At 41.3% G+C, this 576,716-nt stretch overlaps 2 protein-coding genes across 6 annotated transcripts; one reads left to right on the forward strand and one right to left on the reverse strand.

Annotated features, from left to right (window-relative positions):
• The first annotated feature begins 21,283 nt into the window (after positions 1-21,283).
• VAV3 (vav guanine nucleotide exchange factor 3) lies at positions 21,284-260,213 on the forward strand. 2 transcript variants are annotated; one of them, XM_054037316.1, is made up of 27 exons: positions 21,284-21,610; positions 71,926-72,042; positions 110,747-110,805; positions 114,352-114,420; positions 117,116-117,224; positions 121,480-121,572; positions 121,684-121,752; positions 129,053-129,156; positions 131,110-131,209; positions 132,255-132,350; positions 135,389-135,457; positions 137,621-137,707; positions 138,146-138,231; positions 138,649-138,781; positions 139,169-139,278; positions 168,139-168,240; positions 170,754-170,854; positions 185,590-185,612; positions 189,455-189,500; positions 213,991-214,127; positions 230,222-230,287; positions 236,255-236,289; positions 238,447-238,563; positions 239,245-239,332; positions 244,824-244,953; positions 255,325-255,476; positions 257,302-260,213. In XM_054037316.1, the coding sequence occupies exons 1-27, from the start codon at positions 21,407-21,409 to the stop codon at positions 257,341-257,343; spliced, it is 2,544 nt and encodes an 847-aa protein (XP_053893291.1). In that variant the 5' UTR covers positions 21,284-21,406; the 3' UTR covers positions 257,344-260,213. The 2 variants fall into 2 exon arrangements, with proteins under 2 accessions (XP_053893291.1, XP_053893292.1); XM_054037317.1 differs by lacking the exons at positions 21,284-21,610; positions 71,926-72,042; positions 110,747-110,805; ... (14 more) ...; positions 185,590-185,612; positions 189,455-189,500 and adding an exon at positions 202,511-202,613.
• A 51,077-nt stretch (positions 260,214-311,290) lies between these two features.
• On the reverse strand, positions 311,291-545,819 carry NTNG1 (netrin G1). Of its 4 annotated transcripts, XM_054038089.1 has the most exons (10): positions 541,167-545,819; positions 533,710-534,423; positions 442,003-442,643; positions 394,546-394,718; positions 382,248-382,274; positions 370,478-370,543; positions 368,349-368,408; positions 363,618-363,785; positions 356,565-356,702; positions 311,291-314,829 (listed from the first exon to the last, which is right to left on the reverse strand). In XM_054038089.1, exons 2-10 carry the CDS (start codon positions 533,953-533,955, stop codon positions 314,603-314,605), a joined length of 1,746 nt encoding a protein of 581 aa, XP_053894064.1. In that variant the 5' UTR covers positions 533,956-534,423; positions 541,167-545,819; the 3' UTR covers positions 311,291-314,602. The 4 variants fall into 4 exon arrangements, with proteins under 4 accessions (XP_053894064.1, XP_053894061.1, XP_053894062.1 ...); XM_054038086.1 differs by lacking the exons at positions 356,565-356,702; positions 368,349-368,408 and having other exon boundaries at positions 541,167-545,813; XM_054038087.1 differs by lacking the exons at positions 356,565-356,702; positions 363,618-363,785; positions 368,349-368,408 and having other exon boundaries at positions 541,167-545,809.
• Between the last annotated feature and the right edge of the window lie 30,897 nt (positions 545,820-576,716).

Here is a 576,716-nt window from a genome sequence, read left to right on the forward strand (position 1 = left end):
GTTTTAAAGAACAAAATAGTCCCTATATCACAATAAAATTCAGGAAAAGCTCTGGTTTGAGTTAAACAGAAGTCGAGGGTCTATTATACAACACACTTATGGTGATTACAGCAACAGATGGACAAATTCTGCCAGCCTTTTTTACCCCTGCTATTTTTTGAATGTTGGCTGGTGAAAAATATGGCATCCAACAGGGCAATATGGTTTAGCAGTAGGCTAATCCTGAATCACACTGCATATCATTCCACAGCTTGAAGCAAAGACAGGGGAGGGAGACCATCTTCAAAGTGCAATCCTGTTTATGGAAAAGCACAATCTGGGGCTAACATCAGCCAGGCTCACTGCCTAGATTATCATGATGGCTGGCTCATATTCAAGAACTGCCTGAGGAACAGTTTGGAAGTACACATTACTCCGCTTTGCATAGAGGATTACATCCAGCTTTCAGGAAATCTAACACTGAGTGTTGTGGTTGCCAGTAACATAACAGGCCAGATCCTGTAGTCTTTATTCTGTTAAAATTTTCACTGGATGTAATGGAAACTTTCCTGAGAAAAGAATGCAGGGTTGATCCCACCATTTAACACTGTTTCTACTCTAAAGTGAAACTTGTTTACATAGGTCTGTATTTTTACAATACATTTGGAACGTTGTAATTTTGGAGAAGATGTTACCAAACTGATCATGGAAACATAAACTTCCCTCTTGCTTTTTCACTGCAAAGGAAAGATGAAAATTGAATAATAAATAACGTGCAGCTTGACTCTGTAAAAAGGGCATTATGGGAGTCCACTTTTTTAATTGTTTCTTTTTATGATTTCCAGGATGAACTAGCTGAATTTACAAGAAAGACAATGTTTGCATCTAATTTGTAAAGTCAGGCTGAGTTCCGAAAGTCAGGCTGCGTTTTTTCTGCTCATGTACCATCACCAACCATCAAGATTCCGCAGGCCACATTCTGCTCTCCTTTACACCTATTGCAAATCCATTGGGCCTGGGTTTCCACTACTGTGAACCTACAACAGGCATTTACACCAGTGCAAAGTGCAGGTAAAATGCTCCCAAATCACAATCACCTTGAATTTTAATATTAAGAAAAATAAGAATCTTTTCCCTAGAGTTTTTCAGTAGTATGACAGCAAGGTCATCCATGCAATGTTACCAGGTCCATCCATGTCTTTTCCTTTCACCATTCACACACTCCAAAAATACCCTGCATCAGGTACTTGTTAGGAACATGATTAGTAATATAAACAATGCACACTAAAATAAGAATTTATTTATCTAGCTCCTACCTTTTCAAAATATTCCTTTTATAATTCACATTTCTGGGCAGTATTCAGTATTTATGGTTAGAATAAATACAGAAATGGCTTTTGTGCTGGATTCTGTTTTTTTCATAACAAGTTGGCAATTGGATGAACTTGTCAGGATGAGTCAAATTGAGACAATACATTCAGTTTAATTCCCCTAGCCCACAGCAGAACCTCTGCCTAGGTCATACATTACATGAAGCTTTAAACATGTCCTGCTACTACAGCAAACTCCATCTACTCTGTGAGTGTTAACTTACATGCTTCAGCAGTTTTATTGTCTTTCAAATGGAAAGCATCTTCAAATGAACCTCTAGGGAACTTTTTAGAGCAATATGGATCCTTGTCTTTACTAACGTCTCTCACAATTCTTTAATAGCAACGCACAACAGATGGACAGCTACCAATGTTCATAACTGTATTTGGCATTTTATGACCTATACAATAATGCCAAATGTAAATCTCAAATATATTAAAGTGGTATGTTTCTGTCACTGCTTTTAGTGCAACAAAAACAGCAGATCTCAGTTTTGGTATTTGAGTTTATATGGTAGTTCTGAACCCAACTATTTTTTTTACTTCCTTGTTTTCAATTCCTGATTTTGCATGAATGGTGAAGCCAGATTTACCACTAGATTGACCATCTTCAGATATGAAGGAAGAACTTTGCATACTGGCACATTAGGGTGGTCCTAGGGCTAGGAGATAAAAGATTATTCCTGTCTTTGTCACTGATTTCCTGTATGATTGGAGGTAAGTCACTGATAGACAACTTTTCAAAAGTGGCCTCCAATTTGGGGTGCCCCAAGTTTTGGGTGCCCAACTTTAGAGCCCTAGAGTCTGGTTTTCACAGGTGATGAGCACCCACAGCTGCAGTTTACTTCAATTGGACTTGTGGGTGCTCAGCAACAAAATCAGATCCCAGTGTAAATCATGACCCTGCTGAAATGAATGGAAATTTTGCCATTGACTTCAGTGGAGTAAGGAGTTCACCCTCGAGTCTAAAATTGGGTGCCCAGAAATAAAGGCACCCAAAACTAAGAGATCAGTTTTGAAAAATTGTGTCTTAATCTTTCTGTGTCTCAGTTTCCTTATCTGCAAAATAGGAATAATAATACCTATGTCTCAGGGGTATTATTGTTATTTATTACAATGTTGGCACACTGAGTGAAAATTAGTCCCCTCCTGCTAGCTAAAACCATGACAAATCATCTTTGTTAAAACTCTCTCCCCCCTCTCTGAGGGTGTTTTACTCTCCATGGCAGCAAACCTTTTACCTGCATGATCCCATTTTCAGATTTACTGTTTCCCACAGTCTCAGACAGCATGTAGAGAAAAATGGTGTTCTTTGCACAGAAGATTGCAACCCCATCCACTTGGGGCACCGCTGCTCTATGAGTACATTGCCATGCATCCTTCAGTCCTTGCAGATGCTGCATGTGGTTATCTCACAAAAGTATCTTAAGACTCTTGAGATTGATAGGGGTTGATAAAGAAAAATCATGGAGCAGGTCCTCAAGAAAACCATTTTGAAGCACTTGGAGGAGAGAAAGGTGATCAGGAACAGTCAACGTGGATTCACTAATGGCAAGTCATGCCTGACCAACCTGATTGCCTTCTATGATGAGATAACTGGCTCTGTGGATATGGGGAAAGCAGTGGACGTGATATATCTTGACTTTAGCAAAGCTTTTTTGATACCGTTTCCCAGAGTATTCTTGCCAGCAAGTTAAAAAAGTATGGATTGGATGAATGGACTATAAGGTGGATAGAAAGCTGGCTAGATCGTTTGGCTCAATGGGTAGTGATCAACGGCTCGATGTCTAGTTAGCAGCCGGTATCAAGCGGAGTGCCCCAGGGGTCGGTCCTGGGGCTGATTTTGTTCAACATCTTTATTAATGGTCTGGAGGATGGCATGGATTGCACCCTCAGCAAGTTTGCAGATGACACTAAACTGGGAGGAGTGGTAGATATGCTGGAGGGTAGGGATAGAATACAGAGGGACCTAGACAAATTAGAGGATTGGGCCAAAAGAAATCTGATGAGGTTCAACAAGGACAGTGCAGAGTCCTGCACTTAGGACGGAAGAATCCCATGTACCGCTACAGGCTGGGGACCACCTGGCTAAGCGGCAGTTCTGCAGAAAAGGACCTGGGGATTACAGTGGATGAGAAGCTGGATATGAGTCAACAGTGTGCCCTTGTTACCAAGAAGGCTAACGGCTTATTGGGCTGCATTAGTAGGAGCATTGCCAGCAGATCAAGGGAAGTGATTATTCCCCTCTGTTCGGCACTGGTGATGACACATCTGGAGTATTGCGTCCAGTTTTGGGCCCCCCACTACAGAAAGGATGAGGACAAATTGGAGAGAGTTCAGCGGAGGGCAACAAAATTGATCAGAGGGCTGCGGCACATGACTTACGAGGAGAGGCTGAGGGAAATAGGCTTGTTTAGTCTGCAGAAGAGAAGAGTGAGGGGGGATTTGCTAGCAGCCTTCAACTACCTGAAGGGGGGTTCCAAAGAGGATGGAGCTCGTCTGTTCTCAGTGGTGGCAGATGACAGAACAAGGAGCAATGGTCTCAAGTTGCAGGGGGGGAAGTCTAGGTTGGATATTAGGAAACACTATTTCACTAGGAGAGTGGTGAAGCACTGGAATCGGTTACCTAGGGAGGTGGTGGAATCTCCATCCACAGAGATTTTTAAGGCCTCTGGCTGGGATGATTTAGTTGGTGCTGGTCCTGCTTTGAGCAGGGGGTTGGACTAGATGACCTCCTGAGGTCTCTTCCAAACCTAATTTTCTATGATTCTAAAGTGAGAAAGTTAGGAAGAAATAAGGAGAAAAGTCAGTTGCCTAAAGGCAGGGGTGGGTTGGAATTTTCCCCAGCAACATAAAATCTTACAAATGCCTGCAATCATATATTATAATGTGCTATATTAGAGATGGGCCTGATCCATCTCCCACTGAAGTCAGTGAGAGTTGAATTGGACCTGATAGGCATAGGTGATGTCAGGACATTGTTTGCTGTTTCATATCACTCAGGCCTGGTCTACACTAGGCGTTTATGTCGAAGTTAGCGCCGTTACATCGAATTAACCCTGCACCCGTCCACACCGCAAAGGTATTTAGTTCGACATAGAGGTCTCTTTAATTCGACTTCTGTACTCCTCCCCGACGAGGGGAGTAGCGCTAAATTCGACATGGCCATGTCGAATTACGCTAGGTGTGGATGGAAATCGACGCTAATAGCTCCGGGAGCTATCCCACAGTGCACCACTCTGTTGACGCTCTGGACAGCAGTACGAGCTCGGATGCTCTGAACTGCCACACAGGAAAAGCCCCGGGAAAATTTGAATTTGAATTCCTTTTCCTGTCTGGCCAGTTTGAATCTCATTTCCTGTCTGGACATCGTGGCGAGCTCAGCAGCACTGGCAACGATGCAGAGCTCTCCAGCAGTGATGGCCGTGCAATCTCAGAATAGAAAGAGGGCCCCAGCATGGACTGATCGGGAAGTCTTGGATCTCATCGCTGTGTGGGGCGATGAGTCCGTGCTTTCCGAGCTGCGATCCAAAAGACGGAATGCAAAGATCTACGAGAAGATCTCTAAAGACATGGCAGAGAGAGGATACAGCCGGGATGTAACGCAGTGCCGCGTGAAAATCAAGGAGCTGAGACAAGGCTACCAGAAGACCAAAGAGGCAAACGGACGCTCCGGATCCCATCCCCAGACATCCCGTTTCTACGAGGCACTGCATTCCATCCTCGGTGCGGCCGCCACCACTACCCCACCAGTGACCGTGGACTCTGAGGATGGGATAGTGTCCACGGCTGGATCCTCGGACATGTTAGCGGACGGGGAAGATGAGGAAGGAGATGAGGAGGACGAGGCAGTCGACAGCGCTCACAACGCTGATTTCCCCGACAGCCAGGATCTCTTCATCACCCTTACAGAGATCCCCTACCAACCCTCCCCAGCCGTTACCCCGGACACAGAATCTGGGGAAGGATCAGCCAGTAAGTGTTGTAAAAATCTAAACATTTATTTGTAACAGAACAGGAATATTAACAATTTAAAAAATGGGTTTCTCATGATTAGTTTGATTAGCTTAACGGTTCAGTCATGGGCAGTGCAACTATTGAAAAAAAATCTAGCAATGTCCGGTTTTGCATGATTGTCCTGCCCAAGCCGCTCTACTGGTTAGTCACTGCTACAGCAGCTACAGTAAAATGCGGTCTATATGTCCGGGGATGGAGCAGAAATCCTCCTGTGACATCTCGAGGAAGCTCTCCTGGAGGTAATTGGAAATCCGCTGCATTAGGTTCTTGGGGAGAGCGGCCTTATTGGGTCCTCCGTAGTAGGACACGTTGCCACGCCACGAGACTATCAAGTACTCTGGAATCATTGCTCTGCACAGCATGGCGGCATACGGCCCTGGTCTTTGCAGGCTTTCCCGGAGCATTCTCTCTTTCTCGCTGTCAGAGATCCTCATGAGGGTGATGTCGCTCATGATGACCTGCTTTGAATGAGGTAGGGGAATGTTAGTGTTGGGACTGCTTTGCCGTTCCTTTACAGAACTGTAACCGCTGGTTTGCAGCCACGCGGTGGAGGCGGGAGAGGGGCAGCCGAAAGGGATCGTTCCCGGGGACAGCCGCGAGGGTGTGGGACAGGAGCAGACTTCCTGCTTGCCGAATTGCTGGCAGCAGGGACTGACATTGATTTCAATGTGAAATGAGGCCATTGCTAATATTAAAGTTTTAAGCTGCCACAAGTCTACGGCTTACCATGTCTGCCTGCAACAGAAATTCCGTTGTCCTGACACGGTTCTCAAATGTGCTGTGCAAGACCCCAGGCACTGAATGCGAAGGCCGAGAATTCGACCTTGTGCTGAGTGCGCATGTGAGAGGTGCTGTGCATGGTCTTGTTAACAGAGAAAGACTATGTTCTTTGTTCACAACTACATTTATCTTTCTGAGGAATTCACTCCCTTTTTCCCATTCCCACAGCCCCATCTGCGACTGTCTCACAACCTAGCCTGTCATCACACTCCCAGAGGCTAGCGCGGATTAGGCATAAGAAGAAGAGGACACGGGAGGACATGTTCTCGGAGCTTATAGCCTGCTCCAGAGCCCAGGCAGCACAGCAGACCCAGTGGCGGGAGAACTTGACCCGAATGCACCAAGCCAACATGGATCGGGAGGAGAGGTGGCGTCAGGAAGACCAGCAGGCGACTCAAACCCTGCTTGGACTAATGAGGGAGCAAACGGACACGCTCCGGCGCCTTGTGGATGTTCTGCAGGAACGGAGGCAGGAGGACAGAGCCCCGCTGCAGTCCATCTCTAACCGCCCTCCCCCGCCACCAAGTCCCATACTCCCCTCACCCAAAGTGCACAGAAGGAGAGGCGGCAGAGTCCCTGCTAACTCTCACTCCACCCCTGCAGAGAGCTCGAGCAGCAGAAGGCTCTCATTCCCCAAAATTTGACAAGTTCTTTCCTTCCCGCCTGACACAAGCCCCCGTCCAAGTTTCACTTTCCCAGTTCCATGTTTGGTTGATAATAAAAAATACGTTTCTGTTAACTACTGTTTCCATCATGTTCTTTTGCAGGAGGGGGGGATAGGGGGTTGGTAATTCGACAGGACAGTCACCTTTGGCAGGGTATATAGTCGGGGGCAGGCACAGCAGCAGGGCACATACATAGTGCAGTGATGCAGTGACTAGTTACCCTGGTTAGTCTGGGAGGTTGTTTTCATGTTATGTGGTGGGGGGTGGGTTGCTCTGTGACTTTGTGGCAGGGGAGGGCAGTTACAGATCTTAAGCGGCGGTCCTTAGGCAGGATCACAGAGCCACACAGCAGGGGATCTGTAACCGTCCTCCCCCTGCCACAAAGTCACATAGACCCCCCCATACACACAGTCCCTATCAGGAGGGGTGACAGGCTCCGTTGAAACAACCATCCCACCGCAGCGGAGCCTGTCAATCCTTGAGTTTAGAAGCTGCATTCGCGCCACTACAGTACACCCGCTCCGCACCACAGTCTGCGTCCCAGTTTTAAAAAATTCCCGCGAATACAGTATTAAAGAAAACGGTGTGCTTTAACAAAGTAGAACTATTTTTATTTTGAAATGTGTGTTGGAAGTGGGGTGAAGGGGGTATGTAACTGGATAGGATAGTCAACATTAACTGGGCAAAGAAATGGGGGCAGGTTTAGCTTCTCAATACACAAACTTTAAAGTCACAGGTTACCCTGCTCACTCAGGAACTTTGCTTTCAAAGCCTCCCGGATGCACAGCGCTTCCCGCTGGTCTCTTCTAATCGCCCGGCTGTCTGGCTGTGAGTAATCAGCAGCCAGGCTATTTTCCTCAACCTCCCACCCCGCCATAAAGGTCTCCCCCTTGCTCTCACAGAGATTGTGGAGCACACAGCAAGCTGCAATAACAATGGGGATATTGGTTTCGCTGAGATCACAGCGAGTCAGTAAGCTTCTCCATCTCCCCTTGAGACGGCCAAAAGCACACTCCACCACCATTCTGCACTTGCTCAGCCGGTAGTTGAAGAGTTCTTTTTCAGTGTCCAGGGCGCCAGTATAGGGCTTCATGAGCCAGGGCATTAGCGGGTAGGCTGGGTCCCCGAGGATGACTATAGGCATCTCCACATCCCCAAGAGTTATTTTGTGGTCCGGGAAGTAAATACCTTGCTGCAGCCGTCTAAACAGACCAGAGTTCCTGAAAACACGAGCGTCATGAACCTTGCCCGGCCATCCCACGTAGATGTTGGTAAAACGTCCCCTGTGGTCCACCAGTGCTTGCAGCACCATGGAAAAGTAGCCCTTTCTGTTAATGTACTGGCTGGCCTGGTGTTCCGGTGCCAGGATAGGGATGTGAGTTCCATCTATGGCCCCACCGCAGTTTGGGAATCCCATCGCTGCGAAGCCATCTATGATCGCCTCCACGTTTCCCAGGGTCACTACCTTTGGCAGCAGTACATCAACGATTGCCTTGGCTACTTGCATCACAACAACCCCCACGGTAGATTTGCCCACCCCAAACTGGTTCGCGACTGACCGGTAGCTGTCTGGCGTTGCAAGCTTCCACAGGGCTATGGCCACTCGCTTCTGGACAGTCAGGGCTGCTCGCATCCGGGTGTCATTGCGCTTCAGGGCAGGGGACAGCAACTCACAAAGTTCCAGGAAAGTTCCCTTCCGCATGCGAAAGTTTCGCAGCCACTGGGATTCATCCCAGACCTGCAGCACTATGCGGTCCCACCACTCAGTGCTTGTTTCCCGTGCCCAGAATCTCCTTTCCACGGCATCAACATGACCCATTGCCACCGTGATGTTCTCGGCGCTGGGTCCCCTGCTTTCTGAGAGGTCTGTGCTACTCTCAGACTTCAGGCCATCACCGCGTTGACGTAGCCTCCTCGCCTGACTTTTCTGCATCTGCCTCAGGGAAAGGTGTATGATAAGTTGCGAGGCGTTGAGAGCGGCCACAACTGCAGTGATGGTTGCAGCAGGCTCCATGCTCGCAGTGCTGTGGCGTCCGCGCTGTCACTGACTAGAAAAGTGCGCGAACTGATTTCCCGCCGGCGCTTTCAGGGAGGGAGGGCGGGAGTGATGGACGGATGACGACAGTTACCCAAAAGCACCCTGGACACCTTTTTTTTACCCAGAAGGCATTTGCGGCTCCACCCAGAATTCCAATGGGCAGCGGGGACTCCGGGAACTGTGGGATAGCTGACCACAGTGCACCACTTCCAATGTCGACGCTTTCCCCGTTAGTGTGGACTCACAAAGTCGAATTACTGTCCTTAGTGTGGACACACACGTTCGACTTTGCAATATCGATTCCAAAAATTCGATTTAAGTAAAATCGAACTACTCTCGTAGTGTAGACAAGGCCTTAGATTCTTAGCACATAACTGTAAAAACAAAACATCTCTGCTCCTGAATATGAAGCAGCAGCCCATTTTGATGGTGTTCTGGTAAAGATGCAGGTTTTCTAAAATGCTAAATCTTGAAATATTCCCTTCTCCATTCTGCCCTCAGGTGTTCTTCCCAATTTATTGTTGCCATGTCTGCATATTTACAGCAAAAAACAAGATGAGCTTAATTATTGTAAATTATGATTCTTCCTTGTGTTAGTCTCAACCAAACACCTCACCCCATATGACCATGCATCCTCCTTTGGTTTCCCAGATCTTGGAATTGTTAAACTGCTGGAATACTACAAAGCTGATCTTTCATCACTTTCTTTAGAGAGAGTATTCCACAGCTTATTACATCTGATCGTCAATAAGTATTTCCATATACTGTATTCAGCCTATACTATGCTAAATTTCATTCCATTACTATTTGGGTCCCTTTGTATTACTTATGTGTCCTCCACAGAATCTGCAACTCTTCCCAATTTAGAATCATCTGGACATTTAATTAGCATGCTATCTTCCAGGTCATTATTGAAAAGAGGACCCTATATTGATCCCTATAGTACACAACTGTACATGTCTTCCCAGCTTGATACATTGCTATTTATTCTTGTCCTTTTGTTTACAGACATTCAGATAGCTTTCAGGCCACTGTGATCGTGCTCCTCTCCAAGCCAACTTGAATTAATGTTTCATGTAAGTTTTCATGAGCTATAGTTTCAAATGCTTTACTAAAATACAAATATGTTACCCCCAGGCATTCCCTTTATCCACTATTATTGTAACCCTATATTTTAAAAAATGCTATCTAGTTTGTATGCGAAACATATTCTCCATAATCTCGTTAACATTTATTAATAACTAAGGTTAAGATTCTATTATGGGTATTTTTAGTCAAAGTCAGGGACAGGTCATGGATAATAAACAAAAATTAATGGAACCCCACAACCTGTCCCTGACTTTGACTAAAAATACTCTGGGGATGGGGGGGACAAACAAAGCGCTGCTGGGGATTTGCAGCTGCTCCAGCCCCACTGTTGCTCCTGTGGCAGGGGCTGACCCAATCCCGGCCGCTGCTCTGGCGGCCTCAGGGCTGACCACTGGCCAGCTGTGCTGGTGGCTCCAGGGGCCACTGCTCTAGCAACTGCTGGCTGCTGTTCTAGCGGCCCTGGGGCTGCTGCTCCTGCTCTGGCAGCACCAGGGTGGACTGCCAGCAGCTGCTTCAGCCACGCTGCTGCTCCTGTAGCAGGGTCTGACCACTGCTGCTCCAGCCCCAGGAGTGTTGACCCAAACCCAGCTGCTGCTTCAGCACTGGGGCTGTTGCTCCAGCGGCCCCGTGTCTGACAGCTGCTCCAGCCTGCCCCATAAGAAGTCACGGAGGTCCTGGAAAGTCACAGAATCTGTGACCTCTGTGACAGAATCATATCCTTATTAATAACAAATGTAAGGTATACATTCTAAGTGGATATTAAGGAGCATCAAATCTGAGAAACACTGGCCAACAACTTGAATATAGCCAGACCTATCTGAGAGGCACTAACCCTTGATCACATTCATTTTCAGTGGTAGACAGAGGGCAGACTGGAAAATTCTGGTCAATGGTCTCTTAATCTCATTTATTTTCACTGGGATGTAAGCAGGCTGCTTAAGAAAAGTTGGACAGGGGCCACATGCCTACTATTCATGTTCAATTGAAAAGAGGCAAAGTCAATGAGAAACTCTGGCCAGCAGCCACATTTTCCCAATGGACTTTCAAATGGGAGACAGATAAAAATGAATGATGATAGGCACTGAAAGCATACTCTTATTCACTTTCACACTCTATGTAGATGAATTCCCTATCACTGTAATCAAGTGGACTTGAGACATGCTGAGCAGCAGCTCAGTAGCTGTTTCACAGTCTAGGCACAGGCCTTTATTACCTATAAATAATGATGACAGGCCTTCACCTCTAGCGTGCAGCAGCTTCTCACCTAATCAAAAACACACTCAAGAAACTGCCATACTCAGAAAGCAGAAAAGCCTTTAAGCTTCAAAACAATTGACAAGTTTGTCAGTCAACAGGGCCGCTCTTCCATTTCAGAATGATGGGAATTTATTGCTGCAGGGAAGGATTAAAATGATCTGTGTTTGTTTATTAATATAGCAACCAAAAGTGTGTGAGGTGTTTCCTATAGACATATAGGATGACAAGTCCCTGTCTGGAAGAATATATGGTCGATAGGTTGAGCTGCAAACACAATCACTTCAATAGGGCTTCTTACTGTAGTAAGCGCTATGCTAGGTAGTAAGGTCCTCATCCTACAAGAAGGTCTGTGTGTGGGTGGAACACTATTGATTTCAGGGAGCTCTGGCTAAGTGCTGGGGCTCTTCTGTGCAGAGCTCATTGTGGAAGTAGTGTGTAGACAGATGACAACAAAGACAGGAAAGGGAAGTGGGGAGAGGTGCTTTTTGGGAAAGGAATCATCATGTTGCTCTGTGTTTGTACAACAGCTAAGACAGTAGGGTCCTGGTCCAGGATTGAGGCACAGGTACTACTGCAATACAAATAATTAATAATGCACCATGCATCTTTTAAAAAAAATTGGAATATAACTAAGGTGTTAATTTAAAATTTGATAAGAGGGAAACATCCAAGAAAATTTCCAAAATCACTCTTATAAAAATGTGGTTTAACATAAAAGCCAACGAAAAAATAAAGGAACTTGGAGGTTGCCATCTTGGTAGGAAGTAGCACAGGTAGAACTAAAGAAATTTCACTGCAAACTCCAGTGAATAAGAGAAGCGGGAGACTATTTGAAGGCTATTTCCAGTGACATTTCAATGTGTAATTCTTTCTTAAATGTAACATTCTTCTCATAGAAATGTTCTTTCTTTTCTTTTGCAACTGCTGTCCAGGTTTTTTAAAGCAAGACTGTAATGTAGGGGTATTAATGGTTTTGTTACAGGAATTTGAAGCTAAAAATATCATAGGTGAATAGGTTAATTAAGTGTTGTTAATAAGAACTATGTGAAATATTCACACTGAACCTTAAAACCCATTCAGACTGAGCTTCCGGTCTCAGGTATGTGAACCTCAATCTGTGCTTGTGAAAGAGTGGAGGATGTGAACTGAGAAGATTAGTAAAGTGGCCTGCCTTCCTCCTCAGATTATTTGAGCCCTCCCACCATAAAGACATCTTTGGTGAGAGAAGGGATTCCTGGGGCATGGGAGAAGGAGAGGATGGTGGGTGTTCCCTTGAAGGATAGAGTTAGCCAGACTCAATCTCCAAACATAGGGTTACCATACGTCCGGATTTTCCCGGACATGTCCGGCTTTTGGGGGCTCAAATCCCCGTCCGGGGGGAAATCCCCAAAAGCCGGGCATGTCCGGGAAAATCGGGAGGGCTCGGCCGGGGCCTCTTTGTCTGGGGTCGGCGGTGCGGGGCCGGGGCCGGTGCGGGGCTGGGGTTGCGGGGCCGGGGGCATGGTGCCGGGCCGGGAGCCGGGCCGGGCGCGCGGTTCCGGGCCGGGGGCCAGGCCGGGCCAGGGTCGCAGTGCCGGGCCGGGGTCCGGGCCGGGAGCCGGGAGCCGGTCTGGGCCCGCGGGGCCGGGAGCCGGTCCGGGGTCGGGGAGCCGGTCCGGGCCCGCGGGGCCGGGAGCCGGGCCGGGGTCGGGGAGCCGGTCTGGGCCGGGGAGCCGGTCCGGGCCCGCGGGGCCAGGAGCCGGTCCGGGGTCGGGGAGCCAGTCCGGGGTCGCGGGGCCGGGAGCCGGTCCGGGGTCGCCGGGCCGGTCCGGGGGCTGGGGTCGCGGGGCCGGGAGCCGGTCCGGGGTCGCCGGGCCGGGCCGGGGGCCGGGGTCGCGGGGCCAGGAGCCGGGGGGTGGTCGGCCGGGGCCGGCACCCCAGGGCCCGAGCCGACCCAGGCTGGAGCCGCCGGGGGCCAGCCTGGGCCGCGCCTCCTCCCCCCACACTCCCCCTTACCTGCTACAGGCTTCCCGCAACTCAAATGTTCGCGGGAAGCAGGGGAGGGGGCGGAGACTTTGGTGGGGGCGGAGTTGGGGAGGGGGCGTGGGCGGGGCTGGGGGCGGGGCCCCGGGGAGTGTCCTCCATTTGGAGGCACAAAATATGGTAACCCTATCCAAACAAGTCTTCAGGAATTGGTTCACTTGAGAACCAAATTACAGACTTCAGTTTTTGAGTCCCTCACTTAAAAATGTGTTGCTTAACAAGAAAAATAAAATATTTTTAAACAGTTAGGACATAATGAAGATATTGTCAAATAGCTCTTGATATAGAGCAGATTTGGGAATATTGGAAAATTTGAACACCTACAAATGAGCTGTTGTGGACAATTTGCAAAATCAGGGAGAACTGGGAAAGTACTGAAAAATAGGAGGAAAGTAAATGTTGTGCAAATCTTCACAAAAGAAAGAAGAGTGATCCTGACAGCTCTGTAACCTCTTTCTCTAGTAAAATAAAGGAACATATAATGATGTGGGAAAAAGCACCAACAGCCATTCTTATTTTCATTACATTGGTGTAAATCTGAGTAACTACACTGAAGTAAATAGATTTACCCTGATTTAACTGGAAATTCTAAATTTGTAAGACTAAATTCTGTCTCCATTTATACTCTGCAACCTCAACATTAGTGAAGTTGCAGGGCATAACAGGCAAAATGAGGGGAATGGAACTATGAGCAGCAAATAATATGGGCTTATAAGAAAAGCAAATAAGGCCAATTAACAATGCTGAGTCTTGCCCAATTATGGTGTTTTTTCGATAAATTACAAAATGATACTTAGCAGTCACAAGCCCCCTTCCTGTCCCGTTTCTTCCCCAAGGGATGTGCAGGGTTAACTGCCTCCAATTCCAGACCAGGCTGCTTGGACAGAGATTGGGCATGGAGCCTATTCCCCTCAGGTTCCCATGTAGTTCCTTCTTCAAAGCCAATTTGCTCAGGATCTGCTTAGGTATGTGTATTTGTGTAAAAAAGTTATTTGAGAGGCAGGAAGTGATACAGTATAGGAATCAAGAAAACACATTTTGGACAACATGGGGAGTCCTCATGGAGTAAAGTCAGAACCTTTAACTTTGTAAAACATTCCAAATTTGCAACAGGGATTTCTAAGATATTTGGGATTTCAATTAGGTATCATTTAAAGAAAACACTTGTTTACCAATGCACGGCTTGATTAAACAGCACTGGAATTTTCCTTCGCATAAAAAGATTTGATCCATCCCAGTAATTAGCTTGCAACAATTTTAGATATGCCATTTAGAAATCAGAGTATCAGATGATACACACTCATTCACATATATTGTTTGTAAATGCAACCCAACATTTATACTGCAATTATATGTGATGTCTCATTGATTCCAACTGGCTGCAGGTGACATGGGGATGTGTGACTCTCGCTTTCTATTTCTTTCTTTCATTTTTTTGGCGTCACTGGTACAATTCTTGTCAATTCATTAACAGGAAATAGCTTGTGGTTACTGTCGAAAACTCATTTTCTTATACCATTTTATGTTAACTTAAAGATAGCAGATAAAAACATCTAATTATAAAACCATGTTTTTTCTGTATTCTTGATCAAATCATTTTCACCCATTCTGATTGGTGATGACATGCAAGTGATCAAAGTGCAATTTGGTAATTTCATCTCCTTTCCATTTTAAATGGAGGAATTAAGTTTTCTATAATTCTACATAGTTGCAAGCATTCAGATTCTGTGCTAGCACATTATATTACAAGCTCATAGCTCTTCCAATTGTTCAGAAAATAAAATAATTCATACATTGCACTGACTAAATAACTTTACAGTACAGTTATTTACTCTCAGACCCATTGACCCAATCCTGAAATGCTAACTAAGGGTCTGAGTCTATGCTGAGAAGTACTTTACCATGCAAATACCCCATTGTGTAATAAGGTAGTACTGAATACAAGGATAGCAGGATTGGAACTGCAAGCAGGACTCCCACTGAAGTTACATCTTCCCCACCAATTATTATTTTGAAAAAACATAATAGCATAGTCACACTGTCACAAATCCTTAAAAAAAGTATGTTCCTTATTTTTTCAAACAAAAATACTTACTGCTAACTTGAAACTTACAAATTGTTAAATTGTATTTCTACTCTGACAAGCTGCTCTGTGAGAATGGCCTTTTTTGCCTTCAGAGCTTTCTGCTCATTAATCATAGCCCACGTTCGAGATGTAAGCCATGGATCTTTCTTCTACCCTCTTTGGAGGCCCACTATTTCCTTTGCTTTCTCAACTACCATCTTCTTCCAGTTTGATGATCTATCTTCCAGATATTCATCAGCCTGGTCCCGTAAAACACTGGAATGGTTGCTGAGTACAATCTGGAATCTGATATACGTTTCTTTGTCCTTGAACTTCTCTATAGCTATAACACTCTTCTTGTCTGTCTTCATGATCATTTTAAGTTTACATTGAAACGTGGCCACTAAAAGATAGTGGTGTGAGCCAACATTGCTCCTCTGCTGACTCTGATATCACTCAAAGATGATGGTTATCTATACCTCTCTGGTTGACAGTCACATTGTCTGGTGATCTCCTTGTAAGCTTGTGAATCCTCTTGTGCTAGAAGAGATCGCCTCATATCTTTGAGATGTTTGTGCCACAGAAATTTAAAAGCCGTTTACCATCATCAGTTCGGATGCCATCCACTGCTGTTCCTATGATTCTTCCCAACCAGTAGAGTCGTTGCTGGTTTGTGCATTGAAGTCACCTATCATCAACTTGATGTCATGGTTAGGCACATCATTCAATATGTGCACGTGCATATTGTTACCTGATGCATTTCTTTGTGCATATACTTGGATTATTGTACACTTGACATATTTTGTTTGCTGCCTGACTACTATTATTCTGTTGTTCAGTGACTTCTAAGACAGCAAGGTCTTTGCTATATTATCTAGCATAATTCCTACACCTCTTTCATGCATTCATCCTTGTGACTATAAGATTGTAGCACCATCTGACACCATCTTGCCACTCCCTGCTCATCTTGTCTCACTGACACCAAGTATGTTCAGATGGTATTTTTTTATTTTTCTTATAACCTGTGCCAGCTTTCCCCTATTTTACAAAGTATGTGCATCCCATGTGTCTACTCTTGTTACAGATTTGATCATCAAGATTTGATATCTCGAAATCTCAGTCTCCTTTTTAATTTCACTAAGATCTATCATAATTGGGTTTTGAGCTCCATCTGTATCTACTATCCTCAAGTTTTGGTTTAACCGACCTATTTCCGTTGCAATAAGGTTTTACCTGAGTGGGTTGCAAATCCAACTGCAACTCCCTTTATCTGGCCTTGGGAAAGGTACTGTTGCTAATAGTGGTTGTGATGAAGTAGGGGATTTTCTTATCTTTTTGTGGTTTTCCAATGGTTTGCATGCAGAGGGAGTGGGACTCAGTGCCCCTGGGTGTTACTGGTTTAACGAGGTGAGGGGAGAGGGAGTTTGTTGTTGCAGAGGACCGGAGAGGGAACTTGGGACCCCAGCCAATGGCCTGGAGGAGGGACACCCCGGCAACTGGTGACCTGACGACCCTCACCAGAGACCCAGCTCAGGAGTCGCAGCCAGTTCTGGCCAGTGAGAGGACAATGGGCTGCGAAGAGAGGACCCCATGACCTAACCAGCCAGTTCCAGCCGGGGGGGGGGGGTGGAGAGGAGAGGAGGTCCAGAGGACCCTATTTACCTGGAAAGAAGACAATGGACAGAGGCGGGGCCTGGGGCCGGTGATATCAGATGCCCAGCTGGGAAGCAGGGGGGCTCTGGGCTGGAGAGGGGGAGCAGGCAGAGCCCACCTAGATGCAGGGCAGACTGGGATGTACTGTGCTGAGGGAGGCCAGGCCTGAGGGTCAGAGGGTTTCCTGTGCTGTGTTCAGTCGCTCAATAAACCCTCCTGTTTTACGCTGACTGAGAGTCATTCTGGTCTAGAGAACAGGGTTGCATCAACCCCTTCGGGGGGGTGGAGGCCCCGGGGGTCCAAAGCGAGGGGACTCCCTAAGGGGGCCCACAGCGAGAGACAGATGTGCCAAGGCTCAGAGAGGTGCGGCTCCAGGAGGTGGAGGGGCCTGACCCTGAGAGAGAGTGGACCCCTGAGAAGGGCTGTCTCACTGAAAGGGGCACCCCCCACGGACCGCACAGGGGCCAAGAGTGGGCACGATCTGTGAGTCCGTGACAGTTGTAGAGTTAATAAATCTGCGTAGTCTGTCGGTCCTTCATCAGTTAAGACTGAGCCGATCACAGCACGTCTTCCAATCTTAATAATAAGCTTCCAATCCAGTAATAATGAGTGAGAGTCAAATGCTGCTCTCAAGTGCACCTGAGCACCCCACTCTCTTCAAATATGCTCTCAGTTACACCTGTGCAATCTCACTATCTTCAATATGATTGCAAAGATAGAGTTTGACCCTACTTACTCTTGGGGCTTTGAGTCATTCAGGGGCATTCCCGTTTGTTTTTTGGTAGGATATACAGCACCAGTCAGTTATGCAAAACGGTGAGGTAACTACAGACCCCCATCTGATACACCTGCACTTATTCGTGTAACTCCTATGATGCCAGTGTAGCTCCTTGCATAAGTAACACCACTCACAAAAGCACTGCTCATTTGTATAAATGTGAAAAGAATTTTATGATTAGCAAAATACAGAAGTCTCTTGTTGTTAAGTTACAGCTTTTTAAAACTCTATTGTCAGGGAAAAAAACATTTTAATTGGTCCATAAGTTATTAAAAAGGTTGGGTGAAGTATTCTGACCTCAAGAAGCAACAGGAGTCAAGATTTTGCCAGAAAGGACATTTGAAAACTGCAGGTGGCATTGGGTTATCTCATATAATCCTGCTGGTGTTTATAACCAAATTAAGATGCTGGAAGAATTTCTGATCCCCTAGATATTGAAGGAAAAAGATAGTTTTTTTTCATTTTATACTAGTGCTTCTTTAAAAGTTTTGTAGTTACAAAACAAGCATATCATTTTAATTAACAGAAACATACTGTTTGCGTCATCTAGTTTGTTGCTTCTGTGAGGAATAAAAGGTACCTTCACAGAAATCCAGAGGAAATGATGACTTTTAAGAAGCAGATCTAGAGAGTACTGTGAACGCTGATGGACATTAGTACTGTTTCTCATAAGAACTTAGTCATAATTCTTGTTCGTTTTATAGTTAAATAAGAATATTTTGGTTGACTGCAACAGTTTAATTTGAATGTTTTATATTCAGATTACCTGTATGTTGGTTGGGAGGTATTACATAGATGTTCATTTTTTCAACAGCATTTAAATTGATCTAATCTGGTTTAGCTGCTGTGTATGATTGACAGCTATGGATGGCCTTCCAGAATATACTGGTAATTTATATTAAAGTTGAGGGTAACTTACTTTCTTAGTATAGAGTAAGAATAATACACGGCTATCAATTTATATCACTTCTATTTCATCTTTGAATTTTTATAGTGCAGTCTCTAATCTTAAAAACCCTCAATTTTTTAAAAATGAGCAATATTTAAAACTAAGCTTATTCAAACACCCTATGTGGCTTCAGTAGTGAAAGTTACAATATGCTATGGGATTTATTAAAGTTCTCTACAGAATTTTTCACATGGCCAATGCATATCATGAGTGACTCATTTATAAGAAACATATGGCCAAATTATGCCCTGGGTTACCTCTGTGCAACCCCAATGAAGCCAGTAGGGTTGAACAGGTGTAACCCAAGGCCAAATTCAGCCTCCAGTGTTTAGTGGTGACATGCAAAGGAAAAAATTGAGTTTGTATCCCTTTTAGGTTCTTTTTGATGTATAAAAGGCAGCCTGAAATATTTCTCTCACTAGTGTCTCTCAATACTAAAGTATTTTTTCTGCTTGTATTTTTAAAATGGAAGTACCAGGATTAGCAACTTTGGCCCAGATCCTCAACGACATTAAGGTACCTAACTCTCATTGATTTCTATGGACATTAGGAGTCTAAATATGTTATGGATCTGGGACTTTGTCCCCTGTTTTTCATGGTGGACTCATTGATTCAGAACCTTGAAAGGCCTTAATTAGGGGGGAGAGTGTTTGAATAATTAAAAAAGGAGAGCTTTCCTCCCCAGGGTGCGTTTATAAAAAAAAAAAAAAACCCACCAAAATAAAAGTTTTAAACATTTTGTATAAAAAAATTACTTCCCTTCTCAGTTTAATGAGCTATTATTCCCTTTGTTTCTGTGTTCTTTCAATCTTACTAGTTCTCCAATCAGCAACAGAGACTTCCAGCGTAGAGAACACCTGAATTTCTAATGTCGGGGGGGGGGGAGAGGGGAAACAAGTCTCAATAAACAAACTTCTAGCATTCTTCATTCATTATATAGAAGCAAAAGGCATAAACCTCACTTCATTTTCCTTGTAGATCACCTTTAAGCTATTCTGTTCTCAAACTACACTGGTTTCAATCGCATTACAGAAATGAAAACAATAGTTACTCTGGCTTGACACCGGCAGAACTGAGCCCAGAGAGCATATGTGCTGGAACTAGGGGTGCTGTGCTTAGGGTTGCCAACTTTCTAATCACACAACAACGAACACCTCAGCCCTGCCCCTTCTCCGAGGCCCTGCCCCTGCTTGCTCCATCCCCCCCCCCCCGTCCCTTTGTCGCTCTCTCCCACCCTCACTCACTTTCGCAGGGCTGGGGCAAGGAATTGGAGTGTGGGAGTATGGGCTCTGGGTGCTGGCTCCGGGTGGAGCCAGAAATGAGGGGTTCAGGATCTGGGAGAGGGCTCCAGGCTGGGACAGGGGGTTGGGATGTGGGGGGGTGAGGACTCTGGCTGGGGGTACGGGCTCTGGGTGGGGCCAGGGATGAGGGATTTGGGGTACAGGAGGGGGCTCTGGGCTGGGGCCAAGGCGTTAGGAGTGCAGAAGGAGGTGCAGGCTCCGGACTCTGGGGTGGGGCTGGGGATGAGGAGTTTGGGCTCTGGGCTAGGGTGCAGGAGGGGGTTTGGGATACGGGGTCCTGGCAGCACTTACTGTGGCTCCCAGGAAGCGGCCGCCAGGTCCCTGCAGCCCCCTGCAGCCCCTAGATGCATGGGTGGCCAGGGAGGCTCCGCGCACTGCCCTCGTGCCTGCAGGCGCCACTCACATAGCTCCCATTGATCATGGTTCCTGGCCAATGGAAGCTGCAGATCCAGTCCTCTGGGTGGGGGCAGCATATGGAGCCTCCCTGGCCCACCCATGCCTCTAAGGGGTGCAGGGACTTTCCAGGAGCTGCGTGGAGATAGGGCAGGCAGGGAGCCTGCCTTAGCCCTGGGCCCCCGCTGCGCTGTTGACTGGACTATTAACAGCACGATTGGCAGTGCTGACCGAAGCTACCAGGATCCCTTTTCCACCCGGCGTTCCGGGTGAAAACTGGATGCTTGGCAACCCTGGCTGTGCTGCCGCCACACTCCCTGGCTTGAAGTGATTTCCATCATATACAGGATTTACAATTTGGTTCAGTGGCTCTCAGCACCCCCACTATTAAAATTGTTCCAGCACCACTGCAGAGAGACTGCTGATCTTAATCAGGACTGCAGGAGCAGTACGTTTCCGTGGAGTTAAAAGGTGCATGGTAATTTTGAGGACCAATCCTAAATTACTGGTGTACCGCCCCACAGGGCCTGATCCTACATTCTTGGTACTGCCCCCCTCTGCCAACGCTCAGGGAAGAAGACTGCTGGGTCCCTACTGTCCCAGTCCACTGGTTCAAGCTGCGCAATGTGCAGGCTTGTAGAAGTTACAAGAAAGTGGCTACATCAGATAAACCTGATCATAACGAGCCCCCCTCTCTCAAACGGGGCTGGAGGAGCCTTTTGCATGGCAGGGGCTTCCAGCTACAGCAGAAGCAGGCAGCACCGACCCCTCCGCAGAGCGCGCACCACTTGTCCAGGGACAATGCGCGCGCACCTGTCCCGAGCCCATCCTCTAGTCTGCGCAGAGGGGGAGGGGGAAGCTCGCACGCAGCCTCTCCAGGCGCCACCGCCCGGCAGCTGCTGCCGCTCGCGCTCTGCAAAGGGCAGGGGCGGACGGAAGAGCCGGAGCGAAGCACTGCGGCAGCGGGGAGCCCCGAGGGCTTCCCTGCCTCTCTGGGTTTGGGGACCGGGCGCTTGTAGCCCGCAGCATCCTCCCCGCCTGGGGCCCGGCATGGAGCCCTGGAAGCAGTGCGCCCAGTGGCTGATCCACTGCAAGGTGCTGCCGCCCAACCATCGAGTGACCTGGCCCACGGCTCAGGTGTTCGACCTGGCGCAGACCCTCCGCGATGGGGTCCTGCTCTGCCAGCTGCTCAACAACCTGCGCAGCCAATCCATCAACCTGAAGGAAATCAACCTCAGGCCTCAGATGTCCCAGGTAAGGGCGCCGCTCCGCAAGGGCTCCCGCTGCCCCCAGCTCGCATCCCCCATTAATCAGCGGCTTAATTTCTTTGCGCAAATGCGGAGATGCTCTAAATAGCCTGCTCGTGTTTTGCTTTCACTTACCCGGTAGCATTTAACTCTAAAGTGTTGGAGGAGAGGATGCACGCGAGGTGAAAGATGCTGTAGGGAGTTAAGTCGTATTGTATGGAGGGGCACATGCCCACCCTCCATGCCCCCTACCGTAGTCACAGCACGTTTTATGAGAAGTACTCAAGCTACTCTGTGTTTACAATAGTTATTGTGAAGTAAGGAGGTATTGAAATGCCTTCTATTTTTTTTAAAAAGCAACAAGCAACCCTCCTAAAACCATACAAAACACAACCCCTCCCCAACATATTTCAGTTTTGTTTTGTTGTCAAATTCTGTCCTGATGACTAGGTCAGCAATTTTAAAATGAACTGTGTCATGTAGAATGAGGAATCTAGGAAGTTGAATTACCATTCTGTATAATTATAATAGCTAGGGGGAAAAAACTCCCAAGAAGACTAACTTGACATAAATCTGCTGCAGCCCTCTGAAGGTTTCTGGGCATGTGATCTAATCACATGCTGCTGTTTTTAGTGTTTCCCCAACCATTCCTCAAAAGACAAGCAAAAAATATAACAAAACCTGTGTGTGAGATTGTTAGGTGTCTGATCTTCATGGAGATCAAAGTTAAAGCTCAGGGTCCCTCTCAGTCAGTCCTGTGTGCCTACGTCTTGGATTACATATTGTATTGGGAACCTCAGAACAGAGAGGCTCCTTCTGGACCTCAGAAGCTGTGATATCCATGCACAAAGCTGTGATAACCTAAGCACATGATTTCAGTTTCGACTGTAAATTTCATGCTTTTTGTCAGATAAAATTGGACCTAATGTTACTTCTTTCACCCCTCTCCCCACTGGTGTTTTTGAATTTCCTTTTCATTTATTTTTGAGAGGCCCCCATCCTATAAGGCATATGATGCAGATGGGGAGCTCCTTTGAAGTCATGGGGGTTTTGCACAGGTGTCTTTTCTCGTGGAACAATTTACAAAGATCAGAGGTCCAGTCACTGAACCTGCAAAAAAGCACATGCCTAATTTTAAGCATGTGAGTAGTCACATTGAGTTAAATATGCAGAAGGTTAATTAGATGGATAAGCTTTTGCAACATCAAGGCCTTGTTTTGTATCCTCCTTTTTGAGTTGTATGAATTATAGTGTTAATCCTGATTTATGGAGCGGTAATAACCATGGTTAAGCTACCTTCCCAATATAAGCCTGATTTTTAGTACACTTTGCTTTTCCTTCTAATCTTCCTGAATCTTTACATCCTGCACCTCAACCCTGGTAGATTTTATCTGAGAAATTGTTTTTTTAATTTTTAAAAAATTAAAAACTGAGCAGTTATAAAGTTATGGTGTTTGGAACTGCAAACACCTGACCTTCAGATTTGAAAAATTTCCTAATGATTTTTTTGTCTCTTGTCTCAAAAGGACTTAGAATTTCTGAAATTGGGCCTGAACCTGCAAATGAGTCTGCTTGGGTGGACTCTGTGTTTCTGTGGAGACTCATGCAGAACTGGGGTTGCACTTTGTTGGCTTTGCTGAAGACCAGTTCCGATTAGTCTTATGGGGGCGATAAAGAGCACTGTTCAAACTAATAATATGAAAAATGTAATCAATATAAACAATTTATAATTAACTGACTTTTTGTTTCTGGTTTTGCTGGATTGACCTGGATAAACGGGTACATAGGGGGGCATGGATTGAAGTGGGAGCATGGGGGAGAATTGTGGTGAGATAGGAATCTGAGAAGAGATATGGAGAGCATGAAGAATAAACAGAGGATGATGGTAGGTCTGAGGACTGAGAGGTACCTGGTGAGGTAGCGTGATGCCATGTTTCCTGTTTTTGAATGGAAGGGGTAGTGGTGAGGATGCGAGTGCATGGAGTGGTAGGCAGGATGGTGGCATTCATAAAGCAGAGAGTAGGGTTCCTCAAGTGCATGGAAGTTGCAAAGGACAGGGAAAGCACAGGGCATGTGTGCAGGAGGAGGCATGAAAGGGTTACAGGAACGGCGTGGGGTGTAATTGTAACTTGTTGTTTTGACCCTGGCATATATTTTTGCAAATTTTAGGGTGGCAAGTTAAGGTTGGTTGATTAAGAGTGATGAGGATTATATGTCTGTGGAGAATTGGTTGGGTCTCTTCACTATTCATTTCCAGCCATTCTTGTGTTTTGTTTTTTAAAGAATTTTTGGTATGAATATATATGTTAGGCCATACCTGAATCATGAGATGATTGTCAAATAATTACAGCTGAGTTGCGGACAAGACATGGAAAATTGTGGAAAAGTAATAGTGGACCTTTATTAATTGTGTTAATTTGGAAACCCAGAGAAGACCTATTTGTTTAAGAAAAATTTGCTGGAACAATATAAACACTCAAGTATTATATTATGCCTGCTAATTTTTTTGATAACCAGACATTTTGCTGCAACTGTATTACAGTCATTAATATCCGGGACTCTGGCCGTCAGCTGTACGGGGCTGACGGCGGGAGCCCTGCCATGTGTGGGGCTGACAGCAGGACCCTGGGCTTCCACTGTCAGCCCCGGGAGGCTGAAGGCCAGGGCTCCTGCTGTCAGCCCTGCACTGTCAGCACTGCGTGGCTGACAAAAAGAATGTCAGTCTTTAATATGGCTATGTAAAATATTAACATTATATTAAAATATTATGAGAAGAGATTCTGAGTACAAGTGGTCTGCATCTAATCTCACTTGATACGCACCAGTAACTTCACTGATGTATACGGAAGTTAAGTAGATGTCTGCTGAAGCGAGAATAGACTTTAACATTTTCTAACATTTTGCAACACTTTCAGAATACCAGAAGGACCTAATAATTTGTAACATTTTACTTTTTTTATTGAAGCTTATTTTAGACTAGTGGGAATGCAATATTGCCACCGAGGTTTAGGAACCTCTCTCATTTCGTGTGTTATTAAACATAGATGCCTGTACAATTAATGTAAATTGGACTATGCTCGCTTGACATATTTAGTCCACAACCACTGGTTGGGGTCAGTTATTTTCTTTCTTTTTATTACACCATTCTTATCTTGGCAAATGCATTTACTGCAAAATATTCTGTAAAAGCCAATAATGCATTATAAAAAAAAATATATCAAGAATAAATTGCAACCAGTCAAAATAAAAACTACACCAGCTGCGTACTGGATGCAAATGTTACAACAGACATTCTAAAATACTTAAATCTTCAAAATCTGAATAGTAGGGGGACACTGTACAGAAGAGGTGGTATTCTGTACCTTTTGTTAAATGACGTAGAGATGGTAGAGGACATGAATTTTAAGTGGAACAAATTCAGATGAAATTCTCTGATAGCACACATTTAGTAACAGTATACGCTAAGTAGGATTTGCTAGATTGGAACAGAGCACTAGTTCATCTACTCTGGCATTCAGCTTCTGGCAGTGACAGTCTTGGAGGGAAGAATTCTTCTTCCTCCAAATCCTGGTTCTCCAACTCATGATATATTTAGCCATTTATGTGTGTGGATGATTCCTTGCTGATCCTTCTAGGCAATCAGTTTTGTGTCCTAATGCATAAGGCCTGGTTGCTATTACTTCCATAACTTGCAAAACTATAAATAATTTACAGATAAACTGTTGGATATAGCTTCATATAATACTCAAATTTCATTATGGATAAAAATATGTAAATATATTCTACTGGGTTTATGAAGAAACCTTTCTAGTTCATTATAACCCACAATATTTTCTGGGTCAGTAACTAATTGGAATCAGCAATGGCTCAGAATTAATACTACTTGTCTAGACCAATGCTAGTTGATTTTACTTCTGAACAATTAAAACTGTAGTAGTTTGATGCTTATTTTTAGCAGACAAAAGCAAAATACCCTCCTGCATTCTTTTTCAGAGAGAACTTTCTGGAGAAAGATACAATGTGTAAAGTATGTATGTGTTTAAAAAAGCAAGATCATTTGGGGATTATTCAGATTCATACCCATTTGGTGAATATTCTCTGTAAATATGAGCCTTCAAATATGATTTAAAATGTTACTTTGATATTTATAATATATTCTTGAAATGAAACCTTGATATCTGTATATTATATATTTGTATAATGTCAGAGATGTGGTAAATGCTTCATAGACAGGTAAGAAGGCTGGGTTTATGGCCCCAAAAACTTACAGTCCAAGGTCCTGATCTGGCAAGCTGCTTTGTGCAGATGGACACTTGCAACTGCTTCAGGCCCACTGACTTGAACTTGACTCTTGCGGGTACAGGGGTTTGTCTATGTGGATCAAAACCTATAAGGGCCTAATCTTGATCCTAGTAAAGATCTTGCTAATTTATGCTAGGTGCTAAGTGCCTCTGCAAAGTGAAGAGAAGCCTCTTCTCCCATTGATTTCCATGAAAGAAGTCAATCAGACCTTTGCAGGAGGCACTTTCCATGTTAGAGAATCATCTCCTGAAAGTTTCAGAAATTATTAAAACCTTGGATATGTTTAAAAATGTATTTAGGTCAGCAATGCATAAATAGAAAATGAAGTGCCTAATCTTGTGAGTTGCTGAGCATTCTAAAAAGGTACTGAGCATCAACTCCCATTGTAGCTTAAGTGAGCTGAAGGTGCTTGGAACCTCTTGGGGAGATACTCAAAATCTTTCATGACTGGGCTGTGTATTTGCAGTGTTTTCAGAAATAATTACACTTGTCGGTAGTCTAATAAATTATCTGCATTATGTAATATCTGTCGTCGGATCTCACAGTGCTTTGTAAACACTAGTTAATTCTCCTATTCCTGTGATGTAGCAAGTGGTATGTTATCCCCACGGGCACTGAGAGGGAAAGTGACAGTGGTAGACTGGGAATTAGAACTTGGGAGGTCCTGGCTCCCAGATGCATACACAGTCCACTAGTGCATATTGCTTTGTAAGCCAAGATGCCTGTGTTAATATTTTGCCTGTATTGTTTGACCCTCATGTGGCTCTTTATGGATATGCATCAAGTATCAGAGGGGTAGCCGTGTTAGTCTGAATCTGTAAAAAGCAACAGAGGGTCCTGTGGCACCTTTAAGACTAACAGAAGTATTGGGAGCATAAGCTTTCGTGGGTAAGAACCTCACTTCTTCAGATGCAAGTGAAGAAGTGAGGTTCTTACCCACGAAAGCTTATGCTCCCAATACTTCTGTTAGTCTTAAAGGTGCTACAGGACCCTCTGTTGCTTTTTATGGATATGCATGTGTCTTTTGTGGAGTAAAACTGGTATTTTCCTGTTCAGTTTTGTCAACTCTCATGGATTTGGCCCCTGCTACAAGCAGAGTGATAATGACATGAAGAATTCTGGTCATCAAACAATTTTTGGGAAACAAAACCATAGAGCAAGACACTGACCTCATAAAATGCCCTGTAGTCTAGTGAAAGGTGCATTAAACTGCAAACCCAAATAGCATGAGTTCTATTCCCAGCTTTTCCTCTGACTGCTGTTGACATTTCTATGTCCTTCACATCATTTATTGTGAACCAAGGTTTCATGCCTTGGGGGGTAGCTATCATTCACCAGTTTCAGAGAGAAGGTAAGTGATAGCTTGCATTGCAGGCAGAGCTGGGAATAGACCCCAGGCCTCTAATATTACAGAGTCAAGTCTCCTCCACTTTGCCACATAATGCTTTCAGAAGGAGCACGGCAAATTAGATCTTTCTGTAACCCACATTAATACAGTGTGGCTCTATGCCACCCTTTAGCAGCTAGACGACATATAGAGATTTATGACTTTGTTCCCATGGTAAGAGAACTTGTTCTTTAGATGACATGGTAGAGACTCTGGTTTTTACATCCAAAGCTCCTGGGTTCAGTCCCCACAGATGACTCAAGTAGGGCTGTTGTTACGTTTGGCTATGATGTCTGTAACTACTAGACCATAATCTGCTGTCAGTGCTAGAAATAGAAACCAAGCATCCTGCTGCCCAAGCATTCCGCTGTTGTGTCACAAACTCGTGTGTGACCCACTGGCAAGGTGTGTGTGGTTTCCCCCTGTATGGGCTGGGCTACATAGAAGATAGCAGCATGTTGTTCTCTCCTACCCAAGTTACTCCTATAACTAAAGTGGAAGTGGTTTGTGCTGTGGATCTGAAGGTTATGGATTCAAACCCCACTGATGACACATGTCGAGGTAAAAAAACACACATGTGTACAAGTCAGTGTAAGGACCCCTGGAGTCATTGATTTGATGGTTTTATATCACAAAGCATTGTATTTAGAAGCAAATTTGGTTATTGTGCAAATGTTTGTTTTACTGTTGCATTTTTATTATTTGTATTTGGTTACAGGGAGTTGTCCCTTTTAAGAATAGTGTTTGGCTGACTGACAGCAATGTGCGGGAGATTTTGTGTGTGTCATGAGAGTGGAAGACCCACTGTGTTCAAGCTCTAAGAAGGCCAGCACTTGATTTAATAAACTTCTCTTTCCAGAAAGTCAGCCTCATTTTTGAAGGACTAACGTTAGTGCTTATGAGGGACTGGAAGTCTTAGGGCATTGCTAATGGGCTATAGAGCCTTTTGCCTGTAGGGCACCAGTGTGAATTGTGCCCAGCTCAGCAGGGATTAAAAGTTGTTCCCATCAATGGATATTTAATAGCCCCTATGGCCTGGTCCACACTAAGCTCCCAGTTCGAACTAAGATACGCAACTTCAGCTACGTGAATAACGTAGCTGAAGTCGAAGTATCTTAGTTCAAACTTAAAGGTACTTACTGCGGGTCCACACGCGGCAGGCAGGCTCCCCCGTCGACTCCGCCTACTCCTCTCGCAGAGCAGGATTACGGGCGTCGACGGCGAGCACTTCTGGGATCGATTTATCGCGTCTAGACAAGACCCGATAAATCGATCCCAGAAGATCGATTGCTGGCCGCCGAACCAGCGGGTAAGTATAGACGTACCCTATGTGAGAGGAGTCTGAAAGGTCTCAGTTCCAGCTCCTATGTCACAAATTCACCACTACGCTTTGCACTAGAATAGAAGCTCTTTGGGACAGAGACTGTCCCTGCTGTGTGTTTGCACAAAGACTGACAATGGGACCCTGTGTTTGAGGGTCCTGTAGCAGGGGCCAAAATCACATTACTTTAAGTTTGCAAGAATTGGCAACAACAGTTGTCATGCGCATACTGGGAGAGGGAGTTCAGAAGACAACAAAAACCACATTTAGTCTTTAAAAAGACTTTTTTTTGCCCATATGTATTTTTGGATTTGACTCATGTGTTTTGAACTTTGATGTTGGTAATAGTGCATACTTTGTGTCGTGTTGCACAGAACAAACAAAGCTGTGCCGTTACAAGCGTGATCCTCACTGTAAAGTAGTGCTGAGCCTTCCTAACAGCCAGAAAGGGGGATAAGAGAGGAACTGTGTTAGTTTAATTACAGAGACCATTGTATGATGCCTTAACATTGTGTTGCAAAAGTTTTCGTGAGATGTCGCATCAATGCACGATGACCTTGAGTCATGAGGATTGCACAACACAAGGTAATGTCGGCGTGTTGCATTGTAACTTTGTGGTAATTCCATTTCATGACAAACTGCTTCCCCAGGGCTGGACTACACTAGTGTAAAGCATAAAAATAGAAATGACCCATAACTCAAAGTTCTAATCATAATGTTTAATCTTAATTGTAACAGATATTGGATAAATTGTCATCAGAAATATGGGCTTTAAAACAAATTAGCTGTGCTGACCTGCATTAGACTATCTTTTTGCAACTTCTATATCTGTGGCACTTTGTAAATTTCATTTTGAAATAGTTTTTGCAAGGAGTTCTGTTAACTTGTGAGAAATTGCTAAACAGGAAAGCGGCAAGTGATGTGCTGCTGGCATCGGAGTTCACTAAAGGGGATGTTTATATAAATTATTTATTTAAAATAACCATTTCCTGTAATCATTTTTAAAACAATAAAATAAATTACGGTTTACTTTGTCTAAATTTTATAAATTTTTACCCCTTATTTTCAAGGGAGTAATTTTTTCATATGATCACCTAAAAATATGGAAGGTTTCAGAGTAACAGCCGTGTTAGTCTGTATCTGCAAAAAGAAGAACAGGAGTACTTGTGGCACCTTAGAGACTAACAAATTTATTAGAGCATAAGCTTTCGTGGACTACAGCCCACTTCTTCGGATGCATATGCATATGCTCTAATAAATTTGTTAGTCTCTAAGGTGCCACAAGTACTCCTGTTCTTCTTTTTTTAAAAATATGGAAGTACATTGTTGTTGTCATTCTGACTCTGAGTTATCTTTAGGTGTAGAAATTAAGATTTAATGAGAAACTTCTTCATGCTTGCGTGGCAATATGTCTGCCAAACTCCCTGTGCAAAGTGATGTGACTATATCCCTTAAATCTTAGGAGGGGACCAAAGGATCTGAATTTTGAAAAAATATAAAATAATTTATAGTAGTCCGTGGCAATGTCCCAGGAGCCAAGATTGTCTGAGCATTTTTATTATAATCTCTTTTAAAATTTGATTTCTCAAGGATTTTGAGCTGTGACAGAGAGTCTTTCAAGATTGGAACTTGGCATACTAGTTATCAGCTCAGGAGAACAATTTTTTTTGTTAACATGAGAAACCCTATTTGATGAACTAATTGGGGATTTAGGAATTTATAAAATCAAAAAGTTCATAAAATTTAACATATCAGAATTACAATATTTATAGTGCATAAATTAATTTATTAATCATCCAATGACAGTGTACATAACTAACAGTAACTAATGTATACTGTGATGTTTCTTTGTTTGATAGAATTGCTTCTTTTCGCTGCTGCCAAATGGATCAGTCTTTTCAAACCTGAACAGCTACTTGAATATTGGGTGAAGGATTGAAGTTACATTCAGTGGCAGAAAAATGACTTTGGCAGCAGAAAAATGATTCAGATAACTGGTTGTTCATAAGATTGATGTTCATAAAATCAGAGTTCTATTGTGTTTTGCACTTGGGTTATTGAGTTATGAGAATGCTAAAAGGGTTATGTTTAGGTGTTAAAGATGCTTTTTCTTTAACTATAAAAACATTTTGTTTAGCTAAAGTTGGAAAATGATTTAATCTTTGATATGAGGTGAGGGGAATAACGAGAGAGAAACAACAATATGAATTAATCAATTTGTAATGTCTGTTGTTGAGCATAAGCAACAATATTTGAGTGATAAAGTGTTTGTAATTCAGATAGCAAGCAGTCCCATTAAACATGCCCAATTAAACAAGTGAATATTTTGATTGGTTTTAGCCCCTGATTCTGCAAACATTTATGCACTTGTTTAACTTTATTTACATGCTTAGTCTCATTGAGGTCAAATTAAATATGTGCATAAGTATTTGCAGAATTGGGGCCTTCATGAAGTAAATAATGTAAATGAAAAAAAATAGAGATTTCCTTGTAAAGAAAATGTAGCTGTAACCTGATCAAATTTTTTTTTTCCAAAAAAAAAAAAAAAAAAAAAAAGAGAGAGAGAGAAAAAAAAAACCACAGGAAGAGTAATAACCTGGCTCTTGGTATGTAACTTTCTGACAAAGTTACCAATTGCACTTACTATTCTAAGAAAGTGAAGGAAATAAAAATGGTCATCAGATCAGTTTCCAAATATCCTTTACTTGATTCCCTTGAAGAGAAACAGGAATATGCACTCGTAACGTTTTTTAGGATTATATTTACATGTTAACTACTTAATTAGTGCTTAATGTAGCAGGGTCATGTTGCAAAGCTCATCTCAGGTACTGCCCTGTGCACCATGTTTAAAGTGCTGCATGTTCTATAGAATATCAGCACTAAATATGCTGCCACTGGTCTCTCACAGAAGCTATAGTGGGTATCAGCAGCAAAGAGTTAAATTAAACATCCAAAAAGGCTTGAGGAAACATTCAGTTGGGGTGGCCTATGTTGTTTTCTGCTGTTTTATGCAGGAGAAAATGAATTATCACCTGCTCTTTTGCTGACAGAGGGTGGGAGTGCTGTGGTGACAGCAGGCAGAGCAAATCCTTGTGAAAAGAGATGGTGGGGGACAGAGAAGAGAGGTAGCAGAAGTAGCAGGCAAGCAGTCAGAAGAAAAGAATGTGAACTAAAGAGGGAATAGGCAGGAAAAGAAGGGAGACAGATCAGAAGGGGCATCAGAGAGCAAGTGAGAGATTGGAAAGAAAAAAGGAAAATCATTTAAGATTCATGCTAAGAAAAATCCATAGAGCCAGATCTTGGATGTCCTGTGTTACTCTTTATGCAGTGATGGTGGCACGTCAAGAAAACTTATGCTCAAATAAATTTGTTAGTCTCCAAGTTGCCACAGGTACTCCTGTTCTTTTTGAGGATACAGACTAACAGGGCTGTGACTCTGAAACCCATTATAACCTGCTGACTGTATTCTAGGAGGTTAATTACCAGGGCAGTAGTATTTGACACCAGGAAAATCTACAGCTATATTGTCTGTGGATTTAAACATCAGAAGGATAAAGGATCTCAGTTTTCTGGCTCCAACCTTTTCCTTTTACTGGAGGTCAGATTAAAACCTGGCAAAGAGGAAATTATGGAAGTAAAGAAGCAAATGGGAAGGTAAAGACAGTAAGGTGACTGGTAGATGAGAAGGAAATATGTGAGTATTGGAAGGGGAAAGAAGGAGAAAAAGAGAGGTGTTTATGGAATATGGAACATTGTCAGATGATGTCAGCATCAGCTTGGTGGTAGGGTGAAAGTGAGTGGCAATGCTGGGAGATGATTAGGGGACCTGGTAATTATAAATTAAATTCCTGGCAACTGACAGAGCTTCATAGGCTTGACTGGCAAGGAAATGAGGAGGGAAGGAATTAGCTAGGGAGTGACAGATAATACATTGGTGAGAGAGAGAAGAAGATTAGGTACATAATTTGAGAGCAAAAGGATAAAATGAAGATGGAGGAGAAAATTGTGAGGGGGCAGAAAAAGAAAAAAGGAGTTAGAAAGATGATGATGTTACCTGCCAGTATCATTTTTGTGTTGAAGTTATGTGGACCACCAAGGAATTCAGGGCAGCCAGGTATCTTATACTGTGGAAAAGGCCACCTAGAACGCTTTCTAATCTGCGCTGCTGTGATGTGCCAGGAAATGGGGAGGCAGCTTGAGATGGGGGGTGTGCTGCAGCCCTTCAAAAGAGCAGGGAAGTTTTTCTCTTGTCCCATGTTTAGATGACTCTGAATACTGAGAGAGTTATTTTATTAGACCACCAGCACTTGTCTCTTATTGGTTCACTGTGGGGATAAAAAATAGCAACCGGTCAATTCCTTTTGAAGTTCTACCTTTACAGTAGTGTTAAAAGTTCATTATTGATTCTGTAAGGAATTACCTTAAATAGGGTTACCATATTTCAACACTGAAAAAAGAGGACACTCCATGGGGGCCCTGGCCCTGCCCCAACTCTGTCCCTTCCCCGCCCCCTTCCCCGCCCCAACCCCACCGCTTCCCCGCCCCCATTCCAACCCCTTCTCCAAAGTCCCTGCCCCAACTCTGCCCCCTCCTCTGAGCACCCCGCATTCCCCCTCCTCCCTCCCGCTCTGATCTTGGTTGGGGGTTGCTAAGTGCTTCCCTGCTCCCCACTCGCCCTGCAGCCTCTGTGACCCCTGCTCCCCACTCGCCCTGCAGTCTCTGTGACCCCCCGCTCCCCCCTTGCCCTGCAGCCTCTGCACCCCCCCTTGCCCTGCAGCCTCTGCACCCCCCGCCCCTGCTGCCTCTGTGACCCTTGCTCCCCGCCTGCCCTGCCCCTGTGCCCCCCTGCCCCTGCAACCTCTGTGCCCCTGCCTGCCCTGCTCCTCCTCACCCTGCAGTCTCTGCGCCCCCTGCCTGCCCTGCTACCCCAGCAGCCTCTGCCTGGCGGGGGCTTTGGATGGCCTGCCTGCCCTGCTACCCCAGCAGCCTCTGCCTGGCGGGGGCTTTGGATGGTCAGCGGCGACCGGGGCAGCGCGGATCCCTGCAGCCCCAGCACACGCTGCACTCCCCGCCCCGCTCTGCAGCCTCCTTCCTGCCGTCGCCGAGCACGTTCCCCGCTGGAAACAGCTCCCACGGCACCGGGTTCCGAGCCGCGCGGGACGACAGGGCCGCAGGAAGGGTCCCCCAGTGGCCGGGGGTCCCCGCCCATGAGGGAAGCCCGAGCTGCTGGCTGGGCCCGGCCTCCCCGTGGTCTTGCGGGCTCGGCTGGGGCGCGTGGTCTGCCCGGCCTGCGGGGGCAGCAGCGGCCCCTCTGCCACCTTCTGCGGCTGCGCCCCACTCCTCCCCCCGCCCGAGCTTGCTACAATGTAGCTGGGGCGGCGGGGCTGTGCCGCGGACCCGGCGGGTCGTGCTGGGGCCGGGCGGACCCTGGCTTATGCCTCCCTATTTCCCCGGACATGTCTGGCTTTTTGAAAATTCCCCCGGACGGGGATTTGAGGACCAAAAAGCTGTGTCCGGGGAAATCCGGACGTATGGTAACCCTACCTTAAATGTACACAACTTACTTGTGTCTGTTCTATGGAATCTAATTACCGTGCTTGTTTCTGTAGCATTCCTATTCACATTCATTTTGATACATTACCAGACTTGGTGACATAAAGAAAACATGACTGTATATCTGCATACTTTGGTTTTTCTTTTGGTGGCAAATTGGCTCTATTTTCTATGCATCCTGGTTGTACTAGGTATCATCTGCAGTTGACTGTTTTGCCCCCTTTTTGCTTCAGTTTGATAGGACAAGTGCCAAAACTTAGAGTTGTGAAATACTATTTTGTTTTCCTCCTACGATTTCTTAGAAAGATGTATAATAGTTTCTAAACTGATAACTTAATAGCAAGGGTATGTCTTTTTATTTTAAGGAAAAAGACATTCTCTCCTATGTAACTGAACACTGTTGAGCCTGACTCAACTTGTAGTTCGGTGGGAATATATAATTTAGAAAAACATTCAGTCAAATACCACATTTATTAAGAACGATAATAACAATCTTGATAGCCTTGCATAGTCAAAAGAATAGTCGCAGAATAATTGTTTGTTTCCATATTCAAAAGTTGGAGTCTTAGACCCCAATCCTGCAAAGGGGTCCATCTATGAGGAATCCTATTGAAATACCCTGCGTGAACGTAAGGGTTGGTGCTAGCAAACAATTTGGAACAATCAACAGGATATTAATACAAAGATTCTAAATTCTTAAGCCATAGACTTTTCTGCACCTGTGAATTTCAATTGTTCTGCATTATGACTTAAACTTGGTTTCTTCCTCTTGTGATTTTATCTGTAAACATTACTTTTATTTGATCATAGCTTTTCTATTTCTCTCTGAACCTAAATACTAATCCTGATTTCACATCTGGATATTTCCATGTCTGTGTTCTTGTCATCACACTGGTGTTTTTGCTACTACAGCTTATTAATGACAATGGAATTCACGAATGATCCTTATTTAAATATAGCTTGCTGCTACCTATTGCTCCACATCAGCACCACTGAGAATAGCATTCCAGTATTGTCTTACTCTTATTATAATGTACTAATAACAGTTTCCTCACACCCTGTGCTATAGGAGAAAAAACTTGCATTCCTTTCTGATTCCTTGCCTTCTGTCCCGTGATAATGATCGTGATTTTTATTTATAAAATATATCCTAATACTTTAAGTAGTATTTGGGGCCAGATTATTAGCTGATGTAAATTTGGGTTGCTCTGTTGAAGTTAGAGGAACCATAATGATTTATATAAGCTGAAGTTCTGGATCATGACATCTCTTGACTAGCCTTTCTCTGAATTTCTTTTAAGTACGTGGTGTATTTCTGTAGAGTTTTTGAAAGTGGCAGACCGATTAAATTGTCTAGAGCTTAGGCAGATGTTTTGAAAGCTGCTTCATGCTACTCTCTAACATACCTTAGCTCTGACTTGTGGTAAGCATGCTTTGCAAGTCTTGAGTTGTTGAGCAGCAGCAGTTTTGCTAAATCATGCCAAGTTGTGTAAGGGTTTAGAGAATAAATTTTCACTTAATCTTCTTTTCTCTTGATACTTGAAACAGGTTTGAACTTTGGTCTTCAAAGATGTGAAGTTAATGCAGTAACCTACACTTCAATCCTGTACCCTGTCTGATTCAGTAATGACACATCTTTAAGTAAAAAGCTAAAATTCTTACCGAGCTTCCCTCTCTTAATAGTTAAAATGTTAACACTCTTTTGGACTACAACTTGGTTTTGTGGGGCCCTGAGTAAAATAACGGCTGATGAGCTTTGGGCTGGTTTCTATCATCCACAGAGCACATCTGGCAGCTGGGCTGCGTCAGGTCAAGATTGCATGCCATTAAGAAGATACTAGGGCATTTTAGCAAGTGGGGGAAGCAGGGCAGGGCACATGTGCCTAATGGGGGGTGGGTGGGGGGGAGAAATTGGTAAACAAGGATTTTATCAACTAAAAGTGGGTGTTAGGCTTGTTGCAGTTAGAGAGGTTTGGCCTCCTGAAGTTCATCTCTCAGGAAGGTGTTGGTGTATTCAGGTTGTGGGCGGGCCATTAGGAAAGCAAGATTCTAACAAGTGGTGAGCCATGCCTAGGGCTTGACTTCATTGCTGCTTCTAGAGAGCTGTTTTGTTTGGAATTCCTACCACACCCCTTCCAAGTTCCTGTTCCCTTGCAAAAGGTGAAAAATCTTCTGTCCTATCCATAGAACAGGTAGTTCATGAGTAGCTTGAGCTTATCCACATGCTGTTCCACCAATGTGCCTCGGCCTGCCCTTGAGGGGCTACCTCTAGTAATTATGAGGTAGCTCAAGGACTGTGTTTGTTCAGTCTTTGAGCCAGCATGGCTGATGCGATAAATCTGGTGGTTTTCTCTGATGTGGGCTCCCGTCCACTAAGAGTTCGCACTGATGCCACTGACTTGCTTCACAGAAGACCAAACTGAACAGAGGGTGATCTTTGTTAACAAGGTTGATCTTTTAATCCCTCACTTCTGGCTTGTTCTCAGACAAAACATAAAAGCAGTGTCGCTGAGGAGACTGTTGGTTGGAGGGATTGTGCCTTAGAGAATTTTAGTAACTAATTGGTGCTGTTCAGTTACAGTCTTTATGAAGCATTAAGCAGATGAATTCAGTAATCCTGTTGGAGTATCCTATATTTGGGGCAGGGTCCAACAGCTTTCCCTTTTTACAGAAGACCCTGGAAAATTGATTAGCTGTGATGAAAGCCTTTGCTGCCTGGAACAGTGTGATTTGCATCAAAATGCAGTCTTGGTGATGAGAGAGGATCACATATGTAAAGACAGATGAGTGGTGTTGGGAACAGAATGCCTGCTGTTAATACTATGTGTGCAGCTCTTAAGCAGCAAACTGGAACACAATTCAAGTTTGTCATCTGTTCTAAGCTAAAATTGTCCAGATTCATGGATCCCTTCGGAGTCTAGTTCATTTATGTGGTACACATCCTGCGCTCTAAGAATTTAAATGGTCTGTTGTCCTTGGAGGGGTTCTCGGTTGCAATAACCAAATGTTGTTTTATAGTTTTTGTAGGAATTTTAGGTATAACATTTGCCCAGCTAACACAAGAAGAATAGGAAAGTGTCTGTGAAATTAAAACACAGTACCACATTATTTGTTTATCTCTGACATAGGCAGCGGTGGTTTTGGCACACATTGCCAAGAATAAGTCTAATGGATGATTCTGCTTCCATCAGTAACACAGTGACAGCTGTGAATGCATGAGACTCATGATTAACACTGTCCTGCTGTAGGCCAAGTCTGGCCTTATGGCTGAGTTGTGAGTTTTTCACTGATCCTATACTTCATGTAGTCCTACAGAGATCTAGGGTCAGCACGTAAATTAAATAAATAAATAAAGAGGATGGCTCTGTCTTGATCCTAGAATGCTCTATTGGCATTTGTGTGCCATGGGACAGATGGGACTGCAGTTTTATGGAGTATTTTTCCAAATCTAAGAGGGAATTTTGAAAATGCATTGCACTGTGTAGTGTTCTGCTTGTTGGACTATTATATTTTATGATGTGTGTTTATATTTTAAATCTTCCTTTTATGTTTGGAGAAGTGCAATAACCCAGTTCTGGTCCCTTGAAGAACTATTATAACATTTGGAGTTGGTTGAAAATTTTTCAATTGAACAGTTTTTGGTGGGAAAATGCTGTTTTGTTGAAATAGAAATGTTTCCTGGGAATTAGAGCTCTCGATTAATCGCAGTTAACTCACGCGATTAACTAAAAAAAATTAATCACAATCAGTTTTAATCACACTGTTAAACAATAGAATACCAGTTGAAATTTACTAAATATTTTGGATGTTTTTCTACATTTTCATATATATTGTATTCTGTGTTGTAATTGAAATAAAAGTGTATATTATTTTTGATTACAAATATTTTCACTATAAAAAGGATAAACAAAAAAAGTGTTTTTCAGTTCACCTCATACAAGTACTGTAATGCAATCTCTTTATTGTGAAAGTGCAATTTACAAATGTATTTTTTTGTTACATAACTGCACTCAAAAACAAAACAATGTAAAACTTCAGAGCCTACAAGTCCACTCAGTCCTACTTCTCGTTCAGCCAATTGCTAAGACAAACAAGTTTGTTTCAATTTCCAGGAGATAATGCTGTCCTCTTCTTATTTACAATGTCACCAGAAAGTGAGAACAGCCATTTGCATGGCACTTTTGTAGCTGGAATTGCAAGATATTTACATGCCAGATATGCTAAACATTCGTATGCTCCTTTATGCTTTGGCCACCGTTCCAGAGGACGTTTCCATGCTGATGATGTTCGTTTAAAAAAAAAAAGCGTTAATTAAATTTGTGACTGAACTCCTTGGGGGAGAATTGTATGTCCCCTGCTCTGTTTTACATGCATTCTGCCATATATTTCATGTTATAGCGGTTTCAGATGATGACCCAGCATGTTCGTTTTAAGAACACTTTACTGCAGATTTGACAAAACGCAAAGAAGGTACCAATGTGAGATTTTTAAAGATAGCTACAGCACTCGACCCAAGATTTAAGAATCTGAGGTGCCTTCCAAAATCTGAGAGGGATGAGGTGTGGAGCATGCTTTCAGAAGTTTTAAAAGAGCAACATTCCAATGCCAAAACTACGGAACCCCAATCACCAAAAAAGAAAAAAAGCTTCTGCTGGTGGCATCTGATTCAGATAATGAAAATGAACATGCATTGGTCCGCTCTGCTTTGTATTGTTATGGAGCAAACCCGTCATCAGCATGGACGCATGTCCCCTGGAATGGTGGTTGAAACATGAAGGGACATATGAATCTTTAGTGCATCTGGCATGTAAATATCTTGTGACGCTGGTAACCACAGTGCCATGAGAGCGCCTGTTCTCGCTTTCAGGTGACCTTGTAAACAAGAAGCGTATAGCATTAACTTCTGCAAATGTAAGCAAACTTGTTTGTCTGAGCGACTGGCTGAACAAGAAGTAGGACTGATTCGACTTGTAGGCTCTAAAATTTTACATTGTTTTATTTTTGAATACATTTTTTTTGTACATGATTCTACATCTGTAAGTTCAACTTTCATGATAAAGAGATTGCACTGCAGTACTTGTATTACATGAATTGAAAGATACTATTTCTAGGTTTTTTACAGTGCAAATACTTGTAATAAAAATAAATATAAAGTGAGCACTGTACACTTTGTATTCTGTGTTGTAATTGAAATCAATATATTTGAAAATGTACAAAAGATCCAAAATATTTAAATAAATGGTATTCTATTATTGTTTAACAGTGCGATTAATCACATGAGTAATTGCGATGAATTTTTTTAATCTCTTGATAGCCCTACTGGGAATGCTTCTATTTCAACGACATCTTTGACAGAAAATTTTGAATCGATTTGAAAGTGAAATGCAGAATTTCGTTTTGGCTTTCTTGTTAAATTTTGGCATCCATTGTATTAATGTTTTGAGTTTATCAAAATGCAGAATTTCAATAAGGTAGTTTTGATGTTTCTGAACTGAAATTGTTTTGAATTTCTGTCCTATGCAAAGTTTTAAAACTTAGACATTTTGCCCTAATTCAGGATGAAAACAAATTTCAAAATGTTATTTTCCTGCAGGATGAAATTCCATTTTCTGACCACTCTAGTAAACTAGAAGCATGGCTGCTTCTTAATCTTTCCTCTTCCTTTAAAATCTTTAAAATGGTTTACATTTTTCTACTTGGGTCAGGTGTTTGGATCTTATCAGCTGTGTCTAGAAGCCCAAGCCCAGATGGGCTTTTCTGTGGTCTGTGACTAATTGGAGGTGCTGCTCTGACAAGGTCTGTTTTTTTGGTTGGTGTTTTCTTATCGTTACCTCTCCATTCTCAGTTTTGACTCATCTCTGTGTTAGTTGCATGTCCTCTTACCTGTCTCCTCCTTGTACTTTATTTTTACCTTCTCTAAACCCCTCTCTACCAGGTATTTTCTTTCCCCCTTTCTTTGATACCCCTATTTCCCCTTTTCTACATTCCCTTTTTTCCCTGATGCAATTCCTTTGTTTTCAGCTATTTCCCCTTCCCTGTTGTCTCCCTCTTTACAGTTCCTGTTGGCCTCAGTAGGGAACATGTCTCTGCAAATCCTCTAAAAGCTGTTTTCCTGTATTTGTGAGAATGTTAGACAGGAAGAACCTAGTAGGTGATCTGTATATAGAAACACTGAACAATGAGATTTAAAGGGACAATGCAGAGCATGAACAGAACTTGTATGGCAGCTTCTCTTCCTTTTTAGTGAGGTTCCTTTACACACCCCATCAGCCATGAGTGGTGCTGATAGATGTGACAGTCCTGTGGTCCTGTTGTGGAAGGTGAGATCAGATTTGGTATCAGGAAGTAGTCACATTTCAGTGGTGAATTAAGTGATTCTTGTGTAAATAGTTTTGTGAAGCACTTTGGGATCCTAAAGAATGAAAAGAACTATCTAAACCTATGATTATTATAATTAGTAGGATATGATGTAGAAGCATCGCTGCTATGTGTTTGGCTCCTGTCCTCTCAGAGAATGGCTCTAAATAGGAACCTTAAAAAAATCCCACTGTGTTGTGGACCCAAACAATAATACCAGTGGGAAGAGGATGAAAGAGGTAGAGACAACAGTAAATAATAGGAAGTTCTTAGTTTGTGGGGAATTGTATTTGGTTTTCTGTTGGCTGTTGATCCACTTATCTTAGTTAGACTGGTAGCAGAAAGATACTTAGAAATAAAACTTTGCCCTAAAGTTTGGCTTCTCTCTCCCTCATTTGAAAATGTATTTGGGGTAAGGAAAGGAAGAACAAAGTAGAATTTCCCTTCCTTCCCACATCGGAAAATGAAGTTAGTCTTGCATTTGATAAGATAACATACACAATTTTCAGTCTGGATACAGACTAGAACCACAACAAAATAACTCAGTGCCAGATAACAGCCTTTGCAGAAAGACTGATTCCCCATGGAACTGGCGCAGTGGCAGTATTTTCTAATGACAAACGTAAATCAAAGAGAGGAAAAAATCAGGTGTCCACATGCGTCTGACGAAGTGGGTATTCACCCACGAATGCTTATGCCCCAATACTTCTGTTAGTCTATAAGGTGCCACAGGACTCTTTGTCGCTTTTTAAAGGTGTTGTGGTCTCTCAGCCTTAAAAATTCCACCCTTGACTTCTTCTACCTCTTTCACTACCACTTTCACCTCTAAACTCATTTAAAAGTTACCTTGAGTTCCAATCCTCCAAATCTATTCTGGATCCCCTCTAATCTGGCCTTCCCTCTTTCCCCCTCCCCTCAAGCTGCTGTCACCAAGATCTCTTCTGACTCCACTGTGGCTGGATCTCAGGGCCTCTCTTCTAATTCCATTGTTTTTGGCTGCTGACAAAAATAAGGCTAACACTTTGTGATGTGTTAAAACCAGAGTGTGAGGGTTGTCTTTCAGCTTTAATCCTGAAAGTATTTATTTACAGAAGTTTTAGTCAGATCCTTAATATTAGCGGTGTTCATTTTAAATTAATTAATTTAATGGGCAATGGAATGGATCACTTGATGATTATCTGTTCATTCCCTCTGGGGCAACTGGTACAGGCAACTGTTGGAAGACAGGATACTGGGCTAGATGACCTTTGGTCTAACCCAGTACGGCCGTTCTTATGTAATTATTATTTATATATATTTTTTACCCCTAAGTAAATGCAGGTCAGGAATGGCCATGCTATTTTTACTCAGTTTTTATAGATTAATGTTGTGATACATATGCCCTGAGACTGCTGCACTCTTTTGCCAACATATCCTGTAGCCTTAGGCTAGCTTACTATTGCTTTCCTATTCTGTAGATAGTCTGTTTACAAATGTGTTAGGTTTTGGATATGCCATTGTGAAAATGTTTCTTCTCACTGAGGCGTGCAATTGCACCTTACTTCACACTTAAAATGTTCTTTGAAAATACTGATTTGAGTGCAAGTCCCTTAATATTACAAAACAAAACAGGCCTGGAAATGTTGGGGAAGGATTAATGCACATGCAATAGGCAAATACTTGTTTTTCAAACATTAAAAAAAAAATTTGGTTTATGTCTGACCATATGGTATTAACAGTAAGACACCACAGTCGTTATGTGCATTAGAATAACTTAAGGCCTTGTTTGGAGAGAGGGAGAGAGCCTCCAAGAATGAAAAGGAGTAGAGAGAATGGTTGGTACCTTCATCTTTCTCAGGCTGACTTTAGGAATGGCCATGGCCAATCATCCATCAAACTTCAAGTATTCAAATTATCACTGGTTGATTAAAGGAAGAGACATCTGTTCCTTATGATACAAAGACATGCACTTTCCTGGCTATTAGGAGATCAGTGGACTTCCTATGCAGGCTCAGTAATATTTCCTAGCCTCATCAAGAAATGGTTATTATATTTAGCAATCAGGCTGGGCAGAATCTCAAACTCGTTGTTGAGGGGTAGAATGAAAGATTTATATTAGTGCTGCCTGCACTGCTGTCAAAGAATCAGAAATGTCCTCCAATTAATTGGCTTATGCAGAGGGATAAGCCAATTAATTGGCTTATGCAGAGGGAATTTCTTCTTGAATTGGGATCTAGGGCTTCATTAGAAGTACGTAGGATATCTAGAAGGGACTTTTCTGATGCCAAACCAGGATTCATTACAGTAGCAGAACTACTTGAGACAAAAGTATTAAGTTATTTGACTCATTACACATTAACTCAGTACTAGTGTTGTAAACTCATCAGGAGTGAGCACATGTTACCGCAACATAAATATGATTTGAATGTGCTCTAGAGAGTTATAAGCTTTAAAAATCTGGCAGAAGGTTAAAAGTATTTCCAGCTGACCACACTTAGTGACTAATGGAAGGAAGTAAAGTCATCCATCATTACAGATGCCATCCAGTGCTTATCCAAACTGATAAGTGTTATCCCATGACATCCAAATACTGTTTTTTTTTTAAAGTAAGTTATGTGTAGTTATATTGATGAGCTCTGGTTGCTGCAGTGAGAGGGTGGTGGTGGGGAAGCAGTGGGTAGTGATAGGGAGTACAAAAGGCAGAGATTGCCCATTCTGCTATGCACCCTATTCCCCTGTCCCTGTGAAACTCCTTCCATAGGTACTCTGTGGTGATTGGCTTCTGCAAATCCTGATTTGCATAATTTATTGCTGGAAGTGTATGAATTTAACATACACAGATTCCCCCCAACCTGAAGGAGTTGTTTCCTTCTCCAAGGGGAGGTTTTAGGGCACTGGCACGTGGGGAGGCATTGGCAGCATGCGTGGCTGCTGGAAAAGCTTGCCAAGGAAACATGTAAAGGTGTAGGGGTTCCCATGAAAAGATCAGCATAGATATTGGGAGATCAATAGATCACATTCACAGGATCCATCAGTTTAGTGTGTGTGTGTGTGTGTGTGTGTGTGTGTGTGAGAGAGAGAGAGAGAGAGAGAGAGACACACCCTTCTGTGCCCTCTCTATCAGGGAATAATGAATCAGAAATTTGGAGTTTCCAGACCCTTATGTAAGAATAATCCACATAATTGTTCCTGTGGTTCTTCTAAGCAAGGAACAATGCTAATGTTAAGCAGATAGTATTAGTGAACTTTTTAAATGAATAAAGTAGCATATTAATGCCACTAATACCAAACTACTTGCTTCTAAAAACAGATTTTATGGCCTGACCAAATGTTTCCTGAGCCACAACCATGTAGCTACAGCACAATTTGAAAAAAAAATAGGGCTGTCAATTAATCACAGTTGACTCGTGATTAATTCAAAAAATTAACTGTGATTAAAAAAATTAATCATGATTAATCGCACAGTTAAACAATAGAATACCAATTGAAATTCATTCAATATTTTTGGATGTTTTTCTGCATTTTCAAATATATTGATTTCTGTTACAACACAGAATACAAAGTGTACAGTACTCACTTTATATTAGTTTTTATTACAAATATTTGCACTGTAAAAATGATAAAAGAAATAGTATTTTTTCAATTCACCTCATACAAGTACTGTAGTACAATCTCTATCGTGAAATGTAACTTACAAATGTAGATTTTTTTTGTTACATAACTGCACTCAAAAACAAAACAATGTAAAACTTTAGAGCCTACAAGTCCACTCAGTCCTACTTTTTGTTCAGCCAATCGCTAAGATAAACAAGTTTGTTTACATTTACAAGAGAAACTGCTGTCTGCTTCTTATTTACAATGTCACCTGAAAGTGAGAACAGGCATTCGCATGGCACTTTTGTAGCCAGCATTGCAAGGTATTTACGTGCCAGATATGCTAAACATTCGTATGCCCCTTCATGCTTCAGCCACCATTCTGGAGGACATGCTTCCATGCTGATGATGTTCGTTTAAAATATACTGAGTTAATTAAATTTGTGATTGAACTCCTTGGGGGAGAATTGTATGTCTCCTGTTTTGTTTTACCTGCATTCTGCCATATATTTCATGTTATAGCAGTCTCGGATGATGACCCAGCACATGTTTATTTATATTTACGAACACTGTCACTGCAGATTTGACAAAACACAAAGAAGGTACCAAGGTGAGATTTCTAAAAATAGCTTCAGCACTTGACCCAAGGTTTAAGAATCCAAACTCTGAGAGGGACGAGGTTTGGAGCATGCTTTCAGAAGTCTTAAAAGAGCAACATTTCGATGCGGAAGCTCCAGCACCCAAACCACCAAAAAAGAAAATCAACTTTCTGCTGGTGGCATCTGACTCAGATAATGAAAATGAACATGCATCGGTTTGCTCTGCTTTGGATCATTATCCAGCAGAACCCATCATCAGCATGGATGCATGTCCTCTGGAATGGTGGTTGAAGCATGAAGGGACATATGAATCTTTTGTGCATCTGGCATGTAAATATCTTGCGATACCGGCTACAACAGTGCCATGCGAATGTCTGTTCTCACTTTCAGGTGACGTTGTAAACAAGAAGGTGACGTTGTAAACATTTGCAGCATTATCGCCTGCAAATGTAAACAAACTTGTTTGTCTGAGTATTTGACTGAAGTAGGACTGAGTGGACTTGTAGGCGCTAAAGTTTTACCTTGTTTTATTTTTGAATGCAGTGTTTTTTTTTTTTTTTTTTTTTTTTTTTACATAATTCTACATTAGTAAGTTCAACTTTCATGATAAAGAGATTGCACTACAGTACTTGTATTAGGTGAATTGAAAAATACTATTTTGTTTTTTACAGTACAAATATTTGAAATACAAATAAATATAAAGTGAGTACTCTACACTGTATTCTGTGTTGTAATTTAAATCAATATATTTGAAAATGTACAAAACATCCAAAAATATTTAAAGAAATGGTATTTTATTATTGTTTAACAGTGAGATTAATCACGATTAATTTTTTTAATCACTTGACAGCCCTAAAAAAATACATTCTAATCACTTTGCACTTTGCCTATTGTAATCTCCTCTCTTCCCTTGATTCTAGCAACCTCGGCCCCCTCAAATCCATTCAAAATCTTGCTGTGAAAATTTTCTTCTCTCATTGCTCTGACTACATCATCTCCCACTTTAAGTCCCTCTATTAGCTCCCTTTCTTCCAGTGCATTGAATAAAACCTCTCATTCTTGTGTATAGAACCTCAAGAATTTAGCCCTATCTATCTGACCTGTTAGCTTGTTGCAAGGTTGATTTATACCTTTGCGCTGCCAATGATGCCAGGCTCAGTTATCCACTTCTCCAACAGGCATATTCATGCTTTTTTCCATGCTGCCCTTTATAAGTGGGGGAAAAGCTACCAGGCAAAATCTGTAAAGCCACAAGCTTGTCCTCCTTCACATCACTCCTCAAAACTCAACTCTTCCTTAATCTATACAGGAAACTAAAACCTGATAATGGATAGGCAGGTGAAAAGCTGTGATTGCTACTACTCACTGGTTAAGAATTGCACACATCTTATTTTTGTTACCCTGTATCCCTTACCCCAACTGGCTTACTTGTCTCATCCACCTGTTCTGTCTTGTCTTTTGTAGACAGCAAGCTCTTTGGGAAGAGACTATCAAGTACTATGTTTGTATGGCACCTAGCATAATGGGGTGTAATGTTAAATAGTAATCAATAGATGCAGTGTTATTGTAGCTATGTTGGTCTCAGGATATTAGAGAGACAAGGAGGGTGAAGTAATATCTGTTATGAATTTTATTATGAAGTTGGTCCATTAAAAGATACTACTTCACCCCCTTGTGTCTCTAATAATAATAATCAGTGTCAGAATGGCAAAGGTGATTTAAGACCATTTTTATAGCTTAGCTTCAAATTTATCACACAATACATTTGACAAAGGTCCTAAGAGATAATTTGTGTTAGAATTTTAATATTATGTAGCTTAAAGTTTTAATATACTGGTAACTTTTCAATTATTCAAGTGATGTTGAAAGTTGATAGTTGATAGTATGTTGATAGTATGATCGACAAAATTTCATTTATGAAAGGGACGCTGTTGACTTGAATTTTGGTTTTTGATAGAGCACCCTTGAAATTGTTGAAAAATTTTAGATGTTACTGGTAATAATAGGAGATAACATTTCAGATAGCAGGTAGGGCTGTCAAGCGATTAAAAAAGTTAATCGCGATTAATCACTCGATTAAAAAATTTAATTGCGGTGTTAAACAATAATAGAATGCCATTTATTTAAATATTTTTCAATGTTTTGTACATTTTCAAATATATTGATTTCAATTACAACACAGAATACAAAGTGTACAGTGCTCACTTTATATTTATGTTTATTGCAAATATTTGCACTGTAAAAAACAAAAGAAATAGTATTTTTCAGTTCATCTAATACAAGTACTGTATCATGAATCATGTACCAATCTCTTTATCATGAAAGTTGAACTTACAAATATAGAATTATGTACAAAAAAACCCCCTTCATTCAAAAATAAAACAATGTAAAACTTTAGAGCCTACAAGTCCAATCAGTCCTACTTCTTGTTCAGCCAATAGTTCAGACAAACAAGTTTGCTTACATTTGCAGAAGATAATGCAGTACGCTTCTTGCTTACAATGTCACTTGAAAGTGAGAACAGGTGTTTGCATGGCACTGTGGTAACTGGCGTTGCAAGATATTTACATGCCAGATGCGCTAAAGATTCATATGTCCCTTCGTGCTTCAACCACATTCCAGAGGACATGTGTCCATGCTGATGACTGGTTCTGCTTGATAATGATCCAAAGCAGTGCATACCAACACATGGTCATTTTCATCATCTGAGTCAGATGCCACCAGCAGAAGGTTGATTTTCTTTTTTGGTGGTTTGGGTTCTGTGGTTTCCACATCAGTGTTGCTCTTTTAAGACTTTTGAAAGCACGCTTCACACCTCATCCCTCTCAGATTTTAGAAGGCACTTCCGATTCTTAAATCTTGGGTCAAGTGCTATAGCTATCTTTAGAAATTTCACTTGGTATATTCTTGTCAAATTTGCAGTGAAAGTGTCCTCAAAAGGAACAACATGCTGGGTCATCATCCGAGACTGCTATAACATGAAATATATGGCAGAATATGGGTAGAACAGAGCTGGAGACATACAATTCTCCTCCAAGGAGTTCAGTAACAAAATTAATTAACGCATTATTTTTTAACGAGCATCAGCATGGAAGCGTGTGCTCTGGAAGGATGGCCGAAGCATGAAGAGGCATATGAATCTTTAGTGCATCTGGCATGTAAATATCTTGTGACACCAGCTACAACAGTGCCATGCGAACACCTGTTCTCAATTTTGGTGCATTGTAATTAAAAAGTGGGCAGCATTATTTTCCATAAATGTAAACAAACTTGTTTCTCTTAGTGATTCGCTGAACAAGAAGTGGGATGAAGTGGACTTGTAGACTGTAAAGTTTTACATTGTGTTGTTTTTGAGTGCAGTTATGTAACCAAAAAAAAAAAAAATTTGTAAGTTGCAGTTTCACTAAAAAAAGATTGCACTAGAGTACTTGTATGTGGTGAATTGAAAAATACTATTTCTTTTGTTTACAAATATTTGCACTGTAAAAATAACCAAAAATAATACAAAGTGAGCACTGTACACTTTGTATTCTGTGTTGTAATTGAAATAGATTATATTTGAAAATGTAGAAAAACACCCACAAATTATCTGCGATTAACTGACAGCCCTAATAGCAGGGTAATTTTTTTTCATGTTAATAATTTCCCTTTAAAGGTGGTTCTTTTATAGGAGATGTAAGCAAAAATAAATTATAGCCACTATTTGCGTGGGTTTTTTATATACACATATATACACTATGTAAAAACATGGCTTATTATGCTTTGTCTTTGCCTTGCAGGCAGGCTTGTGCTTTTACTTACTTCCACATTAGGCTGTTGCAATTTCCTTTATGTATGTTTTGCAGCCAAAAATATTAATAGATTACCAGTCATGCAGAAAAACTACTGAGCTGTTTATCTGTGTCAAGCATGATCAGAGGCTCTTTAGGAAATTTTACATTGATGGTCAATATATGAGACCAATTTTTGCTATTTTTGTTTAAAAACTTGAATTTTATGTAACCATGTACATAAATAAGTTTAAAGGTATATGTATGTAAAAACAAGTTGAATAATATACCATACACTGTTGCTTAAAACATGAAAAAACAGATTCTGTTCACCTTACTCACACAAACAAGTTTAATAGGATTACTTTTGTGAGTAAAGTAAGCAGGATTTAGCCCTCATTTGATAGGATCAGAAGAGTATACTATATATACAGGGATTTGCTGCATTATATTCAGTTGAGAATAGTAGCTACAGGATCCCCTCTGCTATTGAAAGTTTCTAAATGACTGTGTTTTAAAACCATAACTACTCTCAAATTTGAAGAGGCTCACATATAACCAGTGATAATCAGTTATGTGGCATCCCTTTAGTGCTGAAGAATGACATTTGTAGCCATTGTTAGCAATATATTTTTACAATTTTAAAAACTGTATAATCTGGGATTTTTCACAACAAACTTTTTGGTGGCCTCCGAGTGTGGCCAGCAACTCTTGCTGGTGGCCGCTCTGACAAACCTCTCTCTCGATCCCTGCGTTCTGCAGCTCCTCACTGAGAGCTCACCTCGGGGAAGGTGGGTAAGGAACTCACTAGGCACCTGCTCCCAGGCTCCCAGTGCCCTGGCCTGGCGGGAGTGAGGGAAGTGCCCCGGCAACCGAATGCTGCAGCTGCCACCACTGACAAGAGCCCCCTCTAGTGTTGTGCACACCAGCCACACATGTCTCCAGTGGCGCTTCACAGAGCCCCCAAGGAGGCTGTGTGTGGTACAGGGCACTGATCCCTGCCAGTAGCATCAGCATAACCATCAAGGCAGTGCATCTTGCTTCCCTTTGTAACAGCTAGTCAGGAGCAACACCTGGGTGTTGCAGGGAGGGCCCGCTGCTTTGCCGCCCCAATCTCTGCCCATGCTTTGGAGGCTGTTGTGGCTGCAAAAAAATCCACTGGTGGCTGCATGCGGCCACAATGACCACATATGAGAAATTAGGGTTACCATATTCAAACATTTAAAAAAGAGGACACTCCACGGGGCCCCAGTCTCTACACACACACACACCCCCCGCCGCCTGCCCTGCTCCCCCCGCTCACCCGGCAGAGGGAGAAATGCAGGCTCCACGTGGAATCAAACACTGCCGCTGCTCTGCAGGGGAGGAGGGAGCCAGGGAGGGGGAGGGACTCTGGCTGCTAGAGGCCCTAGTGGCTGCGAGCGGCTTTCAATCAGGCCAGGCGTCCAATCAGCCGCGCCGCACTCTGCAGGAGGGGAAGGGGGAAATCCCGGACATTTCTACTTGATTAGAAATCTCCCCCGGACGGCCATTTAACACTGAAAAAGCCGGACATGTCCGGGGAAACCCGGACGGATGGTAACCCTAGAGAAATACTGTGTTAAACCTACAGGGCCTATCTCATCCCTCTTGTAAACGCAGTGACTTATACAAGGGATGAATTGGGTCTGATTATTTAAAATGATCCCTCAAACAATCTTCCGTTCACTGTCAGTAATAATACTTAGCTTTTATATAGCCCTTTCATCTGTAGATCTGAAAACAAAGTAGCAATAATATTTTTGTAGAATACTCTGTGGCTGGTCTCCCAGAATAATTATTTATCAGGACAGTGAAAATGTCTGTCAATAAGAATGACCAACATGAGTTACTGTTAGCTTGCACAAAGATGGTCTATTTAAGTGGAGCCCTCATTTTATTTATGATTCTTAATTCTTTGCGTGGCCTGGGTCCTGCCTCCGTTTCTGAAGGGATATTTTGTACCTTCTTGGTGCCTTTTGGTTTCCTGTGCTGTCCTTGCTACAATAACTGTCCCTTTACATACAGTAAAACCATATGGCACTATGGCAGTTGCCTGCTGCACTATGCATTTGAAGGATTTAATTTTCACAGGATTTTGCAACCATTTATCTAAAGCAAAACTGAAAAAATAATCCTTCCTTCCATCTTTTGGGCCACATATTGCACTCATATGAGCAGCCAATCCAATTTTAGCACCTAATATTGAAGGCTGTCTAGGCAAAAATCTCCCATTGACTTCACCTACAGAGGATTTGAAGGGCTGAACCTTTTAAATTGTAATGTGTTGTACTATAAATGTGTCACCATCATGGTAATTATACTGAACTGTTTTAAGTAATGTAATGTAATACATGTGAAAGTGTCTTAAGAGTTATCTACATTTTTTAGCCCTGAGCTTGGAATGGAGAATAAATGTGGTATCTTGACTATCACTGTGTGGTTGGTAAATGCTGATTTATTTATTTATTTTTTGATAACTGGGGCTTCTGTGCTACATTTTCACCTATGGGCCTCCAGAACATTGCTCAACAGGCTCTGAGTCCAGCTAATTTGAAAACATGCTGTAGAAGGGTTTGTGTTCTCAGATTTATTCACCATTCATTAACCATTTTAGACTGTCCAGTGTAGTCTGCTATACACCATGGGATTTTGGTTTTAAACATTTTTCCATTTCATAAATATCCTTCCTTCTGATAAGACACCTGCACATCCTGTTTTTTTGTTTTTGTTTTTTTTTTAAGTTAGTGATAGTTACTGAATTGATAGCCCTTGAGAGGGAAGGCCTCTTTTCATCCATGGGTCAGACAGTGATATATTGCAGGCACGACAAGCTGCAAATGTTCCTTCCGCACCAACATGGCTCAGCCTTGATCTGGAAAGGGCCACCTGTAGAGGTGACAATAATTTAGTCTCTGGGACCATTTAATCATTTGCCTCTGCAGAGTCTGCCACAGGTATCGGTTCATGCCAACTGAAATTGTGATTCTAGGACATCCCCACTTAGACCTCGTCTACACTTGTGTCAGCGTATAGGGTACGTGTAGCTACATGCCGCAGTGAAAAGCTTTGTCCACGCCGCAGTATATAATTATATGCAGAAGTGAAAGGGTCTGGCAGGGGAGAGGCTGTGGGGAAAGGCTCTGGTAGCTCCTTACTGCTGGAGCCTTTCCTCACCGTTGGACTCTTTCACTGCAGTGGGGATAGGCTCTAGGAGTGGGAAGGTACTGGAGCCTTTCCCCACAGCCTCTCCCCTGCCGGAGCCTATCCCTATGGCAGGGAAAAGCTCTGACAGTGTGGAGGCAGCGGGACACTACACGTCTAAAAATAGCAATATAGATTTGGGAGGCACTGCTTGGATATATAGAGATATTTCATGTTGACAAAGACAAAACTGAGAGAGAATAACAACTTTTGGTCATTACTGACCTGTGCCAGTATTACCTGGTGTATTACCCATTGGGAATCCCTGGGAGAATGTTCTGGTATACACCTGGGCAGCCCCTGCTGACAATCTGTTTTCCCATATTGTCTCAGCAGGGTTGTAGAAACAAAGAGGGAAATGCTGAATTCCCCGTGTTTATCATCATTCTCAAGATGTGGAACCTACTGCTGTGTATAGGTTTAATAAAAAAAAAAAAAGTAAATTTTTTAAATACAATTTGATGATGTAAACTGGAATTCAAACTGATCTAAGAACTTATAGATTCTTGTTTTACAAATTATATAGATACTCCAATCTGAATTAATTATTTAATTAGGGAGATTATATGTCACTGAAGAAATAGGGGGCTCTGAGAATTTTCCTGCACTGGATGGGATTCAGTTGAGTACAGAATTACTGTACAAGTAGAATTGTAGCAGGTGTAAGGAAACATGGGTGTTTAAATGTTTATATATATCTATATATCTATAGAGAGAGAGAGAGAGCAAACAAACAAACAAACAAACATTGCCCTCAGGGAATGTTTCCTGTTACCCTCAATAGTAAGGATTTGTTTTATGCCCCAAGTCTTGAGGGTTTATATCCTTTACAAAGCTCCTGTTTGTTTTTGAAAGTATTTGTTATTCTAACTCTGGATGTTCTTTTTATCCCTATAAATGTCTAATCTTTTTTTTTTCTTTTTTTTTTAACTTCTTCCAAGAAGTTGATGGTAGAAGTCTGCCACTAATGACAAACCAGACCTTAAAGGGAGTCATAGTGCCATACAATGCCTTTTACTTTGTGTCATTTAACTATTGTGTGGACTTTTAGCTTATAATAGACAATAGGAACATGCCCTGAAAATGTACCCCTGTCTGTCAGTATCTGTGCACATTTTTTTGAAGGCTGCCGTCCAGCTGTCAAATCTTCTGACATGGGGTAGATTGCACAATTAGAATGAGTTTGTGAAACTCCTAATGGAAGTAGTAAATATGCAGTGAAGCTTGCACCAAAGACCTGTGACTAACCCCTTTCTTAAGTGACCGCTTTAGTATACCCCCAAGGTTATCAGGGTAGTTTTGTTTGGCCCTTATTTAAAGATTACCTCTAATAGACAGCTATTTTTGCTAGATCCTTAGGTGGTTGCTTAAGACATGGTTCGTGGTCCTAATAATAACAAATGATGCACTTTTAGAGCTTTTCATCTTCAAAGCACTTAGCCCTCTTCTCCCCCCATGTTTGTTAAACATCCCTGTGGAAATGGAGGCATAAAAAGATTGTGACATGTCCAAAGCCACAAGAGAATGTGCCAGCTGGAACTGGCATTTAGGAGTTCCTTGTTCCTCCTCTGGTGCTTACATCATGAGGCTGCACCACCTGTATATGCTGTTACTGATATTGTAAAAAGAAAGTTAAGCTTAAAGAACAAACAAATTCGAAGCAGGTGGAAGGAAGATAAAGATGTTTCCTTTTCCTCTCTCAGGGACTCAGGGAAGTGACACTTACTTCCATCAGTCTGACTTTCCCATCCCTCCCACTAAAGTAATTAATCATCAATGCTGAAGTCTGTAGTAAACTGAAATTTCTCCATCCAGATGCCCAGTTCTTATGTGGTTCTGTAGTTTTATTTATATTATATACTCTTCAGTACATAATGTATGTGTTCAGGAAGGAGACCAAGAACAAAGGAGTAAAGCAAGTGGTGTGAGAGAGATTATGAGAATTGCAGAGGTTGCGTAGAACTACCCTTGTGGTTATGACGATTACTGGTATAAACACGGATAATCAATGCCAACATGTACAACTTCATAATATGTCAGAAAAGTGTTAGGGCTGTGCATTAGTGAAGAGGGGGATAGCATGAAAGGGAAGAGAGAGGAAGTATTAGTGATACTTGTAAGTAGATCAAGATGTTCACATTTATAGGTAGGAAAAGGAATAGTAAAATACAGAAAGAGAGAGCGCATGCTACAGAAAAGGGAAGAGCTAGTCTTTGGGAGAGAACTAGTAGAGTGTTAGTGATTAAGAACAAAGTTGATAGTCAAAGGTGGAGGGTAGACTGGAGACAGGCAAAGAGGTCTTGATAAGAATAGAAAGGAAGGCCTGGAAAATAGAGCATTTAAATTGTAATCCAAAATAGAGGGCAGGGAATGAGATAGATACAGAAATAGAAGCCTTAAGGTAGAATAATTACAGAAGAAAAGAATTAGGGGGGCGTGGTGTCTATTATACAGATAGAGAGGGAAGAATATAAACATGAGATAGAATAGGGAAAAGACATGTATGACATAACCAGTTACAGGGAGAACCTGGAGGTGGACAGAATCTATTGAGCACCATTCTTATGTTCTCAAACATTAGAGTGGTTCAGGGCATATGGGTTTGTTGGACAATTTGCAACTTCAATTTTTTTTCTCTGGTATTTGCATGGTAGCTTTTAAATAAGTGTGTTCCGTAGGGTTAGATGTCTTAACATTGCAAGTGTTTTTAATGCTAATCTGAGACAATACTGTACAATAGACCATTTGATCTGTCAAATGCAAAGTAGGAGTTTGCTCACCAAATACATCTTTCCTCTGAAAGAGCTACTACAATATGTAGTATAAGTGATGGGCATTTTAGAAAACTAATAATTTACATGATACAACCAGAAAAACAAAATATGTTCTAAGTTGAAATGTTTTTGTTTGTTTGTTTTATTTACTTTTTATTTGAAACATTTGTATATCTGCAGTTGGTGAGGATGCTGAAGATCCTGTGGTGACACCATCTGCTCGCTCTGAGAATGTGTACTCAGAAGTGAGGCATGTGGTGATTATACATTATAGCGATCTGCATGATGAGTTCTGCATTTAAATTATTTTTTTTGTGTTAAGAAATTGAGTTTTCTGTGGCTCTTGTTTTCACTGCCGTGCTACATCAGCGCCCTTGGCACCACTGCATCAATGAAATGTTGCATGTCTGGTGAAGACACACTACATCGACATGAGAGTGCTCTCCTGCCAACGTAATTACTCCACCTTAACAAGAGGTGGAAGTTATGTTGGCGGGAGATCATCTCCTGCTGACTTAGTGCAGTGTACACACTACTTGAAGTTGATGTAACTTATGTCGCTCAGGGGTGTGTTTTTTTTCATCCTCCTGAGTGATGTAAGTAGATTCTACTTAAGCGGTAGTGTAGACAAGCCCTCAGTTAGATTTTTAGTGCTGTTTTACTAGGGTTGTAGGTTTTTATCGCCTAGGACTTCTTACTTTCCAGGTATCATCAGTAAAATCTTATGAGGCTTATATTAATCTTGGCAGAGATTTCTCCTGTATTTGCTTGAGGCTCCAGGACCAGGCATCCCACGATAACAGGAAATTAGTGGTCCTGCAATCTCATGTATAGAGTCAATGATCTCTGAAGATGTGGGTGGTGGGTATTTGGAATTCTCTCTTTTATCTTGGAGCTTTTATTGGAGCTAGCTATTTGTGGTTTGTTACACAAATACAAACTGTTGCAATTTGTGAGCCATAACTGAGGGATTTTAGTTTTATACAGTTTATTTTTTTTTATTCTGTGTAGTGTTCAGTGGGTGCATATTACACATATTTTGACTGGCTCAGGAGGAAATACTAGTATAATATTTCTAGGGTGGGTAATTACTAAGACAGTGATATATTGCACTAAGCCAAAGGTCTGTATGTGGTCACGAGTAGGGATAGATGAGGTTGCTCTTTCTGAGCAGGGCCGACTCCAGGCTCCAGGCACCAGCCGAGCAAGCTTGTGCTTGGGGTGGCAGATTCTAAGGGGCGGCATTCCGCCCAATCTTAGGGCGGCATGGCTGCCCTATTGTTTTTTTTCTTTTGCTTTGCTTCCGGGTCTGGCTGCCCTGCACCCTGGGATTTTTTTTTTTTTTTTTTTGTTTTGCTTTGCCTCTGGCGTCTGGGCACCCTGCGCCCTGGGGTTTATTTATTTATTTTTTTGCTTTGCCTCTGGGTCCAGCCGCTCTGCGCCCAGGGGTGTTGTTTTTTTTGTTTTTGTTTTTTGTTCTTGTTTTGCTTTGCCTCCGGGTCCGGCCGCTCTGCGCCCTGTTTTTTTTTTTTGCTTGGGGCAGCGAAAAAGTCAGAGCCGGCCCTGTTTCTGAGAGATTCCAGAGGGTAGTATTGAAGAATTGCTCACATGTGGTGGTTCTACAGGGTTCCTTTCTGTGGCCCCATCCTATTTCAATGTGTCCGTAGAGCTGTTAGGAGGATTGCTGAGTAAATGTGGGCTGTGGTGTCTCTGGTATGCTTAGAAAGCCAAGCTTTCTATATCTTCCTCATCTAATTTAGTCAGTGCAGTTGAATGAGATACCCAGTGCCTATTGGAGATTGAAGTTTGAGTGAGTGTAATTTGGTTAAGGCTCATTCCAGACAAGAGTGATGTACTGCTTGTAGGCTGTAGCATGTGCCAAGAGCATGTGGACAGATGCATTTCAGAAATCAAATCAAGTGAATACGTGCACAATTTGCAAGAACTAAAGGCATCTGAGACCAATAACTTTTTTTCTATTGTCCCCTTGAAAATATTTCTTATTTGTGTTTTATAAACTTTTGGTATGTTTTTCTTAATAGCTTCCTTGGGTTCCCTGCCCTTAGGAGAGTAGGAGAAGACTTCTGGAGTTTCCCTCCCCTAACCTAAAACAGTGAGGCAGAGGAGCAGTCGTAAGGGAATGGGGGCCAAAATCTAATTTCAAATTAGTTATACATATTTCCTTTCAATAACATGTTAGTTATTGAGGGGGTCAGATAGCTCCTTACTGCCTTTTTACCTCTTCAGTTTTTTGCTGTTGCAGTATTTGAGAATCTGCTCCATCTCTTTTCAATTTGTGCTGAGAACTGGTAAATACCTTTTTAGGTGTGTTTAATTCATACTCCTACTCTGAGAAGAGAGACCTAACTTAGAAGTTCCCCATGTTAGCATTCATACTCAGTGAATACATGCTAAAGTTCATCCAGACAAAGGCTATCTGGTTTCTTAACAAATGGGAAGAGAAAACTAAATGTATTTTTTGAATGGTTGGCACTATTGCGTATAGCTTGGAAACATTAAGGTGAAACTCAATGATTTGCTTTTATTTTAATTGTGCAGCATTAATGGTAAGCACTCATACAGTGCTATTGAGATGGAGGCCATTAAAATACCCAGATTTCACAATGTGATAAGAAAAGAGTAGGTCTGTCTAGACTCATAGACTTTAAGGTCAGAAGGTACCATCATGATTATCTAATCTGACCTCCTGCACATTGCAGGCCAAAGAACCTAACTCACCCACTCCTGTAATAGACCCCTAACCTCTGGCTGAATTACTGAAGTCCTCAAATCATGGTTTAAAGACTTCAAGTTAAAGGCCTGGTCCCCACTAAGCCCCCACTTCGGACTAAGGTACGCAAATTCAGCTACGTTAATAACGTAGCTGAATTCGAAGTACCTTAGTCCGAACTTACCGCGGGTCCAGACGCGGCAGGAAGGCTCCCCCGTCGATGCCGCGTACTCCTCTCGGCGAGCTGGAGTACCGGCGTCGACGGCGAGCACTTCCGGGATCGATCCCAGAACATCGATTGCCTGCCGCCAGACCCTCCGGTAAGTGAAGACGTACCCACAGAGAATCCACCATTTACACTGGTTTAAACCCGCAAGTGACCCATGCCCCATGGTGCAGAGGAAGGCGAAAAACCCACAGGATCTCTGCCAAGCTGACCCTGGGGAAAAATTCCTTCCTGGCCCCAGAGATGTGACTAGTTAGGGATACAGGTATTATTAGGGTTTCATCACGTTCCTCTGATAGAAGAAACAAGTCAGTTGTACTTGTATTACCACATTCGGTTCCAGAAAGATTGGCAGCTGGTGCAAGGGCAAGGATCAATGTGCTATGGAATAGTTGGCTAAACCCCAGAGAATGTTGTGAGATGTAGATACTGTATACGGTGCATGTCCAGTGCCAGTGGGTTTTAACTTACAACTGTGCTGCAAGTCTTCTAATGGTATTTGTCTTTCAGACATGGGAATTCCCTTTGGGTTATAGTACAGATTAGGTTTTTATAAAATAGCTATTGAAAATACCAGAACTCTTTTGGTAGTTTGTGAAAAGTTGTGTTGGGTCCTACAGATCTTCTGTGATTGCTGGGAGCTCATCCCATGAACACAGGTCTTGGGAAAAGACCAATTCTTGATATGAGGCAAGAAAATAACATTTTACAATTTTGATTTAAGAAGCTACCTTCACTCCTAACCATAATCGTCTTTAACCCCCACTCTACAGTCATAAATGAGATCCCTATCCCTCCTTCCTCACCGCCCCCAAAACCATCTACATGAAGGTAGATGTCTACAATATGCACTTCGGGTACATAAAAACATAGAAGATATTTCGTTTAGCTTCATGTCTGATATATCTGGTTTGTACCAATGAGCAGCCTGGATATTTAAAAGGTAATGTTGCCTGTTATGTGGGGATTTAGAAATCACACATCCCACATTTCAGTAAAGCAATATGTGGGCCTTGTAAAACAAAATGGAGTTATGAATAAAATCCAACTAAATATCATATAAGCAGAAATCTAGCATGCCCTGGTGTGATGCCTACCCCACGCAGATGATGAAAAGGCTAATGTGGGCTGATGAGGGTGGGGGGTGGGCCAGGTGTAATTAATGATGTGACCCAGCTGGAGACTGACTGATGTTATTAACAGAAGAAGTTTAGCGCAGAAGGAAGCTGCCGGGAGAAACTCTGCAGTCACTCTCCCGATAGTAGGGAATGAAGAGACCTGGGGGAATAGGAGGGCTCTGGCAGGGTGAGGAGAAAGCCCAGGGAAATGCTTGGTAGGGAGTACTCCAGAGAGGTGGCAGAAAGGAATCTGGTGGAGTGAACCTTGCCTGCGTGTTCTAGTGTCCCTGGGCTGGAACCGAGTGTAGAGGGCAGGCCTGGGTTCCCCTACTAGGCATTAGGGAAGGTGATGTAAAGCCTCTGACGTAAGCTGATAAGGACTTCTGAGAGCCCTGAGAAACAGGTGTATAGACCACTGGGCCCAGAATTGAGGATGGGAGCCACACCGAGGGATCAGATATTTGTTTTTGCTACACCTTCTGTTAATTTGAAATGTGACTTGTTGGAGAGCTGAGTTGCGAGATGAGGCAGACCACTGCAGGGCCAGAGCAGCTGTTGGCAGGGGGCACTAGATGAACAGAGCATGCTACGCTATGCCAATCTGTGAGGGGATGCTCCAGCAGTAAGTGCACTCTTGTACCCCAGGAATCAGTCACAACAACTGAAATAAATGTAGCAGTGCCCCTAAGTGGCATGCCTTACCAACAATCTTAGCTGTGTTTCATATTGTAGCTGTTGTCTTTTTTTATTTTTCTTTCCTTTAATCATCAGAGCATCTTGAATGCCAATTTATTAAAATCTTCCAGTTGTTGACAGTCTGATTAAATCAGGTGGATTACAGGGATACTTTTAAAGTAAGAAATATTCAGGGAAGTGCTAATGTTTCATCATCTGAAATGAAATGTGAGTGATTAGAAACCCTGTATTGAGATCAATAAAATATATTCTAGCAGAAAATCAATGCATATCATAGCTTTGCCTTTTAAAAAAGCATTCCCCACATCACAGCTCTGAATACATAAGATCAGTGGACAGTAATCAATATGTTGGTTTAAAGTGCAGTTTCATAAATGCTTTTACCTGGAAGCATCTTAATGCCAAAGAAATGTGGCCTCTTTTTTCCTCTTCCTGTTGAGTTTTTCTTTCTAATCTTCCTACCATTGATTCAGTGATTCAGGCCTCCCCTGTTCCTGCTGCTACTTTCCATTGCATCTATTTTTAATTTCTTCTCTAGACCATTGTTCCTGACATGATTCTCATTGTCTATCTCCCCTCTCCTTTCCCATTCTCTCACTTCTGATTCTTGTTTTCCTTTTATCTTTCTCCTTCCTCTCCTGTCTTCCAGCTGCTCCCATTCTTTCCTTTTCTTGTTTTCTTCCTTCCCTTTGTCTTCCTCCCCCTTTCTTAGCTGTTTGTAAACCACTTTGGGATCCTCAGAGGAAAGGTGCTTTAGAAGTGCAAATACAGAATGAAGCTGTAGATAGATTATTAGTTATAAGAAAAGGTAACTAAATATGTGAAACCTACTGCCGGTTGGGTCAGGTCTAGTGAGATAATGCAGTTTAATAATGCTCTTGTATAATGTGAGATAGCACAGTTCAGTGATATTCTGCCAACATTTTAACAAAGGGCTCTCACAAAAATTCTCTTTTGTCCTAGGATTAGGGTGACCAGACATCCCGATTAAAATCGGGACTGTCCCGATTTTGAGCTGTTTGTCCCGCGTCCCGACTGATATCTGGTTGGGACGCAATTTTTGTCCCGATATTTTGCGCCGGCTTTTTTTATTTTATTTTATTTTTTTTTTTGCTCTCGGCTGGCCGGCAGCACTTGGCTTTTTTATTTTTATTTTTGCCCCTCCTTCCTTCCTCCCCCGGCGTCCCGATATTTTCTTCATCTCATCTGGTCATCCTACCTAGGATACGCTCCAGAACTTCAGCACCACCCAGTTCCCTTCATGCCCATTACTTCCTTAATACAATTAATTTTCATGAGGGAGACTATGGTCTGGGCCTCCCTATCCACTTAGTGACTGCTCACCCTCCCCCAGGCTGCCTCTCCTGTTCCTCCAGTTGCAGTGAGGTCTCTGGAAAAGAAGGTCCCCTACTGCTTCAGGGGTGCCTATGACTCCATAACTGAAAGGATGGAGGGATGTGTGTGTGTGTGATGATGCTTTTCATCAAATGTTTCTGTGACTGGTGATGCACTGGTTCCTCTAGCCATGCTTGAGACTATAGCAGCGGTTCTCAAACTTCATTGCACTGCGATCCTTCTGACAAAAATTACTATATGACTTTGGGTAGGAGGAGGGGGAACTGTAGCCTGAGCCCCGTCACCCTGGGCGGTGCGGCCAAAACCAAAGCCTGAGTCCCACCATCCTGGGTGGAAGGCCAAACCCAAAGCCCGAGCTCTACTGCCTGGGGGGGCGCAAAGCCAAAGCCCAAGGGCTTTGGCCCTGGGCGAGGGGTCTGTAAACTGAGACCTGCCACCCAGGGCTGAAGCTGAAGCCTGAGCCCTGCCACCCAGGGCTGAAGCCGCGGGTCCCAGCAAGTCTAACGCTAGCCCTGGTGACCCCATTAAAATGGGGTCCTGACCCACTTTGGGGTCCCGACCCACAGTTTGAGAACTACTGGGCTATAGGAACAAAGATGACAGAAAGACATTCAAATCCCCCCTTGCTTTTATAGCACCCTGGCATCAGTGCAGCGAAGGAGAAAGCCTCCTGCAGAAGTGGAAGGGGAGTTGTTAGCTTTCTCTGACCCATGTTGCTCTGTCTCCTCCCATCAGTTCTGTCTACAGCTCTGTATCCTACTAATGTGCCTCTGCTCCATCTGCGAGAAGTAAGGCAGATGATCAGTTCTCCTCTTCTTGGTGCTGGAACAGAGCACTGAGAACAACAAAGGCATTTAAACAAGAATCTCCCTGAAGCCCTGTCCACAGTGTCCCAGACACAATTGACTGTTAGCTTATTATGAATTTTCTGGAGGTCTTTGCCTGGGGTGTTTAATTCCTACATATCCTGAGAGTGTGAGTCTTCAGGAATATTTATTATTAGTAGTAGTAGTACTAGTAACAATATTTTCATGGATTTAGAGTAAAATAAAATAAAATGTTTTACAAACATCAGCTGTACATGTGTGCTCACAGTTGTTAATACAATACAGAACTCCCAAGTTATTACTTCTGCGGGACTTCCCAGCATATAATATCCTCTCTGGATTTGCTTCTTAGATTGCATGTTCTGTTGGGCAGGGACTACTTGTTTTTGTGTGTTTTACGGCACCGGCACTTTATTATTAGTACTGATACTCCACATTTTATTGTTTGAAAATGAAATGATTCACTTTCACATCATGAGTCTTCAGCTATGGAAGGTGTAAAAAAATATTGCCTTCAACCATCTGATTAGCTGCTAATGATTTTAACCCTTCCAGACCTTGTTACCAACTGTACCTATATCTATAACAAGGCCGATACGCCAACAGGGAAACATTCAAAACATCCCACTTGAGGAGTGGGGTTGGGTGTGTTTAATTTTTCGTCCAGTAGAAACTATAAGCTTAAGGATTCTGTGTGAGCTGTGTAACTTGTCTCTGAGGCTGAGGATGCTGCTTCCACAGCATTTGTAGCCCTAGCATTTCACAGAACCAGGGAGCAAATTTGGAATGCAGTGTTGGATCCGCAGGATGGTGGGTGCAATGTGCTTTTACTAGATTACCAATCCAGCATGTTCCCAGGTCCTTTTAAGGGCATTAACAAGCCAGTAAATTATATTTGAAGTTGGAAAACAATAATGATCATAGGTTAAGTTGCATTGTGGCGCCTTTGTGATCCAAAAACAACATATTTGGAAATGGCCATATGTGCTCACTCCCTTCACCAATTCTGGTGCCAGAATTGAATTGCTAAAATCCCATTTTTGACACTTGAGTGTTGCGATTTTTCCTCTTGCTGGCTCAGGAAAAGGCATTAATAAATGCTGAATTAAGACTTCATCAGAAGTCCCTATTTGATTAATTTAGAATGCTTACAGCTATTTTTATTGAATGTAGTGACAATTACAGCTGTTGGCAGAGCAGAACTAATTTAATCTGTTTGGCTGCTGAAATTTGTGAAGGAGCCAAGAATGATTTCTGGAAAAAATTGTTAACCTTGAACACGCAATCCTGTAAGTTCCGGAGTGTGCTATCATCCCCTTATTGTTAAATATCAAATATCCTGATGCTAATGAATATGCAGGTTTTTTTAAAAGAACATAGGCAGTAGTGGGAGTGCAACATGTTGCATTTTGGCAACCCTGGGTTTGAATGAAGATTATGTAGGTTAGGGAATAGACCTTTATAATTTTAGAGAAGATGAGCACTGCATGTGTGGGAAGCTACATCTAGGGGGGATTCTCTCTTTGAATCCTGTAAGGATCTGATTTTCTTCCTTTTTTGGGGGGGTGGTGGTGGTGGTGGTGGAAAAAGTTAACTCAGGATAGACAGACCCAAGCATTCACTGATAGTTGTATAAGGTATGTGTAGATGGTATATACCTTTTTATTTTTCCTTACAAAGTCACATTATAACTTTTCTAACCTTGTCATGGAACAGCTTTGCTTACAAAACTGGGACTTTCCTGGTGGGCAGGTCATCACAGAATATTCATTACATTTGTATAAGAGGTGACAGCTTTGTTGGCACAGAACAAAATGTGAGGCTTGCAGTCCCTAGTCTAAGATTTAGATTTAGCAGGATTAAAAAAAGGATTAGACATTTATATGCATAGCAACAATCTTCAGAGTTGGACTTGTTATAACAAATATTAAAACAAACAAGCAAGAGGAGAGAGATTGAGAGAGAGAGAGACCTTCAAGCCTCAGGGAATAAACCAGATTCTTAGGAGGAGACTTTCCCTTGAATCAGGTTATTCTGTTGCAAGGTTTCTTTCTCTGAAGCAGCTCAGACTGGCCAGGCATTATGACAGGATACAGAACTATATGTGGCACTGGCCTGATCCAATATGGCAATTTCTGTGTTCCTGTTCTTCCCTAAGACATACTATTGCACTCCTGCTCCTTTCCTTGTGCCTTCTTGGTGCCATAGAGTGGGAGTAAAAATGATGTCTTTCTATCTAATCTCTTTGGGACCATGCCGGAAATGGACTTTTCCTACTTAGGGAGGATCAAGAAGCTTGCCAAGTTCTGCAGCAAGAGTTGAGAACTTGGAAAGCAGAAAGACGTGATCAGTTCCTCTGTTGTGCTCCTCTCTCCTATTTTGGCTTAATTCTACTTTCCCAAGAATTATAAAAAGGTGCAGTTAGGAGAATCACTTTCTCCCCCAACTCCCACTTCACTGGTCTTGCTTATCTGAGTAGTGGTTCTCATCATATGTATGTGACATCACTTCTTTAAAAATAAATTACCAGACTTTCTAAGACACATTGACAATGGCCAGTTTTTTTTATCCAATAACTTTGTCATATGTACGATTTGTTGGAATCTCTTGCCTTTGGTCTACAATTTTTCTCATATAAAATGCCGATTCTTACATCAGACCCCACAGTTGTGTGGGTACACTTTGTAAGACTTTTTAAACCACAGTTAAAAAGCCTGTAGGCCAGGGTAAGTGTAGGTATCTAGAAAGTCATTAAGGGATGGTATTCTGATCTCTCCCTTAGTTGATGAGTTCCCATATCTTCAAAGAAAAAAAAACACATGGATCTAGAGGGCACAGAGTTAAATAATGTAATTTCTTTATTTGTACTGCAGTAATCTCTCCTTATGGGTTCTGACATCCTCCCTTTTGAATACTAGTCACTATGAATCACCTGCCTGAGTTCTAGTGCTGTGATACCTTTGGAATCTGTTAACTTATTCATATGACAGTTTGAAACCAACAAAATACGTTTTAAAGACCCTTTGTTTAAAATGTATTTTTCATTGAGAATTATTTATATATTTGTTTTGGAAAAGTTTATCTTAAATGTTTCTCTGAAGGAAATATCCTGGATGTCTTGTGTGGATTTTCCAGAATGTGATCTTTACTGCAAATGCAGCATTTTATGTTTTTAGTATGTAAAGGATTTTCCCATATAATTTCAAATAACTTTTACTGAAACAAAAGTGAAAATAAATATGTATATCTTTTTGGTTTTAGTAACCTTCAAATTATATCCAGGAAGCTATTATGGTTAGTTTAGCTGTTCAGAGATGATAAACCTTTTAATCCATTTGAGTGATAGCATTGATAGTTATTGAACCGTTAAGTCTAAAACCAAACTTGCTAAGTATGCTTTCAGCTAACAGGCGATTTCATCATATTGTCAGGGGGCCTGTTATTTTAAAGAAATTATGTTGTATGTAACTAATGATGTGGTCCCGGAAGCAGGCTCATGCAAAAGAGATAATAGAAGTGTTGTGTTGTTGCGACACAATACCTACTGAATGTTAGATAACAGAGGTAAGAATTATGTCAAACTCAGGGCCCATTACTTACCCCTTATCAATCTACTTACATGTTCTTGTAATGTGCATGTACTTAAAAAATCGTTTTATCCCATTAATCATTCATTTAGAATATTCTTAGGAATTTTATTTAATTTCCACTAATATTGGTACTCATTTATCTTAACACAATTTCCTTCAAAATATAAAGCCAAGTGGATATGCTTGTTTAATACTGTTTTATTTGCTTTTATGGCTTATTATATATAATGCACAACATGCAGATATCACAGAGTCATCTCCAGATTTGACATAACTGTTGGTTCTTTATCATGGAATATAATGCTGAAGTCCTTTATTTTTAGTTTTAGTAGGAATAGTTTTAATTTAGTAGGAATATTTTCATGGTGAGGAACCTTATTGAATGGTAGCAGGGGTACTGATGTATATGTGATATATATGTAGTGTATTGATGGATAAAATAGATAAATTATCTATATGAACGAGCTTAGATGTATTTTCATAGAAATGCCATTGAAAGTGGGACTACAGCAGACCAGTGACTTCACAGTTGGTGTATGTAGAGGGGTTGCCTCAGTGTTTACCATCATGTTTCTTGCTCTGTACCCCAAGGTGGGGCCAAGTCTTGCAGTCCTTAATCACGCAAAATTCCCAGTGAAGTAAAAAAATTGTTTTGTTTTCAAATATCTATTTTTCCCATTTTTGTTCCAATCCTTGTTTGTTCTAATATCTTCTCCCACTGCAAGTACATTTATTTAGATAAAAATCGACTGCTTAGTTTCATGGGGGATTCTGTTGGCCTTGTTCAATTGAGTTTTAAAGATGTCTTGTTTTATTGTAACACCAGTATTTTTGCTTTTGAGCTTCTGGTTTGAATGAGCAGAAACACTCAGGGAAAAACATGGCAAACAGTACTAAATTTTGCATGCTTTCAAGGCAAAATTGTTAATCCCTCTGTCATTTCCTCTAGCTTGGGTGGGGAGAGGACTTAGGTCAGGGGTGGGCAAACTACGGCCTGGGGGCTGCATCTGGCCCTTCAGACATTTTAATCTGGCCCTCAAGCTCCCGTTGGGGAGCGGGGTCCGGGGCTTGCCCTGATCTGGCACTTCAGCCAGGGAGCGGGGTAGGGGGCTTTCCCCATTCTGCACGTGCTGTGGCTCCGTGTGGCTCCCGGAAGCAGTGGCATGTCTCCACTCTGTTTCCTACATATAGGGGCAGCCAGGGAGCTCCGCACGCCGCCCCTGCCCCAAGCACCGCCCTCGCAACTCCCATTGGCTGAGAACCGAACCCTTCAGTCCCAGCCCTGCACCCTCCTGCACTCCCAACCCTCATATACAGCCCCACCCAGAACCTGCACCCCCAGCTGGAACCCTCACCCACCTCCTGCACCCATGCCTCTGCCCCAGCTTGAAGCCCCCTCCCTAGGGTTACCATATTTTGTGCCTCCCAAAGGAGGACACTCCACGGGCCCGCCCGCAGCCCCGCCCCCGCCCCAACTCCACCCCCTCCCCAAAGTCTCCGCCCCCTCCCCTGCTTCCTGCGAACATTTGAGTCGTGGGAAGCCTGAAGCAGGTAAGGGGGAGTGTGGGGGGAGGAGGCGCGGCCCAGGCTGGCCCCGGCCGACCACCCCCGGCCCGTGGTCCCCAGCCCGGCCCCCAGGCCCCTGGCACCGCACTGCCGGTCCCCAGCCCGGCCCCTGGCCCCGCCGGCCCATCCCCCGAGCCCCCGGCCCGGCCCGGCCCCGCCGGAGTCCCCGGGCCCGGCCCCGCCGGAGCCCCCGAACCCCTGCCGGAGCCCCCGAGCCAGGCACCGCACCACCGGCCGGCCCCGGCCCCCAAGCCCCCGTCCCGTCCCCCGTCCCGGCCCCCCCGATTTTCCCGGACATGTCCAGCTTTTTGGGCTTTCCCCCCGGACGGGGATTTGGAGCCCAAAAAGCCGGACATGTCCGGGAAAATCCGGACGTATGGTAACCCTACCCCTCCCGTACCCTGAACTCCTCATTTCTAGTCCCACCCCAGAGCTTGCACCCCCAGCCGAAGCCTTCATCCCTTCCTGAACCACGGCCCTCAATTTCTTGAGCATTCATGGCCTGCCATACAATTTCCATACCCAGATGTGGCCCTCGGGCCAAAAAGTTTGCCCACTCTGACTTAGGCCAAGACTCTGTTTCCTCTTCTCCATGACTTCCTCTCTACCAGTGGGCCACATGCTTCCTGCTGTCCTTGGGGGTTAGAGGACATATCTTAGTGACCTTTCTTAAGCCCCCTCCCCCTCAATGTCAAGATTGTGTGATGGCTGGTTCCCTCCCTCCATCTTAGATTCTTCTAGGGTGGCTATCTGGCTTATCTTCATAGGGCTGGCAAGGTAGATTTCCCTCCCCCTCCCCACAGAAAGATCTTGTGACAAGGGATGTGGGAGGAAGTGGGTGGCATCAGTCTTGGCTGACACTTGTTTCTGGCTTACTAAAATGTTCTCAAACCTTTTGGCAAATCTGGGCAAAGTTTTAGGCTCATTACAACTCCCATTCCTTCTGGTAGGTCATTTGCCGCTGAGTTTCCAGTTCCTTAAAGGCGATTTATTTCACAAGGTTTTAATTTTTCTTTACACTGGCAAATTTTGTCTTTGATTAATGTACAAAGTGCTCCTCCCTGCTAATCTTTCTAGCATGTAGACGCATTAGTGATTACAAGTGTGTTGTATATATTTCATTGTGAGGACACCATTAAATGCAATACATACTCTATAATATAAACTCTGTTGAACAAACCTGGTGGCTGTAACTTTTAAAAAGTAGCAACCCCTCCCACCTGAGTAATTTCTGTGTAGGTTATTTTGTGACTCAATTCTTGGAAGTCTCACACTGTAGTGGTATGGTGGGGGCAGGGGTACATGAGCTTGGCCTCCTCAGTTAGCAGGATAAAGAGGCATGTATTCCACTCCTCTTTTTAGTATTGGCTTGAAAACCATAAGGTTCCTGAAACCAGGGAAGAAGTTTGTAATGCAGATCCAATGAAGTGTCTTGTCTTCTGTAAACCTGACACACATTTGTGTCTGATTCAAACCTTCTTATTCTGTTCCTTATTCTATAAATGGTACATCTGACACATAACTACCGGAAACCTTTAGTTTATGGTTTGACTGCTATGGTTTGTTTTACGGTGCATTACATTGAATTTGTCAGCCATTGTCTTATCTGACATTCCATGACCATCCCAGATATTTTTTAATACCTAAGGTTGCTAATGTTGAATGAGTGCTTTTACAACATGAGTACAGACTTGTTGGAATCTGTTTTTGCCTCCTACTCTCCCCAGGCTATAAATATTTTTCTCATAAACCATTGTTTTGTGATATTTCTTACCCAAATTTCCACACTTGTTGTTGTTACAGAATGTTGAGGGACCATATACCTTGTACCCACACACATGCATATACTTCCCTCTAATTCATGATGAGTTCTTGGTCCTCTTTGCAATGTGTGCAATTCAAAGTGTGTGTGAGTATGTCCCTTAAACTTCTTTCAGGTAGAGCAGGTAGGCAGTTTCTCCCTTGTCCCAAATCCTTTGCATCTCTTCAGCACCAACAGTTTCAAACTCTCACAACCAGTGGTAATTTCCTGTCTCTTTCGCTGGCTCCCAGTGAGATAGTGAGTACACCATCTGGATCCAAATAGATTAGCACAGATTGGAGACCTAGACCTTGTAGTGGTTGCATCTTATCCCTCTTTGGTTCAGCTGCTGAGTTCTACCAGGCTGTCTCCAAACTCTCACTGAGGTATAGTTGGCTCAGCCTTCAGATGGTGACTATGATACGTCATGCCAGGTGGTCTGCCCACAAGGAGAGCTTCCTGTATAGCTTCAAAAGAGCTACTGAGCATGTTTAGTGCTGCACCCCAGATTGTGGATGTTTTTGCTTCCTCTGGTAGTGTCATTTTGCCCAACTCTGGCAAGTCTGTAAACATAGAGTCCCCAAAAGTAAACCAATAACCTATGTCTCCACCTCACTATTTCTTCCCTTATTTACACCACTAAATGCTGAAATGCACGAGTGAGGATAAACCATTTGGCTGTTATTCTGCATATGAGAATGTTGGCATGAGTATCACAGTTTCTCTTTGATGAAGAAACAAGTGTATCACTTTAGTTGTATATAAACAAAAGCTCAGTTCAGTAATCCTTATTCTCATGGATGAGGCATTGAGAGAATTGGGTTCTGATCCTGGTTTGCTGAGTGACTGAGGCCTGGTCTACACTGGGGGGATAGTTGTAAGTTACGCAACTTAAGTCACGTGAATAACGTAGCTGAAGTCGACATACTTAGACCTACTCACCGCGGTGTCTTCACTGCGGTGAGTTGACTGCTGCCATTCCCCTGTTGACTCTGCCTGCGGCTCTCCCGGCAGTGGAGTACAGGAGTCGATGGGAGAGCGCTCGGAGACTAGACGGGATAAATCGACTCCCGCTGGATCGATTGCTGCCCGCTGATCTGGCGGGTAATAGAGACATACCCTAAAATAACATTTGAAAGAAAATTTCAAGCAGAGTGCTGTGTTCATTGAAATAATACTATTGCCTTTAAACATTTAAAATTTTTTGTACTGTTATATATTGGATTGTAAGATTTAATAAAAATAGACTCTGTGGAGTTGTATCTTCTCATAAAAAGAACTGGTACATCTTGCATTATTTTATTTTTAGGTATGTGTCTTTCACAAGTTGCTGCAAAATTATTGACAAGGGTTGTCACTTTCACTGCTGTTTCAAAAGATAACATGTCTAGGCTATGGTGAAAATAAATTACAGCCCCTTATCTAGAAAAAAACATCTTCTAATGCTGCTGGTACACAGAAGTGGGGCTATGCAGCTACTGAGGCTTCTCCCTCAAGTGGTTATTTCTCCCGCACTGATGTAGTTTTTTTTTTTTAATTGCTTGTGACTGCTCTCCCTTCTTCAGTTAGGAGACCTAGCCCATGGCTAAATCAATTGCTATTTGCTCTGAGCATTCTACAGAGGGAGTGTGGAAGGGGAAAATTATTCCCTAATTAACAGCCAAGGAATAATTTTAACGAGGAGGCCTGTCAGCCTGAAAACAGAACTCCTTGTGTTAGGGTTACCATACGTCCGGCTTTTCCCGGACATGTCCGGCTTTTTGGCAATCAAACCCCCGTCCGGGGGGAATTGCCAAAAAGCCGAACATGTCCGGGAAAAATACCGGCCGGGCACTTCCTCTCCCGCGGCTGCTCTGCTCCTCCCCTGACTCAGACTTCGGCTCTGTTTAAGAGCCAAGCTGCCTGAGCCAGCGTTACCGGCTTCGGGCAGCCCCCATGCCTCTGGACCGGAAGCCGCCGGCTGGGTACTTCCCTTCCCGGGCTCCAGCTGCTCTGCTCCGGTGGCTGGGGTCCGGAGGCACGGGGGCTGCCCGAAGCCGGTAGCGCTCAGGCAGCTCTGCTCTTAAACAGAGCCGAAGAGTCAGGGGAGGAGCACAACAGCTGGAGCCGGGGAGGGGAAGTGCCTGGCCGGGGGCGCAGGGTCCGGAGGCAAGGGGGCTGCCTGAAGCTTGAGCGCTACCGGCTTCATGGTTTGCCGGGCAGCCTCCAGACCCTGCGCCCCCGGCTGGTCGCTTCCCCTCCCGGGCTCCAGCTGTGCTGGGGAAGCGCCGGCCGGGGGCGCAGGGTCTGGGGGCTGCCCGGCAAACTGTGAAGCCGGTAGCGCTTGGGCAGCCCTTTTCACGTGGCTGGGAGGGAGGAGGGGGAGTTAGGGCAGGGACTTTGGGGAATGGGCGGAGTTAGGGCGGGGAAGGGGCGGAGTTGGGGCGGGGCCAGGGCCCCGTGGAGTGTCCTCTTTTTTTATTTTTTAAATATGGTAACCCTACCTTGTGTGACAGCTGTGTTTTGTGGCTCAACTGTGGACAATAATAGTTCATTGGGCTACAGATTCTCCCAATTGCCTTTTCATTTTCTGTTTTGTGCATGTGTGTGTATTAGTGGGGATTATTAATGAGAAGTGGTTATTGGGGTTGCTAAAAGGAAGTGGCCCCTCCCACCCCTTGAAGTCTGGTCCGAAGCTGAGTTGAGACTATGTGGAGTAGGGCCTGAAGAGGATACAGTCCACAATGTATAGAGGGAGTAGTGGAGTCAATGCTTACTTGATAAAACTTTCTCCAGTCCCAGGCATTAGTGCAGTTCCTCAGCAGAGTATGACTCAGAAGTGCAAATCATTGGTAGCTATAGCTGTATTCAGGCAAATCGAATCTCTGATTCCATCCTAAAAATCAGGATCGTTCCATCAAGCTAATTTGCCACTTGATAAATTGGGAACTAGTTCTCAATTGTGCAAAAATTACTATAAAATCATAATTGTATAACCCCCCACTGTGTAATTATGGTCCATTTTGATAATATTATTTGGGGTGTAAACACAGTGCATGCATTTACAGTAAATCTCTGCAACTACACTTCCAATTAATTCTTTTTAATGAAAATACTTGGTATATTGCAAATTGATTGCTTTTCTAAGTTCAATGCTGTGGTAATTTTTCTTTTAGCACCTAAAGAGTTTGGTCCACTCTTATACACTAATTGCTTACAATTTTTTTAAAACTGAAGCCATTTTAAAGCTAACTTAAACTTGGTAACTTCTTAGTTTTTCTCTTTGCCAACATAAAATTAGCTTAAACAAATTATGCTCAACAAAATTCCTCTCTTTAGGCCTTGGATAACACTATTTCAGTCTAAAGATAATTTTAATGACTGAATTACAAACCATCTGAAAATAATGGTTTAATAGAGGTGCTAGCTAACCCTTAGAAATGGTAATATTGCAGTGGGTTTTGCTATACATATATAATGGCAAAAATAATCACAAGCTTCCAAAGTATACCACAAAGCAGTTGGTAATTACATGCCTGTACACTAACAATATTATTTGTTTTTTTTTCTCTAGTTTCTCTGCTTGAAGAATATAAGAACATTCCTTTCAGCATGTTGCGAGATATTTGGGATGAAGAAAAGTGAACTTTTTGAAGCATTTGATTTGTTTGATGTGCGAGATTTTGGAAAGGTAATTTAAAATTTCTTGTTTACTAATATCTTCTTTTTTGGGTGGATAAAGTTGTTATTTGGTAATGCTTGCCATTAGTTTTATATAGCAACTACCTTGATGCAAAAGAGAGGTTTGGTCTGGTTTTGTTTTTTTCACACTTGTGTTGTATTTTTCTTTTCTTTAAGTCATAGTTGACAGAGGCCACCTGCCTGGGTGTTTTAACCATTGTGTCCTTTAGATCTGCTCAGAGCAGACAACCCAGTGGCTAGAATTGCAGTGGCCAATGTACACTAGCACTTCCCATCATTGGTGCTACTGGTGATGCACTAGTGCTAGCACTGTTGGAAGACTTTAGGGGAAAAAATGTAGTGTAGGAGAGGCCAAAGAGGTCAAACACCTGATGTTCTACTGATGGATTCACCTCTTGGTTCCTCTCTAGGTTTGGCTTGCTCACAAGGGCTGTTCTGTTGGGAGCAAGTTACAGGCAGAAAAGTAGCAATGTTATGGGGCAGTGAAGGACCATACAGTGGATTGATGTCCTAAGGGAACATGTACACAGCTGGAGGAACAGGGAGTAGCAGTGGTGGGTGATGAGAAGAGGAGTCTGGGCTGACTGTAAAGTCAAGTCACTTGGCGCTCCATATCTTTTGGGGGGAGCCTCCTATCCCATGCAGGCTCTCAAGCTCTTGGAGTGACTCTACCTTCCTCTCCAGCAGTGGGACTTAGGAGGGGGGAAACAGTAACTCTCAGACCCTTCTTCCCCACTCCCTTGTGGTGAAGGGAAAGGAGTGGTAGGCAACTCCAGACTTGAATTCTGTTCCCCCACTTCTAGTTGCTTGAAGCTGCTGTGTTGTCTGTGGGCCTGCAAATTGTAAGGCTTGGCACTTAGAGGAGTAATGGGAAGAAGAAAAGGATGATAAAAGTGCCTAAGCATGGGGAGGGAGAGAAAAGTGAGGTTTTTGTATGAACAACAGGTGGTAACAGTAGTCAGATGACGTGACAGTGGAAGTGGGATGTCCCTAACCTGCAGCATCACCGTCTTTGCACCTATAATTTTTTTCATTGTCTAGACTGGCAGACGTGGATGGTACATTTAGTACAGACACTCTGCCTTTTCTCCAATATTTTCAAACCAGACTATCAGACAGCAGGAACATGCTGTGGCAGGCAAATGTCCTGGTGTTCAGGACTACGGTCTGTGGGAACAAATCTGTTACGTACAGTTTGTGTGTCATAATGGATATCCCAATTGCATGACAGGACAAGCAGTCTCTGAAGTCTGAGGAAAGGATATAATTGCCAACTGTGGTCCACAAATAGCAGGTTCATTTTAATAAGAAATACAGACATTAAGATTGTATACAGTGGAATTGTTTGAGCAAAGCCCTCTTTTGATGATTACATCTGAATGAACACTACATGCGGGTCTATGCCAATGTTCTAATAGGCAATTTAATGCCAAGACAGGTCAGTTTGGTTATAATTAGCGCTCCCACTAGCTACTACATTCTCTACCTGTGCCACTCACAAAGGTGCAATTTGTGTTCTGCCTTTCAAAAACCAAATAAACCCTTTTTGTCTGGTCCTTACAACTGAATGTTCATTGTTCAGTATAAATGAGGCCCAATTTATCACCATATGTAGGACCTGGCTTTTGGCAAGTATGGTTTGATAGATTCATGTAGCCAAATGATCACTGAAAATACTAATCTACATAACATAGTTCCACCATATTGGCTCTTCATGTACCTTTGGATTTCTTATGTTTTTTCTACATTTTTTGCTCTAAAGCAAACATTACAAGTAGTCTTCCTTTTGCTTGCTTTCTAGAAGCACATATACCTTACTATTTGGTGATGGAAGGACTTCTGTGCACAGGCGAAGTAGATATGACCAAAGGGATAGGTATTTAGTATAGGAGGAGGGTGGGAAAGAGAGAAGGTGAGGGTGAATGAGAGACAGAGAATAGAGGGTCAATGAAGTAAAAGAAGGGGCATGAGAGAGGGGGAAAAAGAGGGTTGGGAACTGTGAAGAGGAAAGCTTGGCTTGAGAAGGAAGAGGATAGATGAGGGAAGATAACGGGTCAGAAGGATGTGAGAGATATGGGGTTAGGCTGGTTGAACAGAAGGAAGGAAGGTGCTCCAAGTGTAGATATATCCATAGTTAAACGGGGGAGGGATAGCTCAGTGGTTTGAGCATTGGCCTGCTAAACCCAGGGTTGTGAGTTCAATCCTTGAGGGGGTCACTTAGGGATCTAGTGCAAAATCAGTACTTGGTCCTGCTAGTGAAGGCAGGGTGCTGGACTCAATGACCTTCAAGGTCCCTTCCAATTCTAGGAGATAGGATATCTCTATTAATTGATTTAATTTAATTTAATTTAAAAATAGTGGTGGGGTGCCACAAGCCAGGGGCCATTCCAGTCTGGAACTGCTTGACAACTCTGGCATCTTTTTTTTTTTTTTTTTTTCCCAAACAGTTTTAAGATTTAACTCCCTCACCCTCCTTGTCTGTTTTAACATGTGACAGAGCTCCAAAGTACCATTTTTACTGCTATGAGACTGAGACACAATGATGATTAGTTACTGTGGGCTACTCTGAATTATAAAGAGCTATGTATGTAAACCTGTGATTAGTTTTTCTGTGTGCAAAAGCTGGCTTTCTCTAGTGTATTGTTTGTAACCTCCTACATACTTGTCTGCAATCTGCTGTTGCCAGCATGTATTCAGCACGGATTTCTACTTCTGAGTCAGTGCATCACTCCCCTAGTTTAACAGAAGAGCCTATAATTATCTATAGACCATGCCATATTAAAAATATTCCAAATCAGAACAAATATCACCGTAATAATTTCCCCTTTTTAATATCTGAAGATACAGTATTTCCATTACGTTTTATACACTGCACTTTGTAATAGACAGGAGGCCTGATTCTTATTTCCACTAAGGCCCCTTTAAGCTGCCTAAGTGATGTAAAGAGACCTTAGTTTAAATAAGAACCAAGCCCAAGGGGTTGCTTTCTGGTCCTGGTGATTGAAGTGGCTCACTGAGCATAGCTAACTACTTCTGTTTGATCGTTTGTGCAATATAAAGAGATTGGCAAACCAAGAAGTTCCACCTGTCCTTTTATGCTACTGTACATTTTTTGCCATACTAGGAATAGTTAAGATATAGCATTGTACTTCCAGTCTTTTGCTTTCAAACTTGTTATATTGCCTATTCAAAAATACCAAAGATTTTTTCTTGGTTCTGTGAACAGCAGAGGAATTAAAACAAAAAGTCTTTTAACAGCTACTGTTGCAGTGACTGCTCTACCAGGTATTCAGTTGTTTGCTATAATTTTAGGGTCCTTATCTAGACCTTTGTGTCAAGCCTTTGCTACTTGTTTAAATAGGCTAAAAACTGCTTTATGATAGAGTAGCATTACTGTTGATTTCTAGTTAGTTGTTGAGAGAGATCCTGGTTCACATAGTTACTCTAATATGACCATAAAGGCCGGGCCTGATTTTTAAGACAGCCACTAATCTTGAAGGAAAATGTTTGCACATTCAGTTAGTTACTGGTGCAACATTGTACCTGTGAAATAACACGCGGGATTGAGGCCTGTCTCAAAAATGTAGCTCACAATGTACAATGGCTATTTGACACATGGCTTTTGTGGTTTGTGCTTTGTAAAGTTTTGTGTTCCAAAATAAACTTTTATCTTATGTAAAACTGAAATAGAATAATGTAAGCTGGCATTTGCAGAGATACTATCTCTTTCATGAAAGATTTTAACTATTGCATTTCTCTTCTCCCAACACAAAATTAGCCTTAATACTACATCATTTATTTTATGTATAGATTGTAGTGAACAACATGTGCTAGGTGCTGTCCACCATATAGGAAGGAAGAGATAATTCCTGTCTTTACAGTATTTGACAATTTCATTGTCTGTGCTGCTCAGTGTCAGGGGCCTAACAATGTCTTAAAAGTCAGCAATTCCTGCTGTGCATGCATGCAAACATGCTTCCATAGTCTTAGTCAGATTAGTGACAAAGGCACATGGGGTGATTTAATGAGACTTGCCTCCCTTGAGTAATAACAGCTGTTTGAGCAAAAGTGGTGCTGCTAAACCAAACAGCAAAGATAGTGTAATACTTGCAGTGGCTTTGTGTGATGGGCATCTTTTCAGCTTCACCATTACTCTGTTTGTAGTTCATCTGTTTTCACTGCATGCAGGAATGAAAGCTTGTCACACGTGACTTGAGGTTGCTGTGTGCTCTCTCTAATGGTAGATAAATTGACTTGTGTTTAACTAGGCTCTTTAAATGCCTCGGGACATAGTCGACTTTCTAGAGCAGATAGTGAATTTGAAACCATTAAAAAGGAGTGGAGTACTGGAAAAATATCACATAGTGTAGTCTCAGAGTTGTAAAATGTGTAGGAGAGTATAACATAGTGTGAGATTTGAGCTAACAAGACTAACAGAATATGCTTTATTGGTTTGGAAACGTCTCCAGTTACTAGAAGCAGTGGCGATGAGAAGGAAGGTTTCCTCTGATTAGTTTGATTTTTCTGTGGTCAAACCAATTTTCTTAAATTAATTATTTTTTCTATATATATAAAAATGTTTGTATACATTCCCAACCCTACAGTCTTTACTCCCACAAATCCCTTTGTGAATTCAGTAGGAGTTAGGCACATGCAAAGGGCTACAAGATAAGCACCACTGGATTTTCCAATTAGTCATCAACTAAAAAAAATTCCATTATGTTTTCTTTATTTTAAGAACCATTTTCTGAATCGTTCTCCCTGCACATGTACATAATTAATAGGAGTTTTGTGCACAAACAGAGAGAAAGTTGGTAGTGGTGTGATCACTCTAGTTTTGAGAAGATTTCTAGTTTAAAGAGGATCTTTTGGACCACAGGCATTTTCCAGACTGCTGGCCAAATGAGTGATTAGGTGGATGTGTGGATATTTCCACAGCTTCTAATGCACTAAAATCTTAAAGTAGATATTTGAGTTGGAAGAAACTGTAGTGTAATGCTGACCAATGCTTAATGCTTTTAAGGGGCTAAATTCAGATGTATAAGTGAGGGCAACTCCACAAGCCCCACGTGTCTTGATTTTCACAAACTCCTTTTATTTAAGGAACCACTCTGGAAACCACATACTGTACAATCACAGATGTATTGAGTTTTTGTTGCTTGTACTACAATTATATTTTTATAGTTGTTGAATTTTTAAACGTATTGTAATAGAAAAAATGTAGTCCGTTTTACACTATGGGTTTCCATTTAAGCAAACAAATTAGGAAGAACATGTCAGATGCAAATGAATAATTGATTCTAAAGAAAGGGATAAAAAGGGGAGAAACAAAAAGGAGACCTGGTGATTAGCATTTGAAATATTCCACAGTTATGCAGTTATTTTATTAAGATCCTATTTTTTAAAATAAGTGGTGGGATATGACTTATATGTCTAGTATTGCCTTTTTGTCCTCCCATGGAAAAAAAGGTTTTATAGTTTTGATCTTTTCCCTCTTGTAAGTTTCAAGTCTTTCCCCTTGGTTAGACAGTGGCAGCCACAGATGGTGAGTGCTAGCTGTAGCTGGATACTTCCTCCATGTTTTCTTCCCCATAAAGCTATAAACTCCAGTAGTAGATGTAGTGCTGTCAGGGGCAGCCTGCATCCAATCCTTTAGTATACCAGGCTGTAACTACAGTACTTTAAAAAACTATTTGGTGCTTTTTAACTACGGTGAACAGTTGTTACAAACTGTTAGGTATAACAATAAAACTAACACAGGTAGGAGCAAGTGAACTGTTTTTTGAACCCACTATGACATAATGAGATTGGAAATTTGACTTGAACCCTAATGTTATTGAACTTGTGTTCTGCTTTGCAGTGACTGTGTGTGTGAGAGAGAGAGTGAGAGTGAGAGAGAGTGTGAGTAGTGAGGGGAATAGAGATTAAAGTTCCTAAGGAAAAAGTTACGTGGATGAAGCAGAGAGTGAACAGCATGAAAAACATATACCGATGCGTTAATACTGGGATCGAGGTGAGGGGAGTATTCCAAATACATAGCACAGATTTCCCTTTATTATTTTTTAAACTGAATCTGCCTTGAGGGGGGAAGGATTTTAAATTGCAGAAAAAAAAGAAGGTTCTTGAACTAGTTCAACAAAATCAGAAAAAAATAAGTTGAGACAGTTGCCAAGCCTCAAACTCCACGAGGTTCATCCACTTCTAATCACAACTACCTATTCTTCTAGTAGATTTCAGTGCTGTGTATAGCTTGCTGATGAAGCATGAAAACCTCCACCCCCATGCACATTGGTGCCAGGCAGTGTTTTCATTAAAAATTCCATCTCCAAGACTCATTTTTCACCAAGGACTGTTGAGTTCTTCCTCTCTATACCTGTGTGCCAGAATCAACAAATAATTTTGATGCTTGTGCCTTCAGTTCTGCCAGAATTACATAGTCCTCTAGCATCCCCAGTCTTTGGTGTGTCTTGTGTCTCAGCAATTGCAGCTGTCATAGCTCCTCAAAGGTGATTTCAACCTACTGTAGGACTCATTTGATAAAGAATAGCTCTGTGATGAAATGGGAATCTAAAGGCCTGCTGTAATCAGTGCGAGTCCTGTTGACTGGAGCTATCTTTACTTTGGTCGTAGGAAGTGTAAGGAATAGAGAGCTGATCATAGGTGTACTCCTTGCTTCAAGCAGAGCTCAGTTTTCTTACCTTGTTTAAATCAAGTCTGTAAAGTTAATAAGTTTGAACTTATTTTCATAATAGGTATTTGATAACATGCTATTATACAAGATTTGTGAATGACATCAAAAAGAGCAAAAGGGCATTAGATTTACTAAGCAAAAATGGTGTAAACAAGTATTTGATCATTCAAAATGCTATATAAGAGCTAGGTTTTATTAAAAAGCATATAGTGCAGCTTCCAGTGCAGCTACATCCTCCATCACACTCGAAAGGCTCATTTGCACAAAGTACACAGCAAAGTGCTCTGAAAACACTGAATGTGTAAGCAAGAGTCTTGTACTATATGGTCATTTTAGCAACTCTGTCACCATTAAGGAAATCCTGACTCTGATTCAGCAGAACATCATGAACAAGCTGAAGTATCACGTTCCAAGTGTGTTGGAATTCCACCAAGTATGTGTTCAAAAGATTCCAGGAAGAGCAGACAGATGTGAGTATTCACATGCCAAAGTCTACATGGCAGCTTGATGGTTATAAAAACAATGAAATTCACAGACAAGAACTAAATCTCAGTACATAGAAATCAAGTGCAGTTCAGCAGTACAATGATGTGATAGTCCACCACTGTCTTGGTCTCAGGAGGCACCTGTCAAATATTAGGACAGCATCGCAAACTGTGCCGAAGGATGCTTGAAAGATGTGGACACTTATATAGAAGCAGCTGCTGTCATGTTTCAGGCCCTTCAGTGGCCTCTGGGGATGTTGTGACATCAGGCTTGCTACAAAGCTCCAGATCTATAGAAGCGTGGTTATGCCACTCTATTGAACGGAAGTGAAACTTGGGCACTGAAGAAATCTGAAGAACACAGGACAGATGTGTTCAATTCTTGTCATCTTTGTCAGCTATCCCATGTCAAGTGGGAGGAAAAGAACAGAAATGAGGATATTCAAAGCTGAACCCAGCAACCACCTCCCTGAGCACTTGTTCAATTTAGGCAGCTTTGTTGGTATGGACATATTAGAATGGAAGACAAATGAATTTTGATGTGTGTGTACCAAGGAACGCTGCTACACAGCTGACGATCACATGGGTACCAAAAGCTTTGGTAGCATGACAAGAGTGCCAGTGATGAACATGAACTAAATATACAGCCAGAATATACAGTCAGACCACCCAAAGTACCTTGCCAGAGATCAAGCTGAGTAGTGCTCGATCTGCAAGGAGGCTACATCCCTTTAGGATTTGCTATGATGATGACAGTCTTGTACATAGCTCTATATTTTTATTTAATGGTTTATGTATAAGTGTGTGTGTGTGTGTGTGTGTGTGAGAGAGAGAGAGAGAGTAAGGTAGGGAATGTGGCAGTGCATCAGAGAGAATTGGGTGGAGCACAGAAGTTTGACAGAACTGTAAAAGAAGCTTGTGGGATGTGGCCCTTCTTTGTAAACTTAAACACAATGAAAATACACCCTGCTGTTAGTAATGCCTTGTGGATGTTCAAATAATACAGTTAATAATACCTAATTATGCTGTTTAGTAAGTCCTGGTCTATACAGACATTTTGTATCAGTATGAAAAAAATCACCCTCCTCACTGAAATAGTTATTAATGTAGTTATACCTGTAGAAGCCCTAGTGTGGGTGCCGCTGTACATGAAATAAAGGTGCCTTATATGGGTGTAACTTATTCCCCTTCCTGTATGGGAATAGCTACACTAGTATAACTGCATCCAGATTAGCGGGTTTTATTTGCCACTTTTACTAAGTTAAAGTTAAAACTGCAAAACTTTTAAGAGTAGACAACGCCTATCTGATGTTGCTGAAGACATAATTCTACTGTATAGAATTTTGCTCCTTAGGAGACTGATCCTGCTAGAAAGAACAGGAGTACTTGTGGCACCTTAGAGACTAACAAATTTGTTAGAGCATAAGCTTTCGTGGACTACAGCCCACTTCTTCGGATGCGTGCTGCATGTCCTAAATTTCCATTGAAGGTAATAGAAGTTCACTGAAGGCAAAATTCGCCTGTATTTTAGGACAGGTCTACACTAGAAGCACTACATCTGTGTAGCTGCACCACTGTAGTGTGTCTAGTGAAGATGCTCTATGCCGACGGAAGAGTGCTCTCCCGTCACATAATTACTCCACCTCCGTGAGAGGCAGAAGCTATGTTGGCAGGACAGCGTCTCCCACCTATAGTGCCGGCGTGTACAGTGCTGGTCATTGTAACTTGTGTCGCTCAGGGGGGTGTCTTTTTCACACCTCTGAGCGACATAAGTTAGATCGACTTAAGTGGGAGAGTAGTCTTGCTCTCAATCTTTACATTTTCTGCCTTTTTCCCTTCCCAATGTGTATAACCAAAGTATTGTGTTTCTTATTGAGTTAAAATTTTCATCTGTGAATAAAAGTTGCCACTGGAGTTCAAAATACTAAAGGATGTTCTTTGTATTATGTATTTGTAGAAGGAAGATGCAAACATAGAGTATTTGACTGTAGTATGAACTTGTTCCATGGGGCTGTCAGTCAAGATGCTGGTGTAAAGGTGTAAAGGTAAAAGAGGAGAAACTATATATGAAATCCTAACGAAAGTTATGAGTTTGAGATTCATGTACTGTTCTTTTTTTAAAGCAAAAGTTATGGCATCTTAATGACTTTTATTGAGTATCAGATACTGAAATGCAGCACTTCGGGGAACCGTTAATTTAAAATGTTCCTGGTATTACTTTTCATTGTGGTGGAAGTGCTGAAATGTGGGGAAATAGTTTGGAGAGAGTGAATTTACAAAGATAATGGAGTCATACAAAATATATACACCTCTACCCCGATATAGCGCTGTCCTTGGGAGCCAAAAAATCTTACCACATTATAGGTGAATCCGCGTTATTTCGAACTTGCTTTGATCCGCCGGAGTGTGCAGCCCTGTCCCCCTGGAGCACTGCTTTACCACGTTATATCTGAATTTGTTATATCAGGTAACGTTATATCGGGGTAGAGGTGTATTATGTATCTCCACTAAAAACAAGATCCCAGTTATTTTATAAGTGGATGTAGAAAAGTGGCTTGGTGGTTTGCTTCAGAAATTAGTTTTTTACTAACTAATTAGTAAATTAGGGATAGTTCAGTGGTTTGAGCATTGGCCTGCTAAATCCAGCGTTGTGAGTTCAATCCTTGAGGGGGCCATTTAGGGAACTGAGGTTTTAAAAAAAAAAAACTGTCTGGGAATTTGTCCTGCTTTGAGCAGGGGTTGGACTAGATGATCTCCTGAGGTCCCTTCCAACACGGATATTCTATGAACATTTTCACAAGTATTTAGCCTTTTCTTGTCAAATTCTTAAATATTTAGGCTTCTCAAATATAGTTATGGCTCAGAATTTTATTTTGATAGTTTATCAGTGAGATGTGCTGATTTGTCTTGCCACATCACAAAATCATTAGGCAATCTGCAGGTGTTTGAGGTCTAATGAAGAGTTCTCATCCAGGCAATGAAATGTTCTTGTCAGTATCTGAGCCCTTTAGGACTTTTATAATGTGGACTTTTGTTCAGTTACATTCTTCTCAGTAAACATGACCTGCTGTCTGTGGAGCCTGGATTAATGGAAAATTGAGCTTCCAAGCTCTCGTTTCCTGCCCATGTGTCTCTGTTGCTATAGTGATCTTACCAAAATGTTATTCAGCAATGACTCAGGTATCCTGCAGGGTAGGGTAGCATTATGAAATTCTGTTTGGGGTGAGGGAAATATTGAAAAACAGGTCTTTGTTTTTGGCTTGAATAGATTTAAAATGGTTAAAGGGGATACTTAAAGTCTGACCTAAAATTAAAATGTTGTTAAAATAAACTTTATAAAACCTATAGAAATGTTTCAAAAATTACAAAAAATGTAAGTTTTGTTTTGTTTTTCATTTCCTGTAGTATTTGAAACCTAAACATTGCAGCACTAAGAAACTGAAAGTGAAACTGATTGTAAGCAAACATGAAACTGAAAAGAGAAATAAATAAAAGGTATTTGTGGTTGACAAGTACACTGGATTTTCATAATTCTTTCATTTTTAACAATTTAAGGTTGCGTAGGTACTTCAAAGGGACAATACCAAATTAATATCACATGTTGTAAACAATTGTCAAGAAATATGTTTGTTTACAATATATGACGTGAGTAAATCTTTTTCTTTGTTTTAGCAATTTGTTTGCTATGAAGAATCGGAAGCCTCATTTTAATGTAACAGGGAACACTACATATAGAGTAAAATTTTCAAATTTTGTATGTAAACTTGTGTTTCACACTAATTCATATTACAGGTTTTGGACTTTTGTTGACCCAGTAACTGTCCAGAGACCTGTTCTTTCACATCAACCCAGCAAGTTAGGGATGGTGAGCCTAGGATGATGAGACTTCCAAGATGAAAAACTAAGGGCTGGTCTACACTGGGGGGGGGAGGTCGATGTAAGATACACAACTTCAGCTATGGGAATAGCGTAGCTGAAGTCGATGTATCTTATTTCAACTTACCTCGGGTCCTCACGGTGCAGGATCGATGGCCGCTGCTCCCCTGTCGACTCCGCTACCGCCTCTCGCCCTGGTGGAATTCCGGAGTCGACGGGAGCATGTTCGGGGATCGATATATCGCGTCTAGACAAGATGCGATATATCAGTACCCAACAGATTGATTACTTCCCACCGATTCAGCAGGTAGTATGGAGGTACCCTTAGACAATTTCATGGCAGTGGAGCAGAGCAGGCAAAAGGAGGGACTGATAACAAACTTTTCCACCCAGTATTTTGGTCACAGTAACAGTTGATGTAAAAACAAACCAATCAGTTCCCCCTTTCCTCTGCCTTTGAATCTCCTTACATCTGCTGACTTGGCTCCCTAGCTTCTCCTCTTGCCTCCCATATGTTCTGAGGTTGCAATGAAATTGGCACAAATTTCTGGTTTCACTAGAACTTAATAGGTAGGGACCTATCAAATTCTCGGCCATGAAAGATGCGTCACGGACCGTGAAATCTGGTCTTTTGTGTGCTTTTACCCTATACTATACAGATTTCACGAGGAGACCAGTGTTTCTCAAATTGGGGGTCCTGACCCAAAAGGAGATTGCAGGGGGCGGTCACAAGATTTAGGGTTAGGGGGATTGCGATATTGCCACCTTTACTTCTGTGCTATCTTCAGAGTTGGGGTGCTGGAGAGTGGTGGCTGTTAGCTGGGCGCCCAGCTCTGAAGGCAGTGCCCCGCCAGCTACTCAGCTCTTAAGGCAGTGTCGCTGCCAGCAGCAGCACAGAAGTAAGGGTGGCAATACCATACCATGCCACCCATACTACTGGGCTGCTGCTGGCGATGGCTCTGCCTTCAGCGCTGGGCTCCTGGCCAGCAGCCGCCACTCTCCAGTTACTCAGCTCTGAAGGCAGTGTCGCCGCCAGCAGCAGCAAAGAAGTAAGGGTGGCAGTACTATACCATGCCACCCTTACTTCTGTGCTGCTGCCTTCAGAACTGGGCACCCAGAGGCTGCTGACTGAGGGCCCAGCTCTGCAGCGCAAAAGGATGGCAATACTAGATCACGCCATCTTTGATTCTGCGCTGCTGCTGGTGGAGGCTCTGCCTTCAGAACGGGGCTCCCGGCCAGCAGCTGCAGTTCTCCAGCTGCTCAGCTCTGAAGGCAGTGCCGCTGCCAGCAGCAGTACAGAAATAAGGGTAGCAGGATCGCAACCCACCCCTCCAATAACTTTGCAACCCTCCCCTCACAACTCCTTTTTGGATCAGGAGCCCTACAATTACAACACCGTGAAATTTCAGATTTAAATAGCTGAAATCATGAAATTTACTATTTTTAAAATCCTATGACCGTGAAATTGACCAAAATGGACTGTGAATTTGGTAGGGCCCTACTAATACAGTATCATGAGACTAGCTCAGTAAACTGGGACCCCTCATCACCATAGTTGATCTAGTTGCCTCACAAATACCTGTGACTTGACTTTAGCTCAAAATGCTAAAGTTGCTGAGCTAGTGACCTTGTGGCAACCTGTGCTTTGATATCAGACCAGAAAACTATATAGACGGTCTAACCCATAGAAGCCTTTGTCCTGAAATCTACCCAACAAATTAGAGATGATTGGCCACTGACTTTATAGTGGCTTGTCCTTGAAATCAGACCAGCAAAGCAGAAATGTAGAACCATCATATATGCAGAAAAGTGGTTAAGGTACAGAGGAGCGTTGGAGAGTGCAGAGGCTTCCCTTCCCCTCACTTCCCTGGGATTGGGGAGGCTCAGTTCCCTTAGAGACTAACAAATTTATTAGAGCATAAGCTTTCGTGGACTACAGCCCAAGAAGTGGGCTGTAGTCCACGAAAGCTTATGCTCTAATAAATTTGTTAGTCTCTAAGGTGCCACAAGTACTCCTATTCTTCTTTTTGCGGATACAGACTAACACGGCTGTTACTCTGAAATCAGTTCCCTTAAATCTCTCTCTCCTCATGCCTCTTTAGGTGGGGGAGTTTCAAGTGGTAGCATCAGTAGGAAAGGGTGCCTAGCAGGGAAGTTGGTAGGACTCCAAGGCCTACCTGCCAGTAGCACCAACATCTATTTAATGGAAGAAGAACTGTCCAAGCTGTGATTTGCCAATTTGTCTTCTCTTTTCTCTTTTTCAGGTATTTCATGGTAATTTCCACTCCTTTCAAGGGGGCAGAGAGTGGAAGTAGGGAAGCTTGTTGCCTTCAGTGGGAAAAGGGACACCTTTTTACTCTTCTCTATCCAGGGAAACAGAACAGCCTTGTCAGTTCTATCTCCACTCCTTTCCATATTGGATTGTGGTTGTGGGAGCAGTGTTGCCCCTCTACACAGCTCCATGCTCTTTGTGTGTGACTGGCCATAGGGGGTACTGATTCCCCTCTGATATGCTTGTTCTGTTCTCCCTGTTGTGTCTCTTGTGCCATGTCTTATAGCACAAAGATGCTAGAATGTCACTTTGCTACAAGATCTCAACATCCATGATGAAGTATAACCATTAAAACTAGTCGGCTCCACCCCTTCCCCCCTCCCCCTGGTTGCTTGTGACCCAATCAGAGCATACATTGTACAGTGAGGAAGATTACCATGCTTTAGGGCTTTACCCAGGCGGGGCTGAACTCCTCCTCTGAGGTGCCCTATGTTGTCAGTTCTAAATCTTTTGTGTTTTTCACTTAGATACTAATTTTCCATAGCGGTGCCTTTTGGTAGGGTTGACTGCACATCCTTTATAGAAGGATGAGAGAAGATTTACTCATGTTGCTGGAAAGTCATGTATTGGTTCAGGGCTCTCTTTGTGTTCAGAATTTATATTCGTGTCTCTGGTGAGGCTATTTCCTGAATGGTTTGGATTCCCTTTTCAATATCAGGAATATTAAAATCTAATGTTCCATTAAGCCAGCTGGACTCAAACTTTTCAGTTGATTTTTGAGTGCTGGGCTAGTATTGCACACTCAGAAGCAAGACATTCTACTATTAAATGATGACAAAACCATGGCTCCAGAAAACGTTCAGTCATCGTGCATAAATTCAAGCAGGCTGAGAGCAATCCTCTGTGCCTTTGTCTATTATTCTTAGTGCCACATCTTATGTTGCTTAAGAAGTAATGGGCAGCAGACTCTGATGTGCTTGGATATTGACACACTTCAATGTAGAGGATGATTAGGCTTGTAAAGGACTTGAAAAATGATGCCTACAAGCCAGGGTGACAAATATCTGCTCTGCAATGTACGTTTAAAGGAATAAAACGTTTTCTTTGCTGTGTACTATATTTCATTGCAACATTGTGTAGTCAATGTTCTATTTTAATGATTTTAAAATATGTGACTTACCGCCTTGCTCTGCCTTTGTTAGACCTTCTTTCTCTTCATGGCTTTGCTCAGTTTTTCCTCTTTTCTATAATATGTCCTTGTCTCCCTCAATCCTTTATCTGTTTCTTTCTCTTCAATGTACTGTCTACCTCCTTTCTTATATTTTCTGTCTCTCCTTTCTTTTTCACTCCCGCCATGTGCATACATTAACATGCATGTCCCCTAACCAACACTGTAGGGCTTAAAGATTTTTACCAGATTTTGAATAGTCAGAGGGCCTAACCCTCGGAGCCAAAGACTGATAGAAAAGATGGGGACTCTCAGTGTCCAAGGAGATGCCTGTGAGAAGCCAATTCCCTTCTCACTGATACATTATGGACATGACTTTCAGAGGTACTGAACACTTGTTGCTTCAACGGAAGTCAGTGGAAGCTATGAGTGCTCAGTATCTTTGCACTTTAGGCCTATATAACTAGAAGATACTTCACAATGGATTAAAGTGTCAGAATCTCTACTACCGATGCAGCACCACATCCTACGTTTGAGAGAATGACTCTTCTCTTTTGGAATAGATTCCCTTTTGCTTCCTGTGTCAATTCACAGAGCATGGAGGGAGCCCAAGTGCAGTTTATTATGGAGAGACTGTATTCTTTTCATAAGCAAGGTTGGGACTAGCTTTTCAGTACAAGTACATTCTGGTTTTGCCCTAACTTAACTCAGATTGAACAAACTCACTTGAAATGTTTTAGGTCTGTTCCTCTGTTTGAGAATTTTTTAGCAAAGTTTGCGGAAGAGGATCTGACAGTCTATCCAAACTTCTCTTCTGGTGGTGCTATTTTCCTGTGTTGATTGGGGAGACTTCCTGCTGTCCATCATCTCTCAGTAGGCCCCGGTTGAAGAGGCCCACCTCCCATCTGTTCAGGATCTGAGCTCAGGAACTCTGCAAGAGCAGGGCTTTTGTTCCTCCTCCTTCAGCTTGCACCATAATTGGGGACATAATTTCTCCAGACTCAGAAGTCAGTGCATAGTGTACAGAGCTGATATCCCCAATTACCCGACTCTGACTGTATTACAGTGATATGGGCATTACAGTGCTTACAGGCTGTTCTTGTGGATAATATCCTTGATGTCTGATCCATGATGTCTGTTACTTGTAAGCCTCACAAGGTCTAACGTGGGTGTTCACTCCATGTCACAAATGCAGAGATCTTTGGAGTTCTTCTGTCTTTGAAATCAATAAAGCATGCTGAAATGTCAGAGCAATTTGTTAAAAAAAATTGCATGCCAAATTCTCCTGTAAAACAAATTATAAAACAAAAAGAGCACACAGTTTTTTATTATGCTAATAGTAACACCTAGCATTTATGTTGCTTTACAGACATTGATCTCCATAACATTCCTATAGGTAAGCAAGCAGTAGTATCCCCATTTCACAGAGGAACAAATGGGAAAACGGAGGCAGAGGGAAATTACGTGACTTGTTCCCACAGAAGTTGGGAATTAAGAGCACAGTTTTATGTAAATACTGAAGCTTAATTTGTGATAGAGAAATAGTGAATTAATAAGCCAATTTTGAAAAATAAAATCTGTAAACAAGCCTTAGTGACATTAGGTGTAAGGTATTATGATACTGATTCCAAGAGTAAAAGCCAATAGAGTATTAAACTTGGTGTCCTCTTTAGAATGGGCACCAGTTTTGCTACAATGTGTCAGGTGTGCCAGGCAGAGTAGTTTAATCCTAATATAGTCTGTAATTGCACACGTCCAGACAGTCTTGAATGCAACACTTACTTAATTGAAGTATTGTTTAGGGAGTTGTTAGCTCTTGCTTAGCTGTGTCTCATCTGATGTGGAATGCCTTTCCTCTATGAGTAATCTACTGCATGAGTAACATATGCTCTGACAAACATCACTCCATGAAGTGGCTATCTCTTAAAAAGGGGACTAAAGCACAAAAACATTTCTCATTTTAACTAACACTGCCTAGACATAAATCAAAAATTAAGATTTTCTTTTTGCAAAAAGTAAAAACTAAAAGCCAGGCACTATCTAGAGCTAGGCAACCTAGAGACCATTATTTAGGAGAACCGAGTCTAAGTATTGCCTACCAAATCCTTTTTTCTGCAGCTGTTAAAGTGTAGAATTCAATTAATCTGACACGGGTGATCTGCAAAGCGTTTTAAAAATAATTTGGCTTGTGCTCTTTTTGCTCTTTTTAATATATTAAGGGGCCAGGATGACTTTTTAAGCTTTTGTTTGTTTGTTTCTGCCTTATCTTAGAAATTTCAAGTCTTGTCTTCTCTAATTCTTGGAGGACTTCCTGGGGGCTATATCTTGTATGTTGTGAACTTTCACATCTTAATTGAAAGGGGTTGTGTGTGCTGAATCTCTAACAGACATCCGAGGCAGGATTCCTAGCTATGCCTGAGAAAGTACAAAGCGCGTATTGAGGGAGGGGGTACGAAGGCTGCTACAGTTGCACAGCGTGCAGGACCAGAACTCACTGTTCTGAGTTACAGCAGTTCTCTCCCCTCCTCACTGCTCTAACACCATCTGCTAATAGCACCAAGGGGCCAAAACCAGAGTTGGGTATTTGTACGTTGTAGGGGGTGTTGGCGCCATGGCCCCTTTGCTCTGGCCATAGCCCTTTTGCCTTGCTACACTGGCAGCAGGAAAGAAGAACACAAGATTCTAGTGGATGATTCTTCTTGCACTGGGGCTGGATAAACAAACAAACTAAAAACAACAACAAAAAAAGCTCAAAGCTCTGTTATCATCCAAATAAGTTCTCAGACATTTGCCCTTATGAGTTGCACCTGTGCATGTACAGCTATAGTAAGGCATTTATCTATGCCATGCCAAGAGTCCTAGATTGTCGTATCAGAGATAACCAATCCCTACCCTTAGTCTGCAGCTAATTTGCACACAACAATATCATTGGTTGTATGAGGGAGATTGCATAGATGGTGGAGTACTTGGCCTAACTGCCATAGCTGGGCGACAGCGTGGGCTTTCAGTTACTGTACTAGTAAGCAGCATAAATGTTTTGCATATAATGACAATGGATTGTAGTCAACTTGTTTAAATTTCAGCACAGTTGGAGAAGATTCAAACTTTAGGTTAATGTAATATTCAGTCTTCCCAAGAATGATAATTCTTTCATGCCACATTAGTATTTTATTTTTGGAAACAAACAGCAAAAATCTGATGAGAAAACTCAGAAAAGTCTCAGGACACAAACACACAGTTTCCTTGAAATGTGTAGTACATGATGCCATTTAGAGCAAAATTTATTTCTTAGAGCACAATATTTATACATTTCTAGAAGGTGCTATGCTTTGCACATTTTACATGTAGCTTTGGCTATTTTTTTAAAAGTAGGGTTAAATAAGGTTTTATTCATGGACATGGATATATCTTAAGTTGAATATGAGCAGCAGAAAACATTTTCTACAGTACATCTACTGTAAGTGACATTTGACATAATTGTTTAGGAAAACAGTTGAGAGCTAATCCGCTTGCATATATAATTAATCCTCCAAAAGTCTACTTCATGGGTTATTTAAAACCTTAAAAGGTTTAAAGTGTTTCTAATATATAACTGACTTGAGCAGAAGTACGTTAGCAGCATCGTACGAGTGAATGCTGTGTGCTACCTACAGTAGCAAATTGATGTTAGAAAAGAAATTCCGTGCACGATGTTATCCAGCTTTCACCAAACTGTATAAATGAGTTTAGGGAATATTGGTTGATGGTGCTCTTATGGGAGAGAGGAGTAAAAGTATAATGTAGGTCACAGTGAAATAAGGATTTAGAAAGTTTACTTCCAATATTTGGTTCAGAAAAACCCACAATTCAGTTTCTTGTGTTGGTAGTTTGTTGTTCAGAATTTCAAAACCGGTCCAAAGCTTAAGGACAAATATATTCATTATAGCTAATGTTTACTCAGAAATTAGGGGAGGTTTATTTTCTAGCACTAGGTAAAAACAAGAGAACAGATCTTTAATTCTGCTATTTATTGGTTTGTGAGCAACGGGACAGAGAGGAAGAGGATTGGCAGGGGCGGCCTCAGGGGTCCTGTTACCAGCAATTAGAAAGGTGACAACCCTAGACTGAATTCTGCCCTCAGTTACAGAGATTTGTGGCAAGTTCTGTTGAAATGAATGGGAGTTGTACCCATATAATTGAGGACAGGAGAGGATCCTGTGAGTCTGATTTTGATCTAATTTAAAATTAGTTTATTCCACTGTAACTACATTGATTTCAAAGAAGTTAGTCCTGATTAATAATTTTAAATGACATCAGTATCAGGCCCTAAATGCTTAGATTTAAGTAAGGAATGTGAAAGTACTAGACCGCTTTCTTCAATAACGATGAGAGACAACGTATAGTCACTTTGCACCATGAGAGTGAATAATGTGGAGAATCAGTTGCGATATAAACTTGAGAATTTTGGGTATTGAGCTGGCATTCAGGCAATACAGCTGCTTCTGGTGTTAAGGATTTACTGGCAGCTATTTTTGAGATGAAATTTGATCCTTCTTTACAAACAGAAAAAGTTTAATCAATACTAGTGAAGATGAGGTTAGGTTAGACATCCCAGTTTAGTGTAGCTTCTGATAAATTGTTATGTATTTTTGATCAAGACAGCATACTTGCACCAAAGAAAGGTATAAAGCAAGATTTTTATTTGAAGAATAAAGTTTATATTTTCAGATCTATCTTATCAAATGCAGATTTGCAGGCAGAAAAAAATATTGTAAAATCTGATTTCTCCTCAGCTGGAATGCAGCTAAATTATCTTTGATTTTCTTGGATGCTGTTTTGTCTTCTGGGGCTTATTATATTTCCATTTTATTTTATTCAACCTGAATATTTTTAATTAATTGTAACAAAAAGCTATGTTAGAAAGAAGAGTTCAGTTACATACGTGTGTGATGGGCTTGACTCACCAATTCATAAGCTTGCAAGATATCTTCACCATTGCCCTGGGAAGGTGGCAGATGACAGTGTTGTCACTTCCCTGTTTTGGAAGGTTTGCTATAGGAGGGACAGTTGAAGTTCTGGATGGGATCCCATAAGAGCACTTAATCAGTGCATCTATAGAGTGCGTGCTGTGGCAACCTTATGCTGCTGTGCCCTCCCTCTAGGCTAATATTCCATCCCTGGGGGCTCCATAGCCGGTTATGCCAGCAGTCGCCAAGGAATTAATTTGACCCAGCATCTGTCTAACATTGATTCAAATGTTTGTGCTCATACTAGGTAGCATGCCTGGCTCATTTATAACGTTTTAGTATGTAGTCTGAATCACTGCAAATGCAAGCTCTGGGCTGGGTCTCCTCATCACTCCCACAATACATTCTGAGTCTTTGCAGTGTTCCACAGTCACCAGCATAGGCACTGCTGTTTCTGCTTTATACAAGGCAAGACTCTTATTCCTGTTTCATTAAAACCACACTGGCAATAAGAGCATGTGGAAGCAAGGGACTGCTATGTAGAAGGTTCTCATGGGAGAGAGTTGCTGTGCTACGTTCATGTGGAGAACTGTAGCAGGTACTTTAGGAGAGCTAAAGGCGCATCCTGGCCACCTATGGTAACTATTACTATATCCTTGCACAGCTCAATTTGTTGCAGTTGTACAACTTGCAACTCCTCAAGGGCTCCATTTGTCTTTGGACATTACGGTTCAGTCTCAAGATATCTGCAACTGGTTTAATTCCATTTACCCTAAACAATTCAGCAGAAAACAAGATCTATAGACATCCTTGCAGTGGGAAAAGCTTATGGAGACCATATTAGGTTCCAGGTCTTTCGACCTTTTTGCTTCCATTATCAAGTGTCTTTCCCATAATTTTGCACCCTGACTACAAAAATTTCTTAATAAAATAAAGTGATAAATTTAAGTTTTCTGTGTAAGAGGTCTATTAAAACACAGCAATGATGTTTTCTGCTTCCTGAAAAAATTTGAGGTATTCCTATCCAGCAAACGTTAGATAATTTAATCAAAAGTTTGTAAGGAGTTACACAGGACATAAACATAGAAAAGAGCTGGAATACTAAATGCTTGATAGTAAAATGTCCCTTGGTTATGTGGATTTTATGGAGCAGTTGACATCTCTATTTCCTGTTTCTTGATGGAGATCTATACTAATCCCATCCTCCACACATACATAAGTATTAATGTAATTCAGGAACGGCAGACGCCACAACCAGAGAATATTCTGACATAAAAGTAACAGTTTTCACATACACTTCATAGGGATTAGATTAACGATATATTCAATTTTGAAGCCTGGAATTAAAGCAGAAATTTAGGGCAAAGACCTTTTTAGTGGACAGAGCACCTCCTGGAAAGGCTGGGCACAAAATTGAATGGGAGCTGAGGATATCCAGCACTTCGCAGAAGGTCTTTCATTTGAGATTAGCAGGTATTTAGATCTTCTCATTGTTCTGGTCTTTGTGGGAACATTTAATTTCTCTCGAGACACGATACTTCACCTTTGCCTTGCACAGTTGCCTAAATCCAGTAGTTAGTTTACCAGTGTTGTCAGTACCAAATTAACAATACCCCCTTAATAAGAGTGTTGAGTTCAAAAGGGTGGGCGTGGAATATAAACTGGTCTCTCCCTTTCTAGGTTACAGCTTTGCTAGTGGTTCCCTGATGGTTCTGAAGATTAACACCCTATTAGTCTGTATGAAATGAAGACGAAGGAAAGAGGAGAAATTAAAAAATTGCAAGACACAGAAAGGAAAAGTATGAGGAGAAAAAGGCAGAATCGGAGCAGAGGGGAGAATCCATTATTATTAATAATAATTATTTGTATTATTGTAGTGCCTAGGAGCACTAGTGATGGACCAGGATCCCATTGTGCTAGGCGCTGTACAGACACAGAACAAAAAGACTTATGCAGTGAGGGTCTACAATAAGTTGTGATGATAAAGGCATAGGAGATGTTTTGATCAGTTAAGACTCATGTAAGCTAGGAAATCAATGTTATTGATGATAGTTTTCCAAATGATTCCTTCTGAACTGGAACTGAAAATGATTCTGGTGGTTGTGGAAACCGGACAAAACCATTTCCGATACCATTTTAGAAAGACTTGCTGCCACCATGTCTTAATTGTATGTTCTTAAATGATTTTGCCTACATTAGCACTTGAGCTGTTTTCTATGGTGGTTCAGTGGGAACAGTTGTTGAAAACCATTTTAAGCTATGTTTCAATCCCCTAATAGGCAGAACTCTAATTAATATTGGGTATTAGATGGCATATGAGGCTACTTCACCACTTGAACATAATTAATATTGGACCTGATTCTGCAATCCTTATTCATGTTGAATATGCTTTAGTCATGAGGTACCCCACTGAACTCAATGGAACTGTTCACAAAACCAAATTATGCTTATTGTAAGCATAGTATTGGGCCCATTATATTTTTATTTTATATTCTGTTTCTACTCCTCCATGTCTCCACTCTTCAAACTGTGTAGTAAATATGCCAGGGGAATCTCTTGAATTGATCATTAATGGTTATTTTTGAATGAACTATGCATTTTTGATTCATATATATTTTAAATTAGAAATGAGGAAAAAGCTGAATCCTGGTGTAAATCTATTTTGTAATGTTAGGTAAAATGTTGAAAGCAAGGTTAGCATTTTCAAAAGTGCTATGAGCTGTGTGCAATTTCATTAAGCCTGCCTTGGCTTTGTGCAAAAGAATCAATTTGACAGAATGCCACAAACTGTCTGATGGCTTTACATTGATCGGTGTGAGTTCATCACACATTGGGCAGACAAATCCTCAGGGCAAAATCCTCTTCTGTGTGAAGCTTCTCATGGCCTGAGGATCCTGGTGCACTAGCAGCCCAGCGAATCTCATTTGGAATCCTTTTTCTTTCCTGCTCTTCTACTACTGTTAATAGGCTGTGGGAGGTTTTTGTAGAGCCATACTCTACCTGTTCATGGTGTTAATGTCAGTAGGCCCATGTGATATACATCACCAAGTGTATTGTTCTAATAGCCATGCAGGATGGACAACTGAGGTAATTTCAACGGGCAAAGACCAAAAAAAATCACACTGCACCATGCAAACAAAATCTCAGCTCTTTGTATTATGTTTATTCAAAAAAGCACTGGGCTGAGGACTGAGCCTTGATCTCAATGTAAATGGGAATAGATCTAGAACAGCATAGTTATGCTGTAACAATGTAGTACCTAGTGAAATACAAACTGATTCAAAAGAGCTCTGTTTCTACCTTTTCAGTTTTCTTTCTCTTTTCCTCTTCATTCTCCTTATTTGCTTTTGTTTCTCATTTTTCTCCCTTTTATCTAGGGCTGCCAATTTTGGTTGGATGTATTCCTGGAGATTTCATCACACAACATAATCTTTAATTAAAGATTAATCTTTAATTCCTGGAGACTCCCGGTCAATCCTGGAGGGTTGGCAACCTACTTTTATCTCACTCTTCTCCCTTGTTTCCTCTCTCTTCCTCCCTTGCACTTGGCTCCCTCCACTTTACCCCAGTAAGAAGGACCAGAATATTTCTTCCTGTGTCTAGTAGGCTTTTATACAATTCAGCATTGTGGTGCCTTAGTCAGGTTTTGGCATCAGTCCATTCCTGAAGTGAATATCGTTGGATGTGTGCAGTACAAGAGATTTCTGTTCTGATGGAAACAGAAGTGGGGAAAAATCAATGTTTGTTAAAATAAAAAGGGAAAATCTGTTAACTAAAGGATTTTTTGGTCAAGCTTGTAAAAGCATATTACAAACAGTGTAGAGTAAACACATACATACCAGTTGTTGACAGTGTCTTTGAAGTCTTGGCACCATTTCAATGATCTTACTTAGCATTCATTCATTCGTAGACCTGCTTTATTCTTTAACGCATCTGTTGTTTTTTATGTTTGAAATTGAATATGCAGCAATGAATAGCATGAATCTGGGAAGTTTTAATTGCTTATTAACATGCTCCCCTCCCCCCCAAAAAACAGTTAGAATATAAAAATCTAATCTGCTCAAGCTGTTGCCACACTTCCTGACCACGTTAACTGTATAATTGAATGACTGACACACATTTCAGTATTGCTCCCTAGTTAAATAAGACCATTATCATCTTCATAAATAATTATCAGCACGGTTTATAGAAATAGAAAATGTTCTCACTGCAAACAATGTTTAATAGATTGTACCCCAAAGGGTTTCACATACAGTTTATATATTTTGTTTGAGCAAATGATGTATTAGCAGTTTGATAGCCATATATTTTCCCAGCAACCTTAGATGTAGGTTCTGTGTCCCATTACCAACCTCCTGAGACAGTCAGGCTTCTCCCTCATGTTTTGCTTTTCACAGAAACAGAAAATTATTGCACTTACCCATAAAATATATATTATGCTAAGAAATGGTCTTCTACAAAATGTCACTATATATAGTGTGTGTGTGTGTGTGTAATTTTGATTTGCCTATATTGTATTTACTACAGTATGAATATTTAAATATACATTTACATTAAGAATTCAAAATATCCATCTACACTTGAAATGAAAACTGAAGTGGAATAGTCTCCTATCTGAAGTACATTTTGTAAAGGATGGGGTAGCAATATTAGAATTCTATCTTACTTTACTTTTCCGTGTTCAGAAATTGGCTTTGTAAGTTTGATCTGCCCTAACTCTCACCTGCTGTTGCAGTTCTTAAAATAACAGCAAACACACCAGTTGCCAGGAATTATCACCATGGACTATTGCACACTGTTGCAATAAAAGATTCTTGTTGTTTGTCATCAAAATTAACATCCCAAGTAAGCCAGGGGATTTTGTGGCCGCTGTGTGGAGCGGTGGAAGAATTGGTGCTAGAATGGATGTGAAGAATGTTTTTGAAAATAAAATTCTAAAACCCACCAATGATGATAACCAACCCCCCCATCAAATAAATGGGTGGGGAGGAGTGGAAGGGGGAGGAATTCAAAGAGGATGGCATCCATGTATCAAGTCACAAGGTAGTGGGTGTGTTTTCTTCCGCTAATTTCACTACATGAGTCACACTTGAAAGAGCTAGAGATGTCACATGATCAATTTCTGATGTATTTTGTTTTTAAAATACGATGTGCACAAATTCCAATAGTTAAATTCAAAATAGTATCAAAATGAGAGAAGGATTCTGTTGTGCCTGTACTGCTTTTACTTGTATTAAAACACTTTCATGTTTCAATATTACTAGCAGGGCTTTGGAGCTGTGCTCTGGCTCCGCTCCAGCTCCAGACAAAAACCTGCAGCTCCACTGCTCTGGAGCTGTTCTGCGCTCCAGCTCTGGGCTCCGCATTTCTAGTCTAGAAATGAGTTTGGTCCAGTGGTCGCACAGAACCAAATAGCAGTGGTGTATAGAACAGATGTGAGTTAAAAACAGCAATAATTCAAAATCTACTACTCTGCATTTCCTGGTTTATCCTGCTTTTTTGTTGTTGTCATTGGATTGTATGCTCTTTTGGGAATCGTCTGTCTTTAATTTTCATGTCATATGCAGCATGAGCACAGTCTCAGTATAAAACAAAATACTGATACTGAGATACTGACCAGCACAGCCATTGTCTTTTGTAAATAAGAAATTACACCTTATTTGTCTAGCTTCAGCTTCCAGCCGTTTGCTCATGGACAGTACAATGCTCTGTTTTTATTACAACAGTGCTTAAAGTAAGGTTGCCATTCTTTAAACAATATCTAAACAACCTTAAGGCATTGTAAAGATTCAGAAGATATGCATAAGAGTCAAAACCACAAAAGCAGACAGGAAACTGCTGTAAAAACTCCCCTCCCCCATTACTTTCTTTTTTTAAACATCTTAGCCTTTTGGACAGAGAAAGAAGTCTAGAGATCAGCAAGGATATACTGTTTCATGCAGTTTGGATTATCTGAGTCTCATACAACTATCTAGGGAAGCTTTTGTACTTTAAAACTGGCAACCTTAATCTTGTCACTTGAAAATGGAAATAGATGTTAAGCACAACTTTGTTAATGAGTAAAATATATATATTGTTCATAACCGGATACTAATTTATTAATGGTTTACTCATTGTGTGTTTAATTTAGTCCTGTTCTGTTAAAATTGTAGCAGAACTATCAGTGTTGTGCATTTTTCAGCTTTTTCGTAATTATAATGGTGAGCATAGCCTTCCCAAGCTAGCTTGAATCCAGCTAGTGCAGGAAGCACTAACAGTGAAGACACTGCAGTGCAGGCTTTAGCATGGATGGTATAAGCCAGGGGTGGGCAAACGTTTTGGCCCGCGGGCCACATCTGGGTGGGGAAATTGCATGGAGGGCCATGGGGCAGGGGGTTGGGGTGCGGGAGGGAGTGCAGGGTCTGGGAGGGGGTGCAGTGTGCAGGAAGGGGCTCAGGGCAAGGGGTTGGGGCAGAGGAGGGGTGTGGGGTGTATACAAGGGGGCTCAGGGCTGGGGGTTGGGGTGCAGGAGCTTTGCGTGGTGCATCAGGGGATTGGGGTGCAGGAGGAGTGTGGGGTGTGGCAGGGGGTTGGGGTACAGGCAGGGGGCTCAGGGCAGGGAGTTGGGGTGTGGAGTGCAGCAGAGGTTGGGGTGCAGGCAGCGGGCTCAGGGCAGGGAGTTGGGGGATGGGGTGCAGGAGGGGTTCGGACTCCAGCCCAGCGCTGCTTACTTGGAGCAAACAGTTCCCCGTTCCTGGCCAATGGGAGCTTCGGGGGAGGTACCCACAGGTAAGGGCAGCATGTAGAGCCCTCTGCTCCCCCTCCCCCAGGGGCCGCAGGGATATGGTGCCAGCCGCTTCTGGGAGCGGTGCGGGGCCTGTGGCGCCATGGGAGTGGCAATCCCATGGGCCGGATCCAAAGCCCTGAGGGGCCGGATCCGGCCCACGGGCCGTAGTTTGCCCACACCTGGTATAAGCCCAAAATGCACCTCGGGAACGTATGTGGCTCACTAGTTCATTCTGAATTTCATACTATGTTATCGTCACTGCTAGCTTGGGTTGGGCTTATGCTGTGTAGACATATCCCTAGAGTGGATGTTAAGTTCCAGGGTGAAAGGTTTAAGTTTGGAGAAAAATGCTTCTTCTCTATGCAAGATGTCATTGAAGAGATTGTTGGAGAAAACAGATGCCAGACGAGACTTCTCCAAGTCAATTCAGATGTTGTGCAGGCTGCCTAAGAGTTGTCATAATTCATAGAGTCGTTTTTATTTTCTTTTACATCCTCCCGGCCCAATGTTAGAGCACAGGGTGAAAACCAGTCTTTTCCATTCCTCTCTGTCATCTGCTGCTGCTTCCATTTGCTGTATGGTGTTGGGATTGACTATTCAGCCGTCTCTGTTAAGGCTGCTCTTGGACACCCTGGTTTCCTTCTACTAGCTGGTTTCCATTTGACAGCTTCGTCTGATTGTGGTGGAATAAGCCGCTGGTTGGTGATTTCTTGGATCTCTTCATTGTTAATGAAGTCTTTCTAACCAATACCCAGAATCTTTTTTAGGCCTTTATTTTCAACGGTGTCTAGTTTTGTTTGATGTTTTAGTCGCTGTCCAGCTCTAACAGTCATATGTTGCCACTGAGATTGTGTTAGAATTTAAAATTCTCACTTTTGTTCTGGGGCTGTGTCTCTTTGATTTCCCTACATTGCTGAGTTTAGTAAATGCTGAGGGTGCCTTTCCTATCCTTGATGTTGCTTTCTTTTTGAGATCTCTGTTAGGTTAATATGGTGCTGCCCAGGTAGATGAACGGTTCTACGTTCTTGATATTTCTGCCTTCTAACATGATGTTACTGCTTGACGTCTGGGTTTCAAAGGTGTTTGTTTTAGCATAACGAATTTTGAGCCCTACTTAACCTGCTATTTTTGCCAGGTTTCCAGTCTTTGTTTGTAACTTTTTGGGGGTGTTGCTCAATAGTACAGTATCAGCAATAAAGTCTACATCTTCTAAGCATTTGCCATCTACTCATGCTGTCTCCGGTGTTTGTGCTGCTAATACACATCTTTGTTATCCAGCCTATGGCAGAGCCAAATACAGTAACTCCTCACTTAAAGTCTTCCCGCTTAATGTTGTTTCGAAGTTACGTCGCTGCTCCATTAGGGAACATGCTCATTTAAAGTTGTGCAATACTCCCTTATAACGTCGTTTGGCTGCCTGCTCTGTCCACTGCTTGTAAGATCCTGTGGAAGAGCAGTGACTTTACAAGGGAGCATTGCACAAGTTCCTCTTCTCCACCTCCTCCCGCTCCCTCACAGCGCTTCCCCCACCTTTTTGGTGGCGCTAAGGACTTTCTGGGAGGGAGGGGGAGGAGGTGGGCTTTCTGGGAGGGACGCGGCGTGCTCCGGAGAGGAGGTGGAGTGGGGATGGGAAGAGGTGAGCCTGGAGTGGAGCAGGGATGGGAAGAGGCGGGCCTGGAGCATCCCCCGGCAAAGTTGGTGCCTGTTCTTCTAGGGGGAAGCGGCTGCTACTGCTGCGCAAGGTGCTTCCTAGCGTCCTTGACTGCAGCGGGTTGTGCCTGTATTGCGGGGTAAGCCGGGGCACTTCCCAACCACAGTACAGTACTGTACAGTATATAATGCCTTTTGTCTGCCCACCAACATTTTCCTTGGAACCTAACCCCCCGCATTTACATTAAATCTTATGGGAAAATTGGATTAGTTTAACATCGTTTCACTTAAAGTTGCATTTTTCAGGAACATAACTACAACGTTAAGTGAGGAGTTACTGTAGTGGAGATAAAATGCAGCCCTCATTCATTCAAGTGTTCACATTGAACCACTCTATTGTCTGATTGTCCACACTTATGTAGCACTTTGCATATCTGTACGTGGCCTTGATTATGTTGATAACTTTATCTGGGATCTGTAGGACTGAAGAATATTCCAGAACGTACATCTGTGTAGGCTGTCAAATGCCTTTTGAAAATCAGTTAAATTGATGAAGAGGGGAGCATGCCATTCTATACATTTTTCTATGATGGAATCCTTCTATCATGATGCAATCATTATCAGAAACAAACAAAAAAAGGTGATCTCACTGATTGTAATGAACTGGAGGGGAGTACCCTTTGTAGGGAAAGCCTTTTGTGGGGAAAGTGGTGATACTACACAGAATGAAAGAGGCAGTGGAAGAAGGTTAGAGAAGAACAGGGTTGGATTCAGGTCCAAGAGATCCTGTGTAGATCAGATATACACTTTAAGGGCCATGATAGAAGAATGAAGAACTTGCCCTGTATTAATTCTGAAATATCACTTAGTTTGAGAAATCCTCTGTCTCAACGGATGTGTCAGTTTCTCTGAAGGATCCTTGCAAATAAAAGCTGGAGTCAGATTTTTGAAAGAACCACAAGCATCTTGTTCAGTCATAGCTCCGCCATTGCCCTTTGTGTCAAGGCATTAGGCATCTGGCTTGTATCTAATATCATTGGCAGGTCTTTCTCAGTCACAGAAGCCAAGACTCAGTGTGCAGTTAATGAATTTTCCTACCATGCCCTTGTGAGCTGGCCACACTATTTTCTTTCCTTACCAGCAGTCTTATGTGTAGAGAAGTTGGCTGCCCATTGTTCTCTCTCAGGTACATCTCAGGCAGAAGACAGGGAAGAGAGAGAGAATAGATATAGTTGAGTGGAGATCTGAGGCTGGATGTGAAGGAACGGAGGCTTCAAACCATACTAAATGAGGCAGAGCTATATGTCACTGATGAAATGGCTAGCAACCCACTATGAATTGGTGGTCATTTATGCAGAAAGTGTACAAACTTAAGATGAAAATCCTCCTCTATTTTGCTGCTATCAGAGTTCAACACCTGGTGCTCATGTATTGTTTTTTTTTTTTTTTTGAATGAGTTAAAATGTACCATGAATCTGTAAATAGTTTTAATTACAACTTTTTTCTTTAATAGTTCAAAAGTGATTGGAATTTCTTTAAAGGAAGTAGTTAATAAAGAAGGGAATGTGCATAATCCACTTATGTTCCATTAGTCATTTTAACTAAAGAGTAAATAGGAACAAAGCAAAACTAGAGAAGTCAAAAAGAGATTGTAAGGTGAGGGACAAATGAAATGATATGAAGGAAGTACAGACAGTATTAGAAACTGTTGTATGTTTGAAATAATGCTAAAAAAATGTTCTTGTACCACATGAGGCAATATTGCTAGTAGTTAAGAGCTGGAGCCTGAGAATCAGGACTGCTGGAGTCTATTCCTAGATTTGCCAGTAACTTATTGTCTGGGGTTCCTGATTTAACCTCTGTGCATCTCCATGTACCCATGTAGAATTCAAGTACCAATAATTGTGTTGTTTGACACTATCAGATTTGCATGGTTGGTGTTCCACAATTTGCATTTATTTATGTGTTTAAGAGCTTCACTTGCACCAAAGTGAGGATCTGGTGTTGTGCTCATTATTTTTTTCTTTTTAAAAAGATTTTTACCCAGATCCACATATCTTCTGTGTTTGTTTTTCAAAGAGCCCTTGTCCCTTTCCTCTTCCCCAAAGAATTGTGGTTGGATTGAAAGTAGGTTGAATTGGCACAGTATGCTAAATCTTACAATTATCAGGGAAGACAGACGGAGAGAAGTTTTCAGCATAAGTTAACAGCAGCCTTTGCTGAAATAATGTGCTCTTCACATCAACAGTTGAGTAGTCACTATGGAGTTATTTGGCTACATGTCATTTTTCACATCTGTTAGCTAAATTAGAGCTTCGAATGTAAAAGTAACACTTCCTGGAGAGGACTGTGGATCCAAAAGTCAACAAATGGAGTACAATAATACATGAATATATTTTTTCCCCTTCTGTTGAGATAAAATGTAGACCTAGTATTGTTTATGATTTGTAAAAGGAAACTCCAGCCTTCTTCCTCAGAGCAGCAGTCATAAATTTGAAAAGATAACAATTGTTTCTCAGCATGAATCAACTGAGAATGTATAAGTAGTGCAATTTGGCATTATCTTTTAAAGCTGCATGCTCCTGAGATGTGCAAAATTGGGAACATTTCTCTTACTTTTTTCCCAACACCTTACGTGAGTGAACAGGACAGAACGGAGATGTGAGATTGAGTGGCAGCATTGGCTGTGGTTGCTTGCATGTTATCTGCATAAAGTGTAAAGGAGGTCCTCAGACACTAGGGGGGATGAGGGTTGTGCAAGTAGCTCGATCTATAGCTTGTAAACATCTTTGTTTCCTCACAGGCATTTGATTTTTCCGTTTTATTTTAGTTATTCCAGTGTATCAAGCATCCGACTAAAGCTCTAAACATAAAAGTATACATCCAGATAATCTCCCATCAAACAATTATTTTCCTCAAACCACTGAACATCCCTAAGAATCTCCCTCCCACCATATAAAAGCAACAAACTCTCCCTATAGCCCACTTGCTCCCTTTCAAACTCCCCCCTCAGGAAAAGCCTAGGAAAACAGATAGAATGTAATGTGTGCCCTAAACATTAACACATCTGGGCTGAAGGAGAGGAAAAATTTCCAGAGTTGAAGGCTGTTCAGTGAAACCATTTTGCTGGTTTAAACCAGAGAGCTGTTTCTTGAAGTACTTCATCTGATTGCAATTACATAAGGCGAGAGCTGGTCTCTTGGTAATCAGGACCTAAGTCATTTAGATCCGCAGTTGTGTTTTTTACCTATAAAGTTTTGATTGTAGTGCAAGCAGAAGTATAATATGTTCCTTATCTAAAACATTGATTGCATATTAAACTGGTGGGTAGATTCTTTGCTACCTGAAGTTTGAGTGGTCTTGGTGCATAGCCAGGAGCGGCACCAGGGTTTTTGCCGCCCTAGGCGGCAGCGCTCCTCCTCTGAGCATTCAGGGGGCCTGGGGTCTTCGGCAGCGGGGGTCCTTCCGCTCCGCATGTTCGGGGCACTTCGGCGGCGGGTCCCGGAGTGAGTGAAGGACCTGCCGCCGAATTTCTGCCGAAGATCCTGAGCGGAAGGACCCCCCACTGCCGAATTTGCGCCAAGGGCGGCAAAATGCCATCCTCCAAATCCTGCCACCCTAGGCGACCGCCTAGGGTCGTCTAGTGGAAGTGCCAGCCCTGTGCATAGTCCCATGAGGAATCCATGCATGAGGTGACTAAGGCATGCGTGATTGTTGTCAGGTTTGTAAGTAAAGAATGCTACATCCTTGCCAAGCACTGATGGGGAAAATGTACTCCTGGCTGGGTAACAGAGAGCAGGTATGCTTGCTCAGTTGAAGGAGCACATAGCAGCTATGCCATTTTTTCTGGTGCAGGCATCATTACCTGGGTTTTAGTGGTCTGACATTCAACCTGATGACTCTCACCCATGCACTGATCTTGGCCTGACACTGGATAAGTCGTTCAACTGCATTGACTGGATCTGATGGAACTGAGATGTAGGTCTGGGTATTAACTACATAGTAGAGTCATTGCTATATCCTGTGACATCTTCAAATATAAATGGTCTGGATAGGGTGACAGAAAAGAGGTTTGTGTGAGAGTGTTACCCAGGGCAGACGGTTACCTAGTACTAACCTGTAGAAAGAAAACAAACAAACAAAAACCCACCCAAAACCACAGGGCACTACAAGAGGAAGTATCAAAAAGAGATGAGTGTATCAGAGGCTGGGGTCACTGCTCGAACCATAGAAAGGAATTGAGGCAGTGGATGGGCTGTGTTGTAGTCCTCTTGCCTGTCTGAAGATTGTGGCAAGTAGGGGTGACTTCCCAGTACCCTTGCAGTTAACTGCACAAATCCCAAGTTATTCAAGTTTTGTGTGTGATGGAAATGGTGAAATTACTTATAAAATAGGGGAAAATGTATATTTACCTTTTATCTTCTCCTGAATCCAATGGTCAAAGAGGTTTTGCTCAAAATGTAAAAACTTAAAAAAACAACAACCCAAACATTTGGATAAAGACCGTGGTGTTTCAGAAAGAGTAAAAATAGGTTTGTAAGGGAAATGTTTTGCAATGTTAACCATAGCAGTCGCTACTGAAATGGCTGCTGCATTACTGTCTGTCTGTCTATGCTGATTAAACTCATTTTAGGGGAAGAATTAAGGGTCAGGGCTTCAAAAAGCTCAGCATGTAATCTGGCCATAAACTACATAATGGTTGTTGCAGGGTGCTGGGCATTTGTGAAAATCTCATGCTTATTTAAGTGCCTAAATAGGAACCCTGCTACTTTGAAAATTTGAGCAGGTCTGTTCGTTCCAACTTGTTGCAGAATAACTAGGGTTACCATATGTCCGGATTTCCCCGGACATGTCCGGCTTTTTGGTTGTTAAATGGCCGTCCGGGAGGAATTTTTAAATATCTAAAAAGCGTCTGGGTTTTTTGATATTTAAAAATCCCTCCTGGCCGGCCGGCATATGGACGTATGGTAACCCTGCCGGAGCAAGCCTCTGAGCGCCCGTCCTAGGACTGCAAGGCTCGGAGAGGTTCTTCACCCAGGAGCCGCTAGGGGTTCTGTTGAGCTCAGCACCACGTTCACAGCTGGGCGCTCCTTGAACCCGGACCCATCCAGGGCCCCCCAGTCCCAGCCCCGGGTGGCGAGTGCCAAGGCCCTGACGTGCTGCCCTGCCCGAGCTGCAACCGCGCCGGGGAGCGTCTGAGGGCTGCAGGCAGCGCTGGAGCCAACGGGGCTGCCCGAGGATGAGTCGGAGCTGGCCCCGCACCAGTGGGCTGAGTGGGGAGTTGTCCCGGGAGAAGTTTCCATGGGCACCCAAGTCCGTAACCTCCCTCCCGGTGGCGCCCAAGCCCATAACCTCCCTCCCTGTGGCGCCGCCAGCACGGGCGCCCTTGGGCTCCCGGTTTTCTACCGGCTGGAGCGGACTCTGCAGGGAAACTTCTCCCGGGACAACTCCCCGCTCAGCCTGCTGGTGCAGGGCCAGCTCCGACTCATCCTCCGGCAGCTCCAGCGCTGCCTGCAGCCCTCGGACGCTCTCCGGCGCAGCTGCAGCTTGAGCAGTGCAACACGTCAGGGCCAAGTTCTCACAAAGGAGGCTGCCTGGCGAGGGGGAGGAATGGGGGGTTTCCTCCCCTCCCTTCCAGCTGCCACATCGCGCCCGCCAAGGCAGTGAGTGGGACAAGGGAGCCTCCCGCAGCCACGGCAGAAGGGAGGGAGATTCTGGGAGTGGCAGCCCCTGCAACCCCTAGGGCCAGGTGCAGCTCCCCAGCTGGAGCGAGAGGGTTGCACCAGTGACTTCAGGCGGGGTCGGGGCTTCCACTCCCTGGTACCCCACAGAAGTCAAGAGCAACTCTCCCCTCCCCCCTTCAGTGAAGCAAGGGCGGGGGGGTAAATTTAAAACTGGATCCTGCCACATCTTGTGCGGTGTGGGCCCAACCCTCTGCCCCTCCACTGTCTGGACAGAGAACATGGTGGGGGCAGTTAGGATGGGGGGTCTCAGGAGGGGGCAGTCAGGGGACAAGGAGCAGGGAGGCTTAGATAGGGGGTGGAGTCCTGGGGGACAGTTAGGGGTAGGGGTCCCAGGAGGGGGCAGTCAGGGGACAAGGAGCGGGGCGGGGGGTTGGAGTTCTGAGGGGAGCAGTCAGGGGGTGGGAAGAGGGAGGGAGTGGATGGGGGTGGGGCTAGGGTGGGGCTCCCCTTATCCTCTTTTTTGATTGTTGAAATATGGTAACCCTAAGAATAACTGTACTTTTAGTCAAAGCTATTAAGATGTCAATGCATTAGACAACTTGCAGTTTATGAAATTACCACAAACAAACATTTTATTTATTATATAGCTAAAATACAGTATTTATTACAAACATGGGTCCAATCCTGAAAACAACCCTGAGTGTGTAGAGCTTACTATCATGTCTAGTTATATTGACCTCAGTGGGCCTACTCAGCATAATAAACACAAATCTGTAGTGTTTGCTGGATTGGGCCCAAAGATTACAGTCAACAAAAGCATTTAATTGCTGAGATACTGTAAATAGTAAATGAACACAGATTAATTAATTGTACATATACTCTTCATGTGTGGCCAGGTGCTTCAGTGTATTTAAACTGTTGCCTGTTTAAAGGATGAATGTAGACTCAGTATTACATTGCAATATGGTTTATTTTTATAGCCGTCTTCTTAAATATCAGTGGGAAAGGGTTTTAAGAAGACACTCTAATTCTGTATTTGAACTGCAGGACTTGTAGGTTGACAGTGTTGTTAAAAATACACCACCATCAACACAACAACACTCATATTTGCCTTTTCATAGTACAGTTAAACTAGGAGAAATCTCCATGACTGGAGAAAGATGAAAAAGAGTCACCCTACAGTACTGTTGCTATAACTACACATAGGAATAGCTGATGTGACTTACTGAGGAATATTGCTGCAGGAAGTTACAAAATAACATTTCAACAGAGGATACAGATGTGCATACACAAACAGCTAACAAGTGAATGGCTTCTTAACCTATTAATATACAACTGTTTAGCACGTGTATCTAAGTTGTTGCAGTTTTTGGTTTTGAATCAGGTGAAACAATAATAAATACTAAGTCCCAAAAAAACTATTGTCAGAGAACTTCATGAAGTAAAAGTTAATGTTTCGTGCAAACCCATTCACTCTGCCAACTATGCTTGAAATATATGAATCAGGAAGACATCACCCACTGGGGAGGAGTGTCCTGTGTTTGAATTTCATGCCCTATTTTGCATAAACTCATCATGCACCGAAAAACAGTCTTGGGTGTTATGCTCTAGAAATGAGAGTTTGGCTTTGATGTGACGAAGTGCTTCTGAAGCAGTGCATAACCTCATACTCAAAGATTTAGAGTTGCTTGTAAAGGAAATGTAGAAATAGCATACCGGCAGAGCTTCCTCTTCATTTGTTTGACTGTCTCTTTCCCTGAAGGCTCCCATGTTCTGCTAGAAAAGTGTCAGAAGGGTTTTTTCTCTTGTGTAGTGAGCTGTAGTAAACTTAGCCTAATTAAATCTTTTCACCCAAAAACCTCACACGCAAATATTGAAGTGTTTAAAAAAACAACAACAATAGATCTAGGTTGTGCATTTGTGAATCAACCCTGAATAAGGAGCAGTTTGTAGCTGCACTGTCCCTGGAGGGATCCCCTGAGTCATTGTGCCTCCCCAGTTATATTGGATGAATAATTTGTTACAGCTCTTTTAAGGGTATAACTTACTTCTTCCCCACATCTCCTGTAGTCAACCAGCACAGAGTTATGACTCTGCTTTCTTCCGGCCTATTCCCCACCCACTTGTCTCTGAGGGGAGCAAAGTCCCATGCACTCCCGTTGTTGTTTATTAGTGTTGCAGTAGTGCTAGTAGCCCCAGTCCTAAATCAGAGCCCTGTTGTGTTGGCCATTGTACACACACAGAACAAAAAGATGGTCCCTGCCCCAATCTTACAATCCAAGTTAGCACCTAAAGCTAAAATCCAGCTAAGTCCAGTTGTGCAATGTAGCCTATTGTGCCTATGATTTGCTGGGAGGAAGTATTTTTCTGGGGAAGAAAGCTGAGAATCCTAAAAGATTCCTTAATTCCAGTTAAACAGAATATTCAGTTCCTCTGAAAATAAGAATGAAGGACGGAGATAATATGAAATACAGCGTGAAATACAATGTAATGGGCATTAAAGATAGGGCACATTGTAATCCATGAGTGTGGAGCCTCTTCTAAGATGTATTGTAGCTTCCTGCACAACGCTTTGAATAACCTATTATCATATGAAATATTGTAAAATCAGAAAATGTTGTGTGTGTATAGCAAGTACTTCTAACAAGAGCTAGTTGGAGAAGTTCTGATGAAAAAATTCTCACTGGAATTTGCACAATTGTCTAAAGTGAAATGTTTCACAGAGGTGGTATGATTTCAGCAAAGCTCTGATAAGGGCCACATCCCAGGCAAGTGTTCTGAGCTGTAGAGTTAGTGTTTTTTCTCTCTCTCTCTCACTGTCTCATGTTGGAGCTCTTCTACTTTGTATGTACAAATATTCATTGGTCTGAGAGAGAGAGACTGACTCTCTAGCCTGGTGTTCACAGCTCTACCTGATCTGGAGCAGAAATTTGAACCAGGGTCTCCTACATCTCAGGTGAGTGCCCTCACCACCTGACAGTTGGCTACTCTCGGGTGGGTGTCTCCCTTTGACCTGAGAAACCTTCTCGACTAAAGCTTAATTGAAGCCAATGAAAAAGCAACAGAGGGTCCTGTGGCACCTTTAAGACTAACAGAAGTATTGGGAGCATAAGCTTTCATGGGTAAGAACCTCACTTCTTCAGATGCAAGTAAGTACTTGCAACCCTCTGTTGCTTTTTACAGATTCACACTAACACGGCTACCCCTCTGATACTTGAAGCCAATGGTTTCATGAAAAGCTTTGGTTTCAATGAATCAGCATTTTCTGATGAAAGAAGTTTTGTCGAACATTTCTCAACCAGCCATTCTTACTAGCTATGGAGGTTTTTTTATCTGCAGTGTGTGCAGTGAGTTGATAACTACTGTGTGTGTTTTAGCACATTGTTTTTCTCTCTAAACATTGCATTGCTGTTCTGTTGTGGGTGATGAGGTCTTAATTTGCAGTTTTATCAGCAGGCTACTATACTAATTATTTGTGGAGGGCTATGTCCAACCAACGCCAGGCTTATAGAATGTGGCATTCCTAGAAATATATTAAATATATTTCCTCTGATATGCAAGGCTTAGCTTAATATGGACTAGACAATCAGCCCAATTCAGTCCTAGTGTAACTGGGTGTCGCTCTTATGGCTTCAGTGGAGTTGCAGGCATTTACATTGGGTCTCATTTGACTCAATTTTTCTGGAAAACAATAATTGCTAGCCTTACAGTCAACAGTCAGTGCTCAAAGTGGGAGAACTTATGCGTGACAGAGCAAATCTTGACGGTGGGCAGACCACAAGGTGGCCTTGTATTGCAGAATAATTCCACACATACTATCAAATTAACTCTCCCTCTTTCCCCTGTATCCTTCTCTTTCTTGATGTATGTTCTTGAGCACCCTCCTTAAAATGAAACTCTAAGAACGTTTTCATTTTCTAGAGATGAGCTGGGACTTGCTTCCTGTCTGCTGCCAGCTTCTTTAGCAGAAACACATTAAGAATGATTTGTCTTATGGTTCCCTCTTCTGGTCAGTTGGTGGAATAGCTGGAATTAATATTCTTTTCTTTCTTGGTGGCTAAAAAAACAGCCTTCTCGTGGCGGTCTTCAGGATAACATCTAGTAAACATTTCATTCATGTCTAAATGCAAATTGAACCTGCTAGTTATGGATTTAAAAATATTATTTTATTGTTACTCTGAAATCTATTTAAATTGTTTAAACGTACTAACTCTTTATCAAGAGCCCATTTCTCCACTCTCCCCCTCCCCCGACCCTCCAAAAGTGCTAAAGACCTACTCTTGGGAGCTGCTGAGACCTTGGGAGTTGAGGGTATGCAGCACTTTGCAGGGCCAGATCTGGAGTGCTTACTATCTAGGGTTACCATACGTCCGGATTTTCCTGGAGATGTCTGGCTTTTTGGGCCTCAAATCCCCGTCTGGGGGGAAATCCCAAAAAGCTGGACATGTCCGGGAAAATAGGGAGGAAGGGCTCGGCGGTGCTCCGCCGGGGCCGCTGGGGCTGGGGCCGGCGGTGTGGGGCTGGGCCGGGGCCGGCGGTGCTCGGCAGGAGCCGGGGATGTGGGGCCGGGAGCGCGGGGCCAGGGGCCGGGAGCGCGGTGCTGGGGGCACGGTGCCGGGGGCGCGGTGCTGGGCTGGGGGCCAGGCCGGGAGCCGGGGGCGCGGTGCTCGGCTGGGGTCGGGGGCGCGGGCACTTGGCTGGGGGCCAGTGCCCCAGGGCCCAGCCAAGCCGGGCGGGAGACGCTGGGGCCAGAGCCTCTTGGCCTGGGCCGGCCAGCCTCCGGAGGGAGCCGCTCGGCCAGGGGGGCCGGACTGGGCCGCGCTGCACCCCAGCCCCAGCTTATCTGCTGCCTCCCTGTTTCAGGCTTCCCGCGAACATTTGATTCGCGGGAAGCAGGGGAGGGGGAGGAGCAGGGGGTGGAGCGTTCAGGGGAGGGGGCAGAGTTGGGGCGGGGCAGGGGTGGAGTTGGGGCGGGGCTGGAGCCCCATGGAGTGTCCTCCTTTTTAAAAATTAAAAGATGGTAACCCTATTACTATCTGTGGTGTATGATGCAAATTAAGCAGGATCTCATTACAGAATTGAAAAATAGAGTACAAAGTATGATATAGTTTCTGTTCCACAACTAAACAAATATTTTTGTTCCCTTTTTCTGCAGGTCATAGAAACACTATCAAAACTTTCTCGCACTTCTGTGGCATTAGCAACAGGAATAAGGTATGACATTAGTGCTACTCAACTTCCATTTTATCATTTATAAAACAAGTACTGTAACATTTTCCATGATATACAATTAAAAGAAATATGATCTCAGTTGCACTGTTTAGCCTTCTTTTTTCTGTGCTTTTAATTGTATATAGAGGTCCATTCTTGTCTAGAGTAGCACTACCAGTAGTTCCGACGTTAAAACTCTACATCTTTAAATGAAATTCTTATCACATAGCCCGCAAATTGGAGCTCCCTCATGCTGAATCTCCAGTGTGCTAATTCATGCTACTGTGCAACGTACAGTGAGAATTTACATTTTCCAGAATTAAGAGCTGAAGCTGCCTCCTTTCCTTCCCCTGTCATCACCCAGAAATTTGTTTCTATCTTTTTTGTGGGTTTGTCTGAATTCTCTATATTTAGAAGTAAACAGCTATGTTAAGGAACAGCCATTTGTGCTGTTGTTGTATCTAAAGACCGATATCTATTTTTGTATAAAACACTTGCTTTCAAGAGTTTATAATTTGTCTGTTCAAAATCACTTTGGAATGGAAATAGCAGCTTAAGTCTTACTCCCAGCTTTTTAAACCATATTTGAAATATATATTTGGCTCTTTATAAATAGATGTAGATAAAACAAAAAATAAGTGATTAAAACATTATTTCTTTTGCATGTAAACAACTTAAAATTTGAAATTGATCAAATGGCTTGTCTATAATATATAGTCCAGTTGCTCTTAATATTTTGACAAAAATATTTGTTTTAAAACAATATAACTTGTGACAAATAACTTTTTCGAAGAAATTGTATTGGGTTTCTATTGATAACCTGCTGTATGTGTGTACTCAGTTATACAGCATAAAGGAATTGTTGTGCATGTTTTAAGTATGTTATAATGAGACTTCCTCACAAAGTGTTTACATATGTTGTGAACTAATACTCCTGCGTAGGGCTCAAAAATGGCACTCACCAGTGGCTATTGAGATGCTTTCTCTTACTGTATTTGGGGCCTACCTCATTAGTTTAAAAAATATTAAAGCTCTCTTTCAAATAATAATAAACATATTTACAATATGGCTGTGAAGATAACCTTCCAAATGTCAGCTGAATGTAAACCAAATTCAGATGTTTTCCTGAGCCAGTAGGCAGCTCCCAGTGCCTCTGGTGCAGCTGACAGATTTCTCAAGCAGCAGCAGAGCAAAATTTACAAGGTTCTATTCAATTTTCATTACTGCTCTTTGGAACCCTATGGGCAATAGTTAAAATATCAAGAATATGAATTTCATGCTACTGCTTGGGAAAGCTGTAAATGGCAACAAAGGCAAGCCTAGAGTTTTTAATGCCTGGGGAGGATCAGAAAAAGGAGAGTCTCGGGAAGAGACCGCCTCCTTCCCCCCTCGCAATAGCTGGGGAGTAATGAATGGGGAAAAGAGACAGAAATCTCCATTTCCTTTCCAGCATCTTAGGGGGTGAGAAAGAGAGTATGGAGTTTCATGTTCATCTGATACCTGTGAGTCAGAACTTGACACAAAGGACGGAGCCCTCAAACACATGACATTCTGGTAGAAATTCCTCTTCCTAACATTAGGCACAACATGACTGTGCTTCTCACCAGCTCATTCCCATCTCAAGGCCACTTTCTGGTGGGGCCCTCACCTTACATCCTTTTCTTTAATGCTCTAACTATAAACTTACGAACTACAGGATAGTTAAGCTCTGGAATAGGCTTCTAAGGGAGGCTGTGGACTCCCCATCTTTGTATGTTTTTAAGAACAGGTGGGACAAACACTTGATCCTGCCTCAGTGCAGGGAGCTGGGCTTGATGACCTCTCAAGGTCCCTTCTATGATTCTGTCTCTGTCTGGTTAGTAGGCCAGCTAATAGGTGTCTGGTGAATTTTCAGCATTTATCTGCTCCTGGTATTCAACACACTGGGACAGTTTGCCTTCTCCCAATGTACATTCTCCTACCCACCTCACCTGTAAAACTGAAAGAGCGTAGAGAAAGAGAAGGGAAAGCAAGAAATACAGGGCATCCCCTAAGGCAAAAGAAATTTCCTCCATTAACTCGGACATTATTAGGCACCTCATGGATGATGACCTGGGTTCCCTCGTTGGACAAGTAACCAAGGATCTCTGAACCTTGAACTCTCTGTGGAGCCTACTAGGGCATTTTCTGCCTCTCCTTTTGGTATGTTTGCTGAGGAGCACTAGGCCTTCCACATGGTGCTAAGGCAGAAGATGAACTGGTGAATGGCCAACATTACAGAAACACAGTTTACGGTGGGGAAATAATTATATAGTAAGGGTCAAAAACTGCCTTATAATGCACACAGATGGCTCCCATAGATGTCAGTGATATGAGCCTCCTGTGTACATAGCCCACTGCCTATTGTTTCAGCCGTGTAGCAATAGTGCAGGAAGCAGACAGATGAGAGCTCTGCTGCTGTCCTGCCTCATTCTCTGCAAAGGTAGCAGGAGCAGCAGTGTTGTGCAGATTCCTCTTAACACTCTGTGTAAGTGTTTGCCGTGGGGGCACGGAGGATCTCACCGGCCCATGCACTGCAGAACACAATCCAGCCACCGGATTTTTTTCTTCCTTTTTCTTCAGGGCTTCACTTTTATTTCTTCAAACCAAAATTGTTGAACTTGTGTTATACAATCAACCATCTCCTTTCCACCTGGGGGTCTTCTACAAAGGCCTATCTGCTCCCTGTAGGATTGCGCTTCACAGGACATCTGCTTAGAGTCTGGGCGAACCCCCTGACTCCCTTCTCCATCTTAGCCTGCTCCCTACAGATTTATGCTCTACATGCTGTCTTCCTCAGAGTCATACGTATCAAACTGGGTTCTTTTCCTTGATCCAGGGACTCCTGCAGTTCTCAACTCAACTACTTGCTGGCTTTTACAAGGACCAGGTGATGTTCCAAGTTATCACCTGAACCCTGACCTCACAGCCTCAGCTGGAAGGCAGCTGATTAATCACAGGTGAGGCTGGGCCCAACTGCCCTAAAAGGCCAGCCACCCTGTGCCCGACAGTAAGCTTCAAAGCCCCTCTGCTCGCCCCCTCCTAAAATTAGAATGGCATTTGGATACTCCCACTTTGACAAACTAGGAGCCATAATTATACCTTCTCTCACCTTCCCACGCAGCCCACACTTTGACTTGGTCACTTTCAAGCTTTTCAGATTCAATTCGCGATCATCACATTCACCCACCCAAAATATCAGAAGTCAAGGCTTTAAAAATAAATGAACAAAAAATCCTTTGAAAATCATGGAATTTAGACTTAATTGTAAATACAGAGTAGTTAACACTTGCTTTTAAAATCTCTGATTTATATTCATGATTACATGTAACAGTTCCATCCTGTATGTGTGGCAATTTTTTTTTAATTGTTAACTCATATAAACCACAATATCAAGGGAGAGAGAGAGAGACACACACACAGATTGACAGACATATTAATCCAGATTAAAATTTCAGCAGCATACCACCCAAACTGAACACCCATGCTGGTTCTGTCTTTGATTAATACTGTTGTCTTTTTTCTCTCTAGGCCATTCCCCACAGAAGAAAGTGTTGATGATGATGAAGATATCTACAAAGGCCTTCCTGATTTACTAGAGTATGTTGTAAATCTTTAAGCAGAATGAAAGCTTTTAGTTTTCTGATATGTAGCTATTATTTAAATGACGTGATGAAATACACTGTTCTAAAATAAGTTATTTTATCTGATTGACCAAGGATTGATTAGAAAGGAAGAATTAATTGTCCAGAAAAAAGCACTTTAGTTTAATGATTGATTTTCATACATATGAAAATAAGGTTTCATGAGGGGGTCTGGTGATGAATTAAAGTATCAGTGCACTCTCTAGAATTATTTGTTTGTATCATCAGAATGCTTACATTAAATGACAGCCTCGGTGAATGCTTTTCCCTGATCCTGCAGATAATTATGTGTATATATATTTTTATTCATGTAAGTAGTCCCACAGAATCCAATGGAACTCTTCACTTGAGTAAATTTCCACATGCAGTTAAGGGTTTGCAGGATGCTTGCTGTTTTGGGCAGAGTCCATTGCTGTACAAGGGAAAGTCAAAAGAAAAAAGGGTTTATATTTTAGCCATCCCGCTTCTTCTGTTTGAGTAGCAGAGCAGGCTATAACAGACCTTGACATTCTCTCACTTTACAAGGACTAAAATCTTGTGGAAAAATCCTAATGACACTTATAAATTTAGCAGTTAAAATCCCCGAGTCTAACAATTTACAATGCAGAAAATCATACAGCTCTGCCAAAATTTGTATTTATAGCAATATTATTAAACACAGAATCTTAATACAAAGGAATAGAAATATGATTTCAGCAAGAACAAGAAGTTTGGTATTACATACAAAAGTTACCATTTAAGATTTATAGTTTTTTGCAATATGTGCATCAGCATTAAAAATACACCTCTACCCCGATATAACGTGACCCAATATAACACAAATTCGAATATAACGCAGTAAAGCAGTGCTCTGGAGGGGGGGGTGCTGCTCACTCCGGCGGATCAAAGCAAGTTCGATATAACGCGGTTTCACCTATAACACGGTAAGATTTTTTGGCTCCTGAGGGCAGTGTTATATAGGGGTAGAGGTGTATAGTTCCTAAATATGCTTCTAAAATAGAAATCTATTACAGTATTAGGTGCAATAGCCTCTATTTTGATGCACTGTTATAGGATTCACATGTAAAAATCTGCAATGGATTTATTTCGGATTGGTTATTATGTCAGGTAGCATGTACCATATACTGGATTATAATAGTTAGATGCTCTCTAAAATATAGATCTGAAACAATTGGAAGAAGTATGTATTTCATAAGAAATATAAATAGTTCGAGAGAGCTGGGGTTTCCTCCTAACTAGTGAAGTTTATTTTACAAGAATAATTCCACCTTAATGATCTCTCTCTGGGTCCAAATGGTGTTGGAGGACCTGACAGTCCCATTTAGTACATGACAAGTTTCAGAGTAACAGCCGTGTTAGTCTGTATCCGCAAAAAGAAGAACAGGAGTACTTGTGGCACCTTAGAGACTAACAAATTTATTAGAGCATAAGCTTTCGTGGACTACAGCCCACTTCTTCGGATGCATATAGAATAGAACATATAATGAGGAGATATATATACACACATACAGAGAGCATAAACAGGTGGGAGTTGTCTTACCAACTCTGAGAGGCCAATTAATTAAGAGAGAAAAAAAAAAAAAAAAAAAAAACTTTTGAAGTGATAATCAAGCTAGCCGAGTACAGACAGTGTGATAAGAAGTGTGAGAGTACTTACAAGGGGAGATAGTCAACGTTTGTAATGGCTCAGCCATTCCCAGTCCTTATTCAAACCGGAGTTGATTGTGTCTAGTTTGCATATCAATTCTAGCTCTGTAGTCTCTCTTTGGAGTCTGTTTTTGAAGTTTTTCTGTTGTAATATAGCCACAGACCTGCGGGTGGCTATATTACAACAGAAAAACTTCAAAAACAGACTCCAAAGAGAGACTACAGAGCTAGAATTGATATGCAAACTAGACACAATCAACTCCGGTTTGAATAAGGACTGGGAATGGCTGAGCCATTACAAACGTTGACTATCTCCCCTTGTAAGTACTCTCACACTTCTTATCACACTGTCTGTACTCGGCTAGCTTGATTATCACTTCAAAAGTTTTTTTTTTTTTTTTTTTTTTTTTTCTCTTAATTAATTGGCCTCTCAGAGTTGGTAAGACAACTCCCACCTGTTTATGCTCTCTGTATGTGTGTATATATATCTCCTCATTATATGTTCCATTCTATATGCATCCGAAGAAGTGGGCTGTAGTCCACGAAAGCTTATGCTCTAATAAATTTGTTAGTCTCTAAGGTGCCACAAGTACTCCTGTTCTTTTATTTAGTACATGGGGATTCACTCGTTTTAGGATAGATTTTAATTTGACCTGACGCTGAGGCCCATCTGTAACTTAGGTAGCAAGAACTCAGTGCCCCATTTTCTCCTTAGAAACCTTACTTCAAGTCCTGTCATGGTTCAAAACTTACTTCTTTTTCTTCAAACTTGTGTTAATTTTATAAAGTCAGATTTTAAATGTGTTGAGGTTAAAAAAAAATCTTATTGATTGTATAGTCCCTTTGTGGTTTAGTTCAGTTTGAGAGTTCTTTTTCATTCATCTATTTTAGATTTACTGTAAAAATCCAGACACTTGGTAAATTCTGTTTCCTAGTGTTGACTCTATAATCCCTGTTCAATACACCGATCCTTTATGTTGTTGCTTTTCCTTTTTTTCTTTTAGTGAAAGTGGTGGCGATGAGGATGAAGAGTTATATGATTGTGTCTATGGAGAAGATGAAGGTGGGGAAGTATATGAAGACTTAATGAAAGATGAAGCCGCACATCAACCTGTATGATTTCTATTTTTTGAGTGACTACAGACATATTTGTAAAGAAATAGTGGTAGTGTGAAAGTAAAAGTTTTACTAACATTCATTAAATAACTGTTAGCTGTTTTCACTAACACTGTAAGTAATTTTTTTAAAATTTAGATATTTCAAATTTGCTTTGTTGTTATGGTTGAGTTCACATTTGTGTGCAGTAACCATGTAACATATGCAGTGGATCATAACATTATCATCCTGCTATGAAATCCAACATTCTCTTACATATAAAGGGTCAAAGATTCACTCTGGTAATTCTTTCTGTGAAAGAAATACTAACATTATTTCAACAGTAAAAAGAGAACATTAAAATAAATTGTTATTTAGTTAAGATCCAGTTAGGTATGGATATTAAGATTTGTTAGCTACTTGAGTTAAGACCAGTTGAAAAAATACTCAAAAGAATGCTACTTAAGATAGAGAAAAGAAAAGTGTTCCCCATATAATTTTGGCCATTTTGCAACATTAGTCATGAACTAGTTAAATAGAGAGCTAACATGTATATTGTACATATAGATATACATGTGTGTCAGTTTTACAAAAATGCCATGAAAATTTACATGCCCATGCACAAAATTTAGTCAATAGCTATATTTAATGGACTGGTAATTGGGAGGGGTGTGATGTCAAAACCTGTTCTAATAACTTACTATCCATCTCTTTACAAGCATTCATTTGGCTTACCTGCAAAACTTTAGTTTGCTATTGTGATGACACACACTTTTTCAAGGAAGTTGCGTGTTTTAAGGTGGAAGCTGACATCTACATTTTCAGATTGAATTCCAGTGATATAGTAACTTGGAGAAGTGAGAAAATGAAAAGGTCTGAAGGTTGTTTTCCTGTGTTCTGCTGCTATAAAAGCAGCAAGTTGTAGGTATCTTGTGTGGTTCATACAATGTGTTTTTGTTGTGGTCCGGAGAATTTACCATTATGTCGTGAGAAGACTATTTCCTTGGAAAGATTTTTTGACTTGTTTCAATATGATTCATGTAAGTCTAGGCTCTGCCAATTACTATGCATCTTAATGACAATTTAAGAGCATCATCACTTTTTCTAACACATTTTTATACTAAGCACATTTTACTTTAAGGTGATGCAAGTTTCTGAAAGTAAAATAAGTGATGTGTAAAATATTGTGAAACTTGGGAGCTTCAGTTTGTAGTGGTTTATGTTTTGTTTAGATTTGATCAATACCTGAGGTTTGAGTTTTGGGGTAACCTATGCCAAAACTCAGTTAAAAGTACAAGTTTGGCATGATTTCAATATATAACCATAAGTCAGATCAAGATACTGGGCCCAGTTGTTTGCTTGAAATGTGTGTTAACTAATGGATCTTTTGATGATCTTAGTCTGAGTTTGCAATGAAACTCAGAACCAATGTGAATTTCAGGTATCATTATGGATATTTCTCCCAGTCCTAGCAGTTGATGACGCCTGACATATTTTCCACTTTGCAAACTTTCTGTTTCTTTCTTGCCTATTACAAATGAAATACCACCAGCAGCTTTAGTGGACATAACAGGGTGAGTTTAGGAGGGAATGGCAGCCGTAGTCTGAATTTGCTTATGGGAAGAAAAAATAATACTAAAGATCTAAAAAGGTTTAATATTAATTTTTTAATTAAAAAGAACAGTAGATTAAAACATGCTGCATTATGTCTACATATTTTTATACCTGATATGGTAAGAATGGATGTATTATGTTTGTTTCATTGGCATTGTATATCTTTGTTGGATTTGATGACTGTCTTAGTATGCAATCATTTATTATTAGATTTGCAAATGTGATGCACAGTAACATTACACATTGGCACAATTCTTTCATTTGAGTCCTTTAAATGAAATTCACTAGCATAGGGGACTTAGAGGTGACTTGCAATTGCAAATCAATTTTAAAAGAATGAAACTGCTTTAGAAATATGTGTTTGATGTTCTAAATAGTTAGAGAAGAATAAGTATCAGTTTAAAACGATACCTTCCTTTTTTATTTGATGTAACTGCCTCACAATGTAAACTAAGGTACCTAAGTTTCCTGTGCCAGCAGACTGCTGCCACAGAACAATTTTTTCAGTGTACTGAGCAGACTGTTGTTGTTTTTTTCCCCACCCTTTTTAGTCCCTTTGACCATTGTCATTACTTCCTGCATTCAAATTCCAAGATATTGTAGCATCTGCTAAAGATGGCAAATTGATGTGTTAAATAGTAACACTCACAAAAAGAGCCCGCTTGGGCAGCCCTAATTTGTGTTGTGTGAGCACTAACAGACAAGATCAGTCCTGTTGACTCAGGCTCTTCATTGGGGCTGCTCTCATGAATTAGTGCTCAGCAACATAAATAAGGGTTGGTCCCAAGCTATACAAACCGCTTTTGGAAATGTACTACAGTTCATACACGTTTTATTTACAAAATAGCTCACAAAAAAGAGATTAAAGATAGACTCAAATCAAAATAATAATTTGAAACCCAAAAACTTGTTTAAAAGGAACAGACATGGGTAAAGTGTGACACTCCCTCCAATACAAACCTTTGATAGCAAGGAAATACCACGTTTTGGGACAGCTCTTAATCATAACTTAATGTCCACACACCAGGTTGCCAATGACTGTGACAGACTCTACATCCTCACAGAGAACTTCATTCTGCCTCAAACTGATAAGAAAATGCACCAAACACAGCATCTTCCCCACACTATCTAAATCTTTCTCACTAGGCTGAAGGAAATAGGTTTGAAGGAGGGATTTGCAGGAAGAGAATGAAGTGGTTTAGTGTGTGGGAGGGAGGAGGCAGATGTAGGGAACTACTTGAAAGAAGGTGTGGAGTGATAGGCAGGGGGAAAAATACACAGACAACATGAAGGGGTTGGGGAATAGTAGTGTGACTTTTTGTGTCTGAGTGAGTGACATTGCTCTTTAGTAACTAGACTATGGAGTGGATGTAGACTTTCTACTATGATCAACAGCTATAGGAGTCTTCCTTTAGCTCAAGGGTTAGAGGCTAGTGTGCTTTTTTTAAGCTAAAGTCTCAGGGTTCTAGTCCTGACTTCCTCTTTGTGAAACAAATGTATCTAGTAATTGTTTTTGTCTGCTGCACATGGATTCATTACAGTAGGCAATGAGCTGAGATACAGGCAGGGCAACAGTCATGAAAATCCTTGGAGATGTGAATGAGGAGCTTGGATAGAATTTGGAAGGAAACAGGGAACAGGTGGGAAGACTTTAGGGGAGACAAGTTACATTATTATTGTTTTATTATTTGCTGAGGTTTTTTGGGTGTGGAGAATCCAATCATGACAATGACATGCACAATAAATGTCCATGCAGGAGCAATCCAGGAATTGTGTCCAGTGTCCAAGCTAGCCAACACCTGCCCAAATGTTTCTTTAAGAATCTTTTGAAACACATTATTTCATATTTGTCTATATCCTGGAAAAAGAACTCTGATACCTTGGAATTCTGAACTCCAGTGCATGCATGTTATGCTCAGCCTTAATAAGCCTGATGTTGCATTGGGTCCATGATGATCAAATCTAACACGATCATCAGCTTCTGCTCTGTGTGATGCCCCAACATGCACTATATTGCTGATCTCACACCAGCAGGAAACTGAAGCAGGCCTGTTAGGGTGAGGCAATCCCAGAGTCCTGTAAAGAACAACAACAGCAACAACAAAAATTGCAGACTAGAGCCCTAAGATCCAGCTACTGTCCTTGACTCAGAACAGATTATGAATATGGGCCTAAATGCAAGTTCCTTTCAAGGAAAAGGTAAAAGGAAAAATTATAAACAAACACAAAGAGTTAGATGCGAGCCCATTACTCACAGCAGTTACTGGCATGAGAGTCTCATTGATTTTAACTATTATGAGTAACTTCTCACTGTTGTGAATAAAGGCCCAAATTAAATAAATATGGATCTATATTTCATCTTAATCTCATTATATTATTTTTAAAAGTATATAAGAAGGATTAAGTTATTCTTTACCTTAAAATATAACATACTGAATGCCAAATTTTATCAAAATTCAAGGACTACTAAAATTCTAGAAGTTGCCAGCTAATTGCACTTTTAAAAACTATTCCCTTTGTAGTTGTTACAATCTTTTGAAGCTGCAATACTGAGAAATTTCCAACAAGCAATGTGTCTTAAGCCAAGCAGTAAACAAATAAGTTTGTTGTACAAGAGATGTCCACAAATAAATTAAACTTAACTTACTTCTAATTGCAGAAATGTACTGAAAATGACATAAGAAGCTGTTGCCTTACTGAAATAAAACAGACTGAAGAGAAATACACTGAGACTTTGGAGTCAATAGAGAAAGTAAGCCACTGAACTTTATGCTAATAGAATAGTTATTTATATAGTAATAATGTAATTGTATAATGGAATAGAGAATATATTAATCCAGTCAATGTTTACTTTTCTTAACAGTTTTTCATGGTGCCATTGAAAAGGTTTCTGTCCGCATCAGAGTTTGATATAGTGTTCATCAACATTCCTGTAAGTAATCGTATACTTAAAGAAAAAGGCAGAGAATTTGTGTCTGGTTATCATTTTGTGCAGTCACATGCCATTGAACAAAGTGATGACTTGAAATGTGATGTGCAAATTCCCCTCAAAGCTTTTTTGAATATGCAGTAGGACACTATACATCTTAGTGAAAATGATTTTAGACCTTATCTTTTGATAGTTACTGTGAGGGGAAAAAAATGTTGCATACAGCCACAGTAGATTGTCAGCAATAGTATGGACCAGATATTCCGCTGGTATACATTGGAGTATATTTGTTGATTTATACCAACTGAGGATCTGGCACTATAACCATACAGTAACTCTTAGAAGATCTGTTATATGCAAGTATTTTATTGATTGAATTTAAGTTAGACATTAACCATGTATGAATTTCCTCACATCCCTCTATGCATAATAGAGAAACATAGATCATATTTTGTGTAGATAAGATGGAAAACCTCTCTTCAGAAATTTACAAAGCACATGACCATCATCAGCCTTATACTTGAGCGTTGAATCAATGTAGAGAATGTTTACACATTATTTTGATTTGAAGGAATGCTTCTGAAGAGACATTATAGCAAGCTTGCAGATTCTCATTGGTATCTGCCCTCGATGTGTTGTCACTGAAGACATTTAAAAATCAATATAGCTTACAGCCTTATACTCAGAATTTGACAGGGAAAGTTGTGGGGAAAAAAAAAAAGAAATTCTGTAATCTAAGAAACTTCCTATTGAGTTGAAATGTGTTGAGGTTACCTGTGTGAACTCCATATGCTTTGGGAAATCAACTTTACTTTTGGAGACTTTGCAATCCAGCATACTCACAAAAAAGGTGCAATTCATACTTTTTTAAGTTGGTGCTGATAACTTACAGTTGCAGAAATTTAGTAACTGTCTTAGGCCTGATCTATGGTCTGCTCTACATTACACTGTTACTTCGATGTAAGTCACCTTGTGGGGACCTATGTGTGCATGTGTCTACACTTGAATTTGTCTCTGGCCAATGTAAGCACCCTGTTTTAAGGAGGAAGTAAAACCACCTCCCCAGTTGGCGTAGAACCGTGGTTGCCTGACTGAAGTTGACACAGTGCGAGTATAGGAACCTTTGTTGAACCTGGAGGTCCTCTAGCAGCTGTCTCATAATGCCCCATTCCCTGCGACAGTGATCACTTTGGCTGCAATTTTAAACTCCATTGCCCAGGAGTCACAGAGACCAGAAGCCTCCCTGCCCCCTTTAAAGCCGCCTGTGTGTTTTTTGGAATGCCTTTCTCGGATTGCCCACCTTGGTAAGCATACCTAGTAGCTCACCCTTCTTGCGTGCAACTGCCTAACTGACCACTCTGGCTCCACATATTAAATGCACCGCTGCCTGGAGTAGACAGGAAGTATTGGATCTCCTGGATCTGTGGGGAGAAGAGACTGTGCAAGCATCGCTATGAACCAGCCACAGAAATGTGGACATCTACAAGTAAAAAAAAAAAAAAAAAATAATGGAGATATCCCATCTCCTAGAACTGGAAGGGACCTTGAAAGGTCATCAAGTCCAGCCCCCTGCCTTCACTAGCAGGACCAAGTACTGATTTTGCCCCAGATTCCCAAGTGGCCCCCTCAAGGATTGAACTCACAACCCTGGGTTTAGCAGGCCAATGCTCAAACCACTGAGCTATCCCTCCCCCCCCCCCCCAAGTAGATTGCATGAGGGATGCAGACAAAGGGGTATGACAGGGACCAGCAGCAATACTGCATGAAACTTAAGGAATTTTTCCAGGGAGGCCACAAAGCCAGGGAGGCCAACAGTAGATCTGATGCTGTGCCACAGACCTGCCGCTTCTACCAGGAACTGCATGTCATAGTTGGTGAAGACTCCACAGACTACTGTGGTTACCTCAGAGGAATGTGAGAGACAGACCCCTGCCATGAACAGTGAGGAGGAGGAGTGTGGAGTGCAGGGAGGAGAGTCCAGCCTTACTGCAAATCAGGACCTGTTTAAGACTCCTCCACAGTGTAGCCAGACCTTCCAGGTGAACGTGAATGAGCCAAATGAAGGGGAAGGGAATTTGAGTAAGTTTGTGCATGCATTTTTCCTTACAATGTTTACCCTTAAAGATGGTGCCTGGCCCATTCCCAAGTGAACAAGAAAAAGGCATTGACTCTTCACTGTTTTACTCATATAAGAAGGGATAGAGGTACTACAAACAGTGGTAGAATTGGCATGTGCTTTCATTCCCCCATGGATTAAGTGGGGCCATGTGGAGCACTTTGTTTACATGTCTAGGGATGTGCCTTTTATCCTTCTGAGTGATCTCAATACAAATTCCATGAAGATACTCTGCAATCCTTTCCTCAGGTTTCTAGGGATGGCTGTCTTCTTTCTTCCTCCATGGCAGGACACTTTCCAATGCCACTCTGCGATGAGTTTGGCTGGCACCTTTACAGTCAACAGGCTTGAAGTGTACGGGCCTGGGTGGCTTCGGGATGCCAGTCACAGCTGTGTTCTCTGTGCCTTTGTCACCTTCAGGAGTGAGATATCAGCTAACATCATCACCACCACCTGTGAAAAATAGTGCCAATATTCAGTGCCATTGCTCTATAGCTGTAACCATGGAAATAGAGACTGACATTTTATAGCTTCATGCAATAGAAAATCCTCCCCCCGCCACCACCTTTAGCAGGCCGTACTCCGTTTGTGCTGACGTGACCCAAAGCTTAAGTGTGAATAAGCATTTCTTGTTAAAAGTGTCCATAGGAATAAGGGTAGGGAGTTTTGAAACATATGGTTCCCTTTCTGTTGTGACTGTAAATCCAGTGGTACCTGCCTGTTTTTATCAGCAGCTTCTGGGCATGGTGGCCTTGAGAGGGTGCCCCTTCCACACCTGCAGAACACCTAACCCTGATGAGGAGGAGAAAGAAGAGGAAATGTTGCATTGGACCATGAAGAAAGGACTTGGGGGGTCAATATGACCAACAGAATGGGAATTGACAGGCAGAAAACCAAATGCTGCAGATCTTGGTTACCCTATATCTCCACTCTTTTCAGTCTTGGAGAACTCCACAGTCACTGCTTCCTACACTCCCAAACATACCACGTGGCATCACGGAGTGCATCAGTATCCTTACCACTCCATGCCAGGGAACAGCTAGGAAAACCACAGCTTCACATACACAGATTGTGAATCAGTCTTTTTATTTGTAGCCACAGTGGTCTATATCTGTGCACTCAAATGGACATAAATATTTAAATCCTTTCTAATTTTAAATTATCAGCCTGTTAAGTTATGTTAAACATTTGTGTAATGTTGCCTGTAGTTATTTTTGCACATTGATTTTCTGCACTGTTTTTCCACCACTCAGTAAAGTTCAGTTTGTGGAGAATGAAATTTATCTTTCTTAGTTCACAACAAATATTGCAGAATACATAGAGATAGTCAAAGCAAACTGTAATTGTAAATACACAACTAACACCACAGTATTCATAATTTCAGGAAAATACCTAGTCGTATTTATAATTGTACAGCAAATGCTATACAAATCTTTACAGCACCAAAGCTCCAGGCCCAGACAACACTGCTGTGGCTGACTGTTAAAATGTTCTTTCAAAGCCTCCCTCACCCATATAGCTTTGTGTTGCTAAGAATTGTATCCACTTCTGCCCTCTACCCTGGTGGCAGCTTTGCCTCACTAATATTATGCAGGACACAGCAAGCAGCTATAACCATTGGGATATTTTTCTTACTGAGATCCAATCTAATGAGTAAATACTACCAGTGCCACTTCAATCTAGAAAAAGCATGTTCAACTGTAATTTTGCATCTGCGGAGCCAATAGTTAATCTTTCTTGGTGGTATTGAGATGGACAGTGTGTGACTTCATGAGCCAGAGGTGCAAAGGGTAGGCTGAGTCCCCCAGAATCACTATCAGCATTTCAACTTCGGCAATGGTAATCTGCCAGCAGGGAAAGAATGTCCCTGCTTGCAGCTCTCTGAACAGTCCTGTGTTCTTAAAGATGCGAGCATCGTGCACCTTCCTTGGCCACTGGTGATCTATCAATGCTTGCATAACCAGAGAAAAATAGCGCTTTCTGTTGTTGTATTCTGTAGCAAGGTGAGCTCATGCCAAAATAGGGATAAGCATGCTGTCTATCGCCCCAATGCATTTCGGGAACCCCATTGCTGCAGATTCATCCACTATTTCCTGCAGGTTGCTGAGAGTCACAGTCCTGCAAAGCAGATGATTAATGGTCCTACAGACTTGTATGACAATGGCCTCTCACTATAGATTTCCCAATTCCAAAATGATTTCTCCACTGACTGGTAGCAATCTGGCATTGCAGCTTCCAAATTTTGATCACCACTCAATTCTCCACTGAGGGGTGAGCTCAGCACACAGATCCAGTGATGTGGGCTTTTGCATCCAAAAGGTCTGCAACTACTGCTCCTCATCCTAAACCTGCTTTATGATGAGATCCCACCAGTCAATGCTTGTTTCCTGGGCCCAGAGGTGGCGCTCTACCATCTGCAGCTGCTCTATGAATACCAACAACAACCTTGAATTGTTTTTCATTATGCCCCTCAGCGAACTGTCCTTGAAGAAATCCTCATGTCGCCCCATTGTTGTGGTACTTCCTGCAGGCCTGCAAAGACAGGAGAATCATGCATCCTGTAGAGGGCAGACACTGAAAAGTGCTATAGAATCATAGAATATCAGGGTTGGAAGGGACCTCAGGAGGTCATCTAGTTCAACCCCCTGCTCAAAGTAGGACCAATCCCCAACTAAATCATCCCAGCCAGAGCTTCATCAAGCCTGACCTTAAAAACCTCTAAGGAAGGCGATTCCATCACCTCCCTAGGTTACCCATTCCAGTGCTTCACCACCCTCCTCATGAAAAGTTTTTCCTAATATCCAACCTAAACCTCCTGCACTGCAACTTGAGACCCTTACTCCTTGTTCTGTCATCTGGTACCACTGAAAACAGTCTAGATCCATCCTCTTTGGAACCCCTTTTCAGGTAGTTGAAAGCAGCTATCAAATCCCCCCTCATTCTTCTCTTCTGCAGACTAAACAATCCCAGTTCCCTCAGCCTCTCCTCATAAGTCATGTGCTCCAGCCCCCTAATCATTTTTGTTGCCCTCCGCTGGACTCTTTCCAATTTTTCCGCATCCTTCTTGTAGTGTGGGGCCCAAAACTGGACACAGTACTCCAGATGAGGCCTCACCAATGCCGAATAGAGGGGAATGATCACGTCCCTCAATCTGCTGGCAATGCCCTACTTATACAGCCCAAAATGCCAATAGCCTTCTTGGCAACAAGGGCACACTGTTGACTCATATCCAGCTTCTCGTCCACTGTAAACCCTAGGTCCTTTTCTGCAGAACTGCTGCCTAGCCATTCGGTCCCTAGTCTGTAGCAGTGCATGAGATTCTTCTGTCCTAAGTGCAGGACTCTGCACTTGTCCTTGTTGAACCTCATCTGATTTCTTTTGGCCCAATCCTCTAATTTGTCTAGGTCCCTCTGTATCCTGTCCCTATCCTCCAGCGTATCTCCCACTCCTCCCAGTTTAGTGTCCTCTGCAAACTTGCTGAGGGTGCAGTCCACGCCATCCTCCAGATCATCAATGAAGATATTGAACAAAACCGGCCCCAGGACCAGCCCTTGGGGCACTCCTCTTGATACCGGCTGCCAACTAGACATGAAGTCATTGATCACTACCCTTTGAGCCCGATGATTTAGCCAGCTTTCTATCCACCTTATAATCCATTCATCCAGCCCATACTTCTTTAACTTGCCGGCAAGAATACTGTGGTAGAGCGTATCAAAAGCGTTGCTAAAGCCAGTTATCTCATCATAGAAGGCAATTAGGTTAGTCAGGCATGACCTGCCTTTGGTGAATCCATGCTGATTGTTCCTGATCACTTTCCTCTCCTCTAAGTGCATCGGAATTGATTCCTTGAGGACCTGCTCCATGATTTTTCCAGGTACTGAGGTGAGGCTGACTGGCCTGTAGTTTCCCGGATCCTCCTACTTCACAAGTTTGGGGGATTTTTTAAAAAGGCACAAAAATTTTGGGGTATTGCTGGATGGAGAAAGTTGCATCATGAGAACTTGACCTCTAGCTCCAGAGATCCCTGGGAAAGTCATTTCTTTCCCACAACACATTGTGAATGTTTCCCAAAAGGCATTGTGCCGGACGGTGGCATGTGGCACATTGGGATACAGACTTGTGATGCACTGCACTTTACATCGACACAAGCACACCTAGTGAGTACTCATAGCACTTACATGAGCAGCCAAATATGCACGAGTGATGTACTAGCTTCTGTGGCTGTTCGCTGATGTAACTTGCATCAAACACAGTTTGTGTGTAGACATGGTCTAACAGTATTTCTTGAGTCCTTTAAGGAAAATAATGGGCCACTTCATCATGATTGGTCCCTTGAAATATGTGTTTACTACTTAGACTAAACTATCTGCTCCACCGTGTATTTAGCTGTTACATTCTGAGTATGTTTCCAAGACCTGAAGAAGAGCTCTGTGTAAGCATGAAAGCTTGTCTCACTCACCAACAGAAGTTGGTACAATAAAAGATATTACTTCACCCACCTTGTTTCTCTGATTCCATGGCAGTTTAGTTAAAGTCCTGCACAAGTCTGGGAAAATGTATCCCTATTTTAATATATTCACCTTGAAGCATTTCTATATATTGCATTTGAAGCTCTGACTGTTATCTTGTACTGTCATTAGGTACTGTTTTTTATATACTGGTCTTGAACTGAAAATCTTAAAATTTCTGCGGCAGTATAGCTTGGCTCAAATATTTCTTCAGCATCCTTGTCTTATTCCTGTGCCATTAGTGGTCCATTGTATCAAGAAACTCATTGCGATTGCAGTTAACTTAGCACCAGGATGCCACTAATTGACCAATGTAATGTACAAAACTGGTTTTTCACAGCTCAGGGAAACGAATCATTACTTTGGTCTTGTCACTAAAACATTGACTTGACTTGCTTAATTTTAAAATTATCATTATAAAATGAAGATGAACTAACAGTGCACATTTCAAGTTGGAATAAATTAGCCTTTAATAGGTCTCTGAGTTTAGTTTCCCTTGTCATGTTGTATGGAAGATCCGGCATTTCAAAGCAAATGTTGAAAGTAGCAGCTACTCATAAGTGATCTGTGTCTTAGTTTGTTGGAATTAACAGATATACATGGAGACACTAATCTTCATTCTGGAAGCTATGGGGTTCTATTTGCATTTTAATTTTTTTCTTATTTTACTGTTTTTAAGGAATTGGTGAAAACCCACAGAAGTCTAATGCAGGACATTTTTGACTCCATTGTAAACAAAAATGACCAGAACCTGTATCAAATTTTTATTAACTACAAGGAAAGGTAATATTTATACACTAACTTTTACATACTTTAGTGATAACCTACACTCAGTCTATTGAAGTGTTTCTCTATGATTAAATACTCCATAAGCATTTATATAATTGAACTGGATATCCATGGATAACAGCATCAGTATATGTAATGGGCTTTGAATGTGGAAAGTACCAAGGAAGTGCTATTATTATTTTATAGAATGGATTGTTCAATTTCCTCCAAGTATTTTTATCACTGCTTTTTCATTTAAAAATAGCATCCATATTTTATATGAAATCATATAACTTATTTTGCACAGCTTCTGGCATAAAAACTATCTTCGAATGCTTTATAGAGATAAACAATACAGGTACCGAGATAAAATAATCAGAGATGGGGAGAGAAATAAAATAAGGCAGAAAGATACAGGCAAGGCATTCCAGATGGCAGAAAGGAGGACAAAAAGAAGGGTAAAACAGGCTGAGGAGAAGAGAGGAGAGTTTGAGGGGGTCCATAGAAGGTGTTAATGAAGTCACTTCTGAACTGGAAATTGAAATAATTGGGGAGCCAACTGAGTTGTTTGAGAAGTGATGCAGTCACATTATGCTGGTGAGAAAGTAGGTATAAGCTAACAGAAAACGCCTGAATCTGGAAAGCTGGATTTTGGGGAGATGATGGGAAAGGAAGTTGCTATAATCACATTGAGTGGAAATGAAGCCATATATGAAGGTTTCAGTAGAGGAGGAGCTTATGGCAGTGGTATGTGTGTGTGGGTAGATGGTGACAGACTGAGGGAAAGGGTGATTATTGGAAGGATACGGGCAGTGACGGCAAATGGCAGGTCTGAGTGTAGAGGGGAACTACAGGAGCAGGAGTTGGGTCTCAGGATGCTCCTTTTCTCCAAAAGAAGCAATGTAACTTAAGGAAGCTGAGAGGAAACTACAAGTTTATTTTGTCAAGGGAGGAGAGATACTGGGTCTAGCTTATGCTCTAATAAATTTGTTAGTCTCTAAGGTGCCACAAGTACTCCTGTTCTTCTTTTTGCGGATACAGACTAACACGGCTGTTACTCTGAAATGGGTCTAGCTCTATTTGTACTGCAGTATAGGTTTAAAATAATAATTAAAGGTGAAAGATGTGCAGTTAGTATCATCACTTTTGAAGTGGAAGCTAAGGCTAAACAGAAGATGATCAAGAGGGAAAAAAAAGATTAAAAATAGAAGGCAAGAACTGAGGCTTGTAGATCCCCAAAGATGGAGCAGTTTAAAGAGGAGTCACCTCTAAAGATTTAGAACAGTTTGAGAAGAGTGGAATGAATCGTTACTGAAGGGAATGGGAAGTTCCTGATACAAACCTGGATTCTTTTCAGTAGCTTTACAAAAATCAACCAGTGGCTACCATGCTGATCTCTGACTGCTGTTAAGAATTTCTTGCATTTACATATGTTAGCTGTTATCTTGACCCAAAGCCTCATGGAATGTAAACTCAATAGAAGCTGTTAAATCAGTTTGCAAAACCTACTGTTGCTGTAAAAAGAGTGGATGTAATTAATCCTGGGCTAATCCTATGTAACAGAATTTATTCATTGCATCCTTTGAAATCTATCTCTTAACATTGTAAATACTAATGGCTCTGGTGCTGTTAAGGAGCAGTTACATTGCTTTGCAGCCTGAAACAAATGCTTTATTATGTCAGTGTATGCATGTCAGTGTTAAAGTGAATTGAAATGATTTTACAGCATTTTGATTATGATCTTTAGGATTTTTCAAACATGCACCTGATTATATTCTTGGGGAAGCTTTGTAATACACATTTAGGGCCAAGTTATTACGTTTGGATATGTAGGTACAGCTCCCACTTGAAGGGAAGAATGTGACCCATATATTTGTTTGTGAAGTGTGAACAAAGACGGTTTCTGTTTTTTTTAAAAAAAACCACACACACTCTCCCGCTTGTTTTTTTTCTCTTGCTTTGGTTTAGAATGGTTATTTATGGGCAGTACTGCAGTCAAGTGGAGACAGCCATATCCTGCTTAGACAACATCTCTAAGACAAAAGAAGATGTTAAATTGAAGCTAGAGGTACTGATATTTATTTTTTTATATACAAATATATATCTGCCATCCCCCCAAAAAAGAAAACTGTCCATTCTGACATGTGGGTCTATGAGTTTCTTTTCGTTTCCTTTTTAACTGGAGTAACTGATCAAATGAACGTGTCAGGTAGAGACAGAAGAGGTTGAATCCTGGTCCCACTGAAGTCAGAAGAAGTCTTGCTAATGACTTCAGTGGGGTCAGGATTTCACCCAAGAAGTGGTTTTGTCAATGAAACACTTTTTTTTCATAGTGTTTTAGGTGAGTGTGAAGGTAGCTGAGAGTAAAATATGTTAATGTTATAATTAGAATAACATTTAAAGACTAAACTCTGCCCCTAGGCACATCTCTGCACAAGCGATCGTGTGTAAGACGCACCACCGCAGATGTTCAGACAACCTTGGAAGCACAGTTCCTCTTTAGATAAGGGCTGTAGCTGATTTATAGGGTACAGCATACTGCCCATCAGCTTTGGTGGGGAAGTGAATGTGCAGGGTGGGAGTTTGATGATCCCATCTGTAATAACAGGATTTCTAGTTTTTAGGTTTACTAGTCACCTTCAATCCACACAGTTGTCATGCCTGTTGTGCTATTTATGCCTACATCTAATAAGAAAAAGAGTCTTCTATTTACCTGCAGTGTTGCACTTGAACTACCTGCTGGGCACTAGCCAGAGTGATTCCAACTGCTATCTCTGTTGCTCCTATAGACATTCACAGCTTCAAATCAACAAAAACTCTGTGTGGTTTCTTATCTCTAATTACAGTGTTTATACCATAGTCATCTGAACACCTGAAGAATAGGATCTGGTTCTGGATCCAGATCTTGGAAACCTCAAAAATTCAGGGGTTTTGGTTCAGCTTATCACTATGGAGATGATTTTTTCCTCATTATGGTGGTATTTAGTATCCTAATATCTGGGTGATCTGGCAAACTTATATATCTACTTAAAAAAATTAGGAGTGTACTTTGTATCTTATTTTTATTTTGCAAGAATCAAAGTTCAATCTTTTATTTTATTTTTAAAAACCAGGAATGTTCCAAGAGGGCCAACAATGGGAAATTTACTTTGCGGGATCTTCTAGTGGTTCCTATGCAACGAGTTCTGAAATATCATCTGCTGCTGCAGGTACTTTATTTTTGAAGTTTAAAGTGATTAAGTGCAAAGCTGTGATGGTTTATCATCAGAGGATTGTTATAATGAGGGTTCAGTGTCTTTATTAAAGGACAGTGATTAACATTTTTATTGACTTGAATTGCGACTTAGCTGTCTGGAAGTTAAATCCAGTGCAGTTCAGCCTTCTCTGTGGTGATCATTCCATACAGTTGAAGCATATCTGCGAATAACAATCACTCTTCATTTAATGGCTTATTTAAAAGTTAGTGATGGCAAACTATGAGAATGGTGGTTTTGTAATGTAGACCACTACCCCCAAAGACTAAGCTGAATGAGACTATACCATTCTTTAAGATACTTCCCTGCTATAGTAAATAATAATAAAACCATATTTATTTTGAAATGCTTCTTGTTATAACCCACAAAGCTCTTGGCTTCCACAGTTAGTCTTATAATGAGGGTGGAGAGTCTTATAAATTTAATTTGATAGCTGTTCCAGGAGACTCATTAGTTCAGCAGCAAAGAAATATATTACTGTATTAGATCGTCAACCTTGCTGATGCTTGTAAAATGTCATTTTAAAAAGGGCTACTACCTTTATGTGAAGCATAATTTTGACTCTGCAGTGCTTTGTGTAATTCAAACTTATTACATTTCTTGAAATATATCTATATAAATGCAAGTCATCAATATTCTGATCAACAGAAAATCACAAAAAAACAAAAAAAACAAAGCTGATGACAGAACCACTTTCTTAAAACATTTGAGACCTGAACCAAAGCAATATAATCAAATTGTATATTATGAAAAAATAATATGAAAGATTATGTCACTCATAATGTTTTAAAGTGTGAGGCATCATAAAACTACAATCAGGTATGTAACGGGGTGTCAAAATATATCACAGTATTTTCAGGAGAAAAATATCCACAAAAATTGCTAGAAAAACTGCATTTTTAAGTAGAAGCATCTATTCCCACCATTTTCTAGTATTTTAGCAATATATTATGTTTGGTTACAACATATAGTCGTCTTCTTATTTCTCTCTGGATTTTCTTTTTTGCTTTTAACTAACCCATTAATTTTTCTAGATTCTAGATGGGCTATGTATCTTTTAAAATATAGCAAATAGCTTAACATTCTTATACTGTCAAGATATGTCATCCACATTCAAGTCTATAAAATATTATATAAATGCAGCTAAACTTGTACTTAAGAGTAGTGACTATCTCATTATGCTTAGTCACATATTTTAGCTAAAGCTTTTGTTAGCATATATTCCTACTTCATCTTTGCAAACAAACTCATATTTTGGAGTTTTGACTATTCATGTTATTGCTAGTAACATGAAAACTATCTAATATTGTTTGCCTAGGCTTTCAGCACAGACTACCTCTCAGGGAATTCTGTGCCAAAAAATTTAAAATTCTGTGCCAAAAATTGTTAAAGGTATACACATAATATTTTAAAATTCTGCAAATTGTATTTGTCAATAAATAAATGTGGCTCCAGCATGGCAGTGGGGAGCACAGGCCATGGCTGCATTGAGGTGGGAGATCACCCTGAAGCACCCACCTCCTCCAGTACAGGGCCTTGGCGGTGAGGCTGCACCTGACCCTGACACAGTGCAAGGGCTGGGCCTGCCTCAAAAACACCTCAGGACCCTGCCTCTCTGTGCCAGGCGCACCGGAAGTGGGTGGGCAGGCTCAGCCCAGCAGGATCCAAGTTTGGAGGGGCATAGTGTGGGGGAAACCTGGTGTGGGGTGAGAGGTTTCTGGGCAGGGTAATCTGGGTGCAGGCAGCTCAGTGGGAGATCTGGATGCACAGGGACTTGTTGGGGGGTTCTGGGTGCAGGGGCAATGGGACTCTGCAGTGGATCCAGGTGAAGATGGTTGGGACTCAGCACGGAGGGTCTGGGTGTGGGGAGATGGGGCTCGGCAGGGGGGTCTGGGTGTGAGGGCTCAGTGGGGGGACCTGGTGCTGTGGGAGTGGGGGTCCAGGTGTAGCTGGTTGGGAATCAGTGCAGTGGAGGTCTGAGTGTGGGGGGCTTGTCGGAGGGGTGTAGTGGGGTAGGGCTTGTCAGGGTGAGGGTTCGATGGGCCTGCTTAATGGGGGAGCCCCAGCTGCTGCCGATGTGATGCTGCATGTTGGGCTCCTGCTTCCCCCCATGATTCACCTATCCCCTTTTCTTCTCCATCCCCTCCCCTCACTCCCACATTCCCCTCCCCCTGCCCTATTTCACTCCCTTCCTTCCCCACTGCCTCTTCCCTCCATCTCCCCCTTCCCTCATTTCTCCACCTCCCCCTTTCCCAGCCCCACCGCTGGCACTCACTGTTGCTTAGAAAACAAAGGCTGCCAGCACACAGAAGAGGGGAATGACTGGCACTAGGACCCAGGAGGCGGTGTTCAGCTGTAGAGTCAGCGAAACCCAGACACAGCCTCCTTCAGCTGGGCAGCTCTGCGCTTGCAGAGATGGGGGAGGGGCAGGGGCAGGTAACCCTGTGTGCCTCCTCCTGCCTCACCTCTGTTTGGTGGGGAGCAATTCCCCCCAAACACCTCTGCCCATGGTTGTACCCCTTCTTCCCCCCCATGCGTCTTCCATTTGCTTCCTTGCCGTTTTCTGCATGGAAGCACAGGAATTCTGCGGGAGGACCGTTTTCTGTAGGTGCGCAGTCACGCAGAATCTCCCCAGGAGTAACAGATATATACAGTGAGGATCTGAGTGATAAATTTTAATTCTTACCAGAATAGAATTAGCTTTTACTGACTGCTCATTGTCAATATTGTTAGTATTTAGGAAGAACAGTGCTCACACTTAACACTTGCTATTTAACTATTTGTGGTAATCCCTAGTTGTGATACGTATAGGGAATCATAGAGAAAAATAAATAAATTCTAGGGCTGTTATCGATTTAAGGCAAAATTGGCAAGCTTTTAAGAGTGACCAGTGCACAATAGTCATTTTATTTCAGTGATAAATGTTTAAACTGATTGGCAGCTGGCTGAGTGAAAAGTTGTTATAAGAAATATCCCTGCATTTTGCCAAATAGGAACTGGTGAAGCACACTACTGACCCAAATGAGAAGGAAAATCTGAAGCTGGCACTTGATGCAATGAAGGTAAGTGTGCCATGGCAGGTAGATGTTTACATCTTCACTGCCAGTTAAAATGGTTGGGGCCTTTTTCAGAATACACAGGCATGCAGAAGTGAAGTTCACAGTATATTTTCTACTGAAGGAGGTCCTGCAATTCACAATAGAGCTAGCAAATCTTTGTTAACTAGCCACAAACTCTCGTGTAAGGAGGCTAAATCAAGGATATTGCTACAGGCTTTTAGTAACTGAGTCAATAGGTTATATATGGTATGGAGTAGAGATGGTTGGCTTCTATTTACTTGTAGTATCCTAACTTTTACATTCTGTCCCATAGTTTTCAGCCTCCTAACCGAAAAATTTGCCTTTCCCAGTTTTACTAGTCTTTTACAAAATGGGTAAAACTTCCATTACTGCAGATCACCTCAAATTTTGGTTAACAGTTTCCAAGTGAGATAAACACAATTCTCTTTCCTCACAATTTATATCCTAGTAATGTCTTTGTTGCCTTAGGCTAGAAGGCGTTAATATCTCTCCTAGTGACCATTACTCCACATGCTACTGCAAATGGCACAAACAAGTGCTTTTAAAAATAGCAGTATCTCCTTACATGTTTGGTGCTGTATCCCGTGGCAGTCTGCAATTCCCTCTGCAACTAGCTCAGGGCAATGTTGGGCACGCGGCTCGCCAGGGTAAGCACCCTGGCGGGCCGGGCCAGTTTTATTTACCTGCTGACGCGGCAGGTTCGGCCGATCGCGGCCCCCACTGGCCGTGGTTCGCTGTCCCGGGCCAACGGGGGTGGCGAGAAGCGGCGCGGGCGAGCGATGTGCTGGCCGCAGCTTCTCGCCGCCCCCATTGGCCCGGGACAGCAAACCACGGCCAGTGGGGGCTGCGATCGGCTGAACCTGCCGCGTCAGCAGGTAAATAAAACTGTCCCGGCCCGCCAGGGTGCTTACCCTGGCGAGCCGTGTGCCAAACGTTGCCAACCCCTGAACTACCTGTACTCTCTTAGTTTCCTTTTCTTCTGACGCTGTGCACTGAGTTCAGTTATTGTTTTCATTATATTTTCCCATTCTATCCTTTTCCTGGTTAATATGTTAGAAAATTGTTCCATTTAGCACAAATTTTTTTGCTCCTAGATATTACAGATTATATACTGCTGAGGACACACAAATGAGGACAAACACCTTATGTTGAATAGAGAAAGATAAGCAGCAAATTTACCAGCACATTCAGAGCACAAATATAGAAGATATACCAGTCCACGGCTTAAGATCATACCTAAACTTTTTCCAGATCCCAACACATAGGTGCAAGAGATTTATTTCCCAGTGTCAGTCAGGCACATTATTGTTCATGGGACCTGAGAAAGCTGGCTGTTGGTATGCTATGATATACCTTCTGTTTTGCTATTCAGACATTACTGCCCTCTTATTATATGCCTGGGTCTTGAAGTTGTAGATATTTGGGCACCCTACTAAACCTAGCCATGATTACTGCATATAGGAGCAATTAGAGCCTCGACGTGGTTACATCTTTTACGCAGGCCTTGGCATCAGATCTCTGAAATCATGTTCAAATATCAAGACCAAAGGAGGTATCCCAATCCCAGACTGAAAGAAGCACTCCACCTTTAACTTAAATGCTGGTTCCTGTAGGTGGAGATGACATTCCTTATTTAGCTATTAAATTTTTTTTAGCCCAGCTGATAGCAGTGCTTCTTTGTGCCTGGCTGATTTGGGGTAGGTCGCTCTCAGTCTGTCCAATTGGAGCTCTTTCACTTTGGATAAATAATTAAATATTTTTTGGAGCACAGCCATGAACCTGAGTCTCCCATATCCTAGGTAGTTTCCTGAACCATTGGGCTGTTGGCTATTCCGGGAGTCTTTTGCCAAAAAATTCCAAAGGTCTAGATTTCCTCTTAGTGCAGAATGTGAATATTTTTTTAATTCTCAAAATTTTTACAGGATGAGAATATCATTTTCTGCCCAGCTTTAATAGAGACAGTTTTTTAAAAGCTTGCATTCTTCAGCAGGTATATCAGCAACTTCTGAACACTTAAAATAACGTTTTAAAAGCCTTATTGTGCAGATTAGGCAAAATAAGGACGATAAAGACAGTTGCTTAAAATAATGTATTGGAATTTTTCTGACTGAAATATTCCCCCCTCCTTCTTTTTTTATGCTTTAGGACTTGGCTCAATATGTAAACGAAGTGAAGAGAGATAATGAATCCCTCCGTGAAATTAAACAGTTTCAGTTATCAATAGAGAATTTGGTATGTGATAGGCTATATTTACACCCTTGTTTATCCCAGCTTTTCACCATTGTTCTACTTTACTGAAATCTACTGCTCCTTACCATCTTATATAATACTAGAAACCTGGGTAAAATTCAGGTATGTGTATGTGTTGTTCTTTTGGCTGGCCTGGAATGATATCTGTATACAGTGACTTCCTCTCCATTTCCTTAGATGCATGCAGCTAAATCAGTTTTGTTGCACAGTGCCCCAAGTCCCTTGGTGGGTGGAATAAAAGGAGTTTATTTATGCCTTATCATCCTTAGTAGGACCAAAAAGTGCCAAGTTCTTTTTGACTCTTGGAGAATCTGGCTTTGTAGTATAATGACCAACTGACACTTGAATGTCAGATATTATCTTTACTCTTTCGCTGGCATATATGTTAAATAATGAATTTATTTTCTTTTTTGTTTTTAGAACCATTCTCTCTTAATGTATGGAAGACCACAAGGTGATGGTGAAATAAGGATAACTACATTAGACAAACGTGCAAGGCAAGACAGGTGAGAATATAGATCCAGTACTTGGGTTGCTAAAGACAGAATTGGTATTAGATAAATGCTTGTAAAATACAGCATGGCATATGCCTGTGAAATTTGGTGTCAGTTCAGGAATTCTTGTGCATACATCCTCCTTTCATTATACACACAGCGCTCCTATTAACATTAATGCCAAGGAAGTAAATTTTCAAAGTGGTTCATGAGAAGTTAGCCATTACATTAACATCTAAATCCCTATGCACTTCTTGCAGAAGTACTTTAAATGGTTCATGTTTTGTTACCCAATAGTTTAATTGCTAACTTTCAAAATCATAAGTGCTCCAGGCAATGTTTTATATGATAGTGTATTATTTTAAAAGGATTAGTGTACTGGCATACAGACAATTTTTTTAACCCTTTATATATATTATGTTTTCATAGGCATATCTTCTTATTTGATTTAGCTGTAATTGTGTGCAAACGGCGAGGTGATAATTATGAAATGAAGGAAATAATAGATCTTCAGAAGTACAAAATCACAAATAATCCCACTACTGATAAAGAAAATAAAAAGGTAAATGTTTATAATACTACTATATACAAAATATATGCCACTATTAAATATTTGAAATCCGTAGGTCTTGAGTGTATGAAATATTCTGCAACCACACTTCAGTAATTTGTATATATATTTTTAAATTTTAAAGCCATATAGTATCAAAAACACACTGGACATTGTGGTTTAAAGTAGATGACTATTAAAGGGCTTCAACTATGTTAATTTCTGATGTAATGAAGGGATATGAATGAGCCATTATTAAACTGAACAAAGGTGCAAAATAGTATGACCTCCATTTTTCCGAGCTCAGGGTTGGTGTTATACGATGAATATAAAAATATTGTCTTCTTTCTGCCTGAATATTAAATTGTTAACCAGTGAATTGCAATACCTTTCACACAGTGGTCTTATGGCTTCTACCTCATCCACATACAAGGACAAAATGGGTTGGAATTTTATTGCAAAACGAAGGATTTGAAGAAAAAGTGGCTTGAGCAGTTTGAAATGGCACTGTAAGTATATACTTTTCTGTTATGTAAAATCATTTCCTTAAACAGTATATAGGACTATTTTAAACAATGCTTTAATATGCATTTTAAATCGTAACAATAATTCTGCACATGCAAGGAAACTATTTTATTTGAATTTTTAAAAACAGAACTCGTAGCTGACATCTACAATGTAAGAGTATTTCCCTGAAACGCTTCTAGGAAAAGATAGAGGGCACTCTAAGCTATGTTTTGCTTTCTAGCATAGCTGGTAAGATTGTTTTAAAAATACAGTCTGAAACACCTAGGGAAAATATTAATTGTTTTAGCAATAAATATTTAACATAATGGTGACTGATTTTTCCATCTTTATTTCTTGGTACATTGAAATACATTTTAAGAGATATGGGGATGTTGGCTTTTTTCCTAGTGGCTTTAAACTAATTTATTATGTAGCATTTGGATCAAGTTGCTTGGTTTATTAAGTTTGATTTCCATTGCTTGACATTGCGTGTGTGTGTGTGTGTGTGTTTCTAACGTAAAAAAATAGCATGAATATGTTAGACTTTTCAAAAAGTAATGTATCAGAATATACCACTTCAGATTGCATTATAGTTATGTGCTTTCAGCTTTATTTTTATTTCCGATTCCGTTGGAGAAACAAACATGGGTATTGGTACTGAAAGTATTCTGATTAAATTTAAAACACAGGAACAAAGAAATCAGGTGGAAAAGAGACAGTCACTGCATTTTTTTGTAAAGAGGGATACAGAGGGATATTCCCCTAAGAGTGGTGAAATTAACAAAGACAGGGTATCACTTTATATGAATTTTTGGTTGAGTGAAAGGGTTGTCGTTAGCTGCACTCCATTGAAACACACTTACAACCTTAATTCCTGTTAATTATATTTTTTGTTTAATTTTTTTCCCTTTTTTCTTTTAATGAGAGCCAAGAGTTTAAATTGGGTAGCATAGAAGGTATGCAAGAAGAGAGCCTTGCTCTGCCATATGTTCTGAGGCCCACCAAATATGGTTTCCCTTCCTGCTGACATTATCAAATCCGTAGGAGTATGTGTGCTAGTGGGAGTTGTTCCTGGGTGTGATAGGTGGGGAGCAGAGAGGCTTTTAATTGGCCAAATACATCGAAAACTAAGCTCTTTGCCATGTCTCTCTGGTTTCCTGCATATACTGCCTATGCTGTCATTGTTGATATTTCTTTATATTTAGATAACAATAAAAGTATCCCTATTAAAAGCTCCTAATTAATTAGATTTATAATTAAAAATAATGCCCACCCTGCCATAATTATACAAATAACGATTAGCTCAGCCAGCCAGCTAATAAATCAAAGCAGTAAAACAGCCTCCCCCCACACACCCGTCCCCAGGAACATACCTACAGCCTTGTCCCAGAACCTTTTCTGGTTCCCTGCATGCCTTTTTCATGTCACCTCTCCCTATTCCCCTTCTCTGTGCTATTGGGATTCCCTGCACCCTCTTCATCCTATTCCCACCAGTGTCCTCCCCCAAATCCATGTGTCCCTCCTCTTGCCTGCCTCAGAGGCACCCTGCCAATACTGGGAAACATGGTTCCGTGCTGCATTTTCCTGTGACCCTCCCTCTTGCCCCATCCCCAGGCCTATGCTCCCTTTCCCTCCCTCACCCCTTCCCAAACGTCTTTGCAGCCATGTTAAACCTGATTTCCAGCACCCCCATATTGTGATTCAACTAAAAAGCACAATGACCCACTTTAAATGCCAGTGTATTTGATGCTGTGCAGGGACTTGTTTAATTTTGGCCAATGTTTGCATGAAAGTTTTGGTGTTTTCATATCTTCAAATTATCCTGTTTCTCTCTCTGTGTATGATGAGCTAATGTAATCACACATACTTATAAAAGTGGTAGGTGTTAACCAAGGCATAGCACTACTCATAATAGTGCTTTGGGAAAGGTAATTTATTGTTCCTGATTATCATAACTGATCAGAACACAGGGCTTGAGAGTTCAATGAGTTAATATAATAGCCTTTCACCTGGGTTCCCTTCTGGCCTAGGTCACCAGTGAAAATGAGATTTGGTGGTCTCAGCCTTGTCCCTTAGGATATTTGTCCACCTCATAAACCCACACCACAATTTAACACTATTCCACTTGATTGGCAGTCGTAATCTAGAGCAGCACAGGGCTGGAATAGTAGGGTTACTGCAGGTCAGGGCTGAGTTGTATTAGCAGAACTGAATTGTAACCTTGCATAGTAACATTCTTTGCTCTAGCCAGTATTATTGCTCCCTTATTTGTAGAACCACTAAAACTCACTAGATTTAAAAGAACTTGCAGCATTTAATCAATTTTGTAATCTCATACCTTTTTATTTTTTTCGTTATTTGTGGGTTTTGGCTTTATAGAATATCTCCCAAAAGTTGCACTCCCCTTGGTAGGATCCCTGATTTCCTACTTCCATGAGTTACCTCAGCATGTATTGTGCTAATGAAATTATAAATGCTGAAGCATGGAGTCTGCCTTTGGGAATAGACTAACTCCATTGTTTTTCCATATTGTTTGGTGAGTCTGTTTTTTTTTTTTCAGTTGTATTTCCTACTATATAGGGTGTCTATTAAAGTTTGATTCTGTTCTGAAAAGTTACTATAATAAAATGACAGTTTCTTCAGCACATTCAGAATTGTAGTTGCTGACTTAACAGGCAAAACATTTTAACTATGTATTTAGGACTGCAAAATCAACGCAGCTAAAAAGGAGTGAGCTGGATTCTTTCCTGTGCATCAGAAATAGCATTTTACTACCTTCCACTCAGTAATATCTATGCAAACCCACTGCCGTCTGAGAAGCTTCCTGAATGAAGATAGGGCTGCCCAGGTGTTACTATAAGAACCTAATTTGTGAGGAAATTCAGATCTCATTTACATCAGTTTAAATTAAGAACAGGGCCCAGTCTACCCTAGAAAAGTTTTACGGATATAACTGTCCATTCAGTTTAAATTAAACTAAAATATTAAGATCAGAATTTGGCCCTCTTTGTGCAGAGCCTGACATTACTGATGAAATATATAATGGAAAGAACCGAACTTCTCTCTCAGAAACCTAGGCTGAATTTGCAAGACTGGAAGAAAATGAGCAGATCTCATCCGGAAAACACTGAGGAAAAAATAAACATGGAACCCTGCATTGTCACTTTTCAGATTAGAACAGCTCTTTACGTAGAAAATTGGGAATACTTTTTATCCCCATGAGGATACTCCAAACTCTAGGCCTGATCTATGGTAATATGACAGGTCATCTTGTGGGGGAAGCTTGAGAGCAATGGGCACTGCTGCAAGAAGATATAAAATACATTAAGATATTTTTAACTATTTCCATTTATGTGGCAGTTCTCCTGTCACTGTGTCTGTATTTACTGTTATTCTGAGACTATTATTTTGTTTAGAAAAATGGCTAAAATCTATGCACCTCAACTTTTATTACCAATAAAAATTTCCTAAGTATTTTTAATAAGAGAGCTAGTACAGATGCTCTACATCCTCAGTGACGAGATAAACTGTAACACCACAGCACTAAATTTGATGCTGTTGACCTGTTCACACTAATCTACAAAATTGAGGCTGGCTCAGCTGGCCTTGAATCTAATGTATTGTGTACAACCTTTCAAAATTGTCAGTTAGTTTGGGGTGCTGGATCTTCTTGGCAGCATTAGAAAGAAGTGGGCCACTGGGGCAGCACACTAAAAATCACAATTGGCCTCCTAAAGCTAGAACTTTTGATAGACTAACATGTATGATGAGTTTGTGAGAGTGTTGCACATGAATAAATGTAACTGGCAAAGAGTAGTCCGATGTGTTTTTAACAGTAGCTTTTCCATTTTGAGGGGATTAGGGTTCTCTCTCTATATCTGCTTAACTCTCATTAATATTAATGGGAATTGTGCACGCACAGGTGGAGAACAAAATCATATGTTGTGTGATGGGTTTCCCCCAGGGTGCCACCTGGAATTAGGGTACCATTGAGCCCGCTGACCCACCAGCCTGGGCTCCCTCTCACACTGTACTGCTGTGACGAGCTGCAGACACGTTCCTGTCCTTACACTTCCTCCAGCATTCACACAGGTAGGGACATACCCAGCTGCAGTTACATGCAGGCTCTCTGACTAGCCACTACACGAACCAACAGTAGAAAGGCTAAAGCCCAGGTAACTCTCAGCTCCTCAGGCACGCACACGCCCCTGGAGCATAAACCCAAAATTATGCCATCTTGTGGTACACCGGGAACGGTACAGCGTAAGCTCATAGAGTTCGCCTCCCCTGCCAACTTCACTCCAAACTCACTGGTTTAGATTAAAACATAAAATAAATGTATTCACTACAAAAGATAGATTTTAAGTGATTATAAGGGATAGCAAACAGATCAAAGCAGATTACGTAGCAAATAAACAAAAATACAAACTAAGCTTAATATACTACATAGATTGGCTATGAATTAGAAGATTCTCACCGTAACTGATGGTACAGGCGGACTTATAGATTCTTAAGGCACAAGCTGCTTTAGTCTTAGAGCTTGGGTTTCTCAGGTCTTCATATACAGGTCTTCATGAAGAAATCCCTTTAGTCTTGGTCCAGCACTTTCCCCAGTTCAGTCTTTTTTCCTCAGGTGTTTCCAGGCGTCGTCTTGTGTGGGGAGTGAAAAACAACAGATGATGTCAGTCCCTCCCTTATATAGTTTTAGAATATGGCGGGAACGCTTTGTTTCAAAACTTGGCTCCCAGACCAGTTTGTGGAAAAATACTGACATCCCAAGATGGAGTCCAGAGTCATGTGGTCTGGTCCTATGCCTTTGCCCTCTTATAGCAGCTATTGTTTACAGGTTTCAGAGTAGCAGCCGTGTTAGTCTGTATCCACAAAAAGAACAGGAGTACTTGTGGCACCTTAGAGACTAACAAATTTATTAGAGTATAAGCTTTCGTGGGCTACAGCCCACTTCTTCGGATGCATATAGAGTTGAACATATATTGAGGAGATATATATACACACATACAGAGAGCATGAACAGGTGGGAGTTGTCTTACCAATTCTGAGAGGCCAATTAAGTAAGAGAAAAAAACTTTTGAAGTGATAATCAAGCTAGCCCAGTACAGACAGTTTGATAAGAAGTGTGAGAATACTTACAAGGGGAGATAGATTCAATGTTTGTAATGGCTCAGCCATTCCCAGTCCTTATTCAATCCTAAATTGATTGTATGTAGTTTGCATATCAATTCCAGCTCAGCAGTATCTTGTTGGAGTCTGTTTTTGAAGTTTTTCTGTTGTAAGCTAGCCACCCGCAGGTCTGTCATTGAATGGCCAGACAGGTTAAAGTGTTTACAGGGTGGCCAAAACGCCCACAGGAAGGTTAAGCTATTCCACAGTCCATTGTCTTTACTGATGGGCTATCAGCCCTGTCTGGCTTCTTCATTGTTTTGCCTGAAAGGCTGGCTGTGGGTGTTTTCCAGCGTAAGCCCATTTGAAATACAGATCACTATTCTGTATTCATAACTTCAGATACAAAAATGATACAGTCATACAAATTGGATATCATATTCAGCAAATCATAATTTTTCCAATGACACCTCACATAACTTATCTTGTATAAAATGCATCATAATTATGCCATAACCATATTATATTACTACTATGATGAATATGGGGTGCAGTGTCACATGTTGTTTCAACAAAGTTGTGCTCCTTAAAAGCAGTTCTAATAAATCCAGTCAGTTGGTGTTTTGTTTTTGCAGCTGTATTAGTAATTTTGGATTAGATTATAGCTATGTAGTTTAATGTGTACTGTTGTTTTTAAAAGAAAAAGTGCTACAAAAAGTGTTTAGTATACACAAAGTGGTAGGCTACATGCAATCTTCAGCATGCCTAATAATGTAGATGTTAATGGAAAGGCATTACATATCTAAGAAACTGTTGATACTGTGTTCAGCCAAATTATTACATGACATACAATGTAAGTATAGTAAAAGTAATAATAGTGAGCTTTGACCTAAGAGATAAGATCCACTGTTTCTTGTTATGCTTATAAAGCTAAAGTGTGAAGGCATTATTTTTCTAGAATACACCAATTCCCCATCTAGTCCATTATCCTTCCTCCAAGAGTGACCAGTGCTAGTTGATTCAGTGAAAATGTTAAATTCCCCATGATGCACCTAATAATTATGCAAAAGAATACAAGATGCAGAGTTAAGATCCCTTCTCGTTATCAGTCAGTATTAAGTTTCTGCTACAAAGCAGGAGAGTCGATGGCTCTTTCAGCTTTATTCTAGCTATTTCTACTGCAGCTGCCTTTCTTATTCTTACAAGCTAATTTCTTCACATAACCCTGTGGCAATGAATTCCAAAAGTTAACTGTGCTTTACTTAAAATGTTTTTCCCTTTTTATCAGACTTAAATGTGCTTTTCTTTATAATTTTATCAAGTTATCCTCTTGTATTCATAGAATCGTAGAAATGTAGGGCTGGAAGGGGCCTCGAGAGGTCATCTAGTCCATCCCCTACACTGAGGTGAGATTAAGTAAACCTAGCCCATCCCTGGCAGGCATTTGTCTAACCCGTTCTTAAAAACTTCAAGACCTGGTATTGTGCAACCGCTCTTGGTAGTCTATTCCAACTGTGACCCAGACCCTATTAATTGGCTGTACTGGACTCACCTGATATGATCCAGGTGTGATGGGCCTACTCCACCCACAGGAATCAGCTACATAGTGATAGCAAGGCAGGGATGCACAATATTGATTTATATTGGCATTAGATTTTCTGTGCTATTCAGTGTTCACTTCTTAATGCAGAACTTATTTGCATTCTTTGACCACCACTGTACACTGAAGTGTTCACAGTGACATCTAGATATTTTCCCTGAAAGACTACAATTGCATACTAGATTTACACATTGAGTTAGCAACTCAGAACCCATCAGTGTAACTACAACATGCAAAATCTTGCACTCCCGTCTGTGCTGAATTTCATCTGTCATCCTGATGTCCAGTTTGCTAATTTCATTAGGTCTTATTGTAGTTTCTCGTTGCCTTTCTCACTGCCTAGTCTACTGTAAATTTTTCCATCAGCAAACTTCAGCTTCACTATTCAAACCTTCTTTCAAGTCATTAAGAAATACGCTGCATAAAACAGTGCTGCACGGGTTCCAAGATGTATAGAGCCAAAGAATATTGCAGTACCTCATGTAACATTGTTATCTTCAACATTCTCCAAATCCATTGAGTCCTATATGCTATCATCAAATGCTCTTTGTGGTGTGGAACGGTAGATTTTGAATTATCAGTGCTGTTTTGAACATTGTAGTGATTAGGGTATATTATGGGCCAGTTGTCCCCATGTGTAGTATTAATATGAGTCCAAAATAAATGTGTTTATGTTTTTACATAAAACTGACTTCATCTTATGCAGGACCCGCTTAGTATATTAACAATTTCACAAGACTATGGAATCTTGTTCCAGATAAGCCTCAAACTGGATGTTAAACTGTTTCTTTGTCCTAGGAAGAATCAAATATTTCACTGAGCTATCTTAAATCTCTCATTTTGGGCAGCATTCTTAAATATTTGAAAGCTGTCTCTCTCATGAAAGAGTTACTGGATGTTGTGCTTTTAATTTTAACAGTGTCGTGTCCAGTTTTTGGGGTGATAATAGGTTCTTAAGTAGTTTGTGCTGCAGTAGAGGTATGATCTAGTCTACTAGCTTTTTAAACTCATTCTTTAATTTGGACACCAGCTGTCATCCTCTAACACAAGAAAGCCAGAACAGTCCATCTGGATGGAAGAAAACAATCCTGAGATTCATTGACACACAAACCTGATAAATATGTGCATCACACCTTGCATAAGCACACACCTACATTTTAAACTAAGAAAGCTGCATAATGCATGGATATAGTCCTTTGGTTACCTAGAGTGTTTTTTTTATGATTATTTTTTAAACTAGTACTAGAGACAGGGTAAATGAAAATGATTCTCCTATCTATTATTATATCTCCATTTCCCAAATTTGCTTTATGCTCTGTGACTAATGACTTATTGGTCAAAGCCAACTCAGATAGACCTGCTCCCTCAGATACTGCATAAATAATGCATATGCATTAAAACTCTTTCTGAGAGACTATTTGAGCTGTGACATATTGAACACTGACATACTAAATTAAAGCTGTTGCTATCGATGCATTTTAAAAGCTTTAGCTACACACTGCATTTTCCAAACAGTCTGGAAAAGTATTTCACTTTTAACAAACTGGATCTAAGTTCACTTAGTTTACCAAAGCAAAACACAAATATGCCTGTCTGGATATCCTGGATATCCTGCCTGTTTTCTGAAGTGGTATGAAATGGAAGAAGGAATTGTGTTCTATACCTACAGAGGTAAATATGTTGTTAATCTGAGTCATGCTTTACAGCTAATGTACCACAAATGGTACCTTATTTGAAAAAACAGGAATCAATGGGGGTAGAGGAGGGGCCACAGAAAGAGAGTTCAGATGTCTTCCCAGTGGCAGAATAGAGGGTAGGGATTAAAGTGGCCCAGGCTGCAGCTACGTGCTGGGGAAAAAGTGAGGAGCTCATGTTGGCTTCACTGCCTGCTATCCAGTCCTGAACAGTACTTCCCTCCTGTGCCCTGTATCACCATCTGCTTGCCTAGCATCTCCAGGTTTGTCAGTTTTGTGGATGCATGGCCTCCTGGCATTTTTGGGGCAAGGGAATAGGTGTTGTAAATGGACATAGTGCGCCTTCCTTCCCCACACCATAAGTCTTCTTAAGGATGATGCTTCTTGGAAGGATCAGCATCCTCTTGTCTTCAGGAAGTTCCTGGTGCACCTAGTGTTTCTGCTGGTCCCACACCGATAATGTAAAAAGGGGCAGGGTTATTTCTTCAAAATGGAAAATTTAGGCGATGGCCCTAAATTACCTGAACTCAAGCTAAGTGTTAGTTTTACTCACTAAAACTGTGGGGAAGAAAGAGGTGTTTTAAGTTGTTGAGTTACACATAGTTTTATCCCCAACATTACTAAAAATCAACAGAGGGTCCTGTGGCACCTTTAAGACTAACAGAAGTATTGGGAGCATAAGCTTTCGTGGGTAAGAACCTCACTTCTTCGGATGACTTCTGAAGATGCAAGTCATCTGAAGAAGTGAGGTTCTTACCCTCTGTTGCTTTTTACAGATTCAGACTAACATGGCTACCCCTCTGATACATTACTAAAAATGTAGTCTAGAGCTGTGGTTCTCAACTGGGGGTCAGTGGCCCCCGGGGGACCATGAGAGAATTTCAGGCAGTCTGCCAGAATAAACCAGAGAGCATACAAAAAATAAAAACTGTTTCACCTTGCACTATTTGGACACATTGCTTTTTTTTTTTTTTTTAAACCAGAGAACATGTTAATTTTCCTGCTTGATATGCTGAAACCTGTTGGCTTCAGCAGGGCCGGTGTAGTTAGGGAGTAGCAAGCAGGACAATTACATGGTGCTCCACACCACAAGGGGCCCTGGACGGCGGGGCTTGGGCTTTGGCTTCAGTCCTGGGCGGCAGGGCTCAGGCATATTAATATTTGACCATAATATTTAGTTTTTTTATTTTGTACTTATATTATCCTTTTCTTTTTTATATTATATAGGTGTGTGGGTTTAACTGTATAACTATCAATTTAATACAGCTTTTAATCTACTAGATATGCAGGAAAGCAATTGTTGTGGCATACGTGGGCCGTGGATAGCATGTCCGGGGGCGGGGGGAGACTCAGAAGGAAAAAGGTTGAGAACCCCTGGTCTAGAGAAACAAGAAATGGGAGGCCAGATCTTAATAATTATCTCCCTTAAAGCAATCTGGGAATTTGACTCTCACTGTTTTAGTCATATAGGGGTCTTTCCATGCCTTAGTGGACACCAGAGTTAAAGACCATCAAATTAATCAAAATTATTATTTGATTATTAAAGAAAGGGGTGGGGAGTAAAAATAAGTACAATCCAAACAGATACAAATAATAAACATTGGTTACTTCAATTACAATTATTTTGTCTGTCTGTGGAGAGCTTTCAACAGGAATCCTACCTTTGTGAGTGGGTCTACACTGTCGGAGATTCTCTTCTCTAGGTAAACTAAAATGAAAGCATGTTAATTCCCAGAATCAATGGGAAATGGAATTTTGTTTAAGGGTTGGTGGATCCTGTTTGGTTTAACATGGATTACTTAAACAGTTAATAAGTGGGCAGTGGTTAGTAATCTTAACTAAGTCCTATGAAAGTAAATAAAGTTTTATTTCAGTTATTGAAAAGAAGCTCTTCAAGGAGAAATCTTGAGCAAATTAATTAATATTAAGAATCTTACACTATTTCTTTGTGTTTAACAAGATTAGATGTTGTCTCCTCTCCTGCAATAATCTAAACAATCTGGAGACTCTGTAAATATCTTAAATTGCAACAGCATTTCAATATTCCAGTAAAATGATTAAAAGAAAAAATTAAATCTATTCTCTTGACAGTGTTTTTGCAAACTTCGTCTAACCAGTGATGAAGTCTCAGTGATGTTATAATATAGAAACCACGCTGGGCTGGAAGGTTGCTTCTTTTAATGGTGTATTTTAGCTTCTTTTATTCTTCTGAGCTGTCTTGTTGCTGATGCTGTTTGCTTGCTTGCTTGTAGAAGTGTCTGCTTGAACAGGCAGAGCTGTGTTGAGTATATGTATGCTGATGACTCCATTCAGAGAGATTTATGCCCTTCTCTCATCTCTAGTCTTACTGAAGGTGGAGGGTGCGCTTCTTTCAGAGGCTTGGTTAGATTCAGATATCCGCCACTGTCACCTCTGATTGCCTGAGGTTCCTCAGTCCATATCTGGGGGTCTAATTTATATTCCTGATTTTTCAAAAGTGCTGAGCACACAGTAGCTCCCACTGCAGTCAGTGCTAACTTTCTGGGTGCTCAACACTTTGCAAATAAGGCTATTTACTTATTTAGGTGCCAGAGTATGATTGAGGAACCTAACTTAAGGCAGCCATTTCTGAAAATCTTGGCCCTTGGAAAACACCTAGTGCAGATCTAGATAAATTGCCTTGTTTCTTGCAGTGATACCTAGTATTAAGATAATAAGTAAGACCAAACGGAATGGAAAGTTTTGTTGTCTTTGGATATCCGGTTGTATGATCTTTATATGCTGCCAAAAATGATAGATATAATATCCAACTTCATATATCAAACACACTTTAAACTGCTTGAGCAGCTTATGCTGAGTGTGCCAACTCAGTATTCATCCTTCACACCAATAACGTTCACAGTGTTTTAAATTTTCATAAGCAAAACACTAACTGCAGAACAATAACAGAGCTCTTAATTGAGAAGGTCTGACACAAGGTTGAGGGGTAGAGCAGAGTTCAAGGCAATGAGCTCTATTTAACTCCCTGTAGCATTTCTTCTTCAATACTTGAAACAGTTTTAATTCACCACAGATTACTTGCTTGATACTTCATATAAATACTTATTTGATATGCCACTAGGGCTCACTGGTTGGCATGTATTAAATATGATTCTCCTCAGTCAAGATTTAATCAAGTGAAGTGGCACAACAGTTAAAAAAACAAGATGTCATATTTTTGACAATGATTTTATTGATATGCAAATATCTATTAACTTCTTGAAATCAGATCCCAAGTTTCAGAATATTTTCTGCTGAAACAATTAGCCTGACTTACTGGAGGAGCTGATGTGGAATATGTGTTTTTCAAAACAAAAACAAACAAAAAAAGCTAAATCATACCCTCCTTTATAAATCTGACTAGGAAGAAAAAGTTGACACAACCTCAGAAAATCCCACCATAGCATCTCCTTCTAGGAGAGAGTTTTGCAGGCAAGTATGGGGGGCAGGAACCTAGCCCTCCAATCAAACAGATTCTGCCAAAGATCTATTGGGAACCCAATCCTCAACCGTAGGTCATCCATATTTGAGGGCTTACTGCAGCTCCTGTGGTCTTCCTATCCATACAGTAGCATGGTTCCCTGAGTCTCCCGTGAGGGCAGGCTGCCATTGGGGTAGACAACTTTGAGTGGTCCCAAATGAATGGTATCCATATAGAAAGGAGGGATCTTGGATGATGTCTCTGAGGTTCATCTTCTCTCTACCATGTGGATAGTGGCTAGATTAGGTCAGTGTTTACACTGCTTTCATCCTCTCTGTACCTCTTAGCAGAAGAGATGGCTTATTCCACAATTTCTAGGTCAGTGGCTGTTTTTCTTGATATCCTATTTCCATTTATGGCTACTTAGGGTGTATGCTGGGTCATTCTGGGTTGCCTCTGCATTTATTTAATTTTAATTGTGAAGTATTTGTGTTTAGTTTTGTCACCTAGATTTGCTGTGATCCTTGCAGTACGACATGTGATTGCTCCCTTCATGGAAATCTGATACACAGAAATGTCCAAGGGACATATCCTCTTTCTCTATTTTGTTCTGCAATACATTGTTCCTTGTATTATGAAGAAAATAAATTAGATTGAAGTTATTTGGAATCTTGGAGGGAAAAGTTGAGTTGTTAATTAAGTGCCCCAGAGAAGCAATTTTTCAAGATTAATTGAAATGTTTTTAAGCAAAACCTCCACAATGGCCTTGACTGAGAGAGGTGAGAATCTGTACAGGTTTTAATTGCCAAAACCTAGCTAGTATTGAAAAGCTGCCAGAGAAGCAATTAAAAGAAATGGCCCTTAAATATGTGAGAGAGGTAGAGAACCAGTCACTGAGTAGCAGAGGACAGCACACGGCCAGCAGTTTTTGAATTAAAATCCTAACTGGTACCATTAATGGTAATGGTAAATAAGTTTTTAAACCCTAGGTAAAATAAGAGATAATACCTTCTTCATGCCCATTCAATACCTGGTCTTGCTCCTCTGCCCTCCTGAAGAGGTATGAATTGTGATGTGGACATTTATCCACCACAATCTGGACTGAGGACCACAGTTCTTTTCTCATAGGCTGTGAGAGTTGTTGGATGGAGAGTAACTTTTGGTCATTAAAAAGAAGAACAGGAGTACTTGTGGCACCTTAGAGACTAACAAATTTATTAGAGCATAAGCTTTCGTGGACTACATATGCATATGAAGAAGTGGGCTGTAGTCCACGAAAGCTTATGCTCTAATAAATTTGTTAGTCTCTAAGGTGCCACAAGTACTCCTGTTCTTCTTTTTGCGGATACAGACTAACACGGCTGTTACTCTGAAACTTTTGGTCATTAATAGCCTGTCAGACCTATAACAAGAGTTCAGAGGCTTCTTTCTTCCAGTGCTTTCTATTCTAAGACATTCACTTCTTTCTTTCACTATTATATCATGTTATTGTCACTTTTGTCATTCCCCTTTTGAAATTTTAAGTTTCATACATCTGTAAGAATTTAGGAAGTTTAATTACGGACATATCACGTTGCTTTACATACGTCTTACCATATTTCTTTTTATGGCAGATATGTAAGCAGCTGATATTCTTTGTTTGTAATGAGGGCTATAGTGTCTAGTCCTTAAAGAAACAAATTTTCTTTATAATTTTGTTTGCATTATTTTTTATAAATACTTATTTTAATAGCCTCATCCAGAACAATTTCAGACATGTAGCAAACAAAAGATCTTTAAGTCAGTTATACTAATATTGAAATCTGTAGACTGAAATTCCTTCTCAGGAGTCTCTACTAGAAATATAACATGATTGGAGACATTTTCAGTATTTTAGAACTTTTGCAATAGGGATATGAGCATTTATATTTTTAGATACATGACCTTTCAGAGCAATGAAAACAGAGATTTTGATGTCCTTATTCCCACATTGTGGGGGAAGCCAGAATACTGTACGCTTCAGCCCTTTCCTTATCTAGCCTGTTGGGTCATGCTATCAATAATAATTACATATTTAGGGTAGTGCATACTAGAGATATATAAGATGGAGTGTTAAGGCTGCAAGTTTAGTAGTAGTCTTGGTGCAATTTATTTATAAGATATAGTGCAGAGGAAGTTTAAATTGATGGTAAGGAAAAGCATGTTTGTGCCTAACGTACTAGAGAAATTATTCAATAACAATTAATCTGTTTAGTCTGACCTCTCATTATGAAAGGTACTTGGGTATTTTTTTCTTGTTGATAATAAACATAAACCTAAAATTGACAATAAAAACTTAAATTGCCACTATGGAAGCCAAATGCTACTGAACTCCATCACTATTAGAACACTCTTCTCATCTTATGTTCACAGTATCTCAGATTATGGCCTTATTTAAGCAAAGAAATGTCATAACATGGCTGATCTGATATAGCTCTTGTACCGCTTTCATTGTGGCATACATTATGGAAAAGTTGTTGGACCTGAAATTTTCAAACTTGGGTGCCTAAAGCTAGGCACTTAAATAAGTGGCTGGATTTTTCTGGGTTCCTGAACATCAACAGCTCATATTGACTTGAGTATCAATGTTTTCATTTAGGCATGTATTTTTGAAGAAATTGCTTGGAGTGTCAGAGTTTGGAAAGTACATATTCCCAGGTTATTAGAATATTCTCAGTATTTGAACCACTCTCCCACTTGGCCATGTCAGTGGGAAAAGAATGCATCATACTCACATTTGCATTTGTATTTCAATCAGCTATATTTTGTATATACATACATCGTCTATAATTCTGAGGTCTTTGTTGCATGAAAAACTGAAGCAAAAGATTATGAATTGGAATAGTAGAAAAGAACAAACACATTATATTAGGCATTGAATGTTAAGTGTTAGCATGTTTTGCTGTCTCACCCAGTTTTCTTTCATAATCATGTTTAAACTACTGTATTTTTAGACATGTTTTTCAATGAATTGGTGTAATTTCTCTTTCAGCGATGGCTGGGTATTTTGAAGTGGGTATTGATGATGATGAGAACTTATTCCATATTGTGTAGGCATGTGAAGAATTAGAGTGTGTCCCTCTGACAGAGTAGTACTGAGCTGCTTAAATAACCTATGGCATTACCTCCGGTCTCTCTCGCCCTTGATTTAGGGCAAAGTGATTGCTGGGAGAAACTCAGGTTGCAGAAGCTTGAGGGACTAAGTAACACTTTCTGACATGGTTTGGAAAGTGGCTGAGTTTTATGTGGGTGGCTAAGGACAGCATGGTCTATTCATTTGATTTCTCTCCTGACAGGTAAGGTTGAAAGAGAACAGGTAGTACTCAGTATCTGGAATTATAATTATTCAAACGTGGCAGTATTTCACAAGTATGATGTTGGCAAAAAGACTTAACACATGAAGCTCTGGTGGTATGAGGGTTTTGTCATGTGCAATATCTGGGAAGCTGATAGTACAAAACTATGAGAACTATGCAGGAAATGGATTTGTTCAAAAACTAAGGCTTTGGAGGAGATAATGGAGATTCTGATCCTAGAACAATTATTTGTATGGTTGATGGAGAGGAGATTATCTGAATGACAAGGGAGGATAACAAGACAAGTATGTGAAGTTCTCCTGGGTTGATCAGGTAGCAGTGAATTGGTCCCAGCGGGGCTAATGTTCAGTAAGTCACTAGGAAAGAAAAGGCTTTACCAAGAAGGCTGAGGGGCAGCCCAAGGCCATTAAAGCAAAGACTGGTGGAAGAATAAAGTTGGGAAGCAGAATGCAGCTATGTGCTGAAGAGAGCTCTCGGGCACTCATAGTTGTCCTTTGGAAAGTTTCTGCTGCTGATTGAAATGAGAATTGGGATGATTTCTCTGTTTATGGTTTCATCCCTTTTTTGTATGTTGCTAATTCATCCCAGCAGGAGATGACATCCCTGGGACTCTTTGAAGACTAAAAACGAGGAATATTTTTCCTTTAGAGTGCACCAAATTACCAGTTATGTTTTTAAATATATTCCCAAGGTGGAATATCTTCACACCAATCTGCAAGGGTGTGTGTGTGTGTGTGTGTGTGAGAGAGAGAGGGAGAGGGAGAGAGAGTATGACATACTCTGTTGTATACTATATACTCTGTACATTCTTCAGGACCAAAATATTTCGAGAGACTGCAGTTTAATATGTTTCAGAGTAACAGCCGTGTTAGTCTGTATCCGCAAAAAGAAGAACAGGAGTACTTGTGGCACCTTAGAGACTAACAAATTTATTAGCTTATGCTCTAATAAATTTGTTAGTCTCTAAGGTGCCACAAGTACTCCTGTTCTTCTTTTTGCAGTTTAATATGTTTATCAATTGATATTTCTTCTTTCTTTTGTTGTGGCTATTAGAGGGCGTGTTTGTCTAAATGAGAACATTAGAAACATGGCTCATTCCTTCTCTTTATAAGAACGTGCGCTAATACTACATAGGGCTCACAGAGTAAGGGAGAAATGTGAGAGCCCCCTTTAAAAACACTGACCTCATGTCACTGGTAAAATGTTGTGTAATCATATGATATACTATATAGGACTTAAAGCAGGGGGACTTAATGTTGGACACCTCACAGACACCCTATTAAACAGTTTCATAACAAGTCTTCCTGAAGTCAGGGGAGATGGCCTACCTTAGCATAACATTGAGGTTATCCTGGAGGAAACTTTCCAGCTGTATTAGTCTGGACTCTTCCCTAATAGAAGTTTGTAAAGGAATTGGCTAGTTACCTTGCGGTTGGTGGAGGGGGCATATGTAATAAATCCCAAATTCTATCCCCCCCATAGAGCTATGCACACAAATTATTGTTTTCACCATTAGTCTGAATTTTTGAGAGGTATTCTTTCATGTGCTGTGATTCCTGCTCTTCTGTTTGTATCAATACATCATCCTTCTAAGAAACCGAGTTTGACATTCACACTTGTCCATGTTCTGGGATATCATTGCCACTACCACAGACCGTAGCCATCAGCTGATTCTACACTGGGAAGTAGAAGGGAAAAAAATCAGTTCAAGCACCAAAAAGCTGCAGCATCCACAGGTAATCCACTGGCAAGCCACCAGACAGTTTGTTTACATTTGCATGGCCACTCGCAGCTCCCAGTGGCCGCAGTCCACCGTTCCAGGCTATGGGAGCTATGGGAAATGGTGTGGGTCGCAGGGATGTGCTGGCCACCACTTCCCGCAGCTCCCATTGGCCGGGAATGGTGAACTGCAGCCACTGGGAGCTGCAGGCGGCCGTGCAAATGTAAACAAACTGTCTGGCATCCCTCCAGCGGATTATTCTCATGGGCCGCATGTGGACCACAAGGTTGCCCACCACTGCTCTAAGCTATTGTAGTATGTGCCAAATGTCTGAAAAACTACACAATACATATTTTGAAAATCATTAGCAAAGAAGTGCATCGAAATCAAGAAACAGAATTCAACAAATTTCAGTTTAGGAAAGGAGACTTTTAGAAATTTGTGACTTGACATATGCTGTTGTAGTACCTCATATCACATTATCTCAGTGTCATCTGATGCTACATGTAATGTGACTACATAACTCACTGTAACATAATATGTTATGACTGGACAGGATATTGATATGTGGAAAAGAGTTTTCATACCCACAGCTAGTGATGAACTGTATTTTGTTTAAATAAGGACGTTTTGGGTTTTTTTCCTTGTTAAAGCAGAAAACACAATGGATAATATATATACAGTAACTCCTCACTTAAAGTCATCTCGCTTAACATTGTTTCGTTGTTATGTTGCTGATCAATTAGGGAACATACTCATTTAAAGTTGTGCAATGCTCCACTCTTACGTTGTTTGGCTGCCTGCTTTCTCCACTCTTACGTTGTTTGCAGCCTCCCTACGCCCTCCCCAGTGCCTCCTGCCCGCCGGCAGACCCCGCAGATCAGTGCCTTCCCCCCCCCTCCCCCTGCCTCCTGCCCGTGGCAATCAGCTGGCTTGTGGCGTTTTGGAGGGAGGGGGGAGGAGCGAGGACTCGGCGCGCAGGCTCCCCCTCCCTCGCCTGCCTCCCGAAGCAGCAAGCCAGCTGATTGCCCCGGGCAGGAGGGAGGGGGAGGAGCCAGGACGCAGCGTGCAAAGTAAAGGGGGAGGAGGTGGGGGGGGAGAAGAGATGGGTCAAGGGTGGGGGCTTGGGGGAAGGGGTGGAGTGGGCGGGTTGAGGGTTGAGCCCCCCCATCCCTGGTGCTTGCAGAGTAGGGAAAGCTGCCCTGGAACCTAACCCCCCCATTTACATTAATTCTAATGGAGAAATTGGATTCGCTTAACATCGTTTCACTTAAAGTCACGTTTTTCAGGAACATCACTACAACAAGTGAGGAGTTACTGTATATCAGGTTTTTAAAATTTTTATTTATCCACAGTTTTTGTCTGATTTGTTACTGTATCTTTAGTTAGCTTTTCATACTGTGATCACTTTACCTCCTTATGTCATCAGGGTATGAACAACGTTATTTTTACCATTACATTGTTAATTGTCTAATATTGCATCTGATAAAACATCCCTAAACTAAACTAGAAATTTTGTTACATGATAATTTCCTTTCTGGAAATGACCTCTTGCCCAATCTGGGACAGTTGGGCTGTGTCTTTCTTCCTACAAATACTGGAAGCAGTATTTGACCAGGACGCTTCAGGGAATGGCCATACCCCTTCTGCCATCGCACCAGATAAGTCCTTCAAGGCTGTATAGAAATACTAAATTTTTGTAGTTTAACTGTAAATAAACCCCGAAGAGACTATCAATCATGTAGCTGCTTGGGGTGAAATCCTGGCCCCTTTGAAACTTAATGGGGGTCATGATTTCACCCTTTGAGAACTTATTTCAGGTGGGTAAGCTGGAGGAAATGTCAGTCCCAGGAAGGAAATTACCAAATAACAAATTCCTGCTCTAGAACCTGTCCCATCCCCATTCTGAGACAAATAGGATGCTGTAAAAAGTAAGGAAAAATTAGTAGGGAGCGAGAGATAAAACAGAAGAAAAATTATCCCACTTTTCTAAAATATATCAGTATTCATCTATTTTGAAACTACTGCTTGGAAGTATCTTCCTTCATAGGGATGCTTCTGCAGAGCAGTGAAGGTCAAGCCTGGAGAAAGTATTAATAGATGACCAGGTTCCAACTTTTCAGTATTCCTCTCTTTTCATATATGCCTTTTTCCTCACGGGAGGCCTCTGTGCAATGTGTCGAGTGGGCTCTGAGACCGTCTAGAATCACTTAATCTGTGGCTGGATATACTTCAATGACACAGCACTTGATCCACCTAGTTATGGAGATTTTAGATGCTCTCAGGCTCAGGCATTATGTATGCGGGAGAGGAGTAAAGATGCTGGTTTCCTTAACTAACTGATTGTACTAACGTATAATTTATCTGCTCTTTTCACATCTAGAATGTGTTATACTTTTCCTTTTTGGCGTTATGGCCCTGGGCAAAATGAAAAAAGAGTGATTTCCTGTGTGGTAGGGAAAGAGAAGTTAACCTGGTTAAAAGTTACTTTGGCTTACAAACAGCTGCCTTGTTTTCATAGAAGATCCAATGAGGCTCATGTCTTTCAAGAACAAAGATTTCAGAGACTCCTCTTCCCAAAGTGGTTGCAACCCAGAGATACATTTTTATGTAAAGGAAATACTGTGAGAGCTTGTATTGCTGTGGGCAGATCTGACATAAAGAAGATAGGCCTAACTCTTGGTTTAGACCGAAATGTTGATCTAAAGAACCTCTAATCTAGACCATTATGTGAGTTAAAAATAAACCGTGAAGAACTCACTTTCATGAAGCTGTTTAAAGCTGAGACGTGATATGCAATGGAAGGATTTAAATGGCCCAAGTCTAGTCCATCCTGTAAGAAATGCAAACAAAATACTTGGTTTTCTGGAGCTGATCTTTCTTCCTTGACACAAGTATTTGGGATTTAGACTTGAGCTTCTGGTTTATGTAGTATAAAAAAAATAAAAAGAAATATGACATAATATTTGCCAATATGGTACTAATGTGTTCATTTCATTTGTAAAATTCTTGACCTTTACACATTTGATTTTTGCTTTCTCTACTAACATGATAGTGGAGGCAACATTTTTTCTCTTACTGAGGACTGTAAAATAGGTGTTACCCATGTTAGAATTGACATACAAAAACATTTTGGGATAATCAATTTTTATTTTAAAAAATAACAATGTAGGTCATACGCATAAGGTTATTATGTGTTCTGTTACTAGCTGGTGTGTTTTCAGCGGCTTGTATAAATTAGAATCTTTGCAGACAGACTGAAAGGAGAGCGTAGGACAGTTGCATATGTATCAGAGCAAATGGTAAAGCAGTGTAATAATAGCTGACCTACTGCGTGTGTTACTGTCCCCTTCTCTGTTCACCCACTATACTTGTTACTTTGAGGCTTGATTCTGCTCAGTTGAACTTCATGGAAATTTTGCCCTAGATTTCAGTGGGAAGATGATCAGGCTCTTGGGATTATTTTGATTTGCTTTTTAACTTTTAGAAGTACTTTGAGTCTCTCTGGCCAGTCTACACTTACCAGGATCAATGCTGCTGTGATCATTGCAGCAGGGGTCAATTTTAGTGGGTTTAGTGAAGACCCACTAAATTGACCGTGGAGCGCTCTCCAGTCGACACTGATACTCTACCGGAACGAGAGGAGTAAGGTAAGTCAACGGGAGAGCGTCTCCCATCAATGTGGCGCAGTGTAGACACTGCAGTAAATTGACCTAAGCTACACTGACTCCAGCTATGTTATTCATGTAGCTGGAGTAGCGTAACTTAGATTGACTTACCCCGATAGTGTAGACAAGGCCTGAGTGTGTGAGGCTGGTACTCTTGAAATACCTTCACAAACTGGATCCTGCTCTGAATCGAAATGTTAAAGAAAAAAGTAGCTTTTGTTAGGAGCATAGTGTGTACTGTAAGTTATTCTTGAGAGTTTTTAATTCTTACATTATTATTAGCATGGCCTAAAATACCCATGTCAGAACTGTGCCTCATTGTGTTAGACCTTATACAAACACACATTAAGACACAGTCCTTGCCCATGAAGAGTTTACAATCTAAAATCACATTGCTCCACATTAATTTTGATAGGATAATGATAATCTCCAAAATGAAATAATATAATATTTGTATCTTTCTCCTCTAGGAGGATAATATACATGACAGTTGCATCACTGTATCTTGTACATATAGACAACAAGAGATATTAGTCATATGGTGGAAAACAATGCTAAAAGTAAGGTCATTAACAAGCATAAAAGCAAAGAAGTCTCATTTGCCTTTAAAATTCAGTTTCATTTTCAGCACACTCATATTCAGGAGATGCGTTAAAAGACTGACCTTTCTGACACCACTGCATCAATACTTACTACTTAAGAGCTGCTTTGAATATTTTTCATAAGTGTTCACTCAGTAGTAAAGATCATAGAATATGAGGAAGTCATCTAGTCCAACCCCCTGCTCAAAGCAGGACCAATCCCCAGACAGATTTTGGCCCTAAATGGCCCCCTCAAGGATTGAATTTACAACCCTGGATTTAGCAGGCCAATGCTCAAACCACTGAGCTATCCCTCCTCCCAAAATACTGGTGTTTGGATCTTTGCCTGTGTTACACATCACTGCAGTTCACTGCTATAAAATATCTTATTCTGAGAATTGCTTATAATATAGAAAAAGTGAAATTTCATCTTATCAGTATCTCCAGCTTTATCAGCCAATTATATGTCTCTGATAACACCTTGGGTACTTCCTTAGGTGTTTCAAATTCTTAAATTTTCTCCCCTTCCTTTACTTGATTTTCCCCCCAATTCTAATTCTTGTATTATTTTAGCAAACAAAGCACCAGAGACGTACATAATCCTAAAAACCTCAGTGTGATAAGTAATTGGTTTTGTTAATAAAACATTTTAGTAAGGATTAATTTCATTTTCCCTTATCTACGGTTATAGATTTACACAAAGGTTATCTAGAAACAAAGTATGTTCTTAGCATATCAATGATCTTGTTCTTTTAGCATTATATTAATCTAAATGTGATTTTTAAAAAATGCTTGTGAGCTTTATATAGAACATAAAAAGGAATAAAAATACTAATGCGGCAGCAACAAAGACAAAACAAAAAACAAAACCCTGTAGTGGAGAAAAATACACAGTGCAAACAAACTCCTTGAAATGGAAAGAGTTACAGAAGAAGAAAAACTGAACGAAATGCTAAATAATGTTCTTCTTCGAGTGACTGTTCATGTCCATTCCAACCAGGTGTGTGTGTGCCACGTGCAGGACAGCCAGAGATTTTTTCCCTTAGCAGCGTCCGTATGGTCGACATTCATGGTGCCCAATATAGGGCCCTGCCGACCCTCCACCCCCTCAGTTCCTTCTTACCACCGGTGACGGTTAGCTGGAACTTCGCTCGCTCCTGCAGTAAGCGCTCTAGCAGTGTCTGATAGCATATCGTGTATATAGTTTCTCAGTTAGTTAGTTAATAGTTGTTCCTTATAGTTATAGTTAATTGGTTCCCCCCCCCCCCCCGCAACATTTCCCCTCCTGGGGTATGCCCGGGTCTCCAGGGTTTAAGCTCTGCAAGGCCTGTGGCAAGTTTATGCCCAAGAGTGATCCTCACTTTTCCTGCTTGCGGTGCCTTGGTGAGAGTCCCCACAAGAAGTGCTGTATCTGCAAGAACCCTTAAAGACCGGTAACGGAGGCTAAAACTTCTGTTGATGGAGACGGCATTGAGGCCACACTCTGACCCGGGACCCACTGAACCGGCACCGACCATGTCCTCATCGGTGTGCAGCTCTCCAGCACCAACGGCACACAAAACGGCCCTGACTAAGGACTCCAAGGCCCCCCGGCATCGCCACGGCTCGGACCGTAAGAAGTCAGCCTCAGCACAGAACCGCTGTCCATCCCCGGTCCAGTAAAGAAGAAGAGGCTGGTGGGAGGTTGATCATCCCTCTCGAAACCTAAGGGGTCTGTGGCGTTCACGAGTGTATCAAGACGGACCACCCCCTCCTCGCTTCTGCCCAGGGTCTCATCAACTCCTGCCCCGGCCAGGGTCCAGTTTAGTCCGAACCCTCCTCGGTCCCCAGACCACCAAGGGAACATACAGCTACCGTCGACGCTGGAGGCGTTCAAGACAGCCAAAGACCTGATGCGCCTCCCGGTGCCATCCTCCCCACAGAGGAGGGACAAGTCGCTGGTGACCGCACGCCCCCCATTCCACTCCAGGGGCAAGCCTGCCATGATGGCCCACCGGTCTCCATCACAAGCACCCCAGGCACCGCCCGCGCAGACAGAAGGGCCGCACCGTTCCCTGGCTTCGCGGCACCACTCGCCAGTGACCCAGGGTACTGCTCCTACATGGTCCTCCTACTCAGAGACCTCGAAGTCGGAGGCGGACTCTTATCACTCCAGCAGATCGCGGAGCAGGAGTCCAGGTCTCAACGGAGTCACCAGCCATACCCGGCACCGTGGCAGCAACAGTGGCAGCGGTCTGCTCAAGTCCCTTCTGGACACCCTGGGTTTACCATCAGAGCCAGGGCCAAGTCCGTGGTCTGCGATCCAGGACTGCATCGGTGTCTTCAGCATCTTTTGTGCCAAAGACAGTGCAGGCACCCCCGCCAGTGGTACCGTCGTCCGAGGGAGCGGCACCGCTGGCACAGCCAGCTCCGGCACCGTCTCTCCAGACAACGGCACCACCAGGGGCTCCCACTTTGAGCCCGCCGGCACCGTTGGGATCAGTACCGTTGGATTTGTCAGACCCGGCACTAGCCGTGGTGCCAAATCCCCCAGCAGCACCAGCATCGCAGCTTGAGTGCCATATGCCGAGGGACCTCAGAGGGGCCGAGGGTAGCGAACAGGGCCTGCTACCCGTCCTCTCATCCTTGTCCTCGCCGGATGAAGTGGTCTCAGTGACATCGACAGCCACGGCTCTCGAGGACAACTGTGTTCTCCAGCAGCTATCGAGACGGGCCGCTCAAAGCCTGGGGATACTGGCCGAGGAGGTGGAGGAGGATTTGGATCCTGTTGTGGACATCCTGGCTCCCTCCGGCCCATCCAGGGTTGCTCTGCCATTGATAAAAACATTAGTTGACACATCCAAAAATCTGTGGCAGACCCCCGCTTCTCTGGCCCCTGTGGCCAAGAAAACCAAGCGGTGCTACTTCGTACCGTCTAAGGGGTACAAACATCTATATGCCCACCCTCCCCCAGAATCTTTGGTAGTCAATTCAGCCAATCAGAGAGAGCGCCAGGGGTTTTAAGGCTCCACCCCTAAAAACAGGGATGTCAAGAAGCTGGACCTATTTGTCCGAAAGGTCTATTTGACCTGGGGCCTGCAGCTCCTCATAGCCATTGTAAGCCACTATGGACATAACACCTGCTCGGCAATGGCTAAGTTTGCGGAGCTCCTGCCTCAGGACTCTCGGGTGGAGTTCTCCGCACTTGTGGAGGAGGGGAACTTGGTTTCCCAGGCCTCGCTGCAAGCGGCTCTGGATGCGGCGGATGCAGCCTCTTGCTCCTGGCTACAGGTCTCTGGACTGCCCCACGAGGTCCAGCAGACCATACAGGACCTCCCCTTTGAGGGATCCTCCCTTTTCTCTGAAAAAACAGATAAGAGACTTCACCGTTTGAAGGACTCTATGGCTACCGTGCGCTCACTGGGGCTGCACACGCCAGCTACCCAGCACAGGCATTTTAGGCCTCAGCCTGCCCCTCGGCCTTACAAGCTGCAGAACCACCAGGACGCTCCACGTAGGAGAAACAGGAGTTGTAAGAAGAGGCAACATCCCTCCTCTGGGCAAAACTCTGGCCAGCCCAAGCCTCTGCCCGGGCCTACGCCACCCTTTTGAAGGTGCGGTCGAGGACGGCTCACCAGTACGGACTCTGGATCCTTCCCCTCTTACCTTGTCATCCTGTCTATCCCCTTTCTACCATGCCTGGTCCTGAATTACTTCAAACCGTTGGGTTCTCCACACGGTAGAGAGGGGATATTCCATCCAATTCTGTGCCCTGCCGCCCCTCCAACCCCCTTCCCCGTCCCTCTTCTCACAAGCAACTTCTAATTCAAGAAGTGCAGTCCCTCCTCTCGGTGGGGGCAGTGGAGGAGGTTCCTCATGAGCTAAGGGGGAAGGGGTTTTACTCCCAGTATTTCCTAATACCGAAGGCCAAGGGGGGCCTCAGACCCATCTTGGACCTGTGGCAGCTCAACAAGTTTGTAAAGAAACACAAGTTCCACATGGTCTCACTAACCTCCATTATCCCCTCACTGGATCCGGGTGACTGGTACACTGTCCTCGACTTGAAGGACGCGTATTTTCACATCACAATAGTCCCACATCACAGACACTACCTCAGATTTGTGGTGAGCAGCAGCCACTATAAGTTTGACATCCTCCCGTTCAGACTGTCGGCAGCTCCCCGAGTATTCACAAATTGCATGGCAGTCGTTGTGGCGTTCCTGTGCAAGTGCCAGGTTCAGGTTTTTCCTTACCTCGACGATCAAGGGTCGTTCAAGAGCCCAAGTGGAGGGTCAGGTCGAATTCATAAGAAGGACCCTCATCGAATTAGGTCTCCTCCTAAACGAGACCAAATCCACTCTGTCCCTGGTGCAGAGGATAGAGTTTATGGGCTCGGTTTTAGACTTGACTCAAGCCAGGGCATACCTCCTGGAAGCCAGGTTTTGCTCACTAGGGGACATCATACGGGTCCTCAGACAGTTCCCCACAACCACAGCAAGGAATTGCCTAAAGCTGCTAGGACACATGGCTGCATGCACCTATGTGGTACAGCACGCAAGGCTCAGACTGCGCCCACTCCAGTCTTGGCTGGCATTGGTGTATCGGCCAGCCCGAGACACTCTGGACAGCATCATAACCCTGCCCTGCCCGGTGCTGGACTCCCTCCTATGGTGGCTCGACCCGCGAGTGGTTTGTGCGGGAGTGCCCTTTGCCAGCCCTCAGCCCTCTCTCATTGGTGACAGACGCCTTGGATCTGGGCTGGGGAGCTCATCTAGGGGACCTCAGGGCTCAAGGCCTCTGGTCTCAAGCAGACCTTGATCTGCACATCAGTGTCAGAGAGCTGAGAGCGGTACAACTGGCATGCCAGTTTCAAAATCCACATAGCAGGCAGGTGCGTCTCAGTCCTCACGGACAACACCTCAGCGATGTTCTATATCAACAAACGGGGAGTGCATGCTCCTGTCCCCTATGCCAGGAAGCCCTTGCGCTGTGGGACTTCTGCATAGAGCACTTGATCCACCTGCAGGTGTCATACCTCCCAGGAGTGCAGAACGAGCTGGTGGACTATCTCAGCCAGACCTTCCACGTCCACAAGTGGTCCCTCCGGCCAGACGTGGTGAGTTCAATCGTCCATCTCTGGGGCTCTCCCCAGATAGATCTGTTTGCCACTCGCAGAAACAGGAAATTTTCAGCTATTCTGCTCCCTCATGAGTCACAGTCCAGGGTCCATCGCAGATGCCTTCCTCCTCCCGTGGGGGGGCTGCTGGCTCTATGCTTTTCCAGCAATTCCGCTGCTCCACAAGGTGCTCCTCAAGATCTGCAGGGACCAGGCCCGAGTCATACTGATAGCGCTGGCGTGGCCGCGCCAGCACAGGTTCACGTCGCTCCTGGGAACGTCTGTAGCAATACTGCTCACTTTACCGCTGGTCCCAGATCTGATCACGCAGAACCATGGCTGACTCTGGCACCCGAATCTAGAATTGCTCCACCTCACGGCCTGGATGCTCCGTGGCTAAACATCGTAGAGTTGTCATGCTCGAATCAAATCAGACAAGTAGTAGAAAGCCCTCCACCAGGGCAATGTACCTTGCCAAGTGGAAAAGGTTCTCCATCTGGGTGGAGCAACGCAGTCAGTCGCAGTTGCTCGCCCCAAACCGTTCATACTGGACTACCTCCTTCACCTAAAACAACAAGACCTGTCCCTGTCATCAATAAGGGTCCACTTAGTCACCATCTCTGCCTTCCATCCAGGCACAGATGGCTTCTCGGTCTTCGCAAACCCTCTGGTCAGTCATTTCCTCAAGGGCCTAGACAGGCTCTCCCTGCAGACGCATCAGCCTGTCACGGCCTGGGACCCTAAACTAGGCCTCTTCAGACTTACGGGCCCTCCATCTGAACCACTGGTGACTTGCTCCCTGCTCTATCTCTCGTACAGAGTCGCGTTCCTCGTGGCAATGACCTTGGCTAGATGGGTATCGGAGCTCTGGGCTCTAACGTCCGAGCCCCCTTACACAGTTTTTCATAAGGACAAGGTCCAACTCAGATCTCACCCGGCCTTTCTCCCTAAGGTTGTCTCCCAGTTTCACATGGGCCAGAACATCTTCCTCCCAGTGTTTTATCCCAAGCCACACTTCTCCAATAGGGAGCGCAGGCTGCAGTCATGGGATGTACGTAGGGCCCTAGCCTTCTACGTAGAGAGGACTAAACCATTCCGGAAGTCCATCCAACTCTTTGTGGCCCTGGCAGAATGAAAGGTCTCCCTGTCTTTTCTCAATGCATCTTGTCGCGGATCACATCCTGCATTTGGGAGTGTTATGAGGGTGCCTGCCCTACCAATTACCGCCCACTCTACCAGGGCCCAGGCCTCCTCGGCCGTGTTCCTGGCACAAATCCCCACCCAGGAAACCTGCAGGGCGGCCACGTGGTCCTCGATATATACATTCACGACACACTATGCAATTACACAAGAGGCCAGAGACCATGCGGCTTTTGGACACGCTGTGCTCCAATCAGTGCATGACTCTGACCCCACCTCCTAAGCTTTGGCTTGTGAGTCACCTGGTTGGAATGGACATGAACAATCACTCGAAGAAGAAAAAACAGTTACTCACTTTCTCGTAACTGTTGTTCTTCGAGATGTGTTGTTCATGTCCGTTCCAATAGCCACCTTCCTACCCCTCTGTCGGAATAGCCGGCAAGAAGGAACTGAGGGGGTGGAGGGTTGGCAAGGCCCTATATTGGGTGCCATGAAGGCGCCACTCCAGGGGCACCCAGGCCGACCCTTCCTACACTGCTAAGGGAAAAGTCTTCTGTCTGGAGTGCACGTGGAGCACACACACCTGGTTGGAATAGACATGAACAACACATCTCGAAGAACAACAGTTACAAGAAAGTGACTAACTGTTTTTTGTTTTTTTTTAAACCCTCAACAAGGTAACAATGCAACAAAATGATTAATGGAATTTCTCTAAGCTAGTACTGCTTAAAGAGAAACAGTGGGGAAGATAAACTAGCATATGATCACAACAAATAGTCCACATGTGTTTATAGATGTATTAGTTCTGTAGGTACATATTTCCCACAAGCAAGCTGATATTATAGCAGCATAACTAGAGGTCTTCCATTTTATTGGCTAAATTAATGTATAGAGACATCTGTAGGCATTAGGAAACTCATTCAAAGAACACTAGCTAAAAGAACAGTAAATATTCTATAATTACTTTTGAAATAGCTTTAGTCACCTAATTTGTTGTTGGATAACTGTGACTCAACTCTGTCCAGCATATGCTGCTCGGATTTTCTAATGCGGTGGTTCTCAGTCTGTGCTACATGGTCTTTGCTGATGATCCACAGAACGAAACATTTTGAGACCCAAGCAGTGGAGAATTGGAAGGAGAGGCAGGTCCACGAGATGATCCTTGTCATATGAAGTGGTCCTCAGAATAGAAAGGAAAAAACAGACTATGGTTTTTCTGATATGTGTGGCTATTTTCCCAGTTACTGTGGTCTCTAAGAAATGGCTGTATGTCTTTTAGGAACAGGCTTGGATAATAAAATATTTTGTTTCATGGTCTGTGGCACAGACTGTGTCTCTTAAAGAAATATCAATGCAAAAATAAGGCTCACAGTGTGTGGATTCAGATTTCCTGTTTAGATTTGGTGCACCGTATTCCCAAATTTCTTTTATTAAAAGCGTATTATCAAATAATGTAATTTACTTTTCTCCAGATCCAACATAAGACCGGACAATGCAGATACAAATTTTCATGAGTTCAAAATGCACACCTTCACTCGTGTCACATCCTGCAAAGTCTGTCAAATGCTTCTGAGGTAAGTCTTATAGTGTAAAGTATTGACTTTAATTTAATTCAAGTACCTTGCTGGGAAAAAAGAGTATGGAAATGACATGCATGGTGAGAGAACTGTCCAAGATAGGTTTCTTTTACAGATAGTCTAACCTATGTAGATTTTTTTTTTGGTATTGAAAAGTTTTACCAGACCTCAAAATGAGAGCAGAAAGGCCTGCAACATTGTGACCCATCACTACCAAGCATCTTAGCACCACTCTTTCCTCTTCTATTTCCTGATTCCAGCTCTTCAGTTTTATATAAGTTGTTAATAGGGCTGTCAAATGATTAAAACATTAATCACAATATATTACAAGATTAAAAAAATAGTCGCAATTAATTGCAGTTTTAATCACACTGTTCAACAATAATAGCATGCCATTTCTTTAAATATTTTTTGGATGTTTTCTACACTTTCAAATGTATTGATTTTAATTACAACACAGAATACAAAGTGTACAGTGCTCACTTTATATTCTTATTTCTTATTACAAATATATGAACTGTAAAAAGATAACAGAAATAAAACAATATAAAATGAGATCTTACATGCTGATGCTGGGTTTTGCTCGATAATGATCCAAAGCAGTGCAGATGGACACACATTCATTTTCATCATCTGAGTTAGATGCCACCATCAGAAGGTTGATTTTCTCTTTTGGTGGTTTGGGTTCTGTAGTTTATGCATCAGAGTGTCACTCTTTTAAGACTTGTGACCGCATGTTCCACACCTCATCCATCTCAGATTTTGGAAGGCACTTCAGATTCTTAAACTTTAGGTCAAGTGCTTTAGCTATCTTTAGAAATTTCATTTTGGTACCTTCTTTCCGTTTTGTCAAATCTGCAGTGAAAGTGTTCTTAAATTGAACAACATATAGTGGGTCATCATCCAAGACTGCTATAACACAAAATATATGGCATAATGCGGGTAAAATACAGAGAAGGGGACAAACAATTCTCCCCCCAAGGACGTCAGCCACAAATTGTTTTAATACATTATTTTTTTAACAAGCATCATCAGCATGGAGGTATGTCCTCCTGGAATGGTGGTCGAAGCAGGTACCAATGAACTTCTTACTTCCCTAGTGGGTCAGACTTGGAATAAAAGCCATGGGTAGGCTTGAATCTAAACCCCACTTGAAATTCAAAGGGCTTCAAAATTGAACTTATAATTTATGAGAGTTAGGGTATGTCTATACTTAGGGTTGCCAGCCATCCAGGTTTTACCTGGACAGTCTGGTTTTTGGCATCTGTGTGTGGGTGCCATTTAGAGTTGCAAGGTGCCCAGTTTTTGACCAGAAAGTCCAGTCGAAAAGGGGACCTGGCCATATCCAGTCAAGTGTACTGACTGGACACCAAAAGTCCAGTTACTGTGGGGTCAGGGGAAGCGCCAGGTTATTAACCTTCGCCAGCCCCGGCTCAACCGGGGCAGCCTCCCACCTGCATACAGGCTCCTTGTCAGGCTGCAGCAGCTCCCCTCCCAGCCCCAGAGCAGAGGGAGCCCAGATGTGTGTGTGTGTGGGGGGGGGGGGCCGGCGGAGACAATCCAGTGAGCAACGGGGGAGGGGGAGAGAGGAATGAATGATGGGGGCACGGCTTTGGGGAAAGAGGTGGGGCAGGGGCCATGTCTCGGGAGAGGAGGGGTCTGGTTACCAACAATTAGAAAGGTGGCAACTCTATCTATACTGCAATTAAAAACCCACTGTTGGTTCCATGCCAGGTGACATGGGCTCGTAGGGCTTGGGCTAAGGGGCTGTTTAATTGTGGTGTAAATATTCAGGCTCGGGCTGGAGCCTAGGCTTTATGACCCTGCAAGGTGGGAGGCTTCCAGAGCAGTTAAATACCTTCTTTGCCCAAGCCCTCTGAGTGCAAGTCAGCTGGCACAGGACGGCTGTGGGTGTCTAATTGCAGTGTAGGCATACCCTTCCTCCAGGGGAGAGCTCAGGGCTCTCCGAGGTGTGCTCAGCGGCTCTTAACATTCATCAACGGCTTTCCTTATACTTTTCTTTTTAATGGAAGCAGTTTATAGTCAATAATATAGGTAATAAAATCTTCTATCCTGAAAAAAAAAAAATCCCTCCAAAATGAATCCTGTCCTAGTATGCATGTTCATTATACATTCCTATTGAAATCAAATGGAGTGTGGATCAGTGATAGAATAGGGACACTGTGGTATTTATACTTGGTACAATTTTGGCATGTACCATGCCAAACCCTATTTTGTGCCCAATTGATATGAAGTGTGTTAGTTCCCCTGGTTTACTGGTGGAATATCTGGCTCTAAATGGCTTGAAGTTCTGAAAAGGAGACTGGAGTTCCATGTTACCCATGATCTGTTGCCACTCTTCCTCAAGCTTTTAGGTACAATCATTGTGCAGCACAGCAAATGACTTCTACTGCCATCTGCAGTATTTTTTAATTTTTTCTTTATGCTAATTATTTCATATATGCAGCTTTTTATCACTTAATGTATCACTATCTAATTTTACTTTACAGAGGAACATTTTATCAAGGCTATTTATGTTCTAAGTGTGGAGCTGGGGCGCACAAAGAATGTTTAGGGAGATTAGACAATTGTGGCAGAGCTAATTCAGGTGGTAAGTCATTTTTATTGTTGGAATACTGTTTTTAATTAGGACATAAAACTTGCTAGATATAATTAAGGTTTAATTTACCTCTAATTTGTGTTTATTGTAACATGCATACTTTTGAAACTACCATTTATAAGCACAATTAGAATTGCATTTAAAATTCATAGTGACTTTTATTCTTGCTAAACTGAAATGTAAGAGAGGAAAGGAGTGAGAACTGCTGTAGGACATAGCAGTGTTCCTGTACAGCAACAGATTGTTCTGGTTTTAATCACGAACTGCTCATAAGTAACATCTGTTATAAAGAAAACCATCCTTTGACACACCCCGCCCCCAATGTCTCCATCTAAATTTTCCTCTTTTGCTCTCATCAGCTCCTTGAGCTATTTGTTTGTGCTGCCTCACCTTCCTCTCCCTGTTAATTCTCTCTTCGATCTCCTTGGTTTCCATGGTTCCCACACACTCCACTCAAATGTTCTCACTAACGTAATTGATGGCTTACTACTGTCCACATCTAAGGACTTCATTTCTATTCTCATCCCACCTGGTGACTCCTTCCCCATTGGTTTTCTCCCCCACCTATGTCACTCTAGGCTTTCCTGATTCTCTTTCTACCTCTCTAATCATTCCTTTAATGTATCTGTCTGAGGCTCTCCCTTCTTAAATAAATAAAATATATGGAGATATACCTATCTCCTAGAACTGGAAGGGACCCTGAAAGGTCATTGAGTCCATCCCCTTGCCTTCATTAGCAGGACCAAGTACTGATTTTGCCCCAGATGCCTAAGTGGCCCCCCTCAAGGATTGAGCTCATAACCCTGGGTTTAGCAGGCTAATGCTCAAACCACTGAGCTATCCATCCCCCCCCCCCCCCCCATTGAAACAAGCAATGTATATGATCTGTTTGCCATTAGAGATCTATACTCCCTGGGAACAGCTTTCTCTATTTCCTCTCTGTTGAGATCCTGCAGAGCTTCGTCCTCTTCTTTCCACTTTCATCTTATCCCTGGTACCTCATCCACTCTTGTGACTTACACTACAGCCTCTCTCCTGCAACTACCAAGCTTTCCCTTCCTCTGACCTCTTCTCTCTCTTTAGTATTGCATCTCTGTTTATCTGTCTGACATCTCCTGGATGGACTACTGCTAACTAAAACTGGACAGAATTTTTCAACTATTTATTTCTGTAGGAACTTTACAGGTTTACAAATCCATGCCATATAAATATCAGAAACAAAACAATAATCATTACAATGGTGAGCTTTTGCTTTTAGAGAAACATGATACAGTAATATAGTCATCCCTATTTAACACCGTTACCCTATTACAGAGTGAGCATTTTTACATTGCAGGAGCATGCGCAGGAATAAAATTTGGCCACTTTTTGGAGGGGCACTTTCTGTGCCCCACATGGCTGGAGAAGCTTCCCTCCCACCCCCATGGCCGGAGGAGCTGGTTGCCCTGGGGCCGATGGAGCTCGCTCTCCTGGCCCCGGAAATGTTTTGTGCCCATGCTGATTGGGGGGTAGGCATGCCCCTGCTTGCTCCCCTTTCCATATGCCCCTTTCATGACATGTCATTTCTAGCGACTGTATTAAATTGAGTGAAATCTCTGATTACACATTTAACAAACCAGGCATGTATATCAAATATCAATATTAAAAGTATTGGACAGGTGTACTAGGATTTTTTTGGTGAATATACTTTGAGTATTGAATAAATAGTAACCAAATGTCTAAGCATCTTTTTGTTGTCTAGAACTGGATAGTAATGTTAATTCCTCATCTTTCTTCCTTCCTTTCCTTCTTTCTGCCTACTCAGTTGCTGTCAGTAATTCTGCTACCCTCCTTGTCAATCACGCTTATAACTTTAGTGTCATATTTGACTCTTCCCTCCATCCAGGCTCTCAGCAAATAATGTCACTTCTTCAGAAAAAAAAATCATAATGTTGGGAAATGTACAGATGTTTGACAGAATTTTCCAAACATCCATAGAGCTCATTGAAACATTGGGGGGGAAATTGTGAAAAATTTTAACTGATAAAAATTTCCTTATTTTGTTGGGAATTTTTTTTTCATTTCAACTTTTCTGACCAGTTCTTTTTCTTACCTCTCTCAATCTGGTCTTTGCTCTCCAGTCTTACTGCTTAAAACCTTTTCTGTTGCTTGTCCATCTCTCACTTAGGCTGCAGAAATCTCTTCTGCTTTCTGACTTCATTACTTACAATCTATGCAAAATGTGTTTACAAAAATAATCTCTTCCACTGCTTGGACCATATCATTTCCTTGTATACAACCCTTCACTGGCCTTTGCTTTCAAGGCTCTGCACAAGCCTGCTTGTACCTACATCTCTGCTCACATTTATTCCTACTTTCCACTTGGTTATGCAAAAGCCTCCTTCCAAACTGCTCTCCTTTAGTTTTCTTCTTCACTGTAAACTCCAGTTCAGGAAAGCATCCCTAATCAGGAGAGCATTTATGTAGGTGCTTACATGGGATTTAGCGTCTTCGTGAGGGTTTTCCTGAATCCTATCAAGTATCAGAGGGGTAGCCGTGTTAGTCTGAATCTGTAAAAAGCAACAGAGGGTCCTGTGGCACCTTTAAGACTAACAGAAGTATTGGGAGCATAAGCTTTCATGGGTAAGAACCTCACTTCTTCAGATGCAAGACATCTTCTTGCATCTGAAGAAGTGAGGTTCTTACCCACGAAAGCTTATGCTCCCAATACTTCTATTAGACTTAAAGGTGCCACAGGACCCTCTGTTGCTTTTTCCTGAATCCTGTGTCTTCTTACATGCTGTCCTAAGAACAGTCTCTCACTTCTTGTATACCAAATGATCCACGTGCTTTTTCCATTCAAATCTCTCTCAGAAACATAGTTCTTCCACAAAGCCTTTTAAGGATAAGCTGTCAAAGTCAGATTTTTAAATTATATCATCATTTTAAAATATATTTAAAACAATCAAATGTAACTAATTGAAACAAACAACGTATATGGATCTGTTTGCCATTAGAAATCTATACTCCCTGGGAACAGCTTTCTTCCCCACTCCCACCTTCTCCTGTTATCATTTTGCTCGTATTTTTATCTTAATTATATTACAAGCACCTTAAGGGAAGGGACGTCATATTTCAATTTGTCTGAAAAGTATTATATATACACATGGTGCCATGTAAATCAACAATAATAGTCATAAATGTTTAGTTAACTCAGGTTCTCTGATTTTTCCTCAATTCTCCTGAATATACACTGAAGTAAAGCTGTTCAGTTGCTGGAGGCAAAATAATCACACACATGCTACTTCATGAATTAACGAACTGAATACATTTTCATTTTACAACATCCAAAGATACAGTATGTTCTTTTTGATTTTATTTAGAATGTTTTACCCTGATTTTTTAAAAATAGAAGTACCATATGACTCTGTCATGAATCAGTGGTTGTTCAACACACTTTGATGCAATTGGATTATGTAATTATTGCATATTACTTTATTTATTTTCGTTTATCCTGATTGTTTAATTTTTTCTGTCTATGTGCACTTTGCTTTCTCACCATTTGTCCTTTCCTTGCCTATATGAAGGCTCCCATGTTTCTGTACTTATTATACAAACTTCAAACTTGTTAAAACAAAAGTACCTCCCCGCCCCCCCAAAGAATCAGAAAATTTATTTTAAAACTGATCACTAAGGAACAGGATGTGACTTCTTTACAGTCTTCTATTTCTGCTATATCCTTTTGGGATGGGGTGACAAGAATTCAAAACAATAGTCCAGGTCAGGGTGTGTCATTAATTTATGTAGTGGCATTCTAATATTTCAGTATTTTCTCTCTCCTTTTTAATATAGTTTAACAGTTTGTTTTCCTTTTAGACCACTGAGCTGTCTGAACTGATGCCTAGAACTTTACCTGAGTGGTTTAAGGCCTTTTATAGTGCATTCCAAGCCTGTTAGAATCATAGAATATCAGGATTGGAAGGGACCTCAGGAATGACTAAAAATTCAAAAAATAGACTTCTAGAGACGGATGAAACCTTAAGAATGACAAATTTAATAAGTGTCACATTTAGATGATACACTGATGAGGAAGATGTGACTAAAAATAAATTACTACTTTGTCAAGCGATGACTTATATGCAGACATATGCCAGTTCTTTAGATTATCTTGCTTCAAAGAAGGACAATTCAATAGATTATAGAAGTTGCAATGATAAAGGTGCTCTGGTAATCAGTTGAATTGCTGAATGGTATAAAATGTCCAAATTCAGCCCTGGCTTTTCTTATTGTTATTCCTGCCCCTACTTCACTGAGCATCTCCTGTGGAAGTCCTGTGGCTGTGTTCACTTCCTCTGCTATCAGCTTATCCTTTCTTCCTGCAGTGCTGCTTTGTTCATGCCCAAGCAGTCTTTCATTTCTTCTGTCATTCACTTCCAATCCCCACCAGCTCTTCTCTACTCTTAACTCTCTGATCAAATCCTCCTCCCTGCCTCCCCTTTCTGCTCATATTCTAACAGATTCCTTCAGTGGGGTTGTATAGTTGTAACAAAGCATAGATTTTAGCAAATATGTATATATTTTCATTACAGGAGCATTTATAAGGGCATACTGGTTCCCAATTGAATGGCTTTTGTGAAGATGCACCCAACTTTGTCCAAATCAAACACTTAGGCTACTCAAAATATATTATGCACACCAGGGCCGGCTCCAGGCACCAGCCCACCAAGCTTGTGCTTGGGGCGGCACCTGGAGGGGGGCGGCGCGGTGCGGCGTTCCGGCTCCGGCCGCCGGGGAGAGCGGAGCCCCAGCCGGGCACTCCGCCCTCCTCCCAGGGCTCCGGCCGCCCTTCCCCCCCCGCGCCCTCCCCTGCCACACGGGGCGGGGGAGGCGGGGAGGGGAGGGGCGGCCAGAGGCTTTTTTTGCCTGGGGCGGCAAAAAAGCCAGAGCCGGCCCTGATCCACCCTGCTTGTGCTCACTAGCTTGAACTCTCCACCACTACATCACAGGCTGGTATTTCTTCCCTCACTCCCTTCCTCTATTCCTTTACTGTTCTTCTTTTCACCAGCATCTGAAGTTAAGGTCTCCAAACACCTTTCCACCTCCAGTCCCTAAGTCTGTCCCTGTCACGCATGCATTGCTGCTCAGAACAGGGGATAGGAGGGCCATTTCACCTTGATTTCCTGTCTGGTAATGTGGGATCTTCCTATCACCAGAGGAAGGTGATGCTATATGGATGGAGTGAAGAGCGGGATTAGGGCAGCAGCACTCCTTGGGGCCAGGGAGTGGGAGAGCAGGGGGGGAGGATTCTCCCTGTGCTTTCTGAAGAGATGGGGAGAAGCTGTGCCACCTCATGTTCCCCCTTTCATTGTGCACACGTAATAGGAGTCAGCTCTGTGGGCCTTACAGTTTCTTGACGTTCCTCAGGACTACCCTAGAATGCCAATAACTGAGCTTGATTCCATTTTAATAATCTAAATCAGGGGAAATACCAATCTACTTTACTACATTATCCTACTTCAACCAGACCACCCCTTTTGCTATATCCTTCCCGTTAAAATAGGATTGAGTGTCTCAGACAATTGTTTCCTGGTTGCATAGACAATTTACTCTTTCAATGAGATAAATCCCTGAGCATAGGCAAAAGTATTAGAAATATTTAATAAATAAAGTAAAATCCATTACAGCCTCTTGTTTATAGCTGTCTCTAGGTTCCCCAGAGAATAGATGTTAGAATCATCTCCTATTCAGACATAGATAAATAGGAAAAATCTTAACTGGCATTTTTACAGTGTGCTGTAGCTAGGCAGGTCTGAGCACCCAAAATTTGCTACTCGAACAACTGGATCACTTCACACTGTCATCTTTTAGTAAACAAATGGTATCAGGAGAATTCCTCTTCCACATGAGTTCTGATTAAAATACAATTTTAACGTATATTACTTGATAAAAGTCTATTGTCATTTGCTCCCTACCAGACCAAACAAAAACCACAAAACAAGTAGCCTCTGCTTGATTCTTTTTTCATTTAAATTCCTCTATTTCAGATAGTTCTGCCTGAGAAAGAGCCAAATGGACTGAGATGGAAAGGATATATAGCTTTCATATGCATGGATAGTATGTGATTACTTGTTAAAAAATGTTAGAGGTGTATGAACTGTAAACGAAAGAAGCTACTACTTTTTTTTATTATAACATATTTTTGCAAAAGTACATGTGCTACTTGTGTAGATTTTCATATGTTGCAGCACATAATTTTTATCTCACATGGGATTATTCATAATCAAGATGTGTTTTTGACATGATATAAAACCAGCAGCTTTCCCTATTTACCTTCCCTGGCTTTTTCAGTAGCTACAGATTTGCTGGCTGTCCTTCAAAGCCACCATATCAGCAGCATTGGCCAGCAAATGTTCAAGTCCCAGAACGCTCATTGGAGAGTTGCTGTTTCTTGTTTAACTTAATAATATTGTTCAGCCTTTGTTGAATGAATCATCCTTACTGAGCTTGAATAACAATCACTGTGGGATCAGGGTACTTTGGGGCAAAGTCCTGTCCTGGGCAACTGCTGGTGCTACTCTCCTAACACCTCGCTATATACAACGTTAGGTCATAGAGTCCATATGCCCTCACTGTGAGCCATACAGAACAGATAGCCCCATTCCTCCTTTTAGAGTAGTCTACTGTACATTTTCTACATTTTAAAAATAAAAGTTAAAAGATTTTAAAAAGAAGACTGGTATTCCCCTATTGTATCCCCATATTTCACTGTTCATTTAGTTAGCATGTAAGCCACAGTTGCTCTGCTATATAACTGAAGATTAAGCTATTCCCACTTAGACTCTTCTTAGGGCACGTCTTCACTATCCGCCGGATCGGCGGGTAGCAATTGCTCTATCGGGATCGATTTATCGCGTCTAGTGTAGATGCAATAAAATCGATCCCCGATCGCTCTGCTGTTGACTCCGGAACTCCACCACAGCGAGAGGCGGAAGCGGAGTCGACAGGGGAGCGGCAGCGGTCGACTCGCCGCCGTCCTCACAGCCAGGTAAGTCGACCTAAAATACGCAACTTCAGCTACGCTATTCGCATAGCTGAAGTTGCGTATTTTAGGTCGACCTCCCCCTGTAGTGCAGACCTAGCCTTAGACTTTAAGGCCAGGAGGGACCATTGTGATCATCTAGTCTGATCTCCTGCACATTGCAGGCCACAGAATCTCACCCACCCGCTCCTGTAATAGACCCGTAATCTCTGGCTGAGTTACTGAAATCCTCGAATTATGATTTAAGGAATCCAAGTTACAGAGAATCCGCCATTTACTCTAATTTAAACAAGCAAGCGACCCATTCCCCATGTTGCAGAGGAAAGTGAAAACCTCCCAGGGTCTCTGCCAATCTGACCTGAGGGAAAATTACTTCCCAACCCCAAATATGTCAGTCAGTCAGCCCTTGCGCATGTTGGCGAAACCCATCAGCCAAACACCCAGGAAAGAGTTCATTGTAGTAACTCAGAGCCCTCCGCATCTAGTGTCCCATACTGGCCATTGGAGATATTTGCTACTAGCAGTCACAAATGGCTACGTGCCATTGTAGGCAATCTCATCATACCATCCCCTGCTAAAAAGATGAGTCTTCAAAGATGTTTTAGAAGTTGAATAGTAAGTCAGAGAATCCAATGTGTTAGGAAGAATAAAATCCAAATCTCTATAAAATTGTCAAGCTCAGTCTTTGAAACCAATTAGGTTTTTTTGCCCCCACTGCTTCCCTTGGCAGGCTATTCCAGAACTTCACTCCACTGATGGTTGGAAACCTTCATCTAATTTCAAGCCTAAACTTGTTGGTGGCCAGTTTATATCTATGTGTTCTTGTGCCAACATTGGCCTTTAACTTAAATAACTCCTCTCCCTTCTTGGTGTTTATCCTTCTAACGTATTATAGAGAGCAGTCATATCTCTCGTCACTTTTTGTTTCCTTAGGCTAAACAAAGCCAAGCTTCTTAAGTCTCCTCTTCTAGGGTAGGTTCTCTAATCTCCTAGTAGTCCTTCTCTGCACCTGTTCCAGTTTGAATTAATCTTTCCTAAACATGGAAGACCAGAATTTCATACAATATTCCAGATGGGTCTCACCAGTGCTTTGTATAATGGTAATAACACTTCCCTATCTCTATTGGAAATACCTCGCTTGATGCATCTTAGGACTGCATTAACCTTTTTCACAGCCACATCACATTGGCGGCTCATAGTCATCCTGTGATCAACCAATACACCCAGGCCTTTCTCCTTCTCTGTCACATCCAACTGATTATGTCCCCAGCTTATAGCAAAACTTCTTATTTGCACTATTAAATTTCATCCCATTTCTATTGTCCAGCATCTTGTATGAAATTAAAGTCCGCCTCCATATTGGCAATACCTCCCAACTTTGTATCATCTGCAAGTTTTATTAGTACACTCTCACTTTTTGTGCTATGGTCATAAATGAAAATGTTAATTAAGATTGGTCCAAAGACCAATACCTGAGGTATTCTACTAGTAACCTCCCTCCAGCCCGACAGTTCACATTTCAGAATGATGTTGTAGTCTCCTCTTTAACCAGTTCCTTACCAACCTTTTAATTCTCATATTAATCCCCATCTTCTCCAATTTAATTAACTTGTTTATCTGTTCAGTCATTCATTTGTCTGGGCTAGATGCTGTTCCTGTTGCTTTTGTAGTAAGACTTAATTGGGAGAATGTGTCCAAATGTTCTCATGACTTCAGTCTATAAACAAAACCTAAAAATTGTGCTGAACTGATCCATTAAAGGCAGCTTGCTGTCAAAATTGAGATCCCTCAGTTCAGGAACTGAGATCCCTCAGGATTTCAAAAACAACCACCATCAAAAAACCCATACCCCATGGCAATAAATCTCAGAGTCCAGGTCAACTGGCTTGGCTCATGTATTGGGGTTAAAAATAGCAGGGTAGATGTTCCTGCTTGGGCTCGAGCCTGAACTCTGAAACCCAGCCAAGGGGAGGTTCTGAGAGGGCTCTTAGCCTGAGCGGGAATGTCTACACTGCTATTTTTAGCCTTGTAGCATGCATTCCATGAGCCCAAGTCAGTTGACCCAGGCTTTGATACTCGCTGCTGTGGGGCTTTTTTTTTTTTTTTTTTTTTTTTTTTTTTTTTTTTTGCAGTGTGGACATACCCTCAGTGGCTACACTCTCCTGTTTATAACCAGTCCATATTTAAATTAAAAATTTCTTATGTAAAAATTCTGCTGGTGGACATTGTGACCCTATTTTATATAGCAGCAGTGTAGGAACTGGTTTGTCTTGCTTTGTTGCCGGTTTGGATGTTTTACAAAAATAGTGTTATGTAGAGATTATGAAAATGCAGTGCTAAAAAGATGAGTCTTCAAAGATGTTTTAGAAGTTGAATAATAAGTCAGAGAATATAATTTGTTAGAAAGAATAAAATCCAAATCTCTATCAAATGAAATGGTACTGTCCTTACTCAAGAAATTCTCCAAAGGCCTTCTGAACAAGAGTGGAGGTTATGGGTCCCATACTATGGACCAATAATTTTTCCTGATATGAAGAATCATGCTTGTTAGGAGTTCTGCTACTGAGTAGGTTGCAAAATATTTTAAAGTTAGCATGCTGCCTCACTGAAGGCAGGTGAAGTTTTCTCAGCGCTAGACTAGAACATCTACAGATCATTGTTCCTTTGAAGAGTCTAGAGGCACAATTCTGTGCAAACTGTGAGTACTTAAGTGAAGTAGAGGAAGATCCACAAATTATTAACTGCAATTATCCAGGAGAAATGTGATAAAAAGAATGTGGAAGCGAGTCAAGATCTTGGTAAAAAGATATTGGTGACACCCTGAAGAACAAGGAGTACTTGTGGCACCTTAGCGACTAACAAATTCATTTGAGCATAAGCTTTCGTGGGCTAAAACCCACTTCATCAGATGCATGCAGTGGAAAATACAGTAGGAAGATATATATACACAGAGGACATGAAAAAATGGGTGTTGACGTACTAACTATAACGAGGGTAATCAGTCAAGGTGGGCTATTATCAGCAGGAGAAAAAAAACCTTTGTAGTGATAATCAGGATGGCCCATTTCAAACAGTTGACAAGAAGGTGTGAGTAACAGTAGGGGAAAAATTAGCATGGGGAGATAGGTTTTACTTTGTGTAATGACCCATCCAGTCCCAGTCTTTATTCAAGCCTAATTTAATGGTGTCAAGTTTGTAAATTAATTCCAATTCTGCAGTTTTTCATTGGAGTCTGTTTTTGAAGTTTTTTTGTTGGAATATTGCGACTTTGAGGTCTGTAATCAAGTGACCAGAGAGGTTGAAGTGTTCTCCGACTCGTTTTTGAATGTTTTAATTCTCGACGTCTGATTTATGTCCATTTATTCTTTTGCGTAGAGACTGTCTGGTTTGGCATGGCAGAGGGGCATTGCTGCCACATGATAGCATATATCACATTGGTAGATATGCGGGTGAACGGGCCTCTAGTAGTGTGGCTGATGTGATTAGGTCCTATGATGGTATCCCCCGAATAGATATGTGGACAGAGTTGGCAATGGGCTTTGTTGCAAGGATAGGTTCCTGGGTTAGTGTTTTTGTTGTGTGGTGTGTGGTTGCTGGTGAGTATTTGCTTCAGGTTGGGGGCTGTCTGTAAGCAAGGATTGGCCTGTCTCCCAAAATCTGTGAGAGTGAGGGATCGTCCTTCAGGATAGGTTGTAGATCCTTGATGATGTGCTGGAGAGGTTTTAGTTGGGGGCTGAAGGTGACAGCTAGTGGCATTCTGTTACTTTCTTTGTTGGGCCTGTCCTGTAGTAGGTGCCTTCTGGATACTCTTCTGGCTCTGTCAGTCTGTTTTTTCACTTCAGCAGGTGGGTATTGTAGTTGTAAGAATGCTTGATAGAGATCTTGTAGGTGTTTGTCTCTGTCTGAGGGGTTGGAGCAAATGCGGTTGTATCTTAAAGCTTGGCTGTAGACAATGGATTGTGTGGTGTTGTCTGGATGAAAGCTGGAGGCTACCACTCTGAAACTTGTCACCAATTGTAATATGGGTTCATAGTTCGATTACTGTGAACTTCCAAGATAAAGCTGAAAGATAACTATGAGTCTAAGATAACAAACTATGGAAATGCTAAGAATGGAAATGAAAATGTTAGAGGCAGAAAAAAGAGAACTTCTGCCTAATAGGTATGGCATTGTAGGACATGAGTATGAATAATTCTGTGCAGATGAAGCAAGGAATCTGCTCTTGAACTCCTAATCAGAAACCCATGGGGAATTGATTCACATAAGGATCTGATGCAAAGTCTCCTGGATATACGGACAGTGAAATTGAATTATAGACTATCAAGGTTGGAAGGAACCTCAGGAGGTCATCTAGTCCAACCTCCTGCTCAAAGCAGGACCAATCCCCAGACAGATTTTTGTCCCAGATCCCTAAATGGCCCCCTCAAGGATTGAACTAACAACGCTGGGTTTAGCAGGCCAATGCTCAAACCACTGAGCTATCCCTCCCCTAAAGGTAAGGTTTTTCCTACCTTGAAGTAGTAATGATTTCACTTTGTTGGAGACTATAGATTTTGCTTTAGCAGTTTTCGTCTCACCATAATGAACGATATTTGTGTATATATGCTGCAGATAAACAAGGCTTTTTTGGCAATATTGATATCAGGTGGTTAGTTTCACTGTGCTCTATAGACATGTTGAAGGGGCTTCCTGAGTTAAATGTCACATATAACAGTTCAGTGTATGCCAAGGTTGGCAAAGTTTTATGGTCTAATTCAGATATGGAGTAAATAGATGAAATACTGTCAACTTCAGTGGAGTTGCATTTGCTTATGCTGAGTTTGAATTTGGCCCTCAGTCTTTAACAACAAAATCTCTGCTGGCTTGAGGTAATGGAGTAGTATAGTATTTACTTTGAACACTAAATATCACTAATGTTACCTATTACCATAAATACTTCTCTCAGTAAAACTCATAGGTAGCTATCAGGGATATTTATAGCCTTTCTATGTTACTGGTTTTTTGCATCTCTCTGAATACCAAATATTAGAAGTTAATCATTCAGCTTCTCTTTCTATATCAAATCACAACATTGGGATACTGAACTCACTTTATCCTAGTGAACTTTGAAACTCACTCCAAGATTAGTGTTTATGATATTCATAAAAAAGCAGCAATAAGCCACAGCAGCTATTAAGACAAGGTGCTTTCTTCACTCAAAAGCAAAACAGTTCACAGGACTTTCATGTGTCATCCATAAAGCCCAAGTCTCCTCCTATAAACTCTCCCACACCAGGACAGAAAGGCACCCAGTGCACTCTAATATTTGAGACATATGAAGATAAAACACTAACAGAACTGATGATTGGGAATGAACTTTTATAAAGATTCCATTTTCATGGTACTCACGTGGTACTTAGTTCAGTTTTGAAGTCATTTATAACACCACGGTAGTGAAACTATACAGGAGTAAAGGCCAAAAAGGTAATTCATTCTTACCCTCGTGCCCTTACCATAGGTTGGCATATTCAAAGTAGTCCAAGAGAGTTAAATGCCTAAATCCTATTGAATTTCAGTGGGATTTGAATACTTAACTCCCTTGGGCTCCTTTGAAAATCTAAGCCTTAATAATCTCCTCAAAACTATTTTTTTGCTTCCCCCTCTCTCCCTGCTCTTTTACAACACAAAGATGAATGAATATTTTTGGGAAGGCTGAAAAAAAATCTTTACAACCTTTTTTAAAAAAAATTCCCTTAGTGTGACAAAATGATTTTTCCCTCATCCATGAGGGGAAAATTATACTGCTCCTACTTGGTAGCATTCTGTCCTTCCAGTCTCCTGCTGAGATTTCTTGGTTCATATTCTTATTGTCAACAAGTGTGTTTATCTTTAAATAAAATGTGAGTAACCAAGAGGTTTGTTTCGTATAATAAGTACCATTTTGGATGCATTTTTTAGCTTTAGCAAATCAAAATGTTTAGATTTAGAGCTTCATATTTGGCTCATTCAGTATATGGTCCTTGGTAAGAAATGCGTGATTTGCCACTGGGATGCTCTGCTGAGGACACTCAGAACCATAAACCACTGTGTTCCCTAAGTGAGGGACAACTAGAATGTCTTTTTGATCCCCTTCTGTTTTGCAAAGTCCAGTGTCTTTGCCTCAAAAGCCAGAAGACTTCATGGGGGTATTGACTCTGTTCCCCCTCTGTTGCTAGTTAGCTTGATTGCTTGATTATAGCTCATCTTAATTAATTAGCCTCTTAGAGTTGATATGGTTACTTCCACCTTTTCATGTTCTGTATGTATATATATCTCCTTACTATATGTTCCATTCTATGCATCTGAAGAAGTGGGCTGTAGCCCACGAAAGCTTATGCTCAAATAAATTTGTTAGTCTCTTAAGGAGCCACAAGTACTCCTGTTCTTTTTTCTTGATTGCTTTGTTTACCCGATATGTAAATATGCTTTCATAATCCTCTGCCTGTAATCAAGCCAGTCAGACAGATAAATCCACATTTGTCTGTCTAGGGCAGGTTTGATTTATGCACTGTTTCTAAAATACATTTTAAGAACATACTGCCAGGACACATACATAATTCTTTATACACATCCCATACATAGATCATGCAGTAATATCCGCGACCAATTTATCACCAGTTTTTATGACATCTTACTCAGTACACTTTTATAGTACAATAATATTGTATACAGTCAGTTGATTCAATTGCTTATTCTTTGGGGTTCAGACCCCCTGAGGTATCTGGACCCTGATTGTCACACCAATGTTTGAAAAAGTTTGGAAATTGTCTGTGGTTGTAAACTAAACACTGGACATGTGCAATACATAATTTTCCTTACCAGACATCAGGAGTGGGCCTGGAGAATGCCACATAGAAATAAACACAGCTGTGTGATAAGGCAGTAAAATAAAATCTAGGATGCAGTGATGTTTTTATTAGAAAGTATGCTGATCAGATCACACACTCCATAATCTCCTTCCCCATTCCCCAAACCCTTGCTGGGTTCATAGATCTATGTGGTGCTCTGTATGCACACAGCTTTAACACACTGATGCAACCATTCCGATAACCCACAAGAGTACCTTTCTTTATCCTTTTCTCATGCTGCTTTTTTTTTTTAACTAAAAGAAAACAAGAAAACTCATTGCAAAAAAACCCCTCCTATAGTATGTTACTGCAGTGCTACTTGAGAATTTAAGTATATTGAATCTCAGGAAACTTCAAAGCTAAGGTTCCCACCACAACCAGTAGGCAAAACATTGAACTGATTATACAGCAATATAGAATATTATTAGGTGCAAAGGGATTAGAGGAAGTTTAAATTACAGTTGCAATAGAAATCTTAACTATAGAATTTCCCAAAAGGTGTATGCGGTTACATAGTGTTTTTGAAACTCAGTAGAACCATTTCTAAAGATTTAAATGATTTGATTGTTTGGCATACAACTGTTGGAAAGTTCAGCATAACTCAGAAACGGGCCATTTATAGCGTTAGTTCAGTGTTACCTGACAAGAGCCAATCAGCTCTAAGAACACAGTTTGCAAAACAATAACTATCTTAGCTCCAGGGCTGTCGGACCATATTACAGGTATCAGTTAGCAAAACAAAGCAGTAGTGTGTTCTCATGCAGCGCAGCACAGACAGAGATTACTATATAAAAGAACAAATTGACAGGCACTGATAATGCCCATTTTTACTTTTTTTTCAGAACACGGAACCCTGAAACATGAGGTAAGGATTCATTTTCAATTTTTATGCGATATTTATTTTTTTGATGGCTTACAAATTGTTCATTTACTGCATATGGCTGTGCCAGTGCAATAAATAATGTATTTTTCTGCAGCTAACTTACATTTATTTAGAGTTATGCAAACTCTAGCAGTAGAAGTGACTCCATGTACATGCACTAACAATTAGATATATCTGTATTAAATTGCAGGGGATTAACCTAATTTTCATTGAGATTTTTCAGTGTTTAGGATACGGGAATAATGTAAGTTTTCTTAAATTATAGGGGGAAAGTAAAACAATGTTGTTAATTTAACTCAGAATATCAGTGATCACAGTTCTCTAGCGCTTCTAGGCCAAATTTGGCAGCAGAGATAAAACTATCCTTAGGTAAATTTCAGCAAATTCTGCAATAATAATATACTACTATGGACTAATAAATCTGCAATTCTTCAGCCTACAGTAAGCTGCAAAATTTGCAGTGGAATACTGACTTTTTACATAACCATATTCTTCCTTAGTGTCACTCAGCAACCATGGAATTTGCTTAATCCTGACAGGACAGTAAAATGAACTACTAATGTCCAGAGAAGTTAGTCAGTATGCATGATATGTCATGACAAAGCTCTAAGAATATTGCAAGTCACAGTGAAGTATCTCGCTGCATATTGCTGATGTCTTTCCATTATGGTACAGAAAGAAGTAAAAGTCCTACTTCCCACTAACTTTGACAAAATACAGACTATGTTTTAAACCCAGGACACTACATTGCATTTCCAGCATCCATTTTAGATCAGTGGATGTAAATTCATTTTGTAAGCTGGCAGTACGGTTATGAGCACCAGATACATTTGTATAATGATGATAATTTTACCTATTCAGGTTTGTGATTGTCTCTACTTGCATGCTGTCCTGCCATGACTCAGGTTGGCAATGCAAATCAAAAGAAAACGATTACTGTTATAAAAATATAATGGCAGATTAATGCTGACTGCTAATAAATGTTACATAATTAAGACTGTGTATTCTCAGCCTGCTCCTCGGATAGTGCACATTTTTAGCAAGTTTCCACTGTCGAATTGCTATTTGGAAATTCATATGTTAAGAGACCTGTTTAAATTTCCTTAAAACCTATTGGAGGAATTAATAGAACTCCACTGACAATTGGTTTTGTTTTACACCACTTACCTGAACAGAAGTGTTATATACAGGTCCGTCATCTTTAGTAATGTTAATGTTGCATGATCTAGTGGCTAAATGAATTGTAAAAGGAAATGTAGGACTGAAAATATAAGCCCTCTATATTGAGCAGGTAACAGGTTTTTTTACTCCCTTGACTTGTGGAGAATTTCATGGAGAATATACATTTCTGTCACATATAGCTTAGAAAACCTAGCGCTTTGGATAATTAAAGTGTAATGTTAGGGGCTCCGGATGGTTGAGATGACTGGTAAATAGATATGGAATCTTTCACCTGTGTGGTCCCATTAAATGTTAAGATCTGGCACAGGTCATTATGGACCATGAACTATTACCTTTTGATAAGTGTTCAGTGGCCTATGTGTAATGAGATGGTGAATTCAGTTCAGCTCAGCCCCTAGTGGGCAGGTGTCCATATCATAAAACAACTCTTATAGTTGACATTAGTTTGCCCTATTTTGATAGGTTTATGGGACGGGGCAGGATTTAATGGGTATAGAACTACTCGGTTTTCCTTGAGGGGATCACACATTATAAGGATAAATAAACATTGCCAGAACTCTGAGGGGAGGAGGGAGGAGTGGTTGGCATGCGTTTATACATGTTTTATGGTTAAGTAGAAGACCTCAGTTGCCAGTGCTATAAGCTCACTTTAAAATGTCTGTTGCATGTGCTCATTTTAATAGAATCCTCACCAGCAGCTTGCTTACCTTACCTTCTGCCATGTGCTGTTTGTTTGTTTTACATTTTAAATCTCTCTGTAAACTGTTAAACATGAACATCTTAAACACCAAAACTATAGCATGGTTTGTTTGCTTAAAAGTCTGTTGATCATTACACATGGCATACAGTAATGAAGAATCTATAAACAGATTGCTTATGGTATGTTATGGACAAGGTTGCCAGAAGTGAGTAAAACTACCAGTGATGAACATATGTGGCTGGATGAGATAATATTTATCCTAATTCTGTTTTATTCCTCCTCTTTGCATGCCTCTTCCTTTAACTTGATTCTTGAGATTTTTGTAAGAAAAAATTCCTTCTCCTGATGTTTCTATACCTTGATTTTATGTAGAATGTAAAATTGGAGCCTTATTCTTATTTGTGCCATGGCCCCTTTAAATGGTGCTGGCAGTATAAAGGGGCCTTAAATGTATTTAATATGTCTTTAAGGTCCCTTTATGTTGCCAGAGTGGTGTAAAGGGAACTTAGTGTAAATGAAATCAGGTTTTTAAGAAAAGATGGATTTATGTTACAGAAAATGTTATGATCTACTGATGATAATAATATAAGATGAAGCATTCATTACATTTTCACACCCTCCCAACATTTACTTCCTTGAATATTTTTATGCCCTCTTCTTTCCTTTAGTGTATGTAATTTTATTGTTACATTGATAAATTATCACATTTTTTTTCCAGTTAAGCCATGGAAACATTTTGCAACCAACCACAATAACTTCCCCTCAGCTTTCCCAGCTTCCCCTCACCCCAAGCTTATGGCTCCTCTCCTCTCTGTGTCAGTGTGAATAAACAATACAGTCTCAATTTAAAAAAAAAACTGATTGCACCCTTTGTTTTTGCTCTGCTTGGCTTGAGTAAAACATTGTGATTTGTATGAGCCCTCATGCAAGCTACTAATTAAAACAAGTAGCAGGAGGAGATGACTAACGTACAAATATACCTTATTATGCACTGAAGTTCCTCGGGGCCTATTTAAACGCAGAGGTCTGTGCAATTGGTACAAATCAGCACTTGCCAAATAATAAACCATCCTGTTTGTACAGCGTACTTGGGATTTCATATAGTTCCAGTTTGCCTAAACTAAACTTAAAAAAAATAGAATAAAAGTTTACTACTTCACGTTTTTTAAAAAATCAAATACTCATTTGAGAGATGGGACAGGCATTGTTAACTGTAAGGAGCTTAAGTACAAAGGTGTAAGGCTCCCACCCTATTGGAATTGCAACTTCATTCACATGCATTCTTGCTGCTGTTCTTAGTCCTGGACCTTCCCTGAGGCAGACAGTGCCAAACTGTGTGGTGTATTTTTCCATTATAAAATAGGCTGAGTTATTACAATCATTTTCACATGTGATCTCAGCAGAGTTTCAACCCAGATGTCAAGAGGTGACAGGCTAACACATGAACCTTTTGTGTCACTTGCACCCCAACAATAAATATTAATGCATGATATTTCTGTATTAACCCCACTGTATGATGGAAGAGAACTTTTTAAAAATTAGCTTTGCCTAATAGACTACAAACACTAGTTTAGTTGAGAGTTACAAACACCTTGGGAATGGAAGTTGTTCATAACTCTGAACAAAATGTTATAGTTCTTTCAAAGGTTTACAACTGAACATTTACTTAATACAACTTTGAAACTTTACTATGCAGAAGAAAAATGCTGCGTTCCCTTAATTTTTTTAGTAGTTATGTTTAACACAGCACTGTACTGAATTCCCCCCCCCCTTTTTTTTTTTTTGTCTCTGCTGCTCCCTGTTTGTATATTTCTGATTCCAAATGAGGTGTGTGGTTGAGTGGTCAGTTCATAACTGTGATGTTTTTAACTCTGAGGTTCTACTGTACTTAGAAATTAAAACTGGTTTATACATGTCCTTGACTTGTATTTTTGCTTTGCAGAAAAGAACTAATGGAATTCGAAGAAACTCCAGACAGATGGACTCAGGTTTGTTTTATATCTTTTATTAATTACTCTTTTGAATTAAAAAGGCAAAAGAAAGCTTCAACTATAACATTATCTGTATCATGATCAGCATTACACTGCACGCAGCGTTGAGAACACATTGCTTATTTTTCTGTTGGGAACCTAAAGTCTTGCAGGTCTAAATCAATGGCTTGGCTGTGTTTTCAAAGGTATGGTCATATAACTGACTGAACTCCAGGTTTTTTTACATGCATGTTTATAAGCAGTGCTTGTTCAGCTTTGTTTGCACATTGAAAAGCCTCTGGGCTTTTGGTTAGCAGTTTCTCCACCCTTGTGTACTTTGCTGTTAAAAACAGGCAGCTGTGTATAAACCTTAGTTTCTGATCCTGCAAAGTTCTTGGTGCTTTCAACCTGCCTTGGGATTTATCTGTACCTTGCTGGACTGGATTTTAGCTGCTCTCCAAAAAAGCCATAAATAGTCTGTAATTTTATATACACCTTCGTAAAGGCTGTATTTCCCACTATAGTTGTTAGATTTCTCACTATAGTTTGTTATAGAATCATGGACACTGGCTCTTAAGAAAATTAAGGGTTTAATTACAAACTATCTACTAACTGGGTGAGCATCTCCTCTGGAGACCAATTATTTGTCTGAATAGAATATTCAATAGTTCTTCTATTTAACACTGACATTTTTTACAGTAATTATGCTTTTGTCTTTTGTATGTTTCTTTTCACAGTTTAATTACTGGAGATTTGTTATGCATATGGTGATAACTTAGTTTTATTCAGAACAACTATTTTAAATGTTTCTGAATGTAGATACCTGAGAACAATTTGAGTAGAACACTAAATGGGCTAGCAGCCTTGCACCATCTCAAAACCTGGTAAAGCTGTGTGTTTGCTGAGGAGTAAGTGAGGTGGTTAGGCAGCCATCGTTCCAAATGTTCAGCTGCACAGGTTCTAAATGTTGAAACAATCCACACCCTTCTTACTCATGTCAGATTATGAGATGTTTTAGAAGGCTTACAGTTGCTTTGTTGCCTCTAGCCAAAACTTGCTTCACTCTGCACTTAGGTCAGCCTTTATGCCGTTTTACTCAAGGAAACTTGAAGCCAAAACTTTTAATGTGTACTGCTGTCAGAAGGGGCAGCATAAAGAGTAACAAGCCATTGGCCTAGTGGGGCTATTGCCTATTTACTCATTCAATTATACAAACTGATGTTTTAAGCGTATTGTTCGTGTGTGTGAGCTCTCATTTAGGCCCTAATTTTTAAACTTTGCTGTCTACTGTTAGGTGCTCAAGTCCCTGTGTAGCCACTTAAATACAAGTAACTTGAGCATTTTCAGCTCCCATTGACGTCAGTAATTATTGAGATCCCTTATTCAGGAAGGTGGCATAAGCCTGTGTTTAAATGCCATTGAAGCAATGGGATTTAAGCACATGCTTAAGTGCTTTCCTGAATCAGGGCCTAAATTATTAAGGCCCAGATTCTCCGAATAACTTATTCTGGAGGTTGAAGACCATTCAACGTTAGTATTGATGGCAGACTCTGGTCCTCAATTGTTTTTTGGAAGCCAGTGGTAGTTCAGGACCTCTGAAAATCATTCTACTATTTTTTAAGTACCTAAGTTTATGTCCCCTGGTTGAAAATGTTGGTCTTGAATCTTCAAACTTCTGCAAAATTGATTCTGCTATTACATATATTTGAAATAAGAGCTAACCAAACATAGCTGAAAACTACATATTGATCACATTCTTCTGTATAAGCAATGTGGCAATTTTCAAATTAATGGCATAATGACAAGGCAATCTCTATCTTATTTGTATCCTTCTAGCACACAGTCTTGGAGGCTCCTGCAATAATTTGGTTGAGTTAACATTTTAAAACAAGAACGTCTGTGGGTTGAATCCTGGCATCTTTTTTGCATTTTCTAAATGTACTGTTGACTGGTAGTGTTTCCATCAGATAGCAGCTTCTATCTCTCAAAGCAATGTGCAATCAAGAGAACAACACTTGTAAGAGACAGATCAATTATTTCAGACATGCATTACTACAGCGGTGCTAGTATCTTTTCAAGAACACAGGATCATAAATCTCTGAAAATCCTAGCACTACTGTGATATTTCTGTTGAAAGTGATAGTCAAGGTCAAAGTTACCAATTAAACTTTAATACACAGGCTTTAAAAATGCCTAGTCTAGTACGTGTTTGAGAGATCTGATGTGGTTTGCTCCCCACAGTGTTGTGATACTGAAGCCTGGGCCATATTTTTAACAAAGCTGATATTTGCTGTTTTTCAGTAGCATGTCCTTGCAATGTCCAAATATTAGTTGATATCAGCAATAGATACTCTATGTAATCATCAGTTTTTTTTTTTTTTTTTTTTTTGCAAATCTGCTGTAGCCTGCTTCTGTTCTGTGTCTGGCTATTTTAAAAATAAGAGTTGTCTATGGTAGACCCCAACTTAATAGAAACTGAGTTGTCTTTGGAGTATAAGGACCAAATTCTGCCCCGGATTACACTATGCAATCCCCAGTGACAGGGATTTAGATCAATTAAAAGGTTGGAGGGGAGACTGTGGGCAGTATATGGCCCTAAGGAAGTAGCAATTAGTGTGAAGGTATTGGAATTTTCACCTGGCTTAAAGTAATTCTGCTTCTTTTCTGGCAAAGCTCTTACTTTGGTGAAGAAAGATCCCTAGCCCAGCTGTGCTACCCTATAAACGATAAATAGATAGTGTCTGTTTTTCTCTTTAAAGATTATGTGGTTGCATTTGGCAGATTCCTTTTAGAGTTAAAGATATTCACTTGTCACTCTTTCTGCTTCATAAGAGGAAAGGATAAGAGATGGGGCCAGAGGGGCAACAGATAAGGAAGGGGAGAAGCTGGTAGCCGCTGGAAGAGCCAGCAAAAAGGGAGTGTACCTGTGCAAAAGAAAAACAAACTGAAAAGCAAAAACATATGGTCTACTGTTTGATTCTTTCCCTATGCCTTGTGGCTTCCCCATGTGGGTCCAGTTGAGGATGGTCTAGCCACTGGTTTTTATAGGTACCAGGCCTGGGGCAACCATTCTCCACATTACACTGCAGTTAACAAAATGTGTATGTGTGTGTGTGTGTGTTGCTGGCATATTTATGCACATCTGTGAAGCAAGCAAGAATTTGGCCCAGTGTTCGAATTTTCTTTATAATACAAAAGATGAAATGAAAGTTTGTACCAAAGAGGATTTAAGATGTGATTTAGGTTTGCAGGAAACTTTGCCTGGAATGGGAAATCTGAAATGATAACTCTAATTTTTTGCATTTTGAAGAGGGATCCATATGCACGTTTTACTTTAAGCATGCTATTGACATGCTTCAAGTTAAACATGTGCATGAGGATTTGTATGACTCGGGGCTTATTTTGATAAAAACATGCACTGTGCTGAACATCTATAATGTCTTTCTTTTGTTACACTTTTTGTTAATAAGGAAAAATTGTCATAAATAGCTTGCTCCCCAGTATTTGTAAAAACACAATTATTCTCTTTGATATAGAAGTGGTATGTTGCAAGTTTGTCGGCTGTCCCTTTTATTTCCTGGTATATATAGAGCTAAAATGTAATGGATTCACTGTTTAGTGTTTTTAAACTAAGTTTACCCTAAACATTTATGCTAATGCAAATATTGGGACTTTAATTTCTAAAACTGTAAAAAACATATTTCATGTCAGTATGATAAACTTGGCAAAAATGGGAACACTAGAAGCTTGTACTTCAGATTTGTTGCAGAGAAACTTGAAATCTGATCTGTGAAAGAAGGCTATGGTGAACGTGTTCTGATTTTTAAAATAGCTGATTTTCTTGCAAGCATGGATTAAATCTTGGAAAACAACCTTAGTTTTGGATTGAGGGGCAAAATGAAGATATGTATCTCATAGTTTACTGCAAGAAAACCTAAAGAATTCACTGTAACATTTAATCTGATTTCCAAATATTTACAAAATTGTGTGTGTGTGTGTGTGTATATATATATATATATGTATGTATGTATCTGGTCAATGTCTGGTCTATACATGCTTTGCAAAATTAGTCTTTAATACTGATTATACACTGTTAATAAAGGAAAGGAATTGAAGGAAAGTGTGAGGTTATTGCTTGAAGAACATACGTTGGGAGCTGTGCAATTGGAAATAAAGTAACAGAGATATGGTTATTTAAATAAGATATAGTGGGAGGTTGGATACACCATGCTTCAGGGTTTTTATGCACGTTAGACTGTGAAATCTCATAACCAGAGTGTGGTATTGTAATTCCCTGTGTTATTTAAATATATGCAATGAAAAGAAATATTCATCTATTTTTATGTATTATAGTGAATGTCTATTTTTCATATTAGAAAAGTAGGAAATATTGCAATATATTCTGAATGACGTTTTCCCTTCCCAAGTATATGTCATAAGCATACTACAGAGTTTGATACCATGTTTCAACATAATGGGAGATATTTTTCCCTGTGATATGTATGTCCGATTCATTTTGATTCATTGCTTTGGGAGCCTCGCCCCAGCATGGTATATTTAAGAGTAAAATCTGTCTTATTCAAATGTTTAATTGTCCTGACTTAACTGTAACCTCTTGCTAAGCATTGACACAATTGTTAAGTGCATTGAAATTGCAGCTACAGCTGAATTCTATTTAATTATCACTTTTCATTACAAATACTAAATTTCTGCATATCTGATACTCTCATCTGCGGGACCTATCCAGGCAAAAATGTGCAAGCCCTTGAAGGCTCTGGATGATTGCTACATACAGACTTTTGTCATTTACCGCAAACACAACACATCCCATTACAAAGAATTAGCTTATTTCAAACAGAATATCATTGGCAGAATATCATTGGACAGTGGTTCTCAACCAGGGATATGCAGAGGTCTTCCAGGGGGGTACATCAACTCATCTAGATATTTGCCTAGTTTTACAACGGGCTATAAAAAACCCACTAGCGAAGTCAGTACAAATTTCAGACAGACTATGAGTTGTTTATACTGCTCTATATACTATACACTGAAATGTAAGTGCAATATTTATATTCCAATTGATTTGTTTTACAATTATATGGTAAAAATGAGAGAGCAATTTTTTAGTAATAGTGTGCTGTGACGTTTTTGTATTTTTAGGTCTGATTTTGTAAGCAAGTAGTTTTTAAGTGAGGTGAAACTTGAGGGTACATAAGACAAATCAGACTCCTGAAAGGGGTACATAGTCATAGTTGAGAGCCAGTGTCATAGGACACCAAGCACAGGATCTTAGCAAAGAGCACCCAATAGCAAATAGCCGTAGACAAACCCCCACTTCAATCTGTGGCTGGCAAGAAGATTATGATCCAGCCTGTCAGACTCAGATCTATCCCTAGTGATCTACACAGTTATGACCTCTGGGTTTGATTGTTGCAACTCATTAGAGATAGAAATGAAGCCATATACCATGGAAAATCTTTAACTGGTACAAAACCTGTCTGGTTATTAACCTGCGTCATTGTGAACATGTTACCATCATGCTCCCCATAGAATATAGAATCGAGTTCAAGGTCTCTGTACTGATATTCAAATCCCTGCAAAGCCACACTGGGGTATAAAACCATCTATCTTACTCCCCTGTGCACTCAGCACTCCCCATACCCAGAACAAATGGGTGGAGAAGGGCAGGAATCTGGCGGAACCTTAGCTTGCTCCGTCTTCCCAACACTGGCCAGGTTAGCTGTTGTGGTAGGGTTGTGATTTGCTGCTGCAGTAAACCAGCAATAAATTACAAGTCCCTCTTCCCCTAAGCAAAGGGAAAGCAGTGAAGAAATTTTGTGTTAGAAGGTGGCTATATATATCATGCCTCAGAGGGCCTTGGGTGTGCCCCCCAAAAATCTGAAGTAGTCACACAGGACGCAGATAGGTACTTGTTTTATCTTGTTTTATTATTTAAACCTCAAGAAAGCCTAAGGGCCAGATTCCAATCTCTGTTGTGCTTTTATAAATATATGGTAACATAACGAAAGCCTTCTATATGCCAGTATACCGGTGATCAGAGACTGGCCCTAAGAGTAATAGCTGAGCTCAGCATCCTTACTGAAGAGTGATGGATTCTTCATCATTATGAATTTCTGTGGATCACAGTATGAGAATCATTGGTGTAGAAATCTGAGGCATTTTTAATGTTTTAAATTTTCTCAACAAATTAGATTGGGTCATGAATATGGATACTACTTTGTAAACTATGAGAGGGGTAGCCGTGTTAGTCTGAATCTGTAAAAAAACAACAGAGGGTCCTGTGGCACCTTTAAGACTGACAGAAGTATTGGAGCATAAGCTTTCGTGGGCGAATGCCCACTTCATCAGACGCAAGACGCTTGCATCTGATGAAGTGGGCATTCACCCACGAAAGCTTATGCTCCAATACTTCTGTTAGTCTTAAAGGTGCCACAGGACCCTCTGTTGTTTTTTACTTTGTAAACGTATAGCACCTTTTAATAATGAATTTTATGTTCTTAACATTGTTGAAATGCTGCATTAGATAATTTGGACTTTCAAAGCACCATACCAGAAGTATAGTATTAAAAGACTATGCTACTAATTAGAAGTGCTGCTAAAACAAATTGCTGAATGAGACTAGTATTTCAAACATACTGTGTAGGTCTGATAATAAACAAAACCTTACTGCCAATCCAAACAGGGGAGACTAGAATAACAGGCATCTTAAAAACAACCATTTTACTTTATTTATAGCATGGTAAACACAGAATAAAGTTAGGGCTTGTCTACACGGTGCAGCAAAATGTACCACAAGGTTGTGATCTGTAAAATGCTCTAACTGCCCCGGGTAGATCCTGCTGTCTAAAACACTGATACTCAGACTGAGTCTTGTGAGCCTCAGTGGCCCTTCAATGTGTCTCTTGCAGCTCTTTGCAGCACATGATATTAAAACATTGTGTGATTTAATTATTAACCAATCAGGATGCTTTTATTATGTTATTAACCAATTGAAAAAATAATAATACTTGGTTAGACATTTTGCTGTGAGAATATATATTTACTGTTTAAATAAGAATATCTTGTACCATAGTAAAGGAAACAATGAATTCACACTACTGTGCCTCTTTTGGGTAGTGTTGATTGCTAATTTGGCTCCTGAACCACTGAGTTCTTAGTATCACTGCTCTAAAAGCTAGCTAGTTCCCTTTAATGTAGTCCTGAAGTAGGAGTACGTTAATGCAAATGAGGTACCTTTTAGAGCTAAATGTACACAGGGCAGTTGGACTACCACATGTTAGAGCACACCTTTGGTGCACTTTGTTAGCACTGTAAAGACAAGCCCTTGGAAAGCGCTGAAAGTATTCTCGAGGCCATTGTAGAGACTTGAAGGAATTCTTTAACTTCTACTGTTTTTGGAAGAGTAGGTTGCCTGATAATTAGCAGCTATGATAAAAACAGAACACGTACATTTGCATGTTTTACTGGAGATATTTTTTCACACTATGTAGCTTTATGCTTGCTAAGTCTTCACTAAAATGTTTCATTGTAATAGATTAAACTATTAAAACTGAAAAGGGCTTTGATGATACACATTTAAGAAATTTGTTTAACTTTTATGGTTTATCCTATATACAACATTATTCAACTTCACTGTAATATTTCTGTTGACAAATCTAACAATACATTTTGTATGCATTTGTAAGCATGGATAGAACATCACTAGTAGGTTGCAATTATACATAAGGAAATACTGAATACTGAATGAAAGGTAATATGGAACATAATTATATTATTGGTTTAAAATTCTAGGCAGTGATTTTCCTGAAAACCAGTCTGGAAGTAACACAGGAAGAAGTTTTCAAAATATCTAATTTTATTGAGGGGAAAAAAGTCAATCCCAGTATTAATCTATTGTTGATCCTTATTTTGCTCCTTTCTCTTTTTTCATCCCCATGTTTATTTGCTACCTCTTTGATCTTCACATCTGCTTTTATTTCATCTTTTTTTGTAAGCTGGAACAGTGGGATAGTGTGTGTTATTTCAAAGTGACACTCTGTGAATATGCTTGGGCAATAGCTTCATTTTCCTTTGTCCTGGGCTACAGCTAGAGCTGGATGGGAATTTTTAAGTGACACATTTTTTCATTGGAAAAATACAGATTTGTTGAAACTGAAACTGTAGGAAAAGGACAGTTTCCACAGATCTCCCTGATTTGAAAAAATATTTGGGAAAAAGTTTCGAATGTGTCAAAATGTCCCTTTATGGCATTTTTGAAATTAAAAGTTTTGTGTTTTGCTTTGGAAAATCTTGCTTTGAAATTTTAATTTATACTAAAAAAAGGTTACAATAAAAAAGGTCAAAACTGAAACATAATGTTTTAATTGACCCAATCAGATTTTTTTTTATCATTGGTTTGTGAAAATCTTTGAGATTTCAACTTTTTGTCCCAGTTTGAGGGAGCGGGGGATGTTTCGAAATAGAAAACTCTTTCTGGATGGGAAAATCATTTCCTGCCCAGTTGTTGAGGTGCAGTACTCATATCCAAGGATGATATGTCAGGGCATTAAACTCTGTGCTCTGGTGATCCTAGATCTGGCCCTTCAGGTGTAACTTTACCAGAACATAGTAAGATCAGCTGTCTTCTGACACATTCGTGTGTAATGTGGGTGGGATAAAATGGCTCTAAAACTGTTTTAGTGAATTGTTACAGCCCCATTTCCTTGAATGCTGTAGCACAAATAGATTCCCCAAAACGGTTCTGTAACAGTTTTGTCTCTCACACACTGCAAACAAAAGAGGAGTTAGGATGTGTACCACCCCTAAAGCATGCTGAACCCATCAGGTAAAAAAGTATCTGCTGTCGTACCCAATTAAATATTGAGCTAGATGGCTGCTAACCTATATTGTGATTTCTCATCTCAGGGTTTAATACCACTGCTACTTTTGCTGTAGCACTAATGCTAAGTGTAGGTATTTCTTCTCCCCAGAATAGTGTATCATGATGGCACAAGAACCAACTTGCCTAATGCAAAGATATTTTCCAGTAACTCAAGTTTTGTCTCCATGTAAAGTGTTTCAGTCTGGGTTTCTTGTCCTTTATTTGGGTTAATGTATTTAAATAAAATTTGTTTTGAGATTCATGGTAGTGGGATGTCATTTACCTGAGCACAATGGATATATTTTATTTCAATATATTTGCATAGCTCCCATTTGCATTCATGTTACTTACATTTATGTATCTGTATTTTCAATGTGCCTGTTGCTTTAGTATCTAAGCAGCGATCTAGCATTAAGAGCAGAACATAGCCGCTAGGATACATCCTTTTCTTTTAATTAAACATCAGAAGACCCAGATGCCAAAAGATGAAACATATTTATTTTGTCAAACTCTTTCATTGTTTTCTGGTTAGATTGCAAGATTAGGCTGCAGGTGGGTAATTAATTTTCTCTAACTTTTTGGTTGTATTCCTTGGAGCTGTTACTTTGCTTTGGTTGACTAACAGGTTTTAGTTCCCTCCCTAGGAATGCAATGTTTACCCTGTGTTCAGCATTTTTAATGTATGCCAAGGTCAAAGTTCTTCAAAACCCTTCTTTTACGTCCACAAGCATGCTATATTAACGTGGATTGTTCAGTGCAAAATGTGATATCTAAAAGGGACTTGGCACATGGGGATGGGGGGTGAGGGATTAGAGTGAACAGGCACAAATGGACATACAAATCTAATCAATGAAAACCATAGAATACTGCTTTTCAAAAAACAATACACTCCCTATAAAAATGCAAGTGTTCAAATTAAAGATGTCCCAGAGTTGCTTTTATTCAGTATTAGAGAGACAAGGTGGGTGAGGTAATATCTTTTACTGGACCAACTTCTGTTGATGAAAGAGACAAGCTTTCCCGCTTACACAGAGCTCTTCTTCACCACTGGGAAATGCACTCAGTGTGTCACAGCTAAATACAAGCAAAAGTCGTTAACACATATTTCAACGGACCATTCAAGGTGAAGTTGCCTGTTAACACCTCTCCAGTCACTGCGGTCAGGGGAGCTTGGGAGGGTTATAGATTGTGGTAATAAGCATAAATCCAGTTTCTCTATTCAGTCCTTGATTTTTAGTAGCTAGCAATGTCATGAATTTAAGATATGAATTTAATTAGTGTTGTCAGATGGCAAGTAGAAGAGAATGGCATGTCAGCAAAACTGTTATTTACAGGGACTTGTAAATCTCCCATTAATTTGCAAGGGTAGAATGTCACTTACCTGTATATTTCCATGTCTATTTTTAATTGTTAGAGTTCTAGCATTCTCAGAAAGCAAAACAGAGATAATAAGTCAATGAATTATAATAATCATAAAAAGTCACTGAATTTTAATATTACTCAAAAGGATATGGATTTTTTGTGAGTCATTCCTTTAATTTGATCACTACTGAGAGTAATGCTTAAACAAAGAATTTAGGAAACATTGTAAAAATTTCTAAGAGCTAAATGTTCCCCTCCTGTGGGAGAAGAAATACTGCTAAAACGCAATTAGGAGAACTTCGCAGAGTTGCTGATGCACCCTGCCCTCATCAGGGGAAGGTTTTGTGGCCATGTGACAGGGAGAGGAAATGGCCTTCAAACCTTGGGAACCTGCTGAGAAATTGTGATGCTTCTCAATAGAGAGCTTGATCTATACATCTTTTGGGGGTTTTCTGCTACCCATGCTTGTTGCAATAATACTCCTGCTCTGAGTCTACCTTCAAAGCTAGTAGGTTTTGATGGAAGCATGCCACGCAAGACAGTTACCCCCTATGTCAAGAATGGCAAAGGTCCCGCAAACCCATGGATTCTTAGCTGCCTGGTGTTTGTCCAAAACAGTTTTTGTAGGTAATAGGGGGCATGTAGAAACACCAGTTGCCCTTCTGGTGAATTTGGAGTTTTTCTGGCTTTAAAATGTCATTTTGTTTCTAGAGAAGTTACCAGTTCTGCCAGTATTCCTTGTTTTAGGTATAGGGAATTGCTCTAAAACTGGAAATAACTTGGTAAGGCACCTAATATCCCTATCTCTCAGAGTTGGGAGACTGATTTGTTAAAATGAATAGTGTAGTGTAACTGATAACTGTTATTTAGTGTTTTTACTTTTCATATTTGGGATTCATTATCTTTACATTAGGACACATTACATTTACATGGCTGTTCCTTCTGGTAGATGAACCCATAATGTGTTAAGTGAGGCCTAGTTTCCATTGCATGATAGAGATATGGTAGACTATGTAACAGAATTATTGGTAACTAATTTCCCCTTCCATGGCACATTATCTGTTACCAAAAGAAAGAAATGAATTTCTGTACAGGTGCTAATTATGTAAACTGAAAACAACTATCAGAGGGTATCAACTTTGTGGTCTATGTAAAAGGAACTTGGTGCTTTCAGTTCAGATCATGGTGGATAAGTATCCATGTCACAAGAAGTACCATCATAATAGTCAAGGCCTGAAAAATGTACCTGACACTTATTAGCTAGTGCCTCTCTCTTCCTTTTGTTGGACCTCCTTCCCTTTCCTGGCTGCACTCCACATTTTCTGTCTTATTTTTGCTATAGTATATTAGGATGCAACTTTTTCTGGCTTGGTTTCTGGCTCTCTCCCTTCACTCCCTTATGTCAGTTCCTTTCCTTACATTGTGTTCTTTTATTCCTCCCCCATCTTTTTGTCTTTCCTTTTTTTTCTTTCATTTCTCCCCCATAATCTTTGTAAAACTGACTCTTTCTTAGTACCATACGTCTCAATTTCTATATAGACTCATCACACACACACTCAAACACCTCCACTCATTGGTACTACTTTCTTGGAAAGTGTACAAGATACCCCTAACAGCTAGAAGACTATTAGCCAGAGGCTGATATGGAAAGTAGTGGGTGCCCTAATGTCCAGGGGCAATGCCCAGATGAGAAATCTGTAATCTTCTTACATCCACTCCTCTGGCTGCTGGGATTTCTACCAGGATGCTATCAATGGGCCTTGTTAAGGGGATCCATCTTTCATATCAGCTATTGAGTAGTAGCTGTCTCAGTATTGCCAAGCACAAGCATTCAGAAGTTACAAGTCAGCCCTCTTTCTTTCCCCTCTCTCCCACCCCCAAAGCTATTGGAATAAAAATAATAAGATTTTAAAAATTATGCATTTTGTTTGTTTTTTTATTTGCCTTTTGGTTTTTGAGCTTTTGGGGTTCACATATTCAAGCTTGTCTCTGTAACTGTAAGGGCTAGTTCCTTAGTACTTAGAATTTTTTCTCCTTTTTTTTTTTTTTATGAAAGCTGAGATTCTCAGTAATCATTTGACTCTAGAAGCTGGAGCTTTAAGAAAAACACTAAATATTGACTTTCATGATAAAATCATGAGAGCTGGCAATACTGCAGGGTTGGATAAGTGTAAAGACCTCTGAAGAGCCTCATGGCTGTTGCACAGGATGTGCATATTTCACCTGCTCTCTTCAGATATGTTTCTGAAACAATAGGAGTGTATTCACTTCTCCACTCCTTTCCCAGCCTCAGGTTTTGATGACTTCTCCCCAGTGAACAGCCTCAATGTCTACCCGAACTGCTGCTCCAGAACTTTCCCAAGCAGGAATAGAGTGAAATCGACCTGTTTCTTATTTCAGTAGAGTCATTGATTTGAATGTATCTGAGGATGGATTAATTAACCCTTTTATCCCTTCAGGATGGTACCTTCAGGTTAATGCTCGGGCACATTTGCAGGGAGGTGTGGGAAAACTAGTATTGCTGTAGCCCTTGCTGCTCTGTGAATAAACAGAAGACTTTGCTCTCCAGCTCTTTCATAAGTGTTTAACTTTTTCTTAATCTTTAACACACAGCACTGAATTAAAAAGTAACTTTATTATCTGAAGCATTGAGAACACCACCCTGTTTTCACTAATCTTTTGGGTTACTCTTTAACCAACCCAAGTGGGGGAAGGAAGCATTTGGAGTTGCCATTCTGTTAGTTCAGGTGGTAGACCTGCATGTCTAAAGCTGCTTTTGAATTGCTTCCCTAATTGAATTTGATGGCAGCAAATTGTATGAAGTATGATATATCAACAAAGCCTTCATAGGTAGATGACGGCATTCCTTCCAGAACGACGTGACTTAGGTCAGTGAGGGTTTGCTTGAAAATGTACTTATCATTACAGTATGATTTATGTTTACAGCACAGCAATCGCCTTGGATTCACGCCATACGATCTCCTTTCCACTGCTTTAATGCTTGTCCACTGTAGGACTCTGGGCCTTTGCTTTAGCAGAACATTGAGTTAAATGAAGAGCAGGTAGAAAGACTGAAAAGGAAAAAGATCCCATAATCTAAAGATTTAAATCCAAAACTGATTCTGTGCACGTATGTTGCATATGGTACTGTCTACTTCCAATGGTACTTATTATGGTCTACATCAAGAAAAGTAAGAGACAGCCAATGATCAGCTGAGGTGTTCTTGCTGACAAATTCTTAGATTTGAACTCAGGACCACTTGAGGGGAGGAATATTCTTGATGGAAAGATCTCTGGAGATAACTGCCATTGTTGGACTGCTGGAGTCAGTATATTGACCTTCGAGGCATGGTTGATGTTCCCTCTGATTTACCCAATGTTTGCTTGAGAGAGGGTAAGATGATAGTTTCTATTTTATTTTCCATAGGGGTTGAGTGGTTGATGGTGACTTTATCTTGTAAATTTCCATCTGTAAAGTTGTGGGGTATTCCTTTATACTGCTTATTATTGATTCGTTATGTATTTTATCTTAATTTTCTGTTCTTTGAGTGGCTCTACATATTCCCATTTATGGGTACCGTACCACCTATTGGTGCCTTATGGTAGAACTTCTAGCAGTGTCCCCTCAGCATCATGACACATATGAAGGGGCAGAGCTCCCTCACCACCTCAGTTTCTTCCATACTTGGATGGATGTGACTGCTCTTTGGAGTTGGAATTTCTTTCTGCTTAGAAATAGCCCATTTAGTATAGGTAGTGAATTAATAGTTAGCAGTTCCAGATTATGGTGGAACCGAAGAAACAGAGGAAGCCAGGATTCAAGAAATGCCCTTCCTGTCTGGCTGTCTTCCTGGCATCTGATGACTTAGGCTGGTGCCTCAAGTGCCTGGGAGAAGGACAGTTGCTTTCTGGGTGTTCGATCTGCCAGACCTTTACTCCCAGAGCCTGTAAGAATAGGGAAACTTGTTTGCAGATTATTCTTCTAAAGAAAGCCTTTGAGACTAGACCCTCTGGACCCGATCAGGCCTCAGATCCTAGGTCTAAGACGTCAGTCTCTGCCCCAGTGGCTACCAGTGTGAACTGACTGCAGGGTCCCAAGAAGTTGCAATCCCTGTCAGGATTGGATTCTGTTCCCACAGCTCCCTCAGTTAAGCCCCCAAGGTTACAGATGACTGAACTGAGGGCCATGTGGTCAGGTCCATCTGCTCTGGTTCTGCAAGAGAGGTAAAGAGACAATTTGGCTACCTCATTTCCCCCCAGTAATCCAGCCCTGACAGAACCCCTGCTGCTGCAGGACCAGGTCTGGTCCCGACTTCCACTTGCAGATTGAGGAAGATGGAATTGATCAGTGTGTCAGAATCTGGGCTTTTAGCACCTTCGGTTCTGTCTGTTGAGCTGCCAAAGAAAAAAGAGGCATAGAGAAAAATTTTTTAGCAGTGCCAGTTCCTGTGCATCAGAGCTGTTGCATCTGCATGATTCAGAGAGAACTGCTATGGTTCCGAAGCGGAGATCTGTTCCACTCATCTATAGTAGCAAGGGAGATGGATTTGTGTATAATGTCAGACCGAGGTTGTTCAGATCCTTTGTTGATTACTGAGTCGGTTCCAATTACATCCACAGTTCCAGAGAGCTCTGAAACCGTGGTTCACCTTTCAGCTCTGGTTCACTTTTCACCAGATTCACATTTCAGCTCTGATGGAGTTGTCAGTTCTAAATGGGAAGCACAGGGTTTCCAAAAGAAGGTATGTTTCCCCAGTTTTAAGATCTTCTTCCTCATCCCCTGTTAGGAAGAAGAGACTAGAAGACGCTGCTGTACTTACTCTGGAATATCCCATGCTTCCTCCTTCTAGGACCCCTACAGGGTCTCCAAGATCTGGTTCTTCCTCCAAGGATGTTACGCAGTTCCACAGTTAGATGGATTGTATAGTGTCCTCTTTAAATCTTCCAGCAGTGTCTGTAGAAGAGACTTCTCACCCAATGTTTGATATCCTTGGTGCTGCTTCAAGAAATAGAATATCCCTATCCAAAGTTTGTGGGTTTGGTGTATCCATCATGATGTTTATCCTGTGGCCCTATATCTAACAGGGGGAAACAATGAAGTCATGGATCATCTCAGCCGAGAGAGCTCCCAAATGCATGCATGGTCTGTAAAAAATCAGTTGGTTCAAACTATCTCCAGCTAGGGTTGACCAGATGTAGACTTGTTCACAACAAGGTCCAGCAAAAAGTGTCACCTCTTCTATTGCAGATTAATCAGGGACTGTCAATTCCTTTCAGTTGCCTCCTTTCTGTACTGAGGGAAAAGCTTGATGTATGCTTTGCCTCCCTTTCCCTTGATCCAGAAGGTACTAAGAAAGATATGTCATGATAGGGCAAGGATGATTCTCATTTCCCTGGCTTGGCTACATCAACCGTTGTTTACTGATCTCCTTCAAATGTCTGGCGGAGTCTTTGTGTCTTCTTCTGTCCCCAGATCTACCCCAGCAGAAAGTCAGGATCATTCATCTGGACCCACAGTCTTGTCATCTGATGGTATGGGCAATTGGACTTTGTCTGCTCTTGAGCAGTCATGTTCTTCATCTGTACAGGGTATACCAATTAAATCTAGAAAACAGGTCACTAGAAGCTGATACAGTTTAAAGTGGACCAGATTTCAGAGTTGGATGAAGGGAAGATCTGATTTCTTTGTGTCTGCTTCCATTCCTTGTGTTCTAGAATACCTATTGTACATTACTTTGCTGGTGTGTTGTTGCCATGTACATATGGCGAAATCCATCTAGATCAGGATGGGTCCCATTGTGTGCAAGATAACAGCTATCAGGTATGTGGTAAAGGGCATGCATATCAAAATCAGAGTGGAGGCCACAGTAAAGGTTGTGGAAGAGGCAGATGATAATATAATCCATAGCTGAAGCATTCAGAAGCATTACTGAAAAGTCCGGTGTCCAAATGAAACCAGTTCTGTCATTTAGAATGTCTTAGATTTTATAAATATTTGCAAGAATCCTGTCCACCTTGTCAGGTTTCTCCCAACTTTTTTCTCTCCTGTGTTACGGCTACAACCCTTTCTCAATGGAGCTTGGTGGACACGCACAATATGTTACTTATGAGAATGTATTTACATCAACTGCTCATTAAATCTATTATTGGAAAGGCAGATGCTATTGTTAAGCACTGAGTGCAAAAGAGAAGAATTTAAACTCCTTCTAATACTTAGTTTTGTAATTTGTTCTCTATAAACCATCAGTGGATACATCTTCTGCAATATGTGTGTGTGTATTTGTGTAAATGTTATTATACATTGTAATTAAAAGGAAAACTAGTCCAAGAGCCTAAATGTCCTAAAACTGCATTTTCAAAGATTTCCTTGTGCACAGTTATTTAGGCTACCCCGCCATGAGTACTATTTAAATATCTGTGTAGTGCTGCCCATATGATGATTAACCACCCATTTTGCTGAACTGACATATGGAAAACAGGGCCTTCTCCCATTGTCATGCTTTTAATATACTTTGAGTCACACTGCACATAAGCCCTGCCTGTCATATTCTTGTTGTTACACATTTTGGAAGCCACTCCTTATCATCATTATACTTGTCTCCAAGCAAATAACCAACTTCCATCCAAAAGCATCTATTGCCTGAGTGTACCAGGATATTTTCTTCAAAAATGTACACAAGTTTAGGCTGTATACAAGACCCACAGCATTGTACACCTCATGGTATTCAATGTCTTGTTTTCCACAGTGAAGTCTTCCATTCACATTCTCAAGTTCCTGTCTGCCAAAGCAAAGCTTCTTTCCCCTTTTATCATACCATACTTTTCTTTAAAATGTACATGTAAGTGAACAGCCCACAAAATATACTACACAAAATATAGGCAGGTCCTCTGGAATATCTGCTTAGTAACTCTTCCACGCTTCATTCCCACTTCTCTTGCCAAGTCTTGCATTACTGATCATCCACAGATCTGTCTGCTCATGCCCTCATGGCTCATCCTTTAATTGTTTGAATTTTGTTTGTCCTATTTAAGTTGTGAGCTCCTCAGGGCAGGTACCTGTTTAAACAAAAGTGTTTGTAAAGTCCTGCACACCTATGCCACTATATTAGAAGGAATAACAGTCAACATAACACCTTCTATTTGTTCAGCATCTAATAAATGCCATTTTGTGCTTTCATATACTATAGCACCTCAATAAACCACACCTATTAATTCACATACCACAGAAAAGATAGTCTCCTCACTTCTTAGTAAAGATTTAATAGCAGAAGTTTTTAGTGAAGGCTTATATTTCTAATACATCATTATTTGTAAAACTATACTATACCAGTACAATATAAATTATTTAAATTACCTTTCAGTTGTCAAAGTAAATGAACAAAGTGCATGTTTTGTGGTATTGTTCTCTTTTTTCATTTGTGTGTTCTTACTTGTTAACTCCCAACAGTTAGTAATTTCCATTGTCAGTTTAAAGTACTGAGATTCTTCAACATTTAGACATGACCCTGAAAACCCTTACTTAGAATCATTCAAGTCACTTGAAGTAAAAAATGGTTGTTTGAATGCGAGTTTGAAATGAAATATGTACAATGAAATTATTCTTAATACATGTCTATTGAAAGAGGAAATTTCATGAAAGAGAACTCATAGCCAATCAGCGAAGAAAATCTATGTACTGTCTAATGTCTCCACCTTTTATACCATGCTCATCATTGTAATATTTGAATGCCTGGGAATATTATCATTACCACAGCACAAAGGCGTGCATGTTATCTAGTTTTTTTTTGAAGCCTCTTTCTTTTGAAGCCAACCAGTATTGTATTGGGATTAACTGGGAAGTCAAAATACAAAAGAGGAATATTAAGATTCCAAGCACACATGTCTGAATGTTGAGTATAGGCTGTCTACCCAAGTTTCAATTTTGCATGGATTTTCTATTGCTTTAACTTCTGTCTCTTCCTCTACAATCCACATTTATCCATATGAGCCATCTGTGTTGTCAGTGATTAGGCTGTCTAACCTAGATTCTCAAAAGTTAGTGGGCTAATGTTAGATTCCTATGGGCCAGATTTACAGAAGTTTTCAGCAAATGCAATAGGGGTTGCTTCATTCCCCCCCCTCCCCCAATAAATAAATAAATAAGTTCCAAAAAATCTTTACCTGTGCCGAGACTTTCTTACACTAGGAAATTTCACCTTGGAAGGGATTTATCTTGATGTTTTATAAATCCTAAAGTAATGTGTTGATGCAAACTAAAAGCTAAAATCAATGCTTGAGATCCCAAATGTTGCTATGTGTGTTCTAACTTTGGCTAAAAAATGGGGTGTATTCTTATGACAAGATATGCTCATCACGATATAGGTATGCACTGTACTCAGTTCTGTAAACTGAAGATACAATCTCTGCAAACTTGTTTGTTAACAATCAAATCTTGTAAACACAATATAACAAAAGGGCTTCTTGAAGTTGTAAAGTTGTAAAGTTTTTCCATTTCTGATAAAGACATGAATGCTGATCAGCCTGTGTTAGCAGAGAATTTTTCCCCTCACACCTTGAACTTTAGTTGCTCGCTGATATATTTTTTCAGAAGTTGCTATCCAAAAAGTAGCTGATGCAGTAAATGGTAACAGGTAGAAAATCAGTCCTTACAAAAGCTCCAAGTTCCACAATTAGGGAGGATAAACTAGGGAGAGATTGGCAGGGGACCTAGAGTGCTGCTTCAGGGAGGAATTTAAAGAGATACTGTACTAGGAAGTGTTGAAGGAGAACTGGAGTGAGTAAATTAAAGATGAATCAGAATGTCACTGGGAATAGATTTAGGATTGCAAAGAATTTGAATTTCTCTAGTAGATTTGTCTGTCCTGGGGGATGGAACTTCAAAAGCTTTTATCTGTGTGGAAGTGGAGGGAAGAGAAATGTAAATATTTTTCAATTAGGCTTTGGAGCTACACCTCTACCCCGATATAATGCGACCTGATATAACATGAATTTGGATATAACGCGGTAAAGCAGCACTCCGGGAGGTGGGGGTGGGGGGCTGCGCACTCCAGCGGATCAAAGTTCAATATAACACAGTTTCACCTATAATGCAGTAAAAAACAAATTGGCTCCCGAGGACTGCATTATATCGGGGTAGAGGTGTATGTTGTAAATTTGTCAGCTGAGGTGGGGGAATAGGATGGTGCAGCTCCCCTTCCTCCTCCCCCCGCCCCCATATCCCACTAGAGTATTCTGTGCTCAGGCAAGAGAGCAATGCAGTGATACAAAGAGAGCCTTGCCAGGGAATCTTCTGTCTAAATGCCTCCATGAGTGGAACTTTAAACTGTTAATGGAGGAAAGCAGGAGCTGAATGTTAAATATGCAAGAAGCCAGATTTAGCAAATTTGTAGATTGAAAGGAACCATAATGAATGTAGGGCCAAGTGAAGGAGAACATGTGGTAAATGATACAAGTGGAAGGATAACCAAACATCCACTTAATGCATCCTCTTTCTGATCCTCTTTCTACCACATATTCAGTAGTTTTATCCAACATTAATTATATTTCTTAAATCCCCATTCTATTCTGAAAAGTACCCTTAAAAAGATTGTGTTGGGATGTTCCATGTATATTGGCTCAGTATCGTTAATCAGTGCAGTGTAAACAGAAATAACATGTAGTAAGAACATATTTTTGTCACAGCAGCCATGACTCTGAAGAGTCATCATCAGATCTGTGGAGTACAATAAGGCCCTGTTTTTGCATAGTCACCTTTCAGAATAGAATTGGGCATTAAATGTTCTTTTCAAATTGGATTACTGCACTTTAATGATAGTGGCTGGGTAGTTGGCCTCATAGAGATTATTGACTTTTATGTTTTATGTCTCAGAGCCATCAAGTTGTGAACATAGCTGTTCACTGTATTCACATGCTTCTCTCGTTACTCTCATCATCCCATCTGCTTTCCCTCCATTGTTGTTATGCTCACTTGTTGCTTTTTTTAAATCTTAAATTAGATTGAGAGCTCTATAGGGCAAGGGCCATGACTTTATATGTGCTTGTACAGTCCCCACCACAACTGGGTCTTTGGGAGCTACTATAATTCAAGTGGTGATGATCATTTGAAAATCAAAAGCTTAAACTCACAGATTTAGCTAAGTTCTAGTACTTGGTTCCCAGTATATCATTATGTTGGGTCTTCTACATGATTAGTAATATTCTGAGTCACATTTCTGACATTTAACCTGAATAGTTACATACTTACAAAATATTGGAATGGGCTTCTCTCCCCAATTAGTTGGTTTGTAGGTGGATGTGGCTTGAGAGGAGTTACCCACCTAGGGGACTAGAATTGAAACAAAGTCTTGTGGGAGGCAAAGCAGCCTGTCTTCAGCTCCAGAGAGGCGGGTGCTGCTGAGCTAGGGCTCTGGCTGAGTTATTTTTTTTTTTTTAAAGAATGTGGTCTTACTTCATTCCTTCAGATACACTTGACGGTATAATATTAAGCACTTGATCCAAAGTGCATTGAAGTTTGTAGAATTCATTCTATTACTTCAATAGCCTTTGGATCAGACCCCAAATATTTGGATGATTCCAGAAAATTCATGAAACAGACTCCAACCATAAAGAAGGGATCATGAGACAATCATTGTCAACCCGATCCTCTTTCTGATTCTCAAGATTCAAATTAACTTGCACTGAACTTTCAGTGCAAACAGAGCTCACTCAACGACATAGTGTGACCATAAATTCACCAATATGCCCCATTCTCCTATATTTTTGTTCCATCATTCTCTATGATAAAATGATCTCTGACTAAAGCCTAAACCAAACTTTTGATTATTCAGGAATAACAGATGCTGAGGTCTGCTCTGGCAGGGTTATCACTGACATGAATGACTCCTATTGTAGGAAGGGATAGTATTTATATATCTTATTCCTCCTGGGGAATCTTTGTATCTGACTCTGATGGACCTTCAGGGCTGTTCATAGATATAGAGATGCTTTAATGCACAGATGTAGCTTATTCCTAATGTAATGGGTATTCTCTCTTAATACTCATTTTAGAACTAAAACTGTATGGAATATGTGAGCCTTCTTCCTTGTCCTGTAATTACCAGAGAACATATTCAAATGTGTAATACAAGTTTAAATTAAAGGTAAAATCTGCACTGTAGCCAGATTGGTACTTTATAAAACATGACTACAACAGACCTGTGTTCATCCCTTGTTTTTTCATGAATTGTGATTCAGCTCAGCCTTTTGTGTCATCCGGTCTTGGCTGCTAAGGGGCGTTCACCTGGAGGGTCGAGTTTAGTCTGGCAGCCAGAGGGGACATGATTTCAGCCATTTGATGTCTTATGAAGGCCGATATTGTAGCTGTTTCTTTTTAAAGATCAGACGTTGGCACACTGATTTTGTTTGTTCGTATTGGGAAGTTTATTGGTATAGACGTGTAAGCACTTAGGTAAAATCCTGGCCCTAGAATGGCAAAACTCCAGTTGATTTCAGTGGGGCCATGATTTCAGCCTATCACTTTTCTTTTGTTACAGTAGTTCTATGTGCATTTAAATCCATTCACAAGCACCTATTTTTGCACCAGATATATACCTCCCAAACTGCTTTCTGTGAATATGCCAGATCTCCTTGATACTGCAGCTGTAATACCTCACAGTGGTAATGTCTCTAGAACTATATTTTACATTATCAATTTTAGTTGTTAATTCTCTGTTTCTACTGAAGATGTTTTGTACTTTCATAGTCCTCTCAGTGAGGTGTACCTGAGAATATGTTGCTGAAAATAATGGGCATTACCAACATTTAGTTTCAGTTTATAGAAACTGAACTGTACTACCGTGAAAATCAACTGAATTGTTTATACCTGCTAATCTACACTTTTAAAATTAGTGATAGGGTTCTATAGGGCATCTGAAAAGTGTCTGGTATAGCTGTTCCTGTGTTTTGTTATTGAGACTTTTCTTTGAGACTGCAATGACCTAATGAATAATATATTGAGACTATTTTCAGTTTGCCGAATTGTAAATATATGTCTCCCTGTATCTGTCTTGTGTTAAATACATTATGTGTTCAAAAATTACAACAGGTAAAAAGCACATTAGTTTATATTGAACCTTCAATTTCAGCCTACTTTAAGGAAAATGTTTCATTTTCAATTTATATTTTGTTTTAAAATGCCAATATTCATAGAGCTGAAAAATTTCTTTTAAATTATTCTACTTTAGCTGCAAAGCAAATTTCAGAAGTTAAATTAACATGAGGTGTTTGTAAGTAACAACAAAAATTATTCATTATTTATATAGGCAAATATGGCAAGTAGGCTCAAGGTAGTCAGGTGACATGACTGAGTTCCTACAGCTGCCACTAAAGTTTTCAAGTGGGCAATGAGAGTGCTCAATGCCTGTGTCACTGGCATCATTAATCCATGGTCCAGCGCGTTAGCCAGTTCTTTTAGGAAACTTCAGTTTTGGCACCAAAAAATGGGTGTTTTTCTGGTGGGGTCCTGCAGGGATCTGTTCTTGGCCCTACGCCATTCAACAGTTTTATCAATGACATGGAAGAAAACAAAATCATCATTGTGAACTTTGGGGAAAGGAAAATAATGAGGAGGACAGGTAATTAATACAGAGCAATGAGGACTGCTTGGTAAACTGTGTGCAAACAAATAATATATTTGAAGGGTAGTCTATAGACAGACCACGGGCCAAATCTCGACTACCAGATGCTTTTAAACAGACCCTGAAATCTTTTTATTTACTTACTATCATTATTGGGGTTTTTTTAATTATTTTTTCTAGAGTCTGGACCTTTACTATACCTTGAGCAAGAAATTTGGACCTTGACAAAAAATAATTGACTACCCCGATATATGTTTTAATACAGCTAAATTTAAATTATACATCTAGGAACAAAGAATGTAGGCCATATTGACACAGTGAGAGACTCTACCCTGGGAAGCAGTGACTCTGAAAACAATTTGGGGGTGATGGTGGATAATCAGCTAAACATGAGCTCTCTGTGCGGCAATGTTACTAAAAGAGCTAATTTGATCGTTTGATGCATAAACAGGGAACTCTCCAGTAGGAGAAGTGTATTTATATTATCCTTGTTTTGGCACTACTGCAATCACTGCTGGAATACTGTGTCCAGTTCTGGTGTCCACACTTCAAGAAGGATGTTGAAAAATTGGAGACAGCTCAGAGAAGAGCGCCGAGAATGATTAAAGGATTGGAAAATCTCCCTTATAATGATAGATCCAAGAAGTTCAATCTGTATAGTTTAACAATTAGAAGATTAAGGGCTGAATTGGTTACAGTCTATAAGTATTACATGGGAAAGAAATATTTAATAATGAGCTCTTCAATCTAACAGAGAAAGGTGTAGCACGATCCAATGCCTGAAAGTTGAAACTAGACAAATTTAAGTGGCTTGTGTCTCAGGAGATGGCATTTTCACCTTTGAAAAAGACCACAATTCAGATGCAGCCAATATTGGTGCAATAGGGCCAAAATGCTACCATGAGTTCTGCTTTTTAAAATGAAATATTAACTATATATCCAATAACACTTAAGAAAAATGAGTTTAAAAACAAAACAAAAACAGATTGCATCAGAAGCATGGAATGTTTGTCACACTGATTCTCATAGACATGTTCCATTTAGTGGCACCATTTTTGGAACATTGAGTCGAGCCTGGAGAGTTTCTCCATTTCAATGTCTTAAGTATTACTTCATCACATCCATCACATTTTTGTTTTGGATTACAAAGATAATCTTAAGATTTGAACCTTATACAAGGCCAGTGTTACATATACACAGAAAAGGATGAGCCCTCTTAGTGATGAAATCAGCTAGTGCCCCAAGAGGAAAGAAAGAGGCGGTAGGGATGGAGTTGATGGGGAAAAATGATTCTTTTCCATTAAACTGTATGTGTTGTGCTTTTTTGAAGTAAGCAGTAGCCTAAAGAGAAATATTTTTCTTGAACTAAAAAAATATAGTGATGAGCTGAGAGAAATTTCTCATTTCATTACTTGTTCAAATATCAAATACAGTACCTGGTGAAATGTGCTTTTACTTCCTCCCCCAACTACTGCTAGTTAAGCTCCTAACATTGATACATGATCTTTATTCTTGTTGTTGTTATTATTATTACGATTACTATTACTATTATTATTATTTATTATTTATTAATTGTCTATTATTTTATGCACATTAGAATTTCTTAGATTGCCATGTCATTGACCAAAAACCTGTATTCAATTTTTGGCAGGTTTACCAAAAATGCAAGTCGTTAGAAACTACAATGGGGTACCACAGCCAGCTCTACATGATGGCCCACCATTACACATCCAGACTGGAGACACTATTGAACTCATCAAAGGAGATGCACATAGCAGGTTTTGGCAGGTATGGAATTAGCAATGGCTCCATTCCATTGCTTGAGAGAGAAAACTGTTATTTGCTCATTGCTGTTATACCCTGTTTTTATGTTCATCATCATCATCAACAACAAAACCTTTAGTTTTTATGCATTTTACCCAAAATACATGTCTAATGTAAGAATTTCACCTTTTGGATGCCAGCAGTGCTTACCCACTGCTTTTTGTATCTAAGGGATTGATCTTGCAACTGTATTCATTTAAGTGAGGAAGTTTGCAAGATGGGGCCCTTTGTGTGAACCATTTTACTTAAATGATTTAAAATGAAGAAAATGCATGGCACATAAGCACCAAGAGTACCCTATGTGCTTTGAATTCCCAAGTCCTCTCAGACAATAGAACTAAGGGGCATGCTAACCAGAGAAAATATTTGACTTGGACAAGAATAGCGGATAAAATAGTTATCTGAGTTTGAGACAGAATTGTTTTAATTTGTTTGGGGGAAGCCTAAATCAAATAACGACTGTTTTGTGTTTATAGGAAAACTATAATATATTGATTGGATAAAGGAGTTGTTTCCATGGCAACTCAATATCACATGATTCTAGTTGCTACTTCTGTTACAGAGATTGTTTTCTTCATTGAACACTCATACCAAAAAGAGATTCAAACTACGGCAGCTTTCACATTTTGCTCTAAAGACAGGCATAAGAATTTTAATTTTTTTGAATTACATTTTTTGTTTGTTTGTTAATTTGTCAAAATGGGGGGATTGTGTTTGTGTGTGCACAAAATGGACAATTTGAAAATTAATAACAGTTGGGAGAAAGCTGATGGTAAAGAAAAAAGGTATAAATGCAAGGGCATCTGAAAGGTGTCTAGTATAGCTGTTCCTGTGTTTTGTTGTTGAGTCTTTTCTTTGAGAATGCAATGACCTAATGAATAATATATTGAGAATACTGTGCAAGATTTTTTTAGGGGAGAGAGAGGGAGGGATCTTTGGACATATTTGATTTTTATAGATTATATTTGTTCACTTAAGGATTGATTGATCCTGTGAGGTGCCAAAAGCCTTCAAGTCTAACTGGCTTCAGTGGCAGTTGCGGTTCCTTGATTCTTTTTAGGATCAGATACATGACTCTTGCTTATGAGTTATCACAGATATCCTTATACAGCAGGAATCAGACATTTTATAAACTGATCACTCAAGATGCTCAAGCATACTCACAAAAGAATACCCAGCAACCTGTGTATACCCATGCAGGACATAGTCTTTAGGACCATGGAACCACAGATTCTCATGTGAAATGTAAACAATTCTAAAAAATACAGTTACCAGATAGACTATGACAGCTTCATGACATGATATACTATGTTAGGGGTAGGCAACCTATGGCACGCATGCCAAAGGCGGCACGCAAGCTGATTTTCAGTGGCACTCACGCTACCCAGGTCCTAGCCACCGCTCTGGGGGGCTCTACACTTTAATATAATTTTAAATGAAGCTTCTTAAACATTTAAAAAACCTTATTTACTTTACATACAACAATAGTTTAGTTATATATTATAGACTTATAGAAAGAGACCTTCTAAAAACGTTAAAATATATTACTGGCACGCAAAAGCTTAGAGTGAATAAATGAAGATTCGGCACAGCACTTCTGAAAGGTTGCTGACCCCTGTACTATGTAAAGACATTCAAGTGTGTTTTCAAACATTGGCTTATGTACGTTTGTATGTTGGGAGTTTTTCAATTGTGTACATGTAGGGCTCAATCCTGCAAGATGCTGAACACTCTGGCCCAATCCAGAGGGGCTCCTAAGCACATTCTTAGCTTTAATCATAAAAGTAGTCCCACCTCATATGCTTAAAAGTTAAGCATATGCTTTAGGCTTCTCTGGATAGGACCAGAGTTCCCAGCAACATATAGGATTAATCCCATGGCCTCACACTGGCATATCTGTCATTTTTGGCTTTTGGAGCATCTCTTTGATATTACTTGAATCTGTCATGTTAAAGGATTTAAGCAGAAAGATGTTATGCTTGGCTAGTGGAGGGAGACTGGTAAGTGGGTGATGCTGTGTGCCAACAAGCTATCTCCACAGCAATCTTAATATTAGCCTTCAACCTTAATGGGAACTGTCATCCCCATTAGCATCTTTGGGTGATTTTTTTCTGATATGTTGTCAAAGACATACTCTGATGTCTTGGTCAATTTGTAATGCATATTAAGAAGTAACCGCAAAACAAGGTTTTATTAACATCTTGATGTTTACTCAAGGGACATTTTGGAATAGTTTATTTCTGACCTGAAAGACCATTGTGGATACTATAGATTCATAAATTGACCAGAAGCTCAGATGTTAGTAATAAATAAATGTTTGTATGCACAGTTATGTGCAATTTGTTTTTTTGTTCTTTACAGCATACCTAAAAAAAATACATAAATAAAAAATATGGTTTCATCTTCTCTAATAACTTAAACCCAACCAAATACATTTTGATAAATGTTAAGAAAATCTTCCCAAGTGAAATATTTGTATGCTTGGTCTCAGTCCTTAGCAAATTTTGTATCGTCATTTTCTGTGGCTCAGTCAAGACTGTATACATCCTGGGTTCCTCCTCTTTACTCCCTCTCACAAGCAGGATAAACATGAATTGTCCTAGAAGACAGCAAAATTCTGGATTGTGATAGGTCATCTTTTGGCCTGTCTCAGTGCATAAGAAGGAGGAACCCAGCACCTGTACTCTCTCAGCTGAACCATCGAAAGCAAATTCCCAGGGAATATAAATTGCCTTAATATAAAACATTGAAAATGAGAGGGGGGGGGGGGTTGATGCCACAGTGGTTTAGTCCACTACGTCCAGCTGAAGATCTGGGTTGTCACAAATGAAAATGAGAGAGGTGGTCTCATGGTAGTATCCAGGCACACCAGTTAGCATGACTGGCTTTCTTTGCTCAAGGTCCAGAAGTGGAATAGCCACAGAGCTTATCTGTGTGTGGCTTGCGCTGGTACTACTGATCCTTCACTTTTACACGTAGTAAAATCACTCACAAAGTTAATTAAATAAGAAAAGGAGAAGGGAAAGAGAGAAAATTTGGTGTTTTAAATGGAAATTTAAGACCCTTATCTGGAACACTGCTGGTTGGTGCAGCTGTAATAATGCAGAGTCTCATTTTTATTATTGATGTGGTTTTTTTCTCTTTTGAGTTTGTTCAGAGCAAAGTACTTACTTAACCTGAGGGTAAGCTTTCAGGGGTGACAGGATGTATCATATAAGGTGTGATGTAATGCTGGTTTTACAGGTTTCCATTGCAATTATACACTGTCCTCAGGGCAATCATGTTTTCCATGTATGCCAAAAGCATACAAATGTGCACTGTACTAGTTTCTTCCACTGTGAAAAAACAACACTTCTTTGATACAGACTAAGACCTGTAGCAATTCATTGCTATTACAGAAGTCCAGGCTAATGCCACTGTTGTTGATGGTCCCCCTACATTTTCAATGTAACTCCCTAAGAACAATAACTGTGCTGTGAACATTTGTTCTTGGATGAAAAATTAAATCTTTTCCTTTTGGGGGGAAATTTTCTGTTCCAGTAGTAGATAGAACTCACCAGGGACTAAGATACAGTGCTGTTATGTGAGGTCACTGCAAGAAGGGAGAATAGATAGAGACCTGCTGGCTTGAAATCTATAGTAACAAAACAGTCTACATCAAATCTACAGTAACAAAACATCCAGCATAATAACATTGTTCACCTGGAAAAAAAATCTTCCAGTATTGGGGAATTATATATGAAAATACATATACTATACTTAACAGGGGGAAATGTGCATGTGGGGGTCTCTAGGAAGTAGTTACCTATTTGCTATGATTGACTATTCAGTACATTTCCCCATAAATGACCCACATTTGGAAGAAAGTAACTGAGGATCCTATGCACAGTCTCATGAAATGTTTCTATTTTGTCTTGAAATTGAATTGAAAGAAATTTTGTAGAGAACCTGAGCCCAAAGTAGGTCTGCAAACTGCTTTTGTCCTAGTATGAGTTTGGTTGCCATCTGTTTGATCTATATTGCTAGGGCTGATTCAAGATATATCTGAGGACATCTGTTGTGGTGTCAAATGAGGAGATGTGTCAGGGATTTTTCCCAAGCTCTGGCCCCATTTGTTGCCAGAAGTTATGAGACTCTGTAAGTTCCTGTAAGTTATAGTAATAGTGTAAAATCTTCTTTGGTGCCTGCTGAAGAGTTGATGGGTAAACATTTTCAGGTGCAATTTTGCAGGTTGTGTCAGTTCGTAAGTGTGGACCAAGTCATGTTAGTCTTTTTTGAAAATGCATTAGGTTGGTAGAGCTATTAGGCTGAGATTTTCAAATCTATCTAGGGAATCTGGACAGCCAAATCCCATTAAAATTATCCAAATCCTGTAGGCAGTTATGAAAATCTCAGCCTTAATGTTTAAAAAGAAGCTTAATTTTCATTGTCAGTGGAAATCTGTGAAATTTATTATCCTTTTTGTATGTTGCTTATACATCACATATTGCATGTAACATGTTCTACACTGTGTTACCTCTGATGGCCATTTGGAAACATCAACACAGAATGTGGGCATCACCTCATAGGTGGGATGGATGTATACTACATGAACAATGTATAGTACATGAATATATACCATCTGTCTTGTACTCTGCCCTAGCTCTTAGTACACCTGTAGATGAAATTTCAGGTACCAATCAGTGTTATTTGCATATCTCTGAATGGAACTGGATCAGATTGTCTCAGAATTTACTTGTTACTATATGCCCCTTTGTAGCATTCAAGAGGAGCACTTTTGCTCTCTGTCCAAGATCAAACTTCAGGGAGTGGAAGGAACCTTGATTCTTCCTCCTGTTGGCGTGCCATTTAGGTGACTTTTAGGACATGGTGCAGACATATTCAGTTTGGGTCTTTCCTTAATTTGGGCCCATCATCAGAAAGTGGAGTGGGGAGAGACAGAGATAGGATGTGATTTTTTGCTGAATGTGAACAGCATTTGTTCATTTTAATTTTGGTAATGTGTCTACTTATAACTGTGCCAGGCATGATGCAAGTAAACTAGATCTGAACATAGTCTAAAATTTTATGAACAATTTTTTTCTAAAAACAAAACCTGCCCTTTTCACAAAAAATGAATGTTTCATATTTTTTTTTTTTTACTAACCCGAGCAAATTAAAAATTAAGGTTTTTTTTCAACTTATCGTTTTCCATTTCCATTTCCCCAACCTTTTCAATGGGAAAATGAGAAAAGGATGGGGGCGGGAATGATAAAGTAGATAAATAATGACTACATTTTTCAGTTTCATTTAAATGTGAAAAAAACAAAAAAGGGGGAAATGAAGAGAAAAAAGCTGTGGAGGAAAGGTAGAAAAGCAGAAGAGGAAGGAAACCCGTAAACTAAACAGGCTTTTTCAATAAAAATCTTCATGATTTCAAATGAGTGAAAAATTATTCCTCTTCTCTAAACTTGCAGAATTGAAAATTGCTTGAAAATGTTCAGATTACAAGAAATGTTTTACATTTTTTGATCAGCTTAAATTATAAAACCTGGTTTCTTTTCACTGTTATTGCCTGTCCGTGGAGAGATTAGCAATTTCTCAATCAGAGGATGATTTATTTATCCATAGCCAAACAATAAGATGGAAACTGGATACTGTACAACCTAGGGTTAACTTTTCAGCTGTGCACAGTCCTAGCTGTGGATGAGCCCATTGAAGTTAATGGGAGCTGCAGATCTAAACCTCAGGCAGCACTCTGGAAATTTAGGGCTACTGTGCAAAATGGTTCCAGGAAACCTCCCCATTAAAACAGGTTCAAGAATAATGAATCATCCTCTAGTCTCACTGACAAGTGTCATTTAAAGTAGCAATCTGAAGGTGTTCATTGCTTCTTTATATGCTGCAAGCATTCTATAATATAATTTCTTTAGCAATTTAGCCCAGACATTTACTAGTGCATTTGGGATGGCCTTTAAGGCTTTTGTTAGAAGGAAATTGACTACTTACTCATTGCATGAGAAACAGTTAACAAGGAAGAGACATGTGCAGTTGAAAGAAATGATTAGCAAACTTGAGGTGCAGCGGTGCGACAAATCCACTGCTAGTTGCGATAGTCTAGTGCCTATGCACTCAGTACAGAAATCCGCAGTCATACCAGACAGCATGCATTACAGTTTTTTATACAAGGTGACATGAGCACCTTGAGGGATTTAGCAGGATATCTAAAAGTAAACAATAATCTAGTATTTTAAACATAATTAGGAATGAACATAAAATTATTCAGATCAATCCTATAATTAGCAAAGAATTTTAAAAACAAAAAGCTCCTTTAAGCCTGCTGTAATTTTTATACACTGGATTTGAAAACTCACACAATTATATGAAACATGAAAAGCTTTTATTTAGAAGTGCAGATAGTCTTATAGGCAGTGCGGTGCTATGATCATGCTAATTTCCTAACATGTAAGACAGCTACCTTGTGTTGGCTAACTTTGTTGATAGTTGATTTGAAAAAGTAATCAGAGTGATATCCTCCTTCCATGCATGGATGACCTAGTGGGAAGATGACTATTTCTCCACATAAAATACCATGCAGCCTCACTAAGGTGGCCACTGGCGCATCCCCAGAATACAGGAGATTTTCACTCCCACTTGCATGGGCCTGCCCCTGCCTGTGCCACTCCTCACGGGATGCCGCTCCCATGTCAACTGGTGTCCTCCTGCATTCACATAGATTTGTATAGTTCACTAAGCCAGTGATCATCCCCTCCCCGCCTCAGACCAGCAAAATGACCGCTCTGTGTTGTTGGAGATTGAACTGCCATGGAGCAGTGTGCCATACTGCAAAGGGAACATGGAGTACTTCTCTAGGCAACCTAGGGTTGCCAGGCATCCAGTTTTCGACCGGAACTCCCAGTCGAAAAAGGATCCTGGCTTCACTCAGCGCCGCTGATGGGGCTGGCTCCAGGCACCAACCGACCAAGCACGTGCTTGGGGTAGCACCTTGGAAGGGGTGGCCAATCTTGGGGTGGTGGGGGGCGCTCAAAAACACAGCACCTAAGTTTTTTTGGTTCGGTGGGGCGGCGCTCAAGGTTTTTTGTTTGTTTCAGCGGTGCGGCACTGGGGGGGTGGGGGAGGTGGAGGCTGGCGCGGCACTTGGGATTTGGGCGGCCCAGTGCTTGGGGGGGAGGCGGGGGGTTGGGCGGTCCGGCGCTCGGGGTTTGGGTGGCCTGGCACAGCCTGGTGCTCGCGGGGAGGGCGGGGGTTTGGGCGGCCCGGTACAGCGCTCGGGGCGGGGGTTTGGGCGGCCCGGCGCGGCGCTCAGGGTGGGCAGAGGTTTGGGCGGCCCAGCACAGCCCAGCCCGGCGCTCGGGGGTTTGGGCGGCCTGGCCCAGCAAGGCCCGGCGTTCAGGTGGGGGTTGTGTGGTGCGGCCCAGCCCGGCGGGGGTTTCGGAGGCGCGGTGCTGGGGAAGGGGTGGGGGGTTCGGCGGCACGGCGCTGGGGAAGGGGCGGGGGTTTCGGCGACACGGCGCTCAGGGGGCGGGGGGTGTTACGGCAGGGCGGCGCTCTTTTTTTTTTTTTTTTGCCTGGGGCGGCAAAAAAGTTAGAGACGGCCCTGGCCACTGACCGGGCTGTTAAGTCCATTTGGCAGTGCAGTGGGGCTAAGGCAGGCTCCCTGCTTGCTCTAGCTCTGTGAGGCTCCTGGAAGTGGCCGGCATTTCCCTCCAGCTCCTAGGTGGAGGTGCAGCCATGGGGGTTCTGTGCGCTGCCCCGCCCAGAGCACTGGCTCCACGGCCAGGGGCCGGTGTCTGTGGACGAGGGCAGCATGTAGAGCCGGCTGGCCGCGCCTCCTCCTAGGAGCTGGAGGGAAATACTGGCTGCTTCCAAGAGCTGCCTGAGGTAAGTGCCAACCTGGAGCCTGTACCCTGAACTCTCTCCTGCACCCCAACCCTCTGCCCCAACTCTGAGCCCCCTTCTGCACCCAAACTCTCTCTCAGAGCCCACACCCCCTCCTGCACTCCGGATGGCTCAGTCCCAGCCTGGAGCCAACACCCCGCACCTCCCAGCCCCATCCCAGAGCCTGCATCCCCAGCTAGAGCCCTCACTCTCCCTTGCACCCCAATCCCCTGCCCAAGCCCGGAGCATCCCCCCCCCATACTATGAACTCCTCATTTCTGGCCCCAGCCCCAAACCCGCACTCCCAGCCAGAGACCTCACCCCCTCCTGCACCCCAGCCTGGTGAAAATGAGCAAGAGAGCGAGGGTGAGGGAGAGCGAGCATTGGAAGGAGGGGGATGGAGTTAGTGGGGGGCAGGGCTTCAGAGAAAGGGTAGGGTGGGGCATGGCAAGAGTGTTCAGTTTTCTGCATTCGGAAAGTTGGCAACCCTAGAGCACCCCCTTCACTCATCTCACTTACAGCAAAGCTACCATTGTGCCTTCTGAATTTTGAGCCGGATGTCAATTAGTCAGTGGTGCAGAATTTTCCCCAAAGTGTTTAAATGAGTTTAGAAGTACTATAGGAAATAGCAATATTCGTGCTTTGTACTTATCTAACACCTTCCAGCTAAGGATTTGACAGAGCTTAGCAAATGTTAATTACTCTCTTTGAGTTAAATATGTATAATCTCCATTTTACAGATAAGAAAACTGAGGCACAGAGAAGTTAAATATTGTCTTCAGGGTCATGAAACAGTTCAGAACTTTTGACTTCCAGTGTTATGCTTTCACCATTAGGCAGTGCCACCAGTACCTGAAGTCACATCATATGCCACCTTGTTAGCGATATGGTGTTTAGCATTAAAGATTCAGTATTGACTAACAGCTGCCACATAGGAGTATGTAGGAGCTGCCACATATGTTTTGAGAAGTGGATGGTTCTTAATAGTGACCTCACAGGACTGCTCTGGCACTTGTGGATGCATCCTACAGCAATCTGAATTTCGTGGGAAGACTTCTTGTACAGTAATTCACATGCAAGGATGTCCACTGACAGTGTGATCTCTTGTTATATTTCATAAGAATGTATGAGTGTCTTGTGCCATTTGTACCACACATTCTGCTGAGTGCCCCACTGACTAGTTAAATGCGGAACACTTACAAGGAGAGATCAGAAGTGCATATGTGTGGTACTAAATTAAGGCAATAGGGAGATTATACACATCCCAGATTTGTCTCTTCCTCATTTGAGGTAATAGAACAATTTAGTTTAATATGCTGCAGTGCTAGTTGAACCAGCCTAATACTGAAATGCATTATGCATTCTAGCTGGACAAAAATAGTTTTTTGTACAAAAATCAGAGTTAAACATGTAAATATTTATTAGAGGCCTATCCTTTACCAGTGATTTGAAAGAGACCATACGTAGAGATTTCTGTGAAGATGTTTGTCTGCATTTTTAAACTGTAACTCAATAGTCTGTTCATTAGCTCATCAAATTTTGATTCTAGGCGCCTATCTAATTGCCTTGTAAGTATGTTACTTGCTGTGTCATTTTATTGTGTGGGTATCATTGATGTCTTTTGCTTTAGATAGTATATATAATAAAGGAATATTTATCAGATTGTATAGCATGTGTGCACATGCAAAGTTGATGTTGTAGGGTTCCATTCCTGTAAATCCTTACTCACATGAATACATGTTACGCACTTAAGTATTCTCATTGACTGTTGTGGGATGAATAAGATCCTGCACTGTGAGTATAGTTTTGTGGACTGGGCCCTGAGTTAGTAACAGTCCTGGGTGGTTAGACATTGAAATCTGTAAAAAGGTTCACTTTGGGGTATAAACAGAACACGAGAAAATACATAAACACCATGAATAGCTAATACTTAGTAAGGAATGGGAGGAAAAATCATATTCTCATATGGGTTAAGAGATGCAAGAATTGCTTCCTTATGTGCCCCTATTTTGCTTTATTTTAAATGCATATCAATAATTCTCTCACACATTATATTCTAACTAGTGCTCTTTACCCCTTCCTCACCTTCCTACACATTTCTTTCTATTTGGAATCGGTGACAGTTGCTGTGATCATTACCTGGGTGTGATAAATTGCATAGCAATCTTCCCAGGAAGATAATGTTCCCATTGAATATGCTTAGGGCACTTCAATTCAAGAAAACTTCCATTTTTTCAAGAACACTAATTAATTCTGCTCCTTTTTACATCCAGCTCCACCCTTGTTTTAAATTCCTGAATGATGGTTCATGTGGTGTGTTATGGTGCATTAATTTCAATGGGAGTTAGGCACCTCAGCACTTTCAAAAATCACACTAGGCACCTCTCTGGATCTTAAATTGCCTAAATACCTTTAACAATCTGGACTTCAAAGCCTAAATATGGATTTAGGAGCCTAACTTTAGGCACCTGTGTTTGAGAATGCTGGCCTAGCCCAGTTGTGAAAAGGGCTGCCAGACCTGGTCACAGATGTGCAGTTTATGGATCTGAAAGGCATTTTTTTTCTAGCTTCCCTACCTTCAGAAGGCAATCAATTCATTGGTAAATGCCAAAGTATGGTGCTTTAATGAACAGTTTACATTTGGTTATGAAGAGTTGGTAAGAAAGTGAGTGGAAATATGAGGGGTTATGTAAGAGTTGAACTCCAAGGCGATTTTTTCACATATTCCCAAAATATGTAGTTATAGCTGTACACACTGAGTGCATGTATGTTTAGGGATTTGTGACTCTTGGACCACTTCCAGTATGTGGCTCAGGAGACATATACTTATTAAAGTTAGGTAAAGCCCATTATAAAAAGCGATCTTGATTTGTCGCTAACTAGTGGTGATACATGATGGGGAGAATAGGTGGTAATAATAATTGCAGTTGGGTTGTATAGGAGTCCCACCAGCTGATGCTGTGCTGAGTCAATACATTGTTTCAGTTGCCCTATGAATACCTGTTCCCTTGCCAGCATTTGCTCACATTTGGCCTTGCTTCAATATAACTCCATTCAAGTAGACTTTCCAGAAGACTCTGAACCCAGGGCTCAGTTTAGGTGGATTATCTTAAATTGAATTTTTCTGGTGAATTGACCTGTTCTGAATGTTGTTAAAAAAATCATTGCCAGTGTGCATGGGATGTGGTCCCATTTGAATCTTTCTTCTAAACCATCTTTGGTCTATTAAAAGCTTTTCGATGTTAGGGCACATGAGGGATCTTGCTCGTTTAATTTAATATAAATCAGGTCAGGATATTTTGAAAAGAAGCTTTGGTTTTGGGTTACTGCATCAATGCAGCTCTTAAACTGACTGTATTTATCCATCTGATCATCTGGCAAATTGAAATCATGCTGACTTCAGAAATGGTTTATTTTCCCAAATGAATGTGCATGCTCTTCCATCAAGATGTTTTGAGGGTGGTGATGGATTTGAAAGGAAACGTCCATTATCTTTAATGAGGATTTCCTGCATAAATCTACCAGATCTGTATCAGGGAAAACACTCTGTGCTCCCCAGATCTTCTATTTCAGGCTCTCTGATTACTGAAAGGATTAGTGCTGGGACAACAAAATAATTAAGTTCTTCTTTGAGTGCTTGTTCACGTCCATTCCAATCAGGTGTGCGCGCACCGCGTGCACGGTCATCGGAAAGTTTTCCCTTAGCAGCTCCCATCAGGTCGTCTGTGGAGCCCGCTGGAGCGATGCCTTCATGGCACTCAATATATGACCCTGCCGACCCACCCCAACCCCTCTTCAGTTCCTTCCTACCGTCCATGACCGCCGTTGGAACAGTGCTCACTTACTCAGCAAGTACTCCCTTAGCGTTCTTCTGTTAGTCATTACAGCTTATAGTTAGTGTTCTAGTTAATGTAGTATAGATAGTTTAGATAATAGGTTGGGAGCGGGGTCTCTCCCCAATCCCTAACCCCCCTGGGAGTCTGCGGCATGCCGCGAGCACAAGGCTTTAAGCCCTGCAGTGCTTGTATAAACCTATGCCCATCAGTGACTCCCACAACTCTTGTTTAAAGTGTCTGGGGGAAGTGCACCAAACTGAATGGTGCAAAATCTGCAGGGCTTTTCATCCAAGACCCAATAAGGAGCATGATTTCCAACTAAAACAATTGTTAAGGGAATCTGCTGTCCGCTCACAGCCGGCTGCAGACCGCCAGGACCCGGCACCAGGTGCGCCCGTACGGAGTGCTCTGGCATCCGTACACAACACGGTGCTGAGGAAGGACTGTACCACAAAAGACCCTCAGCACCAGCACTCCCCGGCACCGCACCGAGGGATAATGGCCCAGCACCGCTCAACTTCACTGGTGCCACACAAGAGACACAAGAAGACCGAAAGAGGGCACTCACCAGTACTGATATCTGTGGGACAGTCAGGAGATGCACGGGCGCACCCCAGAAAGGACCCGGTGCCAAGTCAGCACGAGTCGGTGCCATTGACTTCAGTACCCCACAGGGAACCGTCAAGTCCGGCATGTAGCAACTCTTCGACAGGGCAGTGCCAGGTGGAGGTGTTAGAGCCACCCTCCACCCCGGACACTTTTGAAGCCACCGTACCCAGCGCTGCTCTCAGTCACCTTCGCCATGGCACTGCTCATCGGCACCAAGCCCCACGAGAGCACCTCTGACACTGGCGACGCGACACTCCCCGTTCCGAGCACTGAGGCCAGACAGATCCCCGGTGCCAGCAGAGGATCAGCACCGACCTGCAGCACGAGGCATTCAGCCTTGATCGCCGGCACCAGATACCCGCTACTGGTCCCCATCACTGGATCCCAGGCCCCGGTCCCCAGCGAGATCATCCAGGAACTGGTCCCCCAGTTCATCACGGCACCAGTCATCGGTGCCTGGGCCCTTGCACCACCATGGTCCTCACAATTGGTATCTGCTTCCTCGGAGTCTGATGCCAACTTGTACAACTCGATGCACAGTCAACATAGGTCCAAGAGGCGACGAAGGAAGGTGCCGCCAGCCTGGCAGCTGCAGTGGCAGCCCCCGGCTCAGTGGCCCTTTTGGACCCCCTGGGCTTACCATCAGGCCCAGGGTACCTTTTGAAGGGGGTTGAGATCAGTAGCATCAGAACACTGGTCACCCCACTCTCCTAGGGACAGGTCTATGCCTCGGGGATCCAAGGCTACTCTGTCCCAACTGCCCCTTCAGTCTCCAGTTTCAGCAGAGGCGACCCCAAAACGGGACCAGTCACAGAGTCCGGATACAGCATCCGAGGCACTAGCTAACCGCCACAGGGGCGTTCACTGACCAAGAGGAGGTCAGAGAATCGGAGGGGTAGGAGGACCCGGTACCCCCTTTGGCTTCCTTGTCCTCTTCCCTGATGAAGCTGTGGCAAGGGCGTCAGCTTCGGGCCTTCCTCCGATTGACCATAGGGCACATCAGGACCTCCTTAGGCGGATTGCCCATCACATGGGGTTGCAAGTGGAGGAGGTGGTTAAGGCCAAGGATCCCATTGTGGATATTCTCGCTCCCAAAGATCCATCACAAGTAGCTCTGCCTTTGATCAAAACTGTTCAAAACAACATAAAGACCCTGTGGCAGACCCTGGCCTCGATTCTGCCGACTGCTAGGGGTGTCAACCCAGAGCAACAAGAAGTGCCCAGTGTTCTGCTCCTTCCAGAAACACAGTCCGGGTTCAATCATGGATACATTCCTGCTATCCTGGGGACTGCTTCATGTATGCCTTCCCATTGGTCCCACTTGTACACAAGATGCTGCTCAAGATCTGCAGGGACACAGTGGAGGTCATTCTGCTGGCCCCTGCGTGGCCCGTCAATGTTTGGTATACCACATTTCTGTAGCTGTCAGTGGACAGCCCAGTCATGCTACCACTCTACCCCGAACTGATCACTCAGGACCAGTCACCTCCATCACCCAGACCTCCAGTCCCTCATGGCCTGGAAGCTTCATGGTTAAACCCCATGGAGCACCTATGTTTGGAGCCGGTAAGGGAGATTCTACTCGGCAGCAGGAAACCTTCCACCAGGGCTACTTATCTAGCCAAGTGGAAGAGATTCACTTGCTGGTGTCCCCAGCAACACACACCCCCACTCTAGGTGTCTATACCACTCATCCTGGAGTACCTTCTGCATCTCAAACAGCAGGGCCTAGCTGCAGCATCCATCAGGGTGCAGCATCCATCAGGGTGCACCTTTCTGCTATCTCAGCCTTCCACACGGGAACATCTGGACGCTCCGTATTAGCCAATCCATGGTAGGATGTTTTCTCAAGGCTTGGAACGCCAATATCCACAGATTAGGCAACCAATTTTTGCACGGGACCTTAATCTGGTCCTCACCAGCTCATAGGGCCCCCTTTTGAACTGCTGGTGACTTGCTCCCTGCTCTGTTTGTCATAGCAGGTGTCCTTCCTGCTAGCCATCACATCAGCCAGACGGGTGATCAAATTAAAGCTCTGACCCACCCTACACGGTCTTTCACAAGGACTAGGTACAGCTCAGGCCTCACCCAGCCTTCCTCCTCAAAGTAGTGTCCCAATTCCGCACTGGTCAAGACATTTTTCTATCCGTCTTCTATCCTAAGCCTCACACCAGTACCCAGGAGCAGAGGCTGCACTCACTAGATGTTCGGAGAGCACTAGCATTCTACATTGAGCGCACAAAACCATTCAAGAAGTCAAACCAACTGTTCATGGCGGTAGCAGACCAGATGAAAGGACTCCTGGTCTCATCTCAAAGAATATCTTCCTGGATCACATCCTGCATCCGCACATGTTACAAGTTAGTCAAGGTCCCATTCCCAACTCTTATGGCACATTCCACAAGGGCACAAGCCTCGTCAGCTGTGCTCCTGGCCCAGATCCTGACACAAGAGATCTTCAGCAACAACTTGCATACGTTTACCTCTCACTATGCTATCACCCAACATGCCAGAGATGATGCAGCATTCAGCAGGATGGTGCTCCAATCAGCGATTCCTTAACTCCGACCCCACATCTGGGTGGGAGTCACCTGATTGGAATTGACGTGAACAAGCACTCGAAGAAGAAAAGACCCACGCTCCTTCCCCTCTGTCGGAGTAGCCGGCAAGAAGGAATTGAAGGGGAGTCGGGTTGGCAGGATCATATATTGAGCACCATGAAGGCGCCACTCTAGGGGGTTCCACAGCCGACCCAATGGGAACTGCTAAGGGAAACTTCCGAAGACCGTGCATGCAGCACGCGCACACCTGATTGGAATGGACGTGAACAACACATCTCGAAGAACAACAGTTGCGAGAAGGTGAATAATCATCTTTTTGCAGTACATAGCACTTACATACTGCAGTGCTTTGTCATTCAAGGATCACAAAGTGCTAGGTGGGTCAGTATTGTTATCCCCATTCAGTGGTGTGGAAACTGTCACACAGCAGAGATTATATGACTTGTCCAAGATCACATTTTCTTTGCTGCAGTGTTTACTCAAGTGATGCCCCTAATAAACGACTCTTAACTCGAGTGTGGTGGTGCTTTTAAATCAAGTTGGCTGAGGGTACCGGCTGCGTCTGGAGTTAACACAACTGATCAACTGCTAAGGACTTGTCTGCATGGGAAGTTAGTGCCCAGCAAGCTACAATGTGCATTTACAGCACTAGCTACTCTGCACTTACACTGCATGTGGACAATCTTACCATGCATCAGAAGTGCCTCTGTGTGCTTTAGGTTAATATGCTTTAAAGTGCTAACCATCTTAGCTTGGTGCTCACTAACTTCTCTTGTAGACAGGCCCTAACACAATCACACTGTGCAGCTCAAGAGTTACTTTGCAGCATGGTTGCTCACACTTCAGAATAGTTAACTCAAGTTACCTACATTCGAGTTAACTCTGCAATGAAGATTTAACCACATGAGTCAGTGACATAATTGGGAATTAGAACCCAGATCTCCTGAGTCTAATCCTCTCACTCTATCTACCGGACCACTCAGATTTAACCATTTGTAATTATTACTTAGTTACAGAAGTCAAGAAATTATTACTTTACAAAATTTGAGTAAGACTGGCACTGAATTTTAGAACTTTTACCGTTTGTTTATTTAAATGAATCCCTGTGCATACAGGATTGCTTCCAATCTACACAGTCATTTGCTCACAATGGGAACTTTTTATCTATTTCTAGGGTAGAAATCTAGTCACAGGGGAGCTTGGCTACTTTCCAAGTGATGCCGTAAAGCCTTGCCCATGCGTAAGTACAAATGTTTAATTGTGTTTGTCGGTATAATAGTTTCCTCAGGAACATTCATAGGAAAAGTTGCCTGGTTCACACCAGGGTTTCATTAATCCTGCCTTGTGGGAAGCATTATTTTAGTTTTTGTGTTTGTATGTTACATTTGATGTTGTTTAAAAATATAACATTCTAATGCTTTTGGTTATTGGATTTAAATTGTAAGTGTTAAGCAAACATGCTCAAGAGATAGATTTTAACTTTTGGGAGTTTAATAAATTAAATTGTCTAAAGAGTTTTCAGATTAATACAGTCAGACTATAGAACAAATATATTGTGCAGTAAAGCTGTTGGCTTTTTTACAGTGAGATGAAAATGCTGTGGTTTTAATCTGTTTCCCAGTCACTTTGAATTACAGAGAGAGATTATACCATAAATAGTGAGTTTAAAAAAAACCCTGTAAAAGTAAAAATAGAATAAAGAACAAACAAATGAATAAATAAACCCTCCAACCAGATCTTTCAACATACTCCTGTGTCCCTGTATGCTTTGACCTGCCTGTGTTTTGTGTTAAGAAGACAAATACTCTCAAAATACTAAAAATTGCAGCAGGATAATGATAAGAAAAATTAATTTACAGTATGTACTCCTAATTTTTTGTATGAGCATGTTAATATATTTTGCACTCCTTCATTGTGACTTCCATAATACTTTGGATCAGATCACCATTGTGTTACTCCAGATTTAATGTAGTATAACTCCATTGAAATTAGTAGAGTTACATTGGTATTAAACCAGAATAATACAATGGTTAAGGGGCTCCCTTGCTTTGCTGTAAACATGCTTTAACTTGATTCAGAACTAAATTCAACTCTATTAATAAATCTACTTTGATTACAACATTCAAGATGTCATCATGATGGTAATGTTATTAGGTAGAGTCACCTTTTAATGGATACAACAGTTTTGACACATTATGATAGGCCTTTAAGGTTGAGATCAAACCTTAGCTCCAAAATAAATCTCTACATTAGTAATACATCATAATATTGTTTAACAGCAGATCAACATATCTTTTACCATTTATAATTCGGGTTGTCGATTAATCGCAGTTAACTCACGCGATTAACTCAAAAAAATTAACTGCAGTTAAAAAAAAATTCATGGTTAATCGCACTGTTAAACAATAGAATACTAATTGAAATGTATTAAATATTTTTGGATGTTTTTCTACATTTTCACATATATTGATTTCTATTACAACACAGAATATAAAGTATAGAGTGCTCACTTTATATTATTATTTTTAATTACAAATATTTGCACTGTAAAAATGATAAAATAAATGGAATTTTTAAATTCACCTCATACTGTAGTGCAATCTCTTTATTGTGAAAGTGTAACTTACAAATGTAGATTTTTTTTTTGTTCTATAACTGCACTCAAAAACAAAACAATGTAAAACTTTAGAGTCTACAAGACCACTCAGTCCTCCTCCTTGTTCAGCCAATTGCTAAGACAAACAAATGTATTTACATTTACGGGAGATACCGCTGACTGCTTCTTATTTACAACATCACCTGAAAGTGAGAACAGGCATTCACTTAGCACTTTTGTAGCCGGCGTTGCAAGGTATTTACGTGCCAGATATACTAAACATTCATATGCCCCTTCATGCTTTGGCCACCATTCCAGAGGACATGCTTCCATGCTGATGATGCTTGTTAAAAAAAATTATGCATTAATTAAATTTGTGACTGAACACCTTGGGGGAGAATTGTATGTCTCCTGTTCTGTTTTACCTGCATTCTGCCATATATTTCATGTTATAGCAGTCTCAGATGATGACCCAGCACATTTTAATTTTAAGAACACGTTCACAGCAGATTTGACAAAACGCGAAAAAAGTACCAATGTGAGATTTCTAAGGATAGATACAGCACTCAACCCAAGGTTTAAGAATCTGAAGTGCCTTCCAAAATCTGAGAGGGACAAGCTGTGGAGCATGCTTTCAGATGTCTTAAAAGAGCAACACTCTGATGCGGAAACTACAGAACCCGAACCACCAAAAAAGAAAATGAACCTTCTGCTGGTGGCATCTGACTAAGATGATGAAAATGAACATGCATCGGTCCGCTCTGCTTTGGATCATTATCGAGCAGAACCCGTCATCAGCATGTCTTCTGGAATGGTGGTTGAAACATGAAGGGACATATGAATCTTTAGCACATCTGGCACGTAAATATCTTATGTCGCCGGCTACCACAGAGCCATGTGAACGCCTGTTCTGACTTTCAGGTGACATTGTAAACAAGATATGGCCAGCATCATCTCCTGCAAATTGTAACCAAACTTGTTTGTCTGAGCAATTGGCTGAAGTAGCACTGAGTGGACTGTAGGTTCTAAAGTTTTACATTGTTTTATTTTTGAATGCAGTTATTTTTTGAACATAATCCTGCATTTGTAAGTTAAACTTTCATTATAAAGAGATTGCACTACAGTACTTGTATTAGGTGAATTGAAATATATTATATTATTTCTTTTGTTTTTTACAGTGTAAATATTTGTAAGCAAAAATAAATAAAATGAACACTGTATTCTGTGTTGTAATTGTAATATATTTGAAAATGTAGAATCATCCAAAAATATTTAAATAAATGGTATTCTATGATTGTTTAACAGTGCGATTAATCTTTTTAATTTCTTGACAGCCCTATTTATAATCTCACAATCCTGTTCACAGAGATACTTATCATTCCATTGTTACTTTAAATTTAAGGCTATGTCTACACTATGCAGCTCTTAGCAACACGGCTGTGTCACTACAGCTGTGCTGCTAAAAGGCGCGCAGTGTAGCCGCTGTTTGTCGTTTTTTGTCATTCAGTTGCCGGTTTAGACATAGTCTTAGTCCTGTTAAACAGAGTGACAAAGCAGATGCCCGATAAAGATAATATACGACTCATCAAAATGTTATGTAATAGAGCTTAACTTTTTTTGTAACCCTATTACCATATTTTATTAAGCATAAAGGCTGTGGCAGTTTAGTGTCCCACAGTCATGCTGGATGGTGTTGGGTACAGTCAGCACATGCCTTGAGCTAGTGTCAATCATTGGAGCTGCCCTGTGGATTTGGAAACACCACTCTAGGGCAGTACCTAAGATAAATATAGAGGGCTACTGTAAATACTGTGGAGACCATATTTATTTATCGGGCAAAATCAGCTCATTTTGAAAGAGTACCACTGTAGTTTAAAGTGGGAAACTCACATAGTTACGGAAAAACTCTTCTGTTAAAGCTACCACAGCAACACAGAGATTACTTAGTGTCTAGTGACATAGCTTTCTGCTAAATTTAGAAATATACTATTAAGCAGAGGATTGAATGAAAATAACATGATTTTACAGTATGAATAAATATTATTCATGACATGTTAGCAACCAGAGGCATAAACTGACAAGAAAGATGAATTGATTCTTCACCACTGCTAACTTGGAAGGGGAAAATATAAACATCTTATTATGACAAACAATGCAGTTAAAGATACCGAAACATCTATCCGATTTTTAACATATTATAACTTGTACTATTATTAAGTGTTACAGTCTTTACAACCGGCCAATATAAAAATGCCCAGAAACAGCATAAAATACATATATCAAAAGGCTTTAGGAATGAATATTGAATGAAAAAGTGTTGAGTTCCAGAATATCAAATTCCAGTCCCTTCTCAGCTATACCTATAAATGCTTTATTCTTATTGCAATATGCAGTATTTGTCAGCAGACATTTTTATACCATATGAATAGTATCAGAGTCTGTGTCTTTTGTTCAGTTTTCTCATTGCAGTTGCTTGGATTTGGATGTATAATACAGTGCAAGCCAACAACTTCTAGTACGTTTGATTGTTTTCTTTTTTTCTCTGCAATGGACAATCTTTATTTTACAACTCAACACACTCGGGGTTGAAAAGGATTAATGATTGCTGGTGTTCTAGCCGTTTGCAACCAAAATGACCTGCTATGATAGATGAGCCAAACCAATTCAGAATTTCAGATTCCATCCAATATAGGACTGTATGGGAGGGTAGTCGTCTTCCTAATTGCCACTACTGTCTTGCCACTGGTACACTCACATCAAGTAATTTGAACTACTTTCAAAACTTTATTCTAACAATACAAAACATTCAAAAATGTAAAATTCTGTAGGCTAACATAATTATAGAAGTATCTTACATATAAAGACTGGCTTTATATACACTGGGCTTTTTCCTGACAGTTTTTGAGTGGAGCAGCTTCACTAATGATAGGAAGGTAGGAGTGCTAGCTGTCAGCATTTTTAACGTTTAGACCATCTCTCAGCCAGGTGGGAATGTTGCCCGAGCCCTATCTACTACGCTGTTGGTAGCAACGGCCTAGCTGGTTTCATTCTGATATAATGCTGATTTATTTTCCTAGTGCTTGTCAGAGGTTCGTGTAGGGATATGAGAGAATGTGTCACCAACTAAATCCCACGTCTGTTGTAGCTAAGCTTTGATGCAATGGTGTTACAAATGGACAGTATACTTTTTGAATTTGTTTAGGCTGTCATGGCTTTGGAGTCCATTATAGATTCACAGCTGTTCTCCTTCTTGTTCTCTTACAACATATACTGACATTTGGCTAGCAATAATTCCATTCCTGATCTCTTTGCATTTTACAAAAGCCTTCCATTGTTCTGGTTAACTCTTGCCCTCTCTCCCCCAATCTCTCTGCCTAGTCTAATTGCTTTTAACACCATCCTGGGTGGGAAATTTATTATCATACAAATAAATAGGTCACACTATTCTTAGAGCAGAACTCTTTTAATGACAACAAATTCACACTAGTGGCGCCTTTGTGCTTTGGGGAAAATACAGTTTTTGGTGATAATGTAATAAAGATTGTCAGCATTAAAATCATAGATTCAGATGCATTCAAATAAGGTTAAGAGGCTGGTTATCTGTCCAAAGTACCTTTTACAAAAGCACTTAGGAGGAAAAATTGGCAATCACACAAAATGCCCAGGGCAGTAAGCAGGACTCTGTGAGCTCTGCAAAGGTCATTTCAGAACCTGAACCTTACAATTTGGATCACAAGGGTTGGAAGCAAATCAACACTATGCAGGTTGGGAAGTTCAAGCTAGCCAAACTTGTGCCCTCCAAGAGGGTCTCGGGTTTTGGTATCTGTTGGTGGGGAGCATGGAAGTCAGCTGGGGAAATATTCATTCAATTCACATATTGTATATGCATATATATACTATCCTTTTTTGTATGTTTGATTTTAGTATATTTTAAACTATTTGAAAATTAAAGCAGGAACACATTTTGAAAGGACAACTATTTAAATTCAAGTTTAAAAGTAAAACTTGTGTCATGCAAATGTATTAATAAATTCATACAATACCTCAGAAATGTATGGATTATTCAGTTAACCATCTCAAGAGATTATATAACATGCCACCTAAGCTTTTACTTCAACTAAGAATAGTGCCTTTTCAAGGCAATCTAATTCAAAAAGCACTTAGTGAATTTAGTGTACATCATTGTACATTCAGTTGCACACTTTAATGATGCATTGCAACAATATGCCCTATTAGATGAGCATTTTATGGATGAAATGAGAGTGGAGGCACTGCCAAAATCCACTTCAGATAGATTAAGAAAAAAAAGCAATATGGAATTTGTAGCACTTATCTGTCCAAAATTAAAAAAAAACTCCCCCAACAACAACAACAACAAAATACATTAGCTTAATATTCTGTCCTGTTTTCAGACCTATACAAGGTATTCACACTATTAATTTATTCTGAGTAAAGTAGACTAATAGATGAAGAAATGTGATCAATCTGATTCTTATCCCCCCGGTTTGATGTAGGGTATTTGGTCATTAGATCAGTGCTAACTAATTTGTGAGTCAATTAGAAAAATATTCTTTAAATAATTATATTCTATGATATCTTTTTACACCCTAGGTGCCTAAACCAGTAGACTACTCTTGCCAACCATGGTGAGTCCTGAACTAGTCCTATGAAAATCACGTTGAAATGGACAGCCATAGAGAGAAAACTGTGTTTATCACAATCTAATTTAAATTGCTTTAACCTTTCTTGGCTTCTGAAGAAGGTATTGTGTAGCAGTTTTGGAAAACAACACTGAATATGCACTGCCTAAAAGCATTTCTCATATAATAATATGCTTAATGATTTTGACATTTTGTTTACAAGTCTATATATACACAGTCTGTATCCCAGAGGTCTCTAAAGTGGTATAAGAAAAAATCAGTACAACATGAATTATGCAAGAAGATCTTACATTTTAAGTGGCTAAACAAAATGAAGAAAGTGATATTTTGTTTTGTGAATAATTCTGCTGAAATTTTGTTAGACAGAAAAGCTATCTATTAAGTGATGTAAATGGACAATGTATCAATTCTACAACCACTGTCAAAGTGAATCATAATGTAGTGTAAACCCTCTGCTCTGGAGTGAATTTGACTTAAAAGGATTATAAATGCAGAGTGACTGATTCTGTTTTTACAAATTTATTCCTGATTTATACTGGGTTGCAGTAAGTGAAATCAAAATCAGATCCACTGATCCAAACAAACAAACAAAAAAAAGCTTTCATAGACAGTGAATAAAATCCCAAAGGGAAAAAGTTGCTGTTTTTAATTTGATTCTAGCTTCAATTATGCTCCTTATAGTTTTGACAGAAGAAAGGACAAAAATAGCATTGTGTTCAAAACCTAAAGTTGAGGTTCTTTCAGGATAAAACTTTATTTTCTAAGCATTTGTAACTTAAACATGGGAAATTGCCTTAGGCTGAAACTTGCCTTAAAAAGTCTCAGCCTGGGAGCTCATATTTTGTGATAATTTGAAGAACATCCTCTCTAATACTTTCTTTTAAAACTAAAAGTAGCCCTAAAGTTGAAATTGGAATTTTTTTGTGATATTTAAAGATTTTTTAATGATAGATTAAGTAGTATAACTATATATACAACTAGATTAAGAATCTTAATGTATTATAGTTATATGTATTCATTTTAAAAAATTGTGCACAGTACTGGTTCCAAATATTGACTGAAATTATTCTGCTTTTAAAAAGTAAAAATAAGCAATTGTTTCATTTTAATAAATGCATATTTTTCCCCACAGTTAAAAATGTAGGCCCCAATTCTGCAAGCAGATCTCTGCAGGCAGACCCTTATGGAATCTTTTGTCTCAACCATTTCAGACCTGGCCATAGTTTAGGGCTGAAGTAGATTTTGAATCTCATCTGTTGGGTTTTAGTCTGCACATTTACATTTTAGCTTTTAGAGTAAAATAAATAAATATGAATCAAATGAAATTATTTTTGTTTGTTTAAAAACAAAATTAGTGCATCAGTTGGCTGATTCTCCAGTCTCTTACACCAACTTCACCTGAAGTCAGTGGAGTTACACTAGTACAAACTGGTATAACATAGTGTATATACAAAATATTTCAAATAAGTAAATTCCATCACCTGGTCCAGGCCACCGTTTAATTATATTTTCAGTATAGGCCCCAGTTTAGCAAAGTACTTCAGTATGTGCTTAAGTGCTTTTGAAGTCAGTGGGGTTTAGGCAAATGTTTAAGGTTTTGTCTGCACTACCACTTTTGACGGTAAAACACACCCCAAAGTTTCACCAGCAAAATTGCTGGTCCCAACATAGCTAATGCCGCTCATTGGGGGTGGTTTAATTATGCCAGCAGGAGAGCTCTCTCTGGCCAGCAAAGAGCAGCTACATGGGAGACTTTACAGCGGCACACTTGTAGTGGTACAGCTGTGCCGCTCTAAGGTCCATAGTGTAGACATAGCCTAAAAGTTAGCACATGCATAAGTGCTTTCCTAAACCGGGATGAACATAATCTTTTGCTTCAGTGCTTTTCTGAATAGAAGCCATAGTCCTTTGTGCCAAAAAGTGGGAGAGCGTATTGCACATTTTACCATTACTTATAAATTTCTGTGCTTTTTATTATTTTCCATCACAATCTTGAAATACAGTTCATTTACCAGTAGCTTTTGACATATCTGACATTCACCATCTCATGTAAAATATTGGAACATTAAATTGTGTATTGGAAAGACCTACTGCACAGCTTCAAAGATGAGCATGACTAGTATTTATTTGCTTTCCCTACAGGTATGCAGGAGCAATGGAGAGGCTGCAAGCTGAGAGTGAACTTATTAACAGGGTAAACAGAACTTACTTGGTGCGACACAGGACCAAAGAATCAGGAGAATACGCAATAAGCATTAAGTAAGTGGGACAAGCACTTTTACAGAAATAGATTTCCTGTTTTCATTATTGCCTAGGCAGATGTTTGTAATCAATAAATACAGAAAATCATGAATCTCATTGCAGCTTAGATAATCATCTAATATCCTGTCAGTACATAAAAATATCAGTAGCTAGAAAAGTAGTTCAGGCATATAGGACAAAAAGTGTAAATCAGCAAAGCTCCCCTGAAGTTAATGGAAAGATACCAGTTTACGGTGGCCTCTTGGATACTAACAGGCAATTGTTTAGTCCTGATTCAGCTCCTGTTGATGTTAAGGGGAGTCAGTTCAAGTCTTTAGTTTCTAGGACATTTCAGTAAAGAGTGTGTTAGAACACACTCTACTGAAATGTATTTGCTATCAGCACAAATTACTAAGAGAGTCTTGTTTGTTTCTGCATCGATCCTCAATATGAACTTGAAAGCAAGCAATATGGGATCCCCTGATTAGAAGTAACTTTTTTTCGGCATACAGGCTACATCTTCATTCATACACTAATAAATATATTTGGTTAATTAGATGTCAACTGTGTATTGGCATGGATATACATTTTGTCTTTAGAATTTATTCATGTAGTGTTTTTGAGGTATGCCCTCGGGTAATTATTGATCACCACTGATTAAAAACACATTTATATTAATAAGTTATTAATTGCCCACAGGTACAATAACGAAGTGAAACACATCAAGATTTTAACAAGAGATGGCTTTTTTCACATTGCAGAAAATAAGAAATTTAAAAGTTTAATGGTAAGTATTAATGGTTTTTTCAGTGTGCAATTCCCATGTAACTATTGCTGTTAAAGTACATGGTGGCTCTCTAGATTTGCAGAAATACTTTCAGGTTAGAATCATGTCCATCATTCCTTTATATATTTGTCATGTTCAGTCTTAGATGTCAGTGAAGATGGTGTTGGTGTATGCTTAAAAATATTTGTATGTAAAATTAGAGCCAGCTTGGGGCCCTTCAGTGATATGCTTGAGAGGGGAAGAAACCTGCACATGGTCAGCAACTGGTGAAGTCTCTGCATTCACCTGAGAGCAGAGATTACTCCCTGGAGTATTCCTTATCATGCTAACCACCCCAAAAAGGGCAGGGAGTAGGCTGGACAATGACCCCTGCACATCTAATAAGCCTTAAATGTCAGGGGACATTGTCCTGCCTATTCCCTGGTCTGTGCTAATAGGGACTATGCTACCCCAGAAGAGAAATTTTGTTTTTCTGTCACACATCAATATAGGCCAGTGCCTGTCGAGCACAGTCTGGTGCTTGGATTGTCTCTACCCAAAGAAGTTTTTTTTATTGTTGCTACCACTGGTTCCGCTCTTACCGTGTAAGTAGTAGTGTTGATAAGGCTCTAGGTGGTTTTTGGCATTTTCAATTTTGTGTTGGCTAACCCTGTTGGGACCAGCTCTGTCTAACCCTGTTCAGAATGTCTAGTGTATATAGAATAAACTTTGTGTCTTATCTATCATGGCACTCTCAACACTGACAAACTGTTCAGCTTTCAGCTGAGGAGTCCCACAAGCTATATAACCAGCGTTGTGTCCCTTTATAGCATGGGTGGCCAAACTTACTGACCCTCTGAGCCGCATACGACAATCTTCAGAAGTTCAAGAGCTGAGGCGCATTTGCCAGGGCTTGGGGCTTCTGTGCCTCGGGAGGCACCTGCCAGGGCTCGGGGCTTCAGCCCCACTTTGCTGAAGCCCCGAAACCCAGCAGGCATGCCCCGCGCTGCTGAAACCCCAAGACCCTCCTCCCCATTAGGTAGAAGCCCCTATCTCACCACCCCACTGCAAGGCAGGGGTCCTGAGCTCTCCCCTTTCCCCTCTGCCCAAGTCTGGTAGGTAGAGAATAGAGGGGGTTGTGTTCTTTACCTGTAAAAGAGCTGCATGCAGCTTGCGAGCCCCAGTTTGGCCACTCCTTGTCTATAGCAAAGGGGGCATATCCAGAGAATGGACCTGTGACTGGAGTGCTGACATACTAAAGAAAACCTTAGCTGGAGTAATGGCCCATTGGTGTCATTGTCACCCAGCCTAAGTAAAACAGCTGCTCTAATTTATGATGGGGGGCCAAAGTGTCGTGGATTGGGGGAATGCAAAAGTGGTCCCTCCCGCCACCTTCAGGTCCTACACCAAGCACAGCTGAGCCACGCTCAAGAATTGAGCCCAAGTCGTCATAATTGTACAGTGTGTTTTCATTTTGTTACTGATTTAAAATGTTTCCCCAGAATCCTATGGTAACGGGGAGAAAACCTTTTGAATCCTGAAATCTTCTTTGGACGATTTTCTCAATAAGAATCCTGACCCTTTATTTTGTTAATACTTATACATATAAGGAGTCTGAATGAAGTACCTCAAATGCATTTGTAAAATTTCACCAAGCAAGCTTTTGCTGGTATGGTGTTAAGGGAAGCTAGTTCAATATATTATATTTAGATTAATCAGTTAAATAACACACTGCACCTTTCCTGCATACTTCTTCAAAGCACTCTACAAACAATATATTCAAATGAAGGATAATGCAAAGCAAGAACTGGGAGGGATGTTGCAAAACAAGACAGTCTTAAGACTTGATTTAAATTTAGCACATGAAAAAAAAGGGTTCCAGTCTTTAAAGCAAGAATATTCTGTGAGTGACAAGGAGTTAAACCAAGATCTACACTCAGTGTGATCCTATCTCAAAAAATCCTCATTTGAATGCAAGCAGCCTAGACCCCATGGCAAGTACACTCCAAGCTGATTTCACAAACTGATGTGTGTCTTCACTTGGCAGTGAAGTTCTCTTAGAACAAGAGCAGTGTGCCCAGAGATCTCAGTTTTGATAACAAGAGAGCTCAGTAGAACTTGCAAATGCATGAGGAAAGGGGTAAACAAACATTTCAGTAGTCCATTTGGGAAATGATGAAAGGGATATCAATATCTTGTCGAGACATCTCATCTGGAGTCAGATCCTGTAGAATTTCCTTAGGTGATGGTGAGACAGTTTTACAGTGTGTTTGATACAGATCTCAAAAGAACGCTGCAAATCAGAAATAACTACAGGATTGCCAGCTTCGAAAGCAAAAGAATGGAGCTCCCATCAAAGGCAACAAACAGGGAAGATAACAGAAACCTATGCTGAAAAGGCCCATCAGTAGCAGTTTGGCTTTGTTAACATTCAGTTTGAAAAAGTTGCTTGATTCCCTAACTGTAGTATTATAAAGTATGCCATGCAATGGTAGAACAGACTGGTGGATCTATGTGAGCACCATTGGCATGTGCCATAGACCAATTACTTTGCTGTAGAGACCAAGAACATCATCAATACTGTCCAGAAGAAGCAAGTAAATCCAGTACAAACTTAGTTTTTAGAGTGGATCTATGAGTGGTAGGGAAAACCAAATCAGCTATCATGAGAACCCAAAGCAATGACCTGCAATGGCACTGTATATTTCTTTTAAGGTAATAAACAAAAGTAGGAGCTCTCCAACCCTGCTTTTTGTTTATCAAATATACTGTGAAAACTATGGCTGTCATGTGGAGAACTTAGGGTGCCTGGCTATAACATGTAAGAATCCAGTAATATAGGGCCAGATCCTCAGTCTGTGTACTCGTATCTCAATTGACTTCAGTGGAGCCTGGTTTACATTGGCTGAGGATATGACCATTCATCTCTCTCTAGACTTGTCACAGTAGATGTGTCTATCAAATGTTTAAAGTCATCATTTTTCAAATCATTTAGGTGAAACTGTGTTATATTGAACTTGCTTTGATCCACCGTAGTGCGCAGCCCTGCCCCCACGGAGCACTGCTTTACCGTGTTATATCCGTATTTGTGTTATATTGGGTCGCGTTATATCGAGGTAGCGGTGTAGTTGATATCCTGTGATCCTGACATAAAATTTTGCTAGGCATGGGGCCATTTCACTGATTTGTCAGTTAATAAAATCTGTCCCGTTATAGCAATAGACTTACTGTCTTAACCAAACATCATCAACTCCTCCCAACTAATCTGTACCAGGTTACACACCATTCATTTTGGTGTTTCATATACCAGGGAATCCATTTCTGAATGCTGCCTACAAACCACCCCTTCTAGTGCCTGTTGCCTTGGTAATTTGAATGCCTGGGTACTCACTGATTATTTGTGAAAGCCACTTGCAATGCTGACATTGTAGCTTGCCTGCTGTGTTAATGTAAGATAACGGAATCCCAAATATTTCTTTTTGTTCCTGGCTTTTCTGTTTACTTGTAGTGCCTGGAGGTCAGTGATTGTGAACTACTAAAAGCAGGTGTGGATTTTACTTTTGGTTTAGACTCTACCTTTGAGCCAGCTACTGAGACGTACAACACTGTACAACATGGGACTGAAGAGCTCCAAAATTCAGTTCAGAAGTTTACCAATAAGACTGTTTTCATGAACTTACACTTAGTGCACTAGAACTTGGCTGAATAATTTAAGGGTCATTTTATTCATTGGAATTAATTTATTGCATGGACCACTTTAGATTTTTGTAAGAGAGCATAGGCTGGTTTTGGGGGGGCTTGTTTATAAATCAGAATGAAATTATTGCTTTTTCCTTATTTGCACTGAAGCTTGGCCTGATTGATTTTGTTTTTGGAAACTTAAACATGACAGAACAAAATGGGATTATTGAATGAATTGGTGACGGGAGTTAAGTGTTTACAATAAATGAATTACTGTATTTGATTTTGAAAAACGAAATGCCATGCTTGAAGGAGCAGAATAATTAACTGAAGTGTGTTTGCTTTGATTTTCCTACTCAACGTTTACCCTCATTCCTTACTCTGTAGAGAAACTCTGTACTGAACTTATTCACGTAAATTTGTTGATCCAATCCATAGACTGGCTCATTCAAATCTAAGGACTTGTCTACACAGTAATGTGTACTGCAGGGGGATGATTTCTAAATCATGCTAACGTCACTCATTTAATGGTCTCTGTAGACCCTGCTGGTGTGCATCAAATGTTCACTAGTGTGCTTTCACAAACATACATTAAAGTGCAGTAGGGAACATCTTATGCACACCAACAGGATCTACATGGACCACTTAATGCACAGTATGTTAGTGTGCTTTAAATATCACAGACCCATTGTGTACATTGCCCCACCACGCAGACAAGTTTTAAGAGTTGCATACTAGATTTGAATACTGCATAGAAATATCACGAGTTCTTAATGTTTGGAGGTGTTCCTTCATATTTACAATGAGAACTGTATTGTATTGTACCTCCTTAGCTTTCATATTCTATTTTGGCAAATATTTTATGAAACATATGGAAAATTCTCAGATTGGATCCATGGAGAATGTGAAAAGCTGTGTACTCTGGACTTATTCCTGATGCCATCTGATACAATGCACATTATCTTATGAAATGACCTTGAAACCTTTACGTGGTCCATATACCTGAGGAGAAAGCACCTGTTGATTATAAGGCTCACACTGTTATCTGGTGTCTGTGTTTTCAGAAAAAGATTTGTGGATGATCATTGTTTATCACTGTAGTAAAAAGCTGAGAAAGTAAAGATAGGTACAGTGAGTAGTTAGCAAGCTGCTGACCTCCCCTTTTATCTTTGTTCCGTAAGGCAAATATTAATTAATCAACCTGATTGAAAGGAGTAAATACTCCTTTCAAACAGAGAAGTGCGATTTTTTTTGTCCTATAAATTTGAATCAAAGCATTAGTAACTCAAGTACAACAAACTAAATAGAAGGCAGTGATACAAATAGGGTGTTGAGCTCATCTATGCAGGGAGTAGGTATTTTAGGTAACATGTATGTATATTTGTATATACATGTATGTATAAACTTTATGTATATTTACTGTGCAGTTATCCATTATAAATAGAGTTGGGTGGAAGTTTTTCAGCAACTAATAATCTCACCAAAAATGCATTTTTCAGGGCACCGAAACTGTTTGTGAATCTAGGTAAAATTCAGCAAAAAGTTTAATCTGCAAAAAAGATTTTTAAAATATCAAAACAACATTTTGAAAATAAAATGCCAGTTTGACCCAAGTGAAATATTTCCATTTCTTGAATGAAACCAAATGCAATTATTTTCAGGGTGTTTTTTGTTTTGTTTTGTGTTTGGCCCTGAACTGAAAAATCAATTATTTGCTCAGCTCTAATGATAAGATCACTTGTATAAGAAAACTATCATTAACTGTATATCTTACTGTTGAAAAGGATGCAAATTAAATTCCCAGTAATGTTTTATTCCCTCTTGCTCAAAGGAACTTGTAGAGTACTACAAGCACCACTCTCTCAAAGAAGGTTTCCGAAGTTTGGATACGACTCTTCAGGTTCCATACAAGGAATCTGAAAATTCAGATGAACAAAGGAGTAATAAAGCAAGCAGTAACTGTGAGTATTATCATTTTACATATTATTTGCTGTTATTTTAACACTAAAAGCATAATGATATTTATATAAACATCTTCATTTTGCATTTTTGACATGTAACTAATTAATATGGTAATGCGTTCAGCTAGGATTTTTCTACAGCTAAGCATAATCAGATCTGCCAACAGGTTTATGAACATGTCTAGTGAGACTTCCTTGCTGCCAAACTTAAAATCAGGTTAGTGTTCAAAAATCTATTAGAAATGCATGTGAGAGATTTAATTTGGAGGCTGCCTAGTTTTTGCAGATGTTTACATAGGCGGCACTGTTTTCAGTTACATGCATAAATAAGTAACCATTTCTAATCTTATATTGAGATTTAAATAGATCAGTCATCTAATATAACTGCATTTTTGTAAATTAGGGTGTCAGTAAAGACACACACACAGTTTTTCAAGTAATATGTCATTTGTTGAATCATCTCATTTGTTTTTTTATACCTGTCTTTTAAGGCCATAATTTGCAAGCCTGTACAACACTTCTAAAAGAGTTTTCAAAATACATACCATATAAATACCTGTTAAAAGACTTTGTATTTTTGGAGTAAATAGCTACAATATGTGTCAAGTATCAGAGGGGTAGCCGTGTTAGTCTGAATCTGTAAAAAGCAACAGAGGGTCCTGTGGCACCTTTAAGACTAACAGAAGTATTGGAGCATAAGCTTTCGTGGGTGAATGCCCACTTCATCAGACGCAAAGCTTATGCTCCAATACTTCTGTTAGTCTTAAAGGTGCCACAGGACCCTCTGTTGCTTTTTACAATATGTGTAATATTGCTCTTATGAACATGTAACATGTTCCATTTTAAAGGAAAGTCTATAAAATTGTTATTGCCTTTTTAGAAGTTCAATGCTATTTAAAACTGTTATGTGGTCTGTTGAAAATATTTAATTTTTCCCTGAAAGAACATTAGACTTCACAGCATTTCAGGCAATGGCCTTATCTTTGCACTGCACCAGATAAGAGAAGAATATAAAAAATAATGATGACTTCAACAATATGAAGACTGCTGTGAATGAAGATACAGTCAAGCCCAGTGTCTTGTGGCAATGATTTTGACTATTCCATCATTTTCACTTACTAGATTTCTTCTTGGATTTTCACTTGTTTAGCTATACTCCATGGACATGCATATATAATTTCCAAGGGACTTTCTAATTTTTATTTGGTGAAACGGGAGCATTAGGGGAATTTTAGGACACATTATTTTCAGATTATTTTTCATCCATTTTCATTGTTTTTCTTTGTTTCTTTCTATCATCCTGTTTCCTCTTTTCTTTCTTCTCTTGTTTTCTTTCATTGTTTCCCCTGGGTGTATACAGTACAATTAAACACCTGTGGCTGGCCTGTGTCAGTGGATTTGGGCTCCAGCTATGGGGCTGTAAAATTTCAGTGTAGACGTTCAGGCTTGGGCTGAAACCTGAGCTCTGGGACCCACCCACTTCCCCAAGCCCAAACATCTACAGTGCAATTTTATAGCCGGGTGAGCCTGAGTCAGCTGATATGGGCCAGCCACAGGTGTTTAAATGTAGTGTAGACAAACCCTATGAGTTTTTTGAGTTTTCTCCCTCCTATTGTATCCCATGTTCTCTCAGGACTTCATGTCTGTTCCTAGTTATTCTCTGTCCTTGTCTCTTTTCAAATGATCTTTTCCGCCCATTATCCTATCTTCCTTCCTTTCCCCCTCCCTCTCAATCTCTATCCTCTTTTCTCCTCACCCCTACCTGGTGTGGAGTGCCAGGGCAGTGACTAGCATGAGGAGTGTACCCTGCCTGCCTTACCTTTGTGTTTATTTTGGTTATTCTCTGAGAGGAGCAGAAAGGAAGCACTGCCTCTTCTTCTTAGACCAGCTGATAGGAGGGAGGCTCGGAAGCAGGCATCTGTATCACATGTAAGAGTATTAACATATAGGAGAAATATCACAACTTTTGCAAATTTCTTCATGATACAAGATTTTATATAGTGCATATTCCACTTCCTTCACTGTACTCCAGAAAAAAAATCTGCCTTACAGGAGTTCAAAAGGGATTATATGGAAGAACAAGAGAAATTAATGTGGGGCACTTTCCACTTAAGAGGTTTGGCAGGCTTGGCTTTGTGCTATGTTGAAATTCGAACATTTTTCCACTACATTTGCTGGTGGAAGCTGGAAAATTTCCCTCCAAGGCCAAATTGATGAAAAGTCTCTCAATTCTCAGATTCCCCGTGTAAAACCTAATATATTACCACAGTGCTAAAAACAAAACCCAGATTGTTTGATCCTGGATGACACTTTGGTTAATGGATTTGAAGGTTGTTATAAATCTGATTGAGCTTTTCCTTCTGGACACTCCAGACTTTAGTGCTGGACCCAAACCGTGAGTCTAGTGTTCTCTTGAGGCTCAGCAGAGTTTAGGCATTATTTCTGACTTTGGGCCGCTAGGCACACACTCCAGATACAGACACCATATCTTGGCAGGCTCTGAAAATAGCTCCAGCTGTCCCAAGCCTCACCAATAGCTGTTGCGTGCTCTCAGAGTTCCACTGAAGCTGATTTACTGTTTCCCTTTTTGGGGACTATGTGACAGTGTAAGCAAGTAACACACAGACTCTGCAAAGGAATTTCTAAACTAACACACTTTATTCTTAGGCTAGGTCTACACTACCTGCCTGAATCGGCGGGTAGAAATCGACCTCTCGGGGATCGATTTATCGCGTCCCATTGGGACGCGACAATCGATCCCCGAATCGACGCTCTTACTCCACCAGCGGAGGTGGGAGTAAGCGCCGTCGACAGGAAGCCGCAGAAATCAATTTTGCCGCCGTCCTCACAGCGGGGTAAGTCGGCTGCGATACGTCGAATTCAGCTACGCTATTCACGTAGCTGAATTTGCGTATCTTAAATCGACTCCCCCTGTAGTGTAGATGTACCCTTAGACAGCACAAATGGTACAGATGATGGAAAAACAACAAAACCTGCACACAAAACTTGATCTCACTTTCCTTGCCACTCCCACAGTCCTTTGGGATTTGGTCAGTGACTTTTCTGGGGTCCAGGATTTTCCTCTCCCTGTTCTCCCCCTGCACAGCCTTGTCTGCTGCTCTCTCTTGCTCTCTCCCTTTCTATTGAATCAAGCCATTTTTTCTGAAGTTGCAGTCGCCTTTATTAGGTGATCACTAGAAGCTGCTTCAAGTCCCTTTCTCAGGTGATCCACTGCTTGTTTACAAGGCCACTGGAGAAAAAGGGTTTCTCTGCCCCGCTCAAATATTGTTGGCAGATTATCTGCAACTCGTGCGTTTAGTTTTAATGCTGCCCTGTTAGTTTTCACTAAGTTGGCATTACCCTCATAGTTAGGGTATGTGAACCCTGCAATGTTTGATCTGCAAAGCAGTTAGAGAAGTTGTACCCTGGAATTTTGTTAGCAGGGATTGCAACTTGGAAGCAAACTAGCTGCTGCAGATTTTTTGGACATTTGAGTTGAATTCACTTCATTCCCCAAGGGAATCTTCACTCAGCCAGTTCCTCTCTGACCACCTCCTGCTCTCCTTTGAAGGCATCTCATATAAGAAGGGATAGCTGTTGAGAGGGAGTCTGAATGGCAAACCTCCTTCCCCTCAGTTTGTCAGTTTTCCAGCTGGATGCATAACCTGAGCCCATGTTCACCAGATTTTCACAAGCACAGGCTGAGGCAATTAAATATGTCAAGCTTCCAACTTCAATCTGAGATTGACTGGAGGTTTGAGAGAGACATTTTTCACTGCTCAGCTCATATGAACACCTGTTTAGCAGAGAGAGACATTTCTGACTTGGAGCATTTTTTAGAAATTTAGGAAGCTCTACTACAGACATTGCAAAAGTCCATCAAGTACTAATGCCAAATGTTTTGAGAAATCCAAAGGCAGCTTCAAATCACCTAATGGTCTAAGATGATAGGAAAAAGGGTTTTATTTTAAAGGGTTTATTTATTTCCCCTTTGAAGGTCAGAATATTAAATGGCTGTTAGGTTCTCCTGTAATTTTTTGATATGACTTTCAATACAATTTCCATATTATTTCTTAGAATTTCAGGCAAAGGGTGATTTGAAAGCTGGCCTGCTTGTGTCACAGTTCTCTCAATACTTAGTTGTTAGGACTGAATTATCATTTCATTCCTAAAATTAAGTTGACTTTTCACTTACTTCAGAAAATTGTCCAGTGGTTCTTTTTAAACTCCCAATGTCCCAGGACTTGTCTCCTCTTTTTAGATGTTCATTGCACGCTTTCAGTAGGCATGAGGATACCTCGTCAGCTATCAAATATGTCAAGACATCTAGATGTACTTGATTTTTTTCTTAAAATGAATGTAAACAAACAAAGATGGGTTTTAGTGCTGTGGTATGTTCTTTGGTCCCAATTTTCATTTCAGACTGCTTCTGCATGCACAATGATTGCACCCACAAAAATGGGCATGTACTCTTTTACGGGTAGAAAACATACTGTCACCCAAAGGAGAGCAATTGGGTGACCAGCAACCTGATTACTATAAATGTGTTGGAGATTTAATTAGTGTATCCTTAATCCTTTGATTACCTGAGGATACATTACATTTATCCATCAAAGCAGAGGCTAGCATACTGGCTGCACAAGTTTAAGTTCCTGAGCCAAATTCTGCCTTTTGTGTGTGCTCAGAACGTCCATTGAACTGAATGTGAGTAGTATATATGGATCCAAAATATCATTTAGTCCTTAAAGGATACGAAACGTGCACCTAATTCCCATTGATGTTAAGTTATCAGAGTAGAATGTTGTGATCCCTACATGCATGGAGTGAGGTCCAGTTTAACAAGGTACTTAAGAACATGCCTAAGTTAAGCATGTGAATAATCCTATGAATACCAATGGCAATATTTATGTACTTGAACTTAGACACATGCTTAAGAACTTGGCTGAGTCAGGGCCAAAAGCATTTTAAAATGTACAGGTATTAAGAAAAGAAACCACTTTATTTGTAAGAAAAAATAGTTTAAAATTCTTTTCTGCCAAACCCAAAATGGATTTATATTTTTATTTTTTGTTTTTGAAAAATGTAATTGTGAAAAATTAAATCATAGATCTACATTTTCCACTTTTCACAGTCAATTTCTTTCCAGACTTCCTCAGTGAGGAACCATAGTTTCCTTATTACCAATGACTTACATAATAGAAATACTAATATTTAAATATTTTGCCAATATTTCAACATTCTTTTGCTTCTCTCTTTTTCTCTTTCTTTCTCTAAGCCCCCTCTTTGTTCTGTGGGTTTTCTTTTGTAACTCCTCCAGACTACAGCTTTGTTCCCCCTTCCTCCACTCCTTTCTGGTCAGGTACTGCTTACCGCTTTTATATTTCTTCTAAATTTGCTTCTGTTTGCAAATTCTTTCTATGTGCAGCCAACTAGGGAAGGGACGAATCTACTTTTTCATTTCTTGACTAAATGCAGAATAGCACCTAATGCTATACCCTGAAGACTGACTCCAAATCTCAGTAACTGGTTAACATGATAAGCTATAAAGACAAGGTAATCAGAGGGTAGAAAATTGTTGTTCTTGCAGTCCAATAAAATCAAACTCTTGTAAAATTAACTTTTAAAAGTATACATTACTATAAGCAGAATTTGAATAGCCACAGCAGATCTCAAATGGCCACTAGTTCACCATTCAGTAATGGAATCCTATAGCAAGTATTATATTTTTAATTGATGTATTCATACAAATGTGCATACCTGAAAATTGCACTGTTCATGAATGAATCAAGTATTCGTCCCATCTCTACAGCAAACCATATTGTGGCAGCGTCGTAAAATGCCGTTGCTAGAGTTCTGTTGTAGCAAATGTTAGATTTTGCACTACCATTGTTTCAGTTAATTTTACTCATCTGTTTTTCTTTATTCTCTTTTAACCTTCTCTTGCTTTGAAAATATAAGAACATTTTTAACTAACAGACTGTACAAAAAGATTGAAATTTACAGCCATGCTAATCTCAATTCCAATCACATTATGGCAAACTTGCACTCCATTAATAAACACCAGTAAGTAAGGATGCTGTTGTGACTTTTAAGCTGCACCACTTTGCACCCAGTAATTTTGCCTGTGGCAGGCAAAAAGTCTCTGGGAACCCTGAAGGAGCATACACAACAGCAACTGCTACCCCCTCTAAAAGAGTGCAGCATTTGCTCTCCTTATGCTGGTTCACTTCCACTTATAGAGGGTGGATTATCTGGCCTAGGTATCACAAGGTTTTGGAATGGAGGCTGGCCCCCCTTCTACCCTTGTGCATAGCACTAGTCCCAACAGAGCCCTTTATGTTGGTAATTAGTAAGGATTAACTGCACTCTGTCTCCTCCACAAAAAGAAATCCTGACAATATCTGATGTAAAGCATGTCTTTGTAACAATTACACAACAGCAACGGGGTGTCAGGTAGTGTTAGGTAATTTAATCATGTCGGCTTGGATGGCATTTCATATTCTGGCAGATACCATGTGTGACTCTTTGCATTATTTATAAAATCATTTCTTTTTAAGACCCCAAAAGAGTCTTCATTAAATTCACAACTAAATGATATAAATGGAAAACATGGTCCCAAAATATTATGGGTTGGGTTTTCAAAAGCACCTTCAATGTTGGCTTATCTCTGCTCCCACTGGAAGTCAGTGGTAAAATTCTCATAGATGCCAGTGAGAGCAGAATTAAGCCAGCAATGTGTGAGCACTTTTGAAAATCCTCTCCATGCTTTCATACTGGCGAGAACTGATGTACAGTTTCGTAAAATTAAACAAATGTACATTGCTTCAAGACCCACAGAACCCACTAGCCAAAAACAACCCTGTATGGGGATAAAGTCATAAGTTAAGAGAAATACATAGTGTGAGATCAAACTGGTTACAGTGTGTATTAATGAGAAATTGACCTGAGTGGAAGCAAAGGCAGAAATCTGACACAGACCAAAGTGTCCTAGTTCTCTGGGGCTACAAACATTAGTGAGTCTTCTCAGGGTATGTCTATAGTGCAATTAAATACCCGGGGCTGGCTTGTGTCAGCTGACTAGAGCTTGCGAGGTGTAAAATTGTGCTGTAGATGTTCAAGCTCAGCCTGGAGTGCAGGCTCTGGGACCGTCCTAACTTGCAGGGTCCTAGAGCTCACGCTCCAGCCCGAGCCCAAACATCTACACTGCAACTAAACAGCTCCTTAGCCCGAGCCCCACGAGCCTGAGTCAGCTGGCATGGGGCAGCTGCGGGTTTTTAATTGCACTGTAAACATAGCCTCTTTCCTCTTTAAAATCTTCCCTACTGCTTGTTTCAGTTCTTTCTTTTCTTATTTCTCTGATCCTCTCTTCCCTATCTCCAGATTCCGTCCTTCTCCTCTTACTTCTTTCTCACTTTCCCCTGTGCTCCTCACTTTGAAAAGGATTTGAAATATTCCCCTCCTTTCCTCCAATTCTGCCTCCTTTCCCCCAATATTTTACTGCCCACTATTCCCTGCATTTCTCCTCTCCTTAGTTCTTTTCCTCCCTCCAATCCACTGGAATGGATTACCTTTCCCCTTGTTCTCTTCTTTCGTATCCACTTCCTTTTGTTCCTCCCCCACATTTCCCCCAATGTACCTTGTCCCCTTGACCTCTCCTGAGTCCTATCCTCTTTCTAGAGTCCAGAGCGGCTCTCTGTTTCCCCTCCCCTCCCCCAATGATTTACTGGTCCTTATAACCCCCAAATCAATGATCCCCTTCCCCAAATAGTTACTGCTATTGCCATACACCAATATACTGACCCCAAAATCAGTAAGTGCTGCTAGTGCCCTCTTCCCCCACAAAATGTCAGTTACTGCCTCTGCTGCACCCCTTCTCCTGCAAAATCAGTTCCTGCCCCATCACCACTTATTCCTGCTGCCCAGTATGGTATTTGACATAATATTGATGTAAATAGGCAAATAGTCATGGTATCTGACTTGCTAGAGCGTAAGTAGTATATTTTTATTATAATCTACTGTGCATGATGGTCTATATTCTTCAGTATCTTCATATTGTGCACATAAACAATATATCAAGCTGCTGATTCTCTTCTATATAACATATTTATATCCTATAGGCATATTCTCAGTGACTGTTCTCAGTGGTACCAGATGACAGAACAAGGAGCAATGGTCTCAAGTTGCAGTGGGGAAGGTCTAGGTTGGATATTAGGAAAAACTTTTTCACTAGGAGGGTGGTGAAGCACTGGAATGGATTACCTAGGGAGGTGGTGGAATCTCCTTCCTTAGAGGTTTTTAAGGTCAGGCTTGACAAAGCCCTGGCTGGGATGATTTAGTTGGGATTTGGTCCTGCTTTGAGCAGGGGGTTGGACTAGATAACCTCCTGAGGTCCCTTCCAACCCAGATATTCTATGATTCTATGATTCTAAATACTAATGCTGAGTGTAAAGTTATAGTACACTATGATGTTGTGGAAAAATAAGGTCATAATTCATTTTCAGACATATGATTTGACTTTAGGTATTTCAGTTTTAATCATTGATGTGCGCACAGTTGTAATTATTTGAATGCACGGTATCTATTATGCAAAAGCTGCTGTTCATATGAGGTCACAATAAATATCAAATAAAAGTATATGCAGCAAGGCTATCAATTAAGTGGTTGATTTTGTCATAGCTGTTTAGATTTTCTAGTTTATATGCCATGATTCGTATTTCCCTGATTTTAAATCAAAGAAGGCAGCTTGCTCTGATTCTTTACTGTTAAATTTTGATTACATTTTCAAAACTAAAATGTTAATAGCAATTCCTAAAACTCTTTGGGAAACGCTAGTAATAATGTGCTTGCTCTCTTGTTCTCTGAATTATGAAAAAGAGAATGGTTTTAATGATTCCTCCAACTCACCGTTGTTGGCCATACTCCAAATACACCCAGGATTTTTTCAATAGGGATTTTAGTCTGTACATCTCCCTAGCTCCCTTTGTAAGGAGCTAGTCAGAACTAATGGGAGTCCATTTCTATCTACAGCAGCTGTTTACTCACGGAACCAGTTGAAAGGGAGATTGCCTTTATTGAAAAACACTGTTTGGATGCCTCTTTGCATACCTTAGGCTTCCACCTTTGCCAGTTGCTGGTCTAACCTCTGAATCTAATGTATTAGCCAGTGTATATTTTTTCTAATATACTCAAATTATAGGTCTCACCCTGCAAGGTGCTGAGAACTTTTATCTCCTAATGGGAAATGACACTCCTCAGCAGCTTACAGGATTGGATTCTATAAAACTTCATAAAAGGATTATCAGTTTGCTACAATTAAAGCCATTTTTGAATTGGACATATTAGAGACATGCAGTTTTTGCACTTGTATCATTCAGAAATGTTTGAAGTCATTTTTATATCAGTTTAAAAGATTTAAGCCCCAGTTCAGCAAGGTATTTTAAGTCGGTGCATCACTGTAAACCTTTAAGTGTTGATTTTGTTGGGACACTCACGTGCTTAGACTTATGCTAATACTTAGGTACTTTGCTGAATCAAGACACTTTTGCTTTGTGGTGAAATTTTGTGAGCCAGGTTCAACTGATCATTTTTGATGTTTGATTTACAGTGTAATCCCCAGAAAAATGGTGGTTTACATGATCCAGTGGCCATACAACAGATAACCCATACTGTAGAACTGCATTTCTTTTTTGCTGTTAGTTGGAAGGAGTTGGTCTACGGCAGCAGTTCTCAAACTGTGGGTCGGGACCCCAAAGTGGGTCACGACCTCATTTTAATGGGGTCATCAGGGCTGGCTTAGACTTGCCCAAACTGTAGAAATGCATTTCCTCTTTGCTGTTAGTTGGAAGGAGTTGGTCTACAGCCTTATATGGATAGTATTTAACTTGGTTTGCTTCTCTGAAGGAATAGCACCATAATCTATTTATTTTGCCACATTAGGGGTTTAAAGTTATATCAACAATAAATGCCAATAATCTGTTTGGAAACAAATTAGTGACCTGAAAAATATGTTGATGTATGTACTTTGCAGTAAGTTTTATTATAAACTACAAAAGTATAATAAATTTTACAGTATTTTTGAATCCTTGGGAAAAATTTTGACTTAATGGCATTTACATTCAAGCTCATGTAATGTTTTTTCTATTTCGCCGCCCCCCACTCTCCCAACCACATAAAATCCTCCAACCTTGTGTTGAATTAACCTTTAAAGAAGGCTTCTTGATTTCTTTGGGTGGTTACTTTCACATTTACATAAAATTGTTGCCAGTTTATTTTGTAATGGAATCATTGCTATACATTTTACAGTATTGACTTAATTGATTAGTCTGCAATTAACAGATCATAATAACATTGATTTCCTGTGTTCAATTTCAGTGCTAAGTCCAAAAGCAATAGGCATAGCCATTGCCCGGTATGACTTCTGTGCAAGAGACATGAGAGAACTGTCCTTACTGAAAGGTGATGTGGTAAAAATTTACACAAAGATGAGTGCTAATGGCTGGTGGAGAGGTGAAGTAAATGGAAGGGTAGGTTTTTCTTTTATTTGGCATAATTTTGTGCTAATCTCATTGATAACGCTTTTAAATGGTGTCTTCAGACATCATAAACCTTTTTCACATATTTTCTCTCACAGCATATCTGACACATCATCAGCTCTGTTTCAGACAATCCAGACAGTATGCTTGATCACCTTTCCCAGAGTCTAAATGAACTAGGGTCATGGATGAGCACTAACTGGCTGATGTCCAGAGTGGATAAGACTGCTTGGTGGGGGAAGTAGCAGAGGTTATAACCCTTAGCAGCAAAACATCAGGGTCTTGTTGGATCCCTGGTTGCTTCTTAGTGTTCAGCTAGCAGCAAAGGCAAGGAGTGCATTTTACTATCTTTCCTTTTGGATGTGCATTTCATCATTGCCTTCCATACCTTTGTCAGCATAAGACTGGATTGCTGCAATAGGATTTACATTAGGCTACACCTGAAGAGCACTCAGAAACTTCAGCTAGTACAAAATATGGCAAGAGGCTTATGTAGCAGTGATTTTTAGAGGGAGTATGTTACGTCTGTGCTCGGAGATTTGTGCAGGTTGCTGGTAGTTCCCAGATACAATTCAAAGTGTTAGTTTTGTCATAGAAGCCCTAAATGGTTTCCATCTCTACCTTAGGTTGCTACCACTCTGCTCATGTAATACCTCTGCAGTGGAGATAAATTGAGGTACTCAAGGTCATGGTTTAAATGGGCTGGTTTAAACCACATCCATCCTTGGTTTAAATTGGTAAGGGAGGGTGGATGTGGGTTGGATGGTGGTTGGAAGTGAAAGTTAGTCCTGTGGGATAGGGTGGGGAGAATGCTGGGATTTTGTGTTTTACATTATTTGAAGGGTTTTTTATTTTGTACATGTGCCTAGAGCATGAGACAAGCACATTTTAAAAAAGAAATAAGCATATAGATTGGAAGCAATATAGAAACCTAAACTATTTTTGATGGTCCTGTGTACTGTGTGAAATAAGTTGATGATCTCATTCCAGGTGTTAATTGACAGACAGCCACATCCTAAAGAAAAACATTAGGAACTGGCATTCTGTTTGACAGTCTCAGCAAGATGGGCTTTGGGACTTGAGTTCTCTTCTTTCTCTAGAGATAGTTCATCCAGAACAGGGTACATTGACAGGTCAGCATGAAGTAGCCTGCCCTTGTGTTGCACTCTGCTATAGATATAGGACTTCACTCTCCAAGGTTAATGGTCTAGTTTCTTTCATGAGCAATACAATAACTTAGTAACAATGCAGTATAAATGAAAAACTTCGGGCTCTGCCCTGAAATTCTTTCTCATTTAAAACGACTCCTGACTCCATTGAGACTTGAGTGCATGTAAGGACAAGAAAATCAGTTCCTATTTAATTTAGGCAAATAATGGTAATGGAGACTTGTGAGCCTGATGGTAGCTTTGCAGAATACTTAGATGTCCTTCACCTCCAAAGGGAAATAGCAGCTGCCTGCCTCTAGTAAAACTCCTTGTTTCTGCTCTTACTCTTCTTCTTCTTCTTCTTCCACGTTTTAGTGCTTTGGGGCACAGTCACAGCTAGTTGGTTAGTTTTGATCTTCCAAAAATAGGTTTTAATGTCCAGTGCTGCAGTTTCCAAATCATGGGATCAATAATTTGCATCACTTGGTTGAGAGGCGTTATTCTAACTAAGTGTTGTAGCAGCACAATCAAGTTTATCTTTATAATTTTGTGTCCTCTTGTTATTAAACAGAACCATTATAGTTTTTGCCCCGGCAGGCCTTTCAAAGAACTGTCCCATGTCATTAGCATCTTATCTATTATTTTTCTTCTGCTTTTGCCTTTTTTAGGTGGGCTGGTTTCCATCAACCTATGTTGAAGAAGATGAATGAATTGAACACTTACTATGCACTGTTGACCAGAAATTTCAGGGACTGTGGAATACAACAATCTGCAAAGCATTATTAGTCTTGTTAAGTATTTCAAAAGCAGCATTTTCTCTCCGTCCAAACCCTCCAGTTTTATTGTTGGAATTTCTACAGAAGTTTGTGCTGACAGATTAATGGTTTGCCCAGAGCTATGCAAGAAACAGTCTGCCAGTTTGCCATCATCGGGGACCAGTATAAAGCCCAAACCTCACCTTCCCAGACGATCCTTGCAAAACAGATTTCTTTATGCTGCTTTTCATGCGGTGGTACACAGCAAATGCTACCTATTGGTAAATGTTTAATACGTTTTTTTTTTCTAGTAGCTAACATCTGTGATGGTAGAAGGAGGAGATGAAGGCTTATTACTCGTTATCACTGCATACAGAAAAAGGAAAGTTCAGTCATGCCAGTGGGCATGAAGTAAAGTCAGTATTACCTGTCTTGAAACATCAAGCAATGTTACTTATCACATAACAAACAGTTGTGCACTCATCAAACCATTCTGAGAAAAATAGAAATGTAGTAAATATTAATAGCCTTCTCTTCTAAGGTACATGCGTGGGATAATTATAACAGACTTGAAGTCCTGCCTAAATTTTCAAACAACTTGTTTTTATGACAGCAGTTTTAAAAAGGGGAGTGTTACTTAGTGTGGTTCTGCTAGAAAAAATGACTGTAAAATGGGATTGTGGCGCTCTCTTTTTGTTTTGTTGTGCGCTCCAAAGCTAATTTTACTCAGTTTACAAATAAGCAACTAACTATGTAAACACAACTAGGAATCTTAAAGACAAAACGTGTTCTTTATAGCTCATGTATTATCAGTAGTTTAAACATGTTGTAGGTCATATTCTGCCTATAATGTGGCAGATTTGGCTTTGTAGTAGGAATTTAGTTAACAGTTCCTTTCCTGTGTGAGCACAAAAAGAATCCCGCTCACTGTCCCATAAGTGTATTGGCTCTGCAGGGCTGAAAGAATTAAATAGTAATAAAAATATATTTTTGGAGCAAAGCAAGGAGATTTCACCCTAAATACACACAGGAACCGATCTACTGGGAAAGAAGGTATCATTTTTAAGGGTAGTACTGCACTTACCTTAAACTATTGGCACTTCTGTATTTTAGTTTTGGAAGCTTTCTACATCAGGTCTCCATGAAGGGATTTTTCTCTTTCCCTTGCTAGCAAATGAGAGCATGTATCATCCAGTGTATACCTTCTTGATCATCAGGGCATGGTAAAAGAATCTCTTAAAGATTTTTTTTTCTTCTGTTGCCTGCCTTTCTGTTTTTCAGGACACTAACCCTGATTGCTACTTCTCTCCCAGAGTGGCAGTGATGTTATGGCAATGCAGTGGTAGGGACTGTTCCTTCCACAATGTATGCATAAGTGTCTATTATCCTAAGAAAAAGAGCCCCCAAGTTAGCATGAAAGCCTGTAAGCTTGGTGTCAGGCATGAGCAAGTGATACCTGTCCTTTGAGATCCAGAATTTTAATGAAGTTTGAAAGGCCTGGGTCACAGAAGAAAAAGTTGAAACAAGTGTTAGTGGTGATGTTGTACAGGTGTGAATATACAATGGTTAATATTTAGCTAATCTCTTACCTGTAAAATTTGGGCTAAACAAAATGTTCCTGCATATATAAAATTCTGAACTGCATTTTTCCTGTGTGTGACACTCTCCTCCTTCCAGCATAAAACGCAGGAGAATCCATTCCCACAATGTGCACACAGACCAGCAATACAGCCCCTTTGCAACTGCTATCCACCCCATAGACTACATAATATCCAATGATCCTCCACAGAATGAGCACATACCCCAACTCCCCTCCCTTGGGCTGCTCCTCCCCTCCCCCGTGGTCCCCACTTTTATGCTCAATTATTTGTGGCCAGCACAGGCATCCCATTCACATCCTGGGGGGGTTGCAGAGACACACACATACCTATGCAGCCATTCCTTCCACACATTGCATCCTGCAGGCAGCCCCTTTGCAGGGCCGAGTGGTGCAGCGAGCCTCTCAGAAATTCTCTGCAGATGGGTGAATTTTAACCTTAGGGATGAATCTCCGCCAAAGTAGCATCGTTCAGGGAGTTTACCTCAAAATTATGTAACTGTGATTGAGTTGAATACATTATTTGATGGAACTGATTTAGAGCATTTGTAAATGTGTAAATGATTCCTAAAAGATATTTTATAAAGTGATCTGTACAGCAGTTTAGACTTGGGTATGTTGTCTGGTTATATTTTGCCATGCAATAGTATTATGTGTTGTGGGCCTGATCCTATACTCCTTAAGTGGACAACACTGGTTCTTTGGCAGCTTTGCCTGCTTTAGGGGTAAAGGAATAGGCTCTAGCTCTGTGAAATGTTTTGTGCTTAGCTATTAGCATATAGTTCTTGTATGAGGAGAAGCAGTTTAATTCAATACAGATTAAGAAACACATCTGTTATGTTCAGTAACCTAGGGTTCTTTTAACATTATTTTGATAAGTAGACTTATTACCCTAAATTTGTTGTGTGCTTTTTAGCAACTCAGGGGTCCAGCAATTTACCTTGGAGAAGAATTAAAGTAATATCTAAACACTTTTTCATAGTATTCATACTGTATATCTTTGTTGTCTCTGTTTAATACCCTGTATTGAATGAGTTAAACGCTGCATCTTAAACTATATTTCTAATACCAAAGACTTATGTAACTATTCCAGAGCCGCTGCTTCTCAATGTGCTTTCTTTTGCCTGTATGGAGACCTTGCTGTCATGCAGTGACTTAGTACAGTACTTTAATTTGTAATATTTTGTACATATGTGAATATAATAAACTGGTTAATTTCTTGTTTAAATTCACGTGTCAGAATTCATACTTGGTAGTGTAAAGGCATGGTCTGGCTCCTGTGTGGTTTTTTAAATAATTGCTGTTACTAGCAGGAATTGTTAATGGTCTGTTTATCAAACCCATACTTGTATAAACCTTGTTTATATGTAAGATTGTGTTGTCATCATATATAGGTCAGTATATCCTTCCTTCCTTCGAGGATTTCTTCTTAGACTAATGTCCCTTGTGCTATATCCTGAATAGCTTTGTATATGGATGGATGGATGGATACTCAGAATCAGCTAATATATTGTTGTTAATTGCTTATTTGTATGTTTTCCTCTATCTAAACCTGCACTTGTAATTTCTTGCCTGACCATATATTTTTAAAAGAGATTCCTCTTGTCCATCTTGTTTTATAGATGTGCCCATCCCTCCTCCTCTTTATCCATTCCCTCAGTGCTTAGACACACACGCACGTGCATTCAAGTTGACTTGAGATCAAGTCTGAAAATATGCTGTGTGCATAATTTCTTGGGCTGCTAAATTATCTTTTTATAATGTACCCTGTTCACATAAAATTTTGAAAATATAGCCCTTTATTTACAAACAGAATAATTACTGTGCCAATTTATTAATTTAGCCAGTTCAATGATAACACAAATCAAACACGGCTTTACCGTGTCACTTCTACTTTTCAGTAACAAAGCTTTTCTTTGTGGAGCCACTTTTATGATAATCATTAAACTTAATGAGGCATTTACACAGCTCTACAGATGGAAGGCATAATTTTCCTGTCATATCATATATCTAAGAGTCACACCTAACTTGAAAGACACAGAATGCATTTCAATTAAATTCTGCTCTTAACATCTCTCTCTCTCTCTCTCTCTCACACACACACACACACACACACACACACACACACACACACACACGCAGGTCCCTTTTACTTATATGAGAGAGAAGAGAGGTGTGCCCTCTGCTGAGTGAGAAATTAAGAGAAACTGTTGTAATTGATCTGTAGGGCTGTTCATGATGGGGTTCTGAATGCCACAGTTTGCTTTGTAGGAATTAGAACTGAACCAACCACTGAAAGTTGATTTGGAGGTTTGAGTTAGACAAATTCCTTCCTCAACATGGAAAATCACCCCCACCAAGATCACTCCTTCCTATACCCCAAAACAAGCTCTAAATCTCCTCCAAAGGTAAGGTGAGGTGGGGTTCCCAGGGCTTGTTCAGGATATGGGGGCAGGAGAGAGGTGTGCCACTTGGAGGGGCTTAACATTGTGGACTTTTTCTTTGTGCAAACATTCTCTGCCTATGTTTGTGGAACACATGCAACCTCAGACCCAGGCTTGGTTTAAGTTCAGTGCAAATGTTTTGCATGTCTCTGGTTTTCATTGATATTGTCACCAATTGTATTTTGCAGTCAAGCTGCAATTGCAGTTTTAATGACTGCAGTAACCCAGGGCTCTTTCACACTCAGTTTCATGTGTTACATTAATACTGCAGTACATTCATGGTTGTGGCTTTGCTGCACACTATGCCCACTCAGAGATTCACATTGATGTTGAAGATAGAATTCAGATTCTCCTGCCCTGAAAGCACTGGCTCCTCCCACTTGAGCTAAAGATGAATCACAGCAGGCTAGGGTTTATGACACACAGCTAAGTAGTTCTAATTCTATCTTTTAGAAAGCAGTGATCCGTGTCATATGCGTGCATGCACACACACTGGTTTTAGCCAGTTTATTCTGATCCTGTTGAAGGATACTTACTAACAGAAAACAGTATTTTTTCTGATTATTGGAAAGATGCTAGCTGCACATCTTGTGCAAATAACTTTAGCATGAGGGGTGGATTAGATGACCTCTTGAGGCACCTCTAGCTCTACATTTCTCTGATTCTTTGATTGTATCCCAACAGTGCTTTAAAAAACAATGGTAGTGTAAACTGGGTAAGCAAATTCAACAATGCTTCAACCTCTTACAGCATCAAATCTTAGAATCTGTTTTATTATGAGAACAAATGTTAATCTGTCCTCTAATACGCCTTGAAAAGGGCTACAGAATTTTTAATGTTTATCTGAATTTCCACTAGTGATCGGTAGCTGGTGGTTCACTTTAACATCACAGCCAAAAGCTTTATGAAGCTAATGATAAATAATATATATTTTTCACAATATGTTGAAATTTGTAATTCAACAACAGAATATACAAAGAATTCAGCATCAAAATTCCAAATGCAGAAGACTGATTCATTGCATATCTCAGCAACTTTCTTTTCAAGAGCTAGGAGCTATTTGTTTTTATAGCAAATTAGATTTGGGTTTTTAATTTAGTTTTATAATTCCTGATTCACTGTACAGTATGCCACCCATTCATTATAAGGATCTCTGCTGCTTACTCTGAATATATTAGATTTTATTTAGTAAAAGAACCCTCCTGAAATGTTTGAGACATCTGTTTCCTTCGCTTGTTTTGACTACAATTTTAATCTTGTGCTTTTGAAAGCTAGCTATGTAGTTGCTTTAAAATGTTGCAGTTTAACCTTCAGTAAACTCGTAGTTAGAACAAATGACATGTTAGGAGGTGACTATTTGCTAAAAGAGTTGTTTGCGTCTTTCAGAAATCAGGTTTTACTAAAATTGCTATGGCAAAATGTAGCTCTAGAGAGGACTGAAATTGTCTGAAAAGAAACAGGGGACCAGGAAATAAGAAGACCAAAGCTGATTGCAGGCCATGTGTGTTGTAATCCTACAGTCTGATGTGTAAAGTTTCCCATTAATACCATTTCTTACCCTGGATAACTTTTTTAAAACTATTGCCCAATATGTCAGATGCCTGTGCTAGCTTTGGCTTTGAACCAGATATCCTTTAATGCAGAGGTGGCCAACCTGAGCCTGACAAGGAGCCAGAATTTACCAATGTACATTGCCAAAGAGCCACAATAATACGTCAGCAGCCCACCATCAGCTCCTGCTCCCAGCGCCTCCCGCCCACCGGCAGCCCCGCCGATCAGCGTCTCCCACTCCCTCCCTGCACCTCCCTATCAGCTGTTTTGTGGCGTGCAGGAGGCTTGGAGGGGGGGAGTGAGGGCACTGCTGGCTCAGGGGAGGGGGTGGGAAGGGGTGGAGTGGGAGGTAGGACCTGTGGCAGAGCCAGGGGTTGAGCAGTGAGCACCCCCTGGCACATTATTAACTTCTGAAGAGCCACATGGGACTCCGGAGCCACAGGTTGCCCACCCCTGCTTTAATGCTTCAGCAATCTGAAACCTTCACTAATGCAGATACTATAATTGATTGGCTTTGGGGAATACTGGGCCTGATCCTAGATGCTTTTGTTTGCTTGTAACCTGAAAGCTATTTTGGGTGCTTAATTTGTGGAATTGCTCTTTTAAAATCTAGCAAAAGCCTAAGTTCCAGATGTATTTTCTTTCTTTTTTGTTTTTAATAAAATTTACCAGAAGCACAGACCTCAGGATTTTAAATGAACACATTTTTCCTTTTGGCTGCTTGAAAACCAGGGAGGTTTTTTTTTTTTTTGTTTTGTTTTCTTTTCTTTGCTGCCTGAGGGGGAACAGGCAAGGAAAGGGTTCAGCCTGCCAAGCCAGGGAGTCCAAGCAGTTTAATTTTTTTTCTTTTCTAGCTTCGTGGCAACAAAATAGTTTAGGCTAGAGTAGGACAGACTGTGCATGAGGTTGAGGTCAGGCACCAAAACCTTAGAAAAACCAGTCTTCCCAAAGCGGGACGCCACGGAGAAGACAGACCCAGATCACACCCAGACATCCAGCTCCATGATGGAAATGAAGGGAGCAGATGGGGGAATAGGGACTTCCCAGGAGGGAAGGGTCAGCCCTCCCCTAACTGAGATCCTGGTGCCAAAATGGAGGGATGCCCTTAACCCGGACCGAGTTCTGACTGTGGAAGACAGGGATTTCTTTCTACAGATGATGTGCTTGGAAGCGGAGGACAAAAGAGAGGCAAAGCGCTTGGAGTTGGAAGCGGAGGAGAGGAGACAGGCGAAGCGCTTGAAGGTGGAAGTGGAAAAAGAAGTGAAGCACTTGGAGGCAGAAATGCAGGCGAAGCGCTTGGAGGCGGAGCTAGAGCTGAAGCGCTTAAAGCTGGAAAGGTCTAAGCTGGGTCCACCAGGTAACCCTAACAGCCCTTCTCCAGGTACCACTCCCCATTTCAAGAAATTCCCCACATACAAGGTAGGCGATGATACACAGGCCTTCTTAGAAAATTTTGAAAGGGCCTGCCTTGGGTACAACACCCCTACAGACCGGTATATGGTGGAGCTAAGGCCGCAACTCAGTGGACCCTTAGCAGAGGTGGCAGCTGCAATGTCTAAGGAATACATGAATGAATACAAACTTTTTAAACCAAAGGTCAGAATTAGAATCGGGCTAACACCCAAACATGCCCATTGGTGGTTCAGAGTCCTAAGGTGGAAACCAGACGTGGCATTTTCCCAACACATCTACCACATTGTAAAATACTGAATGCCTGGATATCAGGAGCAAATGTTAAATCTCCGGAAGATCTGTCTCTCCTAATACAAATGGAGCAGTCCTTAGAGGGTGTTCCCGAGGAAACAGAAAGGTACATCCTAGGTGGGAAGCCCAAAACTGTAATTGAGGCGTGGAAGATCGGAACCAAATGGGTGGAGGTGACGGAGAAGAAGAAAGTTAGTAGCAGTTGGTGCGGATACCAGAAGGGGCAACCCGAGATGACACTCCACCATTGGGGTCAGCGAAGGCCCCATCTCACAAGGAGGAGCCCTCCACACACAGCCAGGGAGACCCCAGATGCCCTCTCATCCTATCACCCCACTCTCCAACCACCTGCCTTGCCCCAGCCCATAGTCAGCTGGGCAATGCTTTAAATGTAATGAGCTGGGGCATGTGAAGATCAACTGCCCCAAGAGCACCAGCCGACTGCAACTCATCGCCCCGGTGTCCCACCGAAAGCCTTCAGGCCCAGATGCCTCGCAAATACCCACAGACCGAAGGGAAACTGTGAGTGTGGGTGGGAGGAAGATTACTACAAGGAGAGACACTGGAGCACAGGTGTCAGCTATTCACCAATCCCTGGTAGACCCCAAATTCATCGACCCAGAGGCCCAAGTGATAGTGCAACCCTTTAAGGCCAACTCGTTTAACTTGCCTACAGCCAGGTTGCCTGTTCAGTACAAGGGCTGGTCAGGAATATGGACTTTTGCAGTCTATGACAATTATCCCATTCCCATGCTGCTGGGAGAAGACTTAATCAACCATGTGAGGCTAACAAAAAGGATGGGAATGGTCATCCGCAGCCAAGCTAAACAGGCATCCGCACCTAATTCCATTCCTGAGCCTCCTACAGGAACCCAGCCAGAGGTGGTGGAACCAAACCCCAAACCAGAGTCTATGGCAGCAGTTGTAGATCCAGTTCCTGGAACCCAGCCAGAATCAGCCCAAGGATTGGAGCTGGCGGAGCAGTCGGCACCAGAGCCCATGCTTGCAACCCCACTAGAGTCAGGGGAACCAGCACCAAGGGGCACCACAGCGCCTGCACCCGCTGCAGCAGCTAAACCGGCGCAAGAGGCGCAACCAGAGCCTGAAATACCACCTAGTGCACCAGCAGAGAGTGGTTCATAGTTAACAGAAACAACCCCATCACCTGCATTGCTTCCGGTGGGACCAAGCCCAAGTCCACAACCCACCAAGGAACTAATGTCTCCAGCATCAAAGGAGCAGTTCCAGGCAGAGCAGGAGTCAGATGAGAGACTCAAGGGAGCTGGGACGGGAGTATGGAGTGACCCACCACCTCTCAGCTCTTCTAATAGGTCCAGGTTTGTTATAGAAGGAGGACTCTTATACAAGGAGACCCTTTCTGGTGGGCACAAGGAGGACTGGCATTCTCAGAGACAGTTGGTAGTTCCAACTAAATATAGGGAAACGTTCTTGAGCTTACCCCACAATCACCCTAGTGGCCATGCTGGGGTGAACAGGATCAAAGACCGTTTGGGGAAGTCATTCCACTTGGATGGAATGGGCAAGGATGTTTCAACCTATGTCCGGTCTTGTGAGGTGTGCCAGAGGGTGGGAAAGCCCCAAGACCTGGTCAAGGCCCGTCTCTAGCCACTCCCCATAATTGAGGTTCCATTTCAGTGTGTAGCTGTGGATATTCTGGGTCCTTTCTCTAAGAAGACACCGTGAGGAAAGATGTAATACTGACTTTCATGGATTTTGCCATCTGATGGCCGGAAACAGTAGTTCTAAGCAACGTCGGGGCTAAAAGCTTGAACCAGGCATTGACAGACATTTTTGCCAGGGTAGGTTGGCCCTACGACATCCTTATGGATTCGGGAACTAAATTCCTGGCAGGGACCATGAAACATCTTTGGGAAGCTCATGGGGTGAACCACTTGGTTGCCACACCTTACCACCATCAAATGAATGGCCTAGTGGAGAAGTTTAATGGGACTTTGGGGACCACGATACGTAAATTCGTTAATGAGCACTCCAATGATTGGGACCTAGTGTTGCAGCAGTTGCTCTTTGCCTACAGGGCTGTACCACATCCCAGTTTGGGATTTTCACCCTGTGAACTCGTATATGGCCCCGAAGTTAAGGGGCCATTACAGTTGGTGAAGCAGCAATGGGAGGGGGTTATATCTTCTCCAGCAACTAACATTTTGGACTTTGTAAGCAACCTGCAAAACACCCTCAAAGACTCTCTAGCCCTTGCTCGAGAAAACCTACAGGATGCTCAACAAGAGCAAAAGGCCTGGTATGATAAACATGCCAGAGAGTGTTTCTTCAAAGTATGTGACCAAGTCATGCTCCTGAAAGCGCTTCAGGCCAATAAGATGGAAGCGTCGTGGGAGGGGCCATTTATGGTCCGAGAGCGCCTGGGCACTGATAATTACCTCATAGAGTTCCCATACCCTACCCTAAAATCTAAAGTATACGATGTTAGTTCTCTAAAGCCCTTTTATTCCTGAGAAACCAAGGTTCTCCAGTTTACAGCCCAGGAGAAATACAACACTGAGTGGCCTGAAGAAGTCTACTACCCTGTTTCCCCGAAAATAAGACAGTGTCTTATATTAATTTTTGCTCCCAAAGATGCGCTAGGTCTTATTTTCAGGGGATGTCTTATTTTTCAGAAATGAAAAATGCCTTATTATCGGTGGATGCCTTATTATCGGGGAGGTCTTATTATCGGGGGGATGCCTTATATTACAACGAGAGGCAAAACTGTAAGTAGGCCTTATTTTCGGAGGATGTCTTATTTTCGGGGAAACAGGGTATGAAGGAAAAAGCAACAGTGGCGTAGAAGAGGTAAGCCTTTCTGTGATCCTTGGGTGTAAGGCAGTGACAGAAAATCCAGGACCTGTGCACCAGCTTCACGCCAATATTTTCAGCCACCCCAGGATGGACGGAACGGGTGTACCACTCCATTGATACAGGTGATGCTTGCCCAATTAGAGCCCAACCCTACCGGATGGCTCCTCAAGCCAAAACCACAATAGAAAGGGAGATCAAGGACATGTTACAGATGGGTGTCATCCACCCCTCTGAGAATGCATGGGCCTCTCCAGTGGTTCTGGTTCCCAAACCAGATGAGAAAATCTGCTTTTGCGTGGACTATCGTAAACTGTATGAATTTAATGTGCTCCCTTTCAGACTGTGAAATGCACCCGCCACCTTCCAGAGACTGGTAGATAACCTTCTGGCTGGCTTTGGGGAATTTGTAGTTGCCTACCTTGACGATGTGGCTATATTCTCAGATTCATGGGAAGAACACCTGGAACACCTCCAAGCTGTCTTCCAGCGCATAAGGGATGCAGGATTAACCGTTATGGCCAAAAAGTGTCAAATAGGCCTAAACAGGGTAACGTACCTTGGACACCAGGTGGGTCAAGGTACTATTAACCCCCTACAGGCTAAAGTAAATGCTATCCAAAATTGACCTGTCCCTAAGTTGAAGCAGGTCCAATCCTTCTTGGGCTTGGCCGGGTATTACCGACAATTTGTACCACACTACAGCCAAATTGCCACCCCACTAACAGATCTGACCAGGAAAAAACAGCCAAACACAGTTCAGTGGACTGAGAAGTGTCAGAAAGTCTTTAACCAGCTTAAGGCAGCGTTTACATCTGACCCTGTACTAAGGGTCCCGGACTTCGACCAACCGTTCGTCGTAACCACAGATGCGTCCAACCATGGTGTAGGAGCAGTTTTCATGCAGGAAAGACCAGATCAACAATTCCATCCTGTCGTGTTTCTCAGCAAAAAACTTTGAGAGGGAAAGCCACTGGTCAGTCTCAGAAAAAGAATGTTACGCCATTGTGTATGCTCTGGAGAAGCTACGCCCATACATTTGGGGACGGCGGTTCCACCTGCAGACTGACTATGTTGCACTGAAGTGGCTTCACTCAGTCAAAGAAACTAACAAAAAACTTCTTTGGTGGAGTTTAGCTCTTCAGGACTTTGATTTTGAAATACAACACATTTCAGGAGCCTCTAGCAACGTGGCTGTTGCACTCTCCCGGGAAGGTTTCCCAGAATCAACCGGGTAAAAATGTCCCTGTATTCTAAGTCATTGTAGTTCTTAAAATGTAAGAAGTACTGTTTAGTTTTTCATGTAATTAGTAGTGAAATTAGAAGTGCATGTATCTTATTAACTCTGTTTCCTAAACCTCCAGGAAAAATTCCGAGTCGGTGTTGACCCGACCTAAACCAGGCTGGCCAGCACTGTCTGTGATTTGGGTGGCGCGTGATAAATGAAAGTGGGGGGGAGAGCTCCCTTTTATGGACACCCAGCCAGCCAGTCAACTATAAAGTCCCTCTTGGTGGTTGCTTGCTTTACCTGTAAAGGGTTAAAAAGTCCCCCAGGTAAAGAAAAGGGAGTGGGCACCTGACAAAAAGAGCCAATAGGAAGGCTAGAACTTTTTAAAATGGGGAAAAAAGCTTTCCCTTTGTGTCTCTGTTGTTCTCTCTGGGCTGAAGAGACGGGAGCAGCTGGAATGCTGTGTAAAGTTTGGACCAGGTATGAAAATCCACCGTCCATACCTAGGAGAATTCACTGGGACAGGGAACGTTTAGTTAGACGCAATTAGGGTTATTTCTTTTATTTTCTGTAAGGCTTGTGGACTCCTCTTTGCTAACCCCAGGTGCTTTTGTTTGCATATAACCTTTAAGCTGAACTCCCAAGAAAGCTATTTTGTGTGCTTAATTTTTGGAATTGCTCTTTTAAAATCTAGCAAAAGCTTAAGTTCCAGATGTATTTTCTTTCTTTTTGTTTTTAATAAAATTTACCTTTTTTAAGGACAGGATTGGATTTTTGGTGTCCTAAGAGGTTTGTGCACATGTTGTTTAATTAGCTGGGGGGGGAACAGCTAATTTCCTTTGTTTTCTTTCTCAGCTCTTCCTAGGGTGACCAGACGTCCCGATTTTATCGGGACTGTCCCGATATTTGCTTATTTGTCCCGTGTCCCAACCTACCTTCGGTTGGGATGCGAATTGTCCCGATATTTTGCTTCTGCTCACAGGCGGAGCGGAGCCCGGAGGGGGCTCACACCCCCCACACACACCCTGACTCCGCCCCCTCCTTCCCCATTGGATCGTCCCCAAATCCCCGCCCTCCTCCCGTCTCCCTCCCAGGCTTACGCTGATCAGCTGCATGGCGGCGCAAACTCTGAAGGGAGGGGGGAGATGGAGATGGAGGCATGCTGGTGCAGGCGGGGGCGGGGGCGGGCAGGGCGTGGAGCCCCGGCCGCCGTTTTTTTGTTTTTGCTCCGCTGCCGGCTTCTTCTTTTTTTTTTCCTCTCCCACCCATCCCCCTGCATCCCGATATTTCACCTGTGTGATCTGATCACCCTAGCTCTTCCCCAAAGGAAGGAATTCTGAAGTGCACCGAGTTTCAAAAAAGGGGTTTTGCATTTGGGTGGTGGCAGCGTTTACCAAGCCAAGGTCAGAGTGAAGCTGTAACCTTGGGAGTTTAAAACAAGCCTGGAGTGGCCAGTATTAATTTTTAAAATCCTTGTGGGCCCCCACCTTCTGCACTCGAAGTGCCAGAGTGGGGAATCGGCCTTGACAATATCCTTGAACATTTTACTGCCATTGGCCCTGGAGCCGGTCAGTATTATTATTTGTATTGTGCTAGTGTCTAGAGCCCCAGCCCCATTTTGCCAGGTCCTGTATAAAAACAACTCTTTCCTCCTCCTACCTGCTTTCACAGACTTTTCTGTCTTCCACCTTCCTGGCTGTATGTGAATCTTCCCCTTTTGCTTCTCTAGCCCATTTCCCCTTTCCTCCATTAGTCGTATGTAACATTTATATCCAGAGACCCCAGTCATGAGCTGGGCACCATACAAACACTTGGAGTGTATCTAAATGGAGAGTTAGTGCACAGCAAGGTAAGGTGTCAATCTACAGCACACTAGCCTGCTGCACACTAACAGGCTCTGGCGACCCTGTCTACTGCACACTAAAAGTTCCCTAGTGCATTTTGATCTATTCCTGTCAAGAAGCAGAAGGGAACTTTTAGTGCATGGTAGCTGGTCTACATGGCCAATAAATGCATGGCAGGCTAGTCACAAAGGGCTTATCTATACAAAGAGTTAGTGTGCAGCAACCTGGAGTGTAAATCTTACAAGGCTGCCTTGTAGATTTACACTCCAGCTTGGTGCACACTAACTCTTTGTATAGATAAGCCCTTTGTAAAAGAGAGTTCTTGCCAATCGAGCTTACATCCTGCTTCCCTGTTTCTCTCTCCTTTCTTTCTCCTCCCTCCATTGCTCTGTTCCTCCCCATTACTTAAGATAAACTGTGTAGGGCCAAAGGGAAAGATTTCTCCTAAGAAGGAAATGTAGAACTATTGTTAAATGTAAGAGAAGGATAAATACATTTTAAAGTGAATCAAAATCTCTGAGAGCCTGGCATGAGATCTACAGTGTCTGGTATTGCAGGTCAAGCAGTAACCATGAACTCTAACGAGGGTAACACATAAGGCTAGATTATGTGTCAAGGGCACCCAGCCCACAGTAACAAGCACGTAACTGAGCTATCTCAGGGTACGTCTATACCCACTGGTTCGGCAGCAAGCAATCGATCTTCTGGGATCGATTTATCGTGTCTTGTCTAGACGCGATAAATCGATCCCGGAAGTGCTCGCCGTCGACGCCGGTAATCCTGCAGAGTAGGCAGAGTCGACTGAGGAGCTTGCCTGCTGCGTGTGGACCCGCAGTAAGTACCTTTAAGTTCGAGCTAAGATACTTTGACTTCAGCTACGTTATTCACGTAGCTGAAGTTGCGTATCTTAGTTCAAACTGGGGGCTTAGTGTGGACCAGCCCTCAGGAGCAGTGCAGAGCAGAAACTGTGACCCAGGATGCCATGATCCTTTCCCATCATCACTTTGCTCTAGGCAGGTAGTAATGTGCCACTCATCTATCCCATGGGAATTGGGGGTGGGAGGACAGAGACAATACTCTGTCTATTCCTTAGCTGCCTTCTTCAGGAGGCTGGAGTGTAAGTGGGTGTGCATCTCCCCTTATGCCCTAAGTTCCAGGTAGTAAGCACAAGCGAGTTAAGGGTTTTTTACTCTCCTGTGCAGGCATGCACTCTGTTTCAGAATTTCACTCATGGATTTCTGAATGCCTTACATAATTGCTTTCCGTAAGTAAGCTGTAGATTCACTAGACCAGGAAAGGCTCTCAAGTTAAGGGATTAAACTTTTTGAAATTGTATGGTTTTTGTAGTGTTCCATTCACTGACTATCTCTCGGGTTCAATTCAAGTTAGATAAAACCGAAGTGTTCTGTGTGAGGGAATGCTAAGTGTACTGTATTTAGGAGAGGAGTGGTAATACCTCTCAGGGTGAAGGTAATAAAACCCAGCTGAGTAGGCCCAACTCCGAAATTGTATTGGCTCAGCCAGGTTGGCTCTGGAAAAAGGGCACTTAGATTGTAAGGGGCAATTGCACTTCAATCCTTTACTAATAATGTTCATCCTTATTGTTGGGGAGAACCTTTGTTATAACTCAGCACACCAAGTAGACTTCCAAGGACAATTCTAGGAAGATGATGGAATTTTCATCTTTAGTGTTTGCGATGTAACAAACCTTTAAGTATTACTAAAATTAAATTAAATCATAAGTATAGTGAGAGTAGGTGAAGAAAAGAATGATAATATCAAAAGAGAATCACTGACAAATGTTACCTATATGAACCTACAGGGCCAGATTCTGATCTCACACTGGTGTTAATCTGGAGTAAATTCATGGACTCAAAAGAGTTTATCCATGGCATATCTGAGATCAGAATCTGGCCTATACTAAGTATTATTATCATAAAATACTTTACCATAAATATTTAAACAAGTAAAAAGCTATGGTTAATTCTGTATGAGATATGAAAGTAGATCTTTCTATTGACTGACTATCCCTAGAATTATTAACATAAATTAATATTCAAACTTATGGGATCGTCTTTTCTGCATTCTTAATGTGTATACATAACTACAGTGGCTTATCTAGCAGACACAAATGAATTTTTTCTTGATTTTTGGACTTGTCCTGAATATATTGTAGTTATCAGTTAAATGAATCAATAAGTACAGAAAACAGCTGTACTACAAATAACATGCATCCAGTCAGTATGACACTAATAAAACTAGATATTTTCTCTTTCTGCCTCTTCATCAGTGTTACACTGTGAACATCAAGAAGCTTTATTTGAATGTCACTAGAAGAACAGTTTTAATTACCAGTAGAATTCATCAAAACATTTAGTGGAGAAGTGACATTAAGTAATAATTAATAGACTGTGTGATATGGCTGTTGTGTAAAATGACAATGATTAACCTGTGACATAACAGAATGTGACTGCTTCCCATGCAAGCACCAGTTATTCTACAATGTAGCTATGTCTAGGCTGGCCCGTGCCACTAGACCTCTGCCTATCTCTATACACAAAAGGAAATTGGGTTAAAAAAACAAAATTTGTTATCTTGACTAGCAATCTGGAATTTTGGATCAATTACTTGTCACCTTAAAGGGTGATGCCTGGGCTTATTTGTAGCCACTAACAGTAATTGCTCTGCTTATTACTACTCTGGTTGCTTATTACAGAGTAGGTGCTGATGCTAGTATATATATAATTTTTCTCCCCATTGGGTAACTGTTTCTTGCTGTGTATATGCTTGAGAACATATCTTGGCCGAAGTCTTAGCTCTCTGAATGCCCAGATAAAAGCATTGTACAGAAGAAGAATAAACTCTAGATTGATCTGAAATGAACTGATCTCAAATGCACAGGTAGGTGAGTATTAGCAGCCTTATTTTACAAATAGGGAAATTGAGGTAGAGGTTAAAGGCCCAAACCAATAGATTGCTGAGTGCCCTCAACTCCCATTGACTTCAGTTGGAGCTGAGGGTGCTCTCCACTTTCCAGGACTTTAAGAACACTGCATGTTCTAGTCTGTTAAGATCTGTTAAGATCCTGTCCAAATGACAAGTGAATTGTTCAATATGTTGGCTGTTATGTAGATTAACCCCAGTTGTTTTGACAAGTGTTTCCTTTCCTGGTCATAGTTGAGCACATTGTACCTATTGGGATCCAGGAAGTGGGCGGGCATAAGCCCGCCCACTGCTAAAGGACCCCCCCCCCCCTTAGCCTAAGGGGAGGATCTACAAGACCTGGAAACCAACTAAGTTTGGGGCACATTGTAGAAGGGCAAACTTCTTCCTCTATGGAAAACTGCTTGTGATCAGAGAGTGCTGTAGATGGCTGGTTAGTAAGTGTTGACATACATCTGAGGGAGAGAGCTGTAGTTCCCTGGGGCATTAATGATTGTATAGTCTCAAAATACTATAGCTTCCATTTTTTGTATCATTTACTTTACTGTATGGTGTTTAGAACTATATTACAGCATGACAGGATGTGCCTGGCCTTGGCAGCTCCCTACTGGAGGCCACATGGTCTCCCCTAGAAAGGAGCAGTGAAGGTCTGCTTCCAAGCCTGTCATGGGCCTTAGCAGGTCAGTTCCAGGCTGGAAACCAGAAGTGTACTCTCTGGCCAAAGGAGCTCAACAACTAGCCAGAGGATATCGCTGGTTGAATTTACATAATTGGGATTGCTGAAAGAGAAGAGCCTGAGTATGTTGGCCCTGAGATAGGACTGGAGATAAAAGGGCCAGCAAGAAGAGGGAAAGTGCAGTGAAGGATTGGGTAAGCAGTATGTGGCTGAGGTGTATAGGGTCCCTGGGTTGGAATTGGAGTAGTGGGCAGGCCCAGGTTCCCCTACCAGCCATAAGTAAATGGGGTATAAACCCCACAAAGGAGAAAGGATTGAGCCCCCAAAAAGGGCTGTATTTAAAGGGACTCAGAGCTAGGCTTGAAGGCCCTAGTAAGGGCAAATAAATAGTTTTGTTATTTGGACTTGTGACTCAGTCCCACTAAGACCCACTAAGGTCATCTGGCAGCCTGCAGGGGGCGCCAGGGTTGAGAAAAGGACTGTGGTACCACACTCAGCCACTAGGAGGCACTCAAGAATGAGTGCTCCTATCACATGGGGCAGTCCAGAGACATATCATTCTAATAAAATTATACAAGCCCCGTTCTTCTGCTTACATTTCTCACTAATAATTTCATGTTTGATTTCTATATTTTACATTTTGGTGTTGAAATCAAAATTACTCTTTGTCAGAACCCAGCCATTCTTCTTGTCAAAAAGACATATGATGCATTAGCTTAAGGGCGATTGCTAATAACTACATAAGTGACATTTGGCTATATAGAATGGGCAAGGCTACATATATCTTTGTCAAGCTATCAAGATTTGCATACACTGCAGTTCGTGCTGTTTAAGAGAGCTGCTGAACTAATGCAAAACAAAACAAAACAGATTCAGGTTTGGCCTTTATACCATTTCATTGCAATTAACATCTGCTCTCTCCCAGGTTCACAGAATATACCTTTTTTTCGTGTTTGTGTTTATAATTGAGCAAGCAAAATGATCTTGCTGCAGTTGAAGTGAAGAAAGCCATTTGATTGCCATGTATTCTAAGGAGGCACTGGTGAAGAGAAAGGTTTCTGTTTGTTTGGGGGTTTTCTCATTGAGAGAAATGCAGCAAAGTGGTTTTTTTGGGGGGAGGGTTGCATTGGATTAAGTAGCATAAGATTTCCTATATGCTACATTTTACTGCACCCTTCTAATGTGTTTGATGTAATACTCACTTCCACTTGTCACCTCTCAAAGACATAAAATAACAATGGTTTATCGTTGTTCAACACCACAAGACATCTTGTGTCTTGTTTCATCACTAGTGGACAAAAGGCCACATTTCTAAAGGTATTTAGATGCTTCTGAAAAATCCCACTTGGTGCCTATATGCATTTTTAGATGTCTAAATACCTTTAAAATTCAGACCATAGGAGTATAAGCAAAACAGGACAAACACTGCTCTCATTCACAGTGACTCCGGTGGGAGCTTGTAGCAGTGTAACAGAAGAATTTGGCCCTAAAACTGTATGATGTAAGCAGAGCAAAAATATGGTAAAATATTTTTTCCTATTAATACAAACAGTTTCACAGCATAGTTAAAGGTTAAAAACCTAGAACCAGATCCTCATAGGGTATAAATTGGCATAGCTCCATTTATTTACACCAGGTTAGGATCTAGCTCAGTACACTTAGGGTGAAATTCTGGCCGCATTGAAGTCAAACTTCAGTAAGACCAGAATTTTATACTTAAACTCCAAATGTCCATGCCTATTAATTTACATTTAATTATTGAAAGTGAAAGAATGTTACCATGTCACTTACCTGTTTTCTTTTGCACCGTTTGCCCTCTTTCACTTCAATGAACCTGGACAAAGAAAACAACTGGTCAGTTTTCTTATCTTTGTGGTCTGCTTCACTGTTACTCTGGCTCTCATGCACCTGCACGGTGCTATATTGCTTGGGCTGCAAATACCCCAGGAGAATGTTTAACCTCTAAAATTTAGTGACATGTCACGCCCATGAAAGCATTTCTGTTAAATGGCACCACTGTTGTACCAGATTGCTTGGGCAGGTCCTGAGAACAACTTCCCCTTCCCCAGGAGATTCTCATGCGGTGCTCACCAACCAATAGCACTGAGGCTGGCAGCTGGGACCGGGGCCGGCAGCTGGGACCTGGGGCCGGAGGCAGAGCCCCCAAGCATGGAACTGGTGGCCAGGACTCTGTGTGGGTGGGTGGGGGCTGGTGGCTGGGATCCCATGCAAAACCTGGGGGTGCTGCAGCACTCCCCACACTCTTCGTTCCCATGCCTATGCACCAGTGGGGTTCCCTCGCTGGCCACTGGCAGTGTGCTCAGACACAAACCATGCTCTCCCTGCACCCCTTACCCCACTGTGCTGCTCTTCTCTAGCCTCTCCTGCCCCTTAGTATGGCAAGTTAGCCATGATACTGTGACTAGGTAGGCCAGCCACTCTCTCGCCCTTACCACGGTACTAGTGGCACTGTCCAGTAAGACCCTCTTCCTTTCTCTAGGCTAGGGGGCGTCCCTTCAGCTATTCTCCCTGGTGGCCCACTCCACCATCTGCCAAACCCACATTCTTTGCTATGCAGCTGCTGTAATTTTGTTGCTCTATCACCTTACTCATCCCACCAACACCACTCTACTATCGTTATTGCTGTTTGGTGATGGGAATCATGCCCCCTGATTTGCCTGTCAAACCTTATGTAATAATCTAGCTAAGGTCGCCCCTGGGCATTTAAACTTTGCCCTTCACTGTGGTTACTGCTGACTAGCAGCCCAGGCTGTCTCTCCTGCTTGTGTTTGATGGCTCTACTCTTTTTTGGTAGACCCCACGGGTGGGCAACAAGAGCTCTGGCTGAGTATTGCTGTCTGTAATAGGGTGGTCTGCCCCTTTAAGGGCCAGAGGGCTGAGGCCAGCCAGCGTTGTTTACTAATGAGATGTAGCTGAGAAGAGAATAGGTGCTCCCTATAATGAGCTGCAGGTGGGGTCTCAGTTGATTGAGGGGGGAAGGGTGTGGCCTGCCAGAGTGTCCTGGTAAGGGAAGCAGTAGAAAGGTGCTGGGGAAAAGAGCTCTGGGAGCAGGAAAGCTCAGGAGCAGAGTATGGGGGAAGAATCCAGGATGGAGTAGGAGGAGGATAAGCTCAGGGGAATGGACACTGATTGCACAGGACTTTCATTTTGCTCCAGGTGGGTACTGTTTGTCTGACTCCTTTGTTTGGGGTCTATTAAGAGCCCCTGGGGGAAGCACAGGGGCTGTCCACTCTGAAGGATGAGTGGGCTAGAAGAAGAGCTTGGATTGGCAGAAAATGACAGAGCCAAGTAAGAACTTTTGAGTTATGATATTGGACTTTATTTTAGGTTATTTTGAAGTCTCTATGTTAACAAATAAGCCTACAAGAAAGGGTAGCTTTAGCCTATGGCGTGTTGGTCTGACGCAGGGGTTCTCAACCTTTCTTTCTGAGCCCCTCCCGCAATATGCTATAAAAACTCTGGGGCCCAGCAGTGCCACAACAACTGTTTTTCTGTATATCCAATAGATTAAAAACCAGGGTCTGTGTTAGGGGGTAGCAAGCAGGGCAATTGCCTGGGGCCCTATGCCACTTGGGGCCCTTCAAAGCAAAGTTGCTCAGGCTTTGGCTACACCCCCAGGCAACGGGGCTCAGGCTTTGGCTTTCTGCCCTGGGCCCCAGCAAGTCTAACGCTGGCCCTGCTTTCTAGTTTATTTTGGCCGACTCCCTGAAACCTGCTCTGGGCCCCCAGGCTCCTGGTTGAGAACCATTGGTCTGAGGGACTTTTGACAGGGGGAGCTGAGGCTGGGGACCTGTGGGGCATGTTCCTGCAATGGAGGGGGTATCTCAGGTAACACTGTCCCATATGAGTTCCTTCCAGCGCCACCTGTTATGCTTCTATACACACTAGCCTATAAATAGTTTCCTTTTGGATAAAGGAAAACAAGAAAGAACTAAAGTAAATTCTTCATGAAAGAGACAGTGTGTCTCATGTAGTAGGTTGCAACAACTCTGAGAATTAAATGGCTGTTGTTTCTACAGACGTGCATAGCTCCTACAAATATAAAGGTGCATAACAGTTACATGCCCCTTTTTTTCCAGAACTACAAGGAGAGATCAGGGGGCTAGCAGTAGGGACAAATCTTCCTTTTAGCCCCCCTTTGGGCCTTGTAGTCTCTGTCATCAGCAGCTGGCCACCGAACACTTAAATTCAAGCAAAACATACATAACAAAATGCTTTTAGTACAAATACAAAGTCACGACAACACTTCTATGAAGACTTTTGCTTTATTTTAAAATGACGAACAAGAGCTAACTTGGAGTAAATTAACTAGCATTGTCCCTTTAAAGGCCAACAGCCTGATTCTCAATTGGTGTACACACTGGTGTAGTTTCACAGAAGTCAAAAATGCAGATTTTTCCAGTTTACGCTAGCTGAGGCTCTGGCCCCAAGTATTGTGTGTAGTCAGTAATATTTCAGGTTATTCAGGATGCTAATGAGATGCAGCTTTGTAGTTGCCATTTCTTGAACTTTATGCTCATTACTAACATAAAACTAACAAACCCACCTGTGGTTCTAATTTGAATGTTGCAATTATTTTTAAAAAATCTTTTCCATGCGGGCCTAATTTAAAAAAAAATGAAAAGGGGAGCTGGCCAGTTGATGAGCTGCAAAGCCTTATGGTGCCAGCTGGAATGCCAAGGGAATGCAAGTGAACCTGAAATCATTGGCTGGGGCTTGGTGGAAGAACAGGTGCATTAGCTAACTGATGCCCCTGCTCTCCAGCAACCTTATCCCGCTCCCTCTAAAGACAATGAGCGTTTTGCTGTTAACTTCAATGGGAACACGAGCAGGCCCCGGGGAGAAGTGCAGTTGGATCTGTCATGTAGCAATCTCCAGCTAGCAGATCCATTAACCAGCTTTGGTGTTGACTTCAGAAGTAACAGCTGCTCACTCTCTTGGCTGGAGAAAAAGACTTGGGGAGATCTGAATAAATGTGGGAACATCTGGTATGGAAAGAAATCAAACCGCATAAATTATTTTCAGTGTGTTATTGCTTAATTGTTCTTTGCTATGCCAAAAAGGAGAAGTCGCAGCGAGCATCAAACCTCTTCAGGCAGTGCTCCAAATCTTCCCAGTCTGAGCCCCTCTCTCCCTTGCACCCCCCACAAGATTAAATGTATTTTTCTTTAAATTGAATCAATAGTCCTCTCTTTGGGAAAAGCAACACAAGCTACTCATCACTGGGTTCCCCCTACCCCCAACTGTTCGTATGTTTGTAGTCAAGAAAACTATTTTTCATTAGCTATTTATCATCCTGTCTGAGAGGGATTTTTTTTAAACTCCACTGCACTAAAGCACTGCATGTTCTAGTCTTGTTGCAGAGAGCAATTCAGTCCCTATGGCAAAAATCAAGGCAATATTAAAAGTCACAATTTCAAAGGAAAACTTTCAGATGCTTTGGCCATTTACATCTCACATTAGATAAATAATAGTTTTGAATGTATGTGATCAATTTTTAGGATTTCAGAATATTACCTGAAATACTTTAGAAAGACAAGGAGAATGAGGTAATATCAGAGACAAGCTTTCTCACCAATAAAAGATCCAATACTCATCCATCTTGTCTCTCTAATATTCTGGGACTGACATAGCTATAACAACACAATATATTGAAATAGTTTAGTTAACCAAAATCCCAGGTTATTTGTAATGCATTTTGTCTTTAAAATTATGTATCAACTTGTCCCATTAACACACAAAACTGAGACCAGTACCACATTTAATTAGATGAAATAATTGCATCTTGCAGTGCTCCAGAGCTATTTTGTTTTTGTGTAAATTATAATGCAGTCATTAGCATGCTCATGTGCATCAATGACAGTGTACAGATGCTTGGTTTGCAGAATGTTATGTTCTTTGTGGCCACAAGATGTCAGGCTAAACTGAGTGTGGGAGAATGTTTTACCTATAGAATTTAGGTGTTTATTAAATTATGACAATTGAATAACTAGAGCTGGGCTTTTTAAATAAGCCAAAAGTTAGGTTCCCAACTCCTATGAAGTTCAATGAGATTTGGGCACCTAACTCAGTTAAGATGCTTTGAAAATCCTACATCTTGTGGCTGTTGAAACTCTTCTGCAGAAAAACCCTGTGTAGCAGGGTTAAAAGTAAAGTATAAAGTTAAGTTACATGTACTAGCCACAGGCAGACACAGGTTGGGATTTTCAAATGGTCACGTTGGGAGCAGAATTAGGCCAGCAGTGAGTGATTTTGCAAATCTCACCCATACATGCTAGATGTTGCCCAGAAGATATTTTAAACTGTGAACAACACTATTACACATACCTGTTCACAAATTTACTGAAGTCATTCTACATTGCTTTGATTATATATTACCTTCAGCAACCAGAAATGCTGTTTTACATTACACTTATGTTAGGGTGACCAGGCCAGACACCAGACCAGACACCCCAAATATTAGGGGATTTGTCTTATATAGACAACTATACCACCTCTTCCCCCCTCCCACCCCTAAAAAAAGAAATGCCCTGATTTTTCACACTTGCTGTCTGGTTAGCCTAACTTCTGAAAGCTGCTCCAGAGTTCTGTGAGCAGGAAGGTTTATTAACATATCAACTACCTTAGCTGATCTAAGAGGCTGTGATGTGCTGCCAAATTTTAACAAGGGGCTCCTCCAAAAATTTTCCACATCACTCAGTGATACTTGTGACATTTTCTGGGTAAAACACACTCCTCTCCCTCTCCACCCTGAATACACTAATCAATTCCATGTTCTTTTCTTATGCAGATTCACTGATCCTTCCACCTACCTCTGTCCAAGCATCTGTTGTTTCATCCTGAGTCTCCCTCCTGAGCAGGCATGCAGATGGGTGAGTTGTGCCTTCTGGCTGCAGTGGTGGGAAACAAGTTGTCCTGCAGACTCCCATTGTTGGGCACTTAGGCAGGTATGGAGTCAGCCCATTCTAGTGGTTGGGTGACTACGCTACATAGCACAAGCTATGCTCCTCTGTCTGAGTTACAGAGCTAGGATGCTGAGTACTGTCCAGTGTTCCTCAGTACAGCATCACTTTTGTGTTTACTACACCTGAGTCCTGTCTCTTTTTCATTGTGAGAGACACTGCAGATAAAAGGCTGATTCTGTTAACAAAGGGCACTTGGGAGACCTCCTGGTGCTCCATGGTAAGGAGCAGGGTGAAAGTCCTTTAGACAAGAAAAGTGCACAAAAGAGAAGATTGGTTAGGTTAAAAAGCAATGTGCTAGCAAAAATACCTTGCGAATGAGTGGATGGATAGAGATTCAGTTACTCTCTGTGTATGTTTGTGTAATGCATATAAATACTATTTCATAGAGGTGTGAATATTTGTAAGTCACTTAGAGATCTTCAGATGGTAGACAGTTCAAAGTATTGATGGGTTTGTAAAAATGCACACATATAATATATTAATATGTATGTATTATTTGTGAAGGTCTTTACTCTGTCCTCATTTTAGTTCCTCTTAAAAGGTGATTTCTGCCCTGCTGTCAGTAGTGAATCTAATTAACTGGTATTAAAATATTGCTGTTCACTATGCCTCTGGCCATAACTTTTGTCCACCTTCCTCTCTGTCCTGAGTTTGTGCACAGGAACCATTCCTTCCTATATGTCTGCAAAATTCCCAGCACATTGTGAGCACTTATATTCAAACATAGTGGGAGACCCATAGAAAGGTAACGTGTTAAGGTTTTTTTTTTAAAATATGTTCACAGTAGCATAGATCCTGAATAGAAGTGGATTGGTAATGGGATCCAGAGCATTTGATAGGTCATCAAACCAAATCCAGTGCAAGGTAGTAGTGACTGAAACTTGGTACTGTCTACTGGCTGTTTGGTGGCACGCATGAAATTAATTCAGTGCTCAGAGTCCATTTCCCACTGGCAGGTGTTCATGGCAAAAACACCAACATTTGGTACTAATTGACTTGGTGACAGTCTGTTTGGGGTGTTTGTCTCCTAGATCCTGACGTTTCTATAATCTTCCTGTATGTCTCTTTCCTCTAGTTCTGTGAGAGTACAGACAGTCCATTCTGGGTAGCCATTAACTGGCCAGATAGGCGCCACCACCTTGTAATGCTGTGACTATTGTTACCTCCTCATGGATCTGCTGTGAGCCAGACTTCCTGTTGACATGGAAATTGGCTCCCATGTTTGCAATCTCAGCAGAGATATTGAGAGCTTGAATGGAAATGCAGAGAGAACTATCTGTTCTCTGAAAGCGGCTTTCCTTTTACTGCTCTGGGCTTAAACACCTTAGTAAAGTAGTGGTGGCAGGAAGGAAAACATGTGAGTTACTCATTCTAGGTGTGTGTGTATATAGTAAAAGTTCATCTCCAAGGCTGTTTGCTTGTGGAAGGTCCCATAATGTATCACTTAGAAAAGGTAAAACAGGAAATAAATTCCAGCCTCCAACTGAGTGACATAAGTGATCATTGTGAATTTGATTTATTCTCAATTTGTGTACATCTTAGCCATGCAGTGATACAAAGTGTATAGGCTGCAGAAGGACTTCAGTGCTTTAGTAAGTAAAACAATTACAAAGACTGGTGAGCTTTTAGTTCCTTGGCAAATGGGGCTTTCACAGAGGAAAGAAAACTGGCCATCTAGACAGTGCAGTGTGCATATGAGTGTGTGTTGGATTCAGTCTCTACAGTTGGTTAGATGTTTTTCTTTAGAGACAGATGTCTACTTCACAGTATACTACTGGGACTTAGTGAGTCCAGATATGTCCATTAGACTCCTAGACATCCAGTCATTGGTGGATGTTGCTGAGACTGAGACCAGGCAGAAAGAACGATGTTAATAGTACTGTCTCCCACTGTGAAATGGTCCCTGATTGGATGAAGGGAATGACCATGAAGTGGAGTTCATGAACACCAGGTAGATCAGATGAGATGAAATGAGTGAGGCTTTCCAGCAGAAACCATTCAAATGAAATTGAAAACCATGACAAATTAGAGAAAATTAAAATCTCTCCCCCCACCCCTTCACACAAACGCAATCTTAAGTATGTGGCTAAATTAAACAGATTAGACTTCAGTCTCTCATACTTTCAGCTATACATTTGATTCATATTATGAAATACACGTTTAGTTCATTTAACTGTTGAAATGTGACGAATTGGGCCTAAAAAGGAGAAAGTTGACTAATGTGTTGGCTAAAAAGCCTGAAATGGCATTGGTTTTCCTGTTGTTCTGAACACTTACTACTTCTCTACCCCTGCTCCCTGTCCCCACTGGAGTCCAAAGATACACCATGAAGACTTTTACTAAGTTTTATATATTTCTGTAAGAAGACTGAATTGGGTTTAAAAGTATGTGCTGGTACATGTAGGAAAGCAAATGTTTCCCTCTTGGCTGTTTAGTTGTCTGTAACAATAACGTCATAAATAATGTTTCTGTATAGAAAAAAAGAAAAGAAGGGGATGTTTATCAGATAAAATACATGCCAGTTAGGATAACTGAACAAAATGTTAACACAGATTAAACAGAAAAACATGCTGCTGGCAAACAAACAGTAGGTGAAAACAGCTTCAGCTAGGGAGTTCCTTTTGTCAGCTACATAGAAATGGTGCCTGCCATATAGGTGTGATTTTTTAAATTAAGATGTTTGTCACGAATAGTGCTGTGGCTGTGAAAACATTCAGATGAGGACAATTTCAATGTTGAAGTAGGATAATGCACAATAAATGGACCTGTACAAATGTGTATAAAATAGCATTTGTGGGATAATGCTTCTGTGGTGGTGGTTTAATCTATTCTTGAAGTTGTTATTGTTCAAGTTAATTTAAGGCCTGATTCAAAACCAGTTGTAGTCATTGGAAGGCTTTCTATTGGGTTCAATGGACTTTGGATCAGATCCTTGGTGAATGCAGATTAGCCAACCTTTGGAGAATGAAGGATCTGTTTTTCCACAGAACTGAAACAGCAGGGACTGTGGGATTACATTTGCCAACGTTGATGGAGCCTAAACTGATCATCAGAGCCCGTATAAATAAACATGCCATCCATCAGGAACTTATATTTGTAGCTTTCATATCTCCTTTCACCTGCTTACCGAGAGATGCTTTTGCTAGAGAGCTGAAGATGGAAAACTATGGGAGTTTTCACTACAGACTCAGAATGCTCGTTCTGTGATTCTTACTATTGATTATTGCTTAATGGTTTCACATCAGGATACCACAGAATACAGAAAATACTTGGAGCATGTTTAGTAATGATTTAAAATTGCTTGGAGTGGTGCATGTAAAAATAGGAATAAAATTTTAGGAAGTAGAATGAGAAAATGCGGAGGCACTACTAAATGCTTACTGACCAGCTAAATAGGTACACAAAAGTTAATAGTCTGGTAAGAAGTATGCACTAGAGAGAGGTAAAAATCTGAAGAATTCAGTTATGTTCAACCATTTTTGCTGGCTTTTGGATAATCTGCACCATACTGGGACATATTGATTTATGAACTAATTAGTTGTACACAACAAAAATATTTATAGAAAATGTTTCTCTCAACCAGCCCCCAAACCACCCAAATACAAGGAAAATGGTCTTTGTGTCTTAGAAAATTAAATTTAATATATATTTATGAGGACATTCAAAATGTAGAGTCCTTCACTACCAAGTTTCTAGTAAGCAGAAACATCCATGTATCAAAACCTAATTGTGTCAGAAACCAAGGCATTTGGGAATAAATTTAATTCTACAGCTGCAAAAGACATTGTATTAATTTATAAGCTTATTATAGAAATGATTATATAAGCGCTAATAAATCCAACAAAAAAATCAAAGTGGCAAATAATATATAGTCATCTTCTTTCTTTTGCAAAAATTTGGAGCATTTACTATTATTTTTCTAAAGTACAAAAACAATCTGCATTACTTTGGCTCTTATCCCATTTCTGAGTGGATGCCGTAACTGTGGATTACCCCCCAGCCTTAGATTCAAGAGTAGGATGGGAACCAGCAAAAGAAGAATAGAATCACATATATGAAGTACTCCGAGCCTCTTGTGGTATGTATCATGAGACTCCACGCGTTACAGGCAAAGATGACGTTATGGAAAGTGTAATGTAAAATGGATTTGGAGTAAGCTTATTTGAAGTATTTTTTTGGCTGGAAAATGCTTGTAGATGTTTGATTTTGGACTTACAAGAATTTGGTGAAGCAGGAAGCACTGTGCCCAGTAGTTAGGGGAAGGGACTGGGTGTCAAGACTTGTGTGTTCTTCTCCTGATACCCTTAGTGAGTCAGGGAGGGAATGTCTATGCTGCCCGCCAATCCAGCAGGGGTCAATTTATCGTGTCTAGTCTAGACACGATAAATCAACCCCCGAGTGCTCTCCCGTCGATTCCTGTACTCCACCACCGTGAGAGGCGCAGGCGGAGTCGACTGGGGAGCGGCAGCAGTCGACTCACCACAGTGAAGACACCGTGGTGAGTAGGTCTAAGTATGTCGACTTGAGCTACATTATTCACATAGCTGAAGTTGCGTAACTTAGATCGACCCCCTCCTCCCCCAGTGTAGACCAGGCCTAAGTGACTGGGTAAGTCACTTAACCTCTCATTGCTTCACTTTCCCCATCTGTGAACTGACGACAATCAGTAATGTTTGTGAGGTGCTCAGACAATGATTAACGCTGTGGAAATTATTCACCAGTAAATTTTTCCTGGTTTAGTCACCACTTTATCATACCCTACCCAACAATTGCAGAGATTATTATGGCTCTGCCTACCAGAAGCAGGGAGGCAAAAGATCTCTGTCAAGGCAAGTACGTAAACACCGATACACCCACTTCTTTTCTAGTTGAAGACGTCTAGAGCAAAATAATGAGGGCATAAAAAATATTCGGAGACAGGGAGGCAAGAGGGATGTAGGATGGGATTAGAGAGGACAAGAACAAATATAATTACCCATACATATTTTCTGTTGTACTTCCCTCTTCTCCCATCCTACTGAGCAACAGCAATTAGACAGCAAATGTTGCAAGAAATGAAACAAAGGAGTCAAGGTAACCATTCAGTGGTGCTTGGTGCAGCTACTGGCCAATAAATGGCTGCAGATAAAGACAGGTCTAATTGGTATTGCCGAATGTGAGTGTGCGAATAACTGACCAGGTAGCTATCTCACAAGTTTTTCCCTATGAATCCACATGGAAATCTCACCAGCAATTTAGAGGGTCGAACCAACAATCTATAAAGAGCCCTGGCGCAAACAACTCAAACAGGCTAGAGATGCTGGGTCAGTCACATCAGAGTCTGACTTGACAGCTGACCTGCAAACTGCAGTTGCTGAGCAGGATCATAGTCCGGGTAACATGTTAGGAGCACAGTTCCCCCTCCTTTGCTAAAAGCAGAGTGAGAGTTTTCCTCCTCCTCCTTTCCCTAGACTTGAAGGTCTCTCCAGGTATGTCTACACTACGGGATTAATCCGAATTTACAGAATTCGAATTTTGGAAACAGATTGTATAAAGTCAAATGTACGCGGCCACACTAAGCACATTAATTCGGCAGTGTGCGTCCATGTACCGGGGCTAGCGTCGATTTCTGGAGCGTTGCACTGTGGGTAGCTAGCCCATAGTTCCCACAGTCTCCGCCGCCCATTGGAATTCTGGGTTGAGATCCCAATGCCTGATGGGGCCAAAAACATTGTTGCGGGTGGTTCTGGGTACATCCTCCCCCCTCTCCGGGGAAGCAACGTCAGACAACCGTTTCGCGCCTTTTTCCTAGGTGAACAGTGCAGATGCCATACCATGGCAAGCATGGAGCCCGCTCAGCTCAAGGCAGCAGTCATGAACATTGTAAACGCCTCGCGCGTTCTCGTGCAGAACCAGAACCTGCAAAACCAGGCGGCAAGGAGTAGGCTACGGCAGCGCGGCGGCGAGAGTGATGAGGACCTGGACATGGAATTCTATCAAACCACGGGCCCCGGCGCTTTGGAGATCATGCTGTTAATGGGGCCGGTTATAGCCATGGAACGCCGATTCTGGGCCCGGGTGGGACCACATAGTGTTGCAGGTGTGGGACGATTCCCAGTGGCTGCGAAACTTTCGCTTGCATAAGGGCACTTTCATGGAACTTTGTGACTTGCTTTCCCCTGCCCTGAAGCGCCGGAATACCAAGATGAGAGCAGCCCTCACAGTTGAGAAGCGAGTGGCGATAGCCCTGTGGAAGCTTGCAACGTCAGACAGCTACCGGTCAGTCAGGAATCAATTTGGAGTGGGCAAATCTACTGTGGGGGCTGCTGTGATGCAAGTAGCCAAAGCAATCGCTGAGCTGCTGCTACGAAAGGTAGTGATTCTGGGAAATGTGCAGGTCATAGTGGATGGCTTTGCTGCAATGGGATTCCCTAACTGTGGTGGGGTGATAGATGGAACCCATATTCCTATCTTGGCACCGGAGCACCAGGGTACCCAGTACATAAACCACAAGGGGTACTTTTCAATGGTGCTGCAAGCACTTGTGGATCACAAGGGACGTTTCACCAACACCAACATCAACATGGGCTGGCCGGGAAGGGTTCATGACGCTCGCGTCTTCAGGAACACTACTCTGTTTAAACGGCTGCAGCAAGGGACTTACTTCCTGGACCAGAAAATAACCATTGGGGATGTTGAAATGCCTATAGTTATCCTTGGGGACCCAGCCTACCCTTTAATGCCATGGCTCATGAAGCCATACACAGGCAGCCTGGACAGGAGTCAGGAGCTGTTCAACTACAGGCTGAGCAAGTGCAGAATGGTGGTAGAATGTGCATTTGGATGTTTAAAAGGTTGCTGGCACTCGTTACTGACTCGGTCAGACCTCAGCGAAACCAATATCCGCATTGTTATTGCTGCTTGTTGTGTGCTCCACAATCTCTGTGAGAGTAAGGGGGAGACCTTTATAGCGGGGTGGGAGGCTAAGGCAAATTGCCTGGCTGCTGATTATGCGCAGCCAGACACCAGGGCGATTAGAAGATCACACCAGGAAGCGCTGCATATCAGAGAAGCTTTGAAAACCAGTTTCATGTCTGGCCAAGCTACAGTGTGAAAGTTCTGTTTGTTGAAAACCCGCCCCCTTGATTGACTCGTTCCCTGTAAGCAAACCACCCTCCTCCCTTAAATCACAGCTTGCTTTTAAAGGAAATAAAGTCACTATCATTTAAAAATCATGTATTCTTTATTAATTGATTATAAACATAGGGAGAGAACCAACAAGGTAACCCGGGTGGGGTTTGGGAGGAGGATAGGAGGGAAGTAAAAGGCCACTGAAAAAATTCAATATAATGACAGCCTTTTGGTTGGGCTGTCCACTGGGGTGGACTGGGAGGGTGCACGGAGCTTCCCCCCACCCCCCCGCGTTCTTACAGGTCTGGGTGAGGAGGCTATGGAACATGGTGAGGAGGAGGGAGGTTATGCAGCGGCACTCTGTGATCCTGCTGCCATTCCTGAAGCTCCACCAGATGCCGGAGCATGTCTGTTTGATCACGCAACAGCCCCAGCGTTGCAGCCTGCCACCTCTCATCTCGAGCATCCCTCATGACCTCACATTCACTGGCATCTTTCCTGTACTTAGATACCGTGTCCTTCCACTCATTCAAATGAGCTCTTTCATTGCGGGTGCATTCCATTATTTAAGAGAACATCTCGTCTCACGTCCTCTTTCTCTGTCGCCTTATCTGAGGTAGCCTTCGGGACGGAGGAGGGAGGCTTGAAAAATTTGCAGCTGCTGGAGGGATGGGAAAAAGGAGAGAAGTTTTTAAAGAGATACATTTTACAGAACAATGCTTATACTCTTTCATGGTGAACAACACTATTCACATTACATAGCACATGTGATTTCAGTACAAGGTCGCATTTTCCATCTTAATATTGAGTGCCTGTGGCTTTGGTGTTAGAGATCACAGATGCAGGTCCGGGCAACAGAATTCAGCTTGCATGCAGCCATGGAAAGCCTTTGTCTTTCGGCTTCTGCGCCCTCCTTTCCCACATACCAAGCAAAGCCCGTTGACTGCTGTGGTTTTCCTGTTAACCTTCAGCAGCAGAAAACAAACTAACCCCCCCCCCCCAATCCAATTCTCTGGGATGATCGCTGTACCCCCTCCCCCCACCGCGTGGCTGGTATCAGGGAAGATCCCTGCTAGCCAAAGGCGAAAAGCTCAGTGCCAATTCGCCGCCCCCCACCCCCCCACGCTTGGCTAACTGCAGGGAAGGATTTCTTTTCAGCCACAGGCAAACAGCCCAGTAGGAACGGCCACCTCTGTCCCCTTAATTAAATTCCCGGATTTCAACCAGGTTATCATGAGCGATATCACTCTCCTGAGGATTACACAGCGAGATAAAGAACGGATGTTGCTTGAATGCCAGCAAACGCCGGGACCATTCGCTGCCAGGCTTTGTCATTCAGTGATACCAGATTACTTGCTACTAGCATGGCATGGTCAAGTGTCCTACCATGGAGGACGGAATAAGGCTGCACTGCCCAGAAACCTTCTGCAAAGGCTTTTGGAGTACCTCCAGGAAAGCTTCATGGAGATGTCCCTGGAGGATTTCCGGTCCATCCCCAGACACGTTAACAGACTTTTCCAGTAGCTGTACTGGCCGCGAATGCATCCCAAGTCCTCAGGGCAAATTAATCATTAAAAAACGCTTGCTTTTAAACCATGTTTTATATTTTAAAAGGTAAACTCACCTGAGGTCCCTTCCATGGGGTCATGGTCTTGGGTACTGGCTTGGGAGGGTACTTGGGTCAGGCTGAGAAAAAGATCCTGGCTGTTGGGGAGAATGGAGTGCTATGTGCTCTCCGCAAGCTTGTCGTCCTCCTCCTCCTCCGCAGAATCCTCAGGTGTGGCTGATGAGATTACCCCCGCCTCGGAATCCACGGTCAGAGGTGTGGGGGTAGCAGTGGCGGCCCCCCCTAGAATTGCATGCAGCTCAGCCTAGAAGTGGCATGTCTGCAGCTCTGACCCAGAGCGACCGTTTGCCTCCTTTGTTTTCTGATATGCTTGTCTGAGCTTCTTGACTTTCACACGGCACTGCTCTGAGTCCCTATTGTGGCCTTTCTCCATCATGCCCTTGGAGATTTTTTTCAGAAGTTTTGGCATTTTGTCTTTTCGAATGAGGTTCTGCTAGCACTGAATCCTCTCCCCATATAGCGATCCGATCCAGTACCTCCCGTATGGTCCATGCTGGTGCTCTTTTTCAATTATCGGCCTGCATGGTTACCTGTGCTATGAGCTCTCTGTGGTCACTTGTGCTCTCCTGTGCTAGGCAAACAGGAAATAAAATTCAAATGTTCGCGGGGCTTTTCCTGTCTACCTGGCTAGTGCATCCGAGTTCAGATTGCACCATTGTGACCGCTCTGGACAGCACTGTGGGATAGCTCCCGGAGGTCAATACCATTGAATTGCGGCCACACTAACCCTAATTCGAAATGACAATATCAATTTCGGCGCTACTCCGCTCATCGGGGAGTAGTACAGAAATCGATTTTAAGAGCCCTTTATTTCAAAATAAATGGCTTCGTTGTGTGGATGGGTGCAGGGTTAATTCGATTTAACGCTGCTAAATTCAAATTAAGCTCATAGTGTAGACCAGGCCTCCTATACCAGAGCTCCTTCTGCTTTTGCCTCTTTTTACTAGCTTCCATTGACTTCAATAGGGCCAGGATGTCACCCTGTGTGTGGCTTACAAACACATGAACTGACAGTAGTTACTGGTATTTGTGAATATAAATGTTATGCTGTGCAGCCTTATGTATATTTCCAGCTACTGCTGCTCAGATCTTGTATTTTTATGGCTATTTTAATGTTTTTATGCTTTCTTCATTGCTTATTTTAAAAGCAGCTCATGAAATAAACCTGGATCTATACCAGCCTAATGTAATCCTGACTCATCTAATTAGAACAATTATTTAGGATGATCTTTCTATTTCTACTCAGTTGTGTCAGTTAACAAGGTATTTTTGTGTTATCTACAGAATCTCAAAGAACTTGCCCACTCCAATTTTGTTTTGAGTTTAAAAAACCCCTTCAAATTGTTTACTAGTTCATATTTGCTAAACTGTAGTTATGAAGAAGACAATCACAGAACCAGGCATCAGGAGATCTAAATTCTATAAATGGTTCTGCCTCAGACTTTGGGCAACTTAGCCCCTCTGTACCACAGTTTTTGCAAACTATAAAATGGGGATTAATATTTTTTACCCTTATATGGGACCACACATTTGTGTTGGGCAATTTTAGGCATTAATATTTGAAGTTTTTGAGATGTTCCAAAGTACTGTCTAGCCCCTGATGAACAAACCTCAAATTAGGACATTTTCTGTTTACTTTTTTGCTTCTGTATCTTATTTTACTTTCTTGTTATGAACACTATCTCGTGGGATAAGAACTTGCTGATTGCAACTGTATTTTTAATTTATCCTTGGATGGAAGATGCTATAGATGTGCAAAACATTTTTTAGCTCTTTTTTGGGTCCTCAGAAATGTAGTGATAAATCAAGTCTGTATGTTTCTGTGAAATGTACAAACTCTAGTTTTTGACATTTTGTGCACATGAATCTCTTAAAACCCAAATTATTTAATGGGAAGATTAGCTGCCATGCAATGGTTTATCTGAAATTCCAGAGCTCACTCATTCTGTTTCATACATCTCCAATTTTTTAATGAAAAGTAACACTAATGCATGGATCTCTCATTTATACTATAGCAGCTTCAGTATTTTCGCATGCTAGAATTTGGTGTCCATCAAGGAAAGCTTGTCAGCCATGTGAGAGGAGGTGAACATCTACAAAAGTAGATGGAGGTAACTTTAAAACAATTGCAGAATGGTAAAAAGCGCAAGGGAATATTTATATTTCTGTCTTCAGAACACCAAATTTCCAAAACTAAGTGCATGAATGTAACCTGTCTGTAGACCAATTTGTTACTACTGTAGATCTAGCTATGGCTCATGACACTTGCATTACCTAATATAATTCCCATTAAACCAATTTAATTCAAATTATCTTAGAAAATAGGTGAGAGAGAGGGATATTTACCCATTAGTGATATGATGAACCGTTTTACCTACAGTCACTTGGCAATCCATGAAAGTCAAATAAAGGAGATTCCTGAATGATCCCAGTGGAGGAATGATATTCATAAAAATGGTTCATAGCTGCTCTTCTAGACAGTTAGTTAATGTAGTGCAGAGGGATACATCTGGAGGACAATAATGCTAATAATGGAAACATTATTGCAAATCTTTTAACGGAAAAAATGGACATTTAGTAAAATAATCCCCATTTCAAATTCTGCACAAGACTATGAACATACTTTTGGGGATTTTGTTGGGAACTGCCTGGTTGGGGAGTTCTTTTCTTTCCTTTACTCCTTGTTTAGAGAGCAAGATTCACCTCATTTCTGATACCATGTAGTGTGAGGACGCAAACACAGAGAGCCATGCTTTAAGCAGTAATTAGAGAACTTCATAACCAGGAAATTCCTATATTTGTTAAGCTCCCTGCTGCAACACATTCTGGTCTTCTCTGGTAACTGTGGAGGATCAGGAACTCTTTACCCACTCTACACACATGATACTAGAATACATTCAGGGTGAAATCCCAGCCCCACTGAAGTCAGTGGCAAAACTGCCATTGACTTTAATGAACAAGGATTTCACTGTCCATTTTCAACCATCCCACAACAGCTACAGAGTCAAATGAGGCTTTGCCATCATCGTGGGTATCCTTGAACAGCAGGTAGAAAATGTAGAGTGTGATGCTGAAGCCTTCAAAATTGATGCAAAAATTCTTTGTCATTAATAGCGACATGTTTCTGTTACAATTTATACTATATTGGTTAGAGCTATGATATGACATAAAACCCTAACCATGCCTAACATGCACCACCATTCAGACCCACATCTTTCACACAGGCCAGCATGGGGTTCCAAGAGAAATATCACTTCTTTACTAAGACAACAGCAGGACATAAAAACGTATGTGTCCATAAGATTTCCCCTGCCCCATCCTCCAAAGAGGCTGTGTGGATTTACAGGATCTGGGTTATATCCTGGGCTGTCTCACACCACACTCCTTATTTCTCACAGTGGCTCACAACAGGAGTCCAACCAAGATCAGACTCCTGAGAGACGCTTTTCCTTCTTAAGGAGCAATGCAAACAGTGAGTATCTGCAGTCATGCAAGGCAGCCTTTTCAAAACAAAGTAGCTTTTCTTATTGACCTGGAATACAGTATTGGAGAATCCTTAGGCTAGAATGGGAAAGGTAAACTTAAGACAGAGTCCATATTGGTGTCAGAGTAGCAGCCGTGTTAGTCTGTATCCGCAAAAAGAACAGGAGTACTTGTGGCACCTTAGAGACTAACAAATTTATTTGAGCATAAGCTTTCGTGGACTACAGCCCACTTCTTCGGATGCATATAGAGTGACACATATATTGAGGATATATATATATATATATATATATATATATATATACACACACACATACAGAGAGCATGAACAGGTGGGAGTTGTCTTACCAACTCTGAGAGGCCAATTAAGTAAGAGAAAAAAACTTTCGAAGTGATAATCCAGCTAGCCCAGTACAGACACTTTGATAAGAAGTGTGAGAAAGATTCAATGTTTGTAATGGCTCAGCCATTCCCAGTCCTTGTTCAATCCTGAGTTGATTGTATCTAGTTTGCATATCAATTCCAGTTCAGCAGTCTCTCGTTGGAGTCTGTTTTTGAAGTTTTTCTGTTGTAAGATAGCCACCCGCAGGTCTGTCATTGAATGGCCAGACAGGTTAAAGTGTTCTCCCACTGGTTTTTGAGTATTATGATTCCTGATGTCAGATTTGTGTCCATTAATTCTTTTGCGTAGAGACTGTCCGGTTTGGCCAATGTACATGGCAGTGGGGCATTGCTGGCACATGATGGCATATATCACATTGGTAGATGTGCAGGTGAATGAGCCCCTAATGGTATGGCTGATGTTATTAGGTCCTGTGATGATGTCACTTGAATAGATATGTGGACAGAGTTGGCATCGGGCTTTGTTACAAGGATAGGTTCCTGGGTCAGTGTTTTTGTTCAGTGATGTGTGGTTGCTGGTGAGTATTTGCTTTAGGTTGGGGGGTTGTCTGTAAGCGAGGACAGGTCTGTCTCCCAAGATCTGTGAGAGTAAAGGATCATCTTTCAGGATAGGTTGTAGATCTCTGATGATGTGCTGGAGAGGTTTTAGTTGGGGGCTGAAGGTGACAGCTAGTGATCTGTTATTTTCTTTGTTGGGCCTGTCTTGTAGGAGGTGACTTCTGGGTACTTGTCTGGCTCTGTCAATCTGTACCCAGAAGTCATCTCCTCCTACAATTTCTGCTGAACTAGAATTGATATGAAAACTAGATACAATCAACTCAGGATTGAACAAGGACTGGAAATGGCTGAGCCATTACAAACATTGAATCTATCTCCCCTTGTAAGTATTCTCACACTTTTTATCAAACTGTCTGTACTGGGCTATCTTGATTATCACTTCAAAAGTTTTTTTCTCTTACTTAATTGGCCTCTCAGAGTTGGTAAGACAACTCCCACCTGTTCATGCTCTCTGTATGTGTGTATATATATCTCCTCAATATATGTTCCATTCTATATGCATCCGAAGAAGTGGGCTGTAGTCCACGAAAGCTTATGCTCTAATAAATTTGTTAGTCTCTAAGGTGCCACAAGTACTCCTGTTCTTTTTCCATATTGGTGGAGGCCCTGGCACAAGATCTGTGCTGTTTTCAGATCCCAGTTGGCTTTCCTAATCCCTCTGTCCCTGCTCTGTCTGCATCACCAACCTTAACATCCAGTCACAAGATACATCTTGCCTTTTTTCTCTGGCTAGGGAATTTTTGCTCTGCTTCCCTGCAGAGAGGTGAGGGGGAAAGTAACCTTTTTCTGGGAGTAAATGTGTGGTTATTGAGGCTTCCATTGACTCTGTAAGGTCTTCCATTCAAACGTGTTGATTCCAGCCCAGACAGACCTAGTAGAAGTATGTCTCAAATGCTAGCCCTGATCTCTCCATCTCCCAGGGAGAAAATTAATTCTCTCCCCCTCCCCCACCAACTCCTGACTCCAATGAGCATTAATGCGAAGTGGATAGGTACAGAGTCATACAGATAGTTCATAAAAATATTACAGAAAATCCCCACATTTGTCACATCAGTATTGATTTTTCATCCCATTGGTGGTGATAACAGAAGTCATGGGAGTACAGTGATCAATTTTTCTCGATTAAATATTGACATTCACGATGCTTATGATATATGCATCTATTTGAAATGTTAACTGCATAGTGAATTATAGAGCAGAGTTAGCAATCATATTTATAAATTTCAGCATAAACTTTAATGGATTTCCTGAGCACAATAAGATTGTGTGTTTGATGCTAGGAATATATCATGAGTTTATGACTGACAGTATATCTGGACCTCTCCAATTAAAACAAATGTAGTTGCTTATTTACCTTTTGCTAGTACAATTTAGCTTAAGAATAGTGAATCTATTAATTTCTCCCTAGAATCTGCAAAGAAGGACTCAAATAGTTAGTTAAAACTAGATTTACAAGGTCAAGAGTCTGTAACCCAAAAATTGGTGCAAATCATAAAGCCCCCAAAGGAAGATTTGCAGGACTATAGTAATAAGATCAGAGAACTGGGACGAGATCACAAGAAATGGAAATCAGACAAACAACTCTTGGACTTCTAAATTCCTCCTCCCTGAAGGTCAAATGTAGAAATGCAAATTGAAATCCAGGCTGAAGAAGATGATCTTACTGAGAAGAAAACTGAAGGCCAATAAAAGAAAATTAACCCCCAGAATAATAACCAGCTTCCATCTACAGGTTAAAGATCAAAAACTGGCCCAGGTCCAATCAGAAATCTAACATTTAAAGGCTTTAGTGGAATCCAAAGGGAAAGAATTCAAGCACAGGAAGCACAGATAAGAAAACTAGACTATATTTTAGGGAATTCCAAGACTCAGATATTGGAAAGAAAAAGGGGGGAAAAATGGGCTGCTCCTGTGTGAAGTGTGTGCTAGGAAAAAGGAACGAGCAAGGACAATACAGAATGGTCTAAGGAGTCCAAGGAATTACCAGTTTCAATGCTTGTCATGCTAGGTGTTATCATGTAGTGAAGAGATACCACATTGTCTTGTGTGATTGGACATGACATGATGAAGACAATAGAATCAAGGGAATAAATCTATCTGAAAAGAGTACATGTCCCCAAGCACATCCACAGCCAGTCCAAATACGTACATGTTCATGTGCACATGTGATAAATGAAGGGGAGGGAGTAGCTCCCTTTTATGGACACTCATCCAGCCAGTAGCTATAAAATCCTTCTTAGTAGCTGTTCTCTAATTGCTCTACCTGTAAAGGATTAAAAAGTCTCACTGCTCTGCCTAGGTAAAAGGAAGTGAGTGGGCACCTGGCCAAAAGAGCCAAGGGAAGGCTAGAACTTCTAAAAATTGAAACAAGACTCCCCTTTTATCTGTCTGTCATTCTCTGGGGAGAGGCAGACAGGACTGCAACTATGCGGTAAGAAGCTTGGGGCCAGGTATGAAAAATCATTGGTCTCATACCTAGAAGCTCCTCATTTGAAACCCCAAATATGTAAGTAGGTCAGGAAATGTCTAGGAAGACGCGATTAGGCTTCTCCTTTTTTTATTTCTTTATGGCTTGTGGACTCCTCTGTGCTAACCCCAGGTGCTTTTGTTTTGTTTGTAACCTTTAAGCTGGACCTCAAGAAACTATTCTTGATGCTTAATCATTGTAGTTGCTCTTTTTAAATCTAGCAATAGCCTGAGTTCCCAGATGTATTTTCTTCCTCTTGTTTTTTAATAAAATTTACCTTTTTTTTTTTTTTTAAAAAAAAAAGAACAGAATTGGATTTTGTGTCCTAAGAGGTTTGTGCACAAGTTGTTTAATTAGCTGGTGGCAACAGCTGGTTTCCTTTGTTTTTCTTTCTCCGCTCTTCCCCAGATGGGGATGAAAGGGCTTGAGGGTACCCCACAGGAAGGAATTCCCAAGTGTGCCTTCCTGGGTTCCCAAAGGGGTTTTGCAGTTGGGTGGTGGCAGCATCTACCAATCCAAGGTCTGAGAAAAGCTGTAGCCTTGGGAGTTCAGTACAAACCTGGAGTGGTATGTATTTTTAGAGTCTTTGCAGGCCCCAAACTTCTGCACTCAAAGTGCCAGAGTGTGGAAACAGCATTGACCGCATATATTCATGCAGCATTTGTACCTAGTTAGGGACAGCCGTTGTGTTTCCAACAATTCTCCTCACTATGGGCTATGAGGGGCCTGAACAGTTTCCCCCAGAATCAGGCTAGGGAAATAGAAACTGGGGCAGGGTCTCCCTTTTCCCCTGCCTGGAGGGAGAGCCTAGAAGCAGCAGGCGCTCTCTCTCTCTCTCTCTTTTTCCCTCTGTCCCCTTGGAGGGGAGGGGGAACCTGAAGAGGTAGAGATCTTGCAGTATAAAAATCTAGAGGACGATACAGCCAAAGGCAGAATTTTTTCTTTCATTTTCCAGTGTCAGCATTTCCCCCCCACAATTTATAGCTCACTAATTAAAGACTACTAAAAGTGACATCCAAGGAAAATTCTAGGACTTGGGTAACAAAATGGAAGTAAAAATTTAGTATTAGCATAATTAGGTATTGCAAAATATTGGCCTATTTTGCCAGCAATTATTGAACGCTAATAAAATATCTCCTAATCTTAAATGGTGCCACTCTGTTCAATTTACCATTCTATTACAACTGGTTTTTAGGTGATGGGAGAAAGCAAAGAGGGAATTAATGTATTAATTATATACTGGACTATTTATGTCTAAATCATGCCCAAAGAAATGGAGGAAATCTTCCTCCTTTTCCCACTGAGGGACCTATTTTTTAAAATGTTGCCCAGAGTCATTGTTATGCCATGTTAGAATGGAAACAATTATATTAATTTATTTAAAAAAGGGTCTCCACTAATAGTAAAGCAGCTACATTTCTTTCAAATAGTATGTCAGGTATGTGCATCCCACAATACAGAAACACTTCATCTACCAAGTTAATCTTGCATTCCTAAAACTCCTAGTTGCCTTCAATGAGTTTTGAATGCATTGGGTATGCAGGGATCAGGCTGTGGGTGTGCAAAGTGCTTATTCACATGCTTAACTTTAAGCATGTGAATAGTCCCATTGATTGCTGAATTGGGGCTTTAATATGAAATCAAATTCTATTTCATGTTTATATGATTTATTAGTATTTATTTTAAACTCACCTTGCAGTAGTGCCTGGAGATCTCCATGGGGCCCTGTACAAACATACAGTAAATGACAGTTCCTGCTTCTCATAACATCCTATTGTATGTTAATGTCACTTTTATCCTGTGCATACACCTACCTACAATTAGGAATGATATATCATTTTTGTAACTAATAGGGTTGTGTGGCTCTTGGATTAAGACTCTTCAGAGTATGACAGCCAAACTCATTGTGGGTTTTGTTGCACTTTATAAATTATAATAGGACTTTATTTTGATTTGTGTACCAAAATAGTGCAAGTTGCAGATATATCTTTTGGCACACAAAAGTCAATGTTTTCAAACATGGCTGCCTAAAGAAAGGTACCTAAATTAATATTTAGTAGAGCTGGTAGAAAAATGTTTGAATCCATGAAGGAAATACAGATATTTCAACATTTTTCTTCTTGAATCAGGACAAAACAAAATATTGAAAATTTTCAAGGAATGGAGAGTCCAGAAAAAATTTGATTGGTTGAAAGGTTTTGTTTTGGCTTATTTCAACATTAATCTGTGTTCCCTGAGCTGTCACGGTGACTCATGTCCCCATTCTCCAGTATAGGCTGAGTTCTTTGGCCAGATTTAATTTCCCATAATGTGCTGTGGTCATGTGACTCCCATTATGCATTACTGCAATTCACCCAGATGGGAGACTGCAGTGTACCAGGGGAAATGTAGTCCAGTCAGGAAGCCTTGCCCATAGTGGAGAATGGAGGGCATGAGTTACCTGAACAACAGCTCCCATGAGGCACCATGGCAGCTCAGGTGGACTCAAATTAATGTCAAACTGAGCTGAAATGAAAAGTTTTGATTCATTTAAACAAACTCAAATGTTCTGATGTGGTTAACCTGACCCAAAGCAGAATATTTCATTTCAATTTTCCCAACAGGAAATCAAAAAATTCTGAAAAATCAAAATTTTTCTTTGGAAATTTTGATTTTTGTGGAAACTGCTTTTTCTGTCAAATATTTCATAGTTACTGCTCACTTTAATTACAAATGGCACGTTTCCACTGCTGATAACATACTTCATCAATATATTGCAAACATTTGCTGATATAGCATTTTGGAACATGTAGTAAATATTTTAGTTAATCTAATCCACCTAGCACTTATGTTCTGCCCAAGACACACAATTAAGCACTCACTTCATGTCCAACTCTATGCCTTCTTCCAGATGGCCTTCCATGACTTGGAGCACAATGCATGTTCTTGAGTCCTTTCTTCAAATGCATTTCTTCATTGAGGGGCTGGTATCCTAGTTCTTTCAAAACATGTATTAGGTAAGCAGAAAACAAATGCAGAGGTGTCTACAAGGCACAATGGTAACCCTTGCTTGTTTCTATTTATTGCATAATATCAGTCTTCTATATTGTTCATTTAGATTGTAAAGCTTTTGAATCTGTGGCCTTGTCATATTTGTCTTAAAAGAGCCTGATGCACATTTGGTTCTATATACATAGTGATGTGATGGCTTTACCACAAGTTGGGTTTTTGTCTCTAGCACACCATAATACAAGCAGTGTGCCTTCCATTTCATTCAGGGAGATGCCACTGCTACAAAATGCTGCAGTACGCTCTCATGTTTTGCACAAGTAATTTCCATTCTCTTGTGCTTTCTAGTACATAGCATTGTGAAAGAGATAAATAAACGGAGTTATATTTCTAATAGGGCTGTCAAGCAATTTAAAAAATTGCATGATTTAAAAAAAAATAGAATACCATTTATTTAAATACTTTTGGATGTTTTCTACATTTTCAAATATATTGATTTCAATTACAACACAGAATACGAAGTGTACAGTGCTCACTTTATATTTTTATTACAAATATTAGCACAGGGAAAAAAACCAAAAGAAATAGTATTTTCAATTCACCTCGTACAAGTATTGTAGTGCGATCTCTTTATCGTGAAAGTTGAACTTAAAAATGTAGAATTATGTACAAAAAAAACCTGCATTCAAAAACAAAACAATGTAAAACTTTAGAGCCTACAAGTCCAATCAGTCCTACTTCTTCTTCAGCCAATCACTCAAACAAGTTTGTTTACATTTGCAGAAGATAATGCTTCTGCTTTTTGTTTACAACGTCACCTGAAAGTGAGAACTGGTATTCACACAGTGTCGCAAGATATTTACGTGACAGATGCACTAAAAATTCATATGTCCTTTTGTGTTTCAACCACCATTCCAGAGAATATGCATCCATGCTGATGATGGGGTTCTGCTCGATAACGATCCAAAGCAGTGCGGACCGATGCATGTTCATTTTCATCATCTGAGTCAGATGCCACCAGCAGAAGGCTGACTTTTTTTTGGTGGTTTGGGTTCTCTAGTTTCCACATCAGAGTGTTGGTCTGTTAAGACTTCTGAAAGCACGCTTCACAGCTCATCCCTCTCAGATTTTAGAAGGCACTTCAGATTCTTAAATCTTGGGTCAAGTGCTGTAGCCATCTTTAGAAATCTCACAATCTTTGCATTTTTGCCAAATTTGCAGTGAAAGTGTTCTTAAAACGAACATGTGCTGGGTCGTCATCCGAGACTGCTACAACATGAAATATATGGCAGAATGCAAGTAAAACATAGTAGGAGACATACAACAAGGAGTTCAGTCGCAAATTTAATTAACACTTTTTTTTTTTTTTTAAGCCATCAGCATGGAAGCGTCTTCTGGAACAATGGCCAAAGCATGAAGAGGCATATGAATCTTTAGTGCATCTGGCACATAAATATCTTGTGACGCCAGCTACACCAGTGCCATGCGAACATCTGTTCTCACTTTCATGTGACATTGTAATTAAGGTGGAGGGGGCAGCATTATCTCCCATTAAATGTAAACAAACTTGTTTCTCTTAGTGATTGGCTGCACAAGAAGTAGGGCTGAGTGGACGTGTAGGTTCTAAAGTTCTACATTGTTTTGTTTTTGTAAGTTGTAAGTCTACAGTTGTAAGTTGCACTTTCAGGATAGAGATTGCACTACAGTACTTGTATGAGGTGAATTGAAAAATACAATTTATTTTGTTTATCATTTTTACAGTGCAAATACTTGTAATAAAAAATATAAAGTGACCACTGTCCACTTTGTATTCTGTGTTGTAATCAAAATATAATGATTTGAAAATGTAGAAAAACATCCAAAAATATTTAATAAATTGCAATTGGTATTCTATTGTTTAACAGTGCCATTAATCGCGATTAATTTTTTTGAGTTAATCGACTGAGTAACTGCCATTAAGCTACAGCCCTAATTTCTAATCTATATTTAGAACCCAGACAATAAGCCAGATTTTAAGCACTAGACTGTGTGATGAGTGCCTTTTTGCATTCATAAATAATTGCACTCTCAATTGTGCACCTAAATTAAATTGCTGTACCAAATAGTAGCAGTTAGATCTCTGACTATGTGTTTGCAAGAGAAAACATGAAGGCGGGGCTGAGGCCTGGCTGAAAGTCTGGTCTCACTTATTGGGTGAAAAATATGACTCAAATTATCTCTCACAGGTGAATAAACTCCATGCACGAATGAGTTGTTAATTCGGTATTTAATAAACCTACAATCCCAATTAGGCTATAACAAATCCACATGGCTTATTCCTGGGGGAATTCTGTGCAGAATTCATGTCCTCTACAGATTTCTTTGCTTCCCTGCAGAAAAATGATTTTCTGACAGGGAAGCGAAGGGAATCTGCAAGAGCAGTCGCATACCAGTCCCTAACAGTGCAGGTACATCGTTTCAAGCACCTGGAGCAGCCAGCAGCGAGGTAAATCACTGCAGGACTGGGGACACTTCAGCCAGTAGCTCCTACATTGAGCCAGGATCAGCTGCCAGTCTCGTCTGGGCTGGAGGCAGGAGAGGACGGGACTTCCTCTTCCCCTGCAAGGAGTGGCTGGGGCTGTGTCAGACCCACTCCCACAGAAACCTCCCCGAGCTGCAGGAAACTCCTCATCCTCCCCTGCTTCCTGCCACCATTGCTCCTCAGCTATGGGGGGAGGGGTTGTTGGACAGGGAGTCGCTCCCTGATCCACCCAATCCCCATGAATCCATGCTGCCCATACCCAGACACCCCTGCTGAGTCTCACCCAGTACATCCAGCACTCCCCTACTGAACTTCAACCCCTGTATCTAGAGCCCCCCTGCCTCCAGACCCCCATCCCTGCATGCAGACCACTGCCCCCTGAGCTTCCTGCACTCAAACCCCCACCCTGATGCCCCACTCCCTGCACCACCCTGAGTCCCCACATCCAGATCCCCAGGCCACTGACCCCCAACTAGCTGTACCCAGACCCCCACCCCAAGAAGCCCTACTCCTCCAGCATCCAGACCCCCCTGCTGAGACCGCCACACCCAGACCCCTCCACTAAGTCCCAACCGCCTTCACCTGGAAGCCTCCACAGTGTCCCACTGCCCCTGCACTTGGAACCCCCCCACTCCAATAAGCCTCTGTGCATCCAGATCCCCCCTCACCTAGACTCCCCACTGAGCTGCCTGCACCCAGAATCCTCTCACCCCTCACCTGGATGCCCCCACACTGAGCCCCTCCACATTTGGATCCTACCTGGTTGAGTGTGCCTGCCCCGCACCTGGCACAGAGGGGCAGGGCCCCAGGGTGTTTCTGGGGCAGGCCCAGGCCTTGCGCTGTGTCAGGGTTCGGTGCAGCTTCATCACGGAGTCCGTGTCTTGGGGGTGGGGGTGGGGGGGGAGCTACATGGTGATCTCCCATCTTTTTACAGCCAGTGGCTTGTGCTCCCCACTGCCATGCTGGAGCCTCAGAAGTCATTTATTGACAAAACGTGCAGAATTCTTAAATATTGTATGCAGGATTTTTAATTTTTTGGCACAGAATTTTTTATGTTTGGTGCAGAATGCCTTCAGGAGTAATGGGTCTCTGAGGACTTTAAAAAGCCCGCTCCTAAGAGACCAGAGGAGTTAGCGAACAGGAGCAGCTAACAAGGGCATTTTGTGAGGGAGTTTACAGGGGGAGTCATTCCTTAAACTTCTTTAAACTTAAGCTAAAAAAATCCCCTGATAAAAACAAAACAACAAAAAAGGAACCAGCTGCAGGAGTAAAAAGAGAATGCAGGCAGAAGTCCAGCAACAGAGTAGGGGCTACCCAGTTTATTGCACCCAATGCAGCACATATGATTACCTGCCCATACATGTGCATTCAGTGCAAGGAGCTCCTTGCCCTCAGAGATCGTGTACAGGCTTTGGAGACCAGGGTGGGTGAGCTGGAGTGGCTAAGGGAGACAGAGAGGTACATAGATGAGACTTCCAGGACACAGTAGAATGGTTCCACCCCCAGTCTGACAGCCTCTGTGCTGTTGAGGAGGATGAGAGCCTCAGGAAAAGAGAACATCCAACTGGAGCCAGAGGGAAACGATCCTATAGTTGAGATCCTCCTTCCAGATGATGATGTGGTATCCTCTCGTGAAAGCATAGAATCAAATGAAGTAAAAATCTTAAATGAACCAAACTGTACCATAGAATCTTTATGGGTAGTAATTCCATGCTTGAATAATAAGAATATAGCAATAGGGATATATTACCGACCACCCGACCAGGATGGTGATAGTGACTGTGAAATGCTCTGGGAGATTAGAGAGCCTATTAAAATAAAAAAAAATAATAATAATGGTGGATTTCAACTATCCCCATATTGACTGGGTACATATCACTTCAGGAAGGCATGCAGAGATAAGTTTCTTGACATCTTAAATGACTGCTTCTTGGAGCAGCTAGTCCTGGAACCCACAAGAGGAGAGGCAATTCTTGATTTAGTCCTAAGTGGAGCACAGGATCAGGTCCAAGAGGTGAATCTAGCTGGACCCCTTGGTTATAGTGACCATAATATAATTTAATTTAACATCCCTGTGGCGGGGAAAACACCAGAGCAGCCCGACACTGTAGCATTTAATTTCAGAAAGGGGAACTACACAATTATCAACTGTTAAGAATAGCTCACTTCCACCTTAATTGAATTGGCTCATTAGCATTGACCCCCCACTTAGTAAGGCAACTCCCATCTTTTCATGTGCTGTGTATTTATACCTGCTACTGTATTTTCCACTCCATACATCTGATGAAGTGGGTTTTAGCCCATGAAAGCTTATGCCCAAATAAATTTGAGGTGCCACAAGGACTCCTAGTTGTTTTTGCTAATACAGACTAACATGACTACCCCCTGAAAGAAATTAAAAGGTACAGCACTAAAAGGAAAATCCCTGCAAGCTGCATGGAAAGACACCATAATAAAGGCTCAACTTAAATGTATACCCCAAATTAAAAAACATAGTAAGAGAATCAAAAAAGAGCCACCATGGCTAAACAACAAAGTAAAAGAAGCAGTGAGAGGCAAAAAGGCATCCTTTAAAAAGTGGAAGTTAAATCCTAGTGAGGAAAATAGAAGGGAGCATAAACTCTGGCAAATGAAGCGTAAAAATATAATTAGGAAGGCCAAAAAAGAATTTGAAATACAGCTAGCTAAAGACTGAAAAAGTAATAGCAAAAAAATTAAGTACATCAGAAGCAGGAAGCCTGCTAAACAACCAGGGGGGCCATTGGACAATTGAGATGCTGAAGGAGCACTCAAGGATGATAAGGCCATTGCGGAGAAACTAAATGAATTCTTTGCATCGGTCTTCATAGCTGAGTATGTGAGGGAGATTCCCAAAACTTAGCCATTCTTTTTAGGTGACAAATCTGAGGAACTGTTCCAGATTGAGGTGTCATTAAAGGAGGTTTTGAAACAAACTGATAAACTGTACAGTAATAAGTCACTATGACCAGATGGTATTCACCCAAGAATTCTGAAGGAACTCAAATGTGAAGATGCAGAACTACTAACTGCAGTCTGTAACCTATCATTTAAATCAGCTTCTGTACCAAATGATTTGAGGATAGCTACTGTAACGCCAATTTTAAAAAGGGCTCCAGGGGTTATCCCAGCAATTACAGCTGGTGAGCCTGATTTCAGTACTGGGCAAACTAGTTGAAATGGTAGGAAAGAACAAAAGTGTCAGACAACTAGATTAACATGATTTCTTGGGGAAGAGTCAACATGGTTTTTGTAAAGGAAAATCATGCCTCACCAATCTACTAGAATTCTTTGAGGGGGTCAACAAGCATGTGGACAAGGGAGATCCAGTGGATATAGTGTACTTAGATTTTCAGAAAGCCTTTGACTAGGTCCCTCACCAAAGGCTCTTAAGCAAAGTAAGCAGTCATGGGATAAAAGGAAAGATTCTCTCATGGATTGGTAACTGGTTAAAAGATAGGAAACAAAGAGTACGAATAAACGGTCTGTTTTCAGAATGGAGAGGTGTAAATAGTGGTGTCCCCCAGGGGTCTGCACTGGGCCCAGTCCTATTCAACATATTCATAAATGATCTGGAGAAAGGGGTAAATAGTGAGGTGGCAAAAATTTCAGATGATACAAAACTACTCAAGATAGCTAAATCCCAGGCAGACTGCAAAGAGCTACAAAAGGATCTCTCAAAACTGGGTGACTGGGCAGATGAAATTCAGTGTTGATAAATGCAAAGTAATGCACATTGGAAAACATAATCCCAACTATACATATAAAATGATGAGCTCTAAATTAGCTTTTATCACTCAAGAAAGAGATCTTGGAGTCATTGTGGATAGTTCTCTGAAAACATCCACTCTGTGCAGTTGCAGTCAAAAAAGCAAACAGAATGTTGCGAATCATTAAGAAAGAGATAGATAATAAGACAGAAAATATCATATTGCCTCTATATAAATCCATGGTATGCCCACATCTTGAATACTGCACAGCGGCGGCTCCAGGCACCACTGCTTCAAGCGCGTGCCCGGGGCGGCAAGCGTGCCGGTCCCTGCGAGGGCGGCAGTCAGGCAGCCTTTGGCAGCATGCCTGCGGGAGGTCCGCCAGTCCTGCGGATTCGGTGGCAATTCGGTGGCAGGTATGCCACAGCCGTGGGACTGGCGGATGTTCCACAGGCAAGCCGCTGAATCTGTGGGACCGGGGACCTCCAGTAGGCACGCCGCTGAAGGCAGCCTGCCTGCCATGCTTGGGCTAGCAAAAAAGCTAGAGCCGCCCTGATACTGCATGCAGATGTGGTCATGCCATTGCAAAAAAGATATATTGGACTTTGAAAAAATTCAGAAAAGGGCAACAAAAATGAGTAGGGGTATGAAATGGGTGCTATATGAGGAGAAATTAATAAGACTTGAACTTTTCAGCTTGGAAAAGAGACGACAAAGGGGGGATATGATAGCGGTCTATAAAATCATGACTGGTGTGGAGAAAGTAAATAAGGGAAGAGGTTGTTTACTCCTTGTAACACAAGAACTAGGGACCACCAAATGAAATTAATAGGCAGGAGATTTAAAACAAAAGAAAAAGGAAGTATTTCTTCACACAACGCACAGTCAACCTGTGGAAGTCCTTGCCAGAGGATGTTGTGAAGGCCAAGACTATAACAGGGTTCAAAAAGAGCTAGATAAATTCATGGAGGATAGATCCATCAATGGCTATTAGCCAGAATGGGCAGGGATGGTGTCCCTAGCCTCTGTTTGCCAGAAGCTGGGAATGGGTGACAGGGGATGGATCATTTGATGATTATCTGTTCTGTTAATTCCCTCTGGGGCACCTGGCATTGGCCACTGTCAGAAGACAGGATACTGGGCTAGATGGACCTTTGGTCTGACCCAATATGGCAGTTCTTAAGTTTCAGTTAGGAGTAGAAATTGATGACTGAGTCTGGCATTTTCTTTTATACAGTCTTGTTTAATTACAAGGATTGTACAAAATCCTGCTTCTCCAAATGCAGGCGGACCCAAAATCAGGGGATAGCATCTTTGCTTGCAGTCCTAAGCCTCTTTAGCCAGCATCTGATCCCAAAGCTCTCTTTATCTTCTCCCAGGGTCATGCTGTGCTTCCAGGCTTCTCCTTGCATTTCTTGAGTCTCTCTGCCCCTTCTTCCCCAATGGTTCTGTGTTAGACACACACAACCTTAACCAAAACAACAGCAATTTCCCCTCCCCCCCCCACACAATCCAAAACTCCTGACTGGTTCACTTACTCCTTTTATCTGAGATTTGTCCTTAGTTATGCTAAGTAAAGGGTGAATTCACACCCCATCAATCTCAATGAGGTTTTACCTCAACCCATAAGAAGGTTGAGATAATGGGTATTAGTTTGGGTGAGTCAAACTGACCTTTTTTTGATTTTTACAGCACAGAGATATGTTAGACATACATAGCTTTCTTGATGCACCTTTAGGAAAAAGGTAGTTTTGAGCTGAAACTGTTGTCAGACTCTCAAATGTATAACTTGTTCATTATTTTTATTATTTCGTGCATGTTTCTGAGTCTGAGATCAGAACTGAGTCCATAGTTAGTAGAAAGGAAACCTGGAAATTGTTCAGAAATAACTAAGTTTGGATTGTTTTGTCAACTAACATACCTGTGCATAAATTTTGGGTTTAGAGTCACATTACCTCCGACTGTAATCATAGAAGCTAAGCAAGGCCAAGTCTGGTCAGCACTTGGATGGGAAAACTTCAAGGAATGACTATTGGATGCAGAAAATAATAATGGTAATTCAGCAGCAGGCACTATACCCTCTGATCTAGTGGAGAACCATAGCCTCAGTATGGTGGTATTCTAAGTTCCCTCTAAGCTGTGTGACCGTGCAGCAGCCTATTAAACGCTGTGCATGTGCTCAGGGCTGCGGTGGGGAGAGATGAATTCTCCCCCATCCCTGGACCTGCTGTGGCACCCCTCCCCAGGCACCGACCCAGCCCGGCCTGGTGCTCCACTTCACATGCACTGCAGCCCAGTGGCCACAGCACTGGCTCGTCTCCGGACCTTCCCCCGCGCTCTTCTCAGCCAGTCGGCTGAGGACTCCTCTCTCCACCCCCGTCCTCCATCACCGGCAGGCAGTAGCCGCCGGCCAGCTGTGCACGGGAGGGGGAGGCAGGAGGGGGCGGAAAGGAGCCCACAACTGCTGTCACTCCTCCGGGCTGCCGGTGACAGATGGTCTGCCACTTTGGGCTCCCCTGGGGTCCAGAGACTGAAGTAGCAGACCATCACTGTCGGACAGGACTGTAAACGGACCTGCCGTGGCCTGGGGAGTGGTGACCCTCCCCTGGCCCTAGCCCACAGAGGCGTAGCGAGCACCCTCCGTACCCTCCGATCGGAGGGGGCCACGCAAGGAAGGGGGCCCCTAAAAGTGGCAAAATAAATATCACATTCCAGTTTCTGCATTGTAAAGGGCCCCGCCCGGACATATGTTCAGAGGGGGCCACCGTTCGGAGGGGGCCACGTTCTTTGTTGCTACGGCCCTGCCACCCCAGCCTCCCAGACCTGCTGTAGATGGGGGAGAGGCACCCTAGCCCAGCCCCCCTGGACCAGATGCAGCCCGAGGAGAGGTGCCTATCCCGTGGTCCCAGCCCCGGGGTTGCTGCGGCAGGGAGAGGCACCTTTCCCCCCGAGACCAGGTGCTGCTGTGGGTGGAGAGACCTGGATGGAGTCCTCTCTCCCCACCATAGCCCTGGGGCAGTCTGCACCCCAAACCCCTCACTCCCAGACGGAGCCCTCACCCCTTCCTGCACCCCAACCCTCTCTACCTCAGCTCTGACCCTCCTCCCACACGCCTAACCCCTCAGGCCCACCCCTGCCTCATGAATTTTAAATATTGGTGCACATAACAAAAAGTTTCTGCACACGTGTGGGAAAAATTAGAGGGAACACTGGTGGTATTAGTATTACAATTTATGTAGCACTAAAGAAGTGTAATTTTTAGTAAAAGAAGGGCAAGGTTCCTGTGCCAGGAAACTGGAAGGTGTGCTTTTTCAGATAAGATATAAATCAGCAGTCATGACAGTTCCGGACAACTGCTCCTGTACTTCCCCTCCGTGGTCCCTTAAGGGCACAAACTCTAGGCTCTTGGCTCCTCAGCCATCACCTGTCTTGGACTGAGACCAGTGTCTCTCCCTCCTGACCAGCGTTTTTCCAGGCTGCTCAGTTCCCTGCTTATACTGTGATGTTCCCAGCAAGCCAAACTGCCTAAACAGGGCTGCATCCGTGCTTTGCTTTCTCTTCCCAGGCTTATGAACAATACAATTGCCAGCAATTATGAGTTACCACATAGCCCTTTATAAGCAAGCACATTTATTTTTAAGGTGAAAGCATTACAGAAGTTAGCCAGCGTGTATGTTAGGTGTAGTATACACCATGTTAATAGGTGTTATATGCATGATATTAATTTTATATTCATAAGTGTTGTGAAGTTAATCTAACTGAATATAGTATTCTCTTCTCACAATTCTGTTCACTCATGTCAAGTATCTCTCAACACTCTGCAAAACTGAAGTCAGCTTTGGAATTAGAAAATAAGAAACTTGTAAAAACAAAGATGCATGAATACTTTGTACCACATACAGTTAAAGAGTACTTTTATGGCTCATCCACACTTAGACTGTAGTATTCAAAATAAGAGCTGGAAATTTTAGGGAGGTACCTTCACAGACCGGTACCTAGAATGCTTGTTTCCAAAATAAAGATAAGAAAGGTAGAGAACAAGAAGTTAAGGAAGGATTGGGGCCCCCTTTCAACAGAAGGTCCTGCATGAGAAAGAAGGCCCTGAGTCAGTTTAGACTCAGGCTCTTTATTCAACAGTTCTTTTTGTCTGTTGGTCTCTGGAGTATCCAGTTTGAACTAGTATATGTGAGTCTGTCCAGGTAGGTGGTGGTACTTCTCTGGAGGTGTACCTAAATACATTTGCCTAATCACCCCCTACTGTTCTTAGTTCCTGGAGGAGCTGTGGTCACCTTCTCCCATGGAATTATGTCGAATCCCCAACCCACAATGATACATAAAGTTCATACAGTAAGTTCTCCCAGAGATATTGCAGGAGATTGCCACATCTTGCCCTTAATGAACTGGATGTAACTACTGTGTTTGACCTACATCCTAGGGAAACCCATTGACTTATTTCCTGGACAGGTTTATTTCTGTGGATGGTGTTTCTGTCATTACTTTTCATAATTTCACATTTCATCCTGGTTTGCAGGCACCTGGACCACCACTGGCAGTGATGCATTAGGGCTGGACAGAATGTGGTTGCTGCCTCTGTCAGCTTCTCTCTGGCCTTCTTCCCGGGAGTCGGCTCCAAGATTTCCCCTGGTGGGCTGGATGTGTCCTGCAAACCATCATTCTCCCCCCTCCCCACCCCTGGTCATCAGCATACTGCAAGTTCACGAGCAGTACTGTTGTCTGATCCTTACTGCTGAGCTGCCTTTCTTTGCATAGATCAAGCATCTGACCTGTCTTCAACTGTTCATAATTCATTCTCTTTGTCTCTCTTTTCTCTCTTCCTTTCCCTAAAAAACTGAGACTTTTCTTTTTGCTTTTCCCTTCCATGGTACTTGCTTTCACTGCTGTTGGGACTTATGGTAATTCACCGAGTCATAGATCCCACACATGCTGACACCCTATATGTCACAGTTCAGGGCAGTGGCACCTATATTCTCCCCTTTATGGTTCCTTGAGGGTGCCAACTCTAGGCTCCTTAGCCATCACCTCTTCTGGGTAGAGACCTGCATCCAGGGATTTTCCAGGCTGAATAGTTCCCTGTCTGCACTGTGGTATTCCCACCAACCCAGACTGGCTAAACAGTCCAACATTTGTGCTTTGCTTTGTCTGCGAAGTCTTACAACAGTGTAATTGCTGACAGTTATGAGTTACCACACAGCCCTTTATAAGCAAGCACATTTATTCTGATGGTGAAAGCATTACAGAGAAAACATAAAAAATAATAAACGTTCCTATATGCATGCTAAAAGCTCATCTGATGTCATCCATCAGTCTTATGCGGCCTTAGTAGGCCAAAGTCCTTCCCATCCTTCCCAGGAAGGATTGGGGTATCCTTTGGACAGAAGGTATTGTCCAGTTGCTGGATCAGAAAGAAGGCTCTGAGTCAGTGTAAACTCAGATTCTTTACCCAAAAGTCCCCACCACACTGTTGTTAGTTTCTGGAGGAGCTGTGGTGCCCCCTCCCCCATGGAATTACACAGAATCCCTGGCCCACAATGCTACTTCTTAATAGAGGAAGCTCTCCCACAGATATTGCAGGAAGTTGCCATCTCTGTCACAATGACTATTTGTGGTCACTAAAAGATCCCATGGCAATTTCAGCAAGATGTCTGTTGTTCTGACCAATTTTCAATATGGGAAATACACTCTGCCTCCCTAAATTCCTCATTGACTTCAATGGAAACAGAGTTAAACCAATACAGAGCAGTGCGGAAATCTCATTGTGTGTATGTGCATTATATAATTATTCATATACTCTGAATATTATAGCAGAATTCACGCTCAAAAATCTTCAGATACTGCAGTTCCTTTACAGTGTGTACAATGGCAAAAATAATGAGGTTTGATGAAAAGGATGATTGAAAAGAAAATTCACTTTCCATTGGATATGTACCTAAAATTGGCATTTTATTAAAAGCAGGCTGACCTATGTGGTGAAATGCAGAAAATGCTATATAAATATATGGAAAGCTGTGTATTCCACATAGTTTTAGATGCTTGTACCTTCATGAAATTGAAATGCAGATGAGCTGATTAAGATCTGATATTCATTATACTTTAGTATTGTCTAGCAGAGTTCAGTATAATCAGACATGCACAACATGCTTCCTGAGCACTTTCACAAAGCCTTGACTGTATAATGACAGTTAAAGTGCATCTTTTCCAATAATTACATGGTCTGCATTTGGTCTGGGTTAATAAACTTCAAGACAACTTAAATTCCACATTTTAATATTAGAAATCCATTTAATTATAAGTAATCTTCAGATCTGTATGTCACCTATATTTGCATTTATATTCCGCAGTGACTCTGCAATATCATTTTCTGTTTATTGTCTTGAGCATGCGTCTAATATAAATCTACAATTTCACATAGGCCATGCTGGCACACAGCCAAACCTTTAATTTATCTCACCCTTGTTTTGTAAACTAAAAGAGACTGCTGGTGTGATTAGCAAACATTCCAGAGGCGGGGCTGAGGTGGTAGCTTGAACAAATACTACCTGTTTACCTGTATTGTCAATCTCCAGATGAGTTTTTCTAGAAACAAAAACTGTTAAGATACGCTGTTTCCTCATGTAATATTCCTACAAGGTATCTGCCAACAATGGGCTTTTTCCCCACTGGAGGTGGAGAGGCTATCAAAGAAGGTAATTTTCAAATTCACAGTCTGTTCACCACAGGGGAGTAAGTAGCCAAGTAGAATCTATTGCCGTTAGGATTTTTGCCTGTGCTGATTAATTGTTTTCCATTCTAGGCTATCATACTGGTAAAATATTTACATTATGTATGATGAAAATCTGCTAGGAAATGAATCCACACAGTGTTGCTGTCTTTTGATTTTCCTTGTCTCTGCAATAGCCATGGTTTTGGTTTATTTGTACTTTTCTCTCTATCCCTTGCTGTCACACTCAGTAATTGGCCTAATAAAAGGTAGAAACAAGAATTTATTACACCTTGAGCAATACTTAAAACAAACTTTTATTTGCTGGAACAGCACTTTTTATCTACTTGCTGCTGTATATTTTGACACTCCCTCTAAATACTAAATCTGACTTTATTAAAAGTTGAATCACTGCACTTTTTTTTCTGTGTGTAGGGGGTTGTCATTGCTTTTGCGGTTTCTGAGGCAGACTAATATTTCTATATAAATAAACATTTCATTTTAATGAAGCTTTAGGAGACACATTTAAGCAGGGGCGATATCGACTTCATTACTGTCAATCCACAAAAGTTGCATGATTTAAAGAAAATATTCTTTAATACTTTTGTAAATTACCCTTGGAATAATTCTGGCGATGATTAAGGTGAATACAGATTTAGTGTTTTTATAACATTTTCCTCAAACAAAAGGTATCTTTTTATTCAGAGTGGTATTTCATCCATATAGCAGACAGTAAAAGGATCAAGGAAAATAATTTTTAAAAATTGTCTTAAGAAATTGCAATACAAATTCCTGAAATTGTTTGTTTATGCAGGAATTTTTATTTTTTTTTATCTTCCAGTGTTAAAGCAACAAGAAAACATTTAGAACGTCCTTTGGTGGAATCTTATTACACTTGTTATATATGTAAACTGATATTCTTTGATGCCAGCACGTTGCCCATACAGAGAAATCTCTGCACAATTAAATGAAAGAAGAAAAGAAAAAAAAAGATTAAATAAAAAGTAATTTTTCTTATCCGATTAGAATTAAATACATGAATAAATTGTCTGGTAACACAAATTGTCAATAATACAAAAAATCTACATTGTACATTATTTCAAGAAAAATAACTTCATTTGAATACAAAAGGATAAATACACTTTTTGTCCTATAGCCACTCTTGTACAGTAGATGAACACAGCATCTTACTGATGCGGTGCTGCTAAAATATACAAGGATATGACTGTCTTGAGTTTTATTGAGGGGGGCTGTTACACATGTGCATCACTAACATCAGACAAAGAAACCTTTCAACCAACAAGGGTTACAGAGCAACGTTCACTAAAGCACAGGTTGGAAGGGATTTAGGGACTGAAGCAGGCCAATATGGCAGCTTTAACAGATTTCCTTATACCCACAATGCACTGACAGCAAAGAATGCCTCTATTTGGTTGGTCCACACACTGGGCAGAGGTACAGTAGCGCACCATATCAAAGTGGCAAATGTTTTTTATTTTCCATTTTGGGGGCTTGTCAAAGCCTTTTCAATCCTGTGTACTCTTTGCAGCTGGCATTGTTGTTTGTAGTAATAGACTTGGCAGCTGCCAACTTGTCTTGAGTCAGAAATTAACAGTCGTTTGACTCAGAGTGCTGTCCACAATTGATTAATATGGCTTAGTTCAGTTGGGCCTTCTTAGTTTATACGTGGTTTTATTCTTTTTCTTTTTTAAAATTTTAGTAGCAAATGCTTGGGTTTTTTTTTTTTTTTTTTGTGGCACATTCCTTCTGAAGCAGTCTGAACGTGATGCCATCAACCAGACGGAGCCTAGAATATGAAAAGCCCAGTTACTCCTAGTAGAGCAGTCAGCGGTAATAGAGGGCCATGTGATACTGCCATGTTGCCGGAGTTTTGGCTGCAACCTCCTGGATCCCTTTCACACTTCAGCTTCTCACACAAAATGCCAGTGTAGGCTGGAGGGCACTGGCATCGCATGTTTTTGAGGCATGTTCCTCCATTCTGGCATTGCAGTAGTTCTTTGTCACATACATTTGCTACAGGACAAGGGGAAAAAATAGAAGAAGAGCAGAATAAGCTTAAGTTCATTTGTTACAGAAAGCTTTGAACTTACATTTTTTTTCTCCTTAGAGATGTAAATAGATATGTGATTCCAGTTTCCCAACAATTGCAGTTTAAAATTTTTGATCATTTAGCTATTTTCCCATACATTTTTCTTGCTTTAATCTTAGAGTATATGATCTTCCATTTCAGACAACTGAATACTAAGTTACTTAATATCTACTGTTTGTCAGTGTCTTTACTATTATTGAACTGGAATGCTTGGTGAGTGCCTTATTTGAAAGGACATTGTGTATGCTAGCATCACAGAGCTCTTGAAAAACATTAATGGCAATTAAAAATGCAACACAATGAGGTGAAATGAATAGAACTGTATGATAAATCTGACCCTGATACGGAGTGACTTTTATGTAGTAATGTTCTGGAAGATCAACAAAAAGCAGTAGGGATATGGCATGGGAAAGTCAGCATGCTCTATGGGTGTTAAACGCCGTTAGTTTAAATTCACACACAGTGTCAATGTGAGAACAGAGAGAATGGGCACCATTTTCATTAAAAACCTACTTATTTCTTCTTAATTGTGTCGGTGCTTAGGTACCAGGGCGAGACACAATTTAGAAATACCTAAGATAGCTACTGGAGAAAGGGTCACTAGACTTTTGCTTTCCATTAATTAAACAAAACTGGATTGAAACATTCCCCTATAAGGGGGTGTACAGGCACACCGTGCTATTGTCTCACTGTACATTCTAGATTATATTATAGAGTAGAATATGCTATAAATTATATTCCCATTTAAATGGAATATTTTCATAGCTTCAAAAGCCAGAAGGGACCATTGTGATCACCAAGTCGGACCTCCTGTATAATACAGACCATAGAACTTCCTCCAAATAATTCCTAGAGCAGATCTTTGTTTATTTTAGTTTTACTTTAAGGAGGACAAAGGGACTGACCCTGCACTCCTAATTTGGGCAGAATTCCCATGCAATCATTAGGAATTTGCCCTGAATAAAGGAAAACATGATTGGATCTAGTGTAAGGCCTCCGGGATTTGGAACAATATTATATATTGCTTAAGAATGGAACATCCAGAGAACACCCTAAAGGAGGCAAAGTAGAAAAAGAAATTATTCCCAGTCTTTCCACTGTGAGATATGCTAATTGTTCTTTACATTCATAGATTTATAAATGCTTCACTTTTTTAAGTGTATAAATACCATGAAAGCTAAAATCCAAACAGGTGGCCCAGATTCTCAAATGTTATTGTTTGGTAAAGCTCTACATAGCTTTACCAAGGCTGTATGGTGATTTACATCAGATTTACGAATGTCTGGCTCAAAGCGTTTCTAAAAATGCCTTTGATTTGTCAAAAACCAAGTTATGTTTTATCTACCCCATCTTAACACCATCCTCTTGAACCAAAACAACAACAAATAAGTCCAACCATCCCAAACACCATGAGTTGTTTTCATCCTTAAATATCCTTTCTCACACATAACCACTTTCTAATTCAGTTCATACAAATGAGTCAAATGTTGATGCGCTTCCTCCCTAGCATGTAATAATATGAAAATAACCAAAAGGCAACATCTACCCAAGTTTCTCACTTGACACCTTTCTCAATTATTCTTTCTTTTTGACCAATTAATATAACATTGACAAGCATCCACAGTTTTTGTTCAATAAGTGTCTCAACTGATTATCAAAGTTCAACTAATGCAGTATATTCAGGATATTATGACAAGGAAGACCGTATGTCTGCATTTCAGTGTTCTTTAGTATAGTACATTTGGCTATTTTTACATGATGAATATAAACTAACTGGAATAATAATAAAGTAAATTTGATGAGATTTACAGTTTGGGATAATACTGAATACAATGGTACCAAATCCAGAATGGTAAACTAAATGTTTCCATATTCAAAGTAAAATTGAATATTTGGTTGTCTGTTATAATGAAGACCAAAAATATTTATATATACATACAATTTATGTAGTATTAACTTAATCATAGCAAAGATCAAATACAAAATACTGTCTTATTTAAAGATAAAGCTGGTGGACTTTGCTTATTCTAATGTAACAAGCCTGTAACATTTTCTTTGATTTGGGCAATAGTGGTGGTGAAATATCAATAAATACATATATGGAGATATACCTATCTCATAGAGCTGGAAGGGACTTTGGAAGGTCATTGAGTCCAGTCCCCTGCCTTCACTAGCAGGACCAAGTACTGTCCCTGACAGGTTTCCCCCCCCCCCATCCCTAAATGCCCCTCCGATTGAACTCTCAACCCTGGGTTTAGCAGGCCAATGCTCAAACCACTGAGCTATCCCTCCCCCCCAGCCTTGAATAATTGAGTAGAAATCAATAGTTAATTAAATACTCTTTTTAAATAGAAGATGAGATCTTTTTTCTTAATGTTTGGTTTTGAATCCAAATTAGATAGATATTTACCAAAGTTTGCCTTTTCCAAGTAGCCAATTAAACAAGTTTATTTGCTAGTACATTTTCTATTTAAAATTTTTGTTTTTGACAGACACACTGATTTTTAAGATAGTCTCTGATCTTTTATCCCTAGTTTTCTGCGTGTGAATTATTGTGGTAGCATTCCACAGCACATTCACTGCTAACTCTACCTGATCTACAGACACAATAAAGCACTTAGAAATCTAACTGCTATAAAATATCCCCACAATAATTTGCACCTACAAAATTGCAGATGCAACATCACCTAGGATGCTTTTTAAAATTAGGCCCAATATCTTTCATTATATCTGATGTTTTCTCAAGTCATAAAAAGAACTGATGCATAAAAAGTTTCAACATCAATGCTTTTTGTGTACTCACAAAAACCACATACAAAGGCTAATGAAAGTAGACAAAGGCATAGTTTAATGCCTGAGCAAAGTACTAGGAGTTAGTAATTCCGAGTTTCTAATCCTTGTAATGTCAGTGACTTCTCTTATGAACTTGGCAAGTCATTTCATTTCTTTCTTAATTTTCTCATCTGTAATACATAGCTAATAATTAGGATTGTTTTGGAAGATGGGGGCAAACAGTTGTGAAAGTTTTCATGAAATTTCATTGCTGGTTTCTAATAATTTTATATTTGTTTTAATTTTCCAATCAGTTCTAATACCCTAACCTACATCACAGCGATGTTGGTAGGAAAGATGCATTGTTTGCAAATGGCTATGAAAATGACAAGCCCTATCTACATTCAAATTACCATTATTTATGTTGCTACTATTTTATTGACTTAGAACCTGCATTAACTTCAGATAATGTTTCCAGCACATAAGTAGCACAAAGCTATGTATCTGTACTTAAATTGTGACCAAAGTTGCTCACTTAACTAAGCCTACTCAGCTTACTGCAAAGACCAAGAGAAGGGCCGATGTGTTAGTTATAGTTAGGAAAAAATTAAGAGATTTTCCAATCTTCTACGTTTTAAATGTTAAATACAATATTTTGTCAGGAGAGTTTACCCTGATACTTGTATTATTATGTACTTGCTCCCTATCAAACAAACCCAATGATAAACAATAATAAAAATTTAACATCCCCCTTCCAACATTGCGAAATGAACAAGGCTCTATTTGTTCTTGTTTCTATTAAAGAAACGTCAAGGTGGAAACAACTGTATGTATTAGGCTAGGAATAAGATCCACAAAGTACCCATCCAGCTACTTTATATTAGTGGTGGTTATTTTCAGAGTTTGTGGTACCATCTTTTGCTTCCATTTATTGACACCATTCAGATAAGCCATGCCTTAGTAAGAGGTCTGCAGTCACTCCTGTAGTGAGAAAAGGACTATATGTAATGTCTTGAATATAACTATGTAGGGCTTTCAGAGTCCAGAGTCAGCTGTGCCTGAGCAATGCATTTTAAATTTGATTTTTTCTTCTAAGTGTCAACACAAATGTACCTCATTAATAACCTGGCAGATATCCGCTGGGCTGCCAATTCTGTCAAACTGTGTGGTGGATTTTTTGCTAATGCACATACATAGGACAAAGATGATCCCACCAAACTTATATCCTTACCCAGAACTGTAAACCAGGGAACAAATTCACTGCTGGAGTAATCAGACACAACTCCATTGACCTTAAAATATTAGCTATTTGCTTTTAGTGTTGGAGGCATGGTGCAGTGTGTGTGTGGTTAAAAAAATATATAATATTAAAATGAGTCATTTTAGGCAGCTTCAATACAGTAGAACTCAGAGTTACTGACACCTGGGGAATGGAGGTTGTTTGTAACTCTGAGCAAGCCATTATGGGATGCTCCTCAGAGCGGACTGCTTGGAGCGGGGGCTCACAGCTCTGCAGTGGCTGTCTGGTGAGTTGGGGTGGGGGGGACAGGCAGCTGGTTCTAGCCCGTCTGCAAGGCTGATGAATGAAGCACTCTGGGGCACCGTAGTGTCAGTGGGTGCGGGGTGCAGGCTGTGGTCCTTTAAAACTGAGCTGCTCCTCCTGAGCACAGCATGCAGGCACTGCCAGGCAGGAGCTCGGGCTTCGGCTCCAGCAGTTTATACTCCAGGCCGGGTTTCGGTAGCAGCTCGGGAAATTTCTTTCCCAGGCTCTGAACTTGCAAGCTTGTCCCCCTCCCATCCAGGGGGAAGGGAGAGGGGAAAACAGCAGTGACCCTGGCGAGTAGGGGGTGTTTGTGGGGACAGGCAGTCCAGATGTACCTATCTTTAAGATGCAATACAGGCACAATACAGTATAGTGGGTTTTTTTTGTCTCACTAAGATTACTTTAAAAAAAAATCAGGTTCAGAAAAAAACCTCCAAAAGGCAAATAGGTTTGTTTTTCTGTTTCCCCACATTTCCCTCCTCCCTCCCCCCACCCCAAAAGCAAGCTTGTTTTCCACCACAGAGCAAATGCTCTCAAGATGTAAGAAAAGAAAAGGGCCTTTTTTCTCTGCAGGACCATTTATGGGATCATATACTGCTAGTATATCCATCCTGAGGCACAAGTGTCTAGCCTAATATGTAACAAGGAATGAGAGGGCAGAGCAGGATGGATTCTAGGGGGAGGAGTATTGGATGTATGGTGTGCTTTTGATCATCCTACATGGGATTTTGTGCCCAGTGAATCCACACAATACAGAAGTCTACTTGTCAAATCCCTATCCCATCCTGAATTGGAGAAGGGAAGTTTTGTGGTTGAAGCCCTGGACTGACCCTTTGGAGATATGGGTACAATTTCTGGCTCTACTACAGATGCCCTGTAAGATCTTGGACAAGTCACTCAACATTTATGCATCTTAGTTACTCATCTATACAATGGGGATACTCTTTTGTTGTTGTTGTCTGCTTTGTCTATTTACATGGTACATTCTTCAGGTGAGGGATTCTTACCTTATGTGTGTGTATATAGTGCCTAGCAAAATGGAGCACCAATCTCAATTGGTGCCTCTAATCACTACTGTAATACAAATAAATAATAACCCTTCACATCGGAGCTGCAAAGATCTATGCAGGAGATCTCTGCAGAATTCAGGGGTATTGATTACTCCCTCTCAGCAGGTTCTCCATGGTTTCTGATGAAATGACCTGCATATTTAAAGCTGCTTTTGGTGACTCAGAAATTAGTATTTTGCTGTGGTGTTATAGCCGTGTTGGTCCCCAGATATTAGAGAGACAAAGTGGGTGAGATCTGAAGAAAAGCTCTGTGGAGCTCAAAAAGCTTGTCTCTTTCACCAACAGAAATTGGCCCAATAAAAGATAATACCTCACCCACCTTGTGTCAGCAATTAGTATGTAGACTACAGTCTTCTGATTATGCTATTCTCAGATCACTGCACTAGATGGATGAAAGCCACCTGCAAAACTGAACAAAGTTTGCAAGCTTTGCCAACCTAGGGAAAAGACACTGCAGTTAACTTAGAGAATTAATTCTCTAAGTTAAAACTAGGCACCTTTCCCAAAGTGATCATTAATAAAATATTGAAAATGTTTGTAGGTTAAGACCTCCATAAATACTGAAAAGATGATTTCTTGTGAATATTTTGTGACTTCCAGCAAAGCATTTGTTTTGTAATTCCGATGTCATTTAATAATAATAATAATAATAAAGGCAATTTTAAAGCCAGCCCTGTTCTTCCAACCAGGTCAGGCAGTTCAAATGGCAGATGGTACAATAATGTTTCACACAATTTAGTTGGACACTTAATCAAACATATTGATTTTGCATTATTGTTAATTATCAGGAGAGAATAATTGATAAGTTTTAACGAATTCATACTGTATTCTTAAATATTCACATATGAATAATGCATGGAGGAATTTCTCAGTTTGTTTAAAGCTTAACTTTCAGGCATTTGCAAGTTAAAAAAAAACAAAGATTTTATCAAGACTGCTGTTAGTTACGAAGCAACTATATAGATGATGTTACTACAACTCAGAGGAAAATTATATACAAAATTACTGTGTTTCTTTCAAGTGGGGACCGCAGGATCCAATTATGAGCTCTTTGTACCCTTATATCCTGTATGAAGGTCAGTTCAGGGAAGAGAATGTGTTCCCCTCCTTTTTCTGGGACACTTTCTTCTACTTTTGCTATATACAGCTTACTTAAAATAGCATCATAATGCCAAAAAGGATAGGCAGGTGGGTCAGAAACATAGATATGAGAGAGAACAGTCAGTTTTTCAAAAGGAAAATGAAGGTGATAACAAGGTTTGAGTCAGGAAAAAGGGGAGTTGCCTCTCGTCATCTGAAACTAGGACAGTCTTCACATTGTATGTGTGTGTGCTAGAAACATTAAAAGGACCATTAAATGACAGAGTAAAAAGGTTATGGAAAGCAAACTTTTGATAAAATAGAGCTAGTGTCTCATTTTTTTTTTCTCTTCCCTTTGTTCTTTCTATATCCTGATTCATCTTTAGGTCTCTGCAGTTTTTCCTTTCAGAATTTTTCATCCTTTTGAAATTGTTCAGTTCATATTTTCTCTACAGCCTCCCTCTCTCTTTCCTACAAGATATTTTTCTTTTCTGATCTGTCTCTTGCCTATTTGTATTTTTTTCAGTATCTTCTCTCACTCTCTGTCCTCTGTCTATTACAGCATTCCTTCCACAATCCCTTCCCATTTCTACCTCCCTAAATTATTTCTCCACCCCGAGGTTAGTCCTCTCTTCTTCATGCTCCCCTTAGTTTTCTTGGGAGCTGGAGTACAGGTATTGTTAATCCTCTAAATACATGTGATGAGTGAGTTGTAGAGGGTAAAAGCATGACAGATATGAGTATCACCTTTCAAGAGTGGATGGATTGACAGCCCTGACTACACTGTAGGACCTATCTTGGTCAGCTTTAATGGTTTTGACTTCAATAGGCTATGGATCAGGCCCTGTGAATGGTGAGTTAGCTACACCATTCCTCAACAGTCCAAGTGTGAAATCCTGGATCCACTGGAAGTTTGCAACTGACTTCACCTGGCCTAGGATTTCATGCCTGGTGCATATTTTGACAGCATGCATATCCACTGGGCTGGGAAATATGAGTCCCACTTGCAAGGTTGTGCACATCTGTCCCATGTTCACTGGTTGAGAATGATATTTAACATCATCTTTGCAGAAATCTAAATAGTTTAGTTTACTATAGGTTTTCAGTATGCTGATATACTTACCTGTGTGCACGTGTCCAGACTGATTGTTCTGTTAAACCATATCACGTGGAAGAGGAGCAGTTACAGTGGAACCCAGATTTAAGTAAAGGTGTTCACAGACAGCTTCAGAATGTGTGTGTGTTTGTCCACATATAGAAAGAGCAGTTAGCTTTTGGGTGGAACTGCAAATAGCACATTTACATGCAGTGAAAAAATTAGGGACATTCATTTCACTTTGGCATAACAATGTCACTGTATCAAAGCGCAATATAAGAGGTTTAACTTTACTGCCAAATGCAGATCAGTGAGTAACTAGAGGTACTGTAAAGGCTCTGTTACAAGTATTCTTCTATAAAAAATGTGTTCACTTAAGTCAATAAATTGGTGGTGTGGGAATCTGGGGCGGCTCCAGGCACCAATCGTGTGCCTGGGGCAGCAAGCCGTGGGTGGGCGGCCTGCTGGTCACCGTGAGGGCGGCAGTCAGGCAGCCTTCAGCAGCATGCCTGCGGGAGGTCTGCCTGTCCCGCGGTTTCGGCAGCAATTTGGCGGCAGGTATGCCGAAGGCGCGGGACCGGCGGACCTCCCGCAGGCATGCTGCCGAATCCATGTTACCAGTGGACCACCCACAGGTGCGCCACCGAAAGCCACCTGCCTGCCGTGCTTGGGGGGGCAAAAAACATAGAGCCACCCCTGGTGGGAATATGGAGAAAGAAGAAATCAACCAAAAAGAAACTGTCTCTCACTCTATTATAAACATTCTCTCTCTCTCTCATATATTCAGGTAAGCCTCTGCAGGCATGGGGCAGAAGCAGAATTTATCCATAAATGATCAAATTGATACTAGTTTAATAGGGCCACGAGAAATACCTACACTGATTTAGCTAATAGGTTTTAATTTTTCCCCAGCAAATCACATATTAAGACATAAATTAAAAAACTTACCAAATTATTGTAGATCCCTTAGTAAGATTACCTTGGTTTCCGTAATATTTTCTAGATGTTCTGTATAGCAATTATAGGCCCAGTCCTACAACCTGTTGTGCATGGTTTGACCCCTCTGCCTATGCAGAGTGCCATTGATTTAAATAAGACTCTGCCTGAATGGCGTCAGTTGTAGGATTCAGGCCATAGGAAAGTACAGGGAATACTTTGAAAACCCGGGCCATCATAACTAAGATAAACTTGCCTAGTTTTTGAGAGTGACCATTGTTGTGTTTATCACTTCAGAAGTTACAATGATAGTCCTTAGTCAGGACTCTGCAATTAATGTTGCTTTAGCTACAGCTAATTTGATAAACTCGGAATTTTGAGGGTTTAATATCTGACCTATCTGAAATTATACAGGGCAGAAAACTGATTTAGGGTTCTTGACTTCAAGGATTTTTACAAAATAGGAAAAAAACAAAAATATAACTTGTGTCTAGTTTTGGATTGTGTTTTTTTATGTTTTAATTTTTCTGATGCCATATATAGAATTATTTAGTAATTCTAAATGTTGATTGGGCTTTCTTAGGGGGTTTAAGCGGAGATAAAATATGAAGAATAGCTACTGCTCTTGCACAACAGTAACTATTCATAATTATGTATATTTGTAGTGACACTAATTCACCGTTTGCTGCAGTGGGCATATCATTAAAACTCCCTTATGACAATGTCAAATCAAGTCAAGGTAGGTGATTTGATAACATGAAAACAAAACCATTTCTGTGCAAATCTATCAAGGCAACATTCCAAAGTCAAGTCAGAAATAATCAGTGTTCATAAGTGGAAGCCTATGGAGACAATCTTACATCATCAAGATAATGGCCATAAGATGACAAACTGTAGAAGGCGGTCTCTGGTGCAAATATGAAACAACGTCCTGACTAATTACATTGCATTAGAAACAAATCTGGGAAAATGAATACTAATTAGATGAGAGTGGCATGCGAAAACTGATAGCACCTGTCTTATGGATTCCTGCTGGACGCTCCATTGAGTTGAAGCTGTTTTATTTACCAATTTAAGAACATTGCCAGTGTATGTGAAAGTGTGGGCTGCAGAGTATAGGGTGACCAGACAGCAAGTGTGAAAAATTGGGACAGGGGGGTAATAGGAGCCTATATAAGAAAAAGACCCAAAAATCGGGACTGTCCCTATAAAATCGGGACATCTGGTCACCCTAGCAGAGTAGGCTGTTTTTATTGTTTGTTTTATTGCTGTTCTATTGTTGCTCCACTGATCGCCAGCAATTGGTTTTTAGATTATTCCCTAACTCACAATTTTTGATGTCACTGATTCCTATTCACTCCCTAGTCACACCGGCATTGACCAGGCTTCAGGCAAACTCTTGGCAGCAAGTTAGAGAGAAGAAGGGAGGCAACATTACAGAGAGGAGGGGACTGGAGCCAGCCAGCACAGCTCCAAAAACAGTCAGGTGCACCTAGCATTCATAGCTTCTCCTAGCCAGGGGAGCTCCTGTAGTGCCACAGCTACTTTTCCAAGTTATCCTTTCTCCCCTGGTCCAAGGATGGTGGTGGCACTGGGGTGATTACCTACCTGCCCTTCAGCACAGGTGCAAATTGCACTCTCTGGCATCCATGTGGGTAAATTTGGCCCATTATATCCCATTCCTGTAAGAACAAAATCCTCTGGAGAGAAAAGGTGGATTTTTTTCCAATTGTGATGTAGGGTCAGCAAAGATGATGGCTTATTATTTTCCACAAGTACTGTCTGTGTCTCCATTCTCTCTAAAAACCCTGGTTGGACAATTAGAAAAGATCCATACAATCTATCAAACTACAGTGCAAGGATTCTCAGGACTTCCTTTTCACTGAGTGGAACAAATAACTGAAATTCTGGAATCTACAGTTCCACATCATAGAGCTGTTGTAGCAGGCCTGGTAGGAAATAACAAGAGATTGCTTTCTAAAATGGATGACACTGAAAATAAATCCAAGATTACTCATCTAAGAATTACTGTTGTTCAGGAGTGGACAGAGTGCTCCTATCTCTTTCAGTTTAAGGAAATGGGTAATGGAGCTGTATGATTGTCTGACTGAGTTGGTTCTGATCAAGTGTTTTCAGTTAGAAGGTTCCCAAGGGGAGGGAAAACCCTCAGCTGCATCCATGCTATTTAATGTTTTGATTATATGCGGATCCCTGTCATTTTGTAATTAAGTTCTTAAAGCTGCTATAATAACTTGTGTATTACTCTTTCAGAACTCTAAAACAGTCACGTATACTTGTCTCATTGAAAGGAAAAATATTTTGCTTTGGTCAATAGGTTATTTTGAAAAATAAGACTCAAAGCCATAGTTGAATCCATCTGGATTTATGTGGAGGGAGATGACCATTCCTACAGCTGTAAGTCTGTGGAAGAGGTAGATAGCTTTGCTTCAACAAAAATCCAAGTATGCATTTGGATTCACCATTCAATGAGTCCAATATGAGTGCAACACAGGTGGAAGAACCACAAACAGCCAATGTGCCCCATAGTGTAATTTAAAGCAGCTTCAGGACTGCTCTAAACAATGTCCCAGCTCAAAAGGGACAAATGGATAACAAGGGCATGCCAGAGTGCAGTATTGTGTTCATGCCCCTTCTTTCTCCTATCTCACCCACAATGATGGAGACTGGGAAAGGGGTGGGTGTGCCAGCTTTAAGCCACTCAGAAATTCCCTCTAAACTGGGAATCCCATATGGCTGTTTATCTGGAGCACAAAGGGGCTGTAGCAGGGCTTAGGAATAAGCCCATGAAGTCTGAGTGACACCAGCTATTGTTTTGACCCTATCATGAAAACTAAGTTGTTTCAATCTTTGTTTTGCCCCACGTATGCAATTAATATATTTTGAATGTGCAAAGCTTGTTCATTTTTGTTAGATTTTAATCTTTGGTCTGTCACAAATCTCCAAACAGTACTGGAAAATGTTTAGTTTGTATTACAAATGTTTTCAGATTCTGTTTCTTCATTATTAGTTGCTAACGCTTCCAAAAATACTACTTTACTGGGTTTAGGCCATTGAAAGACAGATGGCAGGGCTCATTTGGGCTCTGATTTAGCAAAGTACTTAAGCATGTACCTAACTTTTTAAGCACATGAATAGTTCCTCTGGGAATCAGTGGGGCTCCTTATATGTTTAAAGTTAGATATGTGCTTAAATACCTTACTGAAATGGTCACACTTGTACTGCTCCTGGTTACTTATGATACATATATGTATGAAGACTAGTATTACTGAGCTTTAATAGTCATGGCTTACAGTGTCTTTCTATAGCACCTTTTGTAAGAAGGAATCTCTTATTTCCCTAAAGATTACAAGGTGTAAATAGTTTATATCAGTTTATAAATGGTTTAATATCACCTTTCTGGTTTTTTGAGTGGAATTTTCAAAAGCACCAAGTGACTTAGGGCATAAGTCTTACTGAAAGTCAATGAAACTTGTGCTCATTAGTCAATTAAGTGCTCTTGAAAATCCCACCCTTAAATAATATCTGAATGCAGCAGTGCTTAATTTGTGCCAGGGCTGAGCCCCGGCACCTCTAGGTTTGGCAGTTTATAGCCCCGGCACCTCTGGGCTTGTCACATCAGTTATGAACGTAAAGAAATTGCGTAAGCCGCGGCACCACTTTATTACAAATAAAGCACTGGAATACAGTCAAAAGATATTCAGCTCTGAGAAACACAGTAATGCTGCTAGGCCAGGATTCTGTGGTGTTTTCCTCTTTTTAGCAGCAACTTAGCAATTACACTTGTATGTGGTGGCGGTGTCATTATTTCCATCTTCTTGGAGGAGAAAGATATGCCAACACCATTATGTAGGAAGCATGAAAGTTAGAGGATAAGAAGAGCCTCCCCTAAAGCAGAGTTTCTCAACCCATGGTTGGGACTCAAAATTGAGTCACCAAAATGTTTCAAAGGGTCGCGTGGCGGCTCCTGTTGCGCAGAGCTGCCCTGGCTCACCTCCCTGGTCCAGGGGTCCCACCACCACTGAGGCTAGGCCCAGCCGTCATTGATGCCAGGAGTCCAGGTAGGCCAAATCTGAGTGAATGGCATTGCAACCCCATGAGCCAGATCATAACTCCACTCCTGGTCCAGTGATTGGTTTATATTTGCCAGGCTATTTACAAAAGGTAAGGGCTAGAAGCGTACTTAAAAAATAAATGTTGACATTAGCATTGCCACTTCTAGCTCTCAGAATTAATATGGCACCAGTGCCACAGACTTTACAGATGTCACAGGCTGTCTCAGTGATTAGCATCACTTTAACTGATGGCTCCACAAACTCTTTGCCTGGAATGCCAGGAAGGGATTGGCGGAGACTGGGAGTGTATAGGATTGACCTGATGACAGAAACACTGCTGTTAATACTGACACAGGCCCCATAGCATTCATGGATTACTGTGCCAGCAGGAAGAAGCAACAGATGTAATGGCAGGATTCACGAAAATGGTCACTTAAAAATGGTTCTCTGCCTGCTCTTGTAACAAGCCTTCATTACCCTGCATGTTGTAATTCCTATTCTACCCATATTTATTTCTATTATTTTTCCAAATACAACTATTTCCTGAATTTGACCCCTAAAATAAATATAATCCAAATATGAGCCCAATTGCCCATGATTAGTGAAACAGTATGAAGGATATCACATCTGACAAAAATTTCGTAGCTAGGAGCGAGAGGAAGTGTCCAGAACAGGGCCGCCCTTAGGATTTATGGGGCCCTACACAGTATTATTAAACTGGTGCCCCTATGCCTGAAGGCAGCCCGGGCTTGCAGTTAGGGTGACCAGATTAGCAGTATAAAATATCGGGACAGGGGCGGAGCAAAAAAAAAAGGGGGGGGGAGCAAAAAAAAAAAAAAGAGTTTTAAAGAGGCCTGGGGCATTAGCAGGCCCAGCCCAGCGCGCTGCGCTGCCCTCCCCGCAGAGCCTCCCGCCCCCCGGCCTGCCACAGGCATATGCGGGGTGTGGTGGGTCTGGGCGGGGGCAGCGCGGAGCGGGCAGGAGCCGGATGGGCGGCAGGGGCCGAATCCCCGCTGCTGCCAGAGAGCCCCGCGCCTCTCCCTCCTGCTCGCGGCTGTGGCTCCTTCCCGGCGGGACGCGCCTCCCGCTGCCCCGGGCACATGCGGCGCGCATCCCCCGCACCTAGTCTCCCTCCCGCCAGGAAAGAGCAGCTGGACGCGCGCCGTATTTGCGCGGGGCAGGCCGGGGAGGGGGGGGGCACGTCCCGGGAAGGAGCCGCAGCCGCGAGCGGGAGGGAGAGGCGCGGGGCTCCCCAGCAGCAGCGGGGATTCGGCCCACACCCCCGCGCCGCCCACCTGGCCCCTGTCCACTCCGCGCTGCTCCCGATCGGCCCCACCGCGCTGCCCCGTGGGCTGCAGGGCTGGAGCAGCCTCCAGGCTGCGCTCCCGGCCCCGGGTGCAGCAGCCCGGGCAGAAGCCCTCTGGCGCGGCGGGGGGGGGGAGGCCTCACTGCTGAGCCCCCCTGTCTCCCTCCCTTGCCAGCCCCCCTTTGCCCGCCCGGTGCCCGGGTGCTGGAGCTGACTCACCAGCTCCAGGATCCAGGCACTGCCGTCACCCCCTCCCTCCAGACTTGCGCCGCCATGCTGCAAGCCTGGGAGGGAGGAGGAATGCTGTGTGGTTGGGGAAGAGGCGGGGCCAGGGCAGGGATTTGGGGAGGGAGCCAATGGGGGAAGGAGGGAGCGGAGCCGGGGGGGGAGGGCGGGCGCGAGCGCCAGAGCAGAGGGCAAAATTTCTTTTTTGTCCAGTGTCCTGACCAATGATGCGGGACAAAGAAGCAAATATCGGGACAGTCCCGATAAAATCGGGACGTCTGGTCACCCTACTTGCAGTCCAGGAGGTGGGGGGAGAGATGCAGCAAAGGATACCGAGACACCCGGCCCACCTCACGGCAGCAGAGAGTCATGATCCCCGTACCCTCTACCACATGCAGAATGCGCAGCACCGGTGCATTCAGCTCTGTGAATACGGCCCCTGCCTAAGGAGACTGCAGTGCACTCTAGGTGTGCGGGAGCCCACCCGCTCTTACCTGCTGTCATGGGTGGTGGGTGAAGCTGCTGCTTGGGGCGGCTAGCTCCCAGCCCGCCTCTTCTGCCTGTGGCCCTACCCATACTCCATCCCTTCTCTGCCCCCACTCTGCCCAGGCCCCGCCCTCTCCCCATTGTCTCCCTTCCCTCCCCCACCCTGCTCACCCCCTTCCAGCCAAATCCCTAAACCCAAATGAAGCAAATGACATTTGAAAAACAACACTCTTCTGTAATTTCTTTCTAAAGAAAATGGAGCATGTTTTCCACTGCATGCCAGAAGGTGAAGACTGGGCATGCAGAAGGTACCTAATTAAAAGCACTAAATTTGGGAATAAAATATGTCTGTCACAGGTTTTTTGATATACCCTGAAGTTTGTCAGAGATTTATTTGCAAAAACTTTGTAGAAAGGGCGAGTCAGCTGTCCTGCTTAATACAACATTAAATATTATGGAATACATGATGCAGCTCTGCTCTGTTTTATGTTTTCTTAATCAGTATTTCTAAGCTGATTTTATATTTTAAATATCAGAGGGGTAGCCGTGTTAGTCTGAATCTGTAAAAAGCAACAGAGGGTCCTGTGGCACCTTTGAGACTAACAGAAGTATTGGGAGCATAAGTTTTCGTGGGTAAGAACCTCACTTCTTCAGATGCAAGACTTGCATCTGAAGTGAGGTTCTTACCCACGAAAGCTTATGCTCCCAATACTTCTGTTAGTCTCAAAGGTGCCACAGGACCCTCTGTTGCTTTTTATATTTTAAATGTACTCTTAAGCCTTCATAAAGTAATCATTCCAGATTACTACATACTTAACTCACTGAAACAAAGACATTATTTTAAATTAATCAGTCAAAGGTTTAGAGTGTTCATAACAATGTTAATTGCTTTTAGAAACAGGGAATACTAATTTACTTTGTGTGATCTCCATAACAATAGACATTTTTTAAAGTTGGTGAAATTTCATAAACATGTTTCCAAAGAATTTAGGCATAACAAAGGATTTTATAGCTTACTAAGGTACTGATTTTGCTGGAGGGTTCTCTTAAAACTAGTTCATCAAATAGTCAGAAGTAAAGAAAGGGAAGCTCGTTTGTCCAGCTATCTGGAAGAAAAGGGGTGTTGTCCCTTTAAGGGCTCCCTTCAATAGGGGGTGAAGGGAGAAGGGGATGGACAGAAAGGACAGGAAGACTTTGGAAGCAAGTTTTTTGACCTATAGTAATTAAAATGTGTATTTTAGATAAGGATGGCCCTTTGAAGGATTTATTTAAAAACCATATGTCTGAAGATCCAAGCATTTAAGGCTAAAGATGAATACTCAGATTGTGCATCTAAAAATCTATGCAAGGATTTTTTAGAGATGTGATTTTATCATCTTCAGCAACACACTAATCAAATATTTTTAAAGCAAATTTTAAACTAAGGTCCTGTAGACTAACATGTTCTGAGTAAATATTATAGCAGGGGTTGGCAACCTTTCAGAAGTGGTGTGCCGAGTCTTCATTTATTCACTGTAATTTAAGGTTTTGCGTGCCAATAATACATTTTAACGTTTTTAGAAGGTTTCTTTCTAGAAGTCTATAATATATAACTAAACTATTGTTGTGTGTAAAGTAAATAAGGTTTTTAAATGTTTAAGAAGCTTCATTTAAAATTAAATTAAAATGCAGAGCCCCCCGGACCGGTGGCCAGGACCCGGGCAGTGTGAGTGCCATTGAAAATGAGCTCATGTGCCGCCTTTGGCATGTGTGCCATAGGTTACCTACCCCTGTATTATAGTAATGCACAACTGTTTTTGTCAGTAAATTCAGAAACTGACAGTATATATCTGGGGGTTGGCAAATGCCTGTTAAATGGCTTCATTACCACTTGAATGGCTCTTTAACAGTTTCAAGGTTGTGCTAATAGGTCTGGTAGGCTGGAAGGCTTTTTCACTTTTAAGTTACTAGATCCCCTCTGGAGGAAGACTCACCAGGCTGCAGCAGTCAGCTGTGGGAGCCTGCAGGAAGGGTCAGAACAGGGATAGGAAGAGGCGGACGGCTGGACACTAAGACCCAAGGGTGCCCCAAATTTTCGGATGCCCTAAGCAGCTATGCATGCCTAAAGACAGGCCTGGTCCAGAATGTGTTTGCCAATAAAAAGTTATGACATGTCAGTTTGAAAGTAGAATCTGGGCCCTGCTTGTGCATGCCTTGGCATTCTTCTAGTTTACTTTAAAACATTCACGGGCCTCAACCTTCAGTGCTTTGCAGATAAAACTTCAACTAAGGTCATGTCTACACTACCATTTATGTTGGCAAAACTTATGTTGCTCAGGGGGGTGAAAAAAACACCCCCTGAGCAACATACGTTTCACCAGCGTGAGTGGTAGTGTACACAGTGCTATGTTGGCGGGAGAGCTTCTTCCGCTGACATAATTACCACCGCTTGTTAGTAGTGATTTAATTATGTTGACGGGAGAGCTCTCTCCCATCAGCATAGAGTGGCTACATAAGAGATCTTACAGCGGTGCAGTTGCATCAGTACAGCTGTGCCACTATAAGGTCTCTAGTATAGACTAGAGATAATTTCAATGACATTTGTGCAGAGAGAACTGTAGGATCAGGCCCACCTCTTAAAGCTGTTTAACAGCAGTGGGCTTTTTCTGCCCCCTTCTGGTTTGAGCCACACGTATTCCAGTAGTTTTAAACATGCTTAATATGTATTTAATAAACATAAAGAATGTCAATCAAACATAAACCTGTATTGTTGCCTGAGAGGCTAGAATAGTTCTGGCTTAACTATGTATGCATTTTTTGTTATGAAAAAGACACATTTTAATAAGTGTTTAGAATGGCTCCCAAGGAAAAAGTCAGGTCTGTTATGTAAAATTTTGTTGAGGACACATGCTGTGCATAGCAAAACTGCTTATGAAATTTCTTTGAAAATAATGACTGCACATTTTACTAGCCAGTTTTTAAAGCCAAAATCCCTTGGATTTATATTTTTACACAATAAAAAATGCATCTGATCCCAGTATAGATTTTTCATGCCCATTTAAAATTTTAATCATTGGCATTCTTTAGTTATATGTGAGCAAAAAATCATCTGTTGTTGGCAGCTCTTCACTTTTTAATGTTTCTTTAGCTTAAAAGCAACTGAACTAATTGTTTTGAAAATTAGTAGCAAAAAAATTCTGAACTGGAAATGAGTCTTTATGGTCAAACTATAAATCAGATATAATAGGGGTGTATAATGGAAACATCCATCGATCCTTAGCTACAGGGTCATGAACAGAAAAGCTGTTATAATGGGAAAGGGCCGAATAACCTAATGAAAGGAAACACGTTTTCAATTATTTTAAACATTTATCACTATATTTTACAGGGGTGAATCATAATCTACTACATTAATCTACTACTACAATGACCAGATACATGGATAATGACATGTTTCTGTTGATTGCCTGTCTGTGTCAGAAGTGTGAAGATAATTGAATGATAATGTTCTAGTACAGAAGACCAAAATCCCATTGCCAGATATTTTGGGAATTTCCATACAGATCATTAATAGTTACATGTTTTACATTAGTAATTACATTGTATTTGTTCCCTGTAAAACAGGAATATGCTGAAATGGAATGAAGAGCAATCTCTTGGTTAGAGCAAAGTTACCAGGACTCATAAATTCTATTCCTGGTTCTATCATTGATACATGGTGTGATCTTGGATAAGACTCTTCTCAATGCTTCCGTTTAACCACTGGTAGAACAGGGATAATAATACTTCTCCAGCAGGTCTGAAAATCCTTTTCATAGGTTGATAAGAATTATTATCCTCACTTAACCAGTGGGGAAGCTGAGGCAGAGGAAACTTACATTACTTTCCCAATGTCAGTAGGAAAACAAGGTAAAGAACCCAGTCTTGAGACTTGCAGTCTGCTATCTTATTCACTGGATCACTCTGCCTAACAGGAGTGTTGGAAGGGTTAATTAATCTTTGCAAAGTAATTTTGAGATTCTCAGATGACAAATGCCATATAAGTGTAAAGTACAATGTGAAAAGAGGAGTATCCAATCTTGCCCATTTAAAGCATTTGCAAATGGTTATAGGTAGACACCCCTGTTTGATAAAGAGTTAACTACAGGATCTAGCATGCAATGTTTTAGCTTGACATGGGCAATCAGAGCTTCAGCATCTCCATACTTACCATAACAAGGACACTGTACAACTTCCACTGGCTGTTTTTGCCCATGGGCTGCATTTTAGCCTTCTCTGTGTTAAAATATTACCTAATCTTTCTTTTTGTAATATTACAGTGAAACAGAGCATTAAGAATGAGAATTAATTATACTGTAGTCTCTCCATCAAAATAAAGGAAACCTTTTTTATTTGCTAAATCTATTGGGCAAGCTCATGAGCTGGTACATGAGTGATGTACACTGATCTAAATTAGTTGAGGATCTAGTCCATTAAATTTAACTATAAACAGATTTTTAAGGAAAAGGAAAGGTGTAGGGTTTTTTTAGTTTAATTGTACCACTCTTGCTGTGAACAACTTTTTCTGGATGCTGGCACAATATACTATAAATGGAGTCCAATTTGGGTGGATGTATTATTCCATAATGTCTTTTACCTAGGGTTACCATACGTCCGGATTTTCCCGGACATGTCCGGCTTTTTGGGGCTCAAATCCCCGTCTGGGGGGAAATCCCAAAAAGCTGGACATGTCCGGGAAAATAGGGAGGGAAGGAGGGCTCGGCGGTGCTCGGCCAGGGCCTCTGGGGCTGAGGCTGGCGGTGCGGGGCCGGGCCAGGGCCGGCGGTGCTTGGCAGGAGCCGGGGGTGCGGGGCCGGGGCCGGTGCTGGGCCGGGGTCGCAGGGCCGGGGGCACGGTGCCGGGTCGGGGTCCAGGAGCCGGGCGCGCAGTGCCGGGCTGTGAACCGGGAGCGCGGTGCCGGGCCAGGCCGGGAACCAGGGGCGCGGTGCTGGGCCGGGGGCCAGGCCAGACCGGGGCACGGGGCCGGCCGGGGGCCAGGAGCCGGGGGCGCGGGGCTGGGCCAGGGGCCAGGAGCCGGGGGCGCAGTGCTGGGCCGGGAGCCAGTGCCCCAGGGCCCGAGCCAAGCCGGGCTGGAGACGCCGGGGCCAGAGCCTCTTGGCCTGGGCCGGCCAGCCGCCAAAGGGAGCCGCTCGCCCAGGGGGGCCGGACTGGGCCACGCTGCACCCCGCCCCAGCCTACCTGCTGCCTCCCTGTTTCAGGCTTCCCGCGAACATTTGATTTGCGGGAAGCAGGGGGGGAGGAGCAGGGGGCGGAGCATTCAGGGGAGGGGGCAGAGTTGGGGCGGGGCTGAGGGCGGGGAAGGGGCGGGGCCGGGTCCCCATGGAGTGTCCTCCTTTTTAAAAACTAAAAGATGGTAACCCTATTTTACCAGAATAGTGACAGGATATACAGATAACCAGCTGTAGTTGAACATTCAATGAAAAAAATGAGAAATAATAAAATAATGCATCAAATAATTAAAGCTATTAGCCACTTTGGGATAACTTTTATCAGCCGCATTTCTTGTTACATGGAAGATTGCTCTAGGGTGCTTTGTGTGCTTAGCCTCACTAGGAGAAGTCACTAGAGGCAAAAGATATGTGGGATGCATTCCAACGTGATCCTCTATGGTCATACTAACCTCTCTCTTCCAATATGGTGTGACGATGTCCCAAATGAGATCACGATCATCAATGTCTTAGCCCAATATTTTCTACTTTCTCATAATCTGAGTATTATTCAGCATAAATATCCAAAAGAAGTCTATATCAAAGCACAGACCTTGTATTACAACTTTATTAAATTATATCTATCTAGTCTACTTTATTCCTTTCTTCAAAAATACTAATTATTGTATTTTCAGAGCAAGTTACAGATGGGTTCACAGTTAAATTTATAAGGTTGCTGCATACATACAAAAAGGTAGATATCTTTATGTAGGATGCTATATACAAGCTGCTAATACAGCAGAAGGGCTATGTTGACCTGGTTCTTGTCAGTTTCACTAGTGCCCTTAGTTTACAGATGTGCTGACACAACACTGACCGGTCAGTTTTTGCAGTGCTGTAACTTGGGAAAGCTCTGAGGAGCTCCATTTAAAATATTACCAATTATTGGTGCTTTTTATAGATTCCAAAGCCAGAAAGGATGACTGTGATCTGCCCTCTTGTAAAAAACAGACCATAGAACTTTCTCAAAATAATTCCTGGAGCATATCTTTTTAGAAAATCATCCAGTCTTGATTTTAAAATTGTCAGTTATGGAAAATCCACCATGACCCTTGTTAAATTGTTCCAATGGTTAATTACCCTCACTGTTAAAATTGTACATTTTATTTCCATTATTTTTTCCTATCCTGGCAGTTCCTAATTTTAGACTATTGTCATTGGGTGTCAAAGAGTTGAACAGTGAGACCATTATATCACCCCCATTAATCTAGTCAACAGACAAAAATAAGAACATTTTCAACTGCTATTAGAAATATGTTGAAGGAAAAAAGATCAGTGATTTAATGTTTAAAACACTGCACCAATACCATAGATGTTATGATGAAAATGACTAATTGTTGTATTGGAAATGTCTCCCACTCGCACCTTCTAAAAGTGTGATTTTGAGGATTTTTTCTTATACCTCCAACTAAAGAGCTTTAAATGAGAACTAAAATACTCATAATATTTTCTCTCTAAACTACTCATAATACCATAGATACAACATTAATGCCTTGTCTTCTTTCGATATTAGTGGCAAAGTATTAGGTTAATAGCTTCCGAACATTTCAGGAGGGATACACGTAGTAACACTACAAACTCCTGTGACTACTTTATCTTAACTTAGGTAAGGAAGAGTCACATCTGAGGATTGCTATAAGAATGTTGTACTTATCTCAAAAATACTCTCTGAAAAAGAAATAAAGAAAAAGAAATGAACATAAGAACATAATAATAGCCGTACTGGGTCAGACCAAAGGTCCATCCAGCCCAGTATCCTGTCTGCCGACAGTAACCAATGCCAGTTGTCCCAGAGGGAATGAATCTAACAGGTGATGACCAAGTGATTTCTCTCCTGCCATCCATCTCCACCCTCTGACAAACAGAGGCTAGGGACACCATTCCTTACTCATCCTGGCTAATAGCCATTAATGGACTTAACCTCCATGAATTTATCTAGTTCTCTTTTAAACCCTGTTATAGTCCTAGCCTTCACAACCTTCTCAGGCAAGGAGTTTCACAGGTTGACTGTGCGCTGTCTGAGAAGAACTTCCTTTTATCTGTTTTAAACCTGCTGCCCATTCATTTCATTTGGTGGCTCCTAGTTCTTATGTTATGGGAACAAGTAAATAACTTGTCCTTATTCACTTTCTCCACACAACTCATGATTTTATATACCTCAATCATATCCCCCCTTATTCTCCTTTTCCAAGCTGAAAAGTCCTAGTTTCTTTAATCTCTCAATGGGACCTGTTCGAAACCCCTAATCATTTTAGTTGCCCTTCTCTGAACCTTTTCTAATGCCAGTATATATTTTTTGAGATGAGGAGACCACATCTGTACGCAGTATTCAAGATGTGGGCGTACCATAGATTTATATAAGGGCAATAAGATATTCTCCATCCCTTTTTTAATGATTCCTAACATCCTGATTGCTTTTTTGACTGACACTGCACACTGCATGGACATCTTCAGAGGACTATCCACAATGACTCCAAGATCTCTTTCCTGATTACTTGTAGCTAAATTAGCCCCCATCATATTGTATGTATAGTTGGGGTTATTTTTTCCAGTGAGCATTACTTTACATTTATCCACATTAAATTTCATTTGCCATTTTGTTGCCCAATCACTTAGTTTTGTGAGATCTTTTTGAAGTTCTTCACAGTCTGCTTTGGTCTTAACTATCTTGAGCAGTTTAGTATCATCTGCAAACTTTGCCACTTCACGGTTTACCCCTTTCTTCGGATCATTTATCAATAAGTTGAATAGGATTTGTCCTAGGACTGACTCTTGGGGAACACCACTTGTTACTCCTCCTCATTCTGAACTTTTACCATTTATTCCTACCCTTTGTTCCCTGTCTTTTAACCAGTTCTGAATCCATGAAAGGATCTTCCCTCTTATCACATGACAACTTAATTGACGTAAGAGCCTTTGGTGAGGGACCTTGTCAAAGGCTTTCTGGAAATCTAAGTACACTCTGTCCACTGGATCCCCCTTGTCCACATGTTTGTTGATCCCTTCAAAGAACTCTAAAAGATTAGCAAGACACGATTTCCCTTTACCGAAACCATGTTGACTTTTGCCCAACAATTTATGTTCTTCTATGTGTCTGACAATTTTATTCTTTTAATTCTTTACTACTTTACTGAATAGCTACATCTTTTTAGATCTTTCTCTCACACATAAAAGTTGGAAATAAAATTGTTAATATTTGGATCATGCTTCCTCCTCAGCCAGCCAGCCTATCCGCTCCATCCAGCCACATTCCTTTTTCACCCATACAGCCAGCCTCCCTGTTTACCCTCTCTCAAAGAAGTAGTACCACCACCTGCTCCAGTGTGTGACTTCCCTCCAGTGGGTTCACTAGCAATGCCCATGCTGGGCCTCAGTCTATTACTTACCAAAATCATACTCCAAGATCCAGTGTGGCAATGTGGTAGATTTGATTGGGATGGTGGCTTTCTGAATATCAGGCTTGGAAGGGACCTCAGGAGGTCATCTAATCCAACCCCCTGCTCAAAGTAGGACCAATCCCCAGACAGATTTTTGCCCCAGATCCCTAAATGGCCCCCTCAAGGGTTTAGCAGGCCAATGCTCAAACCACTAAGCTATCCGTCCCCATGGCTGCTGGACCTGCTGGAGAGAGAGACAGTGGAGGAATTTAGACGGACCGGAGCTGGGGGGGTAGGAAAAGTGTGTCAGATACCTTGGCTGGCATATTGGGATAACATACATACGAAACTTTACCACTGAACAGTATCTACAACACAATCAAGATCCTCCAGTGGTGTAGAGTTGACAACGCAGCCTTACACTACTGAGTCTGCATGGGTGTCTATGCTGGAGCTGAAAGGTGTGACTCCCAGCACAGGTAGACAGACTCGCACTAGCTCTGCTCAAGCTACTGTGCTAAAAATAGCAGTGTGCGCAGTAGGGGCAGCAGTTCAGATCAGCCTGTGAACTTGCACTCTGAGGGGCTTGGGCAGGCTTGGATTTATGTGGGGAGATTGAGCCGCCATCCAGCTGCAACATTCACCCTGTTTTCTAGCATGCTAGGTTGAGCAGAGCTAGTGCGAGTTTGTCTAGCCATGCTGGGACTTGCACCTCCCAGCTGCATTGTAGGCTACCCTATGCTGCCAGACAAGGGAACAGGGGGCTTGGAGAGAATGAGGTGCCCTAACGTATCCTTAGTTGTGTTTTCACCCCATTGCAGTCTGGCATGAGTTAAAGAAACCCTGAGGCTGTTCTGATCCAGTACATGGTAACCAGGCTGCACACAATATTTGGCTCTATTTCTGTGAGAGGTGCAAATATCGGGCCATATTTTCCAAACTTTGCACATACACAAATTCTGCTGCACACATGCTGCCCTTGTTTTCCATATGCATATAGGGATGCACAGAGAGGTTGTGCACCAAATGGGAGTTTGTGCATGTGCAAATTGGGCAGATGCATTTTGAAATATCTGAGCCATTATGTGCACCAACTGTATGTGATGCAGCATTACAATCTATTGGTAAAGAAGCTCCCAGGGATGGAAAGTGTTTCTGTGAACTGAAGATTGATGGCACAGAACTGCCTTGTGTTGCATAGCACTGATGCAGTGGGACTGATTTTAGTGTGCTGTGTCTGCTCTAAGAATTTCCTTGCACTAGTGACTCCAGTTGACATCCTATTGTGAGCACAGTCCTGCTCTCCTTGAAGTCAGTAGGAGGTTAGCCAGTGGAAGCAGTTTGGGACCCTGTGATATGAACCTGTCCTCACTGTAGTATTCAGTTTCTATAGCCTCATTATCCAAATTCAGTGTCAGTTCTTGAAAGGAAGAGCTACATGTAATGAAGCTCTTTTCCTCCCTTGGAAATAAAACTCTAAACTTTTCAAAGTAAGAGTCCCATTTCAAGGATCATTTGGGTTAAAAGAGAAATTCATTTTCTTCTTAAAATATGTATAATATTCAGAGAACACTATGAGGCAGCATCTCGTTATCAGTACACCCTGCTGAACTGTCTCCTGTGGACTTAATGAGGATGCTGTTTATATTTGTTGTTGCCTGTCAATGCAAATGAAACTGAAAATGGTAAGCACACGACAGGTAGCCTGGTGGCTCTTTAGATTCCAGGCCTAGTGCTTCCCTTAGGGCTGCTCAGCATTGCTTTCCAAAGCTGCCCTAAAGCCAGCATAGCTAGTCAATGAAGGATCCCCCCATAAAGGGAGGTGCTGCTGGAATGACTCTGTGGGTCCATTAAAGAAGTCTTAAAGTTGCTCTAATTTAAGCAGGGACCAGACCAAGAACAGGATGGCTAACTGTGTTCCCTGTACTGAAGTGCAGCTTAACTGTAGCCTCAGGGTGTATGTTCTGTAGCTTTGAAACACCAGCTCAATGTTTGCAGTTTCTATTCAAGCACCCCAGAGCAGATCAATATTTTAGTTTATTCACTCATAAATGAGTATTAAGATCTGGCTTTCGTGCTTCTGTTCTTTGTAGACCAGGAAGATTTGTTGGGTTTTATATTTGTCTGAAAAGTGGGAAAGAACCGGTAGGGTCAAAATGACCCAATGGATGATCATTAAAATAATAGAAATATAAATCTAAACACTTGTTTCTAGTTTCAGTGGGTAGGCATTTGTTTGAATGTTAACATACTGCTCTGAAATACTATCTGCAGAGTTTGGTCCACGAAGAGGGCACAGATAACCACTGGAAAGAAAGAATAGCATCTATAAACATGTAGCTGTCCAATGTGTAATCATACAGCAAGAAATGGCTTTGGACACAATGCGTTAAACACTGCAGACCCTTTACTGGGCTCCAGACATAAACTGAGATACCTGATATTTGAGGACTGTTCCTTTAATGTATTTTACCAAGCAGATCTCAACTATTAGGGCAGGTCTATACTTAATATGCTGCATTGGCACAGCCTCTGCTGCGCTTAAGGGAAGATGCTCCTATGCTGATGGGAGAGATTCTCCCACCATTGTAGTTAATTCAGCTCTGTGAGAGGTGGTAGATATGTTGATGGGAGAAACTTTCCCACCGAAGTAGCACTTTCTACACCGGGGTATAACTACATCGCTCAGGGGTGTGGATTTTTCAGTCCACACCCCTGTTATACCAGTATAAGTCAGTAGTGTAGACTTGTCTTTAGTGATCTTCAAAAAGCACCAATTTCCAGTAATAGGTTCATAATCAATCAATCTCCTTCCCTTTCTCTGTAGAAATCCTGTAACTTCTGTAATGTAGTGTACTGTACTGTAACTCATCATCCCCTTCTCATCTCATGATCATAGGTTAAGGTTTTATTTTTGATTTAATTATTTTCTTTATAAGAGAAGATAATGATAGTGAAGGTGGATCTGGCTTCCAGTGAAGTCTCTTTTAGTCATTCTGCCACTAACTTTGGTCCAATGTAAGAAAACAGTAACTGGTAATCAACAGATGTGTATCTTGAAATCATATTGATGAAAGAGAATGAAAGGGGGTAATAATATTAATATCTTGTAGAACATTTTAACATGTATGTGCTGTATGGATGCCTGCAAATCTTTATTCATGTGAGTAATCCTTACTTAGATGAAGAGTTCCACTGAAATCATGGGAAGAATGATAGTCATCCTGTGATCAACCAATAAAAAGACTATGAGCTGTCAATGTGATGCGGCCATGAAAAAGGCTAATGCAGTCTTAGGATGCACCAGGCTAGGTATTTCCAGAAGCGAGAGGGAAGTGTTAGTATCATTATACAAGGCACTGGTGAGACCTCATCTGGAATTGTGTATGCAGTTCTGGTCTCCCATGTTTAAGAAAGATGAATTCAAACTGTAACAGGTGCAAAGAAGGGCTACAAGGATGATCAGAGGAATGGAAAACCTACCTTATGAGAGGAGACTCAAAGAGCTTGGCTTCGTTAGCCTAACCAAAAGAAGGCTGAGAGGAAATATGATTGCTCTCTGTAAATACATCAGAGGGATAAATACCAGGGAGAGAGGAGAGTCCCTTCTGATCTTAAAGTCTATGAATCTATGAGACTTTTGGTGAAGACACTGGACTCCGGCACTCAAGAGATATGCCTTTGATTCCCAGTTCTGTGGTTGAATTTTTGTGCGACTTTGCCTTGATCCTGAAAACACTCACATGCTTAACTGTCAGCAAAACTTGAAGTCAATGAGATTACTAATGTGCCTATTTCAGCACAGTGTTGTCACGATGCATTCATTAAAGGTGCTACAGGTACTGGGGCCCAAATGAGTTTGAAGATAGACAGACTTCTTGCATGAGTAAAGGTTTTCAGAATCAAGTCCTTAAAATAGTTTGGCTTAGATAGGGGTTCTGGGGAAAATACATTGAGGTAGGAATCAGATAAGGATATGTGAAAGTTAATCTCTTGTGTTCCATAAAGGAAGCAAATAATGACAGGCCTTCATTTATTTTCAGGAGATCATTTATATATAAAGTAGTTAATCTACTGACACCAAGCAATAAATCCTTTAGCTCAGATTTAATAAAATAGGTATTCAGTTTCAGAAGATTTTTTGGGTATTCATAACAAATATTGTGCATGGGTGAAAAAGTCCAAAGTCTCTCAGAAAATGCCCCAAATGGAAGTAATATGGTTCATCAACTGTTCAGGTACTGCAGTATTGGGCCAATATAAATATACTGTATAGAGAATCGGCCTGGGAAAGGAATTGCTGGATACTTAAGGACTACATCCTTGTAGTATGTTCAAGTCCAGTCAGTAGTCAATGCACCGTAACATTAGTTATGCCTCCTGAACTTAAAAGAACTTAAAGCCAATTGCAAACCATTCAGTTTTCAGGCGAACTAGGCCAGATAGTGTCTTTTGGAGACTGCAGGAATGTAAAAAGTATAATGTTAATAAACAGTGTAAAAACACTGGCTTCAGCAAGAATTGAAGGGAGTTCATCTCAGGAGGCCCTCAGCACCTTGAACGCTCGAACACTTAAGTGTGAGAGAAACATCATCTATGAGAATACAGACCTTGTACAAACTTTAATTATTTCTGTTTTAAATGGGTTATTTTGATAAGCTTTAAAGTAACTTGCTGCTCTACAATGGGAATTCCAGACACAAGTTGTGTAATCTCTGACACCATTTTAGAAGATGATGGTTGCCAAATTGTCTTGTTTGCAAGAAAAGATGGTGACATCTGTCATGAGATGTCCATATTAATTTTTAGTATTGCTGATGGATGCATGATGAGTGGTTGGTGTTTTCTCTGAGGGTCTTCTGCAAATCGTTATTTTTATAGGACGTTTAGGGCTCTTTCCCCTACAAGTTGGGGGCAGATGTTCGTGTCACCCTAAAAGGAGCAAGGGTTATGGCAAGTACCTCAAAACCAGGCTTGTGCCTTTTTATGTTGGGGGTCACAAGCCCACAGTGCATATGGTGTGCAACAATGAATATTTTTTTTAAATGCTTCCTGAAGTGGGACTTGAGGGGAGATTGATGCTTCTGATTCCTGAGGAGAGCCTCCTAAGGGGAACAGCAAGGCAACAATGAACAAGTTACGCCAGTCTCTGACAAGTCTCCCAGCACCTGAAAGGCCCCACTAACATGAAGCCCCGTTCCAGCCCCGTCACCATATAGTTTCTTGACTGTCACTCCAGATCCAGCTCCTACACCATGTGAATCAATAGACTCGGAGTGCTGAAGCAATAACCATTATTATTATAAGTATATTATTTATCCTTTTACTATTTTTGTCCTTTGTTTTATTAATGGAGACACATCCCAACCTTTTATTAATTTAGGATGTGGAAGGGTGGTTGTCTGCATGCATGTGTGTGTGTGAGCACTTGTAAAATCCACAGAGGGAAGGCACCAGTAAGAAAGTTTCCCAGGTATAAACAGACCTCATAAAAATACTTGCTACGAGTGTTCTTCATTCTGTGCAAGCCTCCAATAAAACCTTTAAATTGTCAGCTGTAAGCTGTTAAGTAAGATTGGTTAAACTTCTGCTCATCAAAGGGTTCTATTAAGGCTTCCATTGTCAGTATTGTAGGGAATGAAAAGAGTTAGCCATCACATTGCAGTAAAACACACTTAAGCTTTCACTGGCTGTGAGGTTGTGACTTAAGATATTAAATTACAATTTGGTTTTAATATTAAATATAAAACCAGTTAAATTTTTATAGTAGTGCCACAGGGAAAGTTCTATAATTTGGTTTTGGGACTTATAAGGATTGATTATCTGCTGTATTAATTTGATGATTTGACTAAATTGACGATTTAATTCTAATCCAATTTTACTGTTAACTTGTTGATTTTATCTTAATTGTAACTTGATGACTGTATTGCTTAATTCTAAGTTTAGGAGTGTTAACAGTTTAGTTATATATATATAGTGATATGTTTTCTTGATTTCGTTTATTAACATTCATAAAATGTCGTATTTCCTCAATAAGAAATATGGTCCAGAACCTTTCAGAATCAGCTGGAGGTCAGCCAGTCCATCTAGGAGCCTAATCAGCTCCCTTTAAATTAACCTTTGGTTCTCACGCAAGTGTTATCATGAACAGAAAAATCTTGTTGGTGACTTTAGGCACTGATGGAAATATTTGTGCATGTTAGTGTGTACTTGTGTCAGTATTGCATCAATAACATGGATGGCAAGGAAATGTCAAGTACCTTTGATTAACTCAGGTCAATAATCTTTTTTTGTCTCTAATTAAACATGACGATTGTTTTATTTCAACCTATATTGTCCCCTTTAGACCCATGTGATCAAAACCTCAGTACTGGTTGAATGGATCTTTTCTTTTTGTTCTCATGAAATGGTAGCAAGCAAATTACACAAAGGTTAAGGCCACTGAGTAGGTTTAAAAGAGAAGCACGAGAGGTTTTCACAATAAGAGCTACCCTGTTCATCACAGTTGAAATGAGCAATTAATAATTCATAACAATTAACTGAGTTATATGCTTCCTATTCAATATGTTTCCAAACATGAATAGATTAAATGGTAATTGCTATCAAGCTTTACGTTCTATTTCATGTGCCTAATAAAAGTTTATCTTTTGGAGCTTACTTTGTATCTCCTTTTGATCTACTCCTGACTGCAATATACTATATTAAAATATTTATTATTCACCTATCAAATATTAACCATTTTAAAATTATACTGACTAAAGAAAACAAATAGGATACTTTAACTTTTTATGAATTTCCTAATATTTAGATATGCAGAAAACTTCCATAATACACCGCCAACAAAAACTGATGAACCAAAAAATTGTATGCACACTCTTTAAAGAGTGCTGCTTTGAAATGCACTGCTATTATATCAATCAGCATGATTTATTTTGGCTCTTTACATATACAGTAGAAACTCAGTTATGAACATGCTGGGAATGGAGGTTGTTCATAACTCTGGAATGTCCATAATTCTGAACAAAACGTTATGGTTGTTCTTTCAAAAGTTTACAACTAACACTGACTTAATACAGCTTTTACTATGCAGAAGAAAAATGCTGCTTTTCCTTTATTTTATAGTAGTTTATGTTTAACATAGTATTGTACTGTATTTGCCTTTTTTTTTTTATTTTTTTTTTTTTTGGGCTGCTGCTGCTGCCTGATTGTTGTACTTCCAGTTCTAAATGAGGTGTGTGGTTGGTCAGTTCTGAGCTTCCACTGTAATACTATGTATGTATTCAATAAAAGGTTAATATCTTCGCGTCTGTACAATATAATTCCTGCAGCACTGCTTATTTTTATTAAATTAGTATTTTATCTTTTTTCAGTAGTTAGGTCTTGTGAGCCTCCCTATTTTTTGCATTTTGCTTCTTGACCACTTAAAAATGGATTAAGTTAGTTTGGTCAAAATTCCAATAGCTAGCTTGACAGCTGACAATACTGATAACCATATGATGGAATCTGAAAAAAATAGTTGCTACCCTAGTAAGGCTGAAAGACCTGAAAGCTGACACCTTTGTGAAGGCAATTGGAGTAGAAAATAACATAGCATCATGATGGTAAGGGAGCTCTTTTCTTTTCTTAAATGGCCAGATTGGTGCTGTGGTTTTATAAATACTGTCCATGTATAATGTGCTCTGATTTGGGGGGAAAATACACCAGGTGATCACACTAGCCCTTTTAAAAGGAGAGTTATTGCTCACTAGTACCCAAAGGCCTAGCAGTGTGATGCAAACTCTTTACTCTGTTCCCTCTCCAGTTGTTTGTTGGCTGTCATCTTCCTGGGACTTTCTTCGAAATGCCCGAAGACATCACTAGCTGTTGACCATTGTGTTTACAACCAATGTCTTGGTCATGCATTGTTATGGAAACCTTTCCTCCATGGAGAGGAGCAGACACAATTCCCTCCAGTGCCCATCAATGCCACTTTCTCTGTAGGTCAGAGTAGATTGCTAACGAAATCATTGTAGAGTGGAAAATGCTATTTTGGCACCGCTCCTTAGCCTATGCCAGCACTACCAATGCTACCAATATATATCCACTGATTTCATTACATTCTACACTGCAATCTCAACATTTGAAACATCCTCTCACCTTCCTCATGCTAAGCACACTCCCTTTCCCTCGTCAAATCAAATCCCACACTAAAATACGCTTCTGTCATGAAACCATGCTTTGACCTAAGTGCTTTTGTCCCTTATATGTTGTTGCAACTGTATAGTTATCCCATATATTATATTTGCCTGAACCAAGGTATGGATCTTGTCTTTTCTGTCTTTAAAGATCCACAGTGATAGGGGGCTATACGGAATTATGAGGCATATTTTCTGCTGGTAAATTGATAGACCTCCACTGAAGTACATTGATTTATACCAGCTGAGAATCTGACCCAATAACTCTGTGGGGATTCATAATTTTGCCTTGTTTGTTCTTGGATTGCACATCCTTACATATTTCAATAATAGTATTCCTTGGGACATCAGTGTGATTCTGGATTAATTTCAGTCAAGTTACTCTGAATTTAAACTGGTGTAATTTGGTCTGGTATATTCAAAGCACTACCTAATGAACCACCACAACAGGCTTGTGAGGTAGGTTAGTAAATATTATCTCCATCATAATAGATGGAGAAACTGAAGTAGAGAGGGTAAGTGACTTGCCCAAGGTACATAGCAGGACCATGTCAGAGCTGCATTAGAAATCAAGGCTTCCTGATTCTGAATTCTGTGCTTCTTCCTCTTCAGTATAACTTCCTCATATGCATAAGATTCATGATTATGTATTTAGGGTGATGTACAATGTGTATCTTCCTACACAGATATATACATGTTAAGTATCCCTGCAGGCGAGATTTCTATAGGACAACTGCATTTATTTATTTCAACTATTTAGAAAGAACAGAAGGCTGTAATATGTCTTTTAAGAATGACATGTTTGGAAGTTCTCAGTAGCAAAAGATTTTTTGTTGAATTGCAAATGTTAACTTCCTACAAGCAATGTTTATATAATTCATTGGCTCATGGTTTCATGTTTGATTTTCTCTGGAAATTCATCCTGCATGATGATTTTCATAAAATGCTTTAGCTGCTAACACTTGTAACTCATGGCAGAATTCAGACAATAAAAGAAGCTTATTTATATTTAAATAATCAGGTAATATATAGAAGGCATGGTGACAGAATAATCTACCATTCTATGGAATGATATAAGTTCAGTCTACAAGACAGATGCAAGCAGTTTGTATAGTTTGAACATCAGAGATGAGAATTTAAGTGTAATCCTCTGCCTGCCTTAATTAAAATTATTAAAGAATGGAAAAAGGAGCAAAATCAAAGAATATATGAAACGGCTACTTACTGTAATTGTGGTTCTTCAAGATGTGATGCAAATATGTACTCCAGGTAGGCATGTTTGTGCCCTGCACACCGGAGCCAGAGGCTTTTGCCTAGCAGTATCTGTAGACGGGCAGCATTCACATCTTGTGTGTATCGCCTCTTCCTTGACTATATGAGGCACACTGCCTCCCCCCCTCAGTTCCTTCACATTGAACATCCAGGGTAAGGCTCCGATGCAGATGGGATGGAGGGCGGGCTATGCATCACATCTCAAAGAACCAGTTACAGTAAGTAACCATTCTTCTTCGAGTAGATGCAGACGTGTATTCCAGGTAGGTGACTCAGAAGCAGCACCCCCTGTTGGAGTGGGGCTTGGAGTCTATGTAAGTAGGAATTGCAGGACCACTTCTCTAACGTTAGTGTCTGTTCTGGAAGAAGCAGTGATTGCGTAAACCTATGTATAGACAACCATGTGGCAACTGTTCAAATGTCCAATATGGAAATGTCTCACTGAGGAATGTTACCTTGTCCTTGGTAGCCTGTGCTCTCATTGAAATGAGTCAATATCTGCTGAGGAGGCATACCCCACGCTATCTCATACACTGTCTTGATATAAGACATTATCCATCTAGAGATGGTCTGTGTAGAGACTGCTTGTCCTTTCATGTGGTCTGTATGTGATTCATGCTTCTCCTTTCCTGTTTGCAACTATTCAGTCCTGTTCAGATAAAAGGCTAGGCAGCATCTAACATCTAACATTGCTTCTCTGGAGAGGAATGCAGCTTAAGGAAAAATACAGGGAAATACACCGCTTGGTTCAAATGAAACTGAGAGACCATCTTGGATAAGAACTTCCGCTGTAACTGGAATGTTACCTTGTCCTTGGAGACCTGCATGTAAGGAGGCCCTGCCTTCAAGTGCCTGCAACTCACCCACCCTCCTAGCAGAGGCAATGGCTATGAAGAATGTAGTTCTTTGAGACAGGAGGGGCAGTGGACAGGATACAAGGGGCTCAAATGGAGGCCCCATTAGAGCTGCAAAGAAGTGTTCGGGTCTCAGAAAAGGACTGGCTCTTGGACTACAGGATGCAAGCAAAGAAGTCCTTTCAGAAATCTCATCACTGTGGCATTGGAAAAAAACGATTTCCTTTGGATAGGGGGATGAAATGACAATACTGCTACCAACCCCGATTTTGAAGGTGTAGCAGGTACTCCAAGATGTCCTGGATTGAAGTTCCAGCCAGATAGGCCCTATGGGCCAAGGACCACACTGAGAACCTCTTCCACTTAGTCAAATAGGCCATCTTATTGGAAGGCTTCCTACTGTTAAGTAAGAACAGTTGGTCTGCCTCCAAGCAATGCTCTTCTTCATTCAGCTATGCAGTATCTCCTCCATAAGGTGCAGGGAGCTGATCACCAGATTTGGGGTGTGGTCGTAATCCTGTGTGAGGAGGTCAGGAAGAAGAGGAAGCAGTATGGGAGGATGAATTGACAGGGTGAGGAGGCCCAAGAACCAGCTATCATGGCCACATCGGGGTGATCCACCTTGAACTTTTTGCTGCAGTGGAAAGAGTTTGGTGATGGAGCCCAGGCTGAGCCTCCCCATTAAAGTAGAATGGCGACACTTCTTGTTTTCCCTGGTCGCAAATAGGTCAATTGTGGGAATTTTCCATGCTGCAAAAACAATCCTCCTTCAGCAGCCATTCCGAGGGCGATCTGTGACCCGAGAAAGGCCTCAGTACCGAGTCAGGCCACATGGCCTGTCCAAGCAGATGCTGCTTGAGGCGAAGGTCCTGCATCCCCTGAGCCCTCTTTTTGAATGATCTACAGATCGAACAGCGCACTTTAAGGTGTGCTTTACCAAGGCAGAGCAAGCATCTTGTGTAGGTGTTGGGAATTGCCACTCCACAGAAAAGGCAATGCTTGGGCCCTGGTCAGGGCATCACTACCGCTAACACTACTCTCGCTTTTTTTTTTTTTTAAACTAACACTAATTACTAACTATTAACTATGTACAGTGAACTCGGCTAAGAAGGATGAATGCGAGTTTGTGAAACAACAACCACACTGAGCTCCGACTCCGGCTGATGGGTACTGAGAAGGAACTGAGAGGGGTCAGGGCGGCTCTGCCTCATATATTCAGGGGAAGGGCTATAGACACAAGGCACCCCTCTACGGGTACTGCTAGGCAAAATCTCCGGATCCAGAGGCACACACGCACCTACCTGGAATACACATCTGCATCTACTCGAAGAAGAATTAGAGTTTAACATTAGGTATCTGACTGAAAACCCACACTTCTGAAAGGAATGTTATGCTTGCTAATTGTTTAAGATTTGTACTGTTAAATCAACAGATGATAAACAGCTGATCCAATACTTCACAACAATAATGTAATCAGATCTGCAGAGGGACCGCTACACCTCCCCAAATCCCCACTTGGGCTCAGTGACGACTCAAGGATCTGCTTGCCAGGATCTCATTGCAGTAGCTGCTTTACCTGCTCACAGAATATCTGGGAGCAGATTGCTGGTTTTTTTTTTTTAAACTGTATCCATTGTTTGATTTTTATCTGACTTTTTCAAACTCTTTTTTTGTAACTCCGTGAGTTGATCAAACTGTGTTGCTAAGTTGTCACTGGTAGAAAGAATCACTACCAAAGTATTCTTTCTGTTACCTGATTGCAAACATTTCCAGCATAACTCCTTGCATAGGGGAAATTAAAAACTGGTTTCTGTAAATATTCCTGCATATATCAAGTAAAATCCCTTGAAACTGTATGGTAATTGAACACAAAAGAGGTGAGACTATGGCAAAAGAAAATATATGTAGAAATGTAATGTGGAAAATGCTCTTTATTATTCACTCAGCTTTAATTTTAAAACTGACAGTGCCTTTGTCTAGATGCAGATGTGTCCCCACTCTGATTCAGGCTCCTCTTATCACAGGCCATTAAGAACCCACTCTGGACTGGGCCATGATGTGCAAAGATGTGGTTGGTCTTCTTGCTTTGTCTGTATGTATGTATTTATTTTTATTCAAGATTATTTAATTCCTAGAACTGCAAAATAAAAAACAGGATCTCTGATAATCTGGGTCACTTTCTCAAACTCTAAACAAGCTTAAGGGCTAGACTGTTTTTCACCCATTTCCTAGACTTTGGGGGAGGAGAGTGAGAGAGAGAGGGGAGGTGGTGTGTGTGTGCGCACCTGAGATGGAAATGGGTGATTGGCACAAAGCAGTCACATCAGCTGCACCCTTTTATTTAGTACAAGCATTCTCCTTGAACCAGCACACCTCTGCTAGATGCTATGTCTGCGTGGTGGAATCCCTGAACTCTGAGGTTACTGCTGCTAATGTTAGTACTTATGATCTGGAAGGCAAGGACCAAGATTGTATCTGGCCCCTGTATGAACAGGGATGCAAGGGGTGAGCTAGGTGTCTCTATGCCTTCTTCCCACTTGTGTCCATGCAGTACTAAGAACAATCTGGACCTTAATTTATAAAAAATATTGCAGCACCTTGGTCCATAAAACAAAATAGGCCTTTGTATATCATTTTTTAAAGAAATGGATTAACAACTGTGGAATGCTATCCACTTGGTATGTATAACAATGTTTTTTAGTATTTTAAATCTACACTATGAACTGACATGACATAGAATATGGATTTGTGTGATAGCAGGTCAAATTTCTGGCTCCAGTAGGTCAATACTACACACTGGGAAAGCTCTCTAAACATAAATATGCCTAATTTTGTAAATAAGCCATATTTTTTTAAAAAGGAAAAGGTCCCTTTACATATATATATATTTCTGTAGCATCATGGCCCAGAAAAAGCTGTTACAGGGAATTAGATCAACACCACCCTTGGCATGCTCAGGCAAATAATCCCTCCAGAGTCTTGATAATGCAGTGCAGTGATTTTTAGTTTTCATGTAATTTTCTAGAAGAAAATAGTAAATAAAATCTTCCAGACAGAAATTAATTGGAAAAAAAAAATGGGCCAATTGCAAAAGCAACTAGATCACAGACTCATCTGCTGCACACTGAAATATCAGACAGCGGATTTTAATCAGTGTGTACTCAGCTTGATATGTTGAATACATGGCAATCTGATGTCCATCCTATAACCCTGACAACTGCATTCAGAAACAAGTTTTTTCTGACTTTTGAATAGATGAGCGTTGGTATTTGTTTCCTTTGTGCCAAGTAAAGAAACTTATTAAATATCCCTTGCTGCATTTTAACTTTCTGAATATATCAGTCTTCTAGTGTTTTAACTAGATATCCTGAAAAATATTTTGCGGGAACTTTGATTCAACAAAATTTAGTTTAACTACATATTACACACAAAAACCACTATGAAGAAGTCTATTCTGACCAAGGACATGAGACAGTGAACAAAGCATGAATTGACAGCAGTGTTCACAGTACATATAAATATGTAACTATTAGATACGGGAATAGTAGAGTAGTGATTAATGTGTAATGGATGGCAGATGTGTGGCATGTGAACAGTTCATGATGTGTATGGAGTATGGTTCCCAGAAATTAATGAACCAATCACAGAGTGCGTGATATGATGTAAAATAAAATGTGCACACGGCATTCTCTTTCAGGAATGTATATATAATTAGATTAATGATTATGTACTTTGGACTTGTGTCAACCCCCGTGCTAGCAGAGTCTGATCAACTCAGTGTAGTTTTACTGTATACCAGTAAAGAAACCTAAATGACTAGTTCAGAGTCGAGCTGAGTTGCTGGGAGGTTAAGGTATTGGAGGGAATGCCAACACTATGTTAAAAGAAAATTGAGGTTGCAAACTCAGGCACTCAAATGGTAGGAAATGCCAGAAATAAGGTTGCCTGTTTAATCCTTAATCCTAATCTTGGGCATGTGCATTATGATACATCTTTAATTACATGATCACATAATATTTTTTCCCACAGGACTCCTGCCTCATTCAGTCCATAGAATGGGCAGTGCTCATTTAGGGCTTGTCTACACTTGAAATGCTACAGCAGCAGCTGCACTGCTATAGCACTTCAGTGTAGACACTACCTGTACCAAAGGAAGGGGTTCTGCCATCGCTGTAGTTAATCCAGCTGCCCAAGAGGCAGTAGTACTGTGTATATCGAGGGTTAGGTCAGAATATCTACGTCTCTCAGGGGTGTGGATTTTTCACATCCGTGAGAGAGATCGCTATGTCAATGTAAGTTTCCAGCGTCGAACAGCAATTCAATAGTTTTGTTTTCTCCTTGTTGTTCAGCATGTGGCCTCATGCTTTATTTGCTGCACTAGCTATTCCAATCCAGTTCTGAACACAGAACATAAGAATGGCCTTACTGGGTGAAACCAATGGTCCATCTAGGCCAGTATCCTGTCTTCCAATAGCAGCCAATGCCAGGTGCTTCAAAGGGAATGAACAGAATAGGGCAATTATCAAGTGATCCATCCACTCCCAGCATCTGGCAGTCAGAGGCTCAGGGACACCAAGAGCATGGGGTTACATAAGAACATAAACTATACATATATCCAACTATACATACAATATGATGGGGGCTAATTTAGCTACAACTAATCAGGAAAAAGATCTTGGAGTCATCGTGGATAGTTCTCTGAAGACGTCCACGCAGTGTACAGCGGCAATCAAAAAAGCAAACCGGATGTTAGGAATCATTAAAAAGGGGGATAGAGAATAAGACGGAGAATATCTTATTGCCCTTATATAAATCCATGGTTCGCCCACATCTTGAATACTACGTACAGATGTCTCCTCATCTCAAAAAAGATATACTGGCATTAGAAAAGGTTCAGAGAAGGGCAACTAAAATGATTAGGGGTTTGGAACGGATCCCATATATAGAGAGAGATTAAAGAGGCTAGGATTTTTCAGCTTGGAAAAGAGGAGACTAAGGGGGGGGGGATATGATAGAGGTATATAAAATCATGAGTGATGTACAGAAAGTGGATAAGGAAAAGTTATTTACTTGTTCCCATAATATAAGAACTAGGGGCCACCAAATGAAATGAATGGGCAGCAGGTTTAAAACAGATAAAAGGAAATTCTCTTCACACAGCGCCCAGTCAACTTGTGGAACTCCTTGCCTGAGGAGGTTGTGAAGGCTAGGACTATAACAGGATTTAAAAGAGAACTGGATAATTTCATGGAGGTTAAGTCCATTAATGGCTATTAGCCAGGATGGGTAAGGAATGGTGTCCCTCCCCTTTGTTTGTCAGAGGGTGGTGTTGGATGTCAGGAGAGAGATCACTTGATCACTACCTGTTAGGTTCACTCCCTCTGGGGCACCTGGCATTGGCCACTGTCAGTAGACGGGATACTGGGCTGGATGGACCCTTGGTCTGACACAGTATGGCTATTCTTATATTCTTATGTTTATTGTAGACCTGTTGCCTACTAATTTCATTGGGTGACCCCTGATTTCCTGTGTTATTTAAAGCAGTGAACAACACTTCCCTATTTACTTTATCCACACCATTCGTGATTTTATAGACCTCTATCATATTCTCTCTTCCAAGCTGAACATTCCCTTTTTAATCTCTCCTCAAAGCTTCACAAATATTATTGCATTTATTTTCATGGCAGCCCGGTGAGATAACAGAATTGTATTATCCCTGTTTTACAGATGTGAAACTGAGTCACAGAAAGATAAAGGTCAGAAGTATCCACTAATTTTGGGTATCCAATCTGAGATGCCTAGAACCTTCTTTTTCATTATATAGCTCTTTATGTGTTCAAAGCACAACTCCTCACTGACTTCAGCTGTAGATGTGAGTGCTCAGCACTTCTGCAAATCAGGCCCCAGGGTCTCAGGACAAGCACTCAGGAAATAAGATATACACAATTACTGACCATGTGAGAAAAGTTTGATATAAATGACTTGACTAAAATCACATAAGCACTCTGGCAAAGGCAGGGAGAGAATCCATTTCACCAGGGCAGCAGTCAACTGCTTTAATCATGAGATCATTCTTTCTCTTATTGTAGTCCCCCTGGCTCATTCACTATACAGCTTCCAACTTCTGCAACAAATTAAGTAGGGGTTGAACAGCCTCCTTTCCTTCCCTCCTGTATCGTTTCTGGAGCAAGTCCATCCTGTGCACTGAGTAAGGCAGGGATCCCGTGGAAAAATAGTACATGATCACGTAATTAAAGTCTGTGTGATAATATGTATGCAGAAAGGGGGCAAATTAAGGTTTTGAGTGCTTGACTTTGCAGCCTCAATTTTCCTTTATTGGGCCTAATTTCCTAGGTTTTCAAAAAAAGCAAACTGAAATTCCATCATGTGGCCCAATATTGACACCCAGATAATTCATCAAGAGGGTTTGTACCTTTAGATTCACTGCACAGACCTCTGGTACTTGAGCTAAAGGAGTAATTGAAAGCAATAGTAGGTTGTCGTAATCTATGTGGAGCAGCACTAGAAGGATTAGGAAATGGAGCTCTTACATGGTTCATAGCCTGATAGTAGGGAACTGGGCTAGGATACAGGAGACTCAAGTCCCTACTCAGCTTGCTTCACTGCAGTTTTTTTTTTTTTTGTTCATCCTGGACCACTCTGAATCAGGCAGAGCAGGGACTTGAACCAAGGCATGGGGGGGGGGGACACACTGATTCCCAAATCAGAAACCTCAGGTTTCAGTCTCAAAATGTACAATTCGACACAATTCTGTTTTTTCCTTAAAAGCATTTGAAAAATTTTGTTTTAGTTCCAGTGAGGAAGGAAACCAAATTTCAAAACCTTGAAAGTTGCTGTAAAATATGTTTGCATAAACCAGTTACTGAATAACAAACATGTTAAAATCAAATCTGTGTGTATATAATTCACAAATGTAGAAACAGGCCAAATTCATTGAATAAAATGTTTGCTGTGAATAGGTCATTCATCTCTATAGACTGCCTATGGCAAACCTTCAGTAGCTGATACTTTCTATTTTGGGAGTTATAGTCTTCGTACCTGCAATTCCTGATAGTTTTTCAAGTTCCTCGCTTTGGAACTGTTGTCTGCTTGTTTGAAGGCCAAGGTCTCTCTCTCTCTCTCCCCCCCCCCCCCATAGTTGTATTTTAGGAGGCGAAGTAATCTTAGGATATATCATTTGTATTTGGTTTTAGAGTATTTTAGAATCTATAGCTAAGACACTATGCCAGTAATTCTTCTTGCAGAAACTGTCTCGTGTGTGTGTGTGTGTGTGTGTGTGTGTGTGTGTGTGTGTGTGTGTGTGTGTGAGAGAGAGAGAGAGAGAGAGATACAAATGCTGAGAATCAGGGAGAGAAGGTGAAAGAAACAAATAAAAGGATGTTCAAGCGTTTGTAGAATTAAATCCTCAAAAGTAGTAGTTATAGAGATTAGAATATTAAGGAGTTAATACAAAGAATCCAGCAGCAGCACCCTAGCCCAATATGTAATGGTGTTGCATTTGCTTGTGTTATCCAGAAAAAAAGCTTACTGTATAGCTAAATATTGATCATCTGCTACTAAAAGTTAATATTAAATGCTATTTTTGTTAAAATCTTTAGATTTATTAACTCTGGTTTAGACTGTATTTTTGGTTTAGGCGCTATAATATGAAGTAATGAGTTAGTACGCTGTTCTCTATATATTATATAGATGTAATTTAATTTATGAACTCAGATTTTTAAGTTACTCAAAAAGGCAGAAGTTCAGTCACAGAAATATGTTAATACACTTAGATATCACCTTTTGCCTTTCAGTAAGAATTTTTAAGTTTGGAAAGTTGCACTTGTGGTTTAGCTCACACAAATTAATTGATAGCGGGCAAGACACACAGATCTGCATATTTCAGTACAAGCTCCTCCAGGCATTAGCACAGAAAAGGGGAGAGGGCACTAAAAGCATAATGAAATAAATGGACTGCACAGTCAATTTACTGCCCTCATTTGGAAGTATCTATAAAGGTTCAGGCAGTAAGGCATTTTTAAAGCTTGTAAAAGTTTTGCTCTTTTTCAACTCTAAGTAGCTGCACATGCTGGGATACAGAAGCACAGACAGCAAAGGTGCAGGAAAAGGGCAGCTCTCAGTTACTTACGTTGACAGCCTAAGCTGTGCCAGATATATCCCAGCAGACACTTATCACATTTAGTCCCTGATGTTCCCTCCTTACACTCACAGAATCCTGTGTCATTACAGCGATCATGGACAGAGCCAAAAGGGTTACAATTACAGTCTGCAGAAACAAGACAACACACATACGCTGGCCATAATTCAAACAATAGCAATAAAGGAAGCAATTCTAGTGTTTAAAAGTAAAGGAAGACTGTCTATTAATGACATTTGGAGGAGAGAGAATAATTACCACAGGTCCACTTTTCATTTGTTTGGTCTTTTTAAGAGCAGACCTCTGTCTGATTATGTGAGGGGGAAAACTAAACAGAAAAGATGTAGAGTAAAAAGGTAACTGATCATAATGGATATTCCATTTTAGTAAGGAGGTTTTGTATAGTTTAATGAACAGAAGGAGAGATTTGTATAGCAAGGATAAATCGATATGCCATCAGGATGAAATCTGTTTTAAATTATTAAAATAGGTGTAGCTGTATCACTCAATACTTCGAGTTCTGCTGAATATTTTTAAAGTGCTATATAAATGCACTTTACTTATTTCCAAGATAGTCTTCCCTTTATATTTAGGAGTAGTATGTTTATTTATGTAGGTACTTGCCATTGTAGTGATGAGAATTTACAATGCACCTTTCACATATTCCAAAACAACCTTGAGGTGGGGAGCAAAATACTACAAGACTTTGTCAGTACTGACTTTTAGCTGTCATTTTCATTCTACCTCTCTTCTTCCACTCCCATGGGGGGTAGGGGGTGGATGTGAGGATGGAAGATCCAGTGAAGCACTCCAGCACCCAAATGTAGATTTTTTTTTCCTCTCATGTGCCTGAACCTGACCAAAGACTAGTAAATTGTGGTGGTTTGGGTTGACCCCTTTATTTCCACAACCTTTTTTCTAGGGTAATACAGTAACTCCTCACTTAATGTTGCAGTTATGTTTCTGAAAGTGCGACTTTAAGTGAAATGATGTTAAGTGAATCCAATTTCCTCATAAGAATGAATGTAAATGGGCGGGGGGAGGGGGGGGTTAGGTTCCAGGGAATTTTTTTTTGCCGTACAGCATTGTAGTATAGTTGGGAGGTGCCCCTGCCTTACCCCACACAAGCACAGCCCACTGGCACTGGAGACAATGAGGCAGGCAAGGAGGCTGAAGGTGCTGTAGGCTAGGAGATTCACATTGTGCAGCAGCAGTGGCAGCTTCCCCTTCTCTGCAAGCACCATGGGTGGTGAGCTCAACCCTCAGCCTGCCCATGCCACCCCTTCCCCCAAGTCCCCATCCTTAACCCGCCTCTTCTTTCCCCTTTACTTCACACGCCGCGTCCTCGCTCCTAACTCCTCCCTCCCCTGCCTCCTGCCCGTGGCAATCAGCTGGCTTGCAGCATTCAGAAGGCAGGAGGTGGGGGGGAAGGAGTGAGGACACAGCGTGCAGGCTTCCCCTCCCTCCTGAACATTGCAAGCCAGCTGATTGCCGCGGGCAGGAGGCAGGAAAGGTGTGCCGTGCCCTCGCTCCCCCGCCCCCTGCCTGTGGCAATCAGCTGGCTTGCGACATTCAGGGGCCAGGAGGGGTGGGGAGGAGCGAGGACTCTGCTCTCCCCGCCCTCCCCTGCCTCCTGCCCGTGGCAATCAGCTGGTTTGCGGTGTTCAGGAGGCAGGGGTGGGAGGGGGAGCCTGTGCGCCGAGTCCTAGCTCCTCTCCCCTCCCGCCTGAATGCTACAAGCCAGCTGATTGATGCAGGAAGGAGGCGGAGAGAGGAGGGGGAAGGCACTGATCCGCGAGGTCTGATGGAGGGCAGGAGGTGCTGGGGGGGGCGCATAGGGGAGCTGATAGCGGGGCTGCCAGCTGTGGACAAAGCAGGCAGCCAAATGATGTTATAGCGAAGCATTGCACAACTTTAAATGGAGCATGTTCTGTAATTGAGCAGGGACGTAAGATCGAAACAATGTTAAGCAAGAGGACGTTAAGTGGGGAGTTACTTGAACCACAGACTTCTCTCTTTAACACCATCACAAATTCAGTGCTCAGCTCTGGGCTCCACGGCAGGTGAGAGCCCTTCGAAGAAGGAAGATAACTGACAGCAGTGTTGAGTTTTCTGGCACTACTATGGATCAGCTGTATATTTTCTCTAAGCTTAAGGACCAAATTCTGATCTCGTTTACACCAACATAAACCTACAGTAACTCCACTGTTGTATCTGAGGCCACACCCTACCTCTAACAATAATTTTGTCCACACACCTGATCTCTGCTGCTATCAAAGGCAAGAGATACAAATCCATTGGCAACCTTGCTGGGTGCATTGTTTATTTTTTTTCCCTTTTAATCAAGCTACCTTGCTGCTATTGTTTGCTAGGACTATATTAAATTGCAGCAATATTACAAATGACAGAAGAGGAAAAAGCATTAAAATATTTTAAAATCCAATGGAAATTTTTTTTATGGGGAAAGGATTATTACCAGTAACAAATTTGTCACCTGTTGCCTTACTGCTTATTAACTTTAAATTAAAGAGGACATTTCAAACATTTGGCATGCTGGAGAAGAATAGTTACCTCTGGCAAACACAGTTCCACAATAATAATCCAGTCAATTAGCCAACAACATTAATTAATGAAGTTGAATACTGACATAGCCCCCCAAAAAACATTGTGGAACATTGAGCAGTTATGCCTCAGTGGGTGCCATATAAAAAAATTGGCACTCCTGATGTTAATCAGACATTCAAAACCTTTATGTAAATAGGCATAGGGTTGAGGTACTAAATGCAGACAGTCACTTTTATTTAAAGAAGTGTAAGTCAAAAGCTAACAGCACTGAATATTATAAGGAAATGGCCTGATTCTCCTCTCACTAAACTGAAAGTAACTCAACTGAACACAGTGGAATTAAACTCATGTAAAATGAGTATAAGTGGGAGAAGAGTCAAGCATGGAATAGACTATCTGTATATAATATATTGCCCCACAAAATGGAAAGCCTGATCTAAAGGTCAACGAAAAACTCCCATTGCCTTGAATCACATCAATAAGTAAAGAGTATCAGACTTATATTTTGCGACTAAAGGGGACAATATATACTGGATTAAAAAAGCTGTTATGACAAACCTCTTTATAAATGTACTGTTCTGACAAGCCTCTTTAAAAAAGATACGTTAAAGGGGTATTACCAAAAAAAAAAAAAAATTTAAAGTGCAGCTCAACAAATTATTACCCCAATCTTGCAAACACTTAGGCATGTGCTTAACTATGTGCATTTGCATAGTCTCATGGAGGTTGTAAGATTACTCCCGTGTGTAAAGTTAAGCATGTGACTAATGTCTACAGGATTGGCACTTATTTGAGAAAGTTTAAAAAAAATCATTTTAGTATCTCTTTCTGAGGCAAAAGAAACTTGGTGTCTCATCTGTAACTACATTGTATGCTATAGTTATGTATGCTCCATGGTATTATGTATGGAACTGCATTTTTAGGTAGCTCACAGCTTCTTGCTTACAAAGGTTCATTCACATGACACTAAATGTGTTACCTTCATGTAATTATGGTATCACACCACAGAGTAATTGCATAATTCAAAGACCTGGTACTTGTATTTGAAGTTTATATAGAAAAGCCAAGTGCTTCATCAGTAATTACAAAACAACTAATCACCATGTACATGCAGTACAAAGTAGCCAATGGCCTCTGCAAAATAAAGCATTATATGGCTTTTGAGACTTTGTGCAAATTATATTTAAGTGTAAGTCTTCAAATACTGTTACTGTTCCTTCAGTGTAAGAGCTTGTTGATTCAGATGTAAGCTCACTGTATAAAATGTTCTTATTTGAGTTCACAGCTAAAAACATTCTCAGTATCTCAGTTATTTGTATCTCTGTCATTTCTAAAAGCAACATATTGTGTTTCCTCCATTTGGTCTAATCTTGACTAATGTATATTATGTAGCTGTCACTTTTTTTTTATCCATACACTTACCATGCATGTTTTTCACTTGGTTTGAATAATGTCAATAAATATTTCCTTTGATGAAGCTAGCTTAGCCAAACATTTTTTATTTTCCTAAACACTCTGTCTGGAAATGGGAAAAACCACTGCACTGGAAAAATAAGATATTCATACGTAAATATCAATGCAAATCTCCTTATTAGTTTGTCCACCGATCTACTAAATGTGTAATTAAAACCCACAACACTGAGTGGCTCTCAGGCTCTGGGTAATCAAATGAGCATTTCCAATAGAGTGAGACACGTTGCAGACGTGAGTCTCGGAAGTGTTGAGTATCTTTAACTCTCACTGAAATTGAGGGGAGTTGAGAGTGTGCAGCGGCTTGCAGGAACAAGTCTCTAGAGCCCCAACACAGGAAAGCACTCAAGCACATGTTTACATCCAATCCTTTTCAGGAAAGTTTTGCAGTTTGTGCCTAAGGGCTTGTCTTCTTGTACAGTACTAGAGCAGCACAGGTGCCACTGTAGCACTTTAGTAAGACGCTCCTACACTGGTGGGAGAGCTTCTCCTGATGGTGTAGTTAATCCACCTCCGCTAAAGGGCTATGTCGGAGGGAGAAGCTCTCCCGTTGACATAGTGCTGTCTATGTTGGAGGGAGGGTTAGGTGTGTATTCCACACCTCTGAGCAATGTAGTTATACACCTCTACCCCGATATAACGCTGTCCTCGGGAGCCAAAAGATCTTACCGCGTTATAGGTGAAACCGCGTTATATTGAACTTGCTTTGATCCGACAGAGTGCGCAGCTTCCCCCCGCCCCAAGCACTGCTTTACTGCGTTATATCTGAATTTGTGTTATATTGGGGCGCGTTATATTGGTAGAGGTGTACTACTATAGGTCTGTAGTGTAGACTTGGCATTAGTCAAACTGACTTTAAGGACGTTTTCCTGAGTCGGGGCATCAGTCAGCATATGTAGATTTTGTATGCAGTATGATAAACTGCAAACCTGAGGAACTGTTCTATACTTGATTTATATTTTTTATTTAAAATGACATTGTCTGATAGGTACTATTTTGCCCTTTTTGCAGTCATCCCACAGGGTACAATGCCGATAGGAGTCCATGAGAATTTTGCTTACATTAGGGTGTGAAGGTCAGAAAATGCTCTGTATATTTTTATTTTCTGAAGAATCTTCCTGATTAAAGTTTTTAAAATTTTATTTCTGCTGAGTCTGAGGAATGCTGAAATCTGCTCAGTTGTTCATTTTGTGAACTAATTCTAAATGTATTGCTTGCAAATTATTTTTAAAAGTCATCATTTTTGGCTCCTGCTTTATTAACCCCTCCATGCTGCCCACACTGCAATAACTATTGATTCCCGCCCCACCCCAGTATTTCAATGAATATTAGGTGACAATCTAGTGAATGTGTCTATGGGGAAAAAAAGGAAAGGTTACTAGATATCTTTCCATATCTCTGAGCTTCTTTAGCCAGTTTAAAGTACACAACCCTGTTGTCATAAAGACAATGTCCCTTGTTCACAGCAAACAATTACTAGGAAGGGATAGTTCTGTTCAACAGTACTATATATGGCATATGTTTATTTTATTTATCAGGATAATGTGAGCTGCTGACTTTCTAGTTGTCATACTGAAGTTCATATTAGCTCAGTTTAATTAATGTCAAAGGGAATAATGCACTTTATTTCACATGGTATCAACCAGTGTTAAAAAGGACACATGAAATACAGTATGCCTGTGTCTTGTTTTTCATTAAATAAAAAATATATCGATAAGTTGCAGATTGGAACAAATGATCATCTAAATAGGTTTTGGCTGAATCTTTCCAATGAATTAAAAAAAGTCACATGAAATGTGACTTACTATGAAAATGTCCACAGTCTATTTTTGAATTGCACAAAAATATTACTTTTTTTCAGTCCTGTATTAACTCTTTGGTTACTCTCTGATTAATGACAGAAAGCATCCTGCTTTGTAGATGGGGTGAATGGATATAGTTGAAATCCATGACTGACTGTAATGAGGATCATAGTTATAAGCAATATTGTAAATTTTATATTTATATTATATATTTATATTATATCCAATATTATAATTGGAACAAGCTTTTAAGGCCATTTGTTAACTAATGGCCATAGAATGAACCTGTATTTTCAACATACTATATGTTAAATTTTCATCCAGATAGTCCAACCTCTTTCTCACTAAACAGTATCTGAGATAATGTAAGTCTGCCTCAGTGCAACAAATGTCTTATATTTTCTTCTGTATGTCATTCTTATTAATGGTGTTCTGTTCTGGCATTCTCCTAGTTTTAGCTGTTTGGAAGTTTTCATGGGATTATAGTGTATACATGTTTGAAGCATCATTGACCCTCAGGAGTTTTCTTCAAAACTATCAGATATGGCTCTCAGAAATTTTTTTTGTGAGTTTTGGCATCTGACTTATTTTGTTGGATATAACTGATTTGAAAAATTATGCTCTCAGCTACAAGGGCATACATTAAAAATGAAGGGAATTAACTCTGAATTTATACCCTTTTATTTGAGAAGACAATTGGGCACAGTATGTTTATTTTTGAAATCTGGATGCAAAAAATTATGTTGTTACAAATATAGACACTGGTCTTGCCCTCAGATTAACTCTTATGGGTCTCCCTGTAGGTGCAAGGGTCTGTACGCATTGGCCCAACTGCAAGATCTGAGTTTATAACTTAAGGCTCAGTCCTTATGTTTTGCAACTCCCATGTGATTTCTTCTGTGTGGAAGCACTGCACAATCAGTTTATCCCAGAGCTCCTGTGAAGAGCTTCCTAAAAGCTTTAGCAATGATTTTGCTGCTTTATATTGTTCTTATAGACATTCAAAATACAGCCCCAAGGCCACAATTAAAACAGGGGCAAATGCATACAATGTCTACACAGAAGATGCTCTTATCCATTGAAAAAGCTCATTCTAGGTCAGCTGGCCAATATATATAGCAGTGGTACAAATTGCTAGCTGACTCACTAGTAGCTCCCAATAGCTGAAAAGGCAAAGAACAAAAGCCGGAATTATAATGAAACTGACCTATGCATACATTTTCATCGTCCAGCTCTGCAGAAGCATTTCTGAAGTAGCCCAGCCTGCATAACTCACAGTGCTGCCCTCTAGTGTTGTGTTTACAGCTCACGCAAATGACTGTATTTAGCAGCTCGATGTAACTGCACAGGTTGGAGTGGCCGAAGCATTCACAGTCTTGCAAGGAAGAACAGAAATGTATACAAAATGTATACAGTAGCAGAGTAATAGCACATTACATGCTTGGTTAAAATGAACTATGCATAGAAGATGAATGGGAGCACATACATGTTAGTCAGTGTAACACATGGACAACAACAGATGTTTGACTAGCATGAACATGACATCTGTTTCAGGCAGGTTAAAATGATCAGACATTCATGACTCTGAAGATTGCTTCTCCTCAGTAGATCTGATGGAAATGACGCATTTGCAGTTGTAAACCTTTCAAGGGTTTTGTAGGCTCGGTTTACAAATGCATATCTTTTGCACATTTGATATGGAAATACTCAAAACACGTGCAAAACTTTCTTACACTTAAAAAAATTACAAAATGTTAAATACATAGGACAAAATTGTCAAACTGGGGTGCCCAAAGTCAGGCATTTAAATCCACAGTTAAGCACCAAAATAAACCACTCTCATTCTTAGAGATGCTGAATAAGCATAACTCGTGCTTAAGTAAATAAAAGTTGTGGATGTTGAATACCTATGAAAATCAGGCTATTTCACTGAGATACATAATGCACCCGAATTTGAAAATTTTGGCCAGCATTCCCAAAACAATTAACTTGTAAGGACAGAAAGGAACAGAGATGAGTGCCATTTTAATGCCAGTTAAACTGTCATCTTGAGTCAATACCCAACCTATCTTTATACCGATGAGAGAACTTTTAGCATTTCAAAAATATCATGGAAAATTCTTCCGTTTGTGTCGAATAGGAGGAATGGTTACCATAGCCATCTAACTTGTAGTGCCCGCTTTAGCCACTATAATTGTATTGAAAAAATATAACAGGCATTGGAATTCTGTCTTTATTTATAAAACCAATTTATGACTTGGGCACAAAAAAGTAATCCTAAACTTTTATTAGCAATTTTTTGTTGTTGTTGTAACTAAGCATAACACATAAGGCTAAGATGTCTGATCAGCTTGTCCTTAGCTTGTGTAATGACCTGCTAGCAACACAAGATTTTGAAGCAGTCCTGTACCCTTATCTCTGGTCTGACAGAGACTCTGTGGTCTGCTATTGTGGCATAATTAATTTCTGGGATGAGGACACCAAACATACTGAGCCTACAATCAAGCCAACTGGCCAATCAACGAAGTCATATTGTAGGTGGATTTGGAAGAAATAATTTACCTTGCTTTGCCAACTTCCAACCAGCCGTTGTATAATATCAGATCATTAGGTAATGAAAGTATGTTCATTATAAAGGGGAGGTAGGGAATCTGACGGTATGATTGCTAACATCTATTAGTGAGCAGAGAGGAAGCTAATGAATGTGCTATGAATGACTGCAAAACTCACCCGCATGGCCCTGTGATGTAACCTTTCAATACAATAATATCATAAACTCTTACAAAGCTAGGAAAAACAAAGCTGAATAAAAATTCATTAAAGTGTTGTAACAGAACTTGGTCCAAAATATAGTTTGGACTAAAGAAGCACATTCTGTAGTTATGGCTGACTCAGTTTTCTCTCCCTCTTTTTCACACACTCTGACAGACATATCATAGTAGGTGACTCCACGCACTTGTTCTTGTTTCATCAGTAAAGAAAAAAATGAAACTGTGTCTTGTACTTAATCACACTAACATGGACCCTGATACTTCTATTACATGAGAGAAATGGCTTTGTGAGTTAAGGCTTCTCCTGTCAACCCAGTTACCTCCTCTCGGGGAGGTGGAATACCCACCTCAATGGAAGAAACTCTCCCGTCGGCCTAGACAGAATCTTCACTAAGTGTTCCAGTGCTGTATGTGTAGCCAACCCTGATAGTTTACTCCATTAAGGTTAGGTGAAGATTTGGGAACCTTGGCCATTAGACTGATAGTGTTACTAGATATAAATTAACCTCAGAGACAGTCTACTGTCTGATTAAGGGTAAGCTGTGGTGGAAAGTGAAAGAAATAACCACAGCTTCTTTATCATTAAATAAGATAATTGCTAATACAATAGTGAGCGTTCTGCCTTGGCCTGTAGCCACTGGGCTTGATTTTCATTTACACTAATTCTCTTTCACACTGTTCTGATGCCCTAAAATGGGCTTACATTGTGAAAATGGTGTAAAGGGGTCTTCATGTAAATGAGGATCAGGTAATTTCTCCACTTGTAATATTAGGCCTGTTATCAAAGCCCAGTAGAACATAGTACCTAGAATTGCATGCTATATCCTACAAGCTAGGACGATAAAACAGGGTTGGCAGAATTCTATTTTTGTTTTTTGATATTTTTGGTGGATAATATCAATGTTTATTTTAAAGGATTGTTCATTTTTCATCAGTTTAAATGTTCACAGTTGGAAATTATGGGATGAGTGTCAGACAATAGGAGGGTCAGACAATATCTATTTAATGGTAGTAGACACTGAGATTCCAAAAGTTAAAACTTTAGATGCATTAAAACACAAATTGTCAAAATCACATGTCAAAATATACACAGTAAATATCGTTACATCAAACTTTAATAAGTTCTTAAGCAGCATTTTTCTGACTTTGCTTATCTGTATATTTCCATTATTGTTGATGGATTTTTTTGGTATGTGTATGTACAGTGACATTGAAGTTTACTGACATTTGACAATAAACATTTAATCTGTCCACATCTAAAGATAATGCATATTGCCACTGTTGCAGCTTTCTCACCTTTCTGGCATAGGAACAAGTGAGTCACCCTAACCCTTACACTGAAAGACCAGAGTATGATATTATTACCCTCTGATTAGTATAGGCTGAAATACAACTTTAGTTTCTTAGACACACAGGTCTGTCTGGCAGCCAAGGCAGAATTCCATCATAGGCAAAGCCATTCAATCACTGATATAGAGGGGGGGGAAAGGTGGTAAAAGCTAGGGTGCTAAAGCACTAACAAAAAAAATATGAGAAGTGCTTACAATGTTGGCATATGCTGCTTTCAGTTTTGAGCACCACATGTCAGAAAAGACAGACAAATTGGAGAGAGTTTAAAGCTGAGTAACAATAAATGGTAAATGGTTTGGAAAATAAAATCTCAGAGGAAAGGTTAAGATAGGTGGGTATATTTAAAGCACAGAAAAGGAGTGCAGAGATAGTCAAGTCCAGATTCGATAACCATCTCTCTGGATGAATCAGGAATTATCAAATCCCTTATCAAAATGCAAAGGGATGAACGAGAAGACCCATTAAAGGTGCTTTTCTATAAAAAGAATCCCATCAATATTGTAAAATCAAGATACAATTGCAGTTTAAAGGAGATGCATAAAATATCAACCATCAATTATTTTATTCTTCTCCGCTTCTAGTTTTAATACCTCTCATTCCTTGATGAGGAAATGCAGCTATGCAGTCACATGTGTGAAATGATACTGTCCTGTGCTGTGGAGTCTAGCTCCAGCTCAGGCTTGAACCATTCCCAGTGAAACTGTCACATGAACAGCTGTAGAGGTATATGGAAGAGAATCATAATTTTTGAAAAAAGACATTCCTTAGGTGATGCGTGAGACACCTGCTGCTTCCCTATTTTAATTAACAGAATACAAGACTCTTTCAAGAGAGAATTTTTAAAAAAGTCTCATTTTTTCATTTCCTGACAGATCTCTCTCTCTTTTCCTCCACTACACACTAGCAAATTAGATTTTCATTATAACTTCAGAAATAAGCTGCTTCAGTTTCATAACAAACAGTATGGTTCATTATCAGTTTCATTGACTGGGTCAAACTTAATTCAGATTTTTGTTAAATAAACCTATGCCTTAGTAACTCATGTTTCATGAATAATGAGCTGTTGACAACAATAAATGAGAAAAAACAGAACACCTTTTATACATACACCAGACAGATCAAATGATGAGGAAAAAGTTCTCAGATGGATTTCAGACTGTGAATGACAGATATTTAGCTACAACTGCTTGTCTTTAAGTCATCAAGGCAATACTGCTATCCTTTAAAATGCCAATATAATTCTGTGATGTTTATATTAAAATCATATCTGTTGATATGTAAACCAATGCATGCCTATAAATGAAGTTTGTACTTTATTAACATACAATGGAGATGTATGGTATACTACCAGTGCAATAGGAAACTTTTTTGAATATCATATCCTTACACCAGATGGTATTTGTTTTATTCTAGAGGATATGAACAAGAGATAATTTCCGTATTGCCTGCCCTCAACTAATTCATTTACATTTCCTCATTTACAGTCTATGTAAATTAGGGACAAAGATAATCGTTAGGCTAACATGTTAGTTTTCTAAACAACAACCTGGACTGCCATATTCTTACATTTAATTCTTTCAAAAAACAAATGCTCCACTATTTTATATACAAGCAGAGATTGTCTATAAAGCATATTTATTCTGTTCTTCGCTATGGCTTATGTTGTTTGTGATACTTAATGCTTTTATTGCTGTCAATAAACATGCCTCACCAATAAACTGATAGGTACACTTCACAGATATTCCAGATTCATACAGTGCAATGTTCTCACAACACATAACACTAGGAAATCACTGTATGAATCCAAGAATTCCTACCTCTCTTGTGGTTTGCAACTTGAACTGATGAAACAGTTGACAAAGCTAATTTGGGAGCAACTGGATAGGTTTAAAAACATGAATAATAAATTAGAAAGGTATCCTATAGGAACAAATAAAAAAGCTTAAAAATGAATTACTTTAGTCACTACATTTTTAATTAGCTTTAAAAAATTCAACATAAGTGAGTATTTTTTCATTGTTTACTGTTCTGAAAGGGAAGGTTGATATTGAGGTGAAAATGGGTGAAGCACTATCAATGATTAAGGTATTGGAAATGATGAAAGGTTTTAAAACGGGAAGGAGAGGGTTTTAATAGTCATATCTGCATTCTTATTTGGCTTTGGCTCAGATGTTATACATGACCTAAGGAGTTTCTTCCCAAGTCCATAATTACTGACTATACAATATGCCTCATGGTCTATATAGTTTTTATCAAATTTATGTACAGATGTTGTTCTAATTGTACTATAAAGAAAAGCATAATAAATAATGTACAGGTATAGGCAGCATTCTGTAATCAGGATGTGCATATATTATACTTCATATACTTGACTCAAGGATCTTAATTCTGATAAATATTAAACTCTTAACAATATGCTCCGAACAAGTAATCTAACCACAAAATAGTTGAAGTTTTTTGTTCTTTGTGTTCTCTCCTAACATGTAAAAGCTAAAGAAAAACTTTTTGTGTGTGGGAACAATGCATAATCTTGTACTGCTCAAGATGCATTGTGAAGTGATGTTAATCACTTGCAGTATAATTTGTTAAACTATGAAATCCATTTGAAATGCTAAGTGTCATTTTGTTGAGGATGTTTTGATTGATAATGCATATGAATAACAAACTAAACTTTGCTGCTAATCCTTAAAGAAAGCAGAAGAGCAGAAATCAATTTGTTTTTCTTCTTTAAGGAACACATGCAGAAACTTGGAAAATATAACATGGACTAGCTGGTTAAGATGATTCTATTTGTTAGTAACCTATGTGTATCTAGGGAAGTCTCAGTTTCATCACCATGATCAAGGACTAATACTGTAGTCCTTACAATATAACTCCCCAACAAATTGCTAATGTATTTTGTTTAGTTTAACAGCCATTTCCTGGATCTTCCTCTTGCTCATTTCCTCCTCCTCCATCTGTATTCATTAGAGTTTAAAAAGAACATCCTGTGAATAACCACGGCAAGCTGCAGGCCAGAGTTCTGCAATTCTGGGGGGAAGGTGTAGGGGAGGTCGGGGAGAGCAAGGGGATTTCATGTTAAATAATGAACGGGTTTACATTTGATTGTCAAAATTTGTAGCATAAAAGCCAGTATGAACACAAATTCAAATGAAAAAGCATTTTACTTTATATTTTATTACTCTTAAAAATCACTCTATCCCTTTCTGCAGTAATCATCATGCCACAGTCTGTCACTGTAATTTTTTGTATGTCATTGGAATTCAGATGCAGAAGTACTGCACTAGGGATTTCAGAGAGATTGCTGTCAATGCTAGAGGAAATGTAGCTTATAGAGCACAATGAAGAATACTTAAAAACATCTCTTCTGTGACCTGACCTGCTAAAAAAAAAAAAAAAAGGAAGAAAATCCAAATTCTGAAAATACTGTATATAAGATTGTTAAAATAAATTCCAGGAGACTATGGTCCAACTGTCTTGGACTATGCAGCTGAGCTCTGAATACAAATGGGAATAACATTCAGTTCACTTAAGAAAACAAAGTGAAAGAGAGACATTAAGAAATGGGTTTGATGTAGACAATGGAAATCTCTGGCACTCAAAAGGCTTGAAACTTTCTCATAAAGCAAATGGTGATGTCTATACAATTCTAGGCTTCTCCAGAGACTCACTTTAAATTTAATCTATGAAATTGCTTACAACTTTGGTGGCTTCTTTTCCATACTTTTTGCAGTAGTGTTTCTAGTCCAGAATCTATATATTAAAAAAAGCCTTTTTCATGTAAAATTTCATTTACGCTAATTCTCAGTAGATTGGTTTTGACAATACCATTACTTAGTACCAAGAGAAAAAGGAACTGGATTATTATTATTTTTTGCCAACATGTGGGATTTTATTAAAGCAATTTAAGTAACTTTCAACCAGTAGGAATTTTACAGAATCCTACCTTGATTTGGTTTAGAAACCTCAAGGGAAGAAATATTCGGCCATATCCTATCAAACTTTGGTGGATCTGCATGCATCAGGAAAAATCATGATTTGTTATTTACATATGTGATATTGTTCTAAACAGAGAAGTGTATGGACAAAGACATAAACCACAAACATCTGCTACTGGACTTATCTATGATGCACTTGAACAATATGTTACTCCCACATTGAACAAGAACAAGCAATTGATGATTCCCAAAACATTGAATGGACATTAAATACGGTATATAGCAATTTATCTTTCAGGATTTTAGATATTAACTGCAGTGTTAAGAAATATATATCTATATATAAAACACTAATCCCAAACCAGGAACCTTTCTGTTCATGCTATTATTTTAAACCTAGTGTCCAGAGATAAAATGACAATATAATATAAATACAGTAATTTCTTACCATAACATCTCATTTTAAGGACTTTAAACCTACATATACTTATATTAAAAAAAGCTTCTGCTATCAGCAAGTTATATTTACTAGGGGAGTGGGTTATTTTGTTCTTAATTTTGTGTTTTGTATCTCTTTCCCCTTGCTCCATCAATATCTTATATAAGGAAATTATTTTTTTCTTAAAAACATTAAAGGGAAAGATTTCTGAATTAGTTGGGTAGGTTCCCAAACCACATATTTTCCAATAAAAGATGAATCCCGCCTTCTCTTCATCAGATGCACCAGTTCACACATATAGAAAGTGCATGGCAGCAGCCAATGGGAAAGGGAGCACACATGAATGAAAGGTATCAAAAACGTGTATTTGTAGAGGTAGAGAGATCACCACAGCACTTGATGGAAGAGTGGCTAGAATTGTATGCACCTGTGAGATAGCTTCCCTTTTTCTAGAGTACTGACATAGCTCTGATAAAGGATCACCAAAAGCAAGTCGACAAATTACTTTATTTGGTCTTGTGTTTGAATAACTGAGGATTGATCTAAAGATGTTAAGGGACTGTGAATATAGCCTCTGTATGTCTCACACACATGCACGCACGCACGGTCTGAATAAAGAGAATAGGAATCTCCTAGCTGTCTTACCTGTGGTCTGATAGGATCTAATCCTTTTACTCCCCTAGCCACTGTGTAATAATACATCAAAAATCTTTGAGACAGACTAAAGTTACGTCTAGCAGAATGGCTCTCTTCTTGGCACATACCCTCCAAAAATTAGAATAGTAAGGTGGCCATCAGCTGAAATGGCCTAGGCATTATCAGCAATAACATCATACTATGTCAAAGCTCAAAGGAAATCTGCACAACATTTTCAAAAGACGAACTTGGGAGCTTAAATTCATAACTTTGCTAGATACTAAAAATCATGGACTGAATAGACACACTCGATTTATGGGTTACTACAATGCTCTCTCTATCCCACTAACGACCCCCCTCCCAGCTGCTTTTCCCCCCTTCCCTTCCTCCCTATGACTGGAGGAGTGTTAAAGGGCCACTTTCCCTTAAATGGCCCCTTGAAATATATGTTAACTACTTAAGCAAAACAATCTGTTCCACCTTGTTTTTAGCTGTGACACAAGTACCTTTCCCAGACCTGAAGAAGAGCTCTGCCTAAGCTCAAAAGCCTCTCTCCCCCCCAACAGCAGTTGGTCTAATTAAAGATATTACTTTACCCACCTTGTCTCCCTAAAGCTCTGTAATACATTTAAGACCAGCCCTACTGAGGATCTGTCACTAACTGAAATATATGCCTTATCATAGTAATCAGAGCAATTCCTACTTTGAGACCTATATTTTCAGTCTCTTGTCTGAATGAGACTACTAATCACATGACTAGAGATATCAACCAATTTACAGTTCTCTCAGCAATATTGCTGATAGCCGTACAGGATGTTTTCACTCAAGTGTTGTAGATTATATTATGAAAGCTTGTTTCAGAAAACCTATTTAAGCTATGGACCACATATAGGGGATGAACCAGGATAGAAAATACAACTCTAATGACCTTTCAAATTTATTTACAGTAAGATGAGTTTGCCAAGGGGACGCACAAGAACATGATAAATGTGTGTTTGTATTATAATTGAAGTAATTTTGAACATTTTTGTGCCTGGAGGTTACTCAGTGTTCAGGCAAATATACCTGATGTGTACAAGTAAATATAAACCTTTTGGACCTTGGTAATGTAACTAATGCACTGACCGGTTTAGTTTTCCTACTTAGAATTTTTTCCTTCTCTTCTAGAAAAGTCTCCTTTGACTACTCCATGATGAGTAGAAGGTTTATTTTGTTACCTCCCTGTCTATTGGTGGAACTTGTCATCACCAAGATTTTCAATTTCTCAAGAAGAGCCTTTGTTCTCATCTCTGAAACCCAATGTTTTATTTTCTGGGTACTATTTTTATTGCTCTATCAAAACTTCCACGTGAGACTCACCTCACAAAGAATATAGACTGTCCTCCTTATTATCTGGTACTGACCTTTAACATCCACAGGTAAAAGGTTTGTGTTGACTGGGCTTGAGTGTGTTAGGGCTGTATTCCATGATGTGAAAGTGATATTATTTTATGTATGTTTAAAAATGTAGATGTTAATTCTAGAAATTAAGCTTTTAAGCCTACAGGATCCTTCTATTATGTATTTTATCGTGTCTGTGGCTTTATGTAGTAGGAGCACATTCTTGTAATTGCATATTTTCCTGTGCAGTTAGGTTCTCTCTTTTTAACCTCAGTTGTAGAAGAGTTTATGAGTCATCAAAGGAGCCCATTGCATGCATACTGTAAAAGCTAGATACTGGAACAGATTAGTCAGCCTCTGAACAGCCACCAGTCAGAATCCCTTAATACACAATTCATTTACAGCAATTTGTGAAAAATTTTTTTTTCCTGAGTTACTAATAGGCAGGCTTTGTCTACACGGGGCAATTGACTGGGATAGATATATTCCAATATAGCTCTCCATGTGGGCACTTTAAATCTGGAATAAAAATCACCTTGTTACGAAAGAATTACTTGTGATTAAATAATTTATCCAGAATACAGTGACTCTTATTTCAGAATAGTGTGCCCACATAGGGGCTATTTCAGAATAGTTCACTCTACAATAGCTATCCCTGTGGCAATTTTCCTGTATAGACAAGACCTAACAATAACAGTTCTGAGAACACAGGAGGAGCTAAGTTTAGCTTAAGAGGAAAGCTATGGAATTGTGATTTCAGAAAGTACATTTTGAATATATCTTTTTAAAAATGTAAGTACTTTAGGCACATTTAAGTGTAGAGAGATATGAGACATGTAGCTTAGCAGACAATCCATTTTAAATATTACTTGAAAAAAAATTCTGTACTGCTGGTTAATCCATCTAGGTACAGACAGTGCATTGCTGCAACATCTTGCTCAGGTAGTAAGGAGAAAACTATTGTATGATGTTTAACAAGTGCATAATCACTTACTTATAGATTTAAAGTAGGGTTACCATATTTAAAAAATAAAAAAAGAGGACACTCCATGGGGTCCTGGCCCCGCCCCTTCCCCACCCCCAGCCCTGCCCCTTCCCCGCCCCAACTCCGCCCATTCCCCGCCCATTCCCCCAAAGTCCCCGCCCTAACTCCCCCTCCTCCCTCCCAGCCACGCGAAAAGGGCTGCCCAAGCGCTACCGGCTTCACGGTTTGCCGGGCAGCCTCCAAACCCTGCGCCCCTGGCCGGCGCTTCCCCAGCACAGCTGGAGCCCGGGAGGGGAAGCGCCCAGCCGGGGGTGCAGGGTCTGGAGGCACAGGGGCTGCCTGAAGCCGGTAGCGCTGGCTCGGGCAGCTTGGCTCTTAAACAGAGCCGAAGAGTCAGGGGAGGATCAGAGCAGCTGGAGCCCGGGGGGGAAGTGCCCAGCCTGGGGCGCAGGGTCTGAAGGCTGCCCGGCAAACCGTGAAGCCGGTAGCGCTCAGGCTTCGGGCAGCCCCTATGCCTCCGGACCCTGCGCCCCGGGCTGGGCACTTCCCCTCCCAGGCTCCAGCTGCTGTGCTCCTCCCCTGACTCTTCGGCTCTGTTTAAGAGCCAAGCTGCCCGAGGCAGCGCTACCGGCTTCAGGCATCCCCCTTGCCTCCGGACCCCAGCCACCGGAGCAGAGCAGCTGGAGCCCGGGAAGGGAAGTGCCCGGCCGGTGGCTGGGGTCCAGAGCACGGGGGCTGCCCGAAGCCGGTAGCGCTGGCTCGGGCAGCTTGGCTCTTAAACAGAGCCGAAGTCTGAGTCAGGGGAGGAGCAGAGGAGTCGCGGGAGAGGAAGTGCCCGTCCGGTATTTTTCCCAGACATGTTCGGCTTTTTGGCAATTCCCCCCGGACGGGGGTTTGATTGTCGAAAAACCGGACGTATGGTAATCCTACGTGACTGGTGCCCGGGGCCGGGGGCGCAGCTCCAGCCCCAGGGGGACGCAAATCCGGACAGTGCCGGCTCCCCACAACGCGCTGGCGTCCACAACCCTCCCTGGGGTGCCCCCAAGCCCTGCGATGGCTGCCGAGCGGCGCCCAGAGACACCCCCCACCCAAAGGACAGGGGCCCGCGACCCCCCTCCCCCGACAGCTTGCTGCCTCACAGGGGCACGTTGGTCGTGTCGCAGGGGCCGCTGGGAGTTGTAGTTCTCGGCCGCTCCCCTCTCCCGGCTCTCCCTGGAGCATGAGGCCCGGCCGGACTACAGCCCCCAGCATGCCCTGGGCAGGAGCCGAGTGTCGCACCGAGATGATGTCACAGCGGGCGACCCACACACACAGATTCCGAGATCCTAGCCTCCCTATTTCCCCGGACATGTTCGGCTTTTTGGCAATTCCCCCCGGACGGGGATTTGGGGACCAAAAAGCCGGACATGTCCGGGGAAATCCAGACGTATGGTAACCCTAATTTAAAGGCCAATAGGAACTTTCCCTATTGCTTTTCTTTTAACTGGATTCTTTTATAACAATGTTAGAACAATCTGTAGTGCTAAAGGAACGGAGGGAATATGTATCAAATGGCCATTGGAAATCAAAATTTGGACCAACTGGCACAGTATGGTCTTAATTTGGAGGGTTTATGTGAAACGAGTTGGTAGTTTCAGCCCAATTCCAACTGGACGGACTGGAACACAAAAGACACTGCCACAGTCAGCAGAAATTAAGCATCACCCTTACTGGCTGTTTCAAGTGGCCAAACACTGAGTTGACATGGTGATTAAACTGTACTCTCAATCCAAGGTGCTGTCCTTCCAGAGGAACGTTGAGGAACGTTGTTGATGGAGTGTGTGGAAGAGGATATTACTGCTCCATGTGCTATGCATGTTCTTTGCCTAACCAGAGTATTTGTCTCCTAAGCTATTACTATTACACAAAGATTGCATTTGCTTACAATTATTAATAAAAATAATTTAATAAAAAGTAGTCTTGAGTTTAGTTCACTCTGAAGGTTGACAGGGGCCACTTGAATAACCAAGCAACAGAGGGTCCTGTGGCACCTTTGAGACTAACAGAAGTACTGGGAGCATAAGTTTCGTGGGTAAGAACCTCACTTCTTCAGATGCAAGTCACGAAAGCTTATGCTCCCAGTACTTCTGTTAGTCTCAAAGGTGCCACAGGACCCTCTGTTGCTTTTTACAGATTCAGACTAACACGGCTACCCCTCTGATACTTGAATAACCAAGTGATCATTTGATTGGTACATAATAGCAGTGACACAACTGTCTGAGAAATTTAGAATTTTGTGATTGGGGAAAATTTGTTTTAAAGTCTTCAGCTTTTAAACCACTTTTATTTAAAAAGTAGGAAAAGCATGAAGGCTTAAAAAAATCACAATCCAATTTCATGTAAACCATTCCAAGTTGAAGTAAAGCTTCATTTAGGCTTGGCCCTGCTATTATCTTCTTAGACTGTAAGTTCAGTTAAAGGCATGTCTCTTTATAGTGTGTATGTAGAGTGCCTCGCACAAAGGGGCCTGCTCTCAGTTGTAGCCTCTGAGTGCTACTGTAATACAAATAATTAATAAATGAAACAATATGTCACTCCTATTTAAATCAGTGGAAGATTTGTATATGAATTGCTGGCATAAATGGGTATAATTAGATCAGGTGATATTTTTATCACTCTCGGGGAGTAAACTATGACAAGGAGAACACTATTTCCCCCTCATTGTATTTCTTATTAGGGTGATGCCTACCTCATGGGATAAGCTTACCTTAGGGATGAAATCAGCTTTTTCTCACAGGTTAATAGAATACTATAGAATAAAACTGAGCAAAAAAAGAAGAAATGTTACAAAATTTAGTCTAAATCTCCCTCATTTTAGAAATTCAAAAATTTAAAATTAAAAAAATGTAATCCAGTGCTAGCTAGACTGGTTTTTTGGGGCAATGTAGGGCATCTCATACCTGTTCCTTAGACGGATGAAAATTCTGCATTAAAGTGGAGATGGAGTTGTTTTATTTGGCCTGGAAGCTCCTCAGCCCTAACAGCTTTTACAATTGTTGGAAGAATTTGAATTGAATTAGTGGCTTGGGTGTCCAGCTATTCTCTCACAGAAGGAGAGCACTCTTCTGCAGAAGTGGTTTCAATGGGCCCCGATGAGCCTGTGGTGGAAAGTTTTCATAAATCAGAAAAAATCCACTGTTTCTAACCAGCAAACTGTCTGGGTCTCTTCAAACTCAACAGGCTTGATGGCATTTTCTAGTTATCTAAAGGAAAGTAGTAATAAGAATACATAGTAGAGCTAAATACTTCATGGAGGAGGAGAGTGCTGAATCTTTTCCTATGGAGTAGATTATTTTGGTCTATTACAGAACTGGTGAAATTGGCTGTTAAGTGTTGAAGACCTGGTGTATCAGTCTGTGGTGCAGAAGATCTCTCTCGCTCGCTCTGTAATCAGGATCTGATTAAAAGTCAGAGAGCTGATTTGGAGAGTTCAGTCTTCTATACTCTATGGAATTCACTGAATATTGTTAGGAAGGAGGAGGAAGAGGTGGAGGTGGGGAAAGAGTGGTAGAGAAAAATTTCATATTCTTTTAGTCATCTTAGCTATACATTTTTCTGTGGCTTTGCAATAAGAACAGCCAGCACTGCACAGATTAAATGCTTGCTGACATTCTCATACTTTCTCCAGTGTCTCATCATTTGATTGCTTTTACCTCATTAACAATTAAACTGAAGACAGCAGTGCAGTTCCTATAGTGTAGGCAGTTAAAATAGTGCTGCAAAAAGAATCTTTCTGACATGGTAACTTTGAAATTAGCTGGAGGTGATAAAGATTGCACCTTCAAAAATGGTGAATGTGAAAAATATTGAAGTGCCATTGGCTGTGTCTACTGATGGCTAAAGCCAGGCTCTTCAGATGTGTGATGTTGGTGGATCTGGTGAAAAAAAAATTTTTTTTGCGCCCCAATAAAACTTCTGTAGTTTACCTTTCACAATGTTGCAGCAAATACATTCTCCTAAACTACTGTCACCCCACATGGGAATTTTCTCTTCCAGGGTTAAGTAGTTGTTAAGTTCCCTTGCTCATTCAATTTCAGGAAGTGCTGTAGGTTGTACAAATGTGAAATAGATTTGTGATGAGATTTACTGAAGAAATGGTATAAAAGACTCCCAAACTCTTTTCATATGGGACATTAAGGTTTTCCTCCAGATCTGGAGTTCAAATTAATGCTCTACTTGCACAATTAATTTTTTATATTCTAGAAAACCTAATTAGTTAAAGAGCAATTAAAATTAAACTTATTTTTGGGATTTAGAAGTATTAAAGCAAAGGCAGAGGGAGTGTGGGGACAAATACTGTAGCTTCCTTTGATGTTATGACTATGATGATTAATAATAATGCTTGGCTAAGAAGATGATTAACCTTGTTATTTTATTCACAATTCACATTTGTATCAAACAAAACCTAAATCAGAATATGTTGTTGCTGTGTCAAAACCAACATCTGTATAATATCAAGCCAGTTTCAAATGTCTTCAAGGAGAAAAACATTTGAGAAGTCTCTTGTCAGGGTGATGGATTTCTGGGAGAAACTTTTTCTTTATGCACTAATAGATCAACTCAAATAATAATAGAGATTAATAAGCAAGGGCCAAATTCTGCACTTCATTATGCACGTTGAATCTCCTACTTTAAGTTAATGGAGATTGCATGTGTCTATTCAGGACTAGAACTTGGCTCTACAAAAAGGGCTCAATCGTGCAACCCCTAAAGTTAATGACAAAACTTCCTACTGACTTCAGTGGTGCATGATATCAGGACCATAATATTTACGGTGATGTAAATAATGAGAGAACTGGAACTCAACTGTTTGTTAGCAAAAACCTTGGGTAACATGCAAATTCGTATAAGCATATCTGAGACCACTTAAAAAAAAGTGTTCATCCTGACACTGTTGCCAAGCCTGAAAACCACCCAGCTGATATTTTAAGGTTATGAAAGCAATGCATGAAAGTCATGCCAATACAATCTTTTTACTTTTGTGTCTTGAATTGGTTATCATTCCAAGAGAGATTTCTGTTTATTTGAAATTGGCAATTAGAAAAACAAAAAACAAACTCAAAACAAAACATAAAATGCCATTTGATTATCTTGATTGCATCTTGCATTTCAATATATGGTCTGTCGCTAAACTCTGACTCATCTGCCACCAGCAGGCTTCAGAGGTGATAATCACCCACACAAAGCTATTTGCACATCATGTCAATCTTATCCCATGTCTAATTATACTCTTTATAACAAACTGTTTAGCATAATTAGTGAAATTATGCTCCACAGGAATAAGGATAGAAGTTAACTGATAGAAGATTAAAGTTTTTTAAAGTCAGGCATACAGGTACAAGCTAATAACTTTGCTATTTGGTCACAATAAAATACATTTTAATATATTTGCCTACATACAATTATTGTTGAAAGTAAGTCAGAGTAACTTTTTGTATAATATTTACAAATTTGGATGAAGGCATAACTGATCATAAAAGCTTACATAATTATGAAATGGTTTTGGGATTCATAAATTGCTAACAATCTCACCAATATTTTTCCAGCTACGGCTGAAAAATGCTGTAAAGACCAGCACTGGAATCAAGTATGCTGGAAATGATCAAAGAACCTATTACTCAATTGATAGACAACAGCAGGTACAAATGACCTTAATGGGAAAGCTCTGGTTTAATTTTTTTTGTGTGTGTAGATGATCAGAAAGGATGTTTACTTAATGACCACTCTTTCTTTGTGTTTAAACTTTAATGATATGCTGCTTTAATATGAGATGCTTTGAGATCAAAGAGAACACAGTATTATACATATATGTACACAAAGATAAATATATACATCGTTGATTTTTCTTTGGGCATGCTTTGATTGTAAAAGTCTTATGGGTGTTACATGAACATCTGTTGCAGTGACATTTTTTTTGTATGTTGGCAGTTTTGTGTTCATTTTTTCCGTATTAAACTGGGAAAAGCTTGAAGCATACAAAAGCCAATACACCAGTTTATTGTTTCATAGCAGGCAAAAAACGGTCTCACCTGAGAATAATTTCCTGTCCCCAGCTGAGGACAGAAATCTACCCTTATGAACACAAATATTGTATTAGCATAGACAAAAAGAAAAGAAATCATGCAGAATCCATTAAAGCAGCCTCAAATAATTAATCATGTTTGTTTTTTAAGTATTGATTGTAATTCTGTTAAAACATAGTTACATAGTGGAGTAGAATCAAGAAGTCAAGGGGCTCTCCATTGTTTAACAACAATTCTGTTATTTCTATCATACAGGAAAGGCCTTTAGAAAATTGTGCCATGAACAGCCACTTTTCCCCCCGAGCTACTCAATACCCCTGTCGGGGAGGAGGAATGTAGTGGGTAGAAGCCAAACAATGTAGTCATCTCTTTGTGTACTCATAAATTGGTGCTCATGCTTCATGCATTCCACATGGGTAGGAAAATTTGTTGAACCCTGCCTCATCTCATTCAAAGGACATCTATACCAGATATATTTAAAATAATACACAGACTTGCAGTAACTACTGTATTTCCTAAGGGATGTTAAACTGAATGTTGTCTATTTTAATAAGTAAATGACACCAATCACTTCACTGTAAAAGTTCACAGAATTAAGAGGTCAACAATGCATCCTTTCAGGTCACCATTGATTAAAAAAATATTTGAGTTTCCCTATTAAGTATTCAAAGGCCAACATCTGCTGATGCTCAGAGATGGTGAATGTGGTGAAGAAGGCTGTATGGAGCGTAAAGTGAAAATCACAACGATGTAGTCCATGCAACACAGTATTGACAAACAGTAGCACAACTGAGCTCCAAAAAGCTATTTTGCCATTTATCCATTTCTGTTACTTATGATTGTGAGATTCCAGATAATAATAGTCTGATAATCTCTTTTTATTGCCTTTTATTTAGTTCCTTTTTTGGATACAAAATACATGTGCAAATGCAATTGTCAAGGTTGTGAAAGTAGCACATCATTGTGCATTTGCAGTGAGGCAAATGTCGAGGGAGACACTAAAGCAGAAAAATTAGACTCTCAAAACTGAAGACTTTCATTGGCAAGTTGTTGTTGATGCTGTTTTGCTATTTAAGGTGGCAAACTGGATGCGATAGGATTAAGCTGGCATCTAAATGGACATGAAATACTACTCCCCTTTACAAAGAGGCTAGTTTTGATGGCATTTAATATGCTGTCTAGTGCTTAACAAATCAGTGCCTAAGCCTGTTCATGCGCTTAAGTAAACTGAACTGATTTATAAATTGAAAGACCTGACCACGCATTTATAAGAAGCAAGGCAGCTGCTTTATCCAAATTATTAGAATATTGCTTTTCAGCCAGATATCAGGTATTGCAAATCTTTTTTTGACACTGCTAAAATTGTGATAGACCTGCAGAGCACAAAATCTGTGCCTAAAGCCTATGCAAAGCAGAGGCTTTCACTCAGCTACTGAATGATACCTTTTCTGCTTCAGCGCTTTATTTCTAATTAGCTATCATTCCATGACTATACCCGCTTCACAACTGTCGGATGGTTTGACTCAAAGACCATATTCTTATTTTTTTGCATTGTTTTTATTTATAATAGCTGATTTTTGTAAAAAGGCAATTTTGTATTTTATTAGCTGTTTTAAATGTTTTCATTTTATACAATAAAATGAATCTCAACAAAGAACCTATTTATTCTGTTCAAGCGCCTGAGCTAGAGTCCACTGATGTCAATTAAAAGATATTCTCTAGTTTAGCTCTATGGCCTGTGTTATACAAGGTCACGTTAAATGATCACCATTGTCCCTGTCTGGCTTTGGAATCTATGAATCAATTGAAAGACTCCGATTGATACAGTACATTCACTAGATTAAAAACAAAAAGAAATACATTTTAGTGCATTCTTCCATTTCCCCTTATATTTGTCTATTTGTATATATAGCTCTAAGGGCTCTACTCTTCTTGGGTATTAATAAAGTTTGATGTTTTAGAAAATGTACTTGATAATATTTTTCTACCCAATGCCATCCTGATGTTCCAATTTGTAATGCTAACGCTTTTATTTGCTGATCAAGAAGCTGTGTTTTCAGACAGATGTACTGTCATGAGCTACATATCATATTCTCTTTGATCACATAATGCAGTTACATGTAAATGCAGCATGGCAAAGTCAATAATATAGTCCCCTTACCGTAAAGCACATTTCAGTGAAACATTATCTACAACAGAAATGGATGTTGGGAAAATAGAGCTAAGAAGCTGAATAACATAGCAAAGCTAGTCTAAATTTGCTTTTTATTACTTACTACCAATACTGGAAATACTGGGAATACCTGTAGAAAAAGAGAGCAAAAAGGGCACAGTTAGTGGTTTACTGTAGGTGTCTAAAAGGCTACAGCATTACATCAAATATTTGGAACTTCTTTTCTCATACTTCCATAAACTTCAGAATACTGTATCAATTAACAGCTAGAATCAAGCACTTGCACATACATCATGCAAGCCTTCTATTTCTAATTGTAGAGGCTTTGGGTTCTTTAATATGAGATTGCAGGGAATTTTGGAAGGTATTTGTTGTGTTCAAAAATGACATTTGGAGTATTTCTGAGACATTCAGCTTTTTTCTGCTCTCATAACTTCATGCAGTTGTTCAGAACAATTCTGTACTCATACTAAACAGTTATTAGACAATGTTCTGGACAATAAATACAGGCCATAATGTATCAGGTATATCTAGGAAACTATTTTAATACAGGTCTAGATGCATTATTAGCTGCTTCAGTTGACTGCTGAAAATCATTTGGTTCTTTATTAGATTAACTTTATCTAGCTATCATTTTTGTTCCTCTTTTACCTGTCAATTGTCTGGATTAAGCTATGTAATAGAAATTTAATTGAGCAAAATAATACAACACATTAGGTCACTCATATTGATCATGCCCCTCATTGATTTTTCTGCTCTCACTTCAATTCTCAAGTTGAAATAATGTGGGAGAACCACTCTAGAGTGTGACTGGACTTTGTAGAAAATGTGGATGTGCAATACTCCTTGCAATATAGTTCTCCTTAGCTAAAGTGAAACATGTCTATGAGACTATTTACAGGACCATAGGCTAAAGTCACAAACTGCAGATCAGTATTTAAATCCCTGCTACTTGCATCATCTCAGTTAAATAGTTTGCTTTTTATAAGTTTTATTGACTTTTGATGGCATGGTATTATAGTGTAGAAATCTATTTCTCCATTAGCATCTACTATCCTTTTAAATTCCTTCCTGAAATTCTTAATGCAGAGAAACTATGGGATGGATTCTGCAACCTTTACTCAAGGGAATGACTTGCAGGAGTATGCATTACTCAGTGTAGACTAGGGTAGCAGAATCAGGCTTATTTTATTATAATTATTTTCATTATCCTATATTAGGTAGTAACCTACTCTGCATTATGGCTATATCCTAGGCCCTGTCAAATTCTTTGCACCAGTAGAGCCTTGGGCTTCTCAAGTCTGCTGGGAATTCTGCCAGGGTGGCAGCATCACTGGGGATGTAGAATACACAACCGACTACAGGCAGTCCTGGGATTTACGACACAATTGGTTCCTGAAAATTGCGTAGTAAGTCGAAACATTGTAACTTGGAACTGCAATACACACTATTGGGACTGAGCATCAAAGCCAATGGTCGTAAGTCGAATCAGTATGTCAATTCAGAAATGTTGTAAGTGGTGTTCGTCTTAAGTAGCACATCATAAAGTTGAGGCCTGACTGTACATTCCCCATGGCAATCTGGTTTAGGAGCATGGCTGGGAGGAAAAGGAGTACATATTGAGGCAGCTCTAAATTACGTCATGATTGGGGCCATGTAGCACTACTAGCTCCAGAGTCAGGGAATCATAAATTGCTCCTTTGTGACTCCCCACCTCAATTACAGATGGTGCTTTTTGGGCACTTGTGAGAATTGTGCCCTAAAAGTCTTATATTCTGTTTGGAAACTCTATGTGCTCAGTCATGCGAGGTGCAGAGTATCACCTTATAGAAGGCTCTCAGCAATTTTCAGGACTGGGTTCCATATGCAAACACTATTTATAAAATAATGTATTTTACTCCTCCTGAAAATAAACTGATGTTTAAAGGGAAACTCCAGCAATCTTTCAAAATTTCAGAATCATATAATTAGTATCATAGACTACAACACTGATATTTTTAAAGAGAAAATTAAAATTATATTTATAGAAATAAAAAACCTCTCATTCCACTGCTGCCATCTTTTCTTGGAAACAGATTAACAATGATAGAATCTCTTTCCCATTGTTTTAAATAGAAAAGGAACTCAACTTTGAACATTATTTTTAGATGAGCTTTAGTAATATTTCTGTGTGGCAGTTTAGTCATGTTTTTAATTAACATGTTTTATTTTCTTTATACACAGATGGGACTTGTACAGATAAAAAGGCAGGTAATATTCTCACAGCTCCCCTGTGAAATGGTATTTTAATATTTCCTTTTATGTGTACACACACACACACACACACACACAAATATACACACATACCCCCCACACACCTTCTCTTCCTCTCCAAGGCAAGTTGCAAGGTGGGGCGAGGTTTTCTTATTTATTTGTACTTCTCTTCCTTTACTGTATCTCAAAAATCTCAATGAAAAATAACAATGAACATTTCCTTCGCAATGAGGAGTAATGAAAACAAGGTAACTGCTTGCCTGAAGGACTTTGCATTAATCTTGTTAGCTTGTTTTCACATTCCCTATTTGAGAAGCTTCTTTTGCTATTTCCATACAGATTTCTCAATAAGGAAAGAGAAGCTCTGAGTGACAGTGTACTTTTCTCTGTCTCCTAAAATATGTTTGGCCCTGGAAGGAGACAGAAAAATAAATTGTGCACATAACAGGAAAACGCTTTATAGCAGCAGTTCTCAAAGGGTGGGTTGCAACCCCAAAGCGGGTTGCTACCCTGTTTTAAGGGGGTCATCAGGGCCAGCGTTAGACTGGCAAGGAGCCAGGGCAGAAAGCCCCACCCTGAGTCCTGCAATCATCGGGTTCAGACTGAAGTCACGGGGGGGGGGTGCATTTAGGGAGGGTGGGGGACACCTGCCCCCCTGAGTTTCATACCACAAATTTCAGCTCTGCACATGGCAAGGCTGACAGCCAGAGCCCAAGCTCCTCCACAGCAGGGCTTCAAGCCTGCTTCAAGCCTGAGCAACTTAGCTTTGCGCACCCTGTGGCATGGGGCCACAGGTAGTTGCCCTGCTTCCCACCTCTTAACCCCAGCTCTGTGCATCACTTCCTCTACTCAGCACCTAGCAAGGAAACAGCACATGTTGTAGTTAAAGCCAGTTTGAAAAGTTGCTGTAGAAATAATTTTAGCAAGGGACTGTTTTCTGAAGAAAGGTGGAGGAAAGGGAGGCAATGAATGGGAGTCAGTTGCCACTTGCAGCAAAAGAAGAGCTCACAATGAGGATCTAAGCAGCAGTAAAATACCAGGAAACCAAAAATACAATTAGAAGTATTTGGAATAGGGATTTACTGGGCTGATTTTGAGGGGGAGCCATGGTCACAGTGTCTGGTGTATGGTGAAGTTCTGGCAAAGGAGAGCTTAAAACCATCTAAAATGTGGCACCCATTTGGAGACATGGTGCAGTTCTATTCAAACAAAACTACTTGATTTCTTTTTTTCTTCAGCAAAAGCTGAGAGAGCTACAGGGCCAGAAGAGAGTACTGAGTTTGGGAGCTACAACAAATGAGAGAGCCCTTGAGGCATCTTCTGCTGTGTCATACTGGATAGGTAAAACTGGGAAACCACACTCTACTGAAGAAGCTTGTTTTCTGCCATGTGCCAAGGAATGATTTGATTATATTGGGGCAAGGTGCTGCGACTCAACTTGATTCAATTCCCCTGTCTAATGACACTATTGCCAGGTGTATTCACAGTATGGAAAATGATGTGACTAAGTGATTGCCAAAATCAAGCAAAGTTCTTTTTTTCCCCATTCAACTTGATGAAACAACAGATGTGTCGGGGACTGTTCAGGTGCTGACATATGTAAAATTTGAGAACGATGAAAAACTCCAAGAGGAATTTCTGTTCTGCCGGCCATTACTACAGCGTGCTACATGGGAACAGCTCTTTGCACTTTTCGATGCTTTTGTTTCTGGTTCTGGCTTGGAATGGCAGTGCTGTGTAGGAATTGGCAGTGACAGTATTTCTGCAATAACTGGAAAAAACAGTGGGCCAGTCACCCGAGTGCAGGCTGTTGCACCGCAAGCAGTTTGGATGCACCGTTTTATACACAGGCAAGCCCTAGTTACAACAACAACAAAAAGCCAACTGTTCTAAAACAAGTTCATGATGAAGCTGTTCGCACAGTCAACTTAATCAAGAGCAGCTCAACAAGTGTATATCTGTTTGGAGCTTTGTGTGGTGAGATGGGAGTTGAGCACCATCAGTTACTTCATCACAGAAAAGTTTGGTGGCTGTCTCGGGGAAAGGTTTTCAAATGTTTGTTTGAGTTCAGATGAAGATTCCCTGCTGGCTGAAAAGTTTGCAGATACTAAGTGGCTTGCTTTGCTGGCTTACCTGGCAGACATTTTTGAATGCCTAAATGAGTTCAATACCTCACTTCTCTCTCTGACAAAATTGAAAGCTGGAGCAAGAAACTTTCCTTATGGTATGTGTGTGGATACTGGCAATTTTGAAGGGGTTTTTTACTGGATGACTTTTTGGATGAAAATGCCTTGCCAAAGCATGACTTGCAACCCATTATCATCAGCCACCTGGAAAGCCTTAAACTACAGTTTCAGGAGTACTTCCCTGAAAAGGATCAGAAAACAGAGGTGTGGATTAGAAATCCCTTTAATGTAGAAGTGCTGTTATGTCACTTACAGTGAAAGAAATGTTAATGGACCTTTCCTGTGATGAGACATTGATGCTGGGATTTCCGAACAACCTCTTGCTAACTACTGGATTTCTGTGTGAGAAGAATATCCAGAGCTGCCATTTGCAGCACTGAAAGCGCTTAGGCCATTTTCGTCCACCTACCTGAGTGTAGCTGGCTTTTTAGCACTGACCTTACTGAAAAACAAATACAGGGCCTGTCTCACCGTTGAAGATGACCTCTGTCTTTATCTCAGCCACACAGAGCCCCCTTCGAGGATTTGTGTTCATCAATACAAGCATACCCGTCCCCTGAGGTACATATTTATTTTTTACTGCTGGATATAAAGATTGTCTTGTGAATTTAAATATTTAGTGGCTACTTTTTTTGTAGATATGGTCTTGTAGTGCATTTTTTTATTTAAAATATTAACTGTTTCAGAGTAACACAGTGCACTGGGCTCCTGTAGTAATTTCTGTTTTCAGAAGAGAGTCGCAGTGCAGTGAAGTTTGAGAACCCCTGCTTTATGGTAACATCAATTGTCAGGAGTTCTGGAGGCATATATTAGACTTGATTTTCTGGTTGAGCTGTGCTTGCTGCAAGCACTTAAGGTGATGAGCAAAAGGAAAGTTTAAGGTACCTTTTTTTTTTTTTTTGGCTGATCCTGGGGTCATGTAGGAGTTTGCACCTTATGGCTGCTCTACTATGCACCTGTCTGTGGCACTAATGGGCCATTCTGGCATCCAGGAATAACTGGAGTGGAGAGACAACCACATTGCCATGGCAGGTTTCAGAGTAGCAGCCGTGTTAGTCTGTATCCGCAAAAAGAAGAACAGGAGTACTTGTGGCACCTTGGAGACTAACAAATTTATTAGAGCATAAACTTTCGTGGACTACAGCCCACTTCTTCAGATGCATGATTGCCATGGCAGGGCTTCTGGGGAGAGTCTGGCCTAAAGCTTCTGTGTCACTGGGAGAATGTTTAGTTGGTCTGATTAATGGGGATTCTGGCCCCTTTACACCAGTGGAATGGTGCAAATAGGCTGTAGAGTGATGGAGAATCAGACCCATTATCTATCTTGATATAGAACTCCCACTCCTCATCTAAATATAAAAAGTAAACAAAACCAAGTTAATTTATAACAAAACTGCATTTTCCTATACACCGCTTTAAAATGCATTTAAATTTAACTAAATACAGTGTTCATATCTGAATGCTTTCCCCTCTGAAATCAATGGGAAAGAGATTCTCTCTGTCAGTTAATCTGATCACAGGGAAATTAGCAACCTCCATAAGTAAAGCTCAGAACCATGTACTGCCACAGATAGCTCTCTAGTAATATCTATATTTTTAGATTTGACCTGTTAGAAGCAAATTCACTGTAAATATATATACATATACACACAATATTTGATAGAAAATATCTGGAGTTTTCCTTTTAAAGGCTTATAACTTGGATTTCTCCAATTATCACTCATCTGATTTTTATGAAATCTCAAATTTTTCTCTATTGCCTATCGAAGGAAAATTATACTTAACTTTTTTTAGCTACACAGTAAAGAAATTTAATAAAATCAGATGCTCACACAGAAAATAAATTTTAGAATTCTTTTGCAGGTTTGTATAAAGTATATATCAGCCAATAAACAATTGTTTTCAAAGATGGATTGATAGTAACTGCTGATTATTAACTATATCAGAATCTTTCTTGAAAAGGATGTTTTCCTGTTATTGGAGCATTCCACAGTGCATGTTTTAACACCTGGAGGTGAATTAAATTTGGATCCTGTACCAAGGAGTCAGTTCAGGGCTGTTAAGTTCCGCATCTGATGCTTTGCTAGAATATCTGTACTGCAGCATGACCTGGCAGTGAGTCTTTTTTCCTTTTTCAAATCCCCTGTGGAGGTATGATTACAGCATCATAACTTCAGCATCAATTGTAGAAGCTCTAAATTTCCTAGTGATTGAAAATCCTGAGATGCTGTAAGAAACTTGCCTCTTCTAATCCTCCAAGGGGACTGATTAGTTATGATCATGTGTTTTCAAATTTCTATTGAGCCAGAGGACTACACACAGCAAAACATACGTTTCTCAGGAAACCTGGCTTATGTGTTTCCCTGTAATAGCCCTAGAACTCCTGCTACTGTAAAAATTGCATTTGTTTGCTTTAGAAAGTCACAATTTTTTAATTCACTGCAAGAGAATGGTGTATGTGAAGATTATCACTTATTTTGTGTTCATGCTCCTCCAAGGAATATCACTAGAAATGTGTCTCTATTTCATTTGAACAGGCATGAGAAAATATTTGATCAGTATTTTAAAACAGAGGTGGGCTGACTACGGCCTGCAGGACCATCCGGCCCTGGTCCGGGAGGCTCGCCCCATTGTCCTCCCTCCCCCTCAGCCTCAGCTCGCTCCCCCGCCGGTGCAATACTCTGGGCGGCGTGGCTGTGAGCTCTTGGGGCAGCGCAGCTGCAGAGCCGGTCCTGACCCAGTGCTCTGAGCTGCGTGGCGGCAGCGGTGTGGCTGGCTCCAGCCGGGCGGCGTGGCTGTAGCGCTGCCAGCCACCGGTGCTCCAGGCAGCACAGTAAGGGGGCAAGGGGGGGGTTGGATAGAGGGCAGGGGAGTTCAGGGTGGTGGTCAGGGTGTGGGAGTGTGGATAGGGGTCGGGGGGGAACAGGGAATTGAATGGGGGCAGGGGTCCGGGGGGGCTGTCAGGAATGAGAGGAGGGGTTGGATGGGGTGGTGGGAGTCCAGGGGCGGACAGGGAGAGGGGGTGTGTGGATGGAGCCATCAGGGAATAGGGGGGGTTGGATGGGGCAGGAGTCCCGGGGATGGGGGGGCAGATAAGAGGTGGGGGCCAGGCCACGACCCCCTCCCCTAACTGGCCCTCCATACAATTTGTGAAACCCGATGCGGCCCTCAGGCCAAAAAATTTGCCTGCCCCTGTTTTAAAACATAAGCCCTTTTCCCTTGATGATTCAGTCTCTCAGGCCCAGTCTTTCAGTCTCTATATGTAGGAAGCTCCTACTGAGGTTAATGGGAGTTTTGGGTGTGTAGAGGCATACTTTATGCCTGGGCATACTTTATTTCTAAGAAAGCACAATGCATGAAGAACTTTTGGAAGCCACAAATAAAACACAATCCATTCTCGGACTCTTAATAATTTGTGCAACAGTTACCTGGCTTTCTTATGCTAGAATTTAGTGACTGTTTAGTGCTGCAGTTTATTTTACCCTATGTAAACAGATTTGTTTCAAGTCAGTCAGGGAAACTGAAGTATTCCATCTCCCAGCAGTAGGTGTCACTATAACTATCAAAAACAACTGCAAAGGCTTAGTGGAGAGGGAACAGTGCATTAGAATAATTTTGCAAGTCACACTTTTAAAAAATATAGCAAATGTTACCTACAGTGTATTGTTTTTCAAGTGTGAATCTGGAACCTTTTATTAACCACTAAAGTTGATGTCTAATATGAGGGAAGACAGTTTATCAACTGCAGTTTATCCTGACATTTCTCTTTCCCTGAATTCCCCAGCTCAAATACACTGCAATTTATTTTCTTTTCTTTTCCCTTCATCAGGTCTTCCAACTTCTCTCTGTGGCTTACTACCTGCTCTAAGTCCTCATGAGCTAGCCAAGTTCAGTAAGTTGTACATGCTGAGAATAACAGGAAGCATTTCTATTTTGTAACATTTTACCCCACTTATCTCATCTTTCCTGCCTATCATGGATCTATCATCATTGTACAACACTGCTCTTCAAGCAGGTTCCCATACTTCATATCAGTATCATACCACAAAGGCTTCTTCCTACCTACAGATCGAAGTAGGATCTCTTTAGAAAGCTACTTCCAGTCACTTGAGCCAACCTCAAATACTAACTTCGTGAAGCTAATTTAGCTTTGACAAGGAATAGGGATGGGATCTCGCTCTAATTGTGGGCATGCATGAACAAGATGGGTAGCTATTTAGGGACATGACTAGGAATCCTGCTAATATACAAACTCTTGGCCCCTTTCACTCATATCACTCCATTAAAATGGCACTATATCATCACATTTTAATAGGAATGGGTGCCAAAAGAGATGAGTTTGGATGAGAAATCAGCATACTATCTCAAGTGTCATATCTTCTGCCAAAACCCCTCTCTGTGACAGCTGTGCCACATTGCAAGTAAAAAGAGTTATGAGGCAGAGAAGGATTAAGGCAGTATTGCTGACATCCAGGTCCTATTGTCAGAGAGAGTCCCAGTGCAGATGTAATTTAGCAAGCTGCTTATGGCTGGCTGTTGCCTGGGAAGGAACCTAGGTCCATGTTGTCCTGATCAATCCCTCATTTCATGTGACACTATGGCCTGGGAGAAGGACTGGCAGAAGTAGGGAGATGTGTAATTCTGAAGTGTCCAGACTGTTTGGTGCAGTTTATTCACTGATGGGATAAATTTTGGTGGCTAGGACCCAAAATAATCTTAGATACCATTATTCAACTGAGCAAAGTAGGTAACACCTGAATGTGAAAGAAAACCTAAACAATTGGAGAAAGAAAAGACCAATGCTGTCAGACGTTTGTGGCTGCTGACTAGAAAAGCTATTCTATAGCAGGCACGTGGGAAATCTGGTAAGATCACTTGGAGTGTCAAAACATGTTGCATAACAAAACTGACTATGGCATGTGACAGCATCAGGAGACACAAAAGAGTAAACAGGATGGAACTCGAAATGTTAAGCAGCAGTAAATACAGAGTTATCAGTCATTCCAGTAAGTGATGGACTAACCAATGCCCTTTCACAAGGAACAAAAGCAAAGAGGGGAAATATTTTGCACAGTCAAGAAAAAAACCCAGTTGATGATAATTAAGAACATAGAAAACAGGATTATCCCAAAATTCAGATTATGGTAGACTGATCTATTAAGTTTCATGAACAAAAGCTGGCTGTGATGGTTTCAGCAGTAGAGCTAAGTGAAGGACAGAAGTTTTATTTCATGATGGATTTAGAGATTTTCAACTTTGCATTTGTTCCAAATTGGAGCAAAGATTAAAAAAAATTGAAATTCTCTTCGAAGGAAAATTCCATTTTTTTCATTTCTAGCCCTTCAAAACATTTCATTTCAATTTTAACTTTTAAATTTTGTATTATATACTAATAATTCAAAATAAAAAAAATCAAAACAAAAGATGCAAATGTTTTGTTCAGAAAATGTCAGCACAGGATTTTTTGACACCTGTTTCTGTTGGAATTTTTGGGACTTTTTTTTTTTCCCCAAATAAAATTGGGGGAAATTTGACCCAATTTCAAGAAGCATTTTGATGTAACTGCACATTCTGATGGAATATGATTCCATTAAAGTTTCTCCAACCAGCGCCAGTCAGTAATCTATACCAAGTGACAATGCCATTGTTTTGCTGGCACATGCTCAGTTGACGTACGATTACATAAACGGCACAGCAAATATGGAGGTAGAGGGAACATTGATTTCACACACCGATGTATTTTACCCCTAGACTCAAGCACAGCAAGTTTATTTTGGAGTTGGGATGCTGAATGAAGCCTGTAGAGAGCGTGTGATCAAAAACAGTGGCTCTCAAAATTTTGCCGGACATAGTTAGACAATCACTTTTTCTACAACATGGAAAAATGAGAATACTCTTACAAAGTACCCCTCCCCTTTTCTTTTTGAAGGTTCATTTTTTCTACCTGGTAAGAATTTTTCATAATTTCATGCCTCACACTTCATGGTTTGTTACTTGGTCTATTACTCTCAGGTTTAACTTGATAAGGTCCTGCTTCCTGTGATATTCATTTTTGAGTTTTGATTCCTCCCTGCTGCTGTTTTGAAGTGTTAGATAACATTTGAAGCATTGCACATTGCTGCTGATTTTTAAACTTTTCATTCAACTGCACTACATAACTCTATTTCTTCTAAATAATTTTTCAGTGAATGGTTATATTCTAAAACCAGCCTTTTGCTTTTAATCGGGGCAAAATGCCAGCCTTTTTTCTAAAGCAGCTAGTAAGTGATATCCAAAAGGTTTGATGATTTTGTTTATTTCTTTTCCTCATAGGGATTTAGGTGCATAACTTGAATTAGAGGAAACTGAATTATTGTATATTTCCAGAATGCATAAATAGGAGAATAGATGCCTGTATTTTTGTTTTCATGCCCCTTTTCTCCATATCCTGTCTACAGTCTGTGCACATGACTCTCAATAACATCAAGCAAATAGGAGTAGATGGCCTATAAAGTTGTATCGTAATGGTGGTTAAGCATCTTACACTGGCAATTATGCTAGTGTTGAGCTAGAAATATACAGACACAACTGGTCACATTCTGCCTTCACTGCCTATATCCTGGCAATCCCACACAAATCAAAGAGGTTGCATGTGTATAAATGAATCTGGATCAAAGCAGAGAATATAGCTCAAAATCTGAAATTTTCCTTCACAGTGTTTAAAACCTATTATTATACCCACCAAGGTCACAAAGACTTGGTCTGAAGTTTAACCTTAAAAAAAGGCTGACCTCACGAGCCAGGGTGCATTTTTATGGGTCTGTAGGCAATGGGAATACCCAGCCCTTCCCCCCCTCACTGCTGGGTGGAGGAAGTGGGTCCAATGTGAGGTCCCTATAACCCATGGGCCAAGAGCACAATGATGCACCATAAGTGGGTACTCTTCCACCATGTCTCACACAATGTATAATGTTCCCCTTATCTCATCTCTCTTACTTCCTATGTGAAGGAGGAGAATAGTCTGCGGCTTTGGCTTCCACCCCGAATCCCTGGGCAGGGATTCATGTAAAGCGTTATTGCCCTCATGCCATCCAGGATTGTAGTAGCGGGGACATTGGTTCCCGGCTGGAATCTGCACTGATACAGTCCTGATGGGTAGTTTGGGGAGTGGTCCTCATTGGTTAAGGATTTTCAATAAAGTTGTGACCTTCAAATTGCACCATACTATGGCATACTTATCTTATCATATCCATGTTTGCATCAAAATTTTTGAAGAAATTTATTTATGAAAACATCTGCCCCATTCACAACACAACAACAATCCAAAATCTCCAACCCTGACATTTCAATTATTTTCTACATATTTAGGGAAAAATTTTCTCCAGTTTGCACTGTGGATCTCCTACCCTTCACATGATCTCTAATGAAAATTCCATGCGTGGAAACATAGTGGAGAACATGCAACAAAGATCCGCAGTGTGGTACAGGGAGGGACCAGAAGGCCATGCCCCCCCACTTTTTACTGGCCATGAGGGAGATAGTGTGTGGGGGGAAAGTGAGGGAGGTAGTAGGGGGAGAAGAGTGAGTGGGGGGGCAGAGTCTTGTGGAGAAGAATGAGCAGGGCACAGGGCCTCAGTTGATGGGGGCCACGGTTCGGGCGCCAGTGCCCCCCACTTTTAGGGTGCTTCCGCCACCCCGATAGCACTTAATTTTATTGTAGGGGGCCAAGTTCTGCCCTGGAACGCAAACACACCGTTCTCATGCAGAGTTGTTTACATGCATATGAGGGCAGAGTTTAATCCAGACTTGGAATTAAATATTTTTATCTTTCCATCAAATTATAGACATCGATTTGTTTCACATTTGGATCCCAAATAAATGACAAACTTTGGCTAGCACTATTTTTCTCCCCTCACAATCAATATATGGACCAGAATTATAATTATATTGATGTATAGTGCCTTGTTGTACAAAACTACTCACAGATATTTGCTGTGCCCTTAGGAATAGGCAGATATGAGCCAGGACTCCAAGGTCGACCCTGATAATTCTTCTTGCATTTCCCGCAGTCTGGGCCCGTAGTATTGTGCTCACATTCACAAAACAATTTTTTGTTTTCTTCTTTACAGCCAGTGGCATGAAGGTTACACTTGCACCTATCAGAGAAAAGATAGGGTGTTATGTCAAGTTGACATCTGATGTCAGACTACTAAGATCCTACTAAAATACTCCTTATGGCAACCAATATATTTCTCTCTAACTTTGCGGTGTTATTGTTTTAACATGTCTCCAAAGAAATCTATCTAGCTTAAATTGGTTTCATGCATAAATGCCACATTATGGAATCCTGCTGTTTGGCAGCATTTTGACAATAATAGCTTCACCTGAACTCCAAGGGGCCGATCTCCTCTTATTTACACCATTTTTACACTGGTGTAGTTCCACTGAAATCAATGGAGTTACTTCTAATTTTCATTGGTCTATCATCCTGCAAAGAGTTCAGTGGGACTAGTCACATGGATAAAATTAGTCATGTGCTTCAATCTTTGCAGGATCTGGCCCAAAGTGAGATGAGAGTCACATCTCAAGCACAGGTTTTCCATTAAATGTACTCTACAATACCCATTCTTTATTAATAAGGAACGGTTATACAGTAAATGCAAACATTTTTAGATGTATTTTTTTATACATACAACCAATAAAATGGTGCTTTAAATATACCAGAGATGCCAGAAAAAATGTTCTCAGAGAGCTAGTGTGAATTCCCAGGTTCTGAAACACAGATTCAGTGGATGATAAATTAGTAATCAGAAAGTCTCCAGGAAATAAGCCCAATTACTCTGAAAGAAAATGTTTACACAAAACAAGAAGTACTGCATTACATATGTTTGGAAAACTTTTGCTAAGGTCCTGTTTTTATGGCTGTGGATAAGATAGAGATATATAGCAGGTACCAACGGATATGCAATATCCACAAAAATATGTTACCCACATCATATTTGAATGTAAAATTGTAGAAGCCAACTTACTTGTTGAAGTTATTACTTTGTATTGTACTAAGCACTGTCCAATTGCTCAGAAAGGACAATTAATTTGACAAAATTATAGCACCTGAAGGGCAGAAAAAATAATTTGGTAGAAGTGTTTTTTTCAAAATGGGAAATAAACTAACCGCAATTCTTATAAAAACCATTACATGAATTAGAATTTGAACTACATTGTTTTTAAAATCGTTGGTATTTTCAGGAATGGAAAAAGCTAGTTTCAGAGACACTAAGGCATCGTTATTTCTTTCCAGTAGATGTCAGAAATGGGTAAAATCTCCTTGTTATTGGCCCTGGAAAGGAAACTAGTATTTAGCAACTTTGGTTCTTTGTTTTCCTAATGATTATAAATCCAGTGATTTAAAAGGTTCTCATGTGGGCATTTGTTACCTGTTCCATACAGTGCCCAGTAATTAGAGCAAAGCAGCACATGGAATAGCCAAGATTTTTAACAAGTGCAAATTAACAGCTGCCAAGCTGACTTCCATTTAAAAGGAATATGACCTGAAGCAAGTGGCCACACACACACACACATCCCCAGGGTAAAACAAACTTGCAGTTGCCTTAAGTGGCAGCTGGAGAAAAGCCACTAGAATTTGCAATACAGAAGATGCTGTATGCATTCTACTCACTGTTAGAAAGGAGACAGAGTGAACTGCTTGTTATTTAAACAATGCTCCCTCTAGCTGGAAATATAATCAACACCTTTTAAATTAAAATTTGCAAAAAAAATCTTTTTTTAAACATGACTGAAAAAAAAATAAGAAGAGAGACTGTTAAGCAAACAGTATTTAATTATGAGCTGTGTCCTGCATATACATACTGCATGCAGTGAATTATTTGTAGTGCTAATTTGCTTAAGGGACCTTTTTTCATACAACATTAGCACCTTTCTTTGATGGTATCCTCTATATATGTAGTACATCCAAAACTGCTATGTTAAAAGAATGTTTAGGTTACCAAGTCAAGCATTCAAGAGATAGGAAATGCTGTGTACCCTTAATTTGGCCCCTTTGTGTACATGCATTACGATAGAGTCTTTAATGACATACTATTATTCCACAAAATTCCTGCCTCTTTCAGTGAATGAGCAGTTATTTAATATCTTTTATCCACCTCATTCAGTGTATGTCATGAGGCCTTATTTAATACACACCATCCAGCCCCTGTACTGAATACAAAATTATGCATTTCCTCATGGACAGTTCTATGGTGCTCTTTCCATAGTATCTGAGTGCTTCACAGACACTAATGAATTTACCTTCATAACATTCCTCTGAGATAAAGAAGTATTATTATCCCCATTTCACAGATGGGGAACTGAAGCCCAGAAATATTAAGGTCAAAAGTGTCCACTAATTGTTGGGTGGCCAATCTGAGCCTACCTATGAACTAACTTTTCAGACTACTTAGCATTTTTATAGCACTTACATGTTCACGGCACAGCTCCAACTGATTTTAGTTATAGTTGTGAGTGCTCAGGACTTCTGCAAATCTGGCCTTAAGTATCTCACACTGGGTACCCAGGCAATAAGTAACACATAAGTATGGGGCAACTCTGAACATTTTAATTTAAGTGACTTTCCCAGCACACACAGGAACTCTGGCAGAGGCAAAGAGAGTGCGGCATTCAACTGCACTAACCATAAGACCATCTTTTTTCTTCCTGAAATTCTTATTTCTCATTCACTGCACATCTTACAACTCTAGCTCACCACCTCCTTTTCCGACAAGCCTCCAGCTCTGACCAACTCCCCCACGGCACAGTGTTGGGCAACCTTAACTATATGTGGCATTACAATCTCTGCCATAATACATATATAGGTGCCAGATACAAAAATGCAGATTTACACCAGCTGAGAATTTGTCCAGTGCATGTGTTTAAAACCCTCATGGTAGAATCACCCACAAAATAACAATATAATAATGTAGCATCTACATATGAAAGAAAATCTCAGACAAGCACCAAATGATTACAGGAAAAGGGAAGAGTAGAAAATAGGAAGAGAGAGAGTAAAATTCTAGGATCAGTGATTGTAATTGGATTACAGAAGCAGTAACAAATTTGAATGTTGAATGACTGGAAATGAAAACTGTCTCAAGAGTGCTGAGGGGGCTGAGTGAATATATGGGGGCAGAGCAGAGACAGACATAAAGACCTGTGATTCAGATAACATTGATAATTAAACATAAAGCGTAGGCAATGTTGAGGAATCCTGAAAATGACAGTTATTCAGACAGAACTGTCTACAGTTCCCTTGAAGAAGACTGCAAGGAACAAGAAGTGGCTAATGTGACTTCATGAAGGATTACTTAAAGATCAGAGGTTAAAAAAACAACAACTGGTATTATAAAAGGGGAGAGTCAAAAAGATGAATACTCAGAAACAATTAAGGCTTTCAGGAAAAGGAGAAAGGCAAAGAAATAGAAGAAGAAATGAGTTAGTGCTCAGAGGATAGCCCAAGTGAAATACAGGAACAACTATCACATGAAAAAGATCACCACCTCATCTAGAGGATAAAGGAATCATGACTGCAATAAGTAGCAATATGTTTATAAAGAATAAATCATGTAAGAAAAAACTGACTGCTTTTCCTGCCACAATGATACCATAAATATGAAGGGGATGAAGCAAGCATAGCATATTTGGATTGTAGAAAATACTTTCTGGTACACTTTCACATGATTGGAAAACTAGCTGAAAAACTGTACCAGAAACAAAAGATAAAGGGCTTGTCTACCCAGCCCCACATTGTGAACTACTGTGATGTGAACTGTGGCTGTGCTAAACTTTTGTGCTATAACTGCTCTGTGTAGACTCTGCTAACAAGAACTACAAGGTATGTTGTTTGCATTAATGTAGTCCTGTTTGAAATTGGAATACATTATAACAAATTAGGTATCTCTGAGTTTGCGCTAACAGGATCTACAGAGGCCTACACAACACTTTTGTGCCGACTGCAGGTCACACCCCTGTAGTCCATGCTGTTGGGCAACGTAAAGAAACCCAAAGACTAATGGCATTGTATTGCTCTGCGGAAAGATCTTTAATGAAGTACTATTGCAGGGATAATGTCAGTGTTGAGTCTGATCTTCTGGAACACCATTGTTAATGATCTAGAAATGGGACTAAACTGTGTGCTAAATGAAATCTGAAGAGGATACTAATTTGGGAGTAGTGAATATCAATGAAATCATACAACCTGACCCAGAGAGTAGAAACACTAGCAGAAAAATAATAAATTGTGAGTCAGATAATCTGAAAAACATAAGGTCTGATTCTCTTCTCCTTTATGCCAGTGTCACCCCACTGATTTCAGTGGAGTTACTCCTGAGTAACAACCAATGTGAGAAACAGGCCCCTACTCATTGAGAGGGTGAAACCTAGATAGCAATAATACTAAGAGACCAAAATATAATAGTGGACAGCACATTAGACATGAGTTTTCAATATATTATGCTTACCAAAAAAAAAAAAAAGCCAGTGAAGTTGTGTGCTGTACACAGAGAAACATCACATTCTGGAGAAGGGGTCTATATTCTCTTTCTATATTGCTCTAGTGAGACTGCACTTGGAATCCTGAAGTTAGTTCTGGGCATTTCTTGATGCATGCATTGATAAACTGCAGGGAATTCACAGACGAGCAATAGGAAAGACTTGAGTGCTGGAAGGAGAGAAGGGAGGGTGAAAGTGTTTCTCAGACCTACTTCCTTCATGAGTATTTGTACAGATACAGTTGACAGAATATGTGAAGACGTAATAGAAACTGGAAAGTCTTTTCCCATCCTGTTTACAAAGCAAGTGTTAGATGATCATAATAAAATTTCATGTCTAGAGTTTTTTTAAGTCCAAAGAAATCCGAAGTGCTTCACAAACTTTTGTATATGCACATAACTTTTTATATAAAGAAATCCAGCTACGTCTGGCACACCATACAACAATTTGTTTGGGTGTGTTGGGGGGAGGAGCAGAGCGAACAAACAGAGGAGCTATCAGAATGTAGGTAAAATGCTGCAAATGGACGAGGATATACTCAGTAGCCCACTGTACACCATGTAAGAATAAAGCAGATGTTAAAGACAAAACATAAGTCTCGTACTGCATATATTTAAAATAAGAGGTTATGGCAAGGTTTAATGCTTTCCCACATCTTCATAACCCTTCAATAAGCTATTGACTGCTCCACCAGCAATTAGAAGAAAAAGGGGGAGAGAGAGGCCCCACACTGGCTGTCTGCCCAAAGGGAGTGGTTTCATCTGTCTGTTACATCTGATGACAAAGCAATTTTCCAAACTCTCTCTTTATCGGTCATTATGGCAGCCACCTTGTCAGAGCTGAGCCTGTGAAAGTGAATACCAACTCTCCACAACGTTTATCTATATTTGGAAACTTACATCCTGATGTTTCTACAGCTCAGCTGATTTTCATCTTTCCAATCCAACGTGTGAGAATGTTTACTGCCTAAATGTCGTGTTTAGGGCATACACAAGAATACAATTCTTTTCAATGTGCAAATTTAATTCTGAATAGCCAGAGATTGATATCACTGTCCAACACTATAAACTCCACTCTAATTGTGTAGGAGAACAAAATTGTTTTTCTGACCACTCATCTTTGACAGACTCATTATTTTGTCATAAAGCAATTTCAAACAAATGATATTTTTGGCAGTTATATAAGGTGTAGGAAGCATTCTGGTGCGTTCAAGGAATAGCTCTGCTTTAGTGGGAGAAAGAAGCCTTGGCATCCTGAGTTTCTCACAAATTCTATTTACATATAGACAACTGACATTAAAATGCTGTAAATATCACTGAGGTAATTGCTAACAGCATGCTGATTCACTTGCATGTAAGTGCCAACCAGCAGACTGGAGGTCACATGAGGGATCATTCATGTCAACAAAAGAGAGAGAGGCTCTTTGATACATTTTTAATGACAAGCCATATGTTCCTCACTTAAACACATTTTTGGATTCTTTGATGTCATTGCCAAAGTTTAACAAATCAACTTAAAAACAACTTGCTATGCAAAATGAAGCATGCATAAAATAGATCTGCATCAGCCAGTTCTTCACCCCAAGTATTCTGTCAGCTAACCTCGAACTTGAACAGGATTCTGTATAGAGCCCTTCTAATGCTACAACTCCAACCATGACAGAGACACTCCTGAACCCAGTTTCCACACAATTCCTTTATGTAGTGTAGACAGGATATAAACAGTATCCTACTATGCTAAAGCTTTGGAGGCATTGTCTACATTAGGGAATTTTTACCAAAACGACTGAGTGTTAGCAGCATTGTGCGTCCTCATATAGGCAACTCTTCAGCTCCAGCAGCTATTTACAGCACCTTGCTGGTTACACTTGCTCTGAAAAGGGTGAGCTGACACCATGCTGAAGATGGCTGCCAGAGTCGGAGAGCCATTTATATGAATGCTGCCAAGGTTGCAAACAATGGGTCAACTTCACCAGTGTTAGCAACATTGGGCTTTTTGATCTTGTACAACAATCACTAATGTAGACGAGGCTGGAAATTCATGTTGTAATGACGTAACAAGTTTCCCCCTGTCATGGATGAAGATGGAGTATAGATGGGCTATCATTTTAAAGGAACACTGTCAATATTTTTTTTAAATAAAAGCTCAAAGTAGTTTCAGATAAACATCTGCCCCTGAATTCCTGCTATTTTCTGTATTTTACAGTTACAGGGTTCTTTTTTAAATTTTGTTTTATATTTTCCTCTCCTCTGTTGTGTTGTGTGGGAAACTCACTCTAACAACAATGGAAAAGAATGGTAACTTACCTTATAGTAATTGGAGTTCTTCGAGATGTGTGGTCCCTATCTGCATTCCATTGTAGGTATGCATATGTTCCATGCACCTGAGACTGGAATATTCTTGCTAGCAGCGTTTGTTGGTCTGTACCTGTGCCTCTCTCCTACTAGCTAGGTCATAAGGGACAACATGGACCAATCACCTCTCCAGTATCATTCTACTGAGAATTAACCTAGGATAAAGTATGCAGCAGAGGGATTGGAGGGCAGGTAGCAGAATACAGATAGGCACCACACGTCCTGAAGAACTCTAATTATTGTAAGGTAAGTAACCTTATGAGTCTCACTGTGGGTGACTCACAAGCAGTATTTATTGAGGAGGAGGAGGAGGAGGGTGTGAAGACCCCTGCTGTACCACTGAATGGAGGACTGCTCTGCCAAGGTTGCAAACAAGATAGAAGCTTGCACCAGGGCATAATGTCTCATGAAAGTGTGAACAGAGCTACCTGTTAAAGAGTTTCCTGGAGAGGGACTTCTTAAAGGGAGGCTACTGATGCAGAGTAGGATCTAGATGAATGGGCCCTCAGCTCTTCTGCGGGAGGGGTTTCTGTTAACTAGTAATAGAGCTGGATGCAACCTGAAATCTGTGTAGACAATCTTTGGGATGAGATTGCTTCATCCTTGCTCTGCAAAGAATATATATAATCTAGGTGATTGCCTAAAGATTTCTCTGTAGGTAGAATGCCAATTCTTGAAGGACATCCAGAGAATGAAGCTTCTTATTCTCAGTATAGGCCTGTAGTTTTGGGAAAATGACAGATAAGTGAATAGCCTGATTTACATGGAGTCCCGAAATCACACTGGGGGTGAATTTTGGGTGTAACTTCAGGGATACTTTGTTTCTACGGAAGACCATGTAAGGCGGACCAGCTATAAGGACTCCCAGCCGTGCTGGTCACCAGAAAGGGAATTTTCATCAATAGGTTGACTAAAGAATGTGTGGCTAAGGTGCAAGCAGAGTCTTCATTAACTCTGATAGGACTAGACTGTGGTTCTAAGTTAGGGTGAGTTTCAGTACTGGGGAAAGGGTTCTAATGATACTCTTTAGAAAATGGACTGTCACAGTATGGGTGAAGATAGAATGGTTGTCAACTGGAGGGTGACTGGCACTTACAGCCATTAAGTGCACTCATATGGAACTAAGATAAACCTGAAATCTTTAAGGAGAGGAGATTTTCCAAGATGACAGGAATGTTGGAATCCTCTGGTGTTATCCAACAATGCTGACATCAGATAGAAAACTTTTTGCACTTTACTGTGTAATACTTGCTTGTGGGTGCTTTCTTACTATTATTAAGGATGGACTGAACTGCTTCTAAGCATGTCCTTTCTAGATTCATCACCCTTTCAAACACCAGGCTGTTAGGTAGAGGGATGCCAGATTGGAATGCCTGATCTGGGCCTTTGTCCTGGGTCAATTGGTTCAAGAAGAGTTGCATATAGATGCATGGATGGATGTATCCAAAGATTTACCGCTTCTATACAAAGAGGGGTGGATCTTGCTCCCCCCTTGTTTTTTGATGTAGAACACTGTTGTCTGACTTGACTTGGACATGCAGGATTCGAATGAATGGTGGGAATCATTTGCTGGCTTTATGGACTGCTTACAGTTGCAGGAATTTTAGGTAGATCCAAGACTCTTGAGAAGTCCATGTCTGCTTTGCTACATGCTTATCTTGATGGGTGCTCCACCTTAGCAAGGAAGTGTCAGTGATCAGTCTCTTCTTGGGTAGTGAAGGAACAAAGGGGACCCCCAAAATACACCCCGTTCTCCTACCAGAAGAGGGAAGCTTGCACTCTGTGGGGGAGCAAGACTAGTTTATCTGCACTCTGTCAGCTAGGCATGTATACTCTCCATAGCTAAGCCTATAGACAATGAAGGCAAAGTCTTGTAAACGGTGTCACACATTGGTACAGAAAGCCACATGATCCAGAAAGATCAGACATGAGTGGACTGACATCCGTGGGCTCACCCAGCTGTGAGTAGCAAGCTCCTTCATGGATTGGAACCTGTCCTAAGAAAAGTATGCCTTGGCCTTGATAGAGTCCAGGGTTCCCCAATACGCTGTACAGGCAGAGTCCCAATGAGCACAGAAGATTGAGCAGTTATAGAGTTGATGTCCACGCCTCCCGATGAGATTTCCCAGTCAGTAACCAGTCATCATGGAATGGGAAAATTGATGAGAAAGTATTTCAAGTAAAATCCTTTTCCCCTGTGTTGAGGAATATTGGTTCTATGACTCCCAGATGGAACAGGGAGACTACTTCTTGATGGAACCTCCTTTCATCAGAGAGGTCTTTCAAGAGAAAGAGGGGTTGAGAGGGGAAAGAGAGAGAAATTCTGTGGTGTAGCCAGTATCAGTGATCTCCAGAACCTCTTTGTCTGTTGATATGAGATGCCAAGTTTGGGATAAATGAGCTAGGCAGCCACCAAATTAGGTACTGGAGTTCTGAACAGAGGGATGTGGTAGAGGGATTGATTTGCAGCTCCTGAAGGTCCCCTCAAAAGTGTTTTCTAGTGGAAAGCTGGGATTGGAAGGAGGGTGAAGGGATGACATCCTGCCTGTCATGCTGCACCGTCTGTTGTTTCCTGGGTGGCTCATAACCCTTTTGATTATAAAAAGTTTGAAGGGCTGGTCGCCGCTTGTTGGGTTGAGATCTGTGGTATTTCCTCAGTGGCACTGGAGTGTAGATATCCATTGAGCAGAGTGTTGCCCTTGAGTTTAGGGTTGCCCTTGACTCATTTGACTTTTCACTGAACAACCTATTTCCCTCAAAGGGCAGATCCTTCACCACGGATCGGACTTCTTTGGGAACTCTGAAGGATTGAAACCATGATACCTGACACATGACTATAAGTGTTGCCATCAAGCAGGAGGCTGTATCTACTGCATCTACTGAGGCCTGGATGGATGATCAAGCAAGCAATTTAACCTCCTTGATGAGGACTTTGAACTGCAGGCTATCCTCCTTTTTCAGACAGTGGTTCATTTATACACAGAAACTTCACCAGCCTACTGAATAATATTATGCATTAAACCATAGGATTTCCCATGTCATGTAAAAAACGGCTCATCCTAATTTCCAAAGTTTACTCACTGTCTACATCGCTTTGCTATTAAAAAGGGATTTTGTAGGGATGAAAGTATAGAGCATATTACTGTTGTGATGGGGGCAGCATATCGCATTCCCATATTTTCCATGACTACTGGCTGCCTTAAGACATTCATAGATTCATAGATTCTAGGACTGGAAGGGACCTCGAGAGGTCATAGAGTCCAGTCCCCTGACTGCATGGCAGGACCAAATACTGTCTAGACCATCCCTGATAGACATTTATTTAACCTACTCTTAAATATCTCCAGAGATGGAGATTCCACAACCTCCCTAGGCAATTTATTCCAGTGTTTAACCACCCTGACAGTTAGGAACTTTTTCCTAATGTCCAACCTAGACCTCCCTTGCTGCAGTTTAAGCCCATTGCTTCTTGCTCTATCCTTAGAGGCTAAGGTAAACAAGTTTTCTCCCTCCTCCTTATGACACCCTTTTAGATACCTGAAAACTGCTATCATGTCCCCTCTCAGTCTTCTCTTTTCCAAACTAAACAAACCCAATTCTTTCAGCCTTCCTTCATAGGTCATGTTCTCAAGACCTTTAATTATTCTTGTTGCTCTTCTCTGGATCCTTTCCAATTTCTTCACATCTTTCTTGAAATGCAGTGCCCAGAACTGGACACAATACTCCAGCTGAGGCCTAACCAGCGCAGAGTAGAGCGGAAGAACGACTTCTCGTGTCTTGCTCAAAACACACCTGTTAATACATCCCAGAATCACGTTTGCTTTTTTTGCAACAGCATCACACTGTTGACTCATATTTAGCTTGTGGTCCACTATAACCCCTAGATCCCTTTCTGCCATACTCCTTCCTAGACAGTCTCTTCCCATTCTGTACGTGTGAAACTGATTTTTTCTTCCTAAGTGGAGCACTTTGCATTTGTCTTTGTTAAATTTCATCCTGTTTAACTCAGACCATTTCTCCAATTTGTCCAGATCATTTTGAATTATGACCCTGTCCTCCAAAGCAGTTGCAATCCCTCCCAGTTTGGTATCATCCGCAAACTTAATAAGCGTACTTTCTATGCCAATATCTAAGTCGTTAATGAAGATATTGAACAGAGCCGGTCCCAAAACAGACCCCTGCGGAACCCCACTCGTTATGCCTTTCCAGCAGGATTGGGAACCATTAATAACAACTCTCTGAGTATGGTTATCCAGCCAGTTATGCACCCACCTTATAGTAGCCCCATCTAAATTGTATTTGCCTAGTTTATTGATAAGAATATCATGCGAGACCGTATCAAATGCCTTACTGAAGTCTAGGTATACTACATACCTTATCCACAAGACTCATTATCCTATCGAAGAAACCTATCAGATTGGTTTGACATGATTTGTTCTTTACAAATCCATGCTGGCTGTTTCCTATCACCTCACCACCTTCCAAGTGTTTGCAGATGATTTCCTTAATTACTTGCTCCATTATCTTTCCTGGCACAGAAGTTAAACTAACTGGTCTGTAGTTTCCTGGGTTGTTTTTATTTCCCTTTTTATAGATGGGCACTATATTTGCCCTTTTCCAGTCTTCTGGAATCTCTCCCGTCTCCCATGATTTTCCAAAGATAATAGCTAGAGGCTCAGATACCTCCTCTATTAGCTCCTTCAGTATTCTAGGATGCATTTCATCAGGCCCTGGTGACTTGCAGGCATCTAACTTTTCTAAGTGATTTTTAACTTGTTCTTTTTTTATTTTATCTGCTAAACCTACCCCCTTCCCATTAGCATTCACTATGTTAGGCATTCCTTCAGACTTCTCAGTGAAGACCGAAACAAAGAAGTCATTAAGCATCTCTGCCATTTCCAAGTTTCCTGTTACTGTTTCTCCCTCTTCACTAAGCAGTGGGCCTACCCTGTCTTTGGTCTTCCTCTTGCTTCTAATGTATTGATAAAAAGTCTTCTGGTTTCCTTTTATTCCCGTAGCTAGTTTGAGCTCATTTTGTGCCTTTGCCTTTCTAATCTTGCCCCTGCATTCCTGTGTTGTTTGCCTATATTCATCCTTTGTCATCTGTCCTAGTTTCCATTTTTTATATGACTCCTTTTTATTTTTTAGATCATGGAAGATCTCGTGGTTAAGCCAAGGTGATCTTTTGCCACATTTTCTTTCTTTCCTAACCAGCGGAATAGCTTGCTTTTGGGCCCTTAATAGTGTCCCTTTGAAAAACTGCCAACTCTCCTCAGTTGTTTTTCCCCCCAGTCTTGATTCCCATGGGACATTCTTGCTTGTAAACACCATTGTGTTGTTTATTTACAGTGTTTTAATCCCTCCACTAATACATAGCAGTGCCTCCACACCTTTACACTGTATCTCAACTTTTTAACCCCTTCTCCAAAAGGGGAGGGGAAGTAAGGTACCTCTACTCTGAGGACTCTCTTTGTCAGGCTCTCCTAGTCTTCTGTCTCTCTATTTCTCTTCCCCCCAAACCCACCTTCCTGTGTCCTTTTATAAAGCTTCCCTGTTAATGGGCTAACTGGCTCATTGCCTCACTAGCCCCAATCTGTCCTGGTACACCTCTGTCCACTTAGGCCTTTTCCAGAGGCACCTAATTAGTACTAATAGTGACCAGAGTGCCGGCTCAAGTGCTCGCTCTCAGCACTGTGTAACAATGTGAAGAAATAAAATCATCTCTGACTAATTTACAGATAACTTTTGGAGAGTAACAGGGGAATACAGAGATAAAAGAGGCAACAAGATAATTCCTGCAATCTACACTGCCGCTGCTCACTTCAGGACCAGTCAATCTGAGGACGTTCTGAGCTAAAAGACTCAAAACAACTAAGGACAACTGGCAATCAGCAAATGACCCTGGTGGTCATCTGCTATAAGGACAGATCTAGTGAACTACTGTACTCCATTTGAGTTAAAAAGCCAATTTGGACTATTCACTATTTTCAGAGCCATAGGAATGTCTCAGGGGCAAATTCAGACCTGGTGTAAGAGGTGCAACTTCTATTAAGCCAATGGTGTTACATCCTTCTCCAGCAGTTCTGAACTTGACCTTCGTGGTCATATAACCCATTATTAAAAAATAGCCATATTTAAAGATCTGTAATAAATGCAGGCTATTTTTATAAATACACTTGGAAAAATGGGTCATATCTATCTATCTATCTAATCTCATTTTATATCTATCTATCTATCTATTGATAGATAGATAGATATAGATATAAAATGGTTTTTTCACTGTTTTTTTTCCCCCCCCGTCCCCGTGCCTGAATGCACTTAAGGTATTAGAATCTCTCCTCTTAAACATGAAATTCTTGGTAGAAAGTGTTTGCATCCACAACTAAAGAAAAAATGGTTTCACTAATAATAAATATAACTTTATATATAGAGATATATTATTCTTTCATTTGCAAAGCAAGGACTAATGTTGGATCAGCTTTTTAAGCTTCTTAAATCTGTAAGTAGCTTTGTGGCTGGAAAAGAAGTTTAACCTGTGCTCAATAATCCTACTGCACCTTAGTACAGTACCTTAGAATCCAGTGATTTACAGAAGCCTCTTCAACCTTATTCTTTACTGCTTAGTTTTCACTGCTAAATTTGGGTGGAAATTGAATTAGATTCCCACAGGCAGTATGGAAAATTGGGGAAAATAGCTTTTTTCTGATTCCCCCTCTGTGGAGTTTAATATATCTAGCAGGGAATGTATAACCCAGGCAAAGGGAGCATACTTTCCTTTCTTGATGGCCTACTTTTAACTAGTTCGGAGAGCTTGAAATTTTACAAATAAAATCCCAAAGGTCAAGCATGATCCACTGTACTTCATGAGTAAAACTACTCCTGGGCCTCCTATAGCTAAAAATGTGATTCTGAAATAAAACTTAATGGAGACTGAGCTGCTGCACCTGATTCAGATCCAACCAGCACAATAACATGGCTGGACAACGCTGAATTTAAATACAAATAATATCTCTCTGTGGTGCTGGTCACATTGGTGAACACTTACATGAGTTCTGCTTACAGGAACGGAGATACTTTCCTGAGTTCAGTGCTTACCAATGTGAATAAGGGCTCTGTCACAGCTCAGGGCAGCTGCACCTCCGTTTCCCCTTTGCAGTTCAGTAAAGGCATCTACTCTCAGGCCTTCAGCTCTGTCCTCAGAGACAGTACACAGTGTAATTGCTACAGTTATAAGTCAACATACAGTTTTTTTTTAAGGAAGCCTATTTTATCCCTCCGATAAAAGCATTACAAAGAAAACATATTTAAAACAATAAAAGAACCTACATGCATTCTCAAGATCACCCCCAGCCCATTCTACAAGGGCTCTGGCTAGTGTCAGTCCTTCCAACCCTTCCTTAATGATTGGGGCTCTTCATAGACCGGAGGTTCTGTCTGTTTGCTGGATCAGAATGAAGGTCCTGAATCAGCTTAAGATCAGGCCATTTATTCAAAAGTTCTTTCTTTGTCTGTTGGTCCCTGGTGAATCCAGATTGGATCTTTAAACTGTCCTCATATAACAGGTGCTCAATAGACAAAAGGTCCACTGTCAGTGCAAAGCTTCCAAGGCTGAGTCCCTAGGTGGGGGTTGCCATTCCCTCCTCCCCTGTACATCCTACGAATTCCACTTCACACATATTGTCCCAAAAGATTAATCATATCTGCTGTGTGTTCAACTTAGTCTTTTGCAGTTCAGATTATCTCCCAGAGAGTGTATTAATCCTTGTCCCCAGTAAAGAAGTTCCATACAATCCTACAACAGTACACAATACAATGGACCCAAACGGTATTAAAAGTAATGCAATAAGGTTTAATTTAATTCCATAAGAATTTGCCCAGGATATTGCAGGATAGTGTCATATCTGTCACAGGCTGAACAATCGTGCCCCCTATATCTGCATGTATGTAGTGATGTCTGTTTGTGCACGCTATTTTACCTTTCTGAGATCAAATGATACCTACTGATCTTTCTTTGACACTGCTCCATATTACAGATTGCAGTATTCCTCATGTAACTGACTAGTAGAGAGATTGCCTCCTTTCCTGTCTTCCTTAAAGAGGGTAGAAAGAATATTCTGTTCTAAAATGCCACCCAATGATTCCCCTTCCATATACTGTAGCAGTGAGAGTCAATTTATCTCAGATCAAGCAATAAAAGTGTTTACTGGAAGATACAGCAGAGAGAGAGAGAGAGAAGGAAAAAAGAAGCAATAGATTCTGAACTCTTGTTCTACCCTGAAAAGTTATTCTGTAAAAAGGGCATAGTGGGGTTCACCACTGTTCTTTCTCAGTGGTCCCCAAATCAAATTAGCTCACTGAACAAGTAATATAAAAACTTTTTCTATCAGCCAACTCTGTAAACTTAGAATTTGAAAGTCAAACTAGGATATTCCTAGTTTGCACCTCAGCAACTATAGAGATTGGCAGCACTGGAACTCTGAATCACCCAACCAGATGCAAAACCTTGAAGAAGAAACATCTCTGCTTTTGGGGTTCAAAAGCAGAAGTTAGGTGCTGCTCCACATCCCTTTACTATGTCTGGCAGTGGTTTCTGGAATGTGGGCCTATCAGTCTCCAAACCACCCTCCCTCAGATTCTGCAGGCTGCTTCCTTTCACAGTCTCTTTATAGGGGGCTTCCAGAACAGACCCGACTCCACCTAATACAACTGAGTCTTCTGCGGGAATGGCAGCTGGCCTGACCAAAAGGACCTTAAGGAATAGCACAATCCATTTCTACAGTTCCCAGCTGAATCAGTTGATGCCGCTCATTCCCTAGTAAAGACCCATGTATGTAATGTCCATTATTCTCCCTTGTTGTGAACTTCTTTGCACTTTTGGGTTTTAGCTAGGACCAGAACTGAAAGTGGCAAAATACCAAAAGTCATTCACATGATATTGCTGGCTATGCTAAAAATGGGAACTACCTACATCTTGAAAGAAATCTTGTTACAGCAGACCAAAGAGGTTCAGATAAGCTTTGGCTAAGTAGGCATCCTGAACTTACACTTCCAGCCTTTTGAAGTACACAATTCACTAAACAAAATGATGACATCCAGTAGTCACCCTGAAATCAGATAATGAGGGCCAGATCCTCTGCTGTAAATTGGCATAGCTCCATTAACTTTTCCAACTGAGGATGTGGCACAAAGTTCTGAAACTCCACAACTTCAACTCCTCTAACTTCCTCTCCATCCTCTTAAATATGCTGTACAAACACAGATGAAACACATGGTCTCTACCCCAAGAGGCTTCCAATCAAAATACCTTCAGCCTCTCCCTTCATTATGATTGCACCAACATTTCTTGGGTATTGATATTAGTACAAACGAATAACTTACTTAAATATGAGTGGCATGATATGGCCCATATTTAGAAGACTGCTACAGTACATATAGCGTTACTAATCCTCATATGAATTTTTAGCTTTCCTGTTTCAAAATGTGACATTCAAGTGAGACATCTTTTTTTTTAAAGGAAGAATTGAAAATGTTTGATAGTGCAAGTGTTTAGAGCCAGCAAGTGTAGAACTACTGCGAAACACAGGAGAGACAGTAGCATGTTAGGTAAACTTCTTCAAAGGATCTAAATACTTAAGCATTTGAAGGTACTCTGATTTATTGACTAGATAAAAAGCATTTTAAAAAATCAGAAATATATTTTACCAATAGAAAAGAACAGCTTCAGAGCCATTCCAGTCTCTTAGGTAAGTAAAGAGCATTTAAAAAAAAAGCTATCCATGTACGCACTAGACTAGAACAGCTAGTTCAGAGCCATTTCAGGTCTAACATGTAGAAAATATGTATTTTCACATTAAATACAGACTTATTAAACAGAGCGGATTGAACCCAATGACTTTTCAACTTTTCTTTTTAGTTTCTCTTTCCTATTAGTTCCCCAGCCCTATTTATTAAAGAATGTAAATGGGTGCTTAAGTTAAGTACATGCATAATTCCCATTTAGGCTGTAAGCCAGTGGTTTTCAAACTTCTTTTCTGGGGATCCAGTTGAAGAAAATTTTTGATGCCCGTGACCCAACAGAGCTGGGGATGAGGGGTTTGGGAGGGGCTCAGGGCTGGGGCAGAGGGTTGGGGTGTGAGATAAGGGCTGCGGGGTGGGGCTGGGAATGAGAGGTTCAGGGTGTGGGGGGGCTCTGGGGTGGGGCAGGGGGATGGGGTGCAGGAGGGGTCAGGGCTCTTGGCTGGGGGTGCAGGCTCTGGGGTGGGGCTGGGATTGAGGGGTTTAGGGTGCAGGAGGAGGCTCTGGGTTTGGGTGGGGCTCAGGACTGGGGCAGGGGATTGGGGAATGGGCTTACCTTGGGCGGCTCCTGGTCAGTGGCACAGCCAGGGGTGCTAAGGCAGGTTTCCTGCCTGTCCTGGCACTGCGGACCACACTGCGCCCTGGAAGCGGCCAGCAGCAGCAGCAGGTCCAGCTCCTAGTGTGGAGCCGGTGCTCGGGGCGGAGTCAGTGCGCAGAGGTCCCCCCACCTAGGAGCCAGACCTGCTGCCGGCCGCTTCCGGGGCACAGTACGGTGTTAGAACAGGTAGCCTGCCTTAGCCGGGCAGCACCACCATCGCGGTGACCCAGTGCCTTACATTCCATGACCCAGTACTGGGTGGTGACCCACAGTTTGAAAACCACGGCTATAGGCCCATTGCAGCGCTTAAGGACTTTCCTGATTTGGACAAGTGAGGGAGTGTCTCTAAGCAATGGACTGGAATCATGGTTCCTGGGTTCTATTCCAAATTCCGTTACTGACTCCTCTCCGCTTTTTTATAATGCCAATCATTACAGTATCTAGGTGCTCAGCTGGTAAAATAGATCAGCATGGAAGTGTCCATTGTGGATCTTGTAGAGAATTCTGCTCTTTGGCTTTCCAAGGATCTAGGAATCTCTACTGGGTATTATTTTTTGTTTTTCCTTAAAGATTTCAGTTCTGATGGAAAAGCAGCACACTCTAAAAATCAGTCTGTTTTTGCTGGCAGCTTTTTTCACAAGCATCTTTAACTGAGAACACTTTGGGCCAGATTCTCAGCTGGTGTAAATCGGTGTGGCTCTATTGATCTCAAGGAACTAATTCAAAGGACAGAGTCTGATGAATGTATCTGCAGATTTCATACATTTTCATCCTGGGCTTTGGTAGCTGCATTGTTTCAGTGGAGCACATTTTTCTTAGTGGGCCATGGATGGAAAGATGATCTCTGATTATTCTTTGATGGCTTTGAAAGTCAGGACCAAGATCTTGAACTAACACAGGATGTGAACTGGGAGCCAGTGAAGAGTGTGAAATCCAAGAGTGATGTGCTTTTGGGAGTTAGACTACTGAGAAGGTGAGCTACTGTGTTCTGCATTATTTGGAGCCTCCTTGTTGCTCCAAACTTTAAACCCAGGGAATTACAATAATCTAATCTGGAGGTGCCATATTTGTGGACCACTGTGGTCAGATTTCCTTCTGAGAAGAGGCAAAGTCTCCTAATAAACTGAGAGTGGATAAAAACATTTCTTGCCACTGTAGCTAACTAGTCATTCAAGGTTAATGATTAACTGGGCAAATCAGACCTTATATCATTTGCCAAACATTTGCCTTCAGTATAAGGGCAGTAGATAGATGCCTCTGAGCTAGTTCCTCAAAACATTTCTCCCTTCTCACTAGAATCACTATGATCCTATCCAACTCAGTATAAGCCACTGGTCTTCATCCACAGCAATGGCTGCATCTATTGCAAAGGAAATATAAAAGCTGATGTCATCAACATATTGCTAACAGCACAGCTTCTGGTGTCTAAGGCCTGGTCTACACTATGAGTTTAGGTCGACTTCAGCAGGGTTAAATCGAATTAAGCCTGGACCCGTCCACACGACGAAGACCTTTCTTTTGACTTAAAGGGCCCTTTAAACCGGTTTCTTTACTCCACCTCCGACGAGGGGATTAGTGCTAAAATCGGCCTTTGTGGGTCGGATTTGGGGTAGTGTGGATGGAATTCGATGTTATTGGCCTCCGGGAGCTATCCCACAGAGCTTCATTGTGACCGCTCTGGACAGCACTCTCAACTCAGATGCACTGACCAGGTAGACAGGAAAAGCCCCGCGAACTTTTGAATTTCATTTCCTGTTTGCCCAGTGTGGAGAGCACAGGTGACCACGCAGAGCTCATCAGCACAGGTAACCATAATGGAGTCCCAGGATCGCAAAAGAGCTCCATCATGGACCAAACGGGAGGTACGGGATCTGCTCGCCATATGGGGAGATGAATCAGTGCTAGATGAACTCCGTAGCAGTAAACGAAATGGCAAAATATTAGAAAAGGTCTCCAAGGCCATGAAGGACAGAGGCCATAACAGGGACGCACAGCAGTGCTGCGTGAAAATTAAGGAGCTAAGGCAAGCCTACCACAAAGCCAGAGAGGCAAATGGAAGGTCAGGGGCAGGGCCGCAACCATGCCGCTTCTACACGGAGCTGCATGCCACTCTAGGGGGTGCAGCCACCACTACCCCAACCGTGTGCTTTGACTCCGTCAATGGAGAAACACGCAACAGGGAAGCAGGTTCGGGGTACGTGAAAGATGATGATGATGATGATGAAGACAATGAAGAGAGCTCACAGCAAGGAAGCGGAGAAACCCGTTTCCCCAACAGCCAGGATATGTTTATCACCCTGGACCTGGAACCAGTAACCCCCAAACTCACCCAAGGCGTGCTTCCAGACCCTGAGGGCACACAAGGGACCTCTGGTGAGTGTACCTTTGTAAATATTACACATGGTTTAAAAGCAAGTGTGTTTAATGAGTAATGATTAATTTGCCCTGGCAACCGCGGCCAGAACAGCTACTGGAAAAGTCTGTTAACGTGTATGGGGATGGAGCGGAAATCCTCCAGGGACATCTCCAGAAAGCTCTCTTTCATGTACTCCCAAAGCCTTTGCAAAAGGTTTCTGGGGAGGGCTGCCTTATCCCGTCCGCCATGGTAGGATACTTTACCACGCCAGGCCAGTAGCACGTAGTCTGGAATCATTGCATAACAAAGCATGGCAGCGTATGGTCCCGGTGTTTGCTGGCATGCAGACAACATCCATTCCTTATCTCTCTTTATTATCCTCAGGAGAGTGATATCATTCACGGTCACCTGGTTGAAATGGGGTGATTTTATTAAGGGGGCATTCAGAGGTGCCCGTTCCTGCTCGGCTGAACAGAAATGTTCCCCGCTGTTAGCCACATGGTGGGGGGGAGGGGTGAAGGGATCATCCCAGAGAATTGTGTGTGTGTGTGGGGGGGGGGGGTAGTTGGGTTTGTGCTGCATGTTAACCCGGAAACCTCAGCCCCTCCTTTTACATTGCAAACCCATTTTAAATGGCCAACCCAAGGGGTCCTTGGTATGGGAAATGAGGGCGCTACTGTTTGAAACCATTCCCACATGTTATGAGGGTTAAAAAAGTCAAAAGACTATGGCTTACCATGGCTGCTTGTAAGGCGAATTCTGTTGCCTGGCACCGCGTGAGTGATCTCTCACACCAAACCGGCAGGCCCTCAATATAAGAGGAAAAATGCGACCTTGTAACGAAAGCACATGTGCTGTGTAATGTGAACAGCAAAATTTAACGTGAAAGAGTGTTCTCTAAAATGTCTTTTTTAACCACCTCTCTCTTGTCCTCCACCAGCTGCAAATGTTTCTCCTTCACAGAGGCTAGCAAAGATTAGAAGGAGAAAACGGTGGGCTCGGGATGTTAAGTTCACGGAACTCCAGATGTCCTCTCACGCTGAAAGAGCACAGCAGAATGCGTGGAGGCAGTCAATGTCAGACTATAGAAAAGAATAATATGAACGAGAGGAGAGGTGGCAGGTTGAATCGCGGGATGAACAGAGCAAGTGACTGGCTGAAGATCATAGGTGGCGTCAGCTTGCAGACAGAAGGCAAGAGTCGATGCTCCGGCTGCTGGAGCATCAAACTGATATGCTCCTGCCTATGGTTGAGCTGCAGGAAAGGCAGCAGGAGCAGAGACCGCCGCTACAGCCCCTGTGTAACCAACAGCCCTCCTCTCCAAGTCCCACTTTCTCCTCACCCAGACACCCAAGAACATGGTGGGGGGGCCTCCGGCCACCCAGTCACTCCATCCCAGATGATTGCCCGAGCATCGGAAGGCTGGCCTTCAATAACTGTTAAAGTTTTAAACTGCAGTGTGTCCTTTTCCTTCCCTCCTCCCCCACCCATCCCGGGCTACCTTGGCAATTATCCCCCTAGTTGTGTGATGAATTAATAAAGAATGCATGAATGTGAAGTAACAATGACTTTATTGCCTCTGCAAGCGGTGCTCAAAAAGGGGAGGGGAGGCTGGGGTGGTTGGTTTACAGGGAAGTAGAGTGAACCGGGTGGGGGGCGGCGGAGGGTTCATCAAGGAGAAACAAACAGAAGTTTCACACCGTAGCCTGGCCAGTCACAAAACTCATTTTCAAAGCTTCTCTGATGCGCACTGCGCCCTGCTGTACTCTTCTAATAGCCCTGGTGTCTGGCTGCACGTAATCAGCGGCCAGGCAATTTGCCTCAACCTCCCACCCTGCCATAAATGTCTCTCCCTTACTCTCACAGATATTGTGGAGCGCACAGCAAGCACCAATAACAATGGGGATATTCTTTTCGCTGAGGTCTGAGCGAGTCAGTAAGCTGAGCCAGCGCGCTTTTAAATGTCCAAATGCACATTCCACCACCATTCGGCACTTGCTCAACCTGTAGTTGAACAGGTCCTGATTACTGTCCAGGCTGCCTGTGTACGGCTTCATGAGCCATGGCATTAAGGGGTAGGCTGGGTTCCCAAGGATCACGATAGGCATTTCAACATCCCCAATGGTTATTTTCTGGTCCGGGAAGAAAGTCCCTTCCTCCAGCTTTCGAAATAGAGCAGAGTGCCTGAAGACGTGAGCATCATGTACCTTTCCCGGCCATCCCATGTTGATGTTGGTGAAATGTCCCTTGTGATCCACCAGGGCTTGCAGAAGCATTGAAAAGTACCCCTTGCCGTTTATGTACTCGGTGGCTTGGTGCTCCGGTGCCAAGATAGGGATATGGGTTCCGTCTATCGCCCCGCCACAGTTTGGGAATCCCATTGCAGCAAAGCCATCCACTATGGCTTGCACGTTTCCCAGAGTCACTACCCTTGATATCAGCAGGTCTTTGATTGCCCTGGCAACTTGGATCACAGCAGCCCCCACAGTAGATTTGCCCACTCCAAATTGATTCCCAACTGACCGGTACCTGTCTGGCGTTGAAGCTTCCACAGGGCTATCGCCACTCGCTTCTCAACTGTGAGGGCTGCTCTCATCCTGGTATTCTGGTGCTTCAGGGCAGGGGAAAGCAAGTCACAAAGTTCCATGGAAGTGCCCTTACGCATGCGAAAGTTTCGCAGCCACTGGGAATCATCTCAGATCTGCAACACGATGCGGTCCCACCAGTTTCTGCTTGTTTCCCGGGCCCAGAATCGGCATTCCACGGCATGAACCTGCCCCAGTAACACCATGATTTGCACATTGCTGGGGCCCGTACCTTGTGTGAGGGCTTTGTCCATGTCAATTTCCTCATCGCTCTCGTCGCCGCGCTGCAATCGCCTCATCGGCTGGTTCTGGTTTTGTTTTGGCATGTTCTGGCTCTGCATATACTCCAGGACAATGCGTGTGGTGTTCATAGTGCTCATAATTGCCGTGGTGATCTGAACGGGCTCCATGATCCCAGTGCTATGGCGACTGGTCTGAAAAAAGGTGCGAAACTGACGGAGGGAGGGGTGAGTGACGACATGGCGTACAGGTACAGGGAATTAAAATCAATAAAGGTGGCTGTGCATCAGGGAGAAACACAAACAACTGTCACACAGAATGGCCCCCCCCAAAGATTGAACTCAAAACTCTGGGTTTAGCAGGCCGTTGATTTCAAGAGGAAGCAAATGAATACATCTATTTTTTACATCTTAAGCTGGCAGCAGACGGTGCAGCATGACTGATAGCCCTCGGCATCTTCTGGGTGCTTGGCAGAAGATACTGTACTATGACTGCTAGCCATCATTGTCAAGACGGTTTAATAGGACTGCTGGCAGGACTGAGTCTCCAGGAGACAAAGCATTTCTGCCCAGATGCCTATGATTGAACTGGAGTACGACGACGATGGATACCAGTCGTAATACACCATCTACTGCCAAAAGGCAAAGGGCTGCTGCTGTGTAGCAATGCAGCCCCACGTCTGCCAGCACCTATACAGCCGATGAAGGCTACCAGTCATATTGCACCGTCTACTGCCAAAAGGCAATTAGCTGCTGCTGTGTAGCAATGCAGTACCACGTCTGCCAGCACCCAGATGACATATGGTGATGGTGAGCTGAGCTGAGCGGGCTCCATGCTTGCCGTGGTATGATCTGGTAAAAAGGCGCGAATCGATTGTCTGCCGTTGCTCTGATGGAGGGGGAGGGGCCTGACGGCATGTACCCAGAACCCCCCGCGACACTGTTTTGCATCATCAGGCATTGGGATCTCAACCCAGAATTCCAGTGGGCAGCAGAGACTGCGGGAACTGTGGGATAGCTACCCACAGTGCAATGCTCCGGAAGTCGACGCTAGCCTCGGTACTGTGAATGCGGTCCGCCGGCTTCATGCACTTAGAGCATTTTATGTGGGGACACACACAATCGACTGTATAAAACTGATATCTATAAAACCGGCTTCTATAAATTCGACCTAATTTTGTAGTGTAGACATACCCTAACTGTTCTCAGAGGTTTCATATAGGTATCAAAGAGGAAGTGGACAGAAAAGAACCCTGTCAAACTTTACAAGTAAGGACTCTTGGAGAGTACCCATTACTGTTCTGTGGGTCCTGTTTGAGAAGAATTACTATTGGAACTGTAATGTTGTGCTGTTTACACAGCTATATCACGTAAACAGGTCGGTAGAACCCTGAGATCAACTGTTTGATTCTACAGAAAGGTCAAAGTTGCATGGGAATTGAGATTTACCCTCTATCCATCATCATGAGGTTATCCATTTGTGATATGTTTGTTGTTGTTTGCCATAATCCAGTGAAACTTCTGATTGCAAAAGGTGGTGGCAATCTAGGCAAATCGCCTAATCTGTCTGTGCCTCAGTTTGCCCATGTATAAAATAGGGAAAATATGGAGGTCACCATTAAAAAGTTAGTGTTTGCCAATAGTTATCACATATTTAGATCCTATTTTAAGCACAAGGCATTACTGTAGTATCTCAGATACCATTGTGTGCTAAAAGTTATGGACTACAGTACCAATGAAGTCTGTATTATAATCTGACCAAACTGTTTGCAAATGTGACTTGAGATCCTCTTGTGAAAGGTGTTGTATTAAGTCAGTAAAGAGATTTATTATACTGTGACCCTTAAATCACAGCTTTAAAAAATCCTTAAGTGTCACAGTTTTTGCTTTGGAAAGGAAGGACCAAAAGTGAACATTAGATTTTAATTTTCTGGATTAAGATCAGTGTGCATTACCACTTTAATTTTATTTAGTGACACTTCTTTTCTTTAATTAACACCAGTCTTACATCTGCTCAGCAGCAATCCCAAGAAAGTTGCTCTAAGATGCAAGTGATTACACTGAACTTCCTATCTTTATTTGTAAGTAGTATTCCCCAGCATCCTATACCCTTTCCCCCACTGTGCCACTAAAAAGGAACAATTTGTTGTGTGGGAGGTCTAAAATTGTGGAGATTATATTACCATCTGAGTGGACATGGTTACAGCACCATTCAAAAATGTCACTTAACTCTCTGTCAGGGGAAAATTTTGTTCTTACATGCAGAGAGACCCAAGTGAGTTGTTATATATCTGTGTCAACCATAATTATTGGACAGATCTGACTGAAGTGGCAGTATCTTTATCTTCTGCTTAGAGAAGAGCCATGGAGTAGCAACTACTGTGTCACAAGAGGGAATACAGTACATTTGTGAACAGAAATGAAAATCATTGTCATGTGAACTGTATTCCTGCTACAAGAGAAACAAGCAAGGTTAATTTTAAACTGGTTTATATAATTTCCTGAAGGAAACAAAAGGAAAAAGCTGTGTTGGAGAATATCAGTGGTGTGTTCCCACACTAGGGAAACTAGCTTAGTGAAGCAGTACATCTGTTGCTCTTTTCAATAGATTTTAAAGCATTTCTGTGTAAGAGTCCCCTAAGTACTGATATTAAAGATTAGATTGGGCCTTAATAGCCACTGCTGCAGTAAGGGTGTGTAGAGAGGCACTTTGCTAGCTACAATGACTCATGATCAGCCTCCAAAGGAGAGACAATGCCTTTGGTGCTCTGAAGGAACCCTTCCAGGAGTGGCATAGGATATCTCATCTTCACGTCACTGCCCACCTTGGGTGTCTAGCACTACTGCTACCATTTGTGTTCTTCCCTTTTTACCCCATTTTTACTTTATATCCTAACAAGGAGACTTCTACCTTCCATTTAACCAAATACACAGCAGCTAGGAAGTGACTTGTTTCTAAAGAGATAATGAGCCATGGTTACGAGAGAAAAAAAATGCAAAACAGAATCATTTACTCAAGTTGACTAATCCTGTCAGAGAAACAAAAATTCAAAGGCTGAGCAGTTCATTCAAGGGGATCTTATGAAAATATCTGGCAGGCCAAACTGAGCAGGCCTCATATGTTAACAGGTGGAGAAAAATATGGGAACTGCCAGGAAAATGAAGGCAGAGCTGGTGTTGGGGGACAGCACCAAAGCTGCGAGCAGTTGGTGAGAAACGTCCATGCCTTCCTCTCCTGGAAGGTAGCCAGAAAAAAGAGAAAAGAAAAACTGAATATATCAGATTTTTTCCCTCATCCTACATATGCTTGCCAGCTTCTGCTCCAGGTGTACCAACAATACACAGCCAGCAACAAAATACCACTCAAGTACCAAGGCTGAGTCCTGGCACCAATTAATGCTCTGCAGTAAATATAGTCATACATGAGCTGTATCCAGGCAATGTTCCTGAAAAGCCTGGGATTGGAACTCTCCCAGAAAGAAAATGGACTTTTTTATTTCTTTTGGGAATATTCAAATGGTAAAATCACGCTCTAATTTTCAGTGAATGCCAGCGTGAAAGGTCTAGATACTGACAAGATACTTGGGGTAGAGTGTGGGGTGGTGGATGCTTTCCGAGTCTTAATTCGGACAAGACAGCTAATGGCACACGTGCCTCCTAAGTGACTTGGACTGTTGATTTTTTTTCATTTGTGTATTTAACTAGTTTTATATGAATTATACTCAAATGTATAATCTCTTTATTTTTTCTAACTGTATCAGCTATCTTATTTCACAGTCCCCTCTTCCAGTCCTGCTGGTTATTCGTTTGTATTAATATCAATACCAAAGAAATGTTGGTGCAATCATAATGAAGGCAGAGGCTGAAGGTATTTTGATTGTAAGCCTCTTGGGGTAGAGACCATTTGTTTTATCTGTGTTTGTACAGCACCTCTGATAATGCGGTACTGGTTTATGACTAGGGTTCCTAGTTGCTACTGCAATACAAGTAATAATTATTAATAGTAATAGTAAATATCCTCTTCCTGCTCCCCACAATGTTTTGCTATCCCAGTAATCACTATTTGTGTTACGGCAGCACCAAAAAGGCCCTGAGATCAGGGACATCTTTGCTTCTCTTCCCCATGCCATAATGCCACAGTTGCAGTCAGCACGGGCATCCGAGCTGAATCCCCCTCATTACAAAAATTAGGGGGTGGCTGACAGGGCATTCTCTGAGGGCTCCAAGACTTGCTCCACCTCCTGACCCCCAGCCTGAAATAGCCCAAATTTGTTGACTTTCTGGGCACTTTTCAAAAGACACCTGTTTGACTAGGTTGTCAGACAGGGCTGAGGATTTGGTTCCCATAACACTGCCAGGATGGAAGAGTGTCACTGTAGGCACCTGAATTCCTGTTGAAATTATTACGTTAGTGCTGCTGGGATTTTACTGTGTTAATGTTAGGGATAATGGTGTCATAAGGTGCCCACAGTCTTGGACTGGCATCCTTGATATAATTTTTAATCTTAAAATAAATAAATACATAAATAAAAGTTGTGCTAAACATGGTACACATACATAGTAAGGGACAGTCCTCTCATCAGTTTTACACAATTTATATGACTGATGAAATACTCTTCAAATTAGCATAAATTCAAATAGTCAATGGGAAGATGCTCGAGAACAAAAGGCCACAACAGAGCCCTATATATGTGTTGCCAGTATGAGGATTTAGATATATTTCAAAAGTGGGTTCTCATTTGTAGTGCCTACCTTGAGTTATCTTCGGCCTGGTTTTCAGAAATGCTGAGAACCTTTAACTCTATTTAAAATTAATGGGAGCACTCGGTGCTCTTTCCTCTGATAATCCAGGCACTTTTGAGTATTTGGGCCTTACCTTCTTTATTTTTAAATCAAAACAAACAAACAAACAAAAACATAAAAAGAAATTTAAAGAACATTTCTGACTGCCTATCATGCTAAAGTAGCCATCTTCAGTTTTTAACTTGTAAACTCCAAAGCGCTGAAGTATCTTTTCACAGTGTAATTCCTTCTGAAATAACTGTGATAAGAATTATTTGCCACTGAAAAATTTAGAATGATAAAAAAACAAAATGGCTTTACTTGGTGTACTATGCACAGTACATTAAAATCAACCTAGTATCATAGAATCGTAGACGTTAGATACAGAAAAGACTGATCAGGCTATTTTGTTTCCTAGCCCCACTACTGCAGAAATACAGCACATTCAAGTTATTTGTTTGGTCTACTTTTAAAGCATACAGGAAGTAAGGCTTCCACTATGTCTTTTTCTGTAATTTGGGGAACCAATCCTTCTTTCATTCACTCTTTTTCCATGACCAGTTTTGTCCCCATAGCTGAAAGCCCTTTTTGCTCAAGCGATAGATGCCTATAATTTGGAGCTGAAGGTTCACGGTTCTGTTCTGAGATGAGACTTGAGGATCATAATGATCCCTTTTGGTCTTAAAATCCAGAAACACATTTGTTATTTATTATTTCATTACAGTGATGTTCATGTTTCATTTTTAATAAGTCATGAGTAAATCAAAGAATGTTTGGAAGCAGAATACAACGAGAGCTGAACTGCACTGTCCACTAAGGTGTTATAAGCATGTTCTTCTTGTCTCTGAAAACAGACATGCTGGGAGGTTGAATCTGATCCAGTTGCTTTAATATTCCACTACTAGAAGAATCAAACAACTTCATTTATATTTAAAAAGTTTCAAATCAATATCTCTCTTCATTTTGTATTGCCCTACCAGCATAACTATAGCTAACTGAAAATTTTAGGAATAGATTGCCTGTTATGAATAATTTATTCCAATCATAGGGGAAAACAAATTGTAAAATACTGCTGACAAAAACAATGTATATATATTTATATTAAGGAATAAACCTTTCTATCTCCATCTTGCCTAACTTAGCTTTTAAAATCCTTTAGCCTCTTTTCCCTTTTTAAATGTCATTCAGGCTTCCCACAATCATACTCTCCAATGAAAAATGTAAAGGCTGTGTCTATTCTCAAAGAACATTTGAGCTAACCTGAAGAGGAAAAAAGCCGAAAACTCCAACCACTCAAAATATTATACATGGTATAAACATAAAATGAACCCTATAACTGTTTTACCCCCCACTGTTACTGAACTCACTGCCCTGAGGCTGTGCACATTCAAAGAGGAAATAAACACTTCCCTATGCCATATGTAGCGTAGTTGTAGCTGTGTCAGTTCAAGGATAATAGAAGGACAAAGTGGGCGAGGTAATAACTTTTATTGAACCAACTTCTTTTGGTCATAGAAACAAGAAGAAGAGCTCTGTGTGGCTGAAAATCTTGTCTCTCTCACCCACAGAAGTTGGTCCAATAAAAGATATTACCTCACCCACCTTGTGTCCCTATGGCATGGCATTCTTTTAGCCAGGGACGAAATTTAAGGAGACTGCAGCCCAAAGCAGGCACTCTTTGGCTGAGCTCTGCAGCCAGAGAAAAGAAGAGAGAATGTGTTGTTCTGAAGACTGTCACAGATCTGCCTCATAATGGAGAGCAAACGGGGTGATTGGGGAGGCTTACAGCAAATTTTCCGTAGTCAAGCCCCTTTATACAAGGCAGCATATCAACTCTAAATTATGAGACCAGGTTTATGCACCAGAAATCCTGTGAATTGTGCAGCACACTGGACATTAGGCAGTAAAGTTAATTGATTAGGAAATATTCTGATAAACTTAATTTTGTGGGATGAGGGAGTTGACATTTGCTACTGATACATTTTAGAGACAGTTTTCTGTCATGCAAAGGCTAGGGGAATGATGGAACAGCAGGCAAGCAGCTCTGACAGGATTTAGGAGCTCCATGTGGCAGCCATGTTCTCCTATCCCCACAAGTACTACAGACCCCATCTACAGCAGACTGGCCAGATTTACCCACACCTATAGCCAGCCAAAGTGTTCCTCCTGGAAAGCTCCATAGGCCAGATATGTGCTATCTGGACTTCTTAAACCCCAATGGAGCTGCTCTTTCTGCATCTCTTAAGGGTGTAGTGCACCTCAAGAGCAGAAAAGGACAGCTTTTAGTGGATTTCATGATGTACAAAGATTTATCATTATGTGAAGCAAATTGACCAAAAGGAAGTTTGGGATGATTTGTGTGGCCACATAATCCCATCACACATAGGGAACAAGCTGCTATGATCTGGCCAACCAGTTAGCAGAAGACTCTTACTGTGTCTATTCATCTTTCTCTACATACTCAAGGCTTTTAGTCTATTTTTGCCACATTACCTCAAAGCTTCAGGATAATTTTACCCCTTATTACATGGTTGTCTCTGTGTTTTAACCTACCCAACTACAGTAGAACCTCAGAGTTACAAATACCTCGGGAATGGAGGTTGTCCATAACTCTGAAATGTTCGTAACTCTGAACAAAACGTTATGGTTGTTCTTTCAAAAGTCTACAACTGAAAATTGATTTAATACAGCTTTGAAACTTTACTATGGAGAAAAAAAAAACTGCTTTCCTCTCAGGTTTTTAGTAATTTACATTTAACACTGTACTCTATTTGCTTTTTTTTTTTTTTTTGGTCTCTGCTGCTGCCTGATTGCATACTTCTGGTTCCAAATGAGGTGGGTGGTTGACTGGTCAGTTCATAACTCTGGTGTTTGTAACTCTGAAGTTCTACTGTATCTCTAAAGACAAAGAGCGTGTTTTAAAAGAAGTATTTTCAATATATAGCAGATGCACAGATTCCCCTGGAAACAAATGTACTCTGGATAGAGAACTGTGATAACACTCTTGACAAAACAGTCTTCATGCCTCTCACTGTGACACTGTCACCTGCTCAAGGGGCTTGTCTGGCTGACAAGTGCCCTTGGTTGCTGTCTTCAAGTCTCTGAGCTTCAAGCCTCACCTATTTCTCTTAGGGCCATTCTTTCTCTGTCCTCTTGATGTGTTATAAGTATATCTGTTGTATCTCTGAAATCCATTTTCTTTTAAATATATAAAGAAGATACGTATATCTACGTGTTATGCCCCAGGCTACTGGAAAGCTCCTTAATGCAAAGCACTGGGATTTAACTAGTGATCAGGTTTACATTACACGAATATTCATTCACATAGCACTGAAAAAAGAATGCATTGGTGTCAGTGTACACCGTGGAATGGACTGTTGAGGAACAGTCTCTTCTTTGGATGTTCTAAGGACCTGGTCTGGAATCTGGAAGGGATGTCCCCAAAACATTGCTATAACAAAACACAAGCATAGACAAGCATACAACAAACAAAAACGTCTCTAAGTACTTCATAACCAATATACAACCTGTAACCACAGCAAGGCTCCAGATGCTGATCTAGCTTTTCTCCCAGCTCACTAGCAGCACCTCAGTTTTACCCAGATTATGCTTCAGCCAACTCCCAGCCAAGTCCCAGTCATGGCCAAACACGGGGAAAGCAAACACACTGCACCAGATACCAAACTAGGTTTAGGGTCTGGAACACCTAATCTACTTTTTGGGGTCAAGAAGTTAATTGAAAATCCATGGACATTTTAGTGGTAATTCAGGCTAGTTAGAAAAACCATCTCTACTATACAAATCCTAAAGACTGTTTTATGCAGCAATAACAAAAAACAAAACAAAACAAAAAAAACCCAACCAAACAAAAAACCAAAACAACAATGTAGTCCACAGCGGCTTAAGTATAAGGTATTCTCTAATAGTAGCCGCTGAAGTTAATGGATAATACCCATTCCATCTCCAAAACTACTGGATCCCAGGTTTGTAAAAATTGAAAGAACAGGAGGAGAACTGAAACACGAAGACAAATATTTTAGGAGACCAAATCTAGAGCATGAAATGTTTATAAATTTAGAGAACTAGGACATCCAATGTGGTTTACATAGGGAGATTAATTGAAAAAAGAATCTCTGATAAAGACTATACTACTTGAGTATAAATGTTGTAGGCAGTTCATTTACTAACTGAGGTGAATTTAACCCTGTGCAAACAAACCTTCAAAATCTGCTATGTTCTCTTTCAGGGAAGAGCAGTACACTGCCAAAACAAATACCTTCCAATTGGTTAGATGAGGATTTCTTCACTTTATGGCTCCATGTCCCCTCAAAGGGTTATTAAATAGCCTTAGGTGCCTCCATCCAGACAAAACACTTTTAGAATAGAAAGTAATTTTTTTTTGCCTCTCCATCCCATGCAGCTGTTTCTCTTTTACTATATTCCTCTAGTCACCATTCACCACTACAGCAATCAGGCAAATACGAAGGAGGGGAGAAAAATAACACAGCTTTGACAATCACGGTGTGGGGTGGGTTCAGATGCAGGACAAGCTTTTTCACTTGTAGAATGTTGGAAGTTAAATGACATTCTTATACTCTCCCTTGTCTACCTATTCATTTTAACGAACAGTTCCAGGAAGAGAACTCTGGCCCCAGCTCAGACCTGACAGCTCTCTTCCTGTGGTGCAAAGGGGAAAGAGTTGTCCTCACAGGGAAACTGGCCGTTCCAGTTGCATGGGGGCATCCCACGATGTTTTAAAGTTCTCGTAGCCAGCTTTATGCTGTCTAGCTCCAGCCCCCTCCAATTAGAAGGGGTGTTCCAGGGGCATGCTATGGTCTGGAGGGGGCGTCTAGACATCGTAGATGCTAAGTAAGAGAGATGGACTGGCCCACAGTTTCATAAACGCAGTGAGAGAATCTAGAACCCATTACAGCATGACAAGGCTACAGAAATAAAGCCACGCCAGATACTTTTTAAATTTCTATCCCCAAAAAACAACGGTTGGAAAGCATCTGATTGCCCACACTGCCAGGGTGCATGTGTCACAGTGAGCAGCAGCAGGCTCTCTAAGGAATCCTTTTCAGAGGCAAGGACTTTAATGCACTCTGCTGTACAAAAGACTCAACACATGTTGATGGGAGTCCAACTCTCTGCAATTCCTGTTTGTTTGGTTTCCAGTTCTCTCTGCCTTTTCTGGATTGGCCTAAGCAAAAACACTAAAGCAGTAACACCAGATCAAGGAGGTTAAAATTAATATGCCTGTATTAACTTCAGTAAACACCATCCTGAAAGCCTACAGATTCCTAATGCACAAGACAGTTAGAAGGGGAAATAAATAAAATCAGCATTATCAAAAATAAGAGTCAGAAATAATATTCCTGCTGCTGATCTATCCCTGGTAACTTGCATTAAAATATATATACAGTGTTCTAGAGACTGAAGCAGTGCTACAGTTCAATAAAACTAATGCAATTAAAAGGGTAGGAAGCTTGGTTTTTCCCTTGCTTGCAGTTTAAAATGAGAACTTCCTAAGACACATGACCATTGTTGGAATCCAATTCAATACCCCAGCTTATCAAATTCCTGACTGTGGCATTATGCCTTTAAGGTATTGAAGTGCTACTTATTGCAGGAGCTCTGTCTCTGAATGTTTCTGTGTAACTTTAAAGTGCAGCCACTCCATTTTGAACCCGACAAGTGTTCGTTTTGAGTCAAAATGGAGTTGCCAGATGCGTGCAGCCTTCAGACAGCTTTTCTTTTCATGTGAGCTAACAAAGGAAAACGTGTTCAGTACAAAAATCTCTCCTATTAGCAAATATAGTTATTTTTAAAAAGCTTGTATTGCTTTGCAGGACTTCACACCTACACAAAGCTCCAGGTTCTCGGGGATCCTGAGGAGCAAGCTTTGTATTGTGCAATTCATCCAGGGACACAGAATCTGCTGGGCTAATGAGCTCTCCTGCAGCCTCTTCTTCTGCAGGTGATTCCCTAGAAGCACAATCTTAACTCAAATACTGTAACACCCACATAGCCTTCCAAACAGAAACCAACAACAACCAGGGTCAAGAAAGGCGCAGTAGCTCTAGTATCTGAGTTCAGTGAAGTCATGTGCCTGCTGATTTTATTCCGTCAATGTGAATTGAATTAATTTCTGAGCTTCTTTTATGGTCAAGGCCATGTTTTGAGTACAGTATTAATCATTTGAACAGATCTATCCCCCTGATAAGGTATTAATGCAATGGATCACTAATGTGGCAGCTTGCACTTAAGCATCATGATAGTGACCCTGACCAGGAAATGATTGGAAAGGCAAGGATAAAGGAGCTGTTCCTTTACCTTGAAGGTGCAACATTAGCCTAGGCAGGTACAGTCCCTCACTTTTGTCCCACTACTAATTTCCCCATGCATTACCTTGTCACTTGTGTCCCCAGAGGTGTTCATTAGGAAGGCAAGTGACAGCCTCCAATAATATATGTCTATCTTAAAATAATCAATCCTCTCTTGCAGTGATGCTGTTTAATACTAATACTGTATGGTAGATTATTAGATGGAAGGTACACTTAGATTGTGTCTAGTGTAATACATTATCAGTCAGCAACATACTGATGATCTGTCACTTACAAAATAATGTCATCCATGGAAAAGGGCCAAGCAGCAGGGGTAGGAGAGAAAGAGGGTTCAATTATATTTGTGGAAGAAACGATGTCCTGAGGAGAGTGTATAATGTATTGGCTGTTCAAAAGCGCTCAACGCAACTTGAGGAAAAAATCAGGCTCTGAGAGATGGTGGTTCAGATTGCTGTAACAAAGGATCTGGCCTTGAAGTCAAGTTCAAGCTGAAGTATAAAATTATCTTTTACAATACATAGTTTGCTTGTGAAAATGAAAAGGGTAAGAGATGTATTAGTAATGTTGGCATTACCACAGGCAGCTGTTTTTAGATATTTGGTATTTTGGGGACATGAGTTTTGCATCATTATTAGAATTAAGGCTTACTACATTTTTCTGCAAACTTTCCAGCACTGAGCAGATGGTTACCCTATTACCAACCATTTGCATTTAACATATTGTAATGATTTATGTACCACATGTCACTGAGCAAAGAAAAAACAGTCAGTGGCAACTAATTAGTTGAGTGTGAAGACACATATCTTAATGTACATATCCTTGTTGTAACCAAATTTTAATTTTTTGATAGTTTACAGGTTTAATGTGCAGTGTAACAGAAATACTGACAGCAATTAAACCTGAACCATGACATCCCTCTGTCACTATGATAGTTCTAGTATAATTACATCTGTACCAGCATTCCCATTAAAAGCCTGTAATTTGGGGGATGGGTGCGGAGGGCAGGTTATAATAATTCTTTGTACTTTTATATAGGACCTTCCTTCAGAGGATCTCAAAGTACTTTGTAAGCACTGATATCTCAGAGCCTAGCTCAAGTTATGGGCTGGGAGGCTGCTGGAGTGTAGCGTGGGGTTGGCTAGCAGGGAGGGACTATGGTCCCGGATACCTCTTGGAAGACTGAAATGAGTCTAGGGATGTGGACGGGAAGAGGTTGGACACTTTGAGAGGGGAACCAAGGTCTTACTAGAAGTTTGCAGGGAAGGAACAGTCAGCTGTAGGCAACTGGATCACCATCAGTCAGGATGGAGTCAGATACAGAAGCAAACTTTGGAAGGTTGACCATTATTATTTCAAACATATTGTAACTATAAACCATATGTTTTGCATTATCTACAATAGGCCCCATGATGGCAATTATTGATTATCAGCCTCATGTTTGAATGTTGGTTTTAGGTTTGTGTTGCAGTGGTAAGGATTGTCACAAAAATGTCTGCAAATAAGTCAATGAGATACATCTGTAATGCAATTCCTATGTGATTTTCTGTGTGCCAATATTTCCAGATCCAAATAATGCCATTGGGAGTTTTACTTTTCTACAATATACCATTTTTGTTTGCTAAAAATCTAAATGAAGTACCAGGGGAAGAAATCTGGCAGAAGTGTAGCCCCTCTTTCCCCATTCTCCTAGAATGTCTCTACTTGCAAAAAACAGAATCTAACCTAAATTCATAGCACTGACAGAGGTCTTTTTACCTCTGCAGCTCTCGTTTTCTATAAACATTATTTATAGTTAATGAAAGCAGGATCAACTTTGAGTTGAAAACTGAGCTTGTTCATTCAGCCTAGTTAAACAAGATGAGGATGCCTTACTGAGGATCTTTGGAACCGATTCTGTTGCACTCAGGCCGCTGAACCAGGCTAACTGTGTTGAATTAAGAGTCTGACTCAAAGTTTCTCTTTGACTGTGTGTTTGCATTATTGTTGGGTGATGCAGCGATCAGACTCATAAATCCCTGGACTGGACACAGGAGTGAAGGCTAGGAAGAGCTACCACGAGCCACAAATGCGATGACTCTGCTGAGTGAGGCAAACAGAGTTTGGCCCTTTTTGATTAATTTTACTGACTTCTGAAGTGCATGACTCTAATTCGCTCCAATATGATTAGATAGTCAGCACAGCTCCATTAAGTCAATGGAATGATGCCAATTTACAGCAGCTTAGGATCTGGGCTACTATCTGGGGATCATAAAGTATAGGAAGGTTAGAAGCTTTGTTTTTGTTTATTTGAAATAGAAACAGCGTTAGCTTGCTCCATCGGGATTATTTTTTATAACATTTTGACTAAAAATTTCCTGCGTAATTCTGATAGTTTTATGGCAGTGCATCAACTTCAGTGCAGTTAACTCTCATAGACTCATAGACATTAAGGTCAGAAGGGACCATTATGATCATCTGGTCTGACCCCCTGCATGCTGCAGGCCGCAAGACCCTTCCCTGGACTCTACCGTTGAAGTCCCCAATCCTGTGTTTTAGTGACTTCAATCGGCTGAGACCCTCCTGCTAGTGATCCCTGCCCCATGCTGCGGAGGAAGGCGAAAAACCTCCAGAGGCTCAGCCAATCTACCCTGGAGGAAAATTCCTTCCCGACCCCAAATATGGCGATCAGTAATACCCCGAGCATATAGGCAAGAGTCTCTAGCCTGACCCTTGTTGGCCATTATGCTGTTCATGTACCATTGCTTGGTTTTCCTTGGCTACTATGTTTTATCATTAAACCATTCCCTCCATAAACTTATCCAACTTAATCTTAAAACCAGACAGGTCCGTCGCCCCCACCGTTTCCCTCGGAAGGCCGTTCCAATATTTCACCCCTCTGATGGTCAGAAACCTTCGTCTAATTTCAAGCCTAAACTTCCCCCCGGCCAGTTTGTATCCATTCGTTCTCGTGTCCACATTAGTACTAAACTGGAATAATTCCTCTCCCTCCCTTGTATTAACCCCTCTGATATATTTAAAGATAGCAATCATATCCCCCCTCAGCCTTCGCTTTGTCAGACTAAACAACCCAAGCTCCTCTAATCTCTTTTCATACGACAGGTTTTCCATTCCTCTGATCATCTTAGTCGCCCTTCTCTGCACCCGTTCCAGTTTGAGTTCATCTTTTTTAAACATTGGAGACCAGAACTGCACACAGTACTCCAAATGAGGTCTCACCAGCGCCTTATACAACGGAAGCAGGACCTCCCTATCTCTACTAGATATACCTCGCCTAATACATCCCAAGACCGCATTGGCTTTTTTCACCGCCACGTCACATTGCCGACTCATAGTCATCCTGCGGTCCACAAGGACCCCTAGGTCCTTCTCCTCTTCCGTTACTTCTAACCAATGCGTCCCCATCTTGTAACTAAAATGGTTATTATTCGTCCCCAAGTGCATCACCTTACACTTTTTACTATTAAATTTCATCCTATTTCTGATACTCCAATTCACAAGCTCATTCAAGTCTCCCTGCAGAGTATCCCTATCCTCCTCCGAGTTTGCAACTCCTCCCACCTTCGTATCATCCGCAAACTTTATCAGCCCACTCTTGCAATCGGTCCCGAGGTCAGTTATAAATAGATTAAATAAGATGGGTCCCAAAACCGAACCTTGAGGCACTCCACTAGTAACCTCCCTCCAACCCGACAATTCACCCTTTAATACGACCCGCTGCATTCTCCCCATTAACCAATTCCCTATCCACCTCTGGATTTTCATATCGATCCCCATGTTTTTCATTTTAACCAATAGTTCCTCATGGGGTACTGTATCAAACGCTTTACTGAAATCCAGGTATATTAGGTCCACCGCATTTCCCTTATCTAATAAGTCCGTTACTTTCTCAAAGAAGGAGATCAGATTCGTTTGGCACGATCTGCCCTTCGTAAAACCATGCTGTAATTTATCGCATTTGCCATTAACTTCAAGGTCCTCAACTAGTTTCTCTTTCAGAATCTTCTCCAGCACCTTGCACACTACTGATGTTAAACTAACAGGCCTATAGTTACCCGGGTCACTTTTTTTCCCTTTCTTGAAAATAGGAACCACATTGGCTATTCTCCAGTCTAACGGGACTACCCCCGAGTTTACAGATTCATTAAATATAGTCGCTAATGGGCCTGCTATTTCCCGCGCCAATTCCTTCAATATTCTCGGATGAAGATCGTCCGGTCCACCTGACTTAGTCCCATTAAGGCGTTCTAGTTTTGTTTCTACCTCGGATGCGGTAATCCCCCATCCCGTATGCCCCTCTGTAACGGTGCTAGTATCCCTAATACCTTCATTGGCCTCATTAAACACCGATGCAAAATATTCATTGAGATATTGCGCCATGCCTAGATTATCTTTAATCTCCTCTCCGGCTATAGTCTTCAGCGGTCCCACTTCTTCTTTCTTTGCTTTCTTCCTATTTATATGGCTGTAAAACCTCTTACTATTACTTTTAATTCCCCTCGCTAAGTCCAACTCTTCCCGGCCTTTGGCCTTTCTCACTCTATCTCTACATTCTCTGACTTCACTAAGGTAAGTTTCCTTACTGATCCCTCCCCTCTTCCACTCTTTGTACGCTTTCTGTTTTTTCCTAATCGCCCCTTTCAGCCGGTCGCTCATCCAGCTCGGTCTAAGTCTCTTGCTTAGTAATCTTTTTCCCTTTTTGGGGATACAGGCCTCTGACAGCTCTTGCATCTTTAACTTAAAGTAATCCCAGGCTTCTTCTGCCTTTAGGTCCCTTAATACGTTTGCCCAATCCACTTCCCTTACCAGTCCCCTTAATTTGTTAAAATTGGCCTTTTTAAAATTATAAACCCTAGTCTTTGACTTAATTCTGGTACTCTTTCCATTTAGTTTAAAGCGAATTAGCTCATGATCACTGGAGCCCAAGTTGTCCCCCACTACCACTTCCTCAACAAGGTCCTCACTACTTACCATAATCAAATCTAAAATGGCCTCCCCCCTCGTCGGCTCAGCTACCACTTGATAAAGGAATTGATCCGCAACCACATCTAGGAACATCTGAGCCCTATTATTGCTACTAGCGTTTGTTCCCCAATCTATATCCGGGAAGTTAAAGTCCCCCATAATTACACAGTTTCTATTAGTATTTACCTCCCTTAATACATTAAACAATTCCTTATCCATATCCTGGGTCGATCCCGGCGGTCTATAGCACACCCCAAGCACTATCCCCGGAGAGGCTCTAGTAGTACTTTTACCCAGCTTGAGTATCGCCCAGATGGACTCTGTGTTATCTATTCCATCCACTATTATTTCTTTACAGCTTATTTCACTATTGACATACAATTTACATGGAGATTAACTGAGATCATACTCTCTTATTTCAATACTTCATTTCATATAATTTGTACAGAATGATGCACAACTTTTATCACAGCACAGTAACAGATGAAGAAAAGTGGCATCAGGAGATGAAGAAAAGTTAACTGGAGTAACTTTTTCTTTTAACCATTTGAACAATGTAGATACAATTAAAGATGAACTCAGATAAATTAGACTTTTTTCATTAGATTGATTTTTTTTAAAGTCCCTTAAATATTTCCATAAATCACAGTGGCAGAATACTGTTACAAGTAACTGATACTTCGTTACAAGTAACAAAGAGATTAACAAAGAGAGATAATAATCATCTGTGTCAAGAAAAACAAGTGAACATTCTGGGCTCAACCACTGATGCACTTCCTGCACTGATCAGTATCAGGAAAAATCGACTCCTGAGCATGTGTAATTCTCTCCCTAATGAAGTGCACAAAAATAACTGCATGCACACTATCAGTGGTGACTGGGATCACAGATTAGCAGCTGGGAAGAGAACCAGAGTGCTAATTATCAGACAGGCTCTTCCTCAAAGGGTGATGGTATAATGACAACACACATACTCAAATACTGTGTGTGATTTTCATTGCGTGTCTCTTTGACTGAGATTCTCACATAATCTGTCCCTGTGCTCCATGTATGAACAAAGGGTGGGCATAGAGGGACAAGGTTGACTTTGACCCATCTAACTTACACCCTGTTTCTCATGGCCTCCTATGGGCCATGGGCAGCAGGGAATAGCTGGAGCACTGTACCCCAACAATGCACATCCTTTACAAGCCAACTATGACAAAGCCTGGGAGCAGAGCAGTTATAGAGCTGCTCTTGCAGCTTTACACCAGTGCAGGGTGTGTTTTCAGGGACCATCCTGTCTCATTTAAGATCCCTCTGTGCCACTAGCATGGTCTAAAGGGGCCTTAGTGGAACAGAGAATCAGTCCCTTTATTTCTGGATCAGTGTGTTAAGTTTAGAATTGGTTACCATGGCATTTAAAGTGCTGAAAAAAGACAATAGTGTGAGTAGGAAAAACACTATGCTTTGCTTCAGTACAGAAGATATCATTGCTGTTGCTTCCTGTAAAATAGTTGAAAGATTTTAAACTTTTAACACAGTAATAAACTATATTGCTGTAGCTATAACCTCAACTTTGAAGAACACTTAGTGCCTTGAACCTTTCAGACACATGGACGAATAGATTTGTAAGATTATTTAACTGTTTGTGTTTGCCTAAACTCTTTGATATAAAAAACTTGAAGAAAAGAAAATTCCTGCCTGAAATGATTTGTGTTGGAATCGCTGAAGTTATTCACAAAGGCTCTTTGAATGCTTTGGACCATGAATTCGACTCCAAAGCAACACAGTAGGGATACTTCTATTTCATTTCATTAGGATTTTCCCTTATGTCTCTTTAACGTTGAATGACAAAGTGAATTATACAATGAAAGTGACTGGTTCCACTCCTCACAAAAACATCGATCCTATAGGATGCTGAGCACCTTCAAAGGGAAGCTGATGGAGGTCAGTAGTTTTTATGGAAACTCTTGACTCCTTATAAAATCGGGCCAAAGAAGACGATCAAATAACAAAGGTGGTTAGTGGAGATTGAAGTTTTAAATACACCTGCACTTAAATTATACATTAGAAATTAAGGACCCAATTGTACCCTCAGTTTCATAGGTTCCCTTTGTAGTCATTGGAAGATTGGGGCCTGTCTGATTAACCTTTGAGTTAACTGATAGTACTTAAATACCAGCATGGAAGTTGAGAATAAAAACTATTTGAGAACATGAGTGGTAGTACACAATAAATTGATGTACCTTTGGAAAGACTGTTTATCTGGGTGAATGAATACTGAAATCATTTAATTACTTCAATTCATGATGTTTTGCTTAAAAAAAGCCTCAAAGTGTTTACAGAAAATGAAGGCTCCTTTTAAAATACATTTTACTGTAGATATACAAAAATCATTTTCTATTGGCACTTGGGAGTTAAGGATAAACTGACAAGCTCTTAAATACATAAGCTCTTTTTTCCTGTCCTCTAATGAAGTTCATAATTTAATTGCAGGAATTATTTGATATATTCACTCCAATCACTTGTGAAAACCTCAAAGGAAAACAAGTTGTTCATACAAGTATTCTCTTTGTAAATCAAGAAATCCTCAAGTACAGTAAATACATACAGTACTCCAAAAAAAAAAAAATGGCATTCAATTGTCCACTTAAAATCTTGCTGTTAGCATATCTTTATTTTGAGGGTTTGAGGCTTGAATTGAAGCTTAATGAGAAAATTTCCTGTTAACTAAAGTACCTCTAAAATTTGAAAGTTCTGTGGGGCCCAAAGTCTGCTTTTGGGTAAAATACAGAGAATTGCCATTAAAGTAAACAGTGTTATCCAGATTTACAACAATGTAACTGAGGGCAGGATTTAACCCACTTGGGGACAAATTCTGAAGCATAGGGCACTTATGCATAAGCCAGAAAATACAAGCATTATAACCTGAGCCATTTCTTTGTGAACATTCACTGCAATTTGCACATCAGGTCACAGACCATGGATAGTAGAATCTGTTCTTTTCAAGTGACTGTTTAAGCCTGGTCACCCACTTCCAAAACAGTGAGGTCTTATAAAAAATGGACACTTTAGAACCAGAGCAGATTTTGGGGCATACTGACTGAAGAAACAAAGAGAACAGGAACTATGCTTTCCCCAAGAGTAATTTATTCAGACTCTTGGGTGGATTACATTTAGCACAGACAATGTGAGGGAGAGAAATTGTTAAAACTGAGGAAAATTTTCACTTACGTAATGTAAGACAGAGGTTGCTATTACTGCTGAAACTGGAGCTGAGACAGGGTCAGATAACCTGGAGCTCAAATACAGAAGCCTCAAGCAGAGGAAGAGTCTAAAAATAAATTCCAAAGGGCGTAACAATACATATTGTATAGAGTCTGGATATTTTAGCTTTTAGAGGAAAGTATTGGCTCTTAGATTGAAAAACTAACCACCAATGAGCAAAAGTGTCCTTCACCTTAACCTGCCAATCATTTTTCAAACCATGGGGGCAATAATTTTCCACTATTATTAACCTGAACTTTAGTCAATATACAGCATATAACACACATACCATTAAAAGTATAACAGTAAAACTGAACAGTTATTTATTCTGTACTTTAAGAATTAACATGGTTACCCTTCTGGATCCCGATCCAAAGCCCCTTTCAGTCAATAGGAGCCTTTCCCTGGGCTTCAAAGACTTGGTATTAGACTCTTAATGAACATTTCCTACAGAAAGCATAAGTGACTGTCACTCACAAGTGACTGTCAGGACATAACTTTTCAATTAATCAAAGATATTCAGAGCCATAAAATCCTCCTCTTCAAGCAGCGTAATAAGAAAAAAATTTAGAGTTTAGTCTCATGGACCAGCCTTTGATTCTTTCTGCTCAAAAAGAGATGAACAGAGCAAATGTCTACCCTCTCTTACTTGCCCATCTTGACAGGCTTTATTTATTCATTAGTTGACCTTTCTAGCCATTAGGACCATCTTGCTTCAGCAGTTAATTAACACAAGTGCCATAATTTAATACAGTTAATGCTACTTGATGCCCTTTAATGTACCTTCCATTAGTGATATTATTGTAGTATTACCCTGTAAATTAAAATGAGATCAAGACTAAGAGAGGCTTTCTTTAATTAAGGTACTGGCACACTACACTTGTCCATTATTCACCAGAGAAAATCACCCTGATTTAGTGAAGCAGACCATCCATAAGTCAGAATTAGTTCATGAGGATTATCAGGTTTCTTGAATAATGTGCATGCAATGGGGTTGCTGAAATTGCTAACAGCCATGTTTCCTCTTTTTTCATTATCTTAACAAACACACAATGAAAGCTGAATAAACAACTGGTAATAGAAAAACTGAAGGGTTTATCAAGAGGTTTTCATCTCTAATACAATAAACATCAAGCTCATTTCACAACAAAATGCAACGGAATGAGAAAACAAATTATATATTAAATGGGCAAATTTGCTAGCTTGAATATGTTGCGAGGTATTAAAAAGCTGCATATTTAACACGGCAGTTTTCAGACAAATACTTTTCACAGACATTGATCCCTAAAATTCAACAGGAAACAACTGACACAGAAACTCAGCTTCCTTTAAAAATATGCTGTTAAGATGATTTGTTATTTTAACTATCCTCAACCTACAGATGAATGTTACAGCATAAGCTACAGCATTAAAAAGAGTCTATTAGCATCACTCTTCCACAGCATGCCAAGTTACTCAGTAACCTCTCTTTGCATGTTATCCTTATGGAATAGCCCAGACTAGCTCTTCAATATCCAGAATATCAAACATCATGGCTAAACTTTAAGGCCCAATTAACTTATTGGATTCAGGTACTACTGGTGGAAAATCCACCTGGATTAGATATATAGTGGAGTAACACTTGGGGTTCCGAGTTGCCCAGTGAGGCCAGCGGTCAGGTAAGAGACAAGGCAACTGGGAGTACTGCTGATTCACAGAATCTTCAGGCCAGCCTCTGTCAGTGGTCTTCTGCAGAGCACTGGTGATGCTTAAATCTGTCTTTCCCTCATGGAGGATGGCAGTAGTACTACAATAGGGTTGCCAACCCTCCAAGACAGTCCTGGAGCAGGCAACCTGCGGCCCATCAGGGTAATCTGCTGCCGGGCTGCGAGACTGTTTGTTTACATTCATCGTCTGCAGGCACAGCCACCCACAGTTCCCAGTGGCTGTGGTTTGCCGTTCCCGGCCAATGGGAGCTGTGGGAAACGGCAGCCAGCCCGCAGCTCCCATTGGCCGGGAACAGCTAACTGTGGCCACTGGGAGCTGCGGGCGGCCGTACCTGCAGGCGGTCAATGTAAACAAACTGTCTTGTGGCCCGCCAGCAGATTACCCGCATGCGGCCGCAGGTTGCCCACCACTGTCCTGGAGTCTCCAGGAATTAAAAATTAATCTTTAATTAAAGATTATGTCGTGATGAAACCTTCAGGAATACATCCAAGCAAAGTTGGCAAACCTATACTACAGCCTGCTCTTTCTTGGAGTGGCCAAAGGTTCACAGGGTGCTGAGAGCACCGTGACATGTGCATGGGGATGGATCAAGCTCTAATTTTTTTTATTTATTTATTAATTTATCAGCATACTTTGGGGGAAAAACAGCCCAGCAAGAGGTGTTTTTCTTTTTTCATTAGCAACGGAGTGATAAAGGCACACACACGAATTTAATCTACTAGGATAGGATTACATAGTAGATAACCCCTGGTAGCTGGTGTCTGATTATTGTAGTTTAGCCAAAAAGCAACACCATCAGATAAATTCTCTGTACAGTCACACTTAATTTTTATAGACAATTTGCTATGGGATTACTATTTCCTTTAGCTATGTTTTGGAAGGCTTCTGTTTGGATTCCCTTACAACACTCTCTTTCTCCTTCAGATTTATGCGATGAGACACTGATAGTCTAATTAGAGACAGACTGCTTGCCGAAGTTCAGAGGTTTTCCAATGTGGACCTGCACCTTCTCAAAGTATGGTGTTTTTTTAACCCTGGGTTTTGTTCTGGTCCATCTCTACATCTAGTCTACTTGAGAGTGAGGAAATGACAGAAGAAAGGATACAGGAGAACTGAACTATATGCTGTAATTCTGATTACTATAGTAGATATCCAAACCACTATTACAAGCTTCCCATGTTCCACTAAGCTTATTACAAGATTCATGAACAATATTAGTCTATGGGCAATATTCCATATATGTATTACATTAAAATTCTTAATGCAAAAGCAATGATCCAATGTTTTTGTATTTTTAATTAATCATCCTGTATCTATGTATTTCACATGGGGCACAAATAATTGTAACTGTAGCAAATCAACTGTGCAATGAAACTCATTTAGATTTGCACAGTTCTTGCTCATTAAAAATATATTTTCATTGAGAAAATGCACTGATAAATCCAGAGCCATGTAAATAGCAGATTTTCTGCCTTATATATTTTAGCTGAATATTAAAAATACAAGCAAAATTGTATCCGTTTAATTCTGCCAGGAATTTTTTGCAACATATAAAATTGATTTCCTTGCATGTATGAAAATGCTTAGAGACATGCAATGTCTTCCATATAAAAGAGACTAAGGGCTGGTCCCCACTTAGTCCGGACTTCGGACTAAGGTACGCAAATTCAGCTACGTTAATAACGTAGCTGAATTCGAAGTACCTTAGTCCGAACTTACCGCGGTCCAGACGCGGCCGGAAGTCTCCCCCCGTCGACGCCGCGTACTCCTCTCGGCGAGCTGGAGTACCGGCGCCGACTGTGAGCACTTCCGGGATCGATCCGGGATCGATTTATCGCGTCTTAACCAGACGCGATAAATCGATCCCAGAACATCGATGGCGTGCCGCCGGACCAGCCGGTAAGTGAAGACTAGGCCTAAAAATACCCACTTAAGTAATCCACTAAACAGCAGTAACAAACACACAGTCAATAGCGTGCTATATAATCTCCTTGTCTATTGCATTAATGTCAATTATCTTTTGCTTACTACAGAATGTACATGATATTCTTTATCCTTCCAGTAAGTTAAGTGGATTTTTGTTTGTATGCAATCAAAGATTATTGATATTGCATCAGTCCTCAATAAACTCTGAAAATAAAGTTGTTTAAAAAAGACATTTTGGACTCTTTAGTTTAAAGAGGATATGGATAAGAGGCACAAGGTGCATGAAAGAGGTAAGTAAAATAATAAAATATATGGAATCGGTCCAATTTATCTCATCTGATAATACAAGTACAAGGGGACACCTAACATATTTAAAAATAACACACACAAAATTGCTAAAAAGAAATACTTTTTTTACACAATGGGAAATAAATCTGTGAAACTTGGTACCACAAAATATAATAAGGTCAAGAGCTTAGTGGGATTCAAAAAAAGGTTTAGACAGTCATGGGGGAAAAAATGTATCTCCAACAACTACAGTACTGTAGCAATGATTAACGTTTTCAGAGGATATCAGTCCTCATGCTTCAGATAATAAACTAACCCCTAGCTTCCTGGTATTAGGAATACACTTTCTGCATAGGCACTTTTTGCACAAATGTCTGTTTCTATTATGAGACATTTATACCTGGTATTAGCCATTGCTGGACACAGGATGGCCACCTGTCTAAAGCAGCAGTTCTCAAACTTCATTGCGCCATGACCCCCTTCTGACAACAAAAATTATTATATGACCCTCTTCCTCCTTCCCCCCGGGGGGGAGGGGGGATATGTGGAAGAGGACCAAAGCCTGAGCCCTGCCACCCCAGGTGGGTGGGGGAGGGGCCAAAGCTGAAGCCCAAGAGCTTCTGCCCTGAGTGGGGGGCATATAACCTTAGCCCCGGGCAGTTGGACTCAGGCTTTGGCTTGGGCCCTGGACCCCAGCAAGTCTAAGACCAGCCTTGGCAACCCCATTATAATGGGGTCATGGCCCACTTTGGGGTCCCAACCCAGTTTGATAACCCCTAGAATCATAGAATATCAGGGTTGGAAGGGACCTCAGGAGATCAGCTAGTCCAACCCTCTGCTCAAAGCAGGACCAATCCCCAGACAGATTTTTGCCCCAGATCCCTAAATGGCCTCCTCAAGGATTGAACTCAAAACCCTAGGTTTAGCAGGCCAATGCTCAAACCACTGAGCTATCCCTCCACACCCCAGTCTAAAGCAATGTGGCAATGACTATGTTCCTATCTAAATTAGTCTTGTGTTATTCAAACCATTTGTTTATTTTTTATACTTAATCTTCAATCCATTCTAGAACAGTCTAAAGCATCTGTAAGGGACACTAGCCTGCATGGTCTTCATTCTCTCAAACAGAACTATACCCTGCAGAAAGGGTGAAATTCACCCCACTGCAGAGGTCTCATCCAAGGCCCTTCAGACCAATTACACCTTACAGCAAGGGCCTGAATTAAAGCCAAGTGATTTCAATGGCTTTAGGCCATAAAGGCATAAAGGTACCCTGGCCTGGAGAGCCCTGTGGAATGTCCCTTAAACTGAGATCAAATATCAGGAGGTAGCCATGTTAGTCTGTATCCACAAAAACAAAACATCTGTTAGTCTTTAAGGTGCCACAGGACTCCTTGTTGTTAAACTGGGATGAATTTCACCCTCAGACATAAAAGGTTGGACATCCCTGACCTAGTGTAAGAAGCTGTTAAAAGTATTCCACTCTTAAGATGTACAGAGATTTGTCAAGTTTAGTGACAGTAGAACTTTGATGACTTAGAAATGCTGAATCAAAAGTGTCTAATGCTTTCAGAAACTGGTTTTTACTGAGCTACATTTTTGGGAAAACATTTCAGTAGAAATTGCTGACATTTTGAGGGAGGATAGAAAATTGTGGATATCCTTTAAGGCCAGACATATTTACCCTTTCTTAAAGACTCATATTCTCTTACCTTCCATATACCCTTATATCTGAGATTGCATAAAAGTAGCGTGCCAAGTGTTGCTCATCTACATATATTTCCCCAGTTGCTGGTCTGAGCAATCTGATCCTCAGGTCTGTGATGGTAAAGAAATCTCTCAGCTTCTTGGTTGTGTCAAGCTGGCCATACAGGGAAGCCATATTATGAAGCCGAGGTCCAGCAAAAAATGCAAATCGATCTTTGATCTCAAAGTGGATGATTTTACTATTTGTCATGTACCCAGTGGAGTATTCTTCTGTGCAAATGATTTCTAGGACTGTGTGCTGTGATAAATCCTTCACTGATTTGGGATCCATATGGAAAGCATCTAAGCAGTCTGTGGCATAATACTGGTATGGTTGCCATGTTCGCCCATAGTCAAGTGATTTCTCCAGGATCATTTGGTCTGGACGGCCAGATTCAAAGGTGATAACTATGTTATCTGTTAGTTCAATGGTTTTGTTCCAGGAGAGGGTAATGTTAACCTGGAGAGGTTTGGGATAATCTTTCCAAGTTGTAGACTGCCAAAATGTGGAGGGATGTCTTCCTTCAAGATCAAACATCAGTTCAGGTGGATGTGCCAGTTCATTGGTAGTTGCATCACATTCATTATTGCACATGTAGGGATTCCCCTATGAACGAAGAACAAAACAGTTTTACAAGCAGCATTATATGAATGACTACAGTACATAAAGGCATTCTTTGCTTGACAAATTAGAATTGCCTTTTTATTGTTTATGAGCAAATCTAAGAAAGAAAATAAATGTTTGTAGGGAAGATTTTTGTTTATCTTAACTAGATTTCTCCCTCACACAGATTCTTTGCCTTTGTAATTTATGTGGCTTTCTCAGTGGTTTTGGAGAAAGAAAACAGTTTATTTATCCTGAATGTGTTGAGCCAGTAATCTAGTCACAAAAGCACAAGAACAATAAGCAAATGTCTAAAGACTCAATAACTCTGATTCTTCTTAGAAAGATGTAGCAGCGAAGCAAGGAGAATTTCTTTTTAACACAAGTACATTCCTCAAGAGCACAGTTCATAAAAAAGTCACTTTTAGGAGAAGTGCTTTAGAATCAGCAATACATTCTCTATGTGTGCAATATGAAACAATACCCACTACAGCTTTCATGCTTCCTTTTCCCCTGGCCTCAAATTTATCACGCTTAACTGTGCTCCTGTTTAGTAATGTCTTCCCTTAAAATGTTTACACTGTTCACTACAAATCATTAGAAACACAGTGCACTACAAGCTCTGGAGTTTGATCCAGACACCTACCACCCTATTAGCTAAAGGCTAGCGAAGCACTTCAGGAAAGACTTTTTACCAGACACGGGCTCCAATTTATCAGGACAAGATAATCCACCACTTGAATAGGTGGGAGATGTCACGTCAGCAGGCCCAGCTGGAAGGCTGCTGACGTGGCTGGAGGTTTGAACTGTGTGTCAAGTTTAAAAAAACAACACCACCACATAAACTTACCAATAATGTGTAGCTTTTACTAGTACTTGTCCTCTATAGCAAGGTGAAAGTGAATTATTCTGCTCTGGGCCTTTTGATGCACTAACTTGCACACTGCAATCTTCTTCCTCCTCACAAAAGCTACTTCATCTGGAGGCTGGGGATAACTTGATAAACCATTGCAAGCTATTGGCTACTTTAAGCTGTCCTGGATCATGTCTACCTAATCTAGAAGCTTTCATCAGTACATTAATATTTGGCTACTTAATCATTATTTGTTTCAGAAAACAATTACTGCTCTGTATTTTTTAGAGTTAAATTGCAGCGGCTGGGCATCTATACTGTCCCATCCATGCATAAAGGTTCCTCTTCCTCACATTAACAGAAGTTCGACTCACATATTGATGGGAGAATAGTCCCTTATGTAATTAATTTTCTTTTTTTTTCCTTATCATTCCAATTATGTTTGTTTCCATCTCAAGACCTTAGGGATCTGAAGCTTTGCAATCCCACCCACTGAATGAGCTAGGTCTCAAATAATGAGTTTCCACCTTGGTCACTGCCACAGTCCCTGACATACTCAAGTTAAATGCAAGAAAAAAGTCTTAAGCACTTACTCTGACCTCCCTAGAGGCAACTTTCTCCTTCCTACTCAGAGAAATACTTTCTCTCATTCTTTCCCATTAATGTAGCTGAATCCCAAAACCGACAACAATTCATTGAGACTCAAATATAATGCAAGAGAAGAAAATGGGTTATTTGAAAAACAGAACACTGCTTATTAAATTGACAGACTCTAAACATGTAGCTGGAACTGAGAAGATCCTTGTTACAGTTTTCCTGCTTTCAAGCTCAGGATCACTATTTCCATTATAGAATCATAGGCCTAGAAGGGACGAAATAAAGCAGAGGGAAAAATAACAATATAGTCTAAGCAGGATGGATAAGCCACTAAGTTTTTTATATTTTAAACTCAGTTTAAAAACATACTCAGAGACACAAATGCAAAGATCTGCAAACTTGCTCGGGCTTTTTTCAGGAAGCCTATAAATACTGTAGAATCTGTAAGGATTTATATATTTTAAACATATGTAAATGTGCACTTTACAGAAAGAGGTCAGCGTTATTACTGGAAATTTACTCAAACAATATGGTCACTTCAGTCTGTCCATGTGAAGCTATCAGTATAGCCATGAACATGCATGCTACAATCTCCTTTCTGGCAAAAGCTACTTCATCTAGAGTTCAGGAATATCAAAACAGAGAAAATCAAAGCTACTGGATAGCAAGTTACAGACATTTATATTAAGCAGAACAGAAAGATGGCTTTGGTCTTCTACAGCACAGCCAGAAAACACACATGTGGGTCTGTTGTCATTTTTATGTTAAAAACTATCCACTGGTCCCAGGATACCAGCAGAGACTATGTTTCATGAACCAGAATGGATAAAGGAAGGCTATTTACCTTACAGTAACTGGAGCAGACAGTAACTGTACAATGAAATTAACTAGATGATTGGGTGGGAAAAGATTGAACTTTGCTTGTTGTTTTCAGATCAATCTTTGGGCAGGTGAAGAGGCTTCACAAAACTGTATGATTGCTAATGATGTATGTAGCAGATGTAGTCAGTGAATGCAACCTCCTTCCAGCGACAGGGCTTGCCTTAGGGACAATCAAAACAGGTAACTTCAAGGTAGTCAGACAAACTTTACTGGAACAAACTCTCCCATCTCTACATTTTAGAGAACAGCATGGTCTAATGTGGTTGGGCCACCAAAAGATTTAAGGCTGATCTTGTTTGTTGGCAAATACTGTAATGTGCTGCTGAGACCAGGTTTATGCTACAGACTTCTGTCGGCAGAGCTATATCTCTCAGGGATGTGAAGAGGTGTGGTTCTCTAACCAACACAGCTGTGTTGGCAGAAGCCAATAGTATAGATGCAGTAATACCAGCAAAACTGTACTTTACTATACTGGTACAAAGTGCAGCTTCTGGTATTGCTGCATCTGTACTAGGAACACTTTGCCAGTACAGTATATTGGTATTCTCATATCAGTAAAGTGCTCCTAGTGTAGACGTAGTCTGACTGCTACCAAGCCACCCTAATCCTGTTTGTGAGATCTCTGATTGTTGTATTATTGCTCTCTCCAGGCTTCCATGCACAATGCAAATGAAATATTCCATAATTAATGAAACTCTATGTGTCGCCAGTGCTGCTATTCTTCACAAGAGAGAGAGCTGCATTTTAATTCCTATCTGTTTATACTGTGCTTTGGGATGGAAGATGTTGTATAAATTCAAGTTATTACTGACCTTATAAAAATCCACTAGATATTAAATATTGGATCTTTTGGGTTTATACCAAACAGATATTGATTCTGTGAAGAGTCCAAATGAGAACTCAGTTCATTGGGGATGAAATTCATCCTGAGCTGAGGGTCAGCACAAATCCTATGGACCACTTCATATTAATTAAAACCTATTTTCAGGCAAGCCTGGTCCAATGGACGGGGTAGATTTCACCCCCTCTGAGTTTTTTCACTGAAAACAAAGAGTAATCATTACCGCTGTCAGAACTGCCAACTCCAAGTGTTCAAAAATCATGGCCTGAAGAAAACATGAGATTGACTTAAAATCTCCATCCATCCATCCTTTGGCTTCTTTTTATTTGCCTTTTGGTTTTTGAATCTTTAGGGTGCACTTGGCTCACATTTTCAAGTTTTTCTCAACAACTATCAGGGCTAGGAGCTTACTCTGTTTTAAATGAAGGCTGAGAGTCTCATATTTTCACAAGATTCCAAGATTTGGGACTTGGAGGAAACACTAAATACCATAGGACTTGGAATAAAATCATGAAGCTAGCAACAATAAAATATCTAAATCAGCAATTCTCAAACTTCATTGCACCGTGACCCCCTTCTGACAACAAAAGTTACTACATAATTGGAGCTATTTAAGAATATAAGAATGGCCATACTGGGTCAGACCAAAGGTCCATCTAACTCAGTATCCTGTCTTCCGATAGCGACCAATGCCAGGTGCCCCAGAGGGAATGAACAGAACTGGTAATCATCAAGTGATCCATCCTCTGTCACCCATTCCCAGCTTCTGGCAAACAGAGGCTAGGGACACCATCACTGTCCATCCTGGCTAATAGCCATTGACTACTCTCAGCTAGATGGACCTTTGGTCTGACCCAGTATGGCTGTCCTTATGTTCTTAAATAGCTACAATCATGAAATTTATGATTTTTTAAATCCCATGACTGTGAAATTGACCAAAATGGACCGTGAATTTGGTAGGCCCTAGTTATATTGATATCCATTTTAAGGCCCCTTTACACAGCCAGAGCAGTGGTTTAAATGGGCATTAGTGTAAATGATTCTGGATAGCTATAGTTTCATGAAATATGAATATCCATTTTCCCTCACTTTCATTCAGGCAATGGGGAACTTGCCTCTGTTTGTGATTTGTCTTCCTGTCCCTATGTTTTAAGATAATGTTAAAATTCAGGGTGTCTGATTACATTACAATAAAATAGATCTTTTTCTAATTTACTCTCAGTGCTGTTATAATCTTGGCCTTCACAGCGTCCTCTGGCAAGGAGTTCCACAGGTTATTGTGCACTGTGTGAAGAAATACTTCCTTTTGTTTGTTTTAAACCTGCTGCCTATTAATTTCATTTGGTGACCCTTAGTTCTTGTGTTATGAAGAGTAAATAACACTTCCTTATTTACTTTCTCCACACGCGTCATGATTTTATAGACCTCTATCATATCCCCCCTTAGTTGTGTAACCCCTGTTTGTGTTTTTTTCTGGGGAGCCTTGGAATTTCAGGGTCTTGTGTTGCTCCTTCCCCAAGCCCTGTTGGTGTTTCCCTGAAGCTTCCTAATGGTCTGCTGCAATCTCTGAGATACCCTTGCATGATCTGTCTTGTTTTGGCAGTCCAAGGCATAGTGACCATCTCTTCCACAGTTATAACAGAAACCTTCTCGCTGGCTATCACCCCTCCTGCTACACTCCCCTCTTGAGGATGGCACAGTATGTCTCTGAGCCTTCACCATGGCCACTTCTCGGGTCAAATCTCTCAGTGCTGCTGCCCCTGACGGGGCATCTTCCATCTCTCCAAGCACTGTGGTGGTGCGACTCCCTGCCATCTTCGGCTGCACCATTGCACCCACTTGCAACAATCGCTCCTCCTCTTCACGTATCTCTCGAATGAGCTGTGGAATGGGGGTGGGTTTTGGGCCCGCTCCCTCAGCTGCAGTCGCCACAACATCAAATGGTGCCCCGAAGGATTTGGTCCAACTTAGCGGAATCAATGCGCTTGGTGGGGATGCCCTCCTTCCGCACTACCTGCTGTAGCAAATCCTCTAGTCTCCTGATGAAATCCAACAATCGTTCGTGGGGCTCCTGATAGGTATGGCGGAAATGATAATACAGGTCTTCACTGCTATCAGTAGTACCATAGACACTCTCAAGAGTGGTTAAATAGTCTTGCACTGTGGCAGCTGGTTGTGAGTCTTTCAGGGCTCGGATAATCGCATGGCAGGTCCCCTCAGACTCTCAAGCACACGTTTCTGCTTCTCAGCATCAGAGCATTCCCACTCTTGGACAAGTGGCACCGTAAAATCCCTCCAGGTCTCATAATCCTCCTCCCCTGGGGGTACAGGTGACACCCCCGAGAATGAACGTACCCGCTTGTATGGAGCACTTTCATATACCGGCCTCAATGCATCTTTGAGAGTGTTTCCCAGCTCTTTGGCCCATCCCACCAGGCTGGGTGCTGCAGGTGTTGGAGCCCCTCCTAATGCCAAAATTAATTCTTCTCTTGTCCGCTTCTCATCCACCATCAGAGCTTGCAATTTCTGCACTAAAGAATCCACGTCAAGTGACACAGGCACACTAGGAGGGGACTGCTCTGCCCCCAGAATTGTCCTGGGAATACCTTCTACTTGCACCTCTTTGGGCACTTTATCAAGATCTGTTTCCTTGGAGTGAGTACATAGTGCTACCATGCCCTTCACTTTGTGCCCTTCACATGTCCAAATACGGGTGTGGACCTTTACTCTCCTCAGTATTTCAGCTGCATCTAAGCTCTCCTCAATTTCATTTGGTTCCATCTCTTCTGGGAACCCCGCCACCAGCACAGCTTTGGTTACTGGGATTCGTGCCCCTCGGCACAGGTCTTCTAATAATCCTCTCTCCATTTTTTTTTTTTAACTGAGATGAAAGTCACTCAGGAGTTTCTTTGCTCTGTGAAGAAGAGCCCAGGGTGCACAACGTAGGGGTGTGTGTGTGTGTGTGTACTGCAAAGTCCCCACCAAGTATAACTTTAGCGCTTTCGTGGCCAAGATGGAGTCTGCTCTGCAGGCAGCTCTGGCCAAGAGATGGTGCGCGCAGGAATACAGCAGGAGAAATCCCTTCCACCCCGGGGGCACCTGTTCCAAACCCCCTAGAGTGAACACATACTCCCACAGGAAAAGTTCAGTGGATATAACAAGGGAAATATTTATTTACAGAAGGATGAGAGGAGAAAAACAACAAGGGGAAATATAGGGGGAGCAGTAACATCCAAGGCCAAGGCCCCACAGGCCCAGTAGTAGCACAGTCTGGAAGGGCAGACACTGAGCAATGTGTCTGCATACAGAGTTCAGGAGTCCTGAGCAAAGTTCCAGTCCAGTGGTGAGTCTTGGGTGCTCCTGGTCGTCTTTGGCGCCAGTGAACTTTCCCCCAACAAACCTCTCCCGTGCCCTCTTCTGCCGCTCTCTGCAAAGCCACACAGAGCGACCACCTCCCCACTTAACTATCTAGCAACCTCCCTCCTTGTTCCCAATGCAGAGTCAGATAGGGTTACCACTCATCTGGATTTACCCGGACATGTCCTCCTTTTGTGTGCTAAAAATAGCGTCCGGGGGGAATTTGTAAAGCACTCACAATGTCCGGGATTTCCCCCTCCCCTGGCAGAGCAGAGCGAGCGGCTGGGAGGGCTGCAGGAAACTCCCGGGCTGGACTCCGGAGCAGCTTCCTCCTCCCACCCCCCCCTCCCTGCATTCTGAGCCGGCCGGCAGCTCCTCCTCCTGCAGCCCGCTCCGGCAGCCCTGTGCAGGGCCAGGGACCGGGTTTTGTGTTGTGCTGGGGAGCTTAGCCATGTGTCCGGCTGGCACAGAGCCCAACACCCTGTTCTGAGCAGCAGGGTAAGGGGGGGCAGGAGAAGGGACAGGGAGGTTCTGGATGGGGCAGTCAAGAAACGGGTGGGGGCTTTTGGAGGGGAGTGGAGAAAGTTTTGGGCAGTCAGGGTACAGGTAGGGGGTAGGGTCCTGGGGGGCAGTTGGGGCGGGGGGCTTAGGAGGGGGCAGTTAGGGGACAAGGAACAGGGAGTCTTAGGTAGGGGGTGGGGTTCTGGAGGGCAGTTAGGAGCAGGGGTCCCAGGAGGGGGCAGTCAGGGGACAAGGAGCGGGGGGTAGGGGGCTGGGAGTTCTGGGGGGGAGCTGTCAGGGGGCAGGAGTGGGGAGAGGGATCGGAGCAGTCAGGGGACAGGGAGCAGAGGGGTTTAGATGGGTTGGGAGTTCTGGGGGGGCTGTCAGGGGGCAGGAGTGTGGAGAGGGATCGGAGCAGTCAGGGGACAGGGAGCAGAGGGGTTTAGATGGGTTGGGAGTTCTGGGGGGGGGCTGTCAGGGGGTGGGGAGTGGTTGGATGGGGCGTGGGAGTCCCAGGGGTCTGTCTGGGGGTGGGGGTGTGGATAAGGGTTGGGGCAGTCAGGGGACAAGAGGCAAGGAGGCTTAGATAGGGAGTGTAGTCCCGGGGGGCAGTTAGGGGCAGGGGTCCCAGGAGGGGGCAGTCAGGGGACAAGGAACGGGGGGAGGGTTGGGGGTTCTGGGGGGGCGGGAAGTGGGAGGGGCAGGGGCGGGGCTAGGGCGGGGCTCCTCCCGTCCTCTTTTTTGCTTGTTGAAATATGGTAACCCTAGAGTCAGAAGCCCCAGTACTCACAGCCCCATGCAGTTCTGGGCAGCAGTGATACTGGGTCCAGCTCTGGCCTGTCCTTCTCGGCAATTCCTCCCTGGCACAGTGCTCCTCCTGGCTCCTGTCCTGGGGTGTCCCTGATCGGCCCTGTCCGTCTCAGGCCTCGGGCAGGTTCTCTGCTGCTTCACTTTTCCAGGGCCTGCAGGCTGCCTTTCCCTCTCCTTGGAGCTCCAGCGCTGCTCCCTGGAGTTTTCCTCCTTTTTCCTTACTCTTCCCCTCCCCCTTAGGAAAAAGATTTAAAGGGCCATGCTCTCTAAACCCCAAAGGGGTTACAGTTGTTTCTTTTCCAAGCTGAAAAGTCCCAGTTTTATTAATCTCTCCTCAGATTGCAACCATTCCATACCCCTAATAATTTTTGTTGCCCTTTTCTGAATTTTTTCCAATTCCAACATATCTTTTTTGAGATGGGGCAACCACATCTGTACACAGTATTCAAGATGTGGGTGTACCATAGATTTATATAGAGGCAATATGATATTTTCTGTCATAGTATCTATCCCTTTCTTAATGATTCACACCATTCTGTTCGCTTTTTTGACTGCTGCTACACATTGAGTGGATGTTTTTAGAGAACTATCCACAATGACTCCAAGATCTCTTTCTTGAGTGGTAACAGCTAATTTAGACCCCATAATTTTATATGTATAGTTGGAATTCTGTTTTCCAATGTGCATTACTTCACATTTATCAACACTGAATTTCATCTGCCATTTTGTTGCCCAGTCACCCAGTTTTGTGAAATCCTTTTGTAGCTCTTCACAGTCTGCCTGGGACTTAACTATCTGGAGTAGTTTTGTACCACCTGCAAATTTCGCCACCTTACTTTTTATCCCTTTTTCCAGATCATTTATGAATATGTTGAATAGGTCTGGTCCCAGTAAAGACCCCTGGGGGACACCACTATTTACCTCTCTCCATTCTGAAAACTGACCATTTATTCCTACCCTTTGTTTCTTTTAGCCAGTTACCAAACCATGAGAGGACTTTCCCTCTTATCCCATGACAGCTTACTTTGCTTAAGAGCCTTTGGTGAGAGACCTTGTCAAAGGTTTTCTGAAAATCTAAATACACTATATCCACTGGATTCCCCTTGTTCACATGCTTGTTGACCCCCTGAAAGAATTCTAGTAGATTAGTGACTCTTCCCCAACAAATTATTTTCATCTATGTGTATGACAATTTTGTTCTTTACTATAGTTTCAACCAGTTTGCCCGGTATTGTAATCAGGCTTACCGGCTGTAATTGCCAGGATAACCCCTGGAGCCCTTTTTTAAAAACTGGCATCACATTAGCTATCCTCCAGTCATTTGCTACAGAAGCTGATTTAAATGATAGGTTACAGACTGCAAAACTCTTGGGTGAATACCATCTGGTCCTGGTGACTTATTATTGTTTAGTTTATCAGTTTGTTCCAAAACCTCCTCTAATGACACCTCAATCTGGGACAGTTCCTCAGATTTGTCACCTAAAAAGAATGGCTCAGGTTTGGGAATCTCCCTCACATCCTCGTGAAGACCAATGCAAAGAATTAATTTAGTTTCTCCGCAATGGCTTTATCGTCCTTGAGTGCTCCTTTATCATCTCGATTGTCCAGTGGCCCCACTGGTTGTTTAGCAAGTTTCCTGCTTATGATGTAATTAAAATTTTTTTTGCTATTACTTTTTAAAGTTTTTGGCTAGCTGTTCTTCAAATTTTTTTTGGCTTTCCTAATTATATTTTTTCACTTCATTTGTCAGAGTTTATGCTCCTTTCTATTTTCCTCACTAGGATTTAACTTCCACTTTTTAAAGGATGCCTTTTTGTCTCTCACTGCTTCTTTTACTTTGTTGTTTAGCCACGGTGGCACTTTTTTGGTTCTCTTACTATGTTTTTTAATTTGGGGTATATATTTAAGTTGACCATCTATTAGGGTGTCTTAAAAAAGTTTACATGAAGCTTGCAGGGATTTCACTTTTGGCACTGTACATTTTAATTTCTGTTTAACTAACTTCCTCATTTTTGTGTAGTTCCCCTTTCTGAAATTAAATGCTACAGTGTTGGGCTGCTGTGGTGTTTTCCTCACCACCGGGATGTTAAATTTAAGTATATTATGGTGACTATTACCAAGCGGTCCAGTTCACCTCTTGGACCAGATTGTGTGCTCCACTTAGGACTAAACCAAGAATTGCCTCCCCCTCCTGTGGGTTCCAGGACCAGCTGCTCCAAGAAGCAATCATTTAATGTGTCAAGAAACTTCATCTCTGGATCCCGTCCTGAGATGACATGTATCAAGTTAATATGGGGATAGCTGAAATCCCCCATTATTATTGGGTTTTTTATTTGTATAGCCTCACTAATCTCCCTGAGCAGTCACTATCACCATCCTGATGGTCAGTAATATATCCCTACTGCTATATTGTTATTACTAGAGCATGGAATTCCTATCCATAGAGATTCTATGGAACAGTTTAGTTATGCTTTCCTTCACATATAGTGCCACTCTTCCACCAGCACAACCTGTTCTGTCCTTCCGATATATTTTGTACCCTGGTATTACTGTGTCCCATTGATTATCCTCATTCCACCAAGTTTCTGTGAAGCCTATTATATCAATATCCTCATTGAATACAAGACACTCTAGTTCACTCATTTTATTATTTAGACCAGTGGTCTCCAAAGTGGGGTACGTGCAAGAAGATCCTTCGGGGTGCACGGCAGGAGGAGTGCCGCCGGAGCAGCGCAGCTTTTTTTTTTTTTTTTTCCCTTCGGCAGTTTGGCCAGGAGTCCGAGTGGCTTTTTCTTTTTTTGCTTCGACAGTTCGGCTGGAAGCAGGGAGTGCGTGCTCAAAAATTTTTTACTGATGGGGTGAGCAATCAAAAAAGTTTGGAGACCACGGACTTAGACTTGTAGCATTTGTACATAAGCACTTTGTATATAAGCACTTAAAAAACTTGTCACTTTTTAGCTGTCTGCCTTACATGATGTAATTGAATGGGACTCTCTTTCATTTGACTGTTTCTCATCAGATTCTACCCGAATTTTATCATCTTCCATCCTCTCCTCCTTACTAGAACACAGAGAACCTCCTTTAATAGAACCTCCCCTAAGGGATATCTCTGTCTGAACCATGTACTTCTCTGCACCTGTCAGCTTTTCCCCAGCCCGTAGTTTAAAAACTGCTCTATGACCTTTTTAATTTTAAGTGCCAGAGAACATGGCAACAAATGGGAAAATGACCTTGAAATAAGTATTCATGTTAAAGGCAAAGATCTACAGCAATTCAGTAGTGGAGCTATAATGGAGGTACCAGTGAAAAGGGGTTTTGCAATTGCTGCTCAAGGGTTAAAATCTGATTGCTCCTTCTCAGATGAGGGGCCTCCCTCCTCTCATCACAAAGATTCTTCTGTGGCATATACAAAGACTTAGGACTTGATTGAAGCTGTTGCTTGTTTCAATCTGCTCCCTGTACACACTAACACCTTGTGGACTTTTTTACTCAGGAACAAAGACAGGGGGGCTTAACCTTTCTGCAGCGTGAATATTGGAAGCTGTATCACAGATTACATGCTGTAATAGACACCTGGCTAAATCCCTACAGAGGATTATGGCTTGGATTTTCAAACTGGTGAAGGCCGCAGAGGTCAAGCAGGCCAAGATTTTAGGAAAGAGCAAAATAAATTCTCAAGAAGCCAGTCACAGAAACTGATTTTTATACTGCTGTCTCCAAGTAGTTAGCTCGGATATACTAGACAAGGAATAAATATAGACTGAATCAAGCAAGACTTAAAGTCAGGTCCTGTAGTAAAATATTGCATTAAAATAAATAATAGGGAAATAATAGGACAGTCATTATTTATTACTTTCCCGAAAGGTCATCACAAGAGAAAGACATTAAGTATCATGCTGTACCTAGTGGATGATTAATTACTTAATTAATAGCAACAATTGCACTTATGCAGCACTTTACATCTTCAAAGTGACTATAAACATAGATAATATTTTCAGTTTTATAGAGCTAGATTATGATAGCTTCATTCAGGCTGCATGATACATTACTCACAGAATGAGGTAGTACTCAATGTGAGTAAGGGGATCAGAATCTGTCCCATCATGCTTTACATTTTCAAAGCACCTTGCAAACATTAACTAGTTGATAGTACACTAGTGAATGTGTGTCATGAGCTTTCACGAGGAAAAGCGCTATTTAAGTGCTAAGAATTATTGTTGATATTATGAAAACAGGGATGGTTATAGATAAGAACACTTCAGCATCAATAACCTTTTAAACACTGCACTGGTTGTCAGCATTTTCAGTTAAAGTGATTTAAGTATTAGAATCTCAATGGAGGATTGATGCTTCTCCACAGAGCTCCCAAGTGAGAAGTATTTGGAGGGTCAAAAAGCACTTTGAACTTTGAGCCACAAGCTGAGCCACATGAATTCTTCAAAACCAGGGGAAAAGAAAGTTTCTACATCAACAGCTTCTACAGAGATTTTAAAAGATTAAACTAGGGAAGACTGGTTTGCTAAATATTAATATTAATACTTATCATGTCCATGCACTTTTTATCTTCAAACTGTATTACAAACTAAGGCTCTAATCTTACAGTGGAATCCATGTGGTTAGGTCCGGGGGGAGGGCAGATATTAAACATATTTAGGTGCCTAAAGATCTGGCCCTTGGGTCCTACATCCTGCAATATTTAACTAATTAATCCTCATAACACCCCTGTCCCCTGTGAGGTAAATGTTATTGTGTGACACAGGCAAATATGTCTTATGCCAAATTTACATAGGAAGGAGAAAGAAGTAAAGAGATTAAAATCAGTGGAAACTAAGGACCGCGCATCACCTTGCAGGTTGAAGTCTGCATCTTTCCAGATTAGATCCTAATGATTTGCCCAATGCCATTCAGTTGGAAGCATTCCTGGCTCCACTGGCTACTAGACCATGCCTCTCTTGAATATTATGGGCCACAAATATAGCAGCAACCTTTTAATGTTTGTGTTTCCATTTAAGAATATACACCAATGATATTAGCTTTTTCTCAACTGCATCAGATTGTTGATTCATATTCAATTTGTGATCCACTATACCCTGCCCCCGGATTCTTTATATATAAAGATATATATTTCCCTCTCATTGTGCCTATTCTGCGATGCTAAATAGTAACTAAGGGTTCTAGTTTGTCAGGAGAAAAGACAGAGCAAATGTTAATTGAGTGAGTATCTTGCTCAGTCTGAGTCTGCTTAGACTTCTGAAAACTTCTAGCTCACACCAGGCATAATCAGAAATTTAATACAGATTAGCAGTGTCACTCCCACATTAATATACATCATCACACTAGCATAGCCACTTGATACCTGTTTGTACATTCTCTGTTTTTAGCTACTTTAATTGCACTTCTATCTTTAAAAAAAACATGGATAATAGATTTTGACACACTTTTCAAGTCACTTGATTAGACAAAGAGACTATTTCACTCCCAGGTCTCTAGCTGCTTTCTCAGACACAGCCTACTCATTCCGAGTGGATTGTACTGTGTGTAGCAGTCCTAACTTTTACTTGGCAACCTTGTTCATGCTATTCCAGCCATGATTTGCCACTTGGTGATTTTGGAATTATCGGTGCCTTTTAACAAATCTACTGGGACTAATACAGATTCTGCTATGCTCTTTTCTGTTCCTTGAAGAATGAATTATTTGCCTTTTCCTTTTGTATCAGCAAGTATCTGAGATGATTATTATTAACGTTTATATTGGGGTAATGCCTAGAGGCCAACAAGACTGGGACCCTATTGATAGGTGCTGGCCAAACATATGTCTCAACCGTGTCAAGAAAATCTTCTATGATTTCTCTGGTTCCTCTGTCCAGTGTTTGTTTAAGTTTGAGTAACCAAAGTAATAGAATCATAGAAATGTAGGGCTAAAGGGGAACATGAGAAGTCATAAAGTCCCAACTCCTGCACTATGGCAGGACCAAGTAAACCTAGACCATTCCTGATAAGTGTTTGTCCAAGCTGTTTTTAAAAATCTCCAATGATGGGGATTCCATCAGCTCCCTTGGCAGGCCATTCCAGAGCTTAATTACCTTTATAGCCTGAAAGCTTTTCCTAATATCTAACCTAAATCTCCCTTGATGCAGATTAAGCCCGTATCTTCTTGGCCTACCTTCAGTGGACACAGAGAACAATTGATCACAGTCCTATTTATAGCAGGCCTTAACGTATTTGAAGACTGTTATCAGGTACCCTCTCTCAGTCTTTTTTTCAAGACTAAATATGCCCAGTTTTTTTTAACCTTTCCTCATTTTTGTTGATCACCTCTGGACTCTCTCCAATTTATCCTCATCTTTCTTAAAGTGTAGTGCCCCAAAATGGACAATACTCCAGCTAAAGCCTCACCAGTGCCAAGCAGAACAGGACAGTTACCTCCCATGTCTTACATAAGACAAGCCTGTTAATATACACCAATGATATTAGCTTTTTCTCAACTGCATCAGATTGTTGATTCATATTCAATTTGTGATCCACTATACCCTGCCCCCGGATTCTTTTCAGTGGTACTACCTAGCCAGATATTCCCCGTTTTATAGTTGTGTATTTGACTTTTCCTTCCTGAGTGAAGTACTTTGCATTTGTCTTTATTACATTTCATCTTGTTGAGGACAGATGAATTCTCCAATTTGTCAAGGTTGTTTTGAATTCTAATCCTGTCCTCCCAAGAGCTTGCAACCCTTCCCAGCCTGATGTCATCTGCAAATTTTATAAACATACTCTACACTCCATTATCCAAGTCATTAATGAAAACATTGAATAGTACTGGTCCCAGGACTAATTCTTATGGGACCTGAGCCTGACTAGATACACTCTTGCAGTCTGACAGCAAATCATTGATAACTACTCTTTGAGTACAGTCTTTCAACCAGTTGTACACCCACCTTATAGTAATTTCATCTTGACCACATTTTCCTAGTTGACTTTTGGGAAAGTAACGTGGGACTGTCAAATTCTTACTAAAATCAAGATATCTCACATCTACTGTTTCTTCCCCATCCACTAGATCAGTAGCCCTGTCAAAGAAGGAAAATTATCTGGTTTGGCAGATTTTCTTCTTGACAAATCCATGCTGGCTATTCCTTATAGTCCTATTATCCTCCTAGGGCTTACAAATTGTTTAATAATTTATTCCAGTATCTTTCCAGGTATTGAAGTTAGGCTGACTGGTCTATAATTCCCTGGACCCTCTGTTCCCCTTTTTAAAGATAGGTATTATGTTTGCCCTTCTCCATTCTTCTGAGATCTCACCTATCCTCCAGGAGTTCTCAAAGATAATTGCTAATGGTTCCAAGGTTGCTTCAGCTCATTTCTTAAGTACCCTAGAAAGAATTTCATCAGGCCCTGCTGTTAGCCCTAACACTGCTGATTTAAATACATCTAAATATTCTCTAACCTGTTCCTTCCCTATTTTGGCTTGCATTCCTTCTCCCTTGTTGATATTGTGTTGACCTTTCTAGTAAAGGCTGAAGTAAAATATGCATTAAACACTTCAGCAGTCTTCATGTCACCTGTTATTAGCTCTCACTCTGAGTCCACACTAAGTAGAGGACCTACATTTCCTTTCATCTTTCTCTTGCTCTTGATGTATTAAAAGAACCTCTTCTTATTGCCTTTTATGTACTTTGCTCGGTGTAACTCATTTTGTGCCTTAGCCTTTCTGATTTTGTTCCTACATGCTTGTACTATTCTTTTGTACTGCTACTTAGCAATTTGTCCATGTTTCCAATTTTTGTAGGATTTCATTTTGATTTTCAGGTCATTAAAGATGGAGCCATATTAGCCTCTTACTATTCTTCTTATCTTCCCTTTGCATCGGGATAGTTTGCAGTTCCTTTAATACTGTCTCTTTGAGAAACTGTCAGCTCTCCTGAGCTTCTTTTTCTCTGAGATTTTCTTCCCATGGGACTGTACCTACCAGTTCTCTGAGTTTGTTTGAAGTCTGCTTTTTTGAGTCCGTTGTCCTATTCTGTTGCTCTCACTCCTTCCTTTCCTTAGAATAATGAAATCTATCATTTCATGATCACTTTCACCCAAATTGCCTTCCACCTTCAGATTTTCTGCCAATTTCTCCCCATTGGGCAGAATCAAATCTAAAATGGCTGTCACCCTGATTACTTCTTCCACTTTTTGGATCAAAATATTGTTCCCAATACATTCTAAGAACCTACTGGAAATTTTGTGTTTTGCCATATTATTTTTCCAACAGATGTCTGGATAGTTAAATTCCCCCACTACTACAAGATTTTGTTTTTGGAATAGTTCTAATATTTATTCTAGAAATGCCTCATCCACCTCCTCTTCCTGATTTGGTGGTCTATAGTAGATCCCTCCCAAGACATCACCCCTATTTTTATCCCTTTTATCTTTACCCAGAGTCTCTCAAATGGTCTGCCTCCCACCTCCATCTGAACTTCAGAACAAGTGTATATATTCTTGATGTATAATGCAACACCTCCCTTTTTACCCTGTCTATCCTTCCTGAACAAGTTATACCCCCTCTATACCAATATGAGACTTATCCCACCAACTCTCTGTGATGCCAATTAAGTCATAATTTATCTTATGTACTAATACTTCCAGTTTTTCCTGTTTATTCCCCATACTCCTCGCATTTGTGTATAGACATCTAAGATGTTGAGCAGATTATCCCTATTTTTGCTCATACCGGACAACATTATTGTTTGTCTATACATTAGCACCTGTGATGGGGAAGCCAATCCTTCTACTGATGCATTTATTAAACCAAAGAGCCGTGGATATTGATCTCTATTGTTATGCAGTTTTCTTTACTATATTTTTGTCTGAATAGCTTTCTCAGCCATTCTGTTATGCTGTGGGAATTTTGGCAAGGAGATGAAGGAGGTCTTGGTGAATTCTTGAAATTCTGCAGTGGAGAACTGGTTCCTTTGTCACTAATAAGAATGTCTGGTATTCCTTGCTTTACATTTTTTGACTGGATACGAATAATCACACTACTTGTGTCTTGTTAATTTTAGAAATATCCATGATTTAGAATGATAATTAACAGGAAATAGTTTTCTTTGTGAAATTCCTTACCTCAAATTTGGGTGGGGAGAAGGAAGGAAATTGGTTGAGTCTAGAACAGGGATGGGAAAACTATGGCCCGTGGACTGAGCCGTTTTAAGCCGCCCTGCGAGCTCCCACTGGGGAGCGGGGTTGGAGGCCGCACTATGTGGCTCGGCCCCACTTCAGTGCTCCGGCTGGGGCACTGGGTTGCGGGCTGCACCACACGGCTCAGCCCCGCTCCGGTGCTCCGGCTGGGGGCTCCCAGAAGCTGCATCATGGCCCCACTCTGGCTCCTACACACTCCAATGGCCTCCTCCTGCACTTCAATGGGAGCTGCAGGGGTGGTGTCTGCAGATGGGGAAGCGTGCAGAATCACCTGGCTGCACCTCCACATAGGAGCCAGAGAAGGGACATACCACTGCTTTTGGGAGCCGCTTGAGGTAAGCGCCGCTCAGAGCCTGCACCCCTGAGCCTCTCCCCACGTCCCAACCCCCGTCCCAGTCCTGTTCCCCCTCCTGCTCTCCAAACCCCTCAATCCCAGCCCGGAGCACCCTCCTGCATCCCAAACCTCTCATCTCCAGCCCCACACCAGAGCCTGCACCCCCCAGCTAGAACTGCACCCCTTCCCGCATCCCTGCCCTGATTCCCCTCCTGCCCTCCAAACTCCTTGGTGCCAGCCCAGAGCACCTCCTACACCCCAAACTCCTCATCCCCAGCCTCACCCCAGAATCCGCACCCCCAAATAGAGCCCTCACCCCCTTCCGCACCCGAACCCCAATTTTGTGAGCATGTATGGCCCGCCATACCATTTCTATTCCCCGATGTGGCCCTCGGGCCAAAAAGTTTGTCCACCCCTGATCTAGAACAATGCAATTGGCAGGAATCAATGTCTGAGGACATAGCAGGAGCAGCAACACGGAGAGCAGGAAGCGGAACTGACGTTCGCAGCAATATTACTGAGAGATGATCTCAGTATTGGAAGAGGGAATTGGAACATTGGAGGAAGTCCTAAAAAGACAGTGTTCTCTGTGTATTGGATTCAGATTATTTGATATACAATAAAGGTCTAAGGATGAGAAAAAACCCAGGGAAATCTTTTGGGGAACAGGGAATTAATAAGAGATGGAAGTAACAGAAATGGAAGAGTTAATAACTAGATTTAGGAGACAGCAGAAGGGTTCAGAATAGTAATGTACTTCATAGCATAGTCAATGAAGAAAAAAAGTAGGAAGAGAACATAAATAGAGAGTGGAGAATGTATGAGCTAGTTTGCCAGCAATCATTCTAGAAAAAGGGATAGTCTTAGTGTAGATTATTCAATTCTGTTCTATTCTATTTTATATAGATTTTTAACAATGACTGAGCAGCTCACAGTGGTGCATTTAGCAATGTGAGTAATATCTGTCATATGGTTCATTCTTTTGCTTATCCTTTCCTCTGGGGAAAAATGTATGCAGAATGGAGTGTTTTGGTTTGGTAGAGTTTTTTATTATTATTTTAATGTATGTGCTGCTATATGTTATCGTAGAAAGAGAAGATAGGTTGATTAAATACCCCTTGTTTTCTGAGCAGAGCATGCTGAGGTTTGTGATGGTCCTTAGTTCCTGGAAGAGTTCATTCCACAATCTTGGACCAGCTCCTGAGAAAGTTGTCTCCCAAATAGTCAAGCTCTACCCTTATGATACAAAGTTCCATTGTGTCATAGGAGCAGAGTGGACCATGCCTCCCAGAGGTTTACGTGGTCATTTAGATGTCCTGGGTCCCGGCCATTGAGCACCTTGAAAATAAGGACCTAAATCTTCAAGGTCACTCATTATTCTATGGGAAGTCTGTGCAGTGAGCAGAGGACAGGTTTGATGTGGTCAGAGTAACCTGTATATCTGAAGAGATACAAAGTAGAGGCATATATATAGCAATACGTATATAGCAACTTGGCTGGCATGCTATGGTTAACAGCCAAACTTTTATGCAAGTGGCCAGGGCCTATATTTTACCTCTGATCTGAAGGATGATTACAGTAAAGCGAGGGCCCTTTAAACATTTGTTTCCATTTGAAAGGTATGGCTGCCTTGAGAGATATAATGTGCCCACTACAACCTTTATTTGAGTAGGTCATTGTGCAACTAACTGGAAGAAAAGAGTCATTGCCCCTTAAAGGGCTCCCTTACAGTAGATGGGGACAAAGGGAGAAAGTTTACCAGGATCAACAGGAAGCAATTGGAGCAGGTCAGGGCAAGGTCACTGCATTGCCCTTCCTGCTGACTGGAAGAGTGTGTATGGTGGAGGTATTTATAGCCCATGCAGCCACAGAGTATCAGCAGTAGCATGGATTGCAGGCTTCCAGTGTTAGCAGCATCTCCATGTGTAAGCAGCCTGCCAGCAATGCCAGATGCTTACTTTTTGTAACCGAGTGGTGAGATCAGAAAGGGGGGAAAGCAATCTCCCTCTCCCAGCAGGTGGGGCCTGATCGAGAAGGGGAAGAAGTCCCCCCACAAGCATGTGGGGTTGATGGGGGGGCTGTAGGCAGCATGGGGAATGAAGGGGACATGAACCCATCTGGAGACAGGAGACCCCTTTCCACATGTGAGTAGCAGTGGTTGTCAGGGGACAAACCCTCCCTGTGCAGCACAATGAGCATTAAGGATTGGGGAGGCAGAAGAGGAATTAATTGCCGTTATTTGTGCTGTTGCAACACAAGCAGTTTCAGCAGCAGTTCAGAAGTTACAGGGTGCTACAGAACAAGACCACAGGAATGAGGGACCACAGGAGGCAAAGTATGAGACTGGCAAGAGACCCAATCACTGCTGGTGGGGCCGAGTTGGAATGACACAAACAAACACACACTTTTAATTGCTCCCACTAAAGACAAGCCCGTGTTAACAGATGCAAATAATATGAATTAGAAAAAAATGGTTTTCAAAAGATACCCATTTAACCTTTATGCCACTGGCTTCTGTGCCACTTTGGAATGTGGTAATGTTCCTCTGAAATGCTAATGTCCCATTAAATGACACCCCATTAAAATTGATTTACAGTACCTGGCACAGGTGTCAGCACTGGATGTGCATTGTTTTTGGCTTACAGATCAGGTACATGACAGTGCAGCAGCTAATATTCTGTCCAATTAGTATTTTTTATAATGTAATTATTTTACATATTCAATGAAGCCCAAAATATTTATACAGAACAGTAGCACAGAGTTTACCATATTCCTATTAAGTTATGATTAATTGTATGTATATTGAGGGTACATATTTAAAGTGGCTACACATGCAAAATATGTGTACAGGATATCCTTTTTTCCTGCAATATGAACATCTGCACATAAAAATGGTTAACTGTGTGCTGAAGTGCCATTTATTGTGTAAAAGACTGTTTTGGGGGGCACAAATGCATTATATAATGGACTCACAGACATCAATGGGAAGAGTGTTTTTGTAAGGCTGAGTGAGATCTGCAGGATTTGAGTTCATAGGTTAGAAAACCTTCATATTTTCAAAGACAGACATGATTGTGACCATAAACCATGGCTCTGTGCTCCCAAAACAATCATTTTCACCACAAACGTCCCTTGGATGCATCACTAGGATTTTGACCTTCCTAAGGACTGTAGGATTTGACCCTACAACATTGGGATCTATTCTTCCTTACATATGCAAACATAACTCCTATAAGCACCAACAGAATTTATATGTGCACTGCTAGGGGAAGAAACCCAGTAATATCCATGCAAACTGAATTCAGCTGTAAAGAATCCTAATTTTCTTCTCTGAATACCCTAATTTTCTCCCTCTGTATTGTGTGTTCAGCTTTTTTCTTTTTGTTACCTATGAAAATTTTTCTCTTTCTTAAAATGAAAGAAATCTGGAGATGCAGAATGCACTGTAGCTTGAAAGTACATCTCTTTTGCTGGCAGTTACATTATGTTATTTTACATAAATGTAATTCTGGGTTTTATATTTTGCTTAGTGAAATATTTGTGAATTATCATGACAAAAATTATGATGTGTCATAATGCATCATACCAACCTATACTGCACTAAATGTTTATCTTGAACCCTTTGCATGCAATGAAACCAAACAATACCAACACTGATAAAACCCCGAGCCTTTTCAAAGATATGTACTTTGTTTAAATATTCACCCTCAGGAAGCAGACTCTACAATTTATTTTTCACTTCTACTTCCACCAATTCATAAAATCCTATTTGCTTGCTTAAATGTGCAGCTACAAGTATTCATACATCTACTCTGCATAATCCGTGGGATACTGGATATAAATTACAGAAAGACAACGAACAGAAAGGCATGCAATCCTCCATGGTATTCATTAATGGCTGCTTGTGACAAGCCAGTGTCAGCCTTAATTTACTAATTTTTCTTGGGATGGTTCCTGCTTACTCAGTGGGAGGTTTTTAAGACTGCTAGGAAGGACTCATGAGTGGTGGCAACAGTGAGATAACTTATTTGTCAAATCTGATGCAAAACTGACAGAGACACTTAAAAAATCCTAGAAGTGGCCCTCTACTTTAATTATTTATATTAAAAGAAAAGTGTCACCTCAGAATAAATGACCCAATCTAATACCCTCAGCAGACTGTACTCAATAGAGGACATCCCGTTCATAAGAGCACTACTTAATTAATAATGAATGAACACTTTACTAAACTGCACAAAGACATTCCTGAATACTCAAGATAAAAAAATAAACAGTTCCCCAAATCATAAGGTTCCTTCTCTTTGGGATTATTGAAAGTGGATTACTCATGACCATATACTGGGCCAAATTTGGCCACCCTTCCTCACCCTGAATAGTACCTAATACACACATAGTCCTATTGATTTCAAGAGGACTCCTGCTTGTGTAGTATGGGTGAATAAGAGTGGGTCATTATAAGTCACTGGAAACCCTTTCCAGTACATTCATTTTAGAAAGAATATTAAAACATTCATTTGTATAACTTTTAATCTGTAGCTCTCAAAATGTCTTACAAGGAGGTAAATATCATTACCCTAGATGTAGAGATGGGAAAACTGAGGCATGGAATGGTGATGTAGTTTGCACAGGGATAATCAGTGGCTGAGCCATGAATGGAATCCAGATCTCCAGACTCCCATTCCAAGGCCCTATGGGGCTGTTTCTTTTAGGAGCAAAAATTCGTATTTATTCTTTGTTGTTAATTCTATTGCTAATTCCACAGAGAAGAGAAACTGCAGAGCCAGCCAAGAAATGAAAGATGCTAAAAAGACAAAAGAAGTTCTTTTCTTGTTGGGGATCTCTCAGCTGTGCTGCTGGGGCTGTCTGTATCTGTAGGCACTATTCATTCTACCCCGGTGTATTATTGATTCTATGTCTGTGGATTATATGTAAAATCATATTTCTACAGCATCTATTATTTTATCTCAGATTCTTAACGGTAGTATTGTTCTTGACAATTTCTGACCTGCTCCTATGCTACCAATGTGTCTACTGACATTTTTAATAAACTTTAGAGCCAGTGGATTAGCACTGAATGTCAAGCACCACAATTAGAATTGCTGATGTTATGCGGAAACACTGTTTTTTAATATAAAAAAGTCTGTCTTCTTATTGCCACAGAATTCAGCACTTGTTTCTGTTGTATTTGATCATTTTTGTTGCAAAATTTCCATACTCAGAGGATCCTTGTGTGTATATGAACCATTTAAAGGGAGAAGGAAAGGTAACATAAATAAAAGTGACAACTGTAAATGAAATCCAATTTCCTTTTCACTTCTCTTAAAAGGTGAGGTAGATTATTTTGCCTCCATTTGTGTTGGTCTTGAGGATAAAATAAATATTGTTTTAATGAATCACAATGAACACCTATATAATCTGGGATTTCCATAAAAACAAATTTAAAAATTGTATCCTATCACACAGACAAATGATCTCTTATTAGCATGCACAAAGAATAGTTCGCCATCTCTACATGTTTGGATTATAGATCACACAGTTTTCAAAAGGAACAAAGGCACTCATCAAATCCACATTAGATTACTGCAGAAATGTGACTAAATTTAGTGAAAGAAAAGCCATTCAATATCCTTGGAGCAAGGATGACCAAACTTTGTAACACCCAGGAACACACTAGTAACTTTCCAAGAGCCTTTGAGAGGCATATACATGTACATTCACATAGAAGTATAATAAAAATAATAATTGCACACCCTTGAAAAATTACTATAATATTATATAGTAAGGCCCTAAAACAAAACAGCTTGCACTAGTGATATGGTTGTATTTTGTAATACTGGTATAGAATTTTATATTCCTGGGTCATTGTTTTTTTGGTTTGTATTATCCATTATGCTTATGAATAATTGACTAACATTTAAAACACATGCAATCGTGAAAATTCCCATGGGCTAGAATGGGTGCTCAGCTACTACATGGGAAACAGAATGAGAAAGAACCTCCCTTCTTATGCTTCCATGCATAAACCAGGTATATCTGCAGTCCAGGTGTTTCTAAGTCCCTACTTGTACTATAGGGCAGTGGTTCTCAAAGCCGGTCCACCGCTTGTTCAGGGAAAGCCCCTGATGGGCCGGGCCAGTTTGTTTACCTGCCGCGTCTGCAGGTTTGGCCAATCGCGGCTCCCGCTGGCTGTGGTTCACCGCTCCAGGCCCAGGGGGGCTGTGGGAAGGGCAGCCAGCACATCCCTCGGCCTGTGCTGCTTTCTGCAGCCCCCCTTGGCCTGGAGCAGTGAACCGCAGCCAGTGGGAGCTGCGATTGGCCGAACCTGCAGACGCGGCAGGTAAACAAACCGGCCCGGCCCGCCAGGGGCCTTCCCTGAACAAGCGGCGGACCAGCTTTGAGAACCACTGCTCTAGGGCACTAGCCACCCTAGAGGGATAAGGTAGGAGTAGCAGGAGGAGGTGTGAATGTGACCAGATAAACAGGGCACTACATGCAGTCAGTTCCATGGTGCCTCCAGTGATGGTTATGCCCCTTAGTAGTGTCTACATTACTGGCTAAATCAGCACTGTTGCGATTGATGCAGCAGTGTCGATTTGGCGGGTCTGGTGAAGACATCCTAAGTCAATGGTAGAGCGTTCTCCCGTCAACATCTGTACTTCACCTCCCCAAGAGGCGGCAGCTATGTCGATGGACAATGTCCCCTTCTGGCTGGATAAGGCAGCTTTCTGATGCCAGAATGGTACAAAATTGCTGTAACACACTGGAAGTTCTGGGCCAATGTATTTCTACCACTGCTCAGTAATTTAAACCAATATACTGTTATATAACATTTATCTCTGTAAAGCGTTTTAGTTTGCATGAAAGGGGCTACACCAAATACATTTGTATTGCACTGTATTTATTAGATTGAAAGTTGGCTGTCTGGAAAAGGGGTTGTTTTATTTATAAGGGTGCAAAAATAAAAGCAATAGGGAAAGACAAGCAAGTCTGTCTTCAGACCCATAAATTAGTCCTATACTATCCTGTAAACCAAAAGCTTGTGTGTCTTTCTTGGAAGATATGCCGCATTAAAGATTTATAAGTTATCGTTATACAGAGATACTTGTATTTAACCTCTAAGAACTAATACATTGCAACCCTAATAAAGCTGTTTTAAAAGTAAGATGATGTGTAGATTTACTTTATGTTTATAACAACTCAGAAGCTTTACATAGAATACAAAAAATTCCTAATGAATGTGACCATCTGTGATCTGTTAATGCAGCAAACTTCAAAAGATTTATGGTCTTAATTGCTGCTAATTTTTGATAGGGCATCTACTATATGTGCCTCACAGAAATCAATGTAAAAATATAACTTTAAATCTAGTTGATGGCTGAAGTCAACACAAAACCCCAAGTCATCTCAAACAGATTTAAAATTCCTTCTGTGAATTTTATTGTGTCATCTGAAAACGTGATATTTCAATAAATAATAAGTAATAAATAGTTATTCTGTGGGAACATTGTGAACTGTAAAGGCTTAATAAACCATTCTCTAGAGACCACACCCCTCCCACTCCTAATATTGAGATTAATCAGGCATGGTATTTTGGAGACAAACATTTGAAAGCCAGGAAATTCAGAATTAAGGTTCTGCAAAGAAGCTTCATCTCAAAGAGCAGAGATGAAGCTTCTTTGCAGAACCTTAATTCTGAATTTCCTGGCTTTCTTTGCAGAACCTTAATTCTGAATTCTCCCATCTTCTCCCTATTCATTAGGAATCCCAGCAAGACTGAGATTGACTATGTGTTCAAGAGGACTAGAAACCGACCCAATATCCAAATTTTGGTTTCTTCAAAATAAGAAACTGTTGACTTTTTCTTGTAACATTGCCAGCATACAAAAAGAAAGCTATTGTTAATCAGCAACCATGGTGAATATATGATGAGATATTCAAATATTTATCATATTGTAAAATGGTAGCATGCTAGAAAATACTTTCATTAGGCTTTATGTTCTTGTTATTTCAGCAATCTGAAGGTGCTTACAATGAGTGAAATCCTGAAGTCCATGCTGAGATTTAATTCATTGCGTATTCAAGCAAAAATCCATTGATATCAATGGTCATTCTGACTGACAAAGAATTGAACTACTAAGGGCTCCAGGAGTTGTCCCATCATTTATGAGGGCCCATATCTTTTAGTGCCTAAGGGTGGCTTTGTATTGCTCCAGCAGCACAACAACACTTCCCTAAAACTTGCCAAATTTGCCAGCAGCGGGTGTGCCCAGCATAGGGAGATTCTCAAGTGTCACACTGTCACTGTTGCAGCTCCTATGCCAGTTCCCATTCCTACAGTCGGTACAGGGGGATTGGTTGTGAGAAACGAGTCCTAACCAGGACTCTCCTGTGCCCTAGTAATCCCCAACTGCTTTAATGGGCCTTTGGGGTCATTGGCAGCTAGCACAAGTTAGAGCAGCATGAACCAGGGGGACTGGTCTATCACAGACTGCCTCAGAAGTAGAGGAGTACAAAGATACCTAGTGCACCCTGGTCTTGACTCAGTATGACTTATTACTTCATAATTACTCACAGGAAGTTTGGGATTACCATAATCTTTAACTGGGGATATATGCTAAACAGGTTCTTCCCCACACTCCCTTCCACAGTACACTCAGCCCCAAGTTATTCAACCTTTTTTTCTTTAGTTTACAAAAGAAACAAAAAATAAAAACATTTCAGACTATTTAAATCTGTTATTGTGATATCTTTTAGTTCATTAAAAAATTATCTAGGAAAAGTCCTAGAAATTGAAGCCTAGGTCAAACCGTAGGTCAAATATGAAGTGGATTATCATACTGAATGTTCACCTGTGTTATTCCTGCCAATGCCTGTTATCCTGTAAACTCAGCCAGAGAGTTTCACTGTCTATACAGAAAGCAGTCTTCCTGTCTCATACACTACCCATGATGACATCACTCATGTGCTGCTCTTTGAAGAGTCCATGAGCATGCACTTTCCCACACCTTGCAAAAGGGTGTTTAGCAGTGACCCAGCAACAGAGTTGGAACTGAAATTAAAATTCAAAATTCAAGCAGCAGAAGCAACAAGAAAGCATATGCACAGAGAGGAGTAGGAGGGAGTCTGAGCCTGTACACATTTGGTATGGTTTCTCTTCTACTGGAGAGTCAGATACCTTATTCTAAGGCAGGGTTAGGCAACCTATAGCACGCGTGCCAAAGGCGGCAAATGAGCTGATTTTCAGTGGCACTCACACTGCCCGGCCTGGGGGGCTCTGCATTTTAATTTAATTTTAAATGAAGCTTCTTAAACATTTTAAAAACCTTATTTACTTTATATACACCAATAGTTTAGTTATATATTACGGACTTACAGAAAGAGACCTTCTAAAAACGTTAAAATGTATTACTGGCACGAGAAACCTTAAATTAGAATAAATGAAGACTCGGCACACCACTTCTGAAAGGTTGCTGACCCCTGTTTTAAGGTCTTACCCAACTTCTACTGAAGTCAGTGGGACGCTTTACACTGACTTAAATGGAAGTTGAATTGGGTCCCAGTGCTGCAATGTGCATACATAATGGTAGGATTCTTGGTAGTTGGGAAATCTTCTTTTGGATAAGGGAGGTAACTAGTGCTAGGAGGGAAGATACAGTGCTTGTGTTAAATAGGAGTGGGGAGGAGAACAGAGATCTACTGAATATCAATCCTTTAGTGGTACATAACCCTAAAGGTTAAAAGAATGATATACTGATAAAAGGTGATGTGTCCCTTAATTCATTGTAAATGAAGACATCTATCCCACTGCCTTTTATTGCTTGGAATTTACTTGATTTTATGTAAAATTAAGTATTCCTTATTATTCTATTTGCATTTTTAAAAAATCCACAAATGATGATGGATGAAATTTAAAATAATTCAGCAAAGTGTGTTTAATTAAAATATGAACAGACAAAACGTTCTGCAAATATAACTAGTACTCTGTTAGTCTGCTGGATGCAAATGTTAGTAAAATAGATGCTAATGATGAATCTGAGCCATATTTTGGATCTTAAACTTTCTGACCTTGTGAAATAGTGAAAAGTAATCATTCAACATAAAGAAGTGTCCTTGTAAAATTTTTATAGTATTCTAATAATAGCTTCAAATGCTTCCTTATATCTACTGTTTTGGGGCTCAGAACTTTTTAAAATAAGAGTGTGGACCCAATATGGGAGAAAACGTAAAAGTCAAGAAAATGCAGAGAGGAATGTATGAGGGTATGTGTACTGTTTTTTTAAAACTGTAGCAGGAGGCCATACAAGGAAGGAGGCTGGGGAAGATTACATACAGCAGCTCTGCAATGAAGCAGCAAGGCCGAGTAGCTTTAGGGATAATACTGTTTTCCTTATACTGATAAAGTTCCTTGTTCAGTTTTAAATGAAAGTGATGCTCTACCATTGACACATGACAGAATAAAGCAGAAATTATATATAGAAATGGGTCTGAACCAAAACACCAAATATTACTATCTCCAAACTGTGGGGAAGTTCAGATCTGAATCCAAATCTGTACTAAAAGTTTACAGCTGGCTTCTCCTCTATAATAGCTGAATGAAACCTCTGGATTTGAACATCCCCAAGTGTTGGGGAAGATTAGATCTAAATCTGGACTGTTTTGCTTGCATTCATTTTTAGTTAAATGCTATTAGATACATTGGTATAAATCTGACAATTTTTTTGACTTCACTGAATGAGTTCTACATTAGAGCTGGTAAAAAATAGTTAAAAATTCACAGGAATGTTCATAATCGAAGATTTCTGGGGGGAGGGTTTCCTTGGAAAATAATTTTTCCTATGAAAAAAATTAGTCAAAAATTCAAAATTCAGAAAATTTCAACCATCTCTACTTCACACTGACAGAGGTGCAAACAAGAACACAAATTTGGTCTATAGTCTACACTGTCCTTTAGCACTCAGAACTTCTACTGATACCAGTGAACTAACATCAACATTACTAACATCATTTAGATTTCTGTTTGTGGAAGGACTATAGAATAGGTTCTTCAATATGTAAAACTTCATGGACAGTGGATCAGAATTCAAAAGGAGTCATTTTCAATTACAATAAATAGGAGGTGCATATTGAAAAATGCTGCAGCAAATACTGTGCCCCCAAAAAACTATGGCCCAAATTGTGAATCCCCTGTTCACAATAGTGAGCATTAACTCACAGGATTAGCCTCATTGAAATCAATGGAGCTACTCCTGTGAGCAACCAGTGTGAACAGGGGGTGACAGTATTCACAAATCCAGTATGGGCTCAGTTGTCTAAGCTTGATATTCACATTTGCTCATTGCAATGCAGGTTTTAGCCAGCACAACCTGTGCTCATGGATATTTACAGTTGCACTCGTGCTCTTTTTTGAAGGTTTAGCCTGAAAAGAAAGTTATTGGGAAAGAGTAGAATGAGGTTCCGGAACATAACAGTGATAATTGTAGGCAACTTTGGCTAAGACTAAACTAGAGAGGTGATAATGGTATGAAGCTGAAGAGGGAAGGTGTGAAGAATTGAGGGGGTGAGAAAAGGGCAAAAAAGGACAGAAGTTTTAAAAACAGAGAAAATGACTTCATGGCAATTCTGCTTGTCTTTGTTTTCCTCCTTCATCTTATAACACTTAGAAGCCATTGCTCTCAACGTTATGGTTTTATCTACTAGGAAGCTATTGTTACCCCTTTTGACCTGAGCCAAGTATTCTCTGTCTTGTCTGAAGTTTCCGTGAGGAAGAGAAATTGATGACAGAGTCAGGTATTTCTTTGTGGCAATCTAGTTTACTTACAAAGAATGTATGTAAAGTCTGTTCCCCAGAACACAGCATTAATTAAACAGCAGCAGGCAGTTTCTTTGCTCACAGTTCAAAGCCTCTTTCCAGCTAGCACTCTGCTCAAAAAGCGCTCTCTCTTCACTTTTTCTCAAGGTCACATTTCCACTAGCTGTCTGATTGGCTTTTTCTCTCTGCTTGTTATCTGGCTGCTTCTGCTTTCAGACACAAACATGTCCATCAAACAATATCCAAAAAAACCTCTTCCTTCTGTATAGCTCAGTTTCTGACCTGTCTAGCATGTGACTTGTCTTTTGGATGGTGATTCCTATTGTTTTAGCTATCTTACTCCAAAAAGGAGCTTAACTATTTGTTACATTCATCCTGAATGAGGGGCAGCTGTTAGGCCCACCAGCTTCAGTGAGGTTTTAGCCAACCTTCACCATAACACTCTGATGCAAAAGAGCTGCCAGACAAGTCCAGCAAAAACGCCAGTCTTCCCACTTCTACTTCAAACAAGAAATTTCTAGTAAAAAAATAAGTATTAAGAAAATAAAGGGCTCACAACCTAAAAAAAAAAAAAAACACCTTAGAGGTGTGGTTGGATGAACTAGGATTGGAAAAGAAGACTACATGAGAGAATTACCATTAAGTTATTCATCCCCACGCCCTTCACCAATATCTTTTCTTTTCCTCATCCTGTAAGACATTGTGCTAAGTGGATGTAGCAAGCACTAAGGAAGAGGATTTCTCTCACAGTTGCCAGGAGCACAGCCCTTATCCAAAGGGCTCTTTCTTCCACTCATCTCCCTGCCCTCAAAAGACTAGATATGCCTTTATATAGTGTAGTGTAGTGTGCATGTCTGAAGCATCTATGGGAAAGAATCCTAAGGGAACCTGAGCACACATTATTTTCTGAAGTCTTGCATTGTAGAGAAAGATCCCCACACTATGCCCAAAACAAATAGCATGGAAAAAGAAGAGCAAAAGATACAGTAAACATGGTTAAGAAGATTTGTGTGTTTCCACTGAAACAAGAACCAGTGGCCTGGCAGTTACAGTCACTGACACAATGTTTTTCCAGTCTGAGACAACTCCAGGGTACAGCAGGGCTGTTCTTAAGGAGTCTGACAAATTGCAAAACTGAGCTCCTGTTATCTAAAATTTTCAGCACAGAAAAAGGCAATTCATTCAGACGGACAAGTGTCAATGGGGAAACACTAGGCATCTACAACTTTCAGAACAGCTGGCCTGTCACTCCGTGAGATTGATTTGCAGTATATAGGGATTTAATATCTATGGTCAAAACAAGTCAATGTTATCTATCTATTTTAGGCAGCTATAGCATGCCCATCACCACAGCATCTGGATATCTCCATTCTGGTGACATCTATCAAATAAGGCGGCTATCTTTAATTTATGAAGGAATAAAATGTAACAATCCAGCTCATCAAGCTGTTAATAAGAACAGTGGCACAATATACTAGGGCCTGATTCTATAAACGTTTTGTGACTGGAACTTCTACTCGCTCCACTGGGATGGGTCTGTAAGGTCAAGGCTTACGTCAGGGTCTCTGGGATGTTAATTGTTTGCTAAGAGCTTTCAATTGGATAAATTTTTAAAATTAACTTATTTTATTCTTTCAAAATACAAGAGGTTTGATCAAACACCAGTTGCATTGGAAACAAAGAAAGGTGAATGAAAAGCAGGAAAGGGAATAAACAAACACACAAATACAAAATGAAAGTTCATGGTTATCCCTGGTTTCTTACAAATTAGTCTTATATCCTGAAATGACAATAGACAGTCCTTGAAAAAACCTTGTTCCCAAGGCCATTTAGACCATGTAAGATCTAAATCTCCTTTTCTGTATTTATTGTTTCCTTTTCTCCTTCCTGCCTTCCATTGAACTCTTCATATTTCCACTGTGGTAAGTGGTTTGTCATGATCAAATATCTGTTATATGAAAAAATATATCAAGGAGATGGGGTTGCTGTGGGTTCTATCCCCTTAAGCCACAGATTTCAGATTCTCCAAAGGTGAAAAAGGGCATCCATGCAGATCCTCTGCTACCCAGATTCACCCTATCCTGGGGTTCTGCCTACTCTGGCTTTACTGGAATCCCCTTGAAGTTATCACAACTTCTGAATCCCTCTTGCTGCCTGCAAAAGCTTTGTTACATGGGAACCCCTTGCTTATTCCACAGGGGGTTCAATCCTCATAGAAGAATTCCAGGAAAACAGAGTTAAATTTCACTGAGGCCTGGTCTACACTAGGCGTTTATGTCGAAGTTAGCGCCGTTACATCGAATTAACCCTGCACCCGTCCACACCGTGAAGGTATTTAGTTCGATATAGAGGTCTCTTTAATTCGACTTCTGTACTCCTCCCCGACGAGGGGAGTAGCGCTAAATTCGACATGGCCATGTCGAATTAGGCTAGGTGTGGATGGAAATCGACGCCCAGGCAGCACAGCAGACCCAGTGGCGGGAGAACTTGTCCCAAATGCAGCAAGCAAACATGGATCGGGAGGAGAGGTGGCGGCAGGAAGACCAGCAGGCGACTCAAACCCTGCTTGGACTACTGAGGGAGCAAACAGACACGCTCTGGCGCCTTGTGGATGTTCTGCAGGAGGACAGAGCCCCACTGCAGTCCATCTCTAACCGCCCTCCCCCGCCACCAAGTCCCATACCCCCCTCACCCAAAGTGCACAGAAGGAGAGGCGGCAGAGTCCACGCCAACTCTCACTCCACCCCTGCAGAGAGCTCTAGTAGCAGAAGGCTCTCATTCCCCAAAATTTGACAAGTTCTTTCCTTCCCGCCTGACACAAGCCCCCGTCCAAGTTTCACCTCCCAGTTCCATGTGTAGTTGATAATAAAAAATATGTTTCTGTTAACTAATGTTTCCATCATGTTCTTTTGGAGGAGGGGGGGAAAGGGGGATGGTAATTGGACAGGACAGTCACCTTTGGCAGGGTACATAGGCGGGGGCAGGTACAGCAGCAGGGCACATACACAGTGCAGTGACTAGTTGCCCTGGTCAGTCTGGGAGGTGGTTTTCATGTTCTGTAGTGGGGGGTGGGTTGCTCTGTGACTTTGTGGCGGGGGAGGGCAGTTACAGATCTTAAGCGGCGGTCCTTATGCAGGATCACAGAGCCACACAGCAGGAGATCTGTAACCGTCCTCCCCCTGCCACAAAGTCACATAGCCCCCCCATACACACAGTCCCGATCAGGAGGGGTGACAGGCTCCGTTGAAAGAACCAGCCCACCACAGCGGAGCCTGTCAATCCTTGAGTTTAGAAGCTTTCTTTGCGTCACTACACTACACCCGCTCCGCACCACAATCCGCGTCCCAGTTTTAAAAAATTCCCGCGAAAACAGTAGTAAAGAAAACGGTGTTCATTAACAAAGTAGAACTGATTTTATTTCGAAACGTGTGTTGGAAGGGGGGGAGAAGGGGGTATGTAACTGGAGAGGATAGTCAACATTAACTGGGTAAAGAAACGGGGGCAGGTTCGGCTTCTCTGTACACAAACTTTACAGTCACAGGTTACCCTGCTCACTCAGGAACTTAGCTTTCAAAGCCTCCCGGATGCACAGCGCGTCCCGCTGGTCTCTTCTAATCGGCCGGCTGTCTGGCTGTGCGTAATCAGAAGCCAGGCTATTTTCCTCAACCTCCCACCCCGCCATAAAGGTCTCCCCCTTGCTCTCACAGAGATTGTGGAGCACACAGCAAGCTGCTATAACAATGGGGATATTGGTTTCGCTGAGATCACAGCGAGTCAGTAAGCTTCTCCATCTCCCCTTGAGACAGCCAAAAGCACACTCCACCACCATTCTGCACTTGCTCAGCCGGTAGTTGAAGAGTTCTTTTTCACTGTCCAGGGCGCCAGTATAGGGCTTCATGAGCCAGGGCATTAGCGGGTAGGCTGGGTCCCCGAGGATGACTATAGGCATCTCCACATCCCCAACAGTTATTTTGTGGTCCGGGAAGTAAATACCTTGCTGCAGCCGTCTAAACAGACCAGAGTTCCTGAAAACACGAGCGTCATGAACCTTGCCCGGCCATCCGACGTAGATGTTTGTAAAACGTCCCCTGTGGTCCACCAGTGCTTGCAGCACCATGGAAAAGTAGCCCTTTCTGTTAATGTACTGGCTGGCCTGGTGGTCCGGTGCCAGGATAGGGATGTGAGTTCCATCTATGGCCCCACCGCAGTTTGGGAATCCCATCGCTGCGAAGCCATCTATGATCGCCTCCACGTTTCCCAGGGTCACTACCTTTGGCAGCAGTACATCAACGATTGCCTTGGCTACTTGCATCACAACAACCCCCACAGTAGATTTGCCCACCCCAAACTGGTTCGCGACTGACCGGTAGCTGTCTGGCGTTGCAAGCTTCCAGAGGGCTATGGCCACTCGCTTCTGGACAGTCAGGGCTACTCGCATCCGGGTGTCATTGCGCTTCAGGGCAGGGGACAGCAACTCACAAAGTTCCAGGAAAGTTCCCTTCCGCATGCGAAAGTTTCGCAGCCACTGGGATTCATCCCAGACCTGCAGCACTATGCGGTCCCACCACTCAGTGCTTGTTTCCCGTGCCCAGAATCGCCGTTCCACGGCATCAACATGACCCATTGCGACCGTGATGTCCTCGGCGCTGGGTCCCCTGCTTTCTGAGAGGTCTGTGCTACTCTCAGACTTCAGGCCATCACCGCGGTGACGTAGCCTCCTCGCCTGACTTATCTGCATCTGCCTCAGGGAAAGGTGTATGATAAGCTGCGAGGCGTTGAGAGCGGCCACAACTGCAGCGATGGTCGCAGTGTGCTCCATGCTCGCAGTGCTGTGGCGTCCGCGCTGTCACTGACTAGAAAAGTGCGCGAACTGATTTCCCGCCGGCGCTTTCAGGGAGGGAGGGCGGGAGTGATGGACGGATGACGACAGTTACCCAAAAGCACCCTGGACACCTTTTTTTTACCCAGAAGGCATTTGCGGCTCCACCCAGAATTCCAATGGGCAGCGGGGACTCCGGGAACTGTGGGATAGCTGCCCACAGTGCACAGCTTCCAATGTCGACGCTTTCCCCGTTAGTGTGGACTCACAAAGTCGAATTACTGTCCTTAGTGTGGACACACACGTTCGACTTTGCAATATCGATTCCAAAAATTCGATTTAAGTAAAATCGAACTACTCTCGTAGTGTAGACAAGGCCTGAGTTTGCCCTCAATAGCATCAAAAGGTGAGACTGAAGGGTCAGAGGTTTGGGTTTTGGTCTGTGCAAAGGACATGGCAGTGGTTCTTATATGAACCAAACCACTTTGCCCATCCTCAGTGGACACAGTGTTGACCCTGCCCATTCACTGTTGTCTGTATTTTAATAGCATGTTTTTTAATTTCTCTTCTTTCCCAATAATTGCTCTAGATACTGCAGAATCTAAAGGGTACATTATTATCTCTAAGCTTGGGCACATTTAAAAATGCGTGCTTCATGAGGCCTGTTTTCCATTTTCCTGCTTGATATTAAATGCAGTTATATGTTAAGAAATGAACACCCACATCTCCCTTTTCCCTCCCTGCCCCCAGTATATTTTAAAATGATGAAATCTAAATGATGTTTTCCCCGCAGAAACCACAAGGTAAATGTAACAAGTAATCAATCTACTGAACAGCAATCAGGCAATCACTTAAACATACTACATAAACAAAATAATTAATCTAAGTGCTGACCTGAATAGCAATTAATATAATCAGCTTCAACTGGCATGCTTACTGTACATTACTTTGTTTCTTAGTTGTCATAGTTAGGATGTCATATGCAGCATAAATATGTTGGCCCGTTTTGAAGAATACTAATTTTAGGAGGAAAAGGTGACACAAATGTTTATGCAGAGCAGGTTGTTTGTTCCTTTGTGTTCAGACTAAAGCAAAACACAATGTCAATGTCAAAGCAGAACAAAAAGGACAAGTGCTCTGAAACTAGACTTCTAACCACAAAACATCAGACAAGCCATTGTGGTCTCTGAACATAAAATGGGAGATTAATGGTGGGGAAAGCTTTTGCTTAGCCACAGTCTCAATACAGGCAGATGCACATTTTTTTCCTTTTTTAATTAAAGGGACCCTGTCATTTTAAGAATCATAGGTCAGCTCTTCAGCTGACATAAATCAGCCTAGCTCTGTTCATTTCAATGGAGTTATACCAGCTGAGGATCAGCTGCATAGATTTTGAAAAAGACTGCACATGTCCTGTTCTGAATGATATAGTGATACCTTCGATTTTTAAAGGTGCAATTTCAAAAGTCTAGCTTTCTGTTCAATATGATTGGACAATAAAAGCAGTTTCTTTTTTTGTTCTCCTGCATTAACAGGCACAGGAGTGTTTGTATTGCCTGAAATGCGGAGGGTTCCTTAAATATGAACAATACAGTTTGAAAATACAATATGAAAATATAGTTTCCATGAGTATTAAAAATAGGAATAATAACCCATGGAAACATGTTGCTTCTATTGATCTTAACTTTTATAAAACCTTTGTTTTCAGAAAATCTAAATACTGGCCTGAAATCAACCTGACACCAACCTTTAAAACAAAACAAAACAAACAACATGTTGCCAGAGCAAAGTTCCTCCTTCCATGAGTTTAGGCAACTCTCACTGCCTTCCAATGTTGGATGCATTCAAGAATGGGATTTACTTCACTGTGTTTGTTTCTTTAGCTTGCCTCTATATTTGAAGGTGAAAAAAAAAAAGAAAAAGAAGAATCCCTTGCCTTTTCCCTCTTGAAAGCTGGTAATAGCTGGCAGTGGGCAGACACTCCCTAGGGGAATCTGGATAAATGTTCTTCATGACAGTCTTCTCAACTTACAATGAAAATTCGTGTCATGTGGTCCATTATAACCATGGTTTTAAATCCAAGTTCACCTGGAGCATATTATACCAGTTTGATACTGTACATGATAGGGCAGACCTGGCCCAAGGGCCAAGAAATCTGACGGGTACACCTTGAGGAGTCACATTTCAATGGAAAAATCAATTATTAATAACCTCAATCACTCATAAAGAAAGAAAAAGCAGAAATTGTATGGTGACTAGAGAGCGCATCTGGAAACTGAAAGAGGATCAGAGAAGGACAGCCCTCCAGCACAAACAAAATAATAAAGCCCACATATCACCTTAGATATTTTTCATTACAATTATTTTTCTTCTATCTCAGAGCCTCTCTCTTTTCTTTCTACACTCATATTTTCTTTCCTCACTCTCAAATCCCCCTCCACTCTTCTCCACAGCTTCAGAGCGCTCCCCTTCCTTCTCTTTCATTCAGCCTAAAAAAAAATTCCGTTTTCCTCTTCTCCACATGGCATGACAGACTAATTTCCTTACCTCCTACTTCTCAGCCATAGCAAGAGTCCCTGTTAAATTCTGTTGTGACCCAGATTATAAGCTCTTTGGGGCAAGGACTATCTTTGTAATTAAGTGTTTACACAAACTTAGGGGAGTGGGACCTGGATCCTTGACTGGGGCCCTTAGTTTTATTACTTTTATTATTATATAAAAATAATGGAAACAACAAGTGTAAATCTGGAGTAACTTTACTTAGTCAGTGGTGTTCTAAATGTATATTATGAGAGCAAATGAGAACAGAATGTGAACCTGAATAACTAGAAAATAATACTTACTGATCCAAAAGGCAGTTTCATGTCATAAAGGATAAAATTAAGAATTATAACAGTTTCTTAATTCATTTCTCTACTTCCAAGGAACGTCTGTATTTCAAACATACACCTCCACCTAACGCTGTCCTCGGGAGCCAAAAAATCTTACCGCGTTGTAGGTGAAACCACATTATATTGAACTTGCTTTGATCCACCAGAGTGCACAGCCCCCTCCCCCCCGAAGCACTGGCTTTACCGCGTTATATTGAAGTAGTGGTGTAGTTACAATTGTGAGGAACTAATGAAGTATGTGTTGTAAAGATTTCAGGTATCAATTAATAACATATATGAACAAAAGTTGAAACTATAATTTAGGTTTATAATAGGATTATTTAGATTTTATAAGCATATGCTTATGTATCTGGAGAGGCTACATAAGCCTGCCTGATGTCTACAGCTCTTGAAATGGAATAGGTGGAAGCTCCTTCATCTCTGGCCCAGAAGATCTTAGGTTTGCACCCAGTGAAAACACTGCTTTGGAGAATACAGGTCAGGGAGGAGGTGCTGAAATGAGGTACTTTCCTTCAGCTGAGATGTGAAAGGGAGGTCTCGTGTCCAACTCTAGTGACAGCTCGGGGGGAGGGGGGGAAAAAGCTCCTATGACAATATGAAAAAGAGTATGCAACAACCCTTGTATCCTGGCCAATATCCCTCCCCCTCATCGAAATAGACTCTAGAGGGTGGAGCTGTGTGAGAGCTATTCAGGAGTGCATGATGATTGCTTCATTTGCTTACGCATTATGGGCCAAATTAAAGCTAACTTAATGGAGGGGAGAAGAGAAGGCACAGGCAGTTTATATGCCAATGCTGCATAATTTGGCTAAGAGTCCAGCCTAGCATTGAATGAGCTGGGGACTATGCCACCTGTTTCAGTGGCCCCAATGGGGTTGTACTTGGGCAGGGCCATGGCTCCTGAGATGAGGGAAGTACTGGCAGACCTCATATACTTTGAGGTCAGAAGGGACCATTGTGATCTAGTCTGACCTCCTACGCATTGCAGGCCACAGAACCTCACCCACTGACTCCTGTAATAGACCCCCTAACCCCTGGCTGAGTTACTGAAGTCCTCAAATCAAAGACTTCAAGTACAGAGAAATCTCCATTTGTACTAGTGTAAACCTGCAAGTGACCTCGGCCCATGCTGCAGAGGACGGAGGGAAAAAAAACCCAGGGTCTTGGCCAATCTGACCTAGGGTAAATTTCTTCCTGTCACCAAATATGGTGATCAGTTAGACCCTGAGCATGTGGGCAGACAGATACCTGGGAAATAATTCTTTGCAGTAACTCTGAGCCCTCCCCATCTAGTGTCCCGTCTCCAGCAGTTGAGAATTTCTGCTACTGGAAGTTGCTGATATAGGCCACATGCCATTGTAGGCAGTCGTGTTATACCATCCCCTCCATAAACTTAACTGACTTCAAGACTGAGTTTGATACTTTTTTGATCCCACTGCACTTCTTGGAAGGCTGTTCCAGAACTTCATTCCTCTGCTGGTTAGAAACCTTTGTCTAATTTTGAGCCTAAGCTTATTGATGGCCAGTTTATAGCCATTTGTTCTTGTGTACACACTGCTGCTGAACTTAAATAACTCCTTTCCCGCCAGGGTATTTATCCCTCTGATGTATTTATAGAGGGCAATAATATCTCCCCTCAGCCTTCTTTTGGTTAGGCTAAACAAACTTTGAGTCACCTCTCATAAGATAGGTTTTCCATTCCTCTAATCATCCTTGTTGCCTTTCTCTGCACCTGTTCCAGTTTGAATTCATCTTTCATAAACATGGGAGACCCAGAATTGCACACAGTATTCCAGATGAGGTCTCACCAGTGCCTTGTATAATACCTTGCCTGATGCATCCTAGGACTGCTTTAGCCTTTTTCACGGCTGCTTCACACTGACGGCTCATAGTCATCCTGTGACCCAGGCCTCTCTCTTCCTCTTTCGCTTCCAACTGATAAATTCCCAGCTTATAGCAAAAAAATCTTGTTGTTAGTCACTAAATGCATGACCTTGCACTTTTCATTCCATTTCTATTACTCCAGTGTACAAGGTATCCAGATATTCTTGTATGATATTCCGGTCCTCCTCCACATTGGCTATACCCCCCAACTTTGTGTCATTTGCAAATTTTATTAGCACACTCACTTTTTGAGCCAAGATCAATAATTAAAATGTTAAATAAGATTGATTCCAAAACCGATCCCTGAGGAACTCCACTAGTAACCTCTCTCCAGCCTGACAGTATAACCCCCTATAGTCACCCCTTTAACCAGTTCCTTATTCACTTTTTAATTCTCATATTAATCCCAATCTTCTCCAATGTAACTAATAATTTCCCATGTGGAACTGTATCAAATGTTTTACTGAAATCTGGGCAGATTAGATCTACTGCATTTCCTTTGTCTAAAAATCAGTTATCTTCTCAAAGAAGATCGGGTTGGTCTGGCACAATCTACCTTTGTAAAACCATCTTGTATTTTATCCCAATTACCATTCACCTCTATGTCCTTAACTGTTTTCTCTTTCCAAACTCTGTAATGTAGACCAGACCAAAGTCCCATAGGAACGGAGGCACCTTCGAGGCACCATTATTAGGATGGTGCAGCTCCTCCAAGAGTCCAGCCAGAATCATGCCCTATTTTTGCCAAGTCTCCAACTTTTAAAAATCTGTTACAGTATGAGTAAATATATTTTAATAAATTGAAGACAAAACTGTTTCAATGAAAATACATTTTTAATTTCAAGATTTCTGTGTGATTCTGTGAATCTAACATTGTTGCATTGATTTATTTTACAAGGACATCAACATTTTACTACTGCTTTAGAATTAGAAAATGAAACTAACCTGAAAGGTATTTGAAATTGAGCAGTCTATTTTTATTACCCACATTGAATAAAAAGCAAAATGGAAACATAAATCATAATGAAAAGTAAATTAGATTAAAAACAATTCTTTCATTAATCATCTATGATGACACGTAAAGAATTTAAAAAATATATTAATATGACATTGTCGGTATCCCTTGAATTTTAAAGTAAAAATCACTTATTTTCCCCAACAAAGATGGGCTGTATATTTGCATGAATGAGGAAAATATGCTTTTTGTGTGAATTGAAATGGTAAATTATGTATGCTCAATTAATCTAGACAAACTATTGCATACGGTTTGCTTAAGGTTCTTGATGCATTAGATGCAGGTGCATATTACAGGCGCAGCTGATAATTAAAACCCTCAAATGTACAGCAATCTATTTAAATCTAACAACTTGTTCACAAAAAGTTCAGTTTCTAAAATGAAGATTTACAAAGCTTGTCAATTAAAGAAATTACTTGTGGCCAATAGTTGATTATTAAAAATACAAGGAGGTGGTGGGTATTTCCTTGTATATGTAATGGCAGATAAAAGATTTATTGTGTATTGAATACATTATTTACTATTTGTCTTGATAAAGCTCTATCAATATCAGTGGAGTGGGGGGAAAAAGAAGGTAGGACTTTATTAGCAAAACTGCTTTGATAACAAGAACTTTTTCTTAGGCACAGTATACATAATATTTGCCAGAATCCAAAATGAAACCTATAACATCTCAGTACTGCATACTAGTTCTCTAGGAACCATCAAACAAAGTATCCTGTACTAATTGTTTTAGATGCTGATACAGGCTTAACCTTTCCTGCAACAGCTGTGGAAATATTTTTTTGATTCTGGAAAAAAAAAAAAAAAAGCCACAGATTTCTTCCTCAATACGTTCCAAAAAACAATATGATGACCTTTTGCGGGATGGCACAGAAAATGAGAGAGAGAATGGATCCTTCAAAACAATGAATCAGTGGAGAAAACTGACAAAGAATGTTTAAGTGAAAATCCTCTTATATAATCTATCACACTGAAAAAGTAAAGTCTGCATTTGTATTAAGAGACAAACAGGGTGTCTTTCTGTGGTAAGAAAGCAACATCAGTTTGTATTGTAGTCTCTGATGTGGATACAAAATTCAAGACATTTTGAGCTATGCCAACTTACACCAGCTGAGGCCTTGGCTACACTTGCGAGTTACAGCGCTGTAAAACCGCCCCCAGCACTGTAACTCACTCCCCGTCCACACTGGCAAGGCATTTGCAGTGCTGTATCTCCGTGGCTACAGCGCTGCATGTACTCCACGTCCCCGAGAGGAATAGCAGGTATTGCGCTGCCGCTGCGGCACTGTGGCGCCAGTGTGGCCGCCCAATGCGCTGTGACTGGCCTCCAGAAGTATTCGGAAATATCCCACAATGCCTGTTCTAGCCACTCTGGTCATCAGTTCGAACTCTACTGCCCTGGCCTCAGGTAACCAACCATGTGACTCACCCTCTACATTCCCTGGGAATTTAAAAAAAACCCTTCCTGTATGCTCAGCCTGGCGTGGTGTGGAGTGCTATCAGCGAATCTTTCCAGGTGACCATGCCTCCACGCGCCAACCGAGCCCCAGCATGGAGTAATGGCAAGTTGCTGGACCTCATCAGTGTTTGGGGGGAGGAAGCTGTACAGTCCCAGCTGCGCTCCAGCCATAGAAATTACGATACCTTCGGGAAGGTATCAAAGGACATGATGGAAAGGGGCCATGACCGGGATGTCCCGCAGTGCAGGATTAAAGTGAAGGAGCTGCGGAGTGCCTACCACAAAGCCCGCGATGCAAATGGCCGCTTGGGTGCTCCCCCCGCAACTTGCCGATTCCACAAAGAGTTGGATGCGATACTTGGGGTTAACCCCACCTCCACTCCGAGCACCACCATGGACACTTCAGAGCTGGAGGGGGGAGGAGGAGGAGGAGGAGGAAAACGGGAGTGAGGGTGGTGGGCCGGATGGAGACACCCCGGAATCCCTGGAGCCATGCAGCCAGGAGCTCTTCTCGAGCCAGGAGGAAGGTAGCCAGTTGCAGCGGCCGGTACTTGGTGGAGGACAAACAGAAGAGCAGGTTCCCAGTAAGCGGGTTTTTTTTCAAGAAGGAATTTTTTCGGTGCGGGCTTTTTGGGAGAGGAGGGTTAGGCATGCATGCTTTGATGCGGAATAGTGCATTGATGTGGTTTATCACATCGCGGTAATCGGCCTCGGTAATCTTCTCAAATGTCTCATCCAGAACGTGTGCAATGCGCTTGCGCAGGTTTATCGGAAGAGCCACCGTGGTCCTTGTCCCAGCCAGGCTAACGTGTCTGCACCACTGTGCCGCGAGGGGCGGGGGGGGGAGCATTGCTGCACACAGGCAAGATGCATATGGGCCAGGGTGGAAGCTGCATTGCAGTAGAAGACCCTCCCTTGCTCCCCAGGTCACCCTCAGCAGCGAGATATCGTCCAGGACGAACTCCTGTGGAAAATGTTGGGACAGAGTTCAGTGTAGGTGCCCCCTGAAGCTGTTGGCTCTCCCCAAGGCACAGAAACCCAGAGGACAGTGCAGCCCTGAAACAATCAGTCCCCCTTACTCACCATTTTGAGGCTCCCGTGGGATGTGTGTGCTCTGTTTCGGACGGGAAAATTATGCAATTGTGTAGACCCTGTGTGTTTTCTACTCCTTAAGTGTGGGGGAAATCATTACTCTGTCTGGTATAAACAATGCTGCCTCTGTTAAATGTTGCATTTTGCCTATACAGCTGCATCAACCTTGAGACCTCAGCCATCCCTCTCATCACCTGTTCAGAGACTGCAAAGACTCAGGAAGAGACCGCGAAAAAGCAAAGAAGACACGCTGCAAGAAGTGATACGGCAATCTATTAAAGAGAATGAGAAAGCACAGAACTGGAGGGAGAGAGAAAGCAGGATCCGCCAGGAAAACGCAGCGCACCGGCGGCAAAGCACAGAGCACCGGCAGCAAAGCACGGATCGGCTCATAAGCATCCTGGAGCACCAAACAGACGCTATCCAGGAGCTCGTAGCCATGCAGAAAGAGGAGCAGTACCGCAAACGCAAACGCCCCCCCCCCACAGCCCTTGTCCCAAAACTCTTTTCGTTGTGCCCCACTGTCACCTCCAACCCACTTTCCCCAACTTCCGTGTTCTTCACGCCACCAGCTGCCTCCAACACCAGTATCTTCACCACCCAGCCCTGAAAACCACGACCCTTACCCTCTGCACTCAACCCCCATCACCATGCAGTATAGCTATCCTGAAATGCAGCACTCACTGCACAGCACACCAGAAAGGACATACGCGAATCTGTGATTGTACTGTTCCCCACTCCACCCCCTTGTTTCTTTTCAATAAATGGACTTTTTTGGCTTTGAAAACATTCTTTATTATTGCATAAAGTGAAAGACTCCTTATCCCAGGAAATAAACAGGCACTGCAAGTCTGCTTGTCTGCTTAGCAAACACTGATTCCTAAAGATTGGAACTACTGCACTTCACTCCCCTGCAGGGCACCGGATATCACTGCTGGTTTTCAGCCTCAAATTGCTCCCTCAAGGCATCCCTAATCCTTGCAGCCCTGCGCTGGGCCCCTGTAATAGCCCTGCTCTCTGGCTGTGCAAATTCAGCCTCCAGGTGTTGAACCTCGGAGGTCCAAGCCTGAGTGAAGCTTTCACCCTTCCCTTCACAAATATTACGGAGGGCACAGCACGCGGATATAACCGCGGAGATGCGGTTTTCGGCCAAGTCCAGCTTCCCATACAGAGATCGCCAGCAGGCCTTTAAACGGCCAAAGGCACACTCCACAGTCATTCAGCACCGGCTCAGCCTGTAGTTGAACCGTTCCTTGCTGCTGTCAAGCTCCCTGTGTAGGGTTTCATGAGCCATGGCATTAATGGGTAAGCGGCGTCTCCAAGGATCACAATGGGCATTTCAAATTCCCCTATCATGATCTTCCACTCTGGGAAAAAAGTCCCGGGCTGCATCTTCCTGAACAGCCAAGTGTTCCGAAAGATGCGTGCGTCAGGCACCTTTCCGGGCCAGCCTGTGTTAATGTCAATGAAATGCCCACGGTGATCCATAAGCACCTGGAGAACCATAGAGAAATACCCCTTCCGATTAACGTACTTGGATCCTAGGTGGGGTGGTGCCAGAATAGGAATGTGCATCCCATCTATCGCCCCGCCACAGTTAGGGAACCCCATTTGTGCAAAGCCATCCACTGTGTCCTGCACGTTACCCAGAGTCACGATTCTTCTGAGTAGGATGCGATTAATGGCCTTGCAAACTCGCATCAACACGATTCCAATGGTCAACTTCCTCACTCCAAACTGGTTTGCGACCGACCGGTAGCTGTCTGGAGTTGCCAGCTTCCAGATTGCAACAGCCACCCGCTTCGCCACTGGCAGGGCAGCTCTCAATCTCATGTCCTTGCGCCGCAGGGTGGGGGCAAGCTCCTCACACAGTCCCATGAAAGTGGCTTTTCTCATCCGAAAGTTCTGCAGCCACTGCTCATCATCCCAGACTTCCATGACAATGTGATCCCACCATTCGGTGCTTGTTTCCCGAGCCCAAAAGCAGCATTCCACGGTGCTGAGCATGTCCGTGAATGCCACAAGCAATTTCGTGTCGTACGCGTTATGCGGCTCGATAGCATCGTTGGACTCCTCACTCTCACTGTCACTTTGGATCTTAAGGAATAGTTCGACAGCCAAACGTGACGTGATGGCGAGATAAGTCAGCATATGCCTCAGGAGTTCGGGCTTCATTTCCCGCAGACAGATCGCGCTGTACAGAAACTGTTGAAAGATGGCGCCAAAGGTGGACGGAAACAAAGGGATTTCTGGGATGCGAAGCAATGCATCACGGGGCGTTGGAACAGGATCCAGAATGCCCTGCACCCACGCCCCCTTCCCACAACCCATGGCGCCAGAATGGGAAGAGGTGCTCTGTGGGATAGCTGCCCATAATGCACCACTCCCAATGGCGCAGCAAATGCTGCAAATGTGGCCACGACAGTGCGCTGGGCAGCTGTCAGTGTGGACAGACTGCAGCGCTTTCCCTACTCAGCTGTACGAAGTCAGGTTTAACTCACAGCACTGTACATCTCCAAGTGTAGCCAAGGCCTTTGGATCTGGTCCTTCGCGTGAAGAAGTTCAAGACCATTGAAAAAAATGTAAGCAAAGAAATAAATCAAGCAGCCACCACTCCCTTGTTTTGCCAAATGAAAGAGAAAATGATGGAATTATTATATTACAAATTAATGGAGGCAAAATGAATGCACCACATTTAAAACATTTTTCTTGTTTACTAATTGCTCAGTGTTAGCACTTTAACAGCACAGAGGTACAGAATGCAAGTTCACTCTTTGCCTGACTGCTCATCTGATGTCTCTGTCTCTCCAAATACGCAAACTACACCTAGTTCAGGAATGTACATGTTGCCTCTAGTGGATTGGTATATCCAGTAGATCTTTATTGCAGTGAAATATAATATGTAATATCCTTCCCACCTCAGGATGGTTCCTTTGAATTAAAAATGGAGTTTTCTAGGCCTTCTAATGTAAGAATTTGGGGATTGATTCTGAGGTGCTGGGATTCATAGGACACTACCTCTCAGGATCAGATCATTATTGCACACAGGCTGGAATTCATACCTGATATGAGCATATTAGAGTCACTACTATGTTGCTTTCACATTTGTGGGTCAAGTTAGTAATTCTGACAATCATTAAAGAAAACTTTGTTTCTCTGGTATGTTCTGACCCTCAATTTATAGGTCAGAGCTGTTTGTGGTCTTGTACATAAGAGTTGGTGTTTTTTTAGCACAAGTTTAGGGAATTAAGTAGGTCTTAATGGAAACTCCTACAGTTAAATGGATGTAATAAGCAGGGCTGGCTCCAGGCACCAGCTTGCCAAGCAGGTACTTGGGGCGGCCACTCTGGAGCGGGGCGGCACATCCAGCTATTCGGCGGCAATTTGGCGGACGGTCCCTCACTCCCACCTTTTTTTTTTTTTTTTTGCCGCTTGGGGCAGCAAAAACCCTGGAGCCGGCCCTGGTAATAAGGGCTGGATTATGGCATAGGCACTGCAGTGCTTAGGGGCCCAGCTGCTGAAGTCCTGTGATTACATCAGAATCTCAACTTTCCTTTACAAAAAATTAAGTTGTTAGCCCTGATGGATGCAAAGAAAAGCTTGAGACTAGGCCTTGTCTACACTGCCACTTTACAGCGCTGCAACTTTTTCGCTCAGGAGTGCGAAAAAACCCACACCCCTGAGCTCTGCAAGTTTCAGCGCTTCAATGTGGCAGTGTAGATAGTGCCCCAGCTACTCCCCTCGTGGTGCCACGACTACACAGCCACGTTAAAGTGCTGCCGTGGCAGCGCTTTTAACGTTGCTAGTGAAGACAGACAAGTGAAACCAACACAGGGACAGAGTATCTGCCTAACTCTGCAGAGTGCATGAAACAGCTCTGAGAACTATGCATTGTCCCATGCATCTCAGTGCGCCGCTAGCTCCAAAACGCATTGCTCTGCACCCTCCTCACACCAACACCATTCCAGCAAAGTAGAAAAGTGCACAGGGGCCAGCCCACACATCTGATAAAGCAATACAAGTGCCAACCCCACCTCTCCTGGGGTAGAAGAAGGAGTCCCTGCTGCTATACCTGTCATACCACTATCTCTAGCTCCTTGGGATGGAAGCCATCCTCCAAATGGTGGGGCAGAGCCCCAGTGCAGGGGTGGAGTTACAGAAAGCCCTTTGTGCTATGCCTAGGGCACTAGGGCCTGCTTTCATCAGCACCTGAATGTAAATGGGAATTCTTAAATTTTCAGCATCACACTAAGGGAGAAATCATGAGCTCACTGAAGTCAAGGTGAGTTTTGCTATCAAGTTCATTGGAGCCAGAATTTCATCATAAATTCTTTTTCCCAAATGGATGAGGCTTCCATTCATGTAATTATTAGTATAGCTGCCCCAACTGAGTGGGGCCCCACTGTACAACTCCACTCAATCAAAATGATATTCTAAAAAGGTCCGGCATTGCAAAAACAGCTGTAAAGCAACAGTGAGAAATCCACCTACATCATGGATAAGTGGAAAGGGGGAAAATACTGTGTAATTTTTCTAAAGCACAGAACTAGAGATTGCAAGATAGCAGGAGTAATGGGAAATGGAATTTCCAACAATCCCCATGATGCTGTGATCAAGCTTTAGAAATTTAAATCAGAAGCCCTCTGGCAACCTTAACTCTAGGTAATCAAAATCTTGCTATGCCTGTATATAATGCATTGATGTATAATAACCTCTCACTGTAAGGGGTTATTTCCCCTCACATAAGGTTTCTACTCATTTTATATCCCAGATGCATTTAACCCTTCAGTGTGAAAGTGTTCCCTCTCACATATTCATTTGAAAATGCACTAAAACAAAAGAAAATATTGCTGATCTTCTATTTTAATTTTGAAATGAATCTATTTTAAATTTTCTATCTGAGATGTTGCAGTGTGAACATCACTCCATAGCAAAAACTTAATGATGTCTAAATTGAAAGTCAAGGAAAATGAAGAAGTAAATGTGTGTAAAGAGGAAAGTGTAAATTTATTTCCCACTACTGAAAACTTTATATACACAGTAGAAAACATTTCAATCAAGTAAAATTTGCTCTGGAAAAAAGGTTAAGAGGGTTTTCAATTATTCTAAACCAAACCTATTAGATGTGGCTACATTATAGTCCTAACAAATCTATAAAATATGATGTAAACCATTTTCCTAGTTTAATTAAGGAACTACGCATAATCAATTAGTATAAAGATTGAATCCAGCGTGACAAGCCTTTCCTACCGCAAGATCAAAGAATGCACTCTGCCAAATATTTATTAGAATGCCATATGGGGGGGAAGGGGGTAGAAGGGGGAACCACCCTCACTACAATCTTCTAACAACATGTTTAGCAAACCTGGAATCACTGGGGAGCCACAAATCATTTATGCTTTTTAAAATTGTTTCCAGTTTAAAAAGAAATCATACTACAGTATTCCTTTTAGAAAAATCTCAGAACTAGTGTTTCAAATGCTGACATCACTTATTGTGGTTTTGTAGTATAGCTAACACCTATGATTTATGTTTTACAACAGAATTATTAGCAATGATACAATTTACCAAATACCCCCAGGGGATTGGACTAGATGACCTCCTGAGGTCTCTTCCAACCCTAATATTCTATGATTCTAAATGAAAGAGATTAGAATTTTCCCCCCCAAGTTTGTTATGTAGTGCATTTGATAATACTTTGAATATAGTAGGTTTCATTGTTTCTAATCTACAGTCAGGCAGTTTCCCCTTGTTGTTAGTGTGGTTCCCTCACATATCAACAGGGAAGAGAAACAAATGTAATAAAATAGGGAAATGTGATTGTAAAAATCACAAAAATTGTCAGGAGGACAAATGTAACAAACTAATTTTTAATTAATTAGATTTCAAGTTAATTTAAACAAAAAAAGGCTAATGTTTACTTTAAGAAAACAATTTCTGTAAGATTAAAAGAGTAGCTTTACATTTTATTTAGACTTTTTAGAAATTGAATTATTCATAATAGAGAGACGCAGCATGCGTAGAATGCCCTATTGTTTGCTAGGAGTAAATAGTGGTAAATGCAATAACAGCACCACTATCCCAGCCCTACCATTTATATCCAGGACTTGGCTGTTCTGCCAGTTCTTCTGTCCAAGAACACATTAGCAATTCATCAAAAGAGCAAATGTCATTATACACAGGAAGCCAGGGGAATTATTTTGCATTTGATTTCCAGTTCCGATAGCATTATTATTGATTTAAATATTCCCCAGAATGACATAGGCTAGGCACAACAGATCATTGTATTTTTGAACTGTCAGTCACAGTAATTCTTGGTTGCCCAAATGCTGATGGCTTTTGAAAACTTGAAAATATAAAACTCTGAGGTCACGCTCCCAGCCCAGTGACTATCAAACTTCAACAAATGCGCACAAATGAAAATCATAATTTCTGAAGTATGTGAGAAGGCAATGATAAAATAGCTTTATCAACAATGTTGTATGGCAGAAAAGCTTTACTGCAAAATGCCATTGTGGATAAAACTAGTGAAATGAGGGAAGAAAGTGTTTGTGTTGCACAATCCAATTAGAAAAATGCACAATTTAAGACTAGCATAGTGAACTGTACCTACATGCACATATGCATCCTAAGATTATCATAGGGATTGATCCCAGTGTTTTCAGCCACAAAAGCACAAGCCCCTACCACTTACAGTAAATAAGTAATTCCATCAGCTGAGAGACAGTAACACGGGGCCAGGCAATAGGGAGATAATCATATGCCTAGGCCGGTGTATTACCATATCAAGTCTTTTTCGTTGTATTCCTTAAAATGCAAGTTCCAGGTTCACTTTTGTTTCACATATGTTGTGCAAGGCACAACAAGCCACGATTATGAAACCGTGTTGGCATCGAGATGGGTCCACAGGCATCAGCAATGTGCTTTCAGCTGCCCAAAAGCTCACTCAACCACCATTCTGCAACTACTCAGCCTGGAGAACTCAATTTTTCTTGAGTTGGTAATGTCAGGATAAGACTTCGTGAGCAAGTTAAGAATGGCTATGTGGGGTCCCCCAAAATAACTGTGGATACAAAACCATGTTGTTTTTGGAGAATCAAGTCCCTTCTTCCCCCCCATGGTACAATCTTTACTGGGACTCCCCAATCCTGTACTGATTTAAAACTGACTGGCAGCTGTTAGGTTTACCAGCTTCCAAAGGACAATAGCCACCAGCTTCTGCACCGATATGGGCTTCCAAAAATGAGTGGTGAGGCACTGGAAAGGTTGGTGCAAGCTGCTCACGCAACTATATGAAGGTATGCTTCCTCATTCTGAAGTTCCGCAGCCATTGGTCATCATCCCAAATTTCCAAGATGATGTGGTCCAACCACATCATGCTGCTTTTCCAGAACCAGAGGCAGCAGTCCATCCATGGGTATAGCATTGCAATCCTGGCGTTGAAGACATCATCTCCATGAGACCCCATTGGATTTTCATTCACCCTCTTGGCCAGCATCTCAAATATTTCTGGACCAATTCCCCCCAGTATCTGGAAAGGCACTGCATGAATGTTTGTCCCACGAGCAGCAGAACCACATCTTCATGGACTTGCTCCACGTCGTCCACACATTTTGGCAGAAGAGAGAAGTGAGTGGGAGCTGCCATTGCCAAATGCGTGAAGGCAATGTACAGTTCCAGAAACGTGCAGCAAGGTGATTCCCAGAATGTCTCCTGTGATGCATAGTACCACGATACTGTCTCTGAAATGGTAGGGCTAACATTGCATAATGAAAAGGGGCAGTATGGAGGTGGGTATATCCCACAGTGCAAATGGTCTCATGAACTGCAACAGAATATGCAGGCTCACTTATGCACATAAAAGATTGAAGAAAAATTACATCTCCTATTATATTAATAGGGCTGGTCAAACATTTTCTATCAAAACAGATATAATTGAAAATTGGGTTTTTGACAAACCTAAAATTTTTGTGAAAGCTGTCTGCTTTTTGAAGGAAATATTGATTATTCATTGAAAAAAACAAGAACCCCAAACTGGAAATATTTCATTTTGGTATGCTGTCAGGGTACATCACAGGAGTTGTACTTTGGTTGCCTCATATCCACATTCTCCTTTATGGGTAGGGCTCTGTGGACAGACTACATCTCCCATGATACACCAGAGCTAGGGACTCCCATGATGCACTGCCTCCCCTCATCAAGAGGGGAGATCATAGTGCACAATGAAAACTGTGGTCTGAACAGGAAGCCTGAGCTATAGAGAAGAATGGGAACATGAGGAACCTAAACTACATATGGCACTGAAGTGGCATTTCCAAAGCTAAATATTTTTGTTTATAGTCAAAATATTTCAGTTTTGATTTTTCACCAAAAAGTTGTAATTTTCCCTAGGAAATTTTTATTCCCTACCATCTCTAATTACTAATTATATTGAAAGTTCTTAGTTTATACAGAGAAACAGACAGGCTATTCTACAATAGCTACTTTGGAATAGCTCACCATGTGCACATTTTTTTCTAGAATAAAAGTGATTTTCTTCAAGAATAATTAGCCTGCTTGGAGGAACACTAATTATTCTGGAACAAAGTGATTTTTATGCTGGAATAGAATATCCACGTGGGAAGCCAGAATAGCTGAATACTTTACTCTTCAATTGTTATTTCAGGCAATTTCCTCATGTAGACAAGCCCTTATTCCTTAGTAAACTTGATCCCTAACAAGGGTGCCCCTGGTACTTGAAACTTGCCTACATAAAGGGGTTCTATGTGTGGGTTTAAAAAACAGTAAGAGATTGTGGTTGTCAGTGAGTGTTCTAAAAGAACTTGACTACCATACTGAATGTTTTCCAGGATGCAACAAGCATATTTCTCTCCCAATAAGGGATTAATATATATCAATTGTTAAAACTGATTTTCTCAGAAAAACTCCTTCCTTGATGGACTTTGAAAGTGTTCACACTATTTCATTTAATATGTATTACCAAATACCCTTAAACTCCTAAAACTTTAGATATTATTAAACAGTTTTGGGAATACTTTCCAGGGTAAACTCAAGTGCAGAGACATTAATAAAAACCCCACGTAGAACAATATCAGGCACAATGAAAACCTTTGCTTAATGTGCAGCAGAGGTCAAAAAAGCAAACGCAATGTTAGGATGCCAGAGAGATGGGATAGAAAATAATATTGAAAATGTTGTAATCCCACTATATAAATCACTCAAATGCCCTCACCTGGATTGCTGTGTACACTTTTTGCTTACTTTATCTCAAAGAAAGGACATAACAGAAGTAAAGGAGGTTCAGAGACAGGCAATGGAAATGATTAAAGGCATGGATGGATTTTCATATGAAGAATAACTGAAAAGACTGGTTCTGTTAAGAGAGGAGATAAATAAGAGTGAATATGGCTAAGGTAAATTGATGGAATGGTACAAAGAGGGTACATAGAGTTCTCTGATTATCCTTTTTCATAATACAACGAGGCCCCATTCACTCAGAGGCAACAAATTTAAAAATTATAAAAGGAAATACTTTTTACTCACTGCACAATCTACCTGTGGAACTCATTGCTACAATATCTCATTGAGGCCAAGAATTTAGTAAAATGCTCTGGGCATAAACCAATCAGTAGCAGGAAGGAGAGAGTAACTCCATTTAAGGTGGTACTCTGGATTTGCACTAAATTTAAAGTTTAAATGAAAGTAGAATTTGGCACTAAAATAGTTTTAAAATAGTTTTTAAATATCCCTTTAAAATAGCTGTCTTTAAAAACAATGTACAAAGTCTCTGAGGGGCAAAATCACACCTGGAGTAGCAAGTAGGAAAGATAGAAAATGTGGCAAAAGACCACCTTGGCTTAACCATGAGATCTTGCATGATCTAAAAAATAAAAAGGAGTCATAAAAAATGGAAACTAGGACAGATTACAAAGGATGAATATAGGCAAACAACACAGGAATGCAGGGGCAAGATCAGAAAGGCAAAGGCACAAAATGAGCTCAAACTAGCTACGGGAATAAAGGGAAACAAGAATACATTAGAAGCAAGAGGAAGACCAAAGACAGGGTAGGCACACTTCTCAGTGAAGAGGGAGAAACAGTAACAGGAAACTTGGAAATGGCAGAGATGCTTAATGACTTCTTTGTTTCGGTCTTCACCGAGAAGTCTGAAGGAATGCCTAACATAGTGAATGCTAATGGGAAGACGATAGGTTTAGAAGAGAAAATTAAAAAAGAACAAGTTAAAAATCACTTAGTAAAGTTAGATGCCTGCAAGTCACCAGGGCCTGATGAAATGCATCCTAGAATACTCAAGGAGCTAATAGAGGAGGTATCTGAGCCTCTAGCTATTATCTTCGGAAAATCATGGGAGATGGGAGAGATTCCAGAAGACTGGAAAAGGGCAAATATAATGCCCATCTATAAAAAGGGAAATAAAAACAACCCAGGAAACTACAGACCAGTTAGTTTAACTTCTGGGCCAGGGAAGATAATGGAGCAAGTAATTAAGGAAATCATCTGCAAACACTTGGAAGGTGGTAAGGTGATAGGGAATAGCCAGCATGGATTTGTAAAGAACAAATCGTGTCAAACCAATCTCATAGCTTTCTTTGATAGGATAACGAGTCTTGTGGATAAGCGAGAAGCTGTGGATGTGGTATACCTAGACTTTAGTAAGGCATTTGATACGGTCTCGCATGATATTCTTATTGATAAACTAGGCAAATACAATTTTGATGGGGCTATTATAAGGTCGGTGAATAACTGGCTGGATAACCAGGCTCAGAGAGTTGTTATTAATGGTTCCCAATCCTGCTGGAAAGGCATAACAAGTGGGGTTCCTTAGGGGTCTGTTTTGGACCGGCTCTGTTCAATATCTTCATTAATGACTTAGATATTGGCATAGAAAGTACACTTATTAAGTTTGCAGATGATACCAAACTGGGAGGGATTGCAACTGCTTTGGAGGACAGGGTCATAATTCAAAATGATCTGGGCAAATTGGAGAAATGGTCTGAGTTAAACAGGATGAAGTTTAACAAAGACAAATGCAAAGTGCTCCACTTAGGAAGGAACAATCAGTTTCACACATACAGAATAGGAAGAGACTGTCTAGGAAGGAGTACGGCAGAAAGGGATCTAGGGGTTATAGTGGACCACAAGCTAAATATAAGTCAACAGTGTGATGCTATTGCAAAAAAAGCAAACATGATTCTGGGATGTATTAACAGGTGTGTTGTGAGCAAGACACAAGAAGTCATTCTTCTGCTCTACTCCGCTCTGGTTAGGCCTCAGCTAGAGTATTGTGTCCAGTTCTGGGCACCGCATTTCAAGAAAGATGTGGAGAAATTGGAGAGGGTCCAGAGAAGAGCAACAAGAATGATTAAAGGTCTTGAGAACATGACCTATGAAGGAAGGCTGAAAGAATTGGGTTTGTTTAGTTTGGAAAAGAGAAGACAGAGGGGACATGATAGCAGTTTTCAGGTATCTAAAAGGGTGTCATAAGGAGGAGGGAGAAAACTTGTTCATCTGATCCTCTAAGGATAGAACAAGAAGCAATGGGCTTAAACTGCAGCAAGGGAGGTCTAGGTTGGACATTAGGAAAAAGTTCCTAACTGTCAGGGTGGTTAAACACTGGAATAAATTGCCTAGGGAGGTTGAGGAATCTCCATCTCTGGAGATATTTAAGAGTAGGTTAGATAAATGTCTATCAGGGATGGTCTAGACAGTATTTGGTCCTGCCATGCGGGCAGGGTACTGGACTCTATGACCTCTCGAGGTCCCTTCCAGTTCTAGAATCTATGAATCTATAAGTGCAACTTACACCAAGGCTGAATATGACTCTGAAAGTTTATGTGTATCTTATCTCCAAGGTTTTACTGATTTTAGTTCAAACAGAGTTGTTATTCTCAGTACATTCCCATGTGCTTTAATATGACTTTTATATTTGTGCATTTTAGTCAAACACATTAATCATATCAGAGATGACCTTGCAAGAGATAACTTTGTAGAGAGTAGGAGAATATTACTATATTATAATTAAAATGATACCAAGTTAATAAAATTAGAACATTAAATATCAAGCAGCCAAAACACATGTTCTTAAGTGATTTGAGTAGAATATTAATTCTAAATGGAACTACCTTCCTTAATTTTGTTTCAGACATGAACTTTCTAAATTTATTTTTGGCATGATCAGGTGCTGCATTTTGTATAGTGTATAAAATATAAGACTGAGCAATTTTACATTTACTCATATTGATTTTGAGTAGGAAGCATGCAATCAATAGTGATTACAAAAATCAAAGTATCCAGGGGAGAAAGAAAATTAAACTTGATTAATTACTTCTTCTAACTATTCAAATGTAATGATTCTCCATTGCCTCGCACCATGAGTTGTCATACTCCTATGCAACCTGAGTGCACGAGTATAAACTCTCCCAGATCAGAACAGCACCATTTACACCCACTTTGCACAGGTGTAAATCACTATATAAGGTGAAACGCAGTTGAAAATCTGACCCATTATTTTTAAGATAAACTGCAAAAAGGGAAATAAATTCCATACAAAAGATTTGCCTAAGTTGGAGCACCTAAAGCTAGGGTGACTAGACGTCCCGATATTAAGGGCTTTGTCTTATATAGGCAACTATAACCCCGCCCTCCCCAAAAAGCATCCCGATTTTTCACTTGCTATCTGGTCACCTACCTAAAGTCATGTGTAGGCACCGAACTAAAAATGGTCTGATCTTTAGAAGTGCTAAACAACCTCAGGTCCCAATAACTTCAGAGTTGAGGGTGTTCAGCACCTCTGAAAATCAGAATTTATGGTAAGAGAAGATTAAGGGCTTAATGTGGGTTCATCACAAGCCCGGCATAAGGGGCAGTGTGTCATTGCTCTGCGTCAGGAACAGACAAGGAAGCAGGCTGTTACTCAAGAGTCACAAAGCTGCCTTACCATCCCCTTCTGCCCTCCCACTACAAACAGACTTAACCTGCATTAGCCACATACCTGGTGCAGTATACATCTCATGGTGTGCAGGTGTGTATGTGGGGAAAACTGAGCCAAGGCTCCTCTCATTCCATGCTCCTGCTGGGTTGGGGGTGTGGGAATAGCGTTCCCATGGAAGCTACGCTCTCCACCACTCTGTACAGCCTCCCCTACGGTATGGGGAGCAGGTACCAGGGAGTTTAGGGACAAACCCCAGGGTGGACAAACAGAATGGGCCACAAGCCGACCCTTACAACATTCAACAGCTAGAAAATGCCACTATTAAGGTTGTACGTGTAACTTGAACTCTCCCTCATGATGCGAACGTGTGACAATCTGACCCAAAATGTCCCATGGTATATGTGTGATTATTCTGACTAAATAAGAAAGCATAAATATTAATATAAAAACAATAGAGAAAAACCTGTAAACAGAGCAATATGTAAAATTCTGCTGATCCGCTGCTTTCATTGCAGGGGAGGGAGCTGCATATGCAGAAGCTCTACGGTGCCTTGAATAAAAGCTCAATCTATTTAAACCACATATGGTTAAAGTGAAATGGTGTTATCCACTTTTTAGCCTGCATTATGGAAAAATCTTGGCATATGAAGCCTGGGTTTGGAAATGTGCCACCTGCATGTCACTACCTCTTTGCAGCAATGCTCTGATTTCGATTAACACACTGCGGTGAGAGTGGAAGGCTGAGCTAAAGAATAATAGGAATTATTCCATCATCTGACAATAGCTAGATGATAAAATCTGTTACACAGATTGAAGAAGGAAGGGCAATACCTCATTAGAAAACACAGAACTGTCTACTTAATTACTTGAAAAATGTCTCAGCCAGTACATTTTATGACACCTGGAGGGGATAAACATGTCGACAGTTTTAATTAATTTTATTTCTTTCATTGCACCTGTATGGCCTGAAGAAACAGAATCCTAATGGAAGTACAATCAAGCCCTTCTATAGGACTCGCACTCATTTTGGCAATAACCAGAAAATGAAGCATTTCTATGGGTTTAATTAGAGAAAAAGGGTGTATTTGGGGAAATACAGCCCTATAATTGTAATTATTATAACTCAAGCCATGGTGCAAACTTCCTCATCAAGTCATACAACACTGCCTTTTCATAGTGTTTGTTTTCAATTTAAAAAGATAACAAAACAGTTTTGGTTCCCGGGCACACCAAGTAGATTTGTAATAAAAATCACTTTCTTGTATTTTCCAAAACGAACAGCATAAACTAATACCTTGACCTTTTAGTCCCAGGACGCATCTAGAATTGAAGACTCAGCTCCTTCAAATTATCACATTGGAAAAAAAAAAAAAACCTGCCTAAAATTTGATTGCAAAAACAGGTCTCTCGACTGTGCTATTAAGACACTGCCCAAAGGAAAGGGTGATACAGAGCCGTCCCATCCCAGAGAAGCTCCTGAAAGAAGTGTGCCTCAAGGAGTAATTCCTGGAGCACCTGGGTGGGTAGGCATACTGCACTGTCCATTATAATTGTGCAGCATGCTCCCCATATCACCCCAGGCCAGCTCTGCTGGGCATTGAAGGAGGAGGCAGAGATCATAATCATCTTTCATCCTTGCTTCTTCTAGGGTGATTTGTGTCCAAGCAAGAGAGTAGTTTCTGCACTGCCTAAGTGCAGGGCCTGAGCTTGTGCCTAGTTTCTGTGATCATGTGGAATGTGAAAAAAAGTTCCATGCACCCTCCACTCCCATTTGTATGTGGACCCATGCAAGAGTCAGGCACAATCTGGCACAAAGCAAGTAAAAATGGAGACCTGGATAGGGTCCATTTACTAACTGAACATTGCATTTGACCTTTCTACAATTTATGCTCTTCACTGTCCTAAACTACAGTGCAATGTTGCTGTACACTTTTAAACAGCTGTCCTATTTTACCCCAGCACTGGCTGCATTTCAGTAGTGCCTGGTGAAGTGACTGACTATTATATTACAGAATACAGACAAAACTGCGAGCATTCAGAGTTTAGATACTACATTACAACAAATGTAGACAAAAGAGGGAAGGGAGGACAAGACCTACAATTAAGATGCAGGGATTGTTTGTTTATCTATGTACATGTTTTATTGGCAAAGACGAGGTTGAAGAAAGTTATCCTTTGCAAGGAGCAGAGAGCAAACAGAATGAGGAAGTTAATGAGAGAAAGCAAGAGGCAGTGGGGTCATCACTATGGAGGCTGAAATCCCCAAGGATGAAGATTTTAGAGAGAGAGAGAGAGAGAGAGAGAGAGAGCGAGAGAGAGCGCGCGCACAATCAAAGTAAAAGAGAAAGAAGGAGGGGAGGGTGCTCAGGAGGTGATATATGACAATGCAATGGAGGGCAAGAAGAACGAACTGGATACTGGGTATTGTGAAGAAGGAAAAAAAAAAGTGGGAGGAAGAGATAGATATACACACTCACACTGCTCATAAAGGGCCAAATTTTGCCCACTGTTCAGCTGCAGATTCCTCAGATGCAAAAGACCTGGTACAATTCTGCTCTGCAGGGAAGAGGAAGTATTTGAGAAATCCAAACAAGGTTCCACACCCACAGCATGATGCAGAGCCAAAGTCCACTGGCGCCTCCTCTGTTTCTTCAAGAAGGCAAGTGTGGAGGCAGAGCTCGGACAGGCCAAGGGAGAAGTGAAGCTGGTAGGTTTACCACTATCTCCCTCCATCCCCGAAGTATCCACCAGGCATTATTCAGGGCAGAGTGGGTGTGTAGGGGCAGTGGTGGCTTCCCCATCAGCCTCTGCAGAGCTCCCTTCTGTTAATTTAGCTACTTGGGTTGATGGACATGGCCATAGTTTGTAAGGTCATTTGAACTGTTCCAGGCTGAAAGACTTTTCACAGGCAGGGAGGATTCTACTTTCATTTCAGCCATTACATTTCTCATATTTTGCACGGAACGTAGCTTCAATCTCTTGTAAACTCATTGACTGTTAATGTTTAGCCAATTTATATACTCATTTGAATTGGTCTTATTTAGCACAATCGAGTACATTACACTTGTTTCAATTTTTTGCTTCAAAGATTTAACATCTGGAGATGGCATACTGAACATTCCACACAAGTAATCACATGAAATATTTGAAAGAAAATACTGTAACATTGGCCATTCACAGGAATTCATACTTACTGGTGATAGCCAGAGGCACAGGAAACCAAAGAATTTTGGTAAAATCAGCAAGATTTCATCATTTTCAGGGTGGGTTTTGTTTAGATTGCTTCTCCATTTTACCTTATTCCTAAATATATCAACGGATATCAATGTAAGGCTCAAGCATTCAAATACAGTAAGATTATTTACAGTGAACAGATTTGGTTGCTGGGGTCTTTGTACTCTAGCAAAAGAAATTGTTTGTACCAACAGAGATTGTGACCACACAAAAATGCCATCTTGGGCAGCACTGCCACCAGCAACTCACAGTACCACCTGGAAGCCAGTCTTTAGCTTCAGTCCAGCTGAAGCTGTGCAGTCTACACCACTTTCCAATAATGGGAGCAAGAAAGCTCAGCTATGACAGCTACTGCTATTCAGTCAGTCCCTTCCCCCTCCCCCACCCCCCCATTTCTTAAAGAAACATCTTACCTTTCAGCAACTGCTCTGTACAAGGGGGCAATAACATCCTGTGCCCCATGCCCCAGATATCTCATAGAGCAATTGTTCAGGAAGCCCCTTATTTGTATGTAATGCTCAGCACTCACTGCAATTAACTATGCCATGCACCTCGTCACCAGTACCCACTTCTGTGAGGTCACTAGCTCTTGTGCTAACTGCTCTGCTTCTAGTAATGCCTAATTTCATTGAATGCCTTTGACCAGGTTGCCTGCTGGCCTTGCTTGCCATCTGGAGTGATGAGGTGATCTGATCCAAGAAGAGTTCGTATCTACAACATGCAGATCTACATCCAACTGTTTCAGTGACTCACTGAGGTGGTAGCACTGAATGCAGTGCCCTCCTGTGGAGACATAAATTAAAGAGGCTGAAAGGGGCCATCCACTTCTATGAGGAGCTGGACTTGATCCTCACAGGCAGGCCATCCAGTGAGGTGACTGTCTACGTGAACACGAGATAGGAGGAGCCTGACAAAGAGGAACAAGGGGCAGAGCAAGTCACAGGAAGGGGCTGTCTCAGAGACTGCAGACTGGTCAGCAGAGGAAACCAATGAAGAGAGAGACAAGCTATTGAGAGATATGGGGCCCTCATGACACAGTATAAAGGAGTTATTCATTTTATTTCTCAGTGTTTTACTGTGGGTATCAGAGATAAGGGTGGGTGAAATCAGGTCCCTGGGGCTAAAACCACTATTATTCATATTGAAATGGTGGATACTACTGCTAGTAAGAACTTAAGTTCTCTGGCTCTTGAACACGGACAACAAGAGCACCAATTGCTCTCTGGCTGCTTTCCCCCTTACCTTAAAATGCTGTATTAATCCAGCTAGACATAATACTCCTATTGCTGGCAGTTATTTTTCCACCTCTGCTGTGAACCTGAATCCTGGCTGCTGTTACTGTTCTGAAGGAACCGGTAGCCCGTGGGGGCAGATGCGCCATGGATACCCCACTCCCACTGGTCTTCAAACGGTGACCAAACTCTGCCTAATTTGATAAACAGTATTATCAAATGGACAAAAAGAGTATTAAAGCCAATCAAACAGCCAAATCTATTTATTGCACTAAAGCCTATAGGGGGCATCAATGGCACAGGCAACAAATTACTAATCTGTGCAATAAATCCATTACTGCTTATGGGCAAAATCAGGACAAATGATTGGCATGGATAAAAGTGATCCTGGATTTATGATTTCTTCAATATCCCACTGTCAGTAAGAGTGGTGATTCTCTCAGGCATTCGCTAAGCCAACTTCCAACTCATGCCACTTTTCTCTAAGTCACCTTTGAACTGCCATATTCATTCCACTGTGCTAGGGAATCAGCCATGATCATTATTTTATATGTTTGAGTCCAAATTTATTTTGCCCACTGTAAAAAGTAACTCTGTGACAGGAGTGTCAGAGGAATAATCCTCACTGAAGTTTGTGGGAAGGGCCTGTTATCTTCCATTCAGTTTCCTTGGCTGATATCTAAAGAAGAGTTGGTCAGACTCCATTGTAAGGCTCACATCACCCCCAAAAGTAAAACAAAATATGATTTAATTGAGTTAAGGCCCCATACTATCTTATTAGAGTATAGTTCTATGGTGATAAGAGTTTTGGAAATACAGTAAATACATCTTGCCTTAAAACTGTGGAAGAATTTAGGTTAAAGTATATTGAGTTTTCTTGGTGATCCTTCTGGGACCACACCATGCAGTGGCCTCTGGAAAGCCCTCTCTCTGACTAGCACAGCTGCAGTACAAATTTGCAACTTTCTGCTGTACTAAACCTTAATATAATCTTAATTTTGCTTTTCTTTGGTAGTCTGTGCAGTCACAACTGGGTTCCCTGAATACAAATGGTCTTGAAGATGCCATCTGAGTGGCCTATCTGTTCATCCAGAGATGTATCCAATGGACAAAGGAAACACAACTTGAATGTTGAAGGATGAGAGCGTCTTTGATCCTCCATTTAAAATGTAGAGAAAGCTCTGTCTGACCCTGGAAAAGCAGAGAATGTGGCTACAGAGGCAGCAGGGCAGTTACCACAGAGACTGCAAAAGGTGAATGAGAGACTGAGACTACAGTTGGAGCTTGAGGAAAAAAGGGTGGTGCTGCAGATGAAGAAAACAACCAAAGGAACGGGAAATGTGTGGTGCACAGAATGAATTAAAACAAGCAGAATCCCATGATTCTTATGCACATTAGGTGATGGATTTGGAAAGCAATGCATCATCTTAACTGCCAGATGATTTACAGTTTCCATGCTACCATGGGAACTGCTCACTGAATACGCAGTCAGGCACAGCAGTTTAGCATTGACTACCACTAGCCTCCATTAAGCTCACTCTATTGGTGCCTCTTTAATACCATTTACACTCTTCATTCAGTCCTTACCCTACCCTGCAAACTCCCACAACCCTTCACATCCCACTGTAGTCAGTCCTCCTAATAGTACTCGGATTGCTCAGACAACTCAGATTCCTTTCTAAAGATGGGTGACAAAAATCACTAGAGGCTATGGCCTGGTCTACACAATGAGTTTAATTCGAATTTAGCAGCGTTAAATTGAATTAACCCTGCACCCGTCCACACAATGAAGCCATTTATTTCAAAATAAAGGGCTCTTAAAATCGATTTCTGTACTCCTCCCCGACGAGCAGAGTAGCGCCAAAATCGATATTGTCATTTCGAATTAGGGTTAGTGTGGCTGCAATTCGATGGTATTGGCCTCCGGGAGCTAACCCACAGTGCACCATTGTGACCGCTCCGGACAGCAATCTGAACTCGGATGCACTGGCCAGGTAGACAGGAAAAGCCCCACGAACATTTGAATTTCATTTCCTGTTTGCCCACCATAGGAGAGCATAGGTGCCCACAAAGAACTCATCACCACAGATAACCATGCAGGCTGATAATCGAAAAAGAGCACCAGCATGGACCGTACGGGAGGTACTGGATCTGATCGCTATATTGGGAGAGGATTCAGTGCTAGCAGAACTTCGTTCGAAAAGACGAAATGCCAAAACTTTTGAAAAAATCTCCAAGGGCATGATGGAGAAAGGCCACAATAGGGACTCAGAGCAGTGCTGCGTGAAAGTCAAGAAGCTCAGACAAGCCTATCAGAAAACAAAGGAGGCAAACGGTCGCTCCGGGTCAGAGCCACAGACAAGCCGCTTCTAGGCTGAGCTGCATGCAATTCTAGGGGGGGCCGCCACCACTACCCCATCTCTGACCGTGGATTCCGAGGTGGGGGTAATCTCATCAGCCATACCTGAGGATTCTGCGGACGGGGAAGAGGAGGAGGAGGACGAGGACAAGCTTGCAGAGAGCACATAGCACTCCATTCTCCCCAACAGCAGGATCTTTTTCTCAGCCTGATTCAAGTACCCTCCCAAGCCAGTACCCAAGACCATGACCCCATGGAAGGGACCTCAGGTGAGTTTGCCTTTTAAAATATAAAACATGGTTTAAAAGCAAGCGTTTTTTAATGATTAGTTTGCCCTGAGGACTTGGGATGCATTCGCGGCCAGTACAGCTACTGGAAAAGTCTGTTAACGTGTCTGGGGATGGAGCAGAAATCCTCCAGGGACATCTCCATGAAGCTTTCCTGGAGGTACTCCAAAAACCTTTGCACAAGGTTTCTGGGCAGTGCAGCCGTATTCCGTCCTCCATGGTAGGACACTAGACCATGCCATGCTAGTAGCAAGTAATCTGGTATCATTGCATGACAAAGCCTGGCAGCGTATGGTCCCGGCGTTTGCTGGCATTCAAGCAACATCCGTTCTTTATCTCGCTGTGTAATCCTCAGGAGAGTGATATCGCTCATGGTAACCTGGTTGAAATACGGGAATTTAATTAAGGGGACAGAGGTGGCCGTTCCTACTGGGCTGTTTGCCTGTGGCTGAAAAGAAATCCTTCCCTGCAGTTAGCCAAGCGTGTGTGTGTGGGGGTGAATTGGCGCTGAGCTTTTCGCCTTTGGCTAGCAGGGATCTTCCCTGATACCAGCCATGTGGTGGGGGAAGGGGTACAGCGATCATCCCAGAGAATTGGATGGGGGGGAGGGGCGTTAGTTTGTTTTCTGCTGCTGAAGGTTAACAGGAAAACCGCAGCAGTCAACGGGCTTTGCTTGGTATGTGGGAAAGGAGGGCGCAGAAGCCGAAAGACAATGGCTTACCATGGCCGCATGCAAGCTAAATTCTGTTGCCCGGACCTGCGTCTGTGATCTCTAATACCAAAGCCACAAGCAATCAATATTAAGATGGAAAATGTGACCCTGTACTGAAATCACATGTGCTATGTAATGTGAGTAGTGTTGTTCACCATGAAAGAGTATAAGCTTTGTTCTGTAAAATGTATCTCTAAAAACTTCTCTTCTTTTTTTCCATCCTGAAGGCTCTCTCAGATAAGGCGACAGAGAAAGAGACGCGAGACGAGATGTTCTCGGAAATAATGGAATGCACCCGCAATGAAAGAGCTCATTTGAATGAGTGAAAGGACACGGTATCTAAGTACAGGACAGATGCCAGTGAACGTGAGGTCATGAGGGACGCTCGAGATGAGAGGTGTCAGGCTGCAACGCTGGGGCTCCTGCGTGATCAAACGGACATGCTCCGGCGTCTGGTGGAGCTTCAGGAATGGCAGCAGGATAACAGACTGCCGCTGCAGCCGCTGTATAACCTCCCTCCCCCCTCACCATGTTCCATAGCCTCTTCACCCAGGTTACCTTGTCGGTTCTCTCCTTATGTTTATAATCAATTAATAAAGAATACATGATTTTTAAACGATAGTGACTTTATTTCCTTTAAAAGCAAGCTGTGATTTAAGGGGGGAGGGTGGTTTGCTTACAAGGAATGAGTCAATCAAGGGGGTGGGTTTTCAACAAACAGAACTTTCACACCGTAGCCTGGCCAGTCATGAAACTGGTTTTCAAAGCTTCTCTGATGTGCAGCGCTTCCTGGTGTGATCTTCTAATCGCCCTGGTGTCTGGCTGCGCATCAGCAGCCAGGCAATTTGCCTCAGCCTCCCACCCCACCTCCCACCCCCACAGAGATTGTGGAGCACACAGCAAGCAACAATAACAATGGGGATATTGGTTTGGCGGAGGTCTGACCGAGTCAGTAACAAGCGTCAGCGACCTTTTAAACGACTAAATGCACATTCTACCACCATTCTGCACTTGCTCAGCCTGTAGTTGAACAGCTCCTGACTCCTGTCCAGGCTGCCTGTGTATGGCTTCATGAGCCATGGCGTTAAGGGGTAGGCTGGGTCCCCAAGGATAACTATAGGCATTTCAACATCCCCAACAGTTATTTTCTGGTCCGGGAAGTAAGTTCCTTGCTGCAGTCGTTTAAACAGAGTAGTGTTCCTGAAGACGCGAGCGTCATGAACCCTTCCCGGCCAGCCCATGTTGATATTGGTGAAACATCCCTTGTGATCCACAAGTGCTTGCAACACCATTGAAAAGTACCCCTTGCGGTTTATGTACTGGGTACCCTGGTGCTCCGGTGCCAAGATAGGGATATGGGTTCCATCTATTACCCCACCACAGTTAGGGAATCCCATTGCAGCAAAGCCATCCACTATGACCTGCACATTTCCCAGAGTCACTACCTTTCGTAGCAGCACCTGAGTGATTGCTTTGGCTACTTGCATCACAGCAGCCCCCACAGTAGATTTGCCCACTCCAGATTGATTCCCGACTGACCGGTAGCTGTCTGGCGTTGCAAGCTTCCACAGGGCTATCACCACTCATTTCTCAATTGTGAGGGCTGCTCTCATCTTGGTATTCTGGCGCTTCAGGGCAGGGGAAAGCAAGTCAAAGTTCCATGAAAGTGCCCTTACGCATACGAAAGTTTTGCAGCCACTGGTAATCGTCCCACAGCTGCAACACTACGCGGTCCCACCAGTCTGTGCTTGTTTCCCAGGCCCAGAATCAGCGTTCCACGGCTATAACCTGCCCCATTAACAGCATGAACTCCAAAGCACTGGGGCCTGCGGTTTGATAGAATTCCATGTCCATGTCCTCATCACTCTCGCCACCGCGCTGCTGTAGCTTACTCCTCGCCACCTGTTTTGCAGGTTCTGGTTCAGCATAAACTGCACGATAACACGTGAGGTGTTTACAATGTTCATGACTGCTGTCTTGAGCTGAGCGGGCTCCATGCTTGCCGTGGTATGGCATCTGCCCTGTTCACCCAGGAAAAAGGCGCAAAACGGTTGTCTGCTGTTGCTTCCCTGGAGAGGGGGAAGGATGTACCCAGAACCACCCACGACAATGTTTTTGGCCCCATCAGGCATTGGGATCTCAACCCAGAATTCCAATGGGCGGAGGAGACTGTGGGAACTATGGGGTAGCACAGTGCACATAGCCCCGGTACATGGATGCACACCGCCGAATTAATGTGCTTAGTGTGGCCGCATACATTCGACTTTATACAATCCGTTTCCAAAATTCGAATTATATAAATTCGGATTAATCCCGTAGTGTAGACATACCCATTGAAAGACTCTAGATGAAAAGACTAGGACCATTTAGTTTACAGAGGAGACATATAAGAAGTGATAGGAAAGAGGCATTAAAAAATAAATAGCTTGTAAATCAATCCTTTTAACTGTAGCTTGAGCATTGCCTGATTTTTGTGGTGTTTACTTAAAATCTTAATATTCTTTTAACTTTGATTCTTTACATGGCAATTAAATAAAGGTACTCTGAGAATTGCTGAAGGGGTTGTGAGCTAGAAGCATCACATAATGAGTCAGGGGCTTCTATGCAACAGTTGCTTCAGAATTTAAAGAATATTCCTTAATTTTTTTAACATATATTTAGTTTTGTAAAGGAATTGGAAGTGAACAATGAGTCAGTAGGGGAGCTGAATTACAGTCTGCCATCTTCCTTTTATATTAATTTTCCTTCATGGAGACCCTAATCACAGCATTCACTAGCGTTTTGCACATTGTAGGCCTGCTTCTGAACTCTTTAATAAGGCAAAGATGCCAGTGATTTCAATGGTAGTTTGCATGAGAAAGGATGTAGGAATTGGCCTTTCAGTCACAGTATGCTGCATACGGAGAATACTGTGAATTTGCAAGATATGTCTGTTTACATCAGACAAATATGATGTGAATTGAATTATGACAATGTAAATCACATTATCGAAAGTCCCATGAAAGCGATAGAGTTTTATACCACACATACAATCCATTACATGAATTGTAAGGGTAATAAAAGTCATTAGGAAACATAGAAATTGTGTGCACACTGTAGCTGCTCTTCAAAAGTAGCAGCTTTATGCTTTTTTAAAAATATGAGAGGCTCTGGCTCATTGTAAGTGATCGGCTGCCACTTTTAGATCCACATTCCCTGCCTTTGTCCTTTGGCTTTATTTATGCATTTATCAGTTACACAAATATCAATTGGCCCAAAAAGGTGTGCATATCCAAATGCTCATGTCTTCCACATATACAGGGGTTTTGCCATCCCAAGTAGTTTAGTTTGACCCAAAGTGGGTGAAATGAGCCAAAAGCAACACTTATTTATATGCTCTAAACTGAAACGGGGAACACATGGAGTGTATATTTTGAGTTTAAGATAATGCTAGTCTTAGCTTGAAAGACTTGTGCTTTTGATCCTTAGATGTGTAAACATTAGGGAGCTCTCTGGCTACATGAATTTTCTTTCCCTCCTCCTTCCCATCAGAGCTCCAAATGCAGAATGTGGCATTCAGGCACATTATGTGGATTTCCAAAACACTGTAATAGATACGCTCTCCCTGCCATGTTGCTCGTATGGTTTCTCTCAGATGAGTTTCTCTGAATTTTCTATAGATAAGAAGCTCCTCTCAGAATAAACTGAAAAATATATTTGAAAATTAAATTTGGAATCAGCTTTCAAAACTTCCAGCTTTTAGGGTGAACACATTGGGGACAGTTTTCTATAATACAGTACACCCTTGCTATAACGCCCTTCATAATAATAAACCTCCAGCTATAATGAACCTGGCCCCTGGATCCCACCTCGAGACCTGTGGCTGCAGCAGGGGCTGACAGCTATAACAAACAAATGGCTTGGATCCCAAGGGGCTTGTTATAACCAGGATGTACTGTACTAGTAAGGCACAAGAGGAAGTGCGCGCTAGTAGGCAGGTGTACTATTGGGTATTCAATGAACACAAGGCTGAAGGTCAGGTGCCTTCAGACAGCCAACAAGTGACCTATTTATGCTCTGGCATGGCTTACTGCTATTAGAGTATGGTGCCTTTATTCCATCCTCATTTTCTTTAACTCTGGTATATAACACAATTTCATGGTTCATTATTTGCAGCATATCTATTTATTTTATCAAAAATATGGCCTCTGTAACGTATCTTTGGTTGTGAACCCCAAAAAATGAAGACACTCAAAATCACTAGTCACTTCTGAAAATTTTGGATAGTATCTTTTTTTTTTTTTGTCTTTGGACTATTTTCATCCTGGAGTGAAGGGATATTCTCTTCAAAATCAGGGAATACCAAAGTTAAGGCTGCCTATGCAGCTTGAACTGTGCCCCTTTGTGTGTGTGTGTAAGAGAGGATTCACCACTAAAGCGCCCTCTTGTGGCTGGGTGTGGCATAGCAGTTCTCTCCCATGTAGGACCCCCTTCTGAGCCCAGTCCTGCTGTGGTCTGCCTCTTCGCATGACTCAGCTCTCCAGTCAGGTCACATTTTAGTCCCCACCCCTTCCCTAGTAACAAAGAAAAAAGCAACCCCTGCAAAAAAAAACAACAAACCAACTAGCCAAAGAAAACCCCAAAGCCCACCCATGGAATGTCCAATCCCTTCACCTGTACTTCCACCTACAATTCTGGTCTCAGAGGTTTGTACTTTTTTCTCAGGGCTTCCTATAGTCCGCATCCCCTTCTGAGGGGATTCATATCACCTTACCAGTAGCTGGTAGAGGAATCCAGGCCCACCATCTACACTGGGTTCCAGTCTAAGGACTCTAGTACAGGCAGTCAAGATGCACTTAATTTGATTGCTTGCTGCCACCTTCCTGAACTTCTTCCTGCCAAGATTTTCTCTGGGTTTTCTCCTTGCCCTGCCAGAGCCTTCCTATTCCTAACAGATCCCTTTGCCCTACTATAGGGAGAATGACTGCAGAGTTCCTCCCTCACTCCTTGCAGATCCCTTCTGCTCCAAGCTTCCTCTGTTAACAACACCCAGCCCCTCCCCAGCTGGGTTTCATCATTAATTATGCATGGCTCACCCTCCAGGTGCAACCAGATCGGCTAAGATCTCTGACTCATGTTAACTCCTTTGCTATTCCAGCTGGGGTAGACACCCCATCACAGTGTCCTTTACAATACAGTCATTAACTGCATGATTACATACAACTCTCTCTGCCTCATTCAGTGTACAGGTTGGATAAGACTGGCTAGGGTGTGAAACAGTCTCTGGCATAACTTGGAGCAACCCTGTGGGATTGCCGCATTGACTACAGATCTGGCAGGATGCCATGTGCTCTGCCCCACATCTTCCCACTCTGGCGTGGCCCCTACCCTGACATGCTTCCTAGGTGGAGAGAAACCAGGCAAACAGATGGTAGAGAAATGGCTTTGCCAGCTTTATGCCACCTCAGGAATCTCCCTGTGACAGGAAGAATCCTTTGCTGCCTCTTTAAGGCTACTTTCAAGCTACTTCATGCTGCTAAGGCAGCACAGGGCAGCCAGATCAGGGGCTATGGACTGAATATGCATCTGACGAAGTGGGTATTCATCCATGAAAGCTTATGCTCCAATACATCTGTTAGTCTTAAAGGTGCCACTGGACTCTCTGTTGCTTGGGACTGAACCTAGTTTCTTCAATGGACTTACTCCAAGTTTACACAGGTGTAACTGAGAGCACAGATAAGGCATCAGTGGACAGGTTTGTAGCAAATGAGGCAGGGCTATTCAGTAAATGCAATAAAGGTCAAGGAATGAGCATTAGATGAGGCAGAGATCTAACATTCATTGAAGAGCAAAGATAAAAATAAATATTGAACAGCTGCTTTGCTCACGCTGCACTGGCCAAGCTGTGATAGGACATTTTGTTTTTGATAAATATTATTTGGAATAATTCATTGTGGAAAAGCCTTTGGAGAACATGTTGACTTCAAAATATGCTTCAGAAAACTATTCTTAGTTAGAAATAGTCCTTACAGAGTCAGTCGGTTAAAAAAAAAAAAAAACTGCTTGGAACCCCACTCTACATTTTGAAACCCGAACTAGGAACCGCTATAAAGTTGTTAGGTATGGATATGGAGCTAGCCATTGGCTGAATACTGACTATGTGCTTCACAAGTCTAGCTCTGCAAGCACTATCAGGGGGATCTGTGTTCAAGAAAAGGTATATTCTAATTGTGGAAGAAATGTTATTGTTTATATAGCACGTAGGTCACCACAACTTCAGTTTAAGCACTTTTTATCTTGTGAAGGGCAGCATTTAGCCCTAAGTACCTGACAGGTTTAATTATTTAAAACTTAGACTTTTCTAAGAAAAAAAGCATGACAAAATTAAGAATCTTAAACTGATAAAACCCTATATTTTCGATGACCTGGCTTAAGCTGCTATTACTTACAAAAAATAAATCCTGGAGGAGATTGGATTGTGTTTGCCAACTTTCAGCCTGATACAAACTAGGACAGCCTCAAACACAGAGTTTATAATGGAAATGTCAGAAGACCCTTAAATATAGCACTGGTGCCAGACTCTGCTATAAAGAAGAGAAGTATCTACTTTGCATTACAGTATTAATCACAGAATCCAGACAGTACAAACAGCAGTTAGGGAAGAACATTCTGAGCATGTTAACACAAGTGAATAATAAATGGTTTAGATCACTTCTTGGCCAAACCTGGTATTCTATGTTACCAGAGTCAGTATAAAAAATAAAGCCCGTACACAGATATTGAGATTTTCAAACAAACTAGGAGATTTCACAACATACTCATTGCAATTAAATGGTATTCCCTCGCCCTTTCCCCTGGTTGGCTTCAACAAGCTCAGCCATGTGCTCTATGGACCTGATCTTGCAACGACATCAATGAGAACTTTGCCATTGACTTAACTGGGCCCAAAATCAAACCTATTTGCTGCCTCATAGCATACTGCCCTAGCCTAGAATTCAGAAGTCCTGTTATACCATCCTTTTTCTTTCTCAGGCCCAGTACAACCATAACTGCATCAGAAGACCCACTCATAGGGTTGCCAACTCTTTAATTGCACAAAATCAAATACCCTGCCCCTTTCCTGATGCCTCACCACTCACTCCATTCCCTCCCCCAGCCCCCGTTGCTTGCTCTTTCCCACCCTCACTCACTTTCACCAGGCTGCAGCAGGAGGTTGGGGGCGGCGAGAACTCTGGCTGGGAGTGCGGGGTTTGGGGTGCAAGAGGGGGCTTATGGCTGGGGCAGGAGGTTGAGATGTGGGCTCCAGCTGGTGGTGTGGGCTCGAGGGGTTTGGGATGCAGGAGGGGGCTTATGGCTGGGGGTATGTGGGGGAGTGGGATGCAGGCTCTGGGAGGGAGTTTGGGTGCGAGAGGGGACTCTGGGCTGGGGCAGGGGTTGGGAGGGTTTGAGGTGCAGGGTCCCAACGGCACTTCCTGTGGCTCCCAGGATGTGGCCGCTAGGTCCCTGTGGCCTCTAGGCGCATGGGCGGCCAGGGAGGCTCTGCGCACTTCCCTAGTGCCCACAGGCGCTGCCCCCGCAGCTCCCATTGGTTGCAGTTCCTGAGCAAAGGGAGCTGCAGAGCCGGCTCTGGGGATGGAGGCAGTGCATGGAGCCTCCCTTGCCGCCCATGCGCCTAGGGGACATAGGGACCTGGCCTCCACTTCTGGGACTCGCAGGGAGCCTGCCTTAGCCCTGGGCCCTCACTGCGCCACCAACCGGACTTTTAACGGCCTGGTCAGCGGTGCCGACTGGAGCCTCCAGGGGCTCTTTTCAACCGGGCATTCTAGTAAAAAACCAGACACCTGGTAATCCTACCCACTCACAACAAAAACGTTGTTCAGTTAGGTCTATATAATGCAACTGTGCGCCAATTGTATTTGTATGTCCACACCTACCACAAGGCCTAACCCTGTTTGTATCTGTACGTTCTGGACAAATCTGGAGAGCTATCCCATAGTGCCCCAGTATACTCTGCATGCCCAGAGGACATAAGCATGGAATGAAGGACACACACCAGTACACAGAGGGATTTCCTATAGCACAGAGAATTGGGAGAAAGACAGACTGGCCAGCCTGGATAGATAGGAGTTCCTTCTACACAGCAAAATAACTGTTTTGCCCTGGTTACAGAAAGAGTCACATGCCAGCTTTGGTCATTGATAAGAACTGATGCGGTTACTAACCATGTATTAACTATGCTGTGTGTGGATATAAACTATGTTTAGATTCAGACAAGTTACTAACTAGAGGCAAATTCAATTAAAAGATACAATGTAGACAAGGCCTTAAAGTAAACCTGTCTCATTTTGGGATTGTATCACTGCAATGTATTTGCACTCTGTGCTTTCTACCACACTGTCTCGTACGCTTGAAATGCCCTCCTTGAACTCATGTGCAAAGGTACTATCCTCTCCTCTTTCAAATTCTTCCTCCAGATTCACTTCTGCAGTGACACCTCCAAGAAATCAACCATCTAATGATAGAGAGGTTGAGTGACGGTCATGAATACATATTATTTACTTTTAAAATCTTGTAAATAATGTGGAACTCTCATATCGTGCAAATAAATAGTCTATGTAACTGCAAGATCTTATGAGTCTTGCCCTCATCCTGCTGCCCCTTCCCTCCTTTTGCTTGTTTCATTCGTGCTGCAGTTTGTTTCAAATTAGACTGTAAACTCTTTGAGGCAAGGATACAGTCTTCCTGTGTTTTTGTACAGAGCCTAACACAATGGAGTCCCAACCCAACTGAGGTCTTTGGTGGTAATACTAAAACTACTACTAATAAATAATTTGTTTTAGCCATGTGAGCCACTATCCGAGGAGGTGAATGTAGGTTATTAAAGGTATGTCTACACCAACAGTTCTTAAAATGTGGGTCGAGACCCCAAAGTGGGTCATGACACCATTTTAATGGGATCACCGGGGCTGGAGTTAGACTTGCTGGGATCTGGGGCTGAAACTCGACTCCACAGCCCGGGGCTGAAACCCAAGCCCAAGGGCTTCAGCCCTGGGTGATAAGACTCAGCTTATAGCCTCCCACTGCCTGGGGCTGAAGTCCTCGGACTTTGTTCCCCTCCCCCGCCCTGGGCGGCAGGCTCCTGGGGTCCTGTAGTAATTTTTGTTGTCAGAAGAGGGTTGTGGTGCAGTGAAGTTTGAGAACTCCTGGTCTACACTGTAATTGAGAGGTGTGATTGCAGCAAGTGTAGGTATACCCGGGCTAGCTTTGGTCTAGCTAGCTCGTTAAAATAGCAGTGACCTCATTTCAGCAGCATGGGTGGCAGCACAGGGTAGCTACCGGAGTACAATCCCACCTGGGACCCTGGGTACATACTCAGATGGGCTAGTCTGTGCCACTGCATGTGTGGCTGTAGCAGTTTCACTGCTACTTTTAGCACACTTGATTAAAGCTAGCTTGGGTAGACCTACGCGTGATGAAATCATTAGCTCCTGATGAAGGTGTAAAAAGGAACAGCACGGGATATTCAGAGCCTTTCCTGGTTAATTGTATTTTTTGTACTTTTTTTTTTTAAAAGAATATATACCAAATAACTAAACCTGCTTCAGTTCACTAGGGACATATCAATCATAACGAAAGACCATTTTCTGTGTTTAATACCTTAGGATGACAGAGCTCATATAATGCTGCTGATAATGAACACACACACAACATATTGCAGACAGAACAGTGAAACCTGTTAGCTTTCTCTCTCAACGTTTCATTCAGAAAGCTGGATTTGAAAAAGGAGGAGCTAAGTATAAGGCAAATTTGTTAGCAAGATTTAGAAGGAGAGAAGAAAGCACTGATGAAAGTTATCTGGGTTACTGTGTTTCTTAACAGCTGTGTTATTTAACAGAATGAATAACATTCTTAACATGCTACTGCTTCAGACTAATGAATGGCGAAAAAACCTTCAGATACTATCAAATTATACACAACCATTACAGCTATACAAGCCTCTGCATCTGAGCTTTATAACCTTATAAAAATAGAAACGAGACAATTACAATCTAATTACAATTATAGACTACATATGGAATTATGCTTCAAATAAATAAACTTTTAAAATTGTAATGATAGCAATTTAATACCTTTCACTGAAGAGTAGAGATCTATATTTTACTATTAAAGGACCAATGCAGGGGTGGGCAAACTACGGCCTGCGGGATGGATCCGGTCCCTCAGGGCTTTGTATCCGGCGTACAGGATTGGCCCCTATGGCGCCGCGGGTCCGGCGCTGCTCTCAGAAGCAGCCCCCGGGCAGGGGGCAGAGGACTCCGTGTGTTGCCCTTGGCTCCAGGTACCTCCCCCACAGGTCCCGTTGGCCGGGAATGGGGAACTGCATCCAATGGGAGCTTCGGGGGAGGTATCTGGAGGCGCGGCAAGGGCAGCGCACACAGAGCCCTCCATCTCCTCTCCCCCAGGGGCCGCAGGGCTTCCTGGAGCGACGCTGGGCCGGGGCATGCAGGGAACCTGCCCTGGACCCAGTGCACGCTGCTGCCACCCCGGAGCCGCTTTAGGTAAGCGGCACCCGGCCGGAGCTCGAACCCCTCCTGCACCCTGCCTCCCAACTCCCTGCCCTAAGCCCCCTATCTGCACCACATACCCCAACTCCCTGCCCTGAGCGGCCTCGTACACCCTGCACCCCAACCCCCTGCCCTGAGCCCCTTGCCATACACTGCACCCCCTCCTATACCCCACACTCCATCCTGCACCCCCACCCCATGCCCCAGCCCTGCATACAATTTCTCCACCCAGATGTGGCTCTTGGCCCAAAAAGTTTTCCCACCCCTGGACCAATGGCACATCATTTTTGGAGGTATTTAAGATAAGTGTAAGACAAAATATAGAGCAGCAAACAATGGAGACTTATTCCCACATGAATGCTGTTAATATAATAAAAAATTAGCAATCCTGAGAATTCTCCTACATCCTCTGCCTGGAAATTGAGACAACCAAAATGAGATGCAAATCAATGCCTTTATCTAATGAATAATGCAAATGAAGGCTCTTCTTAAGGCGAGTCAGTCTGCAGGAATCCTGCCTTACCTCACATTTCTTGTGGATTTAAGCACCATGTGTCACAAGAAATTAGAGAAAGGAATCGCCAAGTAATGACAAAGCCTTGGAGCCTCAAGTCAGTACAGACAGCAAGGTACATTAAGATGCATGGTACAGCGAGGGAGAGACCTGACATCTCATTAAAATGAAAATGTTGCTATTTTTTCTTCACCTAGTTAATGGAGTCGTATGACACTGTAATCTGCGATTATTTGTACAGCTATTACTTAGAAGCATCCTCCACAACACTTCCAAGATGGGAACTGAAACTTTATAAAACCTCTTCTCCCCTCTCTCAAAAACCCGCTAGTGCTATTTTACCTGATTCAAGTCAACTGCATCATCATTTTTTCAGCAGTGCCAAACAGCACATTGTATATATCCATTTGTCACAAACTTTGCCATAACTTAGTCTTAGCATCCAATATTAACTTCCAAAAATAAACTTGTGTCAACAACCCTACAGTCCCTAAAAATCTAACTCTCTCTTTATACAATCATAAGTTATTTTCCCTGAATGAAGTATCCAGCACAAACTTCATTACTCTCATCAGAAAGCAGTCCTGGACCTGCACACACAATTTCTTACGTGGAGTATTCACATCTTTCATGGCACACATATTATTTTGCTTCCCAGCTTTTTGTCCTTGAATCAGATGCCAAGATTGGGAATGCAGATCTTACTTTAGTCAGAGTGTCCTCTAAGGTGTCACAAATTGAAGGTCCTACCAAAGTACAATAAAGGTAGATTTGACATAAACATTCACTTCCAAAATAATTACCCAGCCATCTAGTACAGGGTGGAAAAAGTGCAGCCCATATGTGGAATGTATGCCTTGTAGTTCTACAGTGCAGTTGCTCGCTGTCCTCATCTTAAAGAGAGAAATGGGATATGCAGAGTCTACAGGATCCTGCATTCCATGGTCCATATTAATTTGAATAGCTTTCTGCTTGTGTAGAGATGGAACATTGCATGCACGGACTCTTTGTGTCTGCACTGATATATTAAATATGAGGTTGGTTGCAATTTGTCCCATTTTATTTAACATGCAGCTCTTGACAAATTGCCGATGTGGTTTTTGGTGTCAAACTGTGTATGCCCCTGACCTACCATTACTGTATTGGCGTTGTGTGGACTTTCAATAATATCACAGGCAGAAGACACAGGAAACGGATTTCTTTCAGTACTGCTGATTGCCAGCATTTCAAAGGCTGCAAAAACACAGAAAAAAATCCATCTGCTCATTTGAAACGATAATAATACCTCTAAGTCCAGAATCGCAAGAGCTCAGAGTTAACAAAACCACTGACCTCTGGAGTGTCAGAGTTGATGAGGTTTATCACTTACATGACATGACCTTGGTGCCATGTTACTTTTGTTCAGCTCACAAGTTTGCAAACCAATTGGAGACAAATCAGTATTTTGGCTTCAGTAAACCATAAAAAGGTTAATCTATGTTAGGAACAAAAAATGAGATTATAAAGATTTTATCAGGAGTCCTTTATGGGTCTGTGGAAAAAAGAAACCTTTTTATTACAAGCTGGCAAAGACATCATTGCTGAAACAGTGTCTTAAAGCTTATTTTCTATTTATAGTTGCACTTCAGTTCATCTTTTGGATTTGTGCTAGAAAGGATGCAAAAGCATTTGAAATATTTTTCCCGTTGTTATAAAAACAATGCCATTTTTAATTGTATACCACTGCTGAAAATTTCACACAGTTTAAAATAAAAAGGTCAAATTCTGAGCTGACTTATACCCATTTCAATCCCTGGACTATAAGTCAGAGAATTTGGCCCAGTAACTTAAAAAAAAATGAGTGAAAATGTGACTAGTAATCAATATGGCACTGTCACTCTCTTAAATTGCATGCACACTGAGACTTGCCTCACAGGTATTTGGTTCTGCTCCTGCCAGCAGTAATTATGCCAGGAAGGTATACAGAGCTTAGGTTTCCAAAAGCTAGGACAGTCACAACTAGCAGGCTATCTGGGAAGAAAGCTTTTGCTAAACCAGACTAAGCAGTTGATTTGAAGTGGGGAGACAATTAAAGCATGGCATTTCTGAAAGAGTAATAAAAATGTCACTACAAGTGATTGATTTGTTACAAGTCCTTGGCTTCCTACTGGCACTCCAATAGGATTTGGTGCTAAATCAGTTCTAAAGGATTATTAATATCATATGTTATTTTCACAAACTCAAAGAATTCAGCATCATTTCATAAATCAACTGCAAGTTAAAATTAGATTTCTTACAATTTCAATTGTGTCATGTTATATCACATTCATACACACACACACAATTTATAAAAATAGTGCAGTCTGATTCAAACCTAGAAGAGTAAATTTTAAAATGATTTCTTTAAAAGAATTTTAAAAAACCCTATTTTGACAAAGGGCTCTATTGTATGGCTGCAGCTGCATGTTCACCATGCATGGGATTTCATAGGAGTTCCAGAGCAAGGAGACACTGTAGGAAAGGACTCTAATTTTTTGTTCACTTACAGTCCCTACACATTATTTGTAAAGTGGTTTCTGATATTCTCAGTTGTGTTATGTGTCTTTATTTACAGCACTACTTTTTCTGTGAAAAGCATTCTGAACCGCGGGGCAGAAGACGCTATAAAGGAATAAATAATAGCAACCACAGTATAAGACCACCGTTTGGAGACCTCTGAAATACGATATTTAGGCATCGAGGAATAATATAAGGCAAGAAGATATTTCAGGCTTAACTATGAATTTCTTTGCTTTTAAGTATTTATGAGCTGGATCGTGTCCTCCAACAGAGTTTCTATGAGACAGCACTGCCAGAATTTCTGAGGTATCCTGCACATAAGACAAGTGGGGATTTGACTTCCCATGGAGATGAGAGAACACACCTACAAACTCTGAGATCTGTAGTGAAAAGTGTAGCTCTCAGTCCCACTGTTCTGAAGGCTATAACATACACACTGATGGCACCCACCCTCCAGCAGTACAGCTTGCTTCGGAGCTGTGTTCTCATTGGATCCCCTACCTGTACTTGCTCCCTGTATCCCTGCTGTGGGAATAGAATGCAGGGAACAGGCTATGGCAGAAGGATCAACATTAATCTGTGCACTGCTATCACAAGGTTTGAGCATGCAGGCTAACTTATCACCAAGCTCCCCTGTATCAGTGCTTTACCACTCCTGACAGGAGACGGAGACCAAAGACCTCTAAGGCTATCTGCCTAGGAAGGGAGCTATCTCGTACTCAACTCCCAAAGCAAAAAATTGGCAACTAAACTTTCTCAGCAATTTACTGTTGACCTGAACATCTTCACAGCAAAGTATTCTGCAGATTTATAAGATGGTGCTAAACACCTAGGTTGTTATTTTATCTTTTTCTAAAAATATGTTTTAGTGCTTATGAAAGGTTTCATGCGTATGGCATAAGCCCAGAGCTGATCCAAAGTAAAATTAGCAATACCAACAGTTTTCCCAACGCTTCCCAGGCAGTATTTCAATTCTAACCTGTGGGGAAAACCCCTATGGGGTGAAGACTCCCTCACATGCATTCAGTTTTTGGGGCTTCTGCTAAGATGGCTAGCAAGAGCACCAATTAGTGACAACTGTGATGGTGGTTGAGGACCTCTGCTTTAAGTGAGGTTTCAGAAGGAAGTGCCCTAGGAGAAGAACAAGACTCTGGGAAATTGTATTAGCATACTCTACCTACCTTGTATTACTCTGAAGTTGGAATTGAGAAAAAGGGACCAAAATGTCAGGTTTCTGTTGGACTCAGTGCTGTTTTGCTGTTCACTGATGTATGTCTGATATTATGCAGTAATTTTATCATTCCAAATTCATGTTTTAGCACTACTTGGCACTTGACAAGATAAAACTACCAGAATGATATTTGCTCCAAATTCTTCATTAGATTAGTATTGATTAGAAGAGTCAAATATTGCCTATTAAAAAGCCCTAAACTTTCTGGGCCTTTCTGTGTACTTTTGCTGCACAGCATGTTTACTTCCTCTGAGTGTGCATATGGGGAAGGTGGCTGCTTCACAGATGGCATTCTGAGAGAGATCTCATAATACAAGTCACATTTCAGTGCACACTTCTATCATATTGCCACTGAAGTGTTTGACCTTAAGATTTAAGTACCTGCCACTGGTTGACAACCTGGGTCTGGAGGGACATAGACTTCTGAGGGTGTAGAAGGAAGCCTTTCCATCTGGTGGAAGATTATGTTGTCCAATAGAGAGAGGGAAGAGGATAAGGAGGGAGAAATCCTTTGGTTGCGGCTTCTTCTCAAACTAGTATGTGGTAGGAAAAATTCTCAGATCCAGAATCCACCATGTACAGTCAGGGGGGCACAGGTAATATCACTGCATTCTTTGAAGCATCTCCAGCTTTCGGTCTTTTGTATTCTCTGCAAGGACAGGTTTTTTTTCAATTTTCACCACTTTGAAGAGGATACTATTTTAGTGAGGCCAAAGGAAGAACTCATGAAGGGCTGGTACCCAGGGAAGAATGCAGAGACAGATTGTATCAGGCCTGAATCTCAACAGAAGCAGCAGATGTACAGGGACAGACCCTCTGCTGATGTAAGTTAGCATAGCTCCATTCAAGTCAATGGAGCTATGCCAATTTACCCCAGCTGAGAATCTGGCCCACAGTGTCTGAGAACACTACACAGAGAACCAACCCAACGGTAGCATATTTGTGAGAGCTAGCTGGCTCTATTCCTATGCTGCAGCTCAGCAAAACTGGTACCAGTTCAGACAGCAAGGTCTGAGTCCTTTGCTGGCACCAAAACCAAAGCATATGGGAATGATCTCACTCCAAACTTAGAAGTTTTCTTTCTCTGCCTTTTGCCAAAGGGGGACTTTGTTCAGTTCCCTGAAACAGTGCAAAAGAGAAAAGGAAATGCATGGATGGTTAAAAAAATTTGGATATGAAAAATAACCAAGCATTTTCACACATCAGTAACTTGGCCATTATTTTACTGTTAAAAAGGACACAGTTTACATTATTAATAGTCAACTAATTATGCTAAAAATACAACTTTTTTAATTTTAGAAAAGTATTTTGATTTACTCCTGATCTGAGACCTATTTCTCAGAAACCCATGAAAATTGGGGCTTATAAAGGATGAGCTTAGAGATACTTAACTATTCAGTGCCACAATTAATGATAGCATAATTATGGAGAAAAATTGGGAGATTATTAATTAATAGGTTCTTCTGTTCTTGTTAGTTATTTATAAACAAGCTGTGGGACTCAAAAGTAAAACAATATATTTTAATATCCAGACTGTGATGTGTGACATTTTTGTTTGCAGTGATATCGTAGCGGTGTTGATCCCAGGATAAGAGAGAGAGACATGGTGGGTGAGGTTATATCTTTTACTGGACCAAAGGTGGAAGGGACCAGCTTTTGAGCTTCGCAGAGCTCTTCTTCAGGTCTGGGCCTAACCCACCTTGTCTTTCTCGGATGTGTGACATGGCACTTTCCAGTTAAAAATTGTTAAAATATGCTATCTGAGCATTCTTGCATTTACTGCACTTCTAGGGCAAGTATCAAAGAACAAAATGTATCCCAGTAATCAAATCTTGTCCAGCCACTGGAGACTTTGACCCTTGCTTTCAACAGTTCTGTAGGTGAGGAAATCCAAAAACAAACATTTAAACAATAAACAAACAGGTTTAATATACTGAAAAAAAGCTTTTTAGTCAAAGTACTCATGACATGGAATGTAAATACACAGAAAGCATATTCCTAACTGTGCTTTTACATAAGATAGATTAGAAATAGGAGGGAGCATGGGCTATAACGGCAGAGAGAAAGGAGGGTCAGGGCAAAACTGGGACGCATGATCAAAGCAGGATCTTAGATGCCTATATACAAATGCGAGAAGTGTGGGTAATAAGCAGAAAGAACTGGAAGTGCTAATAAATAAGTACAACTATGACATTGTTGGCATTACCGAAACTTAGTGGGATAATACGCACGATTGGAATGTTGGTGTGGATGGGTGCAGCTTGCTCAGGAAGGATAGACAGGGGAACGAGGGAGGAGGTGTTGCCTTGTATATTAAAAATGTACACACTTGGACTGAGATGGAGATGGACATAGGAGATGGAAATGTTGAGAGTCTCTGGATTAGGCTAAAGGGGGTAAAAAGCAAGGGTGATGTCATGCTAGGGGTCTACTACAACCACCTACCCAGATGGAAGAGGCTTTTTTTTAAAACAATTAACAAAATCATCCAAAGCCCAAGATCTGGTGTTGATGAGGGAATTCAACTATCCAGATATATGTTGGGAAAATAACACAGCGGGGCACAGACTATCCAATAAATTCTTGGACTGCATTGCAGACAACTTTTTATTTCAGAAGGTTGAAAAAGCTACTGGGGAGGAAGCTGTTCTAGATTTGATTTTAACAAATAGGGAGGAACTCGTTGAGAATTTGAAAGTGGAAGGTAGCTTGGGTGAAAGTGATCATGAAATCATAGAGTTCACAATTCTAAGGAAGGGTAGAAGGGAGTACAGCAAAATAGAGACAATGGATTTCAATGGATTTTGGTAAGCTCAGAGAGATGATAGGTAAGGTCCCATGGGAATCAAGACTGAGGGGGAAAACGACTGAGGAGAGTGGCAGTTTTTCAAAGGGACACTATTAAGGGCCCAAAAGCAAGCTATTCCGCTGGGTAGGAAAGAGAAAATGTGGCAAAAAATCACCTTGGCTTAGCCATGAGATCTTGCATGATCTAAAAAAGGAGTCACAAAAAAAGGGAAACTAGGACAAATTACAAAGGATGAATATAGGCAAACAGCACAGGAATGCAGGGGCAAGATCAGAAAGGCAAAGGCACAAAATGAGCTCACACTAGCAACAGGAATAAAGGGAAACAAGAAGACTTTTTATCAATACATTAGAAGCAAGAGGAAGACCAAAGACAGGGTAGGCCCACTGCTCAGTGAGGAGGGAGAAACAGTAACAGGAAACTTGGAAATCGCAGAGATGCTTAATGACTTTTGTTTTGGTCTTCACCGAGAAGTCTGAAGGAATGCCTAACATAGTGAATGCTAATGGGAAGACGATAGGTTTAGAAGAGAAAATAAAAAAATGAACAAGTTAAAAATCACTTAGTAAAGTTAGATGCCTGCAAGTCACCGGGGCCTGATGAAATGCATCCTAGAATACTCAAGGAGCTAATAGAGGAGGTATCTGAGCCTCTAGCTATTATCTTTGGAAAATCATGGGAGACGGGAGAGATTCCAGAAGACTGGAAAAGGGCAAATATAGTGCCCATCTATAAAAAGGGAAATAAAAACAACCCAGGAAACTACAGACCAGTTAGTTTAACTTCTGGGCCAGGAAAGATAATGGAGCAAGTAATTAAGGAAATCATCTGCAAACACTTGGAAGGTGGTAAGGTGATAGGGAATAGCCAGCATGGATTTGTAAAGAACAAATCGTGTCAAACCAATCTCATAGCTTTCTTTGATAGGATAATGAGTCTTGTGGATAAGGGAGAAGCTGTGGATGTGGTATACCTAGACTTTAGTAAGGCATTTGATACAGTCTTGCATGATATTCTTATTTATAAACTAGGCAAATACAATTCTGATGGGGCTACTATAAGGTGGGTGCATAACTAGCTGGATAACCGTACTCAGAGAGTTGTTATTAATGGTTCCCAATCCTGCTGGAAAGGTATAATGAGTGGAGTTCCGCAGGGGTCTGTTTTGGGACTGGCTCTGTTCAATATCTTCATCAACAACTTAGATATTGGCATAGAAAGTACGCTTATTAAGTTTGCAGACGATACCAAACTGGGAGGGATTGCAACTGCTTTGGAGGATAGGGTCAAAATTCAAAATGATCTGGACAAATTGGAGAAATGGTCTGAGGTAAACAGGATGAAGTTTAATAAAGACAAATGCACAGTACTCCACTTAGGAAGGAACAATCAGTTTCACACATACAGAATGGGAAGAGACTATCTAGTAAGGAGTATGGCAAAAGGGGATCTAGGGATTATAGTGGACCACAAGCTAAATATGAGTCAACAGTGTGATGCTGCTGCAAAAATGGTAAACGTGATTCTGGGATGCATTAGCAGGTGTATTGTGAGCAAGACACAAGAAGTCATTCTTCCGCTCTACTCTGCACTGGTTAGGCCTCAGCTGGAGTATTGTGTCCAGTTCTGGGCACCGCATTTCAAGAAAAATGTGGAGAAATTGGAGAGGGTCCAGAGAAGAGCAACAAGAATGATTAAAGGTCTTGAGAACATGACCTATGAAGGAAGGCTGAAAGAATTGGGTTTGTTTAGTTTGGAAAAGAGAAGACTGAGAGGAGATATGATAGCAGTTTTCAGGTATCTAAAAGGGTGTCATAAGGAAGTGGGAGAAAACTTGTTCATCTTAGCCTCTAAGGATAGAACCAGAAGCAATGGGCTTAAACTGCAGCAAGGGTGGTCTAAGGTTGGACATTAGGAAAAAGTTCCTAACTGTCAGGGTGGTTAAACATTGGAATAAACTGCCTAGGGAGGTTGCGGAATCTCCATCTCTGGCGATATTTAAGAGTAGGTTAGATAAAGGTCTATCAGGGATAGTCTAGACAGTATTTGGTGCTGCCATGAGGGCAGGGTACTGGACTCTATGACCTCTCGAGGTCCCTTCCAGTCCTACAGTCTATGAATATATGAAAGTCATTGATTGAGATTTCCAAAGCGATCTAGGGGATTTAGACACATCTTCATTACACAACTGACATATGTAAGTAGATTTTTGGATCCAGCCATCAATGGGAGTCTTTCCATTTACTTCAATCAATGTTGGTTCAGATCCTTAAATGGTGCAAATTAATTTTAATGAAGGATATGTTTCCAAGGAGGAGATTTTCAATGCTAACGGCTATTTGTGGCTTTGAAAATCTCCCTCTAGAATTATACCATCATAGAGTTTAAAGACAGAGGGAACCTCCAGTTTCCAGTCTGACCTGCTCATCACAGGCCACTAAACACCTAATTACCTCTGTATTGACCCAAGTAACATGAATTCAACTAGAGTATTACAGCCCTTAGGAGACTAAGCTAGTATGTGCCAGAGTCCTCTATAGACCACATAAAAAATCTCAACCGCTTACTTTTAAAGGTAAAGTGTAGGTCATGCTTTACCCTTAAACATCTTTTTCCATAGGAAAAAATGAGACAGCATTTTTAAAAAAATCAAAACCAATGCATCACCAATAAAGTTCACTTTACATGGTTGCTTCTAAATCATCTTCCCCAAAACCCAAGCTTTTCTCCCAGCTTCAAATGACAAGTTTTCCTGCTGATGGTAGCAAATATAGATATCAAGACAAGCACAACATTTTCATTTTGGTTGCTTGAAAATATAAAATTTGAGATGTCCAAACTGAAGAATGCATGGGTATGGGCAGAAAGCTTGTACGTAGCCCCTATTATTTTCAAGAGCTACTTTTATTTCATCAGCAGCCGTGTTAGTCTGTATCTCTAAGGTGCCACAAGTACTCCTGTTCTTCTTTTATTTCATCATCATCATCATCTGATGAAAAAATTGGCTTTCTAGTGAATAATGAGCTTCCCAGATTTTTAGACAGGGAAAGGGGAGTGCACTGTTCAAATTTCCAGTGCCATTACACAAAATTTAAACATACTCCTGTATAGGAGGCATCTTGTTAGAGTTTCTCCAGGATATTTCTGCAGGCTATCCCTACAGTATTGTTTCTGTTTGCTAGATCCATCTGGGCAATGAAGCCGAGGGGGTCTACCAGATTTTGGAGGGCTCAGATAAAAATAGAAGTAGAAAATGGAACATATAGTAAGAACTGTTTTAGTAGTTACAAGAATCACATTCTGTACTTTTTGGTTATACACAGGGTGCTTTTTAAAAAAAAAAAATGTTGTTTGCTATTTAGTTAGATTTTTTTGCAGTCATTTGTAAATGTCATCCATAATCGGCTCTGTTTCTAGTTTTCACTGGAGGAAAGTGCCTTATGAGCAGGTATAGATGGCAAAAATCAAACTGAGTTACAGTGATGGCTCTTGACAGTTTTTCAGATAAAAATATAACAAGCACAGGAAAGACACTATTTACATGTAAGAAAATGCTCTTCTTATATAACGCTGTCCCCTTTTAAAGGCCTTACAATTACTTGGCAGTAAAAATTCTCTCTGGTCTGGAACTTGACAAAATGTCTCAACCAGGGTACTGTTTTTTTACATGGAGTAATCAATTAAAATTCACTTCAGCTCATTTCTCTTTTTATTTATAAAGTCCATGTAGAAAAAACTGTTTAAAGAATTAAATGATGAGAAACAGAAACATTCTATAGAAAACAGAACATGGAAAACACCACAGCACTGATGTAGAACTACTTGCATACATAAGTATTTGCATGGTGAAAACGCAAGGCCTTTCCCATAATCATGCAATTGGGTGTTCACGGTGAAGAAACTGGACTGGACGAGGGAGAGGAGCAATATAAAAATAAAACAAAAATCATGAAATCATTGGCTTCATAGGACAAAAATATTATTAAAATACACTCAGACTACTATCCATAGCCATATTCACACCTACATATCCAAATGGCGTCACTGCATGTGACTGTTGTGGATATATTAACCTGCAGAGGAAAAATGTATACAAAATCAAACTGTATAAATCTAGATCTGTGGACATTGTCTCTTCAGGTAAATTAGCTCAGAGGATTGTGTTGCACTTCTCAGTCTATCGAGACTAAATTTTTAAGTGCAAAGGCCCCTTTGCCTCATCAGTCAAAGAACATAACAGAATCGAGGGCTATTATCCATTTTTCAGAGTAGAATATTATGGCTTCTGCACTGATAGAGGAAACAGCTGGCTTAATAATTCCAATATCCGGGGCCTGCTTTTGGCTACTTGCAGGACATCTGGAATACACACACTTATTTTCACATACAGGAAATTTCAGTCTCCATAAGACAGTTTCTACCTTGAATCACAATAGAAACAATGAAGGTGAGTGGCACTAACTCAGAGGAAAATTTAACAGCACCTACAGTCTCACCATTTCCTAGTCCCCTTAAGCAAGGCAATGTAATGAATTTTTTTCTCCACGTGGAGTAAAGGATAACTTGCTTAAATGGTTTCAAACACAACCTGTAACTGCCAGCAGGGGATGCTAGTGCTTCCATGCATTTCATCCTCTCTGTTCCGTTCCATGAAGCAAAGGGAATGAGATGGCTGTTAGGCTCTGAACCTAGAAAGACTTATGCACATGTATAACTCCTCACATGAATAGCCCCATTTAACACTATGGGGCTATTCACGTGAATAAAGATATGTACACAGTTACGTGTTTGCAGGAGTGAGTGCATGGAACCTTAGTCTATGCATTGGACTGGTCACTTTATGACTGAAAAGAAAAAAAATCAAAAAACAAAGTGTTAATAAATGCTAATATTTGGAAACTGTCTTATGTCATCTTAAAAGTGAACCCATAGAAACATCCTACATGGTACAGTGTAACAGTAACGGTTCTTTTGACTTTGTACAGGACTTGAAGAATCCACAGATGCCAGATGAGTTCAGTAGGTATTGTAATCCAGGAATGGGCTTTTATAGCACAAGCTTTCCTTGGCTGGCATGGCAATGGAATAATGTCATAAAGCAAGTATTGTATTGGGATGCAGTTTGGGTTCACCCCTTGCAAAAATAAACTCTACAGTTTGCTGTGTTCTAGTGCACCTGCACACAATAAAGTAGGGGTTCCTAATGATACATCGTTGCCATATTATGATGTTACGCCATAACAACGTAACCTCAGACAGTGAGCGTTTGTTGGAACACTACTATATAGATTATACTACTCTATTACAGCAAATCCTGTTCTTAGGGGGTCCCTAAAGCTTGGAATCCATGAGCCATCGCCTCAAGATCAATTGCACCTTAGCAGTAGCAGTGTAGGTTGCAGTATATTACTAGAAATGGGTTTATTTATATATCTTTTTTTTATTACAGCTGATATTAAGATTTCAGGGGACATTCCTGACACAGTTATATTGACAGTGAGCCACTATAATTCAACTGTGAATGGAATTGAATCTGTCAGGAATTTTTTTTTTAAATAAATATTATTTTACTAGGAATACATTTTATTTATTTTAAAACTGATGTTGTGTTTGCAAATCCATACCCACCATGATACATAATGCCCCAGAAGGTAAGAGAGTGCATTCAGAGATGCACCAGCAACATGTGGGACCATGCATTCTGGGGTGTCCTGTGTGCAGAAAACTGGGAATAATGAAAACCAGCCAACATATTGGGGGTGGGAGGGTCCTGCCCACACAGCAAAGAAAATAGCATGCTGATTACAGGAAGACAATTCTGTGCCACATGACAAGGTTGAAATGCTGTTAGCTGCCACACCTAAGAACTGAGTTATAAACACATTGTATGTGGATGCAAACTATGGGTATGTTTACACTGCATTTGGAGGTGTGACTGCAGCACGTGTAGATATATGCAAGATAGATTTAATGTGGCTAGTGTGAGTACCAACAGCAGTGAAGCTGTGGCTCATGGGTTGTACAAGCCCATCCAGGAACCTAGGTACTTATTTGGACAGCTAGCCCACGTTAGGGTGACTAGATGTCCCAATTTTATAGGGACAGTCCTGATTTTGGGGGCTTTTTCTTACATAAGCACCTATTACCCCCCACCCCAGTCCCGATTTTTCACACTTGCTATCTGGTCACCCTAGCCCACACTGAAGCCTCTGCTGCCATGGTTTCCCGGCTATTGGTACTCATGCTAACTCGATTAAAGCTAGCTCAGCTATGTCTACATGGGCAAAACTCAAACATTCGACTGCAGTGTAGACGTACCCTATGTTTGGAACCAACCACATTCATAAGGTTGCAAAGATGGTTGAAAGCTTGTTTGTGGACAGAGCCCAACTCTAGTTATAGAAACTAGTTCCCTATGGGTATTTAAGACAATCTGAGTAAGAATTCTGTTGCTTGTCCGATTAAGTCTACCAAAGAAAATCTATGTGTCTACCGCTATCTCTCTAGTAAACTTGTTACATTATACAGTTGTTTCCAGGTGGTAAGAGCACTAATATAATTTTCTGCTAATTTTTTCTTATTACTTCTGAATGTTTACATGGTGACACTACAATTCCTTATTTTGTTCACATCTACAGTTATTGCAGTAACCATCTACTGACAGTAAAGGGAGTTGTTAGCTACAATCTAATGTTCACAGTTAATTTGACATACTGAAGAAAAACAAAAAACATAGGCATAAACAAACATTTAACACACACTGTACAGTACTTGTTTATGCACTTGGTACATTGTTGCAGTGGCTGCATTGCAAACATTGCAGGACAGTGCAAACATTGCAAGGGTAGGTTTGATTCAGAAAATTCTGTTTCCACTGAAAGACAGTTTAACACATTAAAAATTTCATTGGCACATTTCTGCTTAGCTTAGGTTTTGTAAAAACTTGTTTTTACAAAATGTAAATTTGGAGCTAAATTCAAATTGACAGATTCTTGTCAATAATTGACAAGTGAGCCTTCAAATGGGTTAATAAATGAAATAAATAAATCTGATTTCCCCATAACCCGAGTCTTAAATTTTGACTTGAGGATTTTTTTTTTCAGCTGCCTTTATATTGCAAAGGAAACAAGCATCCTGCAGGTTCCACCAAGCCATCTTTTGTTTCTACTGTCATTACATACATTTACTTTTTTCTCTTTCATAAGACTAAAGTTGCACTTCCACATTCGGAGCTGAGAGAGAGGCACACCACCACTTAGGAGTTCCTTTGCATGTGAGGGAGTGCCACCTCTGTATCATCCCTGATGAAGCCGCAATGTGTAGTCCCTGAACTGGTTAGCCAACTCAGGACCTGTTGGACAAGTGTAAGGTCACCTTCTTCTCATCCACTCCAAAATGGCTAGCCACTCACCCTGGCACAGTCCTCATGCTCTAGTGAATGCAAGAAGTGATATTGTAATTGGTCTCCACATGAGGCTGAAAGATGGGACAGGGGTTGGCAAAGGTTCCCTACAATCACATGGTGCACATAGTGTATTTCCTAATTTTATTATACTATATAATAAAATATTTCTTAAAATAGGAAATTCCAAGGCAAAAAACATTGTTATCTGAACATAAGATACCCTTGCAAACACTGCTAACTTTAATTACTGTTAATTAAACCTAAGCATTAAAAAGGTATGGAAAATAGATGGATTAATTCAGGTAATGTAGGTAAAAAGACTACAATACCTTTCACGTTCAGATAGTCTCTTCAAATGTACATGTATGAAGATTCACATTAAGCAATCCACTACAGCCTCAACTTTAGCCAAATAAACCCATACAATCTCACGCTTATTAACAGATTAGCACAGATGTAACAGAGTAGAATTTGTACCTTAATATTTACAATCCATAAAAAAAAAGAAGAAGAAGAAGAAGAAAAAAACGCCTTTCACAATAACACATCTGCTAGGAATTCTGCTAGGTGGAATTATACTTAATAATGCTTCTATACCACTGCATTAAATTGTTATACTCAGTTATGCTGCATACATAAGAGTGTTTCCATTTTCATTGCACATTTTGACTTATAAGTTACTTAGAAGAATGATATCCCTTCTTTTAATTATTTCAGTAAACACAATAATGGCATTGCTAACTATACCACAGAGTACTTTATTTCCCCTATTTTTTAGTAATATGAGCCTACTTGTAATTAAAGACATGCTGCATTAATGATGCTGAAAGTCTCAGAGGGAAACATTTAATGTCCACCTCATAATATTATGCCAGAATTACATGCACAGAAGACTTTTTAATAATCTTTGTTTCTTAATTTAGTTTTGATTGACTATGAAATCTAGAGGAGCACTCTAGGGCTTGAATTTCTACTGTCATCAGCACTTCTGCTCCATAAATTGTACAAATGCGGATGACTTCTTCTGTCTGTAGGCTTCTTTTCAAAGCTTCTGTTTAACCTATCCAGAAAATTAGCTGCAGGCTGCAGATAATTGCAGATAATTTTACCATTTTTAAGCCACTGGGGTGTTGAATTGGGCTATGACAGCCAAATTTGTCTAAACACAAAGAGCAAATCATATTTTTATGTTGTCATTTCAGCTTTATACACACGTTCATAACAATCTCAGTTCTGTATGCAAACTACAGCAGCAGCCACTAGGGGTTTCTTAGGTAAAAGTCTGAGAGGGGTTTCATTATGAACCAGGGATTAGTAATGGAATTAAAAGTTATATTAATAAGGGTTAGATTCTAAACAAATCAATCAGCTCTCAGGAAGGGGTGGTATGTAGCTGTGCTGCCCAACCTGGTAGCCTGAGTAGGAAGAGAGAAGGAAATATTACACTGGCAAGTTATGTTTATTAAAATAAAAATGGTGTCTGTTTGAAACAATGTTAGTTGAGAGAGATTAGTAGGCAGAGTGCAAGTGGTACAATCAAAAGGTACAAAACCAATGTAATTGCTTCACATATCAGCGCAGTGTATGTGGTGAGTGTATGTTTGCATGCATACAACATCCTAAATGTGTGTGTGATTGGACCTGAACACCTTCAAGAGTTCTGGGCGTTGAAATTGGTGCCATAAGCTATTCAAAAGTTAATTTTCCCCAGAATAGACCTGTTTGTCACTGAGTAATAATGATCTCCATATGGATAATATACAGGCAAGCAAATATATTTAGTAGTTTATTTCAATTTACAGTAAACTTATAAATAAGAACTCATTAATTTCCCAGAGCTAAATTATTAGCTAAAATTACACAAATTTCTATTGCTTTACTGATATCATAATAAAATGAACCATGTATAACATATATATTTATACTTCAAAACTACATTTTCCTATCAAGGAATAATAGTTTTCAACAGAAATTAACATTCTACTGAGAGAAAATAAATTTTCTATATAACGTAAGGAAAAAAGTCCTCTACAAGCTGAACATTTCTTCCAACATTAAAAATCTCCTAGGATCTGACCTGGCAAACATTTATGCATACAGCTTTACTCAGCTGTAATGTTTTGACACATACATAGTGCCTAGTTCTTTACAGCTGGCACAACTATTTACCAAGGGCAACATTTTCACAATCGGCCTTTAATTTTAGGGACCCCAGATGCAGAAAGTCTGGCTTAAGACCCTTGGGCATGATTTTTAGAAGTGCTGGGCACCCGCAAATCTAATTAAAGTCACAGGAAAATGCAGGTACTCAACACCTCTGAAAAATCAGACCCTAGCTAATGGTGTTTCTTTTAATGCTGCCCATAAAGACAACTGTGAACATTTATGGCTCGTGATAACGAAGCATTAACAATGGTTAGAGCTGTGTATACTTCCTTGAAAATGCTGTCAATGCACCCTCCCCCTTAAACCTGCAATAAAGTTTAAGTATTCTAATTGTAGGCTTCTACTGGTCAAGGATGCCTAATTACACCACATTATGGTGGTTTCATGATGTGAACACACTAAAATCAAGCCACCAAACTCTTTTTCACAAATAACCCATGCAAAGACACCCAGGTGAAAGGTTAGTGCACTAGAAGCTTGATGCTGCTTTCATTTAAGTCCACTGCAAGCATTGCCATTGATTTCAATTGAAACAGCATTGGGTTCTAACTAAATGAACCATTTATCCTACAGCCTAATATGTTTTAATGAAGATTGCTCTTATTGCTTTGTTTCTCAGAAGCCTTTCACATTTACAAGCTCATAATATTATGTAGCTTTGCCTGGATCTTAACTGGGGATTTCCACTTTGCCTCTGCCTATTACAGAAACATCCTGAAACTATCTAGGAAAGAAGCATTGAAAAGTTTACCTTACCATTGCACAGAAGGTCTCGGGAGGATCTCCACATGTTATATCAGGGGGATCCAGGGTCACTTTCACATATTTGATCATGTCTCTGGCTTCTGGCTGACAGGCCATGTAATCCCAAATTTTTCCTTCTTCTGTGTAAATCTGAGTCTTACACACATCATAATGTCCCCACACTGAAGGATAATGCTGCATCACTGAAGATACAGTAACCCAAAGGGCATGAAGTGACAGGAATCTTGACAAATACATCTCTAAATCCTTTGAAATTGCCTTGATAATTATAAGCAGTATTGATTTAAGGACAGTCTATAGATTATAAATATATGTACACATATATTTATGTATGTATCTTATAAAACAGGTTCCACAACTGAACGTGAAGCGTTAGAATATGGTACTTGCTTTACTAAGTTGAAGACTTTGGTGGAAGCCTAACATATTCAAAGGACAGCTTTTCACAGAAATCTGAAGCTTGTCCTTTGTCTTATCATGTGTCTATCAGGGCTTTTTGTAAAAGATGTCCGAGAGCAGATAATAATTTAGCAAAGTTGTAGGTCTTCACTTGTACTGTCGATAACCCTGAGTGATCCTCCGTGTTCAAAGCTCACAAGGGATACCTAGACGCACTGATAAATCAGCATCTGAAGCAAAAGGATGAGTGTCTACAGCCTGGTGTCTGTTTCCCATCAATCATTCTTTTCTTCTGGCACCAACACCCTTTTAAAAACAATAAGAGTAAGAGTTATTGTCCAAGAATCAATGCATTATAAAATATATGATATGTTGACATTTTGGAGGTCTGATGCAATATAAAGCAAATTGGTGTAATATAGATAACCTTTACAGTGGGTGCTTTGCTAGAATGAACAAACTACCAAAATCATTCAGAGTGAAAAGTATTTCAACATGAAGGATTTAACTCTTCTCTAACAAAGACAGATTTATAACATTTCAGGTGAGCTACAGGTTTTTGCTTCAAAAATGACATTTCCATCTTGGCAAAACCTGAAAGGCAAACAACAGAACTTAAACATTTCTCATATTTTATAACCAATGAGGCAGGGGAAACCTAAACCACCAAGGAGAACAGCAGAGCGGATCTTTTATTACAGAGACAAAGATGACAACTACCGGTGTGCTTTTTGTCTCTTGGAATGAGGACCTCGGAGAGCTCAAAATGCCTCATATGCTTCTATGCTTTTGTTAGCTTAATAAGAGAATTATTAGGAGCACACATTTGTCTGTTTGGATTTTCTCATTAGTATTGAAAAAGCTTTGCTCCTTTTTTTTTAAATTGCATTTAACGATAAAGATAACAACTGGCTCATCTGTAGCTTATTATATTAACAATTTCCCTTTTAACATGGGTCCCATGTTTTCTTAATTATTTTTTACATATCTACCTCTTGTTTATTTCTATAACAGAAATACCCCCCCCCAACAGTTCTGTATATTGTTGTAAGATGTAAAATAACAGGACATAAAACGAAACCTTAACAACAACATGTTATATAAATGACTTCTGAATTTGTAAGTCAATGTAGTTTTCTCTAATTTTGCAATCAGTCCTGTTCCAATTGAAGATATTGGAAGTTTGGCCACTGACTTCAATGGGAATAGGATCAGCCCCTTTGTGGAAAAAAAGGATGCATTCAGCTACTACTATACTTTTCAACTCTTTAGCTGATTCTTACAATCTAAACAACCTCTTAAATTTCATGTTTACAGACAACTATAAATCAATGTTGCATCGCTCAATTAATGTCTGCAGTCTAATATTCTAGTTAGTATGATGAATCTTCCTATGCCATAAAAATATGAAAGGAGCTCCATCACATACACTTCGTTTTATAATACACATTTTCAAGAAAAAGCAAAAATTGTCTTCAAAGCAATTTCACAAACGGGTTGACTATATTTAAATACTGCACCATCTTAAACTGAAATAAGCCACACACATACACACACACACACACACACACTATGAAATGCCAACAGATGGCTGAAGTGTGTTTCCATAGCAAAGTAATTTACAATAATTGCCTTATGGACGCAAGTGCAATTTTCCATTATATTCATTTCATAAAATGTTATTATACAGCTGTGATTTGTGATGTATTCTATTGGAAATTGTGTTGAATATCTGAATTTTCATGTAGCAATAATTAGCTGTCTAAATACATGTAAACTTCAAATCTGAATTTGCTACAAAACCAGAAACTTCAGATACTTTACAAAAATTAAATACATTTTAAAATCAGACCATTAAGTATCATGGCTTTTTTAAACACCTTCCATTCTTCCTGTTTTCATTGGCAATATTTAACTTGTTATTTTGGAATTAATTAATTCAAATAACTTTTTAAAGGCATGCAAATTACATGGTTTCTATTCACTTTTTCCAGTCTATTTTATTGTTTTGGAGGGGAAAAAAACAGCTCAAATACAAAGGTCAACATCTATAAGTAAGGAATTGACCTGAAAAAGAACGTTCTTTGTTTCTAAATAAAAACTTACAAAGTCTCTTAAACGATCATGACAAATCAGTGCATATTCAGTATTGAAGGATGAGAAAAACTATTTTGAGCTTGGGCAAAGCTGGTAAAACTAGTAAGTGAATGTTAAGTTACTGTATAGAAACAACAACAAGTTACTATGTTTAAACAGCCTTTCAATTTAGCCTTTTTCATTTAGTCAGAAATATACTCTTTTTTAATGTTTTCTTTGCTAGTTTTTCTTTTCCTCTATAACCTGCTGTCATTGCCAATCTACAAATAAGTGGGACTAGATAGGGCTATAAACAGATGTATTAACTGGAATTGAGAATATAGCTATTGAGAATGAATGCGAAGCTAGCTGTTATGTCAACACCCACTGTGCTTCAACTCTCACCATATAACCAATTCTCATTAAAGAAAGTCAGCATCATAATGATGGTCATTACACAGAATTATAGACTATAACATTGATCAAATTTAGTGCACTGACAAGGAAAAAGTGCAGTGGAGTGCGAGATATTTGAGTATTGGGAAGATATAGGACTGAGTGATGGACAATCCTGACAAGAAGCAGCCAATTATAGCTTAAATTTCTGGCACATAACCAGTTGTGATTAATAGTCTTCCATTATATTACAGATATATTATTAATGTATTAAAAATGTCAGGCTTTGGCAAGAACTAATATGGCATGGTTCAGTTACTCTGCAGTATCTTCTTTTAATGAGCTCCCATTGACATAGAGAAAGATATTGACCAAAGCACATTAAATATCATATGCTATGGGTCACAGAGGCTTTTATAATAGAAACAAATTGTGTAGCTCTATTATATTTATGCCTGCAGTGTCATTCATGATGTGCATTCTAGTTCCTGGTTGTCTATTCCCAAACATATCTAATTTTAAAAAAAATTACCTTGCAAAAATTTTAAAATTACATTTCTGAACTTTAAAACAATACCAATTGTAGCTCTAAACTGCGTGGCAAACTGTGGGTAATATAAACCAAGATTTGTTTTCATGAATACATACACATTTGGCCCTATGGAGTAAAACGCACCAAACATAATAACCGACGCATTTCTTGTGCCCAAATCCTCTGTACCCTGTAGTCCTCTCTTCAGCAACTGACCATGTGTTCTGCTGTGTTAAACTGAAACGATCCATAAGGTCTGACATACAGAGACTGACATCTTCACTGACAGAAGGAAAGGCGACTGCAAACTACTGGAAACACTGATTATGCTAGCTGTATTCAATAAAATTGTGGCACATGCTATATTGGAGCTAACCTTTCTTGGCAATAACTGTATTAATTGTAGAACATTTAGGCCTTTGAATTTTCACATGTGCCTTAACTCCTGCCTGAAAAACAGCAGGCATTCCCTGGGCAACTGTGGAGCAACAATGCTGAAGCCCCTGTTGTCTCGGCTTTCTTCCAAACTATTTCTCTGTATGTAAAGTAGTGAATATATACCACATAAGATAAATTCATGTATACCTCTGTATCAGCAATTCTACATGAAGGGCATTAGTTGACCAAGACTAAAATCGTCTGTAAAAGTGGCTTTACACTCATGAATTTGTTTCCAGGTGGCTCACTTGAGTCAGGCCAACATCACACAGCATTTTAATTATGTAGACTGCTCAGTTACCCTCCCCCGCCCCAGCCCAACTCCAGCCAAAAAGTATATTCCAGCAGTAATTAATTATGGTAAAAGAAGCTGTCAATTCTTATTAGGATATGCTAGTAAACACCGCTCCTTGTATCTGTTTTGGTCACTGTGAATATTTCCCTCCTCCCACACACACTATGATAATTTTCTCATTATAAAAATTGTCACCTAGCAGCTTAGCATTCGCTGTGTTGCAGAAGTCTCTTGGTGAGAACTTGCTGTACTTACATTATAGATTTTCTCCCAAAAACTCAGTTATGCAGCAGATTTCATAAAATAGCAACTACTGATCATTTCTTGTACAGACCATGAATTAGAAAGAAAGGTGAAAAGTCAGTTATCTGATAACATATTCCAGTATCTGCTGGTGTAAGAAATAACATTTAGAGGTATAAAAAACTTAGTCAATGGCAGTTGTGTATGATAATAGTAGGACTATATAAAATAGTTTAAAGTGAAATCTATTGTAATTTTGCATCTACAATCAGAGTATATTAATATTTCCTATAAAATACAAGTAAAGGTGATTTTTGGTTGCTTTGGTTATAATTTCTAAATCACTTTTTACCCCAAGATGAATAAAATATGGTGTATACTACAAAATACAACTGGTATCTGATATATATTTTCACTGTGATCACTTATGAAACTTGGCATACAGTGGTATACTGACATACTGTGATATACTAAATCTGAGCATTTCATAAATGCAGTTATTCATCCATGCAAATTAAATATGTTCATGTGTTTAATTATATTACATCCTATCTGATTAAATGTAGCACCTGAAAAATTCTTAGGATATTTCAAAATCAATACTTATACTAGAAGAACTTCACATTCTTTTTCTATTAAGTAGTTAAATACATTTGATGAAAATGGAAACATTTTCTTCTCTATTTTAGGAGAAAGGAGTAATAAGACTTCTAAGATCTATTAACAGAAGACAACAGAATATGAAGTTCTAAAAATAAAACTAGGGATTCTAAAATACCCTACAAAAATTTTAGGTTGCCCTAAATCTTTCTTTGTCCTGTAAAATAGCACATGAACATTACCACTTACACTGTATCATCAACATTCAGCATGGAATGAAAATACTTCATAAACTTTCATTTTTAACTGCTGTAAGTTCTTAATATAAAACCTTTGTAAATTTTTTAATCATCTTTTATTGGTTAAGTCAACTCTGTAGCACTAATTACATTATTTTGCAAGTGTTATGCACTTAAGATGAACAATCAAAACAGTTTACAGAAATAAGATTCCTAACAGAAAAAGTAACAGGCTCTTGTCAAAAGCTACTCATAGATCATCTATTGTGTAGTGATAGTAAAGTCTTCAGATTGTGATGTAAACTCAATATAATTTTAGCAGCTTTAGAAAGTTATGTTAAGGACTTAGCATTGGAAAAAAAATACCCCTATTTTGTTTTGTGCTGTTGCCAAATTCTGCATCTCTAATCAGGAAGTTGGTTCCACTCCTTATCAATGCCACGGCGGTGCAGGGCAGATGACAAGGAACAGGAAAGATCAGGCTACTGACATTAATTGGTGAAAAATGTCTGGGAAACATCCTTTAAAGCACCAACTGTCACCTTTGATTTTTTTTCCATGTAAATTAAAAAAAAAAAATGTGAAGTCTTACCTACGCCAGTGTCTAAACGTTGGGTTGCATTATGCTTGAGGCAAAACTGTAACTTGCTGCCTCTTTAAAACCATCTGTACCACTTATTTAATTCACTTCCTCTTTTCAGATCTTTGCAAAAATTAGGCTGAATCTTAGTACACAAAATACAAAATATTGAAAAGCCTAATGCACTGCAATATAAATGTGTTCATTAAAGCCAACAAACATACGAACTTTAGGAGAGAATACAGGACCATTCATTTTATTGGCCTTAGCTATTCAGCATGTAGCAAATCATTTGTTTTTTGATGAATGATTTTTCATTTATTTTTTGAATGATTATGTAAACTGCTTGTCATTTCTGATCTGAAGCAGGGAATTATTCCTAGTTGAATAAGTGAACTGTCAATTCCATGGGATTGGGGTTATTCTACAAACCATTAATTCCACCCTTTTTATTAGATTTCTGATATTTTTCTGCAGAAAAAAAATCTTTATTCATAGACTGCAAACTGTTTGAAGCAAATGACCCCCTTTTGGCAGAATCCTTCTGAATTCACTTCAAAAACACTTTCATTCCCTCCTTTGCCAGTTTGTTTGCTTATTTAATACTCTTAAATTTAAAAAAATCGGAAGTTATAACCAATCATTTCCACAGTTCTGTAAAATCCTGATGTGTTTCAGTTTTGTTTTTGTTTTACTTCCCGGTTTGAAGTTAATGCCCTCCATCTTCTTTTTAAGTGCACAGCTGATTTCCATGCCGGGAAACTGATGAGAACAGATCGAAGGTTTGTATGTGAACCAAAATGTAATTCTATGTTTGAGGTAGGAGGGTAGCTCATTTAGAAAACAATCCAGAGAGGAGTTTCAATGGCATGACAATGTATCAGAAATGGATTAATCGACTTGTAGGTTGGGGGAGGGGTGGGAGCAATACCTGTGTCTACAGGTGCCCATTCAGGATGCAAAAACAAACCGAGCAATCGCCTGCTCTTTTAACGAAAGCGCCTTTGAAATACGCGCTAGTAATTTTCCTCCCTTTGCAAAGCACAGGGGCAATGTACTGGAAACCAGACACAGAAATGTGCTCCCCAGCGACGAGGCCACAGCACCAGCAGAGGGCGCAGTTTCTATTTGTATCTAAATTCCACCCCCACCCTCCTGCTAAATCTCTTAATTGGTTACGTGGGGTCCAATAAGATGGCAATAGCTCCACCTGATCCATGTAGATCTGTTCCGAGGGAGAGCCCTATAGCGGTATTCAAGCTAAACCCACAGAGAGGCAGAATTACCAGTGTATGCAATTCTCCCTACCCTCCCATCGCCCATCCGCTAGGAGCAAACCCAGGGACACATATCACTCCACCACACCCCGGCCGGTACCAGCCCTCTGCCCCAGCGCGGCGCGCGGGATTCCCACAGCCCAGCTTCCAAGACCCAGCGTGTGCAGCCACCGCGCTAGCCCCCTGGGGCTGCGGGCAGCCAAGTTTTTAAAAGCAAAGTCCAGCTTGCCCAGCGCCAACTCTTCCCCCCCTAGCCAACCACTGGGCAGAGTTCTTCTCCCGCCCGCAGCCATGGCTCTTGCCCGCCGGTTGCATGGCGATGGCAGGCAGCAGCGGTTCGCTAGCGAGGCAGGGAAGAAGGAGCTGTACTCACCATGTGGAGCAATCCCTCTCGTTAGAGCGGGGAGAAGAGCGGCCACCGCGCTGCCTGGGACCTTGCCAGCCTCATCCCCCTCCGGCAGCGGGAGCATGGGAGCCAGCGGCGCAGGGCTGGGAGGCTGCTCCGCCCGCTGGGCCCCGTCCCCCAGCCGCGGGAAGCCTGGCAGCCGTGTGCCGCACGCCCAACAAAAGTTCCTGGGAACGCCGAGGAGTTCAAGGGCTGGAGAAGAGCAGCTCCCGCCAGCCGGCAGGTCGGAGCCCCCTTCTCCGCCCCTACCCCGGGAACTGTAGACTGCCCTGGAGCTGCCCGGCGGAGCTCGCCCCGGGGCGAAGGGGGAGGAACTCCTCCGGCTCCACTGCAAAGCTCGGCGAACGGCAGATCAGAGAAGGGGAGCCAGGACCCACGCTCTCCCTGGAACAAGTCAGCAGCAGCCGCTCAGGGTTTCCTGCCAGCCCCGCTGCACCGCCGGGTCTCCCGTCTGCCCAAGCCACTTCTTTGCATTAAACTTTTACTGGGGCTCCGGGAAGCTGCAGGACGTTCCCTGGTTCTCAGCGACGAGACGCTCTGCAAAGGCTGCGCTCCTGGCTGGCCCCAGCTTTCGTTTTATTTTAGATGAAGCTGTGGAAGGTACTCGGAGGGGACATAAATCACGACAATTAGCAGTGGCGCCGAGGAGATCTTCTCCTACCAGTTTCGCCGGAGCTTCCTCCGCGCATTCCTCTGCTCAAGTCAAAAGTGTCACTGCATATAGCGTTGATGGCAGGGAGATGAGACACATGGAAAGTCCATCGGATGAAATATACATGCCAGCGATTCTTCTGGATTGGAAATCTCCCGTGCACCCTCCTCAGCATCAGCGCGGACCCTGCATCGCAAAAGGAGCTCTCAAACTTAAGGGCAGGACACTATTGTGGGGAATGAAACCTCAGAGAGGTGGCAGGGACGTTTCACTTAAAAGCAATCTTCTCCTGCAACTGCCAGCAAGTAGAGGGATTGCAAACCTTATACCACCTCCAGACCTGAGCGCGCCGAGCGGTCCTAACGCCGTTTAGATCTCCATCGTTCTCTCCCGCATTTCCGTGCCTGCCACTCGCACAAGTCCCTTATTAACTCATGACACCGATTATATCTCCTGCTGCATTCCCCCCTTGCACCTCCTTTTTGTTCCTTAGGAAAAGCCTTTAAGATCTTGGGCTTAAAAGACACTAAAGCCTCAGCCTTCAATCAGAAATGGACTAAAGGGTCAGGGTACAAGTTGGATCTTGCCGATTTTTAGCCCAGCCTTCCAAAGTCCATGAAGAACAAGCCTAGCTGTTCCAATTGCATCAAATACCCTGATACATCCCACCTCAGTTGCATTGCCAAACCCTGGATTCATCAGGTGGGTCCTGCTGGATCCTGGCAGGTTTTAGCCCCATCTACCTATGTTTCATGCCTGATCAGAAAACATGTTTAGCTGTTATTAGTGCACCTTAAAAACACAGACCCTGAAGCTTCCCAGTATAACAGTACCACAAAACTCAGGTTCAGCATCTGAATCCTGGCAAAATTTGGTCATAAAACAAGACCTTGAAGGACCACAAAACATTCTGGTACAAGAAAGAATCAAAAACTATAATTTGGCACCCATCGCCTTTTACTGGGTCTGCATACTCCCCAGTTTTACCATCTAAATTTAGGTCATATGCAGCTTCTCCTAATCTATCAAAATAATCCAGATCACAATCCACACCCATCCCGACCTCCCACACCCATCTGGCAACTGAATCTGGCTGGATCGGAATTCGGTTGACCATGGAAGTCTCAAGAACTGGACTTTTTCTGGAATAACAGGAGCAGCTAAACATTCTCTATTTCAGCAAGAACCCAGCAGGGAGGGCTTCAAGATTTTTTGTGAAGGAGTCAGGAAGAGCCCTACTGCAGCCAGAATGATTGAATTTGTCCTTATCTAAAGCATCAGCTGAAGGCAAACCTGAGGCTGCATAAAGTATAGTTCTTTGTCAAAACTGCATGCAAGTTGTGATTTGTGATAGGACAGCAGGTGAAATCCAGTGGTTTGGACTCATTTTCCCTTTGAGTTTTTATATTTGTTAGAACTAGAAGCTTAAACTATACGTGATTGAAGACCCACAAAGAAAAAGAAAATGTTTGCATAAATGCCAGTGAAACAAAACTGCTGAGTTTCACACAGCTCCATTGTGAATAGTGCCTAACAGAATGACCATAGGTACTGAGACTGTGGAACTCATTGCCACAAGACATCAACACCAGAGTTTAGCAGGATTCAAAAGAAGATGAGACATTTATATATGGATAACAAGAAAATATCCAGAGTTTTAACAACAAATATGGGGGGGATCCCAACCCCCTAAGAGCTTTGGATGTATATAAATGTGAAAATTTTAGGGCTTAAACCAACATCTAATCATGGGGGGATAGGGTGAAACTTCCCTGCAGATTAGGTTCTCTCATAATTGCCTACAGCAGGGTTTCTTACATCTTGCTCTGAAGCCTTTGGTACTGGACTGTCGGACAGGATACAATAGAACCTCAGAGTTATAAACACCAGAGTTACAAACTGACCACTCAATCACCCACCTCATTGGAACGGGAAGTACACAATCAGGCTGCAGCAGAGACCAAAAAAAGCAAATACCGTATTGTGTTAAACTAAACTACTAAAAAATAAAGCGAAGGCAGAATTTTTCTTCTGCATAGTCAAGTTTCAAAGCTGTATTAAACCAACGTTCAGTTGTAAACTTCTGAAACAACCATAATGTTTTGTTCAGAGTTACGTACATTCCAAAGCTACAAACTCCATTCCCGAGGTGTTCATAATTCTTAGGTTCTACTGTACTGAACTAATTAGACCACTGGTCTGACCTAGTATGGCACTTTTAAGTAGGGTATTTATCCACAGCAATGACCTAACTGCAACAACACACACCTCGACTATAGAAGCACTATCCTTGTTTGCAAACCTTTCAGTGAAACTAGGCCGAGTTTGGAATTTGTAACAAAACCCTAATCAAGTTTTGCATGATTTCAGGCTGTGTTGTGGCCATTGCACACATCTCTAAATGTCATCCCATGGGCCATTATGAATCTCCCATTACCTGAGCTATCCTGTGTCTTTGTCTCTAAGGAAACTGTAAAGGTATTTGTGTATTCCCCATGTCCAGTTACCTACAACTCTCCCAGTGGGATGGAGCAGAGAGTTACTGTGCCTATAAGTCCTAAGGGACACTGGGAATTTTGTCGTCTGAAAAATAGCATTTAAATCTATCAGTATTTGAAGCCCAAAGCTCCATGAAAGAATTAGATATTGGTGTGACAGGGTACCTGTATCTTGGGTGCTGTCATCCTTCACACTGGAGGAGGGCTGATGCCCGACTGACCCACTGCACAATGGCAACTGCTGCATACATTTTGGGCTTGATTTTCCCCCTCCCGCACTCTGTGCAAACTCAACATCCACTGAAGTCAGTGAGAACTGAGAGCACTCAGCACTTTATAGGAGGTGTGAGCAGCTTAGAGGAGCAAGCCCTTTGTTGGAAGAATGGCTCAAGTGACGGTCCTAGGGTCCTTTCTGCAGTGCAACTTTCTACTCCACACTCTGCTATGCAAGGAGCACACACTATTCCAATGCATTGAGCACACACTGCTAACTCTCCAACTGGCAGCTGAAACAGACTTTTTTTTGAACAAAGTAGCAGGCAGACTGTGTGCAAGAGAGCAGGAGGAGGGTTGCTAACCTGCTCCCCCTCCACAACCACCCAGCTATAGTTGAGGCAAAGGGTGCAAATCTCCAAACAGCAGCAGATTTCCCCAAGGGCAGAGCTGGCCTGTCTGCTTTCTCATTGCTTTGCCCGTAGTAGTTTAACTTCCAATACAGTCAATCGATCAGTGATGATTTGAATGTTGATCTGGGCTTGCACCTTTACTACCTCCAGCTGCTTCATTTTTAGCTCCCAGTGGAAGAGGAATGTTTGAAAAATTGCACTGGAGATACGTGAACAAATCAAGAGGTTACTACATTCAGTAGGAAGGGCACAAACCCCTAAAACTGTTCAGTGAAACAGCAGAACAGACAACACTCAAAAAGACATTTACAACCCCACTGCCACCACAGGGGCAGGGGACGGAATGATATACCTCATCTCTGCCTGTGGAAACCTCCATCACACAGGTATGCTTTGTAAAAAGTTTGCTCTGAGAAGGGATAGATGACAATGACAAATGCTGGAGGCCACAAGTGCCTTCTGTAGAATAGGGTTCCCATCTTTGCTACCATTTCCAGAGATGACCAGTGTTAGCAATGCTGGGAAATTTTAGTGGAAAAGGCACAGAGTGCTATTGAAAGCCTTCTAGCCAATGTGTAACTTAATCTGTCTGGCCAGCTGGGAGTATGATATTGCACTGATGCACAATACATAAAGAGGTACGCGAGTCTGACATTTTACTCCTTCCTATGTTTTCATGCAGTTTGATAATGACTTGTTCCCCTGAGAGGGAAAGGAGATCTTTCCCAATCTTGTTTCAGGGATAAGAGTTTCTGTGTGGTGGACATCTTGGTGTGAGATCTCTACATTGGGTATGTACAAACCCCAAGAAAGACTGTCTAATAAACCTCATTGGGACAGCATGGAACATTATTATTCATTTCTAGGGTTTGGATAGAAAATGAACCATTTCAGACCTATTGGAAGAAATGGTTTTTATTCTTATGCAGTTCACTGGAGTATAAGGCCCAAGAATTCCATAAATTAAACTTTGAGAAATGGAGAAATCAAGCTCAGTGTACAAAGGGTTAAAATTAAGTATCAAATTTTTGATAAAAAATACATATAAAGATTTGATTTCTACTCCCAAAATATCAATGAAAAAGTGTCTTATTCTAATAATAAACACTGGATCCCTGCAGTGTCCAATAACAAACACATGACACTATGTACAAAGACTTGACAATTTTTTAGATTTTGCTTTAGCAGTTTGTTTTCCAGTGAATGTTAACATTTTCTGTATGTATTGCAACAATTAATAAAATGTCACATGCCTATAATTGTGAAATCGAATCCCAGATATACATACATGTGTCTTCTAAAGTGGCATTCCTGTACTATACTTTGCTTAAGCAAAGTGGTTGCATGTATTCTATTTTCTGCCTGTGGTGGTTTGGTGTCTCATCTCACCACACATAGAAAACAGAATACATGCAACCACTTTGCTTAACCCATGTGTAGTACATGAATGCCACTTTCAATGGGGAGCATGGATCAGTGTTCATATCACACTCCCCGTCAGTACCCGACCAAAGCCGGGGGGAGCTAATGATCCAACCAGCGGAAACAAATTTGGTGATGAATCCTGGTCACATGCCACCTGACACATGTTGCACATATACTAAGAAGAAGGTGTCTCAACAAATATTCCATTAATCTGACTGTTTTTCTTTTAAAAGAGTGAATTCACCCTTCAATTCATCTTTAAAAAAAATATAGTCAACCAGCATTTTAAAAAAAGATCATGCTCGGAACACAGTCTTTGTAACTAAAAACAGGATATAAATCTAGGGATTGTAGCCCATACTGTGCACCTGCATAGAGGAGTAAAGAGATATAAGACAATCCTTTGTCTACTGGACCAAATATCTGCTAGGTGGTGAAGAAAAAGCCTCCACAGAGCCACACTTCACTTCCAACCAACCTGTCCAGGAGGTGGACAGGCAGGGGCTCCGTCCTTCCCATGCGCAGGCCCAACTGTACCAGGGATGAATTATATTATGCTATGTGCAGGGCTTGCCCTTCCCTTCTCTGGAATTAGGGGAAATCAGGAAGCAGATTGAGACACAATCTACTTCCCAGTCTGCTGCTAGGTAAATGCAATTCTGTGCTGCCTCACATACAGGGCTTGTGCCAAACCACAGTCTACCTTATTATTCTGAAAGTGAAAAAAGTTCTTAGCTGGTGAAACTTCCATCTTTCGCCCAGGTGGCTTTACTCTGAGTCTACATTTCTAATACTATTTATTGCTCTATTTTAGTAATTATTTATATAATTACATATACATACACACATTATTTTTAACCCTAATATGAAAGGCAACACAAAAATAAAGGGAAAAAACCCCTGCTAAAGATATCCAATTATTTAACTCCATTTCAGCATGCTTGTGCACGATGGGACAGAAACATCCTATGGCCTCATCTACACTAAAAATATGTTACTGGTATAGTTATTATGGTAAACCTATACCAGCAGTGCCCACCAATATAGATGCAGCTTATGCTGACAGAAGGCATTTTTCTGTTGGTGCAGTAGCACCACTTCCCCGGACTACATTAGCTATACTGATAGAAGCACTCATCTCAGCCTAATTTTTTTTTTATTTTTAGCAAAAATGGTTCAGCCATTTCTTAGAACAAGGTTAGGGGAAAATACATTGTTTTCCCACGTTAAAATTTTTTTACAACTGTACTGTTGAGAAGCTCTAGCACTTCCATGCTTTAGAGCATGCTTTGACATTTGGCCCGGTGTTTGCCCTAGCATCTGGGATGTACCTTTTCCTTACCAACCATGGCTGGACCATGGTTTAACCTCAGTTTCTGAAACAGAGCTGACTGCAGTTTTTTTCTGTCTACATCTGCAGCTAAACTATATTCAGCCGCACATATCACGGAAATCTGTTGTTGCCGATGGATCATCTTTCGAGTGTAGACCAAGCCTATGACTACTGGAAAACTAGTGAAATAGTGACATTACAGGAGACATGAAACCTGAACTACTGAAAGGGGATGGGATTTTTGACTGTTAAAAAAAAAACCCAACCAAAAACCAGTTTTAATTACTAATCTATTGAACTAAAATGAATGTTCTGGATAAAGGATGTCTTTGTTAAAGATTCAACTTCCTTATCTCTTTCAATTAAGACATAAGTGCTAACAAATATTCTGAAAACCCCATACAGTCCCCCAACAAAACTAGGAAAAGTCAGACATGACATTCCTAAGGTAAAACCCCACTAAAAACAAAACCTTTCCAGGCCTTCTTTATGCATCATAAAAGTGCACCAGACCAATTTTGCATGCTATATTTAAGGGATACACATGGACCAAACCCTGTTAATTGAGAGAAAACATGGTTTGACCGCAAGGATGGTCTTGTGGTTAAGGCACTGGACTGGACATCAAGAAATCTTGATTCAGTCATTGCTTACAGTCACAGGCTTGCTGTTTGACCTCAGCCAAGTCACATGGGGGAAAGATTGTGAAAGACCTTAAGTGCCTCCTTTGAAAAACTCCTCATTAGTCTCCTTGTGCCCCAGTTCACCAGTTGTAAAATGGAGAGGACAGTATTTCTGTTCTCTAATCTTGTGTCTGTCTTGTCTATTTAGGCACTAATTTTGCACTGAGCTTCATGCTATCAGACCTCCGTACCAGTATGGAGCCCCATTAAGTTCAGTGAGGTGCCAAAGGCAGTGCAGTACAAAATTGGGACCTCACATTGTACATAGAGATGATCCACATTTTTCACACAATTTTTTTTAAATGGCCTTTATAAAAAAAATTGTGAAAAATTGTCATCTTTAGTGAAATTCTGTTTTTGTGACATTTTCCATGGACTTTCCTATTCAACATTTTATCAACATAACCAAAAATTTTTTTAACATTATTTAAATTTTTCATTTACTGCAAAAACAATTTTCAGAAAGAAAATGTGTTTTTTCTAACCAAGTTTTCAATAATGATTTTAATAAAAAAAAATCAATAACTTTTTGATAAATATTTTGACTAAAAATATTGATTTCCCCCCCCAAAAACCAGAAAATGGATCAATTTTGAACCCTGCAAAAGAAAGTTTCAATCTTTTGAAATATTTTGTGAAATTGTTTTTCAACCAGCAAGTTCTTTAGGGTGGGGATTGTCTCTTATTATGTGTTTGTACACTGCCTAGTACAATGAGATTCTGATCTAATTTGGAGCATCTAAGTGCTACTGCAATATACTTTGACAGACCCAGACCAGTGGGGTACAGGAGTCTGGTCGAGGGCAAATATACTGGTCACTGGATGAGTAGTTTTCTGTTCCCTGAGTGACCAGAGCAGGGGCTGCACTAGAGTAATCAGGAACCTGCTAGAACCAGTTAAGGCAGGCAGGCTAATTAGGACACCTGGAGTCAATTAAGAAGAAGCTGCTAGAATCAATTAAGGCAGTTTGTGGTGTGAGTGTGAGGAGCTGGGAGTGAGAGGTGCAAGGAGCTGAGAGGTTGTGCTGCTAGAGGACTGAGGAGCACAAGCGTTATCAGACACCAGGAGGAAGGTCCTGGGGTGAGAATAAGGAAGTGTTTGGAGGAGGCCATGGGGAAGTAGCCCAGGGAGTTGTAGCTGTCATGCAGCTATTACAGGAGGCACTATAGATAGCTGCAGTCCACAGGGCCCTGGGCTGGAACCCAGAGTAGAGGGCGGGCCCAGGTTCCCCCCAAACCTCCCCATTGACATGGACTGTGGGTTCTTCCAGAGGGGAAGGTCTCTAGGCTGTTCCCCAACCCACATGGTGAATCTGAGGCAAGAAAATCCGCCAATAAGCGCAGGACCCACCAAGATAGAGGAGGAACTTTGTCACAATACATAATAGGTAATAGTAATTGAACAGGTCCTTCTGTCATCCGGTGTCACTTGAGTGTAAATGGCATGCATAACATCTTTCCTTATTCTAAATAGCACTTTTCAATTACAATGTCCCAAACTTATTTTATCATACTGATAACTAGCTAAAAACCAAGAATTTAACTGCCAAATCAAACTCAGTAATACTGGAATATAATAAGGTTTGCATTTTCCATTTCTTTTTAAGAATTCTTTAAAAATGTTTGTTATGTCTGGAAAGAATTAAAAGCAGAAGTGGACCTAGTAATGTTAGGTATTTACACATGCACTAGGACATGGACATAACTTGATAGTAACAGATTTTTATTTTAACATAGAATTAAATATATACATTGGGAATGTTTTTCATTGATCTATTAGTGATGAGTTTCTTTAATGAAAGAAAAACAATTTAATCTCACCGGTGGGTTATAACACGATGGTGGGGTGGGATAAGAACATTAGAAGAATCAGTGGAAGCCACTATTTGAAAAGTTTTACCCAATAAATAAATAAAATAAATTTAGTAGTGGAGAGACTGGATTAAGAAGAGAGGTTTTGTTAATTTCTGTGAGGAGTTATGGAATTGCACTAGACAAATACATTATACTCATTTTGTAGGTCTGCATAATATTTTGTCAATTAACCATTATTTTTGATTTGTGATATACCATTACAAACCAGTAAAGGGCAGCACTAACCAACTGTTTTAAGTAACAAAAAATACTAATTGTTTTCAAGTTTTAAATAACATGTACCTCTATGGTTTGACTGGATTTACAATTAATTTAGTGTCTTTCCATTTTAGTACTGAATAAAGATTATAGAAGACTCTTAAAATTGATAAAAACAGAAAAACTAAGGCTACAAATGAGCAGTTTAGTTATAATGAACTTTTGTTAAGGGCATTTCAGTTACTGAGGGGTGAAGCTCTCTTATTACAACAGAATGGTCACTTTAATTGCTTTATTAGATTATGCCATAAAATCTACATAGCAAAATTGTACAATGGCTTAGATAGGACAGTAACTCAATCTCAAACATCTGAATACTAAATGTGTTAGAAATGTTGCTGGTAATCTTTGTTTGCAAGTAAACTGGTAAATTAGATTAGTGTAATTGTCTTTGAGTCTAAGTTCAAATAGCTTTTCTTTTTTGAAATAACGACTTGTACGAACTAGACATTGCATATATTGTAGAATACACACATGCACTCTCGAACATGAATTACGTTGTAAAGAATTGTCATCAGTCCTTGCATATTTTATTCATGTTTGTAAATGATTAAATGAATTGGTGTGAACTTTTAAAATGCTATTTTCTTTATCCTGGTGTTTGAGAAGGAATAATGAATTAAATATACAGAATTGTGATAAGATCTCTTTTGGGAGACAAAAAGTGGCTCTTCTTCCATGTAAATTTTATAAATTCTTTTAACACAGGTATTTATGAAAAGAGGCCCTTGGTTCTAACACAAGGAGGGCTGTTTTGTTTTGTTTGTAATTTTAGGTTCTTCATGATTAGCTGCACCTATTTAATTGTAAAAATAATAAATATGCACAATTCTAAAAATAAACATATTTGAAAGATTTGTCTTGAGTGTAAAATGTAGAGATATAAAAGTCCTATTAGAGCCTTAAGTGCATACATGGGATAGTCCCCATATAAAAGACACATCAGATATTAGATTGATACTGTATTACACTTGGCAGAAAAAAAGGCCAAGAAGTGATCAAATCTATGGCTACTATCTACTTTCAAACTGCTTTCAGTAATATTACATTGTAGCAGTTTCTTTTACAACCAACAATATTTTATTCTATTGCTGGAAAAAAACATTATTAGAGCTGAAGAACAAAAAGTTGTTGTGGTTCAGTTCATATATATTAAGCACTCACACACTTTCATTCTTACTTTCTCTTTTCATGTTGTCCTTTGTAGCTTTAGGAAACCCAACCATTCTGAGGTAGAACCACAGAGTCAGCATTGTCCCCAAATATGGAGAGTAAAAGATACAGCACCTCAGAACCCCACAGCCAGTTCTGACTCAAATAATTTCTACCGAGCCTTTGGATGGCACGCCACAGATTAGCATTTTAGACACATGATAAAAATGAGTGTAAAGCCCAACCACAAGTCAAGCCATTGCCTATTAATCCAAAAGGTTCTACTTTAACCTCAGAAATTCTGGCATATAACAGATTTGAGTAATTATTATATGTCTGTTGTGAACACAAGGAATGCAACATTCACTGCATACCCACTCTCCCACTGAAGTCAGTAGAAACTTTTGCTACTTGGTGAATAAAAGCTTATTTTTTTTCTTACTTTTATGTCTAAAACATTTACATTAAGTGAGTTCACATCATGCAGTAAAATTGTACTTAACTTTTTGAAGCAATAATTCTCAACTGATTTGCCCAATTTAGTATTTTCAGTGGTATTTCTGTAGCAGTTTTTTCTGATTCTTTTATTGGCAGTTCCTTCTAGGAAGACCTAAGACCAGATCGTAGCCCCTGAATCTGCAGCTAAGGTGACCCTCCACAAACATATTTGCCACTGGCCAGGTAAGTAAAGGGCACCTGGATTTCCAGGAGGAAATTGCAGATCCAGGGAGCAGAGGTCAGAGGGAAATGCATTAACCCATCAGAGTCCCTGGAAAATCCATATTAAAGTTGTATACCCTTAACATGAGGCTGTAGGGGCAGCTGCCAGTGGAGTATGCCTGGCAGTACGGGTCTAATGGAGTTGCATTCCTCAGTCTTGGAGTATGAGCAGAGTCCCAAAAAGTAGCTCAGGCACATGAACTCTACACCAATCCCTGGTTTCCAGCAGCCATGGGGTTTGGTGTGGGTGGGAGGGAGGGAAGGAAGATCCACAAGGTCTGTGGGCAGGCCCCTCCTCCCCTTAATTTATATGGGAAGCCAACCCCCCACCCCAGAAGAATACTATGGAACAAGCTGAGAGGAATGGTGCTGATTTGGGTTTTCCCAGGGGAATGGTTGAACTGGCCCTTTATTATTTTTTTCCTTTTTGTTAATAGATAGGGCCATGCATTTACTAGCCAAAAACATCAGGATTTCTAACTTGCTTTAGTTTGTAAATTCAATATAAGACCGCTGGGAATAAAAGTCATTAAAAAAGAAGCTAAGATGATGTTGTAATAAAAATACTTAATGAGTTGTGTATAATCTGTCAATAGTGGAGCAATAAATGGATGAATGGACACCTGGAATGACACTGACAGAAGTTAGATTTTCTCAGACAGAAATGGCAAAGAAGTGCAACCAGCAGACTGCCTCATTACAGTATTCACTCATTTGAATGATGCTAGAAATTTTCAGATCACAGTATAAAACAAATTCTTTCCTAAATGGCTCATGTGAAACTTTCCTCTCAAGTCTGCAGGCATCTTGTCTATACAGAATACCAGCAAAATTAACAGAAATCTGCCGTGCAGAATGGAGAAGAGGAGAAGTTTGCTTTAAAGGGTGAAATGTATCCCTCTCCATATAAAGCCATATAAAAAGGGAAATTTAATGAGGATTAAAATGGGGAAGCATCAACTCCCCAAAAGCATGGATAAACTATGGGATTTCAATCCAGCCTCACATTGGGTTCTGTTCCAGCCTAGGAGTTTCCCCTACATAACCCCTCCACAGGAATCCCTGACCACTGTCTTAGTGTAAGTGTGATCACCCTCGTAAGAGGGTATAGATGGCTTGGAAGGACCTGCATATTGTTTCTTTGCCAGTCTCTCTCACCTAATGCGAGAGTACACCGCTACCTCGATATGACACGAATCTGGATATACACGGTAAAGTAGTGCTGGGGGGGGGGGGTGGAGGGGGGCTGTGCACTCCAGTGGACCAAAGCAAGTTCAATATAATGCGGTTTCACCTATAACGCGGTAAGACTTTTTTGGCTCCCGAGGACAGCGTTATATCGAGGTAGAGGTGTACTACATAATTTTAATGGTGTGAAGGGCCTTCAGTGATGGTGTCAATTCCATGCTAGTGCCACAGTCAGTTAGAGAGTGCAAAGTGCTGAATTTTGAATGTGAACCATGGTAAACGCTGCTCTTGCAACAAATCATTTGAATTTAATCATGTGTTCAAACTTCATTTACATTCCAAGCTACAGTTTAGTTCTTAACTCATATTCGATCATGAAACTCATCGGGGGGTGGGGGGGGTGGAAAGGCGATGATAGTGGTTCTTTGGAAGGTTTAAAAGAAGATCCTATAGAATTTCCTCAAAACTTCTCATATTAAATTAAAATGGCAACATTTTCTGACTGACTGATGGACAGATTATGGTCCGTGAAGGGAATATTTTCAGATTCCCAAGCCAGAGAGACCATGTCAAAAATTCTAGAAAGAGTAAACCAACACCGACAATAAATGGAACTGAACTGAAGGTCCAGATTGGTATTTAAGTTTCATATTTATACTCTCTCACAGGAAAGATATTAATAGATGCAGAGATTTATTATTATGTTACACCATTATTATTTATTTCTATTACATTAACAGTGTGGTACATTACCTAAATACACAGCTGAAAAGGCAATTTGAACTCCCATTACCCAAGGGAACTTTGTTTTCTAAGGGCTTGGTTTCACTTCCACTGACCATGAGTGTTGGATTAGGTCCCAAGAGACAACAATTTAAAATTGCTACCTTCTGTCCTAGGACTCTGACAGACTAGAAAATGGAGCTCTCAGGACTCTTTGTTGTTTCAAAGATCTACAACTCTCAAGTGCTTTCAAGAGTAGTTTCTGTGATTGAGGAATTACTTTGCCAAGCCTGAGTTCTTTGCTTACATGCCACAATGTCCTCACAAGGGTTAAACTTGAAGCTCAAATTGCCCACAGCTCTGAGAAAGTGTGTGTAAGCAATCAGGAGGCTTCATAGGCCTCAAATACTGATTTCAGGGTCTAGGATGGCTGAGCCCTAGAGTGTATGTCGCCATGTAAACCCAGAACTAGAAATGTGACTCAGTTCCATCTAGGCATAATTGGCATGGAAGCATATGGGGCCCAGTGAATGGGTCCACCTGCAGCAGACCACTGATTGTACAGTGGAATATTGGGCCAGGTTATAACAAAGGTGTCATTAACTGTAGAGGTTTATGGGTTAGCCATAAATAATAAAAGAGAAAAGGGAAAGGACCTGTAGAAGAGAAATGACTGATCATAATTTAATTTTACTTAGAATGGTGCATCATACATAAACTTTTAAAGAGAGAGGTTTTGAAACAGGAATTTTGGAAAATAAGAGAAAGAACTAAATGCCAAAGGCAGGGCTACATCCAGCATTCATTGCAGTCAATGCCAAAACTACCAATAATTTAAATACATGCAGACCCCGTATTTGTCTCTTTTGAAAATCCAGAGACTTCCACATTTCAATGGATCTACTATCACATTTTATTTGATATTTGAAGCTTTGTTTGCAAATCTGGGGCCAGATCTTCACCTGGTGTGAACTCCATTGACATTAATGCCATTTACACCAAGTGAGAATATGGCCTTTACTTTCCATATCTCCCTTATTACAAAAATGGTCAGTTCATACTAGGGTTACCATACGTCCTCTTTTTCCCGGACATGTCCGGCTTTTCGGCAGTCAAACCCCCGTCCGGGGGGAATTGCCAAAAAGCGGAACATGTCCGGGAAAATGGCGGCTCTGTTTAAGAGCCCGGCTGCCTGAACGCTACCAGCTTCGGGCAGCCCCGTGCCTGGAGACCCTGCGCCCCCAGCCGGGCACTTCCCCTCCCGGGCTCCGGTGGTGCAGGGTCTCCAGGCACGGGGCTGCCCGAAGCCGGTAGCTCTCGGGCAGCCCGGCTCTGTGTAACTGACACTGTGTCAGTTACACACAGCCCCAGCGTCTCTATTTAAGAGCCGGGCTGCCCGAGCGCTACCGGCTTCGGGCAGCCCCGTGCCTCCGGACCCTGCGCCGCCGGAGCCCGGGAGGGGAAGTGCCCGGCTGGGGGCGCAGGGTCTGGAGGCACGGGGCTGCCCGAAGCCGGTAGCGCTTGGGCAGCCCAGCTCTTAAACAGAGCGGGGGCGGCTGGAGCCTCCAGCCCCCGGGGCTCTGTGTAACTGACCCAGTGTCAGTTACACAGAGCCAAAGAGGAGAAAAGCCTCCAGCCCCGGGGGCTCTGTGTAACTGACCCAGTGTCAGTTACACCAAGCCAAAGAGGAGAAAAGCCTCCAGCCCCCGGGGCTCTGTGTAACTGACACAGTGTCAGTTACACAGAGCCCCAGCTGCTGGAGGCTCTGTTTAAGAACCGGGCTGCCCGAGCGCTACCGGCTTCGGGCAGCCCCCTTGCCTCCGGACCCTGCGCCCCCAGCCGGGCACTTCCCCTCCCGGGCTCCGGCGGCGCAGGGTCCGGAGGCACGGGGGCTGCCCAAAGCCGGTAGTGCTGGGGCAGCCCGGCTCTTAAACAGAGCCTAAGAGGAGCAGAGCCTCCAGCTGCGGGGGCTCTGCTCCTCTTCGGCTCTGTGTAACTTATACAGTGTAAGTTACGCAGAGCCGCCGGAGCCCCGGAGGGGAAGTGCCCGGCTGGGGGCACAGGGTCTGGAGGCATGGGGGCTGCCCAAAGCCCGAGCACTACCGGCTTCACGGTTTGCTGGGCAGCCTCCAGACCCTGCGCCCCCAGCTGGGCGCTTCCCCTCCCGGGCACCAGCTGCGCTGGGGAAGCGCCGGCTGGGGGCGCAGGGTCTGGGGGCTGCCCGGGAAACCGTGATGCTGGTAGCACTGGGGCAGCCCTGTCCCCCTGGCTGGGAGTGGGAGGGAGGAGGGGGCGGAGTTAGGGTGGGGGAAGGGGCGGAGTTGGGGCGGGGCTAGGGGTGGGGAAATGGGCGGGGCCATGGCCCGTGGAGGGTCCTCTTTTTTTATTTATGAGATATGGTAACCCTAGTTCATACCAGATTCCACACAAGTGTTTGTAGTAATTTTTTAGTGTTGATCATATGCATCTTTCTAGTTGTCCCGTCCATAATGATGGTCTTAGTCATTTCCTTCTCCTCCCCGCTAAAACAACAATAGTGATTAAATTATGTGAGGAACAAACAGGTGCTCGCTGAAACTGCAGAGCCCAAAGAGCTTAGCCAAGATATGTGGAAACATTAACTAAAATATTGTTCCCCATTTTTCATAGTCTGTGCCTTATTATTCAAACCACAAATTGCATCCAAAACAGTAATACCATGTGGTTGACATATATATTACAACATTCTACGCATTATTTATACAGCACCATAAATATATATTTTTTTATTAAACATTCGTATCTATTTAGCACCATGGATGTGAATAATGCTTTACACACAAGACACTATGGGAAATAACAGGTTAGTGGGCGTAGGAGGAGAGGAGAGGGGGGAGAAAATAGAGGGCAGGAGAAGAGAATAACCAAAATAGGCTTATGGGATGGTTTGTGTGGCACAGTATATATCATAGCCATGATCCTGAAAGAACTTATGTTTGTGGGTAACTTATTACAGTAAATAATTAATGTTAGTGGTTTTTATAATCATATTTAAATGTAATTGAATGTACAAGATACTTAAAATCAGACCTTTGGCAATGGGAATTGCAGCTTTTTGAGTCAGGTCATATCACAAGTCAACATCTGAGGTTCCTTTTACCTCTGAGAAACTTGACCCAAATACTATGAAATGACTGCCTACCCATCTCCCATTTTGTATAAGAAATTCTCATTGAAGCTTTGGGATCTGAAACAGTTAAAAGAAAACTGGCCCCATTTTGCTCAGCCCAGCAGTCTGAGAGTTCAAAAGATAAGCATTTCTCAGCATGAATAACCTGAAATGTGTTTTAAAATAAAGTCATTAAAAACATTGTTTCCCAATACATTTCGCAGCTTATTCGTGCTGAGCAGTGCAGAAATTGTGAGAAAATGCAAGTAAGTGTCATTTCATCACTGGACCATCTTAGAAATTGTGATTAGTCTCTGGTAATGTATAACAAACAATATGTAGCTGAAACTGCATGATCTAAGCATATATATGACCAGAAAGTGTGATCTCATATGGTAATTATGATTGTTAATATCCAAAACAATAGTGCCAGAATGAATACCTGCACAGTATGATGACAGGTTTCAAAGTAGCAGCCGTGTTAGTCTGTATCCGCAAAAAGAACAGGAGTACTTGTGGCACCTTAGAGACTAACAAATTTATTTCAGCATAAGCTTTCGTGGGCTACAGCTCACTTCAGATACATCTGAAGAAGTGGGCTGTAGCCCACGAAAGCTTATGCTGAAATAAATTTGTTAGTCTCTAAGGTGCCACAAGTACTCCTGTTCTTTTTGCACAGTATAAGCCATTTCTATTTTGTATTCTCGTGTACAAAAGGTCTTGAACTTAATATTATAGGGGGATCAAGATGTCTCTAACTGATGAAGATAATAAGTAAGATCTTTGGGGCAAGGACTGTCTGTGTTGTGTGTTTATACAGTGCTATACAACTGGGTCCCCATTGTGCTATAACAATACAAATAGTCATAATTTATGCAATACTGGAACCATGTTTTGATTTATGGATCCCAAATCTGAAGTCAGAATCCATCTGAAATCCCCATCTGTAGGATTTTGTAGGCCAGATTCTCCTCTCCCACCTGAAGTGGAGAGCATGAGAAAGATCCACACAGTGGATCGGAAAGGACAACTTTCCCTCATATTTGTGAATTAGTCAACAGAGGTATAAAACTACACATAGCAGGATAGTTCTTTAGTAGTTCCATGACAGAAGGGACTTGGCCCAGTACAGGGGGAACCTCAGGTGGTACAGAACCACCATAGCAAATCCTATGCCATCATCCTCCTCCCCTCCCAGATTTTGGAAGAGGGAGTATGGTCAGGAAAAGGGCAGCATACATGGTGACCCTGTACCCTGGTGATCCCTGGTCAGCAGAATGGCTTTTGTGGTGGTTACTCTAATTTTCATTGAGTACTGGGCTAACAGATGACTTCAGGATGTTGGGGGTGCGCATTTGTGACTCTAAGCTACTGCAGCACCTCCCACTAAGCTGTGCCAAGTACACCTCAGACATCTCTCCAGAGCCAAACCTCTATGTCCTATTATCAGTCACCTGAGCCAGCTAATCTCCATTATTTATTAATTACTTTTCTGAAATCACTCTGATTATTAAATCACTACTGCAGTTAGCACCCATTATTTTTTATAAACCCATTGCAGGCTCCCGTGCATGATAAATAAATTGTATTAACTCCAGCTCATATGAAATATTTATAAATATTATGAAAAGGGCTCACTTTCTGAGCATAGTTATTAGACATTTTAGATTATGGAGGATTGCAAATGGTCAATTACATAAAATTATGAGAATACAGACAAAACTAAAGCTCATGTTTTCACTAGGAGACACACACAACTTAGATTCCAACTGGGTTCAAGAAGAGTGACATATTTTATGTTTCTTAATTATCTTTATTTCCCAATTGTATTGTTGTTATAAAGGTTCAGTTACTATATGCCAATGAGAGAATAATAAAATGTAGAGATACTCCTTTTTCAGATGAAAGTTTCACACTCTCTTACATTGTCAGAATATAAACTCACAAAGGACAGATGATTTCAGGATTTACTTTGTTCTACTCATAGCCACTTAAGAATCTGGGCAAAATACATTTATTAAATACAAAAACAAGACAGGGCCAAAATGCATCCCTTTTATCTTACTTCTCAATCCAGGTTCTTATATTGTGCCCATCACCATCACATCTGAGCACTTTGGAGGCAACAGGGCAACACCAGGGATGGATTTGGTCCAATATGATTAAACGTTTCTAATGGGGGAGATTTTCAAAGGCAAGAAGGGATGATAGCTGCCAAACTCCCATTGAATGTGATTAACAAACACCAAATGAAGCCAGTAATACTGAAGAGGCTACTGCTTCATTGTTAGCTCATTGTGTTATAGAGTGAAGGGAGACATAACAGAATGACACAAAAGACAGATGGGGGTGTGTGTCAGAGGTCGGACTCACCCCTGCAGTGCCTCCTGCTGGTTGTCCAGAGAATTAGCTCAATCCAGCCCGGAGCGCCCTTTGCAGGCCGGTGATCCGCCTTGTCCTCCTACTGGCTCCCGTGTCCCTCCCAAGACCCCAGTGCCCCTTGCTCTGGGTGCTGCCTCCTGGCAGTACCCGCACACACTGGGTCTCCCCTCCCAGGGAGCCCTCACCCACTAACCCCACCTCAGTATCAGGCTACTGCCAGTCATTGTCTAGCCCCACGCCTGGGGCAGACTGCAGTATCAGCCTACTCATCACTGGCAAGGAGGGTTTGGACCTGCTGCCTTGGCCTACACCTGGGTTGCCCTCTGCAACCCCCAGTACCTCTTGGCCTAATACTAGGCCACAGCCTAGGGCTTTCCAGGCTGGAGCTCCCCAGCCCTTCCCCAGCCCTGCTCCACTCAGGTACCCTGTCTTAGTTCCCTGCAACCAGACCCTTCTCTCTCTACATTGAGATTGATTATTTTATTTTATTTTATTTTTTTTTTGTGTGTGCAAGCTCCTGGCTCCCGGCCTCTTTATATAGGCCAGCTGGGCTCAGATTGGGGTGTCGCCCAGGTGCAGCTACTTCCCCAATCAGCCCAGTAGCTGCTTCCCTGCCCCAGCCTTCTCCCAGGGTTGTTCCAAACCCCTCAGGGCAGGAGCGGGTAACTACCCCACTACAGGGGGTATTTTCAAAAGTGCTCATCCTCTGGGCTAAAGCTTGCCCTCACTGAAATCAATGGAAGTTTTACTTTGACATCAATGGGAGTAGAATTGGGCCAATGCTGGGTGTTTTTAAAATCCCACCACTCAGATGTACAAGCTCATTGGTGTTGGCATCAGTGAATAAAAGCTCCACACCTGGTTACAGTTTAAAGTCCTTCTCTAAAGCTCATTCAAATTGAGGACAATCTCTTCATCAACTTCAATGAGCTCTGAATCAGCCGTTCTCTGAATGGCTGCAACTTCATTAATTTTTTTATATTTTAAATGCCTGTTCCACTTACCATTCTACTGTGGTTACTTTCTTGAACAATGCCATAACAGGCTATAGGCAGAGATCTCAGACAGCCTCCCATAACAGAATCTGGTTCTGAACTGAAGTCCTCCAACTGAACTTTTGCTCCTATGAAGAGCTGCGCATTACCCCAGGCTGGCTTTAATCTGGGCTTGATTGCAAAGACCCCACTGTCCCTACTCTTACTGAATGACATATTCCACATCCCACTGATTTCAGCTATAGATGGATAAACATTGGAAAAAAGTATTTTCTGAATATTATATTCAACAATTGCAAAATGTGTTAAATTACCCTAGGAATATTCCTTGAGCAGCTCTTCCCCTAATTCTGTACTTGGATTGGAGATGAATATTTAGCTTTGGCAACACCAGGAATCATTAGTAGAGAGGTCTGCTGCCCAATAAAGTTGTGGCAAGTAACCATTTGTCAAACGGAATAGAAATTCTACGAATAAAGCCTAGGAAACTGGCCACTTTCAATTTCACCCAAGTAAGGCCAAGTAAGGAATGGCTTTGTGATCAGGTACAGTATTTAATATATATCACTACAATGTAAACTGTGTGTTGTATATAACATATTCTACTCCAGATATGCATGCATAGGTTCCACAAATATATGTTACTGCTAAGTGTTAAAGCTTTATACTTATGAACATGGGTATAGTTTAGGGTGGGCAGGCATGGGGGGCATTGCCCCCCCAAATTGCAAACCTTGGGCAGATGAGGAATTTGCCTCCCCTCTCTTCCCCCCCTTTCACGTGGCCAGAGATGCCCCCTCAAATACAGAAGACAAACTACGCCTATGCTTATGTATTGAGATGAGAAAATAACTTAAACAACAAAAAGTTTGGGCCAAGTCCTCAGCTGGTGTAAGCCAGCATAGCTCCATCAATTTACAACAGCTGAGGATCTGATCCCTTTATATTCAAAAGACAAACACATGGGAGTACTTTGTAAACACTAAGGACACCACATTTTGTTCTCAAAAGTTGTCCCTAGGTTGATGAAAAGCAGCAAGTGTCTGAATCCTGTTTTTGGTGTGGCTTCAGGTTAAAAAAACAGAACTTGTGTAGGTAATAGAGCTTTTGACTGCAAGCATTTGAGGCAGCATTTAGCCTTTTCATGTGTAGAGCATGACTGTACTTTTTCATGTATTTTAATTTTATATTCAGTGATTCTGCAATACAGCAAGTAAGGGCCCAATCCAATGCCCATTGCAGTCAACAGCAATCTTTCCACTGAGTCTTTCACTTGACTTAAATAGACACAGTATGAGGCCATAAGTGATTTTAGCGACCCAGTTTTTCTCTACAGAGTGCTAGGTAAATCCAAACCTTACAAAAAGCTTTTTAATTTTTATATGACTGATTCCTTTCAGCTTCAACGCAACTTCTTCAGAATCCAAAATTTCTTAGGACAAATCCTATCCTTTTTCATCCCCAACTGCGCAGACAGACCTAAGTGCAATGGAATCAATGCAGTTCCACTGTAACTGGGGCGCAACATTCAGAGAGACTATTCAGGGAGACTCCATCCTTTGCATGCTACTGAACACAGATCTGCAGGTGGTCCCTGCTCTCCATGTGTGTTTGGGAGATGGGGTGAGAGATGAGAAGGGCAATTGTTTAAAATGCTGTAAAGCTACTATAGCCAGCAGTGCAATACATTTGCTTGAATTTTTTTATTCTACATTTTAACAAAAATCTAGAGAGAGAGAGCATTCATTTTCCAGAGGTTATCTGTGAAAATTGCTACAGACTTTGCAAATTTAGGATCCATACTTTCCTTAGACTGTATATGCATCATAATTTACACATGTATTTTTTCTCTCCTCCTCCTCCCCGCGCCCAAGAATGCCTGTTGTAAAAGTGGACTGACAGTTTTTAGAAATTCATGCCTGGATAAGGCCTGTCAATAACTATTTGTCAATGTATCTTACCGGCCAGTTGTTTTTAGCATTTGTAGTTCCTGTAAATATGTTGTGATAACGTTGGTTTAAAATAGCTATGGTTCCAATCAGTTCACATTAGCACTAAACAAGTGGACAGCTCATACTAAGAAGGAAATGCTTATATTAAAACTCAGAAACACCATACGCACCAATTCTGGAAATGGACAATCTTGATAAGAGGTTCACCTTTCTGTTCTGTAGGGAAGTCTTTTTAAGAAAGCATAATATGCACAAAATAAGCCCGTTTAAGCAAAACCCCTTCAATTCAAAACTTTCTCCTATTCAAATCTAGGTTATACCCCCAGTTAGAAAATTTATATATTAGTTAAATGTTTGTACAGCACTTTGAAACGGTAAAGTGCCAAGTAATATTACATCTCTCAATCATATACAGTATCCTGTTATCCAAATAGGTTTGATGTCCCCAAAATATTTTGGATAAATGCAGTTGTACATATCTCCTACTGAGAACAGAGTTCACTGGTTGAAAACCAAGCCGAATACAAATGCAGACTTCCCCTGAGAGTATACAATTCAGAAAAATGACAGCACAAAGAAGAAGAATTTACAATATAAAACAATTAATTTTCTAAATATTTGGAAACATGAAACAATATTTCAGTAAACATTAAGAGGATTTTCACTTCTACCATTCTAATCATGTTGCTATGTTGATTACAGAGGCATCTGGAAATGTTATTACTGCAGCACATTAATTTTACTATAGTTCAAGGCCTGATGTATCAGAATCCTACAGACATTTTGTGACAAACCTGTCAGGTTGAGCAAGATTTTTTTCCTGTAATATTAATACTCTGTATTAATATGGTGTGTTTCAACCAAAGTGCTTCACAAACTATTTCCACACAATACTTCAACTCTGGAAGTGGCAGTAGTAACAGTGAACTCTACATTTTGTGACACTAGAGAAGACAGAATTTTGGCCAAGAATACCACGGTAAAAAAGAAGAAGTTACTCACTTTGTGCAGTAATGATGGTTCTTTGAGATGTGTGTCCCTGTAGGTGCTCCACTCTGAGTGTTGGTGCGTCCCTGAGCTGGAGATTTTTCGCAGCAGTATTCGGTCGGGGGAAGGGCGGGTACCCGAGCTGTCTCGTGCAGCCGTTGGCATCTCCTGTAGCGTGCGCACCCCCGACTGTCCCCTCTGTGTCTTCCCCACCACAGAGCTTGGCTGTGTGAACTCTGAAGTAGAGGGGAGGAGGGTGGGTCCCTGGAGCACCCACAGGGACACACATCTCGAAGAACCATTGTTACTGCACACGGTGAGTAACTTCTTCAAGTGGTGTCCCTGTGGGTGCTCCACTCTAGGTGCTTGTAGAGCAGTGCCCCACCAGGGGTGGCAGGGGTTCGGAGTTATGTATAAGTGTGTGATGAGAGCACTCTGAAGCCAACGATAGAATCTGAGATAAGGCTTTGGGTGATAGCGTAATGCTTTGCAAAAGTGTGCTCTGATGTCCAGGTTGCAGCTCTGCAAATGTCTATTAAGGGGACATTGTTCAAGAATGCGATTGATGTCGCCATGGCCTGTGTTAAGTGGGATCTGATGTCCACAGCAGGTTCTTTGTTATGTAGGTGGTAGCAAGTTTGAATACAGAAAGAGACCCATTTGGAAAGTCTCTGGGTTGATATTGTAGAGCCTTTGGAGTGCTCTGCTGTAGAGATGAACAGTCTTGGTTACTTGTGAAATGGTTTAGTTCTGTCCAAGTAGAAGGCTACAGCCCATCTGACATCTAGCATGTGTAACGTTGCTTCTTGAGAGTCCTTATGTGGCTTGGGATAGAAGGCAGGTAACTGTATGGTTTGGTTAACATGAAAATGTGTAGCCACTTTCTAGTGGTGAGGTGATGGCTATTTAGTAATACCTGTTTTACTTTCTCTGAACAGTTCAATTCTCCATGTTGGAACCGCACAGGAGCCACGCTTTGAGATGGAGCTTCGCTGGGTCTGGATGGAGTGTCAGGTCCTTGTTCTGGGACAGGAGGTCCGTCCATAAGGGCAGCAGTTGTGGGGCACAGACTGCTAGACGTGAGAGGTACGGAAACCAAGTCTGTCTGGGCCATGTGGGGACAATGAGAATGATGTATGCTCTGTCAAGAAGCACTTTCAAACTTTGACTTCAAGTTGCTGCAGTATATGCATTTCTGGGAGATATGAGTTTCTCCCAGACAGCGGATGCAGGATACGTGGCCGTCAGAGACCGGCATTGATTTACGGCAGGAGTCACACTTTTTAAACCCCATTGAGCCCGGCATGACTTCAGTTAAGCCTCCCCCCCTGCAATAGATGAGGATGGGAGTTAATTGAAGTGGTAAACCATAGAGCTATTCCTAAACAGAGAACTAAGTAAAGAAAAAAGTTTTTTTGTTTTTGTTGAAGAAATACATCTAAGAGGAACTAACAAAACTATGTAACTATGTATAGACTAATAAGAAATTCCTATGTAACTTGTAACTCCCCCCCTTCCACACGAAACTATCAAGGAGAGCACTGCCGTGGAGCTCCGTCTGCAGCTGAGGACGGTTGAAAAGGAACTGAGGGGACGGTCGGGGGTGCGCACTGCAGGAGACGCCAACGGCTGCATGAGATGACTCCTGTGTGTGTCCTTCCCCTGACTGAGTACTGCTGTGAAAAATCTCCGATCTCCAGTGCAGGGACGCACCGACACCTAGAGTGGAGCATCCACAGGGACACCACCCAAAGAAGAAGCCATATTCTTAAGAGAAATGCTAGGAAACCTCTAATGTCCATGTAGTGCAGACAGCACTTTGATTTTTGAGAAATCATTCACAAACTGCCTCCCACATGGTAAACTACGTGGTACTTGAGTTATTTACCTTGGAAGATGAAGGGCAGAACCAAACCTGTTAGAATTTGAACCTAGAATAATTCCAGGGAAGTCTCAATAACCAAGCCTAAGGGATGCAATAAAATATGCTATGTGAATAGTCCTAAAACCTCCCTACTTTTACATGTGTGATTTTCCTCTATGTACAACATACACATCTGAGAATTGGCAATGGTTTCGATTTATTTAGCAACAGTGTAACACTGTTTTGCTATCATATTTGCTATCAGATTTGCTACTTTCAAGATCAGCCATTCTCCACTTAGCTCCTGCATTGTTTGCTATTCTGCCTGAGGTATATAATTTTACATATACGACATGCAATTTCATCTCTCATCTGGACTAGATTCCCAGTGCTGATCTAATGTTTCATGGTGATTCCCCATGTTCCCAGCCTAGCACTTAAGATAATTACCAAACACTGAGATGTTTGTGGTGTGTAATTTTCTTCTTGAGAATTATCAAGACTCCTAAAAACTGAGAAGAGAGACTACTGTGTTTGAGGCATTAGCACAAAGGAGGGAAGGAAGCAGGTGTCTGGAGTGCTTCCTGACCCTGGGGACTAACTATGAAAGATGTTGTCATCGCTAGTATCTGAAGAATCTGTTTTGCTTGATGGGTAAGTGATGGAATGACAACATGGATCATTTCCTTTCTTCTTCAAAAAATATTGAGATTTCCCCCCCACAGGATACTGTGCCAAATTCTGCTCTGATTTACATCTACACAATCCCAAGGAGGTCTGTAGGATTGCACCATTGTAACTGTGAGCAGAATTTGATCCACTAGGTTTTCTCTTGCTAAATTAAATGTATAATTATACAAAAATAGTTGCTGATACAATATTTCATCACATCACCGTCTGGCGCGGCCTTTTTTTAAAAGAAGCACTACAGTACATATTGTATTGGTAACACACTTATCAACCAGCACAAGGGTTTCCAGAGCAATTGCTTTTATTGAAATCTACAGTAAATAGTAGATTAAAATCCTCAATAAATGTTGCTATATAGCTACCCATAGCACAGAAGGGAGTGCTATGGGAAAGCAGCCAATTCTACACCAGCTTTAATTTCCTATTCTAGTTTTCCAGTGGATGTACAGATTATCTGGCCTTGGGAACAGAAATACAAAGTAGGAGTTTTCACACAGGGAAAACGCTTTCAGAAACACTCCTTTCTGATAGGAGTTTGGCCTGTGTATGAAGTGTTAAATAGGGTACTTAATAAATACCAGAACTGCTACTTTGTTAACTTAAGGTGAAGTTCACCCCCTGGCAGAAGTCATGCATAAGACTCAAGTTATTGATGAGGAGGTGGGTTCCATTCCATTCTGTCTAGATTCTTACGTCCCCACCCATCACCTACCTGTAAACAGGCTGTCAGGAAGGGAATATGGAGGATAGGCACTGGGAAGGGATGCTGGATCCATGCATATGTGGATTCAGTGGTCGGGAGCCACCAAACTGAGGGCAGTGGCCACTCGTATAGTGCACAGGCTGTAGTGATCAAGTACACCGCAGCTCTGAAGCCCGATCCTGAGTTGTTGGGGCTTTGGTTTCTAGATTTCCTAACTTCTGCATAGCCCTGCAATGTCACTTTGATTTGGATGTGTGTACAGGGAAAAGGAATAAAAATGGGTGCTAAAGGTTATGGAAATAAAGTAAATTCTGTATTTATATTTTACATCATAGAGATAATCTCTAACACATTAAGATTGTGTTAATGGGGGGGAGGGATAGCTCAGTGGTTTGAGCATTGGCCTGCTAAACCCAGGGTTGTGAGTTCAATCCTTGAGGGGGCCACTTGGGAATCTGGGGCAAAATCAGTACTTGGTCCTGCTAGTGAAGGCAGGGGGCTGGACTCGATGACCTTTCAAGGTCCCTTCCAGTTCTAGGAGATGGGATATCTCCATTATTTAATTTAATTTAAGAAGAAATTATTTCATATTATTTTGTGTAAAATCTAGATATCTAGATATTAATTTATTTACAATAATTTAAACTTTTGACAAATTTAGTCATTGGAGCATCCCAACAAAATATTTTAAAGGGGAACTCTGTACTTAAAATTGAGTCATTTAAAAAAAATAATAACTTAAACACTTTCAAATACTATTCATCCTCTTAAGTCCCCCTGACAATTTCTGGGGATGTTCAAACCACATTTTCACATTTTTAAATGTTTTTCTTTCAACAAAGTTGTATGAAAGCAAGCTTGTATGCCCTCCAACAAGAGACACTGATCATAATGGAATCAATTATGTACACTGTGCTGTCAAATGCACAAAGTAAACTGAAAATGTAGGGGAAAATGTACATTTATATTAATCTTAGATGAATGGCTGACCAAAACAAACCCTGACATACTGTATATTTTGAATCGTAAGCTTACAGGGATCTATTAAATGAGGAGATTTAAAAGGGTACCGCCAGTGCAAGCTCAAAATATAGTTATTCAGGGAAAGAATTTTTACAAAACTTAATATTCAGACAGAGGGGTTTCATGAATTTTTAAACAATATTTTTTTTAAATATTAAATTCCTCTGCCATGTTTGCAGCCCAAATACTGCAGCACCGCACTAGTATATAAATACCAGGATCTTAAATGGACTATAAATAAAAATAAAACTAAGTTGTCTATTTTCATTGTCCAAGCTGAAGGCTTATCCTACAAGCTAATGAGCACAGCCATTTCCTTACATCTGTGCAGAATCACACTAAAGTCAATGGGACTTCAGGCAGGTGCAGGGGTCCACCTACTTAGATCAGATTGCAGGATTGCTGCCTACTGTCCCTACTGATGGGTACTCAGCATCTTCCATTGCTTTAAAGTGAGCGAAGGGCTTGCTAAGAAGACGTAAGCAGTAAACAAAAGTGCTAATGGGTAATGAGTAAAATAGATTTTTAAAACATTCTTTCAGTGTTAGTAAACTAAGTTGTTGTTTGTAACACAGCTAAAACAATTTGTTCTCTCTCCTGCTGGTGAGATTTTTAACCTGACACTGTGACAGATTCACCAATGTGGGCTGCTATAGGGGCACAGAATCAGAGAGGCTCAGATTGGCCCTGGACATGCTGATAAATTGGAGAGGGTTCAGAGAAGAGCCAGGAGAATGATTCAAGAACTAGAAACCCTGCCTTACAGCATTAGACTCAAGAAGCTCAATCCAGTTAGCTTAACTGGAAAAGGTTAAGGGGTGACTTGATTACATTCTGTGAGTACCTAAATGGGAACTGTGGCAGGGCAGACTTGCTCCTACCTACTTTCTAACCCCTTAGACCTTTGGGTAAAACAGCTTGTGTGGTTTATTTACAGTGTTCTTTTCCACCACCTGTACAGACTATGCTGCCTCATACCAAGACTAACATGGTGCTCTCAGCTCCTGCGGCAAGGAAGGGAGAGAGATCTCATGCCTCTGATGCTACAAATAAACCAGTCAGCCTGCGCCCTCCCATTCCTCTCTCACCACAACCCCCCACTCACTCTCACCTTCCCCTTTTTCACTTCCTTTCTGTGCCTTTTGTACCTTCTGGGCTAATGAGTTAATTATCTTTTTTAACTGTCTCCATCCCATCCCAATCTATCAAGTGGGCAGAATTTCCATTGTCAGGTATGCTCCAGGGCAACTAATTGGAGTTCCAGTGATCAGAGTGTTGGCTCAGCTGCTGTTGCCCAGCCCTCTGTCAGAGGAACAAATATGTGATAATGGGCTCTTCGATCTAGCAGAGAAATGTATAACACAATCCGATGGCTGCAAGCTAAAAAGAGAGACAAATTCAGACTGGAACTAGGTGTAAATTTTTCACAGTGAGAGTAATTAACCAGGGGAACAACTTACCAAGGGTCAGGATGGATTCTTCAATACTGGCAATTTTAAAATCAAGATTGGATGTTTTTCTAAAAGATCTGCTCTAGGAATAACCTATGACTTGGATTATGCAAGAAGTCAGACTAGATGAACACAATGGTCCCTTCTGGTCTTGGAATCTATGAATCTCACACCTGGGGTTTGGCCCATACCTGCCATATCTCTTGCTCCATCTTTGCCTCTCCCTAGTATGCCCCCTTAATTGAAGGCTCCTGTGGAAACCTTTCAAGTGTTCCACGCCTGCTATACATCTGATGGGCACACTGGGGTTACTCTGGTTCTGTCTGGGGAGGGGGGTAATCTGCACTAGAGACTTGGCAGACTTATTCTCCATGCCTGATAGCCACCATTTTGAATTTAAAGGTAGGATGCATAGTAGTTATCAGTGCATATGCTCCACATGATCCAAGTCCAGATGCTGAAAAAGATGCTGTTTATGCCATGTTAGGGGACTTTGTATTAGTGCAACACCTTGACTTCATATTGACATTTTAGGAGATCTGAACATGAGAATTGGCCATGATAGAACTGGATTTGAGCTGGTATTGGAACTACACAGCTTAACAGAAGAGAGAACAGATAGTAGTCGGCATCTATTAGAATTTGCCTCCACACACAGACTATTTTTAATGGGTATGTGTTTTCAGCACAAGAACTGCCATAAGAATATGTTTCAATATTCATCTGGTGACAATGCAACCTTAGATCATATTCTAGTTTGGAAACACTTGATTAAACTCATATTGGATATATGTGTATTTAGGAGTGCTGATCTTGCTCCAGAATCTGGTCATTGGCTCCTAATAGCAACAATGATGTTCCATTTGATAAAGTTCCAGAGATGGGTTCTATTGCATCAAAATGCTTTAGCATTGATAAGCTTCATAATGAAGCAATCACTAAATAGTTACACGATAGTGATTTCCAACAAATATTCTATATTGGATGACTGGATGTCTGTCACAGAGGAAGAGCAGACTTTATTTTGGGGGGTAAGGAGAATGAAAAAGCAACATTGGATTACAGATAACACCATCAAATTGTGGGAGAGAAAAAATGACTGTGCAGTATGGAGGCACTGGAAGATCAGAGTTGAGAAGTGAAGAGGGGAGGAAATGGGCTATAGAACAAAAGAAATGTCTTGAATGAGTCAGGAGGGCCTGTCACTATGAACATAATCAATGGTGGAATAGTATGGCACAGTGCATTGAGGAAGCCTCTGAAAGACATGACCAGAAATGTACATTTGAGACTTTGAATGTACTAACTGGATGTCCAGTCTCATGGTTTTCACCAGTTAAGGACTAAAATGGAAAATACTTGCAGGATATTGATACACAACTTATGTAAAATATAAGCTACAACTTAATTAAAAAATGAACCCTGCAGAAAACAAGCTGGTGACATTAGAGGAAGTGATGCTTGCAGTCGCACATAGTTATGAAATAATAAAGCACCTGATCTTGACAATATTTCATCAGAACTGTTAAAGAGTGGAGATCTGGAGTTAGTTCACTGGCTTCATAGAGTTGTCTTAAAAGTTTGGGAAATTGTTCAAATGCCATAAGACTGAAAAAGGAGCTACATCATTCCCCCCTCCTCTGCCCCCCCCAAAAAAGGAGAGAAATCAGCTTGCTTAAATTACAGGAGAATAATGCTATTGTTAACCCCAAAAAAGGAGAAACAACCAGTGTTTCTGTACAGGTGGTAAGCCATAAAGTGTCCAGTGTATCTTAAAATATATAGTAAATTGTTCATTATTATAACGGCAATTTTACATGACTAGCAAGAGCACTGAAGTGTACAGAGTGTGAGGCACAGTATAAAATATGGGCAGATAAGTTTCATATTTTTTTTTAAATGATGTGTGTATGGTGGGATTAAACTGAGGCAGAACTAGGCACTGTGACTAGTGGTTAGAGCACTGGACTAGGAATCAGGAGACCTGTATTCTATTCCCAGTCTGCCACTGACCTTCTGGGTGACCTTTAGCAAGTCACTTATAGACTCATAGACTCATAGACTTTAAGGTCAGAAGGGACCATTATGATCATCTAGTCTGACCTCCCACATGATGCAGGCCACAAAGCCGTCCCAACCCCTTTCCCTTGACTCTGCTGTTGAAGTCCCCAAGTCCTGTGGTTTAGAGACTTCAAGTAGCAGAGAATCCTCCAGCTAGCGACCCCTGCCCCATGCTGCGGCGGAAGGCGAAAAACCTCCAGAGCCTCTGCCAATCTACCCTGGAGGAAAATTCCTTCCCGACCCCAAATATGGCGATCAGTAGAACCCCGAGCATGTAGGCAAGATTCTCCAGCCAGACCCTCATTGGCCATTGATACTATTTACCAGCGATGGCACACTGTTGATTTGACTAAAATCATGTTATCCCATTAAACCATTCCCTCCATAAACTTATCTAGCTTAATCTTAAAGCCAGACAGGTCCTTCGCCCCCACTGTTTCCCTCGGAAGGCTGTTCCAATATTTCACCCCTCTGACGGTTAGAAACCTTTGTCTAATTTCAAGCCTAAACTTCCCCACGGCCAGTTTATATCCATTCGTTCTTGTGTCCACATTAGTACTGAGCTGAAAAATTCCTCTCCCTCCCTGGTATTTATTCCTCTGATATATTTAAAGAGAGCAATCATATCCCCCCTCAGCCTTCTTTTGGTTAGGCTAAACAACCTGAGCTCCTCGAGTCTCCTTTCATACGACAGGTTTTCCATTCCTCTGATCATCCTAGTGGTCCTTCTCTGTACCCGTTCCAGTTTGAGTTCATCTTTTTTAAACATGTGAGACCAGAACTGCACACAGTACTCCAAATGAGGTCTCACCAGTGCCTTGTACAACGGAAGCAGCACCTCCTTATCCCTACTAGATATACCTCGCCTAATGCAGCCCAAGACCGCATTGGTTTTTTTCACTGCCACGTCACATTGTCGACTCATAGTCATCCTGCGGTCTACCAGGACTCCGAGGTCTTTCTCCTCCTCCGTTACTTCCAACCGATGCATCCCCAGCTTGTAACTAAAATTCTTGTTAGTCATCCCTAAATGCATCACCTTACACTTTTCACTATTAAATTTCATCCTATTCCTGTTACTCCAATTTACAAGGTCATTCAAGTCTCCCTGCAGAATATCCCGATCCTCCTCCGAATTGGCAATACCTCCCAACTTTGTGTCATCCACAAACTTTATCAGCCCATTCCTACAATTGGTTCCGAGGTCAGTAATAAATAGATTAAATAAAATCAGACCCAAAACCGAACCTTGAGGAACGCCACTGGTGACCTCCCTCCAACCTGACAGTTCACCTTTCAGTATGACCCGCTGCAGTCTCCCCATTAACCAGTTCCTTATCCACCTCTGGATTTTCATACCGATCCCCATTTTTTCCAATTTAACCAATAATTGCTCGTGTGGTACCGTATCAAACGCTTTACTGAAATCGAGGTATATTAGGTCCACTGCATTTCCCTTATCTAATAAGTCTGTTACTTTCTTCACTTCTTCTGTTTCTCAGTTTGCCCATCTGTAAAATGAGGATAATGATACTAACCTTCTTTGCAACGTACTTTGAGAGCTATGAATGATAAGACCTAATAATAACATAATGATACTTATTATTAGGGCTGTCAAGCGATTAAAAAAAATAATCGTGATTAATCTAGCTGTTAAACAATAATAGGAAACCATTTATTTAAATATTTTGGATGTTTTCTACATTTTCAAATATATTGATTTAAATTACAACACAGAATACAAAGTGTACAGTGCTCACTTTATATTATTTTTATTATGAATATTTACACTGTAAAAAACAAAAGAAATAGTATTTTTCAATTCACCTACTACAAGTACAGTAGTGCAATCTCTTTATCATGAAAGTTGAACTTAGAAATATAGAATTATGTAAAAAAATCCCTTCATTCAAAAACAAAACAATGTAAAACTTTAGAGCCTACAAGTCCAATCAGTCCTACTACTTCTTCAGCCAATTGCTCAGACAAACAAGTTTGGTTACATTTGCAGAAGATAATGCTGACTGCTTCTTGTTTACAATGTCACCTGAAAGTGAGAACGGATGTTTGCATGGCACTGTTGTAGCCGGTGTCACAAGATATTTACATGCCAGATGTGCTAAAGATTCATATGTCCCTTGATGCTTCCACCACCATTCCAGAGAACATGCATCCATGCTGATGATGGGTTCTGCTCAATAACGATCCAAAACAGTGCGGACCGAGGCATGTTCATTTTCATCATCTGAGTCAGATGCCACCAGCAGAAGGTTGATTTTCTTTTTTGGTGATTTGGTTTCTGTAGTTTCCACATCAGAGTGTTGCTCTTTTAAGACTTCTGAAAGCATGCTCTACACCTCATCCCTCTCAGATTTTGGAAGACACTTCAGATTCTTAAATCTTGGGTTGAGTGCTATAGCTAACTTTAGAAATTTCACATTGGTATCTTCTTTGCATTTTGTCAAATATGCAGTGGAAGTATTCTTAAAATGAACAACATGTGCTGGGTCATCATCCAAGACTGCTATAACATGAAATATATGGCAGAATGCAGGTAAAATAGCAGGAGACGGACAATTTTCCCCCAAGGAGTTCAGTCACAAATTTAATTAACGCATTATTTTTTTAACAAGTGTCATCAGCATTGAAGCATGTCCTCTGGAATGATGGCCAAAGCATGAAGAGGTATATGAAACTTTAGCGCATCTGGCACGTAAATATCTTGTGATGCCCAGCTACAACAGTGCCATGCGAATGCCTGTTCTCACTTTCAGGTGACATTATAATTAAGAAGTGGACAGCATTATTTCCCGTAAATGTAAACAAACTTGTTTCTCGTAGCGATTAGCTGAACAAGAAGTAGGACTGAGCGGACTTGTAGGCTCTAAAGTTTTACATTGTTTTGTTTTTGAGTGCAGTTATGTAACAAAAAAATCTACATTTGTAAGTTGCATTTTCATGATAAAGAGATTGCATTATGGTACTTGTATGAGGTGAATTGAAAAATACTATTTCTTTTGTTTATCATTTTTACAGTGCAAATATTTGTAATAAAAATAATATAAAGTGAGCACTGTGCACTTTCTATTGTGTTGTAATTGAAATTGATATATTTGAAAATGTAGAAAAACATCCAAAAATATTTAATAAATTTCAATTGGTATTCTATTGTTTAACAGTGCGATTAATCATGATTAATTTTTTTCAGTTAATCACATGAGTTAACTGTGAGTAATCAACAGCCCTAATTATTATTATGTTGGGCTTGATTCTGTGCCACCTCTACATACAAAACTCTCAATGACTTTAAAAAGATTGAAGTCAATTAAAAGAGAGTTTCATAGGAGCAGGGCTTACAAGATCTCAGGCTGATATTTGGTAAGAATCCTTTTCCATACTAAAAACTCAGTCCTGCAATGAGCTCCACCTGAGTACAGTGAGTCCACCCATACCAGGGATTGGCAACCTTTGGCACACGGCTCGCCAGGGTAAGCCCCATGGCGGGTTGGGCTGGTTTGTTTACCTGCCGCGTCCGCAGGTTTGGATGATCGCGGCTCCCGCTGACCGCAGTTCGCTGCTCCAGGCCAATGGGGACTGCGTGGGTTGAGGGATGTGCTGGCCGCTGCTTCCCACAGCCCCCATTGGCCTGGAGCGGCGAACTGTGGCCAGTGGGAGATGTGATCAGCCGAACCTGTGGACGCGGCAGGTAAACAAACCAGCCCGGCTCACCGGGGGCTTACCCTGGCGAGCCGCGTACCAAAGGCTGCCGATCCCTGACCTAGACAGTTCATTGCAGGACTGGGACCTAAATAAATCTTTAAAGTATGCTACACATAAAGAAATAGGTTGTGGCATTCATGCAGAGGATATAAGGATGATAAATTATAATGGTTAATACTTTCAATATTTATATCTGCCTACGTAACATGGTTTAGTACTTTTTCATGCAACTTTTAAGAAACTGCTAATGCATAATTTTACACTTAGACCCTTTTGATGTGATGACAGGGTCTCAAGACTGGGGTTGGTGACATAAGCTAAAAGGATATGAATATTCAGCATATGCAAATATTCATTAATGACTCCTTGGGAGCCTGTAACGCCTCTGGATATTAACTGTAGTTCATTGTGCATGAGGATTGCATATGTGGGCCCCAGAAGATGTAGCTGGCATTTGCATGCTGCCAGCAATACCCCTCCCATGGACACAGATCATACACCAAAGTGATAAAAGTGCTTTACTGAATTGCTTATGCACAATACACAGTAAACCCTCTAGTCCGGTGGCCTTCATTTTAGTACGGTGTCAACTCTGCCTTTTTCCATTGCCAAGCTACATTTTTCTCTTCATATTTTACTTGCTGATTCCTTTTCTACAATGCAACTAAAATCTAGTACATTTACAGAGTATTGAGGTGCACTATCAAATACACAGAGTTAACTGTTTTACTCTGCATCCTTTATTTTATAGGGACTGATCCTGAGTTCTTAATGCACTTGAAATTCTTGCTGAAGTAAAAAAACTGTCAGGGAGTATCAGGTAAGTGATACTCTGTCCACTGGACCACTCTTCCTGAATTCTGTGTATTGACCAGATTGTGTTGCCCCTTACAGCCTGGGAAGTGAAACAGTAAATTATGAACCCAAACTTGCAAAAGAATAACTTGAGCATGTTATAGTACAAGGATTCCTTGTGCACTTGAAACTCCCACTGACTCCCTGACAGCTTTTTGACCTCAGTTTGAATACTTAGGATGCACTCCTTGGCTCTGCCACTTTGTGACTGCATCAATCACATGAACATCTCGCAAAAAGAAGAACAGGAGTACTTGTGGCACCTTAGAGACTAACAAATTTATTAGAGCATAAGCTTTCGTGGACTACAGCCCACTTCTTCGGATGCATATAGAATGGAACATATAATGAGGAGATATATATACACACATACAGAGAGCATAAACAGGTGGGAGTTGTCTTACCAACTCTGAGAGGCCAATTAATTAAGAGGAAAAAAAAAAAAAAAAAAAAAAAAAAAAACTTTTGAAGTGATAATCAAGCTAGCCGAGTACAGACAGTGTGATAAGAAGTGTGAGAGTACTTACAAGGGGAGATAGTCAACGTTTGTAAT

The sequence above is a fragment of the Malaclemys terrapin genome, chromosome 8 (assembly GCF_027887155.1).
Source record: "Malaclemys terrapin pileata isolate rMalTer1 chromosome 8, rMalTer1.hap1, whole genome shotgun sequence".
NCBI lineage: Eukaryota > Metazoa > Chordata > Testudines > Emydidae > Malaclemys > Malaclemys terrapin.

What these genes read in the sequence shown, in the direction of transcription:
- VAV3 (XM_054037316.1), top strand. Translation starts at nt 21,407, where the DNA reads ATGGAGCCCTGGAAGCAGTGCGCCCAGTGGCTGATCCACTGCAAGGTG. An exon ending in TTTATTAACTACAAGGAAAG is followed by an intron (nt 129,157 to 131,109) that starts GTAATATTTATA and finishes GCTTTGGTTTAG; the next exon opens with AATGGTTATTTATGGGCAGT. An exon ending in ATGTTAAATTGAAGCTAGAG is followed by an intron (nt 131,210 to 132,254) that starts GTACTGATATTT and finishes TTTAAAAACCAG; the next exon opens with GAATGTTCCAAGAGGGCCAA.
- NTNG1 (XM_054038089.1), bottom strand. Translation starts at nt 533,955, where the DNA reads ATGTATTTGTCAAGATTCCTGTCACTTCATGCCCTTTGGGTTACTGTA. An exon ending in GGTTTCTAAACCAAATCAAG is followed by an intron (nt 368,409 to 370,477) that starts GTAGGATTCTGT and finishes AAACCTATCCAG; the next exon opens with TTGCTCCCAAATTAGCTTTG. An exon ending in CGATGAAAATGTATGCATAG is followed by an intron (nt 356,703 to 363,617) that starts GTCAGTTTCATT and finishes TTGTTTCTGCAG; the next exon opens with ACTGTAATTGTAACCCTTTT.